This window comes from Osmia lignaria, chromosome 13 (assembly GCF_051020975.1).
Source record: "Osmia lignaria lignaria isolate PbOS001 chromosome 13, iyOsmLign1, whole genome shotgun sequence".
Classification (NCBI taxonomy): domain Eukaryota; kingdom Metazoa; phylum Arthropoda; class Insecta; order Hymenoptera; family Megachilidae; genus Osmia; species Osmia lignaria.
Window position 1 is genome coordinate 835,950 of NC_135044.1, and position 556,431 is coordinate 1,392,380.

Genomic DNA, 556,431 nt, shown 5'->3' on the forward strand with positions numbered 1-556,431 from the left:
GAGAGAGAGAGAGAGAGAGAGAGAGAAAGCGTGCGAAGCGTGGCAAAGAGAAACAGTGAGAGAGAAAGTAGCCTTGGAGAGAAAGGGGTGCAGATAGTTGGCACGGCGCGGCGCGGCGCGGCGACGAGGAGAAGAGCGGTTGACGAGAGGGGCGGGGAGAGACAGACGTTCTACCGTTGCTTGGAACGAGCAAGCTTGGTTCGCCGAGTGAGAGTGGGGCGGCGAGCGACGGAGAAGGGTGGAGGCAGGCAGTGGGGAGAAAGTAGTGGGTGGTAGCGAATCACGGAGTGATAGGGGAAATCAGTCGCGGTTCGAGTACCGCCACGTATGCACGTGAGTGGGTCTGCTCTCTTTCTAATAGTCCGAAACGAGCACGGTTTTTCACCCTTTCACGGAGCTCCCTAAAATAATAAATACATAAAAGACGCGTTCTCGGAATTAATCAAAGCAAATCCCGACCTTCCCCCCGAGGTTTTCTATAGGACCGAGACAGTTGCGCCGCTCCGTGGCGACGTAGGAACTGACCGGTCCAATCAGGGATTACCGATGTAAACACAGAGAGTAGAGTTTGAAACGGAAAAGAGTTAGTGACGAGAGAGGCTCGCGCGTTCGAGAAACTCTGCCCCGTTCTTTCTCCCTCTCTATTTTTCTATCTACCTCGATCGTTCTCCTCCCACTCTACCGTCTTTCTGTCTCACTGTTTCACTCGCCGCTACTCTCGTGACGAAAGGACGTTCGAGATAATCCGAGGGGAAAGTCTCACTCTGATATACCAGTTTTCAATTGTCGCTCGCGAGGATTCCCGCGCGTTCGTTGCTGTTCCACGGAGCTTTCGCAGCTTATCGACGATCGAATCGACGCGATATATAATCGTTCCTCGATCTAGAAGCCCGCGGCTGGTTACGTAGAAGGGTGTGAAGTGACAAGATATTTGAGCGTGCTAACGAAGACACCGCGGTACCAAGCAGCTGGTAGTGGGGGAGAGAGAAAGAAAGAAATAAAGAAAGAAAGCAAGCTGGAGCAGAGGACCAAGATGCTCGACTTCGAACAACAGGCGAATCAGGCACAAGCTCTGGCCTCACTGGACGAGGACTGGCACCTGCTCGAGGGTGAGTGCACGACCTTCGTTATTTTTTCTCCTCTCTGTCTGTTTCATTTTCGATGGAAACCAGCGACAGTGGCGTCGACGTTATCGGCACGCACCTGGTGAAATCCGAACCGAAGGTAGATGCCTCATTGACCCTTTCGAGCATATTAATTAGCTACTCCGAGCACGCTCTAACGAATTACCATTTCTCAACCCGTTACTCAACCCACATTAAATACGTTATTTCGATACGAAATATTGTTTTTCTCTTAAAAAGAGTGGAGTATCGATGACGGGTTATTTCTTTCTTTACGTCCTGTTTCGTCGCAGACAGGTTCGACTCGTAAGGACGTTCTGGACAGATACAGTACTTACACTTACGTAGTGTTTACGCGCCGCTCGATACGCGATTCACTCTCGCTCGTAAAGAAAATAATGATGTCTCGGAACAAAGATAACGAAAGTTCCTCTCGAAAGTAAACGTTTAATCGTAATTTTTTATTTAACCGTGTCGTATCTTATCGAATCGAAACAAACCGTAAATATACGCTCTTGGAGAACAACGTCGATCAATTTACAAACGTTACCAATGTTTTTATTCCGCTACCAATTTAATAGTAGATGAAAAAATAAAATACGTAATAAAATTGAATGCATTTTTACGATAGAGTAAAACGTATTAAAAATAAAAGAAAAACGTTGAATCGCCCGAACAATCTCATATGCTTTATTCACAGTTGGTGGTTAAACGGGGTGATCGAACGATGTTCGGATTAATATCCTGGTTATATTTTATTCAAACACTGTTCATATTCAACGAGATGATTTTAATTTCTCGTTAGTCGCGTTATATCGTGCTTCTGTTCTTGGCAAAAAGAAAAGATACGAACGTGGTATTTACGAGACTAAGGCGGTGTGACATTTGGCCGTTCGAACGTCCCTTTTATCGAACAGCTGCTTTACGGACCGGCCTTTAGACTTTCTCGCCTGTTTTTCTGACCACGCCAACGTCTGGAACGTCGTTCACGGGTTTCATTGTGATTTCTTAATATCCAACGAGGAAAAGTAATGGCGCGGACGTGAATACGTGCGTTACGCGTGCACTCTGACTATAATATAATACAACCTGCTGCATGTCAAAGTATTATTTCATTGGCTCGTTCCATGCTTGTACGACACCTAACAAGGAACATTACCCAATCGACACACGCCGATTTTTATGCCCTTTGAGTATGATATAGAACTCAAAAAAGTATTTGACACTGAAGGGGTGAAAAAAATGACAAAAATAGGTTATTTTTCAATATATTTTTTAAACAAATAAATTTATCAAAAAGGTGGCTACGTAGAAAAATTTGCTGTTCAAAAACACACAAATTCCATTTTGAATTTTCCCCCTACACCTAATAGTTCCTGAGATATTCAAGAAAATATATTTTGCAACCCCAACTTTGAGGGCTATTTTCACCCCTTCAGCATGGATGATTGCCGATAAAAAAAAATACGCGTTAAATATTTTGTTGACTTCTATATCATACTCAAAGGGCATCAAAATCGGCTTGTGTCGATTGGGTAATGTCCCTTGTAAGTGTCATTTAATTAATACGATCGGAAGGAAAGTGAAAACGTAACCTACATTCGAAGGAACAAATTGATCGTCGATAAGAAAGAAACGATCGAACGGATTATCTTTGATTATTGATCCACGCGTATTCATCGGACGCTAGTTGGTTGAACCCGTTGAGCTTACCTAGAGAAATGAATCGCGTATCTAGGGGAAACTAGTCGGCAAATATTGGTGGCGCGCTTTGAACGCGTCTCGCGATAGTTTGCTCGATTGACTTTTAAATGTGTTTCGGAAAATCGAGATTCGTAGTTACGCTGGTCGGGAAATAGAAACGATAGAAACTTTATTTAATAGCTTTTTTTTTTTTTTCAATTATTTCTAGTGGAATTTTGCCATCCTAGTTACAGCTACGTCAGTGGGTCGAGTTGAAATTAGCGTTGTTTAAAGCAGGTTGAATGACGCGCACATATCACGCGACGAAAAGCATACGACTCGCACCTGTTTCACGGCACATAAAATGTTTGCGGGAGCAATATCGTGTTCGGCGTTTGCTGACGCCAACTTCACCTGGCTCGGGGAAGCGTAGTGTATTTTTCTAGAGGTCTCTGTAAATTGTCGGCTCACGAAATTCCCGTTGAAACGCTTAGCGCCTGACAAGCACGCGAGTTAACATATTATCAAACAGTGTTTCTTTTTCAAGCCATAAACTGTAAGCGTGTACGAATTGCTTTGTTGTAATTATGCTCGATAGGAGCAACCGCGATAGACGAGTAGGAAAATTGAGGCTTATCAAAAGAAAGGAAGGAGGAGGGTAGGGTAGTAATCGGAGTAACCGTGTAGAGAAGGTGGAGGTAGGAACCTGTCGTCCTGACTTTTCACGAGTTTCTATCACGGTTGGTGCGCGTGGCAGCTCCGTTTTCATGAATATCTAACGGTCCCCTACAGCTAAAGCTTCTCATCAGGCGAAGCATCCGCTACCGTGCCACGTCGCGGCAAGGGATCGGAAAAACTCGCTCTGTCCTCGATTATGCTCGGGACTTAACTTTTCTCGCATACGTCGTCGCGATCGCCGCCATCGTCGATAAGATGACGATTTGTCCTCGTATTTTGTACGCTTTCACATTGTTGATGGCCACTTCTCTCTGTGTCGCAAGGCTCGCCGCCTAACCTATACTGACCTCGAATTAGGAAATCGTCGAAGGTGGACTCGAATCGTTCGGAAGGCCGTTTATTTTTATCCTTTGGTAACGGAGGACCGATTTAATAACGAATTGAGAATTATTTTGGAAAAATTTTTAAGGAAGAATTAATGGACGAACAGAGAAATATACGGGGGAAGGATTTTTCGACGGGGGTCATCGGTTCGGAGAGGCATTGGCCGAATTGTCGAGTCAGGGACACGAAAACATTTACGGGCGCGTTGTCGATCGTCGATGCTGGTTTGTCTCAAGGATCTCCACCGGAGTTCGTTCACACCTCGATGCTTATCTTTCACCGTTTTGCGATCGAATTTTTAGCTTCCATCCAGAGAAACGATAGAAGATGGTCCTTCCTGCCACTGGAAGCTGTGTTTATACCATTCGTGTCGTTGAATTTTCATCGTGTGGCAAGATTTTAAAATGCATCCGTTCCAACAGTCTCTCTTTCTCCGTTCGTTTCGTTCGTCGACCGAAACGTTTTGATGAAAAAAATGCAAACGTGTAGGAAGAGAGGGACGGCGTAGGGCATGGGGCGACGAGGGGGGTAGAAGCAAGTACACACAGAGAGAAAGTGGGATGGAGGGTTGGTTTGGAGGGTTGGGAGGAAGGGAGGATAGGAAGGAAGGGTGAGAGAGCAGCTTCGACACAGCAGCACTGCGGCAGAAAACTGGTCCAGGTGCAAGCTCGATACTCCCGTAGCGCGTGATTCGCGTTGAATATTCGCCAGGTTAGAGAATTCCTTATATCCTGCGAGAACTCGACAACGGTACTTTTCACCGTTCATTCTTCCTCCGTTTCCCACTTTTCAAACTAGAAATCGCGTGTCCTTTACCTTCTCCAACCGCGTATACCTGTACGCCTTCTGACGAGAGAAAGCAATCGCGCTTCTAAGACGACAGGTGAAAATGGCCTAATTGTAACACTTTTATTCGAATAACTGCATTAGGATTTACGATCGCCGGATGGACGAGACGGTTCACGGCGATCCAGCGATTCAAATTTCCATCCATACAGGTAGTCGGTTCGCGACTCGTCTTTGAACACCTCTGCTCGGAGCGTAGGTAGGTAGGTAGAGCGAGCTACATAATCGATATCTCGGCGTGGCCAAATGCCTTATAACATGGGTTATTGATTTGCAACTCCGCCTCTGACGGCGTGTACGCGCACATAACACCGGCATAATAAACGCGGCCCATCCGCGCTGCCACGCCGCGTGTTAACGTCCATCCAAAGAAAGATAACTCGTTCCGTTCGCCGACAGTTATCTCGGCTTCTCGTTAACCTTCGCCATCGCGGAATGCACCATTCTGCAACCGTGTATACCCTAGAAAAGTTGGCAGGTCCTTTTACTCGTCTAATCGTCACGAGAATTACAAGGTTCGAGAGTTGTCGTTTTCTAGACGTTCCTACTCCGCTACTTGGGATAATTCGTTCGATTCTTGCAATCAGCACGAATTGAACGTATATTTGTTTATCGGAGCAATATATGTATAATCACAGAGTCGTTTGTCTGTGTTAACGGAGATTGAAGGATTACTCAAACGGTGGGAGGGGTATGAGTCTGCCCCTTCCCCAATGAACAACACTGCTATAGACCGATATTCCGCTACGCCATTATGGACAGTGCGTGGTCGAATAAAAAGCAGCTGAAATTTAGGCTGCCCTTTGACATTTCGAACCCATCTTACTAACAAGTTAGGGGACTAGACAAGTTCTATGGGGCCTGTTGCTAGTGCACTGCACTTGATCCCACCTTTGCATTGAAATAGGGGAAAATGGGTATTACCAGATACCGCGATATACAAATAGCGGGGATACGAGTTAACCAAGCAATACAGAGGAAATTCCTGCTTTCGATGACTCAAGGTCGGATCCTTGATGGTCAGAAATGACGTACGTTGGTTTTTATCGGGAATTTACCGAGAGAATGGACCGTTGACGTATGCACGTTACATGGATCGTTTCGATCACGTTTTCCTTGCCCGATGATACTTCCATTTTTCTTAGCGGATATGATAAGTGGCCCCGGTTATCGCCACGCTCGCGTTCCAACGAATTATTCCGACGCAAAATTGCTTTCTGTCCTTTTCTGAATTCAACGAATGTTTACCCGTCGCGTTCGCGTTATATCGAGACGGAGCAGTGTGCGTATCGATTGCGAAGCGACGATAAGTCGGCTCGTTAACACGACCTCGTCGTGTAATTTATTATTCGTAATTAATGGTAACGATGGCCGATCACGTTCGATTACCAACCTCTTCGAACCTCGTCGAATTACTCGGAATGCATTTCCTCTATGCTCTATCCTATTGTTGGATGATTCGTTTTTCTCGTAATCGTATGTCATGAAAATGTTCCGCTTACGTTTTCCTCGTTCCACTTAAAAGCGTCTTCTCGTAATCGCAATAGACGATCATTTTGAAACGCAAAGATATTGTTAAAGATACTGTTCGAAACGAGTGACAATTCACATGCTACAAATAAATTTTTTCCTTATTATGGTAGAACAGGTTGTTTGCGGATACTTGTCTCGATGCTTTCGAAAGAGAAAGCTAACGAATTCGAAGCCTCGTCAAAGGATATCCACCCATCTGGTGTTACGCGAATTCACAGCGTGGATATTTTGGGGGAACTCCGGCACCCTTTGTCGCATGGGGATGACTAGGTGTTTTACGCAACCGATTTTATTCTCGTCTATTGTCTCTCGTAATAACGTTACGACACTACGATTAACCTTCTGCAGTTTTACTCGTTCGAATTGTCGCGTAATCGAGATGTTGACCTTTCTTTAGCTACAATATCGGCACGTTCGAATTTTAGGCGGGATTAACGCTCCAATTAGTTTGGAATTTGCGTGTCTGCGCATTTTTGCAATTTCATTCGCGGGTCCCATCGGTTGAAAAGGAGGATCGCTTTTGCAACAATATTCCTTTCGCGTTCTTTGTCGTTCAGTCGCGACTTTCACGGATCAAAAGTGTTTTAAAAGCTCGGTCTGAGATAATTGCCAGCCGTAACGAACGACGAGCACAATGCGCCGACACGGAAACAAACCAGTGTTAGTCTCGTTCGTAACGCCTGTAAAATTCTTTCGTTCCCCTAACGCGAGTCTGTGTTTCGTTCACCTTTTTCTTCTTTTCCTTTCTCTCTCCTTTTGATCATCCTCGCGCAACCAACGCGACGATTTTTTTAAGCAAAAGAAAATTCAGCCGAAGGTTGCAACGAAAAGCTTGCGAATTATTTCCCGCGCTTTTCGATTGATAAAAACTAGTCAATTGTTTCAAAGACGCGAAGGAAGAAAATTAAAAAATGCCGATAAGAAACGGAGAAAAATATGATCGTGATAAAAGTTGTACCGTTATTGTTGCATCTTTTTCCGCGAGTAATAAGCGGATCTTTAATTTTCGAGCCGGAGTACGAGAGATACCGTAAACCTCTGTGAAGACCGTCGCGCCCCCTCCGCCATATCGATTGCAGCATCGTGCGTCATCGTGAAACTTCGGCGACGATCGCGATCGCCCGCTCGCAGGGCACCGACAGGTGCGTAGGATTGGGTCAGGGGCCCGGTCTTGCTTCGATTCACGGACAAGGTCTGTGAAACGGTGTCACGGCTACCTTCAAAACTCTATCGATCCTGTTAATTGCACGCGTCTTATCGTCCACGTTACACTTCGCGTATCTCTGCGACCAGACATTGGTTAAACAAAATGACTCTGCTTTATTTGCTCTTCGTACCAACATATTTCGCGTACCAAGTTACAGATTGCGAAACGATAGAAATTTTCCGTATAACTCGAACAAAGGATTAATTCTGATCAACCGGGGTGGATCGATCTCTTGTCGATATCAAAATAATGAGTCAGGTTTTCCGCGCATACCTATGCAACAACGTATCGCTGCGAAAACAGTGGCAGATTGAGCAACAGCGACGGTGAGTCCTTCCCTGGTCAGGACTTATTTAGCGTTGCAGCGTTGCACTTTTCCACAGTTGCACACTGTGCAGAGTTTTAGCCTTAGTTATACGCCTTTCACCGAGACCGTGCCCCGCGCCTCGTCCCTCTCGTAATTAGATGGACCGTCCCGTCGTTCCGTCACGTTCCTGCGTCACTGACAATTAACGTAAGACAAGCCGGACGCGGAATCGGATTATTCGCGAGCAAAACAGTTGATCGATAGAAAAGCAAACTAGTAGTCGAATGCAGACACGTATGGGGGTAGGTAGGTTTATCTCATTTTTAGACAGCCCGCGGGGAAGTTTAAAATCGAAAGGGTGTTTAGCATTGGTGGATCGCCAGACAATAGCCGCAAACGCGTCGCGTCGAGTCGGTTATCGGCCGAGAAGCTGTTAAAAAGATCCTAGCCGCTATTACACGAGAGGAGGATGCAGGATAGAAGCGGTGTGCAAAGAGGATTTTCCCGAGCGAAGATTATTTAAATCCGGTATTGAAAGCGGTTTCAATAGAGACGCCGATACGCCCGTGTCACCGCCACCCTTCTTCACCCACGCGTCTTCTCCTTAATAACAACAACCGAAAGGAGTCAAGGTCGTCCTTCGAACTTGTTTCTCTCAAATACGAAGCTACTTATTTAAAAATATTTTTCCTTTTTTCCCCCCCTTCTGTTTTTTTACATCAGAATGCACGCGCATGCGTAAGCTCGGAAATAATCGCGCTTAGTAGATCGGGGCCGCGTATTTCCGCTCCTGTCGCGCGGAGGGAGTCTACTTACTATTTAACCTCGTTTCTTCTACCCACCCTGTTCCCGTCCTCCTCGGTTTCTACCATTATTCGATCGTCTCCATCGAGCACAAGAATCACACTGAATATCGGATAACGAGCCACGTGGAAGAAATACCGTAAAAACGGAACTTTCGATCTTGTTGGTGCGCGAGAAAGCCGGGCATTATGTGCATATTAGGTATGTTCGATTCATCGAAAAGAATCGATTCCTTTCAAAAATCGAAACCAAAGAATCGGTTTGAAAAAATTGGACGTTTCTTGTTTCCTTTTTTATTTTTATTTTTGTAAACAGATTATTCCATACGATTCTTGAGAAGAATCGACTTTTTATTTTTTTATATTTCGTGCTTTTACACCAAAAACAGGCACTCATATGAACAGATTTATATTTCAATCGCTATTCTTATACTTTTTGAAGGAGTGAATGTGTTTTTATGGATCAGAAAAATCGATTTTCTAAAGAATCGAATCGGAATCGTACATCCCTAGTGCATATTATCTTTGTATATTAGCTCGTTCCACTTGATTTTCGCTTTTCCTCTTGACGTTTCAATTTTTGGACGATCAATCGTAGAAAGGAACGGCCGACTATTTACGAATGAATTTAATTCAGTTGCAACAGAGATCGCAGCTCTGCGTTTGCCTCTTCGTATCTAGTCGAAAACACCGGTACGCTCGACGATGTCGCTTTTAATTCGGTGTAAGAAAGTGGGTTTCTGGGTCATAGTGGCGCGATACGCCGACCAACCGATGTACTATGCCACAGCCACAAGCAAACGGCTTCCTTCGCACGGCTCGCGATGAAACGACTTTCTTCGCGAACAGTGCCGTACCTTTCTTACATCTACAAGCACCCGCATTTTTTTTTAAATCGTCGTTAATTTGAAATTAACCAGAAGCGTGAAGGTTAATGGTCGAGTTTAACGAGTCGTAAGTTGGAAGCATAATACATTAAGCAGCGCGTGCGTTTCGAAAAACCGCGTGGTGGGGACATTTTTGTCGAGAGTGAAAGTGGCAGTTCGTAGTTTCGATGGGGCAACATTAACTTTTACATTTCCCGGTGAAGGAATGCGCGCGCGTCGATCGTGTTCCAAGGATTGTGCGCGTTTAGTCTTACGTAAATTCGACGCAACATTATTATGTAGGTTTTGGATCGCAAAAATTGGTAAATTTTCATAATAAGGTTATCAATTTTCGATCAACTATATAAAGATTGGTCGAGTAAAAGCTTTCGGAGAGAAGGAACACGAGCAATGACGTTCCACAAAAGAATCGTACGTTAGCTGTCGTGATTGATGGAAATAAGAGTAGTAGGAAAATTCCCTAGGGGGAAGCGAGAGCGAGAACTAGCACGACCCACTTACGTTGTTGATAGACAATAAAACAGGCTTCCGTTGACGGCTTGCCTCTCGACGAAGGTTAATCGGTAATTAAAACTCGATTTACCGTCCGCCTTTCCACGGAATATCGATGAGTCTCGATCTTCGTTTTCCCTCTGATTGTGAGTCTTCTTCGATTCTTGCCGTTCGCTGTTCGCCGCTGCGACTCTGAATCGTTTCAACTGATAACCGAGCTTCGAACTGGGTGCAATAACCTCCATCGTTTGCTAATACTTGAATCCAAAGAGCTTTCGACAGATGGCGCTATAGAATGCATCAAGCGCAGATTCGGAAAATTTTCCAGCTCACAATCGGAGCTTTCTCCAAACCAAAGGCTGTACGATGGCAGGCTTTTTATCCTAGGGGATTCCTCCTTAAAAGAAGCCTACGTTGCTCCCGGGTTTACACGCTTCTTGTTCGTTAGGGTATTCGATAGAGATGACTAGCGACTTGGCTACAAACTTCTCTCTGGCGAAAAACAACGTGGCGTAGCGAGATTGAACGGGCCACTTCGCGATCCCTTCTCGCTCCCTTTTCACGTTGATTTATGACCCCTTACCAAGGACCAGTTTCCGAGAGAAATTATCGTCCCGTTTAATCGTGCCTTCCTCGGACGAACAAGTTGAGCGTCGATGATATTTTGCGAAGCAACGAAGCAACTAACCATAGTGCCTCAACCACGGGATAATCTTGCGGTAACACCCTCGTGATCCACCATTACCTCTAGTTTCGAGTCACAATCTATACCATAGGTTCTTAAACTGTGGTCCTCGGACCCCTGGGGGTCCGCGAAATTATAAAAAATGGTTGACCAGGAAATGTTTATATGAGTTTAATGTATTATGATTTGTAACTTTATTCATCTCTATAATATTTATTAAAATGCCTAAGATTGGGATGGGGTCCGCAAAAAAAAATGTTGTTCAAGAGGGGGTCCTCGGACTACATAAGTTTAAGAAGCCCTGATCTATAGAAGAATAAATTCATGTTATACGTATGCAGAATGCACAGGTTGAACGAGCGTAAAGTATTCGCACAGTTTTATCGTACTTTGCTTCCTACGTACAATAGGTGTATATATATTGTATTAAATCGATTGGTTAGTTTAAGCCATGACACGAAGCGTATTAATAGAATTGCTAGAGGGGGGTAAAAGAAAGATTTCCTGGCAATTTCTCCGCTTTGCTGGCACGGATTATTCACGGGCGACATTCATAGGCAAATGGGGACGAGTCTGTCCCATTCGGCACGGTCTCGTTCAAAATTCGCCTCTCGTAGAAGGGAGTCTTTACGATTTCATTCAATTAAGCAGCTCTATCTTGGCAGATGTAGATTACAAGAGTGTATCGTGTGCCGGGCGTATTTTGCGACACGGGCGAGGCCTGTGTCCACCTGACCGCGTCACAGCCACCGCTTTACGTATGTCGCTCTGGCACGCGAACCTTCCGCCTTCTCTCCTCTTCTTCATCCACGAAACCTTTAATACACCGCTGTCCACAGTCAGGGAAGCCACCTTTCTTACTCCGTTCGCGTCTTCGGTTTCTCTAACACGGCAAAAGACTTCGCAAACTTACGGTTCTTCGACAAAACACGGCACCAACGATTATCTACTTGTAGACTTGCACGTTCGCGTGCAGCTTAGCCTTCCTTTGGTTAACAGGAAACGTAAGGAGAGGAAGTTCCTTTATGCGGCAGAAAAAGAGATTCTAGGTTGGTCTCTTCTCCCTGTGCTTACTCTCTTAACCAAGGGAAGCCTACATTGCAACCAAGTGTACATGCGAATACGGACATGGAATAGCAGGGGCAGTGGGGATGCCCTCTGGCCACGGAATCAGCTCTCCGCTGGACAGCATTGCTTTAAGCCTTTACCATACAGCGCCACTCTGTTTAATCACTTGTGTTCCCCCTCTTTCTCTCCCTCTCCTTCTCTCTTTAGTTTGTTTATTGACTTTGTACGGTACATACAGGGTGGAGTATCATCCCTCGCCAGTTTGACCTGGACGACCATTAATAGCGTAATTCATTAAACTGTGTAACAAATAAATCTTTCGTTGCTTGCATATAGGAGTGGGGAGGGGGAGGTGTCCTGAGTCATTTGCTTTCATTGTTTCTAGCTTCTGTCTCGAAGCGATTGTCAAACGATGATGTCATCTCAGATTTTAGATTCGGCCTCTACGTATAAGCTCGATGGCGATACTTATTCTCGAGGTCGAAAGTACTTTTTATCGGACAGCGATTGCGCTCTCGTTTATGTAAATATCTCGCTCGCTTAATTGTTAGAAACGATGCTTTCGTGAAAGAAGCATGGAACAACGCCACGCGTCCATCCAGAGAATTAACCGTAGTTCGAGCTTACGCTTTGCGTCCCTCGATCACGACGCCAAAGGATACTCTGCTCGCGTATGTACGACGTGTTAGACGCGTGTAAACGTCTATATATGTATACACACGTGTACACACCTTCCACTCCAGAAAGGGCAGCTTCAAAGATAGCGTTGCAATTGCTTCCGAACCCATTTCAATACCCTTTCCACGTTTATTTCTCACTGTCAGACGGAATTCGAAATTAGGTTACAGTTTAGCGTTTGAAACGACGCGAGTCGAGATTTTCGAACGCGAACGAGACACTGAAATTCCATTTATTTTACATCAACGGAATTTCAAATCGAATCTCGTTCGATATCATTTTATCTACTTCCCTTTTGCGATTCAAGAAATAATGGATTCGAGTAAAATGACAGAAAAGATTCGTGTTGAAATCTCGACTTCCCTGATCCCTTCGTTCCAGGGATCCTGCTAGTGGACACGTCGGTGAGGCTACTCAACAAAGTCCCTACGTGGCAACCAAACTGTTGAGTTTGGTCTTACCTCAGAAATACCTATTCTGATGGATAAAGTAGGACTTGTCGGAAAATTATTATTAATTTTCCCCTGTCGTTATGGGGAAGATTTTATTGTAAAAAAGATGAGAATGTCTGGAGTGGTTTTCGAGACACCTTGTGGGGAGAAACGTCGGGTATGCAGGTGGAAGCGAGACGAACGTATCGTTTGAAAAGGAGGGACTGCGGGTAAAAAGGAGGAACGAGTTGCGCGCGAGCGGAACGAAAATGAAGCTACGGACTCTCTGCCGTCTCCCCACTTTGCTCCCTCTTTTCTCTCTTTATCTCTCTGTTCATCGAGTGCAGCAACCCTGCAGGAGGACAGGAGCATCGACCAATACTCCGACACGGGGCGAGTAGGACGGAGATAGACCTCGCGAATAACATGTGGCACATTTTCGAGTTAAACGAACCGCTCGCGGTTTTTGTTTCACTTCCGAGGAATCTTTCCCCTTTTTTTTGCCTCTTCATCGAACGCTGTTCCTTAGACACACGGTACAATGACACTTTCCTCGTGATCTTTGCACCGTGAAAGATACCGCGTTATCGTTCGCGCTCCTCTTCGGAGTTCATTGATATCCTATTAGGCTGGCGAGACAAATCGTAACGCTCGATGAGGGAGATTGTCGAATTTATAAGAAAGATCGGAAACAAATAATTGTTTCCAAATTCAGACGTTGGCTGGCATGATTTTCGAGCGGATACGGTGAAAAACGAAGAACGATTCGCGTTAGAAGGCGAGAGAAAACGATTTGAAATAAGCTCTTCTCGGAAACGCATAGAGCACGGATGTCGTTGCTGTTCTTTTCGCATCGCGGCGCTTCGAGGAAGCATAACTTCGCCGAGTTGTTGGCAGTAACTTAAAATTTAGCCGGTTTCTCGAGTCGGTTTCACCGATAAACAACCTGAAATTTACGAGCTCTCCATCCTTTGAGACTATCGATTGGTTTTTTGGTAAGTCTCAAGGCCAGGAGAAGATAGAACGTTTTAAAGGGTCTGCAGGATGGTCGCGCCGGGAGGGTAGGCGAAGCCTACGAAGGCTAAAGCACCTAATAAGTTTTCGACCAAGAATGTTGGCGCTCAGAGTGTGAGAGAGAAAGCGGTAGAAAAATTGTTCAGACAGCCTCGAGTAATTCCTCTTTATTAATTCTCGCGTTTACGAGCGCGCTTAAATCCCCCTCCTCCCCAAAGAGGATTAAAACCGTTCACTTTTATTTCGTTTTGTCCGAATCGGGTAAAGTGGAATGGAAATGCGGTATACGATATCGTTTTGTTCGCGATACGAAACGAAACGAAACAAACACTTTCCCCGGACCGTTTGCGAAATCCACGGTGCCGGTAAATCGAGCAGATTACTTGGAGTTACGATGCTGGAGGAGGCGTACGAAATAGTAACGAGAGAAGCCGACCACGCAAAATCCACCGAGGAGAGTATACCACTTTCCAGCTTGTTCTGAAATCCTGCTCGCCACGTTCCCGTACGCACACTCTCACCGTGTCGCCACTTTGCCTCCTCCCAACAGTGTTGTTTACCGTGCAACGGAAACGCGGCTGGTGCGGTGGGAGCACACGCGCGCGTACACACAACGAACAGGCCATTTCCCTATGTATTAAGTGGCAAGTGGCAGGACAAGGTAAATACACGGAGTAGACGAGTATCGGGTCGGAGACATCGGACTTCTGGCTCTTTGTACGACCCGCTAGGTAGAGGGTGTTGAAGGTATCGGAGAAACAATCTTCGACCCACTCTCGCGACGTCTGAAACGGAGATGGTGCTTCGGGCAGTATATTCGACAAGTATCGGTCACGATCACGACCATGATACTTTGAATACGAGTCATCGACGAACGCGAATACCTACTGTTTAAAAAACTGCTCGCGTACTCTTGTACGGTATGTATCAGAAACGCCGAGGTTAAACAGGCCTACGGATCTGGCGAGATTGGAGTAAAAGAGACGACGGACCATGGTAGTAAGCGAAGATACTATACCGAGAGAAGTGAGAAGCAAAAGAGTATTGGTAGTAGTAAAATGAAGCGAGACAATCGTCTACGTACGAATGAGCAAGGGAGTGTGCAAGAGTGTGCAAGCAAGTAAGAGGAAGGAAGATAAAAGATGAGGCTAGCTGTGCATCGAGTAGGAAAAAGGGAGACGGAGAAAGGTTGCGGAGCAGCGGACTGCGAGGAGCAAGTAAGAAAGGAACGACCAGCTGTTTCCTCGTGTGACGTCACGCAGGTGCCTCACGGTCGGCTGGGGGAACGAAGGTGGACAGGTGGACAATGCTCTTAACCCTCTGCTCGTATCTGGATCCTGTTTCCCTACACGGCCATCAGTTTTTATATTTCGTAGCAAAAATATCGACTGATTTTTGCGTACGTAATAATCATAGAAGAGTATTAGTCGAATCGAAAGAGGTGGTGCAAAGTAAAATCGTAACTCCGAATCCCGAGGGGAGAACGTGTCAACGAGAAAGCCGATGCAACATGCAACTCAACCCCCTTGCAATAACATCCTACTTGCGCGTGTACGCATGCGTTTCCGACGTCCACACACACGGGTTCACGCACGTGCCCGCTATACACACCGAATACCTGCTACCTACATATGTACCACCTACATATTTCGTCGGAGAATCGACCGACCTACGAGCGAGGCAACTTCGGCCGATGTCATCTCCCGAGATCGTTCAATCTGCCCGAAAAGCGCTGAAAATACGATTGTTTCGCGTTATTTGCAACAGAGATTTTCCAACGATTCGTCCATTCGCCACGATTCATCGATTCTCACCCCTTTCTTTTTCCAAGCAGACAACACTGCGAGTTATAATATTTGAATCTTTATTATAGTCAACTTGCTACGTCGAATGTATCGAATATACAGTATATTCAGCTTCTGTTCGGTGATTGTCTAGAAAGGTTGAACGGGTTTCCATGGATTTCCATGGTTAAATTTACCGACTGCGTGGTCCTCGGACCGTGTCATAAATACGAAGACCCGTAACCACCATTGATGCCAAAGCAACCGTATTTTTAAAATATGCCAGAGGCTTCAGGGGTTCGGTGGTGCTTGCTCGTCTTAAAAGCACCTCCGCAAACTGGACCGGAGCGATTAATCACGAACGTTATCTTATCAATGATGCGTCGCGAACAGTCCTCGGCTATGACAGGTTTGTGCAACATCACGGATTCGCCAATAACGCTCAATCCTGTTGCATTTTACACGAGGCTAATTTTTGCAATAACGGGGTACGAAAAAGTTTCTTCGTTTGTCCCAATTAGTTTAGCTATTGTAATTTCTTGAAAATACTGGTGTAGTAGGCAAACAATAGGCCTAGACTGAAGGGTTCGGGTAATCAAAAGGTTTGTACAGCGGCAAAAGCATCGATTCGGATAACGCGGAGTCTTGCCATGCTTGGCTTCGAATTCCCTAAGTAGGCAGGTATGCGCGTGACTAACAGTGTCTCGGGCGGGAGAGAAACGATCGGCGGGTCACTGTTCGCCGCGTCCTTGTCTGGCTCGCCAGGGATCCGTATCTTTCCCTCTCGCTCCTTCATCCCTGCTCTCTTACAATTAGCTGTCCAAGGTATCCGAAGGAGGATTACTCATCCGAGCACATTGTTTTCATTGTCCACGAGTTATGATGCCATAGTCGATAGGATCTGAGACAGAAACCGAGGAAGGACACGGTAGACTACCTATGCCCAGGTATCCCGACATTTTTCCCTTTCGAAAATTCTTCCTTCGTCTGTTTCACTGTCTTTGACTATGCGTAACCGAGTCTAATCGCTTGGCAGATGAAAAATATTATTGTCGTTATGACCGTGAACCCTATGAATACCGAATGTTCAACGGAGCAACGAACTTTCTTACTTTTAACACATTGATTGCTAGGCTAAAGCCGTTGAAAATTTCATTAAGTATTACTTTTGTCTTCACAAATCTTATGTATCTTATCTTCAAAATACTTCATTATATTTTCATCCATAATTGCAAGTATCTAATACCGAGTATTTCCACTTAGGTAGGTCAAAGAATTCCTAACACAGTAAAACCTGGATAAATGCAACCGAGATTGGGACCCAGTAGTTGCATTTATCCAGGCGAGGTGTCGATTCTGGGCATTTAAATGTTGCATTTATCCAGGCGATGTGTCGATTCTGAGTCCGTACACATCTTTTATATTCAGTCATGGAGACAATTCTATGTTGTTTATTCTATTACTATTGTTTATAAATATAATTCAAACTATATCGTGTTTGGTGTCATTTTAATCAGAAAAATCTCACAAGTGCGTTAGTAAAAGTTTCATTAAGAAAAAGTTAAAAATAAAAAAGTTTTATCGTTCAATTAGTATTAGTCACACCGATATTACGGTCGGATCATATTACACGGTTTCCTCGTCGAGCGGCTCGGTTCGCCTAGAGGGATCCCCCCAAGTGGAGGGTATAGCGATGTTGCACTTATCCAAGCATTCTTTCCTTCCATTTATCCAGGTTGTACTGTAATATGAGTGATGGATTCCTATTGAAATTCAAGCGTCGTGGCGATCAAAGTGTTAAAGAAAAATTATGAATAGGTTGATAAAAGGACGTAATACTATTAATCGATCGATCGTGTCGGTGCGTGCGACGACAAGACGCCTCGTATTTTGCAAAAGTGTTTTTGTCGAGTGGCAGAGCCCAAGTACGTTGCTATTTAAACAGCTGCTTGGTGGAATCTCGCGTTTGACCTATAATTAAATGCGCTATTTTTCGCCGCACGCCAATTTCACTCTCGATGGCTTCTCGAAAATGCTCGTTTCTTTGGAATAGCGTATCGCGTCGCGTCGGAGGTTGGTTTTTTCAAAGAAACATCCCTCTTCTCCTGTTCTTTGCATTCAAATTCCACGGAATAGCGCCATCTCGGTGAGACGACGATATTTCTTCTTTTCGAAGAACTCTATTTCACGAGTTAAAGTTAAGGCATGGAGATGCCAAGGGATCTACAGAGAGAGAGATCGTTAGCTGGTGGTTGGAGGAAGGAAAGGCTATAAAATCTACCGGTAATCCGTGTCAACGGACGTAATGGAAGGTTAACAAATTCCGCGTGAGTTTATGAAAGAAGCACGGACGTTGCGGAAGCCGAACAAGATAACGCCTGGCCAGATCCTGTAAACACTGTTATCAGCGCCGCGATCGCAACTCCCTGTATTGTAATCGCGAGAAAGGAGGATACCAAAGCCGTGTACAACTTAGACTTCTTTCACTGTCTCGATCGAGAAAAATTCCTTTTTATTACAATAAAGATGGTTACACGTTTAATAGAAGTTAGAGAATCGACGTGTCGACGAGCCAGGCGTTTTCGAAGGTGACCAAAGCCGTTTATAAATAGAGCCAACTCTGCCACTGAAAATAAAGACCAGAGTAGCACTCGTTCGACAAACGATTGCTCCGCTTTGATGCGTCGCGTCGCATCGCCTCCATTACGTATCCAGTAGACGCGCTGCGTTTCGTGCTTAGAACCTAAATAAACAAATAAACCGTGTTCTACGATTCTTTTTAACTAAAAGCAAGCCTCAGTTGCCGAGAAGTGTAGATGTACAAAAGATAGCAACACTGGATGCTCGACGGTAGACCGATTACGTAACCGGTTGCCGGTTTAATGATACTTCGATGGGATCTATCATTTCGTTCAAAACAATGATCGCTCGATTGGCTAACTGTACAATTATGCTTTTGTAACGGCCCGTTCAAAATTAACTTTCACTTCTTTCCGTCGAAGGAAACTGTATCTGGCCGTCCGTTGCAAATCGGACATCTTGATTTCTATTTCAACCGATGTGCCAACTTATCGACAAGGTCGAGAATACAATTATTTCTTCCCTTTTTCTTTCACTATCGAAACGTACAAACGTTGCGTGTAAAGAACGCAAATGGCGAAGTTATTGTTTATTAGAGGCAGAGGCTGGAACTCCGTGTGTATTGCTTAGGAATGAAAGCTATACGTTATCCGTGAGATCCCTAGGAAAGTCGATGGAACCAGAAAGGAGAACGAGGGTGAATGTTGTGCGAGAGAGAGGGAGAGAGAGAAGCAGTGTGGTAGCGATGGGGGAGATGGTTGGGTCGGAGGGAGAAAGGTGAAAAAAAAAAGAAAAGAAAAGCCAGAGAGGCGACACGAAGGACGGCTTTCCACTTGTGTTCGACCATTTTCATTAGAGGCCCACCGAGATGTTTATATCGTGTTACAAGCACCCATGAATTTCTTACAAAAAAACGTTCATGTTTTACGCGTCTTTTCAGAAAGTCTCTATTCGACTACCATTCTGTGATCAAATTTACCATTAAATTTACCATTTATGGATTATTTTTTTGGTACATTTCAATGAACAGCAGAGACGCGAAACAAGATTGCTCGAATATACCTGTCGTGAATTCGAATGGTTGCCTATATATGTATACTAGTCCCTGACCTAACCTATCGGAAAACGTGGAATTATCAGAGCGTACGCTGCTTGTTTCGCGAGCGCTTATTCGCATTTTAATTTTATACCAACGAAACCGGTCCATATGTCAAATCGAATATTTTCCATTCGCGAGATTACCTTCGGTCGTACCTAGAACCATACAGTTTTCAAATTACGTTATTCCTTACAAATGAACGTATTTGTTAAGAATTCGTGACGAGGTGATTCGTACAATAGGAACGGGCGCAATGGCATATCGAGCATCAGACCCATCCATGCTGATCGATCTTCCGGTGTGGCGCGACTAACTGTGAAAAGCTGTCGGCGCCGGCAGCGCCGCCGTCCTCCTCCTCGACGTCGACGTCATCGTCGTCGTCGTTACTCTCGTCTCATAGTCGGGACCCTTTCGCAGCATCGTCCGATAACGAGCATGTTTTACGCACCACACCAAAATAATCCGATTACCGGGCCAAGCTGGCTTGCAAAAAGGCGCCTTCGAAACGGAGGAAAAAAAAGGGCGGGAGAAAAAAAAATGAGGTCCTTAACCTCTTTGAGTCGGTGCTGTTTTACCTGCGATTTGACTAATTTTTAACGAACTCGTTCAATCGTTTCGTTTAAATCGGATTCATCGATTCGGAACATCATTGGTCCGAATTACCTTTTCGCAAGGTTCCTTTTTTTTTTCATTATTTATAATTAGTATAAATTTTGAGTATTAACATTCACGATTGATGGAAGAAATTGGGGAATTCGACTGTTGTGGTTGCTCGAATTTTTAGTAGTTTGCATAACGTTAGGTGAAAGTTGAACTGGAAAGGTAAGGGCCGCTTAACGCAATCCGTTCCGAGATCGAAACCTCTCCCATGGAAAGTGAAATTTTTTTTTTTTTATTTCTCTTCTTTCGCCTCGTAATACGCGTACCGCTTAACGAGCCCACCATTGGACGATTTTTAACCTGAATATTTTTTGTTTGCTCATTAATTTCCTTGTTCGTTACCGTATTTACACGATTAACTTATTTTTGCATATGCGAAATGGCGCGTGTTTGAACGATCAGGGAAATATAAAAGGTTAGAGAGCGGCAGGTGGGCGCGAAAAGTACCCGCGACCGATATCTTCGGAACGCCTGTTTATCGATTTGCCAGGAGATGGTAGTATACAATGCCTGTTATACTGGCACAACTTGTGTTTCTACACAGAGAAGCGGGATCAGATTTCGAGGGATCGGGTCGTGAATGCTCCCTAAGAAGAGACCGACCTGGCAACTTCTTCGACTTTCGTGTTGGCTTCCATTACACTTTCCTAACCAGGAAAATGGGAAAGAAAATTATTAATTTCTCTCCAGCATGCATATGCCTAATGAACGCGTTAATTTGTTCGTTTTTTTCAAGAAGTTAACTCGACTCCCATGACAGGAGGTTAGGAATGTTGCAAGGCTGGAAATGTCTGTGTACGTTGGAACGAGTGAAAGAGAAAGAAGAAAGTCCAGTGACCAGTTAGAAATAAAACAAACTATGCAGGCAGGTAGGCTTTCGAGTTCTCGAAAGTCCGGGGCCTTCTATCAGCAAGGGAGGTTACTAACCGTGGCAGAAAATAGGGGTTGGTACATAGAGAGCAATGGAGCCGAGGTTCCATTGAGAACCGTCAAAGCAGCCCCTACAATCGCTGGTGCAGCCAGGTCGAGGGTGCACCTCGGTTAACCCCGTCTATTCGCTATTCCAAATAATAATTTCCCACGTGTTATTAATGCTTTTTCTGCCTTTCACTCGTATGGCTACTCTCTCCTTCTTTTCGACACCGTCTGAGAAAATATCTATTAATTAAAAATTATTCCAACGCAAAGTTGATGATCCGATTTGAAAATTTAAGCGATCAGAGTGGAGGGTGAAACAAGGAAGCTAACGTGCTTTCTAATATTTACAAATAACCGCACCCGATTAACCAGAAAGCCGACAGCGAACGAGTTGGACTCTGTTTCAGCCACCATTGTGCCTAGAGGGGGGGGGGGGGGGGGGGGGGGGGGGGATGAATTGACCTCCACCGAAACAGCGTACACGCATAATGGAACAGAGGCTAATGAATTGCAAAGTGATCGTCGTTGACGTTGAAATTTTCTTACTCCGAAAAAAAAAAAAAAAAAACATATTTCCAATCTTTGCTTTTCACGCGTTTGTAACGGAGTCAAACACGGAGAAGGTCGCGTTGAGATTCGAAACGGTAATCTGATTAGATATAAACTCCCGTTTGAGAGGAGAGATCGATAAGCCGTGGAGATAATCGGCGAAAGAATCGCGACGGCAAACGATTTAACCTATAACGTTTAGTGGCGTGACTAAAGATGCGAAGTTGCCGGAAACTCGAAGAGCTACTACTAAATCTTAGTTCAATAAACACTCCATAGAGCGTGTTACCGGAATTACCATGGCGTTAGTCTACTCGGAGATTAGTCCAACAGCTTAACGATCCCCCCGAGGTCTGATGGAAATCGACCGTATCACTTGTTATTCGACGAACAAGATTATCGTGTCATCGGTTAATCGTTGGAAATAAATGTTACGTGTATTCCATCCGGGTTGAAAAATGAATTTTCCTGTTAACTGTGAACAGGGAACGTCTCGGCGACGAGTTCCGATCGAATTTAACTTTAACGCCAGAGATGAAGGAGTTAAGGGTTGAATTTCGGTGGGCGCTGAGCAGATAAAAAGTCTCCTCGATGCGTCGGAGGTGTAAGTGGTTAGTTCCTGGACAGGATGTGCGGAGAGAATTTTGAAACACGATGAAAATCGATCGGGCCGGCTGCTACATGCTCGGTTAAACCGGCTGTTCACGGATTGCCGGTCTGCTACGGTGACGCGTTGAGAACGAGAACGAGAACGAGAACGAGAACGAGAACGAGAACGAGAACGCAACTGCGTGCTCGTGTGGGTTTGTTCTTGACAAGAGAAGAAAAACACAGACAAATAGAGGGAAACGGGAGCGGGCAGGGAGGGCGGGAATCTATAAACGAAGAGCGAGCGAACGAGCGAGGGTGGCTGGACGAGAAGGAGAGAGAAAGAAGTCCGACAAAGCGGGAGAGCGAGAAGCAGAGCGAATCGATGAATACGAGGGAGACAAGGAACCTCGCGTCTGACCCATGGAGCGAGCGAGAACATAGAGTAAATGTAATCTAACGCGAGAGAGAAACAAAGTGAACGAGAGAAGCGTAAGCTCATCATCGTTCAACTGTGGAACGAGGGGACGAGTTAGCGAGCAAAAAACAGATGAATTATCGAACGAGAGAGATAGGAGCGCAAGAAAAGGGTGGACGCGTGCGACGATGAACAGCGAACATTGAACGGTGAAGAGTAACGAACAGAGAAGAATAACGAATAAAACTCAATGAGAAGGATAAAAGCGTGAGCGTTAAAAAGGAATAAATTCATACGAGTACGCGAGCGGGACAGCTAAAGACAGAGAAAGGAGCAAGAGGATGCGAGTAAAAAAAAGAAAGAACAGAGCCACGTGACAATCGTACAAGAAAGAACGGTAAACGAACCAGAACGAAAAGCTCTCTCTTTCTCTCGTTGTAACGAAGAGAGAGAGAAAGAGAGAGAAAGCAGTGGAAAGAAGGAGACAGAGAAGATGACGAAGTTGGAGGGACGAAGTGGATCAACGCGAACCACGGACTCGTCTTTTCTCTCTCCGTTTCTCCTCCATTTTCCTTCTCCATTCGCGACGGAACTCTACCTACGAACTCGCTCTCTATACATATATCCTATTTTACGTCCTTCCGTGCATTCGGTATTCGCGTATTCGTTTGAAAACGGCATCCCATCGGGGCGGTACTTTTTACCTTCGGTTACAATTATCACGAACGTTCGATTCGTACGCAATGGCGGTTACCCTGACACGAATTTCTTATTTTTCACTTTGTTTTTCACGCCGTTTCGTTTATACGATCCACGGGTTCCTTTTATCAACGCGTTAATTGTTATTCGTGCCGATAACGACGAATACGTGGTTTCGAGCGCGCCATTGTTTTTCGAGCGGTACTGTCTTGCCGGGTCGTAGTAAGTGGCGCAACTCGAGAGATTCCCCGCCCCGACCATTATTCTACCTGAGATTCAGCAAACGCAATAGCTCGCGTCGATTTCTCAACTTTTACAGAAGGCTGTGCTCCGAAACTGTAAAGGCACAGAAACCTCGTTACGGCAAACACGCCCAAGATTTTATTCACAGAAAAAGAAGAAAAAAACAGAATATTGCCTATTTTCGGCGCATCTTTATAGCGAAAACGATATTCGCGAACGGTGGCTCAGAGGAGACGGTCGGTCGATCGGCAGGAATTAAAATATCGAGCGTCTCGAATAGGAGAGCTCGGCTCGAGAGTTCTCCGTGAGAGTAAGAGAGAAGAATGAGACGCGGAGGAACGAAGAGAGGAGAGTCGAGTAGTCCTGGCTTATTCCCTCTTTCTCGCTCTCCATTTCTCTCCTTTCTTTCTGTCCCTCCTCGCTGCCGCGCCGGCCGAAAGAAGGACAGGGGCTTTTGTTCTGGTTCGTGTACTGGATAATCCGTGTTTAAACGATTTTAGTTGATGCTCTCGTGTAATATTATTGGACGGCGGGAATCCGTGCGTCGAACGCGCTATAGTTTCGGCAATGAAGCCTCGTTGCTTTCGAACCACATCTGTTGCGCGACGTTTGCGGACGTGGCAATGGGAATTCGGTGGACGGTCGTATGATATTACCATCGCTCGGTAGAGTTTTGTATCTTTGCAACAAAGTGGTAGCTCTGGCTTCTTTAAAGAAACGCGATGAAAATTAAAAGGAAAAGGAAGAGGAGAGGAAACGGTGAGTCAGGACTCGTTCGGTAGAGAAGCTGGTTAGTTGGGGAGCGTTGTACCCCGGCTGTCTTGTAATTGAACAGACACGAGCCACTAAACTTCCTGAGTCGGTTCCAGCTGTAGGGAGGAGAATCGTCCCTATTTCTAGCCTACCGCTCTCCATCGGCTCAGGATTAGAAGCTTGTTTGTCCTCAGCATGGAATCCTCGGTGTTTCCGCTTTTCACCTACGATTTTCACATAGTATCTATTTTTACTCGTCACCACGCGACCGCCATCACCTCTCGCTTATCGTTCACGAATCTTTTCCTCGCTCGCTCCAACTTAACCATCGTCTTTTCAACGAAACAAACCTTCTTCTTTTTTCTGAATTGCTGGAATTAATTCTGGACACTTTGAAGAAAAATATTCTTTATTTCATATTCTGCTATGCTAAATTGATACCGTAATATTTTTATTGTAATCTATGATTCTTTAAATTTTAATTTTTAAAAATCTAAATCGTGTTGTTATTTTTGTTTTCGCAACGGAAAACGGCGAAGGATGTGAAAGGATGTCCGAAGAAAAATATTCATTTCTTTCTACCTCCTTTGATGTGTTGCAATTGTAATTTTAACGCCCTGAAATTAGAAAACAATTATATATTGAATAATTTGAAGAAAAGCGAAATTTAAGTAAAAATTTAAAACTGTCCAGAATGAATTCCACTAGTGTACATATAACACGTTCGTATGAAATTTCGTGCCGAAAGTTTGATTTCCGGCGATACGCGGTGCTAAATTTGGACAACGATTCTCTTTTCGAAGAAAGGCATAAGTCGAGCGATAACGATCATTGTGACACACGCTGGTCGTCCGCCGTCGAAGGCCAGGCTTTCGAGGTTGAAAATTCTTCTACTAATTTATTCGAATACGCTCGGCTTCGTGACGAACCGTACGTAGTCCGCTGCAGCAGCACTGGCAAGGCGGCTCCCAAAATCCGGCAATCTTTTTATTTAATAATTTTATTAAAATAGATTTCTCACGAGCCCGAATAGCGGACGAAGTAGACCTCGTAAGGTTATCTGTTTCCAATGAAACGTTTTCAATAATATCGACTTTTGGCCGAGGGTCGCGTGTAAACTGTACACGGGCTAGGCTGTGTGCGAGCGGTATTACAGTATTCTCTTGCAAACTGTCGCCGACTCTGATCCCTTCGATTCGAATGTCGAAAAGTCCTCTCCTCTCTTTCTGCGAGTTGGTTTGATTCGAAGAGCAAAGAAAGCGGCGGGGAAGCGTCCTCTTTGAAAGTAAGTACCAGCTTTGACCGTGTCTTGGTGGGATCGTAGCGGAATTACCGAAGGGTTAAAAGGGTTAAACGGGGCAAGACCTTTGGAATTCGAAGGACCCACCACTAAGGCGCCTTTCTGCCGTGAATTCGTAGCGAGGGAAACGCGGCGCACGTTCATTGACTTTGCGGGAAACGTTGAGATTTAATATCGCGAAGAAAGGACGTTGCGTTGCTGGCGTGGCCACCGGAGAAAGGACTTTTATCGTAGAAAATAAGTTGAAAGTTGTTGAACGCCGAGCGAGCGCACTGTTCGAACGGTGAGAGGTTCTTCCCGATAGCGACGTAACGCGATACAGTAAAAGCTGGATATATGCAACAAACATTGGGACCCAGACGTTGCATATATCCAGCCGAGGTGTCGATTCTGGGCATTTAAACGTTACATATATCCAGCCGAGGTGTCGATTCTGGGCATGTAATGTTGCATATATCCATATCAGCGGCGATACGTATTCTACTTTCGTACACAACATGCGACGTGTTGCATGTTGCATGTTGCGTGTTTGATGCATCTTTGGTGTAGGGCCTGCCTTATGTTTGGTATCATTTTAATCAGAAAAATCTCACAAATGCGTTAGTAAAAGTTTCATTAAGAAAAAGTTAAAAATAAAAAAGTTTTATCGTTGAATTAGTATTAGTCACATCGGTATAACGGTTCGGATCGTATTACACGGCTTCCTCGTCGAGCGTCTCGGTTCGCTTAGGGGGATCCCCCTAAGTGGAGGGGTTAGCGATGTTGCATTTATCCAAGCATTCTTTCGTTGCATTTATCCAGGTTTTACTGTAACGGTTCGAATCGTATTATACGGCTTCCTCGTCGAGCGTCTCGGTTCGCTTAGGGGGATCCCTCCAAGTGGAGGGGATAGCGATGTTGCATATATTCAGCCAATCTTTCGTTGCATATATCCAGCTTTTACTGTAATAGTTAGACGTGTCTCGATTAAAATTAATTCCTTTTTCAAAAGATTTCTGAAAAGAAATTTACGGAGGTTCCATTCCTTCCTCTCGAAAGACATCTCTTGAATCAGGAATTCCCTTTAAGTTTGATTTTCATGTTTGCCCTCAACGAGCCGGCTCCTAACCGAGAAAAATCGCGCCGCGTACTCACGAAGGACGCTCGAAGTAGTGGAAGTTGTGCGTATATGTATAGGTAGTAATGGCAGAATACTAACGGTGAGAAGAGAGAAGACGAGATTGTAATGGAAAGATCGACGTAGAGAGAACGATTGGGTGGATGGAGCGGAGAGGTAAGGGAGCGAGGGGGAACGGAGGAAATCGCGCGAAGGGGAAAACAACTCGGAACTCGTGTCGTAGCGGTACTCGTTTTCTTCTCGGCAGCGAAATTGAATAACCGCGATATACCGTGGGTAGTTCGTACTTGCATCTGACCAGCTTCGAATTTCTCTATTTCGAACTGACCGGTTATCGTTCGAAACAAGGAAAAACGTGATCCAGGGAGAAATCAACGGCTCCTTCCTCCACCTATCGAATAAAAATCTCGTCGTCGTAAAAAAACGATGAACAAGCAGTTTAAAAACAGAATGATATCCAACCGAGTTGGTTTTCAGTCCCGATTCGCATCGCATTACAATCGTACGCCTCTCCCGCACCTACGGCTGTCATTACTTGAGCACGAAACTCGAGGGAAAAGGAAAAGGCTTTCCCCTCTCGACGTAACTCTTTACTCCTTAGCTCGGTGCTTGGTCACGTGCTGCGCAGAGCGGATGCGCTCCAATCAGAACGTCGTTGACCGTTCAATGCAACGGATCAAACCGATACGCGGTACTTCCGTTTTCATTTCACGAATAATTTGAATTCATTCATCGACAAAATGCCAGTTAAATATCATTCAATTTAATGTCACATGTGTGTAATAAACTCTTTATCTATGTTAGATTCGATCTATTGTATCGATCCTCCGATAGCGTTTGATATCATTATAATAGCCAATAGCCTGTCGTCGTTTTGTTAAATAGAAAACTATAAGATAATAGCGTTTCACGATACCGTTAAAAGCAACGCGAGGGGGATAACGCGGGTAGACGAAAGAAAACCGAGCAAAGTCGATATCGTCTGAAAGTATGTGGGTTCGAGGCAAACGAATACCGCTAGGTACAAACAAGTACGAACTCGGTGCGTCTATTTTGCACCGTACTGCGCATCGTTTCTCCTCCTTGCACCTCCCTCCTGCCCGTTCATCCAACCATCCCCACGTCCCCCTCGTGCCCCACCACGATCGACCCTTTCTCATCCTGACAGAGGATAACTTTCATTCGAACTGGTTAAAACGTTACGGCATAACTTGAGACAAAGGGCTCGAGCAATGAAACTTGCTCCCATAACGTTCCATTCGAAATAGAGTTCCTTAACGTTATATCCTCGAGGAGTGGCGTTACGCTGCTTCCAAGTAACTGTCCCCCCCTCCCCCTCTGAATTTTAGAATAATTCAGGCTGCCTGCTAGCCTGGATTCTCTCGGTACCGCTATTAATTTGCTCGACGCCAGCAATATTTAATGGAAACACCTTTCCGAGGGGACATTCTTCGTTAAAGTTTACAAACGATTACTTTCGAAAAAAGGGCTGACGGTCGTAATTAGGTGAATTGGTTGTCTACCTCGCGTATCGCACAGCCACGAAATCGAAATTTTTCGACGATTGAACGATTTTATAGGGAATATCGATTAGCTGCAGTTTCGTGATTCGATGTCCCGTAATTGTTTCCATACACCGCGTGTATCGCATATTGCGCATAATCGCGTGCAATTTACGTAGGGATTACGTGTAAGCAGAAGCAGAAAACCATAACCCGAATCGTAAATTATGAGGTCGCCAATGAAACGTCTTCTCCCCGTTTGGCACGTGTTACGTAATTAACGATCGATAAGTTTCTTGTTCCGCTCGACTGTTTTCAAACGGACCCTTTAAAACAAGAAAATACCATTTTTGTGGTCACACTGGTTTTCCAGCCGAGGTGAAAGATAATTTTGGAAAAAAAGATTCCTACAACCGAGCTCACCTTTTGCTCGATGCTTTCACGCAAGAACCCCCCCACACGGGACATCCACGACTCGCCGCAAAAGTGCTTTCAACCCTTTCTCGTTTTTCCCCCCTTCCTTCCTGTTGGCTTCCTTAGTTCGCGCTGAAGTTTCCGCTGGATTCTCATTAGATTACATTCAGTTTCAATTATTTACTTTCAGTTTAAATATTATAGTTTAAACGAGGAAATTCTGTAATCCTGTAAAGGCAACTGTCTGACTTACTATCGTCCCCGGTGCACTAGATCAGTATATTACATTATATCTAATGTAGATATAGTAATAATGATATTGTTATTAAATGTACATTGATCTGTAGGTAGGAATCCGATCTTCGGCTCGGATCAGATAACAGTTCGGTCAATTCTTGGAACGTTTATCTCTCCCGGAAAGCGTCGCGACGCGTTACACCAAGTTCGGGCAGGACACTTTGTGAAACCGGGCTGTATTCGATTTTGAATTTTTCCCCGTTACCGTGTGGACGACGGGCGATAAGGGAAACCGAAAGGGACAGTGGAGCATGCAGCGTGTTTCAGATAAGGTTGAACGTGCACGGAAGAAGTTTAGAAATCGCCAGCCCGAGCGAAAACAGGCCGTCGAATTAAGTCCGAGCAACGAATGAATATGCATAAGACCGAATTATCAAGGTAATCGTAGAAACTGAGGCAGAAACGCGCGAGTAAAAGCTCCTATAAAAGAAACGTAGCCGAGCATGGAAGCGACTTTGGCAAACAAAAGGGTTAAAGGGACAGGTTTAATGTTTCGATACTCGAACCATTTTTATTTTTCTTCTCTTTTCTGCGCGTCCGTGCGCCACCACCGCTCCGCCACGGCATTGTAGACGTTCACCAGCTAGCCACGGTATTTCACGTGGATGTTCGCACAAAAGCGCACGGCTCATTATCATATCGGATTACGGTACTTGCACGCGCGTACATCTACTAAATTCCACGTATGCCATCGGGTATAATGTACCCTTCCTATCTACCATTAAATCAAACGCAAACTACCTCCTACCGATCGGTTGGACGGTTCATTTGGTATTTACCAACCGTGTATTCGTTTCGAAAATCCTACTTTTCGTTCGACCGTCTGTCAGAAACAATGGCGGACAACTTTTCCGACGATAGGATAAACCGGTGAAATATCTCGAGCGTGTCGAGTTGGAATTATATCTCAGAAGAAACGTGAGAGAAATAAGCGGGCGACAAATGTAAAATAAATCTGGTCCTACCGCTTAATATCCACCCGATTTTATTTGACCCCCGTACCCTTTGTATCGGCCGAAGCTCGCACCTGTTCAGCACCGATCAAAAGCGGCCCGCCGCGTCGATTCCGTGAGAAAAAAAAAAGAAGTTGCCATTATTCGAGTAGTTGAGCAGCGGAGTAGTCGAGTAGCGGAATGGATTTTTCGTTTGGCGGTGTACGAGTTCATCGTCGAGGAAAAATCCCGGTGTATCTCGTACGTATATAGTACTTACGTATGTATAAATGTATATAGCGAAGGACGTGTACGGGTTTAAGCAAGAGATATAGAGGGGCCCCAGTGACGGAGAGGAAACGAGGAATCGCGGAGGGCTAGGCTGGTTGATAGGCTGACAGGGAGGGTGGCGGAGGGAACGAAGAGAGGGGCAAAAGGACTCGGAACTCGTGTCGTAGCGGTACGACGTTCGGTCGGGTATCTCCGTATCGTGGGCCACACGCTCGGCCGGTGTCGGCTCGCATACGCGCTCAGTCGTGCTCCGGCCTCGCTTCGATACGGACGTTGGCCAGGAGCTCAGTTGATAAAACGAACACACTGTTTTTCTTCTATTGTGTACGTGTGCGCGCGCGTCACACTGTGTACATCTATACAGAGACATACGTACGTACGTTCGTTCATCGTACAACCACACAGATACAACGCGTATCTTTCTTACTTTGTCCTTCGTCGATCATTTGGTCTATATCGTAAAATCTTTTTCTCCTAAAGAGACAGAAGTAAATTAGAGGAGTCTAAGGATACATTAGCGTACGAATACAGTATAAGAGTGGTTCCACCGAAACGTTATCTGTGACTGATATACGGACTGGTAGTGCGGTGGAAGTAGTGACGAAGGGACGCCGAGTCTAACGTGCTCCGATTAACTTCGTTCCGTTAGTCAGCCGAGTGTGTGGTATAGCTAAGAGTAGTGCCTGCGAGAGCAGGAAGGAAGAACAAAGAAGCGACGTCCTCTGCCAGTTGGTGGAAGCGGGGCTTGCGAACACTGTCCCCTCTGAGAAGACTCCTCTTCTCACCCCTTTCTCACTGGATTCTCATCCCGACCTTCTCTCGTCGTCTCTCTCCGTGTGCGTGTGTTTCTGCTCGCATACTCTCGCAATACTCTGCTGCTTCCATCGGCGCATCTTGCGGACCCGGGGACAGCGCGTACGAAAAGTTCATTTCGTCTCCAGGTAAAGCGATTTTCTAATGACGTCACGAAAGTGATGTCAAGTTGAGCAACCTCCGTACACGAACGTCATCTATCCGTTCCCGTACTTGCTTGCGATTCTATCCCCACCCCACGATCCCTTCCTTCTCCCCTTGCGTCGAGTGTCGCGCGTGACAATCTTGCGACAGGGCGACAGGAGAGTAGCGATATTAACACGACTATATGCGTATGACACAGCATCTATCATCGACGGATAACGTAATCCAGGGAAAAAACGTTTGATCGAAGATTTTTTGCGTGGGCGTTACTCGCGAGGATTGATGAACCGTAAGCTCGCTCCTTCGAGTGGCTCGAGACTCGTGCAGGGAATCGTTCGAAAATTAGGGGGGAGGGGGGGCAGTACGTTTTGTTTGAGTTGTTGCGGTATTGTTGAACGGAATGTCGGAACGATGCGGGCGTAAGATTACGATTGCACAATGATTCTTTTTTTTTTTCTTCCTCTTTTTCTTTATAAACAACGATTAAAACGGAGCAACATTTTCCAATGTTGCACGAGTTCGCTTCGACATCGCTCGGCGAGCAACCGTTTCTTTATAATAATATTCCTTTTGTTTAGTAAAAATTATAAGACAGATTCGATTCGATTTCTCCTCTACTTGGTAGTAAAAGATCGTAAGAAACTGTTCGTTAACGTTTAATCTGTCTTCCATCTGGTGTTGTACCAACAGTTCGATATATCGTTACGGCATATCTAAATAGTCCACAGCCTTCGATTTATCACGTTCAGCGGCTGTTTAGAGAATGCCATTAAGTGGATTGCTTAGCCGCTATCGATTTTCTACACTTGATAGTAGTAACGCGCGATCTTGGCCAGTTCCTATCTTCATTTTTCAGCAGATCTTTAATCCATCGAATATAATTATTACTTGTAGTGTAAATAATTAGAAAAAAAAAATTCAAATACGTCGTGATAGAAAGGGGAGGAGTAAATTTTTTCTAAGCGATACCTTTTATTAGAGATGGGGTTCGACCGCGTCGAGGGATGCGATAATGTTTTCACGAGCGTTTTTAGGGCCGATGAGTCAGAATAACTGGAACCCTTATCGATTTAAATCTGAAGTATACCAGCTCAGATGTCTCCTCGAAATCTTATTCGTAGAGTACCGTAGAATTGATGAATCGAGTAACGCGTCGAAACAAGTGGAGAGTTAATGGAATTTCAGACGGTAGTTTCGATACGATTCTTGTCGCGCTGCTGCGGTTTTCTCTCCTCCCCCCCTTCATTCTTGCCCCCTTCCAAAGCACGTAACATATGCGCGCAGATTTACGAACAGAGCACATTCGAGCCAACCTATCGAGTTATTATCGCAGGAACCGCATTAACCCCGACTACTCGACCGGTAACAAGGACCATCGATACCATCGATACCACCAACGCGACATGGCAGTCCGAATCTGTTTCGCGTTACATAGCTCCTCTTTCAAAATATTGATATACAAGCGAAAATGAATATGATCTTATGTCAACGCGTTCACAATTAAATAAGATGCCGAGGGTCAAACACTTCATTTTTGGTACTTCCTGGACCAAAAGGCATTCGTAACTCAATACGTGAACGTAGAGTGTTGAAATATAGATAAGGGCCATGAAAGCCGGCCCGCCTGGGATCAGGACTTCTGGTCATTGCCAGTAAGTCGTTTAAGAAAAGCTAAAGAAAGAACATCCAATAAAACATTATAGTTATCCTGCTTCCCGAAAACCAATACAAAAGCTGACCGATTAGAATTTTAAACAGCAAATTGTTGAAATACCGTGTAGAATCTATTTGGCGTTAGATAAAATGTCATTAGCCAATGATCGTTGTCTAGCCTGTTTACCAGAGTGAACGTTGTATCGAAGCCTTTAAGGTTCCTTTACGTGAACTACATTCTTCCGATCGGTTTGCGCGCCTTGTCTCCGCTTACATTCAAGGACGATTTAGACGTAACCGGTTGCTTTCTTGCGCATAATATTCCTAACGTAGTTTCAGCTTTAAAAAATTCCAGAATAAAGCGGCGCTGGTGGATATTCTATCGAAGTAGACGTTCGCTTTATCGCGTAATCGACGGATTAATGTAACATTAGTGGCCTCCTTTCAGCGTAGCTAATCTGCATTTCTTCTACGTGTTATGTATCATCTCGTTGGACGCGCGTGTCTCTCACTCCAGACTTAAAATTCAACGACAGTATCGACTTAACTATTTACGACCCTGCCAAAGACAGTGTCTCGCGAATGTGCATCCTACACTCTTTTAAACACGAGTTACTTACCGTTTTAAATAACGTGTTGCTCATTGAGCGTTCGTTATCGATTCAACGAATCGTTGGAGATTCATTTGATTGGCTACCGAATGAAACGCGTGCAAACAGCGCGTACGTATCTTAAATGATTCGCGTCAGATACCGTCTTACAATTAAACGTATCGCGGAGAAGAATACAGACGTTAAAGTTGACTTGAAAATTCTACGACGAAAAGCTCGTAATTATTTACGTCCTTGGTAAAGAAGAGAGAGCATATTATAGCCATAGTAGACACTTTCGTAGGACTAGTACGCGTACGCATCTGTTTGACTCGACTACTAGCGAGCACATGCAATCACCGTTTCTCTTTGTTGGCGCATGCGCGCGCGCATGCGCGTGCACGCGCGCATGCGCATCGAGACGACGATCTGGACTCTAAACAAAGGTATTATCGCGCATACCAGATCTGCGTTGAATTACAAAGTGACTTACGAAAGGGCATCCACTTTGCTTGGTATCTCTTGTAAGCGCTTGCAAAAGAAGAAGTCGAGAACAATGGGCTCGGGTCTCCTAATTAACGGTACGAAAAACCCGTTTCGACGGAATTCTATATAATCTCTCCTAGTTTGATAACTTCTTCGAACGATAACCCTTTAATCCACTTATTTCGCGTTACCGTTTCGACTGAGAAAAATATTTAGGAATCAATCCAGTATGTATTTTAGTCTCAACAGAGTTCACGTTTTAAACGTTTCCTTAGGCATCGTTATTGTGTCGCGCGAGAATAATAATGCACTAGACAGATCGCGTCTTCTGATCATCGGAGCGAGTTTATATCGCACTTGACGAGAACGTTCGATAACAATTGACGACGATCGCGACCACTACGCTTTGCATTTATTTTTGCGTACGATTAACGAGTGTCAGGATTGTTTTTCAACGAGCCGGTCATAGGGTTCCTTTTGTTTGCATACCGATACTCTTATCGATTCCAGCTCCGATACTCGTGCGTGCATCGACGTACGCAACGTCTAGTGTCCCTTTAAACCTTATGTCATAGGGAATGATGATGTTTCGAAAAAAAAAAACAATAGTAAGTAGGTGGATAGATTTCGGAACGGTTCTTTACGATCGTAAGCAACGAGAACGAAGGTAAAAATGTATCGGCAACGAATTGATACTGATACTACAAACGTAGAAACTACATTGTGGCGTGTTTGTTGGGATGTGTGCGCGGAGGAAGGAGAACCCGTTAGAAATTGTTGGATGCTACTCTTGCATGTCGCGAACGGGCGTACATGCTCGACTCGAGTCCGCCTGCAGTGGTGTGCCGTGGTTAGGTGTGCGCATGTGTATGCACGTATGAGCAGCAAGTATGCACGTCCGCCATAGACCCTTTCTCGTCGTCGAGAGTTACGAAGCTCGAGTAGTAAGCGCACCTCGAAAGAAGAACGACCACGACGGCCAGCGTGAAAGTAAAGAAAGTGGGCCGCTCAAAGTAGCGTTCAACCTAGTACCCACCATCTTTCCCTCCGTTCCTCCAATTCATTCAAGGCTCGCCTAATCGCGAATTATACGCTTTCCTCGATATCTTAAATTTGACAATTTTTCTCTCAACGTTTAGGACAGACGATTGTCGCTCAGAAACAGTATCGATCCACATTTCTCTATCAGAGCTCGGTAAACTTAAATTAATACCTCTAATTTATATTATTGATCTATCGGGTCTGTTCGAGCATGTCTGGAAAGTTAGAATCATTCTGATGGTATAATATCGAGAAAAGTCGTTTCTCTCTTTTTTCCAAGTCGATCTCTTCTCTTCTCTTTTCCTTTCTCTGTCCCGCCGCCATTCGAGTGATAACCCGTACAAGCATCGGACAGAGCTTCCCATGGTCGCGTGAAAAATAACCCTATTAACCGTAATTGTCGCGAAACGTACACTTCCGTGACTGGCAAAAGACGACGCGACGTCCGAACGTAAGCTAGATTCATATATTTTCAGCTCGATTCGAACACTACGCGACACGACACGGGTCCCGTTTTTCCTGTTGGTTGGCTGTCGTCATTGTGCTCAACCGAGAAGATAATAATCGTAACATGGTCGACTCGAATAGCCGGCCTTGATAGCGCGGCGATTCTTTTATTGGCTACCGACAGGCTAAGAAGCGAACGATATTTACCGAGAGACTCGGCATAATTGTTGTCTTATTTGGAATTTGAAAAGGCAAGGGGTATTTGATTAGTCGCGATGGATGTCGGGTTGCGGGGTTACGTACGCTCGTGGAAATAAGCTACGTTGCACGGCTTATAAATATGCATAAGTACTCTGTCTGCGTTATCGAACACGGCGTGCCTTTGCTCGTTGAATTTTTGAAGGAAATACCCGAGAACATAAGGAAGTGCCGCTTTTAAAGGAACTTTGCGATTTATAATTTCGTTGTCACGGTTAACTACGTAAGTAACTACGTCAACAGATAAGACGCGTTCGTTTACGATGCGTTTCATTTCACGTTCGAATACATTTGTTTTCGCTGAGTATTTCGCCTTTCGACGATCTCATTGTCATTTTAAATAGCGATTAGAAGGAGAGAAGAATGAAGTGGAAGAAAATGTATCATGATCACGCGAAACGTTTTACCGTCCATTGTACCTGACCTCTTTGAATAAAATCGTCAAGCAATGGATTAGTTGGCACGGTTCCATCATCCGCTGGTTTCTCGAAACTCGCTGTTACGATGCTACTTAGAACATTTTCTTCCAATACACGTTGGATCTCGAATGTACTTTATATTTTATCACGTACTTGTAGCTCTAGTATACATTTTTCGCGAGATATCGGATTGGAAAATCAAGTAAAAGCGTTTTCAAATTAAAAATTACGCACTCTCTCCTGAGTTTCTTTCTTTTGTTATCCGAACACGGCGCATTGCAACACAATCCATCTACTTATTTCCAACTCGTACGACACACACCGTACACTAACGCGCGTATAATAGAACGACACGCACGTACAGTTTGCTGGAAAACTTACGTGCACGGAAAGAAAGCTTTATTCTTCTCCGTTTTTCGATTATCCGAGGCACGCTTCGCTCGAACAACACGCGTATTCCTTTACGATCTTCAAAACTCCCTATCGATTCTTTCTTTAGTCATACGCGCCTTTCTCCTAAGTCATTGCCGATTCAATTGTTCCCGCTGGTGTCTCCTAACAATATAAATTTGCCTGTTGAAAAATAACCAACTAACATTCTCCGTACTTCTTTATTTACCTTTGTACCTTGGCTGCAACGTGTCGTAGACCTAGTTTTGTTTTTGTAACCGCAGTTACCCAGCGTTATCCACGTAAACGCTTACCGCCGCATACACACCGTGCACCCACACAGCTTGCATACTGAATTCGTTAGACCTGCACGTGCGCGCGTTTAATACATATGCTAGTCGAGAGCATCTTTTTAAAGCAGCCGGTAAACACTTACACGCGTGTATACGCGCTAAAAGGGATAAAGGTATTCGTACTTTTCGAGATTTGTAAGCATTTCTTATCTTAACTACCGAACCCTGCTGATTTGAACTTGGCATTTGGAAATCTTTTAACGAAGAAAACAGTCGGTTTATCTGAACGGGAACGGAGGTCGCGTGAAATATGAAATCAGTATCGGTTAATTAGTATCGACGAAGTGAGACTGCACGACTGTAATAAATACGTCGTTGGCAACTGACTATGTTGCATACGATGCATAGTACGCGATTAATAAATAAACTTTTTTTTAAATAAGACGCATTAAAATTGACGTTATTTAAAGCGCTTGGTAAATTGAAAACACGTCTGATTTTTTACGCATCGGTTAACATAGAGGGACTACCGGCACTACGAATGAAATATAATCGAATAATTAACCTCTCGGGAGATTTCGTTATTAGAAGACTATATCTGTACAGTATACACGGAGAGAGATACGCTCCAGGCAGGTCAGTTTCCACGGGACGGTTACGGCGATTTAGAACAAGTCTATTTAACGATGAAAGCAACGCAACAGATAGACAGAGAGAAAAAGAGAGAGAGAGGGGATAACATTCCAGCGCGTAAGAGAGGGACCCGTTGTAAATTTAACGCACTGATCTCATTCTATGGTGAATCCGTCGACGAAAATAGCGAATGGTGAACGTGTTATTATTAAAGTGCGTTTAGGCTGCTTCGACGTTTAATTCCTTTTCTATACTAAACACTTTTCTCGAAAATATTTTTACGATAGCGCCGCAAATGGTAACGCAAGATCATACTTTGGTGCGTGACAAAGGCCGTCGTGGCGACTTAACCTTTTGACTGTAACCTTAGGTTAATTTAGCTGTAATCTCTTCGTTTACGCCTCACGAACTGTTCCCGCTTGAAACATCAATTTTTACCAAGTTAAAGCGATCATAGGTGTTCGATGAAACATAGAAAAGTTGTTTGTAAAAAAACGAAACGTAACATTCTTTATTTGGAACGTAATGAACGCTTCTGATCATACTCCGTTCGGGAAGGGGTTAACAACCGACATCGAACACCTAATGTACCTTTACGGTGGAAACGCATAATAGAGGAACCGTGCGTACGCGCATCCGTTCGTTTACTCCTGGAATGAGTTTCGAGCCGTGTTTAGTCAAGCAAATAGCCGCGACGCGGCGCTGCAACGCTGCACCGCTGCGAATGCAACTCTAGTCGAAATTTCGGGAGGGCGATGACTGGGGGGGCTTCACCTCCCACAAACTCTGATCTCGTTTTTCTGTCACTGACCTTCCGCGAACCTTCCACCCACGCTCGATAGAACTACTCTTGCATTTATTAATTAACTAATTATAAAGAAACGAATTTTTCATAATTTTTTTGTTGAAAAGTAGTAAGAATTATTATTATTAATAATGAGCGCTATAAATTACTTTCGCGACTTAAAGTTTGTAGATGCGACAGCGGCATAGACAAAACAAATAGCATGTTAAAGGTATCGACGATCCAAGTCGGGGATCACCGAACCATGTGACATCCTTAGAATGCAAAGCGTCGCTTGCAGTGGCAGAAATCCAAGGGGGGAGTCTCTAAGTATACATACATACATTCGGTATACATAAGTGGTTGCTGTTATTACTGTGCTCAGTTTTATGAATTCCCTTAGGCACGCGTTTCTTTCCACCCGCGTGGACATAAACGGTCGACGAGCGGGCACGGGCGCGTGCGCCTGCGAGCATGCGCACCACTCTCTACCCATTATGCCACAATAATTACTAATGTCTGCATTACATCACGCTTATATACGCGACACACGCCTTCAGGGAAATCCTGCGCGTGTTAACGTCATTAATGTCGTGTCTCTTCGAAACGTTTGATGCCATGTTCGAAAACGGCTCACCTTTTTCACCCTTGTTTTCCATCCATTAAATCGTTAATACCGAAACCTGTGCGGATGGAACTTATAAACGGTAGCGCGAAATTAATATAACAACTTAGAAGGACGACGAACGATGGCTCGAAAAACTCAATTGCAAAAGATTAGAATAATCACGATCAAGAATAAGCGAAACCAGATGAGCTACTCTGACGCATTCGCGAGGACACTTGGCCAGAAATAGGGAATGAGCATGCCGAGAGCAATCTCAGTCAGCAGCGACAAAGATTTTCTCGGTTCACCGATGCTCCAACAAATGGTTTTCTTGTAATACGAAAGGAAAGTTTAAGTTGAGCATCTTTGTGTCGTAACGATTGAAGGGCCGAAAAGTTGAAGGGATTCTCTGGTCGGTGTCATCACGGCAAAAACACGGGCATGGCAACAAGGAGAGTTAAGCGCGTCTTCCAACCAGCTGGTGGAACGTGTGACGTCACGCGTCTACCTACATCGACGCTACGGTTGTCCTCATCCACCTCCTCCCCGTTACTCCGTCCACTATCGATACACTCTACTCTCCCCACCCTTCAACACAATTCCCCCACCAAACTGCTGGAATACTCACACACGTTACGAACACTCGGTCCGTACGTGCACACTGTCGTACGTGGCACGAGACACGTGTCAGGGCCGTAGTTCCCTGTTGGACCATCTCCCGTGAGAGTCTCATTGAATCATCATGCTATATTTATTGTTAATCATGGTGTATTATAGGAAGAGCGGTTAAACGTTAAGTAATCCGATTCTTTGGTTCAATATTTGTACAAACCGCCTTTTAACCGACTGAAATTATGTAATAAGAAATCATGTTATGGACACATCAGAAATCTTATCGATGAACCGAGTAAAGCGTGTTTCATTCTCGGTTGATGAGCACGATCGATGAAAGCATCGACCGCGATCGTGTCGATAAAAGAGCAGAAAATAAAGAAGAATCGCGTACGAAAGCAACGCGTCGTGGCACGACCCTGATTCGTAGTAGATACATACACAGGGTTGCTGATAGGTGGGCAGTGGGCGGCGGGCAGAGGGAGCAGGGGCAGCCGAGTATCGGCGACACGAGCCGATCCATCCCCTCCACTTTCACGACCGATCTCTGGCTCGAGACTAGAAAAGTGGAAGGGCGGTGTTGGTGGGGATAACATCTGCTCTTAGCGTGATTGCCGTGTATTGATGTAGCTTTATGGTGCGCGGCAGGCTGTGGGCAACAAAGTAAGCTTACGGTCGTTAATGTTCCCTACTACGTGAAATTCGAGGCCGCCGGAATATTGCGCCGCGTACGATTTCGATGTGCTTGCCGCGTTCCAAGCGAGATTCGCTAAGTTACGGGACAAGTGGTTCGCCGGACAAGAAATACGGAGATCAACCAAGATCGCATCGACCAAAGATCGACAACGCTACCTATAGGGTATCAACGAAGCCACGATATATACGCATACACGTAGAATTAGAATTAACATATTGTAAAAAAGAAAATCTATGCTCGCGGTACTTTGTTCTTCGCGATGTCGCAATAGATACGTGTAATAGCTGCCGTAATCCCTCTTTGTACATTATATAATAGTTTTTGAAAACCTGTTGTTATAGAAATAACGTCTTATGCAGTATTGAACGTTATGCAACAGGCCGGTGTCGATGCAAAAAAAAAAAAAAAGTATGATATAATTATTTTTTATCCGCGTACGATATTAATGAAGCTTTGAAACATTTTTCTTTCTACGATCTTATCCGTGTTAATTCTAATACACAGATACGGATAAAACGGAGAGATTAGGAGCACGAGACTTTTGATTATTTTAGCGACACCGATGTTCATTCCATTTTTCTACGTTTGAATTTCGTGTCGTAGCATATAAGCCTTGCTAGAATTCACGAGAAAGTGGGTCTTCCTATAGCAACCCAATTGACCTGCCTTAAGAGAGACTTACTTTCACAGATATAAAATTACATGAATTTAAGGCGATCTATTTCAGAATTTAGAAATTTCAACGTTTCCCGTTTGAGTCTGGATAAATATCGAAATATATTTGTAACAGTGATCTCCAGAAATGGTAAGAATTCCAAGCAGCTGAAAATACCCAATTCTTTTCCGGTCTATTTTAAGGTCCATCGGGATAGGCGGGAAATCTCCAGGGCTGTGTGTTACACTTCTCGTTGATAAGATGTCGCTCTTGTCCTCCTCGTCCTCGTCGTCTTCGTCGGTGTGTAACGATGTTTAATCAATAGGCTATATTTTAAATGAATAATAATTTTGTAAAAATTTGAAAATTTCCTAAGACAATTGTATTTGCCTTTTTGTTTGGTAAAGACATCGGTAGGTAACTTAATTCCGGGGTGAAACGTTCTTCGCTTATAGGACAAAGCCGTTCTAAATACAGGCAATTTTTTTCTGATGTCTTCGCTTATTGCGGCTACAGGAGAAAGTCGTTCGAATGGTCGCGGTCTATTTAGCGATTGCTTCGTATAATTTCAACGATCGTGTGTATGTTTTAAAATGTAGAAATTTCAAAGAAATTCAGGAAATTTCAGAACATCAAATTTTCAAACAGGTACACGACGCCTTATTAAAAAATGGTTTTAAAAGTTGAAACCAGTGAGGCGTACGAGATGAAAAAAAGCGTGAGAAGTGGCCGGAAAAAACGGTAAAAATGGCTCGAGGAAACGGTACCGCGCGTCCTTTATGGAAACGAACCTTTCATGAGTCGAGGCTCTATCAGCGTGGATCTTAAAGAATCTTTGTCTCTGGAGAACGTTATCTTGAGAATATGTCTTTGTTCACAAAGAATATCGTGGTATCCGTTTCCTTGACGTACACAGCTGCTTTTACCCTCGCGAAAGAAAATTTCAATTTTCCTTTATATTGAATATTATTCAAATTATTCAAATATTATTTAACGCTGGTAATACGAAGCGAAAGTGATCGGTGTGAAATCCTACAGTCGTTATCTTTTTTTTTCTTCTCGTCTTATCTACGCGAATTCGTGCCGCAAGATAAAGCAGATAACGCTGAAATTAAAAATAAAACGCATTAACCCGCATACAAGCGGACCGTTGAGACAACACTTTTACACTCTGTAATTATCTTCATTTTCTAAATTCCGGATATCATTAGATATGTTACGTTAGTTTGAATCATGATCGATCTAGCTTCATCGTTTGAGGGTCAGTATGAATAAAATTCAAAGAGAGTGACCACGGTGCGGTGGATAAAAAAAAGACTACGTGAAACTTACTCGTTTCATTATTCGAATCGAGTAAAAGTACTTGGGTTGGTGCAATTAACGAGCTACCAGGAATCCTTACCAGAGTTTCGCGCGTACGTGTTTATGCATACGTGTGCCGTCCGGTATACCTGTTCCCTATCGCGCCATGATATCTGAGGCTAAGTGCTTAGCGATGTGTTCGAGCGAAAAGTCCACGGCGTCTACCTTTCGTCAATTTTACTAATAACCCAATGTGTAATGTTGTGCTCGAATATAATAGCTGTAAGAAAAATAATTTTCTTCTCATGGTGGTTGCTGTAAATACTTCTTTACAGTAAAAAGAGAAAGTGATATAGGTATCTCCTTCGAAGTTGAGCCAAGCTCATCACTAAATGCATACGCGTGACAGGCAGAACGAACCGTGTCCGTGAAGGTAGCCGTGCGCGAGTGTGCGGTAAGTTGGCGCGTCCACGGAGTGGGGAGAGACGTGCGCGCATGCGCGAACCGTGCGTAGTACACACGGCCAATCGTGACGTCACGCAACGCCCGATAACACTTTTGTTGTCGTCGGGCTGTCGTCGTACGTATGGTGCGATTACGCGTGACGCACAGATCAGTTCCAGACACCAGCGACTACGTCTCACGCGAAACGCGAGTTTTCTTTTCTCCGTTACCATTTCGTGATCGAACACGGAACAACATATATATATATATATTTTTTTTTTGTTAACGGGCTTTGTTTGCCCGACACGGTTATCTCGTGGTACCGCTGGTCGCTCGGTTTTCTGGTTTCCTTCGCTCGTGTCGCACAAAGGAATGTGGAAAGTAGTGTAGTGAGCGTACGTCCGACGTTACAGTTTTGCATAGTTCGAAAGTGAGTTCTAACCGCTGACTTTACAATGTTGTTAAACCGTACATCGCTTTCCCTTTTGACGTTTTATAAAAGTTGGAACAAGCTCGAGCAGAGTTGAATTTGGTAATTTCACAATTTCATGATCAGTTGAGTAATACAGTGATCGAAAATTTTGTTCTAATTATAAACACGTTAATCAGCATTTCGGCGAAAGCGCTATACGTGTTGAATATCGATAGGTGCGAAAAAAGGGATCCAATAAAATACGGTCAATCGTCAGTGTGATAATCTAACGATACGAGTAAAGATAAGCATTGAATATAGAAGCGATAGCGATATGGAATATCAGCCCCGTTCGGTGTCCGCATTTATTTCTAAGCTTGTAAAATGCCCACCGATTTCTTTTTACCCTCGCATTCCATCCAAGGCCTCTGCAGGCAACGCAATGGTCTAACCTGATCGTCCCCATATACCGATCGCTTTCTACTTTGAACGATTCAATATGGAACTCCTCGAAGCTTTTCCTTATTTACACTTTATATGAAACCTTTGTCGCCAGGGCTCGTTTTGCTTTTCTTTTTCGTCGTCGATCCAGAAAACATTGGAAAGCGTTCGAAAACGAGCAGCGATGATTCTCAAAGGGTTAAGTATATCTGTTTCGAGATGACGCGTTTAAATCGATCTAATTTCGTCCCGAGGTCAAAAGCTTCGTTTAATTGCCAAACAGTGCGTTACAGCTGAGATGTAAGCTCGGTTGTAACGACGTGGGTTTTTTAATCGTGTAAAGAGCCGTGTTTAAAATTTATTTAATGTAACAGTTGGTTATAAAAGACATAGACGCGTTGAACTATTTCCACACAATCGAGAACTAGTTCTTTTTTTCAACTCGATTCGTTTGGATCGCACAAATAATGTCGATCGTATCGACAGTTACGTTGTTTCAAATAACTGTACCGGCTAAAAAGGAGACGGGAGCATGAAGAGAGAAGGTACATACGTTATATATATACACATACACGCTGATATACGTAGAGGGAATGGGAAATGTGTGTATTTGTATGTATAGATGTAACTAAAGTTACGGAAAGGAGAAGGGAGAGGACGACGCGCACGAGAGTCAGCGACTCCAAAGCAGACTTTACAGGTTAGGTAACGTGTATCCATGGCGGTTTTTTTCCCTGCGGAGAAAGTTAGCTTAGGCTCACTTCGAGCGTAAAATCGTCTTTCTGTACACGACGGTTCTTCTTTATTTTCCCCTGCCGATGGAATTAAATAATTTTCCAATGACATTGTTTTGGACGTTATTAAAGAAAAATAAGATCGTTGTTCAAATTCCAAAAAGGTTCTTTATTCATTGACAGTGTGATACAAAATGGACAAATCGTTTAGCAACAAGTGTCATGCGGTTTGAAACCGTTTGTTCTTTGAATGTGAATGTTACGCGGTAGCCATCTTGTTGGCACGTAAAAATATCGAGGGGTGCCATCTGTCGACTAATGGAACAATTTATTTTCAGAATTATTTCCGTCTGTACGTGACTCAAGCGGTCATTCGTGGAAATAATTTTGGTAGAGATTCATCTTTCCGCTGAATGTTAATGATTTACATTTAGAAATGTAACTGACTCATTTCGCGGGAAGAATCTTTCGCTGAATGTTAATGATTTTCATTTGGAAATATAACTGACTCATTTCGCGGGAAGAATCTTCCGCCTCTGTAGGAAAATTGACCAAAATAACTTGTTGATAGCATACTGTTACACGCGGTAATAAATCACGGTTGAACGTACTTTGAAATAAAAATAAGAAATTAACGTAGTTTTAATTTTTTCATCAAAAATTTCTCGTTTTATAAGTTCGAAGTTATGTTAGGATCATCGATATCTCGTCAGTCGATCTATAAATTTGTTTGAAATTTGAATACGTAAGTAAGTACATTAGTAGCCGATAAAATAGGTGATAATCCTGGTTACAAATAATAGATGTAGTGCAATTTATCGGTTTATCAGGCTATAAACGAAATACGTTAGGCCATTTTCGAGCACACCGTACCGGCGAACCGGTGGGTCGAGTAGATCCGGACGTTACGGACCGAGTAATTTGTTCTAATTTTGCAAAGCACCACGGGTTGCGAAAAGTGCGCTGCGATCACGAACGCTTGTTTGCTCTCAACTATTTGTTACGCTCGATTTTCATGGACAATATGCAATTTGATCAAAGTGTGTTAAAAGCATATCTGTATCGTCATCGACGAGAAATTAGCAAGCAAATTATATGCGACGAATTGTGCGACGAGCAACGATATACTTACTATGAAATCGTCGACTGTATTGCTTTCAGACGACTATGCTCCGATTACGAGCGATAGAATTACGCGCTGCTATTAATATCACTTTCTTGTTAATTAGTCAAACGATATCAGGCGCTGTCGCATTTGTTGAAAAATTATACGCAACTATAAAATATACATCGTGCAACATCCAGGTGTAAGGAAGGAAGAAAGATTTAAATAAATTTCTATATCTCCTTCTCTCCCTGTTTCTGTTTCTCGATCAAAATTTCAAGCGATTTCTTTAGCCGTGATTGCGACACGGCGGAAGTAAACGAGTATTCGGGTCAATTGCGACAATAGCGGAAAAGAATACGAGTATTCGGCCCATTATTGGCCACTACGCGCTACATAAACGCGTAAACGCGTACTTACGTACCGCTACGCTGCCCTCTATAACTGTCTTTTTTACCGTCCCTCGGTAATACCGTTACACTTGCATTTTTTCGGTAGCTTTATAGAGTACAAATCTATTACATTCTAAGTTAACTAAAATAAAATATTCGTTCGAAACCATAAGTTTACTTTTACTTTGAAGCATTGGTCCCTCGAAGATGGAATCGATAGAAAAATAAGCTACTTAGACAACAATTATCTCCTATACCGTATAACTAACCAAATTTTTTTTTCTGTTTCAGACGCTAAGATGAGATTGGAGGAAGATTTAGTAATTCGTAGGAGCAGACCCACAATGATTTCCGCCAAGTATCGTGCGAGAGAAGAACGCCGTCGCCTGTTGAAGATTTCGGCCGGTAAATTGAGGAGAATCGAAGATCCAGAGGCCAGCCTCTGTAGATCGGTTCTGATAAACAATGCCGTGAGGCGATTGCAACGAGAGAATCGGGACGAAAAAACGAGGAATTACGGTCTTCCGGTGGTCACATATCTGAACGACTCCACGAAAGAGAACAACGTTTCTAGTAATCTTATCGTCGGTGTGACGGACGACGAGACGTCCTCGAGGAAAAGGTAAGCAGGATGTTAAACTTGGAGTGGTCGGACGTTGTCGAATAGCTTTGAGATTCGTAGGCAGTAGCGGAAGAAGAACGGCAAACGTTGCTGGCGGTCGGTAGAAATTGGTTTTACATAATGTAGATTACGCAAGTAATGGCGAATCGCGTGGTTGTTGCGCAATATTTTCAGTAGCGTCGAGTCTCGTGTCCTGATCACGCGTGCGCACCACCACCACCACTACCGCCACCGCCGCAATAGTTCCCTTCTAACACTTTCCAAACAGCCGCACGCGAACAAATTGTAATCGGTGCTAAATCATTCTTCTTATTTCTCTGTAGATTGAACGACGACTCGAGGAACGAGGGACTCGGTACGAAGCGACAGAGGCACGACGACCTCGACCTTCAGGACGACGTGTTCAGCGACTTTTATATCCTTCCACCTACCCCTCGATTGCTCTCTCATATCGACGAGGTTCAAGAGCCGGAATCCCCACATCACCATCATCTGGTATATCCAGAGGATCGTTTAGGATCCGTGGATGTTCGGTCAGGCAGCACCATCATCAACACGAGTACAGCGAGCACAACGACGAACGGGAATTCTGCCGCGTCCGCGGCCAGTTGTTGCAATTCCGTGATGTTCCCTAGCGAGTTGGACGATGCGAGTAGCCAATTGACCGGCGTCACGAGATCCAGTGACGTTGGCATGATGGAGGCATCGGACGTGGTCGATCCGGACAGGATCTGCGATTTCGCGAGGTTCGCGGATTCCGCGAAAAGCTTGGAAGAACGTTTGGTAGAACTGCAATCGTTGGACGAACATTTCGATCTAGCGAAATTCGAAAGAAATAACAATCAAAGTTGCGGCAGAGCATTCCACGATATCCAAACCTTCCACAGCTTAGTGCCCGGTTTGGAGACCTAGAAGGGAGCCTCGTGCCTCGAGCACCCTCCTATCGTTGTGTCTGGCTCGACAGAGAATCACGACCACGACGACGACGATGCGGGTAGACGGCTTCGCGGCACACACGAGGAACCACGGCGAGGATGAACCTGGACTGGAAGGTGAAGAACGCTGCCTTATCAACGGCAGCTACGGTTCCCGGCTCGATCGGTGCACCAGAGTCGCTCAATGACTAACGGGGTATGCTCGCGGTCGGTATACGAGCAGACACGGAGGGTCCACGTCGTACCAAACGGAGTCGAATTAAAGAAGAAGAAAGAGGAGGAGTAAGAGAGGAAGAAGCATAGGGGCCCCTTTTGGATCAGCTGCAACTTCGAATAACTTGTTCGAAGGTGCAGCTGTGGACTAGCATGTCGCTACCAGCAAAATGGAATACCCAAATGTTTCCTTCTGTTTTCCTTTGCAGTTCGTACGATGCAAATCAAATGGAATCGACGGATGAAATCTAGGAAAAGAAAGACTGTTCAAGAACGAGACTATATAAACCCGAATCGGTGTGTTTTTGGCTATAGGACACGGTCGCGGATATTTCTTTAGAATTCGATGGAATATTTTCGTTGTACGTACGAGTGTCGGTACCAAAACCTCCTGGAACACGCGTTACTTTATGTAATTTGTATATATTCGAGTACGTTCGTAAGAGCACATTAATGATAATATTATAGATCAATTTGTAGTGAAAAAAATTCACGGAGAAAGTAAACGCTGAGAAGCGAGAAAAAACACTGAACGAGATGCGCGTGTACGTGTATAAATGCCTTTAGAGTAGCTGTGAATCGATGTAAAAGTGACGTACGGTGAAAAAGAAAAAGAAAAAAAATTGGATGAATTTACTAATGCGCGATAATGCCACAATGGGCCTTCAATTTCTATTTCTATTTAAGATATTTCCTTCGTATTCTGTCGTCATTCACGAAACGAGCAATTAGTTTTTCGCAAACGATTCCTCCGCCAAACTTTTCGTTTTCGTATAGCGCGTCGCTAGTTTCTGGTTGGTCGAAAAGGATGCCGAATTAGAATGATCAAGAGTGTTAAAAATATCGACATACAGTGTCACAAAATCAATTCAAAGTATTTCTTCGTTCTTTGTTATCTTTGAAAGCGGATCGTTGGACGTTCGTTTCTCGTGTGGTATTTTTCTTTTTTTTTTTGTTAACGTTATTATTTTAACGATGAATCGCGTTAGCTCGCTACGTCGGTTTGTAAAGTTTCGAATTTTTGTTACGACTCATATACACGATCCTGTATATAATGTATTGTTTTTAGGGGTATGTAAATGAATAAGTTCAGTTCGATAAGCTGTATACACCCACATGCGCGCTGGGCTACTCTCGGTTCAGAGATTTCATACGATTGAATAAGTGAAAGAAAAAGCTCAAATTGAAAATAAAAAAAAAAATTTTTTTTTAACTAATCAACGAGTTAACCGTGAGTAGCCTGGCCTTCATGACGTCGTACGGTATAAGGTATAAACAGTGCGGTGCACGAGAGAGCTCTTTGCACCTTATGCTTCCCCACCATCATCATTTTCCTTCAGTCTCCCTTGCAACCAGGCTAACAGTTCCGGAACCACACGGCTCTCCCTACCCTGACAAACATATACACATGTAATCTCCACTTGTGGAGTGTGTGTGGCAAGTGCATACGAGCACGTGCACCTACTTACATAAAGGTGGGAAACCGTCTGATTCCCTAAAGGACTCTCGTGGTCGGCACTGTATTACAACATGGACTCTGCGAACGTTGTTCGGTGCAATGCTTGCTCCCTTCAATTCCTTTTACGTCGTCTTCATGGTATACCTTGACGAAGGACCAAGAGAATTCACTGTTGTGTGTTTACGTAAATGCTGGAAATCGGTTGGTGGTTAGCTTCTATGCAGCTTACTTAGTGCTGTCTATTGGTGAACATTCCGAGAGAAAACACTCGTGTTAGTTATTCCATGTCCGAAATATCGAAGGAACCTTGAAGCTTAAGTAAAGACAGCACTGCCTTAAACTTATCGACGTCCAAAGTTCAAAGAAATGGTAAAACAGAAATGGGATGATCGATGTGTGTCGCGTATGCAGCTGATTTTTTTCTTTTTACATTCGACCATTTTTGTATGTTTCGTAGGATCGACAGCCCTTGTATCGTTTCCACCGAGAGCATAGAAAAATCCGATCAACCTTTTATACAAGTTCGTTCCCTCGTCTTTCTGCCACGTAATAACGATATTTGAATCGGCTCGGTTTCGTCAGAGACGTCAAGGCAATGACGAATCTGCTGGTAGAAACGTGTTTGTAAATTGAAAAATCGATTATTGGAAATAGAAAGAATGAGGAAAGCGTGGAAACGATGTAAAGAGAAATCCAATCTTCCTTTCGATCGTTTGGATCGCGTTTCAAGGGTTATCTTGCATCCGCTGAGAGGACCGATTCTTGATCCGTGGTTCAACGCGATTCACACTGTAAATAGCTATGTTAGCACCCCTCAAGCAACTAGTTATGTATAAAATTTCGTACGTTGTTTAGGTTTTTAGTACTAGTTATCCGAGATCAGTTACCAATTATACGAACAAATTGCAAATATACCGCAAAAATATAATTCGCCGTTCTACTCATCTACCTCAGCCCTTTCCCTGTGGTTTACGCAACAGAAAGCACCTACACAAGGAGTGGGCACATAGCGACCCGCTAAGAGTTAAGTGCTCCGACCAATCAGACCCAATTCCTTAGGAGTCTCAACTTAGTAGACGCGTACTATACATAGCCTATATTGTGGAAACTTCTTTATCAGAATGCTCCAAAAAGCAAGAGTTTATGGCATTTCAGACCGTCATAAACCGGAAATTTTCTGGGGAATCAAGGAGGGGAAGGAGTACTAGATTTCCTAAGAATGGAGATTTGTAAGTATTATAAAGTCATAATATGTGTGTAACAATATAAGAAGTTAGGTACTATAGAAACATAAATCTTGGAACTTACTCTTTGACCACGGCTTGAACGCCGAGCATGCCCAACACTCTCCTGGTTGGCCCGCGTTAATGGCGCTCTCTGATTGGTCAGTGTTTTTCGTGAATAACTCGAAAACGAAGCCTTAACCAACATTTTGGCAAAGGAAAAAGTTGTTTAGAATCACCTCGGCAATCATCCCTCCACGGGTTCTACCCCAGTTCTGGGACACTCTGTATATCGAAGATGATCTTCGATCCTAAGGAATCGATGGGTCAAGGTCTTCGGAAGAAGAAAACTTGTGAATACAGTTTTTTGGTACTTTTTTATTAAGTGTTGCGAATATATATACAAAGGATGGCGAACTAATAATAACTATTACATTAGAACCAAATAAACAAAGGTTATCATGATAGTATTTAACGTATGTTAACATTCGTTTAAATAACATAATGGTTGCAACGGTGTGTGCCGAAATTTTCAAAAAAGATGTTGGTCAGTGCGTACGCGAAATGCGTCTCATTGTCATTCATTTATTTGACGCACACGTAAAATATGTGTAATTGCTTTCATACTGTATCGACATTAGCTTCAAAACGTTCGATTCTCGAACAGAGAAAAAATGGGTTCGAGATCGGGATCGATATCCTGTCGGTAATCACTATTGGAACAGTTACACTCGATATTAATAACGAATCCACCAAACGTTCGTTTAATCGAATCGATATTCGTTTGCTCCCCTCGAAAATGAGGGTAATTCGCATTTTCAATTGAAACGATAAGTTAGAATTAAAAAAGAAAAATAATAATAATAATAAACTACTACCCGATTAGTATCTGTTTGCAGAACGTTTTCACGTCGAACGAATCGTGATCGTGTTATCAAACGAATTGGAAATCGATAGGCGTGCTTGTTTCGTTGACGTATTAAAAAGGTGAAAAATTTTCTATCGTTCCCGCGTTCCCCTGATATTTGTGCGTTTAAATCGCGACTGTTCGAATTCATTCGAAACGCGGTTCACGAAGCCTACGATTCAAAAAGTTGCGATTAATTGACGCGGATACAAAATCGTGTAAAAAAATGAGAACACTTTTTCCCGATTCATCGATCGATCGATCTTGGATTTCCAATCGCGAGAACTTTCATTTCGTTAAGATACCTTATGTTGACCGTTAGCTATTGTTAATTTTGGTGGACGCGCCAACGAGGTTTCGTGAATTTATTCATTCAGACATAGCAATAACACGATGTGTTCGCTCTTAAAAAACAAAACATTGATATTCGTATTCATGGCATCGAGAAGGATTGCCGTAATCTTAGCGTGCTTCATTTTTCTTTATTATTGCTTCCCCCCCCCCCCCCCCCCGTTTTCATTGCTAATTAATAGTGACCTCAATTCTCATTTCGTCTAATAAAATATCCTTCCTAAGTAAAGCGATTGATCGTCTGGCGCACTTCACCTTCTGTCGCGTCTCGATCCGCACGCGGCCTGTCGTTTGTCTCGAAAAATAATTTTTTCTGCAGGGAACGTCAAATGATTTTTGTTTCTCCTCGAAGCTTTTCGAAGCGATAAACAACAAGGAACGCGATCTTAATGCAAATTGTAATACCATGGTACGTTATCAGACATATACTCCCGGAGTTCTGAAAATTAAATGAGAAAATTGAGCAGTTTCAAAAGAATACAAAAAAAAAAAAAGAAAAAAGTCAAGTTCGAAGGCGTTCCTTTCGCCAAAAATCATTCCACGATTTCTGCACCCGCCTCCTCCCCCATTTCTGCCTACAATAATTACACTTTTCGTTTAATCACAAAAATAGAATTCTTAAAACTTAAACTCAGTTCACTCGTACTCTATTTTCTTCTCTCTTTCGCGCGCATTTTTTTTTTAAATTTCTTTTATACCCCACCCCCACACATCACTTTCTCGTTTTCTTCTGTATCTTTATACACCCATACATGCATACACACACACATACACACACAGAGGCAATCTATTTGCTGAGAAGTATGCAGTTAGCGTTGACAAATTAGTTGTTGCGTTATTATTGATTTATCCGATCGAACAATCATTTCCACGCTCGATCGATCTGATAATTTGAGAAAGTGTATACGTCACTATATAAACAATTCGTACACCGCGTACCTAAAAATTCATTCTCATCATTTCGATAAATAAATTACTTTATACAATTTAACAAATCGCTGACGCAATGATGGTGTATAAATTTAAAGAAACATTCACGATTAACAACGATAGAATTGTTTGAGCAATAATTGAATTGTTCTTTTCAGAAAGTGCATTTGACTTCGATTGATGCAACACGATGATTCAGCAGCAACGACGATAATTAACATTCCCGCGAACTCGATGCCGGATATTAATTAAACGTAATTAGTTGTTAAAAGGGAAAATTTAAAAAACCCACAGATGCTAAAAAAAAAAAAAAAAAAAGAAAAAATGACGATTTCTGCATTCAGACCAAGGAACGACCTCCAACCTTTTCGATCCTCTCTAAGAATCACTCGTGTAACAAAGAAGGGCTGTAACAAATATTCTACAATAACGATTATAAAACTATCTTTTCATGTTCCTTCGTTTCGAATTCAGGAAAGAAAGAAAATAGAAACGAAGCGAAAGAAAGGGTTGAGACTTGAATCGTCGTCGCAGCGAGCAAGCCAGCAAGTAATATGTATGTATGAAAATAAATAAGGAATAGTGATTCTCGATAGATGAGACATTAAATGAAATCACTGTTCTCTATCACTCGTATTTAAACGATTTAGTGTTTTTTTTTCTTTCTTTTTCGCGTGTACTCTCATTTTTTCCATAACAAACACATGCACGTGACACATAAGCGCGTTATTCAAAAAAAGCTAAGAAACAGAGAGAAAAAAAAAATCAATTAACAACTTTGTTGTCAATCATCGGTTTACTATTTCGAAGTACACTCGATACGCACTGCACACAGCTCAGTAAATACCGTTTTGTGAATTCAGACGCCACCGTCTGTCGATAACAATAATTACATTTACCATCGATATCCGTCGATCGGTGTTTCACATTTCTTTAGTTTGATATACATATATTTATATTTATATTCATATTTATATATATATAGATATATCAAAAATATCCTTAATAAAATAGAGCATTTTAATATGTATAACGTACCATCAAGTACTTTTTTTTTTATTATAATTTTATCCACTATATATATATATTTTTTTTTATAAGATTCAGTATTATATATATTTTTAATATACATACAATACTCACGCCAACATTCTTTCCTATCGTTCACGCGCATGGGCAATTCACACAATATACACACGGTTACCGTGCAGCATCGTGCATGTAAAATATATGTATGTGTACATTTTTATACGTGTCGCCACGTGAACGGTTTTTTAGATTAGATTACGCACAACTCAGGCTCCTGGATTTCTTCGTTTACACTGCGTCATGGTTACGCTTGTTTTATGATCGTTTCGCGACTATACAGACATATTTATACCTTTTAGATCCTTGGATAAGTTGCTCGATGATTAAGCAAAACGGGTGATTGATTCGCGAACAATTTGATTGTCTAAAACTGTACATTCGTTCACTTCGTATCTCGATGAAAGGAAAAAGAAAAATTATATTTTTAAATAATCGTTGCTATTAATGAGCAACTTATACCCTCTAGAAATCATCAGGAGAACAACCGAGTGGTTAGTCTTCCATGGAAATAGAAAGATCTTCCAAATCATTTAGAATCATTATCGTTCTAGCTCACCACAGCCGATATTAGACATATCTTTTTAAGTAGTAAAATATATATATATATATATGTATGTTCGCTCTTGAACCGATTCTGTTTCAGCTTACTTCATTACACATACTTTGATCCACTTCCATTATTTTAGTGCTAATGATTTTTCGTAACTAGTGCACAGTCGAACAACGATCAAAGTAGATGCACATTTACTAGGAGAACTACCCAAGTGTTACACTCACTTATTAATGAAACTTTGCCATCTTGCAGAGCTCGTCGAACTGTACACGCCTATACCCCGTTTTGTGGCCAGACGACTAATTGTTTAAAAGATATTAATAATTACAGTTAGTTACTACTTACATTGAGAAGTATAACAAAATCACACACATGAACGGTTAGCCCCGTGGCTAAACGCTCGACTCGTAATGTGAAGGTCCGCGGTTCAAATCCATAGACCCCAAATGTTTTTTTTTTTTTTTTTTTTTTTTTTTTTGGCAGGTTACATGCAATGCAATTTTTAGAGAATTTCGATTATGTTCTCCATGCAGCATACTAACACTATAAAAAAAAACAGTAACCCAAGATTTGAGCCGAGCACCTTTAGATTGCGAGTTGTATGTGTGAGTCTGTTATACTTTTCAGTGTAAGTAGTAACTAACTTTAATTATTAATATCTTTCAAACAATTAGCCGTCTGCCCCCAAAAGGAGGTATAGGCGTGTTCAGCTCGACGAGCTCTACAAGCTGGCAAAGTTTCATTAATAACTGAGTGTAACACTTGGGTAGTTCTCCTTGCTAGAGGAAAAGAAAATACATTAATTTAATAATTATAATCGTTATAGCAAGCAACAAGTGTTTTTGAATTTTAAGCAAGAATGTCGATGATTCGCCAGACTCTGTCGGTAACAACAATATCGACAAATTACCAATATAAGTTCCCTTCTTTAGTAAACTATAATCGGTTCAAAGGTGACCTCAGTTTGAATAAATTTTTATCATTTTCCAGAGGAATCCATTGTTCAGCGGATGACAACTAAATCTTCCCTCCTTTCTTCCGTTCCCAATTTTGCTTTCTCGATCCTTTCACTCTTTTTATCACGTGTGACCGACAACCATCACTTTACCGTAAAAGCTAATTTACATTTCTCTCTCTTTCTCTCTCGTTTCCTTTTCTAAATCGTCAACTATTTACAATCAATAAGGTTCTATTAAGGCAATTACTGTCGTAACGACGCGTTAATGAAATAGATGCTCGCCAACCTGAACGAGATCCAGGGATTTCTTTCTCTTCCCTGAATTCTTTGACTTCTCTCATTTTCACGTGGCGACCATGCAAACGTACAAAGAAAAAAAGAAAATGGACCTTTTTTCCTCTATTTTTCTTTCTTTCTCTCTCTTTCTCACTCTTCATCCTTGATCTTAATCTTATTCGTTCATACATTCACTCGAAAAAGAATCTCGAAATCTCAAACCTCTGTTGAACTAGCGAATCGCATTTATACGACTTAATAGAGGAATCCTACTAAATTCGTCGTGGCGTTATTTAGAAATTGAATTATTATTCAATAATAATGTTCGTAATGAAATAATAATGATAATAATAATTGGTTACCAACTAGAAATAATTATCAGTTATGTACAGAGTAGTATAATGATTATAGTAACGTAATAAATAAGCTCCAGGCATGTAAGCCTACATTTACTCGTAAAGAATGTATTTACCAATTCACACGATAACACAACTTTCTCACTGAACAATCGCCCGTCGATAGAATTAATTACATCTCGTCATTATGCTCTTTTCAAACGAGCAGGCCAAAATATATAATTTCTAATGTACAATTGATCTCCGGCCTGTGTGTATGTACCTCAATACTTTTAAACGGCTACGAAAGACCATTCCTTCCATTCGTTTCTCGTGTCTCCTCCTCTAGAACACATATCCCTGGATAGGTAAAAAAGAAACATTGCTGTTGGCGTACAGGAGAAATCGTAACGAAATCTGTACCGCGCCAGGCGATGCGCGATGCCACGGTTTCTCTCGTTTCAGAGCAGGTGTAGAAAGACAAATCTTCACGCCACATTCTGATTTACTCTTTATCCTTTAACGTTTCTCCCACACCTTCTCGAACGAGCAAAACCAAGCGTGCAAGGCGGATACACACGGTTCGACATTTCCCTCGTGATGCGGAAAAAGGAACGAACTACCGATTTGAAATCGTTCTTCGATGCGGCCATTTGCGCGCGATCATCCCTCTGGATCTCGAAGAACGGAAATTAGATTAGATATGTCTAGCGGTGGACCGTGTGATTAACAACAGCAAGGCAATCATTTCCTCGTGAAATCCGAAGAGAAACGATGCTTCTCAGTCGCGACGTCTTTTCCTCGACACGAAGAAAGAAACAAAGGGGCGCGAAGCGGTGTTTTTAGTCGTCTTTCTTTATCCTCTTCGTTTAAACCCCTTTTTTTTAAGTCGTGCAACGAACAACCCGTTCGTTTTATTTTATTTATTTTTTTTTCTTTCCTGTACGTATACATCTATATATATATACTTAACTATATGTTTTTTTTTCTTTTTTCTTTTAGTGTGTTTCAAGTCCTTTCAACATGTATATATTCTCTCTGTCATTAAAAACTAACACGACTTCATTTGCATCACACTTTAGGCACTTTTCCTCGGAAACAAATTTCTCCCAACGGTATTTCATTTTTCTTCCTTTGTTCACGCTGATGCTTTGGTTGTGTAGTTTTTTTAATCGTTAGTATTTTTGTTTCTCTTCTTCTATTCGTTTCTTGGCTATCGTTCGTTCAGTGAAACATTTATACTATCTATGTACGTAGGCGCGTATGCGATTAAGATTCGCTGCACGCACCCGTCGTACAATCGGTTTCAACAGCGCAGCCCTTCGAGCGCGCTCGTCTATATAAGGCAGGTTTTCGTCGCTTTTTATCAGTGAGCGTTGCGAACTTTGTAGAGACAAAACGTAAAATCGATCATTACTTTTCTTTCATCTCGCGAAACGTTGATTTTCGTTAACATGCCTCCACTAATCAGCCACACATTCCTCGCTCTCTTTCTCGCTAATCAGATACAAATACAATCATCACCCTCGTATACGTTCTATTATTTTACTTCGTTCTAAAGAATTAATATCTATTTTACTTACACTGTTCCTTTGTTCGCCATTCATTTATCGGCAGGTTTGGTGACCGTCTGCGGTATTACCGTCAACGACTTCGGAATTTTTGGCAATATCGGAATATGGTTGGTCATCTTCGTGGTCACCTGTATCGACTTTGGCAGGTTCAGATTGTGCAACAAATTTTGGGTCGGGCTGTTCTCGTTCGCTAGCGAGCGAACATCGCATATCAACGGCTCGAAGTCTCCCCTGCTCTGACGGTTCAGCATTTCCTGTTGCATCTTCAGGTGCTTCTGGAATTGCGTGTGCGCGACGATCTGCGTTTTTTGGTACTGCGCGTTAGGCTTGATGTTCGGCGGAGAGCTCGAACTACCGGGGCTCATAGCCTGCTTATCCGCCAGCATCTGTTTCTGCTTCTTCAGATTCTGTAACCGCTTGAACTCGGGTTCGCTCAATTGAAATACCTTCCCACCGGTCGTGGCTGGCTGCTTCTGACCATCCTTTCGCTTCACGTTACCGTTCGTGGTGGTTGTCGCGGTGGTGGTGCTGCTGGTAGACGGCAAATTCAATCGTTGCAAGTTAGGGGGTGGTTTCTTGATAATTGACACACCTGGATTTAATTTGACGACGTGCGAAGGACTTCCTTTCGCCGGTTGCGTCGTGCTCGATGAACCTTTCGTTGTGTTCGTACTCTGCAAAGATTGTCTGTCCCTCTCGAGTACGTAGCCGCCGCTTAAGCGACGTGAATTATGATACTCCGTTGCGATCGGCTCCATTATCGGTTCGTCCATTTTTTCGGGACCTTCGTACGAGATCAATCGATTCTGCACGGAGGTTGAATAATTAATCGCGTTTCTAGAAGCGTTCGGTGCTAATACCAAGTCACCGGATCTATAATATTTCTCTAAAAGTATTAGGTGTCTAAGGAAAGAGCTCTGGTTTCCGTATGGTCTTTGCAATTCTTGCCAGAGTAGCTTCGTATCCCTGTCGTACTGTATCATGGTTGCGCACTTCTCCCAACCCTGAGGCGTTATCTCACGTACATTAGTGAACTCGATATTAGCGTGGAGGTTCATCTCCTCTTCGCCGGGGAACAGGGTGCGTACACTTATGGAAGGATTAGCACCGAGTCTTTGGACCACAGGTGTGATATCGTTATTCGTCCTTTGTCTCTTTGGCAATCTCGTCAAAGTCACCTCTTTATCCATTGCGAGGATTTCCACAACCTCGTTCGGGCTATCACAAGATATCGTTGCGTTTGAGGTATACGGCTGCGTATCGAGCAACTTGCGTTTCTTCAGCTTCTCCACCGTACTCTCAAGACCGAGGTACTGTACGTCCGTGACGGCAGTTTCGTCGTTCGAAGTTGCTTTCGCGGTACGATTTTCGTTGTCTGTCTCGGAATTAGTTCCCTCGCTTTTGTTCGGCTCTGAAGCAGACTTCTCCGGCGGCGAGTTCGTCGTCCCATCCGGAGACTTGGAAGTTCCGCTCTTCGCCTGGGTCGGACACTTGGCCTTCTTCCGTTTCTCTTTGTCTTTCGATTGATTTTGGGACGAATCGTCGTCCTCGTTCTCCAGCACCTCGATATCGTGGTAGTGCAGGATTCTGGAAAGAAATGAAAAAACGAAGAAATAGGGATCTCTTTGTCCGTAAAATGGTAAAAATGGTAAAAATGGTAAAAATGGTAAAAATGGTAAAATGGTAAAAATGGTCAAATGGATCATACCTTTTCCGGTAGCTCTTGAAAAACGATCTATGATTCGTATTCATGTTCTCCACATCTTTGTACTTTAACTGCAATTGCGTGAAGTAACGGCATAACTTGCAAACGAAAGTACCGGCAGCTAGCACCACGGGAATATTTTGCTGGCCAAGCAACTGATTCAATTCGTCAGTCTCCGCGTTCGCCAATTGATGTGTGTGATTTCTCGCCAAACGACGCTTGCAAAGCGCGCAAGTTAAAAATCGCTCGATCTTCGAGTAATGACCGACGCAGAACGACATGGACGTGTGTTGACTCGATTCCCAATCAATGTCCACCTGCGAGAGAGTAAACCGTTACGATATAAACGAGATAAACGAGATCAATTTTCATTCGAGACAGGAGTATTCACCTGCTTATGGAGACCAGCTTTTATCTTAAGCAACCATCGACGTTTCACGTGGTGTCGAGCAGCGTCCCTGCACTCGCGTGCCGAGCATTTGGACACCATCAGTTGTCGATGATGTTTCTGTGACTTGGTCTGCATGTTCGTTGGACTTGTGTTTGCCTGAAAATAATACCGATCGAATTAGAGGATGGTCGATCAATGAAAAATCTAACGATCAGGGGCGTAAATAAAAGATGTCCACCTTTCTATCTACATGACGATAACAAGCATCGCATAAGCATGAATCCTTGGTGAGATGTCGTTCGATGTTCAAGATCTTCTTGCGTCTCTCGTCCGATTTCATCTGGGCCAGATGCATCGGCGTGTCCAGGGAACCGAATTTTCCGAAACAGTAGCAGCACACGTCCGCGCAAAGGCGTCCCGGATGGATAGAGAAGGACGAGGATTTTTCTGGAATAACAAGGGACTGACGATCCTTCGGTGCGGTGTCTTCATTGTCTTCGTCTGTATCAAAGATTGCGATTGTTAAAATGCACATAAGTAAATGCAACGTTTTAATTTGATCTTTGTTTTCTTCAGCAAGATGAACAAGATCGATTTAAATAGAAAACAATTCGAATGTTAGGAAGTACTTATACTTGGTACTCGAAGCACTAGCGGAAACATGCTCGTCACAAAAAAAAGGAGAAAAAAAAAACATATCGCGATTATAAGCACGATTTGCAAGAGCTAGTGATCAATGAATGAGAATCGCTTGAAATCAAAAAGGTATAAAACATCTCTGACGCGATTGGCGATTGATTAGTTTGTTAAGTCGAAGTCAAACGATTCTTTTTACACTGGTCGGTGTCTAATGGCCAGATCGTACAGGACAAATAAGGACGTGAGTTTTAATCAAGCAGAAGGATAGGAAACGATTAAGAATGTAGTTATTCCCGCAACCAGGATTACCGCAAGAGTGTCTGTGGTTAGTAGAGAACTTTCGGTTCGCACCAGAGCTGCTATCTCCCCAACTGGGTCCAAACTGAAAAATCAAAAATAAAATAAGACGATGGAATTATTAACTTTCATTCGTTTGAATAAGCAACAATCAATGATGTTTTACTCACCTTCTTCTGAATAGTGTAGAAGTTTTCAGGTGAATCGCCTTCTCCGTCCCCGCGACCTTGTTTCAATACCATTTTCAGCGGCGATCTTGATCGTCTCTTATCCTTATCCTTCTCCTTCTGAACTTGAATCACAGTCTTCAGGGTACCAGTGTACTGTTCTTTCTTCGCCTTCTGATGATTCAGCCTCTCGGCAGCCTTCTCCAATGACTCCAGACCGAGCAGTCTTAAAATCGACTCTTTCTTTGCTTTGTCCTCAGGCGTTTCTAGAATCTTTGAATTAATGTTGACGCTGCTCGACGATTCGCCGGACGTGGACGTTTCGTCCGAATCTTTCTGCAATGTTTCCGGTGTTTTCACTGGTTTGCAATCGTTATCCAGTATGTCCGACTGTTTGGTCATCTGGTTCTCTGATAAATTTCGAGAGAGCCTATTCTCACAGGTTGCTTTCCCAGGCACCTTGGCAATGGTCAGATCATTTTCTGATTTGCTTCTCGTATCATCCTTCTTCCCTTTATGCTGCTCTAAACTACCTCTACCACCCTCTGAAAAACCTCGAAATTTTGTACTCAAATAGGATCTGTTGTTCGCGTTGATCTTGGCTACCTCGTTGTCCAGTAAGGTCTCCTCTTTGTTTTGCTGATCAGATTTACGAACTTCCCGCCTAGGTCGTTTGTTTCTCATAGCGACCAGCTGATCCTCCCTTCGTTTTCGAAACTCTCTGCTGCGTCTAGTACGAGCTTGACGGTCCGAATCGTTCGCATCCGATTCGGTGATGTTCTGAACATCGTCCGTCTCGTCTGTGTTTACCGTAAAATCCGTTTTCTCCGCGGTTGTATCCTCCTCCGGATCGTTGCAGGAATGTTGCATCTTCTGAGCATTCTCCTCCACTACTTGCATCTTCGTGCTGATATCAACACTTTCTCTGCCAGACGATAACAGCTGTCCTTTCTCTGACTTTTTAGTTTTGTCCCGAGCCCTTAACACTCTTCTCTTATCGTCCCCGAAGGAAGACTTTTGTTCCACTATTGGACTGTCAGACTTCTCGGTTTCTTCCTTAGTTACAGTTGTTTCACCGTCCTCCGAGCTGCTGATCATCGACGAAGCCCTTTTCGTTTCTTCAGCCTCGCGAGGAGCATCAGATAATTGAACATTATCGATAGTAGCAACGTGCTTGTATTTGTCATTGTCATCAGCAGGATTGGGACTTATACTTTGCGAATTTCGTACCTCTTCTGAACTTTCATCAGTTTCAACTTCTTTAATATTCTCTGCTACCTTATCATTGTCCAATCTATCAGACACATCTGGATCATCTGTTTTTGTAACAGTTATTTCTTGCTTATCAATATCTACTGTTAATTCATTGGGACTACTCGAAGATGAAGAGGACTCTGATTCTTGATTCTTTTCTACATCTTTTTTATCTGTTTCTAAGTCAGACTGATCGCTTGTTATTAATTTCTCTACTTCTTTAGAAATACTCTCCAGAGTCTCTACATCTTCGGATATTGTAGTAACATTTACAGAATCTTCATCTTTAGCAGTTACATCAGTTGTTGATTTTATAGATTTATTTTCAAGTGAATCACTGGGTGAAATTGTTTCCTCGGAAGCAGATTTATTTACATCGACCGTATGAGATTCACAGCTTTCAAGTGGCTGAACCGTTTTATTTGTTACTTTGTTTAATTTTTTGGCAGATTCATTGTTTGCACTTTCAGAAGAACTCTTATCAGCTGTTATTCTCGACGATTTTCTAGTAGAGACTACTTTTTTATCATCGTCCAATACCTTTACTTGTTCGTCTATTGGTTGCTCTATACTCTTTACAGATTCTTCGGTTACATCAGAGTTTTCACGTGGCTCTTCCAGCTGAAGTATTATTTCATCTTCACTGTTTTCTGTAACATGCACAACCTCCGACACGTTATGCGGATTACTACTTGCATCAATGTCAGAAGATTCGTTTTCCGGTGTATTTTGTGAATGTGTCTCTGCTGTTTCAATATCACCCATGACTAGTTTTTCAATTTCTTTGGCAGTATCAGCCACTTTTGGTACTGAATTTTCTGAACTGTCCGATTTGATCTCATTCTTAGAAATGGTGGACTTATCCTCGTCTGTGTTCTCCTCTAATCCTAATTTTTGGGACTCTGCACTTAACGGTGCAATTATTTCCTCAATTTTTGGTACCTCAAAATTTTTGTTCAATCTGTGACTCGTTTCCGGCCCAAAGATTTTTCTTTCAATAGACTTTGCAATTGTAAGCTTTATATTTTCTATCATTTGATCTATCTGAGATTTTTGATTACCATCAGATTTTTCAGTACTATAAAATGAATTTACTGTCTTCTTCATGTCTATGTTTAAACTATTCCTTCTACTCGATTTATCAGATAATTTTGCTAAAATATTATCCTTTCTAACTTGATCTAAATTGCCGGATTTCTTTAATTCCTCCTGTATTTCTGCAACCTTAGGTATTATTCTCGAATATTCAATTTTTATATTGTCATTCTTTATTTCAATTTCTGTACTTTTGGCTTTTGTTTTTGAGCGCAGAGTGGGCCCCACTTCATTAGCCCTGTCCGATCGATCACCGTTATTATTGTTCTCTATTTCTGCTTCGGTTAGTGAATTTTCTTCAAAACTCTTTAATGTTTCTTGCTTTGGAGAGGATTCATCTTTGGTTATTATTATAACCGTTTGCGAATCATTACCGCTAGATTCAGAAAAACAAGATTCCGTATCTATATTACCATTTGTAATATTATCTGCCGAAACTTCTAAACTAACAGGATCATCGGAATTTAATCTTTTACGTTTCTTCAGTTCCAAATCAGCGGAAACACCGGAATCTGACTGTCGTAGCTTCCCATTTCTTAAACTTCTTTGGCCACCCGAAGTATTCAATCTTTTTCTTAATTGTATTGCACCTTGAAAGGATTCTGCTTCCAAGTTCTCTCCATCAGACGTAATTTTGATGTCTTCATTGTCCGGTTCCTTTTTAATTTCAATATCTGAAAGTAGATTTTCCTCTACCAGCATTTTTCTACTCCTGGTAAGTTTGCCCTCAGTTTTTTCTGTGCTCCCCTGTTGACTATCTATTTCTGAATCGCTCAACATTGAAGCTATAACTTCGTCTATAGTAAGATCTATAGAACTTTTACTATCCAAGATCGAATTTGGAAATTTTGTGTCAGGTATAGATGTCCTTGTGCTATTGTAATCTGTATCCTTACTATTACTTTTCCTTCCCTTTGTACACTTGATATCACCTTCTATATTTTTTATACAGTTATCTTTCTCTTTGATATTGTTTTTTTTTAATCCAGAAAGCTTTGTTGCCTTAGCACTTTTAGATAAAGAATCTGGACTCTCAGAGCTTTTTCCTTTTCTGTTAAGTTTTGGACTGTTTTTAGTACTGGATCCAGCGGCTGAATCTGTATCTTTATCTTGAGTATCCTCGTTTTCGACTTCTCCACTATTTTTTGGTACAAACTTGGTCTTTTTGGTCCTGAGATTGTTCTTGGCACTTCTGTTGGTAGTTTCTGTCCCTATACGTTCACCTTCCGTGTCTAAATGATTTTCTAAAGTTCTCGAGTTAATATCTGATGTCTTAACACTGTTTACCTCAGACAATTTAACTCTTTTAGTCCTCACACCTTTCTTGATGTCAGAAGTTATTCTACACAAATTTCTATTTGTTACTTTCCTTGTAACTTTAGACTTGATGAGATTCGCCTTTGCTACTCTTAATTTTTGTTTACGTTTAAGATTCCTAAGAACCTTCTTACGCGGTAGACTTGCTTCCAATTTTGGAGGAAGCTGACTTCCGGTTGCTACAGCTTCCAAAATATTTCTTGCAATTTGCTGTTGTTTCAGATTTGACAAAGACTTGCCTTTTCTATTCTTAATTTCATTCGATGACAAACCACAATCATTATTCGCCTTCTGTTTTGCTTTGGAAGGCGCTAAGGGTTTCTTTTCCCTGGATGCCATCTCACTTCCACCCACATTGGGCTCCTGCAATTTCATTCGTAACATGAAATTGCATGCCATTTATTGACCAAAAAGTAACTATTATCATTGCAGTATTCAAAATAATTTTTCAATAATTTTCCTAATGAAAAAATGAATATAAATTTTAAAAATAAAAAAATATATAATGCAACTATATGCATTTTCTGAAAAATGATAATATATTTACTATCGTGAGAACATTTGAAAAAATTAAACTATTCTATGAAAATATTTTAAAAAGTAACAATAATAATAATAATAAGGCAATTTTTTAAAGAAACGATAACACAACATCATGTTGAAAGTGTAATTTAAGAGCAAGTACCTTTCCTCTATCAAGCAAGACAGGAACAAACTGACTGTACACCAAGTGGAAAAACTACATAATTCGTCTTTAGGTGTGAGTAGATGAGTGGCCAGCCGAAGAGTGGGGTTGATAGATGCGGCCCTGGCGGTCAGAAAAATTACGTGACAAACTTTGCATTTACACGGATACACAGAGCGCCTCTTCTCTATCAGGGAATCGCTTTGAAATATTTACTGCAATATCTTAGCGATCGTTTCCTCGATCGTGACAAATTTAATCTCAAAAGAAAGGCCGTGTTATATATTAACTTCCAAGAAGGAAAGCAAGGGGTTGACCAGGCGAGAAGTATGAAAAATCATGCAACAAATTATCGCGAAAAAATCGCCACGAATAAACAAAAGGTCGGACTCGATTCGAGATTTCCAAGGTTTAATATGTGGTTGGTAGAATTGCATCGATAATATTTATCAATCGAATATTCGATTCATCGATTGTACTCACCTCTGAGGCGAAAAATCACCGTCAAAGAGCGTAGTTTTTGCGGGAAAACGCGGAAAACAATTCTGTGAAAAACACAGTCCCGTTGCAGGGTGCCTGTACGATGTCCCACTGTTTTGAGACTACCGCCACCTGACGGTAGAACATACGACCTCTCCCAGGTCCATAGTCCATTCGTACTAATTCATTGCATTATTTCAGCGAATTCAACCCCTAAACGCTTTATACGAACAAGTATTTCTGGTACACTCACTTTTACAGAAACTCGTGTTTACTCACGAGACAAAAATCTTTCAGAAATCTCTAGCCGATACGCGATGATCCTCTAGCGAAAATCGGAGCAACGCGGCACTTCGAAATCTATACAGTATTTGTAATAACTAACCCCGCGTTATTTGTCCGATTTTACGATATTACGATTACTTGGTGATACGTTCGTCTATTAGGATCATAAGCAAGTGTGACGATGTTTCTTGCAAAAACAAAAAATGCTAGAAATACAAGCTTGTCGCGAAGAAAAACTCGATCTGGCACGAGAACGAAAAGGAAGACGCGCCCGTGCGCACCAATGGCGGCCACCGACCCTTATTTACTGAAGTCAAAATGGCTGCCCTTCGGCTTTTCACACGCTCCAGACCTTTAATGATTATTATACAAGATTCTGGTCAATTTAAATCGTTAAATAATACTTTACCGAATATCTTTCAGGTATTATATATTGAGATACGTTATTTTTTTATCATCTCGTGAGAAATAGTACGCATTTCTGTGTTGTCATAATTACTTGAAGACGAAGTAACGAAGGGCCATGCTGACATAGTTGTTAGGTCGTTGATTTTTATTTAATTTTAACTGGAAGAAATTTATCTACTTTTTTAAAGGAAAACTGTACGTACAATTGACATGATATCTTACAACAAGCATTTAAATATCAAGAAAGCAGAGATGCGATAAAATAATGAAAATATTACAGTGAATTCTTCGATAGCACTTTAAAATACAGTGCAATATGAAGTGTACGCCATATTATTCTAATGTTGAATAAAAAAAAGTTACTTGAACATTTTTGTTAAGACTGAATTAGTTTCCGAGAATAAACTGAACTTTGTATATTAATAAAACTAATATTTACTCAATTTTATATGTATAACCTAAAAGTATAATATGTACATATGTACTAAAACAAACTGTAACTGATGGTGAAATTTTATGAAACTAATTAAGATAGCTTCAAATATCAATGTTAATGCTATGTCAAAATTATTTCAGAAGTGCTTATACGTTTTTATTCATAATAGGTGCATAAAAGATGGGGAAGCTATAGAACAGCTCCTAAATGTCAAGATCCTGCGCAATATACAGATTATGAGGTAACAAAGGATCCAGAGGAATGGAAATATGTAGAATCTCTGCTTAAACATAAAACCATACCTGTCCCTTCTTTTGAAAAGAAAGAGTATCCATCGGGATGGAAACCACCTGTTTGTAAGTTGCATTTAGTATTATTAAAGTATCGTTTTACAATTTGTGTTTATAAGTAGTTATAAGCTGAATATATTACATATGTATTCAAGATATAACTTCAATTATTTAACAGCAAACCCAGGGGATTACCCTTACTATATACCCAGGACAAAAAATTATATGCAACCTATTTATCTTGAGATTACGTTCCGAGGAACACGACGGGTAACTGTACTTCGCAAAATTCAGGGAGATATTTGGAAACTGAAATCTGAATTAACAAAATATTTACACGTAAATACGAATAAACCAATTGGTGTACGAGTGAATGAACTTATAGGGGAAATTCGATTCAGAGGAGATTATGTGACTCTCGTTAAAAACTGGTTAGATGAAAAGGGATTTTAAATTCTTTAACATTCATCCTTACAAGCATTTGTTACAAATATATAACGCACGTCCTGTTATCACGATAGTTTTATCAAAAGGTAAAAATAAATAATGGAAACATTAATTTATATTTTTAAGTATTTGGCATTTAATATTTATTTTCCAAATATTGTTAAATAGTAACGCGAAACTTTAAAAATGTGAATTTTATTTTAATAGTAAAAAATCAACACCTTTTTTGTAAAAATATGCATTATATTTAAAATTAAATTTCTCACAAACTAGTATAGAGAATGAATCGTGGGTGTAACAACTGATTAAAATGAAGGTGTTACAATGTATTTATACTTTATATTCTTGTCTTGATGCTTAATAAATTATGAATTGTGATATATGGTTTTGTGTTAAACAGTAATTTCTTAATTTTATTAAATTATCTGAATTTATATATATATTTCACATATATTAAAACACTTAATAAATTAAATAATTTAATATGGTTATACAAAATAGAAATTTCTAAGAACGCTCGAACCAAAAAAAGTATGTTGTTTATCCCTCTAAAGATTAAAATCTTACATCAAACTATAGTATTTATTCGATGTTACACGAACTCCAAATATCACATTTGATTCATATCACTATACCAAAAATGCATTAAAAGTAGTTTCAATAAGGTATTTCAAATGTGACACATTGAACTTAAAAGCATCAAGTTACACAATAGAGACCTACTTATAGAAAGGAACATTTTTTTCTTCTTTTTTTTCTTTTTTAACCATCCTATTCAGTACAGGATTCTAAAGGTTTGCATGTAAAGTTCGATGATGTTTTATCAGTTTTTTTCACGTTTATTTCATGCGAACAAAGTGTTCTGTTTAATAGTAAGCATATGGCAAAATTTTACTTGAAAACTTTTCCCTGATTAAATTTACGTCCCTCTTTATCAGTGCCGGTCCAGCTGAAGTACTGTTGAACTAGTTGTTTCGTTTCTTCTTTAGCCGGATCCAAGTTGGTCCAATGGTATGATTCATAATCTACTTGCCAGTCCGGGCATAACTTATGGGAAAAGAAGGACAAAAAACAACAAAGAGCGGTTATTATATTTCTAACTATAAATCAGAAAAAAAAGAAACATTAAATATTTAAAAGAATGACTAACTGTGAAAGCAAGTTCTTGTCCACGCCAAACCCAAATACCACTGATGCTACTGTCATTGTCTGTACCAAACAAACAAGCACTAGCGAACGCGCCCTTTCGCATCTTGTCTAATCGTTGAAACATTCCGCTTATTAAATTGCAAGACATGAAAACCTGAAATAAAAATATAGTATACGAGAATATACAAATACTTGTTACTATATCATGAATCAATCATTTCTATTTTACCTTTGTTAATTCATTGTTATACTTGTATTCACCAAGCCAAATACTGTAATGTTTTGGATCAAACTTCTGCCAAAAATATGGTATCGACTTTGATTCATCTTCGTTCGAATAACATCTCTTAAAGTCATCAAGATCAAAAGTTCCTTTAGGTAATGTATCAAAAGGATTTGTAGTTTTAGGTTCGGCAGCCAAAACAGCATCTGCTGGATCTAGATCTTCGGTAGCCTCCTTTTTAGATTCTTTTGCTTCTTTTGATTCTTTCTTGGATTCCTTTTCTTTCTTTTCCTTCTTTGAGGACTTTAAAATATTTCAATGATTATTATGATATAAAGTATAAATATTTTTTTTAGGAAGTAACACTAATACCAACTTTTCCTTGTGTTTCTGCAAACTTCTTTGGATCATATTCAAGAGTTTTTTCAGCCAATTTGAAGGCCCCAATGACAGCCATTGACTCTGGCTGATAAATAACAGTTTGAAACCATCGATTTACGTTCTGGTACGGTTTGCGTAAGTTTGGTTCAAGAATATATTGATATAAATGAAGTAATGTCATAGCTACACTAATGTCGGCTAATGTCAGTCGTTCTCCGACTAAGTAAGTACGTGTAAGTAAATGGGAGTTAAGGGCAGTCAATGCTTTTTTCACATCATCTTTAGCATGTTCTACATTCTGAAATATTAATTCATAAGATCAAATTTTAATAAAAAATATAATAACCAACAATGTATATTTGTATGCACCTTATTGGACACATACGAAAAATCGTATGTGTTCGAGTAACATGCTAATATTCATATACCTCCAAGAGTTACAAAAACAGTGAGAATCTCCACTATTTTTGCCTTTGAAGGAGGAGTAATTAAGATAACTAACATATTATTAATTCTAATTATACCTGTTTATTATATGGCATAATTCCAAGCAATGGAAATACCCATGCACAACTAGCTGGAAGAATTTCAGAATCTGCAAACCCAAACCATTGAATGATTTCTGCACGTTCAAGATCAGTTTTACCTCTCAGCTGATCATTTGCCACTAAAAAAATAAATGTAGGTATTATATATTCAAATCAATTTTCTTTGCACTTGCAATTGATATAAGTATCAGTTTTACCATAATAAGCGATTGCATTGCTTTCTGTAATACATTTTCCATCGCCTGTTTCAAATGCTGGAACCTGTTATAAAAGATACATCTGTTATTAAATCAGCAACATTGAACAATTGAACAATGAAAAACACTACACATTTTCATTTGTGATTTAACACAGAACATTTAATTATTGATACTTTTGAAAAATCGTACCAGCTGATTTATTGTTACATAGATAATATTTAAAAAAAAAAAAGTTATAAAAATATCTTGCTTACCTTGCCCAGCGGAAACTTCTTTAAAAAAGCTTCGGATTTATTTGTCTCGCCGAAAACAAAATCATCTGCTATCTTGATTTGAGCACCGGAATATTGAGCTGCAATCAGCACCTTGTAGGCTCTGAAGTTTTCCGGGTACGTGTAGAGAGTCTGAAATAAATTGAAACTCTATTAGCTGGTTTCTACATTTAATTACATTTTTGACGAACTTTGTATTTTTGTCAGTATATCATACTGTCGATGTTTAAAGGTTTGAATTGTACAACAGAGACTTACTCCGGACGCCATTATATCCAGTTACGGGAAGAGGAAGTTGAAGGCCGGTAAAGATCGTTTCTTTCGAGTGCATAAAGTCTCCGTGTCGCAATAGATACGTCCTTACAAAGTAACTGCACATTTATGCATGTATTTATAGTAAACATTTTTGCAAATAAAACGATGAAAAATTTTACGATTCAATCTAATATTGTAAATAACTTTTCAAGATTAAACTTAATTTTGTATTTTAAAAATTCGCAAGGTAACTAACGATCAGTAAAATATCATATTTTGATTGGCTGATTGACATAGAATTTATATAAACTATAAAGCATAAAGTAACGATTTATTTTGTACAAAATAGATTATTCCTTATGAAATAGATATTTTATAAAGTGCTTATTCATTAAAATTACAAATTTGTATGTGTTTCATATTTCAATGTTGCATATCTATAAGGTACATACATACTGCATGACTGGAACTTAAGTTCGAAAATGGCAGCGTTGAAGGATGTTGTTTCTTTATACAAAAATTTAAAACAAGAATGGACAGCAACTCCGTGTAACTTGAAAAAATGCGGTGAACTATTAAATCAATTAAAGGTATAAGTTTCATTTCTTTGTCATTTAAGTATTTCGGTATTATTAAATATAGCAGTATAACCTTGTTTATTGTTGGGGCTTGTTAAAATGATTTGTCATCATGTTCTAAATTCAGTAATTGATTAATATTGTTACAAAAATATTGTTATAAAAATATCAATATTGAGAGTATAATATTTTTTTATTAGCATAGAACTTATATTTATTTATATTTAGTTGTTTATTGTTAATTTAATGGAACAACTTTGACAGGTTGGACTTACCCATTTAATGTTTCTTCCAACATCAAACAGCACAGCAAGTCAAAATGAATTGCTTATTGCTCGTAAGTATTAATATATGTAGAATATTTGGTAAAAGCTAGTTATGATATATAAAATTATTTGTTATTACAGGTGACATTTTAGAAATTGGTGCACAATGGAGTATAGTAACCGAAGATATACCTTCTTTTGAACGTTACATGGCACAATTGAAATGTTACTATTTTGATTATAAGTCAGGATTAATGGAATCTGTATACAAATATCATCTTCTTGGTTTAAACCTTTTATTTCTATTGTCTCAGAATCGAGTTGCTGAATTTCATACAGAATTAGAGTTGTTACCTTCAGATCAAATACAGTCAAATGTTTATGTCAGACATCCTCTAAGTTTAGAACAATATTTAATGGAAGGTTCATATAACAAAATATTTCTAGCAAAAGGCAATGTACCAGCGGCGTCGTATAATTTCTTCATAGATATATTATTAAATACCGTTCGTGATGAAATTGGAGCCTGCATGGAAAGTGCATATGACAAAATTTCTATTCAGGATGCTTCACGAATGTTAAATCTGAATTCAGAAAAAGACATGAAAGCATTTGCAACAAAGAAGAATTGGAACTTAGCAAAGGATGGTTACTTTTACTTCAGTACGACTAGTGAAAAGAAAACTGAAGAACCAATTCCCAGTGCAGATTTGGCTACATTAGCAATTGATTATGCAAGGGAACTTGAAATGATCGTTTAAGAAACGTGTACATTTTTCTGTATTTTATAGATAAATAAAGTTTGTCACATAATTATTAAGAACATAACTGATTCTTTATAGTGGCTACAAGTTTCACGAAAAAATTGTAATTAATGTACAGCACCTAGCATCGTACGCTCCCTCAGAGAAAATGGCGATGTGTCGCCCTCGGCATAGATTTCCCCTTCCGTTGTGATTATTCCTTTTAACATCAAACAGCAATCAAAGCTTAAAGGTGTGTTATTCATATGCAAAGTAAAATAATTGTTATCAGTAAGTTTAATATACTTGTCAAATTAAATATTTATAATTCTTTACAGATGTTTATAATTAATTGATGTTGTAAAATTTTTGTATATATACCGCAGTTCACCAGAGTCCATAACTGCGAAAAAACCAGTTTTCGTTCTTTGCGCATCTCCAGTACGCATCTTCGCCCTGATTGGCGATACTCCCAAACGAAGTGGAAAGCGATTAGCAGAGAGCTCGTTGCGTTCCCCCACCATCTTCCAACCTGCGCGTCGCAATTATGGACTCTAGTGAACTGCGGTATACTTATTTATATTACGTTACTGTGATATATTTTAGGTTATAGTACTGTCATTGTGAAGAAATCTGTCAAAATGCTTCGTGGTTACGAAGGTGTTCGATTTTTGTCAGATAAACAGATGGTCATATTTGATATTGGACATGCTTATACAAAGTACGTGTAAGTTTATTAAAAAATATTGAATATTTTATAAATTGCCATGTAATTTGACAATAGATTTGGTTATGCGGGCGAAGCTACCCCACGCGGCATTATAAGGACGGAAATTAAGTGTTCAGAGTCTAAAGAGCTTCGAAAAATTTACGATTACAAAGATACAGAAGATTTATACCAATTGCTTGTTGAATTTCTTCATGCTTTATTTTTCAGGTAATTCCTAAGTGTTTCATATTTCACCTGTATTTTGTATGTTTACTAATTTTTTATGATTTGTTATAGACATGTTGTAATATGTCCAAAAGATGCTAAAATTGTTATTTTGGAATCACCATTATCTCCAACACGATTCAGAGATACCTTAGCTAAAGTGTTGTTCCGACACTTTGAGATTGGATCTTTAATGTTATTACCGATTCATTTAGCAACTATTAGTACATTGGGTATCAACACAGCTTTAGTTTTAGATGTTGGCTATAAAGAAGCTACATTGATTCCAATTTTTGTGGGTGTACCAGTTTTAAAGGCATGGCAGGCACTTCCATTAGGTAGTCAAATTATCCACGAGTAAGTTAAATATTTAGCAACAAATTAAGTTAATACATAATAGTTCCATTGTGATTTTGATATCATGCTTTTTATTAATAGGTATTTAATAAAATCTTTGAAGGATACATCTCCTAATGTAGATGTATCAGAAAAACTTGTGGAAGATATAAAAGTAAGAACATGTTTTGTTACTACATTAGAGAGATCTCGTAAACTAGGAACAGCAGAAGCTCCTAATCCTCCCCCAGCAGTTAAATATCCTGGGCTTAAAACTATCAATATACCTGGTGAAGTTCGAGAGAAAGCATTTGAAATATTATGGGAAAGAGACAATGATAATCTTAGTATACCTACAATGATTTTAGATGCTCTTATTCAGGTATAGTCGAAACAAGAATATTGTTGCTCGTTTATGTTTATTTTTATTATAATAACTTTCTTTATCGTTACAGTGTCCAATAGATACTAGGCGAATTTTGGCTGAAAATATACTACTAATTGGTGGTACAACAATGGCAAAAGGCTTTATAAGTCGTCTTAAATCTGAACTTTTAGTTCTTGTGAAGAGTAGTTTATATTCAGAGAAATTAAAAATTGAAACGTTTAAATTTCATATTGCACCTAGTAAGCCAAATTACACAGCATGGCTAGGAGGTGCTATATTCGGAACCATAGATTTGCCATTAAGATGTCTAACAAAAGAGAATTATTTAAAATCTAATAGAGTCCCTGATTGGGTTAGTTTAATAGACAATCAAACAGAGGATTCACTGACCTGTGAAATTTAAGACACTACTTCATTTGTAACAAAGATACTAAACATCGATTGTTGTATTTGTATGTGTATATAAAATATGTAAGTATATATATTTATTGTTGATATAACTGAGACTCGTGTCACATGAATTACATAAAACAAATAGTACTGAAAATTCAAAGTGTTTTTATTCATAAAAATTGTATAAACAATTTTTTAATTTTATGTTAGAAGATTTATAAAGTTGTAAGCAATGTAAGTTTCTCATTAAGTTGAAGTTGTGTCTTTATCAGTTGAGATAGTGCAACAACCATTAATAAATCTTTCACGTTACTATTAAACATCTCATCAAATTGGTCACTTGACATTTTAGGTACAGAGTGCACCATATCTAACAGAGCACGTCCAACCTGAAATAATTTTATTTTTACAACGTCTGTGTTACATAAAACATTGAAATATAAAACTAAATACATACTTGATTATCTGGTGGTTGTTTTCCACTTAATACATCATCAACATAGCCAAGCACTTGTTCTAACATGGAAGAAAGTTTAGCACTTGCTTCTGCTATTTGGGAGAGATCCATCATTGGTTCAATACCTCCACCTGTTTTTGCACCAGTTATTTGAGCATGAGCTGGCAATTGCGTTTTAGAACAAAGTTGTAAACCCACGATTTCTGGCTCGTAAGATGTAATCTAAAGAAGAAAGAATTGATCAGTACAATTTATAAAGCATACTGTACAAAATACTTGACATACCTGTACTTTAACTGGTGTGAACATAGAACCCTGTTTTCCATTTGGTACTCCTAATGGAACACATACGTAAGCTTTAATTGCCATTCTGGTAGTATTTGCTAATGTTGTGTCAACAGTCAAATGAACAGGATTATTGCATTCACGAACATAATATTCATGAATAACAGAAGAATGAGTGGTGACCTGTAAAATTTATAAAAGTAAAAGGATATTTGTTTGCAATATGTAATGTATAAGTGATGACTTTAAAAATAATTACCTCGTTTCCAGTTGCCCACCATCCAACAATATTCTCCTGAGCATTGACTCTGTGATTCAGTTCATACAAATCAATTCCATATGTCAAATCAGCTTCAACCTGACTTTCAGATTCTTTGTGGGGCACACAGAAACAGTTTGTAACTTCAACCATTCCCTTTTCCACAGTACCTGTACAGGTTGATTTATAATGTATAAATTTTCATTTCTTTTTTTAATAAAAAGGTGTCACAATATTTGCAATTGCAAATTACCTAATAACGTTCCGATAACGCGATGAGATTCAGCTTTTCGACGTTCATAGGCATCAACAACTTGAAATAAAACTACAGGATGAACTTTTACAGTAAGGTTAAGCGCCATGTTCCACAACTGTTCGCAACTTCGCAACTAAAAATTAAAAGATTAAATAGATATATATCAATAGTTTAAGATTGTACATTTTTGATTAAAATTAAAGTTTTTAATTTGTCAATTTGATTAGCAACTATACAATTTAAGTTCATTACATACATTTTACAAATGAGCAGGATCACACTTTTCGACATACGGCATATGGCGCCCTCAGGTACTTAAAAATTGTTTAAATGCCCAATGCCCACAGTTCACCAGAGTCCATAACTGCGAAAAGACCAGTTTTCGTTCTTTGCGCATCTCCAGTACGCATCTTCGCCCTGATTGGTGATACTCCCAAACGAAGTGGAAAGCGATTAGCAGAGAGATCGCTGCGTTCCCCCACCATCTTCCAACCTGCGCGTCGCAGTTATGGACTCTGGTGAACTGCGGTATGCAAAAGTTGTTGTTGCACTGTTTACTACTAACATACAAGTTTACTATCACCAATTTATTATCCTTTAGAAGAAAATAAGTGGATAGATGTCAGATTCAAATTGAAACTCTCGATAAGAAATTATGTTTGAGGTTAATCAAAGTTTTTATGATAAAAGTAACATTATAATGTAAAAATCACATAACACATTTCGTTTTATTATTTCAGATAAAAGATTGAAATATTTTGTTTCATGTATGTCGACAATATTGTATATACAAAACTGTAAAAAATGAGTAGTATTAAACTTGATGTACAGTGGTCTCCTGTTCATGCAAATAAATTCATTACATGGGGTACAGAAATTTGTTTATATGAAGTTATACAAGTAAAAGATAATACTAGGCAATGTGAGTATATATTGTGAAAGATATTTAATCATAGCAGAAAATTTATTGAAAGAAAGAAAGTGATTGTTGATTTTTTTCTACACAGATACAAAGATTTCTGATACTACTGTTGCTCATTTACTTGCTACAAATACAAATCATCATTATGTTAAATGTATTGATATATATCCACAGCTGGAACCAGATATTCTATTAGCTGTTGGACAAGCAAATGGAAAAGTTGTGTTAACTACTTTTGGTCCTACTATTTTTGATTCTCAAGGTCTTAATGGAAAAGAACTAGGTAAATTATTTAAGACTTATATAAATTAAGCTATGTATATGTCATTTACATTAATAAATTATTATAGTTCCAAAACATGCAAGGCAATGTAACACAGTTGCTTGGAATCCTATAGATACAAATTTAATTGTATCTGGTTTAGATAAACATAGTAAAGATCATTCCATTTTGTTATGGGATATAAATAAAGGTTTGCAATGTGCTGAAAGAGTACATCATCATAACACAGCGCAAACAGATTCTGTAAGACCTCTTGCCGAAGTTGGTGTTTCTGAAACTATACATTCAGTAGCTTGGTTTAAACACGAGCAGAAATGTATGGTAGTTGGTGCTAATAATAAACAGTTGAAAATGATTGATTTCAGAGGTATTACTAAAGTATATAAATTCATTTATTTCAATCTAGTATGTACATTAATAAATTAATGAATTTTTTTTAGATTCTGCAAAAGTAGTGAATACAGCAGTGACTAAAGCAGTTTATAATGTATCGGTTAATCCACATAATAACTATCATTTAGTATCAAGTGTTGATAATCAGGTAACAATTTGGGATACAAGATGCTTTGAAAAGCCTGTTTTAACTTTATTCCAAGGTAGACAAATCACGAAAGTTTTATGGTGTCCAACTAGACAGAATCTTTTGGGAGCTTTACAGAAGGATTCAGGTAATATATCATTTTAATTTATGTGTATGTATATATATGTATGTACCTGTACAGGCACAAATAAATATTCATTGATATTATTATTTTTAACCAAGTGACATTGCATTTGTATGATATTCAACACTGTGGAATTGGAGGAGGAGAAGATACTGAACCCGGGGCATTAGAAAGGACAGTTGCACCACCATGGCATAGTCCTATAAGCTTTTCTTGGCATCCAACGCATGTGAACAGATTATTAGCAATATCTCAACAAGGTTTGATTATATTACATTGTTAAACCATATAAATAAAAAGATAAAATTGCTTAGATATATTTTTTTTAATTAAGGACTCACAGATTACACTGTTTGTGAAAGGATTACAGTAAACTGGTCGACACGATCTCATCTTGCCTGGAATCATGCTTCAAAATCATTTAAATACATATGTAGTGATGACAACATCTATAAAGCTTTGGATGATATTTCTATTTTAACTAAAACACGCGCAGCTTCAGAATATGGACTACTTGTAAGTTGAAAAAATGTTTAGTTTATCCTGTTGAAAAACTGTCACGTACATGTTTATAGCCAGAACTGGCTGAGAACGGTGAATTGGCTGAAAATGATACCCTGAAGAACTTGTGGCAATGGTTGTATCTGAGTCGTTATTTGGTTGAAGATGGTACTATACCAAGCTCAGATAACAAGCATCCAGGTGTTAGGTAAATTAAGGATTCTTTGAATAATTATACATTTAATAACTCATAAATTAATGTCTATTAATGTTACATAGAACCGTTTTAAAATTAGATAGTCAGCAAGGATCTAACAATGGTTTCTTGAAATCAGAATTAATTCATCGTCCGTGGTCAGATATAGGTTCTAATCACACTGCAAAAATTTACAGGTATGAAATAGAAATAATTAATTGAAATCGCGATTTCATTGTTACATTTATTTGCAGATCTCCAGATAGAGATAAAGGACTGCTCTTATGTGGTTGGCGATTTGACAGAGAAGCGAACACTCTTTATGATAATTTATTTTTAGATAGATTGGAAAGAGAAGGGGCATATCCAAGAGCAGCGGCAATAGCAGTATTTAATTTATGTTTACGGCAAGCCATAGAAATTTTAAATCGTGGTGCTAGTAAAATTTCCATGTCTGCAAATTTAAATATCGTTGCTATGGCTTTATCGGGATTCTCTGAAGATAGGAACAGTATGTGGAGAGAATCGTGTTTAAAATGTAGATCCCAACTCTCGGATCCCTATTTGAGAGCAACTTTTGCGTTTTTAACAGCAGATGATTCTTATGAAAATGTTTTGGTAAATACATACATATATGCATATACATCTCTTTGATAAATGTACTTAATACTCATTGTATGTTTTTACAGAACGAAGACGGTATGGCAGTTGAGGATAGAGTAGCGTTTGCTCTTATGTTTTTATCGGACAACAAATTAAGCGATTACTTAAAAAAATTGACACAGAAATTAACCGACGAAGGAAATTTAGCTGGTTTTCTTTTAACAGGTTCAGCTTTAGTTTAAGTCGTTCGATAAGTATGTTTTCCGTTATAATGCATATTTATTTCGATATTTTAGGTGCCAGTTTAGAAGGTATACAATTATTAAATCGGTACTTGGAAATCACTGGTGATGTCCAAAGTTGTAGCCTGATAGCTATTCGAGCACTTACGCCAAAGTTACTGCAAGAAAATCAGGTTCAAGTCTGGATTACTAGGTATTAGATGACGAGTGTAAGAACAGGGTCGGCGTTAAGGGGGTGCGGGGTCGGGCAATCGTCCAGGGTGCTAGATCTGTAAGGAGCGCCGCAGCCCGGTGTCCCTAGTATGCGAATATACAGATATTTTCTCATTGTTTCTTCTCTTCTCTACATATATGCTGCGACATTTATGTCTACATCTTTCCTGACGCGTTTTTTTAGCCCCTGAATAGGCGCCATGATATGTTGCCCTATTCAGGCGCCAATATTGCTAAAACCGGCCCTGTGTAGGAAAAATTTCTGTTTAAACGCAAGAATTTTCAAGAACCTAAATACAGTTACAGAAACCTTTTAAATGCTTGGAAAATGTGGACTCAGAGGGCACATTTTGATATTGCTATGCGGTCTGCTACGAATGAGAAACCGCCACAACAAATATATATCTCTTGTAACTTTTGTGGTAAAAGCATATCTGCATTTATGCAAGGTCTTAGTAGAGCAAGGGGACCTTTTGGTAGATTAGGAAGCACACCCAATAAATTAAAGGTAAATATAGTAAGTCAAAGGTATTATATTCTAAATAACAGTGATATCTTTTACATTGTTTTGTTAGATGTCTTCGTGTCCAAACTGTAGAAAACCATTACCTCGATGTGCGATTTGTTTGATGCACATGGGTACTGTAAGTGGTTTACAAATGACAACATCTGGCGTTAGTAGAAATGAAGAATGTGATAACAAATTAACAGAATTCAGCAATTGGTTTACATGGTGTCAAACGTGTAGACACGGTGGTCATGCTGATCATATTACACACTGGTTTCGGTAAAGTTTCAATACTATTAAGTATCGGTTCACCTTATTTTACATTCTTTAATAAAGTATCTTATCATTTGTATAACAGGCAACATTCTGAATGTCCAGTGACATCGTGTACTTGTAGATGCTTTTCCTTAGATGCATCATGCAAAATTGGAATGAGTATTGTATAAATAGAAACAATAGGTTCAAAGGGTTTTGAATAATGCTGACAGTGCTCATTTTGGTTTTAGGATTTTAGGTTATTCCTAGAAACAGTATAAATACAAGAAGCAAATGATAACAAACCTTGTACCTTGATAATGTGGCACTGTTTAATTTCATTATGAAGAAATAAATGTAATAATTGTATAGTATATATATATATATATATATATATATATATATATATATAATTGTATTATTATATAAAAGAAGAATCACTGTAAATGGTATCGCAATTTATAACTCTACATTATCATCATCCGATATCATCCACTTTTTTGGTCCCAATACGTTTAGTAGAGTTAACATTTCATTATATTGATCAGAATCTGTAATACATATTTCCTATGTTTTAGTGTACTTTGAAATGTGTATAATGAGAAATTAAATCTGATATTTACCAAAGTCTTCTGTCATGCTAGGTGAAAATAATACATAACTGCTACAGGACATTGTAGACTTGGAGTTCAAAGTACCATGAACTTCTATATAACCCTCAGCATTAAAATCAAGAGGTTCTGGTAAAGTAACGTTAACTTGTACACCATCAGTAGTTTTTAATTCTATATTTTGACCATTTGAACTTTTCTAATATACAAAAAAAAAAATCAAGAAAAATTAATGCCATGCATTTGTACAAACAAAGCGTTAAATTAATACGTAAACAACTGCAAATATTACGCAAATGCTTACTTTTTCAATTGTTCCAAGTATAATCACTTCTCTTCCCACATTTTGTGTTAATCGATAACCATCGATACGGCTTTTTACCATTTTCTTTTATTATTAATTAACAGCGTTTATCAAATGTTTTCAATATCAATTTTGAAGAACTTTTGTCATAGTAATTTCAAGCCGCCAACAGAAGAATTACAAAATTTTAGTTAGGAAAAATTCTCAGAGCGTGAACCACTGAGAACGCGGCAGTTCAGGCAGTTTAAATTCTAGTTTGTTTCTCTACATAAACATATAGAAGTTTTTCGTTGAAAAATTTGAGAACATTACATTTTAATCTACAGGGAAATTAATAAATAGAGAACGAATAAGTAATTCTATAACATAATTTATTTATGAAACATACGTATAAAACTATCATATTCAACTTGTTCGAAATTATTTTGTAAATAGTACACCAAATTCAAGCAATTTACACAAGGCATCTTTTCTTGCTTGTTCTCTGGTTACACCTATGCCAATTTGAAATATTATGGGATTAGTATTCAATTTAAATCCAATTGCAGATTTACCATTAACTGTTTTAAAGTTAACTTCTTCTACATTTGTTTCAAATGCCTTGTGTATAATAGCTTTTAGAGTGTTAACGTCTTGCAAACTATGCGTGTTACACACATTCTTCAAACAATTTTTATTCGTTACGTCGAAGCTGTGGCATAAATTACTCAATACTTTAACATAATCCTCAACTTTGATATGAGGTTTGAATAGAACAGGTATTTGTCTTGTTCGACCATATGCTTCTAATACTTTTTCTTTGTTAAATTTTTCATACTTAGGCTGATCTGTTGAGAGTTCCATAAATTGTACATTTAGATCATTTACTGTGTCTGATGTTTTTGTATTATGTTTAATAACTGGAGGCAGGTGACTTTGTAAATTTTCTAAAACTTGTTTAGCTGCTTTGTGTTTAGCAAGTTTTTTTGTCCTTGCACATCCTTCTTGACATACAGAACCTACAGTACAACTTGTTGTGAACACTGGAATATGAGAAGGTCCAGCTGTGGCAATATTTTCATAAACTGGATCAGAAAAGTTGTTTTGCTGACAATGTTCCTATGAAATAATATTGCTTTATTATTAATAAAACAATACATTTACATGATACTGTAACAGAAACAATGTTTAAGAACATACTTACGTTCAAAAGACCTACATAATTCATAAATTCTTCTTTTATGTCTGAATCAGAAACATTGGAATTATTAGCGACTGAAGAACATAAGTAATCTGTTGTTGTAGAAGTATTTGATTTATTTGGTAATGTAATACTTCCTGTAGGTTTTACAACTGATAACAATAGTGTTTCTGGAATTTTTTTTTCTGATAATAATAATGATAACATTTTTGTAGCAGCATTTTGCTTGGCTTCTTTTTTATTATATGCTGTTCCTTCAGCAGTATAATTTCTCCATGAAACCCTGATAACAAATTTCTTTTGATGCGTACTACTTACTGATAATATTTCTGTATAAACAGGTAAAGTACCAAGTTTCACAGAAGCCTCTTGCAAAACCATTATTGGAGTTTGATTCATTTTGTTTGATTTATATAAAAAAAGTATTTCATTAGAATAATTACTTTATAATCACTACAGGTTTACGTTATATTCAAAATGCATTCTAGCAGGTATGAGTCAGAGAAGCTGTAAGAAATATAAGGATAAAATCAGTTTACTCATATTCTTTTACAAATTTGACAGTAGAAATGTTAAATATAAACCATCGCTGTATGTAAAACTTACTATTTACAAAGTTGATCGTATTTCTCGATAATAATGTAATAACAATTTATCAACTGTTTTGTTCTGTTGCGTGTCCGTCGCGGAAAATAGGGATATTCGGGGATTTAGGTGCAGGTGTGACAGTCCGTGGAGCGCAGAGGCGCTCTGCTCTCAAGGCGCGGATATACAAAATAGTAAACTGTTATTATTGTTTTGAGTACTTTAATATTTTGAATTCAATTTAAAACAGAACTTTGACTTTGTGTTAACAAGGCTTAGAACTTTCTGTGCGAAAACGACTTGTCCGTAACGAGTGACAAAATCATTCTGACAATTCTGCGCTTGGCGGAGGAGATCTTCGCGCGTTGTCGGTCGATGCCCCTTCCTTGGTGGATCCTGGATCCTCCCTCAGGATCATCCCTCGTCCAATGGTGGAGGAGTCCACCCCGTCTCGTATGGGCCCCTTCTCCTGGCTGTGGTCCACCCTCAAGCGCGTGGAAGTGGAGGCGCTCCGCCAAGACGCTAGAACGTTGCAGCACACATGTGCTAAGAGAAAGCGTGGGACCCAGAGAAATTAGGAAACGACAAGACCTTGTACTTGCCAAAGCAACTCTTGAGGAAATTTACGACCCTCTTAGAGTGCATGAAAAGACAGGATATCGAAAAAGACTTCGTAACCCTTAAGGACCGTTCGTGACTTGGTCGAAAACAACGAATTAGCTATGGTCTATCATAAATTAGTTTTTAGGAATTTTCCAAGTGAAACTATTCCATTCTCTGGACTTCCGGCCTTCTCTCAGCTCTATCACCCACGTCGAGGGGTTTACAATTTACTCTTTGTTTATTTATATAAGGGTATGCATAGACGATGTTCGAATTTCGCTCTTAATTTATGACCATCGATACAAAGGTCCTCGAAGAACATTCAAGACATATCGATACAATAGACTATCGATAAATATTCCCATGGCAGTGTCGCCACACCACTCTAAACATATTCACGTGATAACGTTTCACGTTACAGTACACTTTTTGGCAGTGATCCTACTGTTCTTTCCTATACTGTGGTTCTGGGACCACTGGTTGGATCTGTAATCACCGTATGTCACTGCAACATACCCATTGTGGATTTTACTCGTCTTTGTTCGTGTATAAACATAAGCACATAATGCTAGGCAGATCAAATATAAACTACAGTTTAATTTCTTCGGTTCGTGATGGGGATTTAAAAAGAGTATGCGAGTTAATCAATGTTTACGGTCTATCTTATTCACAAGCATGGTCAGAAGGATACGTTTTACTCCGTGATGCTATTGCAAATGAACATACAGAAATTGCTAGACTACTTTTAATAAATGGTTCCAAAGTTAACAGTAAAAGCAAGAATCCCTCTGATAGTCCACTTCATTTAGCTGTTAGGAAGCGTAACAGAGAAATTGTTGAACTGCTTCTAGATAGAGGTGCTGATGTTAATTTTAGAAATGAACGAGGTTACACTGCGCTGCATGATGCGGTTCAAACTGGAAACATGGAAATTACTCAACTACTTTTGAATCAGGGAGCTTATGCTGATGCTATAGACAATTACAGTATAATTCCACTTCACATTGCTGCTGCGAAAGGATATGTACAGATTGCTAAAGATCTTCTAAATCATGGGGCTTATATTTATTCTGTATGTACTTCAAAAGGGAGCGAAGGGTATATGCCACTACATTTTGCCTCTGAAGGAGGTAGCGAAGAAGCTGTTAGATTATTTTTGGATAAAGGTGTTGATGTTAATACTAACGCAAAGGATAATTTAACGCCACTTCATATGGCCACTAAAGCAGGACATGAAACAGTTGTAAATCTACTCCTAAAGCATGGGGCTAAGGTTGATGCCCAGGATAAGAATGGCAAAACTGCATTGTATCTTGCTGTTGAAAAAGGATATTCAATGATTGTTAAGGATATTTTAAAGTATTGTCCTGATATTAATAATCAAAGCAACAGAAGCTCTCTTGAAGCCGCAGTATACGGGTATAGAAAAGAGATCGTTGAGACTCTTCTTCAACATGGTTTTACTGTTAATCCTAAAGATGTAAATAATCCTGAATTGCTGCATACTGCTGTTGAGAAAGGATATTTGAAAATTGTTGAAGACCTGTTGAAGTATGGTGCTAATGTTAATACGTTACACAGTTCAACATGTAAAAAAGGTTTCACGCCTCTACATAGTGCAGCCAACAACAAGCAAAAGGAAATGGCCAAATTATTGATAAACTATGGAGCTAATGTTAATGCTAAAGATGCAAGTGAAAAAACTCCAATATTTTATGCTATTGAAAACGTTGATGTAAAAATCACCAAACTACTTTTAACTAATGGAGCTGGTATAAAAGATAGTCCTGAGTTACTAAGTATTGCTGTTAAAAAGAAATGCAAAGAAATTGTTGAAATTCTTTTACAACATGATGCTAATATTAACGCTACTGATGGGTGTGGAAGAACAGCCTTATATTTTACTGCTCTTGATAAAGAGAGAGAAATTGCTGCATTGCTGCTAAGTAAAGGGGCTAATGTTAATGCTAAAACTAAAGATGGAGTAACAACACTTCACGCTGCTATTAAGAATGGATGTACAAAAGTCGTTGAAGCTCTTTTGGAATACAATGCAGATGTTAACTATATAGTAGAAGGTGATATGACACTGCTCCATCTTTCTGCTCAGAAAGGAAATGAGCTAATTAGCAAAATGCTTTTAAACAAAGGGGCCGACGTCAACGCTACACGAAAAGGTCGAATAACTGCACTTCATATTGCAGCTAAAAACGGTCATTCGCAAATTGTTGAGATTCTCTTGGAATTTGGTGCTGAAGTTGACTTTAGAGATGAGTATGGTAAAACAGCACTTCATATTGCTTCTGAAGAAGGATATGCACAAATTATTAATGCTCTTCTAGAATATGGTTCTGACATCAACATTATAAGTAAAGGTGGTCATACGCCACTTGAATATGCTATGATTAGATATGATCAATACTTACATGATAGATATGATCTTCAATTTAATAACTATGATCCTCATCGTGATTATTATGAGCCTGATCCTGATTATTATGATCCTGATCGTGATTATTATGAGCCTGATCGTGATTATTATGAGCCTGATCGTGATTATTATGATCCTTATCGTGATTATTATGATCCTGATCGTGATTATTATGAAGGATATGCTGAGATCCTTAAACAGTACATAGTTAAAGTAAAAACTGCAGGCTTATACGTAAATGCAAGAAATTTAAGGTTGATTAATTTCGATGAAACTGGGCTCATGGAAATTAGTGACAATGAAATTAGTGACAATGAAATTAGTGACAATGAAATTATAGGCATTAAATTTAGCAATTTTCAGAGGGAATGTAAAGCAGAAATAGAAATTATGACAGGCGAGAAGATTGATAGTAGCAATACTTCTTTTCACGATATCCTGACAAAGAGTATAAGTCAATTAGCAATATATGCAAGGAATAAAAATATAGTACAGGCCTTGAAATCAGATGATTATAAAACGAAATTTCCAATATATGCTAGTGTAATAAATGGTCGATTTAGGAGAGGCATAGAAAAAAAAAAGTTACTGGAACAATGCAATATGTTTTTCCATTCTCTCTGCAAAAGCCTTCTTGAATTACCAACTTATTGTACTGAAAAAGTATTGAGTTACCTAAATGATGAAGATTTAAGAATTTTAATAGATGCTTGCAAGCCTTTGAATAGCCCTAATACCTATATTAGCGATGTGGAACATGCCTTAGTTGTGAAAGGTAGACAGATAGAATTTCTAGATACTAACTAGAAGTTTGACGTCAATATTTGCTGAAAAATTCATCTTAACCTGTGTAATATTTATTTCTGCAAAATCGCTAGTGACATGGCAAAGAATACTACTATCTCGATAAGGTACCAAATAGCAGAGAATATAAGAAGCTGGATATTAAGGCGGAAATATACTGTAAAAGATTTAGCAAATAAAACAGGTATAGGATACTGTACGCTGTTGTACTTCGGCTTGAATTCAACTATTTATTTGTCAGTTGTATAAAATTAGCAAAGTACTTAAAACGTTCGACTGTGCGAGAACAATCAGTAGAGTTCGGTTGACAAAATCGATCTCATCATTCTGCGCTTGGCGGAGGAGATCTTCGCGTGATGTCGGTCGATACCCCTTCCTTGGTGGATCCTGGATCCTCCCTCAGGATGATCCCTCGTCTAATGGTGGAGGAGTCCACCTCGTCTTGTGTAGGCCCCTTCTTCTGGCTGTGATCCACCCTCAAGCGCGTGGAAGTGGAGGCGTTCCGCCAAGACGCTAGAACGTTGCAACGCACATGTGCTACATACGAGAAAGCGTGGGACCCAGAGAAAATAGGAAACGACAAGACCTTATACTTGGTAAAAGGCAACTCTCGAGGAAATTTACGACCCTCTTAGAATGCATGAATAGGCAGGATATCGGAAAAGACTTCGTAGCTTTTGAGGACCGTTTGTGACTTGGTCGAAAACAACGAATTGGATATGGTCTATCATAAATTAGTCTTTTAGGAATCTTCGAAGTGAAACTATTCCATTCTCTGGACTTCCGGCCTTCTCTCAGCTCTATCACCCACGTCGAGGGGTTTACAATTTACTCTTTGTTTATTTATATAAGGGTATGCATAGACGATGTTCGAATTTCGCTCTTAATTTATGACCATCGATACAAAGGTCCTCGAAGAACATTCAAGACATATCGATACAATAGACTATCGATAAATATTCCCATGGCAGTGTCGCCACACCACTCTAAACATATTCACGTGATAACGTTTCACGTTACAGTTCCATTTTAAGTGGACAGTGACCAATTAGGAACGACCACGTAAGTTACGTGGACGCGGGCTTCCCTTGGCTTGCTAGGGACTCGAGGTGGGGTTTTCCATTCTTGGCCAATGTTATTTCCCTAAATTGGTGAAAGACTCATTTCTCTAAACCGTTTCTTAACCAAAAGCAACCATATTTATGCATATAAAAATAAGTAGTTTTATCTTAATCTAAGACGCACATAACAAATTTTAATTTCATATGATTTAATATTTAAAATCTAGTGATTTGTTTCTCAAAAATTGATCATTACCATTTATTGCACAGAAAATGGAGAAAAAATGTTGAGTTTAGCCTTCTATGAACTTTTCCATTTTCCATGTACATCACCGATGGTCGTAGTCGGCTTCTTCTATTCGTTTTTGGAGCTGCGTAATGTCGTGTCGATTGAATGACTTTGGCACTAAGTAAAGCCGATTACTATCATTATTTTGTATCAGTACTTATTCAAAACGGAGTACAAGAATTACAAAACATTCGTTGACGAAGGTAAATGTTTGTATAGACGTAGAACATGTAGAAAAACAATATTGATATTTTATCGACAAAATAGCAATGGCTGCAATGCGACGTTAAGAATCTTTCCTCCCTTTCTTGAAATTCGTTCTAACACTGTAATAAACTTATTACCTCTTCGATTAGTTAAATACCGCTTTTTAAAGTATATAATCCTTTATTACACTAGAAGCATACCTTTTGCATTATTTGTTACCCAATGGTCTTTTTATATAACATAACCTGGGAGCATTCATTAACACGTCTCGTGAGTACATTTTTTTTTTTCTTTTTTATTAGAGTCGAATTATAGAAAAATGGAGCAAGATTCGAGACGTAAAGGACCAAGAAGCCCTAGTGCAGATTCAGAAGATTCATCTCATAGAAGAAGATCAAGAAAGTACGATAGATCTCCTTCTCCAAGAAGAAGTAGATATCGCCGATCTCGTTCTCGGGATAGAAGATCGCGTTCAAGTTCAAGGGATCGAAGAAGAAAAGAGTCCAGTCGTTCGCAACAAGAATGGAAACAATCGGCATCTCAGACTCAGACTTCTACCCCGAACCCAGCCAATCCTGGTGGCTACGTGCCACCAGTTCATAATCAGTATCAGGTAGAACTAAAAATAAATAAGAAGTAATTGTTCAAATGTTACAATTCTCGTAACGAAAAACATCTAAGCATTTCTAATCCATTCTATAGGCACCTCCGCCTCCAAATACCAGTCAACCGCCGCCACCTTTATCGGCTTATAACCAGGGGTACAGTACCTACAACTACAACTATGGACAAGGCTATGACTATAGTTACCAGCAACCTACTAGTTACCGCAGTGTAAGTTATTTAAAAGAAACAGTACCCAATTAAAAAGCTGTGCGTTATATGAAAATGATAATCTTGAATTATGGTAATTATAATTGTATCGCAATGAAAGCAATACAATCAAGTTTGATCATTTGTGACAATACTTTGGATTATTGTCTGTTCATAGATTTAATCGTATTTTATAAATCTGTGAAAATAACCGAGAAAATAACATCATACAAACCGCCCATATGTCTCTCGTAGTACTTGGTAATATTATTGTTAATTTCCGGGGGATAAACTTTTATGTTCTTTTGTATCGCGAAGCATTGTGAATCCCCTCGTAAGTATAACATTCGCGTTGTTTATTTTATTGGCATCGACATTGGAAACCAGTATTATTGACCAGATGATTCGTCTTCAAGAATCTTCCGTGTATTATCCAAAGTTCTGATTTGAGTATGGACAAATAAAGGTAAGGTTTAATAGAAGTACTGTTTGAGTATTTGACATCAAGTGTATGTTTATTTTGTTAGGATTATCCACCACCGAACTGGCAAGGGAACCAGGTATCTTATAATAATCAGCAGCCACCACCACCGCCTACGTTAACATCCCAACAAGAATCGTCAAGACCAGTGGACAGTGGTTCTTCTGGATTGGTATCGTCTTTGGCAAGACCGGAGGATGCCAGGAAAGAAGGTACATTTCTTAATGTATTTTTAATAACCATTTATTTTTAGAACATGAAATTTCAAATGTGCAACTTTATACATAACTTATTTACATTACTTATGTGTACGCATGTAGTCTTAAGATATCTTCAATTGAATGCCTAGCAGCAATCGCAGCTGAAGTAAAACAGCAGAAAGCAACGCTGGCTAAACAACGCGAAGAATATGTTAAGAAATCTGCTACGTTGCAACGTGAGCTGGAAATTTTACGTCAACAGTGCGATGAAATTGGTAAAGAGGGTGGACGGGAAAATAATCGCATCATTAAAGAAAATCAGAAGTTGCAGGTAAATAACCGCGCGTTGTCGTGGAAAGAAATCGGTACAGTTTTATATAATTTATTAAACCCGAGTCTTCTTTATTTACAGATTGAAATACAAAACAAAATGAAGTCGATACACAACGTTATCGACATGCTTACCGGAATTATAGGAGACAAAGCTACGGTAGACGATCTTAAAAGCAAGTTTAAATTAGAAATTAACAAACGTTCACGAAGTCCTAAAGAAGATTTTCCGAAAGGAAAATCAGAGTCACCTGATAGATCGTCGGCATCCGATTCTGACAAGGAGTCCAAAATTGAACGTGAGACGAAAGAGCGAAGGTCTCCTGAAGATTCAAAACCAATGTACAATTTCGTACATTATGATCCAGAAATGCACTGGTGTAAAGTCTGCGATATATTTCCTAAAACGGCAAAGGAATATTTGAATCATCTGCATAGCAATGAGCACAAAGAAGCATGTTTAGTAAGTTGCCAATTAATACGATAGTAAAGCCATAGTAAAAGCTTCAAATTTGGTATAGGTACTTTGAAATAATTCAACGTAGAAATTCCTAATTGAAGATCGTTTTCATAAATAATATTTACAATCATTAGAACAGGAAGCAGAAAACTGTAACTGATAATTGATTTACATTGTGAGAGAACAAAACGGATTCGGTTAAGACTATATTTCTAATTTGAACTATATTTGTATAAGGATGATATATTACAATAACGATCGACATGCAGGTACTTGGTACATAGTCTGATTGATGTACCATAACAATGTCTCTTAAAAAAGTACCACCGAGTATTTGTACAATTTTTAGATAACCCTGTCATTAACACTTTGTTCCCTACAACAGGAACGCAAGATAGTTGATATGCCATGGCATGAGCGGAATGGAGAGGGAACGGAAAAGGAAGTGCCCTATTATCCTGGACTGCCAACGAAAAGAACACCAATTAAAGGTATGGTTCATTTCAGTGGATAATTACTAATAGAATACAATTCCGTAGCTTGTGCACAGACACTGTGGTGTCCGGTATGTATTGAAGATATCTACGGCTATGGTTTGCTTAAAAATTTGTCTGCAATAACACATGTAATGCCGGCTCGTTAAGTCAAATTAATTGTAATTTAAATATTTCTTTATTTATTACAATTTTTTTGAAAATTTTTTGATAATCTTTTCCGCGAAAACAAATCGATTTAAACCTTTTTCGTATAACAGGATAGTACTTTTTATTTTTTACCTCTGAAGAGGTGTCTGTTCGTGTCACATTGTTAGCAGCAAATTTTCTAGCAACTATGTAAACACCGTTAAGATGCACTGGATTTTAAATGGACTCGAGGAACACGCATTTGAGCGATTTCAGATATATTTCAGCTTCTGTAATCAAACTATTTAAAATCATTCCTCCGCAAGTGTATCGTTCGTCGTAGCTCTATTCACGGTCAAGAATGAACATACGAAGATTTTTTTTTTTATCAATGTGAAAAATGTATCAATATAAATCAATGTTACAGTAATGATGGTGCGTGTACAAAATACAAATAATGTATATAGTTATACGAAATGTGTATAATGTGGTACTTATTCGCTCGTGTTACTTATTTTACTCATCGTATTTGTTATATCTATGAATACGTTCATGGCATGTATTATAAATCGAAATATTTTTGTGAAACGTGCTGCAAATGCCAATACTTATCTAAGTACATGTCTATACTTTGATACATGTACGTACATACATATAATTGTAGTGATTAAGGTAAATTGAAAGTGAAATGTAGAAAACAAAGACACAAAAGGCAATTGCAGTATGTACGAGAAGAAACCTGATGTTACAATACTTTATGTAATTTATACATATTTTATTTTATTTGTATCATCTCTGTGATATATTTGTACAAATAAAGTGATAATTTTTTTCGCCCTTTCCTTTATTCTTCTAGCGATCGACGTGGGATTAGTGAAGAGTATTTAATGTCTTTATCAACCATTTGTTGAGCATCTTTTAATACATTATTTTTGTTTTCAGTGACATGAATGTGTCGTGGCAGAATATAAGGTCATTCTTTATGAACTTAAATTGTTTACCATTTTCAAAGCTTAAGTAATGCTAAATATTTAATTATTTGATTATAGGTTTGCAGTTCTTCAGTGCTGCGACGGCATGGTATTGTAAACTTTGCGATTCCTGGATCGGCGATCTCCATTGCGCGAGTTTGCATTTGAAATCCAAACAGCATTCAGAGAATTATTCTGTAAGTTTGTGTGTTAGAATTTTCTACAGATTTTTGAAAGAATCTCGGGGACTTCAGTGTTTTATTATTCTTTTTTTTACAGCGTTTTGTAGACCAGAATCCTCATTGGGAAACCGATTGGATGGCAGATCGCGAGAAAGCTTTCTCCGAGGAGAAACACAAACAGATCCAAATGGAACTGCAGAAACATAAAGAGGACGATCCTCCGCCGAAGAAGAAGTCGAAGAAAAGCAAAAAGAAGTCGAAGAAATCTAAGAAACGAAGGAACAGAAGCAGCGGTAGCGATAGTTCCAGCGAATCAGAAAATTCCGACACCGATTCTGATCAGGACATGTCCAAGAGTATTCGTGTTGCTATGCGTAATAAAATGAAAGCATCGACTCAAGCGATCCTCAACGAGGAAATAGACTATCATCGAATAAAACTGAAAGGTCATTGGTCGAAAATGGCACAGCATTTGAATCAGCCACCAACTCCGGAACCGCAATCGGTAGAAACCGACGAGAGGCAATTGTTAAATTCGATCAGAGATAAACTGAAGGCTAAACAAGAAGAGGAGATGAAATCAATCAGTAATCGAAGATTGAGCCAAGAGAAAACAATTGAAGAGGAAGAAGAGGAGGAGGAAGAGGAAGAGGAAGAAGAACCAGAGCAAACCTCTTTCTCGAACAAAGTTAAAGCAGAGAGTTTAGAAGCTTGGGGGCCAAAAGAACCACCTAAGCCTTTTTGGATAAAAAAGGAAGAAGAAAAGCCGCAACCAATCGCTAATAAACCAATCGAACTACCGAAGCCGGAAGAAATGCCAAAACCACACATGGGATTTTGGACGAAACAGCAGGTCAACATGACCGTTAAGCCGCCCGAAAGTTGCAAATCGATGGAGAAAGAAGATGAGAGAGAACGCGAGAGTGAAAGATACAAGGACGATCGCGATAGAAAGTACGAGAGACGGGAGGATAAATACGAACGTTATAACAGATACGAAAGAAGACGTGGCCGGGACAGAGACAGGGATCGAGACAGAGATAGGGACAGGGACAGGGATAGGGACAGAGATCGTGACAGGGAAAGGGAGAGGGATTACTATGATGATCGAAGGAAACGAGACAGTAATGATTCTCCGCGACGAGAAAGAAGTTGGCGCGACAGTCCAAAAAGAAATTACGATAAATACGGCAAAGATAGAAGAGATGACAATTCGTCCAACGACGAGTCGAAATTTGAAAAGAAAACAAACGAGTCCGCGTCCAAGTCCAAGAAGGGTAGTATGCCTAGTAAAAAGTCAGCACCTCAGGTATCTAAAGGCAAGTTACCCTTTATTGGTAGATTACCGTTGTTCAAGAAAAAAACAGAAGAGCCGAAGTTGCCTGAAAAGGATATCACCCCTCTCCCGTACCAGCAAAGTAAATTCGAGGATACACCAAAAGTTCCCAATGAAATCATCAATCCCCCAGGTGTGGTTCATATCACTAAACTTGCTACTCCGCTTAATCTTGGTAATAACAGCAACAGTAATAACAATAGCGCCGCTAACAGTAGTAACACCAGCATTCCACCTGTTCAAAACAATAAAAATCAGTCGATGAAGATATTAGTAGCTCCGCCACCGCCAGTATTGAACGAAACAAAACCGACGCAACAAGTAGTTGATATGGAAATCGAAGATCAAACCGAGGAGACGGTGATAGAGGAGCCGATAATAGAACAGCAAAAGCAGGGTGTATCTAAATTACCTTTGCCTCCTCATCCTCCACCACCGTTAAACAGACCACCGCCATCTTTCTCGGCTCAACCGTCGCAGCAACAGCAATCCCCGCAACAATCTGTCCAAACCAGACCACAATTCCCTACAAACCGACCACCGCCACCGTTCTTGTCTAATCCACCACCGTTCGTTCAAAGTCAGCCACGATTCTCTCCTCATCAACCGGTACGTCCACCAGTACAGACTCATCCTCCTTATATGACAAACCCTCCGCCCCAAATGCCCACCGTTCCTCCTTTCGTTCAGAATCATCAGAATCCACCACCGCCTCCGTTACCAACCGTCGAAGGCGCGACAGCGGATATCGCTGAGATACCAGAACCTACCGAGAAACGAACCGATCCCAGCATTCCTTTGCCCGATGACCTGCAAGAAGCTCTGAACATTATTTTCCCCAAAGAAGAAACGGAAACTAAGCAGCAAAACAGCCAAGAAACAAATATCATGTATTCGTCTATGTATAGTATGTTAGGCTGCGTTGGTTACGGGCCAGAATATATGGATCAACCACCACCTGAGATCACGCAAGCTGAAAGCGAGGTGGATACTCAACCTGGACCAGATGATTTAAAGATGTTAGGTATTGACGAAGGAGATACAATCCTGTAAAATTTTTTTATAGAATCACTTATGTTGACTAAAATTGTCCCTTTTGATAAGATTCAAGTGTATATCTTAATCTCGTTTGTTTAACCCTTCCTTCGAAGTGATTGTTGTTCATAAAGGTTGGTCAATCGCAAATCGACGATACATATGTATTTCTCGATGTACAATTAATTCGTATAGTATACATGTTTGAATTTATGTAAATTAATGATAATTATAGAAACTAGTATTTGAAATAGGAAATAGTAAATGTTTCTCTTTACGTTTATTGAAAACGAATCGATTGATGCTATAGAGTTGAGTGAAAAAGAAGGTTGCAAAAGAATCTTATAAAATATTTGCTATTTTTTATTGGACATACTGTTTTCGCGTCAGTTTAATTGGAAAAATATAGAAGGATATTTTTAAGAATGCGCTGCAACTTGAACATCTTAATGTTGATGCAGTTATTTTCTATTGTACATTCATAGTTGAAATTTAAATTTTTACTAAAATATGGAATTTCGATTGATGAACTGTGTATATGGGTATTATAATTTCAAACATTGTACTTTAGATATGTAACAGAAGCTTTAGTTTTCATAATACATTTACTTTAAACGTCGATATGAACACGATATATAAACACAATGTTTTATCAAATTTATAATTGTAAATTTGATTTATTAAAATTATTACATTAATAAATGACGGAATCGTGTAAAATGAGATTTAATATTATGAAGGATGAAGGAACAAATAACAGAACAACTTTATGCATTGTTCAACTCTATTTGATTTCTTTATTGGATTTTTCAGTTTTGGAAAACTGTTTTACAGAACCTTTTAAATACTATATCACATAATTTCACCCCGAAAGCGCATAGTTATTTATAATAAACCAGGATATTTGTTTTCTTCGAAGTTACTAAATACACGATAAATGTCAATATTGCATGGCACTGTGTATAACGTGAATTTTTCTTTAGATAGTAGTAATATGCTCAATGTTCTTAAATAGTATTGTCGTGATATTCGAATATTATATAATTTAACAATTATCTTGTTCTACGTTAAAATAAAATGAGCCATAAGAAACTTTTAAATTACTAAAGTATTCTACGTATTTATGCATAGAACGTCAATCGTGGAAGCAACACGTGCACGTGGAATGATATTTTATGGAATGAATTATAATTTAAATATTAAAAGTTTAAGCCGAAATCTAATTGATTCTGTGAGTGGCAAAGCAGAATATTACTATAATTCATTGTCGTTCAGTTATTTTTTAAATACAAAACTTATATTTGTAACACAAGACCAGCGCTTGAAATATTATCGCCACCACCTGCGGTCTGAGCTGCTTCGGTGCAGACCAACACCGGTGCAACGCAAACCTGAATAGGAATATTTTCGTTTCCTACTTTCAACGCTTCGTCCCAACAGGATACTGGTTTCTCGATATCCAGTGCAATTCTAGTACCGTCGACGATAGAGGTTGAAAAACTGTCGTCTAAAATTAAAGCAGCTTTCCTAATATCAACCTAAAATATATCGTATATTAATTAACATTGATTTTCTTATGTGGTTAGAAAAGTAATCTTTTATGTATTTACTTACGTGACTCGTTGCACATACGTGTCTATGTGCTGTTAACGATGCTTTAGCTGCTGCACCCATTGTATTTTTCCACATAGTATTTTTGGCAGTAAATATAGCTTGATATGCTAATGTATGTACATGAATTCTTGTCAGTTGTCGAGAATGAGGAATGTTTTTGCTTCTCATACGAATAAGTACGAATAACGTTCTCATCTGATCTAAAACTGTCGCGATACGCGGCGTTGAATTTGCTACTAAAGATATGTTCCCATAATACATCGCATTATGTAAATTAGCTATCTCTTGCTCGTTCATCCCTAAACTATCAGCAAATGGTATAACTGAATCACACAATTCAAAGAGCAACTTCTCTTCTGCAAATGAAGCCATTTCAAAATGGATCTTAGTAGATGGAGGTCGTTCCACCATCTGCTTCTTTACTTTAAGCAAAAGTGTTTCCCTTTCACCTGCATTTTAGTAAATGTATTTCATAAAATAGTAAAGCTATTTCATCAAGATTGTGTAGTTAAGAGTGGAATTTCAGTTACCATCTGGAAATGGATAATTATCCATCATTTGTAAACCACTGATAACAAGTAAATGAGGGTCATATGTTGATAAAATCTTATTAAATGCATCAAGAGAACTAAGCATTGGATTATTGGCATCATTATGAACTATATACCTGCAAATCATTTAAATATTTCACTGTAATTACTTATAAGTTAATTACTGATAGTTTTAAATGTTTCTTCATGTACCTATTAGCTCTAGCACTAGAATATGGGCCCCACACATCTCCGTGTTTATATTCTATAACTAAATGAATGTCATCCCTCTTTGCCTCACCTCCAATAATATTAATAACTTGGGGTATCATTTGATGCAAAGATCTAGTCAGCTTTGCAGCGAGTGTAACATCGCATCCCTCTTGTGCAAATCTTAATGCCATGATTGCTGCATTACCACCAATGGTAGAATATGATGATGGAAATGATCTAGCTTTGGTAACCAGTGCATCAAACAACGTACGATTAGCCATGTATCTCCTTAACAAATAAAATATTTTGTTTATACTTTTCAAAAATCATATACATGACATGTAATATTTTTATGATTGTGATGTAAAAAATAGATCTTACTCCGCAGCAGCTCCATGACGAAAGTAATAAGCAAAACTTTTCAAAAGCTCTATTTCCGTGTTAATTTCGTCAAAATGTTCGGGTCGTCCAATTTCTTTAGAATATGCAAGTAACTGTTTAGCATTAACATAGACGTCAGTACAGACACCATAACCTATTGCAACCTTCGGCCTGGAAGTTACCACATGTTTGTTCTCAAGCTTTTCTAACCCGTGAATTAAAGCCTGTAAACGTTTCTGAAGAACGTTTTCTGTATTTCTATAATAAACAGCAAATAAAACTATTAGTACAGTAAGAGCTGTACCAAATTTTAACCTCCTGTTGTACCCCATGTTGACAAATGTTGACTTCAGTAACTACGGATACAAAAAGACTGGACATGCCTTTGCTATCAAAAGATCATGATTTTAGGGGGTCTCAGACACCCCCAGGTAACTCACGCGAAAGCATGTCAGTCTGTCTTCGGACGGTCCCTAGTTTCGGAAAAATAGTCGTAAGTCACGAAATAGTACCCTTTATCTCTTTTTATCCCATCGTCACTTACATCCCTGTATGTGTTACATCACTGTATTCTTTATATGCCGGTATCCGCTATACATTTAAACATACCCTTTATACCCATATATCATTTATATCCCATTCCCAACCCCTGTTGGGGTACCAAACGCCGCTTCTCAGGACTCTTGCCAACGGAGAGTGTATCGGCGCGTTATGTATAGCGGAAATCGTTGGCCCCTGTGGCTTGGGGGAATTAGAATACCGCCACGGTATCCCCTGCCTGTCGTAAGAGGCGACTAAAAGGGGACACACGCACACACACGCGCGCGCAAACACACACACACACACACACAGATTCAAACAAAAGTTATAAAAGTATGGAAGGAAAGTAACAGAAGTAAAAGTATGGCAAAACAGAAAAATGAAATGTAAATCCATCCTGCCAATCCATCCCCGAAGGCGCGTGGACAACAGTGTTCGGTGGGCATCAAGGAGGCAGATAAGCCCCCAAAAAACCCCGGCCCTATAAGGGCGAAATTCGTGATAGTGATAGAAAGAAGAAAGAAGAAGCGGAAATCAAAAGTTCTTTTAATTTTTTGGAGCAACTGTCATTATTTTGAAGATCTTTTATAATAAAATAACAAAAATATCAAGCTAAATGATTTCATATATTGTTATATATTATATATTATTTATAAATATTGTAAACCGAGTTCCTTTTCTTTCTCTTATTCCTTCCAGCTAGCTTCATGTAGGTAGCTAAAGGCATTATACCCTTATTTTATTTTCTGCGTTCATTTCATTTGCTGTAATTATCTTCTCAGCTTATCGAATAAACTCCTTAGGAGGACGAACGTGTTGATTTTATTACTTCCATCTGCACCATTTATATCTCTGCATCCTTATATCACTGCAATCCTTACATCCCAGCAACGCTTACATCTCAGTATTCCTAACATCTCTGCATCCCTTACATCTCTGCATTTTTTTCATCCCTACATTCTTTTCATCCCTACATTCCTTACATCGCTTCATTCCTTACATTTCTTTATCCCTTATATCCCGACATTCCTTACATCTCTTCATCCCTTACATCGCTACATCCCTTACATGCCTGTATCCTTTACATCCTTGTATCACTTATACTCCTGCATTCCATACATCCGACTAAGGCCTGCGATTTTATACAAATTTAGTTCCTTTTTTCGCCACCAGAGGGGGCTGATTCGACATCGAAATTTTAGTTCACATTTTTCCCGCCAGAGGGCCAGAAATGGAGCAAGTTTTAGTTCCTTTTTCCGAAACCAGAGGGCGCTGATTCGACATCGAGATTTTAGTTCACATTTTTCCCGCCAGGGGGCCAGAAATGGAGCAAGCTTTAGTTCCTTTTTCCGAAACCAGAGGGCGCTGATTCGACATCGAGATTTTAGTTCGCATTTTTCCCGCCAGAGGGCCAGAAATGGAGCAAGCTTTAGTTCCTTTTTCCGAAACCAGAGGGCGCTGATTCGACATCGAGATTTTAGTTCGCATTTTTCCCGCCAGGGGGCCAGAAATGGAGCAAGCTTTAGTTCCTTTTTCCGAAACCAGAGGGCGCTGATTCGACATCGAGATTTTAGTTCGCATTTTTCCCGCCAGAGGGCCAGAAATGGAGCAAGCTTTAGTTCCTTTTTCCGAAACCAGAGGGCGCTGATTCGACATCGAGATTTTAGTTCGCATTTTTCCCGCCAGGGGGCGCTGTTTTTCGAAATTTTCACGAAATTCTAACTTACCTTTACTTACCTTTACTTACCTTCATTCGAAGCAGTCGTTATAATATATTTATTATAAGGGATGCAGAGACGTAAGGAATGTAGGGATGAAAACAATGTAGGGATGAAAAGGGTGTAGAGATAAAAGGAATGCAGGGATGTAAGGAATGTAGCGATGAAAAGGGTGTAGGGATGAAAAGAATGTAGGGATGCGGGGGATGCAGAGATGTAAGGAATGTAGGGATGAAAAGGGTGTAGGGATGAAAAGAATGTAGGGATAAAAAGAATGCAGGGATGTAAGGGATGCAGAGATGTACCGAAACAAGGGATGTAATGGAATTCAGAAGGGGTCTGGGGCTGGGGCCCCGGTCTCCACTGCACGTGGCGCAAGGAGGGCCGGCATCGGGTGTGGCCCCCGATGTCGGCGGAGTTTGGCACATTGCGGTGGGTCAAAGTACCCTCCCTTCCGCCCTAGTGCAGGCCACCGTGGTGGTTTTAGTGGGTAAAAATCCCACACTACCGCCGGCCCCCCCCCAGGGGGGCTGGAGGTGTCTTTCTGAAGATTTCCACCACGTTAAAAAAAAAAAAAAAAAAAAAAAATGGGTATTTAAGGATTGCAGGAATTTAAGGAATGCTGTGATGGAAGGAATGCAGGGATGTAAGGGATACTGAGATGGCCTTGGCCTATAATGAGGGATAAAATTATATAAATAACTGAAAAAAGTAAAATAAATGGGGTCCTCGGCTGCTACCCAGAAGAGGGATTTAATCATAAATGTTATTTCCTTTCGATGAGCTTATTTAATAAGCGAAAAAAAATAAATGAAGTAAATTAAATAAACTCTGGAAAAAAATTATACTGTTTGTGCCCTCTCCATACGGCCCTGATATTATCCAGGGGTGTTAGGGACCCCGCTGCGCCAATGACGCCGTCTGCGTACCGACCTGATATCATATTGGGGCATTAAGGACCCCGAAATGCCGGTGACTATCTTTGCATACCAATGATATAGCATCCGGGGTGCCAGGGACCCCAAAACACCAGTGACTATCTCTATATACCGACATATCATCCTGGGGTGTCTAGGACCCCGAAGCACCGACGACACTCTTCGCTTACCGACACCACGGCATTCGGGGTGTCTAGGACCCCGAAGCACCGTCGACACTGCCTGTATACAACAATATGGCATTCGGGGTGTCTAGGACCCCGAAGCACCGTTGACACTCCTTGTATACGACAATATGGCATTCGGGGTGTCTAGGACCCCGAAGGACCATTGACACTTCCTGTATACGACATTATGGCTTTCGGGGTGTCTAGGACCCCGAAGCACCGTTGACACTCTCTGTATACGACATTATGGCATTTGGGGTGTCTAGGACCCCGATATACCGTTGCCGCATACCGATATTATGCCACCGGGGTGTCAGGGACCCCAAAGCAAATAGCGAAATATAAGAACGAAAAACGAACAAATCGTGAAACTCACTTGTTCGGAATAGTGATGGGTTTGACCGGATCTAGCGAAATATAAGAACGAAAAACGAACAAATCGTGAAACTCACTTGTTCGGAATAGTGATGGGTTTGACCGGATCTAGCGAAATATAAGAACGAAAAACGAACAAATCCCCAAACTCACTTGTTCGAGGTAGTGATGGGTACAACCGCATCTGTAGCGCATGCGCACTACAATTATTTGTTTTAAAACAAACTTGTAAATAATTAAAAGATTATTCACTCAGAAACAATGAAAATGATATCACAAACGATTTACAAACGAAATGCACTAAGAACAATTAAAAATAATCATATTTTGTTATTCCTTCTGGCTAGCTTCATGTATGTAGGTAGTCTTTTTGGAGTGGCATGACTGCATGGGGTTTCTGGAACCCCTACGATTATGTCCGTCGAATACGAAGGCATGTCCAGTCTTTATGTAACTACAGTCACTGGTGATCGAACACTGCTTCGCAACTGTTCACAGCTACTTGGATTAAGCTGGTCTGGTTGTGATAGGTTGAAAGGTTAGGTTTTGTTAGAATGTTTCACAATAGAACAATTTTTAATGTCTAAACATATAAAAGTATCATCTGATTTGTGAAATTACGTTGTATATATTACAACTAGCTGACAAGATTTATTCAGGTTTTCAAAAATGAGTCGCAGAAGGGTTCATGAGGAAGAAGATGGATATGGTAAATCCTTATGTTTCATGTTGCTTTTGAGATCTCGGTTAATGTTCTGATGTTTTAACTGAGAAGTATTTTTTATACATAATTAAATTTCATTAATTTCAATTAGTAGAATTTTTGGATCCTAATAATTTTGCGTTCGTCCTTAAAGTAATTCTTGAGCTTAGAAAAATTCAGTATATTTAATTACATACATCTTTTTAGAACGGGCGTATAAGAAACGTAGAAGGGTATCAGAGAATCAAGAAATTGAAGATAGACTCGAATCCCTTATCTTACGGGTTGGAGAAAAATCCACATCTTCTTTGGAAAGTAATCTTGAAGGTTTGGCTTCTGTATTGGAAGCTGATCTTGGATTGTTTCGAAGTAAAATACTTCGAATTTTAACTGACTGTGCTATTAAAATGCCTGAGAAATGCACAATTTATACAACACTTGTTGGGTTATTAAATGCAAAGAACTTTAATTTTGGCGGTGAATTTGTTGACTACATGGTGAAGAATTTTAAAGATGCATTGAAAGCTTGTAGATGGGATGTAGCTAGATATTCATTAAGATTTCTTGCTGATTTAGTAAACTGCCATGTTTTGTCGTGCGGTTCTTTGATGCAGTTGTTTGATAATATGTTAGATGCTGCTAATGAAGATGGAGTACCTCAAGTAAGACGTGACTGGTATGTAAAATTATATAAAATTATATGAATACCAATAAATAAACAATTTTACTTCATTTCCATTCTGTTTAGGTATGTCTATGCTGTGTTATCAACATTACCATGGGTTGGAAGAGAATTATATGAGAAAAAAGAACAAGAGTTAGATCACTTGATGGTGACAATAGAGATATTTTTAAATAAACGAAGTAAGAAGCATCAGCCAGCCTTGAGAGTTTGGTCAAGCGATACTCCTCATCCTCAAGAAGAATACTTAGATTGTTTATGGGCTCAAGTGCGCAAGCTTAGACAAGATAATTGGGCAGAGAAACATATTCCCAGACCGTATCTTGCATTCGATTCAATATTGTGCGAAGCCTTACAGCATAACTTACCTACTATGATGGCACCACCGCATCATGAGTCTTATTCTTATCCATTACCGACAGTAGTTTTTCGTATGTTTGATTACACAGATTGTCCAGCTGAAGGACCATTATTACCTGGAAGTCATGCTATTGAACGATTTCTCATAGAAGAACATTTAAGACAGATTATTAACAATTATTTTTATGAAAGAAAAGATTGGTATGTACTTATATATTCTTCCTTAGTGTTGAGATTGTGTTACACGAAATTCACATGTATTAATAATAATTACAGTTCAGCTCAGTTGTTGAACTTCCCATATAAAGCAAAAATACCTTTAGATTACTGTATTGTAGAAGTAATATTTGGTGAACTATTCAGACTGCCAGCGCCAAAAAATTTGGAAATATGCTATGGCTCAATTTTGATTGAACTCTGCAAATTACAACCATCAACTATGCCACAGGTAAGACTATAATTGGAAATTTAATAATAGAAATGTCTCATTGATATGTATATTATATTATAGGTTTTGGCTCAAGCTACAGAAATTTTGTTTCGTCGCATAGATAGCATGGCTGCTGCTGCGTTTGATCGTTTTGTATGGTGGTTCGCGTATCATTTAAGCAATTTCCAGTTCCGTTGGTCCTGGGAAGATTGGGATTCTTGTTTACAGCGCGATCCAGAACATCCACGTCCGAAATTCATTCGAGAAGTACTTCTTAAAGCTCTACGGTATAAAATTTCATTCAAACATATGCTGTGAATTAATTATTTATAAAGGTTATAATCTACCTGATATCTGCATCCAGGTTATCATATTATCAAAGAATACGGGACATGATGCCAGAATCATATGCTGACTTGATTCCACCACCTCCAGAGCCAATTTATAAATACACTTCTGAAGGAGCCAGTAACTATACAATTATTTATTGAAAAAATGAGATATGACAGTGTTTTTAATTGAATTTTATTTTAGGTTCACTTCCTGGTACGGCAGCTGCCCACGAACTAGTTGTTTCAATCAGACGAAAATGTACACCAGAAGAAGTATTGAATGTATTGAACACTTTGCCAGGTCCTAGAGAAAATGAAGAGACCAGTAACTTTAATCCTTTGAAAATTGATGTTTTTGTACAGACGTTATTGAATCTAGGATCTAAAAGCTTTAGTCATAGTTTTGCAGCGATAGGAAAATTTCATTATGTTTTTAAAGTAAGATTTTTAATAAACATTGTTCTTAAACTTTATACAATTAACTCGGATATAATATGGCCAATTTTGTGTGTCTTAGGTCCTTGCTGAAACGGAAGAAGCCCAAATATGCATTTTAAGAAACATGTATGCATTGTGGAAGAATCACTATCAAATGATGGTGGTTTTAACAGACAAATTTCTAAAGACTGGTATTATTGAATGTAGTGCTATCGCAAATTGGATATTTTCTAAGGAGATGGCATCAGAATTTACCAAGTATTTACAACTGCTTTGTATAATAATATTTTATGAATTATTTATTTATTTATTTATTTAACTTCTAAACGGGTGAAACCCTTTTTACACATAATATGAAATAAGTAGAAATTGCTTACATATAAATAGTGAAAGAAAAGAAAACTTATGCTATTTGGTATTTTACGGATATAATCTTACAGGTTGTATATTTGGGAAATACTTCATTTAATAATTCGAAAGAAGAACAAACACGTAACTAAATTGAGTACAGAATTAGCAGAAGCACGCGAGAAATTAAGAAGAGCGGAAAGTAGATCTGGATCATCTTCCGACGATGAAGATAATAATAAAGATAGAAACAGGGAAAAACCGTCAGAAGATGTCGTAGAAAGAATGGAAGAGAAATTGGAAGCGGCACAAGCAGACCAAAAAAATTTGTTTCTTATCATTTTTCAGGTATAAACAATATCCTATTAATCCTCGTATAAAAATCTTTGAAGATGTAAAAACAATAATGCATTTTCTTCTTTTATAGCGTTTTATAATGATTCTATCTGAACATTTAGTACGTTGCGACACTGATGGTATAGATTACAATACTCACTGGTATAAATGGACGATTGGAAGATTACAACAAGTGTTTTTAACTGTAAGTGATCTGTTAAATGATAAAAATGTGTTAGCTTCTTCTGGGCATATAATTCTGTTTTTGTTTTTTTTTGTTACAGCATCATGAACAAGTTCAAAAGTATTCTTCAACACTAGAGACATTACTTTTTACACCAGATTTGGATCCTCACATCTTAGATGTTTTCCATCAATTTGTTTCTCTTAGAGCGTAAATACCATTTTTTACGGTAATCATTTTATTATGTGAACTGTAACTTAAGTTGACAAGAGAATAGGAATTTTATTTCTCATTTTTAAATATTTCATATGTTTATTGATGAAAACATAATCATGATTATTTTATAATGTAACTTGCAACTAGAAGAAAGAACCATGTCACGTTATTGTATATTTTTAAAAATAACGTCAAAAAGTTACTTGATTTCTAGCATAATAATCACTTGAAATGTAATGTAACATTATATGTAAATGTTTAATCTTTCGTACTGCGGTTTATCCCACGTTGATGTAAATATCGATAACGTTATTTGTCTATATAATTTGGAATTTCTTTTCAACAGAATATCGTAGTATGAACAAGGAGTCATACATACCAACATGTAATGTAAATAAAGGTTTAAAGAACAGCACTATACTGGTAGTTTTCATTTAATGAATCAATGATTAGATAACTAATTTAATATACGTAGGATACAAAAAACATTCCCTATATCCCTTAAAATGCAAATACAGTGAAAATATATTGTTTTTGCTTGATTGATTGATTGATAGTTTCCCTTTTAAAAAAGGCGGCATGATCTAGGGACAAACGGCCCCTTTCTGCCCACCGAAAATACATTATTCCTTTTCTCGCAATACATTTTTCACCTTGCCAGTTACATTTTCTTTCTCACACTTTTGCATTACTTTTACATCATACTGCCTTACATCGCCCTTTTAGTCGCCTCTTACGACAGGCAGGGGTTACCGTGGTCGTATTCTGATCCCCCCGAACCACAGGGGGTGTTTTTGCTTGATATATTTTGTGAGAATAAAAATCTGAAACAATCGTACGATCAAAATTGGCGCCTCATTGATTCCTTGAGACAGAAAGGGTTAAGAAACAAGGAATTTTTTTTTTTTACATTGGCGGCTGTGACGGCTTCCTACTGGTATATTTTTTGCGATTGCCTCGATGAAGTATAGTTTATGCGAGGTACTACATACACACAAATAATCAGTGCGTCGAATGATTATCGAAAGAAAATATATCTGTGCTTGGTTTATCGCAAGATTTTATGATACTGTCGTATTTAAACAGGGTAGTTTTCTTTTTGTTAATTATTGGCCGTGACAGCTGTGTGTGCTGTAATCATGAATAAGAGGGTCGTCAGCGCGAAACTTTTGGAATATCATGAACATAGTAACAGTGTAATTTAGAAATGGAAAATTAAATTAAGGCATAACAGTGGACAAATGATTTTTATACATCGTTAGTTGTGCAAACGAACGGCTGACTGTTATTGCGTGTCTTGTACGTGCAGCAAAACTGTTTCTGAACGCAGAACTCAGCATGGTGATACGGTAAATAGTTCATCGTTTCTGGATGCCTAGGTTAATTAACGTTGTTTGTGCATTGCGATTTCTGTACCGTTCGATTCTTATCGTTTAACATCTTTTTTTTTCCTATCAAGCCGGTCGACTTTTAAATATTTTCGATTCATCGATCACCTATAAACATTTACATAATTTTTTTACATTTAAAATTCTTGCAGGATTTTATATTTGTTCCTAGCATTTTAATTGCGGTAAACGACAATGTTAAACATGTTACGAAAGATATTAAATTTCATTTGTTTATTATCAGTTTGCGTATAGAATAATTGAATGTATAAAGTATTTTTATTATGAAAGAAAATTGTTAATAAAATAAACAGATAGATAAACGTTTTCCTTGTTTAATTTAAAATATTCTATTGGAATTCAACAGAATACAATAAATATTTTCATATTTTTGAAAACGAAAAACAACTTTTTATTTTATCTCCAGCTGGTCCCAGTATAATATACATAATTATGATTCATACTGAATTGATACAAACATGTTTACTTAACAAGTTATTAATGTTCAACTCATTTTGTATTCATGCACAATGTAGGATGAAATAAAGTGAATTGGAAATATTTGTGTTTCATTGGCATAACAATGTAATTAAGTACTTATAAATTTGTTTTATTTACTCGAAAAGCATGCGCTATGTAAACAAATGCATGCATCAATTATAACTTGTAATCATTGTTTGATAAAATCTGTGCCTGGATGCACAGTTATACGATTGATTGGCGCAATATGATGATAAAAATAAATGTCTAGATAAGATAAAGAAAAATCAGCTGTTATACTGATACAGTAAGATGAGATCAAAAATAAATTTGTTAACTCAAGAAAGTTTCATATTAGTCTCTTTATAAAACACAAATTGTATTTATATCTTTTGTTATTAATATAAAACTATTTCAAGAGGTATCATAGCCACATTACCATTTACATTTGTATTGTAAATAGGAACAGACAGTTTGAAAACAATGTTATTACCTTTTCTGTGGAAGCTAATATGAAAATGAATCAAACAGTAATTTCAATTCAACCATTTTCTTTGACCATCAAGAAATAAAGTAGAAAGATGTTATAACAACTTAGGAATAATAGTTACACTGAATATTTCTTATTGCAGATTATAATTACTGATTCACAGCATCCCATGTTGCAATTGCTAATGTTTGTTCAACTTTACAAAGATACTTAAGACTGTCTGTCCTTATGAGTATCTTTTGAAATACAGTGGAAGTAGTAATCTGTAAATTTTACTGAAAGGAGGATGCCAGTAACTAAACGTATTCCATGCCCTTCGCGGTAAGTAAGTGGTTTACGTATTACATATTATAGGCCCATGAAAAAGACTTCTCCCCTTAAATTAGCATATAACATTTATTATGTAAAATATATAATTTAATTTTTTGTATCTCCAAAATGAAATAAAATTACTTTATCGTTCTTCGCATTTTATTGTACGATAATCGTATTCGTGGCATATACAGAACACGTTACTGACATCCACCATTTTAGTATTAGAACATTCTTAGATATTAATTCATTTTATTTAGAGAAACGTTAGATACTTCCACTATACAATAATAGTTGTACGAACATGAATACCTTTCCCTTCTAAGAAACGTAAATAATATATTGAAAGTATTATTAAATATTATAGGGACCAGCTATATAGATGGTAAGAAATAAAAAAATAAAAAAAGCGGCAGAAATTATTTTCTTCTTATTTTTCTTTGAACTTTCTATCATATTAATTCCTATTATTATATTCTTTTCAGATCCGACGGTGGTAGTAGTGAAAGTCCATTACTCGTGGAAGAAGGAGAAACAGTTGGTGCACCTCATAGTCCGCACACCAAACATAATCATAGTCATTCGCATGCTAATCCTCATAGGTCCCATAGTTACCGCCATGAAAAACCAAAACAATTAGTAAAATATGGAGAGTTAGTAATTCTTGGGTAAGAAGTAACATGAAAAAATTATATTTCAATGCACCTCAATAAGAAATATCAATGTAAGAATTTTTATAGATACAATGGATTCCTCCCACCGGGAGACCGGGGAAGAAGGAGAAGTAAGTTTGTTCTTTTTAAGAGGCCTGTACCAAATGGTGTGAAACGCAGTAAACATTACATTGTAAAAACACCTCACAGTTCACAAGCTATCCTTAATACGAAACAACATTCGATATCGTACACTCTTTCACGAACACAAGCCGTTATCGTAGAATATACCGAAGATGAAGGAACCGATATGTTTCAGGTAAATTGTATATTCCTTTGAGTTTATCAGGTACCATATTGTTTGTATAATAATCATTTGCGTAGGTGGGACGTTCTTCCGAATCTCCAATTGATTTCGTCGTCATGGATACCTGTGCAGGCGGCAGCGACAGCTCCAACGAAGGGCGCGTCGCTCAAAGTACAATTAGCAGATTTGCCTGCCGAATTCTAGCCGATCGGTCAGATCCTCGAATTGCAAGAATATATGCCGCGGGTTTTGATAGTTCAAGGAATATCTTTTTAGGGGTAAAATACTTAACATAGAATATAATTAGCCAACCCGTATATCTAAGATTGGAAATCTTGATAAGGGAGCTATAGCATTTATACATTCTGTCACATTTGTACAGGCCAAACGGTAAGAGTTATCGAAAAAATGCACCATTGTATTTAGTGGGTCAAAATCTCAACGAATGGCAACGAAACCAAAATTTGTTCCCACTTCCACGATAAAGGGTTGGCTCTAGAGTGAATCTCGCTCTAGTTCACTTTAGCTTGTTGCTTTTATCCTCAGTGTTTCATTCAATTTCTTTTTTATTCGTCTCAGGAAAAAGCAACAAAGTGGCAAGAGAATCGTGAGATCGATGGACTCACGACAAACGGCGTTCTAATAATGCATCCACGGGGTCAATTTTGCGGTGGCGAGGCACAATGTGGCTTTTGGAGAGAAGTGAGCGTAGGTGGTGGTGTATTCTCTTTAAGAGAAAGCCGAAGTGCCCAACAAAAAGGAAACGTTGTGGAGGATGAAAATAATATTCTACAAGATGGAACTTTGATTGATCTTTGTGGTGCTACGTTGCTTTGGAGATCAGCCGAAGGTCTGGCAAAGTCTCCGGTAAATATACAATCTTTAAATTTTGATACAAATTTAGGTTATCGCCAGGGCCGACCCTGGGATTTCGGGAATCCGAGGCGAGCTCCGAAAAAGGGCCCTTTCACATATATGACAAAATTTATAAAATTAACATTAAAGCTTGTATAACTAATTTAGATTTGCATTTATATCAATTAATATTCAAGTAAACATTACTCTTGCATTCTTAGACGCAAAATCGCCTTATGGGGGCCCTAGATGGTCTGCCTACGTCCAGGGCCGTCCTTGGTTATCTTAGCTATAAAACTAATAGCATCATCTATAATGATCAGCGGTGAATTATATTACTGTACACATTTTATATAGACGAAGCACGATTTGGAAGAATTGGTTGATGCTATTAATGCCGGAAGACCACAGTGCCCGGTCGGTTTGAATACTTTAGTCATACCACGTAAAGCAGCTACGGATTCGACTCAACAACAGCCGTATGTATATTTGAAATGTGGACACGTACAAGGTCATCATGACTGGGGACAAGAGAAAGACAAAGCTACACGAAGGTGTCCAATGTGTTTAGTAGCTGGTTCGGTAGTTAAACTTTCAATGGGAATAGAACCAGCATTTTACGTTGATTGTGGCCCACCTACTTACGCGTTTAGGCCTTGTGGACACATGGCCACAGAGAAAACTGTTAAGTTAGTATTTAGAATACTATGAATATACATTTATTTCTACATAGAACATTATTTATTTATAAAATTTTCTTTGTTTTTATTTTAGATATTGGGAAAAGGTCGCAATACCGCACGGAACAAACGGTTACATTGCAATTTGTCCATTTTGTGCAGTCCCTCTCGAAGGAACACCAGGATACGTAAAACTGATTTTCCAAGATAATGTAGACTGAGGTTCGTTTATTATAAGATCGTGAGTATGTGTAGAAATTATTAACTTCTTATCAAATTCAAGGACTATTAAAATTAATGAAATGTAAATAATCTTAATGCGAGTATATAACAAAGTTCTGTCTTCTTCCCTTGGTATAAATTTAAGCGAAGTTTTATATGTACAAATAGCTCTGCAATAATTATTATGTACATGGCTATCAAAATAAATATCCCTTCTTAAACAGTATTACTCGCATATATATTTCTTCGTGTGTTTCTTTTTTTTTTTTTTTTTTTAAATGTATATTTAACAACGAGAAATTAAAGGTTTATTAAAAAAAAAAATGAATGGTTAGTGATTTAAACGATAATTATTTAAACGTATATATTTTTAAACATACCTTCATTTTTATGCTCATATAATAATCACATAAGACGAAGTAATTATATTATAAATATGTAACATTTCCGAACGGAGTTACATCTGAACTATTCTTATGTACACGAAATAGTAACTAGATTTAAAAGTATATTAATATATCAAGATCAAATAGAATAAGTATATTCGTAATATTAATATCTAATAAATTCAATCCTGTTATTATACGAACAGGAGATATTCCTAGTTTTACATAAAGATATTTCGAAATATTGGTGTTTCTTTTTTAATTAAGGTGTGACGATCAATGTAAAAATCACGGTGTAATTTTTAAAGAAATATCTATTGAAAATTTATGTTTAGCGAGCGATTCTGTTTTTACATGTAATGTGCACAAGTAAGCACGTGAATTTATACGAAGAAAAATGATTGAGCATAATTGTAAATGATAATCTGTTTTATCTTTTTCGATCGTTCGACCCACTACGACGGGAACGGGATCGACGGCTACGGCTATTACTGCGGGAACGTTTTGATCTGAAACAAATTAAACAATTATCATTAATAATTAAATATGACTTTCGTTTATCCACTTGCGGATGATATATTTTACTGGACTACAGTATTCTCTTGAAAAACTAGTTGATCTGTTTATTGCTGAGATAACACTCGGCGATGAGCTAATAAGGCAAACTGTTAGAAAATTTACAATGGAGGATACATTAATTTTCGTTCAACAGTGACCAACCTTTTTCCACGACTGCGGCTTCGAGAACGTGACTTTCTCCTGTCTCTGTCTCTGCGTTCACGATCTCGGTCCCGATCACGATCACGCTCACGGTCACGATCGCGATCTCTGTCACGGTCACGATCACGGTCTCGATCGCGTTCACGGTCACGCTCGCGATCCTTATCTCTATAACCCAAACCTCCACGTCGGCTATCCGATCTATCACGGTCCCTGTCCCGATCATCTCTGTCCCTATCTCTGCGTCTGTCGAGCAGCGATTCCCGTTTCTCTTTGCGTCTCTCTTCGACAGTTTTCTGAAGCTCAGCCAATTTCTCGCGGATCTTAATGAATCCCAGATGCAACTTCCCACCGAAATGATCCGCCAAACGTCTGTCGTTATCGTGAATGCCAAGGTAGGCACTGCAAACCTCGCAGACCCTTAATTTCTGTTGCTGGTAACTGGAAGCTGGCATGCTGTTCCTGTATTCTTGTTCAGCTTCGTTTTTCTTCTTTCTCAGCTCGTCTATTTCGCCCATCAGTTTCATCGATTCCTCGACGAAACCCTCTTCGCCAAGTTGCTCGGCTTTCGCCAATTTTTTACCGATCTCCTCCGCAAGAACGTGGACATTGTTTGCTTTAGCTGCAACCTCCGCGCTCAGCTCCTCTTGGGTTTCTGCGAGCCGTTGCTTCGCCTGTTCCGTACGACGATCACAATCGGCTATGAAATTTTGCAAATGCTCCATCGCCTTCAATTAGAAAATTTATACAATTAATTTTTAAATATTTAAGTTAAGATATTTAGAAAATATATATACTCACGTCAATGTCATAAAAGTGATCTTTCTTCTTTTGCGCAGCCTCATAATCAGCCCGTAGGGCCAGGTCGTGAATCTGGGGGCATTCTCCCAGGTCCATGCGCTGCGATTTACAAATCATTTCAATGTTAAACCTCGATTATTATCGATTAAACGGAAAAACGACTTTATTGGTTTTATTTATAATAATCCCTCCCGACTTTTGCTCTTTTCGTGAAATCTTATTCGACAAGAACAAGGTTTCTTATCTCGCTTGCTTTTTGCAAATAGGTAAACTTAAAGAAATAATTGAAAACTAATGAACGCAATAACGACAGAAGTTAAAACCCCTAATTGTCCAGAAAGATACGGTTTAAATATCAGCTTTATATATACAAGAACTTACGAAATGGTTGATTGTCCGGTATACGCTTACAAGGTAATTATATATTCATATATATGTATATGCAAATGAATATAATTGCGTTTATACATAGATATGTACATATTCATTGATTGACCGAGAGCGACTTTGAATTCTGTTTATTTGGACAAAGTAAAAATGGAATTTTACATATAAATATTTTGTTATGTTTCACTTACAGAGTGGCAACACCTCTCCGCCTGACACGACAATGCGATGGCAATGAAGCTATAATCAGCACACACCTTAAGGTTCAGTGTCTATGAAACAACTTACAGCCTAATGGTTTATTATACTATTTACGTTTGGCACGAATTGACATATGTGAATCAATTCTAGACCATTTAGAAAACGAGTTCAATACGTACACGTCCAATGCTGAAGGAAATTTTTCTAACAGAACTGGCACGCCGCACAGTCCCCCCTAATTCTTTCTCTTTCTCCCCATTTCACTTTCATTTTCTGCTTCATGCCACTTCTCACTTTATTTTTCCTCATGGATAATACGCTATTGTTGCAAATTGCCAAAATCATATTATATTTAGTGCAGGAATTTCCTTTTCGAATTATTTTTATATTCGTTCGTATTTAAAGGAACCATTTTGAAAGTTTGAAACGAGAATATCGAAGCGCGAGATCTCGAAGATCGAGTATCGAGTACAGTGAAATCTCGATCGAACATTTCTCGAATCGATCGTTTCCACTATGGAGAACAGAGAACGTTGATAATTGTTAATTAACTAATTGCTAATTATGGTAAAAATTTAACGAAATGACCAATCGAAGTTTCATTGCATTATTGCATAGATATCGTTGAATGAATTATAATCACGAGAAAAATATGTAAGTAAAAATATTTGAAAATTCCTAATTAGCCAAAGGTAAAAAGAAAATTTTTGTTTCTTGGCAATTCGCATTGTCTTTACTTACAGATTACTGCTTCATTTCCTGTACCCCATTATATCTCCGAGGATGAATATGATTTTCACGCATACTTTCAAAGTAAACTTCATTTTTCTACCTGCCGTAAACGGCATTATTAGTAAGAAGCGACAATAAGACATCGTTCTCATGAATCAGCAATGGCGCTACTCACCAACTTTATACAGGCCATTCTGGGTCTCGGAATTAATATTCGACACTCAGCCTCGCCACCGTTGACCGGTAGAGGGGCTGAGGTAACCGCCCGCCTTTATTATTAACCAAATTAAATACCTATTACTTGAATTATTGTTAAGAGATAATCAAATTGTTAGAATTGTAATACGTACGTCCTCTTCGCTTTCAGTACTTACAGTAACGCGCATGTGAGAGCGACAAGTACAACACGACATATGAGCGGACAATACTCGCAACAATATTGTACAATGGATCTGATTGGAATTGCTTTTTCCAGAGACTCTGGAAATAGAACTGTAGGTACATTGGCATTAGTGAACTTGTATATCGTGTCATTCTCGCGAGTATTTGCCAGAAGTAATATTCTTTTTATTACATTTTTCTTTCAACATATCTTTCGATTCAAATTTTTAAATACTTTCATTTATTCTGATTTTAGTTGCTTACAATTGTATCACGAATAACCTGAATGCGAACGAATTTAAAAGGGTGCTTGCTAAGTGCTGTAAGAGACGCCCCCACCCCCTTTGTGCAGATTGCAAGTCTCCTTTTATAGATTCACAAGAATTAAAAATGAAAAGAGAAAACCTAGTATAAATAAGAGAAGTTAAAAATGTCCTACTATAAAGAATTCAGTTTTATCAAAACTAAGGAATTATATATGGTAGAAATATTTGATTCTTATGGTAACTGTTAAATATTATCCAATACTTTTCTTCGAAAAAGTATCGTTTGAAAACATTGGAATTAATCCATTTACGTATTCGAATGGAAATTAATGTACGTGCATTATGTTGTTTTGCTGCAAGTAGTTGGGCCACTTTGACCAAAAGTGAATAGATTTTTAAGTTTTTAACAAACACCCTTTGGACCAATTCGCACGAGATGACAAAGAAATGCGCGAAGCAGTATTAACGTAAATGGTATGTTATCGTAAGAATATAACATTTCTCTCCGCTCCAACCTTACGGTTATGTCGTTCACGATTTCCTGTACGTATTATTTTACAAAAGTGTCGGGTCACTACCGTAATTGCACTTTTGATACATTTACAAGTACCATACATGAAAGAAGTGGGATAAATTTGTATAATTATTACAGAATAATATTTATCTAACATGTCCATGTAATTGGTATATCCTAGTTCTTTCTCTTTTTTTAAACTTTAAGGGATGACTCCTTCATTATATTTCAGTTTGCTGCCCCGTATTGCACTTCAACGCCTATCTGGTGTGAATTGATCAGAATCAATTCTTGAAGTACATCACGCAAATATAACTCTATTATATGTAGACTAGAAAATTGATTTCTACTATTTGTTTTACATAAGATATAGGATCGATCAGACCATTTGGCACAGATGAAAAAAAGCACTATGCACAATGTATTTTGTGTTGTAATTATTTTTACTGCCATATTATATAAAATTTCAAAAATATAGTTATATGGAAAAAGAAATTTATGAGTGTAAATAACATAAGACGAAATATCTGATTTTTTTAAGTATTTAAAAAATTTGGGCAATCAGACTTACTGTAACAAAAGATACCAAAGTTGTACTGTTTTTATAAAATTACCAATATTTAATTTCACAATTAATTATATGCAAACTACTTTGGTTACACGATCCAAAGTGTACCAAATGTTGGTATTAACATTTGGGTTAAACAAAACCAAAAAGATAAAACATTTAAGAATAATAATACAATTTTGATAATAAATAAGTGCATAACACTTTTTTCATGATCATATGGTAATCCATAAAAAGCATTAAATTAAAACTGTAATTTATAGGATGTATGTGTACATGGATGTGTTCCTACATATAGATAAAACACCCACCTATACAGGAGTAATATTACTTTCATTAACTGAACTGTTCGATATAAAAAATATAAATGTTTAATTATATATTTCTACAAATCTACTGCAGTATTCTTCTTTACTTTTCAAATAAAATTCTTAGCAGATCTTCTGTACTACATTATTTTCTTAAGTACAGATTTTTTAATATGAACTCTGCTTATAGCACTTTTGCATCATAAATGAGTTATTAAACATAATTTATGTAATTCTAAAGCATATTTAGTGATGGAGTGTGTACTGAAAGCTAGTTAAGCAAAGTATATGTAAGTAATAATGTTACATGTAAATATTGATAAAATATAGGTTGTTTAACAAAAGAACTTGAAAAGAAAGCAAATGAGTTTACTAATTAAATGAAAGCCACTGAATCGTGTAACCAGAGTGAACTGGAAAAATTACAAAGGTAACAACTAAAAAATTGAAGATGACATCAAATGTACAGATGTCTGATTGCTTCTGTGTTAATGTTAAGAAATATCAAAATGGGATACAAAAATGCTCTACAATAGCGCAAAAGTGCCAATGGTATGTCATCGATATTCAATATGTGATAACTGTTGAAATACACTCACCGTTGATGATAGGATTTCATGTGGACAGCATGCCAGTAAAAAGCTCTTGCACACCTTTGGATCCGAGTACTTCACTTGAAATTTGTTATTTTCACCTAAAAACATGAAATATTTATCAGTATAATAACATCTATAAAGTAGATAAATATACGTGTAATGGTAGTGTAAGCCACCATCTTGTATTTTTGTATGAGATTTCAGGTAATTGTAAATAATGATACTGTAAGAAATATGGAAATTATCGTAAAAGGTAATAATACGTACCGTTCCGTCCAGTGCCCATTAACTGGTCAAGCATAGCTCGCATTTGGTCGTGAGCAGTCATTTTTCAGAGAAAGTGCAATATTTCAGATACACTGTCAAAAATGGGGGAGAGCAATCAGCCACGCCGCCAGCCTTCGAGTTTCGAGTTATTGTCCAGCTCGTATTTATCGATCAGAGTATCGTTCACCGCCAACCGTGTATGTGTGATCCGTACAGGTCATTCTAGGAAATGCACGAAACTTTTTGACTATGCACCATTCCAGCCAATAACATTGCAGATCTTATACGAGACGCACAGAGACTCCATATGATTGGTTGGCGGGTTATTGAAAAGATTTGATCTGAAGGATAAATGGACGACTGAAATGTACTATATTTTTCAATGATCAAATTATTTCACAAATAATATTAGGATTTTATAACTTTATAAAATAATGTGTAACCTTCAAATTGGTATCAGAATTCTGTAATTAAATTTTCTGCGATTGTTTAGACATTGTAATAAATGGAAACTATAAACAAGCATTTATGTAATAGAGTAGATTCGTGTTAATTATTTATATAATATGGAATATGAAATCAATTTTCTGATAATCTTCTACGTTCATTCTGAATCTAGGGAGTTCAATTAGCTATATATTCAGTGTACTAGTAACCCTTCTGCGCGTGTGTAATACGCGCCGGGGGTGGTTAGTCGATGGTTCGGTATACGAACGTGAAAAATTGCAATTTCGACGAAGATTCGTTTGATGTTGTTTGTGTGATTTGTACCCTGGAAGGCGATATCGCGTGTACTTTTTTTCTAATTTGGAGTTTTTTGGGAAACGACATTTAGATAAGCGACAAGTGTGAGAAAAGCAACAATAGAACTGTAGCGTATAGTACGCACGCGGTGTCTAAAAATGGCGAAGGTGTTTCGCGCGGTGACAGTATCGACTTTGTCAAACAATGGACAGTCAACAGCGAAATATAATAAGCCGGTCACAGTCAATATTAACTATGATCCGCAAGGTCTCAGTGTTGAGTTTCTTGCAGGTACTAATTCATCGATAAATCATCTTTTATGAATTATGTTAGCGTCGTTACAGAACGGGCAACCTAACCACATTTAAACAAGCGTTTATGATTTTTTTTTATTATAATTCAACGAGGATTTGTTAATATGTTATAAAGATTAAGTTTCAATAAACAATTTTCTAATTCTTCTTGCAAAAGATTTAAAAAAACAAAATATTTATTCTTCATTGCATAATGTATTTAAATACGATCTTTTATTTTCTCATGTTATTATATTTTTATATCTTAGAAAATATTTATTTATATTCTCTTTATGTACAAATCATATTATGTTTTCATATGTCATAACAGGAGATTTGGTGGGTAGAGATAAAACAACACTGTTGGAATTTCCAGTAACTCCTAGTACTGAATGCTCAAGAGTATCATCCAAAAGTTATGTATTTACGCTTGATACAGATAGTTTACTTATAACATTTGCCAATGAAACAGGTAAGCTGTTTGAAAATTATACTAAAGACATACCAATTTGAAAGATTACATGTTATTAACAGAATGATGTAATTTTTTCTGTATAGATTTTAGAAACTTCCATTCACAAATATTAAAACTGAAAAATGGTAAAGGTGTGTCTGCATTTAACGAAAGAACCGAAGAATCTTCTGCCATGCAATACTTTCAGTTCTATGGTTACCTATCCCAGCAACAAAATATGATGCAAGATTATATTAGGACCAGTACATACCAACGAGCAATTCTGGGGAACCTGTCTGATTTTAAAGATAAAGTTGTTCTAGATGTCGGTGCTGGTTCTGGGATATTGTCGTTCTTTGCGGTTCAAGCAGGTGCAAAAAAAGTATACGCAGTAGAAGCAAGTAATATGGCAAATCATGCAGAGTTATTAGTCGCCGCAAATAATTTATCAGATAAGATCATTGTCATAGCTGGTAAAATAGAAGAAATTGATTTACCTGAAAGAGTAGACTGCATAGTTAGCGAACCTATGGGTTACATGTTGTATAACGAAAGAATGCTTGAAACTTATCTTCATGCAAAAAAGTGGCTAGTTCCAAGTAAGTAATTAACATTTGTTTCTTGTTTTTCATAATCTTTATAGCAGCAATTAAATAATTATTTCATAGGTGGAAGAATGTTTCCTTCCCGGGGTGATCTTCACATTGCACCATTTTCTGACGAAAATCTTTACATGGAGCAATTCAATAAAGCTAATTTTTGGTATCAAACGTGTTTCCATGGTGTAGATCTCTCAGCAATGAGAAATAATGCAATTAAAGAGTACTTTAGACAACCAATTGTTGATACCTTTGATATAAGAATTTGTATGGCTAAATCTATCAGACATATAGTAGACTTTCAAACTGCTAATGAGACTGATTTACATAAAATAGGTAAAACTTACACATGATCTTCATATTAGAGGTCCTCGATGGTCACGAGTATTAAATCGTTTATATATTCTTTAGAAATTGATGTTGATTTTCATATACTGGAAAGTGGCACCTGTCACGGGCTTGCATTTTGGTTCGACGTTGCATTTATTGGATCGACACAACAGGTTTGGTTAAGTACAGCTCCCACGGAACCGCTTACACATTGGTACCAAGTTCGTTGCCTCTTGGAAAATCCATTGTTCTGTAAAAGTGGTCAGTTATTATCAGGAAAAGTAATTCTTGTAGCAAACAAAAGGTGAAGCTAATTCTTGCAACTTCTAATCATTCGTTAACGTCGGTTACACGTGCAATTTCATACATTTTCTAGACAATCATACGACGTGACAATAGAACTGAAGTTAGAAGGAACGAATATGGAAAGTAGTAGTAATACTCTGGATTTGAAAAATCCGTACTTCAGATACACTGGTGCAGCAGCACAGCCACCTCCTGGTTTAAACAATACCTCGCCTAGTGAATCGTACTGGACGACTTTGGATGCTCAGGGTGCTAGGCAAGCAGTAAACATGGTTAATGGAATGTCAGTAAACGGTTTGGGAGAAGTCTCTATGGATGCAACCGCAGCTGTAAATCCTAGCAATTTACTTGCAATTGGTAAGAACACGAAGATACATTTATACATTTGTACGAATAATATTGTGAGTTAATATTCATCTAATATGTGAATTTTTATTTTAGGAATAAATTCATGTTCAAATAAACTTAACCACCAATATTCACTCTTTAAACACGTATATTACAACGATCAAGATCTTATTTTCCCACCTATTAATTATATCTATGCTCTAGGAGGTCAACCAAACATACACCCTGGTTCAATTTCGAGTACAGGACGAGGACGAGTGGGAGGTACAGCGACAAGTACACAAGCGGCACAACTAATAGGTGGTGGAATAACTCCGAACATGTTCACATCTCCTGCGACGGTAAGTTTATAAAATAACATTGTAAATTTCAAGCGAGCCGTATTCAAGAAATTGACGAGTACTTAACGGTATTCGTATTTCTGTGCGGTGGAATACCTACACCGAAAAACAAGAGCTCGCTAAATAATTGATTTCAATTGTAATGGAAAAAAAAAGGATACTAAAGTGTACGCCTGCCTGCGTGTCTTTCGCGCTACAGCTTGGTGTTACTTTCCAGCAATCGCTGGTCCTTGGCAATACCTCACATTACCCAGTGAATCCAAGCTTGATGATCGGAGATTACGTGACACCTGGTAACGGGATATCGTCTCAAACGTATCGGCAATGATCAATGGCGAAATCATTTTGCACCGAGTATTCCCATACGGCAAAACAGTTAAACGATCGTCATAGCAGTAGCAGTAGCGGGGACACCGGCAACAATAATAAGCAAACCCGCAAGTTGGTGTTTAGTTCTCCAGCAAGCAAATTACGACTATCGTCTGCGGTTCGAATTTTGAACGCAGTCAATCTGGCCAATCTTAATTCGAACATTGGCCAAGTTAATAATAATAACAACAATAACCACAATCTTGCTTACTTTAACAAAGTTATTATCGGTTCTGGATTCGGATTTGGATGGAGTGCGAGAAGAAATAAGTCACAATGGGAAGCACGTTGGAGGAGAGTGCGAACCGTCCTCTCGTAGTTGTCATTAATTTTTATCTAATTTTATTTAATTCTCCCCTCGAAGTGTTGATCTTCCAGATCGTAAATGCATGCTTGCCAAATGTACCCGGGATAAATCATATTTTTTAACGACAATACAACTTTACTATGCATAAATGTTCCATGCGACACTATTGTACACGGGGTCCTGATATCATTTTGTACATCAAGAACGAATAACATGAGCAACCAGCAAGAGTAGTAACACATTACAATTTCTCCCTTTTCGTTTCGCGTGCTTTCAAAACTTTCATTATTGGTAATTATGCATCTACTAAGCTTTTTACATTGTACACGGGCTTGGTTGAGCGATTTTTACATGACTAGGGTATAATATATAACGTTCCGAATATTTCGAAAAAGTGCAAAAAGCAATAATTCAATTAGGGATACGATATGGAGCACTCTGTGGCATTGCCTGTTATTTATCTACCTTTTTTTGTTTTTTTAAGGTGATTACATTCAACGTATTTGTTCTATATCTTTTTTTTTCTTTCATTAAAATACAAAAAAATATATATATAATAATAGTACGTCCAACTTGAGAATGTCAGTTAACTACTGTACTGTTATCTTTGTTTTTAATTAATAATACTTTCAATCATTATTTATAATTCATAAGAGAAAAATTGTATATAATAATTACGCAAATCGAACGATCCAATGATATAATTTATGATAAAAGTAAAAAAAATTGATATTCCAATACAACAATGATAACTTAAGTTGCGGTTCATATTTAGACGATTTATTATTGTATTATTGCAATGTACAGATTTTAGGAGTAGCATGTACAGGCACAATTTCAAATTTGTGACATTGTATTACATATCGGCCTTTGGTCAATAGGATTAATTCTATACTTTTAATGTACTTCTCTTATAGTAGAATTACCGCCTATGTACGTCTCTTAATAATTAGTCATTTCATTGAGTAACCAAATTTTTTTTTTATTGTCAACGATATTTACTACTTCTGTAAAATATTATCATTTATGATACTTCAGTATTTATAAAATAGGATTATACATACAAAGAACTGAGGATATGATAAGATAAACGGATTTCATTAATTTTCTCTTTTTCAGTATAATTATGTTCATATGTTTGTGCCTATGTTTTTCTTATAAAATAGAAGGTTTACAAAGTCCGTTTATTTCATTATCTTACCGTGCAAAATTTAGTTACACAATGAGATAGAGTTAAGAAAACAATTTTTTTATAGGCTTGAGATAATCACTTATTTAATTCTACTGAATGACTAAGAATTTATTTCCCAATTAAAAGTACAGGTAATCTCCTGATAATGAAATATCCTCGCAACATTTGTATAATTGTAGTAAGCATGAGTCAATACTCATTTTGATGGTGTTCTTATTTCATAGTATTTAAATAATATGAGCTTGCAAGATCCATAAAGAAACGTGATTTTAAACTTAAAATACTTTTCAAAGATATTTCTATTCTCGAAGTTCAACTTATAGTTCTTTCTTTTTTATATATATATATATATTATAGAAAAATAAAACCTCTGAAACTGATCAAATTCCTTTTCATATCATCCCTAATTTATATGGTTTCTGCTCCCTGTTTTTAACACCCCCCCCCCCCCCCCCCCCCCCCCCCCCCAATTATCGGAGGGTTACCTGTTACTCGAATAATTGTACATATGATATTCTTAATTTTTTCAAGATCTCGATATAACATTTAAGTCTCATTAGTTCCTAAGGAGTGCTCTTTATTTGTTATCTGCACAAATTTGCTTCTCGTTTTAAGATGCTACTCATTTTACATATTTGAAAAATTGCTTTCTCGCTTGTATAATTACTTTTGAGAGAAGCAAACCATTCGTTTTTAAAACAGCTTGTAGTATTACGACTTAATTATCTAGGAAACCATATTTCTTCGATTATTTTGTGATCGAATATTTCCATATAATTTTTCACTGAATAGTACTAAAACTGTAAATAATTTTGCTAATATTCTTTGATGTTTGCTTAAGAACATATTGTATTTAGTATTTGAAAATCTGACTGCAGGCATTCCACAAGTGCTGATAACATTATACAATTCGTTATTATATAACAAAATACATGCTTCTTCCAGTCTCATTCTTTCTCTTCAAACAAAAAAAAAAAAATATCTAAGGAACATTAAAAGCAATATTTAGAATTGAACGCCTACTAAAGTATTAGTTTAACTGTGTGTGTTTTAAGTTTCTACAGGAGAGACAAAAGATTGAATAAAACTAAGCATACCTTTTGATATTTTTTTCTAGATATTGCTTTCAGTGTTGGCGTGTGTACGTTCGTGTGTATGTGTTTTCTTTTTTCGTTTTAGAAAATTTTTAAACGACTGAAAGATACAAAATGTCTCAGGTAGCCATGCGAGTTTAAACGAAAACAAACACTGTACATTTTTCCACTATTTTCTTAAAATATGCGTTTATCCGTTGGAAATTCTAATTTTACATAAATATGAGTTCTCATTTACCCGTATTTACCATGATATTGAACTTAATAAATACCATATTGCTTTTACCGCTTTTATAAAAGTTTATGTGTTAGTAAAGAAATTTGTTACCCGATAATGCCATTTCTGATATTGTTTTTACAACTTGTGAAGTTTTCCTCTAACATGTGATATACAAAGAGTTATCAAGAGACATAGGGAATATTAAGTACTGATTTATTTACAACAGGAAGTCTTCAATTTATGAAGTGTTGAGTACAATAACGTTCTTTGGTAATATTAGATAGTTAAAGCACTCTATTCCAATACTTCCTGTAATTAATTTTTTTTTTTTTTAATAAAACTAAAGAGTTATTGCTTTTAATCTGACTTCGTTGCAGTAAATCGAAATTTCTTATGTATTATTCATTCTACATAGAGAAAATGTGTACTTATATTATTTATCTATAGTCTTATAGTTCCAATGAGTATCAAAATTTTTTCTTCATCATCTGTTGTAATAAAATATTATGAAACATCACTAGTTTCTTACTAATTTATAAAGTTAGAATTTACCGTAATGTATTATCAATAAGTAATCAGTAGTTGTACATAAGCTCAATGATTACATTGCTTTTAAGAAATTGTCTTTTAATCACGATAAATAATATCCACGTCATTTTTTGTTTGATTTAGACTGCTTAAGAAACGGAAAGAGAAGCAAAAAGAGACTAAATGGATACCCTTAAATTAGACGACATTAGGATCCCAACAAAGATATGTTCAGCTTTGTGAAATGCATACGTAAATGTGATTATCACATTATCACATTTATGTATGTACTCGTTCGTGATATATAAAAGTTTGCCTATGTCTTTTTTATGTAACGATGATATCTGTATGTATAAACGAATCATGTTTTATACGATTACAACAATTACAAAATCCGCTTATACACACTCGTGCATTGTATTTCGATTATTTTACATTTAGTGCATGGACAATTATCCTGTAATTATTCTCAGGTGAATATGCCATAAAGTTCGATATGTACGATGTGGATTGATTGTCCTGAACACCAGGAAATAATCGAATAGAATTAGAATCAAATTAAACATTGATATGCATTGTACTGATACATCATAGCATTTATAAACTCCATCTAATGGTACATCGAAGAGGAATTGTACACAAAATAAAAAGTCTTTGATGCATAAATTAAATTGATTGAACAAGCTAAATCCTTAAGAAACATAATTTGATTCACTGATTCAATTTACATTAATCTATCCGACAGTCAAATTTAATATTAGAGCGAATCAAATTTAGTTTGAATTTCTTGTCAAGTATTTATTACAGTTTTTGTATGAACACATAATAATGGTCTGAAATTTTATGTACTACTGCATATCGTTTTTTGTAATATGGATTGGTATATGATATTTTAATTCGTGTATAATGTATGTGTAAAAAAAAAAATGTAAGAAATTTGATCTTTCTTCAAAGATTTAGTTGAATGAGATAGAAAGTAAGCACAGTATTTAAGAAAGAAGTGTAACATGTTAGAACAGATTTGCTTAGTACTTGCAATTTACTTATTTGTAAAGTATTGAATTTTGTATTCTGCCAATGTTTCTACAGACAAATGAAAAACAAAATCACTCAGATATTACATCCCAGATCTGAGATTAAGTTGAAATAAACTTATTTACTTCAATATTATGGTGAAATTCGTTCGTGAAATTCTTCTTTTATTTTTCCCGCCCCACTATATCTATAATTCAATGATGAATTTTCCTTCACAGTTTTAATGATTAAAAGCATGATATTAAACCTGTCCAATCTTTTATACGGTTCTATTACGCGGGAAAGGAAATTTTTAAAAAATTTGAGACAGCGCTATCTAGCGGATATATACGTATTTACAATATACATTGTAATTCGAGTTGTGGTAAAACAGGCAAGATTATCGGCTGTACTTCCGAAAACTTCCATGCTCCAAATAGGCTGAAATGTTGGGAATAAGTTTGTTTTTAATAAAAATCATGATCCCAAGAAGGATTTTTGGCGACTCGAGAAAAAATGTTTTATCATTTGGGTGTCATTTCCTACTTTACCGACGCAATTATAACGGCGGGAATACTTTAGGCAGATTTGAAAGCGGTTCTGATGCTGTAAAATCTGCTATTTTCAATTGTTTTTCAAAAGGTATCGATGTATCAAGAATACTAGAATTACAATGTATCATTAATTATGTATATTCTGTATATCAATAAAACTTTTATACAAACCTAATTCAAACTTTAACTTCAGTGACTTTGATTAGGCTAGGTCAGATGAATATTCCGGCCGCCGAAAGACGGCCGGCCACGCATGCCAAAATCATTTATTTTTTGTAGAAAGCGTAGATAACAGTAGATGCACATACTATGCCGGTAAAATAGGGAGTGACATTCATGTGATAACAAATTTTTTTTCGAGCCGCCAAAAATCCTTCTCGCAATCATCATTTTTATCAAAAAAGAATCTATTTCCAAAATTGAAGCCAATTCGGAGCATGGAGGTTTTCGGAAGTTTAGCCAGATTATCATTACCAACTGTGCTCTGTATATGCAGACCTAACATTACCTGGGGATGTCTGGACCCCCCAAGAAATAAAGCATGTCCAGTCTTTCTGTATCTGTAGTCACTGTGTAAATTGCAGAATGTTCTATAAATGTAGTGCAACGTGTGTTTTCGGTTGTAACAAGACTAATTTTTCATGTATATTACAAAATTTAACAATATAATAATATGATGACATGCAGAGTTGAAAGAAATTTTAAAATAAATGAATGTGTTCAATGTGTTATACATTTTATAACGTCTATAGATCTTAGTTTCATTTAATTTTTTCGTTTCATTCATGAAATGGTGAGATCCACGATTGAAATAAAATTTCAATATGTACAAAAATTCTTAGTACCATTACTTTGCTTAAGTGTAATAGCCTTATTTATTTATTTAAATCATGTACAACCTTATTATTATATTGATGAGGTTTTCCACATAACTCAGACATTACAATATTGTGATGGCAACTTTACCCAGGTATGTTTTTGTTTTTAATTCATTTTTATTTTTCAAAGTTTGCCGCATTAATAATTTCAAAATATTCACTCTTTAATTTATAATTAAATACATCTGAAAAATGCCTCAGAATATATGTAACTTAATAAATTGAATTCGAGGGATGTATTATTTTCAGTGGAATCCAAAAATTACTACTTTACCTGGATTATATATTCTAGCAATTTTAATATTGTCACCCTTAAAACTTTGTAACACCTTTTATTTGAGATGTATAAGTTTACTTGGAATATTTTTAAGCCTATATCTTATTAACGGTATACTTAAACAAATTTCAATAACGCATTGGATGCAAAGATGGGATAAATGGATAAGATTTGCAGTGGCTTGTAATATTATGTTTTTTCCACCTTTATTTTTCTGGCATTTCTTATATTATACCGATGTTATATCAATTGATGCAGTATTATTGATGTTATTGTTACATCTACATAAACAGTTTAAAATGGCAGCTATTGTAGGTATGTATGAAAGTAACTGAACATGTGATACATTGAAACGAAAAGTTAGAAACTACAATGAATATTGCATAGGTTTTTTGTCTGTGTTCATTCGGCAAACAAATATCATTTGGGTTGCATTTCTTACCATGGAGCGTGGATTTGATTTGTTAGATAATAAAATAGGTAAATCAATTTCACCAGAACAATATAGTTCAATAACTTATTTGAAAGTGAGTAAATTATTATCAAGAAAAGCATAAATATATTTAATCCATCTAATATTATATACTTTTTAGCTGCTGTGGAAAAAAATAATAGATGAAGTATATGGCGGATGGAGATCACTTGCAAAATTTATAAGTGAAATATGCATAGAATTGTTTCCATATGCTGGAGTATGTTTGATGTTTGTTGCATTTGTTTTTTGGAACAAAGGAATTGTAGTTGGAGACAGAACAGCTCATACTCCCACTGTTCACATTCCTCAGTTACTATATTTTTCTGCGTTCCTTTTTTCTTTCTCATGGCCATATATGATTGTTTATTGGAAAGATTATTTGAAATTTATCTGTAAACATTGGATTCTTGAAAGTCTCATTCTGATACTTCTAACTTTAATAGTTCATTTTAATACTCTTGTTCATCCGTATGTATTGGCTGACAATAGGCATTACGTGTTTTATTTTTGGAATAAGTTTATGGGTAGATACTGGTTATTCAAATATTTGCTAGTACCTGTACATTCATTCACTTTGTACACAATGTTATGCGGGATGAAACACTTAAGGTTCGTGTCCCAAATCAACTATATTTTTATGGTTTCTATAGTACTTATTCCTCAGTTACTTATAGAACCACGTTATTTTATCATTCCATATATACTTTATCGTTTATTCATTCAAAAACCACTGAAGTGGCAAATTATAGCAGAATCAATGACTACATTAATAGTGAATTTTCTGCAGTTCTATATTTTTGTTAACAAGGTATTTTATTGGAGCGATCAACCCCATCCTCAAAGGATTTCTTGGTAAAATAAAGCAGTGTATATCGAATTTCACATAATGTCATTTCTTTAATAAATCATAAAACTTTCAAAGCTGTTATATTATTTTCCTTTGAAATGATAATCGTAGACGTTATGTAAATTAGAATATCACATCATCATTTATTACTTTCATTACATTCTTCTCTAAGGAGTAGTAACTATATAAGTGTGAATGGTTGCTCACACACTGTAGTCCTTTCTATTCGCATTATGATCTAGATAATTTGAATAACGTAACGCGACTAGCAAATATCTCGACTAAAATCAGTTGGTTATTTGTACTAAAAGAAATCCGTATGTATAAAAGTTGATACGAAAAAATGAAATAACGAAATTCCTACGTGCATCCCAACATTTCTTTATCCAGTTATTCCGTAATTAAGATATGTTTTAATCGAAGCAACGGTACTCGTAAAACACACCTAGAAAATGGTAATTAGTTTCAATACATTTGGAGGGATTTCATTATCTTCCTACATTGTGATTATGACTACCTTTGTCGTTTCATGTTTTACACTTTCAAACGTTATCTTGAAAATCTTTATCAAAAAACTTTTCTTACGCCGTCAGTCTTACAAGTATGTACTTCATTTACAGTGTCTTTTTACGAGTATCGTTACTATTGTTCCATTGTTATCCGCATAATCTTTATCGTACGAAAACTTATAGCTTCAATAGTAATTTCGTTCAAGATTAGAAATTTAATTGTATGTTTATCAAGAAATTTTTATGCTGATACACCGTGAAATTAAATCGATAAAACTGGATACGTATCACGTAAGTAAACGTTATGACACCTGATGCAATAATTTTCATTTGAAAAGAACAACTGCCGAATCATACTACTGTAACAATCCCGCTGTCAAGGATTAACCCTTAACGTACCAAGGGAGGTCCTCGAAGGTGCGCCTGCGCAATTATGAACAGGCGGTTCCCCTTCACTTCGAAATAAAAGGGAGCTGCTATCTTTTGGCCCCCCCAACAATGCTTATTTAACTAAAATATATTTTTAGACATCCAAAGAACCTAATTTGAGTAACCTTTCACACTAAAATGTTGAGAAATTTTAAAAATACCATAGGGCCCGCGTTAATGACCTAGGCTTGGTATGTTAAGGGTTAAAAGGATAGAAATAAAGAATGGCGTTGTATATATTGTCGAAGTTAGCGCCTTAGTGCCTTAGAAAAGTTGTAGCTACACTTTCATCATTCGTTAAACAACTTGTCACGTGTATTATGTGCACACTTCGTACACGATAAAATCCGAATAAATTACACGCTTTAAATTGCCAGGGCCGACCCTGGGCCTAGCTAGACTAGGCGGCCGCCTAGGGCCCCTATAAGACGATTTTGCGTCTAAGAATGCAAGAAGAGTAATGTTTACTTGATGTAAATGCAAATCTAAATTAGTTATACAAGCTTTAATGTTAATTTTATAACTTTTATTTGAGGTACTTTGTGTGAAGGGGACCTTTCTCGGAGCTAGTCTCGGACCCCAGAAATCTCAGGGCCGGCCCTGTAAACTGCCATGTGGAAAGTGCGTGTCTGCCTGTCGGTAATTTCGAACGCAATTCAAGTACTCTTGAACATGATTAGATAATCTGAAAATTGTTTTTATTTTTATTTCGCATGATAAAGATTAAACGTGCCATTCAGTTCTATGCTTCATAAAGTCTTTAGCACCCACTCACGCAAATATTTAATTTGCAAGAAGCCATCATTATCTAATAACAGATTATTGCTTTCACGATAAATCTCCGCTCGTTTAAGGTAGACCCTACTCGCCTCAATTTCATTTAACTTAACAATTTATACATTGTTTCTGTAAATATTTAAATAAAATCATGTGTAACACCGATATGAAATAATCATAATTTGTTTTCCATATTGTAAATTTAAAGAAACACATTACAATTAGAATTTCATGTTGCTGCATTAGAAGATTATTTTGTTTCTCGAATAACAAGGGCGGAGATTAAATCTTCGATCGACTTTCAATAATTAAAAATTCAGCCACAAATTTTCTTGTGGCCCAAGAATTCTTCTATATCACTTGCATTACTTTGGTAATCAATATTGCATAATAAGATGTTGATTCAAAAAGTCTGTTACAATTTTAAAATAATTCTTTGATCATCGCCTTTATTCTATCTTTGGCCTTCGTTCTTAAATGAACAAATTTTTACAGTGTAATCTTGTCGCAGACCTTTTGAAACATTTTATTACATTGCATTTCATTCTTTTTCCCTACCTACGCATGCATTCGATATGAATATCCACATTTCACGACTAAAACGTTCTCTGCCGTGAATTGTATAACAATCATTCTTATTTCTTACGAAATTTCAAAGTCCGTTAAAAACTGGTGCACTTCCTGTCTTTTCGCACCGACGTATTTGTTATCCCCTTAGTGACTGATTATTTTAATGTATCATATACATAAATATATAGGCGACCTTTTATTGAAAATAATGTAAACTAGCATCTTCAAAGGGGTGAAAAATCAGAATAGTTTTAATTATAAAAATTAGTATCCTTACGTTATAAACGTAAGTATTCTATCCCTTTTGTATACCTAAAGAAATACTATTTTGCAGGAAATAACTCTACACACTTGTTTGATACACGATGAAAATATTGCACTGCAAAGATATGTTTTCAGAAAGAATATTTGTTCAACGATAAGTACAAAAAAAGTAACTATCATCCTATTAAAAAACCTAGTAAATCTCTCGCAGATAAAGTACGACTAAACCTAGGACGAACGACGAATAAATAGCTTTGTAAAGCGAAACGGAAGATAATGCGTGATACTGTATTCCTCTATGAGGCTTTTCCTATTATAGTTTTCCTACATCCTGTGACATCATCGCGCCAACTAATATTCAAACGAATCACTTTCCCGGGCTAGTTGGTCATTGACCTACAGAGTACATACTGATTACAGTAACAGTTAAAACCTAAATGTTAATATATAAAATAATTATCAAGCTATGCTATGCAGAGCTATATCTTTTTGCAACAAAATTTAGTATTTGTAGTCTGCCCTTCCTAGTATTCCACTTTTCTCCAGATTAACTTTGAGCTATTATAGAAAGCTACATTCTATTCAAAATCATTTGACTGTTAAAGAATATCGAGATAATAAGATTTGTTGAAATCCTTTGAACAAGCCAAATGATTCTGAACACACAACTTCCCATAAATTCCTTTAAAATAAGAAAAATAAAAATAAATCATTGCTATACCAACCAGTAACTTACGATACTTCAGGCACTGAATCACTTTGTTTCTCGTACATACGGATGATTCAAAAATCAAATTGAGCTGGAAAATTCTGAATTCAACATCATACTATCTGTTGTTTCAATTTAACCAGGTTCGTTTCACCGTACAGCTTCATATCTAGCGGTGCACTTGGCTCGTTCTTCTTAGTCTGCGTGTGCCACGCGAGAACCTTCGTGCAATTGTCAGCCAAAAACTCGATGTCTTTTGGCTCGAACGGAGCGAGACTTTTTAGGAAACCATCCTCCTCGTAGCCAGCCTTAAACGGCATGGTGGCGTTCGGTCGTTGATGCAGGAATTTCACGCTCACTGCAAACCCTGCCATATCTACAGGGAACTTCCGGCCAGCTATCCAACCGTCGTAAAATCCGACGAACTTTTCGTTCTTGATAATGGGAGAGCTCAAGCCAAACTTTGTGCACAATCCCACGGGGAACATTGAGACTTTCTTCGTTTTACGTATCTGAAACACATGATACGATTAATAAGCATGAAAACTGATGAATAAAATTAACTGAACACCACAACAAAGCTTAAAGAGTAATTTTTCTAATTTAACACTAGATTTACCGGACCAGTCAATATGAAGTTTTTTATTTTAATAATTATAATTTTATTATTATAATCTTTTGCCGTATCATTTTTAAGACATTAAGACACCTTTTAAGCAAAAAAAGAAATTTCTACCTTTTCAAAATTCTAGAGTAGCCTAACCTCTTAAGCAACCAATTGGCCAACTATGTCTTCCTATATTTAGCAAGGATGCTTAGGTAGATTGAACTCCTTTTCTATTTATCACCTAAATATCGCAGTCGACATATGTATAAAACTTTCATACCTCATCGAAAAGGCTTATATCATACGTATTATCATCGTCAGCGAAATAAAAAACGCCATTGGTCGCGTTTGCCCTGATCCACTGTAAACCACGGTTCCGATTAGACACACCCCGTGGTTTGGCACCTTTCTTCTGCTTGTACTTTTCGGGCATCGGGGCTGAAAAGATTAGAAAAGTGTTAGAGACACGTCGAACCCTGGCCCGTCCAATATTATACAAGTTAACTCGTGCAAAGGCTGACACGATTCTCGTTTGGAAGACCACGGCTACATATTTAACGTACACTGCGGAGCTACAAAATCAATATAACGCTTTTTCATCGAGACCTTTGCGGTTGTTCCAATTAATTCTCCAACAAGTCGGTCGATCAACCAAATTAATCTCACTGAAACTATTTACACCGGTCGTGTTCAGTCGTTTACTGAAAGCATTTTGTATATTATTTGGTAGACTCTTTTAGTTCCTGAGATATGAACATCCAAAGTTCAATGAAATTCCCCATAACCAGTCAGAACCAATTGCAAATGCATGAAAAGCATAGGTCACCATGAAGAAACGGATTTTGACTTTCCCAATCAAGAGAAGAGCGACTTCGGAAATTTTGCTGGTTTTAGCCTACTTTTATATCATAAAACGTATTACTCTTCCATTCCCTGGAACCCTAGTATCTATACCTACATATTTACCAGTTAAATGTTCAAACTTTAATCCCGTTCGTTCCAGTAGCCTGGTAACTTGTCTGGTAGCGGTAATCGCGTCTTCTATAACGAGCCAATGCACGTTCTTCACCAGCATCAAAGTGTGCGACATTCTGGTGAGCTCTGGTATCTGTTCAGGCCTTCTGTACGTCGGCGTGATTATGTAGAGCGGTTCCAGCGTTTCGTTAGGCTTGGCCAGAGGCTGATGATTCAGCGTTACCATCGTCACTGACGGTGATCGTAAGATCTTGGAATTATTCTCGGACGATTCGAAGATATTCTTGTTCAAGTGATTCATTAGCTGTTGGACCAACAACGATGCCAGATCAGGGCTTAGCCCGTTCGTCTCTTGAACTCTGCGCACCGCGCTTTTGACCTGGAAAAGAAAAATAACAAACGGGAACCACGTTAGAACGAAACGAGTAGACCGAACTGGGTTTTAGAGAAAGCTTTTCGGATCTTAATTTGATCATAAAGTGTTCACCATTTGTTCCGTGAACTTGGACGTCCTTACATAATTTTCAACTTCCTCCTGAGACAGTACTGGCACGTCTACCGATCCGTCCGTGTTGAACATCTGATCAAATCGCACCCCGGTGGACAAATGATACTGGTAGAACACCACGAACACACCTATCACCGCGAGCATCCCCATTTTCATAGATGGCCTCATTATTCCGGGACCTGCAATCAAATAATTTCAATTGAATTTCAAAAGAATAGATTATAGAAATTCAGACTGGCTATCAGCTGTATCGGTGTGGTGCTTAATTCTTTCCCAGCTTTAAAATTGAACGAAATGACTCGAGGTTTCTCGAGGAGCTATACAAATTAAATTTAGCTTTAGCTTATCGCGATAAATTGAATTTCGAAAATGAATGAATTTGTAAAAATCAATAAACAACAATTATTTAATTTTCTGTTTAAGGGTTGAAAATGAGAAAAATGAAAATTTTACATAACGGTGTACTAGAAATCGGATAATCCTCTGATGGACCAGAACGAGAATTAATGAACGCTGTAAAATTAGGAAATGCATGCCTGTACCGTAAGGGAAACGATTAGATACGCGTATCCGGTGATACGCGCGTTCCTTTACACTGCTAGAACCGTGAAAGAATGCTACTGCTATTAACTACGAACGTGACATTCCCTGCCTTTATATCCGAAAAAATTAAACAAAAGACGAACGTGTTGATATCGTTGTTCACCTTGAACAAAATTTTCGTCTCGTTACGTCGAACGAATCGCAAACAATTCTAATAGCGTGTCATTATTAGGATTAAATCCGTTTCTGGATATTCAAACAAAAATATACATGGTATATTATCGTGGAGGGTCGCGTTTCCAGGTAATTCAAACGATCTTACACAGATTAACCGCGGTTTACGTACAGGGTGTACCTGGTTGAGAGATAACAGTTCTGAACGAGAATTCTCCGGCAAATAAGCGTATTTCCTCTTACCCGTGTCGTCAGGGTTTGGAAAGCATAATTAAACGGAGACCGTTTCGAATACACTGACTAATTATCTACATTTGATAATATTATAAACTCAATAATACGGTATCGGAATTTGATAGCGCACGTTTAAATTTGACATATTTATATTTATCTTTCAGCTGTATTAAACATTCCAATTGTATTATAAATTTTCCAATTATGATGAATATTCATCGTTGCGCAATTTTAACCCTTTAGTGAACGGCACATATTTTGTATGTGGTATTTCCGCGAAAGTGCAGCTTCCGAAATATCCTTCTGTGGAAGTGCTACTTCAGAATTTCGTGATACCCCTGTATCTAACTTCCTGTTATACTTTATCAGTTCACTCGGCGCCCTCGCTTGAACTCGTCCTTATACGAGCTATGATTCAAATTTTCGTTTATAATAAACTCTTACTTTACGAAAGATTATTGAAAACGAAACTAAGCGTCGATTAGATCCAGCAAAGGCGTTTCGCATTCTCACTCTGATTTACACCTTCTTTTCAACGACACCAACAGGGTTTTCTATGATTTATAGATATCTCTAATGACTATTGTAAATTACAAGCTAGAAAAGATAAGATTCAAGTGTTTAGTTTACTATAGTTACTCTATCTAATCATTCATATTATTTTCTATTAATATGTTCGCTATTTGTATCGATGTGCAAACCATTAATTCTGATTATTAATATTCGCTATTTCTCAAAATTTTAATTAATACAGAGCCTTTAAAATAGTACATTTGTTCACTTTACCTATGTGTAATCAGTTTCTACGTTAAGTTTCGAAATATAGATCCAAAACGATAAAATAGATATTCACGTGTATTCGAAGAGAATAAAAAATACTACACAGTATCAGCTATCAATGTCGTCTGAACTACTATTAGCGACTCTCTTTCTGTGCTAATGATAAGGAGTGTAATGTTAATAAAAAAAAATTACGTTTTTACATATATGTTCATTAGTCAAATATCGCCGTCAGCTTATAAATATTGATGAAATTCCTTCTCATTCTAACTTGAAATTAAAAGAAAACGATCCAAATATTTACTACGAAGTACAATGTAGATCATTTAAAATGATTGCGATATTGTTATTCAAATGAGTCAGCAGCAAGTGTTTTAATAATTCGTTGTGTAAACATTAATAATTATATAAAACCAAAATTCTTTAAGTTCGCTCAGCCTATTACCTGTATATAATTTACTTGCAATGTTGTTTCCGATAAATATTCGTCGAGTCTTGTTCCATCTTCGTTGAAAGTAGCATTGAAACTAGAATTCACCAAACAGTTTCTATGAACAATGCGCAACGTGTTTGCGAATTAATTAGTCAGCCGTTCAAGCGATAAAACACAAATGCCTTCTGTTATAATAAACCGGTAAACAGACTGAAACTAAATTATTCCTTACTAACATCCCCGTCGCGGCTTAGCCCGCTTTCGTAAACGTGTAAATAGATTTTAACCCTTTTTACACTCTTAAGGGTCGAATTTCTAAAAATCCCTTCTTAGTGGGTGCTTACGTCATGAGAGGAATACATTACCCGAATTTCATGTTTCTAGGTTCAGAGGTTAGGATTGGGCGTTAATGAGTCAGTCAGGACATTTGTCTTTATATGTATATATAGATTTAGTTATTTTTTTAAATTTATTTTACTTACTAACTGATTGGAACGCTAAATAAATGGTTATTGTATTGTGATTGATTTATTTACCTTTTTGTTTGAATATAACAACATGGCGGACGTTTAGTTTTCGCGCCAAAAGTGTAATAGTTCGAGAAATAGTGTTTTTTATCGAAGCAAATGGATCGACTGAAATAGGAACAAAGAGTTAAAATAAAACAAGAAAATATATAAATAGCATGTTAAAACACTGAACTATATAATAAGATGAAGTTTCAACGTGCGACATTACATAATCGAATTAAGGAATTGCAAATAGTCGAGTAAAAGATCGATTAGACTTAATTTAGCATCGTGACAGACGTGCGTCACTTGCTGTAACATCAACTTATGTAGGTCACAAAAACCTGCAATTCTCCAATTCTTTGTTAATGTTTTTAATTTAGTGGCGCCACACACCACCGTTTTCCGTTTATTTTCACGAATTTATCCTCTTTCGTTCCGTCGATAGAAGTCCATCTAGCTTCGAGATTCAATTCTTTTCCCTCCTTTTCTAGTTTCGCTAACGAGAGAATCATTCTCGATTGTAATCGAAAACTATATACGAGAATGAAATCGAAAATATAATCATAACCTTTTCATTTTAAATTAACATTAAATGTAGATTTTCGCAATAATTTCAGACGGTCCTTGGCAATCGATTAATCCATCCTTGACACTAATATCGATCTAATAAACACGAAGGCACCCTATTCACATCGAACAATTAGAACTCACCAGATAACCGGTGTTCCTACTCCGCTTACAAGCCGTGACAGTTCTGCTTTGTTCACGTAGGGCACAGATTTTCACACATGTCAATAATATCGTGTGTTTTACACGACAATAAACACTTGTACGTTAGCTAAGGTATCGTTGTCATTTGATGTCATTAACAAGGAATCTCGATGTATCTCGATTGAAATTTCACACTTCTGACGCGTCTTGATCGGTAGCTCATCGTTCGTGTATCAAACCTTACCGTGCTCGATAAAGTGCACGGTTTCCGTTTGCACATCAATAGAATCTATGTCGCGTCCTCATGATTTTCAACGATGTCCCATTTGTTTAAATTTTATATAATTGATTTTCGTCTTGTCACAAGAAGGTCCACTTAATAACCGTGACAAACGGCCTCTCCATCGATGCACGATATCTCGTGCGACATATATATGCGACAAGTAGAATAACGAGTAATCACGGAATATTATTGCACGCGAGTAATTAGAATCTGAGTAATTACGATCGTGTCCGGAATAGCCGGCGATGGACACGCGTTGCCACTGTCATTATTCTACAGACTTACCGACACTTGAACATCACTGATATTCGCTTTTACCGATCTGGTAACATACTGATTGTTTGAAAAATGTATTTTTAGCGAACAGCTTAGCGCTGCCCCGAAACGTTGGCCACATGTCGTGCGCGAACCACCACCGATCGTTTCTTTCGGTGACGGGCGCCGTGTTTCGTGACAAAACTTGGTCGATCGTTTCCCTGGTCGCGTGTCCGCTTGCCGTGCGTTTCGTTCGAGTACTGTCAGCGAAAAACGGAAATGGCACGCCTCATGGGAAAATCCGATCGAAGGACGACACGACAACTTCCCTTCGTCGGCCGATACTAAACTGCTTCTTCGTCGCATTCCCCCATGATCCGTCTACGTTTCGTATACCCCCCCACCTATTTCGTTTCAGCTGGCGCAGCAGCCGACGCCGTCATTGCTCTTATGCGATATATCCATGTACCAGGATATACAGGGTGTTTCATAACTTCTGTAACGCCCAAAAATGGGGGTTTGCTGGGGTGATTCCGAACAACTTTTTCCCTTATCAAAATGTTGGTTGAGGCTTTGTTTTTGAATTATTAACGAAAAACATTGGCCAATCAGAGCGCGCGCTGAGAGCGTTGGCTCTCAACCGCGGTCGAGATTGGTCGAAATGTTCGGGATTGGTGTTAATCCCGATGGGATTGCGCTGGAAATAATTAGACACTTGCTGGTTCGATTTTCGACAATTAATTTATTTGAATCACGCATGAAATAAAATATACAAATTGAGTCAGATCGTGAATAGACGCATTGACACAGCGTGGGTATCGAGGGAAACGTGCGACTAATTTCACATGGTTCTTAACCCATTAACCGCCAAATTTTTATTTTTGATATTTTTAGTTTATTTAATATAATCCTATTGCAAGTGATAAAAAAATATATATGTATATATATTCAAATCCCTATTTGGAGTTCGTGGTAGCAAATGGGTTAATTTAAGACGATGTAATATTTGTCGCACGCTTCCCTCGATACCCACGCTGTGCCAATGCGTTTGTTCACGACCACGACCGAGCGCGGTTCAGAACCAACGCTCTCGCGGTTCAGCGCGCGCTCTGATTGGCCAGTGTTTTTCGTTAATAATTCAAAAACGAAGCTTCAACCAACATTTTGGTAAAGGAAAAAGTTGTTCAGAATCACCCCAGCAACCCCCAATTTCCGGGTGTCACGCGAGTTCCGGGACACCCTGTATACACTGCATTGAATCACGTGGGAGAATGTATTTGACGCAGAGTAGGTGTTTCTATCGATCTTCGAAACATGTACAACCACCATCGATCGCTCGATAAATCGCGTTTGGGTATCGACTTTAAATTGTAATCTACAAAACACTATTAACCAGATAGTGATTATAATTATTAACTAAATAAAAGCATTCGAGTAACAGAAGTCGCTTAAATATTTCAACCTAAATAGATACCGCGAAAAGAGAAGATGAATAAGGGTGGGGAGAAAGTTTGCACAGCAGGTTAATTAATCACTTAATAAACTGATTTTTTAGACCAACTCTAAGTCTATATACTTAATAACTATCTGATTTGAATAGTAAAGCAGACATGAATCGTTATTTTCCTTTAATTGCTCTATTTCGATTCAACAGTCCCATAACAAGTGGAATCGCTCGATAACCATGCGAGCATGGTCGACAGACACCATGCGGTTCTTTCTCTGTCGTGTTGCTCCTGCCACTGCTACCTCTTGCCTTGTCTTTCAATGGCCGGAGTATTGATCCAACTGTGCAATACCTACATATGTGTGTAATGTTGTAACGACCACCGTTGCTTACGAATCTCCCGTACCTTGGAACCATAAACGACATTGTCCAAACTTGCTTTCTTAATTGTACCATGATCTGTTTGTATAATAATACATATTTTGTTATTATAACGCGTTGTAATAATTTATTTGTCTCTGTAATTTAAATACCGCTATAAACATTCAGCGCCTTAAAAAAAAAAGGGAAAGTATAATTTTACACACACCTGGCTCCATACAAGGTGACTAAGTTCACGCTAATATAAAAAAGAAATAGAACACGTTTCGTTGGTTGGTTTTTAAAGTTGTCACTTAGCCCCTGAGAAGACGAATTTTAAACGGGTGTAATACATTAAATTAATAGACATGTTATTTAAAAAATAAATGGTTTAGCGAATATGATTCTTGTTTTTAAAATACGATATAAATACTTATACTTTATAATAAAAATTCGTCGAATTATCAACTGTACAAAACTGCTGTAGGAAATATGAATTAAAATGAAAAAGAATACTTAGTAATAACACGCGTCCATTTGCGTCCATGACAACGGTTCTTCAGTCTTAAGATGCACAATGTTGCAGATCCAATACAGTCAAGTATCATATATTAAAGCTAAGGATCTCTGAATCGTATCAGAAAATTGTTCTGTTTAGAAGTTAATGAACCTTTTTACGTCTGATTATCAGAAAGATAATCGATACGATCGCGTGGAAATATTAGCTAAAAGATCTTCGATCTGAAATGATTCAAGCGTATCACGAGTCCATTCTTACATATGATACACCAATGCATTGATCACAATTCAACGTTGTTTCCACTTCGACGGACATAGCGACTGAAGTAGTCGGGACGCCAACATTTGCAACTACCCGGCACCAGGAACCAATCGTAATACAGCCTTACCTGCAACATAAACATAAATTATGATCAGTTTAATAAATTCAAAAGTAGCAGATTGACACCCGTTTGATGTTCTCTGGTGATCACCTGGAAGCATCCCATTTCATCAACACCATCGCAATGATGCTGCGAGCCACTGTTGCGAGCTTCGTTTTCACCGGCACGCTTCTGCAAATACTGTTGATAGTTTTGGAAATCATGAACAGGCGGTGGCGAATCAGCGCCATCCCTCAGACCACTGATCCGTGAGCCTTGATTTTCTTCCAGGAATGTATCTGGATAGAAAATCTCTGCGACGAGTAGGCTTGTCCATCTTGGTGACGACAGACAGCCACCGTCTAGGTAATGACACCTCGATTGCCTATGAATCAAATCGACGAGTTTTAGCATACATAGTACTCAAAGACCAACTCTACAACCTTTTCCTTGAATTATGGTTCTTACATGCATCTGGTAACTTCTATAGTTTGCGTGAAATAACCCTCGTAAGGTATCTGGACCACGTAGCGCCAAACTCCTTGATAGTTCTTGGCGAAAACGGGTGTCGCGTATTCTACTTTGGCCGGGCAAGGAGTTGGTGGACCAGTGTACTCTGGTTTTTCCTGCGGCGGTGTTCGTTGACGATATTCAGGAGTAGACGGTTCGTCCCGACGTTCAGCCGCTGATGGAACCAATGGTTCTCCCTGTATGGCTTTGTAGAGCATGCAGACCCTTGGGTTTATAGAACAAGATAGTTTATAGAACTCGATTGATCGTACTGATACTAACGCATTGAACCGATGACTTACACTCCTCCGCCGTTCTCGCAAAACTTGCGACCATTTCGAATGGTATCCTGATTGCTGTCCGAGACGGATGACCGTTTACTTCTGCTCCGTTTTTCATCGGTGTCCACTCTACAATTGAGAATCCGTTAGAATAAAATATAATTTACAACGAAAGTTGTACCCATATTCCAGAGTTATGGATATGTATACTTTGTCAAATATCTACTTACGAATTCTGAGAATAGGATTGAACGGTGGCGACTTTGGGCAACGAGTCGTCAGCTTTAAGTATGGGTAAAGCTTTACTCAAAAATTTCAACGTGTGATTTTTCAACAGAGCACTGTAAACATTTATCGGTAACCAAATAAAAATATTTCTTATCGCAATAAATCAAAATGATTTATTATTAAACTTACAAAGGATAAGACGAACCGTTGAAATACTGATTCATAGGATTTCTAGGAATATAACCCTTGTTCAGATCCCCACAGATATTGTGCACAGATACGTAACCTTTTCCTTGCTTACCAGTATCTGTAAATTGTTTATACTCATCGATTGAAATTATAAATTACAGTACAGTCCCTGGTCATCGAATTAGGACCACGTACTGAAAATTTCACTTTTATGGCTATAATGGTATGTCATATATGGAAGATCGTCTTTGGTCATTCAAATTATTACTAAATACATTGATAACCAGGTATACATAGCATAGATTTGTTACTATTCTGATGAAAATAAAATTATGTGGGCTGCGAATGTTTGTCTGGAGTCTACTTAAAAGACTTGTTTACAACTCTCCAAGCACCACATTATCTGAGTTGAAAACAAGAATTACAGATATTTGGGAAAATAATGAAGATATAAATCATGATCAAGCAATCTATACGGAGCATGCCGGTAAGGATACAAGCTGTCGTCAAAGCAAAGGATGGAAATACAAGATATTAACATGAGTTAACAACGTTATGTACAGCAGAAGTGTATTATGTTAGTAGCTAATAAATTATATCGTTACAATTTGAACAGGCCTTTTAATTTTACGGAAAACGTGAAAAATGCTGAAAATTTGTAGTGGTCTTAATTCGTTTGCCAGGGACTATAGATCAATACTTCTGTTCGTTTTAAATGTACTATTGCGATTGTTAGAGTAATAAGTGGCACAAGTTTGATATGCATACCGTAACACTCTTTGTCACTGTCTATATAAGGTGGTGGCCTAACTTTAGGCGGTTCTGCGTTCGGTGACTTGACAAAAGCGTAATATCCTTCTGGAGGTTCGTTCGATTCTGTGGACGGATCGCTATAGTTTGCTTTTGATAGCTTCATTTGGTATTCGTTCGCGTAACACGAAACGCATAAAAGTATCATCTAAAAAGTATCATCAAAAACATATTCAACTGTAGGCATTTAGTGGAGGGGAAGAGGGTTTCGTCTTTCCGGACGCCTTTGGTTCGGGCCGGGGACCACTAGGTGGCGGCGAGATGATCGGTGGATCAGTGTTCTCGCTAGCGGTCGCCTGGCATGCAGTTCGAATATACAGGGTGATCCTCTCGCAGCCGGACACAAAGGAACACTGGAGACAATGAACCCCTTGACCGCACCATAAAGAGGTCCGCATTGTCACGTGCCAGCGGGGACCTACCCGGGCCGAGACGACTCTGTGTGTCTTCATGGTACGGTCAAGGGGTTCATTGTCGCCAGTTCCTTTGTGTCCGGCTGCGAGAGGATCACCCTGTATAGGAGTTCCGAATTGCGCTATGATAGGTGTCTGGGGCAGGGGCCTCGCTGACGAGTCTGACAGACGATCCCGAGACGAAACGCCATTTTCTCTCCTCTCCTACACAACATTTAAATAATCTTATCCAGTTTTTATCCTCCTTTTACATTGTTTTATAATGGTTATTATAGAATGAAGCTTCGCTAACACCGGTTTATCTTTTAATCATACCAAATGACAACTGTAGAAATGACGAAATTACAGCAATTTAAAGCTTGCTTCCAATTGGACTCGGGTAAATATTTATTCTATGGTACAACTTATTTTCGCAAGAACGTGTTGATTAATCGTCCGTTAAGATCCCAGCGCAAATCAAGGCAAACATAATTAATACCGGTTGTGTACTATGTTTGGAGTAAAATCTGCTAACAAATGTTAAATCTTATTACAACAATACCAAATGTCTGCTTTCGATTATCAAACATTGGTCTGATCGCGAGACACAAATAATGAGATAGCTAAGTTCAGAATTAATTATTCAGTTATCCACAACAGGAAGACTCTTTCTTCCGTGACAATCAGATGGAATCCATTTTTATCCTCGAAATTCCTGAACGTTAAGCAGCCGAAAGAATGTAACGGCCAAGTGAGCGACGTGCACGCTTAGTGGGACAGTCAGTGTACAAGCCTATAGTCCCGGGTATTAATAGTCCACGGAGCGTGGACCGAGTACCGTTAAGACCGAATACGATACCACGCGTATCTTACTAACGGGGAATGCCTTGTAAGATCGAATACAACTGAAGGATCATCGATAGATCCATCAGTTCAAACAATATTCTATGATTCGTTGATCCTGACTTCTGTCGCGATAATGCTAGACTATTGTGTAATATAACCTTTGTGTAATATATTTACAATGCTTGATAATCGCGTTTGCCTGGAATTAAATTGCAGATAAATATAATAATATTGGACGATGCTTGAATGGCACATTTTATCGAATACTCTAGAAGTGTTTGATTGTGCACATGCATGCTCAATTAGCTTCTGTCTCGATGGATCATCATTCAGTTCGTTTCGTCGAAACGAAGCGACACACAAAATTATAAAAAAAGGCTGTTTTTCTTGTTGTGACGTTCATTACGCATTTGCGTAACGGTATTTATACCGGTTCCCAGCGATTACTGAATACGGGACATTTCTATCATAAGCATCGACTAACGTTAGAGTAATGAATTTATCTAATTTTTCCCGCTATTTATGTTGCCCCTGCACGCTACATACGGTTCTACATAAATTAATACGCGACGCTTCCTATGTCATCTTTGACAGCATCATGTCGTTACGTTATTGAATGAAATGTAACTTGAGTCCAGTGAAGTTTTTAAAAAATGATTTCTTGATTCTCTTTGATTGCAAAGTTTTTTTTTTTTTTTTTTTTTTTTTAAATAAAATGTATGGTATTACACGATTGAACCTATAATAACATAACAATGCAAAAGGAGTTGGTATTGTTTGTAACTTTGAAAAATATTTGTAGTTTCCATGAAAAAGAAGAACACATTAACACAAAATTTGTTTAACTTACAATAAATGTACGCAAGTCCATCGTGGTATTTTTTTCTTCTTGGAAATAAATATACAGAATTTAAGGACGGGAGCACTGATTCAGAGATGTCTGGTGACCAGTCGACGGTCATAGCAAAACTGAACACATTGAACCCGCGCTATGGTATAAGGAGCCACCTGCCTTCGGCCCCATACTCATCATCATCGAAGGTACGCACGAACCTCGTTGTATCTACCTTGTCTCAGCACACCTTTTATCCTCGTCGTTCTATTCGAAATACATACTTAACTACTTGTAAAATATACTTAGATTTAAAATTACGACCGAAACATCACAAGTTTCATTTCAGGTGGTATACTTACAAAATGATCTTAACCCTTTATTGCATGAATTTTTATGACGAGTTGAAAAAAACATATATGGATGTTAGTCTACTTAAAAATGAGCGTGGTCATGAAATAAATAATAAAATTTTATTAGAAAGTTGCGCAATGTTTCCACTTGGAACCAACTCAGAGTCTTTAGTATTGTCTACTTAATTTACTATAGAACATTTGAAATTTAAGTTCACAATTGGGAACGGAATGCAATAGAGGGTTAAATTACATATCCTTTATTACAGTTTCGAGATTCTCTTTATATTTCTAGGAATTAGAGCAAACTGGAAGTAAAAGAGATTTGAAAGTAATAAAAGAGAAAAAAGTATTTACATTGTGGCGCGCCGCAAATTGTTGCGCACGCGCCGTATACTCGAGATAGGAGTGAAGATAGCGGGAAACGAATCGCAATAGACAAAGATACCAACAACCTTTATCCTTTTCTTCGAGCGAACGCTCATCACTGTAACTGTCGCGACATTCCAAGATAATCGTCACTTTCCAGATATAACGTAATCCCTGAACGAGTTTTGTTCTATCACACGGATGAGAGAACGCACATGGTTAATAAAAAAAAAAAACTAATCGATCAAAATTTGTACATACTTAAAAAAGTATCATGTTCTAATATCTTTAATTTACCAAATGTTCTGTGATTTAGATACAGTGGTACCTCGGTATACGACCTTAATCCGTTCCTGATATTTGGACTTATACCGGATAGGACGTATACCAAACCAACTTTCCCCATATTTTGTTATACACATATGATATCCTTACTTGTATGATCAGTCAGTTAATAATACATCAACTCCGAATATAATTGATTATTAATTTAATTTTTCCTCTGAGATAATTATTTAATAATGATGCAAAATTCACACAAAAAATTTGTCACGTCCAAACAGGACGTATTCCAAAGCAGACCTATACCGAGGTACTACTGTACTTCTATAGATTGCTATTGAACCAATATTTTCTAGCAGTTAGGTGACCTCTAATGCGAAAGAAAGATCTCGAGAAGCGAGATCAGAGCATTTCCGGAAATGCACGTCGCTATAGTAGTTGGTCAAGGCCATCAGCTCATTGAAGATCCTACCACGGCGAGTACAAAGAAGAATGTGGAACGGCAACCTGTCGATCTACACATTGGCGTATCCAGTTATTTTTTTATCTTTTAAATATATAAATACTTTTACAGGATCACAATGTTTATTTACCTTGTTTCATCGAATGATCAAACATGAATAGTTTATCTCTCGATAAAATTTAATTCACGATCCAAAGTATTTTAAGTGTAATAATAAAACAATCAGTCGATAAATTGTACGTTACTTACATTTAATATATTCCTCATGATACTTGTATTTCCAAAATGACTGGAAAATTGAATGAAAAATTGCGTCAAAGGTAAATACATATGCGTTTACGACATTGGTAAATGAATGTATCAGATTTACCGCTTGGAGCGCTGCAGGTCATTGATTCTTGGTGCAGCAGTCTCGTACAAAGAGGCGGCGATGGAGTTATTTAGAAAATAAAGGAAAAACAGTAACAACGACCTACTATTCAATGCAGTCTAGAAAGCTCAAATAATCTAGCAAAACCCGCACCATACAACATGGTGCTTTCTCATACTTTTATGTTATGATAAAATTATATTCACCGTATCAGTGGATGGTTCGAGAAAGGAGGAACCTCCATACAATACCCGCGACTAATCTGAATAAACATACAGCGGGGCGCAAAAGTATTCGCATACCGTTTAAAACAGAATACCTCATTAAAATTTCCGAAAATCGCAATTTTTCATTTAAGAACATCATAACTAGTCACGTTCTTAAGTGAAAAGTCACGATTGGTCCAATTTTAAATGAGGTATTCTGTTTTAAACGGTGTGCAAATTTTGCGCCCCACTGTATAAAACGAAAATGGTGTAATTTGTTCATTTCTCAAACCTAGGCCTGTTTCTGTATAACTGGCAGTTTTTACTCTGTCCAGTCACGTGATATGTAATTTAACAATCTTACCAAATCTGCATTCATTAAAGTATTACAACAGAAGAAACGTGATTCCTGGGCGACTTTCGAAATTCATATTCATATTTTGCATCATCAATTAACCCATTCATTCGACGAGGTCGAAAATACATTATTTTTTCATATTAACAGGTTAATATATTCCAACCTATCAATATAATTATAGATTGAAGGTTAAGGCATCGTTGCAACGTATTTCTGTTATTCATAAGAAAAAATTATTAGAGCGAACGAATTATTAGTTTTTTAAATAAACGTAAAGAAAAAAAAAGCATTAACTTACCCGTGAACGAAACAGAACAAACCAATGAACTTTTCTCTTTGTTTCTTCGAGCGCATTCTTCGTAATGAGAATGAAAGGTGTGATACAGAAAACATCGTTGACACTTGATAGGATAGATGACATTTATTCCATTATTTTATCGTTATTACTTGCTACTTGAATGCTATACTCGTAATAGGTATCTATAATTATGTCGATAATTATGCGTGAATTTAAAGAATACGTGAGGTCAGCCGCAGAGATTTACAGCCCGTGTCAGTGTTACAATCATCGTACAGGTAAATACTTACAGAATGAAATTACGTTTTAATTTTTCAATGTAAACACTCGTAGAGGGGAGAGGGCGGTGGCGGCTCATCGAATTCCTAATTTTTTCTCTATCAAATTTCTGTATCATATCGATGTCGGTTAGGCTGTTTTCTAGTATCGATTCAAAAAATTTCTCGATCATTATTTCCTCGCCAACCTAACACCCTTACTTACGATAAACTCCTAATTAACATTACGAAATCGCAACGCACAATATCGGTACACGAGATACCGTGTTTCTTTCGCTTATTTCATTCTAATTACGACGAGTTTTAAACTCCCGTTTTTAAACAATATACAGTTTTTCTTATGCTCGATATAATCGACAAAATCGTGACCTGTTCCTAATCGATTATGCGTTAGAAAACAATCGATACTCGATACACGCTAATTTCATTCGAAAGTTTTTTGGTCTAACCTTAACGCAACGTTCTCTCTTCAATTTCATACGAAAATTTCGACCGAAAGTATAAACTACTTTTCAAAATTATTTCGTACAAAAAAAAGAAACAATTTGCCATTTCATTTGTCGTGGAATAGAATCGGTTGTTTTTCAAAAGACAAACGAAACAGCAGAAAATTAAAGAACGTACGAATTTTCTGCGAACACGCGATCCGCTAAATATTAAATACATATTATATTAAAAGTAAAAGCAGAACGTTTTACAAAAGTATCGAAATTCTAATGTTCAGTGAAAATATCTTCGTATATATACATATATATATACACACATATTTTCACTTACATTAAATTATAATAATTAGAAACAAATAGTTTACGAAAAATTTCTAATAATCACTTGGGTTTTGAAAAATCACCTACTTCGATTTCTTTTCATATAAGGAATTAATATAAATAAAAGAATTTCATTTAGAAGATTCTTTTAAACGAATCTCAATACCTTTCAACGTTCTGCGCGTAGTAGGAACACCGCATTCCAACGTATAGGTTATTTAATCCGAATTGCACTCGACAGTTTGTACAACTTATACATTTACAATAATACGCCGAAATAGTATACATGTGTGCATGTACATGCCGCCATTTCCGAATTCGAGGCACAACCAGGAAATAAACAGCGAATATAAATTCATAATTCGGTACTTGCCGAAACTTGTCCATTAATTTTGAAACGTGGCAACTGATCGCGCTTCGTCGAATTTTTCATCGAACGAGGAATGGATTTCAACAATAACAATAGTAGAATTGATTCTTGTATCATCTTGTTTGGTTAACGTTTCACACGTTTGTCCCTCGCGTAAAATTGGTTCGCCTTTAGTAACGAATTCGTGTTCGCGCGTATATTACTTCGGTACACACACTCGTACTCGAATGATAAACCGGATGTCCGGTTCGACAAAATCGATTCTGTTATTCTATCTATACAGATATTCGAATCTTCCAAAGTCTCTGAGGAACATAAACGTAACTTTGTTATCATAATGCTAAATTAAAAGGGAAACAAAAAGAAAGAAAATAATGGAAAAAAAAAGATAATATACATAATTTGTCTCTATCCGTAATCGACAAACGACGATCGTATCGAATGAAAAATTCGTCTAACGTGTACTTATTGACGCACACTGGCCGGATTCCCGCAGTAGCGGATTTAATCTTAGGGAATTATAATGTATGTTCGAGAACCGTTTCGTCGGATTCCCCTCGTTCGGACACAGAGTTTTACAGCTAGAAACCGAGTGTCTGCGTTCCGACTTTGGAATAATGTTATTGCAGCCTTTTTTCTTTCAATACTGTGCGCTTCTCGAAGTTAAATTAAAAAATCGATCCACTTGTGCAGCATATGACTGAAGTTGCAACGTATCTGAACATTGACAATGCCCATGAAGTCCTCCACAAATGCTAATGTATCGATATGGACAACGTTATCGAATTAATTTCATACTCAAATTATTCTCGATTGATATACACTTTGTTTCCGACTCTATCTTGTAAATAAATTAAGAACTCACGCGTATCGATATCGTTGACCAATCGTACACTGGCATCTACCGGGACCTCTTTAAAATCGCATTCTTCTATTGAGAAGCACAGAGACGCATTCTTGTGGATCATTAAAAGTTTGTGGAAGATATCGTCGCTTTTTTATTTTAATCTCGGAAGGAATAACCGATAAATGATACCACAATGACAATGAGTACAGGTATTAAGTTACCGATACTCACGAATCGATGCGCTGACGTACAATCTTGCGCGAGATCGATCAATCGTTCGGAACGAAGTATTAAAACTCGTATTCCAGATGATTTGTGAAATTCTTGTACTTTTTAAAATCCTTTTAAATAGTTTATTGTAAAACACTTTTCTAGAGTATTTCACTTCGTTTCAGTGAAAATTTACCATGAATTTTTCGAACCTTCACAAATCAACTGTAACGTTCTAACCTATTACTAGAATCACAAGTATATCCTTTTTGAGGAGAATATCGATCGCTGTATCGATCGATCTCGCTTCGAAAATCGTTCCACAAAAGGCGCATGCGAAGAGTTTCGATTATTTCAAACTAGAGTTATACATGCAGTGGGTCACAAAATTATTCGCTCACCGTTTAAAACAGAATACCTCGTTTAAAATTGGACCAAATGATTTGAGGCTTTTTGAGAAGCTATAAAAATTAATTTACTAAGATAAAAAATTACAATTTGTCGAAATCGGGATAAAAATAGTAAAAGGTAAAAGGCAAAAAGTTAAAAATTTACCTTTTACTATTTTTGTCCCGATTTCGACAAATTGTAATTTTTTTAAACGACAAAAGCACATATCTTAGTAAATTGATTTGTATAATTTCTCGAGAAACCTCACGTCATTTATTCCAATTTTAAATGAGGTGTTCTGTTTTAAACGGTGAGCGAATAATTTTGTGACCCACTGTAAGTGGAAACGGCGCCCTTTCCGAGTAAGTTTGGTTTATGTTCCGGTACAAATGTTATTTGTTGACTTTAAAGGTATCAACTGTTTAATCATGCAATTTTCATTATTTCTCGTAATACGTTTACAATATCACAGTTACATATTTTCTTCGACATGCTGAAACTATTCGCTGTGCACCGACAATCGAGGAAACCGATGAAACGTCGCGAACAGAGTCGCTTAAATATATTTCATCAAAGCAAGCTGGAGAAGAAAAATAAGGAAGAAGAGGAGGGAGATGTACGCTACTACTCTCATATAAAAACATTACGCATATTGTTTAAACGTTTATCGAACTGTACCAAAAATATAGCGTTTTCTTTTAACTTAGAGCCAATAAGGAAGCACTTATTGTTTTTAGGAAATAAAATTAGGGTTCCTAAGAGAGTAGAAGACAAGGATCCAGGAATAAGAAAAAAGAAAGAAATCACGTCGAAACGGATTCACTTGTACCGATTTGTAAATAGCAACGGATATTCGACTATTATTGTTAAGTAATAAAACCATACAAAGATTCGAACGAATTTGAATATTACTCTGGACAAATGATTGAAAATATCGAAAAAGTACTACGACGGAAATATACAACGACCACTGTTGTACTAGTAAATTCTAATTTTTCGATATTTTCAATTTTTAATCATTCTTTTCGTTTCTTCGAGTAATGTTCAAAGTCTGGCGAAATCACCGTTGCTATTCACAGATAAATGTGATCGATCGACGACGATTCGATATGTACAGCTGTGTGCCTAAGAATGTACGTCAACGCGAAATACGAAGAGATCGCGCATGTGCTCTCGAGGATACGTAAATTTTACTTTATACGGTAAGTCCTTTCCGTATCTCCGAATGAGGAGAGAGAAAAAAAAAAAATGATCTCTTCGACCTTATCTCTTGTGCACTTCTCTCACGGAGTTCAACTTTCTTTGCTTTTTGGTAAGTTTTAATTATCTTTTTAGTGGCTCGTGGGAGAGGGGGGAGATGAAGGAGATTATCGTGTAATACAAGTGCAGTGAGGAGGAGTTCTGGATTAAAGGAAGAGAATAGGGGGATTAATTTGCGACTTGATTTCTTTTAAAAGGTTAGTTTGGTTTTTGGGGCCCAACGACTCGTGACGAGTTATTGTATGAAATAATCGGGATGATCTGAATCCTTTTCAAACCTCTTCGCCTCTTCTTGCATGCTCTCCTTGATCTTGAGTATGGCCGCTGACTCAGTCTGATCCTGCGAATCAACCAACACCAGGCCGGTTACACGTAAGAGGTTTGGCAAGTCCACCATCAGGTGATACCTTGCCTACTTTTTAATGTTTTTTTTTTTATTATTATTTTTTTTTTATCCGCTTTCAGCGTCTCATCAGCGAGCCGAGTAAATTTCCTTGCACTTATATGTATTAAAGTACTCCAACTATTTTCAAACATAATCATACAGAGCAAATAATTAACAATCAATCGTGTTGATCGTATTTAATTCTGAAAATAATGCTAAGGTAGAACCATGGATATTAAACTAAAAAAGAAAAAAAGTAGTGCAAAATAACACTTATAGATATCTGATATACAGTGATCTTATTACGTAACTATATTAGTGCTACCTTATTATTTTTTTTTCTTCTGTTTTTAGGAACGTTAAGTGTTGTTTATAACATAGAAAAAAAAAAAGAAACGACTCGAACCCAGAAATCATAAATGGTGCGAAGGAAATTCATCGTAATTCGCTGATCCCAAGCGAAAACTCGGGTTAAGAAACGTTGACATGCTGCGTAAAGAGATATCGCAGCGCGGTGACGGTGCGTCGTGAAGGGGCTGGGCTCGTGAAACACAAAACTTAAAGAGAGGATATGAAAGAACTAGGAAGAAACGGTTTTGATTTCGGGAACCGCAAGTAAAGAGAGAAGTATGGTTCCACATCTCCAGGGCGCTCTGACCCACAACACATGGACGTTACGTAAAAAAAGTGAAGCCCGTATCGAGCAAAAAAATAAATAAATAAATAAACAAATAAGAGAAATCAAAAAACGAATGTAAAAAAAAAAAAATTTGTTTGCGCCAACCGTGTGCGCTGCCTGCCCCCTACTCACGGCACACCTCACCGAATAAACAGTAACGATTAAAAATATTATGAGATAAGAAAAAAATTGCAATTAGAGAAACTCGACGTGTCATCCATCACGGGTTCTTAGCTATCTTTTTTTTTTTTTTAACTCTTTGGCAGATTAAATAATTTTTCGTTTGAATCGTGTCTCGATACGATCTCGCAATCCACCAATCGCTTTGCGCTCACGCATCCATGTGCTACAGGTCAGTACAGGCTAGTACTATATACAGCTATCAGATTTCAGTGTTTTCCTTTCGTGTTTCTAACCGTCTAATCGACGAGACATTTAAAATAATATATTTATCATTTTTGATCCTGATCATTTTAGTACATCACAGTCATTGTGTTCCACAATACACCGCTATATAAATTCATTTCATCGAAACACCTGGCTAGAAGAATCCTAATATTTATATCTATTCGCACGTGCTATGTGTTAGTTTCTGTTCACAGTTGTGTTGGTTACTAACTCCAAGCAAGTGCCGGGTGTTAATATTAGTGGTACATAACTAATGACGTAGACGTTGAAGCACAATTAAAAACCAAGTATTTTAATTGGACATAAACGTAAGTTGCTTTAGAAAGCAATAGAAGTTACGAATCATCCTTTTCATGATGTTAGGACACATATTGAACAGCACGTATGCATCGTGTTAAAAGACATTGTTTGCTATGATTAGAAAAATAATACATGTGACAGATAGGCTGTTATTTGTTGGCGGTGAAAGGTGTCTGTATAAAAATACACTATGAAGATCAATTAGGTTTCGATAAACGTGAAAAACCGTCATAGGATAACGCAAGCAATGTGAAACACAAATGACATGTGATTACTAGAGTGCCTCGGACAGAATGCTTCGGTAAAAAAGAAAATGCATGGAAACGGATGATAGTTATATATAAATAATCTATTAGCCAGCACCCTGCAAATTGAACGCAAATAAAAAAGAAAAACGCAGTATTCTCAGTGTAACAGGTTTACATTTATTGTCTCGATCTCCCCTGGCTTAGGCATATATTAATAAATGTAATATTTTATCGCCATATTCACTTGTTATTGTGTGTATGTGTAGGTGTATGTGTGTGTGTGTGTGTGGCTTACAACGTGGGCCTCTGTTTAAAATTAAATCGACGTTTTTAAGAGTTATACCCATGGTGCGGTTTTACGCATAATTTCATCGAAGCACGCTCTCTCGGAATACTTCGAAATGAACTTTCACCGAATATTTATAACGCACGACGACGGAGTCGTGTTACAAAGCAACAAAAAAATGGACTACTGCTTTTATCATCGTTAACAATTTCCTTTTTCTCTCTCTCTCTGTCTCTCCTATTTTGGCTTTCTTCGTTCGAACTTCGAACCCGTGAACGCGCGTCTTATCACGAACGTTTAACATTTCCTCATGATAAACGTATTTCTCCGTACTCTGAGAGAAATTATATATGCATGATCCCATTAATATAGTGCTTTCATATTTTTTTCTTTTTCCAACCTCGAAACTTAACGCGACATCTTACACCAATTAAATGTTACTAAGCTGGTACAAGCGAATGTAAGTTACCTCTCTCGTGTATGTGCTTTCTGTTTATTTTATTTTTTTTTTTCCGATTAAAAATACGCACTTAATTGGCACGGTGAACACTCCGGAACAACGGCAAGCATTCGCATATTTAACGATAATAATTACAAAATATTGAAAGCTGAATACGTCTTCTTTTACTCTTGAAATTTGGCAAAAGAAGCAGCAGAAATATAATACATATACATTGTCCGACTAGTTTACCGACCATTTCCTGTCAATAACTTTGAAAAATTTTTCCCCTCACTAACTTTATATATTACTTATCGAAGAATCGCGAGTATCGCCTAATTCTTACGTTCAGTACAGGGAGATTTTTCTTACAAAAAAGTGCTTATTAAATTATAGTATCATAAATATTAAAAATGTATATTTCTAAATTTTGTGTTGTGTGAATGTATATGTGTATGAAAGAGAGAAACATACGTAACTAAAGATTCCAGCATGGCAATTAAGCTGGGTTTATACGATCGTGCAATTTGCGTAAGATAACCTGTGCAATCGAAATTGAACAAGTAGATCGTCAGGCGCGAAAATTTCTATGAAGTTGGCAACAAATAATTGGGCGCGTTTAAATGTTCAAGCTGAGCGCATGCGCGCTGATATTCTTTACGTACGGCGTGAACATAACCGCATTTTGTTTTAAATTGTTCATGGGGAATTATTACCCGTCCCGTAACAGAGTCAATTTTTGGTAATTAATGGTGTAAGTAAATTCAACAACTGCTGATAAGTCGTCGTTATCACTTTGGTAACTTGTAAACAATACACGGTGTAAGTTGCTACCAATTAAATGGTAGTCTATAAAAATTAACCAACAAACTAAGCTAAGGTTTTTGCAAATTGCATGAACATGTAAACCCAGCTTTAGATGTGGCACATAGTACCAAGAAAATCGATCTCGAGAAAGTCACAATACACTATTGATTAATCATCGAGACCATGATCGATCTTGCCGGTGCTCTCAGAGCATGCACTCGCAATGGGCGCTTTCTCTCCCTCCCTCTCTCTCGCTCTTTCTTTCTCTCTTCTTTTGTATCGTTTACATAATTCGATCAATACTTCTATTTATTTATTTATTTTTTTTTTTTTAATATTTTAAGTTTAATTTTTAACACAACTAACAGCAGCACAGCATAGTCCGGTACTGACCTATAACCATTACGGACGGATGGATTCCGGGAGGTTCGCACGATATATTATCTCTTTATTTATCGGCCCGTATATTTTATTCTTTCTTTGTCACACTCATTCATTTAGGTTCAGTACTTACACCGTCTACGACTCTTATTCCATACAAAAATAGGTTACGTTATATATATAGCGTCTAAATATATATCATGCGCACGTTATATATATAACATTTTCTTTATAAGTTTCTTTTTTTTCCAAGTACTTTTTTGTTAAGTTAATCGCATGACCATTCGCTTCGCAATACTCGGCGAAATAATTATATTACTTAAAAATGAAATTTAATATTGCTGTTTTTTTATAAAGGAGAAATCGATTAAAAGAGGAACTTTTCATGATGAAGATTCTTTTTTTAACTAATTTTTAATAGGAACTTACATGAAAGATTCGTTGTTTTTTCTTTTAAAGCAAATGGTATTTGTTAATATTTATGCTTTCACCATTCCGTTTATTAGGTCTTTAATATACATATTAAGAATTGTTGAAGTAATATAGTTGAAACAACGTGTCAAAAGCAAACGGTATATACAAATGCGTTTTGACTATATCTTTGAACCTCTTTTCAATTCGATTAAAAATCGTCGCCTTTAGGTTAGGTTCGATCGTGTAATCGTATGACTAGATTGGTATGCGTTGTTAACTTTAACATTTCACATCAATATGCGTGCTTCATACTTTTTTTTTTTTCAACCAAGGCACTAGCGGAAATAGTTGCACCTGTTAAATATCTAACATTTCGTTGATAGTATTCGCAAAGTATTGCGATGTTAATGGCTGCGAGTAGATAGTGCGCAAACTTGATTCTATCAGTAGTGAATTTTCTGAGCAAACAGTGGAGGGACTCGGTCTGAGTTCGGCTAATTTAATCACCTCATTACAGAGTTTAATTCTATTTGAACGATTCAAGTTAAGAATTTTGAAATCACCGTCATAGGCGATCAATTAGAACACGCGCGAAATGTGAAATATTTCAACAATGACTACCTCTTACCTGTCATGGATCTCTAATCTAATACTGACAGAATTCTAACTCTATAATGGGATGAAAAATAAGCCAGTTGCTAGCCGGCAAGCTAGCGGTGCGATTAATAGAAAAACAGTAAACCAAAAGCAAAAAAAAAAAAAAAAAAGAAAAAAAAATAGAATTAAAAAAAAGAAAAAAAAATAGGATAGGATAGAAAACAGAATTAGAAATCGATTAACAATTATGCGATTGATAATCACAGTAGTTCGTGTTTTTCAGGCACCTTTGCTTACAAGCTAATGTTCAAATAAATATAAATAATAAACGATAGCATTGACACGAATCGATAAAAAAAATGATATCGTATTGTCAATAATAAAATGTATAGAAATATTCGTATAAAAAAAAAAATAATAAAATAAAGAAAGAAATTAATAAAAAAAAAAAAAAATCCTAATCTGCAACCTTGTGAGTATTTAGCAAAGCATATATATATGTAACGTGTATATATATATACTTTTAAATATTTATATAGTGTATGTTGCGCGCGCGCATGTAATAATCATGATTCAAAGTATTATAAGTTCTGTTAATAGTAACGTAATGAGCACTTAAATGCTAACCTAATTGATTAGGAGTGATTAATGTGTACTCGCGAATATTTCGTTATCTATCCTTGTTAACGAGCGAATAATCGTGCTTGAGCCACTGACAAAATCGTTTACGAATCGCGTACCACGTGAACAACGCACGTGTACTTAAAATTCGGGGTTTCTGTATGATCCTTTTCCACATTGCGTGTGATTAACCGGAAATCTACGGCATCTACGAACTCGGGGCTGGATCCAAGGCGACTTGACTTTTTAAAAAAACTGTCGGGAATACAGAAGGCGCACGTGCGAGATTACTGATTATTCTTTCGATTCAAAAACCTACTCATAATCCGAAACAACAACGTAAGATTAAAAAAAAAAAAAAATAAAGAATACCGTATTTGCGCGTTCGTTAAGGAAGTCGATTATACTATACTATATAAGGTCTCTCGTAAAGCATATCGCACCTGATAAGAAATAAAAAGATTCGTTAGCTTGAAACCAAACGATTTCTGATTACACGATCATTAGTTACTAGCTACTTGATTGCATAGCACGATTATCGTATGGAATTGTGTTTCCTTCCATACACACTGTATTCGTGAAATGTATTTCCAATAAAATTTATCCAATAAAATGACTGCCAAGCTTGATCAAATGTTCTACGTTTTTAATCAAAAATCATCATATTAGCTTAAGAATCTTTGTTATCATTCACGATACACTTTATGAAGTATTTTTTATATTATTGTACGAAAGTTGTTCCATACTGTTCTTTAAATATAAAGTGAGTAAAAAAACCTTGAAACGTTTCATGAGAATTCAATTAAAATTATCAAAGCTATCGCTTCTTTTTTAATTATATTGCTGATATAAGACATAGTATACATAACTTGTATTGTATATGCATTTAAACATTTCATGATTTTTATGCCCACTTTGTGTTTGCATCATTAGCCATACTGTTAGTATGATAATAGTTAGATACATATTGAGCCAAACAGTTACAACAACATTAGATGCAAGTGGGTAATCTAAATTAAATTTCCCAAAAAGCCTATATTATTAAATACATGACGAATTTTTGTAAAAATGTTGATACTTTAGATAAGCATTAACCAAGTTGATTGAAGCTTGTGGATAAGCCCTCTAATGTAATAAAACCCAAATTATTTGAATGAGATTTATAAGTAATTGACGCACTGATGGAAGCACCTGAATCTGTTAATTGCCGAATAATTAGAAGAAAGGTAGGTTCCGATATGGACTTATATGGTTTTCGATCGCCATCTAATCATTTAATACAAACACGTGTTAGAAACAGGTTTTCAATAAAACTTTAAGATCTTAATATTTAAGTTAATGATCAATATCAAATAAGCCCATGTTATCAACATAATATGCACAATATTATTAAACTATCACTATTCTTTGCAAAAGTGCAACAAGGAATTTCAGGTAATATTAATCTAATCCTTTTAAAAATAGAATCAAAGCGTTAGGAAATAAACTATAAAAAACAGTTAATCAAAAATTTATGAAATTTGATTGTTTATTAAATATTTAACAAAAATTAATACATATAAGTCCATACTAACACGTCGAGTAACTGCCATAGATTTGAGAATTGTTAAAAAACCTACTAATACTTACATTTTCACCAGGACCTCCAAAACCACCCAGATTATAGTCACCCATTCCACTTCCACTGTCTTCTCGTGGTGTTCCAGGGCCACCATTAGCCGGACTATTTTTCATTCCATCAAGACCATCACCGTTCAGAACAGGACCCATTGTGTTAGGTCCCATTGGACCCATTGGACCACCTTCCGGTCCCCCACTCATTGGAAAATCCTGATACATAACATGAAACATAACTTTTTAATTTGTTATCCCTCAATTATAATATGTTTTAATTTGTATCAATTGATCACAAGAGGTAGAGCAGAAAATAACAAGGACAAAATATACTTACACCAGGCATATTTCCTCCAGGTACAGGTTTCATCATGGTGTACATATTTTCACCACCGCTATTACTACTATCTTGTGGGCTCGGCATGATTGGTGTACCTGGGCCTGGAGGACCCGTTGAACCGGGTGGTCCTCCATAATTACCCGGTGATGACGATGAATAATTCATTGGCTAAAATCAAAGCGAAATTCTCATCACAATCTCAATATTTATTTTACAATCACAGAATTCAAATAAATAATCTTAAACGTACCGTGGATGTGTTAGGTTGCCACTGTTGTCTACCACCCGCCATACTCATTGGTGGCATTCCCGGTCCTCCCGGACCTCCTGGGCCTAAACTACTGTTAGGAGGTGGACCCCTCATTCCTGGCCCATAACTTCCCGGCCCCATTGGACCCATTCCTGGACCTCGTGGAGGATTCATTCTCGGATTCATGGGATTCATACCTGGTGGAGCTGGCAACAAAAACATTCATTGATTTATATGTCTCGGAACACATTAGTATTAATACTGTTCTAGTTTCATGTTAATATACTAAATGCTAATCGTGAATTGTTGGACTAACGGCAAATCATGTAATTCTAAATTATTATTATTATTATTATTATTATTATTATTATTATTATTATTATAATAATATAAAGTAATTTCGTAACTTTTTATTCCTTATTTTAATATCACTTAGATTTAAATCATGCTTTGCCGAAGTCAAATATATAGTAAAGCGAGTGGATGGCATGCTGAATTGGTAATGTGCATCTACACGAAGTAATGAAGTCAAAAGCCCATGCAAAGGATAAAAACAGTACTAGCAAATAACTTTTACAAGTTTCTGTGCTTCAAATTCGACACGGAAATATATAACATCACAATATATGGCGAATACATAACAAACAAGACAATCATTCAATTGTTACCTATTTAAATAAAGAATTACATTATTATACAGCGATACTGGTATTGAATTGGTGCTTGATTACTTTTGCATTAATTGAATTTAATATTTTTATGTACTCGTGTTGTGGAAAAATTTACACTGGCATGATTTTTTAAATGAAAGGAAGCAACTGTAGTGTTTTGTAATATAAAAGTTGATCAATTTTGTTAGCCACAAGTTCAACACATTACATGTAGTTATATGTTAACGGTATTATTGGAAATATATTGTATTATTTACATATGAAACTTTGGCTTTGAATATGTTCTTGTTAAAAATTAAACACGTCTTCTAACGCATTAAATTGCAATTGACAAACTAGATGCAAGATCGGGTGAGCAAGTATTATACAAAGAAACAAAGCTAGTGCAATTTTTTTTATAAAATGTGAAAACAGAATTTTTCTTTTTCTTTTTTTTTTTTTAACGAGCAGGAGAAAAAATAAAAGTTAGGCTTGACTAAGTCATGTGAGTGTGATTTGGTTGCTGGGTTGCTTCCTACCTTGCCACCCTACAAATTCTCCAGCTTCGCCTGAGGAACACAAGAGCACACATTAGTACGGCAGGTAGGTAAGGTCAGGTTGATGGCGGTAAGGTCTAGTTACTTTGCGGTCGCATAGTGAATACAGTTGTAAATATATTTTAACTGTGAAAATATATGTTTACAGCATGTACTAATGAATCGTATGCAAGAATGCAAGTTTAGCAAAAGCAACTTTTATATTTCTATCGTTGAAACATTACATTCATTTTTAAAATAAAAATTACTGAAAAACACTCAATAACTAATCAAGTAATTCAATTTCTTATGTTATATACAATGCTGTACAACAATGAATTGTAAGAAATGTTGTAGAATATTTCAAAATCAAAACATTCTTAAATAATGAAGTAACACAGAGAATATATATATGTAAAATCTGGTTTCTTTTATATATATTATTTTTAAAACGTTAGATCTGTCTCGAATATTGTACGTTTACATATTTGCTTGTTAATGTAATAAGGAGAACAGGAATATTTAGTTTATGCACTGAATTATATAAAATATGGAGTACTAATTGTAATTGTTTAATAAATTTAAAAACTACACCACTGCATGTAACTAGACAATTCAAAAACCAATCCACTCCACATCACAGCAATCCAATCCACTTTAAATAATTACTTATTTATTTATTGCTGTGTGGTTTTTGGTATGCATGCGTCTATGCCATTCTCCTCTCGCAATTATTGTCAATGCCAGAAAAAAAAAATCAATGTGAATCTAGCATACAAATGAGCCCTTACCTTGCCTAGTTGGATCCATACTATTTGGCATCATTGGTTGTCCGGGTGGCTGAACAAAAACAACAACACGTAAATAATTGTTTCAAATTAATCATATAAAATTGATGCCTCTACAAAATATTTATACATACCCCGTTAAAATCATTTCCCATTTGTGGCATGCGTACTCCAGGTCTTGGACCAGCAGGATATCGAGGACCCATGAACTGCAACAAGTTAGAAATTTATACATTAAATAAACGATGACTTAAAGAAAGATCACACAGGTAAAAAACGCCAAATATTAAATCTTCTTCTGATTATCACGAAACTGACACACCAGGCAGCCACAACAAGCATTTTATCACATATTAGGCCATATGCGCTTTGATGAAAATCATCATAGTGCACTTAATGAATGTGTGAGATTATTGGTGTGCAAATAGGATTGCAAACAAGGGTTCATATTCAATAAATAATATGGTAAATTATGATGTACATTAACAACAAATCTTACCTTAAAGTAAGCCATTGCAATAGAAACAGTAATAGCTAATATTTTTTACATAGTTACAATGTTAGAAAATCCTTACCTTACAATTTTGATGTTATGTTTTTTTTTATTATTATTATTAAAATTACGTGTTTTTAACATACAATAAATATGTGGTTGTAAATTTTCGTTCTCAATGTATAGAGTGTTACAAATTATACAAATATATTGAAGTATTATTCGCTATGTTCGTTTTAAGCAATTTTAATTCATCCTATTTGTGTTGTCTGGTCAACTTTAAATACACGGGTTGAACATTGTGAAGTAGAAGTAATTTTAATAGGAAAAAAAGCAACTTTGAGCGTACAATCATAGGTACAGAATGATAATGGTGTAATGAGAGTGGATCGAGTGATATTTTCATGAATGATACGTGTACGTGTTGAATGAGGCTTACCTGAGTGGACATCATCTGCGAGTGTGGGGGCGGGGGTGGCTGGGGGTGCTGGGGGGATGGCTGTGATGAGGGGTGTGTGGGCGGAGATGGTCGCATTGTCGAGTTGTTCTGCAACAAGCAACGCAAACGACAGACATGTAGCAACACTGCGATCCAGGCAACAGCTAGACTAGAAGGCTTGGGTATGATTGTGTTAATACTATGTTGGTCAGCACCTTAAATTTCTAAGTTATAATTACGAAAGATATAAATAATAAAAAATCTATGTTTTATTATGATTTAATTATTTCGTAATTACCACTTTATACATAGAATAAGAATTTGATATCGAATGCTTAGGAGTATCTCATTTCACTTTGAAATTAAAAAAAGTAAACGATACAATTGAAATGATATGTATTTCAAAGTGAAACCTGGTCATCCTTATCTTAGTCTGAATTTCATTAGCTTAAAATGATTTGAAGGATAATGTTTGACCAAGCAATATATGCATATCTAAGAGATTTTATCACCTACATATGTTGTTATTTCAATATAGTTGTAAGCGGTCAACGAGAATGTCTCTTCAAATTGATTTTATCAATCATCTTTAAGACATATATGTACTTGTAAGATACATTTAAAACAATCCACGATATAAATAAATGTGTCAGTTCGTGGACCGCTTGTACTGAATACTAAACTACTATCTAAGCAGGCTTTTTATGTTAGATATATTAGATGTTTGAAAGAGTGTGACCTTAGCTGACATGTATGTACAATAAGATAAAATCAATATATTATCCTAAATATCGTTACATGCTTCTATTAATAGAATTTTTATTAAAAACTGTAACATTTATTATTAAAATATCAAAACAGATCAATAAACCGTGTAATATCCTAAAATACTAAATATGTTTCATACGCGGGAATAAATTATTAGAGAATATTTGTTATAATGCTTTTGCACGAAAATTAAGTCAGCACAAGGTAAAACACTATCATTTATATACCTACTATACAATTATTAAAAGTATTAAAACTAAAACTATTGTCTAACATCTATACAACTCTTTGTTGGTAAACTTCTGAAACCTGCTGTATGCAGAAAGGACATCCGAGAGTGAAAATGGTAGAGGAACGCACATACAAGTGTTAGATACATAGCAGAGAGAAAATAAGTACATAGATACAGTGTAGACAAGCATGACATGAGAATCTTATCTGAATGTACACTTGTTTCAAAACTAATACGTGTTAAATTAGATTGTGTACATTTCAAATTGATTGAAAGTGATTAAAAGGGATTTTTCACATGTAAAAGAAATGTTTATAATAATTATAAACACTACTGTCATATAGTATATCAACTGAATACAATAGGATACAAAATATGTTGGACAATATTGTTGTGATACTATTGTAAATAAGCTATTGATTTTCTGTAACTTACTATAGCTGTATTTTATTAACTAAAATTATTTTATTTTTATATAAATATTTCCTGTTTTATATTAGTTTAAAATATGATATTCTCTACAATATACTTTGAATTTCTGTTATCCGAAATCTGTAATGATTAGGTTTAAAAGCTTTGAATCAAGTGTAGAACTATAATGAATGAGAATTGTAACTAGGCATAACAATGGTAACAGATATTTATACATATTTATGTATATACACGTAAGTACTTGTGATATGTGTTTATATACAGTCAACGTGTCTGATTTCGTTAAATATTACGATAATCTTTCTTCCTCCTTATACTTAAAGACCAAATTACTATTTATAACTTCAATAATTTGTAATGAACTCTTCCTAAATATTTCAATTAGTGATATTATTGTATCTTTTAAGTAAAACACACTATTTATATAATACCATCTTTTCTTCTATTTTCCCCTTCATGTATACATATACACACGTATGTATGATGTACATAGACATATTCTTTAGAATAAAATAGACATGTTCCACAGAGATGTATTAATTATTATATATATCACAACAGAAAAATGTAAAAATTCATATACAGATAATTTTAAAAGAAAAATAACAACAAAAAAAATTAAGAATTTGTACTTTTCTTCCCGTTTAAGAAATAAATTGCTAACAAAACAAATAAATGAATACTTCATTATCCTTTAATGTATTAAGTATAAATAATTAAATAAATTAAACAACATAAACATATTAATAGTTTAAAAATGTAAAAAACTTACTGGGAAGAAAGCAGGGGGCATTGGACCACCAGGCATGCCATCATTGGGTGGCATTTGTCCTATGGGGGAAGGTGCTGGACCAGCATTCTGTAATCATCTTATAGTTATCTAACAACCAAATTGTTATCTAATAATTAATTACATTATCTAAATATCACTTTCACACGCAAATTTTAGAATTTGTAATCCTATACTTTAGAAGTATACAAAAACTAACATATGTTCAAATGATCATCGATGCAAGAAGTACTAAATAATTAAACATATTAAAATGAATGTAATGTAACTTACATGAGCAATACCATTGACTCCATAACCACTGTTTACAAAACCCTGCTAACAGAAAATTTGTATATTAAAATTTCCATATATTTGCAGTAGAAGTATAATTGTATTGTTATAAAATAATACTAACGTAGTCATGAAATGCCTTAGCTTCGCTACTGTGTTCGCAAGACTCCCGCCGCTCTGGTGCCGCTGAATACAAGTCCCAGAATACACTGAAATGTTTTAAAGTAATACGTTTAATTAGACCTGTAATTTCTTCTTCAAATATGCTTTGATTATTTCCATTATTATAAATTAATGTAACAGATAATACTTACCACCACCAAGAATGTAGAAACCCAGGTGGTTCCCCAAGTGTGATATTTTTCTCCCATCGTATCTATATATAAAAAAAAAAACAAAAACAGAATACACTTGTAACAAAAATATAATTACAGTAATTCGGTTATCTAGAAATTTCATCAAATTCATAAGATAACTTAAAATGTTTACCTCTGATAAAAATGTCTGTGCTGCCTTTTGTGCACCAACATGTAATAAATATTCATACACGTACAAGGCTAACCTGAAATATTAAAAATAATTTTTTAATAACAATATGTACACAAAATCTATTGTATTTTAATAAATTATTCTAATACATTTTAAGAGATTGATCCCTTTTTTCAGTAATTAATTAAATTTTATCAATGTTCAAATAATAATCATATCAAATAATAATCATTTTATTTAAGAAACACTTATATTGAAATATCTATATCTGTATGTACGATGCAATTTCATATCTACGCAAGAATATTATAATTATACTCTGTAAACAAAATAGTACCGTTTGGGAAATGTCACAGTACTAATATTTTGCGTAAACTACTTGGTTGCAAATGATAAAAACATGGCGCCGAATCGGCCTGGTTTCCGAGACAAGTGATTCTAGTGAGTCATAGCACACCGTTCAGGCGAATTTACGAGAAAGCAGGTTGCAAACAGGACAGTTAAGTAAACAACTCGATTCATAAATGTTTCCGCTGTATTATCCGGTAAAGGTCAATTTATGTATAGATCAATGAAAATTAAATTAAATGTCATTTAAGGTTCTTCGAGTGACAAGAAATCTTACAAGTTTCTACGTTAGATGTTTTCATTGTAATGTATGTTAACATCGAGAGCGGATAGTAATGCCGGAATTACTCGTCGAATCCGAATCCCCTGTTTTGGACCGACCAATACCTGTACGCACGCTCGGTGTAAAGAAAAAAAAAAAAAAATGGAGTCACTGGTCGATCAATCGGCAAATTTTTTTTCTTTTACTTTTTTTCGATCATTTCTTACAATATTATATCGTGCGATTCAAATAATACGTACTTTTCTCTTGCTTGAGAATCCGAGGGTACCGTTGACCCCTTCCCCTTCGCATACATCCTTGAAGACTGTCAATTTTTCCAATGTAAACAGAACCACTGTTTCGTCCCAACTAGTAATGTCCGACACTGTTGATCCCGCACGAACGGGGAAAAGGAAGAACTGAATTGTTAGGAGTAGTATCGTAGAGGGCGATATGCGAATGACCGGTGTGGTGGCAAGCATCAAGAACGATTAAAACGCCGCCATATGGTAGAAAGTCGAATTAGATATATAGTAACTTTTCCCTAGTTTCCGTCAGCGTCAGATTATATGCGGGGTATAAGTACTCTCATTCCTTGCATGGATTTCAAACTGTATACACATTTCCAATTATTCTTTCATTACAGTTCTCAAATATATCTTGTTACGCACGAGTCCTCCTATCTTGTAATTTCCATCACCTATCGGCGTCCTACGAATTTAACGGTCAAACATGTTATTTGCAGAAATAGAATAAAACTAATGTTAATTACCCCAAACCCCTTTGAAATAGATATTAGCGACATCTAGTAATTACAAAGAAACCGATACCGATCATCTTTCGATACAATTTGAGAGCTATTTTTCTTTTAAATATTGTACACGTACTGTATACAATTGTAGGATCAAAAGTTCCCGCGTCTTTATCATGACAGCTTTCAGGGCCGGCTCTGGGCCTAGGCAGACTGGGTGGCCGCCTAGGGCCCCCATAAGACGATTTTACGTCTAACAATGCAAGAAGAGTAATGTTTACTTGAATATTAATTAGGTATACAAGCTTTAATGTTAATTTTATAAATTTTATTTGAGGTATTTTTTTTATGTCATATATGTGAAGGGGCCCTTTTTCGGAGCTCGCCTCGGACCTCCGAAATCTCCGGGCCGGCCCTGACAGTTTTTCTCTGCACTTTCTTTCTATGAAATGTAATTAACAGATTACTGGCCCCAAACGAGATTAAAAGTGAACGAGTATAAAAAAAATTGTACGTCAAATATAAATGTCATCTAGTCGTACGATATAAACATGACAAGACGACGCGAGCATTATGATATTGTTTTTCGAAATTGAATATAAGTAAATGTACCCGTCAATGTTTGTAGTCCCAAGCGAAGAATCAGGAAAATGTGCACATCATATCACGGAAAAATGAACGAGCCGATAATGAAAATTATTTTTTGTTTGGTCGCACACGTCAACCAGTAACCTATACTAAACACAGTATTCCGTATCATGGCTCAGCGAATTGCAAACGCATGACCGCGGAACGAACGCACGCCGTCATCGTTCACAGACTTCACACTCTTCTTTTTTTCCCTTGCGATAGCTCACTTCGCTCGTTTTCTTTTCTTCGATTCTTTCACTGATTATCAAACCTGTTTCTGTACCCTCGCGTTTTGTAATTTGACAGAAACGAAGACGCGTCCTCTCACCGCGATACCGTAGTTACGCTCGGTCACTTCACTCTCTTCAGCTTCGGTTTACCGCTCACCTCACTTCTCCTCACAACGCTTCACCTCATCCCGCCTCACCTCATTAAAGATAGAGACAGACAGACGGATACACTCGCGCTTTACTTCTTCGTGAACACGGTGACACACCGATGCCCAAATCTTTCACGCGTATACGTCGACGCGCCTTCTTACTTCCGTATCGACGAATCCGTTTCTGTTCCGTTTTTTATTCGTAACATCTACTGATACTATAGTGAACGGAAGCGAAGCACGGTGTCAATTTTACACACGTGCAGGCTACACGAATGAAATTATTTTTGTATAAATACGCACAAGTTCGGAAGTGTGTTTCGTACTCAGCGTACGCGCAGTTCTCCCGTACACGTACTCACGGCACGGGAAGCATTGGTTATCTCCGTCACTCTTCTTCTTACGGTTGGTCCTTGTCTCGCGAATGGTTTATAGCAGCTGCGCGCGCAGCTATTGCTTTTCACGCCAGTAGCGTACGTAAGTTAGCTTTATTTTAATAAGTGACTTCGATACCTTCTTCGTTTTCAGTATGTTTTACCCGAGCAATTATTGTAATAATATTTTTTTTAAATAGCTGGAACAGTCAGGTATTTCATCTAAACTGTCCTATATCCTTTCCTATTGTGGGGGTATGCTTGAATTCATTAGTTTTGCTTATTACCTTGCAAAAAACATTCTGAGTTTTCGTATAGAAAGATAAAGATCATCGATAGATCAGAATTTTGTAAAAGCATGAATACATATTTAAAGAAAATTATGTTCCAATATATTCACAGCAATAATAATAAAATAAATTGCTACATTCCTGATTACAACTCTACACCCTATTGGCTGTCGATTGCTGCATGCGAGTTATCCTGTGTCTATGTACATGGCACGCATACATTGTTACAAGCCTATAAGCGCATGTCCGACAGCGGCGATCACCGAACAAAACCGAACATTGCCGATGCAAAATAGCCGACAATTGACTGAGCGTCGAGGGGTCGGACAGAAAAGAGACAAGCCATTCCTTCGGGTGTACAGCTTCCCCTTACACAATTTCATTCTGAAATTAATGCGTTAATTTTCGAATACCAATGAAAAATGAGAAATAATTTTAAGGATCCTTGTTATTTCATAATTCTATTTGTTAAGCTTTAGCTCATTGCCTTCAACTATTCCAAAGTTCTCCACCTAATGAATATAATTATATATGACAAAAAGAAAAACTTCCTACTTTTGTTTAGGAACAATACAAAGTAAAATTGTATTGTTTTTTCATTGTACCTCAATTGTTTGGGATCTTAAAAGACGTCACTGTTGTTAATGTTCATGCGTTTCAATCAAAGTGCTATACTGCGTTATGTCGAGCGGGTTTCATCGCACAGGAGCCAGTGGTAGAACTTCGAAATTTAAAATAAATGATTCCACCTACTATCTCTTTTTAACAAACATTCCAAAAGCGTCAGAACTATGCATAAAGGCACAAAATATATATTAAATTTAATAATAAAGTAATGTGTTAATTACTGTAAGGACTAGTAGTTAACAAACGTACAAGAAATTGTTATCCTTTTTGTTTAGTTCGTTAAGTACCGATGGACGGCCCAGGCACGATTACGTGGGAGGAATTTGTTGAAAATGCCGAAAGTTTTACACAGATGTCGAGTCAGTTCTCTGATGGATGGGAACTGCGAGGTAACAAGGTGAATGCATCAAGTAACTTGATCAAAATTTGTCAACAGATGAAAGTGAAAATGGAAACTTTCATATCCTATGCATGATTTACAGAACATTCCTGGGGAAGCATATATAGTTCGACAGAGAAAGCAATTTATCTCAAGTATTAGCGAGTTGAACGATCATTCAGCATCGAAAAATAACGAGTTTACCGATGATTTGAACTTCATTTTAAAACAAGATCCATTTGAAGCCAGTTCGTCAATCGATATACCATTGGTTACCGAACATCATGTATTGTGGTCGATGAGCTACGGTGTTCCAGTACTATATTTTAATGGCTGGAAATCAGGTGAACACGTGATTATTCATTAAGTAATTGAAAGAAAAGTACTAGACAAAAACACCCCTTCCACTTCGTTTATATTTTGTGATGTTACGATTCGTTCTTAAAGGTATTTCGTGAATATCGTTAATTTTTTAACGTCTATTCATCAAAATATGAAACTTCCATTACAATCGCTCCCTGATCACCACTAGACCTTAATCTGGTATGTACAGCCTGTTGAAAATCGCAGGCGACGTAATGCTGATTGTTCCTTCGATTGTACCCTATCTTAAACTAGGCTAAGAAGTCAGCAAAGGGATCAAGAGTGACTGAAGGAGAAAGATACGAGAAACAAAGGAAATGTTTTATGACAATGCCGTGCACTGAAACATACTTTTCGAATTAAAATTGCAATTTTTTTTGTTTTGAAATATTTCTATTCCAAAACCGATTATAAAGCCGTATAATTAATTCCCGTAGATTTTCCTGGGATTAATCCAATATCTATGGAAGAAGCACAATCACTTATTCCCAATGCAGAATTGAAGTATACAGAATTGTCTCAAGTAATACATCCGATATTAAATACTCCATTTTTATATCTGCATCCTTGTATGTCTCAGGAACTTTTACAAATTACAAGTACAAGGTAAGTAATTAATTATTTATTAGAATAATAATAGAGATGAATAACAAAAGAAATTAATTACTTTCTAGCAAAAATAAATTAGTCAGTTGGTTAAGTACTGTTGCTCCTGTTGCCCTTGGTCTTAAATTGCGATCTGAGTATTGCAAATTAACCTAATAAAATGTGACTTTTAATGTAAGGTATTATGAATGTATAACTGTACTGTAAGATTAAATATTGTAAATATAATTATAAAATGATATAACCTTTTAAAAGAGAAATACTTCCTTTATTTCCTTGATATTAATTACGATTAACAATTAAAACTTTAACAGATTCGCTTACGATTTACCGCCTCTACATAGAGGATGTACGTCAATTGGTGGAGCTAGGGATTCGACTAGTGAACTATGATTGGTCGAAGAGTCGAGCCAAACTACGTGCACGCCAATCACGTTGCCCCGCTCATAAAACTCGCTGCTTTTTTGCTTCCCTTCAACTTCCCCACCACTCGCGCGCTTTTCGAACGTTTGGCTCAAATTACATACTCCTAGTAGTAGCACAGTCCCGCAACTGTCATCGTACGGTATACACGAAAGCAATGATATAACCAGTGAGTCGCCGTGTTGCACGTCTTTCTTGATTTTCCTATTATTTCAGCTGGAACCAGTCTGTTACAGTTCACGCAGTAAAAGTAATTATTTTCGTACACATTTTGTCGGCTACGAAATCGGCGCGTACTTACTGTGCATGCAAAGTGTTTTGTTTAAATCGCGAAATTGAAGAGAGACTTTCAACAAACTTCCTCAAGGTGAGAAACTCCATTGTAGTTTATCGATCGATAAATTAATCGTGAAGTTCGATTTTCATCAACTGTCGATACTCGTTCGAAGATTTTGTCAATTATCGACTGGTCTCGAAATGTCTGCGATTTCGATTACAAATTACACATTATTCTTGTTGCAATGAAAAAAAAGTGTTGTTACATGTATAAACTTTATTCATGAATGTCATCACTGCATTCCATTCGTGCTTGAAAAATGCAATTCTTATTAAATTATTCACAATTAAATGAAAGTGCAATTACAAGCAACATTACCATTGAAATGTAGGTTAAATTCTGTTTATACGTATTATAAAAAGAATGGATAATTCGTGATTGTTTTTAGAATGAAGTTTGCAAAAGACCAATGTTTTAGTTGGTTCTCGTAGAAAATGAAAATATCTATTGCACAGAAGAGAACCATCTAATTTCATTTATTACATATTACATCTATCATGTAATTTATGTTATGAACAATTGTTGGTAAGAAATTACCAAGGATAAATTTATCTCGGACTTTTCTAAGGCGTTACAAGAAGAAATTTGCGGTTAAATGATTGACAATTACATAGAAACTGCGATCAAATTACAGGGACGGCAACATTTGCGACGATTATAGTTGACGGTACCAGAGAACAGATAATTAAGTAATGCGATAATGGAACACGTGAAATATTATGTTACAATTAGTGAATCGAAGATACGAAGAGTAAAATTATATTTTCTAGGTTATTTAGATAAAATGTGTACTTAGAAAAATTATATAACACATAAACCACTTGCGTATACTAAAATTATTTTACAAAATATCAAAACCTCGATTTGGCTTCGATGTGATGTATGTCAACCGAGTCCTAATTTACGAGAAATGCCAAGGATATAAAACCCGTCAACCACTGTTTGCTACCTGTTTAAACATGCCACCTATGCAAACTCATATTTTATCCCGTATTAATTTTATCATAGATCAAACATATTTCTTTATGCATCTCTTTTGCAATAAGCTATTTATTTTGTCCTATTTGTTTCTTACTTTTGTACGATTTTATTGAAGCTTGTATAACTAATTTAGATTTTCATTTACATCGATTAATATTCAAATAAACATTACCCTTCTTGCATTCTTAGACGCAAAATCGTCTTATGTGGGCCTTGGACCTTGGGGAGCCCTAGGCGGCCGCCTAGTTTCCCTAGGCCCAGGGCTGGCCCTGTCCATTCTTCGTAAGGCGCATACGGTGCATCATTCGATAGGGGATGCATGACGCATAAGGTGCGTCGACGATCTTGAACATATTAAGTTATAGCCGAAAGGAAAATATATGTATAAATAGGCTCGAAATAAATGATTCGACGAGTGGAGAACATCAATTCGTCAAAGTATCGACAATATTGATAGAAGGCTATTGGTCGGAAATAGACGTATTCGACGGTTGGTCGAAAATAAACGTATTCCTTTGAGCTTGATGCTATGTCGCAGCATGTTTCTTGCTCGTTTATTACTTGCATCTTATTTCTGACTTCCCTATAACAGTCTGCTATCGGGTTCCGTCGTTTGTTCGTACATAATATTGCTGCTTCTGACCCTGTTAGATTGTATTTGTTATCTTAAATCAGACGAAAATAAGAAGCAATACATTTTTAACTAAACTCTTATTATTATAATAATAATTATACATTTAATAAATAGCTTATATTTTCTGCGGAGTCTTAAAAAATAACTGAAAAATTTGTACAATTTTTCTATTTTCCTTTTTTGATTCTTCACAATGCGTACAGCAACTAGTGCGTCACGATCAACATCGTTTACATCAGCGTTGCATAAGAATGTAATTGCGTTCTTGAATCGTAATTATTTGTATACTACGCTAACGTACTCGTTGATTTTGTTATTCGTGAATCGCGCAAACTGTATGCTGAGAAAGATTGAGTTTCATGGGAGTATCTTACACGCGCGAATGTCTTCTCTATTTTATACACATTTCTCATCGAGCTTGTCTTTTTTAAATAATTCAATAATATCAATGATATTTATTAAGGTGTTGCTCTTAGAAATGTAATAAGTAACTTTTTTATTTAAAGAGTAGAAGAGATCGGGTTTCTGGCAAATACAGTAAAACCTCTATAAGTCGTCACCCGGATAAGTCGTCATTTTAAAATTTACATGGTTTTTACTCCGCTTAAGTCGTCAAAATTTGTCGGTCCCTTGAGTGACGACCTATCGAGGTTTTACTGTACATTTTACAATTCTTACATCACGGTCCCGTTACAGGAATAAATTAATGGAATAGCAAGCAGTAGATACTAGAAGAACAGTTACACTTATTTTGTGACCTTCAAGCTTTAGATTCGTTTATCTTACGTTTTTTTTGATAAGACTGAGACAATTCTTAAATTGAGGCCGTGTAATCGCTGACCAGATCCGTGTTAAATCTATAATCATTCTTACAATTGAAGGTAATTCAGGTTTTTAATAAATATTAGTAAATTAGATGTTGAATAATCGTCCTGGGTACGAGTTATCTTCGTTTACAAATTGCAAAATAGTAAATGATTGTTGGAATATTATAAAATCAGTACAGATCAATCGTGAACATTTCGGTTATTAACACGAGGGTTAATTGAATATTATATAGGGCAAGCAATTTAGCAATATAATTGCGTGTAATGAGCGAAGAGTAGGGAGCAAAAGTAGCCCATTTACCTGGTTAAACGTTTGATTAACTCGCTAATAAAAAATTCAAAGAGCACCCTTTGATCTTGTGCTAAAAATGAAGAAGCAAATTATTAATGACAATTATAGTAAACTGAAACTTCTCTGATTATCACGATTGTTCATTTAAATTTGAAAAAACCGATAATTTAATTCCCTCAACTCTCCAAATGTTAGATTTAAAAAAAAAAGGAATCAATGACAAAGGACATCCAAAGTTTCCGCCCACGTATCGAACCCATCGTTCCTTGTATATCATCAACTGATTGCGTCACGATTAGCTTCTATAATAGTTCATTAAATCGCCGGTAATTTGTGGTTGTGGGGATATTTTATCTAGTATAAATGAATGAACATTATCGTTCAACACTTTAAACCCGCGACATGTTAAGGCCAATTTACGTGTCCGTTACACGATGAAAAAGTTGAATTAAAATTCATTTAGATTTAAAAACCAATGATACCTATAACTTCTTGTAAACGTATCAAATTATCCTTTGAGTAGGAACGCGCAGCTTTGTTTTGCATATTTTGGCTTCGAGCCATTTCAAATTTATGATCGCTTAACAAATATGCAAAGTAAACTATGCGAGTATAGGTGAGACAAGTTCGCGTGAATGAATAATTGGTTAACGCGTTGCGAGCCGTGTTTCTCTTCACGCCCCATCGTGTAATTGTTCTGTTGTAGTGACGAGTGTTAGAAGACAATAGAGAGATAATAATTCATTTTTCTTAACTCTTCCAATTTTCCTTGGTTTTACTTATTTTCTTGATTCACAAATCTGACCATAACTCCCATTCTGTCTGCCAACGAAATGGAACCGGTATGCTGAGAAATTTCTATCAAAAAGAAGGAGCATTTTACGATACGTTTCTCCCGCAAATGGGACGCAGTCAGATTCAAGTTTCGTGGAGGAAAGAACACGCTTAATGCTCTAGATAACAGGAGCAGAATTAAAGCTTTCTTCCTCTCGACACGCAACGATAAAAGTGTTCTATTTGCGACACTTTAATATCCACATTCGTGTCATTTTTTGATCGAGGATCAAATCCACATTTAGCTTATTCGAAGGGAACCCTAGGATTCTTTCCGTACAGTCTGCGAATTCATAAGCGCTCGTTCTTTATTGAATTCAGCGCACGACCCGACTCTCTAATCAATTATAAACTTGACCCATCTCGACCCTTCCGGTCAACGAGGAACACCACCGAGCATTACTACTTCCTTCCTACTTTCGAAACGCCTACCGAAAACAAGATTATCTTTGCTTACAACGTGCCAAAGAAATTAGGGTACCATCGTAGCTGATTTCTCTGACACGATTTCATGACAGAAAATTATTGCAAAATACCATGTATGATGCATCAAATTGAAGCTTAAACCTTGATTAATGCTAAAATACAATGGTCCACGCGACCCTGTCAAAATGAAATCCATAGTCCCTATATTCAAAGCAAGGAGGTAACAGTACACCCAGGGTAAATCTTAACACTAACTTCTTTTACTTCTTTCTTTTGCAGATCGATAGAGATCTTCAAGAACCGAGTAGCACCTTCGGAAGGTAAAAAATAATCCTCGAGCGAGGTCAACGCGTGCGATCATAAGCTTCGAACGGCTATCGGGTCCGTGCAAGGGACACACCGGAGGAAGAGGATTTAGTGGAAGTCGGAAGGAAGGGATCGGTGCGTGTATGATATCGGAGTAAGGGCAGAGGTGATCAGAGAGGAGATAGAAAGAGAGAGTAGGACAACCGACAAACAATAGACGCATAAAAGCCGGTGCTCTCCCGATGGGGTCGTAGTTACGGTGTATTTGTAATGTATCTGACGATGATAGGCCAGTACGGCAGGAAGAGATCGTCGTAGGGGGATCGCCATAGCTAATCGTACCACCCAAGGTGGCACAGATTGAGAGCTCTATCAGCACACATCCTCTTCTGGACTGGCAAGTACATCCAGCAACGTTCGACGCGTACGTACACGATTATCTTCGTTAATAGAACTTTTCCTTTCGTCTCTCACCTGTTATCTTACTTTTACACAGATGTGCTTGCTGCCTGAGATTGCTTACCGACTTCCGGATGTAAGCGGTGTCCTTTGGAACAACGGATAGAGCTACACTTTAAGGGGTTCAGATCACCTGTGATCAGCTTGAAAGACATTTACATTTCTAAGCGACAAAGACGCCTTTCTGTCGGTGATCAACGGAGCAACAGTTGCCGATCCCTTTCGTGCCACTTGACCTCTCTTGCTCGTTCCACGCCGCCTTCCCTTCCTCGTCGGGGCGCGACGCACCAGCCGCTTCCGGTTCACCGGAAGTGATACTCTGAGCGAACTGGTGACCATCGTCTTTCATCAGGACACGAGGACCGGGCAAACGCACGCATCATGGAAGTTGCCACTGAATTGTACGTACATCGAAATCTCTTTTTCTCTTTCGTTATCTCTTGGAATTTTGTTGACGAAGATCGTTTTAACACGTTGACTGCCACGGTGAAAATGAAGATTTCTTGTGGGACGTATCAAAGCTCTAATTATTATTAAGCATAGGAATAGTTAATTTTCAAATTTTCAACTTTGTATTTACTATTTTATATTATTTGTAGAATGACAATGTTATTTAAAATAATATTTTTCGATTAGTTTCTTTTAATTATTTAAGTATGTGTCATTTGCAGCACCGGTGGGTGACCCCCATGACACTCAGCGTGTTAATAGTGGCAAGTGTTGATGTTCATTAACGTACCTGGTTAATTAATTCATAGTACAAAAGTGAAACGCGGATTTATTAAGATGATATTAATAGGCGGATAAAGTTTCTCCTTTTAAACCGTGTAACTCACTTGCATCATCGTGTTTGATTAATGAATTTGCGAGAAGAGATACAATTACGAAATGCACCAAGAATTTGCGTGACTCAATAAAAGACTGCATTTCAATTTCTTCAATTATATCAAGAAGCTAAGGTTTCGACAGAAAATAATCTTTACTGAAACTCACAGAAAACGTTTGACACCAGTCGAGTAGCCGAAATAAGCGAACGAATTGGGCGTACGGCGAGAGACGTATCGTGAAAAGGCACAATTTGATAATTGGGTTGCTGGAGCCACTTAAGATTAATCCAATTTGTTAAAAATATTCGTCACACCAACGGAAGAGAAGATTGCAAAGCAAGCCTTTCGCACGGTACGAGAACAAACCATTGGACATGTAGAAATTTCGAAACGTTAAATGTGTTTCAGTCGAGCTAATAAAACCTGTCGATGATTCTGTCTCAAAAGACAACATATCTCAGAGGAAGGTCATCAACCAAACTTTCAAGACATGGATCGTCTCTCTTGAGGCCTACTTAATCCGAGGTCGCTGATAAAGACTCAATTAAATCATAACGAAGACTACTGACCCTTGTTGTTCGAGAAGGAATCAGTTACAAACTGATAAATATCGTCGATGATTAATTGGAGATTAATCTTTGAAAGGAAATCCTTTCGCTTCAGAATGTTAACACATTGAAACCCTAATTACTAAAGATATGAATAATTCATCTTCTGTTATTAATGTAATAGTAAAGGTGTTAAGCTAGTTGATTAGATTCAAACGTTATTCGCACACGCCTGAATCAAGACGCGCTGGGATATAATAATAGACCTGGGCAAAGTCATTGTCAATCATCGTGCTTTCCTATGCACGTAGCACAAAACGCTCGGCGCTTTACTAATTCCATCAGATAAATAACGTTTATCCCTTTGAAAATCAATGTTACTTTTTCTTTTCGCAAATGATTACTACACCACCACGTGTCCTCTTCATCAATGGACGTATTAAATATTCAAGGCCTTCAACCTTTCACATGGCTGAAACAGTGCCCCATTAAAAATCCTGTGGTACTATTTGTGTACCTTACGTAAACGTTGTTTCGCGAATGTTGATGGCCAAAGAAGTAACATGTTGGACTATTTCAACACACGAGAAAAAAAGAAGAGAATTCTTTACCGAGAAAATCATACGAAAACTATAAATAAGCGATGACTTAATATATCTAGTAAGCAGAAGTTTCTCCATCGTAAACACGTCTGATGAAGCTCTGCTATAATTTCAATTTCAATTAAATAAATTAAATTCTACAGTTTCACAGCTTTAGACGAAATGAAAAGAAACGATACTTTGCAACGCAATGTTTAAACACGGCTGATTGAAAACAAGGAACATTCATTGAATATGTAAGAGAGCAAGATGTTAAGGCCATCGTTTTTTCTACTCCTAGCGATCTCAATGATTCTAACGCAATATCTTGGTTCAACAGAACCGTTTTTTCTAACTGGCGTCAAAGTGACCGAGTTACGAGCCGCTACTCGTTAACACCGTTAAAGGATTAACTCTCGCAATTAACCCCTTGGAAGTTTAAATCGTTCGCTTTTGGAACGATAGATTCTTTTCCTAGAATTTTGTTTTTCTAGGTGACCGTTTATTTGCATCGATGATAATCGTGGAATTTATGTTTTCAGAGAATCCAATAGGTACCTATGGATTCCTATTACAACACATCCTTGTATTAATTTTTCAGATCTCCTTTATCAGGAGCAGACCCCCAATGCAAGATTGTAGAACGAACGTCCTACTATCCCCAGGATCCAAACAAGAGGCCAAAAACTAGGAGAGAGAAGGTTCAGTCATGTTTGAGGCACAACTCACTGACTATGCTCACCGTTGGTGGTGTGGTCGGCGGTGTAATCCTTGGTATCATACTGAGAAACATGCGGACGCAAGGATGGACAAAACGCGAGATTATGTACATCAATTACATTGGAGATCTGTTTCTGAGGATGCTGAAGAGTTTGATCTTGCCATTGATCATATCCAGTTTAGTCTCGGCTATAGGATCTCTTGATTTATCACTCAGTGGCAGGATTGGTGCTCGTGCTATCGTTTACTACATGGTGACCACTATTAGCGCTGTTATTCTTGGTCGGTGGATGCTTGAAGCTCAATTTTCTGATAATTAAATTGATGCGTCTTGTAACTATCTTGAACAATCCTTTCAGGCATCATTTTGGTAATCACGATACAGCCGGGGGTAGGGAACAACCCGGATATCAAAACGAAAGAACATTCACAGAACGTGTCCACTGTTGATACTTTGATGGATCTGGTGCGGAATATGTTTCCTCCGAATCTAGTGGAGGCTTGTATCTCTCAGCATAGAACTGAAATGCAGAAACCCCAAAACGCCAGTTCAGGTGAAGATGAATATGTATATATGTGTAGAATCCATCCATTATATCACAGCCAGTCCATCATCATCTCTATGATTCTAATTGTTTAACATAGTTGACATGGACAACTGGGAGCTAGTACAAAAGAGCGTCTCTGGGACCAACATCATGGGTTTAGTTGTCTTTGCTACAGTTCTAGGTATCACCCTAGGAAAAATGGAGCAACAAGGAAAACCACTGCTTCATTTCTTTGAGTCACTATCTAGTGCAATGATGTTGATTACTCACTGGGTGATTTGGTAAACGAATACTTGGAGTTTTTCTTTTCAAATTACTTCAGAAGATAAACATAATCTACTATAATTCTCCTTCTGCAGGTTATCACCCATAGGTGTCTTCTTCTTGGTAGGTGCAAAGATTACAGAGATGCAATCATTAGACGAAGTCGTTGCTCAGCTTGGAATGTATTTCCTCACCGTCTTGATCGGTCTCTGCATACATGGTTTCATAGTTCTACCGATTCTCTACTTCGTCTTAACGAAGAAGAATCCATACGTGTACATATCCAACATGGCACAAGCGTTGGTCACTGCCTTCGGTACATCATCCAGTTCTGCTACCCTTCCAATCGCTATTAATTGTCTGGAAGAGAGAAACAACATTGATCCTCGGATTACCAGATTTGTTTTGCCCATTGGCGCTACCATTAACATGGATGGTACTGCTCTGTACGAAGCTGTAGCTGCGATTTTCATTGCTCAAGTACGACAAGTTAGCCTTACCTTTGGTCAGCTGGTAGCAGTGAGGTAAATGAAACAATACCGAAGATATAAGATATTAGGATCAAAGTAATATATTATGGCATTTGTCCCAGTATCACAGCAACTGCTGCAAGTATTGGAGCAGCTGGAATTCCTCAAGCAGGTCTTGTGACAATGGTGATGGTGCTGGATACTGTTCGCCTCCCAGCTGATGATGTCTTCCTGGTTATTGCTGTTGATTGGTTGCTGTAAGTTTCTATCTTCATCCTCTCTTCGCAGGTTGAAGAAAAAAAGAAACGGTAGACATAGTGTATATTGGTTCTTTGAATTTCCAGAGACCGCTTTAGAACAACGGTGAACGTGGTGGGTGATTCACTCGGGGCTGGAATCGTGAACCATCTGAGTAGAAATGAGCTTGCATCGTTATCACATAACACACAGACCCAGAATGGAGCAGATCATCATACAACAACATCTATATGAGATTGAGATCGGTATTAATTGTTAGAATTCACTTGTCACGATAGCCGAAACGTTGCGCGTTCGCTTTCTTCTTCGACAGTTAAATGTTACACATTCCCAGGATAACTTGAAATTTATTGAACGAAGACGAAACTCTGTAAGCATAATAATATCTTCAGCAGTAACGCTGGTACCTCGTGTAGCTACTCAAGAAGTGATTTTGTTGATTGTTTTACGATGTTCTGAGGAAAGGAATGTTTTATATTTAACTTAATCTAATTCCAGCTTCGTTCAATTAGGATAAAAAGATAATCGAAGGATCTGATCATGTTTTAATGGTCGTGTTCAGTTGGTTGTATGATAAGTTGCTAATTCCTAGATTTGGTTTCCAAGTTTTGTTAAATTTCCATAAAACACAATTCTTGTCTGAATCTTCTAAGTTTCAGTATAGCTGGTTAATTAAGAGGGATTTTGAAAATCTTCTATTCTTGAAGTAACATTACATGTATAATGTTATACGCCTATACATGTACAATGAACATATTACTGCCTATGTGTTCTAATTTATTCTAAAAGTATTCTTTTTTTTATCTTGTTATTTTTGAATTTATTCATGACGAAACATCATTCTCTTCTTGCGAACTTGAGATAAAGAAAGGGAAGAGATGCTTTAATCAAAGTTGCAATGCAAATATTTGATTCCAACATTTTTTAAATTAAAATAACACATGATTTCTAGGAACATACTTGAGATGTGTCAAATCCAATTGTACATGGTTGATTTAGGCACAATATTAGTACCAATGATAGCTGTGCATACTAAACTATGATCCGTATTTTAATCTTTGTCTTCCATTGCTACAGTATGACCTATGATAGCATAATTTACTGTTAGTGCAATATAATTCAGTTAACATAAATTGACATAAGTAAAACTTAATAATAAAACATGTAGAGCCTAAATTTTAGACCAGAGAGTTATAAAATCATCTTCTAATTAATTTTTAAATACAAAATAATTATAAATGTGTTCAATTTTCATTAGATTTGTATGATTATAAAGAGATGCAGAAGAGAAGTTGTTTCATGCTAGTAATATCTTGTAGAAATTATAAAAATATTATGGTATTTGAAATACCTCACTGCACTAGACAGAAAGTGTTCAACTAATAACTAGAAAGTAAAGAAATGTATTTTATTACTCTTTAACAGAAATACTAAACAATTATTATATATATTCCTTTATACAGTTACATTGGTGCATGCAGTGAATGTAACTGGATAGTCAATTTATATTTTTAATTTATTTGCTATATTACACTTTATATAGGTATAACTTAAGTTAATTAAGTTGAAAGATAATTAAGTACTATATTACATTTACTTTGCAGTAACATTGACATATTCTTCTTTAATTCTTGTTCAAAAACATTTATGAGACTTCACTGCAGAAGAAAATTGAACAATTGTATACTTATGTATACAAATATGAAAACAATACAAAATAATAATTAATATTCAGAGCTTGTACACACATATAATAATTGAATAAAGTTTTAGGAAAATTTTGATTCAAATATTATTTGGGATACTACACATTATGGCACATTTTGGAAGCATTATATTGTTTATTTTTTCAACCAGCTAATTTGATTCTTTATATTGTCATGCTTTTTCTTTTTACAAAACTAATAATTAATGATTAACAGCCAGTTTGAATTTGATTAAATAATTTTTTATTTTATATTCTGTAAAATTAGTTGTATGTAGTGAATGACTATGAATGAATTGCTAAAAGGTTCAGAACTATAAGTTAGCTTTTTCTTATGTCACAGTTCTATAAAAAATTTATCAATACATTAACTTTTTTATTCTTTCTTTTTTAATTTTTTACTTAACCCTTTTGAAATAATAATCAAATCTTCTTAATGCCTGGCACTCTAACTAATTTGTGATGAAGTAATTAGTGTCTTAATTGCGATAATACAATGTAATGTTTATTAATTTTCAACAATATATATCAATTTAGGGAAAGCTAACTAATACCATATTGCCCAACAGCAACCCAAGTTATGGGATGTGTTTAAAGTTAAGGCATGATTCAAACAATTGTTTGTATTATCATAATTAATCTTGTGAATTGATGTACAGTTACACTTTGTAATCAAATTCTGAGTAGAATTTATGTACCTGTACGTAATTAAGTAATGCCATAGTTGCTTAAAAATATGCTGTATAATATTTATTTGTACAATAAATGTACAAACTGACAATAACAATAAATTTATTGCTTACTTCTAAACAAATGTCTGAAATACTTGAACTTTTCAGCCGTTTTATTTCAGCAAATGATATATCATCACTATTGTGCTAACAAAATAATTCTTATCACAGTGAAAATGTGCTTTTGTAACATGATTGAAAATAATAGATTTTGTAATTTTCAGACACCAATTTTTCTTTAATATTTAACATCATTTGTTCCTTCTCTCCATCTTGTAGGAGGTATTCAGGTGAACTTAGAACATGAAATAATTATTTAAGATACCTATTGAAAACTGTTTATTTCAATTCTAATACTGTCTGTGCATAATTTATTTTTATTTGGTTTATCAATTACATTTCAATTTGCGTGTTTCCATGAGTTAATCGTAAGTGGCAGTTACAAAAAAATAAATCTATCTGGAATCTTGGAAATTTGAAATGTATATACTACAAAAGAACTTTGAAATAGTATTAAAACAGTAATATTGCAAAAATTTCTGTCACGTTTTAAACATAAAGGACACTTCTATTTATTTATTTGGTCACCTACTCTATTGTCTTAATTTCAAAAAGATATGCAAAAATGATCTATGCAGTAGACTGTTATTGGATTTATTGCAAATTGATCATGGTTTTACGCACGTATAATTAAAATGCTTAACACAATATGACTAGATAAAATGCACTTTGTTATAATACTTCAAAGTAAAAAACATACTGAAAAGAGGAAATACAAATGTAAAAAGCTGTGATTAGGAAATTTTTGCAAAAGTTTGCAAATTCTATTTCTTCTATATGCATAGCAACTAACATTGCTATATTTTCTATGGAAACATAAATGTTTGATGCCATTTCTTTAAAACTGAGACCATGTTATCCTAACATCTCTCGTTATTTTACAAATGTAAATGGGACAGCAAATATATTTTCGTTATTTAATACGATAGCTAATAATCACGGACGTCTGAATTAATAGCTATTAATTTGTTTGATAAAAAGCACTTTCGATGGCATTGAATATATATCAAAAACTTCTGTACTAAATGTTAGGTGACCCCATAAAATGAAGTTTCGTTTTGCAATGCAATTTCAAATTATCATTCCTTCCTTGATTATTCAGAAAGGTATGATAGTATTTAAAATTGACAAATGCACGTTTATAAAGTCTTAAAATTTCAAACAGGCATTGTTATGTACATAATATAAACAATTCGCTATAGTATTTACAAAATTAAAATAGTTTATACGTTTCGCTTAATATTAAACACCTATAAATCACAATTGTTATCGATCTCGACAGTGTGTAAAATATTGTTCGTACCTCGGTAATAAATTGTGCTCAATAATGTGTAAACGTCGACAAAGAACGATTTCAATGTTTAGTTCAAGGAAATTCCTTGTATCCACGAACTGAGATCGCTTGTGTCTTCACAACTGAGACTCAACAAATTTTTCTCATTCTTTTGCGATTCTAGAAGTGCTTGGGCAGCAGTTCGGCCAGTTAAATATGCTCCATGTACAGTACTATAAAAGGAAGAATGTGTATGTTCACCTGCAAATGCTACAGCAATTTTTGTAGGATCATCCTCTTGAAATATAGGCTCAGCTAAACGATTAATATCTAATTGACTTGCTCCAACAGCCATAGCAGTGTAGGAACCGCGCGTATACGGCTGTGAATGCCACGACGTGTGCAAACAATTCTTTGGTGCCGGCACAAATGGATCGTTAAGAAATCTTCTCAATATTGATGTGCATACATCTGCGACTTCTGCACCACTTAACTTCTCCATATATTCAGCAGCCTTTCCTGATATCCATCCCAACAACAAAGTTTCTGAAATTTTCGTAAAAGAATATATCTTCCTAAACCACGTTTTACTAACATCTTGTTTCTCCTCTTCTGTCAATCCTCTGTCATCCCACAAAAGCATAACTTCGGATACGCCAGGATTCAAAAATGGTCTCTCATATTCCAAAAATATTTTATCTACAGTACCAAACAGAAGTCTATCTATGGCTTCAAGTTTGTAATTTGGTAGAGGCGGTTCAAATATATCGTTAGCATTTTCCTTAAGTACTCCTAATGGCAATGTACAAATTACTTGTTCTGCTAGGATTGTTTTTCCATTTCCACACTGTATTTCGATACATGTATTTGTATTACTGGGTGTATTATTATCGTTATTTGCATTGTCCGCACATTTCTTTCTTTGCCACCTATAATTAATATTCTATGAAAATAAAAATTGATTTTCTTCAAGCTTCTTAAAATGTAAGGAATGTCAATTTTTCTTTACCTTATTTTAGTAACTACGTGTCTAGTTAAAATGCTAGTTTTTGGTATGTGTTTTGCAACTGGTTCCAATATAGCACTGTATCCATCTGGAAGACTAATATTTCCACCCTGAAGTTCTGCATAAGAGCCCATTTCCAAGAGATCAACATCTTCCATGCTATCACAGCCAGTAATACAGGTCTCTCTTTTAAGTAAACAATCAAACAATAGTTGTCTAATTTTTCTTTCTTCAACTGGTAACGAGGATAAATAAATTTCAGCTTCCAGTGCTACGTGTGCTCCAACACTGGTTATACCATCTGGAGGGCTATAAGAGCTTAGAAAGTACTCTTCACATCTTCTTAGAAAACATACATAAGCTTCATAAATTTCTTGTAAAACTGGAAAAGGCAATTGTTTTCCATCTTCCATAGCTGCTACTACTTTATGAGGCCTTGGTACACGTACGATATTTATTAATCCATTTGCCATTGCTAATTCAAACATTGGATTTCCTAATACTCCATGAATCCAGTTTGCTCCTAATTCTACCTTCTCATTGCCTGTATTAAAAAGCATATCATATCATAGCCTATCATACTCTATTTACAATTTAATTTTAAATTAGAATCTTAACTAAAACACAATAAATTTTTGGCATTTAATTCTAACATATAAAATATTCATTAGAAGAAGTAATAGATTTCTGTGATTACGATCAAAAACTAAACTGAGTAATCGAATGCTTATTGATTATTAACAAAATTTGAAAATAGGTTAAGTAAAAATTTACCGAGTTTTATGGCAACGATCCGACCACCTATCCGGCCTCGCGCTTCGACAATCAAAAAATCAGTTTCGTGATTTTTTAGTAAGTGATTCGCGGCCGATAATCCGGCCATACCAGCGCCAACAATTAAAATTTTACACTTAACTTTATCATCTTCTGCCTTCTTCGTAGATTCCGCCATGATCATACCATATCAGCTGTCAATGCTAAAACGTACTTGAACAGCTTATTAAAATTTATTTGCAGAAAATTAGGCACGAATATATCTCCATTTCAACAATTTCATTTTCTAGCAGGATTATTTTAAGATTCTTTATAAGAAAATAAGGGTACTTAGGACTTTTCGATGTCTTCGACTTTCAAGCGCATCAGAGAACACGATACACATTTCTAATTATTTTTTTTTATCACTTGATTTTTTACGTGCCTCATTTTAAATTAAATATCTGAACATTATATTATTCGTTTAATAAGAGACCATACCTCTTATACGACGAGTTTTCGTTCGTTTTATAGTATTTTTCACGAGAAAATAATACCATCAGATGAACGAATTTTAGTTTTGTTTGCGCATGTTGGCTCTGATTGGTTCTCTGCTACCAAGGTAACGCGCAAGCGCCGTATGGCTGTAAGCAGTCGTAAGCCACGCTGGGCAGAAAGTATATTCGGTGATCATGAACTTGTAAATTATGATTCATTACCTTTGTCGTTTAATAAGCCGTTCCGTTCCTATATTAGTATATTTTGTCCACCGTATATATGGCGGATGCAATAGAAAGTAAGTCATGGTGGGATAGCGCTACTGGTTAGGGAACTTTCTGAGCTCAGTCGAGCTGCGCGAAGTAATACTATTCTCTCGTGAAAAGTACTGTACACATTGTGGCACTCGCCAACATATCCAGTTGTGTTATGTTTACGTTTAGTCAGCTTTCGACCTTCGATGTTATTATTTAATTCCTCTATTCATATATTTTCATCTAACGTGTGTATAACCACGAAGTTAAAAGTAAGATTAGTAAGTAAGAATAATACAATGAATTATTTAAAATATACAAAGCATTCTCCTACAGAACTCTTTTATTTACTGAAATCTCAGATGTTCGTTGAGTTACAAATTTTGGCTTGTCTCTCAGTTTGAACTGTATGTTATACTATTAACTTAAATATTCTAGATCTATTGTATATAAATTTTTGCAGTCAAGACAATTTACTGATGTTATACTTAATTTGTATATTTGGTTCATTGTTTTAAACAATTTTCGAAAGAGTAAAATAAACATTACAAACTGTGTTCGCAATCTTTTAGCATATAAATTTATGTTTACATATATTACAATGCAAGCAATAAAAAGTAAGATTCTGCATTCTTAACATACATGGATTTCGTTTTTTACATTTTTAATAACAAATATATACATTTACATGTTGATCATACTGACTACAAATTCAAAAGCTGTAACTAAATGTTCTTATTGTAAATTCTTGGTATAATCCTTGTTTATCCACATATTTCTCTGATATTTTAGCTTCCCTGCAGTATTTTTTCAACAAGATGTAATTTAACATGATTATAAAGTAGTTAAAACATAAACATGTTGAAATTGTACAAAAAAAATGAAATTTGCAAAAATGTACATGTATCAAGAGAAATTTTTGTATATATTAATTATTGTTAATCTTTTCAAGAAACGAAATCTATACAGTTACAGTAGGATAGATATAATATTTAGCTTTTATACATATGTACAGACTATTATTAGCAACTACACAGAACTTATTCACACATGTTATAAATATCATAATAAGTTTCTTCTCATTTACTAGAATCTTGAATGAGTTGAAATTCATATCAATAACTATCAGCTTTGAAAAACCTTAGAATTGGCAAAGCACGCTAACAAGCAAGTGTAAGGTAAAATATAATAAGAAATTATTTTTCAGATACCACAAGTAACAATAAAACAAATATATTTACATAATAACAAATAAGGGTATTTGATTTTGATTTGTGGCGCACATTTTCTTATCTAGGCTTCTTTATAAAATTTATACCTACATGTGACATACAAAACATGTAGTATCTATTTCTTCCAATAGAAGATATAAATAAGTGAGTTTCAGAAACCATAGGATAAAAGCTAATATAACTTAAAGACAATTGAAATTACTTAACTTTAAATTCACAATGTTTTCCTTGCTGAATAATGTGCTTGAACATGATTCCATATACTTTACAATATACGCGTGGCTTTTATAGATTAGTACTTGGTTAGAAAATATCCTCTTCTCATTTCAAAAGATCTATTTCGATAGCTCCACGAGTCTGTAAATTGTACATACATTTCGAGCATACAAACAACGCGGCCTTTATATTAAAACGGTTAACAAAACGAATCCAAGTTTCAATCGTCAAGTATATAAAAAATCAATTCAAGCACAGTGTGTGTATCCTGACTGCTTTGTGCTGCTTTATGCAGGACTTGAATTAGCTCGTTGTCCAAACTGTTCATGTAGATTGGCGGTAGTTTCATACCTTCACTACCTGCTTCATAACCCACCTAATATTTATAACATAATTATAATTTTATTTCCTTAGAAGAAATTGTATTATTTAGACGAGCATTATAATTAAAAATTATAATTATAACCTACATTATCAGGATGAACGGTTGTTCGTACACCAAGTTTAGTTAAGCCAGCATTAGCCAGAAGATCCAGCAACTTCACTAAAGCTGTACATGTTGCTTTTGCTATATTTCCCGATAATTTATTTATATCCACTGGGTCGTGAACGCCATTTGGATGATCATCAGACTTTAAGAAACAAAAATAATTTGAAAAGCATATAATTTAAAATTACAGAAAATTAAACTAATATCTGAACACACCTTAATAATAAATACTTCCGTCCAACGAATAAACCTACTCGTTCCTTTATAATCGGTACCATTATGTACCCTAATCGATGGAATACCATCCATTTGCTGTCCATCAATGGGACTTTTAACTCTAGAATTAAATAAAATGACATTTTATAACTCTAAAATCAATCAATATGTAGAGCCAAAATAACTAGAACGATATTTACCCTAAGTTGAATTGCAAATCATTATCGACCCATTTTATATTCACCGTTTCATCCGGTTCGAGTGCTCCTTGTCGACCGCATCCAATTGAAAAATCTTGCATATTTTTTAGAGCAGCTTTTAAGGCTTCCATTTTTTCTGGCATTATCTCTACCATTAACCCATCCTCTACTATACTTGACTTTGCTGAAAGACCCATTGATGACTTCAATGCTCCGTTAATGACGATGAAACTTGTACCCGTCACTAAATCAAAGATTTAGAATTAATAAAAAAAAAAATAATTATACATTTTAATCAATTTTTTCCCATATTCAGTATCAATGAAATACACACCCGTTCTTGGTTTATTATTTATACTTATCGCTTGTGTTTGGTAACTGCTTTCATCACCTGTATTGGTTTGAATACAAACTAAATGCGAGTCGGCAGCTATGCTGAAGTTTGAGGCGTATGCTAATACATGATCGTTTGAATTATTTAACCCTTTGATCACTTGATCGTAGCGATTCTTTGGAAACATTACATCAGTCATTCTATTCCTTAAATGAATGGTCAATCCTCTTACACCTGGTAACGTGTATCCAAAGTTTCTGAAATCTGCCAACACTTTCATAACCGTATGTCCGATTTCAAAGTACAACGCGTCTCGAAACCGAACAGAAAATAAGGGACAGGGATAGTAACGATACTCTGCTCCAAGGCGTAAAACAAGACGTAACGGAAATACCTTCGCCCATGGAGTTTCCCATCTAAAAATTGAGAAGAGACGAATTACAATTCATAATCGTTAATTGAACTTTCGATAAAACAAACCTGTGAACTAGAAGACCAAACAAGAACGGAGCAGGAGGTAATACAATTTTTTGTAAGCATTGTAGGGTTTGACGAATGAACAAAAATCCTGCATGCTCTCGAGAACCTAACAGATTGCCTCCCTGGCACACTGAGAATCCCAACTCGGATACAGTATTACCTACATTAAGATTACAATTGCAAATCAAATAAATAAATTACAATGCAATTAGAATAAACTGTAAGCAAAATTAATGAACCTTTAATAGCTTCTAGGTACAACTGATTAATGAAGATGAGCAGATCTTTTGGTATCTTGGTTTCATCAGGTAAAACTTCCACTAATAATATAACTTCGTCCTGTCCAACGCAAGCCAGTCCTTTTGATGTGATGTTCCAACACGTTTTATTTATACAGCAATTTACTATAAAATTGAACTGATTAATATTTATTTTAAACTTAACATTCCAAGTACAGTAAAACCTCTATAAGTCGTCATTTTCCTTTCCTCAACATTTTAAAATTTACATGGTTTTTACTCCGTTTAAGTCGTCAAAATTTCTCAGTCCCTTGAGTGACGACTTATCGTGGTTTTACTGTATTTCAATTTATACTTACAAGTCAATATTTTAACACAGGCATAGAGATTTCGGTTAATTGCGAACATGATAGGTGGCTCACATTCATTTTTCAGTGTTCTGTACAGGAGACCCTCGTCCGTTACAGCATGATAAGATACTTCTGTTTTGTTAAATGAAAATCCGTATAGTATTAACACAGGTTTGATGTATCGTAAGCAGTATTATTACTTACGCCCTTTATGTATCGTTACAGTTGGTGGAAGGACATTAGGATCCTGTGGCACGTAACTTTCAGTGGCTGGATCCAAACGTGGCAAGTTCTGTCGTTTGGCTGAAGTATTTGGTGCAGAGGATCCAGGTGTTGGTATCCTCTTGTTTCCTGACTTCCGGTAGGGTGGTTTCAAATCCCAGGACATGTCTAATTCTGTCAGGTCACAGCCAGGCCTTATTCCTGTGTTTTAGTTAGAGGTGCATAAAACCAAAACAAACAGGAGGGAGCAGGTCCAGTGACAGGGTTAAACGTTTTATGGGTATAAAATAAATGAAAAAATCATACTGGATATGGGAGTGTAACTTCAACTCAAAAAACTAAAAATGCAGTAAGGTGTGTTAAAGTAGAAATCAAAATGTAGTGTTATTGCACAAAGATGCAATTGTGTGATATTACATGTTAATTACATGTGTAATTATAAAATGCTTCAAAATTCCCCATAGCATATTACGCCTGGTAAACAAACTTTATTATAAATCAATTTCAATGTTTATGAAATATTCAAAAATCAAAATATTTATTTATTCTTAAGCTTTTGAATAAATCTAAGCATCGTATATTAGCACATTGTTGACCGGTCACGAGTTAACTCGTGTTTGCACTTGCATTATCTATTTCAGTTTATGAAACCCAGGGCATAAAATAATAGTCGGTGATATGAGATAGTTTCTGTGTAAAATTACCGGTCAACAATTTGTTAGTAGAATTATTGTTGTATGGAAAATTTTACCTACCATCACTGAACATGACCGACTTTGAAACTTCAGGCCGACTCTTTGTACCACCTTCCCTTTTGAGAACTCCAACAGGTACCATAACAGTGGGTGGTGGTGGTAATCCGCCAGCTAACTGTTGCAAGGGTGGTATAGTTGAACAGTACTCCATGGGATTATTTGGATTAGGCTGTCTCCCCTATAACCATTTGTCGAATACTCCTAACATTCACGTTTATTTCTTTATCCAGCAAACACAGATTATATGTATGGAACAGTATAATATCCCTTAAATCATTATATTTAATTAATTAAATCAAAATCACTTCCAATCAAGAAAATTATTCTGTGCTTACTGGACAGTTACTACAATTAATATACAAAGCAAGCAAGTAATTTTTTACAAAAAATGCTACAGTTAAAAAACATGCTTTACATTTGCAATGCACAATTGATACATGACAAACGAAACAAGAAATATCTATAACGTATCAGAAACATAATGCAAATAGGTAAAACGTACTGTTATAATTTTTCATAACACTCTACTAATCAAAATCTTGAAGATTCAGTTTCTTAAACAAGAAAGAAGTATTCAACAAGTTGTTATAGGTGATTACTAAACTTATTGCTAACACTTAGATTAAGTAAAATAATGGTTCATTTAAATTTACTTTCACTAAAATAAGAATAGGCTATGTGAGAAAATAATTATAAAGGTATTAAAACTAATAAAAAAACGGAAAGTCATTAAATATGTATATTGAATAAGAATCTAATCAGGCATTCAGTAATTGCAAACAGCTACTGTTGTTTTATATTGCATGGGCACACAAGGTCATGAAATGTTAACTCTCTCTAACAGAATTAATGGATTTATATGCACAAAAGATACATAGCAAACTTGTACAAAATAGTATGTATTTAACATACCTGGGGTGAATTAATATCATTATTATTTACACAGGTAGAGTAACCAGAGGACCATTCTCCTATACTTTGCTCTGATTCAGCTGAAAATGAAAAATTTAATTTTATATAAAATAACTATTTGATATTTTAAATGATATCTCCATTCGTCTCAGTTACCTTTTGTAAGAAGCTGATAACAAGAAACACAAACTCGTGAATTAATGTTTCCTTGATATTCTAATTTATACTTCATATTACAACATTTGCTACATAACACTTTTCCGCACGCGCGACAATGATGCCGTCTTTTCATTACTGTAAACTTTACATCACACAACATACAGCTAGGTGCATCGCTGTCAGGCACCCAAAATGGAGGTTGCTTCCCCAAAATGGAATTAGTTTCTGGTATAGAATTATCTAAAATATCTGGTGAAGATCCTTGATCTTCTTTAGTACCATCAACATTTGATTGCACATGAGCTGACGGTGTATCACTTGTAGAACCAGCTATTTGATGTTCATTGGTATTATTAGTTAAAACAATGTCTAAGGTTTGAGGACGTACTGGCTTCTCTGATTCACCACTGCTATCACTTACATTTAGTCTTGTGGATGCTTCCATAGATGTAGACATAATATCATCGCAATTTTTTGTTTTATCATTTAACATAGTTATCTCAGCTGTCATTACATGTTTCTCTTCAGAAACATTATCAACATCACCTTGGATTTTCAATTCACAAGCTTGACTGTATTGTGAAGGATTTTCCTTCTGGGCTTTTAGGTGAATATCAGTTTTACCATTACTGAGTGACCCCTGGTTAATATTTAAATTATACATACAGTGTTCCTGACTAACTTTAACATTTTTTGCATTAGGCAAACATTCATTTTCTGAAGTTACACTACTGTTTTCATGTATCATATTATCATCTTTAATGGTCTGCAATGATTTGACTTCTTTGTTACTTATATTACCATCTTCCAATTCATCAGTGAATTGTGAATTTTGTTTTTCTATTACATTAGTTAACATTTCTTCTGTTTCATAATCAGTTACTGAAATGTCGGTTTCATGGCTGAATTCTTTTTCTGTCGTTTCAGGAGATTCTACAATTAAATCTTTAGAGACATGCTCTACAGTTTTACCCTCGTCCATTTGATCTGGAAGAATATTGTGTATTGTATCTTCTAACGTAATTTCATGTGATTTGTGCACTGAAACATTTTCATGTTTCTTACATTCCACATTTAATTTTTCCTCCTCCTCTAATTCTATTAAATACTTGGTTAAATCATCTTCTGATAAATTCTCAATGTTATTAAATCCAATTGGCTTATCTGCTACATTTAAACTGTTCCCATGTTGATCAGATGAATCAAAGTCTCCCACATTTAATTTTATTTCATTTTCTTCTAACTCCAATGTAGAATTACTTTCATATTGATGACTTTGATTGTAAGTACTCTCAGGTATAGAATCATTTTCTTGGCTTCCAATATTGCTATCTTCTTGTACACTATCAGAATGTGCTTTATATACAGCTTCTGCTTTATTACTCAATTCAGTATGTATTTGGTTCAATGAAACTTCTTTCAGAAGCTCTTCCTCGTGTTTTATTTCATCAAAACTTATTGCATGAATGTTAGGGTCCTCTTTAATATCATTCTCACACGTAATAGGTGCTTCTAATGATATAGGCCCATCTTCATGACTTGAAACAGACGATTCTCTAGTTACACTAGTTGCATCGGCTGTTTGATTAAACACTATGCTCTTATCGCTATCTTTAATGGAGCTCTGAACAAAGTTAGATGTCTCATTACCATGATAAGCAGTTTTAGACTCTAAATTAGAATGCACTTTCTGTTCATTCAATACAGAATGGATACAATCTGAACTTCCAGGTGGTGCATTTATATATTCATTCAAACTGCTAAAGACATTACTAACACTGGGCTTTAGATTACACTGATTCAATTTTTTACCATACCTATTGTCAATCTTTGGACTGTTACTATCATTTTGTTGCTTTTGCAATAATTTTTGCGATATGTCATTGTATACCGTTGAAGGAACTTGTTCGGAATCATAAGATGGTACAGACTGTTTTTGTATAACTTTACTGTCACTTACATAATCTTGTGTATAAAATTGATTTACACCTTCTGTGCCTTCTATTATTGTTTCTTCTTTACTATACTCTAGACTGTCAGGAATTGCATCCTTTTCGCTTACAGATTTACTTCTTGCATTTATCTGCTGTGTATCCTTATGTCTTTCTGAAGTTGATACTATATCCAATTCCTTGTTAGTATTTTTAGAATCTATTAAGAGATAATTGTAGGGTTTTAAATTTGAAGGTTCCAAGTTACATTTAACTGTAGATGATGACGCATTGTTTGCTGAAGAATTAACAGATGCTATTTGCTCTGCACAATCTGAAAAACATTCATTGTATCAATAATCTATTTAAAACACACAGTTTATTCAAGAAAAATTTTATAAAATGTATCAATTAAATAAAAATGTATCATTTCATATTATAGTTATAACCAACGGTTTTGATGAAAAACTGTTTGAAATTGTATCAAAAGTCACGAAATTACCTATTAAGAGAGAAATTAAAAAAATAAAGGATAATTCTCACCTTCATTAAACTCGAAATCGTCCAGAACTTTGTCTAAATCAACAGCAAATTTTTCCATTGCGTCGTACGTATTAGTTACAATGATCGTATGGTCATTTAATAAACATTTCTACCCAACTGGTTAAATACAATTCCATTAATGGTATCCGTTGAAAAAAATGTACGACGTAATTTTGGAATTTTCTGTCAGCTACTTGTCGAAAATAAATTTAGACAGAGAATGTTAAACGTTGGTCGATTGTCACGTTACTTGTATGACATTTTCAATTATTTAATAAGCCTCCCACGGCTGATAAGTCATTCCGCGTTACAAATTAGTTTGCATTAGGTGTCTTTAGTCAGCGCATATATTTTTACAAATCGGTCTTTCTTCATTATCTACGAGATGCAGCTGTGACATTAGAGAAAAATGGGACGACAAGAATGTTCTGAGTCACGTCGAAGAAAATGAAACGCAAAAATAAAAAAATTAACCATAAATTTTCGATTATCACGTGGATTAATTGACAGCAGAATAAGTTCTTATATACTACTTGTCCATAGAACTGTCATTCTGTATCACAAACGTTTCCATATCGATCAATCGAACTTCCTATTTTTCATTTCCGATCGATTGGTCGATTACATTTTACGTACCATGAAAAGATTTTCACTTTAATCTTTAAAATTTCCACCTTTTTATTGATAAAAACTTATCCCTCGTCGCAAAGATTCACATACTTCACACGTAAAATGTTTTTTGTAATATAATTATGATTAATTGATCGATTTATTAGATAATAATTTACATTATTCGCAGTTGTCTGCCATGATTGTCATGTCGCGCAACTTATACAGTTTACGATACACGTGCAACGTTTAGTGCTTGATATACACATATATGTTTGAATTTAAGAAACATTTTATTTTATTTTATGTACAGAAAGTATATTTTGCATAATATAAATAATCATCATGTTGAAAACGAAAGTTTTCTTTAGAAAAACTAAGGGAGGAAAGGTTTTTAAGGTATTGTATATGAAAACAAAGTATTTGTTTTCAGAATTATGTAAATGTGTTCTTTGTAATATTATTTAAACAAAGTAAATTAATATAAAAACTGTTCCTCTGTACAGACTGTTAGAGAACATTATCTCAGAGATGATATTCACTGTGGTTCTAAAGCATGTGATAAATGCTTGTACAGAAACCGGAATATAATTTTAGATGATGAAGATTCAGGTGTAAAAAGCTCAAAACTATTGTATCCATATTACCTTCTACTTGATACTAACATTATTTTAGATCAGGTAAACAGAATAATTTTACAAAATTATTTTTGTTACAATGCTTATAACTTCTATAATTTTAGATTGATGTTTTGGAAGAAGATGTTATCTGTAATGTAATAATATTACAAACAGTGTTAGAAGAAATAAAACACAGAAGTTCTACTGTATATAAGAAATTGAAGGATGTAATTGCTAATACACGTAGAAAATTTTATGTATTTGTTAATGAACATCATAAGTACGTCAAAACTACTATATTTATACTGCACATTCATATTGTATTACTAATTGTATTATGTTGTATTCAAATAGAGAAACTTACATTGAACGTAATCCAGGTGAAAGTGCAAATGACAGAAATGATAGAGCAATCAGAGTTGCAGCAAAATGGTATAACATGCATTTAAGTTCTCTTGGTTGCAAAATGAAAACTGTGTTATTAACTGACGATGTTCGTAATAGAGAGCTGGCAATTGCAGAAGGAATCCCTGTTCTTTCGAGTAAAGTTTTCTTTGTTAATCATATAAAAGCATTATCTTCACTTCAACTTATATTGGTGTTATTTCGCAGTGGAGGACTATGTTACTTCATTGGAAAATTTAGGATTTCTGGCAGATAAATTATGTAAAAAGAGTTACGGCACAGATTCCGATGGTCAAACAGTTTTTCCATGTCACCTTACACCATCTGAATTACACGAAGGTATAAAAAATGGCAAACTTCTACAAGGAACATTTGCCATATCAAGAGAAAATTTCCTTGAAGGATTCGTTAAAGTTGAAAGGGCCGAGAAAGAGGTAAATATTTGTTGTCTATATTTTTCATATGTATAAATTTATTACATATATTTGATTGCAGATTTTTATCCAAGGTCGTAGTAACCTTAATAGAGCAGTTGATGGTGATACAGTTGCATTAGAACTCTTAGCAGAGGATCAGTGGTCATCTCCCAGTGACATTGTCTTACAAGATGAAGAAGCAGATGTTGATGATGTGATAGAAACTGAGAAAGTATTAGATAAAATTAATTCTTCAAACAAAATGCAAAAGACACCAACTGGGAAGATTGTTGGTATTATTAGGAGAAATTGGAGGCAATATTGTGGGATACTTCAGCCTAGTAATATAGAAGGGGTAAATGTTTAGGAAGTTGTCATTATTAGCTCCTGTATATATATACACCTGTGTTTCACAATTCTATCCTCTCTGTATATAGAATGTGAGACATTTGTTTGTGCCAGCTGAACGAAAAATACCTAAAATAAGAATTGAAACTAGACAATACTCAGTGTTAAGTAAACAAAGGATTATCGTTGCCATTGATTCTTGGCCGCGTAATTCAAGATATCCTCTTGGTCATTTTGTACGTGCATTGGGTGAAATAGGAGATAAAGCGACCGAAAACAAAGTAATACTTTTAGAGCACGATGTTCCGCATAGTAGATTCTCCGATGCAGTTCTTAGTTCACTTCCGAAGATGCCATGGCGCATCACAGATGCTGTATGTATAAACGTAAAAATGAAATTAAATTCTATAAAATCATTATGTACATCAAACATATTGTTTCTAGGATTTAGTACAAAGAGAAGATCTTAGACACCTGGATATATGTTCAGTTGATCCACCAGGATGTACAGATATTGATGATGCGCTTCATTGTAGAGAACTACCAAATGGTAATCTTGAAGTAGGTGTACATATCGCGGACGTAACGCACTTTATTAGACCTGGAACTGCATTAGATAAAGAGGCAGCTTTACGAGCTACGACCGTGTATTTGGTTGACACAAGGATTCAAATGATTCCAGGTAAAAATTCATTTTTCTTTATTAGTCGTTATTCTAGTGCGTAATGCATTCTATTTATGATTATAGAACTACTCAGTACAAATCTTTGTTCTTTGAGGGGAAATGAAGAAAGATTAGCATTTTCCTGTATATGGGAAATGGACAAAGATGCAAATGTAATTAATACTAGACATTGTAAATCTATTATTCGTTCGCGAGCAGCAATGACTTACGACGAGGCTCAATTGAAAATCGACGATGCTACTCAGCAAGAGCCAGTTGCAACATCATTGAGGAATCTTAATAGTTTAGCAAAGAAGTTAAAAAAGAGACGTTTAGAAAATGGGTATGTAAAATTTTCTCATCGAAACTCTGTACTCTGAATTGTAAAAAGAAAATTGCTGTTAATCACAGTGCACTAGTATTGGCATCTCCTGAAATCCGGTTCGAAGTGGATTCTGAAACCCACGATCCCATTGATGTGGAAGCTAAAAAATTGCGAGAAACTAATTCCATGGTTGAAGAATTTATGTTGCTAGCAAATATTTCAGTTGCTAAAAAGATTGTAGAAGAATTTCCAGAGTGTGCAGTATTAAGAAGACATCCTGAGCCACCGCTTGCCAATTTTGAACCGCTTATAAAAGCTGGAAAGAATCAAGTATGGAAAAGTTATTTGAAAACCAAGATCTGTAAATATTTTGTACGCAGTGATGATAAATTCCCAATATTTAATTCAATTTTATTAGGGCTTTGTTATAAACACTAACAGTGGTAAAGAATTGGCAGAATCTTTAGACAGATGTCATAAAGAAAACAATCCTTATTTCAACACTATGTTGAGAATACTCGCTACGCGTTGTATGATGCAAGCTGTGTATTTCATTAGTGGAATGCATCAACCAAGTGAATACTTTCATTACGGTTTAGCATGCCCCATTTATACTCACTTTACATCACCTATTCGAAGGTAAAGTTGAAAACATAATAACCGAGAAAGTATTTGGTTTTAATTTTATCGTTTACTTTGTTCTGTAGGTATGCGGATGTAATGGTACATCGTTTATTAGCAGTTTGCATTGGAGCCGATGCAACATATCCTGACTTATTGGACAAGAAGAAAAATCATGCGTTATGTCATAATCTAAATTATCGTAATAGAATGGCACAGTATGCTGGACGAGCGTCTGTTGCACTTAACACACATGTTTGTATCTTTTGAAGAACACTTTTTATTTAGAATTTTCTGAAAGTATTGTTTAAAGCTTACAAATAATATTTTTGTTTTTATAGTTGTTCTTTAGAGGAAAAATTCAGGATGAAGAAGGGTACATACTATTTGTGCGAAAAAATGCCTTACAAATATTAATTCCAAAGTATGGTCTGGAGGGAACTTTGTATTTGAACGAAAACAAAGCAAACTCTATAACATTTAAATACAACAACGAGGATCATTCACAAACTTGTGGAAATGTTATGTTCCGTACTTTTGATCCTGTTATAGTGCAAATCAGTTTAGACAGATCCAATGTACAGCATGAGAAATTAGTATTTAAACTGGTTAAACCATATGTAAGTATATTGTAACATCGTGGAACGGATTGCCATGTTCATTAATTATTCATAAAATTGTATTCGTAGATTGCAGGTTTCAGTGTACCTTCAATAAACACAGAATGTTCATCAGTTGTATTAGTACAAAATCCAAAAGAGGTACCAAAAAGAAAGATGGACGTAGAAAAAACCTCAGATAAGAACACTAAAAGTGGAGGAAGTAAAAAGAAAAGGAAAAATAAGAAGCATCAGTAGTACTATGTACTATTGTTTGCTGTGAAAACTTCTATTTATGACTATTTTTTGTACATTGAAAACACGTTGAGATAACATTGCTAAGTAATTCATGTTCATATCATTTTATTTGTGTACGCTAAAAAATAGGGAAAAACAAAACATGTAAGCGTTTTTATCATTATAGTGCACAGAATTTACCAGAAAAATATCTGCAGAAACTAGGGACTAAACTACAACAGTGAAATAATAAAAATGTAAAAAATAACATTTGGTTTGTACAAAGTTAAACCAGACTTCTTGATGGTATGTACTTATATCGTTTTTTACTGAAATGATTTAACATAACAATTATATTTGAACAGAAGAATAAATAAAGTACTATATTATTATTTATTGTAATACAAATACCGGTTACAATAAAAACGTAAATATGTGTATATGTAATGTAACAATCATGTTTGATAAAAATTTTTTTAATCAATGGAAGTATACATGTGTACTGACATCATAAGTCTTACTTGCAAGATAAGAATTACATACTTCCATTATTCAAAAGAATAATAAATAAAAGATAAGAAGGAGTATTTATTTTTGGGGGTGAGATGGCAATATAGTAAGAGAAGATTTTCTTCAGATACATTTTTTGTAGAAACTTCTATTCCACTCTACAATGTTACTTTTTGGTTGCGCCAAGAATGGAATTGGTGGTACCAACATTATCGTATGACTAGAGATATTTTGGTAAATGCGAACTTTAAAATTAGAACGTCATTTGTTGTGCCGCCTTAATTCGCTCAACTTATTTCTTTGAGATTTGTAGTGACGGTAAATTGGGTGTACGCGGTAAAACGACGGAACCTTCTCGTGTTGAAAGTTGGTGTTTTGATGTTTGTAGTTCCGGCGAAGTAGAACAACGAAACAGACCACGGGGGTCACACGCGGGGTACCGATACGCGTGTACGGTGTGCGCGGATATCATAAATAATTATTTTTTTAAACCCCGTCCCAATTGTAACTGCAGTTCAATCGAAATCCTGCACATAGCGTAGCGTGATTTCCGTGTTCGATTAATCTACGAAGCCGGTTCGACAACTGAACTCTAATAAATATGGCGAATAGTTTAGCACCAGATTCGTGGGAACAGCAGGCGGATAACGGAGACATCGCTCCACCACAGGATAAGTCCATCGAGAGTAAATTTTCCACTTTAAACGTAAATGCTGCGGAATTCGTGCCTTCCTTCTGCATCAACTCTTCACCGCAGAACAGTAATACGGCCGACAGTTCCTGCAATGTCGCTGTCATGATGAATACTGTAACCACTTCTATGCCTCCTGAAATACATCATGGTTAGTCTTCATATAAACCATGATTAGTAATCAACTATTTTCTTCTAAATAATTTTACTTAGTTTTTGTATAGAAATCTAGGATTTAAGTTCCTATTATTCTAAGTTGTCTGTAATAACCCATGCGACTAACCCCCATTATTTTGTTCGTATACAGGTTCTAATATCTTTTATATTTGTCATCGACAAACATAGACCAACAGAATTTGCTACTATTTAAAAATCCATCAAGCTTTATCTTTGTATATTGATGTTAATTGCCTCAAGAAAGAGATTATAATGATTTTTAATACAATATGTATATCTTTAATGTTAACTCAATATTGTGCAATGCTCAGACTGTTGCTAAATTCAAGTCATTTATTTATCTAATAAAATATGAAGTTAACACTTTAGTGCATTAAAAATGAATCACAGATGTTGATAAAGCATGATACTATAAAAAGCTTTTTATCCTAATATATTTCATGAACTTGAGATTAAAACAGAATGTTTCAGTTTTTAATCTTAAACACTTATGTATCTTTAAAATTACTTTGTATTCTAGTACAATTATTTCATTTGTATTTCAGTAAATAAAGCAGGGTTTTATTCCAAGTAAAATTTCTTTATTGTAGGCAATACTACTCCGGTGGTTCTACCAGATCCAGTTGGTACTCGTGTGGAGGAACCACCTGCTGGGGGAGGGGCTCCACCTCCGAATGTTACTGATCAAATAAATACTAGTCCTGAGCATCAACCGGCTGATTCTTGGGAAGAAGCGGCAGTAGACGGCGATCCTCTTTTAACTCCTGAAAATGAAGAAGTAAATTCAAGCTTTTATAAATAGTTTGGTATACATAGGAGGAGCGATCTTAGTCTTAAGTTTATTTAAACTTCATTGTAGTATAGTTTTATTTTTAAGTTTGTTCTTAACACAAGTAAGATGAAAGTATAGGTTATTGATTTATCTGAATGCTTTTTAGGCTGAGAATGAGGAAGACGAAGAGATGGTTGTTAAAGTACCTAAGAAAAAACCTGTTAAAGTAACAGAGGACACTAAAAGTAAAAAGGAGCATGTTAATGTTGTTTTTATAGGACACGTTGGTATGTATCATTTGCATTTCTTAATTAAAAAAAGATATATTGGTTCAAAATGATAGTAACGTCATGGATATCCGTTTTTACAGATGCAGGAAAATCAACGATTGGTGGTCAAATTATGGCATTAACGGGAATGGTTGACAAAAGAACACTAGAAAAGTATGAAAGAGAAGCAAAAGAAAGAAGTAGAGAAACGTGGTATTTGAGTTGGGCCTTAGATACTAATCAAGAGGAACGAGAAAAAGGAAAAACGGTGGAAGTCGGTAGAGCGTACTTTGAAACTGAACGAAAGCATTTTACAATATTAGATGCACCTGGTCATAAGAGTTTTGTACCTAATATGATTGGTGGAGCAGCACAAGCCGATCTCGCGGTTTTAGTTATTTCTGCGCGAAAAGGAGAGTTCGAAACGGGTTTCGACAGAGGCGGTCAAACGAGGGAGCACGCTATGTTGGCCAAAACTGCTGGTGTTAAACATCTGGTTGTGTTAGTAAATAAAATGGATGATCCGACGGTGGAGTGGGATGAGGGAAGGTACAACGAGTGCAGGTAAATTATTTGCGTTTGTTATAAATCTAAGGTAACAAGTTTATTAATTTTATTGAATGTTAAATTAATTATTGGATTATTTAGGGATAAAATACTGCCGTATCTGCGTAAACTGGGGTTCAATCCCGCTAAAGATCTTACATTTATGCCAGTCTCAGGGCAGCTTGGTATTGGCTTGAAAGACCCGATACCAGAACATCTTTGTACGTGGTATACTGGCCCACCATTCATATCCTTCATTGACTCTTTACCGTCGCTTAATCGCAAAAACAATGGACCGTTTATCATGCCAATTGTTGATAAATATAAAGATATGGGAACGGTGGTAATGGGAAAAGTTGAAGCGGGAGAAGCAAAAAAGGGACATTCGCTACTTGTTATGCCGAATAGGGTAAAAATACTGCTATTATTTCGGTTCGTGCCGTTTCATTTTATTATCTGTCCTTTACTTATTTAACCGTGTTTCATTAGACGGCAGTGACGGTAGATCAATTGTGGTCGGACGATGAAGAAGTGACATCGGTTGGTCCTGGAGAGAACGTGAAGATCAAGTTAAAAGGCATCGAAGAAGAAGACGTTAGCCCTGGATTTGTCCTATGCGACAGCAACAATCCGATTAAAACAGGAAAGGTGTTTGACGCGCAAGTTGTTATTTTGGAGCATAAGAGTATCATCTGCGCTGGATACAGTGCTGTGATGCATATTCATTGCGCTGCGGAGGAAGTTAGAGTGAAAGCATTGATCTGTCTGGTCGATAAGAAAACGGGAGATAAGAGTAAAACAAGGCCGAGGTTCGTTAAGCAAGATCAAGTGGCAATAATGAGAATCGAGTGCGCTGGTGTGATATGCCTTGAAAGATTTAAATTATTTCCACAAATGGGACGTTTTACCCTTAGGGATGAAAGTAAGTACATAATGATATTAGAAAGGTTCGTTCACATTCAGTGAACAACATTTTCATTGATCCTTTATCAATTTTTAGATAAGACTATTGCAATTGGTAAGGTGCTGAAAGTGGTGGAGTAAAGTTACTCAACTGTGACCACAGATTGGGATAATAATCGACTTTGATAACGACAAATACAGAAAAGACGCAAGCCAAACACAGTACGCACGAGAGAGAGAGAAAAAAAAAAAAAACGGAACTAGCGTGACTGCTCGCGAACTACTGTTAATGTAACATACACTCATCTTACACAAGAAGCAAAAGAATTTTACATCAAAGGAAAGCACATACATCGTATGCACAGACAGTTGGGCCGGGGTTTGGGGTCAATCGGGGCAGGGGAGGGTATTTATAACCTGAAATAAAGAAAAAAAAGCAAACAAACAAATAGATTTGATTATATAGATAAGGAGACAAACAACTAAAAAAAAAAACTCAAGAGCGTGTGTTCCTTCTAATTAGGTAAGCCGAACGACAGCACTCACGTTGAGTTCACAACAAAATGGATTAATGATCAAACTGATGATTAGTGTCTCCTTGATATTGTAAAACACGATATTTTTATTCTTCTGAGGTGCGAGACATTAATGAAACGTAAAGAAGAGGATTACCGATTATGAGATAAAACTAAGAAATAAAAAAATACAAATATTATTAATATTATTATAATGATTATTGAATAATTATTATTGAATAATTATTATTAAATTGGTGGTAAGAAACGAGGGAAAAAGATAAAAAACAAAAGTTTATTAAATCAACCAGATAGTGTTAAACGACAATTTATAATTATAAAATTAATATTATTATTACTATTATTATACTGTTTCTTATTACATTGTCATTAAAAACAAATTTGCAAGAAAATTGTCCTCTACTAATTTTGGTAAGAGAATTTTTGATGTGTATGGTTGATTTGCTTTTTCTTGCACGTACTATTTCTGTTAATTCAATTAATTGGTGTTGTTCGATGGCGCCAAAGGTTCGTGTATTGTATCGATGTACTACGTGTCTGTTAACACCAGATGTTCTTACAAACACTTGTGCTTTTCCAGAAAGAGATTTCGATGATTTATAGCGTTACATGCGATCAAAGGAAAAAAAATTAATGTCGAGATTTAACCGAAAAAGGAAGTTAATATAGAGAATTTTCAAAGCAGACATTTTGTGAGTGCTTTCTTTACATGTATTACTGCTTTTTTCTTTTCTTTGCTCTGTTTTATTCTAACGGATACTAAAAAACAATATTTGCGTCTTTTGCCCTGTTTCACTTTTCTTTTTCTTTTTTTTCACTATATGTATATTGTTGAATCATTTTTGATTCTGTTTTATTTAATGTTTTATAACGAATCAGATTTACCAACAATACGAATATTACAATCATTAATTTTATTTCTATAAATTGTTCGGAAACATTTATTGTACGCGTTGTTATAATTTTTAAACTTGTTAATATAATATTCCAGTCGGAACATTAAACAAAAAAAAAAAGATATTACATTTTATACTTTTTTTTTTCTCTTATTTTTTATATAATTTCAGTAATACAGATTAAAAATAACAGTGTAAAATCTATTCAGACAAAACTTACACAAATTTCGGAGAATTTATTCTTTTTTGTAATGTTAACAAGACAAAAATATATACATGGTTGTTTTCAAAATAACTTTTTCATAATTTAAGGTGCATTATCTTTGTAAGTGCAGCAACGGCCTAACGGTGAGTGATACTATCAAGTTAGTTTTACTTTCGACTTCGTTTGCTGTTCTTTTTTTACTGCGATTTTTAGTGCAATTCATCATTTGTTAACTCGAATTTTTGACACGTATTTGTCAAACATTCCTATGCGTGTCTGTATATCATATGTAGGTTTATTACATTTTATATGACAATTATTAAAAAAAAAACCAAAAAAAAAGAAAAGAAGAAAGTTTATATAATAAAGTGGTGAAATCTTAATTACATTGATAATTGAGGATCAGGTGCTAGTTTAGCGTATCCAAGTTTTTGAAGTACCTCTTTGATTTCATGATACACCGATACATCCTCTATTGTACTTGGTATCTGGAGAAGAGAAAAAACAATACAATTTTCCATTGGCGAATGAATAAATATTGAGAATATCATTCCTCGTTCTAGTATACTTACTGTTTATTAATAGACAAAGTTTCCTTACCTTAACCAGTCTCGAATGTGCTAAATTGGAGATAGATTTTCGAATAATCTTCCCTGAACGTGTTCTAGGCAATGCTTTGACAGCAGCAGCTATTCTAAACGATGCTATGGGGCCAATTAAATTTCTTACTCGTGTTACCAGTTCCTCGTTGATTTGTACCTCGTTCTTTGTTGTGTCTTGAAACAAAATTTATAAAAAGGTAAACATTTTTTTAAAACAATTGTATTAAATCTTTACCTTCTTTCATTATATAAAGGCATAAAGGAATTTCTCCTTTAGTAGGGTCTGGTACCCCAACCACAGCTGCATCCACAACATCAGGATGAGCCATAACGACGTCTTCGAGGGCAGAGGTGGACAGCCTGTGACCAGCTACGTTGATTACATCGTCGTCCCGTGCCATCACGTAGATGTATCCAAACTCATCTTTGTAACCGACATCCATGGTATCGTAGTAACCCTGATACATTGTTTTTTTTTTTTTCTACATAATGTTCTTTATAATAGAAATACATTAGACTTACCAGAAACCTCGAGAAGTATATTTCTTTGAATCTTTCATCAGCTTTATAAAGAGTGGACATGCAACTAGGTGGTAAAGGTAATTTTATGGCGATTCTTGCTAATTCATGGGCTTTTGCTTTGCTACCGTCGTCCCGTAAAATGTCAACTGGACAAACAGAAAATCAATTTTATATACAATTTTATTTTTTAGAGCCCGATGAGAACTTACTATGGTAACCAGGAATTGGAGGGCCAGTACTGTGTTTTGGTAAACTAGGATGATGACCGTATCCTAAGCATAGTGCTGTGATAGGGAGACCAGTTTCCGATTGCCACCAGTTGTTCAAAATGGGAACTTTGAACGTTTTCTCTGCCCACAATTTCGTCTCGTTGTCGCAGAATTCTCCAGCAACAAATACAGTTTTTAAACTAGAGAAATTAATTTTGTTAAACGGTGGTCTAGGCACATCAAATTTTGTATTATTTAATTTAAGCTTACGACTTAGTAGAGTATTTTCCACCCAACAGTACATCTGGATCAGCGCGTCTTATTACCCGCAATGCAGTGGGTACACAGAACAACGCGTTTACACTGTGCTGTTCTATTACTCTGTAAAAGATAGTATCTTAATTAGCCTAACATGAACTGTACAGGGTGATCCTCTCGCTAGCGGATCCAAAGGAAGTGCCGCAACAATAGAATGAAGAAGTCGACATCCCATTTCTGTCGTCGCTTACTTGACGGCTGTGTGCTTGAAAATATGTGTAATGAGCAGAAGAGTTTGCGGAAAACAGAATATTTTCTTAACACATTTCCACGCACACAGCCGTCTGAAGTAAGCGATGACAGAAATGGGATGTCGACTTCTTCATTCTATTGTTGCAGCACTTTCTTTGGGTCCACTAGCGAGAGGATCACCCCGTATAATTGTATCTACGTTAAGCATTTGAACCTGAAGTATTGCGCTGCATCCGGTGTTCTGTCAGGTTTTCCTTCGTACATAACGCTTGTCGCACCGTAAACAAGAGGTCCATAACAAATGTAAGAATGGCCAACGACCCAGCCCATATCCGAGGCTACCCACCAAACAGAATCCTTGTCTAGACCATAAACTGTCTTCATTGTCCAACAAAGGACAGCCAGGTGACCGCCAACTGTTCTCAGAATTCCTTTTGGTTGACCTTTAATAATAAAGTTTGATTCGGTAATTTAATTTTGTTTCAGAGACTTAATGTATAAAAGATTCCATTCCAAACAACTTCCTTTGACGTTTACATAATGAAGTAATTGTACAATGTGATATTAAAAATATACATTCAGACAGTTAATGACTTTTTCCGGACGTAATACATTTTGTATGCGTCGCAGCGAATGAAAAACAGTAAAAACAAACTTTTAACAACACTAAATATAACGCTGTAAATAAAAACAAATTCTCAAATCTAATGGCAGGATAAGTTTTATCTTCCTTGTTGAAAATTATACAATTTTCAGTGGCAGGACTTAATGCCAATGTGGAAGCAGCATATATGTTTCATTTATACAGGGTGTTCGACAACAGGTGGGAGATTTTTTAAGGGGTGCGGCTTTGGTTCCCAGTAATTAACGTTTAAAAATTCGAGTAAAAAGCGCCTGAAACCTGCAACCTGCCCAGCACCGACGACTGAACGTCAGGTCAGCAGGGGTGAGTACAGTCATAATCAAGAATCATTGAATAGTCGAAACTTACCTCCTCGTGCTATTCTGTTTCTGAGTACTGCAGCATACGGCTTTTTCTTCTTGGTTATGACTGTACCAACCCCTGCTGACCTAACGTTCAGTCGTCGGTGCTGGGCAGGTTGCAGGTTTCAGGCGCTTTTTACGTGAATGTTTAAACGTTAATTACTGAAAAACAAAGCTGCAAACGCTATTTCGTCATTCTTGATTTTCGTCTTATTTCGATCCCTAGAATCACCCCTTAAAAAATCTCCCACTTGTTGTCGAACACCCAGTATAAATATCTAGAGGTTAGTTTACCTGTTGTCCCTGATGTATATAGGATGTACAAAGGGTCATTTGCTTCAACAGGTTGACACGGATGAGGTTTTGACTTGTTTATCACATCGTCCCAGTCATACTGATCCTCCAGTAAGGGACTTTGCCATATATTTCTTCTCTGAAATATAATGCATCTTGGTTTCTTCACAGTAATGATGCTCAAAGCGCCGTTGAGCATCGTTGTATACCTACGTTTAAAATTAGAATGTATATACTTGTAAATTCTTTAAATATAATCGGGCTTTCAAAGAAGATAAACTGTACTTGATGATCTTCGTCGGTTCCAGACCGCAACTAGCTGCAATTATCACTTTAGGTTTCGCGTGTTCTATCCTGGTAGCTAATTCCTTTGCAGCAAAACCTAACATTTAAATTAACAACTAAATAAAGTCTTTTATGACCCGTAATGATAAAATGGTGTTAATTATAATTTTCATGGCAAAGCTGATTTTGAATGACGGAAGTAGTACAAGTCAATGATATCTCTTCCGAAGAAATAAAATATGTATTGTAATTTAATTCCTTATCATATTATATTTTATTCACTCTATTTCAAATTCGAATGATTTATATTTCATTCACTGTAAAATTATTATAAAGGTTGTTTTGATTGAAAATAAAAATTTTACCGCCAAATACTACTGAGTGGACAGCTCCAAGCCGCGTGGTCGCCAGCATTGCTATTATGGTTTCCGGGATAAGCGGCATGTAAATAACTACTACATCCCCTTTGCGTACACCCATGTCAGCCAGAGCACCAGCCAATAATGATGTTTTCTCCATAAGATCATTGTAAGTTACTCTTCGAATTGTAGATGTTAGAGGACTGTCGTGGATCAGTGCTGTTTTATTTCCATTTCCCGCGTGAACGTGGCGGTCTACCGCGTTGTAACAGGCGTTCAGTTCACCACCAACGAACCTGTGAGTTTCGTTACTATAGAATTTCGATACAACAGGTTTTCGATACATTTAAATTTCTATAAGACTACCATTTCGTGAACGGCTGATTAGTATTATCTAATACTTTCTTCCAAGGTTTACTCCAGTCTATGCACTTCGCAACTTCCCCCCAAAATTTCTCCGGATTCTCTATGGATTCTTTGTGAGCTTCTTCATATTTTTGACAAGGAATATGAGGATTGACGATGTAATCTGTAAGGGAAAGTAAACGTGAGCCATCCGTTAGTACCAATTTTAATACACCTTATTTTATTTGTACATATGTCACCGACTTTGAAATCAATAGAAAAGAAAGTGACAATGACATTAAAGCAATGACATTAAAATATGAAAAATACATACGATCTTCTCAGCATAATGTTAATGTATTTGCATATATCGTACAGACTACAAAGATACATAGTAACTCTATTAGTAATTATGTCTATACGGAAATGGCTAAATGGAAGGTGTGCAAAAAATTGTTTTTTAAAATGGAATACTTTGATTCAGAAAGTCTGTTTCTAGTTCGTTAATTGTTTGTAATTCGACGACTGACTACATATATGTACATATGGTAAAACTTAATTACCCTATTGAAGTCGTTCGATGCTGAAAGGTTAAACAGCTTTGAACCTTATTATTCATACGTTTTAAATACCAGTCACTCTTCACTTTAACGTATCGTTAAAGGGGTACCACCCAAATGTTACGCTCACTTATTAATGAAACTTTGCCACCTTGTAAAGCTCGTCGAGTTGAACACGCCTATACCCCATTTACCCAGGCAGACGGCTAATTGTTTAAAAGATATTAATAATTAAAGTTAGTTACTACTTATACTGAGAAGTCTGACAAACTTGTAAATACAAACACGTGACTCGCAATCTAAAGATCCACGGTTCAAATCCTAGGTTTTTTTTTAAATCGTAATTCGTCTTTTTTTGAATAATACTATGATCTATAAGCTATGCTATAATCATTGCATTTAATACCGTGCCAATTTATAATTCATATTTGCAAGTATTTACAATCATTTGTTGTTATTTACAGTTATGTACAAGTACTTGTATCTATTTACAATTATTTACAGCTACTTATCTTTTAATTTATTTACAATTATGTACAATAGTGAGGCAACAAATGCAGTTTCTTTTTTCATTAAATTATTAAAAAATGAGGATTTATTTCTATTATTAGAAGAAGACACAAAAGACATTAGTGAAGAATCCAAAACAATCGGACAGTTTATGCAAATTAGCGATGCATTAGAATGCATGAGCGAAGAACATCGTGAAGACGAATGTAAATCTTTACTAATGTAAAGATAAGTAGCTGTAAATAAAAAGCAACGTATATAATTAATTATTAATAAATGATTATAGCACAGCTGTAATAGTTATTCAAAAAGAGACAAATTAGCATTAAAAAAAAAATTGGGAACCGAGGATTTGAACCGCGGACCTTTAGATCTAACCGTTTGTATATAAGTAGTAACTAACTTTAATTGTTAATATCTTTTAAACAATTAGCCGTCTGCTCCCAAAATGGGGTATAGGCGAGTTCAATTCGACGAGTTCTACAAGGTGGCAAAGTTTCATTAACAAGTGAGCATAACTAAGAAGATTAGAAAAGTTGTCTACAAGTATTCATCGGTCGGTAAATATGTCTAATATGTCTAAATATCTAAATTACTTAAAGTAATCCAAAGTAGATGTCACCATTGTTGTTTTGAGTGTACCGATTATTTCAAAATTTCATTTGATTAACGTAGTTGAAAATAAATGGTAGGTTTTAAAATGGAATCCAGTGTACCACCAAAATTAAGAACCTTAAAGCATTATGGTATTTTATTCATTGAACTACTACATTGCAACAAGTGCAGTAATTAAGCTTAAAATAAAGTCACAATTTTATCGTTTGTTGTCGCAGGGCGTGCAATATAGTGACAGTAGAGTCATGGCCGCAAAGCGTGACCGTTTAATGCTTTCCTTCCGCAAACTTTGATGCACGGCGATCGTACCGCGAAGCAAAAGGTAACGTTTACTTCTGTAATCTCCACCATGTAGCCGTGATTCATGAATATTTAAATATCTCGTGTTGGGAACACTGTCTTACCGATATTTTTTTTTACCTCTACCGATGAATAATTCAACGTTAGTCGACGGTACCGAGTTCATAGTAATTTCTTATGCTGCCCAGCGCCTCTTTTAATATACCACCTATGTGTTCGCGTGTCTGTGTGTATCGCGAATTACGAGTATCGTGTAGAAACAAGCTTAATACTTTATCAATGACACCATCTAAGGTAATCAAAATCTTATACTCGTTTTACTTATTACAGGACCACAACAAGAAGCTTTTCAGATTACTTTAATCAGTTGTTGACATTAGGAAAAAGAAAGGGGTGCAGACGGCGAGCATTTTCACAAAAAGGATGCAGAATTATCATAAGAGTATGAATAATCCTTTGGAAAAAAAATACAAATGAATGATAATTATAATATATCTAATACTATCACTCATAGTAAACACCACTGTAAAATTTAGGTTATATTACACATTTTATAATTCTATATAAATTATTACAACATTTTTATCCGGTTACCGTTAATATCTTTTTTATTCCTGTTTACGCAATTGTAAGAAACTTTGTAAGCACATAATATCGAAAGTCCAATTGTTTCCTGGACGAATATTCAAATTTTACGTTAAAATTCGAAACAATGCATTAACACTTGGCCGGTCGTATATTTTAAAGAATCAACGGTTCTTGTAATTCCGTAGTTCTTTTTATAGATTACCGAGTAAATTGCACTCGAATCTTTCTACGATATACTTTATAAAACAACTTTTTTATACTGTAATTAATACACGATCAAATACAGGTAGGTCTCGATTAGTGCGAGTAATAAATCTCAGAAATTGTTCGCATTATTTAAATTCGTACTATTCGAGTACTTGAAATATTGGTTCTTGAAGAAAATAAATGAAATATACCTTTCATACGTATATTATTAATTTATAATAGCATAAACATGTTTATTATTTTTTAAAATATTTTAACAATGTTAATTGCACTTTCTTCTGCTTTTTAGCACGCTCCATTGAGTCTGCTTATGTCACGACTTTTGTGTGTCTGTCAGATTTTGAATAAGAATCATATATTTCTATTAATTAAATTAAATTTATGTTTAATAATATAATTAAACTTATTTTATTTATGAAAAACTTATTTTTTTATGATGAATCGATATTTAAGGAATTCATTCAAGGTATATTACTGTTAATAAAAATTTTTATTTGTTGGACATCGATGCTTTATTGAATCAAGGAACGTGCTTTGAGTCGTGTGTGTTTCGATTCATGTCTGGATCGAAAAAAGCCTCGCATTAACTAAATTTTTAAACGCGACATGGTATCATTTTAAAATTAATCGAGATTTACCTGTATATAAAAATTATGAATATACAACAGCGTCTGTTAAATTGTTAATGAGAAAAGAAAAAGAGCCAATGTTCTTCGGGTAGCGAAAATTTTGTTTACAATACCCTTCGGCGGGTATGTTCTTAATGCATTTAATTATTTATCAACATTTAGTAGGTGCGAGTGCATCCGGAAAATAGCAGCTGCGACGGATAATTAAATTTGATCAAGCTAATGGGTATTACCGGTGGACTTCCTCAACAATGAAATTTTGACGTTCATGGAAAACCTTACGATTCTATTGCCAACATTAATCGCAGCTCTAAGCGAAAATGTTCCAGACACTTAATTGCTGATAATAAATGTCGAAAGCACATGTTGTTAACAAAAAAGGAAAGGATTCTGCGGACGACGAATTACAGTATTGAAACATTGGCAAAAGTGCGCTTACCAATTCCTTTATCCTTTTGCAGGATCTCTGAGCCGGCGATTAACGACTGGAAGCTCATTTTGTTTAAGATTTGAAGTTTAAAAAAGCCAGCATTCAGATGATGAAGTCTTTTCACTATTCACCTGGTCATTTGTTGACCCCTAGATTGCAATTAATGATGCACTATAATTAAAAGGAAATGATGAATTTAATTCAGTGGATCCTCAGGTATTTTTCTACTTTTATACCTTATTTAATCATGAAGTCGTCGATGACTAGATTCTGATGAAATTCCCGATCAGATTATGTTTATTAGATTTGAAAACTGACCCTCGGTGCCCCGGTTGTGAAGGAATATTTCGGATATATGTATGAGCCTTGTAACTTGTTGCCTATGTTAAAAGGTATGTTTATTTTATACAGTAAGATAGGGCATTATCGAGAATGTCAATCGAAACGGATTTACTTAGGATACGTTGTTCTACTATTGTTTAAGTTGTATAATAATGTTCAATGACAAGACTGTATTATATTATTTTTAATTCTGTTAAAATTTATGAAATAGGGTCAACTTGTATCGTTATCTAACGAGGGGAGGTACCCAAATATTACGCTCATTTATTAATGAAACTCACCGAGCTGAATACGCCTATACCACGTTTTGGGGGCAGATGGCTAATTGTTTAAAAGATATTAACAATTAAAGTTAATTACTCCTTACAAATTCACACGTGGAAATGGTTAGCTTCGTTTCTATGTGTGAGTTTGTTATACTTCAGAATATAAGGAGTAACTAACTTTAACTCTTAATATCTTTTAAAAAACGTCTGCCTCCCAAAATGGGGTATAAACGTGTTCAGCTCGACGAGCTCTACAAGGTGGCAGAGTTTCATTAATAAGTAAGTGTAACACTTGGGTGGTTCCCCTTGTAAGTAAAGAATTTGATGAGTTAAAGTTTTAATATAGATAAAAGGGACACTTGTAGATGTTTAACGTAGAAATTGCGATCTTCCATGCGATTACAATTTAATTTTATGTATAATACTGGAAACAATCTTTGTTCAAAACTATAAATTTTAATATTGTTTATTTACTTTTGTTGCAGGATGTTAAAATCAAACACATGAAACATCCGATGATTCTCCACTGTTTTATACACGGTTCCTTGATCACAGTTTAAACAATTATTTAAGACATCTTTGTTAACACTTTTCGGATATTATTTCAAACGATTTCCAATGTTCAACTTAAACAAGAAATACTCTATTGAAAATCGTACTCGATCGTGGATAACAAATCACAGATATAACGCGACCAACATACTCAAGAAAACTGAGAATTGTCGCCTTATATCAGAGATATCCATCCAAAGTCAGACCTCCTTCCGATCGGCCCCCACTCCGTCTATTCCCCTTAGGTAGGTGGTTTGCATTCGACGAGAATGTTTAATTGTTGATTTTTTTAAAAATATAATTGCGTAGTAAAAATTATTACTTTTTATAAGTAGATGATATTGAACTTACCTTTTGGATCGATTTATAGAGTACCTTATTACTCCCATGGTATCAATTGGTACATTTTATTCTTTTGAAAATAATTGACTATAGAAAGAAATGATGGCTTAAGAAATTCAATTTTTAATAATAAAAGTAGATATATTGAAGACATATTAATATTATAGAAAGCTCTTTATTCTCTTCAATAGAGATTATCTTCTTTCTTCTGTTACAAACTTTAAATTACTTCAATGGTATATTGAGTTATTAACGTAAGTATTCTTTTATAAAATACTTACGATAAAAAATTTGATTTTTCCACAAATGTATAACGAAAGTAAAAGTTATTAAGAGAAGGAGAGGAGTAGGGGTGACCGGGGTTAATTGACTAATGGAATTAGTTGACTAATTGCCTTTAAGTTTTACATTACATAATAGGTGGTGCTTTTATTCAATCTTTTGAAACTATGTCATGCGTTATTGTTATATAATTTTGCATTTTATATCAGTGAGAGCAGAAAATGGTAACTAAATATTCTTCTTCTGACTATTAATGAATTTTTATCCAGTTGTTGTGAATATTTTATAGAAGTATAATATATTAACTATAATTTACCGTTTTTACTTTATTCATTGCGTGAAGGTTATGAACATGCATCAATCAAAATGTTATATATAAATGTCGAACGGGGTTGTTTGACTAATCATAGACGGGGTTATTTGACTTACAAGGAAGGGTTTATAGGTGTACGCCTCCGATTGTTTTGATTTTTTGGATATGTTTTAAAGGACCGAAAAATAAGATATACGTATTTTTTTATTTTTGCCCGTTTTCATATTTAGGGGGTGAATCGACCCCCTAAAATCCTGAAAACGTACATATGATGTTTTTGTGCTATCTGGGTAAGCTGGTGTGGGAACTTTCAAGGAAATCCTGGAGAGTATCAGTGGACGGAAGATAATGCTATCTTGAAAGAATGCAAGTAAAGCCGATCAAAAATTATTTTTGCAAAATCTTCTTTCCAGGCGAGGCATTCAAGCAAAAGAAGAAGGAAATTAAGGGATGTGTACGGTGACCAAGAAATTTCTTATTGCGTAACCAACATCTCCATTATAATGTTTTATTCTATGTGAAAGGCAAATTGAAGACGTACGTCAACCACAGGATGAGGGTGCAAACCTGGTTGAAATGCGCACGCTCGTAGAAACGGCGCGTATTTAAGGGCTGAACCCTTGCAAATCTCACCACTATCATCGTACCCTTGCTTCTCACTGCTGTTACACGTAAACCGACATCGTTTCCACGCGTTTATCTCTCGTTACGAGAAGTCTAGTGTGCCAATCAACAAGGAACATCCTTCTCGTCGTGGCCGTCGTCAGCATCGACGCTTCTAACACCTTTGAGGGACACTTTCTACGTTTACGTTTGTGAAAAGGCAACAGGTTAGCGGTGTTCTTATTTTTTAAGCTTTATTGTTTAGTGGAAGGTTGTTTATTATTTTAAGTATGTTCAAAGGTTTGTCAAACAAAATACCTAAAGTAATACACAATTAATATATATGAAAGTCAAGGACGTCACGAAAAAAAGTATGGAAAACGGTATTTTTATATATTCTACAAGTTTTATTGTGCAGCTCTCTTTGACGTTCAAATCTTTGCTAAATATAATCCAGGACGTCGCACAATGATGTTATGCATGGCATTCTTTTTCCATCAAATCTCTTCCGACATTTCATTGAAGATGCATGTGAAGTTGAATTATGAAATATGAAATTCCTTCAATGACGATACATTCTTTCGCTCTCAGTTATTCAATTCTAGCAAATATGGATTATAAGTTCCAGCGTTATATTCTGATTTTATAGTGGGATTTGCTTTTGTTCGACGAAATCCGAGATTGTATTTTCCAGGAAGGTTCTGTATGTAATTTCTACGATTAAAACTTTCAAGTGGGACGATTTCAATTTAATTTAATTGTTTACCAGATGTTACAGGTATATGATCTAACGCGAAGCGTAATTCTCTTGTTAATGCTATGAGATGAAAGAAAGTAATATAATTAATTTTTTTATATTTGCTTTTATGGAAATAGCAGATGAAAGATTCTAAGGTATAATTTTATTTCCACACATTTTACTCCTACTTGTTTTTAATTTCTCCTACCTTTATAATTCTATGATCGCTATAAATTTTATTAAAAATTTGAACACTATTTTTCCCAATTTTCATTTATCCCTACTTTTGTTTCAGACCACACCTCCCGCGGTTACTCTCAATTCTAACGCGTTCACGATCAGGACGGACCGAGGGTAGAACTGCTATATTTCAGTAACAAACTCGATTAAGAACTGATGTTCATTTCCTGACAATCCCGCGACCGATATCTCTCTGGATTCTTGATCGATCTGTTCGTCAGGTGTCTCGGTTCATCATGATTTGCGTAGGATTCTTCCACGACTGCTCTATCTCGGTGTCTTCTGCACCTTCATCATTCACAAATTTAATCATTACACGCTGTAAAGTGTTCGAACGACAAGCATTCGTTGTTTTCCTTTTTGCTGGAATTTAAAAGGATCGGAAGAAGCAAACAAAAGGGGAGGCGAATCGTTGGATAACGCCTTATTGAATCTACGGTTTCATTTTAAGATGAGAAGAGAATTTCATTTGTTTCTACCTTCTATGCCTTCTTTGCCATTTGCATTACTACTGACGCATTGGAATTAATTGTTTTTATTATAAAACTTCCATCTGTTATTTTAATAGTAGAAAATTTTGAAAAGGTTCTATAAAATGGCACAAAATCAAGATAATGGTGCCAGGAATCAGTGTAATCTTTTTTTCTTTTTTTTATAACAACAACAATACAAATGGCTCAATTATAATTTTTACTGTACGCTTTTCTGCTCCATAGAAACGTTTTACAAATTAAATTAGCCGGAAGCGATTTCACAGAGCACTCGCTGGCACGCTGGTAAAAAAGGAAGAAAAATTGCTGTGACTTTGGTAACTTTGCAATTATCCGAGTGTTGTTTGTCTCCTATTTATTTCTTTTATTTGTGTGAAAGAAATTAAAGGTGTATCGCGTGGACATTTTATTGGACGTAGAAGGAAAACAGCAAAGAAAGTGACTGAGTAAATTGAAATTTATAAAACCACGCACGACCAATGGAAGTTACGTCTGCTGTAAAGTGGGGTCACTTAAAAAATAGGGTAAAAATAAAATCATTACCTTAGTTGATTGAATATCTATTCAGAATTTAATTTCTTCGTCTTTTTTTAGCATAGAAAGTTCATAAACGACGAAATTGAGTGTTGTAAATAAAAAATGAATTAATGATTCAATTTCTTCCGGTCTGAAGAAGACACAGCATCGTTCAATAAGGAATTAAAGACACATGAACGTTGATTTATGGTTACGAATACTACGGTTAATGAGCCTGATAGTCGGTATAACGACGCCACATTCATTTTAATCGAGTCGCGAGAAGAGAAACAATTTCTTCGTTTCACCGCGGGTAATAAAAGGACGCAAGGTCGTCGAAGCAATTCCATTCTGGAGATTAATTATCGATACGTAACAGAATTATTAACGCGTCCAGTCATTCTGATTCTTTATTACGACGCGTATAATTTTATGTCAATCTATGTCATTTTATTATTTTATTTCAACGACAATTAATTTTTCTTATTTTTTTATAAACACTGACAGCGTGCGTTTCTCACGAGACATGTGTCCCGTGTCTCCCATTCTTTTTATTTCGTTTTAAGTCAGTTTCGACGACGATTGAACACCCGCGGTGTGTTCTGTTTTATATTTCCTTCGAACCGACTGAAAACTACTAAACATTCCAGGCACGTACTGCTAGTAATACGATTTCCTGACTTTCTGACTCGCTTCCGAGACCCGTCTTCTGTAACACGATACTCTTCCCTGTTTTTGTTCTTTTCTTTCCTGTCGTACTATCTACCGGATAACACCATCTAAAACGATTTTCAATATGCACGTTTGTTTCCACGTTACAATGCTTTTCATTATTTGTCTTTTTCGCAGTTTTATTCAATGGAAATTCTACTGTTTGAAATCCTATCTTTTTCTTCAAAGTACAAAAGAAATATATTTTTTGAAAAATTCATCTTTAGTGCTCGAGACTGCAAGTTTGCGATTTTAAGTAGTATAGACCGCGCTTGGTCAGACCGCGCCGTGTGTATTTCATTCTTTACTACTTAACACGTTTACTGCCAGCGTTGCATATTTGTTTTTGATTTGCCAATGAAGACATTAGCGAATAACTTTTTAAAAGTATAAAAATTGACTCTTTATTAATAACTAGCTGACGGGACAGACGTTGTCCTGTCCAAATTTCAATAAATTTGTTTGTGATCGTTTTCTGAATTTGTGAAAAGCTATTGGAAATGTGTAAACAAAGTAGAAATGAGAAGAAAACGTATTTCTGAGTGATCATTGTATCTATTAACGATTGTGTCCTATAGAAAAACTTTTCCAATTTTTCTTTCCCTAAAAACCATATTCGGGCTATTACAAACATTTTCTTTTTTTAAATTAGCCAAATCTCAGGTGATGCGCTTACCAACGAACGGCATTTAATTTTTATTTATATAGAAGATTCATATTATTGTGCTGTACTAGGTACGGCTATTTCAGCTGTGCCAGTCAACTTGTTAACAGCTTTTCTTTGTGTCGTCACACCTTCGGAAACCTGTTACTGGAAAATTGATTTCCCTCTGGACTCTCTTGTGTTCATAAGTAACGAGCTAATTTTCTTGTCGCCTGAACCTGTTACCACGTTTTTTTTTCATCTTCTCAGCGCTCCTTTGGCACAAATATAATCTCGCTCCCACCTAATTAAGTCGTGTAATGTTCGAGATGTTGTTTTTTTTTTTCATGGTTTTACTTGTTCCTTACTTTTTTTCGCGATGCCAGTTCAGACAACATTAATTTCAGTAGACACTTACGTGTTTAACTACTCCATATAAAATGAAAGATATTACTTTTAGTCTTTTTATAACTGTCAATATTAACTTATTGACTGCCACTGCTGTAATAATAATGTAATAATTTTTTTTTTATAAATACGTAATTATACACGGGTCAATGTTTCTGACATTTTGTTTTTTTATTTCAAAGGTGAGATGAGTTCAACGGTAATGATCTTCTTCTTGGTAATGACCATGGCGGTCTTCTACAACGTATCTGCAGCTTTACCCACCCAATGTAGCCCTGGATTCCTCGACGACCTTCCACCAAGGATTCGCAAAGTTTGCGCCGCTTTATCCAGGATATACGAACTTGGTTCAGAGATGGAAAGCTATATCGATGATAAAGAAAATCACATAACAGGTATATCGTACTCAGTCATGTATACATTCGACAACAGGTGGGCAAAGTTTTAAGGGGCGATTCTAGGGATCAAAATAAGACGAAAATCAAGAATAACGAAATAGCGTTTGCGGCTTTGTTTTCCAGTAATTAACGTTTAAAAATTCCAGTAAAAAGCGCCTGAAACCTGCAATCCGCCCAGCACCGAAGACTGAACGTCAGGTCAGCAGGGGAAGGTACAGTCATAACCAAGAATCGTTGAATAGTAGAAACTTACCTTGTGCTATTCTGTTTCTTGGTACTGCAGCATTCGGCTTTTTCTTCTTGGTTATGACTGTACCTTCCCCTGCTGACCTGACGTTCAGTCGTAGGTGCTGAGCGGATTGCAGGTTTCAGGCGCTTTTTACTCGAATTTTTAAACGTTAATTACTGGAAAACAAAGCGGCAAACGCTATTTCGTTATTCTTGATTTTCGACTTATTTTGTTCCCCAGAATCACCCATTAAAATTTTGCCCACCTGTTGTCGAACACCCTGTATTAACACTATTTTCCTAATTTCTTTTTCAGTCAATAATTATTATCGTTATTTAACTTACAGGATTCCATGAGAGTATCCCATTGTTGGACAGCGGCGTTAAAAGACAGGATGTTGATCATGTTTTCTTACGCTTTGGAAAACGTGCTTAGACGTCATGACGAATTATGCTTAATGATCAGAAGAATTGAACAGTTCCAGTTTCATCAATTGATTGCTTCGTTAGTCAGCTACGAAAAGATGCCTTTGTATCCGTTTTAAGATTGTCACATAACGTGAAAGTATATTGCTTAAATAGCGTCCTCTTATTTCTTTTTTATTAGCAAACAATTAAATTTAACACGCGGTACAAAGAACACGAATATCTAATTAATCGTCAATTATCGTTAAAATGATTCTTTCTTCTCCTTGCAAATAAATACTGTACTCAAAGCAGTAATCAACTGGACTGATAAATACTATTTTCATTTTTTTTTTAAGGATATCTTTTTAATATTCTATTTTTGAGGTATTTCAACAACGTGAAACTAACAGAAAAGATTGCATTTTTAATAGTGAATTTGAAACATAATTCAATGTCTGATTCTTCATCAGACTTGATTCTTCCTATGATATTAATATAAATATAGTTTAAAATGAGAAATTCTAAATGATATATAATAAAAATTATTGATTAAAAAAATTGTATCCTATCAACAAATGGAACGTTTTTGTTTTTAAACAGAAAATTACACCTACATGATTTGTTTATGATTTTATTTGTTCACGTTATGACAGAGAGAAAATTGATGATTGTGTAAAAATAAAAATGCAAATTGATTTTACAATGCACATTCATCGTGTGATTTAATGTTTGTACAATAATTGTTAGATCGTAAAGATAAACAAGAGTGACTATTTGGAAACAGCAATTGAGTGTAAAGGATTGCACGTGCACGCATAATAATTCAATTGTACAAGGTACTTTGTGAGCCGTACTTTATCTAATCGTATTCTATAAAGAAAAGAAAACAGATTCAACGATCTTACAAGGATATAAATTGCAAAATTTAAATTATTTTTCCATTTTCCATGGAGATTGCTTGCATGATTTTTCGTCACTCTATTATCTACAGAATCACAAACAATTCCAGTTTCTTGAATATTTTCACACATCATCAACACCGATTTTTACCATATTCCAAAGGAGGCTAACATCCATTCACATTAACATCAATTATCATGCTTATACCTTCTTCTTTAAAATCGACAAACTATGCTCGATTCGTGAGAACACTCTACAGTAATTATCCAAACTCAATATTACACTTTAACAAAACATCTACTTTCTTTTTGATCGAACGAAAAATTAAACTCCTTTCAGATGCCCGAATCATACAGTTTGCTAGCAACAACAAGAAACAAATTGAAAAATCGTTCGCAAACTTTATGTACAATTCTGAAGGCACCTAATCGTCAAAGCAGCTTTAGAATCCTCGATATGTGTCCCTAGAATTATGTGCGTTTTATAACACAATTATTATACCATTACATAAGCATTTCTATTTTGATCAAGGTTTCACGGCTTAAAAGAATTACAATATTTATAAACTAGAAACTCGATTATTTACAAGCCCTAATCTATCACAGGGTAATGAAATACGATCCATCCAAAACGATTAACAAGCTTCGTCGATCAGTGAGAAGTCAAATTTTCGCCGTTGCTTCTCGGAGTGTAATTGTAGCTATGGAGGCGCAGAATGTGGAGGTTGGGGTCAGCAATTTGAAGCTCCACCTTGTTTCTCATCCGTAAAATAAGACACGGATACCACATCTCCACCGACATTGATCAGACACTGACCCTATAAAGTACAATCCATATAAATTACAATACAATAATAAATTTAAAACTCTATTGAATCATTGAAGCATACTTGGTTTTTGTGAGGACTGTGAAGAAGCACACATTTAGTCATGAAAAATGCTACCATTGCATTTCCTCCCAATGCTGTTATATGTGCGCGAACAATTGCTAATACTTCCATTACGAAACTGTGCGTAAACCCACTTAAACCACCATTCTATAATATACAATTGATTTAATTAATTTCATTCTAATTACTTCTGTTGTCAGCTGTATCTGAGGATACGAACTTCTCTGATAGATGTGCTCTCACGAATGAAGAAGAAGTTTAAATTTCCTAGATACCTCTCGATACGACCACCAGGTAAATAAGACAAAGGTGTTATGTCCACGCCGTATCTTCCCTTTAAAGGCACCTGTAAAAAATCAATATTGTATTCTGTGTACAATAATACTTCATACTTAATTTATACATACATGTTTATGTTTGTATATTGTTTGATGTTTTGAACGCAAAGGCGATCGCGTTCGCAATTTCAGTGATGGCGTATTAATTAAACCAGAAGAGAAATTATTACTGGATGCATTGTCTGACGAAATTTCGGTATGATCTACGTCAATATTAAATATCATATCACTGTCATCTGAAAATATAAAGTGTTATAAGTATTTCAAGGATCAGGAAATAATTTAATTATCTTACCTGATTTTTTAACTTGATCTTTGCTCACAGAGTGGCTCATTGGTTTCTTTTTCAGTTTGTTCATTTTTACAGGATCTCCTAACCCAAGAGCCATACCGATTACTGTAAACTGTATCTCATCTGGTTCGGGTAGTGCCAATTTAAATTGCATATCACATAGTGCACAGGGAATCATTCTTCTTAACTTAAAGTATACTGACTAGAATGAAAGATCAACAAACATGACCTCAGTATCTAATTAAAAAAACGACTTTCATTATGTAAGAATTTAGAGTTGAAGCGAAGAAGATGTACCTGTAGTAACTTGGTGAAATACTTTGAAGGCATAGATGCAAATTGTCCAGCAGGAATTTTTGTTCTTGAGATTTGAGTGAACATCTGTAAATTTCTTACAATCTCCAATTCGTCTAGACCAGGAATTGTTTGAGTATTTACTACATGAAAATCTTCAGGTGGTCGATCGTCCATCAGTAAGGAAATTCTATCCATATCCTCGATGTCGTCTACTTCTAATACACACGTATCTCTTGGACCTACGCTAAAGTCTAAATCAGGCAATTCATCGTCCGATTCATCGGTGTCGGATGTTGTAACTCGTCCATTTTCAACGTCCTATAACGAAGAAATTACTTAGCAACATTTCAATGATTTAAAGACAATCGGATAGTGCACTTACTACAGCTGGTTTAAGTCGATAAAACTCTCTGTTCTGTTTAACAGTCTCCACCAAAGTCTTCTGGATCTCTGCTAACTGTTCCTCTTTATGCCAAGAATTTCCAGATGCGATCTGCGGAATGGACGGTGTAGGTAATGCGGTTACAAAAACGGCAGTACCTACAGCCATGCCAATTATCAGTCGTTCTCCAACAGAGACTTGTAACTTCAAACCAAATATCGCGTTCATTCCTTTCACTTTCAGCTTGTTTAAAAGTAAACTGTGCAATTCGTATTCCAGGAATGGCAAGCAGTCTGAAATCTCTTTGGCATTCAGTTCTCCTCTAAGATCTTTCTTGGCTTTACACGCGGTAGCTTGTATGATACATCCTCTTCCGGTTGTCGATAGATTATCCGGTAATTCTATAGTCGTAAACATCACATCCGGTACTCTGGCACGCTTACAAACAGAACACTTTGAAACGTTCACGCGAAACGGTACACTTGCCTCGTTATATGCCAGATGGCACAAACTACATTTACTGTAAAAGTGAACCTCGTGATCTTTACTCTCTGATATATGCCTTACTTTGATAGTTTGATTCGCTGAAGTATGCACGGACGTATCGGTATCACTTTTTTCTACTTTTATAGGTACCGATTTTTGTTGAGCTTTTTCTGTCTCCGCAGAATTTGTACCTGAACCTAACTGTCCTTTGCTGCTGACAAAAACATTGTCTGAATCCTGACTGGGATTGTGAAAATTGATTACTGCTGCAGTGCCATAAGCATTCAGTACACAGACATCATCACTGGAAACAAATGAGTAATAAAGAAAATATAAATTTATTAAGTACATATAAATCCTTTGATTCTTACCAAATACTAGTTTCTTCTCTGTATCCAATAACGACATTACATGCTAATGCTCTTGCATGTGATCTAACTTCCATTCTGACCTCTTTCCACCAGGAATCACGACTCTCAGGTTCTTCCAAATTGCTAATCCTTTCTAGAAGCTTCACTGACCTTGAACTTACAAGGCCACCTGTCTCAAGGTACACATTTTATGACTATATGTATTTCGAAGAAATAACAAAATCAAATGGTTAACAAACTGTGGTGCTTACCAATATGAAGAATAAATCCAGGTGGATACTGTTGCATTGTGATAAATGGATATTCTAACATTTCAAATGCATCCTGATTCATAGTTCTTATAACAGCAGTTGATGTTTTTAATAATCCAGTCATTGATTTATCATTTGTGCCAAAAGAATTACCTACAGCATATATTTCTATTTTTTAGTTGTTTCAAGAAGAAAAAATTAATACACAAACAGAATTTTGTATTAAAACAAAAATAGTAGAGACACATGTGCAAACAAAAGAATGTCTCATAAAGTGATTCCTTATCCAAGAAAGTGATACATATTTCAGAATAGCGCAATACACAGGTTCTTTCAATAATTTATGTAAAAAATGAGATGATACAATGTTGTAAGTATATAAAACTTTTAATACATAAATTAAAAAAGTGATTACCTATAACCACCTGGAATCATCATGAATTATGCTATTTTTGTTTCAGGAATTCCTTCTTTGCTGGATATAAGTCACTTTATGAGGCATCCTGTAATTTAGGTTTTGGCCCACAATGAATTACCTGAAGGTCAATGCAATCATAAAGATAATGCATTTATTGTATTATGTAAAAAGACAATAAACCCAATTACTTATGTCCTGAACCATCACCAATCATAACTCTAACTGTATTCTTCATTATAATAATAAAATTGATTAATTAATTTACAGCTAAAAGAACTCACCTTTTGGAGTAATGCTCAAATCAGAATCACTGGATCTCCGATGCAATGATACAGTAGGTTGTGCCTTAGTTGTTGGTAACTGACATATTTTTGAGACCATAGAAGGAACAGCCGGAAGTGGGTAAGATGGACTCAAAGATGCCTCGTCCTGTTGCCTATGATTGGGAGAAGGATAGGACACACACGAGTTAGCAGTGTTAGTAATATTAGTAGACTCGTTATGACTCGATACGTCTTCTATATTACAAATGCTATGACTATTATGTACCGCATGATCTACAGATGTAGGTGAGATTGAAATGTTAGTATCATTTGGCTTTAGTTGTTTCATTTCTATTATACCGCTATTATTTTTAAGTGAATCGCTGCTAGGAGTATCTGCAGTTAATTCTCTGGCAGCAATTTCATGAAACTTTAAATCAGCTGTAGATCTTTTGGTGAAAAAGCCTTCGTTTAAATGATACGACTCAGTTCTGCATAAATGTGGTTGAATGATTATATTCTCTAGAGAGGAGTTACAGGAAGAGGAATCAGGTGTAATTGATGTTGGTACAGATTCGTTTAAAGGAAACTGGTACGAGTGCATAACTTCTGCTTGTTTATAATTCCGAATATGTTTTCTTAAAAACTGATTGTATAAAGTTTTCCTTAAGTCCTCAGGATTAAAATTCTTATATATTTTGTCTCGTTTCTTCATTCTAAATCGACCACCACTGTTATGGTTTAAATGTTCTGGTTGTACCATCATCTTTGTATCAATTATGTTAATTAAATCTAACATGCGACGTTGTCTATTCTGGTGTGCTACATCGTATATTTCATTGCTCGACGACTGTATTAAACTTTCAGCACTAGATGAAGTTTTTGATTCTATAGTGACTCTACTGTTCATGTCTTCTTTTGCACTGGACTCTACAGTAGATACTTGAAATTGTTTTAAAGATGGGAGTGATTGTGTTGATAAACTTATATTTTGTTCCTCCAACTTTTCATTGTCTACTTCTTCATCTATCTTTTTAAACATTATCTTCTTATCTCTACTTTCAGTATCACTTGCACTTTGTAATAGAGAATATGCTGAGACAGATACTTCAGAATCATCAGCATACAATAAATCACTGTGTTTGGTATTATTCAAATCGGTAGAAGTATCATATTCAGTATTATCGAGTATATAATTTTCATCGTTTTCTGGTATAGTGATTACGGTGTATTCTTTAGATGTATCGCATTTCTCAGAATCGGTAGGATGAATAATAAATTTAGATTGAGTTTCTAGAAAAAAGGGAGGACGAATTTCCTCCGGAGTACTCGTCGCCAATGGAAAATTGGAATCTTGTGAACTGTGTATATTTTGTTGGCATTGCAAAGGTTTGTTATTTATGTATTTATTCAATTCTGATGAATCTGCAATGGACTCGGATACAACATCATTTGCAGTCATTGTTCCTACATGTTCGTTTTTCTTTATTCGTGAATTCATAGAAAATTCTGAATCATATGATATTTGATTCATGGATAAACATTTAAACAGTGTAGGTGTACTGCTTTCGTGAAGAGGGCACGTGTCGCTGTCTGTATTTTGCAATCTAATTTTTAGCGATTTTGCTCTCATTTGAGGAAAACTATTAGTTCTAGTAAGCTTCTTCGTTAATACGTTACTTGCTTCTAATTCTTCATCGGTCGAAAACTTTGTATCATTTAAAATATTGTAACTAGTACTATCAAGTGAAGAATCATCTGACAGATTATTAGAAGTAGATGTATTTTCTTCAAATGAAGAATCATGTTCTTCCTTTACTTTTACTTCTGACTTGACAATTTTACTTGTACCAGTATCTACTTTCATCTGATTTTCATGTTCCTTTATATTATTAGTAGGTGTCGTTGATGTTTCATTGTCTTCTTTAACATTCTCCAAAGGTACACTATGTATTGTTTTTATCAAAAGCGCAGCTACTCCCGTCTTAGCTTTATCATTTTTCAATAATTTCTCTTTATATGGATTATATGTACTCACTATAGAAGATCTAGCTGAAGTATTTAAAAGAGGATTACTACTTTTAGCATCTGTATCGCTCGAACTGAACAATCTCTTTAACTTTCTCATGCGAACATTCAATATTTTTTTACTACTTTCTCCTCTTTCATCTTCCAGAGCCAGCATCATTCTAATAGATGCATCCTGGACGACTGATTCAGTTAAAGCCGGATAAGAAACGGAAGCTGTCTTTAAACTACTTGCTTCTGATGACGATTCCATGTTCTTTCTGCCTTTCAATTCATAGCATGAGTATTTTGTCACTCTTACAATTCGTTTAGGACTTCTTAATGCCCTTATACGATATGGTAAGTTGTGTTTCTTGCGGGTGACTCGCGTATTCATGATATGAGGATCAGGGATGTTCGCAGGAGAGACGGAATATAATGACATACTCTCATTCAGTCCTGTACATTCCTTTTGTGCTTTGTGTTGTGAAAAGTATGCCCTATATAGACACATGCGGGTGGATAAAAAGAAAAGGACCTAATTAGTTTATGTAACAAAGTTTGAACAATAAAAGTATAGTTTTTCTTTAAATTTTAAATCCAAGAAATAAAAAAAATAATTAACTAACTTTAATGAAATGTTTTATAAAAGATTCTTTAATTGATTATTATATCTCGTATAATTAATGATCAAAGTTGGATGCGCGTGTAGCGTACCTATGTAGTTACTTCCAGTAAATCGTAGTGCTCCATTCTCTACACACTTCGTCCTGGTTTTAATGCACGCGCATCAGACCTCGATCTAGCTTCTATATACCGGGTGTCCTAGAAAAATGATACGTCGATTAGAAATTTGTAAAACATTACCGCAGCAATCAATTTTGTAGTTTCTGTTACTGCACTGGCAAAGGCTTTAACACTAATTTCCTTTAATCAAACCAAATAGTTACGAACGTGTAAGCAAAATACGAAGATACAAAAATTATATTGAAATACTTTTCCTTTTTATAAAAGTTTTAAGGAAATAGGACACCCAATACATAGAAGTCGAAATGCGACTCAATGCACTTGAACATATACCAGTGATGAACTGCAAATGGAACATTACACGATAGAAAAATATTCATTTGCATTTGTACATAAACGCATCAGACTTTGAACTATCCCAAAATAATAAACATATTAGTGCATCATAACTTCTTCGATTAGTGTTAGTATCTCTCTATTTTAAAAATAAGATCAAAATGTTTCTCATAAGATAAAAAGAAACATAACTGCTTCTACAATAAAAAAGAATTCACAAACTTTTGTAAAAAAAATAATACCTACAGCATTTGTACATGCATTTAGTTAATAACAAGCATCATACAACATTGTTTATTTCTACCAAAACTATGCGGTAAAAGAAATTTCAATAGTTCAATAAGTAATCAGCATCATAATTCACAACACAGAACACTGTAATACGATGTTTTTAGCATTATCATTATTATTACACTGAAAAGCACTTTGTTGAATATCAAAGTTTTAGGGTATAATGGTTTAGAACACAATAATGCAGAACTTGCCCATGAGAAATTAGTTTAAACACATTATAAATGAAACTATTGCATATACTTACTCTTCAATATTGTCAGATGAAAAAGTTAAGGTATCATGTAGCTTCACAAGAGTAACAGCTGTACCTATACCCCGAGCTACAATACCGGATTCACCTTCCAAATCGAAATTTTGTAAGTACCTGCTTGTCAAAGAAAATATGCCGTTAAAACAATGCAACTTAAATAAGCCTAAGTTCAGACATATGATTTACCCTATAACAGCATTCCCACCAAGATCCAAAGCTTTCAATCCAATTTTTCTTTGAACTTCTCCGCTTAATTTAAAAAATAAAGTTTGCCTGGCCTCATTGGAAGCTCTGGGTGTTCTTATTTTATCAATCCACTTGTACTCTGGATCGTCACTTACAACTAGCTCTTCTACAAAACCATGAATACTTTGAGTATGATATCCGTGAGGTATATTTGGTGCTAAAAGAAGAACATTGAATGTACTACATAATGTATATGATTTCTAATACTTAATGAGCAATGCTTTGCCTACTTACAATAAAAAAATTGTACTCCACACGAGGATTGTCTGAATTTATTAAAATCTGAAAACAATTCTACTTTAACAATAATGTTAACTTCTCCGCGAATACCATGCATTGTATCGTACACTGGTATCCATCCAGTCATGACTGAACCTACAAGAAGATACTGTTGAGAATATTTAAACCTTAAGTATTACAGGGATCAGACACATACCACTCTGAGAACCGGTATTGGTATTCATAGCTGCCTCTAACGTCCAAATGTTTTTTACAGTAGGAGGTACTCCAGGTAACAACAATGGATTTAAATTTATATAAACTTTGCCTATCGCATCATTTGCAGAATACGTGTCATGATCCATTAATCTAATCTGCAATGGTTCATCTTGCAATTCAGAATCATCAACCTCAAACCTATACCATTCTGAATTCCATTGAGGATTCAGGGATTTTCGGCATACATCGGTTTTGAACGTTATATTGCCAAATTTTAATTCTACATATGCATCCGTTGTATCGCCTGAGCGATCCATTACGGGTAAATTGCGTCCTGCTAATACTTTTACTTTTATTTTACCCGGCATTGTGACGAAGTCTTGTTTCAATTAATCCCTGCAATCAATAGATCATCACTTTTATAATTATGGAACAAATAATCCATAGTTATTTTTAATTTAATAACGCATGTATTCGCACGTATGCCAATGATGAAGGTTATGGTTAGAAGATTTGACCGAATAAAATATTTTATATTCCTAAATACATAATAATCAATATTGTTAAGGATTATATGATATGTAAAAGTTATTATACAAAGCACAACGATACTTACTTCTGTCAGAACGATTCACGAATTTTAATATACGTTATCGCTTCATAATCATTTGAGTTATTTGCAATATTAGTATGTAAAAAATTGCATGTAGTAATTATGTATTAATATTGCATTAGTCATTTTAATATAAATTGCAATTAAAATGTTGTTATGTAGCGTTATGCTGACATTTGTTTACTATCAGATCTTTAAAATGATGCATTGCGTACCCTTTGTCTTCACAGAATTTCTCTATAAATATCAATAAATATATCTTAGAAGTTTTGTAATATATATGAAACAGTAGTTAAAATTATTAGCTACCTAAAGAATATAATAAATTGTCATAAATATTTTGAAACGATGCTAACCAATAACTTTATCGATTATTTCACCACCGTTTAATTTTCTTCATCTATTATTGCATTACGTGTTATTTTACCAGTTACGTTTGAAATCCGAATATTATATGCAACAACATTATAATTGGAATTGGATCTCGCCCAGATTATTGCTCCTTAGGGAAATTCTACGTTTTGTCACTTTGAACATAAAATATCATAGAATTTCGATCTTATATACCTCATATTCTATTGTAGGTTAAAGGACATTACGAAAACAATACATTTTAAGATCTATAATTTTACTCATTCAGTAGTTTTAATCAATCATAGCGTTTAACAAACATAAAACATTGTTATTATAATTTCTGGCGGCTTCTTTTAAGAAACAAGGTTATTTGACAAGGTGTGCGGATAGCTGCACTACAATAACTCATGACAATTGTTAATTTATATAAATGTTAATTGAACAATACAATAATTTTGTTATTCATGTTATGCTTGAACTGTTTGTTGCTTATTGTTTTAACAAGTATTCGGAAGTTAAAGTTGTATGCAAATAAGATTCAGATCTTCCAAATTCTACTCGATTATTTTACCACACCTAGCACTAACAACTGAAAAAACATAATTGTGTCTCCCCTTGGTTCTGTTCGTTTAGAAATCAAGTGAAATCAGCAGCAGACCGAATAATTATTCAATTTGCATTTACAAACTTATATTTTAAAAAGACCGCCATAAGTGAGGTACATTTAAAATTCGATCCAGCGCCATCTGTACACAAATGGCGCAAACCACTCAACAACTTACCGATTAGTATTTTGGAATAGGGACACTAACGCCATCTATCGGGAGCTAGCGGATGCAGAGAGCGTCGCCGGTGCTTTGGGGTCCCTGACACCCCAAGATAATATCAGGTCGGTATGCAGAGAGCGCCACGGATGTATCGGGGTCCCTGATACCCCGGATGCCGTATTGTCGGTATGCAGAGAGCGTCACCTGTGCTTTGGGGTCTCTGACACCCCAAGATAATATCAGGTCGGTATGCAGAGAGCGCCACAGATGTATCGGGGTCCCTGATACCCCGGATGCCGTATTGTCGGTATGCAAAGAGTGTTGCCGGTGCTTAGGGGTTCCTAACACCCCAAATGCAAAGATCATCCCTCGATGAAATCAGGTCCGTATGAAGAGGGCACAACCAGTATAATAATTGTCTAATTTCTTTCCGGAGTTTATTTAATTTACTTTATTCATTTTCTTTGCTTATTAAATAAGGTCATCGAAGGGGAATAACAATTACTATTGCATCCCTCTTCTAGGCTTCGGCGGAGGACCCCTTTTATTTCACTTTTTCCAGTTATTTATATAATTTTATTCCTCTTTATAGGCCAAAGTCACCCCTTTCAGTTATTAATTATTTTATCCTTCATTATGGACCAAGACTCGCGCTTCCTAACTATTTATTATCCTACTCCTCTTTATGGATCAAGGCCCCCCTTCGCAGATATTTATTTCTTCATTCTTTTTACGAGCTTTGTGGAGACCACCACTAAATCACTGTATCCCCATAACTATTGTATCCCTGCAATCTTTATAATAAATATATTATAATAACTGGTTCGAGTAAAGGTAAGCAAAGGTAAGTAAAGGTAAGTAAAGGTAAGTGAAGGTAAGTAAACGTAAGTAAAGGTAAATAAAGGTAAGTAAAGGTAAGTAAAGGTAAGTAAAGGTAAGAGAAGGCAAGTAAAGTCTCGTGAGATCGCAACATTGCTGCGAACGCGTAATCGCGGCCTCACGTTTTGCAACATTGTTGGGCATGCGGCGAGCACTTGCCTCACAGAATTTTCGCGAATTGTGAGGCACTTGATCTTTCGAGCGCAACAATGTTGCGAAACGCGAGGCCGCGATCGCGCGCTCGCAACAATGTTACAAATCGCAAGACGCGACCGCGAAATCGCAACATTGTTGCGAACGCGTAATCGCGGCCTCACGTTTTGCAACATTGTTGGGTACGCGGCGAGCACGTGCCTCACAGAATTTTCGCGAATTGTGAGGCACTTGATCTTTCGAGCGCAACAATGTTGCGAAACGTGAGGCCGCGATTGCGCGTTCGCAGCAATGTTACAAATCGCAAAACGCGGTCGCGATATCGCAACATTGTTGGGTACGCGGCGAGCACTTGCCTCACAGAATTTTCGCGAGTTGTGAGGCACTTGATCTTTCGAGCGCAACAATGTTGCGAAACGTGAGGCCGCGATCGCGCGTTTGCAGCAATGTTGCATCCTCACGAAATGTTAAAATTCTGCAAAGCACTGGTTCTCTGGCTACTTACCTTTCTTTATTTACTTACCTCTGCTCGAATTAGTGTCTGTAAATTTTTTTTTTTTTTTTTTTTAACGTGGGGAAATCTTGCATAAGACCCCCCACGGTCCCCTGGGGGAGGGCGGCGGGGGAGTGTCAGATTCCTACTGACTAAAACCCCACGGCGACCGACACTGGCGCTATGGCCTTCGCCTTGGGCTCTGGGACCTTATCTGTATTATTCCGGAGCCCTCCACCCTTGGCACATTGGTGCCCATCTGGGGTGCCTAGCACGTGACCGACACCGGGGGTCGCACCCGGTGCCGGCTTTTACTTGGGCCGCGTCCAAAGGCGCCTGGAGCCCCCACTCCAGACGCCATGTACCCTGATGACTTCACCGATTTTGGCGGTGAAGCCTTCATATCTAGTGTTGAAAGAAGGGCTGAATCAACCTCTCCTTGCTGCTACTGTTGTTGCTATAATATAGCAAGGCTGAGTTCGAGACACTGATTGACAATGAGTAATGGGGTGTAGTGTTTTTGATATCGAAGCAATCTGCTATTACCATCAAAGTGCATTAGACTGTTGTAGTGCGAAGTATTTCTTATTTTTATATTAGGAAAGAACAGATGGCGTTCGTTCTCAAGGCACAAATTCAAAACCCCTTGAAAACAAAGGCATATCTAGTCTTGTTGGATCTGTAGTCACTGCTGTCTACATAATTGACCAACAAAAAAAGGCATCGTAAAAAAATAATGTCGAGCACGAATGAAAGTGAAATTAGTGAGCGGTGGTAGATAGTTCTTCATTCGTTTTCTTCTCACCTGGGCGTTGTCTCCTGGAGAACGAATATCACTTTCAATTTCAATTCGCTATCATGGGTGACAGTTCCATGAGGTTAGGTGAGTCGGTAATCGATCTGTTTGCAGCTGTTCAATTCCGCAAACATGTTCTTTTTGCTAACATCTGTTATGTTATATATTCAGAGAACTATGAAGTGCTTAAAGCTCTCTATGACTTCAAAGCCACGTTTGCAAAAACCCTTAGCTTTCAGGAGGGTGATTATTTCATTCTGTATCAAACTAATACCAAGCAGAGGAATTGGTGGCAAGTTGTCAATAGGGATGGCCAAATTGGATACATTCCCTCCAATTATGTCACCACTGTGAAGGTAAATTAAGTAACATTCAATAAATAATCATGGATTTTATGGGATCAAATGATTTATAGGTTTCATCTCAAGTATTGATTGAATTTTTGGAAGACTGCATTGCAAATGTGAAGACAGAAACTAAGAAACAAAGTGGATTACACTTGGATAAGCAAGATCTTCTTCTGAGATTAATTGAAAAGAAAAGACGAGCAGAGTTACATAAGAAACCTAAGAAGCATGCTCCGATGCCTCCAGATTTTGGAAATGTTACACCTAGTAGAGAAGTGTCTTCATCACCTGTTTGTAATATACAAGAAGCAGATGTGAACCCTGCTCAGAGCAACACATCTTACATGACAGCACAGACTACATTGCACACTAATGTAGAGAAGGAAGAAACACCAGTTGTTCCACAATGTCAGCATAGTTCTATAAGCGAACAGAGAAAACAATCTCTTCCGCATCAGTCTTCATCTGACACACAAAAAATTCAGAAAAGTCCTTCTCAGGGTAGCATCAGACAGACCCCTACCAGTTCCCCTGCAAAAAAGAAGGCTTCGTTATGTGATATTAATTCTCATACAGCTTATCAGTTACTTGACCAAGTACGTAGAAATACTCAGTTAAGCTATGAAATGTCTAAAGTAGCAGTCACAGTGGTTGTTTCTGGACTGCAACAATTGTTGCCACCAAACGTGAGCCATTACTTTGACGCGCTATTGCACCAATTGGAAACACCGTTTACAGTGTCTCAAATGAGTATAGAGGAAACATACGATGCTAACAGATTGAAAATAATTTTTACAGAGCTTACTTCTTGTAAAGAAGATTCTCAACAAAGAAACTGGATGCTTTATGAAGATGAATCTATTATTGTTGATTATATAAAGGAGCTTACTTCTATATTGGTATACATTATATTAGACAAACGAATTGTTTAATATTTAAGTAACTTACATGATTTATTAACATTGTAGACCAATGCAGATGCAAACGTATCTAGGTATGTTCTGCAACAGGATCAGTATAACGGGGTTAATATATTAATACAGTATTATCAAATGGAGCCAAGGTGGACTATCAGGCAATTACTCTTACAGTCATTCGGAGTGATGTGTAGCCTGGATTCTGTGATTTTGACTATAATGTTAAACAGTATATTGCCTATGGAACTAGCAAGGTAATATTAAGTAAATTCTATCGTTAGATTGTACAAATATGTAACAGTTTAAAATATGTCTTTCAATAGAGACATGAGGAGTAATCCTAGAAACGTGACGAAATTAAATTATTCCTCGTTATTACTTACTATGATTTTCTCAATGGGTGAACCTATGCCAGTTACGCATTTGGGTGAGTAAAGTAGGTAAATGCATTGTTTGTTGCATTAGCCTGCAACGCCTTTTTCGCCTGCTACATATAAATATTTATTGTCAATTCTGTTACAGAGCAACTGGGTCCGGATTTTATAGCATTTGTTCTGGATTTGATAGAGAATCCACCAGACATGGATTTGGAAGATCAAATCCCAGACCTGTTCGTGAATTTAATATTGTCTTACAATTTACAATTCACAAACTCGGAGAACATAGTGCTGAATGCATTGAAGGAGAGAACAGTTGCAAAGAATTTCACTGAAAAAATCTTGCTACTGTTTAACAGGGAAGGTAGGATATTTGAAAAAGCGATGCATAAAATTAAGTTCCTAGTAAACGTGGTTTGTTACAGAGGATCCTGTACGAATATTCGATCATCAACCACCACCACCGCATTCTGTTCTAAAGCTATTTATTGACTTGTTCAGCAATGATGTTACTGCAGGTCTCTTCTATACCAATGACGTGAAAGTTCTAATTGATATTATACTGCGTCAGTTGTATGACATGTTCCCCGGCGATAAGGTATTGAAACATAATAAAAATTTGTATTGTCCGTCACGTATGATTATAGGATAATCGTTAATTTTACAGCGCAGACAATATTTAGAATTATGCCGGAGAGTACTTCGTACTTCTAGTTACAATGAACACAGATATCGTTCAGAAGATTTGTTGAAATGCTTTACAAGGTTTGTATTAATTATAAAATATAATATTTTGTATTGTTACGATAAAATGAAATTAATCGCAGGATATTCTGCGAGGAGACTGGGGAAAGTCAGGAAGATCAACAGTCGGTACGCGAGATTAGCAATGAATTTCCGCATTTATTTAAGATCTGACATTTACTTTCGTCCTCCGACGATAAAGAATTGGAGGATGACGACTTGCAGACTCTTGTGTAAGAAGACTTTACGCAATGACGAGAAGTGGCGAGGTATCAGGTTACCGATCAAAAAAATCTTCTTTATTTTTCTATCCTCTATTTTGCATATATATTTTGCTCAGCTAACGTAATTACCAAGAACGCACACGCGATTCGCAGAATTTTAAGCGCATCAGATTCTATTTTTCCCATTTTAATCTTTCGAGCAAACGATACTACTTATTCTAGATAAAAAAAACATAATGCAAAAAGAACAAAAACAATAAATAGATCAGTATTTGAAAATTATTGTACATATAAAGGAGAAACTTTTATTCTCGTTCTAAGCATGAGGACCATCGGAGTATATAGAATCATTCCAAGTACCCTAACTTAGATAAATGAATTAGTGTAATGAAATAAAGTAGTCTGACTGCACGGATAAACATTCTGATATTATATTAATGACTAATTGGAGCACGTAGCAAGATTTAATCTCTATAAAAAGTTCTTTATGAAAATTCTTCGTTCGGAGAAAAAATGAAGAATTTAGTTTTAATCAAATCAATTAATGGTCTCTCTGTAAACTATTATAATAGTCTAGTCCACGTTTGTGCGTGTCCGAATAGTGTTCTAAGTCATACGTTATTTCTTAATTTATATTAAATTTTTTCTTGTGAATGATATATAATTAGTATACGATTTTGAAAGAAATTAACTATTCGTTTTGCAAGTTGTTGCGATCAAGGTGCAGAATGTTTAAAATTGTCGTGACGAAGTTTCAAAGTTTATTAGTGCCACTAATATTATAGTTATCAAACTTTCTAGTCTATTGCTAGCAACTCTATTTTTTTAAGAATATTACACTGCGTTACGTTTTCGACTATTAACGTGTCAATTACAGAGAAATCTCAAATTATTGTGATTATAAATCAAATGTTAAAAAAAAAAAAAATAAAAAGTCTAGCAGAACAGACATACTTGCATTGTTATTTGTTCTGATTAAAAAACGAACGATTAAAGGTACCTTTTAACATAAAGATATAAATGCAACGATATTTTCGGTGGTGTTTTATTAATAACAAATAAATACTGTCCATGAAAAACTTAGCAGGCGTGTTGCAAATATGTTTATCGAACCTGTGACTCGTTATTTTTATAATTAATACGATTATAGTAATTACGACTTGTATACAAGATTACAATTAATTTGTGACACTCTTTTAAAAAAGAGAAAGAGATATAAATCTGCTGCGAGGCGAGGCCGAAGCCATTTCGAAGCTGTTCAAAGATCCGACGAGCTTGCCCCTGAACAATTCACAGAGACGCGTCATCGTGTTAACTGACGAACCTCCTACGCTTTTTATACACCCAACCTGGTGCATTGCTTTTTTTTTTAATTTTTCTTTAGAAACACGCGGATAAAATTAGTTGAAAGTAACGTGACCGTCGCACATATTGTCTTTGAATCGAGCAAAACACTGGCACGTACGGGCGTTTATTCTCCGGTCATCATCTCCATGAATTCTGAAACAGAATTAATTGAACATTAATTACTACTCTGGACCTTAGACTCTTTCTAGGTTCCATATGTACACTGGGATCTTCCTAGATTTACCAAGGACCCTCTAAAGATCAAAAGTAAATTGTAGAAGGTTTATCCTTCTACTTAAACCACCAGAAGCCCATGTTGCATCGAAGTGTCCGCTTTGGACCTAGGAAGAGTTTGTCATAGAACATCTAAGGAGAGCCTAAGTAGCAACTCGTTGAACAGAGGCATCAGGGAAGTATTAACAAGTAGTCGGTCAGTTTACTCTTGGAGTCTTCCAAGATAAACAGGGGAGAATAATTATATCATGCGTCCGACTTATTATTTACAAGTCCTCCTATTTTGCTGTGATTGGCAACGATACACGAGGTAGTAAATTATCATTGATAAAACATGAAGCAATTTGCAGGTTGTTCGATGTCCAGGCGGACGAGGAAGAGGAGGAGATATGCCAAGATTTGTGTATCGAAGTTGGAACGAGATGCGGGTGAAGTTGGTTGCGTAACCCGAAGTCGTTAGAAAGTGGAAACTTCGACCATTTGCACAATTTAATCATGCCGATGTTTGGACCCGGATAAATATTTTTCTATACTGGAAACGTTATCAATCTTTTGGCAGAAAGAATTGCCAACAGGTGTTATGATCAAGATTTTCATTACCATCAAAGTCAACGGTGCCAGATCCATCGGAGTCGATCTCCTCAATCATGATATCCAATTCCTCGTCGGTCAGTTGATCATCCAGTTCTCTCAAGATTTCACGCAAGCATGTAGTTGGTATGTAGCCATTTCCTATGGAGCAAGTGCGTTTAAATAAAATTCCTAATTATCTCTTTTGTGAATATAATAATTATTTGAATATTTTTTTAGGTGATGAGTATCCCCATCATACCCATGGGAAAGCCATGCGAGAGTTACATATACACAAAGATATATGTAATCTCAACTAATGGACTCTAAATTCTACGCTATAGAACGTACTACAAGCTTATTATACCGTGTCAGTTTTGAAAGGGTCACGTAACATGATTAATCGATGCCCATTGGGCGAGGGAGGAAAATGATCGTCGCGAGGAAAGGCACGACCAAAAGTCTTTTGCTCGATCATAATTCATGGAGGCATCGGTGACGAAATGGCTGGCCGATTTTTGGCCGTCAGCCCAGCCATGCTCTTTGTGGCGCGAGAATTCCTTCGGTTCGCTCGGCTTTCATTCCCATGCGAAACGAGCTGCTTTTACGCGGCTGATTCGCGGAACCAGCTATTCTCGGCCAGCCGATACATATATATTTTCTTTACTCTTGTTTCGTCTTAATTTTTTCTCTCCAGTTTCAGCTGGAGCTGGTGCACCACAATAGCTTAACTACTGTTTATTAACGTCATCGGTGTGCAACAATCCATGTTCAATGTTGCTGAAGTAAGGATAGAATATAGGAGAAGATTTGTAGAAATTAAATTTTATACCTTCTTTGTCGTAGAGCCTGAAAGCTTCTCGAAGTTCCTTCTCCAATGCTTCCGCATCCTCTTCGACGATGAATTTAGCAGCCAATGTGACGAACTCTTCGAATTCGAGGCGTCCTGATTCTAGAAATTGATAACAATTTGGTAAGCTTAAATTATATTCATTGAGAGAAATGGTAATATGTAGTTGCTCGTTTCAGGCGCGGCTGACTAATGCCTGACCTGTTCTACTTACTGTCCGCGTCGACTTCCTCGATCAGCTCATCCAGGATCTTCTTGTTGAACGGTTGACCCATTAATCTTAGGATGTCGGCCACCATGTCGGTGGGAATACTGCCACTTTTCTCCCTGTCGAAGCTGTCGAACGCTTTGCGAAGGACTAAAACAAGATCCAAATATTTATCGTTCAACTAACGTATCACATTCGGTACGGTAATTATTCGATTAAACGAAATTAGTCACATCGGTAAGAAAAGAAAGACGCGTCTTTCGCGTTTAAAGACCGTCCGCGATGCGATACAAATTTAGAATCCGATGTTAATGCCCTTCCGCACCCTCGCGATTCTGGCTCGAAGCTTATTTGGCTCGGCGCAACATCGTTCACACTGGTTGGAACGTTTATTTATCGTTGTCGACCGACCGACGATTCTCGCGATGAAACTTTACGGTAATTTATTGGATAATTTGTTTAGTATCTTTGGAAAAAGCTAACAAAAGGTTTCTCTTTTATTCTTTCATTCGTTGTTTCGCAACATTCATATGTAATTATTTGTACTAGTTTCATGAATTTTCCTTGTCATCGAACCAAATGCAACGTTTCAAAAATACTCTACTGTTATTAATATCATTATTGTGGTTTCGGCAATATGTCCTTACGCACATTAACAACAATAATAATAATAATAATAATATTGATTGAATAACGCGTATCCACGTCGTCCACTATAGTAACGCCAATGTATTATCTTGAAGCTTTCTTTTCTCTTTTACAGACGCGATAAGACAAGTGTCTTCGTTTCGAAACGATGGGTCGAACGTTGTGCGAAAAATTTAATGTGGGATGTTACGAGCTTCTATTTTTCGATCGTCGTCGTATCGTTTCCCGCTGGAGAATCCTTCCTCTATTTTTACCGATCCGATTCCCGGTGATCGAATCGTCACGCGATACCTCCTCATCATACGGCTAAGACGGTTCTGTAGCTATACATAGGCAGCTGGCTGCCCTCGATCGAATGGAAGCACAAATAAACTCCGAGAGAGCGTGGCTTCTATGGGCGCAGATAACTTATCTGCCCTGTTTCTTTTTCCCCGCTACGTTTTAATTTCTTCACACAAACCCCTACCATGATGGAACACCCAGCAAAATTCTTTTCATTTAGAGGTATAGGTACTGGTATTATAAACATTGTTAATACATCCGTGTCGACATTTAAAAATACATGTAAAAGAAATTTTGGTTACAGAAGATTAAACGAGATTCTGGCGATTCGACACCGCTGACGAAAGGGTTAGGAAGCCGAAAGGGAAACGACGAAACTGAGAGCTGGACTAAATTTAGTTGCGTCCAGTAAACACGATACGATTTCAACGTCGACGATTTGAAAGACCGGAAAGCCAAGAATGGCAAGGAGAGGAGCTCGTACTACTACATCCTGTTAAAACAGTCGTCTCTGTTCGTTACATCTTGGAGAACTTTAATTTTATTTTATGCCTAACAAAAAGAAGAATTATAGTACAAAAACATAGCGACTATCCGAGTGTTAACATTGAATTTTCATACGTTTACATATGTCGATTTGTTAATTATATGAAATGTATTGATCAGATATTGTTAGTTAACATCCATGAATCGGTGTTCAGTTACTGACGATTACGTACCAGCAATTTGTTCAGGGGGAAGTTCGTCGGCCTGTAAACACAAAACAATATTGACATCGTCGAGACATTTAATTAACAAATGAACATCGACTTTAAATAATCCGAGAATCTTAAAAAAAAAAAAAAAAAACATTCCGTTCAACGAGCAGTTACGAATTATGAATTAATTTGAAAGAGAATCTAATTGTAAGGAACTTGTTCGCTAATAAACGTGCATTGTTAACCAGTAACTGCGTGCATATTTCCTTATTTTGTATCTTTGTTATTGAATTAAGTGCAGAAACTTGCAGGTGAGATCGAATTTCAACGAGCTGTCCCGAGTTTAGCGTCCCTTGGAACTGAATAAACCCAGAAAAAGTAGAAAAAGTCCGCGATTAGTCAGACATTCAAGCCTCTCATCTTATCGACTCAGATGTTTTCTGTTTTCAAATATCTTTCTATCTTTTCAATCGAATCATTTACATAACATCGAACATTACAGTGTATTTTGTTAATTAATGGTAAGAAAAGAGGCTTGATCAAGTTCGCCATCTAAGAAACAATCACGTTTCCAGGACCTCGCATTCTCTGGAACAATACACATGTTAAACTATAACCGCTATTGTTGTTATTGAGAGAAGAAAAAATTATAAAAGAAAGTCACAGGCGAGAAATAATAAGTGAAGAGAAAAGAGAACAGTGGATACAAGCATTCCACTACAGGGAGAGATGCTTATCTCCGTTTAACACGTTGTCTGACACAGTGAATCACTGTTACACATTTGTATTATTAATTACACTATTAATCCTTCCGCTGGAAACGGCGAAAATTATTTATTTCAATAAACGCAAGTTATTTATAATAGTCTTAAACAAACTACCCTATCAAATGATCCCCCATGGTAGTCAACGCGTTAATACATCAATTCATCTCTGTCTTGCACCAAAGAAGTGGTAGCAATAGACAAGAACAAATAAAAGAGTGAAACGACAGAGAAAGTTACGGCGAGGCACAATAACGAACGAAAAGAATAGAGAGAAAGAAAAAAATACAATAAATAAACAGTCTATTTTACAAGGTAGGAAAACGTGTGTGTTTACCAGGGCGACGACTTACGATATCATCAATAGAACATACCATGGTGGCGCGCTTCTCGTTTCTCTACTTTCTTATTATTAATTTTTTTTTTCTTTAATTTAATTAACGTTTACTTAGATAGCACTAGCTAATATGGATGTGTATACTCTGTACAAGGATAACCACGGAGATGAGATCGGTAATCGAAAACGTGGTATGGTGAAGCTTAGCCGTTCGTCGAGCACTGTCACGAGTAACGGCTATCGTCGTGGTAATATTCGAATACGAGGATATAGCGGTTGCGTGGTAGATTCGTACCGCACCCCGCAACCTCCAGCCCCACGTAAGCTCCTCCTTCACTACGGGCCTGAAAGCTTTTGGAAAGGCGCTTGCGCTATTTCTGGGATGCAGACGCAGCCGCGAGGCTCGAAATCAGGGACGTCTTTTCGGATCCGCTTCCAGTTCGGCTCCCCCCGTTGCCTCATTTTACCAGATTTCTGCTACTATTTTGCTATTTTGCTACTGCTACTATTCCTTGTTGATTACTGGCCCTCCAGTTTCACGCTGAAAATGATTATGATAGTCAAGCACTTTTCATGCATTGAATTTTTTTTAATATAAAATAAGAATTCTGCTGTTTTTAAGAAGTCACAGAGGACTTTGGTGAAGGACCTGTGCTACTTTTGAAAAGACAGGATGCATATAATCTGAGAAGCTTTAAGTCTGATGAGAATGGTCTCCTTTAATTTTAGACATCCACTGAAACATCCCACTTGAATCCGTTCATTGAGACGACTGTGTGTACGTCTTTTTGGGAATGAACGACATCGCTGCATTGGTACGAAAATAGAAAATGACAATTCTACGGTCTACAACGTAAACTCTACGTAAACGACAGTAAAACTTCGAGTCAGATCAACAGAGAACTTATTGCTTGGAGCCGAAACAAGAACCTTCAAGCTGGCGCTAACAAAAGAAACAATACTTAGAACAAGTTTGAGTCATAACGTTAAACAATATTATTAACAATTGGGGTATTCAATTTTTTTTACCACTTAAATATTTTATGATTAACAATCATTAATAAGGGTAGGTCGCATGGTTCAATTTCAACTACTGAAATAAATGCGGTTACCTCTGGAAATTTCGTAGCTGGCTCGATCATCGAGTGAAATTATTGTAACATTAGTCGACTCGTTTTTTCAATGTCCAAGCTGTAGACATTTTCCTCGCTGTCAGTCAAAAAGAGAAATTGAAAATGTTTTATGGAACAGGTTTCTACGTCCGGGAATTCAACGGCGTAGACAGAGTGTTTCAAAATCATCAAGACTAACAAAGAAATGTGGGTAGTTTGGTGGATAGTTGCCAACAAAACAACTTTTCCGGCTTGAATAGTACTCTGAGAAAACAATAAACAAAGGATACTATATCGTGTATCACTGTGTCTATATTTTTCTTTCATTGAATTCCTATTTCCTCTTCTTGATAACTTCATATTTTCAAAGCACAATACCCAGATGAATAATAAAATATAAAAAAGTATCATCTTCTTGCTGAAATTTAGAAATACTTATAGTAATTATTGATGGAACGTTGCCGAATAATAAAGTGAAAATCCGCAATAATCACTTAAACCTATGTCTGGAGAAGGTAGATAAACACCTTTGGAGAAGATCCAAAATTCCCACGGTTAAGTACCATGCTGTATAATAAACGTTGTTTACTACTATTTATTAGCGATTTAAGTAACCATTAAGTGTTTAATCTACCTATGATCGACGGAGGAATCGAAAGGTCGTTTTAGACTCTAATTTTCAATCTTTCCTGCGTAATAATCGAACCTCGATTTATCTGAGGAAATTGTCAGACATACGGGAATATCACGCGGTAACATAAATCAAACCAAGAAACTAATACATCTCTGCCAAATCCACAAGTAAATTTGTGCCAATGCGAATTCCTTATATAATGAAAATCTGGAAAACATATAGGATTATTTAATGGTGTTGAGATAAAATTAATTTTGTAATTCTTCTTACCATTTAGTGTAATTAAAGCCTCTTCTGTTTTTAAAATGATAAAATATAAATAGAGTGTCATAATGAGAAATTGCTAAATGTATCAAGGTGTGAATGATGTAAGTGATAATACTTCAGTATCATGTAAGTGAATGTTTGCATTTTCACTTCTGTACAGGAATAGAATATACAATTTGGCGAGGGATTTTCCTTCAGTAAGCTATACACTGGCACAGCTCCAACTTAAACAAGCAAATAAAGCATTAGAATGGTCTGCATTAGACTTCATATAATGGATTACAATCTATGATCTATTATAAATCTGCGGTAGAACTGGTCTAATTAATTCGTATAAAAATATTCGGCTACTTACAAACGATGATAAACTATAACCTGGATGATCACGATGGTCATAAATTGTGATTGTTATTCGTTCGTCAAGGAATTGAATTTTCTAATCAGAGTACGCTCGATAATAAACACATAGCTCATTGACTTGTTTCATCGTATTTTCTGGGCAACTTGACAAAAATACTGAGTGAACGAGTGGTGCGAAATTGATGAGAATTATTTGTCACGTGTTTGAGTATAAAATATGAGTCTAATGAGTTCAATTCAAGATGAATGAAGTTTTAAACGTTTTATAACAATGATTTCAATTTTTCAGGTATAAAAAATGATATACATAATTGAAATTAGTATAAATAGAAACGATTTTATTACATATATACTCATTCACTCATCAAAACAACTGCAGTCTCACAGAATTGTCTGGTGAAATAAATGATTAAGTTCATGCATCCCACACCTTATACATTATTGAGATCCAGTCGATAGTAGTGCTAACAATGCACTTGTTGCACCAACGGAAAGTATGTAATTCACAGCTGGAGTAAATGTCTTTAAAATGTAGAATGAAGATACAATAACAAGAGCTAAGAATAAGGCATTGTTGTAGAAGATTGAAAATGTTGTTGCTTCATAATCAGCTACTTCATTTTTCTTCCACAAGATTCTGGAAATTTGTATTAAACTTTTAATATAAATACATCACAGAAATATTAAAATCAGACATTCTAAATTACCTTTCATCTTTCTCTTTCTTGCTCATTTTCTTATCTTCTGCTAACTTTCTATTCATCTCCTTAGTCACTGCATCTTCCCTTTTCACTGCAATCTGTTAATAAATGGCACTTGTTATAATCAAAAACATAAACGTGTTATAAAACTTATGTGATTTATAATACCTTATGTTTAAGAACAAACTTGGTATTTTTATAAGCAAGAGCTAAAGCATATGTGCTTGCTAATGTAACTAGAACGAAGGAAATTAGATTAGCATATATGTCGATCAGATGAATTCTCCAGAAAAGCCCTGAAACAGAAAGATACAGGTTATCTATGAAAAAAATATATTTTTCTCACAATTATCTATTTGTTCTTTAAAGGATGATTTAAACATATATTAAAATTTATCAAAGAATGCATAAACGTTAATGTAAGATCGATATAAGATATGTACATTAATTTTTCCAAATTTTCTACTCACAGATGGGGATCGCTGAAACGATGAAAGCATTGCCATAAAACAAAGCCGAAGATTTAGTGGAAACATTCCGTGAGAAATCTTGAAGAAGAAGTTCTTCTTCTTTAGTGAATGCTTTCGATTTTCCTGACATTTTCTTGTCTTTTCTTCAGGTACTTTTAACTTACTTTAAAACAACTTATTGTCACACTACTTACGCGCGAATCGAAATACTTATTGCCGGCACAATGCGCATGCGCAGAGATGGCCAGTGTGGAAGTCCGTGTGACAACGTGTCCGTCGAAACGTCATTTTGGCAAAGAAACCTTTTTCGCCATCTATAGCGTACTTTCTCAAACTTTTCGTACAGTTCAGTCGGTATTACAGTAATCTACTTTATTCTATAAACTGAGAATGATGATTGGTTGAATTTTTCGTATGCTTTGGATGGTTGGTTGTTACAAATGCTGCTCTCTGATTGGTTCAATCAGAGACAATATCAAGTTCAAATAAATGTAGCGGATGTTATTTAACCGCCGTTCAGCCGTTAAGGAGTAATAGACAGTGTTTTCCTTGTTTTGTACGTAAATCGTGATTATCCTGATATTTTAACAGAAATATAGTAGGAAACATGCGTTCGCGTGTTAAGTAAACTTATTTGTATGAAAATATTAGGTAATTCAAGAATAAACGGATAATTTGTAGACGTGTGACTACAGATTTGCTTGTATCTTTTTAGGCAACAAGGTTTGTTTTATTAAAGTGTTGTCGTTATTGTTCGTATACATATCTCTTCTAACGAACATTGTATTTTAATCTTTGTAAATTAGGATTTAAGAGAGCATGAATAGTAGAAGAGAAATAGATTGATTTGATAAAAAATATTTTTCAAATCTGGGTAATGCATGTGTTTAGTTGAATTTTTCAAGCATGTAATTTATTGTAATTATTCTTACATTAATGTAAATAATTATTATTGATAGATGGAATCACGTTTACCAAAACCAAAGATTGGAGTAACATCAATACTTAGTACAACGAATGTGAAAATGGAAAATCAAAAAATAACAAAGGACCAAAGCCGAGAGCCTCATACTAGTTCTGCTAGTATTTCTGAGAATTTGAAAAAAGCCAAAAGTACGCTGAATATGAACCTTAAATGTACAAATGAAAATAAGCTGCCACCAAGGGGAAACCTTACCAGATCAAAAACTTTGTCGTCTATTACTACTAGGGCTACAAAAAGGCCAGCTACTGCTCCTACTACACAAATAGAGGCTAAAAAACCATTTACTAAGCCTTCTGTTAAGTCTACAGTAAATACACGATCTGGCATTATATTAACAAATAAAGTTACTAACAGAATCATTCAAGATGCTTCAACTAAAAAGATTCAAAATAATACTGTAGTTAAGCCTTCTAAATGGGATTTAAAGGGTAGATTGGCTCATACAAATGATGCTTTGTCCAATATGCGACAGAAATACAATGAAACTACATTAAAGTACAATGAACTTCAAGAACAAGTAAACAGTTTGAAAGCAAATGAGAATGTATATAAATCAAAAGCAGAGGAGTATGAAAATTTAAATAAAGCATTAGATAACGAGCTTAAACAATTGAAAATGGAAATGGACAAAGTACAAGAAGAAAGAGAAAGTTTATTTAAACGTTTAATGGAATCAGAAAAGTCCTTCAAAAACGTTTCAAACAAGCTACGAGAATGTCAAGAAACGTATGAATCTCAAAAAGTGTTGCTAGTGAAACACGAATCTGTAATACAAGATCTAGAATCAAATTTGGGAACTCAGGTAAAGATCAATGAAGAATTGACTACAGTTAAAAACGAGTTACAATCGTTAGTTCATACAATGGACAAGGATCGTAGAATTCTACATAACGCGATACAAGAACTAAAAGGAAATATTAGAGTATTTTGTAGAGTACGACCTAGAACTCCAAACGAACTTGAAAAACCATTGTGTGCAATGAACTTCATAGATGAATGCACTATTGAAGTAGGAAAATCAGATGGTTCTGATGCAGTTAGCTGTAGCGGAAAATTAAGAGGAATTAGACAAGAATTTTCGTTTGATAAAGTTTTTCCACCAACGGCTAAGCAGGAGCATATATTTGAAGAATTATCTATGTTGGTTCAGTCTGCCTTAGAAGGATACAATGTTTGTGTCTTTGCATATGGCCAGACTGGTTCTGGTAAAACGTATACCATGGAGGGTTTACCTGGCTCTGAAACGGAAGGCATGATACCTAGAACGGTACGGCATATATTTCAAGAAATGAAACAATTTGAATTACTTGGATGGGAGTATGAAATAGAAGCTAGCTTCCTTGAAATTTATAACGAGCATATTGTCGATCTGCTTGATTATCAACAAAAAATACACGAAATCCGAATGGCCGACAGTAAAGGGCACGATTTGTACGTTAGCAACCTTAAGATAGAAAAAATACATAATCCTGACGAACTGCACGAATGTCTTCTAATTGCACAACGTAACAGAGCGGTTGCGGCTACTCAGTCGAACGAAAGGTAAATTAATAATTTACAAATAGCGGTAATAAATACATAAATGATGACGTAATGTGATTTTCTAGATCATCAAGATCACATTCAGTAGCAAGAATAAGGCTTATTGGAATACACCGATTAAGAGGAGAGATTTCTGTAGGAAACTTAAATTTAGTTGACTTAGCAGGCTCCGAAAGATTAAAAGGCGAGGAAACGGTACGACTGGCGGAAACGAAAAACATTAACAAATCGCTGGCGAACTTAGGTAATGTTATTCTTGCTCTTTTGAAGAAGCAGGAACATATTCCTTACAGAAACTCAAAACTTACTCATTTATTGATGCCATCTTTGGGTGGCAATTCAAAGACTTTGATGTTATTAAATATATCGCCTTTAGAAGAGTGTTATAATGAAACACTGAATTCATTAAGATTTGCTAGTAACGTGAATAGTTGTAAAACAGGTAATGTGAAACGAGCGCGAACTGTTTTACAAAACACTATGTAAAACTTCAAATAGTCATTCTCGTCACAATCGTATTTTCGTAGCCTTCCTTGAGACTATTTTACATGTTTAATTTGCAACGACTGATTACAATTTTATGAAAGATACTATTATAAAATTTTATACTTCCTTAAAATGGTACAAAGTAGGTGTAAATAATAATATATAAAATATTTTCTTAATGTCGAAATTGAATACATATTGTTGTTCCTTCAAGTTAAATAAGAGTTAAGAACGTCCCTTTTAGTTATCAAACATTTGTTTTAAATTTAATACAATTAGACTGATGACTGAATCGGTGTTCCGATTCCCGCTAGGGTGATTCTTATAGTGTTCCCTAGAGGGGATCAGAACATCAAAAAAAAAGTTATTTGTTAGACAGTGTAATCTAGAAGCTTTTATCTATTTTATGCGTACAGTTTTTCATGAAAATTATTTTCATGGAACAATTCTACCTTTGTAAGCATTCATTGTAACATGTATTGAAATAAACAATAATTAATCTAACAACATTCATCAATTTCTAGTTGAAATGTATGTATGTATGTATGTATGTATGTATGTATGTATGTATGTAAGAAATTATTATATTGTGTTAAGATACATAAGATTACATTAAAATCAGGTTTCGAATTTCATACCGTATTCAAATAATAAAAGTTTTAAATAATAATGTCCAAATAAAACAGAATATTTTATTTAAAATGATCACTTATAAATTGATTTTATACAAACAATATAACTTGTAGACACCTCTAACATAAATGGATGAAAAAATTGAGATCTCGTTAAATTTTCCAGAAATTTTTTAAATTCTGGTGATGAACTAATGACACCCTTTTGTACACATTTTTTTAATGGAAGATAATTGATTTTTTCATTTGATGATTTTACATCACATTCTATATATTTTGAGTTCTGAACTGTTAAATACCTTGTTAAGGAGCTATAAGTACTCTTCAATTGTTGATTATTAAAATATTGGTACAATTCATAATTGTTAAAGAGCAACAATGTATAACCATTAAAAACAATTTTGTTTTGTACAATAGTTATATTTATGTTCAGTATATTGTTATTTTTTTCCTCTACCCAAACATAATCATCTTTTGTTTGATCATAGGATAACATATTCTGCTCCACATCAATTTTAGAATTTAGAGAAAGTTCACATTGCAACACAAGGTGATCATTACCATTTGTTTCATCATTAAAAATATTATTTTCTTTATGTTCTCTCACAAAAGAATTCAAATATGAGATAATTGAAGAAGAGTTACATTTTCTGTGAAAATTTAAATTGAAATATGATTATTTTTAAGCTTTTGCACAAGAAAATTCTTACTTACATATTATTCCATACTTCTATCTTTTTCCTTATACGTTCTTGCATGAATATAGAAAGTACCACAAAGCATATGAATGCAAAAATATGAATATGTTTAAGCATGGCCCTTAAGATTAGTGTTGTGTTGTTCAAAGTATAATCTGATGCCATAATGTATAACATATCTTCCATAGTTTCTGTGTTTGTTGAAATGTTACATGCAATTCCAAGATTTAAATTTTGCTGATAAAATAATACAGCTAAAAGAAAATTGTTTCTTACTTAATATATTGTATGAAAGTACGTATCAGATTTACCTTCTTGTGCCAAAATATCAGAGTGATACAAATTACTTGTACACAGAGCTATCCATAATCCAAATCCCCAGAGGAATAAAATATTCCAAGATATATAATGTGATCTTCGTCGTTTAAATATCGTTAGATAATGACGAGTCATTGCACAAGAAATATTATTTAAAAATATCTACTTTTTGCATCAATAAACGAATGTTTCCAAACATTATTCTGTATTATGTATAAAATAAATTTTGTGGAAGTAAATTCATAGTAAATTAAAAGGTTACACAAATTTAAAAAAAAGAAGGTAATCTGTGCAGAATTTCATACATATATATGTAAGCGTATATATTCAGTACATCACTTATTGGATGTCAATATTTTAGAATCCACCACAAGATATAAATTTATATTATGCCTAATATTTTAAGAGTGTTAAGTAAAATTTGTAATGTGCAATATTTCAACACGTTTAGATAACTTAAATCAACAACTTATGATTATTTCTAAATTACAAAACATGGAAGAAGAATGTAACATATGCTCTATTCCATCATGTAAAAAGGTACACATAACATGTTGTATGTTCATTTAAGAAAATAATATATTAAAAAATTATACACTTTGTGCAGTGCAGTATACATAACTTTGGTAAACTGTACCATTGTGCCCATCACATTTTATCTTTTAAAGAACAATGCAATAAATTTAATGATAAGTGCATTTCATATAATGACAGTAAAAGGAAGATACCATGCAATTCAAGATCATGTAAAACACGTAGAAAATTACTTCTCTGTAGAGATATTAAATTAGCTGAAGGTATACTGACACTATTTTGTGTAACAAATATTATCTTATTAATACATCATTTTTTTAACAGTTCAAACAGATTTAAAAGATGATATACAAGTATCCAAAGGTTCAACTGTTAATACTAAAAATAATACAATTAGTCAGGACCATGTACAAGTGCCAGAGAAATCACATAAATCTAATCAAATAAGTTTAAACTCACAATCGTTTAAAACATCTGTTACCGATAAAGTAGTTGATACATATGAAGAGAAAAATGAACAAACCATTCCTACCAAAGATAATTCGCATACTGAAGCAAGTACAAATAATTCAAATGGAAGTATTATGCAACTTGAGGCACCAAGTAAAGAAACAGCTCAAACTGAAGTGGATAGAAATTTTATCGAAGAAAATAATGGATTAAAGGAATTCTATTACAATCCTGAAGATATTTACAGAGACATAAATTCTTTTGAAAGAATTCAAAAGGTTTTACTAAACAGAAATTCCTGTTTGTAGACTCTATTGAAACTCATATAATTTGTAATTCATAGGAGCTCTTAGATGAAAGAAGACGTACCGTACAATTAGAGAAAAAATTAAAATCTTTGACCTGTAACTTGAAATGCTTGAAAGAAGAACAAAGGGCAGCTTGTTTAAGAAATGCAGTAGAAACAACAGACCAAGAAATTGAAGTTGCAGTCAAAGAATCAAAAGCTGAGACAGATTTAGTTAGAAATACAGAAGAACAGTTACTGAATGAAATCTCGAGATTACAAGTATGTACAGCACTGAGCATAGTAGCCCTCCTCGGGAAGTCTACTGTGCTCGATGCTGCACACAAGATAAAAATTATGTTCATTAATATGAGAATAAATGCCACTTCAGCAACAGATAATTGAAGTTGCGCATGCAAATACCGCCTTGTCCCAAGAACGTGATCATTTAAAGAACAAGTTACAATCTTACTCAGAGGAAGAAACTAGACGGTAATTTCGTTTAGTCTTTCAATAAATATATATATATATATATATACCCTTATTTCTTTGAAGTATAATTGAAGGATCACTTCATATAAGGTGTGAAGAGGTTGAGAGGGAAGTAAATCGAATGAAACAAGCAGCAAAAGAGAAAGAAGATGCTGTGAATACAGAAAGAACAGAATTCATGGACATGATTATGGAACTTACAAATGTAATTAAGATACAGAAGAGAAGGATATGTGAAGTAACAGGTATATGTAATAATCAACAACATACATTGCAAGAGAGGGATAAAGAACTACTTGAAAAGGTAAGCAATAAATGAAAGGAACTTAATTACAGCCTCGTATTTCTTCATAATTTATCCACAGAACAGTGCGCTGTTAGAAGTAAAACAGATGTTGGAATCAAGTAATTGCGTTTGTAAAGAATTGGAAGAAAAAATAGAGGATCTGAAGTACGGTTTGTGCGAAGAGAGAAAAGCTTGTGATTGCCTTAAACAAGAACTAGAAACTCTTACAGAAAATCATTCTTCTGAATTAAGAATAAAAGAAAAGATCGTTGAAGAACAAAACAAAACCATATCAAAACAAAAAAAGGTATTGTATGTAGTAAGCCTGAATTGAACCATCTAATTAATGAGTTTTTATTATTAGTTATTGCATGACAGTGAAGAAATGGCACAGCAAGTTGCTTGTGAATTTGATCAACTCAAAGATGAATTGCATAAAGAAAAACAGAGAAACAAATCGTTGCAATTAACGCTGGATAAAACCGATACCGAATTAAATAATGCGTATCTATCACAATGTGAACAATGTAGAAAATTTATAGACGAAATAGATTACTTGAAGAAAGAAAAACAGAGGGCATTAACAGTTGCAAAACTTGCATATCAAAAATTACATCAGTCTATTAAACAATATCAGACAAAACTTGTTTATGAAAGGCAGCAGTATAGATACATGGTATCTATTGTTAACAAAAAAGAACAAGAAATAGGATGTTTAAAAAATCAAATATGTCAATATAATGGAAGATCTCTTAAAAATGTTAATGGTTATATTACGTAATCTGTACATCATAAAATTAAGTTATAATGTTTATTCCTAATGTGTGTTATAAAGTGTGTTCATAAATTTCAAAGTTGATGAATCTACATCAACAAATATGCATTTACATTGTAAATACATACAATTTACCAATAATATTTTCTTTGCGAATAATGTAATTAAACCATATATTTATTGAACACTTCTATATATATTACTTAAATTTTAATTTAGTAAGTCGTACCCTTATTTCAAGAAATAATAATTTAAGGTTCCTTTTATACCATGCAATATTATAGTTTAAATGAGTTTGCCAATTTTTGTCTAAAAATTCTTTATAAAATACTGACATGTCATCTGCAGTAATTGACTCTTTTCCTTGTGCCTTCAGGTCTTTTTGAAATTGTTTCCTTTCCTACAATACATTCAACTTTGTAATGTTTAAACCATTTTTGATAACAGTAATATATAAATTATAATACCTGTATAAAACTCGTATTATGCTTTTTCCAGAAATGTTCATTCCAAAGCTGCGTATCTTCTCTGGCTTCCCTGTATTTCTTCTCTAAGTTACTTTCATTTTTAGATCTTGCAAATATTATGGGTCTTAAATTCGAAACTGGGTCAGGCGGTCCAATTAGGTCAGCTTGCGTAGGAGCTTTTAGGTTAGAAGATACTTTCTGATTATAATGAAAATTATAAATGTACATGGAACAGACAATAATTACATTAATATAATAAATAAAGTGCTTACTGTGCTAAACAACCTCACTGCTTTATTACAATGTTTTACTTGTATGTAATTACATATTCCAGCCATTTCTTATACGTATAACACATGTTTAACAAAGAGGTTATGTAGTTACGTATGGCACATATTTAAATATATATATATATATATACCGCAGTTCACCAGAGTCCATAACTACGAAAAGACCAATTTTCGTTCTTCGCGCATCTCTAGTACGCATCTTCGCCCTGATTGGCGATACTCCCAAACGAAGTGGAAAGCGATTAGCAGAGAGCTCGCTGCGTTCCCCCACCATCTTCCAACCTGCGCATCGCAGTTATGGACTCTGGTGAACTGCGGTATAAGTGTATCGTCGTATACTCATTCTTCCTTTCAATTTACTTCACATAATAATCAAAGAATACAAATGTAATTCTTATTCAACGAACAACCTTTTATTCATACAACATAAGCTCTTTTATAAATATAATCTAATAAATCTAATAATTGCATTATATTGTTTACTATATAAATAAAATTCATTTACCTCTGCAATATTATTTCGTAACATTTATATTAAAACACTGGTATTATATTTGCAAAAAAAATCGTTTAGCATGATTCATTTCAGAATAGATTATTAAAAACAAAAAATAAATTCAAAAATTCATTTCGATTAAAGATCTCTTTGATAATTTCTTTTTTGTACAAAAGAAATCATCGACTTAAATTATGAGAAATTCGTTAAAAATTTAGAATAACACATTCAGAGGATACAAGGTTGCCTGCATATAAGACTAGATAAGGTTTTCTTTTGTAAAAACATTCCCTCTGTCTGCACAAATGGTTGTTTGGGAAAATACACCTAGCATGCGATCAACATTTCATTATTAGCTGTTACTTTAGATATCACAGCATGGGTAGATATATTTTCCGAAACGGGAAGCGATGTTGTTTAACATCGATTTTTAATAACCTGCATTATTTTCCTAAAATAATGTAATTCTATGCTTAATTCAACGACTTTAAGTATGCTGCATCAAATAAATCGAGCTCATTAGTTAAATAATTAGCCTTATTTCGTAAAACCTTAGCGCTACTGGTTGCTTCTTCAAGTATTCGAATTGTACTCGCAATGTTTTTCAGTTCAGAATCCATTTCAGTTGTCGTTTCGTCTATTAAATGACACAGACGTGCAAATGTGCTAGACAGCTCCCTGTAATTATATAAAAATAATAACATTATATGAAAATGAATATTCAATGAAACCTTTGAAACTTACTGTTGTACTTGATGGCTACAATTTGCAGATGTCAGATCTACAATTAGTTTTAATTTCTTTGTAGCGTGGGACACATATTGACGCTTAAATTCGCGCTCTTTTGCTTTATTAGTCCATGTTAATCGTTCGTAAAGATACAAAGCACCGTATATAGCACCAGTTACAGCTATAAGCCTCCAACCAATTGTTTTCAACATCTAACAAAATTTCAATAGAATAAAACCAAATGATTCAATACTTGCAACTATGTATTTTATACAACAGACACCTACAAAACCAGCAACTATAAGTCCTCCCATAGTACCCTGAGATGTGATGGATGCTACTGCAATTTTAGTAGCCAATGACCAGTCATCTGATCTTTGTGAAAAAGCTGGGGCACTTGACATCAATTTTATAGAATCGACACTTTCTGCAGGACTCATAAGAGGTGGTGGTACCTATGAACATAGACAGCTCGTAATATTATCAATACAAAAATATTTCATTAATTAACTTACATCCTGTGGATAATTAGCAATAGCTAATCTTTTCCCTTGCTTTCCCGCAAACCTATTAATTATAGCTATAATTCCCCAAGAGAATCGGAATTCTAAATCCTCATGAAAATCAGCACACAAATTGTCACAATTTAATCTGTACAAGATTTCGAATGGCTCTCTTCTTGGTAAAATGTTCAATGACATTTGCCTCTTATTTTCTGGCAGTAAGTTTGCCATTCGTTCCGTCATTTCCCTTTGTGAATTTTCTATATTTAAAGCCAATGCTGTACTGAGCCTTGCTCTTAAGTTAGAACCTGTATAATTATAAAGTTAGAATTTCTATCAAGTAAGAAGAATGCAGAATAAATGTAAGCAATACCTAAACCATTTTCCACATGGGTATGGAGTTCCCGTTTATATACATTTAGAACTAATGGATCAGTATGAAAAGGAACACTAAATTCGTCAACAAGTACAGCTAATCTACGAATTTCTTCGCTCAAAGCTTTCGATACTCTCTGTTCCACATCCTCTACCATATGATGAATTTTGTCTTTCATTTCTTGGGTTAGCAACATTAACTGTTGTTCGGTGAAATTTAATTTGTCATGAACGTCTTTTTTAACGTGTAATTGTTCGTTTTTCATCTTTTGCGTTCTTTCTAGTATTTCGTCTAACGTTTGTCGAATTTCCCTTAAAAGGAAAAAGAAAGAACACGTTTTTGTACACTGTATTTAAACGAAAAATGAATAAATGATAGACTATTTACGTGGCGATATGTTTTCCACGTTGAGAATGCTGTTCAAACTTCGTTTTTACAGCAGACTTGGAGATACATTCTTCAAATTTTCGTTCGAAATCTTGGAATTCGAAATAGCGATTTTGGAATCCTTCTGCTAACGCACCATCTATAATAAAGTTTCAATTAAGTATATTATTTGTTATCTTATGAAAAATTTGGTTTGCTTACTGTGAGCAGGCTGTCCCCGTTGTTCTTGTATACGAGCTTGTAGAGTTTCTTTTGCTGAAATGAAGAACACTCGTTCTTCAGCATCCTTAGGAGTATAAACTTTTAATTCTCTTGATAAAAAGTCGACGGCCCTATCTTGATGTTGCGCCCTTACCTACACAAACATAGAGTATAATAAATACGAATTTCATAGTAACTTGTAAGAGATAATTTAAAAAGCAGGAAGCACATATTTAAATATTCTTGATATATTTTAAGCACAAAAGTAATTCGACCTGTTGCATTATAAAAATTCTATTAAATTTATTCTTTCATTAATATTTCCCATGCCAAAGATCTGTGCACGCTGATTGTATTGCATAGTGTACCATTAATTTAATTTGCAAAGACTGTAGTTGATACACGTTTAAGTTACACTACAAGTAATAAAATTTCTAAAATAACTTACTTCTTTTTGTTCTTTGACCAGCTATGGGATAAATGGGGTATTACATGAATTATTTAAGTAAAGCTGCCACTGCATACAGCTAATTATCAATAAATTCATTTTTACAAGTATAGTTTTGAAATATATTAATACACAATGAATGAAATTGTTTATATGAAAACAGATTTCAAGACAATAATCTTAATATGTAGTACCAGCTTTAATAAAAAATATAAAAAATTGAAATTTATTTCATTCTCGAGAAAGTATTTTTAACAATAATTTCCAACTACTTCAAGTATATTACAATATTACCTATACAACACACGCAACTTTATGTAATACATACCTGTTCAAAGAACTCTGGTTCGGAAGCAGATGCATCCCATCGATTATTAAGAATAAAAATATTTGGTTTAGATAATTTTGTAGACACTTTGTGGAAAAAGTTTTTTTCCTGTAAGTTTAATATTGTTTGTAGTTAATTGGTATAGATATACAAAAAATAATTAGTAACACTCACAGTAACCATTAAAGTAGATTCAGCATTGGCTACCAGAACAAAAACATCTGCATCCAAGCAGTGTTTATCAATCCATTCATCTAAATTAGGTGTTACATCTACTCCAGGACTATCAACAAATACCACATCATCTCGTAATAGTAAACATTTTTCCTTTGGCCAAAATATTCTCACCAAATGACTCTCGCACAACTTTTCTTTACAGAGAGCATGACCTAACTGACCAACCGATTGAACAGGTTGCTTTTCGGTAGATCCTTCCGTAATAAGATAAGCTTCACCATTGTCTGAACCTTCTACTTGTAAGAAACAATTTGTTGTGTGTCCTATACCACTTGGTAAAATCTTGTCACGTAACATTGCATTAATGACTGTACTTTTCCCATTGCTAGTTCTGTAACAGTCACACGATATTTAGTTTAGATGTTAATTATTGTTCAATATTAATTATAATCGTATACCTTCCAAAAAATGCTACTTTCATGTGATCTCTCATGAGAACATCTCTAATTGCATGAACTTTTTTAACATAACTCTCAATTGTTTGTGCTTCATCAGTGGTAACGATCTGATGCTCTGTTTTCAATGCTGCAAAGTACAAATTAGGATGATTGACAACATAAATTGTATTCTGTGGCTGATAAGAATTACTTACATTTTATGAATCCCACAGTGTCCTGTACATAGTCTTCTATTTCCACAAATATATCGTTGATCTTTTTCTTGGCTTTAACAAAGATCTGAAGAGGAGAATTATCAGTTCTTATATCTGTTGATCTTAAGTGGCTGTCTCCTCCAATCATGGACATTGTACGATTGATGTAGGCAGCCATTATTTCCTTATATGTTTATTATACAAATGAAGTGTTTGGCAAAGTAAGAAAAAATACAGTGCAATGTTTTTGACAGGACGTTGATGCAGTGCACAGCATGCAGGACCAACTGAAATCATAAAAAAGCAAGAATTAAATATCTTCTAATAACGATTTCTATCTACAAGGTTCAAAATACACATTTTTTATTTACACAAACATTAAGTAACATTATGATATTTTAATTCTTTTGTAGATACAACGATAAAAATTAAACATAAAAAGAGGAACAAAATTATAACTGATATAGCACAAATAAATATTTGACAACAATTTAGCATATACATAGAACAATAAGCCATTAAAGTACTATAGATTTCAAAATATGCTTTTGAAACCTATAAGTTATACAAGATAAACTTTTATATTTTAGTATATGGGTACATGTTCAATTATGTGAAACCTATCACATACAATAAGCATTATGCAATATTTATAACAAGGCAGTAAAACCTTCTTGTCTTTAGTCATTGAAGTGTCCTTTGTTGTAATATAAATGCGATGTAACTTTGAATGCCTCCTTTACTCCAAATTTTCTAAAACAATTTATTGATGACACAATTGTAAATAATTCTTTGTCATATCTGATGTCTTAAAAAATTATTCTAATTATGTTTCATTGATGTATTTTACAAAATAAAGGGACAAATTATTTATTACATTAAGATTTTAATAGATCTGTGTCTGCATTATAAATCAATCATGTATCAAAGTAATGTACTTTCATATGGAATCAGTTGCTTAAGTTATGTCACTTATATCAATAATGATATTTATAAATTCTGACAATTTGATGTGTACATTTTGTACAATGTGATTGCAACAGAACTTTTTACGCCTCTGTATTTTGTTCCAAAAATCACGACGTATATTATGTTGCATATTAATTGAACAATAAATATTATTCGTTCATTACTCAAAATCTGCTATTCCAAAAAGACTATTTTTTCTGCTATTACTAGCAAAAAATTAAAAATATACATTTCATCGCTCGCCGAAATCTAACCTGTAGCACTATAAAATTTTATTTAATATCTAAACTTATGTTCTCACCGATAACAGTTATAACTCCTGTGGTATCATATTTTTAGCCAAATCTGGATTTAATCGTGTATAAAACAGTGAATAACATTTCGTGACTACAAAATATCTAACAAATTGGCTATTAGATCGAAGTGTATTAAAATAAGTTCACATGTGAACCAACGTGAACTGATTGGAAGTGGTAACAAACACGTGACGTTCAATGTTTGAAGGCTTATTTTTAAATGTATTATGTTAAATACAGTTTTCAGTAACAATTTGTATTAATTTAGCATATTATATACACATTTTGAAAATTTGATTGACTCAAAAATTGCAAAAATCTGTATTTCATAGGTTTATACGCATCTCCTATATTCTATACCGCAGTTCACCAGAGTCCATAACTGCGACGCGCAGGTTGGAAGATGGTGGGGGAACGCAGCGAGCTCTCTGCTAATCGCTTTCCACTTCGTTTGGGAGTATCGCCAATCAGGGCGAAGATGCGTACTAGAGATGCGCGAAGAACGAAAATTGGTCTTTTCGTAGTTATGGACTCTGGTGAACTGCGGTATATATGTATTATACTATAATGGCGGACATGTGACTATCATTTCACACAAGATACGTTTTCCTGTAAATTCGACAATTAATTCACGAGTAAGTGTTCGAAATAAAATTAAATATCGTACATCATTCCCTTCTGATGCGATAAGATGACTCGCGGATTTGTACATTCTGTTAAAGTCCCACGACTTTACAAAGCAGCGGCTAAAATTCTCCAAGAAGTCCATGAGACGCATGCCAGTCTTAAATCATTGACTTATTCACAGAGACATCCTGTAAGTTAATACATGTAATTAAAAATGAAACAAAATAATTGAACGATAGAATAAATGCAGTTAATATATTGAAATTTGAAATTGTAAAAGGAGTAAATCCTTTTGATAACTTTCCCCGGTAGTTATAATCACGTGATTTTTAAAAGTTTCATAATTTATTTTACATGTATAATATTTGTTTATAACAGTAATAACAACATTTTATTGATTTTTATCTAATTATGTAGAATGTATCGGCAATATATTCGTTGTGTTTGAATGCATTGCAAAAGAAAGAACAATTAAATCAACTTTTAAATAAAACTCATCTGTTGATGAACGAGCCGCGTTTGGATCCATGGTTAGCAAGAATTCTTATAACAGAATTACTTTGGGGTAAAAAAGTTCTGAAAGCAGAATGCAGGCCTGTTCAGACTATACGTTCCTATGAGAACCTGTTGAAGGATGAATTGAGCGCTATTAACAATGTTCAAGTGCCTGAAACATCAATTAAAAAAGGTACAATATTTTATTTAGTAATCAATAAATGTATATTGTTTTTACAGAAATGGGCCATCCCTGTGTAAAAATATAAATAGCCAGGTTCCACTGCAAATTTCAAATATATTAGATCAATTTCTTTGTAAAGGAATTGTTCATCTGGATTGATGGTTTTAATCATCCGCAACAACCGGATACTTACTAGCCGCCACCCTAGATTCAAAAGATTTTTATGTTGTATACATAAAAATCAAAAATTACATCGTAAAAATAATCCTAATCAGAATAAAAAGATAGAAACTATGAGTTTGACAACAGTTTTAGTAAAACTGTTTTTGTATAGCCTTGCTATGTTTACATTACCATTTGCCACATTTTTTGGGGTTCAACATGTTATGAAAGTTGAATTTCAAGTAAATAGATTTGCAACAAACTGCATTTCGGTGTTTGCTGCAGTGATTACAGTAAACATGATAATTGCCTGTTATGTTTATCAGGCACTTCATGAGCCTGATAATACTGATGAGGTTGAAACAACTGTGGATCAGCCTTCTAAAGATGATCTCAATAAAAAAACAGATTAAACAAAAACAAGTAATTTTTTATATAATGAAAAAAGTTATGTAACTGTATTTATATTACAGACATATTAGCATTTAATATATATTAATGATATATAGATACTTGTAACAAATGTATAGTGGAATATAATTTATATATTTTGTATATTTTTTATTATTAATATAACGATATGATATTGCCAGTATTCGATAATAAATCAGTATGTATCTATCAATAAAAGGTTCAGCCAGAAAGCACGAGTTTTACTTTACAAAGCCTTGTACCTTTATGTGTTTGCTAAAAAATCATTTAATTTTTTCAGTACGAAAAGCAAGATACGTTCGCATCAACACTTTGCTATTACCATTAAAGAAGGGAATATCATATTTCGAAGAGGAAGGATGGTCTCTCCTACCAACATGTTCAAATTATACAGAACATCTAGAAGCCGTAAAAAATTTACAGAAACCACATTTCATTCAGGATTTTCATGTTCCAGAATTACTCGTCTTTCCAGTAGACACAACTTTCCATGATAATTCTAGATATCTAAATGGCGAACTTATTTTGCAAGATAAGGTAGTACTTACTTTTCAAAGACAAGTTATTTATATTTCAATTGTTTATTCACCATTTTACTCTTGTAGGCTAGTTGCCTTCCAGCAAAGTTGTTGAATCCAAAACCTGGATCAGTGGTTCTTGATATGTGCGCAGCTCCTGGAATGAAATCCACTCATTTGGCTGCATTAATGAATAATTTAGGGTATGTTCCAAACTGTGTGATATTTATGTTTTATCGATACACAATTTTTTAACTTTGTAAAATGCTTATAGGAAAATTTATGCGGTTGAGTTAAATGAACACAGATATGCTTCCTTATGCGAGCAAGTAAAACTGACTGGTGCTTCTTGCATCAATGCTATTTTAAAAGATGCAGTAACACTCAATGCAAACGAATATTCAGACGTGGAATACATTTTGGTTGATCCATCATGTTCTGGATCGGGTAAAATATTTTGTATATTAACATCTATAAAACCGTTTCACCATATAATATAAAATTAATAATTTAAAATATTTAGGTATGTTGGATAGACAGGCAATGTATGGAGACGAAAAGCTTAACGAACAGCGTCTTAAGCGATTGCAAGCGTTTCAAGTATTTCTATTGCGACACGCACTTTTGAATTTTCCCAACGTGAAAAGGGTCGTTTATAGTACTTGCTCCATCAATCAAGAAGAAAACGAAGAAGTGATAGATGAAATTTTAACTGACGTGCAGGATGCGTATGCGCTTGTAAACATCAAGGATTTGTTCAAAGAAAATTGGTTGCATTATAGCTCAGAGAAATTTGCATGTTCAAGCAAGTGTCTTTATTCAAACTTGGAAGTAGATCTCTGTAATGGCTTTTTCGTCGCAGTATTCGAGAGAAACGTCGGCGTTCCTTTACCACCGTACAGATCGAAATTTAGCACGAATAACGAGCAATTAACAGAAAACGGTGAATCTAACGTTAAAGAGCCAACTGCAACCAGGAAACGAAAGAAACGTGGAAAAAGGAGGAGCATGAATTTCGTGGAGACTCCCATAGAAGATAATTTTATACCACTTGAGAGGGGTATTTCGAGCCCTATCAATGTTTCATCCGATTCAATTGTCATCGTGGACGAAATATCTGCGAATGAAGTGGAAGAAATTGAGCCCGACTTTGTAGTGGAAAAGAAGAAAATTGAGCCCGAGCCTGTAGTAAAAAAGAAGAAAATTCAGCCCGAGTCTGCAGTAAAAAAGAAGAAAATTGAGTCCGAGCCTATAGTAAAAAAGAAGAAAGTTCAGCCCAAGTCTCTAGTGAAAAAGAAAAAAATTCAGCTCGAGTCTGTAGTGCAAAAGAAGAAAATTATTTGCAAGATGAAGAAGCAAATTAATGGGAAGACACCGTTTAAGAAACTGAAAAAAGTTGGTAAGGTGTCAAAAAAAGCGAAGAAGACAGTTTCTCCTTAGTACTGAAACTTTTTATAACGAATTAAAACAATTAATGAATTGTATGCATAGATATTGACAGTACAGAAATTTGAAAAAAAGAAAGAAAGGTTCTTATTTTTTTCCCTATCCATCTTATTTCGTATAATCCTTTTCTCGCTATTTTTAACGTTATTTCGGATAAGATCGACACTCTTTATCGGTGGCAGCACAACTTTTGTGGTACGTTTTGTCCACGACACGAAACCCTAAACATGCACCACCTAAAAGGAGCCAACACTGTGTCCTTCGCGTAGATGATGTAAAGAATTGTTTGCAATAATTGGTATACGTATTGTATGAAATACAAAAGTCTTATTATGCTTTTCATCTATTTTTCGAGTCTTGTACGATGCCTTTCCAGTCGGATGTTTTATGTATGATGAAGCACAGTAAATTAACGAATTGCTTAATAAGTTATCAAGAGCCATTACCACACGTTCGTGCTCACGCTTAATTTAATATTATTTTCTTCATGGCTCAGTGACATGGAAGTGGTTCGTTCTAAATCTGAAACCGGTGGAAATCTAAGACTCGAGGACATCGTTGAAATGTTCCTGATAATCCTTATGATGTACGAGATGTTTCCTCGATGCACCTTGAAAAATATGCCTTTGCCACATCTTATCTTACTCTCTTGTTAAAGCCAAATGTGAATGGTTCTATGTATTGTCGTGTTTGACCTACAAACTCTTTGATAAACATCACCTGATAAACCACACCCTTATAGATAGTTTGTAATATTTGATGATAATTGTAGTTGTGCATGTAAATAGAAGTAAAACTAGGTCTTCAATCATATACGCGATAGCAACTCAATCTAGGTACATTCATAATCATTTCAATTTAAGATATCACCCTGTGTAACATGTACATATACTCGTGGGGCAAGTATGAATAATGATCATAAATATAATTGCTGGTGTTTCGTTAATCACTTCAAATAATTTACATGCTTTTGCGAAACATGGAAACGTATGAGCAACGACATCAATTAATGCACCACAACAAGCGTATATTACAGAAAGCAAGGAAGACAGCGATGGCAGTAGGATAAGTGGAGGCCACTCAACTTGTAGGAGGGTGAAAGCTTTGGAGTAGGGTAACACAGTGCAAAGACGATATCACTGTAATGATTGTTCCACTCCGGGACGTGTGTCGTGCTGACCGCGTGTAATGTATTGCTGCCGTTCAGAATTACCGGCCCCAAGTTTCTGAAACAACTGTTAGAAACGTTATAGTATATCAAAATTTTTTTCACTCTGTTTTACTTCTACTATCGTAGAGCTTTACGTGTAAAATGTAGAAATTCAATAGTCCTCTGAAAAACAATAAAAACTCTTCGAATGGTTATTATTTTTTTACACGTCTATGCTTGCCTAATAAAGGGCACTGATTAAATTTAGAATTTCAAGCACGCACCTTCGTGATATTTATAGGGAAACGTCGGATATCGTTCAGGCCTCTTATCTTTATCGAGAACGACACTTTACGACTCTCTGAAACTGTGAAGAAAAGGAAAGAAAAAAAGCATCGATCAGGAATTAACTTTCGGCCAATGGCCCTTATAGTTTTATGGTAAAGTCGATACCAAGGAGGAGGAACGTTTCTAATTGTTTCGCTCTTGCTTGAAAATCCTTTCTTCATATCCTTCTGCTGGGAAACTCGTTGTTTTTCTAATTGTTCCTTTTTTAACGGAGGTACCAATATTTCCGTGACACAAAACTCGTTGACCTCGTTGGCCATCGGTGATTCTTACGTAGATTTCTAGCGCGACAGCAGTAACTTCTAAATATTGCCTTTTTCCATCGTGGGAAAGAACATTCGGTACTTGCAAACCACTCTAAAATCAGACATCATAGATTAATTACCCCTAATGTCAATCAGTAAATTATTAGAAAAACAGGCTTTGGATAATAGTGGTATTCTACTGACAGTAACGTTGACTTTCTGGAGCTGAAGAGCTGTAAAGAAAAGAGCAATTAGAAAAAGAAAAGGAGGGAATTGCAATAGTTAAGGAAAGCTGGGATTTGGTATTCACCGAATCCTGCTGATTCACGCTTACCGTGATATACGAGCCGCTTGGCCGTCGCTCGATTACTTAAGTGGTCGAGAAACGAATCTGGTCAGCCGCCTTCAACGCCAGACACGCAAACCCCGCCAAAGTATTGACTATTCCCCTTGCCAAGGAAATATTATAAAGATGACCATCGAAATTCTCTGCAATTCAATATATAATATTACTTCTAAGTCTTCCTATTATGTGTTCTTTCTCTGACAGTATGTTTGGAGTCATTACCCTGACGTAAATCTGCAACTATGTAATTCAGATTTATTCTAAAATAATCAGATATACGGTGACTTATGGACGGAAGTTTACGCGTTAAAAATGTTGGCTTACCGTTGTGAGATTACAATGAATTTTACATACAGTTAACTAAATAATGCAGATGTCAATTTTTATGCAAAAGAAGCATCGGTGTAACCAGGGCCTACCCTGAGATTTCGAAGATCCGAGGCGAGCTCCTTCACATATATGACATAAACAAAGTAGCTCAAATAAAATTTATAAAATTAACATTAAAGCTTGTATAACTAATTTAGATTTTACATTTACATCGATTTCAAGTAAACATTACTCTTCTTGCATTCTTATGGGGGCCCTAGGATCAGGGCCGGCCCTGGGTGTAACGTTAATATTATCGCTCTTGTTATTCGACCTTCGCGACGGCCACAGCTTGTATCTTGTATTCATATCGCGCATTCTGCAATTCTTAAGCTTCATGTGGCTAATCATCCTGCTGGCCCTACGATAAGGCTGTGTTTCTTGCTCGGAGAAATGCAAACTTCGAGGATTGTTAAAAAGAAAAAGGTGATATGAAGTAGAAAGTAGAGCATGTTCAGTTAGAGCGTTTTTAAATTTTGAAACGTCCCATTGCCCTATCATTATAACAATCCTATCTGGAAATCTTCTTTTCTCTTGTACAGTTAATTATTCCGTATCGAGCTGTTATTTCGTGCAATTATCAAAGTTCCAGTCGGTTGGACGTGGCTGTTACAGAAAAATCGATTCGCGTTACACGGTTCAAATGTTCCATATGAGATTATAATTGGTCGATTTTTTAATATACGCCAACGGATTTCATCGGCTATGGTAATGCGTCACGCTTCAGCGTGAAATGTTTAAAATACGATACAGCTACGTTTCTTCTGAGAAATCCTAATCTTCTGCACGCAAAATCTTGGATTTTCCAAAGCTCGCCATAGAGATCTCTATCCTTAATCACCTTTTGTTTCCAGCACGTTATGAAATATCGTGAATTGTACAGCTCTTAAACATTGTACAAGCGAAAACAATTGAAATTTTAAGATTTCCAAGTTATTATCCAGGCTCAGCCTTGATTTTACATTGCCCTTGCCATAAAATTACATTTTCTAATAAGTTCTAATATAGCTAACAGGTTCTTCGATTTCCCATTTGCGATGATTGCATCGATTATCATGGACATTGTACATTGCTCGTCGAGGCGATTTAAGCGGAAGACGAGGCTTGCGCGTAGCTTCCTGGTCGCGGTGCAACAAGTTCGGTGCTCCTTTCGCCGGCGTCGGTTCACTGACACGGACGTCGATGCCGGGAAATGTCTTGAAGGTAAGGAGAAAGGCGACGTAGACGTGGACGAGGAACACGACGGCGGCGCCGAGGTAGCGTGGTTCGTTGCTGTCCCTCGGAGCGACACACTCGACGTCGGGACGCCATCGTCGAAGGACGCATGAATATGTATACCATCGCGGTTACGCCGGTCTCTTATCTCTTACCCTGGTGTCGATGAACGATCAAGCACGGTGTTGCACGCGTTATTCTTCCATTTTCATATTTTCTTTATCTTCTTTTTCTATTCTGAAAACAATGCGTTCAATTAGAATATATTTTCAACAGTGAATAAAATAAATAATCATAAAAGTGAAAGAAATACGGTGGTGAACTTCTTGAAATCGCAACTCGATGAGAAATAGGGTGCGATGAATGAAAATGCTCCACCCCCTGCTGAGACAGAACGAATCTCCTCGTGGCAAGTGCAACTACCTAGAGAAATAAACTGAGTCAGTATACGTTAGTTGGAAATTTTTAAATGAACTCTCACGGTTAGATGCGCCTCAATGGTTGAAGATATCTGGCTGGTTAAATCGGTGCTCAGAGTTCATGACCTCAGTATACGCTCTTCAAGGGTGGACGATGGTGTAAAGCGGTTACGTGATGTTGGTCTTGAACCATGGAACCTCTTTGTTCGAGATCAGTGTATATAATAGATATGTGCTGTTAAATACTTAAAAGCTAACTAATTTACCAATTAACCAGCTTAGAATCTAACTAACGTAAATCTGTTACATCGCTACCACAGAGTTCGTGACCTCAGATAACGCTCTTCAAGGGTGTAACAGTGTAAAGCATTTAACGTGACGTTGGTCTTGAACCATGGAACGTTTTCGTTTACCCAAGTGTACACGATAAACTTGTGTTATAAGACACACGGAAGTATTCTGAAACTGAGAGACTGAGTTAGACAAGTTTGGAGAACCTAATTATAATTGTTTTCTGAAAGGGTACATTTGATTACATTGGACAAGATGAAGTCAATCGATTGATCTGCAGTAAACTGCAGGTACACTGTAAAAGTGCATCGTAAGGGTTGACCAGTCAATCGATCAGGAATCCCTGGCAATCACGCGACACGTGGACGTTCTGCCGGCATATAAGAGGCTCTCGCCTTTTTTTCTTCCTCGACGACGCTTCCTCGTGTGTTGCGGGTGTAGGGGTGAAAAAAGAACCTTGAATTTTTTAAAGGAGAAAAAAGGATTTAACAATCCATCAATTTTGACAAGCAATTTTACGGAGGAACCGGTTGGAAACACTGGCTACCATCAGTTGATCGTCAAGGTACGTAGAGGCAACAACTTCAACTTTAGCTAACTTGAAAATTAATTAATTTCAAAGCTAACTTAAGTTGGAAGTTAATTAACATAGGAATCAACTAATCTAGAAGTGAATTAATTTTGAAATGGTGATACTTAAAAGAAAAGTTCGAATCAACGATGGTGGTCGAAAGTTTTTCAAATTCCTATTTTCAGGAAGCCAAGAAGCGGAAAAGGGAGAGGAGGCAAAAGGCGTCGGCTTTGTGCCGATGATCGCCGCTGAAAATCAGTCGAGTTTGCGTGCCGGCTCCAGGCTGGGGCAGTACGAGGAGGTAGCGGGTGACGGAAGCGTGGGTGGTGGCAACGAGGCTGGTGGAACCGCAACCACTACCTCGGAGCCAGGTGAGAGAGCTAATTATCCAGCAAGATTATCATCACCAGACTGTTCTGAGAAACGCAACTAGATCTTTGAAGTGATACTCGCAGTGCAACCCCCTGTGGAATATTTTAAGCATTTCTATCTCCCTCCTCCCCTTACTCGATGCTCTACGTTTCATTATGAGACTCTATAAAATTAAAGATTTACATTTTTGCTAGAACAGACATTAAAACATCATAAGATACAAACAATGGTCTTAGTACTAAATTAATCTAAGAATTATTTTAAATTCTTTGTAATAGCAAAACGGTTGAGATGATTCTGTTTTTATTAAAATTCAGGTGTAATGCAAAAAGAGGAGCAAGAGGTGGCGCAAAACGAGAACTCTTCGAAAGAACCGAACGCAGTAACAGTAACTACACCTAGCGGCGTCGCGACGACGGCGTCCACGGTGACCACGACACCCGCGACCACGTCGACCACGATGCCAGGTGGAGGCGCTCGCAGCGATGACGAGGATGAGGAGGAGGAGGAGGCCGAAGAAGAAGAGGAAGACGTGGAGGAAGAAGAGGACGTGGAAGTGGAGGGTGGAGCGGCGCAGGAGGCGGTCGGCGGAGGTGTTCTGACGAACGAGGGTGGGGGTGGAGGCGGCATGGCCGGCTTCTGGAGGCAGAGTAGACCCTCCAGTCCCCGCATGCCGCCTCCGGAGCAGCCGGAGCACAGGCCTAAGAGCCGACACGAGCCGGCGCCCGCGAGATACAACAACCTCGGTTACTGGAGGGCCAGAAGGGTGACATTCTACAAAAATGGCGACCCGTATTTCCCTGGAATCGAGTTCAGGTACGTCCACCGTTATCTCCCTCTTTTTCGCTGTGATTGTGTTTGAATCGTGCTCCCTCGTTGTCCAAGCTATGTGGGCGCTTAAAACGCTAGTACCCTCTTCGGGTGCAGGTGGCGTGTCCACCTTTCGTGGCCTTGATTTTGACCTATGAATGAGATCCTCCCTGTGACACACGAAAGATACTAGCTAGTACAGCTCGATTGAAACGTGTTACCGATAGGATTCGAACACAAACATCGTTAGTTTCGAGTATCGCATAGTAACAAAGTTTCCTCACCTGAACGTGACTGACAATAGTTCATCGTTTGTAGGTTTAAGCCAGGAAGGGACATCGGTTCCTTGGAGGCGCTCCTGGATAGATTGTCCCTTCGAATGGACCTGCCAAGAGGAGCAAGGCACATCTTCTCGATGGACGGAGACAGAAAGATCACCCTGGACGAACTTGAAGACGGTGCCTCGTACGTTGTATCCAGCTACAAAACGTTCAAGGTAAGAATTCCTTCGAATGTTATCATTGAATACGATTCTAGAACGAAGAGTCGTTAGCTGTCAGTGAGGGAAAAGCTGCAGAAATACAGCATTTCGATCCGTACATTGTAACGTATACGCCCCTCGTAAGATCGCTTGGAAAAAAAAGGGTCTTAATCGCTGTTGGAAAAGTGGGTCGTTCGATCTGATACATTGCACGAAGAAGAAATAAGGTTCTTGAGACACAAGATCGCGTGTGTGTTTGTGTGTGTATGTGTAGATCGAATCTCGGTTCAGGTAACGCAACCCCTCCACCTTCAGCGAGAGAACCAATCTCATTACGGCTACGATAATTCAGCACGTGCAAGGACTTGTCGTACGGCGAAAAGTAAATATCCTTCTGGTAGATGTTGCCTCTAATCGTTCGTATAATTAAACCGAGAAGTCGGCTGGTTGGTATACACTCTTAATATTCATGAGCCGAGCACGGTGGTGGACGTAAAACCAACGGACTTCCACAATGCGTGCCTGGACATTGCCAGACACGCGTACAAACGTACACGTATTATGCTGAAGAGTTTAAAAGGGTTGGCGAGGACGCGATGTGGCAATTTATAAGAAAACTGCGTGTATTTACCGTCTACGATGTTTGTGTATCTGGCCCAGATCAACCCTTAAGCAGGCCACACGCAACGCCAATCTGACTGATTAGCTAAAAAGAACGATTATTATTACTCTTTATGTATTGGTTTTCTATGATAAACATGTACGCAATTGAAACTTCATAAACAATAATTAATGCTGCTTAAGTTTTCATGCCATAGCTCCAGATAATATAGGGTCATTAGAGGATTAAGATCTGCAAACAATAAGGTTGATAATTGAACTAGAAAATTTTACAAGGTTACAGTGAAGTAATGTAATAGAAATCTTTGGAATTACCTAATCATATGTAATAGAACATCCTAGCCAATATGGTTTGTTGAAGATTCATTAGTTAATCAGTGTATTCTATGGCGTAGCACATTCTTTGTTAAAGTATATAACAAAGTGTCATTTAAGTGACAAGAAATAAGACTCTGAAAGGAAAATATACCATGATAAAGATCCTCTAACTTTGAGGCTTTGACGTAGAATGAATGAAAAGTAAGGCCGATCGAGAAGGATTCAGTGAAAAATGGGCCAATTAACTGGTGAAACCTTTCAGCCAGATTCAACTGTAAGGCCACAGGATATTCATTATTTTTATGAAGGTGCTGATAGGAAGGATTGGTTTCACCTACGCTGCGTCATGGCACGGTTAAAGGGTGGCCCACGCCCAACCTGATTTCTAGGTTTTAAGGTGTGACCAGGCCGCTCGTTAAACGTATATCGTCGCAGTTTCTGCCTGGCTTTATGTACGTACGATACGTTATTTCGATCGGCGCTGGTCTCGTGCCGGGTCAACCGTTAATCCGGTAAAGTGGTCAAAGCTTATACACGATCCTATCGTTCTATATGGAGGTCTTTGCATGCCGATTGCACCAGATTGCAGTCCAGAATCTGTGTTTACACTTTCGTGACCTGTATTTGTTCTTGACCTATATAAAAAATTAGGCGAATCCCAAAATTAGATGAGTACTCAATGGAATCCTCAAGTATTAGATGAGTAGCCAATTGCTTTCTTCTTTACTTCATTGATGTTAGCTATGTCATCCTACAATTGGATTAAAAAAAGAATCATCTGAAATTCTTCTAAAGGTCATCCTTTTTGCCATTAACAATTTTCTCACCTTTGAGAGAACTGCAGTCACCCTGTGTCAGGTTGATTCAAGCATTGTTTACCAAAGCCACGTGGCATGGAAGATCGACGTGTCACGTAAGGTGAATCTGCGGTTTGGTGGTAGGGATGTGAACGAAAAGGGGGAGCAAGTATAGCCATAGGGTCGGCCTGGAAGTAGGGGTGAAAAGGGCTGGACAATCGAGGCTGCGGTTGCGCAGCAATCGCTTCCTTTCTCCCTGTCTTCGATTCTTCTTCTCCTACCTGATCCTCAGTCCAGCTGAGAAATGGTACACTATCCTATTTTACCGAACAATCGCCTTATTATCCTGCACCCGTCCGCATACTTTCACCTCCTTCATAGTAACGATCAATCCATTTCTTCCATCGCGATAAACGCTGTGTCATTAAGTGGTCTCTGATTGTGCCATTTCTTCACCTCTTTACGACCTACATTTTCTTTACAATATTTTTGTCGTCAAGAGAAAACTTGTCTCTGTCGTCTGAAAGAAATTGGACTTTGCTACACTTATTTGGACACGTGTATAAATGGACAATGCCGCTAGAGATTGGTTGCTACAATTATTCTTTTAAATACAATACTGATTGTTGCATACAAAAATGGCCAATGTTACGTTCTTGTAAGAAATCAAAAGTGTCAGGTATACGTGACACAGCTAGCAACCATGTTCTAATTATAAATTCTAAGTGTCGAGTCACGCCACTCGATGCTTTTGATTCTTCGAAATCATTGTTGGCGCTGATTTTCCACCGAGCCTCTCCAAGAAGATATGAATCACGCGTGGTAGGATGGAGGGTAGGCGGTGGGTCGGTTCGTACTTCCGTTAAGGAGACCGATGCAGGGCTCTCGTAGGGCGGCTACCAAGGGAGAGACCGTATCTCATTGACCGTTGGTCAGCCCGCAAGGGATCAATAAACACGAACTTCTCTACACGGACGATTCACAAACTGCGTTTCTACCATTCCTTCTCTAGAAGCTTGACGATGAAATTCTTCAGGATTCTTCGTCGATTCAAATGTATACCTCCTTATTCCCTAAAACGTGAAAGAAAAGTTATCGATCTTGCATACTGAAACGATACCTCTCGCCATTTTTTAATCATGCAAAAGACAGTGGTAACAGGATGAAAAATTAATTGTAACGGAAGCAATGCGGTGAGATATAGCGTCGATTACAGACGGTTGTCAGTTGACGCAATCAATTATGCTCCGACTGTCTCTCGCAACGGCGTTACTACTGCGGTCGGAAGTAACAGTTTATTACTACTGCAAACCTCCAGCTAACATACAGGGTGTTAACAAAGTAACGGTCGCTGAAGTAAGATTATATTATATGAAGATTAGTAAGAAAACGTATTCATGAAATTGAAGGTGTTGCATTCTACTTGTTACAAGGACAAGAAGTTCCAATACAGTTATGAAAGAAATAATTAGGACTCTGTGAAATTCTGTGTAGTACTTGGAACGATCCCTTTGGTACGAACGCGCAACAGTGACACAGGTCGATGATAAGTCGGGCATTGATGTCTCCGACAATTCGATTGCTTGTTACGACTATGTATCACTGCTTTACTTTAGTTAATTAATTTAATAGAGGACCGGCCCTGAGATTTCGAGGGTCCGAGGCGAACTCCGAAAAAGGGTCCCTTCGCATATATGACATAGAAAAAAGTAGCTCGAATAAAATTTATAAAATTAACATTAAAGCTTGTGTAACTAATTTAGATTTGCATTAACATCGATTAATATTCAAGTAAACATTACTCTTCTTGCATTCTTAGACGCAAAATTGCCTTATGGGGGCCCTGGGCCCAGGGACAGCCCTGCACCTAATCTAAATGTTGAATTCTACATTTATGTCATTAATTATTCCTATTGCATTGTACTGAACCTCTGACTGCGGGAAACGATTCATAAATTGTCGAAATGACTCATCAGTTTTCTTTTCGCTGATCAACCATAATCAAGTTGTATCGCTCAGAGAAGAAAAATAAGTGAAATATTTAGTCAGCATTATCAAGGTGATCTTTATATGTTTTCTTTTTTATGGATAACAAAAACTACAAAAGAACAACCCTTTCAAGTTTTCTACCACGCTTTAAAACTTGATAAGTGAAAGGTCACCCTGATAAACGCTTTTTAAAAAGAAATATATTACCTTGTGCACTTTTTTTCAGGATACACAAGATTTCCGTTCGAAATCAATTATTTTCTTCTTCAACGTTAAGACATCTATTTCTGAACGCTGATAGATCATCGCCAAGCCCTGGTTCTAACACGTGAATAATCGTCGCCGATTGTTTCTTTGTAATCGTTGCGACACATTTCGAGCACAAAACGATCTGTCACGCACGTTACATGCTCGTTCTTCATTTTCATATCGCGGTGTAAGTCCAGTTGGCGATAACGAGTCCTCCTTTCTTTCAGAACCGTACATTTCGCCCGGGTCGCAGCGTAAATTCATAAGAGGATAACACGGTCTAGAAAGAACTAATCGTTGGTCAGCTTGAAATTCGTGTCAGCCACCGAAGTCACGAATGAACGAGACAAAGAGTTTTGCGTGTATCTGACCTACATGCGTCACGAAATTCCATGGAACAGTCGGTTAAAAAAGCAAGAAACGATCTTAAAAAACGTGTCGAAAAGCAGACGCGAGTTCTGTCGCGTAAACATGTCAGAGCTGATACATAAATTTTCCTAAATTTTAGTTGAAAAGTTTAAACTCTTTTAACGTGTACCGTGTTTCAAGAATATTAGGAGGGTAGTTACAAGTTTCACAAGGTCTACCCTAAAATTTCGTCCTTTCTTATCAATTTTTTGACCAGCGAACTGGTTGCATGTCCGGTCTTACAATTAGATTAATTGCATGCTGAATAATGAGGTGGACGAAAAATATTTGCACCGATAAACCAGGGAACCGTCCAGCTCGTAAATTTCTTCGATATCCGTTGTTGTTTCTCAAAAGAGTGCATGCCCTAAGGCAGTTCACTTTAATTCGCCGTACGTTGATCCTGATAGCCGATATACCCTTAAATTGCCTAATAATCACACGTTCAGTCAAATCTGATTCCATAACTGTCTTCCTGCAATGAGTATTCCAATCAACAGAATTTCAATTCACTGTTTCCTCGTATGCTTTTCAATTTCCCTGAGTTGTTACGTTTTAGCGTGCATGAAAATTTGCATTTTGGATAATGTCTTGTATGCTAGTATTTTTAGTGATTCAATTTACCATCATGAAATAAGGGAAACGTGTACACATGATTGTCCCGGGTTTCGTGCTTTCTGAATTATTAGGAATATACATCATTTCAACACTGGTATATCTACTGCATCTAATTGCAGAACCTCTAATATCCTTGCCTGAAAGCAAAAGAAATGGTAATAATGGAAGTGGACATACATATATAGAGCGTTACATGCAACTGGGATAAATTATAGCTTTTAAGTATACCTTATTAGCAATAAAAGAATGTCATTACATTTACAATAGAATGCAGTTACAAATTTTTAAACTCTCTGAATATATTAAATTACTAGTAAATTCTAAATGAAATTTATTTCCTCTTTCTTCTCATAAAGTTAAGAAATTATGCTACCATTGTATCAACACGCACGATTATGCGTGTACCAATTTGTAATCCGCAGGGGGAAAAAAAAGGTGGGTAAAAAATGGTAGGTTCCATGGTGAACACAATACCGGGAGTCACCTACTTTCTTTCCATGTTTTATCGCGGAACGCGCAGATTCGTGTTCTTGTTCGCATTGCGATCCGTAGGTCTGTTCATTTATCGCCAGTTGTCGGGCTGAATATGCATGAGACGGGATTCGAAACGAAATGAATTTCGGTAGGTCGATTAGACGTCGTTTCGAGAAAACGGTCGTGCCACGATCGTTTCTGGTGCGTATACAGCCACGTAGCTAGATGACGTGTACCGATCGACGATATGTAAATCACTGCGGCATCCCCGTCTCTATGCTACTCGTTGCCTTTTAACCCAGCTCCCCGTTGCACGCTTGTCGCAGAACGTTCGCAGGACAACTACCCTCTGTGTTACACCTTTCCTTGCGTGCCACCCTCACTCGTCACGCACCTCCTGTAATATATGTCAATTACGATTTCAAACTTCTTGCATGCATAAGTACCTTCGTTAACACTGATTTTCAATGGAATACTGGCTTTATCGAGTCACGTCTTATTGAAGAGTTAATAAAACTAACCGTCGAGTAGTGCTACGAGCAAATAAACTGTGATATTTAAGCAGTATTCATTTATGGACGTAGGATTTATATTATTCATACTTAGCATTTAATTAGAAAGCAATGTATTAAGTACTAATTTCTAAAGCATTGGGACCTACACTGCCCTCCATAAGTCACCGGACACTCTTTAAAATAGAATACTCTTTTTAAAATTGGACCAAATGACTTGATGTTTCCCGAGAAGCTATACAAATTAATTTACTAAGATATGTGCTTATGTCGTTTTAAAAAATTACAATTTGTTGAAATCGTGAAAAAAATAGTGAAGGATAATTTTTCAACTTTTATGTGTAAGTTTATAATGAAAATTTAAAATATGTTTTTCGTAGATTCAAATAAGCTATCGATATCAGTCAATGCACTTTGAAGTTACGAGTAATTAAAATTTCCGAAAATCGCGATTTTTCATCTAAGAACATAATTAGTCATGTTCTTAGATTTCAGATGAAAAGTCATGATTTTCAGAAATTTTAATTAATCATAACTTTTAAACGAAATTTTCAGCATACACGTAACTTATTTGAATCTACGAAAGGCAAATTTTAAATTTTCATTACCAGGCTGAAATAAAAAAGTTAAAAAATTGTTTTTTACTATTTATATCCTGATTTCGACAAATTGTAATTTTTTAAAACGACTTAATAAATTAATTTGTATAGCTTCTCGAGAAACCTCAAGTCATTTGGCCCAAATTTTAATAAGAGTATTCTGTTTTAAAGAGTGTCCGGTGACTTATAGACGTCAGTGTATATAGTTTCCATATACCTCAAAAAACTTTCCCTGTTACCAGCTTCAATAATACAGAATTTAATTGTACAAATTCACTGTTCCATCGCGGTTCCAGCAAGTTTTCCTATTCGTGTCTTATAGCTGTGCATGAAAGTAATAATAAGCAGAGCTAGGCGATCGTCGCAGAAAATCAAGCTTACGTTGTAAGCCACGTGAGATCAATGATAAAAGAAGGAAAGAAAAAATGTTTCGTGTTAATCGGGCCGAGCCGAATTAACTCAACGGTCGCGTCGTAAACAGCTTATCGTTGCATAGGGCCTTATCACCAGCCAATTATCGTACCCGGCACATGCATCAAATGGCATATGGAAATTGTGGCAAATATATACATTTTATATAGCAAATCCGGACTTCAACTGTTGCGAGTCACTTTAAAACATCCTCCTGAAAATTATAAGTATTCAAGATTAATAAACTTGCTTCAAATATAAAAGAAATTTATGAAATAGAAATGATTGTTACTTTGTTGCAATTCTTGGTGACACGAAGTTAAAGAAGTCAATTAGGTTGAACTAGTTGAATGATAATCCATAGTCAATGACCTGTTTCCAAAGGTGAAGGGTTGAAGTAGAGGGAAGCGACCTTTCGACCGTCTAGGTTCTCTTATCATCAAGGTAAATGGTCAAGAAGGATATTCACCCCTTTAAAATGTATTGCTGCTTCAGTTTATACAGGGTGACCGTATAAAACTTTGGTTCATAATCTTATATTTCAATTGAAAATGATTTTGTCCGCCATGTAAAAGGAAGCCTCAAGTCTAAATGTATTCTTGTGAATCCTATTGGTATTGGTATACCTATGATGAATATCTTATAAATATGAATTATGCAGGAGTTTGATAACATGGAAATATTTGAAGGCTGGAATATTCTTGATAACCTTTAGAGTTGGTATTTTTCTTCAGAATGTGTAGGTTCTAAGATTTATTGGGTTTCATTATCCTGAGAACTGAAAATCACAGCTAATATGCAAAACACCTAAAAAAAAATCAAGTCAAATCATAATTGTTAAGAGATGATGCCATAACAAACATAGAAATCTTCCATAAAGATTAACGGATATAAGATGATCCTTTTTCAGTACAGAAAGAAAAAAATATTGAAACCCATTGAAGAGGGTTGTTGTACCACAAGATTGAATCAACGCAAGGGGTGCACGACCGAGTAAATGCGTTAAAAGGTTAAGGGTTGTAGCACCCATGGTGAACCCAGTCGAGACGAGGGAGCACCCACGCGTACTTTCGTTACACCTTCCGTTCGATCGGCATTGCATACCTCGAAGTGGAAGATTGTTGCACCGTGACCTTGGCCTAGCAACGAAGATATGCATTACATTACACGTGCGAGGAATTGCATCGTAATTTACAAAGACAGTTTGATAAATTAGAATGCAAACGTACTAGACTCTCCTCAATGGAGTTCCTTTTCTTCTTCGTCTTCTTCAAAACATCAAGTTTTTCAAACTGGTATTATGCATTACAGTACGAAGAGTATCAATTTTATATTAATTATTGTTCTTTAAGAAAGAGTATCTGAACATGATCTCTGAGATTCGTAAAACACTACCACGGTTTAGTGAACAGTAACACGCAACGTTCGGTAGAGTACAATTTTGAAGCTTAATTTTGCCCAGCGACAAACCCTAGTAATTACCACAAGAATCGTCGATCTAATCTATCTAAGATATTATTCCGTTGACGTCGAGGTGAAGAATTATTTTTAGAGTGTAATTTATTATTAGACACACCTTCGTGAGCAGCTGGTCTTTAGACGTTTGTGATCAATTTGATGAAAACACGTTGATTACAAGTTTGACTGAACTCGATCAAATTGAGACAATCGTACAAAAGAAATTTAAAATCAGACTTAACGCCTAACTGCGAGTTAACTTGAAAGATGAAGAGATGTAAGAACTTATTAAAATCTGTGTAACTTGAAGAGCTCTCCTTGTTAACATGGCCCACAGTCACACTGGTTCCATGTGTAAGGTAACGAGGCGAAAGGCCTTCCAGATAGTTGCAATAAAGAAGCCAGGCAACCTTGAACAGAATTCACGAGGCTCGTTAAAAGGCTAGCACGTGAGAGATTTCGCTAGTGACGTTGCAATTTATGTGGTATATTCATTATTCCAGTGAAATCTATTTTTTTTCTCACAGACGATAATTAGGGACAAGCCAAATTTAATATCAGAATAATGACAATAAATCTCTGATAAGGATGAACAATATTCTTCAGGTGAAACTAACTCGCTGTAAAGAAATAAGAACAGTTTAATTTAAGATCACAATTAAATTTCCAGGTTGAACACTTTATTCATACCTTTCTTGCTGGCTACTTGCAACCGATTATTCTTCTTGACCCAAATAATTAATGCAGAATCACGTTGTAAAAAATGGCACATTTTCTTCATCGTCGTGACGTTCTACTTTAAAAGTCCCTTGAGTTATTAACACGTTATATATTTTCCGAGTCACCAGTGGCCCGTAACATTAATTCAACACAGTCGGAATCAACCGGATTACAGTACCATGGGTGCTTATTAAATCTGAAAAGGATAATTCAGATCAGCGACAAAAACACGAATGACCTCCGTAAGGGTTAAGCTTACGTCACAAGAGGGGTAGGTTGCCGGAAATGGTGGCCGGGTGTGCGAGAATGAGAGGGTCGTTTGACCTTCACCGTGTGTTAATCTATGCTTCCATTATCATACCAATCCCATCAAAGCTGGCATTGCATTGCAACTGCACGACGATGAACGTACATACATTCGGTTATCGGTCGATCGAGCTGCTTTTCAATGAAGGATTTCTTCCAATGCCGCTGTCCATATCGTTCCCATTATCGCATCTGTAAATTGAATATTGCTATTAGTACAATATAATAGTAACGCGGTGTACTTGATCAGAAATGATCGTTTGATAGCAGTTAAGTGTTAGTGACAAATCTGAAATGATTTTTATAAGCAACCATGACAAGCTTATCGAATCTCTGGCGCACTGCCGGCAACAGCGTGCGTGTCTCGAATTCATCAGTCGGTTTATTAGACTATTAGCCTCGTTAACGTTTTTTTTTCTCTCTCTCTCTCCCCTTTCAGCATACTTTGAATATTGACCCTATTTAGCCAATCAAGGTAATTGGTCGGACGCGATGCCACTTTCCGTGAACAACCGGGACCTTTTCTATTCCACGTGGGTGTGTACCCTGTATCCTTAATTCCAAGGAATCCTTTTAGGCCTCGTTTCCTATCGCAGAACCCTCGTTACCGGGTGTCTATCAACTCACCATTTAACCGTACTTCCGATCTGCCAATCATCATTTTATTCTTCTTCCACGAGAATATACCAAACAATGGAGAATCATCTAAAATACAAGAATCCTTATTACTAACAAGGATAAAAAATAATTGGAGAAATTGGAAAGTTCCATAGAATTCTAAAATACAATGCATAGCCTTAAACTGTGTCAGACTTTGAAACGAACCCTGAAAAGGTCGAAATAATTCTATGATGTACGATAAACTATATCACAGTTTATTGAGTCACCTATCGAAGGGGTGGCTGTTTGTCCTTGAGACACGATGGCCCTCCTGGCGAGCGAAGCGAGGGGGTAGGGGATGTTGCAGCCAGAGGGCTGGAGAACCAGCCCAATGGGGAGTAGCACACACCCCGCCTCCAGTTGTCCATCGAACACAGTCGGGGTTGCACCTAGTGGCACAACCCTCTCGCGATCCTCCTTCCTTCGGCACCACGTTTCTCTTAATTTCTTCGTGATTCATCCGAATATAAATCAGCAATTCGTCAAGGTCGAATCTCAGCGTTCTCCTTATTTTTTATTTTTTAATATAAACATCCATAGACAACCGAGACAGTCTTCCATCTTAAACAAAATACAGTTCATCTATTAATAATTTGTTATTAGTGTATCTGATATTGTATGAAGAGACACCGTGAAAAGTGTGAGCAAGTGAGGAATATGTGAATGTACACATAAAAGTAGAGCTTGACGTTCGATGAAACGTATCCAGGGACCGTGAATCTCGTTACGGGGGATTACAGTGATCTAGGTTCACCATTGAGTCGGCAAGTTGCTCGTCCCGTTCGGACCTGGAGCCGGACTTTGTCGCCGGCGAGAAGGCGGACTCTTATACCGATTCCGACCTAGAGTCCTGCAGCCCCAAATCCTGGGAGTGCTGCGACAGTTTTGTCGTGTTGATGAGCGATTCCTTTGAAGTTATATCGCTGCCGGCCGATATGCTGCAGGTCCTTTTGATATTTCACTTAAACCCATACGACAGGCAATATGTATGATTGATGGAATAATTACAGTGAGATTGTTGTAACAAATAGCGTACATATACTTGAATCAATTCCATCAATCGCATTTGTACATAATGTCTCCTTCTCTAAATTCATCATTTCATATTTCACCCAACAGCCGGCCAGCTATGGAAAGAAGAATAACACCTGGTACACGAGCCCCACTGGCGCGGGTAGCAGAGGTGGAGCGGGCGTCGGAGGTGGTGTTGGAGGTTGGCAAAGTAGACCACCGGCGGTGGCGAGCCTCAGCAGGAAAGCTTCAATCACCGACGAAGCACCACCTCCTGGTGGTGGAAAGCCTTCCTCGGGACGTGTCATACGTATCGTTAACAATCACGATCACACCGTACAGGTAATAGTAACACCTGAAAACACGTATGCTCGATTAATCTTTGACAAGAGATTATAAACTGATAAAATTGATATTTCATTTTCAGTGTAGAGTCTTGTTGAACCTACGCACTTCTCAACCATTCGAGGAGGTGTTGGAGGATCTTGGACAAGTATTGAAGATGAATGGGGCCAAAAGGATGTTCACAGTTTCGGGTCAAGAGGTATATCTACGAAAAGAATGAAAAATTTTATTATTGTTTCGAAAAGATGACGTGTCTGGTGATCGATTTATTTCACGTTCGTGAACGAGCGAAACGTGGGCGACTACGAAAGTTTATCAGCGATTTATGCAAATCGAAGACATTGGTTCACCATCGTACTTATAAAATCTGCTTGAATAATGTTTGTCCATAAATATGCATAGGATGGTGGGGGTAAAAGCGTCGAAACGAAGCGTGACGATATCGGGGTCGACTTCACTCTAAATGGAATAGGGTCGTTGCTGAAACTCTTTCCTTTCTTATTTTCTGATCAAGAAATTTTACGAAAAGTTGCGATATAATTTTAGATACCAATACTTCTTCTTTCTTTTTCTTTTCTTTATTCGAATTCCCAAAAGAATAAACCAGTCTTTTAGTCAGAATAGTGTGTGTGAAGTAGAACGAGAGCCCATGGGGAAAAAGGTCAGAGATCCATCTTTTCAGGTCACGACCGTATATGAATTTCAAATTGACCAATTTTCTTTAGCGAGCATTCGACTGACTTATACATCATCGTATACACCTGGTGCCGCCTACGTCAGCTACGATGACGTTCCGGATACTATTCTGACACCAGAGAAAATGTCTTGGTTCATTCATTTCGACATCCGCATTTCCTTCCTCTACATTTCTTCATATAGAACACATCACCAACAGAAAATACAACAGATTCTCCATTCTAGAATAAAGAGAAAAATCTTTACCATCTAATATTGTAAGATCTTTTTGTTAAATTTCAAATTCGAAGCCAAAGATATTTGTACTGTGAACAGGTAAGAAGCTTCTCGCAGCTGAGGAACGAATTCGCAGACGTGGACACGTTCTACTTGGGCACTGGATCCGGGATAGGTATGGCCGGTGCGGTGACTGCATCTCCAGCAAGAAGATCCAGGTCGAGGGGACCGCCCACGGTGGTCGAAGACATTGGTCGTCAACGACGAGCTCGCAGCAAAAGCAGACCTCGTGCTTTGTACGCCCCTGATTCAGACGTCGTCCGAGTAAACGGTTCTCCATACAGCTTCGCTTATTCGTTACTACAAGTCAACTTAATTCAAACAACAAAAACGATGCGATATTTATTTTTTAAACAGATTACAGCGTGGTAGAAGTGTTAAGGGACGAACCTGCCAGAGTGACGATCAGAGGATTAAGAAGATCCTTTTATCCACCTTCTCATTTACCACCGGTGGACAATTCACCGCCGGATAAGAAACTGCAGCTCGAATGGGTTTACGGATATCGGGGCACCGATACCCGAAGAAATCTCTGGGTATTGCCCAGTGGCGAGCTCTTGTACTACGTCGCTGCCGTGGCTGTTCTCTTCGACAGAGAAGAAAATGCACAACGGCATTACGTGGGCCACACCGAAGACATTACCTGCATGGAGGTAGCATTACATCTACTTCACACCTAAACAATTACAGATTATATTAAATGCTTTGAAATAGTCTTAATAGTCTTAATAATTGATATTATATCATTAATATTGATATTATACCAGCTTTGCACAGATCAGCAATAGCGTGTTTACAAAAATTTTTATTAACTATGAGTTATGTAAATGGTTGAGCAATCCATTCATGAAAAGGGCCATGCCCTTACATTCAAATGAATAAATAAATAGTGGAATGTATAATTGGTAAAATAAGTTGATCAGTCTTGCTTCACCTACAGCCTTAAAGTAGTAATAATTTAGCAGAACTGCTTTCTTCTTCTCCAGGCAATGAATGCATCAAAAATGGGCATCGGAATGAAATCAAGTGTTTCAACGTGTTTGCCCACAGGTTCACCCAAGCAGAGAGCTCGTGGCATCCGGGCAAAAAGCTGGTAGACACAGAAAAGCGCAACCACACGTTCGCATATGGTCAACAGAGACCTTGCTCACTCTGTATGTGTTCGGAATGACTGAGTTCCAGATGGGAGTCTCCGCCTTGGCATTTTCGCAGCTGGTAAAGCATCGTATCTAAAAAAGAATTGAATAAGGAGTATATATTTTTTACGTTCTCTCCATGCCTATGTTTTTGTATACAGAACGGTGGAAGTTACGTGCTGGCAGTAGATGCCGGTAGAGAGGCAATACTCTCGGTATGGCAATGGCAATGGGGTCATTTATTGGGTAAAGTGGCGGTGAGTCTAAAGTTGGTGAAAATAACTTCGCGAGGGATTCGTTAACCCTCTATTGCATTCCGTTCCTCCCAATTGGGAACTTAAATTTCAAATGTTCTATAGTAAATTAAGTAGACAATACTGAAGACTCTGAGTTGGTTCCAGTTCTAATAAAATTTTATTATTTATTTCATGACCACGCTCATATTTTAAGTAGACTAACAGCCATATATATTTTTTTCAACTCGTCATAAAAATTCATGCAATAGAGTGTTAATGTTCCTAGTACAAAATGGCAGATATACTGTAATACTTCTTTTCTACAGACTATGCAGGAAGATCTCACAGGGGCTGCCTTCCACCCCCTCGACGATAATCTACTTATAACGCACGGTCGGGGTCATCTGACATTCTGGAACCGACGAAAAGATGGTTTCTTCGAGAGGACAGACATAATCAAACCCGTAAGACGCGACAATTGGAACAACCTTATCCGTTCTCTCGAACAATTTGTTAACTTGACTTTCCTATTTAAGCCTTCTCGTACGCACGTGACGAGCATCCAGTTCGAGCAAGACGGGGATGTCGTCACGGCGGATAGCGACGGTTTCATCACCGTCTACTCGGTGGATGCTGATGGAGCGTACTTTGTACGAATGGAATTCGAAGCGCATAATAAAGGCATCAGTTCTTTGGTGATGCTATCAGAAGGCACGTTGCTCTCCGGAGGAGAGAAAGATCGCAAGATAGCCGCGTGGGATTCTCTTCAGAATTATAAACGAATAACCGACACGAAGGTACAATGTTCCAAAACATTTCAAAGTAAGAAATTGTTTCAAGGTTCCAACGATAAGCCACTAATCAAAATATCAGGGTTCGAATCGCAGCCTAATAAAATCTAATCGATGGAATATTTTTCTTATCTTAAAGATCAAGCATGACCTACTCCTTCAGAATAACGTTTCCTTTTGTAGTTGCCAGAAGCAGTAGGAGGAGTTCGTAGCATTTACCCTCAGCGACCGGGAAGGAACGATGGAAACATATACGTAGGAACCACCAGGAACAATATACTGGAGGGTTCTCTTCAGAGAAGGTTCAATCAGGTGGTGTTTGGCCATGGTAGACAGTTGTGGGGACTTGCGGTACATCCTGACGACGAGGTGTTCGCCACAGCAGGCCACGACAAGAATATTGCTCTCTGGCGAAGACACAAATTGTTATGGACAACGCAGGTAATTAATTGAAATAATAAATTTCAATGAAAATTTAATCATAATGAATCTGTACTATTAATTAAGCGTTCTTGTAGGTCGGTTTCGAATGTATCTGCATCGCTTTTCATCCTTTTGGAGTGGCACTAGCTGCTGGCTCATCCGAGGGTCATCTTCTGGTTTTGGCAGCAGACACCGGTGCGGCTGTAGCTACCCTTAGAGTTTGTGGTTCACCTTTATCATGCATTGGCTACAATCCAAGTAAAATACGATTTTAAGAAACAGTATAGTACATAGAGTTGAAATTTAATATAGACAGAGAATAAATATACGAGTTGGCTTCTTTTAAACAGCTGGAGAAATCGTGGCGATGGGTTCTCAGAACGGTAGCGTCTATCTCTTCAGAGTATCTAGAGACGGATTCTCCTACAAGAAGAGCAACAAAATACGTGGAACGCAACCGTTAGTGCAGCTCGACTGGAGTTCTGACAGCAGATTTCTTCAGACGGTCACGCAGGACTACGACCTAGTGTTCTGTAACGTTATTCGTTCATTACATTAGAGCGTTCCTTATCAAATTTAATCACAATCATATTTTAAATATAACATAAATAATATTACTTCAGGGGACGTGAAAGCGTTGTCATCAGAGAAGAGTCCGCTAGTCATGAAGGATGTAAAATGGTACACTCATAATTGCATGGTTGGCTACATGGTGTCTGGTAAGTATAAATTAGTTCCAATAACGATATAAATATTCAGTTGTAAGATTATAATCGTTATTGTTCGCAGGAATGTGGAATAATCGTTATTATCCATTAACCACGGTTCTGACTACATCCAGTAGATCGGCTGCTCATGATATGCTGGTCAGCGGCGATGCAGAAGGCTACCTGAGACTGTTCAGATACCCGTGCACCAGTGCGAAGGCTGAGTACGTTGAGGAAAAAGTGTACAGTTCCTTGGTGGCCTGTGCCAGGTTCCTTTACAACGATCAGAACGTGGTCACTGTCGGTGGAACTGATGCTGCGCTAATGCTATGGGAACTCGTTGACGAGTAGACAGAAGATTTGCCATAGATTTTCTCGATATTTTTCCATTTTACCCAAGGTCTAGCTCCGGACCGTTTGCCCGTTTAATCTCGAAGAGATTCCGACGATTTACTTTGTCATTGAACTTTTTTTAATACCAAACGCAGGGAACGTTTATCATTTTATACTGGATATACTGTTCAATAATCCGGTATTTGTTCATCGACGAAAGGACCCTGAGAGAAAACATTGTAGCGATTTTTACGATTCGACTTGATTCGGTTACTTTTGGTGCAGGAATCTGTGGAAGATTTATTAGCGACTATAATGTCGGTTCATTGTCATCCTACTTTCACGATTCCTTTTATCGGGAGCCATAAATGCTTGTCGCTGATAAAACCGAGTCGAAAAGTAATCACCGCTCGAAAATTGTTGTACCCTTACACCCGTGTCAGTGAATCGTTTCAAGGACGAATACAACACATTTTTAACGTTTTAAATACCAGTTTCGTACCGTAACGATGCGATCGGTATCGCTCCCTCCAACCCTGAAGGTTGTCGCATATAAAATGCAATCTTTTTCGAGCACGTTTTGATTAATGAACATTATTTTTAACGAGGATACAGCTGACGAAGGTTCTATGAATAAATCAGTCATTTCATATGCAACAACTTAATAGTTTCATACTAATCAGGGCGATCACTGTTTTCGACGAAGGAAAGATATGATCCGGTTAATGAAGATCGCAGGGAAACATTTATGACTATTATGAAACTGTGGAACTTTAGCCATAGAAATGAGCGCGCAGTGCAAAGATCTATCTTCCCTTCTATCGATTGTTTTGTCATTATTGTCGCTATAATTTCTTGTACAGTCGCGTGCAGTAGTGCGCTTTCTTTTTGGGATAAGAGGCAGTGTAACTTCCTACATCTCATCGGTTTCACCGTTTACATTGAAATATTCAGAAATTTAGTAAGATTTGGCTAATCTAATTCCCGTTCCTAATTCCCATAGCCGAGATTTCATATTCTCCTCGACTTCCAAAATGTACAGAAACCCCCGAGCCTTCCCCCTCCCATGAGAAGGTATCTTTGCACGCGACTGTCCATGTTTAGCGATAACCAACGGCGTACGATAAACGTTATCACGCTATAACGATGCAGTACACATTAAAGGCGTAATGAAAACGATACACGTAGACACATTATTAAATGTGTACTCGTAGAAATAATTAAAATAAAATGAAACAATGTGCGCACGTTCGGGAGCGTGCTATCGGGGTGCTGGCGCCCCTTTGTAGATGATAAGTAACATAGATTTAAAATGAAAACCAAGAGGACGAGAAATGTTTCCAATTAACACGCACTCTTGTACGGGAACCGACGAGGTCGACTTGTTCTTTCTTCATTGTTTCGAAGATTTTTAGAGATAATACGTATAATGCTGTTGCGGGTCAACGCGCATTCCTCTCTCTCCGTCGATCCTTCCCTTGTTTCACACTGATAATTTCTAGAAGAAAAAGAAAAAAAACATAGAGATTATACAGAAAGTTTCAACGATATTATATATATCTATATATACGTATATAATACATATACATATAGGAAGTAGATGCAAATGATAACACGAGGATCTCTAACATGTTTAGCAAAACTACACACGGGATCGTCACTGCCATGGCATCGAGTTCAAAATTTGTTTCATAGTCTGTGGGATATGTTAGAAAATTAATTTCTTATCAAGTTTTGGAACGACATGAAGCAAATTTAGTAAAATAATACTTAAGCTATCTATGTTAAATAATAATAATAAAAAATAATTTTAAAAAAACAAAAAAAAAAAGACATTACTTTATAGGATACAATTTTTGTAAACATCTGTAGATGGTAAATGGATCCGTATCTTATGAAGCATCATCTAAAATATATCTAGTACACCATAATCGCAGGCAGAAGTAAATTTTGGTGTTCGATGCGCCCTGAAACAAAAACGAGAAAGGATTCAAACGATCCCACGAATGTTTAGCATGGAAAAATCAGTGTAGAAAGGCTATCTTAATACAATAAATTCTGCACGTTAGATAAACGATGATGTATTATTATAAATATTAATGATTCAAAGACAAAGGATACCCATCTGGTGACTCAAAGCGATTCTTTATTATTAATCTGATATCTTACACTATGAGTGTTCCTGGTAAGCGTCTAAGTGGTTCATTTTGTTTCTCATCATCTCAAACACAACATGGAAAAGTGATTGCGCCCGGTTTTTATTTTTGTGCTAATTTATTGTCGCATCGCTCTTCAACGGTCACGTTTCCCTTCTCCTCGAACATTTCTAGGCTCTTTTTTAACATATTACACAGAAACGATCGAGGACAATGTTGGAACAAATTCTTGCTCGAAATTTTCATGCGCAGAAGTACAAAGAAACAGTGTTTGATCGCAGGGACAAAAAGAACATTCGGGACAAGTGATAAAAAATAAACGTTATCATTAATTGTGCACATTGGTAAGTTGGTCACGGTTACATCTAAAGAAAAACCAATTAACTCAAAGCGTCAAAGACGAAACAATTTTCTTATCGCGTTCTTCTTTTTTTTTTTTCTCTTAGCCAAGTTTCGCTTCGTAACGATTTATCAATTGTTTCGTCAGCGTTCAAGTAACGGTACAAAACACTAATCAAAAGATACGCATAGATAATGAGCGCATGAAACATTTCAATCGAACAGAAATGTTGTTTCAGAGCGTGCGAGAAAGTTCACCGGATCAAGAACAACGTTCTTCGGTTTCTTTTTTTCTTTTCTTCTCTTCGTTTTCTTTCGCTCGAGTAAGAAGTGACATTTTGCGTAAGAATAACTCCATTCTTCCTCGATGATCATACGGACTAGATTTAAATTAGAAGGAGGAAAGCCGCCTGACCATGCACGTGTGCTTGGAAGCTTTCGTCACTTTTCCTTTCTTTTTCACCTATCATTGCCGAGGAACTTTTCTTTCCTTATTCTTTTGTACATTGAAAAATCCTCGGTGTACGTGTGTGTTTTGTTGTGTGTCAACTTACGTGTAACGAGTGACGCTCAACGATAATAATAATACTTTCGTCTACTCCGATCGGTCCGTGTTCTATCAACAAATTCGAAGATCTCGGCATTATATAAATAAATAACAATTATATGAAACAATACTTCTCTAAAATTACAGAAATTTACAAGTCCTACAGTCTCTAAGGTTTCCCAATCGACGTTTACATTTTCCCGCCGCGTTTCCTTTCTTTCTATCTCTGATGCTGATCCACTCTCATCTCCACTCATACGCTTTTTCGTTCTTTCTTTCTTTCTTTCTTTCTTTCTCTGTATAATGCGATGGAATTATTTGAAGATTCTTGGAAAGGGCCAACTTTGGTGAACAATTGAAATGGTTCTTGAAATCCTTCTGACGGGTGTGGGGTAATAAATAGCACCACGTCGCATTTAGAAAATCCGACTTCGGAAGATAATAAATACTGCGTGAAATTGTCAGGCCGAAATTCAATACTCCGATATAATTCTTACGTATCCATTTCTGAAACACAACACTGGATACGTTTCTACACATTTCTCTCTCGCACACTCTTTTCCTGCAACCAAAAGTAAACGAACGTAAACAAAAGTAGTAAATTAAAAAAAAAAAAAAGAATTAATAGGTTTTGTAGATTGTTAACACGTTGACTGGCATAGTTGAAGTAGCCATTATTACACTGAGGGCACTTATCAGCTATCATTATTATAAAAAATTCATTTGGTTCCTTTTTATTAATGCTATCACATTATTTTAAAATACTATCTGTATCTATTCCCAATTACTAATTAGTCGTTTTAATAGTGCTGAGAATTTCCCCTCTATTTCACACCATGGCAATCAACGTGTTAAGATATTGTCTTTTGACTTCGAAGAACACTGTCTGCAGTTCCAAAGTAAACATTCAACAATAAAGAAGCAGACAATGTTCCTACCAATCTATCGATACAATTAATATAATATTATTAATAATAATAATAATAATAATAATAATAATAATAATAATAATAATATTCATAATCCTCATTTCTTCCTCTCATTCTCTCTCATTCTGTTCTAGCATAAGTTTCGAAGAGAAACTGTCGGTGCTAATTGTCCTGTTTTATTTGTTCTCTTTGTACAAAGGTAAAACACGAAGCATCGAACAGTTTTGTGTCCCGAAACACAACCTGAACGTATCTTTTCACCACACATTCTTCTTTCTGTTTCTTTGCCATTTCGTGTGTTCCTTTCTTTTTTTTTTTACAGCATCGTCGAAAGACATTGTAAAGTCAGTCTTTGGTCGACTAACCCGCTAGAATGTTTGAAAACGTGCTCAGATAATACAGCAGAATGCAAAACGCTTTTATTTAGGCACGTACTTAGAATTTGTTTCGTCCATCCACCGTCGTACACGTTCGCTTCGCTCCTTCGTTTCTTGTCTCTGCAAGCGTTCAGGCACAGTTCACATATACACGTTATCACATTCGTACAAATCTATTATACGTAAAGCGATACAATTTCTGTTGTGTACAGTGCTTTTATTTATTTTTTTTTCATTTATCATCCTTCTTGAGTCTCTTTAAATAATACGCTTGCCAGTCTCCCTTCGTATTCGAGATTGAATTTCAGACGCGCCGATGCTAATTACAATACACTGAAACTCTCACCAGGTATCTCTACAAAGAACTCGAATTAGAAATGTTTAGAAAAAAAAAAAAAAAAAAAAAAAAAATGGAAAAGCAAAATGTAAAGAAAAGATAAAACACGAATGGAAATCGAGCGATGGGACTACACGCTAATGATTATTGAAATCTAAAAACGAATTAGCAGTCTATTCATCTTATTTGTCTAAATTGCTGTGTTGCATCGATACCGCGAACAACCATGTAATTGCTGCTTAGATTTCTAAACGATTCTGCTTGGAATAGTGGAAAGACAACCAATTCTGTTCAATGTCCTTCTTCGAGATGTTAAGAAATAAAAAAAAAAAAAAAAAATAAAAAAAAATGGAAAGACGAATAACAAAGGAAAGGTCGGACAAGCAATTGGATAACCAGACAGCCCGAGTTTGTATTGGTAGCACCACTCATTTTCTACGCAGAAGACGTCGAAAGTACCGATTTACGTGTTGTCTGGGATCAATTCGCAATGTTGCGTCTCTGTTTGCTCCTTTATACACGGACTCCTGGATCCATTTTCTTCATGTCCCTCTGCTGTCCTCGAGTCTTCTCCGTTTTCTGTGCAATCCTTAGCTGTCTGTACTTCTCCATTGATATCCTTATTTTCCTTTAAATGAATGCTTGATGTTTCATCATTCACTGATTGAATGTTTGATTCATGGTCACTTTTGCTCTCACTGATATTTATAGAAACCGATCCCTGTGATGTTTTATCATTCTGAATTTCTACTGTCCTTTGATTGTCCTTTACATCAGACGTTTCATCCTGCACTTTCGACCTTTTTACACCTACCGTGCACGTGTTGTCCACCGCCACGTCGATGTTCCGTTTTCTGGACGTATGATTTTCAGTCGACGATTCATTGCTTTGACGTGCATTTTCTGAAACAGTTGTAGCGGTCGTTACGTTTGATTCCAGTTGATTTTCGACCTCTGTTTTATCGTTCTCCATGTTAACGTCCAGGTAACACATCTTCGAAGCGTCAGGTGGTTGATTGTCGCTATTATGACCAGGTGTATCGTCGTAACAGGGCGTCGAACTGGGAGCATAAACATTTTCCAGTTGATCGTATTGACTCATGGACTCGTTACTTTGTTGACTGATCTCCGACAAGTTTCCTTGTTTTACTTCCTCTTTCTTGAACAGCTCTTTCTCGTATTCTTTTCGTTCAAATTCCCTCGTCTTCTCGTCTATCCGATCTTGCCGCTTGGATGAGTTTAAGATCGAATTATCCGGAGATTCTTGAAAAGGGCCAGCTTTGGTGAACAATTGAATCGGTCGTTGAAATCCTTTCGACGGATGTGGAGGAATCGACAGAACCTCGCATTTAGAAAATCCGACTTCGGGCGATAATAAATACTGCGTGAAATTGTGGGGTCGAAATTCGATACTTCGATAATTTTTGTATATCCGTTCCTGCAACACAGCATTGAATATGTTTTTAAAATTATACAATTAAACGGACATTTCAGAAAGAGAATTTTTTCAATACTTACTGTAAGATTCTTTTTCTTTGTGTAACTACTCCAACCTTGCGGTTCTAATATTAAAACTCCACCCGGTCGTAATTGTGCATACATGCGTTTGAAAGCCTGCTTTAAACCTGCGTCTCCAAAATTTAAATGAATCCATTTAGTTAAAGACAAACAGAGAATCGTATGAAACTGTGGTTGCTCCGTACATAGTAGAGTATCATCCTCGAGCACGTAGTTACCCTAAAAATAAATACATTTAGACATCTTAAAATTGAAATGATTAATACAGTTTATTTAATTTTTCGGTCTGATAGAATACCTGCACGAACGTGACATTATAAGGAAAACCTTTATGACTTTTATTCTTTGTAAAACCTGGAATATCAACCGGACCGTAATTGATTGGCATAGATATCGGGAAGAAATTTACATCCTGATGATCATTGTTTTCGTTCCTGGCTGGAGACTGTACACAATTAACATAGTGTTTGATATTTTTTCTAGCAATATTGATGAGTGTTCGATCAATATCAATACCAGTTACACTTTTGGCTGAAAAATCTCGAGCAACAGAAAGGGTAATGTGACCAATGTTGCAACCAATATCAAGTACATCTTTCCCGACGAATAAATATTTGCGTTGTGCAAATATTGTCAGTCTTGTGTCCACTTCGTGATAAGAGTTACGATACCCATAGTACCTATTGTAGTTGCCGTATTGGTAATGTGCATCCTTCTCTCTAAAGTTTGGCATTGTTTGTTTCTTTTTCTTATCTTGACTCGGCCGATGCTGAGGTCTGGATTTCCATGCTCCAGGTTGAGGAATAACAGGGCTAACAATTTTATCTTTAGTATCCACCTTCCTTAATCTTTTATCCTTAGGTTCTTCTAAACCCTTTAAACGTAATTTATTTTTGTCTTTCTGTGGACTCTCTGGTTTAGATTCCTTAGGCTGATTGGGTGGAGGTGAATTTAACGGTGCCTGTTGTTGTTCTGTCTCCATACTTTCAGATACACCTTGTTCCATGGGTTCTGTAACATCAATTGTATCAGCCTCTTTAGATGTGGTTTCAGCTGATTCGCTTACATCATCTTTTCCAGAACCTGAAGATGCTCGTTTTTTCTTCCTGTTTCTGCGTTTAGAACCTTTCTTTGTTGGAGATATAAGTTGTTTCTCATATTCATCATTATCATTATCGTTACAATTATTTAAATTCAAAGGATCACAGATATTTGGTGGTATTATCACTTCGATAACCTCCTTTTTATGCTTAGGCGTTGGTAAAGGGCTAGACTTAGGTGTAACTGCATTCATAGCTCTATTTATTTCTTCATCTTGCATACTATTTAAATTTAACGGATCACATATGTTGCCACCAAGTAAAAATTTTGTCGGTGGAATAATCACACCCTCCTTCTTTCTACGCTTATACGGTGGAAAAAATTTACCATTGCTGGTGAAACTTTGCAAACGTTTTCTTCCAAATTTAAAATGCCGACTATCTTCATGCTTGTGCTTTTTATGAGATGGATTAAAAGTCTTTCTTGACTTTTCATTTTCTTTCTTAGTAATGTGACCCATTTTGGAGGAGCGATCAACTTGTGCTGATGACATCTTGTGAACTCTAAAAATGAAAAAAAAAAAAGAAAAAAATTAAGACAATTAAGAATATAATTGAAGACTACAAAATGAGCATAACAAATTAACTTACATCATGTAATATTACAAAAATTACATGTTATATTCGTTAAACGCGACATACGTAAATTGTACATACGGAATGAAAATCTCAGAAGTAAAATTTTGAGTTAAACCGTTACAGAAAGGGTCGTTTCGTTCCATTTTAAAGTTAACTGACTGTATTGGACACTTCAGAAAGGTTTTAAATCAATTATAAAATCCGGTGTATAAATATTTATCTACATTATATTCGTAATTTTAAGGATGATATTCTTCTGCAAGTAAAGTAATCATTCGTCCCGCGAAACGTTCGTAATCACAAATGTTCAACTTGCTGCGTAAATTTATCATTCCCGCGATCGCGCATGCGCAGATTATGGTTTATGCGTTCTGTAAACGGATGGTCGCCAATACTTCGAGACTTCGTTCTCTATTTCTTCTCTTAAATGCCACATTATGTCCATAAACTTACCTTTAAACGTTTTGGATACGATTTCGGTTTCACCTCGACGTACTTTTTGCTCTCATTAAGCACAAAAATACACGTTTTCCCCGAGAAATGTACTACACCCAGCTCCAAACCGTCGTTGTGCGCCCATCAACGATGGCGAATAGCTGCTTTGGTTGCTTTGCTTAAACTCCATTTTCTATGTGGGTACCCGAACGAGCCGAACACAACTTCGGGAATTTTCGGTGGTGAAACAATTTGATCGGATAGAAACAGTTTTCCGAATACTTAAAATACATGAAATTGCTTTAAAATTGCAGAAAATTATGTAATAAGATTATTTAAATGGTCTAAAAGTAATTTATAGGGTTATAACGTTTATCAAACGTTATACATATTCCAATTTATCCTGTTCTTTGTGCACATTTTAATATGTTATTCATACACATAATATCAAATCTTAAAAATAACGAATGTTTTGTACACACAAAAATAACAACGAAATTTAATTTTATAGTTAGTTTGTAACTGCCATATTTTTGAAAAACTGCGCGCGACGAAATTCACTCCACCAACTGTAGCGTTGGCGGCAATTGTAAAATTTTACAAAAATAAAATCAACCTTTACCCTTAATTATTCCTCATTCTTACGAATGTACGAGTAATTTAAAGGCGAATTTGAAATCATCTAATATTATTTATGAAGCAGATTCTTGAGATAGAAATTTAAACAAGCCACTTTATACATTTGTCATTTGTTATAAAATTTACAAGCAATTGGTTCGTTATTTTACACAAATACCGTGCAAGACGTCGTGCGAACCCCACTATAAAGGCGGCGGGTTTCTCGTTCACTCGTAATTTTAGTCATCCGCGAACGCGATTTTTTTTCTGATAAATTACGTTATTCTCACCTTCGAGATACGTCGTTAAATTTATTCACTTGTACAGTGTTCTCTTCCGTGACGCAGTTAAATAATAATTAGGTGTTCTCTCTTTCTACGTTACTTCGATCAAGCAGCAACATATTTAAAACAACATGCAGCGTAAAAATTTTCTGTTTGAACGATCGGATTTGGATCAGCCAACTTCCACGGTATTGTTCAAAAAATGGGAATTCGAAAAAGAAGAATTTTCCACCTCGTCGACAAATTTGTTGTCACAGGTACTATTGACTAATACATCACTTAAAAACAAAAAAATAGGTTCAGATTTACGTCTAATTTTTTTGCAGTTCAATTTATCTCGTACGCTTGGTGAGAACACGAATATCTTGCCTTTTTATACAACGCCACCGATGGAAATGAAAATTGCATCAATGCCAAAAGCGCCGATCAAACAGAAAAAGCTTCCTCGAAAGGGAGATTTAAAGCCAAAAAAGTTACAGTATTCAGACGAAGAATCAGAAGTTTCTACCGCCGTGGATAGCGGTATAAACTTCGAGTCCATACACTCAAACAACACACTATTCTCCAAACAACATACCGCGAAATACAATAGATTTGATTCTTCTCAAAAATGTACACGCAGATTGCGGCCTATGTTAGATAAAATTAAGGGGCAAGCGAACGATAAAGAAAACGATAAAAATATTGTAAATCATAGATCTACAAATACACTAAACAGCAGAAATAATTTAGGACAAACGTCATCCGTAGGTAGGTGTATAACAAATGATACGAAGTACACACTTGCATTGAAAACAAAAAACATAAATGTTAAAGAAAAATTAACTCATTTTCGTCTGTAACAGTATAAGGTAGCTGTTAATTTAATTGTATAAGTATGTTATCATTAAGGAAAAATTGTAATAGAATTGTATGATATAATACTATTTTATAAGGTGATAGATTTATAATGAGTAAAATTAATGCAAACTTAAAATTAATCAAACATTTTATTTAATGTTATTGGGTTACTCAGAGATTTTATTTGTTCTTCAGTATTTAATTCAAATACTGAAATGTTTTCTGATCATAATGATAATTATGACTGGAAAGACAAACTATATTGGCTACAACCCCAAAGAGATATTGGTCTATGGATCCAGTGCTGTAGAAAGGAATGTCACAAGTTTAGATACGTTGATAACTACCATGATCCAACAGATGTACTCAAAAAATGGTTCTGTGAAATGAATTCTGGTATATAAATTCTTATAAAATTTTATTCATAATCTTGCACATACAAATTTAGTATTACGTATCTTATTTTACAGACAAGTCAATAGCATCTTGCAGTATACCAGAACAACCTATATCACCTGCTGATAAATCTGATTTGATTGAAAATACTTATAATGCAGGTAGCATTGTTTGGGCACATGTTTCTGGTTTTCCTTGGTGGCCTGGAATAGTTAATGATAACCCTGACACATTCGCATACTATGAATTACAGAAAAAATCAATTAAACCTGTAATTATTTGACATTTTTTTGTTACTGTTTATAATTTTATATACTAAACAAAATATCTTTGATTTATAGGTAAGATATTATGTTACATTTTTTAACGAAGAACAGCTTGATGCTGCTTGGGTTCATAAAAAAAATATTAAACCATTAGCATCACATAAATATAGTCAAGTTATTAAAAAGGTACTGATTTTTGTTTCAATTAATTCTCTTACTGTTAATATAAATAACAACCACTTTTATTGCAGACAAAGTATTTTGGAATAGAATATGAACAACCTTTAAAAAAAGCATATCAAACAGCTTTAAATGCTCTTCCATTATCAATTCTACAGAGACTGAGAAAATATAGTTTCCTGGCACAATATGAAAAATTTTATGACACAAATAATAATGTTAATAGACCTATTACCCAAACCTCTGAAATGGAAATAGTAGAAAATTCAGATGATGAGAGACAACATTCAAATTCGAATAAACACATTACATTAAAGGAGTTTTATTTAAGCACACGTAAAAACCAAATTTCAAAACAATTTCTGTCATAAATAACAAATAAGATATTTTCTTATAAAACAATAAAGAATCAGAACTCATTTCACTCATATTAAATATTATTTAGTCTACTTGTTTTCATAAAGAAATTATGTAAAAATAATGTATAATTTTATGTTTATAAATTTCTGTAATTCACATGTAATTCAATACATAAACATATATGTAATAATTAAATTGTATATTTATTACGTATTATATCAATGCAGTGACTACAGATCCAACAACATTGGACATGCTTTTGTTTTCAAGGGGTCTTGAGGTTATGCTTTGAGAATGGGCGCTATCTGCTCTATCCTAACCGGCAATACCGACGTCACTCAAGCCGCCATTTTGTCAGCCATTTTGTTGCGCGCTCTATGATTTAGAAGGATAATCTTGAGAACTCTACATGACCGACTTGATTAGCGATTAAATAGTTACCTATAGAGTATTGCTTACAGCCCTCGTTAATTCGTCGATTAACAATGTGAGTGCAGCACTTAACTGTAACTCTGCGGTTCGCCATAATTGACCTGAAACTGTTAAAGAATTTCAAAACTACTTTACAAACTATTTATATTCCCGTGAATGTTATACTTGTAATCCATACATTGATGTTATTGTCGAAGTTTCAAAGGGTTTCCTCTGTAAATAACTTAAAATCACCCAAAAAAGGCAACGAGGAAGATATAAAATATATTCTTGTCCTTAACGCAATTGATGTGGTAGATAATTAACATTTTCTTGAATGTCACAGTATCCTTCCTCTATTTTAAGTATGTACAAAGGTTATCGTTGCGTCTTGCTTAGCCGAGATGATAAAATCAGAACCGCTGTTGAATATCTATTTTACAGGATGTAAAATAGAAATTGTACTCTGTCCAGTACACACATTTATTTTTTCCTCGACCTCATGCACCGATAATGTACTTTTATATTCATATATGAAGTTGGCAATGTCGTATCAGCTACTGTACGAATATCATTATGACCATTTAATTGTTTTTCAAGGTAAAACATTTTGACCAGGATAAATGAATTTAGGTTAATTGTGAAATTGACGATATGTATATCATTGATTATAGATACATCGGTAACATCGTAATATCCGTTGAAACATTCCTTGGAAGATAATATATAATTAATCCCTCGTCGTTCTTCAAACAAGCAGTTTCAACGATGGATCGCATCACGAATTAATTAAGACCACTTGTCAACACCGATTGTTAATGCAAATATCCCTCTGCAAAGAATCATCGCGACATAAATGAATTCCTGCGGATCATCGTTGGACAGCTGTGCCATGGTAATTAAAATGAAAATGTTCGTCGACGATGAAGCTGGTTACCAACCGGGTGCCGTGACGATTCTTCGACGATGTCGCCAGTTGATTAGAAACGTTTTCTCGAACGGAAATCGAACATACATAAATACGACTGTAAATCGACAATGTTAATGTGGCGCAAAGTTCGGCGGGGGTCGACGGGTCAACGTGACGTCAGCGGATACGGAGACCCTCGACAACGTGGTGAACTGCAACAATATTTGCGTGTAAAGTATTTCGAGTTTGCATGCGATACATTCGTGGCTAAGTATGTCGACTTCCAACGATGTTAATAAGAAAGTTTCTTCTTTCTCTAATTTAGAAAATTTTCAAAAAATATCTTCGAGACCGATACCGGGGTAGCGATATTGGTACGGTGAAGATATTATTTTAAAAGATACATTTATCGAACATTTTCGGTTCTCTATCTTCGAGTAATCCGAAGAAAACATTCTTTCTCCAGTGTAAAGTTACGTTCGGTGTATTTTTTGTCCGTTTCAGCTGGTCGAAAGAGGAGAAGAAATGCGAAAGATGGAACAACATAAATTCGAATGGACGGTCGTGAAGCCTGACGGTTCTTTCGATGACCCGTGGTCCACTCTCTGATCCTTTGCAGTTAACACTCCCTCCCGTTGGCTTTGGAAAGAAAGGAAAGAAAAAAACAAAAAAACGATAACCCCAGATACCGTAGCGGCCACATACGTGCTCGTTATCGTTCTCGTAATAGTCGGACGATCGTGTTGCTAACCGAGGTACTCGGGTTATCTGGCTTGTTTGTCCTTCACCACAATTTCGTTACGTTTCTTCGTGCTTTTTCTCGCTTGTTCTTTCGTCAGGATATCACATTAATTCGCGACCGCGATGCCGATAATTATTAGTCATTTCCGTTCTTACCGGTTGAGCAACGAATAAAGGTTTAGATTTTATCATGGCGCCAACGTTCTTTTGCGAGCTCGAGGAATTCGTTAACGATTTTGTAGCGAAGATTATAACGTATGATCGATAGATCTTTCAACTAGAGATTATGCGCAAAGGAAACTATTTCGGTGAATTTCGTGTAACAGTGGACAAGGAGGGGGTGTCGTATATATTTTTAATGCACCCTACGTGGCTGCGCCATTGCCACGAGAAATAACTGGGAAAGCGTTGAACCCGACACGTGGAAATTCTATTTCTTTTAGTATTCCTTAATCGCGTCTCGGCTGCTTTTCGGCCATCATTTCGGCCGAGAAACGAAATCCTCGACCGGTGATTACCGCTAGAGTGTGTCACTTGTTAACAAGTATCGATAAGAATGCAAAATACTTAAGTAGAATGTAATCAGAGCAGCAATTTACTCGAACAAGTAACAACTCACGTGACAATATCCAAGTAGCAACATTTCGCATGGAATTTATCGATGAACCGTTTAAATCAACTCCACTGATGATCAATGCAATAGGATAGCGCGCTGCTGGGTTATATTAATTACTGTTAATGAGCGAAACGTTGGATTCAGGATTATACTTGTAAAGGAGACATTTATTGGTCATAAAAGGCATATTGGCTGTATCTTGAAACTCGAAGAGGACAGAGTCAGATGGTTTCATGGCAGCACGTTTAGGAACCACCGTACAATGGGGGCGTACGTCGTTGACAAACATGGGAGCGGCGTATTGGGTCGATGGTTAAAAAAAAGAAAAAAGAAAAATGGTAGAACGGGAACCGAGATATAGAGAGTGAATATACCCTGACTCGACGACCTTTCTACCTACGGTTGCATGTATTTCACTCGCTTTATACCTAGGCGTGGCCTGTATGTGTTCCCTTGCCTCTGAACTATCTGGCTTCCGGTATAATCGTGCAGGAAAACACGGGGATAGAAGAATTAACATTGGATTAATGCAAAGGCTTGTTTCTAAGAGGTAAATTGACCCTTGAGGGAATTTCGTCTAGAGGATGATTCATAGCCACGAAAAATATTCCACTTTCCATCGATAATCGGTAATAGGTTTCAAAGTAAAAGATTTCGCTGGCCAAACGAGAGTTTAACGAGTAGCCAGGAATGCGACGAGCAACTGCAATCGAGCCTCCAACGAAAGTTACGCCGCGTCGAGCGTTCCGCGAGACGTCGGTTTACAAAGCGGCTCCCACAAGTATTCGCCCACTTACTATGCTGACAGACATTGAATTATATCCTTAATTAGCTTCGCGACGAAGCAACAAACGTTACAGAAATACTGGGATACGATTTATTGTATAGTATTCATTAAAAGTACTTGTCCAATGTAGATAATCGAGTACTTTGGTATCTATTTCTATACTGTATTTTCTTTAATACATAACTGGGGTACTAGACCAGGTTACCCGCATAAAGGATTTGGGATATGTTAATTTATTTTTTATTTTATACAGGCTGTTATCAGATATAGAGGGTGTATAATGATAGAGGGTCGATTGGACGTTCAATTGAGAGGAGCCGTTGGAGAAGCGTGGAAATTATCGAGTTGGCCAGGATCGCTTTTGCATAATTTCACGGTCTCTGGTTTCGCGGCCGTTGCAATAAGAATCCGTGGCAGCGTGTTGCTCTTAGCGATACGTTCCTAAACGCGTGTCTAAAAACGCGCCCTGTAAAGTCCACCTCTAAATGTGACTTTAACGAGGCAGCATGAGGAACGAGAGGAGAACGGGGAACGACCTGTGCGGATTCGGGCGCGGTCAATGCCGTCTAGATGCTCGCTATTACTATCCGGACTGCCTGGTATTTTTGTCATGGCCTACTAATACACTCCGCAAATTCTCGCCCTACCACCAGCCACTGTTCGACGATGACGTGGCCGAGGAAATATACCGATCGTGAGTCCCGTGTCACTGGCCGTGATGACCAATTTCTTTCCTTTTTATTCGTTGAAAACGAGCCAGCCAAGCCCGACGGCGCATCCTCGCGCCGCAACTTTCAAAAAGGAAGATACCACGCCGCTGGTTACTGTTCGATTTAGGTTGCTGGTTAGCCCATTAGTCGAGGCTCGAATTCTCTCGTCAGCTAAATCTTTTAGAAATTCAAAAGCGAAACGGAATTTTCGAATAGAAATTTCTAAGTGGAAAGAATATACGTTAGGGACGAAGGTTATCGATATATTTATTTCGTTCTTCCTTCGAAGGACATTGAATTTTCTAGCGCCGAGTAGCGAGGAAAGCGGCATACTAATGCGTTTAGTGGCCATCCCGAGAACACACAATGGACGCAGCTAAATATTCAAAACAGTTCAACCTTCCATATATTCATGACCATCATCCTTAGGGAGGAAAGAAAGGAAAATAGATGCATTTGCATTTGAAAGACGAACAATTTGTGGGTCAGGAAGCTTTCAATACCCTGTTTCCATGAAACGTGCAGTGACCGTCTCCAGTTTTAAGATAACTGCAGTTAACTCTAAGGATATTCTCTATAAGCAACACTAAAATGTTAGATTAATTAGATTAATTTAAACAATTAATTATCTTATTATTTCTAACATTGTTTTATAAAAAAAGACGTATAACACAGTTTCTGAGATTTTTTCGTTTGAATGAAAAAAGGAGTTATCTACTTTCAGTCTCGTAGTGGTAACAAGTTTTCCATCCGTGTTTCATCACGCTCACGAGCTCAAAGACGAAACGAGTCGATGATGCAACATCGGACATATTCGTCCGATTTCATCGAGCATATTATCTGTTCGACTTATTATCGATAGAGCGCCTCTCGGCCTATTTCGTAAGCAACGTCGGGAGCGCTAGTTGTAAAGGAGATAAAATTTTTTGAATTTCGGCTACGAAGAAAACAAAGGGTCGTTGGGTCGTTCTTCAACGATAAGATATTACCCAGGCGGAATATATGTACGTGCACCAGTTACGTAAATGGGTACACCAGTAAACGAGAGATGAGATTTCATCCAACGACAAGTACATACATAGAAACGATGTAAATCATCGTTGCAACGGATCGAACGTTCTGCTGGAACGCGTATCGTGTCCGGCAATCGAGGCAGATAAAGATGTGTCGTAATCCGCCTGGCCACGAGACACGGATCGAACAGACTTCTTCTCCAATCTATTCTCTCCCTGTTTTATTTCTTCCAAATATCAAATGATGCATAATGGGGTTCACAAGGTAAAAAAGATAAATGCCGCGCAGCGGTTCTGTAACGAAGCGTTATCAAATGTGCGCGCCTTGAACTCGGTGACGAAGCATTCTGTCGCATGACATCGTAAAATACAGCGATACGCGTGTATTTGCAACTGTTACGTTCCCTACGATAACCGACGACGAAATATATTTGCAAGACACTTAAGAGATTTATAACAATTTTCAGAAGCTACAAGAAATCTTAAAGCAACGTGTATTTTTTTTTTTTCAGTAGATAGAAATTATTTTATGTAGAAGAAGCAATATACCTTGCCGCTTCTGTAGGTATACAATTAATTAAGAGAATACGGTAGCGATGTGCAAATGCAGTCATCGTCCGTGCTCACCACCTGCATCATTCACGGGGTGCGTTCGGCCACATCCCCGCTCCTGGTATCGCACGAACCCCTAACCCCACCGCGTTTCCGTCGCTCGGTGGAACGAACGCAGTCTCACGCACGTCGCGTTACCCCCACCATCAGTCGGCGCGATGGAAATGCGCAACCGTGACTGGCGAACTTCTCGCCAGCCTCCGCGCAGCTCAGTTCGCGTCGCTCGTTCCAGTAGTATGGATGGTTGTTCGTGCTTGGTCGTTCGCGTCCGGTCGTTCAAGTTCGTCTCGTTCCGTGTTCCGACGATCGTACGGTTGGCGTAACGGACTTGTTTCAACTTCAGTCGTCGTTTTGATTTCGTGACGAGTAGTTGATACACGCGTAATCGCGATCGAAACTTCGACGGGAAGGGAGAAGAAACACGCCTCGACGGTGAAGCCGGTTCGCTTGCATCCTCTCGCATACACGTTGGCGAAAAAGGAAGGAAGTCCTACCCCTCGGTATACACGTCTCCCATCGTCCCCACTCCTTCGGTTCTTCGCTTTTTATTCGATTCGAAGCCTCTTTTCTCCACCTTCCCAACGTCTCCTACTCTTTCACGCTTGTTCTCGATCGTGTGCCATGCTTCCGGCTGACAGTGCGGTTTTCGGGCCTGCGCGACTCGGGAATACATCCTTCCTTCTCCGGTGCGATTCTCAGTGATCTGCCAATCTCCTGGTTTTCTATTTTTCTGACCACCCCGGCTTGCATAAAGGAAGGCGGCGTCGAGTCATCGTGCACTTTGCTCGAGAATGCGTCACGTTTCGTATCTTGGACTAATGCACCGGTTCTTCCTGTCCTCCTCGTCGAGGAATCGATAGAAGAATCTACAGGACTTGGTCGTGAACGAGCTATGCCGAGAAATTCTGCCTAGAGAAACTACGGTCGGTGAGTGTGCAATTTTATTTGGAATTTTTTCCGCTTCTTATCCTGCATGCCAAGCTCACGTGGGTAATTAATTTACGTTTTTCAATGAGCAATTTTATTATGAATCGAAGTAATTAATAAGTAAATAATATCGATAAATAATTGTCGGTTTCGTTTGTCAATTATCGAACGTTTACGATTTATCAATAGTCACGTCGCGCTGGAACGATGGCTGTGGTTATGTAACCCGCGTAATTTGAACATGGACGCCACGTGCATAGACTTCCGTTACTATTTTTATTCCGTTTTCCTTTTACTTTGTTTTCTTTCTATTTTCCAAATTAGCATTGTAGATATTGTGTATTCCTTGTATTGCGTTAAAGTTAGAAAGTTACAAGAATTGCGCAGTACGATTACGGTAGTCCGTATCTTCACTTGAGAGTTTATCGAAAAACACGCGTACGCCGAGTCGAGTCGTCAAGTCTAATTGTACCAGAGGAACGATGGAAATGGGTAGGCGGGTGTCGTTGGACACGGACACGCCCATTGGTTGGGCTCATCGTCAACGGTACGTTTCGCGAAGCTTAATTAAATTAAACGCTTTGTAGTGGTTTTCTAAGGTCGCTCGGTGTCGCGCCATATTTGGCCGTCTGTGAAGAACGTTTTGCTCTCGGTGGATTCCCATCCCGATATTTTTTCCTCCGTTTCTCTCTTTCCCTCCCAATTATTCGAGGATGATCTGGCCTGGCTATTATTAGATTCGTTTCAGTTAGAATCAGCAGAGCAGGGGGGGGGTCATTATTGAGAGGGCTGTGTTTCGGAGTTGTATGTCACGTGACGACATTCTATCGGGCAACGTTTATCATTGTTTTTATTTTTTTTAAATAATTTTGGAAATTTAAAAATTTTTGATCATCGGTAACAAAAACAGTTGTTGTCGCGGTTTTAGTATATTTAAATAAAGTTGCAAAATATTTCGTCGATTTATGAAATATGATTTGAACTACAATATTTCTGTACAGCTATATCGTTGACTGGGACTTTACGCCCTTGTCCTAGGGACTAAAGCGAACGTTCGACACCAGAGCGCGTTGCGTGTTGTATAGCAACGGCTGTACTTATGCAGAGTGTGCGCGCGAACGCGTGTGCGAATAGTCTGGCGCCAGCAGGTGCAGTTAAATATAGCTTATGCAACGTGCATCCTTTCTTTTCTTCTTTCTCCTCCTCTCCCCACCTTTCATCGAATAACATCGCGTAAACAAATTCCAATGAAAAAATGATATTTTTCCCCCATCGAGAGAATTTCACTACTCTTCGAGACTATTTGTCACCGATCGACTACAGTCGCTGCGCGCGCAGCAAATTAATACAGTCACCTTGTTTACACCCGTTCACGGCGAGATACCGACTCGTCCCGCGTTTCATAATAACTCGCGCGCACGACTTTGTTTTCCACGTTTCCGCGGATAAGGAGGGAAGTGACCGCGCGGTATCGAGGTTTCTCGAGACGTTCGTTCGTCACGTGACTAACGATATTTTACATTTGACATTTGAATTGCGCGCATTTTCAGGTTAGATCGATATTCGTGTATCGATGCGTCGATTTCGAAGGGAGGTTTGAATCGCTCTTCGTAGCTACCACTGAACATTTTCGTTTTTTACCGTTCCCTCGATAAAGTCGGCCATCTTGAAAAAAAGAAAAAAAAGGCAGATTAATGTTCATTATGGATATTAGCCTTCGGCCATTTGCATAAAGGCGGAGACGTTGATACAACTGGTCGCGCGATAACGAGCGACGGATGGCATGGCATGACTGGTCGCGAGATCCTTTCTTTTATCTTTTCCTTTTTCTCCCCTTTTCGCTTTATCTCCCTGTTTTCTATTCGCTCGCCGGCACGTCGATCAACAAAGGAACCGTGATTATTTTCCAATATACGACAATTTTATTTTAGTCATTGTTTTCGAAGGATTGCGATTTTCCTTGAAATTCTTAGCCTCGCATGGGAATGGATCTTTATTGTCGTTACGTTATTCCGAATCTTCCCGCGTGTCAGGGAAGGTAGGGATGATATCTCGTAGAGAAAAATTCCTACTTAAGTTGCAAGCCGTGAGCCGCTTCATAAAACCGGTTACAAGATACACGGAAATGTAAATTCAACGGAGAGTAGAGGTTCGGAATACTACGAAAAAGAGAAAAGAAAAATAATAAAGGAACTGCTCGAATGCAGCAGCCCCTTTGCGCGTATTCGTTTAGCCACGAAAATAACGATGCTTATACGTTGAATAAAATCTACAAGATAATTGTTGTACGTTAACCAATAACGTACAAAAAGAGGCTACTTAAATATTATTTATTTTATTGCATTATTCAGCAGAAGTACGAAAGTGGATTAAAATTTACATGCATAATTTAAGAGATAATGAGTTCGATGAGAACGCGGCTCGCGACGCGATGCTACGCGACTCGTCGCACAAGTGTTCCGTCCTGTCGTTAAGCTCTCGAGTAAAATCGGATTTCACCGGTATTCCTATCGAAAGTATTAAAATATGCTCGTGATACTAGCCGTATGGTCATTCGGCCTCGATTTTATAGACATCCGTGACGACACCTGCATGTTAACTCGCATATTATTCGGTCATTTTAATATTTAAAAGCATCTGTGAGGTAGTTACGCGCGCATATGTACTCGAATAAGAATGAGAAAGAGAGAGAGAGTGAATTAGCTCTGTTAAATTCACTTACATATAATTAAAATTTATCGTACGGTTGATTTTGCTAGTTTTATTATCGTGTTATAATATACAGCTTTTTCTCTACGTGCGTCACAGGAAAGTAAATCAGGTGTAAAGTGATTTTTGTTGTAACGCTTATGTAAGTAACTCGACTATGTAAGGAAAAAGAAACTAGGAAATTTTGTATTTGTCAAAAAGTATCGCGACGCCGATTCGTGTACGGCAAAAGGGTGGAGAGAGACAGAGAGTTTAAGAGGGAGACGAACGCTCAGCGAGATGCCTTTAGGATCGAGTCTCCCTGACGGCGTTTATTTATTGCCAGTATTAATACCGAGCCCCGCAGAGTTGCTTGGTGATTACATAAAACATGCTTGCCCCTCCTACCATCGCAGGCAACCCCCTCGTCTCCACCCTGCTCGCCTTCTATCCGGACGCGATCCTATCTCTCGTGGTAATGGCACTTGGCAAACTATTCGAGAGTGTAAAAAAAGAAAAAAAAGAGGAATCTTCGATCGATTCCGTGTAGAAAAATTCACAGTTTCATTTTTACGATCGACACCATCTGCACGCGTGGTTGAACTGTTGAGTTAATCTCAGGTATTGGTTGAGAATTTTCAATCGTTTCTGATTATGTTTCCTTCTCTTGGCTTGCTTTGTTGTTATCCTTCGCTTCGCGCCGCATACCTTGCCTTTGTTTAACACAGTTCTGACATATCACCCTGATGAATCCTTGCTCAAACGATATTGGTGATTCTCGAATCACCAGAGGGTAAATGACAGTATATTATTCAACCATTGTGTTGAGTAAATTGCTACAGCTTACCCATGATATCCGTCCTCATTGCCCATTGTCCTTGCACTTTATGAAATGTTCACTTCTCCTTCGCTAACAGCCCAATCACAAGTGACTAATCGCCTTCACAAAAGAACCTCGGCAGTGCTTCTTTTGTGGTTATCTGCACGTTTTCTCTTTTTCTTATCTCTACCGTTTATTTGCACCTTGCCTCGCTATCATATTTTTTACGCTGATCGCATGAAACGCGAAGCGTACAGCGATTTTTCCGCTTGATCCTTTGAAACCTCGTTGAAAGACTTTTCGTAAGTTACCGGAGATTGCCATTTTACCAAATGCGTATGGCATTCGGTAACGAGAATCGTTTCTAAGAAAAAGAGAAAAGAAAGCAAAGGCACTAAAAATGAAAAGAAAAAGAAAAGAAAAAAAAAATACAAAACCATGGGCAGCACGGACGGGCAGGAATGGACAACGAAAGATGCATAAAAGGGCAAGGGGACGAACTGAGGATGTGGATTAAATCTAAAAACATCGGACGGAGTATCTGTTCACATCTTACCGGGCAGCATTGGATTGCAGTTGAACCTTCTAATACTGTCAGGTAAAGATGTCGTCAGGATTCCGAAATCAACGAATTCACATCAGGGAAAATACTGCGGTTAAAAAGTATTTGGTTAGTAACTTACGTTGTTGGTATTACAAGCGTGAAACTGTACGAAAGTGTGGTTGCTTAAATACTTACGCGTTCGAAGTAGTATGTTATCCGTTTTGTAAACGGAGTGTGTGTAATGTACGAGTGTATCAGAACTGAGTTAACTAAATGCGAGGATCGTTCGAATCTCCACCAGGTTGCATTGTATTAATTTTCTTACAACGTTGTGGGGGATTTTGAATATAGGATAAGGAAGTACAGTGGTACCTCGGTATACGCCCTTAATCCGTTCCTGATGTTTGGACTTATACCGAATAGGACGTATACCAAACCAACCATTCCCATATGATCAGTCAATTAGTAATACATCAAGTTCGAATATAATTGATTATTAATTTAATTTTTCCTCTGAGATAATTATTTAAAAATAACGCAAAATTCATACAAAAAATGTATGTCGTATACCGAGCAAAATTTGTCACGTCCAAATAAGACGTATACCGAGGTACCACTGTATGTGGTATGGAATGGTTTCTAATTTATTCTTAATCAGGTACAAAGATATATTGTAATCGTTATATTAAGTACTGACGCCGTGTGCAGGAGATGCTGCGTTATAAAATAAAATTTTGTTAATGCAATGCCTTTGAGGTGTATAATGTAAAAGAACGAGATTGGTTATTAATTTTTCATCGATAAAATAACAGGGTGCGTGTTGCGCGCGCATAAATCCCCTGATGCATGTGAACCCGCGATACAAAGGGTGGACGCGCGCCGTGCTGCGCCACGCCGATGGGGACCAACGTGCGTTCTGCTCGGTAACAGTGCGGCGTCGCGTCGGTGCGTCGGGCGTCGGTAGGAGGTAGAAAACGAAGAAGCTTCTAAAAGTCGCGACTTGACTTGCCCGAGGCGAGAGAAGAGCGTGTAGGCGCGTTAGGAATGTAACGTCTCGAAAACGTAGCGTGTCACGATCGTAAAGCATCGCGTGGGTCTTTTTCATAGCGTTCGAGCAGAGAGGCGCGAGGGGTTGTAATGCCAAGCCTCCGACTCTGGACGAAATAAATCCGTTCGTTCGGACGTCAGGGGAATATTTTTTACCCTCGTGCCGTAGATCGGTCGACGATCGCTTCGAATTCAGCCGCGTAGGTGGCTCGCAGACTGACTGACGACCTTGTAAAGAACATCCACAATAGCTTATTAGCGGAGTTAGCGCCGTTAACATTGGGCCGTTTCAAAAACGTTAGAAGTTGACTTATTAGAGCGATCCGGGGGTGAATACCGGTGGTACAAACTGTAGATAATGTTATTGAGAAATAGATTCGTTATAGAAACTGATATACACACCATTTTATTCGCCAGAATTCAGAAAACCGTTTTTTCTTCGGTTAAATTTTACTACGAGCAGCGAAACTCGTTCAGTGTTCTGCTCGGTTTATCTGACGATCTTGAGCAACCGTTTATGGGATCTTTCTTAATGGCGAATGGTCCTTGGCATGCATCGTTGACTTTTAATTTCAAGTCGATATTTATTTCGCGAGAAAAGCAAGAAATCCGGTTCTCGATGGCCGAACGGGATTGTAACGACGCGTTTTGCATAGAGGCGACAATTAAAAGAGGAATAAAAAAGAGAACCTGTTCTTGCCTCGACGTTGGATGCGGAGGCAAGAAAGCATCAAATGATCCAAGTGCTCGATAAACCGATCGATTTAATCATTTACATGGATCGGATTAAAAATCACGAGGAATGTCAGAAAATGTAATTGTACCTTTATTATCTACTTCTCTAATTGTCGCGACGCAGATCTAAACATGCGACACTTAGAGAGGGAATGCCACGTTCTCCAACCCTATATAATAATTCCATTATTTTTTAATTAAATTGTCGCAAAGATGACGATTACCGGCGAAGATACACACGGGTCATTGTGTTTGAGGTGCTATAATAGAGAGTTGACTTTTCGCCAATGGATCTGATCCGCGTACACCTCTCGATCGAGCTGTTTCAGACACTTTGGCGAACGGCCAGGGCCATTTTAGAAAGATATCCGGCCTGATCGACCACGGGGACAAGAAAGTCCTGTATCGATGCTCGTTGAGACAACGACTCGCTTGTCTCGCTTGGATCGTTCCAGGAAGGAACAATATCTATCGATAGAGAGCTTATTGTGTTGTTTTCGAAGATGAATAAAAAATGGCGAAGAAGGGCACGGAAACGAAGAGGTTTCGAAGGTGAAAGGAATTTGTTACGTGACAGTAGCGGTAATTAATATCATCGCGCGCTTAGGGAACGCACGGTTTCATAAATATGTAAATATCCTGGTATGATCGATATAACCCACGATTCTTACGTAATCGCATGGATAGATCGTTGGATACGCGTTTCCAGCGTTGCTAGGCGTCGATCATTGTATATCGTAATAAATCATCTTCGGAAAATACGTTGGTTCGAAACAATGTACCTACTTGCAGTGCGATGTGAAAAAAGCTGATTTCTAAATATAAAAACTCAAGTTCAGAATAAAGTCATCCACGAAGCGCGTACGAACGTATCACGAGCGTGAATATTCAAATGGACCGATTGAAGAGCGACTAGTTTTATGCTGGTCGAGGCCTCGTTTCGTTGCAAATGCTTCCTACATCATCGCGCCATCATCTGGTTAACTCGTCGTATTAATAATTGCGCGATTGTGTAATAATCAAAAGCGCGAGGGACGATGGTGTTATCATCATCTCCGTCAAGAACGACACCGATCGTTTCGCGCGGTTCGTTTGAAAATATTTTTTCCCTCAACGTTGAAGGAAATTTTTATCTCATCGAAGGATCTATAATAAGAACAATTATATTTAGCAGTCCGAAGGTGAAAGAAAAGTTGATGGAAAATATTTTCTGTCGCGTACACGAACGTGAAACGGAGAGACGTTGTATCCGGCAGGAAAAATAAATTCACGGGAATCTGTTGCCACGTTTACGGCGATAAAGCAGACCGAAAAATCTGAAAAACAATAATATTTTTCCACGGTTAGAGGCTCGCGATAGGCAGGCAAATAATACGGGTTAAAAATAGAGGGAGTACGACGTTGAAAAATTCTTGGACGATGAATATTAGACAAGTTTTCGTTAGACAAGTTTCGCAAGTGAAATGATTCTAATTTTAAAGATAGAATTATCGTAACGAAATGTTGCCTCAGCCTACTCTTGTATTAAGCTTATCAGCCAGTAGACAGAATTGGCTGGATATTTTTTTGGCGCCGTATCGTCGACTCGTGATGAACCTCGCCGGTTGGTGGTTCATTATCGAGGCGATTCATCGGCACGCGGGTGCCACAGGTCCAATCGTAGCCTGATAAGATAAGGAGACCGCGAACGCGGACTCCCGAACCGTGTACGATACATGCGCGGACAGTAAACAACTCTCTCTTTATCTGCCCACTACCGTGAACTTCCATAGTGTGCATAGCTTATCGCGTCTACCCTCTGTCTATACAGCCGAGAAATTTTTACATTTTAGGCTAACGAGCAAACGTTTCTCTCTTCGTCGAAACTTTTTTTTTTTAGAAAATCATATAAAAATAGAAATTAATTATCACGGTAACAGTTTTAATAATTTATAGAAACTTAACGATCAATTTGGAGTAAGAAAGAACGGTTGTATTTTATTCGCGATTATAAAAATAGATATAAAAGTAGAAATTAATTCTCGCGATAACAGTTTTAATAATTTAAAGGAAATAAATGATCAATTTGGAGTAAGATAGAACGGTTGTATTTTATTCGAGATTAACCGAGGAACTAGGCCGCGTTCGATAATTTACGATCGCTCTTCTTATCAGTCCGTTATCAGTCGTGCCCATCTTGGCAGATCTTTTCCAAAAGATTTCGTCGTTTCGACAAAATTCTCGTCTATCAAAGTGATTAAAGAAACACTCTATGGGCGTGGAAAATAAAAAATAGAATATCTCTTCGATAATGGAACTGATGCGGTACGAAATAGGAATAAGTACGGCCCTGAAATTCATTTCTTCGAGTTGTGTCGTCCCTGAACGAACCAGCCGAGACGTAGACATTTAGTTACACTCCACGAATGTTAATCCCCCTGATCGCGCCTCTTTCTCCTTTCTCTGTCCCTCGTTCCCCTGTTAGATCCACACCACGATCTCTCCGTGTCGAATACCCCACCGTATACTGGGTGACAAATTTTTGGGACGCGTCTACTTGACCAACATGGACACGGTGAAAGTGGACAGGAACTTGGATCTCTTTTGTAAACATATTTGCAAGATTTATTTCGAAAGTTTATCTGGTATTCGAAGTATAAGCGTACAGTTTCTGGCAAGGGTGAGCATAGGAAAAGGGTTAGATTACAATTGTATATTCAGTTTGATCTAAAAGATATTTGTCGTTGGCTGAAAAAGGCATCGAATATTCTTGGTATACGAAGTGAACGGCACGTAATAAATTCGGCTAGGTATACTCATTAATTTTCGAGGCTTAATTCGCCGGAGGAAGCGGCATAGCGTTTCTCATCGAATCCCGAGCTCGTCCCAGCGTAAAGTCCTGAAAATAACGAGGCAGCTGGTCGCGTATCCTGCCGAGTCTCTCCTCGTCCTGTGCGACCCATCACATGCTTCCATTCCCCTTCTTCCTCTTATAAAACCGTCTTTTCTTTTTCTTGCCTTTCTTGTCTACCTTTCTGTCTGCTCCTCCCTTCCTTCTCTCATTCTCTTTGCCTTCTTTTGCTTGAACCGACTGTTCTTACAGCTAACCCTGTCGCTTTCCTCATCCTTCCACTTTTTTTTTTTCTTCCTTCTTCCTTTATATTTATTTTATTTTATATTATTTCTTGCCCCCTCCCTCCTCCTCCCCTTTTCCGCTGTATTTTGTCCGAACAATCAATCTCGTTTGTCCACGCGTTCGTGTCTCCGGGATTTCGAATGCGATCAAGCTTCAATATCTCTTTGATCGGGCTTTCATAGGTATAGTTGAAATTTTGCATATTATTTTTAGGGATCCTCGATTGAAATCGTTATTTCAGCAAAATATAGATAGTGACTCGAGGTATCTACACCCTGTACGCAGGTGTACCTTTACGTACATCAGAGTCCGATTACGATACGTCGGTTACGAGGATTTCACAACAGTCATTGGATTACCGGTTCTAAGAGCTTAGTTTCACGTTCGTCTGGCTGAATGAATTTTTCGAAAAAAAATTTTGAACGCGAGCGTGAAAGATAGTAGGCCACGAGTTCGTCTTGCAACATCGATTTCTACATACGAAGAAAAATTCCTGTCGAACTGAAATCGTTCGTGTCAAAAGAGCGGTATATACAAGCTTTCTTTCGCCATGGCGGAAATAAATTTCAACTTTGCTTTTCGAAAGTCTACTCCTTGCGCAACTGGTCGCGCTGCAATCTGCTCGAAGAGGACCAGCCGATCGGGACTGGTGTAATTTTAATAAACTCGTTTTAGCATAATTGCCCCTCCTCGAAAGTTCTTGGACCGTTGGTACCAGCTACTACTACTCTGAAAGTTCATTTCGTGACGTAAAAGTATCGCAAAGTGCTAGGAACATGTTGTATTTGTGAATCCGCGTCTGAGTAAGTTGGCCGATCGTTAGGATTTCCCACGTGTCACTCAGTTTCGAGTAAATTTAGTCGGTCGACTAAAGTTGCGGCTGAATCTCCATCTCCCAAATTCCTCGAACGTGAATCTTATTTAAAATATTGCAAATGTTATAGTAATTTGCTTTAAAATAATAGAAATAATTAGCGATACTTAAATTGCCAATCAATATCATATAAAAGGAGCGTTTAATCAATAATCGAGACGAACCTGTTCGAGAACATTGAATGGTCGATGTTGAAATCGATGGAAAGGCGGTGGGACATAGGAGGGTCGGTTTATCGCGAAGAGATCGCTCGATAAATTTATTACTAATTAAAGAAAAAGCTTAATGATCTCTCGCCTTGTGCACACGTGTACACGTACAACGCACACCCTTCCCTTCTTCGACGTTTAATTAGCACCTGTCGCTGTTCGTTGCCTCTGAAACTATGAATTCAAACCGACTGTTTTCTGGAAGAAGACTTATTAAGGTGTACGTAGAATTCCAAATGAGTCGGTTGGAGAAATAGAAATAATTATGTGTGTGTCTTTGATGAGATACAGTGGGCGATCAAATTATTAGAGCCATGGTATGAAAAATGGGTTTTTCGTGTTTGTGTAGAAATAGAGCCACAATTTTAAGGATTTTACATTGAATTAAAAGTTATTCAATAATCCTCCACTAATAATAATATAAAAATAAACAAGTACATTTAAAAGATTATATTTAATTACTGCCTGAATTTTAAGCAATTCATTTTGATTGCTTTATTTCTGGCCGATACTTTTATCAAACGTTCAATCAATTTACATTTATTACTAATAATAAATATTTCCACAAATTTTCGATGGAGTTGGGGTGTATCATAATTTTCCAAGTATCAATACATCATAAAAAAATAAGAAAAACTCCGTTTAACTCGATTTTCATTTAAGTAAAGTCATCAATTTATGCGAGTGCCTCTAATAATTTGATCACCCACTGTAGATAGAACAGGATCTATAAAATTAGGCGCGTTAGAATTCTGTAATTTAATCTCTGCGTTAACGAACGTGATATTAATACACGTAACAAATAACGTAGAGTTATACAATGTTTCTCGAGACACCCTGTATGCAGTCGCATGTTGGTGTGCATAGAGGTCGTTCCACACGAGAGATCACGACACGTAAGACCCCAGATATTTTAAGACTATAGCTTCGAGTATCCCGAGAAGGATTGCGATGAAGATAAGACTTTTATTTTTAATTCATAGAATCGATCGCTTAGATTTGATATTTAATTTTTTTAATTTCCTGCCTTTTCGAAAACGCGTTAATTCGTTCGTTGTTGCGTCGCGCGGTGTGAAATCACCTTAAAGAAAGGCAATGGCAATCCTGGTGGCTGGAATATTGCGTTGGTGAATCGGTTATGTAGGTACCAGCGTACAACCTGCGGTGCAACTTGTCAGCCAACGTCATTATCGATGCCTGCTCGGCTCGGCTCGGCTTCGCTTCGCTTCGGTTCGACGCGGTGCCTCGCGTTTATTGCCACTCTGTTATTTATATCTCGCTCAGCTTGGCAATAACTAATAGAGATCCTTGCCTTTTACTCTCTGCCCAGCTATCACGGCTCGGTTACGTTTCACCGTCCGTTTTACTGCTCCCTTCGAACCTTTTCTTTTCAAGAAAATGGAGATACACGTTTCTTGTTCTTGGTCAGCTACGATTAATAGAGTCGATTGCGTTGACAGGAAAATTGGAGGGACGTAATACGACGAGTCACGCCCTGACTCATTTAGACTTTTCCACAGGATCCTTCAAATTGTCCTGCCAAATAATGAATTGGTAAAGGTCGTTGAGGTGTAAATTCACGTTATCAGTCGCTCTTTTAACTACAAAGAGCGCGTACGTTTATCTAATTAGCTCTCCCTCGAAACTAAGAAGGAAACTATTTATCAAGTTCTATCAATCAATCTTTCGCTATCAGCCACAGTTAAACGTCCCAATCATACGGTTAGTCTAACGAGTCTACGAAGAAGCTGGCGAAGGAAGAACGATTAGAGTGCGTGCATAGATTGAAGTAGGTGCATAGCTATGTGAAAGTTGAAAAGAGGAATGACAACGGAGGGTAGAGACCCCCGGACCGAGCGACCATGTGGTTCGCACGTGTTCCTTCGCCCTCTCTGCCTTTACCCTCTTCTTTGGTGAGAAAAAAACGCGAAACGTGCCTCTCTTTCCTACACATTATACACCCTGGATGCAACGCCATATGCAACGATCACGGGACAATGTTCTCTAATAGCACGTTCGAAGACGCGGAGGATTTTTCGTGACCGCAAAAAAAAAAAGAACGTTGGTTCCGTCTGTTGTGAAGCGGTCGTCCATTTCGGTCGACCAGGCAAAAGCCACTTCCTCTTCCTTTTCGGGAGCCCGGGACACGCCTGCCGGAGCAGAGAAAGAGAGGCCATCGTTTAAGGCTTCCCGCCGGCAAAACAGAAAGCTTCGTGCCGCTTTTCTTCGACGTTCGATCGTCGATCGAATTATTTATAGGGCAACCGGGCCGAGTGCGATACAGCCTTCGATAGGGCAGAGGCGTGGGTGATGGTTGGAGCTTGGCGGAGTGCGTGTCCATGAAACGGAATGGGTTGCTAATGATGCCCTAGCTTCGGGATGGGTCTATGCTCGTCTTTTTCTGTTTGCCGTAGGACGACGAGAAGTTAATAGCGGTGTAGTATTTTTTTTCTCAATGTAACGTTGGGTCATTTGACTGTTAGTCATAGGTCCTGTACTCTAGGGGCTGAGGTTCTAAGAACTTGGGTCGTAGGAGTTCGGACCATAGAACCCTTAGCTCGTAGGGATTCGGGTCTAGAAGGACTTGGGTCCTTAGCCCGTAGTAACTTAGGTCACAGGACCTTGCCTTAAAGTGCTTCGACTTATAAGATTTTAGCCTCTATTAACTTGGGCAATAGAATCTGAAGTCGCACGATCTTAAGTCATAGGACATAGGTCCTTAGCCCGTAGTAACTTAGGTCATAGGACCTTGCCTTAAAGCGCTCCTCCTTATAAGATTTTAGCCTCTTTTAACTTGGCCAATAGAATCTGAAGTCGCACGATCTTAAGTCATAGGACATAGGTCCTTAGCCCGTAGTAACTTAGGTCACAGGACCTTGCCTTAAATTGCTTCGACTTATAAGATTTTAGCCTCTATTAACTTGGGCAATAGAATCTGAAGTTGCATGATCTTAGGTCATAGGACTTTGGTCCAGAGGACCTCAACTTTATAGCCACTTAACTGGCAAGAATTCAGTCTAATGGGTCTCAGCTCCTAAGGATTTTATAGCATCTTAGCTTAGAGGAACGTACGGTGTTATCTGCTTTTATAAATCACTGTTAGTTGGCTCATTGAAATAGGGTTCCGTCGTCGGACGAGCAGTCAGCTTTACTGGTTCTTGTTCGAAGACAGAAATTAGGTTGCACTTGCGGTTTGCGGTAGCGTGAAAAGAGGTCGTTGCGCGCACTTACACCAGCCACGGTTAACAACACGATACCTGTGCACATACGCGGCTGCACAGTCGGAAAGGTGCGCATATGCACCAGGTACATGTAACACGGGTGCAGGGAGGAAAGAGGTCGATCCGTCTGCAACAGGCAAACTCCGATGAATCATCATTCTCTCGTTGAACCTGCTTTCACACGAGTCTCTCGAAGGTAATAAAAATAGCCTTTCGTATTAACACTGTTAGAATATGATGAAATTATCAGCACAGCCTGTTTGAAACAATAAATTAATTTCTTCTTCAAAGACAGGTGGAACTGTTGAATTTTATTTTATTTCAAGTTGAATCTGCTTTTTATCTGCAAAGTATTGAATATTTCCTTTGAAAGACGAGTTCAGAACGAACTTAGCTGATCTTCATGATTTTTTCGACGGTGCAAAACGTTTCTTCGTGAACGAGACTTTACACGGCATTGACCGCGCGTGGTAACTCCTAAGTAGCGTTGGCTTTGAGTCGCGTTCACTTTGAACAATTACTCGAGACTTTATACTTGTTAAAAGTTTGGATCATTGGGGTTTGAGTGGCCCTGAAACTTGCATCGTTGGAAGTTCGATGATCGGTGCTTGAATCATCGGTGCCTGGATCATAGCCATCGGTAACCACTCGAGGCTCGCGTGTGCACTGCTCTCTTTTTGCTTCTGTTCCTCTTTCTCCTGCTGTTCCACCGATCCGTCTTAATATTCGTATCCCAGGGGTCGGTGGTTTTCGCTCGCACGACCGCAAGCGGCTAGTTTTCTTCTCTTGCTCGTGCGAGCGCGAAATTTATACCAGCCTGCCTGTTAATTAACGTCACCGAAAATGATCGGGTCGAGGTAGTTATTGGATGAAAAAGAACTACCTCCGAGTTACGGGACACGTGATACCAGAGATGGTATCGATAACAATACTTTCGATGTCTCTTCCTCGAGGAAGATCGAGCGATATCGGACATGAATATTTCCTTGTCCCCTCGAAACGTAATCGCTGTTGAGCGATCATTTTTACTTTAATTATGGAGAAGGAAATAAAATCATACCGCGTTGTAATGGATCGGAAGACGAGCGTCTGGTGCGGTTCGAGGCGTCAGCCTGACACGATGTCTCATTATTTGCGCTACGGAGAAATCTGTTGTCGGAACACGTATTAGCCGCGTACGTGGCGACATCCGCTAATCAAATACAAGTGTTTGCCAGCCGCGGTGTACATATTATAGAGACGTAGACGTCGTAGCTAAGGCTGTCCGGGGACCCTCTGATACGCGACCGATGGCGCCGCGATAAATACGCGTTAAACGCTCTATAATTGTTCTTGCGTGAGTCGTATTCTTTTTTAAACGCAATCATTTTCACTCGAATATCAATCAAAATGAAAAGAAAATTATAGAACAGTGTAGGTAAAATATTATTACAGGACACCGTGTATACAAATTTTCATGTTTCCTTTTTTTTTTTATTAATTGATCACATAGATAAAGAAGGCTCAGGTGCGGCATCGATCGCGTCTCAATATGTACCTTTTCTTTTTTTTACACGTGGCCGGTTATGGGATCCCTATGGCACGTGAGGTACTGTTACAACGGTCTTGTTCGCCCAACGACCATCCGTGGCCCATGATCGGTCAGCTCTTGGCGACCAGTGCCGTATCGAGATACATACACCGTTAAGCAATAGAGGTTCGATATAACGACAGGGGGTTAAGTGTCGATTGGTGATCTGCATAATCATCTAATCCGAGCCTCGTTCTTTTTTCTCTTCCTTCGATTTTATTCAATTTGTGGTGTCGATCATTGGTGACTCTTAATGGGGTGTTGGAAAAATTTGAAACGAAGGAAGAAGAAGAGACTGTAGGAAGCCGAATTGGGAAAGCGTTGCTAAGAAGGAAAGGAAAGGAAAGGAAAGGAGGACATGACGAGGGTTTCTTGGTTCGTAGCAGCTGGTCAAACAACTCCCAAGCCTGTTCGGTATTCGGGGCCGGATCTTCCACAGATCCAAAGGTTGTCTTGCACGTACGAGTCGTAGGTTCCATGGTGTGAGAGGACTCCTTCCCGTCCTCGTGGTCGACCTCGAAGTTTTAATTACTCGCCAGGGTATCATCCCCCTTGCTCGACGAGCATCCTCAGGTCATCGTACGGATCGGCTTTAAGAAACCGACCGACGAGAACTGGGGACCAGCTTTCTCGAACAGAGCATCGCGAATCCCTTTGCCTCGGGGAACAAGTATATCACTGTTGCATTAGTCTGCTGGAAGTTGATATTCATGCGAATTCTTCCCTGCTGCTCGTTCGATTCGCGTTGCATTTATTTCTATGAACTTTGCTCTACTCTTCATAGGAGCTTGATTACTTAAAAGGTCATTAATCTGTGTTCAGCTCTCCCCTGAGCGCGTCTAATGATTCGATAACAAGTGTCAACTCCTCACAATGGAACCCTTGTGCTCTCAAGGGGGATGAAAAGGTCAGAACAGAAGTCACCGTGTTGATGGCTGATTTCTAAAGACCCTTCGAAATTTTTCTTTCTCTCCTTATACCTGCGAAAGGGACCCATTATCCTGTAACACCAGTGGTTCATCCTCGAGCACGTTTTTCACTCAATTAGAAAGCATTCAAAATGGAAAATCGAGGGAAGCTACTGTGGTACCCTAAGCGTATGCTCGTTATCACTTTATCTTATTATCACATTATTACTTTAGATATATCTTTATCGCTTATTGATTGGGAAAATTGATCTCGATCTTAAGTCTGGCTGTGTCGCTACTGTTTAGGGTTCTCGTAGGTTGGGCCAATAGTACTGGCCGGGGGTTGGTCGTTTAATGCTCCACTATCACACTATGTGGCATGACGGTCCACCGCCACCCTCGTATCCACCTATAACGTCGCCATCACCGCCACCACCATACTTTGTACCCGCGCTACCACCGTCCTGCCATCACCCTCGCCGTTATTCCAGACTTTGGCTGGCGAGGTGTAGGAATATAACAGCCTCGTTTTCTATAGGTCGACCGTTTGCTCGTGCCTTCCTTTCTAGCGATGACTCGAAATCGTGCTCGAAATTAATTAGTTCTTCGTTTTCGTAGTTCAGAATAGATTATAGGATGCCTGTAACAGATTATTATTATTAATATTTTAAGGGATTCTGAAGAGGCTCTGTTGGGACACGATAACAACTAAATGATAAAGCGAGAAGATAAACGATAATGGGCTACTAAGATAGTAAATAAGGCAAGGAAATGATAAGCAGAGGACTATCTTAGAAAATCCTTGTCTTAAGTAAAGACAAGGATTACTCACTTAATGTTTAATAAAAAGATTAAATTTTCGAAAGTAAACCGTGCTCGAGCGAATAGATTCGAGGACTGTTGAAAGGCATCGCTGGTAGAAGCTAACACCCTCGCAGGGCGCGGCTCAATCAATTACTACGACGAGGGTGCGGTCGTTCCTACGCCAGTTCCACCCCTTGCATGGCAACAAGCCCTCTCTGCTTTCTTTTCCCTTCAAGACCCGTTGCTTCTGCTCTTTCTAACGTTTCTTTCAAATCCTCCAGCAGTTTTGCATCCCCCCATTGGAAACGGGGAAACCCTTGAAACACCTGCAAATTGTTACAAAACTTTAATTCCAAGAATAGAACGCTATTTGAGTAACAATTGAACAGTGTTTAAAATAGATTTCTGGAATGTTAGTAATATTATCTTACTAGTTCTATATTTCTAGTGAATAATATTATCTTAGATTAGTTATTTCTTTCCAGTTCAAACATTGACGTAATCCAAAGTCTTAAGAATGATGAGATCTTCAAGGTTTCCAAGACTTTCAAAACTTTCCGCGATAACTAATTTTCCATTCTGATTCGGAGCGATTTGATTAGCATCGATACAGCTCCGTCGTTGAGTAATTAAGGGGAAGGAGAGCGATTAGCCTTGCTTTTCTTGTTTCGTTTCGACCCTCGTTACGGAATTGGAGTCTGCCCCGCAGAGGATCGATCGGTTCCCTTTTCAATGGGCGAAAAGAGTCCTCCTTTTCTCGATTACCCGTTCTATCCACGTGTGTTTCATCGTCGATCGATTATTTTTACACAGGATTGCCTCATCGACGTGTACGTTTCTTCGTCGCGATCCCATTTGGACGAAAGTTTATTCCCTACCGCGATTTTCATCGTCTAAAAAAAAAAAAAAAGAAGAAAAATAAAAAGATGAAGCCATAAGTTAAAATATACGAGACAAATGATCTCTTTATTTGAAAGGGGAGCGTGTCGGGATTTATTTCGCCAATAGCCTCCTTTTTTCTTGCCTGTCCCAGATAAAAAAGAAAATGGAACGCGAAATCTTTTCTTTCTTCTTACGAAAGAGGAGCAGCTATTTCCGGATGGAAATTGTAACAGATTCTGGTCTTTCTAAATTGAATAACGAAATTTTCAAAGAAAAAGTTCTCACAGAAGATCTATTTGAATCATTCGATGATTGCGTGTGTGGGGGGTGGAAGTAGCGAAAGGGTTGAATTGCGTAACATCTTGGAAGGTGTATAAATTCATCCCTCGACGAGGAGACGGGGAATTTATAGCTTTTGAAAGCTTTCTCTCGCATGATATACGACAAGGGACAACGAAATCGGTCCCTGACGACGCCATGTCTAAATATATCCAGCCGTGACACTTGTTTCGTGTAAATCAAGCCCGTGGACGACGAAAAAGCGGGGAAACGCGAGCGATGCTGGAAGAAACGGGTAGACAGCCACGACAGACCAAGTTGTCGCCTCTTGGATCACTCGAATGATACTTAACATTTCTTTTTTCTTTTCTTTTTCAACAAGTTGTTTAAATATTTCAAGAAATTATTTCGGCCAAAATTACTTCAACTTTTAAGCTTGAATGATTACATTTGTTCTTCGATCATTCTAAACGATCGAAGGAAGATATCATTGATCGATCACTTTCACCAGACACTGGCAAATAGATAATTTCTATTTGCTTAGCTGTTAACACCACGAATCCCGCTATCGTACAGATGTTCTTACATTATTTTTCGTCGGTTTTATCGGTGTGTTTAGCAAGACCTCGATCGATTTTTCAGCAACAGCCTTCGCAATTCGTCGATGATAAGTAAATCAACTTCTTATCATCGCCGTTATCAGTTGGAAATCTTGCGAGCCGATGAACGATAACTGACTCGATAATAATTAGTCTCGTAACAATCAGTGAAACGAGTTCATTTGTCGTTTCGCGTATAATTTAATAATGATAATATTATCGTTGAAATATTGTTGGAATTCCCTCTTTCTAATTGGAGTTTCGATTATTACTCCAACAGAGTATCATTGAAACGATATTTTCACAGCTTCTCCGATTGATTTTAAGGAATTTCACAATTTCTGGGACTTGCAATTCGATCGCAATCTGGTTTCGTTTTGTATTGGTGAAATCGTGAGCAACAAGTCGAAAGTGCACAGATAAACCAAGAGAAATGGCGAAATATATACGAAGTAACGTTGAATGTCACTTTTGCAATTTGATAACTCTTATAAATAAAATAGATAAGGATGCTGAACAGAATTCTGAACCAATCGAAGCTATAAATTCAGCAACCGATTAATCTTGAGTTAATTATATTAATTCTCGGAGAAATTTTTCAACAATTGAAGATCGTCTTGTTTAAAATAAAAAGAGAAACCATCGGGGATGAGGTCGGAAATGATTTCGAAACGCTTTGGTTCAAGATCCTCGTGCAACTGGACAATCTCCAGACGATCTATCGATCAGCGGGTCCGATCGAGATGCATAAGCAAGCGATCTCGTTGCCTCTGATACATTATGTAACCTTTCGCCTCGAGGGTTGCAGTCGCAGGATTTCGTTTCCATGAATTACGAAAACGATCGATCAGATGCGCCCGCGATGTGACAAACTGGAGGACTCGCCTTTTTATTCCTTTTTTTTTCAACCGTTCCACGCTAATCCTTTGACCCGATCATCCGATAAACCTCGAGTCATTGAAAAGCGAATCGAACGCCTGACGCGGCAATCAAAGCTATAAACATTCTTGAAACTCACCCGGTGAAAACATTCACGACTTCCGATGAAATTCTTGGGATAAAGGAATGCATCGTTTACCTCGGGCTCGGTATCGCGCCGCAAATAAGAGATAGAAGAAAAAGAAGAGGTGTATCGGAGGCTTTCCCACGTCGATGGAACTTCCGTCAGCGGTATCAGAGCCGTGTTATCTTCGGAAACGAACGAGGACGAAAGTGGTTGGTGAATCGTCTGTTGACACAGAGGACTCGGATCAGGCTTCTCCTAAGCTCTCTTTTCGCGGAGATCCTCTTGCTATCTTGTCCAGTATCTCTATCCCCCAATGGCAAAGGTTATTTGCGAACGATAACCGTGTGAAACGAGAAGGATTTCAATGTTTTCTCTTCTTCTCGTTGCGGGAATTCTTCGACGAAACGTGGCAGAGGTGCTGGTCAAACTCGTGGAAGGCTCTGTTAATCCTGCTGAAGACGTCCGGTAAATATTTGGAGTTTAAAGAAGATTTCAGTTATCTATGGTCAGAGATATTCTATGTTTTCGTTATTTCTTATAATTCAAACTTCTCTCGCTATTGTTCGATAAATTGTCTATTTAAAGACCGACGAAGCGACGTTACTTTTCGAGGATATCAGGCGATTTCAACGTCAGATCGTTGTAAGATCCCCAGGTTCGTCGAGAGCCGGGCCTGTTATCGTGCATCTCGTACCAACAGAGTCCAACTCTTGATAGCATCTGCTCGTATGGTCGTCCGTGGACATTGATTTTCCATAAATACAGATGCGATGCTAATTAGCTGCCAGCTGCACTTGACATGCTCGTTTCTCGTTACTCCGACGAAAGGCGTGTCCTCTGGAATCACTTTTATATATACAATAAAATTCCAGTTTCAGTTTGCCGAGTTTGCTGGACTCGTAGACATTCCTGTTTCAACTTCCGCGTGTCTGGACGTTTGATGGTAAAATAACTGTATCGATTTCGTACCGGTACCGAATGGACCAACTGGAAAATATATTAGCGCGTTTCAAGCGTGAAAGCTTTCGCTATTGAAAGATATTTAGTATAAACTCAACTTAGCAACCGTTAACCTCGGTACGAGGCTATTCTTATCTAGCCATAGATAAAAGAGAAAAAAACAGTTCTTTCCCAGTAACGAGCCATTTTATTCTTACCCTCCTCGTTTTTACGATTTTCGAAAAAAAAACATGATTTATTACTGCGATCTCGACCCTCCTTCTATTACCACTGGAAACTACCAGTAAATTTCTTTTTTTTTTATATATAGGCGTTTCGTTTTTCAGGAGAAAGTTCCAAGATTTCAGTCAAGGAACATAAATAATTAATTTTCTTCCACTGTTTTCCCGGACGTTTACGAGCAGTCGGACAGTTTCGGGTTGACAGAACGAGTCGTTGGGTTTTCCACAAACGACTCGACCATATTTGTCACGCTCCTGGATCGAATTTCCTTCGTTTTCCTTAGGGATGCACGCGGTCGACCTATCGGTAGGATCTTGGCCCGAAAGGTTACTCGTTTTTCTGTCCACCTTGCCTTTTGCAAGAATCTTCTTGTCACGTTTGTAATATCAGAAGGATCGAGAAAAAGGGACGTCGTTCCCTTTCGTCTAATTCAAAAGGAACGATTTCGTGGCTCTGAGCATTCCAGTTTGCAGATTTTTCAAGCAACGTTATGTCTGTCCAGGAAGAGATTCTTGGAGGGCTGGCGTGTCTCGTAGATCGCGAGGTTTATGGAACGGTGCCTCGGCACGGCAGATGATTTTGCCACTTACGACATCGTGGCTCGATCGTTCGAGTGCTTACGTTGAGGTGGCGACTTATCGATCCGCTCCTTGTGCCTCGTGCATACACACACACACACGCGCCGTACGTAACCCCGAAAGGTCGTGCTGATTTGCATACACCATGTTCGACTTGGTTTCTGTCCGCGAACCTTTTCTTTCTACCTGTCTCCTTCGACCGGTTAACTATTCGCCGATGGTCATTCTTCATCGATGTCAATCACGATCGGTTCACCTATTTTAGATTAATTCATCTTTACTCAATACGCGTTAAAGAATTCATAGGTACTCACTTCGGTTCGTTTGATCGAGGATGAAAAAAGATATTTCCAAAGTCGACTGGCTGACTTCTGAAGCCAGGAAGAGACGCGTTCAGCCAACACGAGGGGGGGGGGGAAGGAAGAGTTGATCCTTAGGAGGATGAACGCGAGTAGAAGTCGATGCACTTAGGGCTACGAGGGATAAAGCTCCGGCACTGTCAGTGGGCAGGGTGGGACGAAGGGTGGACCAACCGGTCCTTGGTCCGAGAGAGCCTGCCTCGGCTTATTCAGTCAACGAACTCTGGGCCCACGACGTGACACTGACCCCTCTCCAGGGTAAACGTCCCTGAACGGGTCGCTTTATCAATGTAAACGGTGGTCCAAGCTGGAAAAATGAAATGCTGTTGAATTTTCATCCTTCGATTACTCCAGAATCACTTATGAAGAAATTTCAATCTCCAGGATATTTGAAAATTTCAATAATTCGTTCATCTCGAATAATATTTCAAGCGCAGGATGTGCATCACGGCTTTGGTGCTCGGTAACACCCTATAGATACAGCGAGACGCACAGGGTGTGTCTTTGGCGACACCGTGTGGATAACGTAGGACACACCCGGTGCGTCGCCGGTGTTAAACTCGTTAAGAAGCAAGATTGTCCGTTGCTGATTCATTAATTAGCCGGCGGCTAGAGGGACGAGCGAGCGAACGAGCGAGAAAGCGGTAAAAACCGTTGTAACAAGACGGAAAGCGGCAGCAGGAAGTGGCTGGTAATTGACGATTCTTCATAACGGAACCCCTTCCCTTTTATTCTCGCGCCGTAGCGACAAGCTCGTCGATGATAAATCGATTTTTTTTTATCCTACCATGTTCGCCACTTCGGATAAGTTTCCAAATAGCCGCCCCAAAATTGAGAACTCGGGTTCGGTATATAATCTAAATTGACTACAGGAAACCGATTAAAGTTGATTTCAGAACTGGATGTCTTGCCGGTTTTGAGATATCGTGGTAAGAAATTTTTGTACAATTTTGGGACTACGTATGCGCTATTCGATACTGCGCATGCGCCATTCAATATTGCGCATGCGCTATTCAATACTGCGCATGCGCTATTCGATCCTGCGCATACACGGAACCTAACCTATCCTAACCTAACCTTACCACGATATCTCGAAAACGGTAAGACATCCAGCTCCGAAACCAACTTCAATCGGTTTCTTGTAGTCAATTTAAGTTATATACCGAATCTGAGTTCTCAATTTTGGGGGGGCCATTCGGAAACACAGCCGCCATTTCTAGAACCCGATCCCCCACCTCCATGATTATCTACCCAACGATTTACACAGCTCTGCTATCTGTGCGGAACCGTGTAAGAATGGAAAGGGTTAAAAGGAGGTGCGAACGGGATAGAAAATTATTTTCACCGAAGAGAATGGAGCTGTGGCTATCTCTGCCGCACCCTGCACCGAATAAATTGCTGGAACGCTTGCAACGCGGCTGGTGGATAGAATAAAAAGAGATAAAGAGAAAGAGAGATAGAATTGAATGGGCATCGTTGGCAGTCGCACCTTGCAACGAGCAGGGCCTCGGTCGATTAAGTCGATTGGATAAAGAGCCGAACAGGGAGAGAGACGGTGGAACCGGTGATCTCGTTGGTGGTGGCCCCGATGTATGTATCTATAACCGTGTTCCACGGTCATAGGCGCGTGGATTGCTGCAAACGAGAGCCCAGCCGTCGCTGACTTGCCCGGCAACTCTACCCTGCCACTTCTGCATTCCTTTCTATGCCTATCCCGTCTTCTATCTTCATTGTCGCTAGCCAGATTCCAGAATTTATCCTCTCTAACTCAATTCCTGAACGAAGCCTCTATTCCGATTCATCTCATTCATCCTGGATGAATCTCGTTGGATTAAGTATGGATCAGCCGATGCACCTGGAACGACGGTGAACTGATTAGGAGGTGAACCGCGAGTCCTTTGATATCGAACAGTCGCACACAGCTAATTTCCAACGAGTAGAAGATTCGCATGAACTGCGTTCACAAGCGAAGCGGAAAATTTAACGAGACAGCAGTTGGCACGCACTTGGAGTCCTCGATTTACACGCCGTTACGTGCCGCATCGAGAAATGCACTTTCAATGACGCACCAGGTGCGGCTTACAAAGAGAACAGAAATCGAAGAAACGCGGAAAATCAGGATCTATTAATACGGCCGAGTGGTCGAGCAAGATTGTAAGCGAACAGAACGCGTCGGCGATCGTTCGCCAAGCAGAACGAAGAATTTCAACGTTCCCGCTGTCCTTTTCCCGCACCTGTCGCGCAGGTATTCGAGCAGGGACACAAGCGATTACCCGCGTTTTTCTCGTCCGAACGATTAATAACGCGCCACCGCGACACGCTCCGCAATTACACGCCGGTTCGACGCGGACCAATAATCCTTTCGTGTAAACTTCACACCGGTGAAGGATTTACTTAACTTTTTTTTTGAAAGAAATTCCAAAATTGATAGGAGCGTATTCGCAAGAACGGTGCATGCAGTGACGAGTTAATAATAGGAACGAATCTGACGTTATCTGCTCCTGCTCGAGTCGTCGACGACGAAGATGACGACGACGACGACGGCGGCATAACACGCGTCGTTACGTGTTTACGAGCACGAAGCAAAGTGTAAAGCTATCACAACCTTCGACTCGTTGGTTTAGATTTCACACTGGGCCGTTCATGATATCCATCCTGGTGTTACTGTTCCTATTGTTTCCTTCAACCAGGTTTCAACGTTTCAAACTTGTCGGTAATTGGAGTTAGATATTCCAGGAGATTCTTAATGAGCCAACTAATTAGTTCCACTGGCTGGATGTTAAGTTTGTGTATCATCAAAATGGCAACGGTGAATAACGTTAATTATTATTAGCCGGAATTAATTGTATGCTCGTTTGTTGCTCTCTACTTGGACGTGATTGCTATTCTATCGATATCGTTGAGTTTCAGACGGTCGTCCAACACCGGGAAGGTATGTTCCTCCCCGTTCGTCTATGTTTAAACTCCACCGTGTCGAAAATAACCTCGTGGCTTTCGCTCGGCGTTGTCGCATTCGCCAGCGACACGTCTCTTCCTCTTAGTGGGCGTGGATCCGCCGATGGAATGCGCATAAAATTACTCTAAAATCTTCTTTTCCTGTGACCGCTTCCGCTGGCCAGTCCAGTTGCTTTATCTTCACGCGTTGATCCAATTAATGGGATCTTGTATGACGTTTTCGAAACATTTTCATGACGATCCGAGTAACAGACTGCTTCTCCTTAGCTTACAGTTTCAGAACTCTAACATGATTCTAAGTTAACGTGGAATCTGTTTAACTTTAAGTATCAGACCTTGGTTCCATTTAGCATAGACCATTGAGCCTTGGATTCTACTTAGCTTGTTCTATCGAAGCTAGATTCTACTAGAAACTTCTCGACGCATACAGCGGGTGATCAAATTATTAGAGTCACTCGCATAAATTGATAATTTTACATAAAAATCATTCATTCTTAAACGAAAATCGAGATAAACCGTATTTGAATAAAGTTGAATAAAGTAAAAATTCTTGACTGGCCTGGAAATTCTCCGGACCTCAACCCCATTGAAAATTCATGGAAATATTTATTATTAGTAATAAATGTAAATTGATTGAACGTTTGATAAAAGTATGGGCAAGAAATAAAGCAATCAAAATGAATTGCTTAAAATTGAAGGAGTAATTAAATATTACTTTTAATCCAATGTAAAAACCTTAAAAACAAAAAACCTACTATTCATACCGTGGCTCTAATAATTTGATCACCCACTGCATTCACCTTTTTCCCCAACGAATGAAATTATAAATAACTGTCTCCAGAGATCAAGGACGAATTTTACATTGTCCACTATGTTATTTTTACCCCGGGACCCTTGCAAAATCCTCCTCCGAGCGAGGCATGCGTTTCATAGGCATCCTTCAAGGAAAATATTGACGAGATATGCTGCGTCGCGCCGTTGTATGCATTATTCAAACAAGGAGTCCGCATCTGAATGTCCAACGCTTAAAATCGTCGTAAAGCATCTGTTTTATCTCATCCTCTATCCTGGTGACCAAGAATATCGCTGAAAAAAAAAAAAAAAAAAAAAAAATAGAAATCATTCCAGAATTTTTCGAATCGAAAAAGAAATCTGAGAAATGATTGAATTAATTCTAGCGTTAATGAAGAGTCACGTTATCGATGAATCTGTTAGAGGCTTGCTCATCGGAACGACGATGAGCTTACACGGTCGTTCTCGAGCGCGCGTGCATTGTCAGAGGATACGCATATGGAGGCACGAGGTCGAGGGCCAACCTACATATTCATTGACAACGAGCCACTTGCTTCCGCTGTACGCTTCTTACTTTCAAATCACATTTAACGAGTATCGTGGCCATGCAGCCACGTTTCCCTTGGCTCGCATTCGATTAGCCAGCTAGGAAGAGAGCGCACGTGCGCGCGCATCAGGTGACGAGAGGTGATTTCCTCCGGGACCTAAACCGCTAGACTCCCCCCGTTACGATTTCCGGTACTAGAGCGAACCCTATGAATCCCTACCGAATCTAACCAACGAAAATCCAATGATTCCTGCAAAGAGGTTCGACGATTAGGAATCACGCTATCCCAGTCGTATGATTGCGTGCCGATGGTAAAATATGTCAGCAAACAGATTCTGCGACGAGCGATCGTCTTTCTGGCATAGCAACGGTCGTCGATGCCTCTATACATTCAAGGATTCGAAGTCGCGAGGCGTTTGACATGCGAATCAGGTTTATAAATACATCGGCACCGACAGAAATTCCGTACGATTGGAAAAAGCAATTGGCGGAGAGTGAGAGGTTATCGGCGTTAGGTCTCTACGAATCGAGGCAGAGTCAGGGGTGTCACGGTTCGCCGAGAAACACCGCGTAAACACCCTATCTCTGCTCGCTACGCGTAATAACCGACTGATAACACACGTGGAAAGCTTTGCTAATCGTTCCCTATAGCGGGCAGATTAGGGCGACGTTAATGACTGTGAAACGAGCAACTTCTAGAATCGTACTATCCTTTCATGTTTTCTTAATACTCTGTTTTTTCAAGATACTCTATCTCCAGCAATAAGTTAGGCAGCGTATAGACTTTTAGACAGGACGAATTAACTGTGTATGGTGCATTTCTCAGTTTCTTGGTCATTGATGAATCGACGGCCTAAAACGGTCTTTGTGTCGGTCAAATAGGATACAGAAGCGAGGTCAACATCGTCACCTAATGGAACAGTGTGTGGCTGCATACCTTGACCATTGATCATCCCTGACGTTTGTTTGAATTTTCTTCTGTCCATTCGTAAAGACCATACTCAAAGAGCTAATTGTTGTTCGTATGTATATAATACTAGAAAATTTATTCCCTATCGAGCGGATACAAGAGGGAGAGAGAGAGAGTGTGTTCGTTAGTTTCAATATGATACTACCTTAGTTACACGTTCTTCGACCAGCTTGACCAGCTCGACCGTTTGTAAATCAATGCTGTCTGGCATGCGTTCATTTCCTGCTCGCCGTTGTCTTCCGTGTGATTTATGTACACTTACCGGCGCTAAACTGTGTTACGCTTAAAACGGCGTATCTGGGTCATTACGAAGGGTACAGCGATGCTTTCAGCGCGAGAAATGATCTTTCAACGCTCGAAGGATCGTTGGTGTTTCTTGTATCCTAAAAGAAATGATGTAAATGGTAATTGATGCTAATATCGTACTAATGATTGCGAATAATTAATTGAAAGTTTAAGTTATCTTTAATAATTATTGCTGCTTACCGCGTCAGTCGACGCGTCGATAGAAAAGAAAAAAAATAAGTCACTTGCTCCAGTTATAAGAGGCGATACCCTTTTTTTTCCAGCCTGTTAGAATTTGCATGAGTTTCTTACGGGACGAGGAAAACGAGTTCATACGAATGATATATGGTTCAGGTGTCCTATTAATCAGCGCTCAGGAAGCAACGGCGCAACAGGTTCCAGAAGATTGCCTCCTATCTACACTGACTGGTCCATTTGCCTTACAAGAACACTGTCCCCTGATTGCCGAGCGAGATATCACTTTGCAGATCCTCGATGAATTCCATAACCTGTGTCGTTGCAGAATATTGCAGGTGGATTTGCATAGTTTAATTGGAACGTAGGTTCCTATGGAACCAAAGTACAATGAAACGTGATTAAACAATACTTTGAGAAATGGACAAAGTAGTACCTACTAGGAGCGTTACTTAGATAGTTGACCCTGTTGAAAAACGGAGGGTTCTTTCATAACGGCAGCTAGTCAAGAATGACTAATATAGCTAGGAATCATCGAAAGCCTTCTTCAGCTGGCTTTCACGATGAACTCTTCAGGACCTAACGAATCGATTCGTTAGACACGGGCCAGAGTAAACAAGCCCGCATAGCTGGTATACATAATTTGATCGGTGCTCACATTAATATTAATCGTATCGTTCTTCACTTTTAATTCCCACCTCTCCATCTTTGTTTTTACTCTTCTTTTTCCTCGCTTCGCTCTTTCTCTGTTTCTCCTTCTTTATTCGTCGTTTTTCATTTCTTCGTTAAGACAATAATCGCCGGTTGCTAGGCGCGAAAATGTAAATAGGAAGTACGAGGACAAAGGAAATGGAAATCTTCGACAGCTGCGAATATAATAAGACCATATTCCGTTTTTGCAACGTAACGAAGCCTCGTCGCGACTACGAATGGAAATTCTACTCGAATGGCCGCGTTTTTCAATGCGCCGCGAGGTTACGCGACACCTTACCAAAGGTCAAGAGGTTCTCTATGAACGCAACGCTTGGTCTCTTTGCAATACCAAGTGTCGCCACGGCGTATTCGATTAATTCACGTTCACGGTTTCTCTGAAACGATTGTCAAAGGTGTCTAGTAAGTACATATTTCATAGGCGCAGAGGATCGTGAGACGTTGAGGGAAGGAATATCGTATTTAAAAATTTACTTTCTCTACGATGTTTCACACCTGTGGCTCGAGAAAGTCTACAATGTGGCTATTTAGAGATGGACACGTAAGCGTAGACGTTAGCGTAGATTTAATCGGCCAGTCACGTCTCTGTAACTTGATTGCAAGCAACCGGAAGTCGGGCGAGAAGTTCCTCGCGTCGGGGCTCGTTCCCTCGAAATACCGTTTAGTCTGCCATTCGATTTTCCTGTCATCGACCTTCTTCGATCCAGGATCCTTGAATAATTGAAATAATTTCCATCGAACAATTAAAATTTAATTAACTTCTTCGAACGAATCTATTTAAACCGAGTTGTAAATAAGTGAGCAGGCATTTTCTGCCTCAAGGCAATTATCAAAAGAACGTCGTCCAAACGTGTCGAATAAGGTCAGCCTTGCTCAACGCGATTCTTCATTGAGTCAGCATTGTTGACCAGTTAAGGAACAGATCTAGCGCGTTCCCTTTCTTCATGGCCACCAAAATCGAGTAAACCCAATTGAAAATGGCCTGGTGACCGAGAGATCCATAGACGAGGAACGTCTAGGACGAGCTACGTCTACCACGCGGGAGAACGCGACCCTTGGTGACGTCAGCCTCCTCGTCGCCTCTCTGGACTAATATGGCCAGACCGATCGGTCCCTCGGGGCCTGTTCGTGTAGGTAGCCCAACGAATCTTTCTACTCGTAGAAGAGGTATCAATTCTCTGCACTAGATCTAGATCATGGATGTACCATTCTTTTACAAAGGTATAAAAAACTACAGTATACTACAAACTAGTATAAAGAAACCCCCATCGTAACATTTCACACCAAGAAATGCCGATGCTTGATTTTTGGAAATGATGGCATCAGTGCCTATCCATGATGTCGGCATCATTTCCAAAAATTAAGTTTACACGCTTAGGGTGCAATGAGGCTTTTTTAAAAGTCAAAATGTAAAATCTTTGAAGGGTCGCACGAGAAACTGTGGCGGGCCGCGGGTTGCTCATCCCCGATCTAGATAATTAAATGAAATGTTTTGTTGAGTTTAGTTTTCGCTATGCCTACATAGCTAAGTCTAAGCTTCGCTCTCTTTCACCGAATCTACAGAAAGTAAGCGCTACGAAACCTCCACCGAATTCACTTAATAGCAATGAAGAAGGATCGGCAAGATTAATCGCCGAATTCCACTTACTCTCGTTGGCTGGAGAACGCTGGCAAGTGGAAGTTAAAGCGATCGTGCATCGCGTATCGGCGATATTAATTTCTTAGAACCGTTCATATCTCATGTCAATGAAAACGGGTCGAAAAAAGGGGTAAAAAGGAGGGCGTTCACTGGTTCCTCGACCACACTACCGGTTGGGCGAGTCGAAACCAGCCACCGCGAAAGAGGCTCGAGGCTTCTGGAACGCCAGGCTGCAGCCTCGTATCTGAAATCAACGATGCTTATAAACAGAGAGAGAGAGAGAGAGACTCTCTCTTCATCCTCGATAATATATTCGAGATCATCAACCATGAACATCGCAACAACCGTGTCTCGATGCTCGCGCCTTTCAATATTCCAGTAATTGGCCTTTTCGTTCGTGCATCGAATTACTAGGACAAATTTCCGCTTATCAATTTCCATCGGCGTAGGAATTAATTGGAACGAGACTTCGATGATAGGTTCGTCGATTTCCGCCATTTTTCGCTGCAGGGGTTGGTCCAGACCAGTCCGGGGGATGCTGCGCAGATGTACTTCCGCGCGAGCTGCACAAAGAGAAAACGTGTTTCTGATTGGAGCGGCATCCCTCGTTTCAGGGGTTGGTTCCTCCCTAGCCATTTGGCATTGCGAAAATATGGCCTGTCCTTCATTTTGGGAAACTGCGGCTATAGAGTAACGTCAGTCCGAATCTTTGTTCGTATACTTTATAATTATAGCATTATCAGGATATTCCTGAGGAAGTAGTCGGGATATAGTTATTTACTCGTAATACCTTTTCCGTGATAAACAAGTAGACTTGGCGAAATTATTTTAAAAAAGGATATCTTGAAATGTAGGCGGAAAAAGAAATGAATTTCCTTAGCATAAGGGAAGCGAAAATTGATCGTCCGGAGTCTGAATAACCGTATAGAGGGGCAGACGCAGAGATTCGGCGACGACTGCGCAGGATTCCTCTCTCGATGCGGTGTATCGCGGCGTTTGCCGTTGGCCAACCCCGTTGCGTCGAGGCCAGAGTTAAAGGGTGGCAGAGGGTGCGGTCTTCCTTCGTAATCAATACCAGTGCCGGCTTGGCCTCGGTTTCCCAGCCAGGCGAAATCCTGCGGACGTCCCCTCGTGGGCCACCCTCACGAATTTTTCTTCTTGTCGTCACCGAGTCAGCAACCCTTATCGTTTCAAGGCTTTCGTCGCCGGTGTCGTGACAGAACCGACCCCTACCTTCTTCAATCATAATGGACTATTGCAATAATAATATCAACTGGTGCTGATAGTAAATTAGTATCATCTCGATAAGTTAGCCATTAAAGTAATAACGGTACGGAAATGCGCCTTCCATCCTTGTCTAATCATCAAACAAGTATACAGTATACTTGTTAGTATACTCTTAGAACAGCGTGAGACAGAAACGACATTGTTCTCTAGCGACGTACTCGTGAACCTGACAAAGTTTGGGAAGTTAGCCAAGGTTCCTAAAGAGCCTCTCTTTGCAACGGGTCAGTTGCAGAAAACGAGAGAAACAACAGCAACCGAGCATGCACGGATGTGTGTTCTCGTTCGTTTTCTTCGAGGACGCTTCCTGAAAGGCGAGACCGCTAATTGCATAAATGATTCTCACGGGATGATCGTAATTATACGAGGCGCACATTTACTCTTTGCCGTTGCCTTCGAGAAGCGTAAACGCAGACGCGTGGGACTTGCGTATACTATGAAACTCGGCCGCTTAGCGTTGCTTAAATCATTAATTAGTGCCGCACGCGCTACGCTGCACCCTTGTTAAAACGCAGAATTTCGTGATGTACGAGCAAGCTCTATCTGCAAGTATAAACGTGTTTTTTCAATTTCAGAGTATCAAATTGTTTTTTCTATAAAGTTATTTATCGTATGTTACATAACTGTCCTTTGTCCATGTTTTTTACATGGGAGAATAGGGTTCTAATTGCAAGTTAGGTTCTCCTTATCGTTAGTGTTTCCCTAGTTTTTCCCTAGGCTCTCCCTAATCGTAAGTTCTAAGATCATAGAGGGTTCATATTTCTACACTTACCTCTAACTAAGAAAAACCTATATTAACCTCTTAACTTAACAATTATATTATAACAAGTGTATTTTGTCCGAGTATTCTCGGGCTTTTTAATATTTAATTGTAAGTATACATATTTTATAAGACCCGATCATCGTCATTTGGTAGTTTTCAATGCAATACATACCTTGACTAACCTACACTTAGGATCTCCATAACACATTACCGACGGAGCATTTTTAACGTATATTTCACTGAAACGAGAATTCTCGTTTCCCGTCGGTAATGTGATAAGAATTTGAAAAGTTTGAAAACGCATGTATGTATACCTTTATAAAAGGAATGGGACAAAAATTTCAAACTGTTTGCAGCATTTCATGAACGTACAACGTCCGGTGAACCCTTTCTCTGATTTATTCTATTTATTCCTTACGAGTGAGAGTTAATTTTATTGTAAACACGCTGGCAGTGAAATATGCAGCACGCGGCGTTGCCAAATAAACGGTGCGTACGAAAACCCTCGAAATTCCATTCGAAATTTTTCCAACGAAAGTGGAAAGTATGTCTGGGACGTGGAATCCAGTGTTCTTAGCAGTTTCTACGTGACAAGAACCCTGATTCCTAGAAACAATTTTTCTATATTGACTTACTAAACATAACGCGAAGTATTTTTACGCTATAGCCGTGTGCATCTTCTCTGTTGCGAATTTATTTTCGCCGTCATCGGTGATTTGCATTGATGACACTTTCAAGGCTTTCTTTGTTGACATTCGAATGCATTTCGCATCGTGTCTACGTGAGATTCTCTGCGACGCATCTTTTCCGATTATTCCGCCGCAACGAACGCACCATGCTCCACTAAGATTGCACAATCTGTCGGCGCCTCCCCTCAACAAAATACCAAAATGATGAGAATGCACCTATGTCTCACGGGCTACTGACCGACCAAATCGTGCAGGAAAACGTTTCTCTTCGTTTTATAAGCCTGTTAATGCATTCTTAATGATAGCCCTTTCTGCTTACCGGAACTTCCATTTTTAAGTCTGATTGAACGAGTCACAAAACTGACCCCTTCAATCAGATCATCGTTCAAAGATTATGCAAATTATTTTAATGAACATCCAGTCCTTGATCATTAATTTTTTCTGCAATTATTCAAAGATTCTTCTTTAATATTTTAAGTAATACAAGTACTTCATCGGTTAAGGTAATATGAACGGTGTATATTGCAAAAAGACCGCCGCGACCATAAAGCGCTCAGCCATCTAGCAGGAGTTCATTGAAACTATTGACAAAATCGGTAAAGAAGTTAAAAAAGAGATAGAAGAAAATCGATAGATGGCGGCTAGGTTTAAATGATTGTCGCGGCCCTCGACATCGGTCCGGCAGAAGTTTTTATTTCGCGTATTTCGCGATCGGGTCATCTGAAGGATCGAAATGTCAGAAATTCGGCAGGAATCCTCGAGCTTGTGTAATGTCAGCCAGAAGTGACGCATCTGCGCTTTTCGCAGCGCGTACTTCACGCAAAACGATGCCAAAAGGATAAATTATGCCTCGAAAAGAGAACACGTAAGTGTCCATTAGCTGATTTCTAACCTTACCGTTCATCTGGAGGATCTTCTTCCTTATTTTATTCTCACGTCATATTCTATTGAAAATGAACAAAGTGATTGTTAACGTGGACGTCTTCTTAGCAAAGCGAAAACATGGGAGCGAGACAGAAGAAAACGTATGAACACATACTTCAAAACTCTGGCAGATCTTTTGCCGCCGAATCAGGAGGGTCGGAAACGGAACAAGGTCGACATCCTGATCCAGGCCTCAAAGTACATCAAAGACCTCCATAGCCGTACCGAGGAATTGTTTTTGGCTCATGCTTCGGAAGCGCACAGTAAGCAAGCGACATGGCTCTTAAAACAGAAACCCACGATTTCTGTTCATCTTTCTGATGTTTCTCTTATTCCTTACACCTAGAGGAAGAATTGGCCCGTCTGAAAAAGCTTGTGACTCAGCTTTTCTCTCGTACCCAGTTATTATCTACACTTTTAAAGGAAGCTGGAATATCTGTACCTGCAGAACCGGCACTTGAAAAGATATCTCCTTTAAAATGGTCTAACAAGATCAATGTAGAAGATGCAGAGAACTACTTCAATAAAGTAGAAGAAAGTAAGGATATCGGAAAGGATCTAATTAAAGTGAGAACAGTTGTAAGGGTTTTGGGTGTCTGTAAAAAATATTTGGTTTCAGTAAAAAGCTCTGAAAGCAAGAGGGAAAAGTCTGCAGAACTTAAAGTGCCTTCTAAAAGGAAATCAGTTAATTCTTCTAATTCGTCTAGTAAAAAGTTAATGGAAAATAGCAACGTTTCTAAGGATGTGAATAACTCCATTGAGAATCAAGAGAATGAAGCCCACTGTGTAAATAGTAAAGACGATAATGCTGATGCAACAGGCAATGTATCAGAAACTGGTTCGAAAGAATCGGAATGCTGCCAAACTAACACAAGTAAATACCTCTTCGTACCCATATATTAAGTACTTGGCTAGATATTTTACTATTTGTTTTAATTAGGTTCCAATGTAGCGGTCTCTCGTCCCGTGAACGGTAAAACAAACAGTGGTAGGTATGAAAAGATCTCATGCAAGATTACAGTATCTTGTAAAGCTTATAAAATAAAATTTATTATTGTCAGCATTGCAGAAAGTAGAATCCCAGAAAAAGGTAAAAAGGAAAACGAAAAAGAAGGACGAGAAAAAATTGTCAACGCCATGTGTAAATAATTCGGTAACTAGTCTGACTCCAAACACTCTCATTTTGTCCGGCGGTAAATTAATGCCTCTGGTAACTCCTATGACATCAAATATCATTGTAAATACTCAGCAACAACCTGCGAATCCCATAATCCTTGGTAACGCTCAACAAAATCAAATGATCGTTATGCAACCGTTGACGAATCGTGTACAAAATCCTGTCGTTTCAATTTGTAATCAAACCTTAATCAATACTGTACAAAAAGTTACGTTGAACACGGTGCCAAGCATCCGCGCTAACATGGTCGTCGATTCCCAGAATTGGGCGTCGAATGTAAAGAATATAATCAACGCGACAAAAATCGGTGGTCACAAAGGTATCTTGCCAAAGGGTAAAGAAGTTACGAAAACTACAATGACCTACAAAGTTCCTATTCCGGCTGTCCATAAGGAAAAATTGGAGAAATCGAAAGAACACACCACTAAGAAAGACACTGACGTTAAATTAAAAGTTAGTAAGAATCATACTAAAAATGTTAAGAATCAGCAGGCTGCAGAAACAACGGAAAAGAAAAATGAAAAAGAAAAGAGCGTGGAAAGTACTGAGAATCAAAAAGGATCCCTTAAGCGTCCTTCAAATGCGGAAGCTGACTCCACAGATGAACCTGTTGATAAAAAACGGAAGATTAATGAAAACAGTGAAAGTACCGTTCAAGTACAGACAGTATCTGTTTCAAAATCAGATTTTACCGTGACCTGTAAATCCATTGAAAGCTTAAAGCACGTGATAGAGAAGATAGGCGAAGATACGAACGAAGGTAAGGAGAAAGGTAATTGTCCTGCTCAATCAGGGGACAAGGAGTCGTGTAATGAAACGAACGTAGAGTGTTCGGTTTTATTGAGCACCAATAGTGTAAACCAGGAAGACGTCAATGATTCTTTAAAGTCTGCAGACGTGTTAAAACAGGACAGCGTTCAGAAAACCGCAGACACCTCATCGCCAGTCACTTTCACAGAGGAGCATCTGAAATCTAGCAGCGAGACGATAGCAATTTCTCCTGAAACAGGCTTCAATATTCCTGTAGATGATACGTTAGAAAAGTCCAACAACGATAGTGATCGTTCCAACTCTAAATCACCTTTGACAGAAGTTGAAGAGGCGGTCGAAGAGTCTGCAGAATCTAAGAAGATGAAAGATGTATGTAATCTTGGCACAGAGTTTGACAATCTGTTAGAAGTAACACCTAAAGAGGCGGAGGCTGTTGAAGGAACAACCAACTTGGAGAGCAATAAAATTATTCTGAATCTTGATACAAACACCACGACGACCTTAAAGCCAGAAACTAATACTGCAGTTCAGACTTCAGACGCTGCAACGTCGTCGTCATCGTTGCTTCCAGTGAACATAGTAGAGGATGACTCCAAGCTTATTAAAACATCAAAAGATGAAGTATCGAAGACATCTCTGTCATACAATACAGAAAATTCTTTTGTGCCTATTGGCAGCAGAGCTGACGGTCTTCACTCGGACCTCTCGAACGACATATTTGCCTCTCTTCAAGTTCCTTCAAGTTCGCACAACCCAGAATCAATATCTCCTACCGCAGCATTCCTAATGGCTTTTCCATTGGTATCCTCGTTAAATGGTAAAACTGAGGTTCTGGAAGAGGAGATGAAAGAAGACTTCAAGTACCACAGTCAAACTCCACCCATGCTGCTGCAGATTGGAGCCATGGAACCCAACAGTTTCAAATTAAAGACTACATCTCCCTCTCATGCTATTGCTGAGAAACGTCTGAAGGTGAATTACGAAGAAAAGAAGAGTGTGAATCCCCCTGTAACCGAGGCAGTGAACTCGGACCTGATTGTCTCTGTAGAATGCAGTACAACCACGAAAGTCCTACCCAAGGTGGTGAGCAACGAACCTCTTAGAGAACCTTACAAGATCGTGCAAAGTGTATTGGCACCTTCTTTGGAGAAGCCTGCTTCTTCGAGCTCCTTCTCTCAGACCCTGTACTCAATTGCAAGTGTATCAGGCACTACTTCAATTGCCACCAGCTCAGACACTGGACATAATTGTCAGAACCAGCTCACAACCAGCTTGCAGAATGCAATTACCAGCAGTGAAAACGTTGCTACTCAAATTGGCACTGTTTCTATATCTAATAAAACAGAGCAGACTAACTGTCCAGTTCAAGCATCTACCTGTGACACTAATGTCCGGTATTCTAGCTCTCAAGATTTTCTATCAACCTACTCGACGATTGTTGAAAACAATCTTCCCAACCTGCAGCAGAATTCAACAGTCTGCAGTAGTGCATCAATTCAGGAAACAAATTCTGCCTCACTGAATCAGAATGTAACAGCTGATGTATCTCAGGCACCCATGGTTCCTCATTTGACTAACACAACAACCACCACAAATTCTACATCTTTGCCTTTGCAGTCCATGCAGATGGATTACACGTCCCAGATGAAGGAGAAAAATTCTGATAGTTCTCGTATAGCCTATGAGATCCATGGTAAGGATCCTCTGATAGATTCCAATATTGTGCCCAACAACAGACTCAATTACACTGGGCACATAGACAGAGTTCTTCCAACATCCTCTCAGAACATCCAGCAAGAGTATTCCATGCAATCTAAAGATGCTTCTCTATCTGTTCTATCTTCACAAGGTATGCAGACCGTTTACGAATCGCAACCCAAAGACACTCATGTCCTGTCCACGCAGCAGAATACTCATCAGAGTTACACGGTGCACGAGAAAGATCACATCATTCAGAATACCCATAACGATTACACAGTGGATCAAAATAAGAATCTATCTCGAAAAGACCCGATACCGTACTCGTCGGGAAACACAAGCGCGTCCAATAGAAATCAAAGTTATTCTACGAAGGAGTCGATGCCAAACTCCTCTGAAGCTCATTTTCAACGCAGCTTTCCAAAGATGACCAAGGATTCTGATTCTTCGGTTACTAATGCAGAGCAGGATGCGAAGTTGAACGAGGTACTGAGGTCGAAACCGCAGGAACCACAGGATCATGGACGCGACACGAATTACACATCATCGAAGAAGATAGACGTTGATCCCTTTGTTCAGACGTTCTCGTACGGAGTGAAAGAGTCGATGAGCACGCAGGCTGATCAAAATGTATTAAATCAAAACACTGATAACATATTCCAAGGAAAGAGAGATGATGCTCAGAGTTATTCTAATTACTCCAATAAAGATACGAAGAAGATTAATACCAGTTCGTCGAACAATATGAACGGTAAACCTCTGATACAAAATACATCTGTTAGTCGTTATTCTCAGCAGTCGACTTCCTTTGTGGCTACCTCTAATTACGAGAATAGTACTGTCACCGAGAACCACGCAAAGTCGACAACCACTGTCGCTCATAATTCTTCCAATTTCAGTATCCTGTCGTGGACCACTTTCTCACCGGTTAGCGGAGGAGGTGGCAACAATCTTGTACAGTTTGACCAAGGGCCAAATCAAACAGACAACACAGAGGCAAAGACAATCTGTGAGAATTACAGTTACGTTCCTTTGCACAAGGAAAATTCAAGTTTCTCAAACGTTTTGAACAATGATGTCTATTCAACGAATTCATCAATGAATAATGTTGACAAGTCCAGGATGAAGACTGGAATGGAAGCACAGAAACAATCCTTCGTGGACCCGACGAAAACAAGAAATATTCAGACTAATGTCCCTGGCAAACAGAGTCGCATGCAAAATCAAAGCCAAACCTCGTCAGGTAACAATGATTACAACAAGTACGGTACGGAAAATAAAAATAAATCCAAGTATGGTATGGAGTCAGACTATATTCAGAATGAATATTCTGGAATGGATCAACAGCAGCAGCAACATGGACAGAAAAATCATCAGACCATGGCTACCAAACACGACAAAGCTGTATATCCAATGTCTGGTTATGATTCCCAGGTGAACTTTGATTTACCCGAAGTCAGCACCCAGATGAAGTACTCTGCGGAGGCTTATGCTGGCTCCAATTTTAAATACCCTGATAAATCACAGCAACAGAGTCAGGCCAAGTATCAGCCTCTAGTTCAGGGACAAATTCCTTCCCTTCAACACGACAGTGTCACGTACAATAACAGTGGTAAACATGGTCAGCAGCAGAGTGGTACAAAGTCAAAAGGAAATCAGCAGCAACACGCGATTAGAGCACCCGTGAATTGGATGATGACACCAGAAATTAAGCATAACACAAACATAGCTGACATCATTTTACCACCCATTGGTAAGGAGCTGGAATTCTGCCAGAATAATCTGTTTGCACAAACACCGTCCTACAATCAAGGAACGCCAAATCAGTTTTACAATAACTATGATGTCACCGCACATGGTTTCCCCAATTTACCGGTTTTGCAAGGTGAACCGAAGAGAACCTCAGAGGTGTTTTATTCAGAGGAACAACCATTTCCTTGGTCTCCTACAAAGACTAGCGTTCACGTTGAACAGAGTCAGTCAGTCAAAGGCATAGATCAACATATTGTCCCATCCAGTCTTCCAACCTTGGTCGGTGATCTGGACTTGGGTACCAACATACCCGAGAAACAGAACTTCCTGTTCAGTCAAGTGCCATCTAGGGTTCCACCCGATCAGAGCAAAGACCCTAATAAGGATAAAGAAGGGAACGTCGCAGGACGTGATTTTCATACTGTGCTGAATAATCAGACTGTTCAACACCCAGGGGCTGGATCCTCCTTCCTTTCTGTGAGTCAGCTGGTTGAACACGAGAAGGCTGAAAAATCCCATCAGCAGCATCACCAGCAGCAACATCATCATCATCATCACCATCACCATCACGCCCATCAACATCAACAGCAGCAGCAGCAGCAGCAACAACAACAGCAGCAGCAGCAACAGCAGGCTAGGAAACATCAGAGGAAAAGTAATGCTAGTCCTAGAGGCAACAGCAAACGTCAGATGGATATTCGAAAACAAAATTCAGGAAACGATCACCTGCATCAAAGGCACGAAGAGCAGAAGTCATCGGGTCATACATTCCCCGAACAAGGATATCAGCAGCAACAGAAATATCAGCAGAATAATATTCATTGGAGAAGTAGAAATTGTAAGAGCAATTATACCGCAGAGGCATTGATAGGAACTAATAGCAGTGTTCACGATACAAATCAAGATAAACATCCCTCCATCAAGTTCTCTACTAATTATTCTCAGAACAAGTTTCAAACCAGTTTGCCCACCGCAGACGCTGTCATGCCTATTAATTATTTCTCGAACGCAGACGATGGAAGTGGCTATGGGCAAATGGTCAATCAGAATTTCAATTCATATAGCTATTCCTCGAACACGAATATCTATCCTACTTCAAACTTCATCACCAGCATATCAAACACACCTACCAGTTACATGATGCCGTTGCACGACAACACCGACTACATGGAAGCAAACGCTTTCCTTTTATCAAATGTGACCGTGTCCTCGTCCAACTCTTCGTCAACTACGTCCACTGTAACGACTTCAACTTCCAATGTGAACAGCAATGCAAAGAATCATCAGCATTACGGGAAGCACCAGAACTGCGACAAAAGAACTTATTCCACTAACGTGAAGAAGGGGAAAAGGAAAGGTATCGATGGAACGATGCAGAACTTGGAATTTCCTCTTTCCGGTATCAATTCGCCGTTGGAAGATTATCATCATTCGACTACGTTTTTACCACCGCCTCCGCCACCGCATGCTAGCCCTCTTTATCAAAATCATCCACAGGCAAATGTGTACACAAAAGCTGTGAATGGATTACCACCTCCACCGTCTGTAGCCGGTCCTCAGGGTGTACCGACGGTGGCTACAGCTGGTTTCCCGATGAATCCAAACATGCCAAGGGGTGGAATCGTTGCCAGTAATCCAATGACTATGAGCCATCATCCCTCGGGCACTAGTCTCACCAACTTCAACTTGAGCACCATTTTTCCAGAGATGAACGATAAAGTACGTGGATCATTAGATCACCTTAATCCTGTATGCTCATTATATTGGGTTAATTGGATTATTTCTTAGATTACAGGATACAAGCCACCGAATGGTATACCTCCTGGTTTACCACAGCCATCGAACCAGTCTGCAGCTTATACGCAAAGGTCCAATTATCCAACGAATCCCCTCTGTCATTTGCCACAGGTTTGTTTCACAGATGAAGAAACAAATGTCTTGAAACTAAAGTAAAACGTTAATAATTGTGATTGTAAAATTCTTTCAGGTGTCCGAAGGAAGTCAGTTTGGTAATAGCATTCCTCCTCCTCCTCCTCCTCCACCTCCCCCTGGAGTAATCCATTACAAGAATGTGTGATAATGTGAGTATGATTGAGAAATGAATCGTTGATTAATATCAATGACTGTACATATGTAAATAACTGTGTAATTGGTTAAATTATAAAGAGTTTGACTTTACGTCGCCGTCAGCTTGATAATGTTGGGTATATTAAAGAAATGAGTTTAGGAATGAATTATAACAATATAAAACTTACTTTTTATTGTACAATCGATTACAGTTATGCAGTTTTTATATTTATTCACAAAAAAAAAGGAACGTTTTATTATCTTTTGTATATAACTGGGACACTACCAGTAAATACATATGTATATTATTTATTATTAACAGTTCATTAACATTTATCTTAGTTACATATTCGCATGCAATTTAGGCTTTCCTTAATTAGAGGGAAGTGTTTCCAACATTTTACTCTTATCCAAGAGAAGCCTATGTTGCACCTCAATCTAAACAAGTATCACAGCATACATTTCCCACTAAATATCTCCATGTTCTGTTACCTCACCTCTTTGGTAGGTGGTTTCAACGGTATCTTACCGAAGCTAAACTTCTCTGCTAAATACATACTCTTCTCGTCGTCCGTTAATTGATTGTCCATGGAGTAAATACTTTCGTCGATAATGGCCGTTATTGTCGCGGTGTACGTTGGCTTTCCAAACGGCCCGCTCGAGGCCACCGTTGTAGTGTTAGACGTTTGACTCTGTGCGAAGCCTCCAAATGGAGAAGCACTTTGTTGTACTCCAAATGGATTCGCGGTTGTGGTAGTAACTGTAGCGTTCGTAGACGCGAATGGCGAGGTCTGTATTTCGCCAAATGTGGACGACGCGAAGGGTGAAGTAGTGGTAGGAGGTGTACCAAAAGTGGCGTTAGTATTCGTAGTACCAAATGGTGCACTAGAGGATGTAACGGTGGTACCAAACGTTTCACCAGCGGTCCCCGAGCTCATGCCAAACGCAGGCTTTGAGAAAGCAGTTGTATTGGTAGCGTCAAATTGGGACGTCGCGGTGGAGAACGGACCAGCAGTGGTAGACGACGTTGTACCAAAGGGTGCAGCGTTGGGTGTGGACATGGTAGGCGCAGTATTCTGGGCACTACCAAATATACCCGCGGCTGGTGTAGAAACGGTAGCACCGAAAGCATTGGTAGGTTGAGCGGAGCTGAAAGCAGGCGTTGCGGTATTAGGCGCGCCAAAAATGCCAGCGGACCCTCCGAACGTTGGTTTCTCGCCGAACATCGGGGCAGCTGTGTTTCCGAACGTTGCGGCACCACCAAAAACTGGTGCTCCTCCGAAAGCGGGTACCGTCTCGGCTTGAGAAAATATTCCAGAATTGAAAGTGCCGGATGAAACGGCCGTTCCGAATACGGGATTCGAAGTTTGTAAAGTTGAAGAACTACCGAACGGATTGGGTGTAGTCGTTTTGGCTCCACCGAATATGGATGCACTAGGCTGAGAGGAAGTGCCGCCACTGAACAGAGAGGAGGGAGACGTTGCTCCGCTATTGAATGCCGAAGTCGTCGACTGTGACGTTTGAGGTCTAGCAAACACATTATTCGCTTGATTCGATGATCCAAATACACTAGGCTGTCCGAAAACGGGCTGTGCAGCTCCGCCGCCAAAAATTGAACCGGACGATCCGAAAGTCTGGGTATTTTGTCCTGTATTAAACGCGGGAGCGTTTGTAGTTGCACCGAATACAGGATTGGTACTGGTACCTCCGCTACCGCTGAACACACCTAAGTTACTGCCAAATGTTGGAGCACTACCAAACACAGGATTCGAAGTTGTAGTTGTTCTACCAAATACTGATGTGTTGTTAGGGGAAGCGAAACCTCCACTAAATGGATTGCTTTGACTCCCGAATGTTGTTTTATTTCCAAATACATTAGAAGATGAAGTACTGCTTGGAAGTCCAAGTTGAGGTGTTGCAAAAGAGAAATTAGACGATTTACCAGACGTCGTTTCGCTTGTACCTTTGTGACCTGTTCCTAAAATCTCTTTCTGAAAGAGGAAAAATCATCTGATATTGAAAATTCATAAAAAAACAATACAACTTTTATATCGCATTTTACATACTAATTTTGTTAATGTTTCTCTGGTGGGATTTTTCAAAGCATCCCTTTTTGCTTTCACGTCTTGACACAGTTGTTGAAAGTGTACTTTCTAGGAAAGAACATAATGAAATTAGTTTTTATAATAACTGATAATATTGAGCATAAAAGACTATCAATTGTATACTAACTGCTTGTTCAACCATTCCATTTTTTTGAGCCTGATACATTTCCCACCGTACTTCTTCTGGGGACAAATCTTCCATACCAGGAATACATGGTTTGTCCTTAAGCGGTGCAAAGCAGGATAACAACCACTGTCCTCCCCTTTCGGCACTAAGTATCTCTTTTGCAACAAGAACCCTAGATTCAAAATAAAACGTTCATAAACGTATTCGAATTTGATGCAAAATAATTTCAAACTTTTGCAATACATACACTGTATATTCGTCTTCATTGTACGACTCCTTGTTAGTGTTTGCTGTAAATGGAACAATGGTAATGTCAAAATGAAAAAAATATGCAACGTTGTGTATGAAAATTTCAATCTTACCAAATGTATTTATATGATCAAACTGACAGTACTGTCCAAAACGGCAATTGCCTTGTCGATAATATTTACAAATAACCATCGTGTACGTGACTAAGCGGGTTTAATCTTGTTATGAAATTCTCCGCATTTCGCATTGACAACCATTTACGAGTAGGTCGTTTGTCGTAGTTCCACGTAGTCCACAGCAGAGTGCGTGACCATTTCAGTTTAGTCTGGGCATTTTGATTTTGTGTTTTCTAAAAAGTGGTTGTTTCGCGTAATTTATTACATAAATATCTTCGAATAATTATTTACGCGCGAATCTCGGTTTACTCTTATTCTACATAAAATTTTTCGAATCTTTCCTTTTAAGTCTAGTGATTTGAATGGTCATCACGTGATTGTCTAGTCACTGTTATGTGCAAATTTATAACATTTCGAACAAAAAGGAGTAGTATTACGGGATCGTTACAAATATAAGTAGGGGATAAAATTCATTAAGAAATTAAAGTATCATTAATCCGGTTGATTTAATCGACGATAAGAGCTTTCGAACATTCGCATAGAACGGAATTTGCCAATCGTCATCGTTTAATGCATTTCATTACGCACGCTGCTGGAATGCAGACGTATGCGTAAAAACACTGCGATGATATTTCGCAGGATGTGTTCTGAATTTATTCAAGTTTGCTGACAATCTGTGTTTATTTTCGTTGGGATACGTGCATTCGTAAGATATACGAACGGATACTCGTTATCAGTGAAGTTCGGAACACGCCCCACACGCCGTTGAACCTGAACCGGCTGAACCCAACCCCTTGATATGTACAGAACGTAATGTGTCATTTTTCACGTGTTTCCGTGAACTTTTCGTGAACGGAGCGAATTGTTAAAAGGGACACGACGGTATCGCATTTGGATTTGAAATACGAGAATTATCGTTGTTCCTCAGCAAGATGGTAAGCGCTTTTCCATGATCTTCGCGAAATAGGTTATGGCGATCTATAGTTCACGAAACGATAAATTTCTTTATCGAAGATGCACGGTGTGCACACAGTCGCGGTTTATTTGCTTTTTCGATAAGTTATTTTATAAGAATACATAAATTTATTAATACAGTGCCAAAAAGTGTGGTTATATCACCACCCAGAACATATTTGTCGGTATTGGTTATAATTTATTGTTAACATTTTTCTTTTTTTTACAGTCGGGAACGCTGAAACCTTACCTGACAGCGGTAAGGCGAACACTTACCGCTGCTATGTGTCTTGAGAATTTCTCGTCCCAGATAGTAGAGAAACACAACAAGCCTGAAGTCGAAGTGAGAGCCAGCAAAGAACTTCTTCTGACACCAATATTAATAAGCAGAAATGATAAAGAAAAGGTGCTAATTGAATCGAGTATAAACAGTATGAGAATAAGCATCGCCGTGAAGCAGGCTGACGATTTAGAGAAGATTCTATGCCACAACTTCACAAGATTTATGACGATGAGAGCAGAGCATTTCATCATTCTCAGGAGAAAGCCAGTAGAAGTAAGAATTTCTTTGTAAAATCAAACGATGATTTTTTAAAGTTTAAGAGAAAATTTAATGTGGCTAAAATTTTTCATATATTTACGCAGGGTTATGACATTAGTTTTTTAATTACAAACATCCATGTAGAACAAATGTACAAACATAAAATCGTAGACTTTGTCATTCATTTCATGGAGGAGATCGACAGAGAGATCAGCGAGATGAAGTTATCAATGAACGCTAGAGCTCGCATTTGCGCGGAAGAATTTTTGAAAAGGGTCAGTATTCGGATGAAATTAAATATACCAATAATCATCGGTGTTGATTGAACTAGTATTTTTTGTTCCAGTTTTAATTTCTTGGACACAGTGTGTGACCAACATAGCAATAATTGCAAAACGCCAGTTCGCTAAAAGGAAACAGTGCCCATAAGTTAAGCCGGTTGATTAAACCGGGCGTATATTATGGATAATTTCCTCTAACATACCCGAAACGGCCCTTATCCAACAACCGCCAATCCCTGCTGTTCTCCAGTTAACGAAAATCTATTAAAATAAATTTTTCCACTTAATCGATGTTATATCCAGCCGTGTAACGAGTAACAAGTCTGACGTACATGTAAGTACAGCAACGATATTAATTGAACGCTCGCGTACAAATATCAGGTCGTTCATTCTCCTAAAGAAGGAAACGATAGGTGAAACTGGCATTCGTTCAAAGATCGTGCCGTTCTAAAACTAATTCCCAAGTCCGAGGTATAAATATCGAAAATGACGAAACCTGTGAAAATCACATTTGTAAAATTTTCACACGACGAAGGTGACTGGTATCGATGGGAGGGAGAGATATATCAAGGTAGACTTCTTTTTCGAGTCTAGATCATTTTTTCTTCTTATAATCGTCTTACGAACTTCAACGATAATCTGCCCACGGTGTGTGTAGATTTTTACATATGCAAAATAGATATATATATATATATATATATACCAACGAATAAAGTATCACCATGGACGAATATCTTTTCTTATCAAGATACTTTAGTGATATCGGTTGAATCGTTACTTACATAATTGAACAATATCGTGGCGTATTTTTACTTGAAGTTCATAGTTAACGGGAGAGGAGAATATAAACACAGATACACCGGGTATGAAGACGGGAATACAGAAGCTTATTTTGTCGGTTATTAGGGACACTTTTTATGGACGTATATACAAGGTGTTCGAAGCGTAAGCAATTATAAGATCAACTGACGTCCACCAACACACATAACACATACAAACTGATATCCTAACACATTGAACAACTGCCAAACATCGTTTAGCATAGCGAAAGAGGGACTGTAATTACGATTGTCTTAATCAGTACGATAGCGCTAAGGAACCAAGGGGTATTCTTTATTGTAATTACGAGGAAAAAAAAAAAGTTTCATTATCTTTATCGATACTGTACATTGTTTCGCGTGCAACGCGTGTGGAGCTCTTTGCACATCGATTTCCATTTCTTTCGGGATTTTTGAACGGTGAGACTAGCGGATAGTTTCACGAGAGTAACTTCTTTTATTTCTTCTCCTTTTACACGGTCAGACGAGCAATTTGGCAAATGCCTAATCTGTTGTACAGAGCAGGAAAATGTTGAAGTACGTGCTTCACTTGAACAGCCACGATCGCAATGAGAAAGAGTGAGAGGAAGAATGAGAGAGAGAGAGAGAGAGAGAGAAAGAGAAATAGAGATAGAGGCGGTGTATGCGTAAAGCGTGCAATTCCTTTTTTTGCATTTATAAAGTTCTATTTATCTTACGAGTCATTGTAACCATATGATTTAATACTAATGTAAATATAAATAAACGAGAAGAATCATCGTGAGGATTGTACCTTGAGCATCCTTCAAACAGGAAACTATTTCTTTTTTATAGTTTCCATGACATGTATGATTCTTAAATTAACTATATTATCTCTCGGTCTTAAAGTACACCTGAACTTCCTCTCTTCTTTCATCAATTCTTTCCCAATTCACTCTCAATCGTTCCATCTTTCTCTCTGTTACGGGTCACGATTGACCCGGTTATAATTGTTGGGGAGTTAAGTAATAATTTGTGAATTTTTTAAAAGGCCCCTTCGCGACGCAACACGATCAGCAACGAGTCAAATGTCCCCCTCGAAATCCGTCACGTTTCACAATGACTCGTCTTCTCATGGAGAAGGGTGCTCTGGTAGAGGCCAGTCGGTCTTTCATACCGTTCACCAGTAGTCCGCGAGTTTTCCGACCAAGAAGTGTCGCTTCGTTTATCGCGCGGTTCCCCATTTGTATACTCGAACCCCTTCAGTGATGTGAACCCCCGTATACGCGAACTTAAGTTTAACATTCTTTATGTAAGCAGAAGAATTATCCATACTTGCGCGGGTGTGATTGAAATTAGGGTACAATTCGATCTCGCGTTATTAGTAGTTCAAAGAAGTATCAAAGTCTGAGGAATACTTTTCGAAAGGTATTAGAAAAATCTTGAAAGGATCAACGACCTGAAAATATAAACCGATAAAAGAGAGAAGGCCGACCGTAGAATCCTGTGACGTTAGCGGAAACTTTTAATCCGGCAGTGTCGTCTCGCGACCAGTTACAAACTTTTCAGCTAGAAGGCTGGTAGGTGGTAGTTTCGCGATGGGGGTGGCACGTAATCTCGTTTAGCGGCCACGATTTCGAGATTACCGCGTTCCAGCCATTTTCCAGGGAATGCTGGAAGATTGTTGACAAACTTCCACCGTCGATGGACCGGTAGAAGGGGGTTGATATTTCCTCGTAACAGGGGTTTTAGCCACGCTGATCCCTCCCGATCGCGGAGCAAAGGGGGCAAAGTCGGTTTCTAGCGGAGACCTTCGAGGTCTACGGTGCTAATTCCTAACGAGCGACCAAAAATACACCGAAAGAGAGACAGAGATACTGGTAGCAGAGACGCGGTGGCTGTAGATAGCTAGTAAGATGAAGCAGGTAGAAACGAGGCTTACGATTAGTCTTCTTTTATTACCACCCCTCTTCTTTAGATTACTCAACAATTTTCATCTTTTACAATGATTTACATATTTATTCATATACCCTGGATGTTTCAAAAAGAGACTTAAAAATCATATTTTCTTCTTTCCGGTACCGTGGCTCTTCCGACTCTCCCCTTCTAATCTCCCCCATCGTTCTGCTCTCTCTTTCTATTTATCTCCCCGCGCTCTAATTCTTCTTCTTTTATTTCCTCCCCTACTTTTCCTCTCTCGAACCCTCAAACTCAGCTGTTCCCTCTCCTTCCTCGGTTTTTCACGAAAACTCTCCTCGTCGGTCTCCTCCGATTCTCCCTACCTCTGTCTCGGTCTCTCCCTCCCGTTGTCAGGCGTCGCGACGCGGCGCGCTCCCGTCGAGCTTGCGCGACGCCGACGCCGACGCCGACGCCGACGCAGCGCCGGTGGCTCGGAGTCGGCGTAGTCTGGGCTCTGCCGTCTCCCGAACGGGAACGGGAAACGGGAACGGGAACCTAGAGAGGAAGAAACCGGGTGTTCGTGGACGTTCTTCCTTCGTCGTCGTTGTCGTCGCCGATTGGAGGCATAATTTTCTCAAATTTTTCTCGCTAAAAAAAAAAAGAAAAGAACGGAAAAAATAAAAAAAAAAAGGGAGAAGGACTGTGGATCGGTAAGGGTTAAAAGCCGGTGGCGGAAGGTAGGGAAAAGAACGAGAGGGAGGTAGTGAGGGAGCTGGTAGAGGGAGAAGGGCAGAGAAGAGGGGCAGGTTAGGATAGGGTAGGGGTTTTGGTAGCCAGAGGGGCAAGAGAGGGAGGAGGATAGGTGTACCGAAGAGAAAGAAAGATAGCGTAGCGAGCCGTGTCTTGCGTGCCACGAGAGAGAATACAGAGAGGGCCTGTAAAGTCGAGAGTTAGGAGTCGTGGCTCGTGGTTAGATAGGATGCGTGTGCCTGGGTGCGGTGTTCCACCACCACCCGACAGCCGCGAACGCGAACGCGAACGGTTCAGCAACGAGGAGACGAGCAGCAGCAGCAACGCGACGAACCGCGGTTACCACTACGACGTGGTTACGAGCAGAAACGCGTACGGCTGCGTGGTGATCGCGCGCGATCAGCGGACCAAGACGCGATCTGCTGGGTGCCGGACAGCCTCCTCGAACCGCATCGGCTCCGGGGACTGTCTGACGGCGGAGACAGCTCGGCACAGATCAGCGGAACAACCGGCAGAGATATCGTGGAACGGACATCTCGCGCCGTTCTCCACCAATTATCGTTCGTACCCCACGAGAAAATCGTCTTTCGCGCCTCGGTACTCGTATACCGGCCACTGGTGCACCTGGAACAACGCGTAGTCGAACCAGCAGGCTGGTCCAACCAAAACGCATCCCCTGCGCGAAACGTTTCCTGCTGATACTCGGCGTACGGCGGCGTCAGGACGACGCTACTAGCGGGCACAGGCTTGCTGGAGGACCGTCAGCGCGGTGCAAGCCGGCTTCAGCCTGTACCTCAGCCGACGTCCCAGCTACTCATGTTCATCCCGGACACACTGAGGAGCTGCATGGTGGAACCGGATGTCTCGACTTACCTGCAGGCCCCTTCCGTAGGACAGGTGGTTCTTACGACTTTCTTCTTCCTCGCGTACACCCTACTCGCTATCGGTGCTCCAGCTGAGCCTTTAACTCTTACGACCCCCTGCTACCGGTACCCCGTTGTTCTGTGTCCTATGTGCTGTACGCTTATTAGACATCCTGTGCACCAGCTTTCTTCACGCTTCCGCGTCCTTTGCTTTCCGTTTTCATTTCACGTTAGCCTATCGATCTCGTGCATTTGTTTTGAAACGCGCCGCTGCTTTGTTTGCTACACAGCAGACCAACGGTGTGGTCGCGTTGATTGCCATGGGGGTGCGACCATGTGTAATATAGTATAGTGATGATTATCGAGGATACAAGGATTACAAGGGTGCATTTGCACCTTGACAACGTTAAATTTGAAGCATCAGTCGTCGAGAACCACCGTGGCAATCAGTGTGTTTCAACCCAACTACCTTTCCCAATTTATTTCAAAAGTTTAACTCGTTTAGAAATATCTGTACCTACTATTTTTTAAAACATTCCATTAGCGTAAATTTATAGTGGGAATGGTGACACTCGAAGGGAGAGTTTCTTTGAGAAATGGGGTTGAAAGACGTCGGGAGAACACGTGCGTCCAGCCAGGTTTCTCGAGCCGCGATTATTGCGACGGATCCGTAGACGTAAACACGAGTGTTTTGTTTGAACACGTTTCATTTTGATACAGTTTTTCATGGAAACTCGTCGATTTATCGTGATTCATCAGTTTAGCTTTGCAAGTGCATCCTCTGAATATTTTTCCTTGAAAATTCTATTTCTTTGTAAAAGGGATATCGTTGCAAAGACACTTAACAAAGCATTGATTTAAAAAAAGAAAAATAGGGAGGGAAAAGAATGTGACGAGAAAGGGTATTAACGAAGAGGGATCCGCTTATTACGCGAGAGGGTGGCAATATTCGTGGGATCGTTTGCAACGCGTTGATGTCGATACACGTATAAATAGGCTGGTGTGTTGTTTTGTATATAGGGTAGGATACATATGTAGGATGGCGCACACGCGAAACTGTCTGGTATTGTTCCGCGTGCCTGTCATATATCCCGATGGCGGCCGACTTCGTTCCCCGTTAGCTCGTCAGCTGATTTTCGGCAATGCAGCTTTCGTTTTCGTGACGCGCTTTCGCGAACCCGTTTCCCTGCTGTAATTATGTAAGGAAACGCCTATTTATACCGATAATCACGGCTCTTACGTAACACCAAACGACGGTTCGCGTCACATGCTTCTCTCTAACCACTCTAATTTTTTATATTTAGATTGCATTTGCTCTTGCGTCGCGATCTTTCTTTTATTTTTTTCCTCTTCGATCATTGGGAACGAAGGGTAGATTCGGTGGGTTTGTTTAACGAAAAAACATTAGGGGGTTGAATTCGAATTTATTCGAATGAATTGGAACAGAGGTGGAATTTACAAGCAAACGTTCTTGCACGCCGATGACGATTCGGAGTAATCAAAAAGGGATTCGTCTGGTTGCTCGCTTCTAATTGCTGCCAGTTTGGGGAAACAAGGTGGTGAGGAAGTTTCGAGAACACTTGGACGCGAGAATCGGAATTTCGGTAGCCCACTTAGGCGGTGAAATGTCGCGTGGATATAGTCGGAGAAGAAGGTTCGTTGTCCGCGACAACGTCTCCAGCAAACTTAGAACAGTCATTAGCGCGACTAACGCGTTATTTACTCTGCATGGTGTCCCTCTTTCTCGCTTTATCCTAATATTTCTCGATCGCTATGTATTGTAATTGCTTGGGAAATTAACGTTACGGAACACGAACAGTCTGACGTGATTTCATGACATAAAAGTATCTCGAAATACGTCTCACGATCAACAGTCAATTTCTCTGAACCTTGAGCTATAAATCGACGTGCCATAAGTGCCATATCGGTATAGTTTTATGTCATGAAATTGTATCCATTATTAGCCTCGTACGAAACAGCAATATTTCTCAGCCGAGTGGGTCACAATTGACCCGGTTGTCATTCGATCGAAAGAAATGTTAATTTTCTAAAGAAACGAATCACCGTGCATAGATGTCCATTTCACAGCAGACGAACAGGAGTTTAGCTATCGATCGCGTGTTCACCCTCTCTCACCCTCTTCTTTTTCTCGCCGTTTTCCTCTTCTGCCGCGCTTCTTCGTCGCCACCCTCTTCTTCTTTCCTCCTCGTCCTGCTTCTGGGTCCGCTACAACCCACGCGGTCCGGCAAAACACGTTTCTACCAGTGTCCAACTGTCAACCCCATCCTCAACCTTTATCCTTTGTCCGCTGCGTCTTCTTTGGGCTGGAGACACCCTCTTCCGGTTCTTCTGGAACATTTTAACCCCTCGCCATTTTCCTACATTTCTTGGAAAATTTATGACAATTTTAATTTAGGAAATTCATAAGTTAACCCTTTCGCTGGCCATGGTGGTCACCGATGACCATCACTTGTATCGTTATTTTAAAATTTTTAATATGAAATTTCTGGCCCACTGGTGCAAGTTGAGAAATTCTCCTGGCAGCGAAAGGGTTAAAGTTTGATAGGAATATTCTTCGAATAGAATAGAAGAAACGGCGAGCTATTTTTCTATCGATTTTTAAAAAAACGATCGATCGCAATGGAAAAATTCGTTTCATTGTTTTTTCGCGGGTTTGTCGACGCGGAAAACGGTGGCTAGGACAGTGCGCACCTGGGGGAATTGGAACGTGGCAAGAATCAATTTTGTCCTGACTTCTTCCCGTCGAGTTCCGCGCAATTTGCCGATCATCCCTTGGGAGTTCCCTTGTTAGGCACGAGCGCGCACTGTCGCAGTGTAAATTTTACCTTTGTCGACTGACTAAACGCGACAAACAATGTTCTGTTCCGTTTTACCTATTATCCATAACTTCGAGTATATTTAATTAAATTAATTAAATAGGCTCTTTAGTACGCCCCTTTCCCTAGGGAAGTCTACGAAAAAGGGTGGGTACCCTGGGGGTGCTAAACTTAAAAAAAGAAAAAAACAAAAGAAGAAAGGTCTAAAAGAGTTGCGGTCCAAGAGATAGTCGTTGGAGAAGCGCGAAACGTTGGATGCGTGAGGAGGGCGTCGCGGATCGTCGGCGGAGGGGTAGGAAAAGAAAGAGTGGGGGAGTCGATCGCGTAAGGGAGGATGGGAGGGATATTTCGAGGAGAGGTAGAAGTTGCGTCGGTTCGAGGGCAAATCTAGTAAGCTAGGACAGAGGCTATTAATAACTGTTTGGGGTGGCGTACCTGGCCGCCTCGCGATGCCTTCGCCGCGCGTCTAGATACGCGCGTCTCCACGACCGGCGTCTCAGTGTCGTCGCGACGACCGACGTCGTGCCCGTCGTATCCGTCGTTCCGGCGTCGACGGTTTTACTCGGCCCCGTATTTTTCTCTTTCCCTACCGTCTACTCGTGTCTTTCTCGATTCCCTGTGGCAATCCCCTTCGTTTCTTTACCGAGCAGAATTTATACGCAGTGAATTTATACGTCGTGCGACGATCTGCTATTTAAATTGCTGGATCAGTGATCGGCAGGGACTGGAATCGTTCTCTTTGTGGTGTCAGCTGATCGCGCGAAGTTGAAATTCTTTTAGTTTAGTTCTTTTCAACGCGAGTAAGTAGTCTCGCGACGCGGCTCGATTTTCATCGTTTCGTGGACAAAATTGCACACGGTGGATGATAAGAAATTTGATCGTGGCTTGATCCGGTTGATCGTGAACGAAGATTTTTGTGGGAAACGGCAGTGCGGAGGAAACGTATTCCCCGTCGACACGTCGCGATAAACAAGACGCTCCGCGCAGAATCCGCGCCGATTTATTGCCGACAACTACGCACCAAAAGTCTCGGTGCAAATAGATGCTCAACGAGACACGTGCGACTTGCTCGAAAACCATCTTCACCACTTTCATTCTCGTTTTCGCGATGAAATTGAACTTTATTAATGGTGAAATCACTCTTTCTCTTAATTGAACATTGAAATCTTAGAAGTTTAGAGAATAATTCTTTGAAAGCGAATTTTAGGGATACCCGAGATTTTATGATCGATACCGTTTCAGACTTCCGGGGTGCTGTGTTCTATCGTACGTTAGACCCGGCGATGAATTATCTCGCGTTGAGAAACTTCTAAATATCGTGCCATTAATTTTCACATTGTGCTTTACAACATTTATATCAGGGATTTTTCGATGAAATTTAAGATGCTCTTCCGAATAAAAAACGGGAACGGTCGACATTTATCTTTGCGAAGTATATTGTTGTTAGAACTTGCACCTTTCTCGAATATAAATCAGTCTTTATTGAGACAGTATTTTGCTTTTACAATCTCTGCAAATTTAGTTTCTTAGGCAGGAAAACTACCTTAGAGACAATGCAAAATTTATACGATTTATTCTTCGGTTAATTTATCCCTTGGTTAAAATTTTCTTCATTTTTAATCGGAACATCGTCGAGCGGTTCATCGACCCTTAGTAGTCAGATCGAACCCTACCCTCGGCCGCGTCCTTGTCCGCCCCTGATGTTTTCCGCGATGACAACGGGTCGCCGCGTCACCGTGCGCCTCCTTAACGTCTTTGATTTTCGTTCGCGTCCAAAAATAACGAGGTGTCGTATAGATAGTCACTCACACGATCTTCGTTCACACGCGAGCCTTCCGCTTCGCCTTGTGTTCCTTTAAAGCGAGTCCGGTGACAAAGCGAGCGAACGCGTCCGACACGCTCCGAAAATCTTCTTCTCTGACGTACTCGTCCCTTTTTTCTTCTTATATTCGAAAACAATCCACTCCGCGGACTGCTGATTGATATCGAAGAAAAATATTTCTATTCCTTTTCCCCGTTTCGAATAAGAAAAAGTAAAGGCCACGATCAAGTTTCTCGCGCGAAGGAACCGGGGGAATAAGATCAAAACGTACGTTTTCCCCCGCAGAGAAAGCAGGAAGTGAACGTTTGGAAGAATCGAAGGAAAAAATACAAAAAGAAGCGGTGACGGTACAAGCTTGTCTCGTCGAAGAAGCCAATAAATCCTCGGGAAGAGAAGGTGGACGAGGAAGGAAACCCTTGTGCTCGCCTCTGCCTCTCCAACGAAGCATGCTAACGAGAGGCGAGCATCGCGAAAGAAAGCTTCGTTGAAACACAGAAAAATTCAGTCGAATTTATCCTGGGAATAGGAACGCGAAGAAAAGGGTAGATCGAGCTCGACTCGATTGTTTGGAGAGAAGAGGAAGAGATAGAGAAGATAGAGTTAGCGCAGATGAGGCCACGATCAATCTGCGACAGGGTGGCGGAGGAGTATTACGAGCCCGACGGTTGTTACTGCGAAAATCGGTGCTTCTGACAGCCGGACGGCAACAGGGACAGACAGACGGTAGTGTGCCACAGCAGCCGCAGTGCTTGCGAATACTCGATGGTTCGTGTCGTTTTGACGCTTCTTCACAGGCCCAGCCTCCGTGTGTTCCCCTTTCAATCCATCGCGAATCCTTGCTTTCAACGTGCGATCGGGTCGTTTGAGAACGTTCGAATGTGTGGAATTAAATCTGAGTTCCCTATAGAAATAATTTTTCACCCTTGAAACCACCCCTTTCTTAAAAGTAGCTGCCTTTTCCCGTAACTGCAGAGTGTAGGGGTTTAAAAGTGGCTGTAAGTTATCGAGATCGATCCGCAGAGAGTTCAACGATGGATTCATCCTCGTAAAATGATGTTTACATCCGTTTTCACGATAAACGAGGGGGTTGCTCGCCGGCATTTCCCTCACAAAGGAATTCGTTCTTCCAACGATCGACAGAATCTCGAGAAGTCTTCTTTTTCTCGTTCTGCCGACCGGAAACTGAGATTCCCCGGCGTTTCGATTCCGGAACGGCTCGAAGCTACGATAAGGGAAAACGGACGAGTTTCCTTCGGACGTCCGTGATTTTTACTCGTTTCTTTTATCAAGAAACTGGAACCTTGCTGGTTTTTCTTTTTGTAATTCAAAGTTTTCTCTTAAATTTCGATCGACCTCAAAATAGGGTGGATAAAGAAAGGGTTAATTTTGGCAGAGTATGAATCGCTGCATGGATGAATGAAATTGACCTTGCACGAAGGCTGATCCATAAATTTTGTTAAATCTATGCATGCAATTACATTCGAAAACGAAGTAACGGAAATTCTTTACTTCGAGAGCGAGAGAATAAATATTATCATTTCTTTTTCTCGTTCTCGATGGGCACGGTACATAAACCAGTCGCGTTGTACCAATCAGTCTGTTGTCGTCTGTTCGCAGGATGAGTTCCATCCATTCATTGAGGCCCTCCTACCGTTCGTGAAGTCTTTCTCGTACACGTGGTTCAACCTACAAGCCGCCAAGAGGCGTTATTACAAGAAGCACGAGAAGCGGATGAGTCTCGAAGAGGAACGCCAGTGCAAGGAGGAGCTCCAGGTAAGCGACATTATTTCAACCCTTCTGCAATCATTTTCGTTCGATCTTTAAGCTTTGCGTTCCGATCGGACTTGATTCGAGAAAATAGCGAAATAAATAAAACAATAAGGTGGCGGTGAAAAGTGAATGGAAACGATCGAACTCTCGATATCGAGGAAAGTTTGGCGCTGGTATTCGACCCAGTCGTTGACATTCGAATTTTCAACCGGACCAGAATCTTCCTACTTCCTTTCATTTTTTATTTCTCACTGCGGCACCCTTCGCCAACCTTGCTAAGTGGGCAGAAATGGGGGTACGTGGAATGGGTTCGTCGATCCGTTGGAAACAGACGTAGAGATTTTCTCCTCTATCCACCGCAATTCGTATTCTCCATCGCGACGGTGTTCGATCAATATTTTAATTTCGCGATGCTGCGGTATTTAGCGTGTACCAAAAAGGGGATGGACAGACGTCGGACGGACGTCGATGCTCGTGGAAATAGAAAAGAAAAAAAGAAAAAAAAAAAAAGAATTCCTCGAAACGTTAGAGAGGGAGAGGATCGATGTATCGCGAGTTTAGAGAAAATCGCTGGCCAACGACGACGGTTTTGTTTCTCTTTTTCCTTCGGACGATGATGGCCTCTGCTGGTATCGTTGAAAGAGCTTGCAAATCGAGGGGAAAACGTTGCTATTCCTTTTCTTTTTTTCCTCATTTCTCTTTGTTAAGGGTTCTACTGTGTCTGATGCTCGTCTTGATTGCTAACCGTTCGTTAGAACTCCAATTGAAGCGTTCTTTTCAATTTGGTTAGAGGGAACCTCGATTAGATTCATTGGTTCTTCGTTTCGAGTGAGAATCGATCGCGTTCCGAGGGACAAACAAAATATTTCCCTGGTGATATGGAATTTTTTTGTTTTTTCTTTTTTTTTTTTCTAAAAAGGAAAGTAACCCGGAGCCGGTAGCACGGGTCGCGTTGAATTTTACATGAAGTACATTTAATCTGCGTCGTGAGGAAGCCCTGCAGGGTCGGCCGAGCCCTCAGCCCCATTATACAGGCACACGGGGCTTTATGAAATTGTAAGCGAGCGGCAAAGGCCACTGGCCATAATCGACAATTCCATTTGCAAATCTAATCGACACCCAGCCGGTATTTTTCAACTAAACTTTCCTCAACAATTTTTCACCGGCGTTCAGCCAGCGTTCCGCTTAATTAAACCGACACAACTGGCCCTCTCTGTGCTGCCTGTCGCGTCAAAATGATTGAGCTTCCTAGGCGGACCTCTGTCTGATAACAGAGAATTTTTTTTTTTTTTTTTTACGCTATACGGTTATCTGAAAACTTCTCCGAACATCGAAAATAAAAGTGGCTCTACGGTGTTTTGATAATTGGAACGCGTGGAAAGCGTGTTTTCCAAACATTCGCCACCGCCCAAGATACTCGATAAACGCACACCACTTATCGTTCGGTCCGTTCGAGCTATCGTTTTTCCACGCAAACCGATCGATCCGCAGTTATCGCCGATCCGTCTATACGACGCGTGCACGTTACGCGTTTTTCTCTCTATGTATGCGGGTCGACATGAAATTTTCGAGCCGCTTTCTCGACCGCTCGACACTCCGTTCACGTACTCGCGGAGATGCTTTCCAGAAAGAGCCGAGGGGAAAAAAAGAAGAAGGATAAAAGAAAAGAGAGAGAAAAAAAAACAAACAAGATAAAAATTCTGCAACTCGTTGACATGCGACACGATTCGTTCTGGAAAATTGAAATGGAGGTGACCGTCGACAGGGAGAGAAGAAAGATGTCTATTTTCTAATCGTTTTAGAATACGGCGATGTTTCTCTAGTTGGAATATTTAACCGGGTCACTTTCACCCGGCTCTACATATTTCTCCATTCGCATGTAGATTTCATACGTTCGATCAGCTTTGTTTCTATCGAAACTTCAATTTCTGATAGGTATAAATCAAATATACCAATGATGCATTTATTTACTTAAAGCTGGAAGGTGTTGGATCTGTCTGAAAATAGGCAGATATCGATGCGGCTGGTTTTTGTAGGAAACCCTTCAATTACAGATAAAAGTAACATCGCGAAAGTTTGAAGGTTCTATCGTGAGGTATTCGAGCTTGAAATCGTGACAGTAGAAGGCTTTAATTCCCAGCGGAATGCGAAATTGTCCCATGTCACGCGAATCTAATGGATACACGACACCCCGGTTAGGAATGCCCACTAATCACCCTTCTCCCTATTCGATTGCTAATCAGACAAATCTCAGTCGATGCATTTATTTACCAATAATATCGATCAAATATTAGCATAAGAAAACCCACGATCCATGGACCAGCAGATGGATCACGATGGTAGCGAAAAAACGGTGTAAAAAGGAGAGAGTAATAGGTGGAGGAATGCCCAATAATCACCCTTCCTCCTGTTTAATTGCTAATCAGACAAATCTCAGTCGATGCATTTATTTACCAATAATATCGATCAAATATTAGCATAAGAAAAAATCCTCGATCCATGGACCAGCAGATGGTTCACGATGGTAGCGAAAAAACGGCGTAAAAGGGAGAGAGTAATAGGTGGGGGAAGGGTTGCTGTAAAGAGAAAAAAGGAGGAAAGAAAAATTCTTGGGTCGGGCAGGGGTGGTCGAGGGTGGTCCGAGTCCGTCGTTTTCTCTTAATTTCGAGACAGGCCGCAGGACGATATCGACTACTTCAATTCCGTAGCACGGCTGACGGGGGTGGGAAGAGCGAACAGGATGAAAGAGACGGAGAAGAATGCGACGGGTGAAAGAAAGACAACGAGAGGGTGGATGAGAAGACAACACTGGATGTAGAGTCCGAGAAACAGAGAGAAAGGTAGAGACAGAGGGGTAGTCGGTGGTAGAAGGATGAGGATTTCGAACGAGGAAAAGACGGAAGATCCGTGTGCAGACTGGGACAGAGATATCGTAGGATGTGTACAGGGTGTTAACAAAGTGACGCTCGTAGATTCGCGTCAGCTGGACACTTGGAAAATTAATTGAAACGCTGGCTGAATTAAATTCGAGTAATTGGATCTAAGTTTTGAAAAGTACAGAGAGTGATCAAATAATTAGAGCCACTTGCATAAATTGATTTTACATAAGAATGATTAATTCTTAAATAAAAACCGAGTTTTTCTTATTTCTTTATGATGTATTGATACTTGTAAAATTATGATACACAGTTGAAAAAAGTGAAAGTTCTTGATTGGCCTGGAAATTCTCTGGGGACCTCAACCCCATCGAAAATTTGTAGGAACATTTACTACTAATAATAAGAATTGAGGCAGTAATTACAGCAAAAGGCTTAATATACATGTGTAAATACAATCATTTAAATGTATTTGTTTATTTTTAAAAGTATTTTTTTACATATTATTAGTGAAGGATTATTGAATAACTTTTAATTCAATATAAAATCCTCAAAATTGTGGCTCTATTTCTACAGAAACACGAAAACCCCATTTTTCATACCGTGGCTCTAAATTCGATCACCCACTGTATAGATCCTTCTAAGGGTAGATGGGCCAAGTTCCAGATATCCAAACCTAAGTTTCTTCAATTCTCCCAGTTGCTAAGTTTAAATAACAAAATAAAATTTTCGAAGGATAGCACAGCTTGTTTACCCTCCACCTTCCATATCGACACCCCGTTTCTCTGTAGGTTAACCCTGACATCGTTAGAAGGGGACTCATTTGTTCCCGATATCGATATCAGTGTGTTGATAAATTTCCTTGCAAACGTCAATGAGCATTACTTTCTTAACACCCTGTACGAGTGGTATCACGCGAGAAGAGGGCGGCAGACGGGCGACGGCGGGGGTGGAGAGTGCACCACCACCAGCAGCAGTAGCAGCACCCGCAAGAAGTATCCCGGTACACGGGTACACACGAGCTTTTCGGGTGGCCAAAGAGTGCGAGAGAGAAGGGGAGAAAGGGTTGCATGGGCAGTTGACGAGAAAGAGAGAGGTGGATAGAAAGGGGTGGTAGTCGGCAGAGAGCGTAGACATGTAGCGCATACGCCGTCGCGACGGAGGCTGCGGCTACGCGGCGCCTACCAACCACCATCTATAATCTCTATGCGGATATCGATTTTCTACCCTGTATTTCCTAAATTTATGCAAACTAGCCGCCCGTCCTCTGCTACCACCCCACCGTCTGCCCTTCGGCCCAACCACCAAACCCTCCCCCGTCCACCTCGTGTTCTACCCTACACCTATACAACCCTGTAATACGATCCCTCGAAAGTATCTATCCACCGTTAACACCTTATCTATTGCTCACTGAAATTTCTAGATTTAAATCCCTAAATCTAGGCATCAACTTTTACCCAATACTGTATAAACCCTTTCCCCTCTCCTGTCAACTCCCTTGTTTTCGACAATTCTCAGTCGCCCATCTATCTCGCTCATCCTCGTTCGTTTATAGGTGGAGGGGAGGTTTAGCAGCCACCCCCTTTTTGCTAGCCACGTTGGTTAGCTGGGTGTTGTTCGGTATGTGTGTCGGCCCCATTCATCTAACGAGCTCAAGCGGGCTATCGCATCACGATGCACCTCGCACCTCCTCGTCACGAGGAGGTGTATTCCAGTTTACTCTCTGGCCAGCCAGAGTAGAGGGGAGGGTTGGTAACACGGGCAGGAAACGGGAAGGGGTTGAGCACGTTGTTTTCGAGGGCTTGTTAATGTTGGATTATGTTTCGGCTTTCGGGTTATTAATTATCGATGCAGCCGGCTGGATTATGCGGTTCCTCGACCGGATTTTTCTGCAATTTTTTTTCGCCGGAAGGAGGGGGTGAGGTTTGGGGGTTAACGAGGTCGACGCGTCCCGTTGCCGATCGATGAGCAAATAAATAACGTAGCGTGCGATTTCGAAATTGAAAATGTTTATTAGAAAGCGTCGTTTTCGTTCTCTCTAGGTGGAAAATAAGTGGCGACGTTCAATCGTGCGTGAGATTTTTTTTCTCTTTGACCCACCCTTCGCCGCCGGAAGCGTGCAGCAGCCGAAAATAAACGATCGTTGAAAGACGAGAAACCCCGTTAGCCAGAGAACCGTGACGGCAGAGGCATATCGTTCAGACGCGAAATAATCCGCTTCCGTGTTCCCTTTCCAGCCGGAGATTTTATTGCCTAAAGGCAGAGGGCATATCGCATACGTCTGGACGGGAAGAAGGCTTTTCGCGCGTACCGAGCCTCGTATCGCGCGAATATTCCAACGGAGGAAAGGCGTTCGCAGACGCCGGAAACAATGGCAATAAAATTTTCGGAACGGCCCTCGCTCCGAGCCATCGCCTCCGTCCAACTATCATCATTCTCTTTTTCATTTCTATCCGACTTTATGGACGCGAATCTGTCCGCGTATCGCGACCTTCGACCTCTCTGCTATCCTCTTGCAAATCACCCTTATATATAGACTCTCCGACGATTCAGTTTTTCTTTTCATTTCTTTTTGCGCTCGAAACAAACATTTCGGAGACGTAGTTTGTGCTTCGCGAAAGAGCTATCGGAGCCGTCGGATTGATCGTTGAAAGTTGGAGGAGGGTGATTAAAAAGGGTGCGAATCCATGGTGGCTCGATAAGTCGATTGGATTCGTTAGGTAGCCCGCTTTGGCCCAATTCCGGTGGTTTTACTTTTAAACGGGGCTTAATCGATAGCTCGTTGTTCTCAACGAAACGGTGTCTTCCCTAACTCGCTTTTATGTAACACCAATTCTGTCAAAATTTATTTCAGGACCTCGCACCATCGATATTTTAAATTCCAACAGTGTAGTATATTTAAGAATGCTTCGATAGAAAATTATTATATTAAAAATCACGGTCAATAATATTTTCCCTGGTTCCTCTATTCGCGGATGATAAATGTTGTTTCTGGTAGAATTTCATCGAGCGATGCTTTTGTAGTTTGTTCGTATTATTACCGCGGCATCGTTCGCCATTAAATTAGAGTACGATACGAGGAACGATATCGTTCGTCGTTTTCCATTGTCGCGATAACGATAAATAAAAGAGACACAGAGGGAACGAGCGTTTCTCCGTTAAATAAATCTGTCCGCGGAAGGATTCTATCGGAGGAGGAAAGGAACCCGGTGAAAATAAAAGGGTTCGAGGGACGCGGATTGAAACAACCCCCCGAGGAGAACGACGCCGGTGGCTGAGAGACGCGAATGAATTACGCCCCCGACGGGCTATCATCTCGCAGCACGAGATACTCTTAGATTAGAAAAGTCGCGAGAGCTCGTGTATCCTTCCGTATCGGATCCTGGAATCGTCCTGCTGGAAAAAATCGCACCCGATTTTTCTTTTATTTTAATTCAAAAGAAGTATACTTTAGTCTTTCATTTTACATTCCTTTAGAAAGTAAAATATTTCAAAATTATCCTGTAACCTGAAAATCCACCCCTAAAGGTAAGGAAGTGCAAATTAACCCCTGTGAAATCTCAGACAACCCCTAACCGTCTCGTTTAAACGCAAAATCCCGTTTACGACAGCCGTTTGCCGCAAAGTAGAAGAGGAAGAAGAGGTCTCTCGCAAACAAATTAAGAGACACATCAGAGGGAGGGTAGAGTGGAGGCGCGTCGTTTCGCGGTTCTCGAGGATATTCGCGAAAGCTTGCTGTTCTCAAAGGCGCGGAATGAATCGCCTCCGGGTCTGAAGAAGCCCGACTACGCTTCGGCTGGGTAACGGATGGATGAAGTATATGGGGATGGGACGGGGTTAAACGCGGGGATAACCTCGGTATGCTCGAACGAAAGGTTATGGAAGGGGTTGAGTAATATTTACAACACTCTATGCAGAGGCCTGGAATTGCCTATAAAGAAATCGCGGAGTCGCTTTGTTCGCGTCATAACGTAGTAACGTAAGGGGCCAGCAGCTATACACTCGGGAAAGCAGCCAAATTAATAAATATATTCCAGTCTATCCCAGCTCTCGATCCTCCCTTCCTCTTCCTCGAACCATCTACCATCCTCCATATTCCACGTTGGATACTACCCACCTATGGGCTTCCCATAAATTTTCCATCGACCACGCAGCTATTCCGTGGTCTAGCACTCCACCGTATTCCAAAGACTATCCTACTCGAACCTTCTCTTACGATTTATTCGGACAACTTCCGGTTACTCCTTTCCTTTTCTACTTCATGGATCTCGACCAGAGACATCCGGTTTTTCGAATTTTCTTTTTCATTTTTATTCAGTTTTCTTAGTTGAGGGTTGCTGAATCGAGAGAAGGTTTTTTTAAAGAGAGGGTTTTGATTTTCTTTATTTATTTGTTTATATTGGAAGTACATGGTAGATTTTTAGCTGGGGGTGGTACCAGAGGGGTTGGACGTTCCCATCAGAGATGGTCATGGATCTCGACCAGGGACATGCAGGTTTTCGAATTTTCTTTTTCATTTTTATTCACTTTTCTTGGTTAAGGGTTGCTGCATCGAGAAAGGGTTTTGATTTTCTTTATTTATTTGTTTATATTGGAAGTACATGGTAGATTTTTAGCTGGGGGTGGTACCAGAGGGGTTGGACGTTCCCATCAGAGATGGTCATGGATCTCGACCAGGGACATGCAGGTTTTCGAATTTTCTTTTTCATTTTTATTCACTTTTCTTGGTTAAGGGTTGCTGCATCGAGAAAGGGTTTTGATTTTCTTTATTTATTTGTTTATATTGGAAGTACATGGTAGATTTTTAGCTGGGGGTGGTACCAGAGGGGTTGGACGTTCCCATCAGAGATGGTCATGGATCTCGACCAGGGACATGCAGGTTTTCGAATTTTCTTTTTCATTTTTATTCACTTTTCTTGGTTAAGGGTTGCTGCATCGAGAAAGGGTTTTGATTTTCTTTATTTATTTGTTTATATTGGAAGTACATGGTAGATTTTTAGCTGGGGGTGGTACCAGAGGGGTTGGACGTTCCCATCAGAGATGGTCATGGATCTCGACCAGGGACATGCAGGTTTTCGAATTTTCTTTTTCATTTTTATTCACTTTTCTTAGTTGAGGGTTGCTGCATCGAGAGAGGGTTTTTTTAAAGAGTGGGTTTTGATTTTCTTTATTTATTTATATTGGAAGTACATGGTAGAACGGTATAACTATGTATGTACACGGTAGATTTTTAGCTGGGGGTGGTACCCCAGGGGGTTGGACGTTCCCATCAGAGATGGCTAGCTCATTTCCCCGTTTAATTCCTGTGACACGAGTTACACCACGTATGCACAATTTTGATAGGATAAGCGCACGTAAACACGAACAAACAGAATCGCGACAGCAGTGATAAAGAGAGGAAGAGGGTGAGACGAAACGAGGCCCGCAGCCGAAAAACCGAATCGATAGGCGCGCAACGGCCTCTCTATACAGGGTGTCTCGCATACCGTAATATACTACTATCTGTGCAGTAAAAAAATATAGAATCCAATTTTTTATATAACTCTATTTTAGAAAAAATTGAATTTAAAAATTTGTCAAAATATTTTTAAAGAAAATTACAATTTCGACATCTTGGGTAATTTATTTATTTTTTTAAGCTATAAGGTAAGGTTTTCTTTTTTCGAGAACGTTTTTTCTTCGAAACGAAAGATCGAAGAAAAACTTTCAAGAATTTTCTTGAGACACCCTTTATTTGAAGATATACATATACGCAAGTGCACACGTGTTTGTGTTCTCGCGTCTGCGAGGGAAATCGCTATAGATTACAGTCTGTATACTTACGGGGGTGGCCTGAATTTAACCTCACCCCTCTCCCAGTCAGACCATCCCCCGAACCCGTTTGAATGTGAGCAGCAGGGAAGAACGTTCTATCAAAGACATTTTACCAAGCACAATCTGTCTTACCGGGGGAGAAAAAGCCGGCAAAAGTAGTCTGGAGCCAATTGTCGATTACCTTCTTCTTTCTCTTGATCGTCTTTCATTGCTGAATTTCGTTTCTCTTGTTTCATCTTGCCCCTTTTGAAGAATCGAATTACTCGCTGACATTTCATTTCGTCTGTATCGTTAACAACCGAGACTGGTATTTCAAATTCCAATTAATCCTCTAATGATATTTCGAAAAGTGATCGGATTTTCTAGAGACACGTGTACAGGAAGCACGTGGAAAATCGCGTGCAGACGGTCGTTTAGCCAGCTGCCAAAGATTCGTAAACCCGTAATTCGTACGTAGGGGTTTAACCTTGTTGGTTCCCGGCGTACGCCAAGATTCTCAGCCACGTGCTCGAAACGGTGAACACGCGTTTTATTTTTCGCGATCATGCGCGAAACTCGTGTACCTCGAACGCGATAGAAAAATGTCTCGACTCGACAACGCGATCCTCCTACTATCAATCGTTTTAAGAGGCGATTATTTTGATTCCGTGCAAGGAAAAAAGTAGCGTATTCTATTCGGAACGAAGCTTTCGACCGTTGGTGATCGCGCGCAGCAGCGAGGATGACTTTGTACGATGGAAACGCGACTACTTATGAATTAAACATCGTTCGTTCCTGATACCCGATGGAAATGTATCTGTGCTTTCAATCTGTACAACCGAGACAGCCTTCTGATTTCCTGACTTTTCCCTGCTTTTCGTATCAGCAATCTAAACGCATTGCTGCTACCTGGTTTGAGTTAGAAGTTGGTCTATTTTCCATTTAAAACGAAATTCCTATTCCATTTATTTAGAAACGTTTCCGACTTGGACAAAATTTTCCTAGTTTTTCATATGTATCTGCTATGAGAAAAGGGGGTGAAACTAGTGGAACCCCGGCATTTAGCCGAAAATTTGTCCATCCAACGCAACGGGTGTGCTTAGTGGACGAATATAACGGAAACAGCCCCTCTGACCGCGCACCACCCCCTTCTCCCTCCTGGTCCCAGAAACGAGCAGGGAGTCGTAAAAAGGGTGGTGAACCCGCGGGGAAGTTTTTGAACGAGCTTCTGGCCCTTTAACACGCGTTACGGTGTAATTTCAGCAGCAGAATCGCTCTAAACGATATTCCGTGGCAACGAGCACGCCGGCCCGTCGAGTCTCGAAACTTTTCCTCGCTGGTTTGGGGGCTGGTTTAGCTTGTCTGGCCAGAGGCGAAGGGGTTTGCGGCAGGGGGGTGGTACGGTGCGTTAAGAAGCAAAAAATCAAGGAGACTGGCGCCAAAGCCAACCGGGGGTGGTTTAATATTTAGATTCAATTACGAAAAGAAAGAAGGCATCGTTATGCGGCAAATTGTCGCAGCCTGGTGGACCGCGAAGGCTGGCCTTTAGGTCGGGGGAGGGGGATGAAAAGAAAAGGAAAGAAAGGGGTGGGTGTTATATCGCGACCTAATGGACGCATCCAAGAGAACGTTTCGGTTGGTTACTTCGGGAAAATGATTGTTATTGGAATACAGCTAAGATTTGCGACCCTCTGAAGGGGTGAGTTTTTTCGCGGCCTCTTTGGAATCACTTATAAATTTACGAATGAAAAGAATTGAAGAGAATTTTTCTTTTATGACAGATATGTTATAATATGTCGAGCAGGTACTTTCAATCGAAAACAAAGGAAACCCTGTAACGGATCAATTCCTTTGACCGGCCGATTACGTAACCCCAATTAACCCCTTTGGTAGAGTAGACACCTCGTCACCCCTCGTCCTGGTAACTGGTCCACCGCCTCTCATCGTGGAAAGACGAAAACGAGCTGACCGTCGGCCGTTAGGCTAAAAATGCAGTCTCCGCTTTATTTCCCGCGCTTGAAAATAGCCCATGAGCCACCGCGGTCGCTGCGGCGATAGTGGTGGGGGTGCCGGGTAAACGGAGTAGGGGGTGAGTGACGCGAACGGGGTGGGGAAATAGCAACTACGGTGCTGAGCATTTTTGGAGTGGGGTCAACCCCCGCCCCGGCCTTGGAGGTGGTGGTTACGAGGAACGAGCACATTTACATTCGCGCTAAACCGTGTTCGCACATGGGGGTATTATGCACAGGGTGTTTCAATTTAATATCATTTTTAATAACCGCGTTCGATGATCCATGGAATTTTATATTTTTCATTCGTCAGGGTAGCAAAACTTTTGGATGAAGTTCCGAGGGGGGGGCACTAAATCTAAAGTGGTATCTTCCTATTAGTTTCCGAGATATTAATTAAAAACTTTCGTACAATACATAGAATTTTTCCTATACAGACGTAACTAACACAACCGTCTTCGCTGTAGTGATAATGGATTTTACATGAAACACCCTATAGAAACGGAAGCCGATATCGCTATGGTGTGAACGGCTATTCGACACTTGACGATGACGGTTGCTACAGTTTTTAATTATTATCTCGGATACTAATAGGAAGCCGAAGATACCACTTTATATTTCGGGTCCCCTCCCCCCTTCACCTCAAAATTTCATCTTGATCGGCGACCGATCGTATTCGGAACTACAGCCAAACTTTTTGCGTACCTTGAAATTAAAAGGGTTGAACGTAGTACTATGACGTAGTACTACGAGGAGAAACAAGAAGAGAGGAAGGGAGATTGTAAACGCAAACCTCGGACATACTTTCAACAAAACTGTCCCCTTCCTCTTCTCGAAAACTTTCTACTCTGGTTTCCAAACTCGCCCGATTTCCCGGATTCAACTTTGTCCGTCTTTTTAGCCCACTTCACCGCTGGACAATCAGTGTCGGAGATAAATCTCGTGGGGGGGTGGTAATTAGATGAGCAGAGTGCTCGTGAAAGTTCTTGCGGCGAGGCTGACGGTGACTTTGAATCTCTATAGAGATGTTTTCGAAAGACCTGATAGAAGTCAAGGGTAAATTAGCGGTGAATAATTAATTAAATCAGAATTCTTAAAAATTGATTCAGTCCACCCGGTATATCCAAGCCTGTTAAATTCATTCGCTAGAGGAGCACGAGGTGTAATTTCGGTGCACTTTGGTGCAACGGATGCGCGTAGTGTTCTCGTAATTACGTCCGTAGAATTGAAAAAAAAAAACCTGCCATCAGTGAAATTAAAAAAGGAAAGTTATAAAAATAGCTGGAAAAGAGGAAGCATCAGGGAAATGATCGCGTGAAACAGCTAGCGCGGAGCAATCGCCGAAGGAAGTAGAAGAAGAAGGGAATTCTGTCTGAAAGGAAAGCAAAGTGGCCGTTCAGAAAAGGCGGCAACCTGTTTTCCCTTTGTTCTTGGTCCTCGCCCGAGTGTTTTGTGTTTATACAAGGACTCGCAGCAAGATGTAAAACGGAAATAGAAGCGTGCTGAGAGAGCATCGATGCTCTTCCGCGTTCCAACAATCTACCACCAGTGGACAAACTTCCTTCTCGTCTTTCCTTTCCTCTTTCTTCCTTCCCTTTGTTCCGCTTCGATATTGCGATTGAGGCTCCTCGTCCACCCTCTCTGAGATTAACTCCGTGGCCCACTTTTTTTTTTTTCTCAATCATTTCGCACCCCTATTTTTATTTGAAATTATTTACTTTTTACGTCGCCTTTCATTCCGCTCGAAATCCAAGTGGAACAGCTCGTTTATTTTCGGATAATCGCATCGAGGCACTGTCCTCAGGAACTTCGACGGACCTTTTCTTTTTCCCCTCTCACGGTATTTACGTTCAATTTCACCGTGAGTCTAATGTAACGAGAGCTCGTTGGCTCGAAGTGAGACGAATTCGATTGCTCCGTCCGTGGGTGGAAAGAGGGAGTCGATCGAACGAGCTGTACGTGTACGTGAATGTCGTACAGAGAGAAAAGCATAAAAATGAACCTAACCGCCTTCGCGAGATTTATTTATCGGCCAGACTTACGGATTTTATTCAATACCTGACTCGACGAGCCTTTGAATTTATCTTCGAACAGATAAGCATTGGCCGATCCAAGTTTTATCTTCGAATTTACTACTCTCAATCTTTTCTTCGATAATAAACTCGGAAAATTCGAGGAAAGTAACGATCGTTCCTCAACGGTGTCTCCTGTCCAACCGATTAATTAACACTCGAGGGATTTTTCAAATCGTTAATTAAGTAGAAACGGTAAATTGGACTTTGAAGGATTTCCCCAGCCTCGGGATTCGCATGGTTTTTCGCGCAGGAGAAAATTTCAATCACGTATCAGAGGCTCGCGCAGAGAAATGTCACGGAGACACGGCCACGCTCGACCCAACTGTGGGAGAGAGACCTGCTGCAGTTACGGTGCATCCTGCATAAAGCCGATCAAGTATGCCGAGTGTGAAGGAGGGCCGCGAGTGCACCGGCCACGTATATCGTGACATGCGTATGTACATCTAGGCGCGGCAGTTTACCTCGTTCACGCCAGCGATTTCTCGAGCGCGATGCTATTCGCGCTACCCGCGGACTGATACGTGATCTATCGAACTTGATTAGATTGCAATTCGATTTGACCCAACTTGATCGAATGGCGATCGATACGATTCGATTTAAGTTTTATTCGTTTCATTTAATTCGACTGTTAGTTGTTTTCTTATAGTCGGTAGCGAAAAATCACGCGGTTCGGATGCGCGTGACAGAAAGGGGCTAGGCGGGATAGATGATCCGCGTTCGCGTCGCTGCGGCGATGCATTCCGCGCGCTTTCGATGCATTTCTCAGGGACCTTATGCACCGGTGCATTTGCTATTCCACGGGTGACGAGGGCCGCCGTGGAGCGTGCGCGGCATAAACGGCCGTGTGAAGCAGACTCGGGTCGACAAGCGCGCTCGTCTTCGTGCTCGTTCGCCTATCTAGCGCGATGCTCGACTTTCAGAGATTTTCCTCCCGACTGAAACAAGTACGATCGAAGTTGAAAGATTTTTTTTCTAATTTCACCTTAACTCGATTCGAAATAGAAAATAAAAGATAAGGAGAAGTAATCTTGAGCCTTACATTTCCTGCCGAGGATTTATTGTAATTTTTGCCCAACTTCTTCGGAGGAGGGCCATTATTTTTAACGATAAGAATTAAACGGGACCTGAAATTCAGCGCGATATCTTCTTAAGTATTAAAGTAGTATAAAAGTCAGGGAGAAGGTCAAGATATCGAAGTGAAGAAGGAAAGACACGTGGGTACGTGATCTCGCATATCGTTTACGGGAACAGTTTGAGGTCAGCGTTGCTTTGGTACCGAGCCATTGGCAGAAGTTTGTAAACTCGTGAAACTTTTCAGATCAACAGCTGCTTGTTTTCGGTACATCGAATAAGGGGGAGGAAACTTCTTCCTTCGAATATGTTCTATGAAACGTTTATGATGCATTCGTGTTGTTGGTCGAACGATAGCTTCTTCCTCAACTTTCGACGTACCTTTTCCTTTCGACTATTGACTTTTTCTCCAATCTTTCCAAATTTTCAATAAAACACACAAATATGTATATTTCACTGATTAAAGTTTCAAATAAATGAAAACTTATTTAACGATGATATATCGTTTTCTGTTGAAGAACGAGAAGCTGGAGGTAAAACAGAAATGGGCCTCGCGGCTTTTAGGAAAATTACGAAAAGATATCACGCAAGAGTACCGAGAGGACTTCGTGTTAAGTATCACGGGGAAGAGGCCAGCCATGTGTGTCCTGAGTAATCCTGATCAGAAGGGTAAAATGCGTCGGATCGATTGCCTGCGTCAAGCCGATAAGGTATGTCTGACCATAGGTCTCCTTAATCTACTTACATCGTTACTTTGAAAATTGGAAAGTAAAGTGGTTCGATACAAGGAATAACGATAGATGGATCGTTATGTTACAGGTATGGAGGTTGGATCTGGTAATGGTGATCCTGTTCAAGGCAATTCCGTTGGAGTCGACGGACGGGGAACGGCTGGAGAAGACTGCGGAATGTGCTCAGCCGGGTCTCTGCGTCAACCCCTATCACATCAACGTCTCCGTCCGGGAACTCGATCTCTACCTCGCCAATTTTATCACCAGCCATGGTAAGCGATAACCACCGTTATCCTTGCGATTAACCCTTTCGATGGTAAACGGGTTGAAACATCCAAACAAGCCATAACAGCGTGCGTCGCATTAGGCGTAGTTATTACTACTTCCCGATACAGCTTAATCCGAAAGACCGTTGGATCAGTGTTTGGCTACCAGCTGATTGATCGAGCAGATCCAAGCCGCGTGGATCGTCGTACGAATCTGGTCGCGCGTTCATTCATTCGCGTATCCGTCCATTCAAAGTGTCCGCTACGACTCGGCTTCGATTCAAAGTTTCTTGGAACGCTCTGCCAATTTGAAACCGGCCCCCATACAACGGGGCATTTCATGGCGCGAGTCTCCACCGCTCGTCTCCCGTTCCACTTTGCTGGCTCGGTTTCTCTCGACGAATCGCGCGTAGCCAGCAGATTTACACAGGTGGTCGTTCCTTCGGACAATTCCCCCTTCTGCCAAGTTTCATTTTTCGAACCTCGATTTATTCATCGAACCACCCTGATTCTATTTATAATCGACCGGATATTATCCGCGCCCTCGAAACGATTTCCAAAGTTTCCTCTAATTCGAGATCTCGATGGAAATCACGCTTAGCGAATAATAATCGCGTCCGAACGTCGGGAACGGAAGCTGCGAGTGGTGGATCGACGTTTCGATCGATCGTCTGCCAAGGAAAGCCAGGTGTGCGCGCGCGAGCGTCTTCTTTCATTCGGATTCATCGAACTCACTGACTCAGTTGGGAAACACGTAATTTCCGTACACGCGCCTCCTGGCAGCCCGATAGCCCCGTGTACACCGTGCGCGCTGGCTCCTCTCCTTCTCTTTCTTTCTCTAACAGGCTACGAACCCCGGTTGGCAGCCGGCTTTCTAATGTTTACCAGCCGGTTGACGCAAAAATTGGCCAGGCCTACCGTCACCACCTACGAGAAGCTGAAGAAAAAAAAACGCCTGGCTGCCAAGACATGGGGTAGGTTAGGCACTCTCCAGACCGTTCGTCGCCTTCAATCTCCCTCCTTCTACGAATATCATTTATCATACTTCTACATTTTTCCCTTCTAATTAATGCATCTCGATGGTTTGTTCGAGACCAGACTGGGAAGCGGTGAAAATGTTTCCGGAAGACTTTGTTTGATCAACGATTGACTCTCTCTACTTTCCTCTACATTTTAGTGAGAATCCATTTTGAAACACTTAAGAAAATTGCGTTCCGAGTGTCTTGTTTATACCTCGTTCGTACGAGGGTGCTTCCTTTAATTGATGATCGAGTGATTGATTCGTTTAATCGAATAATGATGACTGATGATCGATACCGCAGCTGCGAGTGAATTTGATTGAAAAGAGTAATATAGGACACTCGATTCTAGGTTACGTATCCCACTAATGAGATCGGTATATTTAGCAACAACCTCGAATATGGTATTTCTAATGTACATATGTATATGTTTTATTTTTCATCATTTTTAAGTATATTCCCTTCGAGGGAAGTGTACTTTGGAGAGGAAATAATTTGTTCGGAGAAGTTTCTAGCATTTAATTGTCGAGTCTGTGGTCTTAAAATGGCGACCCAATTAGCGCCACTAACTGTTTCTTTTATTTTAAGTCCCTACCATTTAAAAGCCTTAAGAACCACGTATAATTCGTTCGTTAATTTGTTTCACTTTCGTGCCTTAAGTTTATAAATTTCTCGAAGCAATTCATTTAAAGAGATCAAGGTTCTACAGAAACGTCGAGGCTAGGAAACCATTTTGGATCAAGTTTCGTGTTAGATAAAGCGCGGGAAAAAATTGTTCGACGATCTCGTACGCGTTTGATTCGATGAACGATGCACGGGAAAGGATCAACATCATAAAAATTCCTTGCCCTGTGTAAATATACACGGGCACAGTAATAATATAAACCTGGTTGCCGGCAAGGCGTGGCGGATAGTCGAAGCGGTTCGCTACTTCGGACCCTTTCGGATTATCCGTCGCGTCGTCGACGTTCTGCTAAAAGTAGACACTTGCTCGGTTCGTTTCAACTGACCTAATAGAACGGTATTATTATAGAAGGGAAGTACACCGAGATACGGAGAGTAACGATGCGCGATATTACAATTTCTTCCCTGAAAATTGATCTCGAGTTTCATCTTCGTCATCGTTCGTGTTTCGAGAATTAAGGTAACAGGAGGTAAAGTAAAGAAAATGATTGGAGTGGCGATACGTCTGTTGTTTAGTATGGTTAGAAATTCGAACGACGGCTAGAAGGTTGATTAACGAAACGATGGCAAGGTGAGACAAAATAGAAAAGGGAAAGGGGGTAAGGAGGGATGAGGTCGCCGGTGACGCGGCCGCTGCGTATTCGCCCTAAGAGCTAAATATCGCCCGGATGGTTGCGTAAGTATCATCGTGTCTTATGAAAGTGTTAGAGAGGAGGACAGGTGCTTCGTTCGGCTTGTGTCGTTCTCGGACGCATCGAATTTTCGCGGTGCTACACTCGCTCCGTTTTAAACTCCGAAGGAAAAATCTAATCTGGCTCCGAACATTTTGTCGCTTTTCCAACACGCCACTTTCGAGCCACGTGGCTTTCTTTCACTTTCTGTCGATTAGAGAATATCCGAGCGATCGCACTTCGGTTCAGCCTGTAGAACCGATGCGACGGAACTCAGAACCGACGGGACGAAAGCTTCCAGAGCCTTCTAATCGCGTTCCACGACGTTCAAACAATTGGAAAACGCATAGATTATTTAAATTTTAATCTCCCATGCAAGTAACAATATTTGAGACTTTGAATTTTTTAAATTCTTTAAAAAATAATCATGGAATTTGAACATTTTTTCATTCAATTTATTGTTCCATCGTTCTACAAGGCTCTTTTGTTTATCAGTGATGAAAAATAGAGTGAAAAAGGATCCTCGCGGATTTTTCGTCCACTCTCGATGGAAACGCGTGCGTTTGAATGTGTCGTGCTCGTGAGCATGTGACCATGCGTGCCAATGTGTGCTCGCTCTATAAATAAATAGCCGACGGACATCTTGTACCAAGTTGTCTGTCTCTGTTACTCTCTCGAACCACCGTGTGCTCGCTTATATGTTTGATTTTCATTCGTGTAGCCGCGAATACCTGAAATGAATATTCTCGTACCTGCGATTAATCCTCTCGACCCCTCCTCTTTTTACCACAGGACGTTGATTAAAAAAAGCTGCAGCACGATCCAAGTAAAAAAATCTTCTCTATCGTAAAATTAGTAGAATCGTTAAGAGTTTAATTTGTCTAGTTATTCGGTTGAATAAAATTTGAAGAAATCAGTGTCCTTGAGTGTCGCTGTCGTGCTCACTCATGGATCATATGGTGTCAACAGATTCGTTCTCTCTATTATTGTTCCAAGACCGAACCGAACGGACGTATATCTATGTATCTGCTGAAATTTCTGCGTCGCACACGCACCTGTCGACTAATTTTGCCGCGGACTCCTCTTAGAAGATCCTTCGCCTCGCTGTCGCGACGCGTTCTATCGTGAAAACGACCTGGACCCGTGAACGTGGATTTATGCAAATTGAAATCGTATTCTCGTAACGTTCGAATCGTAGCAAAACTTGACAATATATACGAAATTCTCGTCGAAACATCGCGATCGCATCGATAGGGATCCGCTTATTGTCGTCAAATACGCCAGTCAACAACGACATAAGCTCCGCTGTCGCAATTAAAAATAACCCACGAGTGAACGTATGTTTGTTAACGTCTATTTATAAAACGTTCGTTCGTTTTTCACTACGGGGTACCAGCTTAGCTCGTCGTTGTTCCTAAGATCTGAGGGTGAGGACGCTGTTACAAAACATCGTTTTTCCGAATTACCATTCGCGTACAACGCACATCCGTTCGAACGTGTATCTTTCGACGTGGCTCCTTTCTATGTCTTTCTATTGCGAGAGGAAAAGAGACAGAGAAGTCGAACACACGTTCCGGGCTCTCGTGTATTTCGGTGATATGTTGCGTAATGAGATTTGCGTAAGGTTCCGCGATATAAAACACCGTGCGACAGCGAAGGTGAAACAAGATGCATCGAGAATATCGTTTCCCGACATTTCGCGGCGACGATGATCCGAGAATCGTTCCGATCGCTGCGAATCGTTCGATCATTGTACTAAAAATGAAATTTTTTTTTTTCTGTTTGTTACAGAGGTCCTAAATGGCATCTGTAACGCGAGCAAAGAAGAAGAGAGGCGGCGAAAAGGTAATTTTCGTTATCAAACTGTTTAATAAACCGGGGTGGGAATGAACAATGCGCTAAAGAAACGAACGAAATGAAAGAAATTCGACGAACAACATTCTGATATAGTGTATCGGTTAAAAAAAAGATGAAAATTAACGAGATTAAATGTTCGTCGACTGGGTTTTGTTGCCAGGTACAGGCTACCACGAACTATATAACGGTGTTGTCTGCAATGACACGATCCTAGCGACAGGTGTCTTCAGCTCCAAGGAGCTCTGGATGCTTTCAAAAGGTACGACACGTTCTCTTTCTTCAACAAAAACGTCGTTGCCTGTCGTTGCATGAACGAAATTAAAGAAACTTCTAGGATATCGAGGCTCTCTTTCAATTTGTTTCACACCGACGACAGAGAGGCTAGCTACGGATGCTTTCGAAAGGTAACGCGGCAAGTCGAATCGTAGAAAACCTTTTGAAAGCATCCTATTTTTTACAACCACACAGTTGTTACATATTCGATACAATGCGTTGCGTTAAAAAGATCGTGTCCCGTGAATCGAAACGAATACTTGGCTTATTTCCTAAAGTTCATTCATACTCATCGGCGCTTCGCGTATCGAGCACGGTTTCTTTCAAAACTCCCTCTTCTAAGCCACCGAAACGCAATGGGGTAGTTGACGTTTCGAGGATTGAAGCGGTAAAATTCGATGAATTCCGCGTCGAAGCGTTCGGATCGTTGGGTTGATATTTAAGATTGCGCATCGATGGATTTGAGATCATCAGGTTTCGAAAATATGTTCGATCGGAGTGCAAAGATCGACAGAAACGTCGAGGAAGCTGTGCCGGTATCGGTAGGAAGAGAGGAATAGCAGGGAGAGACAGGGAGAGACCGGGGGCAGAAAGAGATGCTGCGAGGCTCTCTCAGCAGCCTCTGAGGCCGTGAGCATTGTTCCCCGTCTATTAATACACCGGGTTGCATACTAATCTCCTGCTACGGTGACGCAGAGGAGAGTCGGAGGGGAGAGGGATGGAAAAAGAAGGAGGAGGAGGAGGAGTGCAGATGCATATGTCGAGGCGTTTCGAAGCTCGCGCCGCTTCTCGATACGCGCCCCCCTGCCCTATTATTCCATTTACTGGCGATGCACGCGTGCCACCATGCTCTTTTTCAAAATTCGTCGAAGCTACACTTAAGAACGTTTATTCAAACGTACATTTTTAATATCCCATCCGTGTCGAAGCAACGAAAGGGTTAACCACCCTGTCCCCCTCTCATCAGCGAGTATCCAGGAACATTTTTTTCAAAGTTCACCGGTTTCGCTGGGTCCAACGTTGGCTTCTGAAAAAAGAAAAAAAAAACGCGAATCACGTGATCGGCGCCGCACGCGATTTTCCACGAATTTTTTTCCACCCCCATCCCTCAACGTTCCCCGGATACGTCAGTGCTTTTTTGTCAACAATGCGCCCACACGTACGGTGCAGCTCGAGCGAGCAGAAAAATGGTAGGCCCGCAGGGTGGTAGTATTTTCCGGACTTTTTTTTCCTCCTCCTCCTCCACCTCCTCCCTTACCGATGTTCACCAGCCACACACGTAGGCTGGATAAAAAAAAAAAAAAGGGGGTGCAATTTCCGCGGGGGTGGAGTGAAATAGAGAAGAATATCCTGTATGGATGGCGACGATGTGTAAGACAGGAGTATAATAGAAACAGAGGGACGGAGTCGGGGATCATCGAAACACGAGAATTATTTTTTAAAGAAACCAAACGGAATATTTTCGTTAATTTTAATTGATATTACGCTTCCTCTAGATACATCGCGTTAGACACTGCTGGGTAGACCGTGGACAGTACTGAAATCGGTATCCGGGCTTTCTCCAGACATAGGGTGGAATGGGATCGAAGGGGTTGGGGTACACAGGTTTACGAGGGAGAGACGCTTACACAAGATGCAAATGCCACGGCAGTAGCTCAACCTAATTGGTCGTTGACCGTCGTGCGCGGGGATCCCTATATTTACGCGTCGCCAACTGCGACAAACTGGAATCCTATTATTTTATGGTGGCGCTGATTCAGCGCAACGTGTAACTGGAGCGTATTCTAATGGCCGAGCCAGGATTAATTAACCGCCTCCCCCCCCCTTTTGAAACACGGCTGTTCAAGCGGCACGCGTTCGAATCTATGGACACGATCGATTTAACGTCTGATCGATGGATTATCCTATCGAATACCCTTTACACGATCCCTTCGAGTCTTCTTAGACACTTGGTACCATAAATCTCGATATCCTAGAAATATAAGAACACGACGACTGACTTGGTCGCAAAATTCGCTTCTCCTTTGCAACATCGCAGGGGTAAGGGGAAGGTTCTCGAAGGAAAACGCGCGGAAGTGCGATTTCCTCGAGAATCGGGCACGCAAGAAAACAAAACCAACGACGACCGACGACCGACGACCGACGTGGAGGAGAAGCGAATGACGTACGAAGGCGCGAGGATCCGTAACCGCTAATGTGTGTCTGGTTTCAGCGTCCATACTGCATGACCTCAGCGACATGCAGCCTCAAATAAACGCGATCAAAATAGAGCACCCGCCGTACTACTGCAGCAGCTACACCCCTCCGTCCGCAGCCACGGCCGCGGATCATGCTCAGCCAGCGGCTAGCTTCAGTGAGTTTCAAAATCTCTACGTTCGTCCTTATTTTTAGTGGATGGCACGCTTGTCACCCGGTTCTGCGGATTCGCGGAACGGTACGCGTCGCGAGGCGCCACGTTACGATGCCCGACGCGCGGGCAACCGGACCGATCGCAGATCGTTTGATCGTATGATGCTTCGCGAATCGAAGCGTTACGATTTTCCTGCTGCGAGGTTAACGCGTTTGCGATTCGACGGATCGTAATTCGAAGCATCGTAAGTTGCCGCGTCACGCTAGCGTCAGGCATCGTTGCGCTGCAATTGCTCCGCCGAGTGCATCCGCGATACTTGCCTTACTCTCGCAATGCAACAGAGGCCTTGTTTATCGGCTGCAGTTTGCGAAACTGTGATTTCCCGATATTTTTATCGTTTTGTTGCGCGCCTACACTAAAATTAAACCCGTTCGAGGACACTCGCAACTATGCGGAATCGCGTGCAACGGCGTGCATCATTTTATGTTGGATTTCGATGAATCCATCGATTGTATATCTCATCGATTGCTCGACTTTATTTCGCTCGTCGAAATAATCTAACATAAACCAGCAGGATTTAAACAATTATCAGAGTTTATCAGCTTTGGGTAACAAATTTTCAGCAGTCACAGGTTGGACGTTCTTTTTCCTTCTACTTTTTTCTTTTTTTTTTGATTCACCAGTTCAATCTAATCCCGTGGGCTTATCGGAAGGTTCTTTGTTATTGGGATCTACTTTGCTCAGCGTTCTATAGATCATTTTCCCTATATTTTTCCCTTTCGTTTCTCTATTTTCTTTCTATTCTCCGTGCTCCTCCCTTTATCACTGCGGCCCCGCTCCTCGACCCCTGCACGCCACCCTCTCTCTTTTAACTCTTTCATCGATCAAACGATAACCCCCTCTCTGAAACGGAAGTCGGTGTATGGAGATGAAAAAGAGGAATAACTTCCGGGTGAAGCCTTTTCGGGGGAAAAACGAGAACGAAAACCGACGGGATTGTATATATAGGGGATTGGCAAAGTGTTTGTCGTGCTAATTTCTCTCTGAAAAAAAAACTTGAAGCTTCTTTTTCAAATTCGTGTAAAATCATTCGCTCGAAGCTTCGATTTGTTCCGATTCGAGGAAAATTGAAGATTGACACGTTTTAATCTCGAAAAAGTGTAGTCGAAGCTAGTAGGGATTGCAGCAGCGTCGGATAGACGGAATTTACGGACGGAATAAAATGACCACTTTCTCAAGCAAAATACACACGCGGTAGGAAAAATTCCGGCAATAAGCATAGCTGGACCATAGCCAACCGCATTCTCCGTGTTCCCTTTTTATCATACATACATACCATACGTACGTATGTACATCCGTTGCCTTTATAGCCGGCCACGGGACGCTTGATCAACTGTATTGTCGTTGAATTAACGGCTCGCGTAAATATCGTTGCATGTTGGCCACTTCGAGCGAAGCTAATTTTATTGCACCAAGAACGACGACTAAAAGCGATTTTACGCAAATCCTCGCTCCGCGTTGCAACCCCCTTTGTGGGGGGCGAGGGTAGTTTCTTGCGAGCATCCCCTTCCTCGGGATCTGCCCGAACAGGGGTCTGTTGTGCCAAGGACATCGTGCAGTTTGATAGATTTCTTCTTTATGACGTGTTCTTCCTCTTGATCTAAGAGTTGGAACTAGTTTTTCTTTTCTTTACGGGGTCATCCTTTGTTTCCCTCAAGTTATGATAGAAATTTTTCAAAAATATTAATTGCCAAACTTTCGATCCGAATTCTAATACACGATTTATTAGATTGTTTTACGTAAGTCTTGCGCGAAATTGAGAATAAAATAACGTGGGTCGTTCGTTCAGAAAAACACTCTTTGTTAGCTGGCTGAATGCAGATACGAAAGAATGTAAGGGAATATAAAGCAGAGGAAATACAAAAAGAGAATAAGGAAATTTTTCTTTCACGATCGGTGCCATTCAGCTGGATCTTAGAAGGAAAAATGTAAAGAGATTTTTCTAAGTGGAATTGATCATTTGAAATAAGCATGGTGCAATTGAAATATAGAGAAGCTAGATAGGAAAAATCATGAAATTTCGTGAATCTAAGTAAATACTAGGAGAGTAGGAATATTTTTCCTTAAATAGATCGAGCTTTTAAAGTCGCGCTACCCTCGGGCGAACAAAGTCGAGCTCTTTCGTTTCACTGTTTACTTAAGCTTCTCTTTATCTTCTTTCCCTTGTATCTTTCCTTTCCTCTTTCTTTACAAATATTTTCGAACTGGTAGCGGAACCGACTAGACGAGGACTTCGATTCAAGATTCATTCAATCACGAAAAATATTATTCAATTTTGTTCGTTCTTTTTTTTTATAGGCCCACCACCGGTGCACCAGCTCATACGGAACGACAAGACTGAAAAAGCCCCGACGGTTTCCGTTTCGAGTGCGCCGACCTTCTCGCCGGTCCTCAGGCCCGAGGATGGTCATCGTGGAATGGACTCTCCGCATTCGCAGACGGGTATGTGACGCTATCAAACGCCCATTTTATCCATATTTAGCATACATAACTGGAAAATGCCCATCGGAAGACTTTTCCACTAATCGAAGGATCGTTTGATTTTTTGAAGCTTTTTAAAAATCATTCCGATTATCAAATAGAATTTTTGAAGTTACTAGAAATCTTAGAAATTAAATTCGATTTTATCAAGGGATCCTCCGACTAATATTTAGCAGCAAGTGTTAATTAGCGGTGTCCCGACGCGTATACTCTTCAAGATATAAAATATCGTAATTGAATAAGTGCGCAGACATTTGAATGCACCCTTAGAGCGTTGACGCGTCGAGACACCCTTCAAAGCCAGCCCAATACACCGGATGCCCAAAAGAAACATTATTAACGATCTCCTTAAGGATGTAACCCAGAAATACCCTCGAAAGAAATCAATCGGAAGCGCGTTCTCTTTTTTTTTTTCTATTTTCTTGACACAGCGTTTGATTACGGGGAGAACTGTAAGTACCCTGCAATGTCGGAATGCACCCTTCGCTAGAGACCGGAAGTTGAGCAATGACACAGCACACAGAAATGGTCTCTCGAATCTTCGTCGTTTCTCCCAAACCTACCTCCACCCCCTCTGTTCTCTGTTTTATCTGTCCGTGAAGCCCAACAGGAAGGGTTGTAATCGAAGGAACATCATCCACCTTTTACCCTATATCTCTGCGCTTCAGTTTTGTCCGCTTTTGCCTGACGAGTTCACTAACACGAGACACCTAACAAAGTAACGTCAAAAGAGAAGAATGAGAGTGACCCACCCTGTTCTTTGGACGTCCAAGAACGTCCGTGTATTATTTTCACCGTCGTTCGCTCGCATCGGTCATTCTTGACCCTCGTCCATCACCGATTCCGCGTCATTCGTCGATGTTCGAGCTGACTGTTGAATTTTACAAATGTATTTCTCGAATTCCGGTGATTGCACCGGTGCTTAAATTGTTTCTTTTTTTTTTTAACGAATCGTATTTATTTCCGAGAAAGGGTTGAAGGATAAAAAATCGACATTGTTACGATCGATACTGTTTTCGCAGCATCTCGGAGACATTAACTCCGCCGAGTGCCGTATATTCATGCGGAAGTCGTGTTTTTCCCCTGTACCAGGGGTTTATGCGTTTTTAATGTGCATCCTCGTTGCTTCGCGCAGCCAAGCTCGAACATTCTCACCGACATTTGCCGCCTCGAATGTCCAGTGTGCGATAGACCCAAACTGAGCTCAGCCAGGCATCATGTAAGTAAAAATCGCTCCTTTCCTGGATCTCGATCCTCGCGATTACTTGATCGTCGAGCGTCCACGTTGTCTCGCTAACCCACTTTCCAACAACTTCCGGAATTTATTTTTTTTTTATTTTTAAGAAATTTATGGAAGGGAAAGACTTGGTTGGAATTAGAGAAAATATGGAAAAAAATGAAAAAGAGTAAGTATTAGTAAATAATCGTCTAGTATACCGATTGTCCGATGAAAATGAGAACGTACTTTTATATTAGGAACGAGATGCTCGAAAGTAGGTTAGTGGGACTTGACGCGACTTTTCGACCAGTCGAATAAAATACAAGGACGTCCAAGAAAACTTACTATCCTCCTTAAACAAATCCTTCGAAACAATCACCATTATTTCCATCGAGGAATAAATCATTTAGAGAAAGCATCGAAGTTGTCTGAGAGAAATGTTGAAAACGAAATAGGATCGGGACCAGGAAAAATATCTTGAAGAACAGCGAGCAGAAGGTTTCGAACGATCTGCAGGATCGATGATCGATGATCAATGGCCAAGTGCCATTCATAATGTCGCGTGAAAATGACACGTGATGATCTCTGTTTCAGTCTGAGCCCGAGCGTAGAGAGAAGCTCGCTAACTCGACTAAAAGGTACTTTGTGACTGGTTATTGACTGTTCTATATATCTATACATATATATATACATATCTATATCTATCTCTATATATTTATCACGTATCGTATACGTATATATTGTCAATGTATATACGTGTATTCGTGTACACGCGACGGACACGTGTTTCGGTTGAAAAATTTCAGGGTTGCATAGCTTCAAAGTTTCTAAATTTCCAAATTTCCAAATTACCTAATCTTTAAATTTTCAAATTTCTAAATTTCCAAATTTCCAAATTACCAAATTACCAAATTACCAAATTACCTAATTACCATATTTCTAAATTTCCAAATTACCAAATTACCTAATCTCTAAATTTTCAAATCTCCAAATTTCCAAATTACCAAATTACTAAATTTCCAAATTTCCAAATTACCAAATTACCAAGTTTCTAAATTTCCAAATTACGAAATTTCTAAATTTCCAAACTCCCAAGCTTCCCATCTCCCAAATTTCAGTAGTTTGAAACTTTCAAAGCTTTCAAATTTCCAACTTTCCAAATTTCAAAGCGGAGCTGACAATCACCGTGAACTAACAAATATTTTTTTAATAAAGAAATCCACGTGTCTGTAAAGAGTGTACCAATACACATGCATCACGATGTCGTATACGCTCGAATATATATATATATTTTTCTCTATTGCTATCACGTTTGTCATTTTTCCTTTCCATGGTTGTTTCTTTTCTCACTATCTGCTCTCTGTCGTCTCTCTCCTTTTCCTTACTTTCTTCTCTTTTTCTCTTTCTTTCTCACAGAAATCACACATACACGTATAAGGACACCGTGTAGATCGATGCAAAACTTTGGAACGTTTTATCAGATACACATAAATATATATTAGTTTCGTAGAATGCGACTCTTTGTTTCTCTTCTGTGCATACTGTATCGTGAAATTGGAAACTGACGATTCGTGCGTTCAAGCTTCATTGCGATCGATCTATAGGAAATAGTAGGAGAAAATTGAAAGAGTTTCTATGGGGCTGAACTTTCATACGATAGATGAATTTTTCTTGGAATCAAAGAATATACTGAAAGGTGTAAAGTTTGCTACTTTCTACATTTGAAGGTTCGAAAATTTAATCAGTGATATTATATGGAAGATACAAATTTGTAAATTTTTCATATTATAAAAATTTCAAGATTTCTAACTTTTGGTGCTCGAGAATTTCGAAAGGAGCAAGGTTTTAGAGCAGCCATTAGCTCGCGAGATCGCAGTAGGCTGAAACTAGCGAATCGTCGACGCAGCTGGAAATTGCACAATCACGCTCCCGGCCACCCCATCCACCACACCACTTTATATCTCGCCGAGTGTGTATCGATGTCCCCGCGAGCCTCGCACCGCACAGCCTTTTTCTAACCGCGTGAAAATCCACCCTCTTGCACACTAACACCGCTACACAATTGCAGCAAAGTATTCGAACAAAACGTTATCCCCTCACCTGAAACTGCGCTTGCAAATTTATCAAGATTACACACTGTTCGAATATTTTCTCCTACCCCTGTGCAACCTCGATCTCCAAGGCGTTATCGATTCGATTAGAAAATAAATTTCCTCGAGTTACGAAAGGATCGAGCGTCTTCCATGAAGCTGAATTCCTTAGAATAAACGAATCAATTACCCGAATCGAAGGTGCCTTGAAATCCCTGTCCAAACAAGTCTTGGTGAAAGAAAAAGGGAAAAAGGAGACGCGTGACGAAGGAGGAGGTGAAAACGGAGAGGAACGCAGGAGGCATGCACCGTCAAGTAACCCTCGAACGCCTTTGCTATCGATCTCCACGATGTTCCGAACTTCTTACGTCCAACTATACTTACATTCCCCTTTAGGGAGTTTCTACCGAGCCAGGTGACATCTTTCTACCTTGCCCCTTCACTATTTCCATAGGTCCCTTTCTTGGGTCCTATGGATAACATTGACCTAGAATAGTACTCATTTCATATTCCTGTCTCCCTATTCAGAGCACCCATCGACTTCCAAGTCTCTCAAGGACCTTCGACTCCTGCGGGCAGCTCTAACCTAGAACAACCCACCCTGTGACTTATCCACCCAGAGAGTAAGTGAGAAATCGCCTGGGTTCGTGGAAGCTCCATAAAGAATCCCATGGACAGCGGTGTCTTAATCCAATAAATCTACTCCCAATCGTGCTAAGTGCAGTGCTTAATTTCAGGAGGATCCTGGCCTCTAATTTATCGTTCGCTCGAGCTAAGACTCTCCATCATCCCTAAGGAGGTTCTCATTCAGGATAATCAAGAAACTTAAGCAGCTGTTATAGAAGTTTATGGATTTGCTCTTGATGAGAAATTAAGCACTGTCCTTTTGTACCGTTGCTCGACGAGCTCGAAATACTCTATGCTGTTGTGATGGTAGTTGTTGCACCGTGTTTCACTTGGTAATATCGTGATTGGTTGCGTTTTATTGGTATCACGACAGAGTATACACTGTTCCTTACACACCACAAAAGCTTGGCTGTTCGTTTCATTCGCAAACTCTCTCGTCCCGACTCTTTCGCGTTCAATTCTGACCCACGTGTCTTGGACGGGATCGATAGGGGCATTCCTGATTTTATAACGTCACTAGGTCCTTACACTTCAACGTTAACAGTTGATTTTTCTTATTTTTATATTATTATACTTTCCACTCGTCTTCTAATGGTAATTAGAAATTTAAACAAATTTCTCTCTCTCTCTCTCTCTCTGTTAATAAAAATGCTTTGAAACAAGCGAGAAATGAAATAATCCTTGATAAACGTTCCAAAGCATTTGCAACGTCTCCTATCTGCTCGATTGAAAAAGAGAGGATTGAGACGAAGGGAGAGGGACAGGCGGGCAGAAGAAAGTGGACTAATTAGCAATGGTCCTTTTGTCCGGCACAGGGGAATCCCCGAGAAATCCACCTGACGTCTGATTGCGATACGGTAAACCGCTGCTAAACGAGCAATCGAGAAAGCAAGAATGCTCCATGTTAGCCCCTTAATCAGAATTTTTTGTGTGTTAGCTCGGTGTTGCATCTATCTCTATCTATATCTGTCTATCTCCCTGTATATCTATTCATCTCTGTTCGTATACGCGTGTGCCTGTATACACGTATACGCGGAGATCGCGGTAATTATTGCAAACAGATTACCTATTTTATCGGTCTGCAAATATAACCCCATCATTTCACCAGTAATTATCAATATAAGTATCCTGTATTAATTAATGTTTTGTATTTAACGTGAGATTTATTCTCAAGTAGAGAATACCCTCACGTTTGATTTTAAATTACAATTTTTATTTCAGATTCTCTTTCATTTTTTCAAGCTTCATACCACGATGATTAATTAGATGTGTACAAGCACCTATGTTTGCAATAATTGTCGGCACGTTTGTATAGCCGCCTGCAGCTGTGTGCACGATTGTTCGCGCAATGCTGTCGTTGTTAGGCGAGCTGAATTTTCTTATTTCTTTTCACTTATTTTCCTTTTATTCTCCATTGGATGATTCAATTTCTAAATTTTGTTATCGATGAAATAGCCTGTGGAAGATTTTATTCTTTCCTTGGTTCGTTTGGAGAAATTGAATCAATCGAATGTTTATCGTAGTTTCGAATAACGCGTACACGAGAGATAGACTTTTCGGTTTTAGTCTCCTTTGGATTTTTTCTTTTTTCGTTTCTTTTTCGTTCATTGAACGATCGACGAAGCTTCCGCTTTCAGGCATACGATACACATAGCCAATCGATTTAGATACGAAACATCGTTGATTTTTGGGAATCAAAAGCTTCTAACGATTTTTCAAAGTAAGAATACCCTTTGTAAACTAAATTCAATCTCTCAATCGATAAATTGTTATATCTCCAAGCGGATATTCGCAGTATTTATCGGGCCAGACCCAGGAGTAACACTTTATGCGTCGCGTCTGACCATTCATTGACCTATACTACTGCCAAATGAAAGATTCCCTGAAAATTCAATATTCCACGATTTTCCTCGGATTGCTTTCTAACAATTTTCTTATTTTCTTATCCTAAACATTAAATATTATCTTCTACAATGAATTTTTACCACAGGATAGAGCAAATCTCTCCCTTAAATTTTAAGTTCCCTCGGAATTTAATTGCCCTCCATTCTCCTTAGGTTACCTTGCTAAGTAAGAGGTACACAATGGTACCCCTTAAAAAGTCCAAAAAATACTAATAATTAAATAATTCAAAATAAATGAAAAATCATCGACTAATCTAACAAAAACTTAATGTCTTTTTATGTTTGCCTCTGTATGGAAACGAAAGTACACTCTACGATATTCCTGTTTATCACCTGTGTATGTATAGTACTGTATGTGTATAACTGTCTATTTGTATATTTTTCTTTTTTCTTCTTTTTTTTATCTAACGCCCTCGTTTTGTGCCTGTCCGTCTGACTGACCTGTCTGTTGTCGTAAACGCGAAACGATAAAGTACCCAAGTTTCGAGATGTGCCTCGTTTAGCCTGTCCTGTGCTCGGTCGTTTTCCGAGGGAGAAAGCGCAAGTATTTGGGAAGCATCGGGGCCCCCCCGGTATTTCGATATCAAGGGAAAACGAATGTGTCGGGGCTTGGAAACGGAGAGACAGACAGACAGACAGACAGTCGGACGGGATTTCTTGCTAACTGCGTAGTACCGGTCTACCTGGTAAGCTAGCTGTCGCTGTCTGTCCGTCTGTCAGTCTGTCTGTTTGTCTGTTCGTTTGTCTGTCTGTCTGTCTGCCCACCCTGTTACACCCACCTGTTCACGTATTACTATTTTTTAAGGGTACAGCCTCGAGTCGAAGGGAGTTCTTCAGGGTTCGTGATGGAACAAAGATCGTTATTGGTGTCTCTGAGAATTTGGTATTTTAAAAATTGATTTTTATATAAACATTGGGGATATTTGAAAAATATTTTTTAGAGACCTTTCAAATTCTCAGAGCCATACAGAAATCTCTCGTAAATCGAGACTGTACTCGTCTAAAACGTGCACACCATATATATATTATCTCTATCTCACTCACTGTCACACGGCCAATGCTCTGGGTATGTCGTATGCTGGATGAACTAATTAAGTAATTGATTATTATCTAACTTCATTAACTGACTTGATTACTAATTCGATTAATTTCTGATACCTTGATCGAGACTTGTTTATTGTATCTCTATTCTGTCTGTTTCTCTGTCTATCTATCTCCGTACGATACTACCTATATATATAAATATATTATATATATATATTCTCTATTGTTGTGCAATGTTGGTGTTTGTTGTTTACCATATACATATATATATACATACATACATACATATATATATTATCTCATATATATGTATATCATTGTATTGATGTTGATGTTGTTACCTTGATGTTTTTTGATGTGTTGTTTAATCGTTGTTATCTTGCTGTTTGATGTTTGTTGTTGCACTATATCTATCTCTGTCTATATATATTATATATATACATACATCTATATGTATATATACATACATGTATATAAACACATGTTGCGTGACATACGTGTACGTGGGAGCGGCCTAATTTAATATCAAATTTCTAATATAAAATTTAACGCGTTGACTGTCGTAATTTTATGGTATCGATGACACGTATGGAGGTCAAGGTATTAACAATTAAGTGATTGGAGGATCCTTGATGGAACCCTAGCGCGCCCGCACGTACACGAAGATACATAAGTACATGTACATTTCAGCCATCCAGCCTTCACGCTTGGAGTGCCTTATATATATATATATATACATATATATTTAACACGATCGTTATAGTTGGTCGCCCCCTCTTCCTAAGAAGTACCACTAAAACCACCCCCTAACAGACTGGCAGCAGCAATCGTTACCTCTGTTTTGCTAACCCTTCTACTAAATTCTCTGTATACGTGTTCGAACCGGCCGAAAGCTTGGCTAACTCTATGTACGAATAATTTATTAACAGCAATTAACAATCGCTAATCGTTCGTCAACGTTCGTCGTCTGGTGAATAAAGGAAAGAAAGAATTTTCAATTTTTATAGAATCCTATATTAAAGGAAAGGGGATGAAACGGAGTCGATTAAGAAGAAACGGTCGAATTTTAGGGGGTGGTTTGGTCGTGGCCGAGGACAGGGACGGTCAGACGATGACAGTGGTGAATTGTGTTTCAGGATTGCACTCTCCTCACGAAGGACTGGCCGGTGGTTCCGGTCAGAGCATGTCCGGGCTAGCCTACTACCAGCCAGAGCATCCTGCCTCCAGCGGGGTGGTCAAGTACCCCGAGAACGGTCACGACACCCTCTCCGATTTCGTGACGTTCGTTTGTCAGGAGGCGGAGAATACTCAGCAGTTGCCCCAGGTAGCTTCCGGATCCTTTTTAAAGCCGCCACATTGTATCGTTCTTCGGGAAGACCTTCTTCATCTTTTCCCCTTAAATTGTCACGATGAAGAATTCCTTTTTTAGAAGGACGAGGACAACGTGGCGAGTCCTATGCGACCTGCATCGTCATCCGTGTTCCAATCGCCCTGAATTTTTCGCAATTAATTCGTATACGCGATAATTAATTAGCGTAAGAATGTTGAATCTTTTTAGCGTTTTTGATGTGCCAAAATTTACCTGCCAAATGAACCCCTCGTTTGCTTAGCGAACTCAATTTTACGAATCCCTCCTTTTTTTCATCGATCCGTTCGCAAGCAAGGGGTCTAAGGAATGGAATCTGGAAAAAGAGCTCGCAGCTAGCGATGGCAAACGAGTCGTTAAGTCCTTTTATTTATAATTAACCGAAGTGTTGAGAATTTGAAAAAAAGATTCTTTAAAACGTCGAATTGCCATCGCTAAGAGCAAACGGGGAAAGAGAAAACGGGGTGAATGGATCACGCGCGGGTCGACGACGTTGATCGGTGGGTGTGTGGTATTTCCAGGCGCAGCTAGCCGGACCCCGCACTGGTATACAAAAGTTCTCACAGTATTATCCGAGCTCGATGCTGCCACCACCGCCGCCAGCCCCGATGGCGAGGCCGGTCGCCATCATAAGGTCGACCGGCGAGTTAACAGTCGCCAGCTCGAACTCACCCCCAACCTCGTCAACCTCGCCAACCGACCCCTCCGAACTGGCCTCCAGTCAAGAGCAGATGGCCGCAGCGGCCGCTGTCGGCCTCGTCAGTTCCGGTTGCCAGAGTTCCGTCGATCCTGCCGGAAGGAAGAGCCCAGCCAGGATCCTCGTAACGGCACCCCACACCAGCAGGGAATACACCTTTGCTCACTTTCACTCCCAACCCGGGCAAGTAAGTTTTTCGCAACAGATAAATTTCCGAGGCTATTCGATGACGTTGGTTCTCCGATAAACACGAACATTGGTATTTTTCTCGCAGCAAATATTCACGTATCCTACCATCAGCTCCATGTCGGGGGTGATCTCCCCGACGAACCTCTCCCTTTTCTCGTCGCCGGTGTCGGTGACGAGGCCAGTCGCTACCCAGAGATCGGTGTCCAACGTGCCACCTCGCTGGAACACTGCGCCGTTCATCAACCTCGAGGATGACTACAACATGATCGCCCCGATCATCACAGGAACCGCCAGCGAGCCGCCTTCCACCATGGACGAAGGTCAGTAACAACTAAGAAAAGTACTCTACCGCTTGTGGACAGGATTGATCTAGTGGACAAGTATAAATACTACTAAATTCATGTAACCAAAGGTCTACCAAAACCTTGCAGAACGATACTTCCATCCAGTGCACACGAGCAGCGTGGTGGACAAGAGCGGTGCTGGTAACATGATGAGCACAGACCTAGGTGACCCCACGTCGCATCACCATCAGCAACAGCAGCAATCGCAGCAGCAACAACAACAGCAAACGCAGCAGCAACAACAAACGCAGCAACAGCAACAACAGCAGCAGCAGCAGCAGCAACAAGTGATGCAGGACAAGAGCGGCAGACCGAAGTCTCCCCCGTGACACTGGAGGCTTAGAGCGGAAAGTCTCGAGAAGCTCGCATGTTCCACGGGGTCGTTACTCACCACCGCGTACGATAATAACCCTGAGCCGGAGGGGAATCGCCAGGATTCCTCGTGTCGTGTTCAGCTTCGCGACCTAAGCCTGCGGAGAATCGAGTGCCTGAGAGTCTGATCGTAGTTTAAGCGGACACAGTCGAGGGATCGAGGCGCTTCCGGCATAGCGGCCCACCCGCCACTCTCGAGACTAAACTGAGACCAGGGTCGATCGATCGTTGGTCGAGCCTTGCCACCCGCCAGGCTAACTCTTTAACCCTCTGAGGGACACCGCTTCGAAAAGTTCCTACCTTTCGTGCTTCTATTCCGTATAGATTTTTCCTTTCGTTAGAAAACCCTCCCTCCGTTCTGTGTGTTTCAAATGGTACGACTTAGCTAACTGTTACTCTAACTTGGGATCAAAGGACTTAGCTTTTAGATTTATCAAAATTTATTAACAACAGTGTCAATTCTGTTTCTGACAGAGAATTTGTCTTAAGAATGAAGGACGCACTTTCACCTCAGGGGGTTAACGTATTCGGTCAATTATTACTTCCGCTCGTCGGTGCGACGGCCTTCGCGCCACCGGAAGCGTCGTTTTCCTCTCTCGAAACACTGTTAATTTGTAACTTTCTCTCCCTCTCTCTCTCTCTCTCTCTCTCTCTCTCTCTCTCTCTTGAATGTCCTCGAAGGACGTGAGTAAGGACCCCCATTTCGCCACCTAATCGAAAGCGTCTCCGATCGGTCGCCGATCGGTCCCGTCGACTACACCGCAGACGATTCAAACACCAAACACAAACAAGATGAAAGAGAGAACTAAGTAGAGTAATCGTTTCTCGCGCGATTTTATAAACGAATCTATTCCTATTCTTCCTGCTTCGAGGCCCTTCCGAAAGCGTTTTTGTACATACACGCGAGACTCTTCGACGGCTAAGCTCAGTCTCGCCGTCGCGGTATTTTGTAACATTTTAGAGGATTCTAGAGTGTAGTAGTGTCGAAAGGGAACCAAGGAACTTCCGGTTCCCTGTCAAATTCTCTTCCAGGTGAAGGTTCAGAGCAGGCCTGCAAAGCAAGAACTTTAGTGTGCTTTACCTCGATATCAATGTAAACTTAATCTACCCTTAATCACTATTCTCTAGTGGCTATAATTTGGTAGCTTCCCGTCACTATAGTTTACTAACGTTACTCTATATTTTATAACTTAGCGTTCCAATGTAAACTAAGCTTTGAAGCCAAATCTCCATGAAAAAGCTACTATGATATTGATTCAGACAACTTGCTCAGCAGGCCTGGTTTAGAATAAACCATCGAGGAGAAAAATGAATGATAAAAGAAAAAATGAAAAAAGATTTTCTAGTGCCAATTTTTCGAGTAGCTTATAAATATTATAACGAAATTATAATTTTCTATTATATTTTTTTATAATATTTATGAAGGAACACACACGCTTGTTTAGACGCGTCGGCGGAAGTGGTTTTTTGTAGTCGAGGCAGAGGCTTCTTCTTCTTGGAGCGTTTTTAAGAAAGCCCAGAGAAAGAGAACAAGAAGAGAATAAAAAAATGAAATGGGTATAATGATAATAATTATTGTTATTATAGAAGAAGGTCGAGGGGATCCGATCGACGAGTCCGGTGGAACGGAAGGTAAAACCGGTCCACGAACCACGGATAATAAATATTAATTATTGAATAACTTTCTAATTGTATTGTTAAAATAAATAATAATCGCCTAAATGCTCAGGCTAGTGCTGACACTAGTGAACACAACGAGGAGAAATGAAAACAGAGAGAAAGACTAGCTGCGGACTAGTCACCAGAGGCTGCTAGTTTGAAACAAAGTGAATATTTAATATTGAATTTATTATCGAGAATAGAGTACAGAAAATATGAGAAAGATACACGTTCAACTGCTGCGAGTACGACGAAGACGATAGAGGAGGAAGAGGAAGAGCGAAGATGGAAGGCGATGAATGCAAATGGAAAGTAGACGAATGGGAAAACGAAGAAGATGGACGATATTCGAGATAGTGAGAGATCTATAGTTATTAACTATTTAGAAATTTAGTGGTAAACGTCGCGTGACGAGATATATTATTAATTGTAACATCGAACTCGACAACAACGAAGGTCCTAGCCTACAGGGTGCTTCATAATATGTGCGACTCGCTTTAATCTCAAAGAGAGGATATAAAACGTGTAACGAAAGTTCTTTTATTTTACTATGCGATAGAGTTTAACTCGGTTATTTAATAAAACGTTAGTTCGTCATCGGTTAAAGGTGTAAAACGTAAGTTGGTCGCATACGCGATGAAACGCCCTGTACATATTATTATTATTGTCCAAAGTGCTTTCCGTCGACTGTACGTTAAAGAGACTTTCATTTTTCTTTTCTGTTGGAATTGACCCCTTTCCCTGCTAGTGGAGGAGGATGGAAACAAAGGGTCTGTAAATTATACGTTATTGTTAATGAAAATAACGATTCGAATGTTTCGTTTGAACGGTGGTTAACGTTGGAATTAGTAGTAGTTTGAATAATCGTGATCCTGGCAGCGTGAGGTACACGAACCTCGAGGAACGACACGGTTCTTCGTTGGAGTTTTGTAAAGTGACATTTAAGTACTTATTTCTCTGTTCGAGTGATGGTTGAAAGGGTGCGCTACGTCTTGCCCATTAGCGACTACTCCGATCCCAATGTGCAAGTTCATCGATACAAAGTGATTGGCTAATTCTAAGTTGACGCGATGATTAATTCAAGAAAATAAGATGACTATCGTTCAACAGCCACTGGTTGGTTTTTTCATTGCACTCCTCATCCTGATCATTGATTACAATCGCTTGCTTCTCTGCTTATTTCTAACATGGTACATGGTCGTAACGAGGGTGGGCTTGCACCCCTTTACTCTTAACATACTAATTGAAAATGGCTTCCAGTTGGAAAGGCTTAACTGTATGTATTATATAAAGGAAGATTATTATTCATTGTTTTAATAAAATTAAATCCAATGGGGAAGAACGAAGGCACCCTGTCAATCGGTTCGTAGTGATAGTACAAAGAGATCGAGACTAGCAATATCGGTAACTAGCAATAACTTAAGATAATACTTTGATATAAGATATAAAAACGCGGCGATAAGACGCTACTATATTCCTATAATAATGCTTGTAACGCTACTAACGCTACACAAGGCGTGTACCGCCGCACCTATCATTTACTACTACTACTACTGTACCACAACTACCATCACCACCATCACCATCAGCACCGCCATTGATAAGAAAGGAAAAAAAAAAGAAACTACCACTCATCCACCACCACCACCACCAATAATACTACTACTATTACTACTACTACTACTACTACTACTACTAACTACTAGCAGCGCTATTCTAAACTAATACTACTACTATTACCGCTACTATAACTATTAATTGTACACGAGGAAGAACGAGCTAACCGCATAACTATGTTACTAATTATACCGCCTATTCACTAAAATTAAGTCGATAAAACCGTGAAGGGCCGCTCTGACTACTATTAAATAATTAATTGACTAAACTACTAATTAATCGCTTTACGATTATACGGTTACTACGGGAGAGAACGATTATTAGTGTAAATATTCGAGGTGATAAGTTACGTTAACGCGTGTACACGATGAACCACCGTGTTCGGTGAATTTTTCACGGATCGTTCGCGTTTCAAAGGGCGAAGGGTTGTTTATTAATCCCTTGCCGTGTGATATAAATAATCGAGCCGTTCTTTTTATATCGGTACATCGTTGATGGAATGGAAAAGAAAATTGAAACGAAATTCTAATTAGCTTCGATGTTGCATTTTAAGGTCACCAGGGAAAGGGTTATTCGACAACTCGATGGACATTTTTATTAGGGGAATAAAGCGAAGGTGGCTTGTTAAGTAGCTTGTTAAGTAGCGTTTTATAAAATTAGAGTTAAACTGGATAGGTTTGCTTGAAAGATAAAAAGACAAGAATAGTGTCGTCGAGGTACCTTCGCTCTACGCGAACGATTTCAGAGAAAGGGATGGTTCACCCTGAACCAGCAGATAGTTATTATTACGCACAGGGGTTGAAAGATAGACGTATGGATCTTTGTAACCCTGGATCCCATCGATCGAGGATTCTGCACACCCCTTTTCACCCCCTTGATCAACCACCCCAATTTCCGAAAATTACTTAAACGTGGTAATGAATTTTATTTGTCGTGTAAATAAATGATTCTGTTCGATGGTGGTAGAGTCAAAGGGTTGAAAGGACGATCGCGATAGACGTGTAAGGGATTTTAATACTTTCCTTGATGCCAATAGGGATTGCGAAAGAAGGGCACACGGTGTTCTTATTTTGTTAAACGAAGACGCGCTCGTCGTCGACGATCAAAGAAATTTCGATGATGAAAAATTATAGTTAAACAAGACTCTAACGAAACAAGGGTGGTTCCGGGATAACGCGAACACGTTATTGCTCTTTTTATCATGTTTTTAGAAAATTGTGAATAAACCAATTGTGTAGAGTGCCAATTACTGTAGAAGAATTGTAAAATAATGTTAGAATACGGGGTGAGCTTCTTAGAGATGAAAGGGGTAAGATCCTTCGTTTATATTTGTTCGCTTCGTTTCGCGATCAACCGTTCGAATCCACCCTTCCAGGTTTCTGCTCAAAAAATATAATGTCAAGCTCGCGTCGCGTTCATTTTCGCGATGAAATAAAAATACACTTTTGTACAGCGTCTCGAGCTGCCTTGAACCGAAAGTGCATTAAAAAAATCGTCCGCACCATGGCAGGCCCACGACCATCGTTGCTGCTCTCATCATTCTTCTTCAACCGCCTATTCTCATTATTATTTTTCAAGGATAATTAGCTCCAACAGTGGTATCATTGACACGGTAATAATTGCAATTTTAATCATAATAAACCATTCTATCGAAATCTGAATTTTGTCAGAGAAAATGGGGTCAGCAGCGACCGGAAGTGTGGCCGACACGGCGAACGAGAAATTTTTCTACGTAAGATAATTATTTATTTCACTAGTAGACCGTAGTTCGGGGTGATTTTATAGGGAAAAAAAAGCTTGAGGGTAGAGCTCAAAATGGGTCGCGCGTCTCGATCAGGCTCGAGGGTGAATATATACCCATATCCCGGTGGCCACCCGCAGTAAATCATTGAAAGTAATGATTTCATCGTTGTAACAAAACTCGAGATGCAACTGTGGGGGGTGTAATCGAGACGTCGATATAACACGCGATCAATTGAATAAAAATGCAATTAAATTAAAAAGAAAAAAGAAATAAAAAAATTATTGTACCGCTAGGATTTAAGTATATTTTCGAGGACTGAAGAACTATTCGTTTCATTTCACACGGACAGAATGAAAACGATCGTACTTTTCATTTTTCGTTGATTGAAATAGAGAAAAAAACACAGGAATTTGTAGAGCATAAACCAGGTACAAGTTCAGCTACGAGAGTAAACGATAATAATTGATAAAAGTTTAATTATATACCGAATAATTGTAAAACGCGCGACGACCGCGATCGATAACATAGTGCGATTATTATTACTATTAACTACTGCAATAAAAATATATATATATATATTATTATATAATGAAATACAATGATATATATTTATCGAATATTTATTGAGCAAACGAGAAATAGCACACTGTGTAGTATTTGGTTGTACAAAAAGTAGGCGAGGCGAAAAAGGGATGAATGAATTTATTTCGATTTGAAAAATGGAAGATGAGATCGATCAAGGGATGCGACGAGTGGTAGAGGGTTGCAATTTTGAGAAATTCATATTTTCAGCTCAAATATATTTTTTTTTCGATAAACGCACAATCTTTCTTTTAATAATATTGCCAAGATTAGAGCCAACCCCAAACAGTGGACTTTGTTTTATAAAATTCAATTATTAATAAACCCATGTTCGAATCAATTGAAATCCTATTATATTCCTCCACGAATTTTACAAAGGTTCATCTCAAAATAGCAACCCTTGTACAAAATATTCGACGCACGTTTGTGGATAAAGAAAAAAAGCGAGCTGAGAGCACGAAAGACACGACAAGTAAAAAAAAGATAAGAAAAGTATTTTCGTCTCACGATCCTTTTTTTACGATTGTGAACGAGGTTCATGTTATATATCAGGGATTAGACTAAATAGTATAATACGCTGCAAGGAAGGTGGCAAGAAATGAAAGAAATTGAAGAGAAATAAAAATGAAGAAAAGATGATGAGGATTAGAAGATTATAAATGTCGAGGGTGGTTGGCCTTGGTGAGATAACCGGGACGAGGGGGAGGGCTGTGACAAAGGTGGTGATAGTGGTAACCGGAAGGGGTGAGAGCCGTAGTAATTAGGTCTCTGTGGAAAGAGTGGTTCGAAGAAGTCGATTAATGTATTTCATTTCATTAATTCGATCGATTAACCCTCCGTTATTATTCGACCAGTTGATTGAACGATTGCATAAATTTAATTTATTTAAGAGAGCCGATAGTTTATAGAGAAAACAACTTCGCTATTATACTGAACGTTTTAAAAATACACTACTCGATTCGTATCGTTTGAATCTTTTTCTTCTCTTAACCCTTTTGTTGGTAACCAAAACGTTTACGATTGTTTCTATAGAGTCGATTTCTCTCTGGAAAGATTGTCACCCTCTTTCTTCAGGGTTGAACACACGATTTCGATCGTCAAGACTTTAATGCTTAAGAGAAACCTGTTGTGATAAGCGTGGAGTAACCTCCGACCGCGGTTGGGGCCGCAGAAACCCCATTGAAATAAACGAGAGAGAAGCGAGAGAAAAAGAAAAAAGAATTATTAAAAGCGACCCAGGAGAGTAAGGTAACCCGCGATCTTGAAGCTGGCAACCCTCCGACGAAGGGACAAATTTGTCACCTTACCGCGCCAATTATACGTTGTGTCCATACTGTCTCAATTAATATAATGTATTATATTATATATATAATATATATATTATATATATATATATATATATATATATCCGACAATATTGATTATTAAAAATTCTTAATATATAAAAGAGGAAAAATGAATTGACGATCTTAAACAGACATCCCGCCTTTTGTCCTACTTGCTCAGTAATTACGATAAATATATATTTTTTAATAATTTTATAAATTCGACTACTAACAGCATCTATTTAAGAACGGTTCAAACTACTCAACAACTTATCGACCAGGTTTCTGTTACAGCTTTAACTACTAGCGTCGTCTAAGGAAAATCGGCTGAAACTACTCGGCAACTTATCAACCTATTTTCCGAAACTAATATGGTGGACTTCGGCGTCGGTAAAGAAAGAAGCCAGCTTTTGTATTCATTCAATTTTATTAAACGAAGTAATTATACATTTATTCGTCTCTAAATTATAAAATATAAAATTAAATACTCATATTCTTGTCGTTCAAAGACAGGCTGATGCGCTTTGACGCGAAGTGGATAATAATATCAGAGGCAGAGCCTTCACCTGACAACCGGGGTATATAAGGCGGCGCGGTGGCATGCACTCCGTGGTAGAATTATGGTGCAAGCTGTAGGCCGCGCGTTGGATGTGCTCGTGCTGACTGCACTTCTGACGCTGTTGTTCGTCGATCAAGTAAGAACGACGACGAAGAACTGTTTTAATGATGCAGCCATCGTATACCGCTGCAGCATGCTATAGCCCTGTAGAATGTTAGCGCATATCTCGTGTACCAGTGTCTCCTTGTTCTATTCTGCTCGACTTGAGGCCGATCAATACATCGGTTTCACGCACGGTTCGTCCGTGTCTAGACAATGAACCTTTGTTCGTTGTGTTTCTCATTCATGCGTAAGTCTTTTCCACGTCCACTTTTTTTTTCATGACAACTCGAACTGCTACGCTTCATCTTCCTTGAACCAATGATACATGACGAATTGTTATTGCACCGTACACATATCCTCGTGACAAAAACAATCCTTTCTAAGTATGTAATAGAATGATCCTCGATGGCCACGAGATTATCGATGGAATTTTGGTGCAGCAAGTATAGTGGCACATCTTTCTAAAAATTCTTCAATTTTTCAATATTACTTTTTATCCATTTCCACAATTCATTCTTCCTGCAGGAAATATTAAACAAAACGTCTGAACAAATTTGCATGTTTCAATTACATTATATTTAATTGTTTTCATTTAATGATACTTACATTTTTATTGATCTTTTCAGGTGTCTTCTAGGCTGTGCAATGGAGGGCATGTGTAAGTTTGCATTTTCTTTATACTTCACAGATTTAGATACTTTACATAGAATTGAAATAACTTGAGTAATCATTTTCTTTTCTAGCTGCTCTCCTCCAAAACAGTGCTGTTCCTTTGGCTGTTGTTACGCTGTATTTCAACTTCACTCTGCATCAGACATGTTTAATTTCCTGTTTTGGACTTACTGGTACTTATGGTTAGTTCTTTAGCTTTTAGTACCATAGTATCTTTTCTAACAGGTGATACTGATCGCAAGTTTTTTATTATCCAGGGCAGCTGTACTTATAGGATTGGCTATAGCAGCAGCATGTGGTTGCTGGTTGTGGAAACGTCATCGCTCAGTTATGGTTGAGGATTGTACATCTTCAGATAGAGCTTCCGCAACTCCTTGGTATCCACCACCACATTACAGTCGTTGTAGTTCTTTTGTTCAAGCTCTTCCACCTCCGTACAGCGAGGTACGCTTTTCTTCCATGTGCCCTGCTAGTACTGCCAATACTAGACCTCTTGTATTACATCAGTACATTCTAATGTTTAGGTTACAGCCAAACCAGATCTGTATCCTTTGGTGATCGGCTATGACGAAGGATCTGGTAAAGGAACTTCGGGATTTGTAATGCGTTATTTTAGATCGCTCTCCCATGCGAGTACATTAGATTCTTTAAGCTCCAGTTTTATGTGTAATATGGTAAACGAAGCAAATACCATAATTCCACCACCATATTCTTGTAACAATAGCGTGGATGAGCTTTCTGCAGTGGAATGCGAGAGAATGGAAAACATGGATGTTGGGTCGGTTGCATCGTTGGCTAATCATAGGACTACATCTGACATATCGAGTTTAGCTGCTCAATCTCCGTGTTCGCCTCCAAGGGCAACTAGTCCAACAATAGAGGTATTTACTTATCTCGGTTCTTTTTAAAACGTAAAACGTAAACATATATTGTTATAACGTGTAATTGTTTTATAGTTACGTGAACTTCTAGACAAGATACAACAGCTACCACAGTTACCTAATGGACATAGCACCGTTTTGCCTTGTTATCAGAATCGACCTCAAGTTTTGTCTACGCCAAACGCGAACGGCTCTACGCAACGGCCTTTAAGTCCAGGAGACGTTGGATCTTACAAAGCTAGAAGAACACGTGGAAAAATGTATATGCCATTAGGACTTCCAAGCTCAAAAAACAAAGCGAAACGGTGGCTATCGCGTTCGGCACCGACGACACCATCAGGCACGATGCCAATGTCGTTTTTACCCGGTCAAAGTAGACGACCATCTGAAACGGGTAACAACAATCAGCAAGTGGTTCCGTTGCTTTCGGAACAAGACGAAACAGAATGCAATAACGTAGATCAAGTAAACGACATTCCATTGTTGTCCGAACAAGAAGAGGATCAACAGGAAACATGACAAAACGTCTAAGTGTATTTAACGAATTAAGTATTAAGAAGTCTATTCAGATATCGTCATCCCAAGTAATCTATATATTTTTTAATATGGCTGGTGAACTCCTTATCGCGAATTTTAAGCGAAGAGTAACCGTGTATAAAGTTTGACAATTGATTTCGTCCAAAGACAAACGTTGCCAGCGCTTCTAGATTCAAGAACCGTTTCGACACTATGATCTAACTATTTTTTGTTGTATCAATAGCCAATGCCATAGTATCTGTTCACTGTTCTAGCAGATCTTTTAACTGAATCGAGGCGAGTTAGAATGATAACTGATATTATAATCTTTCAGTTTATGGAATAGCATGCAGTTAACGTACAGACAGATATTAAAAACACAAGAAACACGTACACAAAATATTATGATGATAGATCTTCTGTAGACAATATTTGAGCTCTGCTTGAGATCACGATCGAAATATGCAATTTTATACATCGAACAGTTTAATTTTTGCCTAAACGGTAACTTTAATGAAACGTAAGTTGTAAAGAAGAAGAAGAAAATGAGAAAAATGAAATTCTTAGCTGTTGCATCGATAAGTTTTAGTCAGTACACACTAATACAGTATCCATCCAAAGACAGCCAGCCAGAGAGAAGTTAAGGACAATATACGAGTAAAAGTAGTGCGAGTTTGAGTGTGAATGAAACATCGACGTAAATTTTTCACGAGTCAACGTACAATATCAATTTTGTTTAGTAGATAAAACAAGATTCATTGTGAGAGAAAAAAAAACATGATTGCAAGCACAACGATTACAGAATATCGACGATTTTATTCAAAACGGTGCAAAAATGTCGAGAACAGTTGATATAGACGCCGAACAGTTAGGAAGAGAAACGATGAATCTGCCGTTTATAGGATTTAATGAGCATTTGTTACAACTAATCACAGACTTTATTCTTAAAAGCGTAATATGAAACCGTCATTTCAATTATACCACTCATTCACATACACACCATGTATTAACATGTATTTTTTTATGAATCGGATAAAAAAAATAAATCCAAGCTTTTAAGAGATCGTTTCAACTGTTACCGTATTATCCCGTTGTTACTATTTCAAAAACGATCTACCGTATTACAATAAAGATGTTTGAAGTATCTTTATACTTTACTCACAATCTGCGTCCTTATCATTTTTATGTTTGAGAAACAACAACTTTCGATGCCAGCAAGAGATACTTATATTCAATTTCAAATTTGAAACGATTGTTAAGCGCGGGAAAGAATCGAGAATCGATATTTGAAAAATTCAAACAAGAAATATAACCTATAAATCAAATGGTGATTTAAAATGCGTTATAGCCGCTTACAAACTCGGTAGCGTAACGTTCCTGGTTAATAAAAAAGGCAAAAAATGTCTGTAAGTATAGAGAAAATAGCTTGATACCTTTCACCTTGTTAAAAAAAAATCAATAGAATGGTCTGATTGATACGTTTCCTTTTACAGGCGACGAAACAGGTAAAGGTTTGTTATTCTAATAACATAACCCTCAACTCCTTCAATCTCTTTATGTTTCTTACAGCAGCAAAATGCTCACGGCGAGCCTAAAGAGAAAAAGAGGAAAGAGAGTATCCTTGATCTTTCGAAATATTTGGAGAAAAACATTAGAGTGAAATTTGCTGGAGGAAGGGAAGCTGCAGGAATTTTGAAAGGCTACGATCCCCTTCTCAATTTGGTATTAGACAATACTACCGAATACCTCAGAGGTAATTTCATCAAGCATATGCTGGTTACAATGTTTTAATTGTTTATTACAATATTTACATTTATAGATCCTGATGATCCATACAAACTGAATCAAGATACTCGTATGTTAGGCTTGGTTGTATGTAGAGGTACGTCTGTGGTACTCATATGCCCGGTAGATGGAATGGAATCTATTCAAAATCCTTTTATACAACAGGAAGGTTAAACAAATTTGTTTTTATAAATCAAGGTTCTATAAGAAGTATAAGCTTGTAAGGAACCTGATTTATAAACTGTAACGTTTGGATGAATTTGTTACAATAAAACTAGAAGTAATTTTTTTATGTTATAAATTATGTGAACTTATGATAATGGAAATGTGTAGTAAATACACATGATTTTCTTATAAAAATACAAACACAGGTTTGTTTGTTCCTTTCTAAAGTAAATGTAATAACTTATTACTGCATTATTCCAATCCAAATTCGTTTCTTAACCATGGATATTCTTTAGGGCATTCGAAACAAGTGTGTAAATACCGATACGATTTAAGTACTCTACTTGGTAACTTACAACTACTCGGTAAATCACAAGCCACCTCAAACGGTTGAAATTGATACGTGCCACATTGCCAAGGCTCGAAGTTATCGATTGCGTTCAAGGAAGTTGGTTGACGTATCCACTCGATCACTTGATGACTCGTTACGAAATACACGTCGCTTAGACGAAGTACATCGTCCATGAATTTCTAAGAGGAAATAAATCCAATCGATCAACAGCGTTAAGGCATTTAAGTCCGAGCTTACAAGCTACTTACGTTAAACGCATAAAAATACGTTGGTTCTCGAAACCAAGATGCATGGAAATGTAATCCAAAAGGTGCACGATTGCTGTGATAATGCCTTTTAAAATTCAGCATCAATATTCCATACACATCTTCTCCAGATAAATTCGAAGAGCAGATGTCCATTTTTGTACAAACGTATTCCTGACATAGATATCTTTTGTAGTGCTGTTGTTTTGTTTGAAGGCATCGTAAACAAGCGTTACTTCATTCTTGGCTTACTTACACCTGCCAAAAGTTGATTTAGTGGTAGTTCCCAGATCCCTGGGTACGCACGGGTTGGACAAAGCTGTTCAGGACCTACGCAATCATGCGGTGGCCTGTAATCCAATGTGTACGGCCAGATAGGAGGGTCGGAAAACGGTGCCAGCATGGATGAGTCGTAAACGAATCCGAACTCTGACATCATTAGGAACTGTCGGTTCCAACCAACGCGCAGAAAAGGTGCCCTCAAACCTACCCGGTTTCAAATCAATCTAATTGGAAACGAAGATGATAAAATACGAAGCCTGCAAAGAAATCATCGCTTGCCTTTGATGTCCTTCAAACGAACTGCAGCGTATTTATGAATAATATTCGCCACGCCAACCATCTCGTCGAACCAGTCTTCGATAGTGGCGTTTCGCGACCACCATTCCTCGGGACCTCGATGCCTGGTCAATTAGAACAAATTAGATAATTAACGCGTTCACTGCCACGGTGAAACCAGCAGAGTATGTAACAGCAAGGAACTCTTACGTGACGGAATGCGCGGCAATTTCATGCCCGATGTTCCACAAATACTGTACGTCCCTGTAATTCGTATACTGGTGGCTAACATAAAACGTGCCACGAACCGGGCATCCGTTTGGATTTTTCCTGTCGCTTGAGAAAATTTCTAAAAATCAGATCAAAAGCGATAAGCGTCCAGCTTTCTCCGATCAAGGTATACACTTGACGAAATAAGGCCACGCTTTCTTACTTGAATAGAGTTCGAAATTCTCTGCGTTTACTGCATCGTCAAACGTAATCGTTATCATCTGAGGAACAGTGGAATCAGTCAGATTACCAGGAATTTCTGTTCCATCCTCGGAGCACCAACAATTCGGCAAGTGGCATTCTTTGGGATTACAAGTCGACGCACCGTTTGGATCGTTTCGAACATCTATAAATTAATTATTTGGACTAAAATGATTTTTCAATTGAAAATAGAAAATTAAACGATTCGAGTAATGGCCAGGTCTGGTTCAGAATTGTGAGGGGGTCCCGGGGCCCTCCCTATAGCCCCAGTGCAAGCCACCATGGGGGTTTTAGCGGATAAAAATCCCGCACTCCCTTGGGCCTCCCTAGGGGGGCTGGAGGTGTCTTTGGAAGATTTCCCCCACGTAAAAAAAAAAGAAGAAAGGTCTGGTTCAGAATAGACGTAGAAAGAACGGTGAACATTGAACTTGCAAGTATTTCTTACCGCACCAGCCTTCGTCAGAGCCATCGGGACAATCGACACTACCGTCGCAAAAGTATGTAGCCGGGAAGCAAGTTCCATCGCCGCAAGCCAAATGCTTCTCATCGCAATCGCCGTTCTTCAGCAGCGGTCTCGGTGGTTGCGTCTCTATAAAACGCTTCAGAAAGGAGCATGGTAGAAAATGGACAAATTGATGGTTCTTCTGACAAGCAAAATTCTAATGGATAACTCGTAGAATCGTCTGGTGTTAAATTTTTCCTTGTCGGAAGTAGCAGGAATTTGATCATTTTCTGCCATACTTCTTTCTAATCTCAATTTGCTGAATCGATCGGTTAAAAATCTATATATTAAAAAAATTTATGAATTCTATTCCGAGTTCGTCCGGCAGTTCTATCCGCCCGATTTGCATTATTTCTTTTTTTTTAATGAAAGGTATTCTTGCATAGATAACGCAACAAGCATTGGAATACAATCTACCTTTCGCCCCTCTTAAGTTATATACTCAAACGTGATTTTTCTGGAATTTCTCTCCACTCAAAGCTTCTTATCTCCGGTTCTAATTAAGGTACGATGTTCGTTTTTGTCTAAGAACACTCAGCGAATCAAGCTCTTTCATTTGAGCTATTGACCAGTTACATTGGATGACTTGACAAAGTTGAATTTCAATTTTTCTAATAATTTATATAAAAATTGATGTTCGAATGCGAATTTTTCGCACGGGTCAACTAGTATAATATAAATCGTGTACCTGAGGTCACGTCACAGTTATCAACGTTTGCTTTGAAGTCGCATATCTGTCTAGAAACATCGAACAGCAATCCCTGTGAGCACTTGAATTCAAACACCTCGTTGTCTGAAGAAACAAAAGTGATCGATCAATTGAACCGACCAATTGGGTTTTGAAAAAAATGGAACATCATTGTTCATAGTCACCTAAGCACAAGTAATACTTGGCACATTCTGTTGGAGACCAAACGTTGTGAGCCGGTGTATTCGGATTTCGATAGAACCTCTTGTCGTCGATGCACGACGGCGTTACTTCCGGTTTCTCTTTTCCCTCCGACGTGCTCGCTGAAAGGTACATACGTATATTCAAAAATTAAAACTGAATGATCCTCGAGTTTCTGCCAAAACTATCTTTGTCTCGTCTTCGACGCGCTAAATGTGCTAAACAAATATATCAAGTAAATGCGCGCTCCGGTATTGTTTTCAAATTTCGAAGAACCCGAGATGCGGATAATTGAAAATGTTTCGTGGCCTTTGGTATCGAAATAACACCGTAGCTTCTGGAGAAATCTACCGAGAAGATTATCACTCGAGAACGCGTCGAAACTCACCGAAAAAGAGTAACGCGATGAAAATCAACGAACGCAACTTCGAACTCATGTCAATCGATCAGTAAAACGTTTCGTTTCTCGTTCTTCCTACGAGAGCAGCTCGCACTTTCCAACTGACACCTCCCTCCAGAGGCGAGCCTTATACGACCGGGTATTCGCTTTACCCGTTCATCTTCCGCCTCGCTTATTTTCACTGAGCGTCGATCGGGAAAATGTGGAGCAAGCGAAAAATCGACGAGTTTCATTTCCTCCTTGCAACGCAATCAAGCCTTAGGGGAACTTAAGGTTTAGTCCTTAACTTGAATTGGTACGTTAACCATGAAAAGACAAGAATTTTCTACGCAAGTTGGTCATTATACAAAGAACTCGAGTGGAAATTTCTTGTAACCTTTAACGACAGAACATTCTACGCGTTACACAAAGTTGAATGTTCTACGTAAAAATCTACGCATCGGCAAGAGGATGCTGTCTTCTACTTTGCCAAACGAACGATGATGCAACCACGTAAAATTGGTATTTTACAATAGACACACGCCGAGTTTCTGTTCAACCATTCCGTTCATGAGTAACACGCGAGCATTGGGATTTTCGAAGGTCAGTGATTGCGAATTGTAAAACGTACGAGTGTCAGAACTCGGCTAAAATCTCATCGACTGAGTTAATTTGTTCCAGATGACGGTAGGCTGGCGCAGTTCGAAGATATATTTAAAATATTTTCGCTCTTCCTTTAAATGTCTCTATAACTGTTCTCGTCGATTACCAATGTTATAGCTGAAATAACAGAGGTGTGCTGTACATTCTCGAATACTAAGGACGATGCTTGTCAACGCTTCTAATTAACCATCATCGATGAATGATTTACTCTGCTTGATGTAAAGCACGGCGGACAGTACATATAGTGTTACTTTTGCAATTCTGTAATTATTGTCTCTAGGCTGGCAGCCAAAGAAACAGAAACCAAGAAATCATTAGAACTTTTGTTTGTTCTATCACTGATGGAAAATAAAATCCTCCAGTTGAAGTTGGGAAAAAATGAATTAACGTAGGAATAGAAGGGATAGGAAACATATTTATGGGCTAGGAGAAATTATCCCTTTCTCTATGGCATCCATCTGTTGTAACTCATCTACCGTGTTCTTTCTTTGTTCTTATATCAATCATACGTCGAGTCTGCGTAGCGAAAGACGAGACACGTCGAGCGATGAAAGCCGGCGAAAGCGAATTACTTTCAGCCGAGTTCGGTGACTGTGTCATGGTGACACCGGCACACCACCTGAGGCGAACCCCTTCCCTTTGTCGCGAGCAACATCACCGTGTCCTTCTCTTAGGGGGGGTACTCTAAACTTAGATACGACTCGAGGAGACTCGATTTGAGTTCAGTACAAAACCACCATCCTCTCGAGCCACTTTCTCTCTCTCTTTCTCGCGGTTTCGTGTTTGTCGCGGCTCGTTGAAATTTCCAATAACGAGAGCTGCTGTAAACGTTCCGCTCTGATCATCTTCGATCTTCGTATAACAGAGGGAGACGTTGAAGAAAGAACACGAGTCACGCAGCGTCAAAGAAAACTGTAATACAAGCAACAGAAAGTTGGTATTGACAGAAAAATAACTCGGAGAATGGCGTACAGCTGGGACAATCGAGTTGATTTCATTGTCAGGTTCCTTTATGGTTAGTACTCGGTCATTTCTGTATGGCAAGTACCACGTGTGACGCTACATTTTTTTTTTTTTGAGAATCCATGCACCTTGTACTGATCGGGAGCATGTACCACTCTTGCGGAATTTTATGGAAGTTTCTTTTTCCTGATAAAACAGCATCGTTGCATCGGTTATTTATCCCCTGCTCAAGAGTGAGTGTGTACGCTCTAACAAAGTTGTTCGATTAATAAAATAAGTTCGAAGGAACGAGAAAAGCTTCGTTCTTTTGGCTCCCAGAGTGTCATACTTGTTTAGGATTTAGGTTGACTTCAAAGTATACCACGCTGTCGTCGTAACGTCTGCAATTGACCGATGCCAAATTTAAGCTTGGCTCTAATTTGTTTTACGAATTATTCTACTCGGCCTTTTTCACGAACAATAACATTTATAACTTATCCTGTATTAACAATTACCTATGCGCGTATTTAAGGTTATTCGATAGTAGAAACGAGCTCCAAATGAAAGTCTCCGAAGTACGAGACCGCTATTTTGAAATTTGTCGAAGATCGATATAATCGATTACATCGCTGCGCCAACGGAATCGATGATTTGGTTAGGTCGATAATCGAATCGACCCATCCCATCGATATATATGATGTGTGTTTCGAATTAGATCGAACGACTGGTCTTCGAATGTTGGACTTATAGTGACAAAGGTCAACATTTGCCAAAAATTGAAATATTTGGAGCATGTCCAGACGTGTAACGACAAAAATTTCTTTAGACACAAATTGGCACCGACCGATCGATTAATTGGCTGACTTGCACGCATTGGCTTTTATGTTTTGTGTAAATACGAAGCGAATTAACAAAATATACTTAAAACGGTGCTTACCGTATCTAGATACGGATAACAATGGTAGACTGGAGAAGCACGATTTCGAGTGCATGGCGCTGAAAATGACTCTGATCGAGGGTAAAGGAGAATTTAGTTACAGTCGGTATCAGGAAAATCTACACATCATGCTCTCTTTATGGGAAGAAATTGCGGAGCTTGCGGATTTTAATAAGGTAAAATTCATAGAGCGATACCATGCTATTCTTCTTTGTCACTCACTTTTATATCTCTTATTCAGGATGGTATCGTAACTATAGCAGAATTTAAAGATGCGGTTCAGAAAAGTTGCGTCGGAAGAGAGTATCAAGATTTTCCACAAGCGATGAAGATGTTTATCGATAGTCATTTTAAAATCGTAGATTTAAATGGTATTACAAAATGATAATCCATGCTTTTGGCTATCATAACAAATTTGATACATCGTTCTTTCGTTCTCAGACGACGGTGTAATCGCTGCCGATGAATTTCGCTACAATTGTGTAACAAGGATTCCCGTAGATAACGTGAACATTTTAGACGAAGCCTACCAGAATCTTCTTAATGTAAGCTCGTGTTTCGAATGATTTAAAGGCCGCTTAATCGGATTTGCTATGCAACCTTTTCGCTGTCTCGCGTCTATATATAGAACTGTTTTTGATCCTTGACCTAGCAAACGATTCATTTTGTATGAAAATACGAAATTGTTTAAAGAGCTTTTCTAAACTAGTCATAACACTTGCTGTTAATAATATCAGAGACACAAAAAGAATAACAAGATCAATAAAAGCAAAACTACATTTAAGCTTGACATAAAGAACAATAGTTTGACTGCATGCCAACTTTAACGGTTATATTGTACATCCGATAGTTGGCGAAAGCATGTATCAGCAACCAAAAATGTTTGTACCGAGCTAACAACTTTATTTTTTCATTTACAGGATGACGATAGGAGACGCGGAGGATTGACTTTGTCTCGTTATCAAGAATTATATGCTGAATTCCTCGGTAATCCCGATGAAAATTGTAAAGCAGTTCACCTCTTCGGTCCCCTGCACGCTATGGGTTAACACTGTGGTCTGGGGATAAGGCCCACCTCCTGTGTACACGTACAAAAGACAATTTATGTAAGGATATAACACAATAAATGCCATATTTTATTGTAATAGTAGTGTTTCAATCACAAACCTCCCTTTCTTGGTCTTCTGGCGGATTCCAGCGGATGTCATACATCTAAGTATCACTTACATGACTGCATCCCTTACATCCCAGCATCCCTTACGTTACTCCTTTTTTTTTTTTTTTTTTTTTTTTTTACGTGGTGGAAATCTTCAGAAAGACACCTCCAGCCCCCCTGGGGAGGGGCCGGAGGTAGTGTGGGATTTCTACCCACTAAAACCACCACGGTGGCCGGCACTGGGGCCATAGACACGTAGACCGAGACACCCGCGCCCCTCTTTCTCGAGAGGGTCCGACCTTTGACCCTCCCCCATGTGCCAAGCTCCACCAACATCGGGGGCCACACCCGATGCCGGCACATCTAGGGCCACGTGCAGTGGAGACCGGGGCCCCAGCCCCAGCCCCCTAAGGCCCTGCGGCGCCGCTTCATCTTTTACATCCCGGCATCCCTTACATGCCTGTATTCCTTACATGCCTGTATTCCTTATATCCCTCCTTTCCTTACATGCCTGTATTCCTTACATCCCTCCTTTCCTTACATGCCTGTATTCCTTACATACCTGTATTCCTTACATCCCTCCTTTCCTTACATGTCTCCTTCCCTTACATCTCTGCATTCCTTACACCCCTCCATTCCTTACATCCCTGCATCCCTTATTTGCCTGTATTCCTTAAATCCCTCCTTTCCTTACATGCCTGTATTCCTTACGTCCCTCCTTTCCTTACACCCCTGCATTCCTTACATCCCTGCATCCCTTATATCCCTACATTCCTTACATCTTCTCATCCCTCACATCTCTTCATCCTATACATCCCTGCATCCCTTACATGCCTATATCCTTTACATCCTTGTATCACTTATATTCCTGCATTCCATACGTCCCACTAAGGCCTGCGATTTTATACAAATTTAGTTCCTTTTTTCGCCACCAGAGGGCGCTGATCCGACATCGAAATTTTAGTTCACATTTTTCCCGCCAGAGGGCCAGAAATGGAGCAAGCTTTAGTTCCTTTTTCCGAAACCAGGTGGCGCTGATCCGACATCGAAATTTTAGTTCACATTTTTCCCGCCAGAGGGCCAGAAATGGAGCAAGCTTTAGTTCCTTTTTCCGAAACCAGATGGCGCTGATTCGACATCGACATTTTAGTTCACATTTTTCCCGCCAGAGGGCCAGAAATGGAGCAGGCTTTAGTTCCTTTTTCCGAAACCAGATGGCGCTGATTCGACATCGACATTTTAGTTCACATTTTTCCCGCCAGAGGGCCAGAAATGGAGCAAGCTTTAGTTCCTTTTTCCGAAACCAGATGGCGCTGATTCGACATCGACATTTTAGTTCACATTTTTCCCGCCAGAGGGCCAGAAATGGAGCAAGCTTTAGTTCTTTTTTCCGAAACCAGATGGCGCTGATTCGACATCAAAACTTTAGTTCGCATTTTTCTCGCCAGGAGGCGCTGTTTTTTCGAAATTTTCGCGAAATTTTCGCGAAATTTTAACTTACCTTTACTTACCTTTACTCGAAGCAGTCGTAATAATTTATTTATTATAAAGGATGCAGAGATGTAAGGAATGTAGGGATGAAAACAATGTACGGATGAAAAGGGTGTAGGGATAAAAAGAATGTAGGGATAAAAAGAATGCAGGGATGTAGGGATGAAAAGGGTGTAGGGATGTAAAGAATGTAGGGATAGAAAGAATGCAGGGATGTAAGGGATGCAGAGATGTAAGGAATGTAGGGATGAAAAGAATGCAGGGATGTAAGGGATGCAGAGATGTAAGGAATGTAGGGATGAAAAGAATGTACGGATAAAAAGAATCCAGGGATGTAAGGGATGGAGAGATGTACCAAACAAGGGATGTAAAGGAATTCCGCAGGGGTCCGGGGCTGGGGCCCCGGTCTCCACTGCACGCGGCCCGAGGAATGCCGGCATCGGGTGTGGCCCCTGATGTCGGCGCAGTTTGGCACATGGTGGAGGGTCAAAGTACCTTCCCTACCGCCCTAGTGCAGGCCACCGTGGTGGTTTTAGTGGGTAAAAATCCCACACTACCTCCGGCCCCTCCCCAAGGGGGCTGGAGGTGTCTTTCTGAAGATTTCCACCACGTTAAAAAAAAAAAAAAAAAAAAAAAAGGGGGTAGTTATGGATTGCAGGAATGTAAGGAATGCTGGGATGGAAGAAATGCAGCGATGTAAGGGATACTGAAATGGCCTTGGCCTATAATGAGGGATAAAATTATATAAATAACTGAAAAAGGTAAAATAAATGGGGTCGTCGGCTACGACCCAGAAGAGGGATATAATCATAAATGCTATTCCCCTTCGATGAGCTTATTTAATAAGCAAAAAAAAATAAATGAAGTAAATTTAATAAACTCTGGAAAAAAATTGGACTGGTTGTGCCCTCTTCATACGGTCCTGATTTCATCCAGGGGTGTTAGGGACCCCGAAACACCAGTGACTATCTCTATATACCGACATATCATCCTGGGGTGTCTAGGACCCCGAAGCACCGATGACACTCTTCGCTTACCGACACTATGGCATTCGGGGTGTCTAGGACCCCGAAGCACCTTTGACACTCCCTGTATACGACATATGGTATTCGGGGTGTCTAGGACCCCGAAGCACCGACGACACTCTTCGCTTACCACCACTACGGCATTCGGGGTGTCTAGGACCCCGAAGCACCGTTGACACTCTCTGTATACGACATTATGGCATTCGGGGTGTCTAGGACCCCGAAGCACCGAAGACACTCTTCGTTTACCGACACTACTGCATTCGGGGTATCTGAGACCCCGATATACCGTTGCCGCATACCGATATTAAGCCACCGGGGTGTCAGGGACCCCAAAGCAAATAGCGAAATATAAGACCTAAAAACGAACAAATCGTGAAACTTACTTGTTCGGAATAGTGATGGGTTTGACCGGATCTAGCGAAATATAAGAACGGAAAACGAACAAATCGTGAAACTTACTTGTTCGGAATAGTGATGGGTTTGAGCGAATCTAGCGAAATATAAGAACGGAAAACGAACAAATCGTGAAACTTACTTGTTCGGAATAGTGATGGGTTTGAGCGAATCTAGCGAAATATAAGAACGGAAAACGAACAAATCGTGAAACTTACTTGTTCGGAATAGTGATGGGTATGACCGGATCTAGCGAAATATAAGACTTAAAAACGAACAAATCGTGAAACTCGCTTGTTCGCGGTAGTGATGGGTATGACCGGATCTAGCGAAATATAAGACCTAAAAACGAACAAATCGTGAAACTCACTTGTTCGGAATAGTGATGGGTACGACCGGATCTGTAGTGCATGCGCACAACAATTATTTATTATAAAACAAACTTGTAAATAATTAAGAAATTATTCACTCACAAACAATGAAAATAATATATTTGTTAATCACAAACGATTTCCAATCAATTACAGTTATCAGTTATCACAAAATCTGTTTATTATAAAAAATTACTACAAAGTTTCGGCTCACATCATGATTGAAGTAAAATTGCTAATTACAAAAGAACTAATTTGTCACAAACGTTAAAGATAGACTCACAATCAATCACAAACGATTTGCAAACGAAATACATTAAGAAAAATGAAAAATAATCATATTTTATTATTTCTTCCGGCTAGCTTCATGTAGGTCCAACCTCTTGGCATCCGGGGTACCAGGGACCCCGCAGCTTCGATGGCGCTCTCTGCATACCGACCTGAATCATCTTGGGGTGTCAGGGACCCCGAAGCGCCGGTGATTGCGGTAACGGTACTTGATAAATGCTTAAAATTTTATGAAATATAAGTGTAAAATTTGTCTTGAATGTTACTAACGCTGTAATTTAACCCTTAATTTAGATTTAATACAAGTAGTGAACATTGTTTTTCCATAATTGGTACAAAGTACATAATATTCAAGTGCTACGTACAAATTTACACGCCACGTGACTGCATGGTTTTTATACAGTGTGGAATACATAGGTTAAGGATCAGACACTTTAACCGGTTGGCGGGAGATGAACTTTGCCCTTAATTATTACATTTTCTTCACATAAAAAATGGAATTCGACTTGTCGTTTAATTTCCTATGCATATTTTCTATTATTTTGTTAATATTTGTCACAATTATCACCGTTGTTCAAAAACTAAAGTAAGCATATCTTCACATTTATTTCTTTCATTGATTATAATTATAAATATATCATATTTCATTCATGTATTATATTAAGATGGCCTGTAAAAGTAAACTGCTGGTTTTGTAATAATAATACTAAGATTTGGCGGCAACAGCTTAACTGGTGGATGTGTCCGCATTGTGAACAGTATAATGGTTTTTCCAAGGTAAATCAATATATTCAATTAAAATTTAATAGCACACCTAATTTGAATAAATATATGTATGGTATGTATTAAGATCTATATTTATAAAACGCAAAATTATTTTTAAAATTTCATGTGTTTGTAAATATTGTTTATATTTTTTGTTCCACATCAAATTTTAGAATGGTGATTACACTTATAATATACCAGAACAATATAAGACTTCAGATGAAATCAAAAGATACTGTACAGTCAACCAGGATACATCAATCAAGAAAGTTGCAAAGAATGATCTATGTACACAGTGTAATGTTAACGAAAGCTTAAAATTAGCCAAATTGTCAGACTACATACCTAAGAGTGAAAGAAATTATGAACATGAGATAAAACAGTACAGAAATATTTTAGAGCAGCAATATCCATTGTGTGCAAAGTGCAAAACTATAGTACATAGGGTATTAAGCAAACAAGCATTATGGCTTGCTCAATATAAAATGTTATTCTTTAAAAAGAAACCTTTTAATGTAATTGCTAATGTTGGTATTTAAATTTTATTAAGCAACAGCTTTAATCAAAATTACCTTTTGTCATACTTTTTTTATTCTTTGCAGGGTACAAAATATTCTGAACCAGTATGTAGAACAATCTCAACAATATTAGGCTCTATGGTGGCATATGATATGGATTTTGTATATTTGCCAATTGGAGGATTACTTTTTCAATTCTGTGCCTGTTGGTCAGCTTCTTCGAGAAAACATAATTCTGATTTATTGCTCATGTTTTTATGGATATGTACAATTGTACTTTTACCTTTTAAAGATGCAAAGTTGATTAAAACAGATTTACAGAATGCATGGTTTTCTCTTGAATATATAACACATTATCATATGGTATGCTAATCAATCGAAACAAAATATATGATGTTAAAATTTATATTTTATAAGATCATGTTAAGTTATTAATTTTCAATTATTCTTTTTTAGATAATGTTATTTGTCTTGGTTATAGGCTATATCAACATTAAGCCTAAATCCTATAAAAGTACATTGAATAAAAATATGTCATTCAAAAAAATTGAATCTTCCACAAAAGATACAGTGTTCACTGATTTATGTACAAAGACTTTAAATGAAAAGCACAATTTTAATTCTGAAGTTACCGATGATTTAAATAAAACAGTTACTAACCAATTGTTCTCACCACCAAATACAATGAAACACCATATGGCTCGTTACACCGAAAAGCCATTGAATTCAAAATCGGCAATTTTTCAAACCCCATTGTAAGTAATACAATTTCAAATAATTATCTATATAACATAAAAACAATGCATATTATATTACAGTAAAAATCACGAATCAGAGTTACCACAATCGTCTATTAAGGATAGTAATATGAAATTTAATTCTACTCCTTTAAATAAAAAGAATGTGATAGACAATTTCGCATTAAATGATAGTTTGGATACATTAAGTATGTTGTCGTTAAGCGAAAAGAAACCTAAATATGTAATTAAAGCACCCAAGATTTTTGAAAAGAAAGTGTATGGTACAAGCAGCCTTGACCTTTTCAAAAAGTCTGGCAAGAGGCACATTTTATCGCCACCGAAATTAAAAACGGTTACGCAAACATCGTGGGTAGCTGGTGGTTATTGGCAAGAGGACATTGATGTACCATCATTATCTAGATCATCCAGTCAAAGCTCTGGGTTTGGTTCTACGTGTTCTAACTTTGCTCCATCCAGAGAACCATCCGTACATGAATTTGATCAATGTTCGGTTATGTCAGATGTAACACAATCTTATTATACTTCGAGACAAAGTACTGTTCATCCTGTTGGATCATTCAATCAACAGAATGCATACTTATCATTTTCAGAGCCAAGAAATTCAGTTAGTAACCAAACAATGAAAGGGGCATCGCCTAATTTTTATGCGCCACAGCCGTTCGTACTGCCTGAGGCTTACAGAAAAAGTAATTCAGTTTATCTTGATCAGTCTTTACAAGGACAAAACATGAATGTAAGTGATATTAAAAATCCTTCTGAAATTCAAATGTTTCCTAGTCATACCACTATTGTAACAAGTCCTGTTTGGTTACCAGCTCTTTTATGTGGTTCACTTGTATTAAATATAGTAGTATTGTGTACTACTTTGTCACGTTGAACAGGGTATAAATTATCATTTTTCCATTATTCTTCCTTAATTCGTATTCGCTGTGTGTACGTATTTTAGTTATCAATCAAATATTACGTTGATCACTGTTTTTAACAAACGATAATTATTTTTAATATAGTAATCAATGAATAAAATAGAAACATTTCATCCTATTAACGAATAGACGTACTGCCAGTATAGTTTTCTGTTATCACAAATTTTTCTTAATATCATTTAGTTTTTTACTATAAATAAATATTATTTTTTTATTTTTATTTGTATAAAGTTTTGACAATAATCTGAATATTACGTTAAATGGAAAATGATAAAACATATGATACTGATTTGATAAGAAATTTGTATGACATTCGAAATTGTCGAACTTGTGATAAAGAAAATGGTCTCCATGTGTGTTCATTAGTAAGATATATACATAGTCCAACAAATTTAAGAACTAAGAATTAAAGAAATAATATGAAATTATGGTTTTCATATTGATAATTCTTCAGTTTTTATTAAAGACTAATGGTATTTTTCAATTCTTATAACTCACTACAATATGTTAATACGTCGTCTACAGTCCTGTTAAAATAATATTGTTATTGTAATATATGTTGATTTTTTGTGTAAATTTTGGTATTTGCAGTCTTGTACTGTTGTTTTATTCGAAAATAAAAACAATTTTTTTTTATAATCATGGACTTAATTTCAATATATTTTTAATTGTAATAAAAATGAAATTCCTTCCAATATTTTATAATTAAAACAACCGCAGGCGGTAAAGTACAAGTTAGCGATACCATAAGAAAATCAGAATCAGAATTAAAGTTTCAGTAATGTTGTTACCATATCTTGCAAAGATTTTGGAAAAAATAATTTTAAGTTTTTGTTAAACTGTACCATGTTTATAAACTTTAATATTTATAGCTATGTGCTTCCATACAAGTACTGCTTTTTTTCTATATACTAATGAATAAGACTGCTAATAACTTGCAATTTTTAATGCATTTAAGATAAGTAGTAAGAAATATCTGTCGTTCAACAATTTTGTATATGTGTGAATTATGAAATTTCTAGTGTTCTATATTTGTAAGAACTTATACATAACACGATTATTATGTTAAAACATAGCGTTAAAGTAATTTAATAAACATTGTAATATCTTTACCTGAGATATTAAATTTTTATTGAAGTTCACACTGTCCATTTGATTTTGAATTTATAATTTATCGTATAAATAAGCAATGCTTAGTATCTGCTAATTTACGTTCAAACTGTTTAAGATCCGGTACATTAAAATCCACTATTCGTCTGCGAAATCTTTATAAAAATTAAATCTTGTAATTATGTAGAAGTAATAGAATATTTACCATCGATTATGCTAATACAATTTTAACTTACTTAACGTTTTCTTTAGTATTTAGTGGTTTCGATGGCACAAATTTTTCTCTGTACGTAGTTTGCCATCGATATTTGGCTATTCCCTCTTTCGAATTTGCGTATATTTCTTCTTTCAACATATCTCCTAATCCAAATTCTGTTAATGTGCCGAAACTTTTTGTCAAATCTAATTCGGGAATCCATTGTCGCTGTCTCCAGGCGCAAAAATTTTATACCACTTTACCATTTAATTACTCACAGTAATATCCAATTACTTTGGTACATGAAGAAATTATACCTTGCATTATATGATCTAATTCTAGGTCCATGAAGAGTTTTTGGTAAAATATTATAACATAAATCATAAGTTGTTGTCATGTTGTTTCTATACTCCTCTCTGTGATCTAGTAATGTTTCTCGAGCCAAACCCTTATCATAAATTTATTAAAAAGTATTACTTGTTTGATGTTATTTATGTTGTTTATGGTAAATTATATTCCCTTCTGTACCTCAAGCATTAATTTGTTGTCCCACTTTGCATCCTGATTTGTTTGCCAAGTCTTATTTGTATGAACTATGTAATCTACATCATACGATGTTCTCCAATTATCAGGTTCAGGTGTATATACCACTCTGCGTTCAAACCAATTGCCTACTAATGTTTTTGGTGTATATTTATCTTCACTTAATACTGGTGCTCGATCGTATTTACTCTTTGGATCTAATTTTTCTCTTACATTTGTTAGTGACGATGAACTTCCTAAGCATTGTTGTTTCAAATTCCAGTGCATCACATCCATCTTTAAATGGTACAATAAGAAGTAAATGAATGAAATAAATATTTAGTTTATTGGAACATTGAACTAAGATTTAAATTATCATATATATTTACATAGATAACAATATTATAAAATTAATAAGGATAGTTAAATATTCATCGTCTGACTATTCAATAAATGCAAATATACAGATAATATAAATTATTTTATTATTAAATAAATATATTATCTAAGAATTAGTATTTAAAATTTAAATGATATTCCACTAAAAAATTACGTTGTGTTCTTAATGCAGACATCTTGATCTTATTAATCAAGTAATAGTAGTAATAAGAATGATAACAGTAGATAGATTTCTTAAAAGCAATTTTAATTAAATCAGAGTGCATCATCATAATTCATATAGTACCTTGCAGTTACAGCCTCTGTAAATTCTGCATACAAATTTATCGCCTAATTCTATGAAAATTCTTTAAATTTCTACTTTGTTCTACTTTCTGCTGCAGATGAGGTAGACACGAACAAGATCAAGGACTTGAAACAATATTATGATATCTAGACAAGACATCCAATAAAAGAGAATATATTATGTGCATTGCATTTTTATAGTAGATCTACTTCAATTTTTAAAGACTTTGCTTTGCACCATCGAGCTTCAGTATAATTTTTTAAACATGTCTGTAATTCATATGATGTGGAGTTTGATTAAATTAATGCATGTATGAGATTATACAATCATTTTTTAAAGCATAGATACACATACGTTTCTCAGTATGTTTCTAAAACAATGAAACGAATATCTACATCTGTCAACTTATTTATTTCCTTCACATCCGCATATTTCATACAGTTTACAAAAAAACGGCAGCAGTTATAGATCAACCTCGTCTTTAACAGTAATTCTTGTCTTCTTGTGTGAATATACCATTACAAGACAACTACTTTTTCTTTATTATAATTTTAAACACGTTTGATGTATTAAGAAAATAATAATAACTCTGGTATTCTCTGTTCGTTTTTTTTTCTTTTCATGCATAGTATATCGAGAACTTTCGATTAAAAAGATTTTCTTGACGAGCATCTGATTATTTAGGAATTTTTTATACAATAAAATTCGGTGAATCTTTTTAAGCTCCATTACCTGTTTTAAATTACACAAATCATACAAAATTATGAAGTAAAAAAATAATAAATACATATGTATGTAACAAAAAAACAAAATTTGTATAATTTGAATTAATTTAGTACGTTCCAAGCTCTGATTTACATACTCAAATGACTACCATCACTTTAGAAATTGTTCACCCATATCAAAAAAATCAATAATGTCTTTACAATATTCTATAAAAATAAATGTTATTTAATAAGGAAAAAACGGTTGATGCCCAAAATTCATAACTCAAAAGTTTAGCTAGGCTTTACAATTAAATAACTTAACAAAATATTATTGAACCACGCTTCATAATTCAGCAGATACATCGACACCTTATTTGCACGATAGAATGAAAATACATTATTGTATGATAATATTTTGAAAATTTTTAAGGCTTTGAAATACTAATATTAAGTGTATTTTGCGATAAATACATGTATTTGTAGCCTTTTACGTGTAGGGCGTTTTGCAAAGATAGTTTTCTTGATTTGCCAAACTAATGTAATGGGATACGATTATATTTACATACATTGGACAAGAATATTTCAATAATAATTGCACTCATTATGCACCACGCACTTGTCTTTGCATCATAGCAAACACAATTTCAACCTCGATATCACAAAAGTTAAAAAACGGAAGATGACAAAAATGATCTCGTATGGAAACATGATTTCTTTCGTTGTTCATTACAACGAAAGAGAATGATTCATAAAGAAAATGTTAATCCTTTTTGCCTACATACCATAAACGATCTGAGCGTAACAAGATTCCAGTGTATCAGAAAGCAAACAGGTATTTTGTTGCGCACAGTTTACAAAAACCTATATCTTAAATTAATAATATTTAGAATTCTCTTGTTCTAGACAATACATCAAGTACGTGTGGCTCATAAATTTCTAAGAGAACCATAAATAAACGTAATTACGAAAAGGATGTAAAAAGTATATATCGAAAAGCATTAATTATCGACAAATAGAATTAAAGATTAAAGTTTGCTATAAAAAAAAAAAAATTGAAGAAAAATGTGTATTCAACTATTACAATAAATGGAAAAGAAATATGCGTGAATAAATTTTCAGTGGCCTACAACAGGTTTTAGGAACTTAAGCAGACCTGTGCAATAGCTCTTAATTAGATGTACAATATACATCTAGGTAACTTCCGAGCATAAGCTCGCCATGAAGAGAATTGTAAACTAATTCGTTCACCTAAAACAAAGAACTTACAACAGACCAACTTTCGTCGGTCTGTAAATTGTAAGTGTAGTATAAAAGCCTCTGATATAAACAAGAATAAGCGATAATAAATTAATTTAAATTAGATGATTATATAAAGATCGATGCAATGAAAACTAGACTATTATTAATAAAATAAACGTGAAGGAAGATAGGGGTGAAATTGTTCTGTCGAAAAACGTTCTCTCATAAAGCCATTGGTTCTTGGACCCTTAATAATTAGAATAGCCAACAAACTTAACTACTGGTTAAGCGAGCTTTCTGCAAAGGTCCGGAAAAGTTTGTTTGTCGCGAATCCGTTAATAGCAATGGAGAGAATTCTTACAATTATAAATACTTATAAGCCACGATCATTCCTACAACTTTTTTTTCTTTTTCGAAGCCACATGTCCAATCGCATTTTACGTTAGCGATACCTACCAAATCTTAAATAGTACTGCCTCGTTCGTTCGCAAATTATTAATGCCGATAGCAGATTTAATCAGACTACTATAGACAAGTCAAAGAAATCATCTTTAGTCACTTTGAAGAATTACTTTTCTACCTTGTAATTAATGTAACATATTTCTCTTTTTGAAAAGCTGTTTAAACATTTGATACATAGAACATAGTGTACAAAAACTTTTATAGAAATAAATGGTACAACATTATTACGTGAGGCCTTTGCATGATTATTTGATAGACATTCACCTTTATTTATCGTGCATGATATTAAATTAAATAATTTATAAAAATTAACTATTTACAAATCGATAGGACATGCAGCATTAATTTCATAACTTAATGCACTTATATGAATATACCTAAGCACATGCTTGATTCGAGACAAATAAAAAGAACTGGCGGTGCTCCTTGCGGATATATTACGTCTATTACCCTTACTATATAATTGTAACATTTATGTGTATCCACTACAAATCAGAGTCTCTGGAACTCTTTTGTTTTCATTGATGAAAGCGTTCTTGCGTTCGTTTTCTGTAAAAGTGAAGGGTTTGGCATTATGCTCACGATCACTGTACGTTGTTACCCATATCTGAATAGAAACATGAAAAAAAATAAACAAATATCAAAACTGCATTAACAAAAATATTAATTAACTAAAACTTAGTTACTTAATAAGCGATACATATATACAAAAAAAAAGAACGTAGATAAAAACTTATTATTTTAGAGACATAAAGTAAATTTATAAATATCTGGGGATTATTATTACTTACCGCGATTCACTGTTCTAATAGCGTTAACATTAGTTAAATGATGTTGACCAGCTCTGATTGGCTTAGCAATCTGTGCACTAGGTCCACGACGGGCCAAATTCTTTTGCCTAACAGCTTCTTTGATTCTGTCTACCTCGTATTGGTAGCGTTTGCGATCTCGCATTGCACCTTCTTTGGCATCTCGCAATGCTGTTTCGAGGGCTTTTACACGTTCCATTGTAGCGCGCAATCTCTTTTCAAGTTTCGGTAATTCGCATCGAAGATCAGCATTATCCCTTACAAGTTGTTTGTGAACCTATTAAAAATAGATATGTTATAAAAAAAAGATCATACGATGACAATTTATAATATACCTTTGTAAGCTGATCCAAATTATTTTCAAGGAATGAAATCTTCTGTTTCTGAGTAAGTGATCCACCGTCGTCTTCGTTATCTTCCGCATTGATCGTCTTCTTTATTCTAGTCTGTAGATCTTGAACGAATAGTTTGCGTAAATTGTGCAGTGTTTGAAGTTCTTTGGCTACTGTTTCCTCCAGACCTTTGAGATCTTTTCGAGCCTACAAAAGACAAATCAAGTGGTCGATAAATCTTCCGGTTATTCGGTTATGTTTTATGATCAGATTTTTACGTACTTGTTCACGGCGTTCATTAAGTAAAATAAGTTCTTGCAGCTTAACAGACTTGTTTGCTTCTTCTTGTTTCAAACGTTCATAATCGGCCTGCATTTGTTGATGAGCTAACGTAAACTTCTGATTCAAGTCTTTAAGTTCGCTGATTAGATCTTGCTTCTCAGATAATTCATCTCTAAGCGCAGCGACCTGTAATAATATTCATACATTAGTAATAATGTATGACATTTACATATTTTAACACATTGTTAACCGGTCACGAGTTAATTCGTTTATTGAAGTTTATTTAGATTGTTTTACCTCCACGTGACATGAGATAGTTTCTGTGTAAAATTGTCGGTCAACAATGTGTTAATATAAATAAAAATAAGGTCACTTGTTTCTGATGAGCATCTCGCAATTGATCCATTTGTTCTTCCAGTGCCACTCTCATTTTTGTTGCTGCTTCCTTCTCTTCTGCTTTTTCTTTGTTGGTAACTGCCTGTACTTGTTCCGCAGCCTTCAGCTTGGCACATTCCTCGCGTAAAGCATCAACATCTTCTTCCAAAGCACGTTTGCGTGCTTCCGCCACTTTCATTGATTCTGTTAGCGTTTGCATGCGAGCTTCGTGTTGAGAAATTAATAAACGGCATTCGGCGAGATCTTTTTCATATTCAGCAACCTAAAATTTATGAATGAATATCATAATATATAACGCGATGAATTCAAAGAGTACGAAAACGAATACTCACTTTCTTGTTACAGTCTACTTGGAAACTTTCTAATCCTTGGCAACGTTGTACTAAATTCTTCACCTCTGATTTCATTTTGCTAATGAAAAGCCTAGCTACCGTGAATTCTTCTTCGAGTTTACCGTTACTTTCTTGCGCAACCTATGAAATATAATTGTTTAAATACCTCGATTGAGAAAGACTACAACTGATTTATGTACCTTTAAGTTTTCATCGCCGCCAATGGCAACTCCGATTTCGCCTAAATCTTTCAAGAAGTTCGCTAACATTTCAGCGATGCGTTTTCTTTGATGAGCAGACGTGTCCCGTAATTGTTGTAATTCGGATGTAGTACTATTTAATGCTGCCTGCTTCGACAAAAGTTCTTCCGTCAAAGATTCTAACTCCTTGTTCTTCATTTCAACCTCTTGAGATTTCTGGTCATAATTAACAGCCAACTCTTCCAGTGCTTGTAAAACTTCTTTAACTTCCTCTTTAGCATTTTCATGTTCTTGTTGTATTCGGTTCATTTCTTGTTGAAGTTTCTCGTATTCCCGTCCTGCAGTTGCGATTAATTCTGCTTGTTCGTCTATTTGTTCCTTCAAGTTCTCGACGTATTGTGATTGTTGATTAATTTCCTCGTCTTTGTCATCTAATTGCTGATAAAGTCTTTCACGTTCCTCTTCCAGTTTTTGTCTTTCTTCATTGGACAAGGAACCAGCCATCAGACTACCACCAGGAGTGGCTGGCATCGGACCATCGTCAATTTTACCTAAATACATAGTTTATATATTTACAATAACTATATAATTTATGAGATTACCCTTTAATATAATCAAGTGATTTATACCATTACCCTCAATGGACATATTAATTGGTGTTGTAACATCTGGCGCTTCCACCAAATTAACTTGTTCTTCAGGTTTAACTGTTTCACCCTGTCGCCAACGTGATAATTCAGCCTCCAATTTCTCAACTTTTCCTTTTAATCTAGCTGCCTTTTCTTTCTCCCTCTCATAGCGGCGTTTCCATTCTTCGGCCGTCAATTCTTCATTGACACACACAACATTCTTAATAGTCTTAGCGCGTTTACCAAAATCTAAAGTGGATTTCGTTTCAGATTCATTGAAACTAGCTGGCGAACAACAAATAATAATTGTTGTTCTAGCATTGCCACCAAGGGATTCTTGTAGAATTCTAGTTAACTTTGAATCACGATAAGGAATGTGAGTTTTGTTTCCATCGGCTAAAGCTGAAATTACATTGCCGAGTGCCGACAGAGATTTGTTAATATTTTTTGCTTCATCAAGCACAGTGCCCTCTGCTCCAGTTTTGGAAACCTAAGGTATAAAGTAAAAATTATACATTGTACAAGTGATACAATAGTTTATTTAAATAGACATAACATACCTTTTCTGAACCAGCCAAATCAACAAGATATAATTTTCCGGAAAGCTTTTTCTGATTCTCTAAATTCTCTTGTTTAACGTTTATTAGAAATACAGAATGTGAACGCGAACTGTGCTCGTTCATGTTGGTCACAGCAATATGCCTATTTGACTTTCCTTCTTCTATTACTTCAAACACTTCCTCGGGACTAGATACAAAGCGCTCTGTCGCACCTTTTACAAACGGAACTCGATTTTTATCTTCGTGTACACTTAGATTCACCTTAGAGACTGAAAAATACAAACGGTGATAACAGATCAAAACAATCAAATTTGATATGTTATAAAACTGTTTAACAACATTCTTACCATCAAGAAGATCTCTGATTTTATCCATGTAAATTTCAAAGTATGATACCTTAATATGGAATTCCAGATTTTCTTCCATACCATAGATATGATTAAAAATATCGTTAACAATTCTGGGTATAATACCCTGTTTATTTGGATCTCCGATAACACCCTCCATTGTGTGTGTTTTTCCTAATTGTATAGAAATATTTTATGAAGAAAAGTATGCCAAGTATTTATGTTTCATTCTTTACAAATTTTTCTTTACCTGATGATGTTTGACCATACGCAAAAATAGTGCCGTTGTATCCTGCCAATACATCTGTGACAATTGATCTGGCTGCTTCATTGTATACTTTGTCTTGAGTAGCATTTGGTTTAAATACTTTGTCAAAAAGGTATACCTTTCCCTAAAATAACATTTCAATATTAAATTAAAAAACATAAATTTGTTAATTTGAAAGTCAAATACAATAATTTTAAACAATGTGTATAGAATCAGTTAAAAATTACATAAGAAAGGACATGTGTATGTTATGCACATATATTTCTAAATCTTTATATGGTACAGAAAAGAATACAGCAACTAGAAGAACATTTGCCCTGAATAGAGCTTTGTTCCATGAAGCTCTTGAAACAATAGCAATATCTTTGCTAAGTTTTAAAGGAGATCAAAAGGCTTTCATACAAAGTAATGTATCAAGGAAGAGGATAGGAATATTTATTTAAAACCACATGTAATCATCTTAATCTTACAACATGAAATCTGAAAGTAATAACACTCTATTATCAGTTAGAGAAATACTAATCATTTGATAACAATCTTTTCATACTTTATCTATGTCCCTTTACACAATATAAGTTAATTTACTTTTGAATATGATTTAATCTTGTATTCTATTCTTTGTAAATGTATAATAAGAAATAAGGAATTGATAAGAACTAAAAAATACAGAATCATTGATTAGAATAAAATCTGAATAAAAATTTAATGAAATATTTCGCGAACTTGAAATGAACATCGCAGGAATAACCAATTCGGCGAGAGCATAATTTAAAACACCAAAAAAAAATAGTTATCTTTGCGTTTAAAAAAAAAAAAAAAGGTCGATAATTTGAGCGCGTATCTATTTCGAAATTAAGGTTTAATCAGCCGTTTAAATAGGTGCGTCAACGAGCACTAATACAGGCGGAATAAAATCGATTTCGCCGAAAATAACAAATGTGAATCATCGCAGATTGTTCGAAATATGTTGAAAACGATGTTAAATTCATAGCATGCGGTTTGCGGACGGGATACTGCAGAAGAAGAAGGACTTGAAAAGCAGCTGTCAGCTGTGTGCGGTGACATCACACGTAGGCTGGACATGGGTTAATGAGTGTAATAACTAAAAAATACCAATGACGTATGTAAAACCTACCCCGATGGAAATGCAATTTTCGTCACCGCCGGAAGGGAACTTGACGATGAACTTCGAGCCAGCCTTTTCCTCAGAGTCGTTCAACGGTCGAAACCTACAAACTACCTTAATACTGTCCTCCGCGGCAATCTCACGCTCCCTCGGCGTCTCCATTGCCATATTTTGGTAGTTCGGATTCGTGACACAAGTTCCTTAGTTCTTCTAATTAGTCACACTTAAGAATGATTACCGATATCCCGTAGAGTGCATAGGCGACGAGATGATCTCGTGAACCGCATGAAGAACCACTACCGTCTCTCTGTCACAAACCACAGCCCGTTTCGGAGCCAGTAAAGATGGCTGCCGTTGCTTGATGATTTTTGCGGGTGGACTGATTTGCGTGTGCAAAGGTGAGAATCGGATATCGCACTTATGATAGACCGAGAAAGGAACATGGACGATAGGATACTCGCGGCGATATTAATTTTTAATACATCGCTACTCTAAACTATGTACGCAAATGCTTTTTGATTATATTCAGTTCTATAAAAAAGCAATTGATCAGAAGTCTAGGCAAAGTTTTAGCGCAAACGCGTCGAACTAAAACGTGCGCGCGCGCTGTACAATACTCGCTTGCTTGCGCATTCGAAATATTGCCGACGAACATTGTATGTTCTCGGGGCTGTAAACCTTCGTAAACGTAGCTTCTCACATTTCTTTTTTAAATTGCCTTTCTTCTTTTAGCGAATCATGTAGAAATTTCTAATCAAACATTATCTTTAAAGAGCACTTCTACCTGTGGTCAAATCAGGTACTATTCTGTATTTAGTAATACATTTATTATTTATATTTTATTAGATTATTATTGATAAGATTGTAAAATTATCTTCAGAAACAATGTTTGAGTATTGAAATTTTTTAAAATTAATTTCCTATTCCTCTACCAGGTGGCTATTCATATTTACCCTTTGAATTTGATATTGTATATCTGATTATGATATAATTTCATGACTCCATTTTTATTGGCGCAGTATGCACGGAATTCAAATTTTGAATCGTTTAATTTATTAATTTTATTAATTTCATGTTATTTGATATTCAATTGTATAAATAGAATTTGTCATCGAACTATTTGTTCTAATATTCATGTTTAATGAAATGGATACTATTATTTTTCTGCTACAAAATTGCAAAATTAAGTCGGAATCGGTCTCATTTATGTATGAATATTTTTATCGATTTTTCACTGTTACAATACGAGCTCCATTTCTTTACCCTCATTAATTTTATTCTTATGTCCTGTCGTGACCTTCATAACTTGGCATTTATTGATTCAAACAGATTTTACATCTTGCAGGAATTGCATCACTCGTCTATCGTGCACTTTTTTGACTAAAATCATTTTACATTTCCCTTAAAAAATAAAGCTTTATAGTATACAAAAAAAATTGTATATTTTACGCGATGTATAATTTCTCTACTACAAGTTACTAAGTGTAAAAAATTTCCGCTGGATATTTTTAGAAAATTGTAAAAACATACCACGACTGAATTAGACTTTTCGGAATACACTAATCATTAAGTTTCAAATTCCTACCGTTTAACTATGATGAATTTATTTTGTTGTAATTAATAAATATAATCGTTATAAGTTTTTTTTTTTAACGAAAGATGTTTAGCACATATTAGTGAAGAATAACAATATTCAATGTAACATAACAAAAGAGGCACATTTTATTTTCTTTAACAATAAAGTAAAGAATGCTCTCACACAGTCATGGTTCATTGTAAATATCGAGTCATCTATGATTATAATGCCTGTATACAATATATACTAATTAGTCTACAATTTTTCTATGCTACATGACTAGTTTACAAATAATATAAAGTGTTACCTATGTCCAACAATCACATAATATTAGTATTTCCATTTAATAAATATTGTTATTATTATTACTACATTAAGATTATTATTGTTATTTTATTAACATCGTTGCCATTATCGCCATACAAAATCAAAGAATCGCAGAAATGAAATTTAGTTAACAATTAACTTTGCCAATGAAGTATCATCATTATTTTTTTTTACACACTTTGAGGAACCAGTGTTGTATTTTATATTTCGTACATGCTCTTTTTTTTAGAGATAAAGAACGATTAAACGATTAAGAGATGAACATTTCTTTGTTGCGAAAAGCCGCAGAAGCGAGATTAAAGTTCAAGAGGTAGAGTAAATCTTGAAGCATAAGGACATCTATATATACCGCAGTTCACCAGAGTCCATAACTGCGACGCGCAGGTTGGAAGATGGTGGAGGAACGCAGCGAGCTCTCCGCCAATTCCTTTTCACTTCGTTTGGGAGTATCGCCTATCAGGGCGAAGATGCGCACTGGAGATGCGCGAAGAACGAAAACTGGTCTTTTCGCAGTTATGGACTCTGGTGAACTGCGGTATACATGTCCATCGATTCTTTGCTACAATTAATATTAAAGAACTGAGTGAACAAATTCCAAACGAATGTTCTATACATTAACAACAGTTCTGTAAAATGTTTGTATTAATTCTAAATGCAAAATAAAAAGTTAAACAATAATTTAATTATGATTACTTTCATTGACTTTATATTCTTCATATACTATTCATACGTTCGTTGTCTATTCATTGGGTTTTCTGGTTTTACAAATATGCGATTAAATTTTTCGGTTAATCAAAAAATAAATTAGAAGAGATATTCCTAAATACAGAGTAAAAATTATTTGTCTTATTCTCTTGTATAATATTATTAACTGATCATGACGGTATTAAATAAATTGACATGGAATGTCTGAAAACATTAGAAAAATAGCTGCAAATTCAATATTTAAAAATATAGACTAGAAATTATCATCGTACCTATGAACTAAGTAGACCACAGAATAAATTATTAATACCACTGTGCTATGATTTTTTTTATGAAATGCATCATTTGTTTTTTAATCTTCATATAAAACCTTTAAGTGTATTTTTGCAAAATGAAAAGAAAACTTTCTAACAAGTTACATTAAATAAGTCACATGTTTCTTTTTCATTACGAATTCAATTCTTTTACTATACCTATGACGTTTTTCCAACAATCTTCATAATCATTCAAATTTGAATAAAAGTAATTATTTGTATTCTTATCGAAATACTTCGTCCAATAGATCAGATCTCTTATTTTTATACAAGACATATACTTCGCGAATTATTATTCAATTTTTATAATATAAATAGATTACAGCAACATGTATACAATATTTAAAATTTTCAAAATATGCGCAACTGTTTTTCTCTTCGATATTTACATTTTGATACAGTTTTGATTGTAATGATCTTAAAAATCCAATCATTCTGAACAATAGAATATGCGACGAATATACCTTTACATCCATGAAGATACTTCATTCAAATAATATGAAGCTCCACTTCTTCATTATATCATCATCATCATATATTTGCTGTAATCGTAGTAAATTCGTTTTATTCTATTCCAAAGGTATTTGTTTCTTCTACAGCCAATAAAAGCTTTTCATATAAAATCTCAGGTGTAGGATACGGTGGAAGATCCAAGCGATTAAAGCATGTGTGAGCTCTGAAAATATACTTACTTTGGATAATAGCATTAAGAACGGAGCAAATTCTATCAGAAATCAATGATGGAAAAGCAGTAACAAAATATGATAAAAATTATAATTGTTGCATACCTGGGCAAACTATTCGGTCTTCCCCATTTCTCGATGCAAAATTTTCGTGGCCCTGTAGATCCACGTAAAGCTGCAAATCCTTCGTATGGAATGCTTGATGTGCCAGTAACAAATTGTAACAATCTCAATCGTTGTTCGTTAGTAAATCGACTTATACTACTCCAAAACCATTCAACTACTGGATGGGCATCGTGGTAACCACTCCTGTATTCCGTATGCGTTCTCCAATCGTTAAGATCAATTTCAGCTGCTCCAGCTATTACTAACTCTAATTCTCGTGCATCAAAAACAGACACTAATCGTGGATCTACAACTTCGTAAAATCCACGTACCAAAGATTCAGTTTGTTCAGCGACACCACGCTCGAGTCTCCAACGAACAACTCTTTCAAGATATTCTTTTTTATTTTTCTCGGTAACCGGTATATTTCTACCTCCCGGTTTTAATTCACGTTCAGCTACTCGTCCCAACAGTTCCTCCGTCACGGAGAAAGTCAATTCTAATGGTTCGATACTTATATCTTTCTCTTTGATCCACATCAAACTTTGATGAAATTCTTGATCCAAACTCTCCAGATCGCTTAGACTCGCTGGTATTCTCAAAAGTGCTTTATAAAACGGTCTGGTGAAAAATGCGTCAAGCAAATACTGATGAACTAAAGCTAAACCCAAAACTCTCCCTGAAAACCTGAACCAATCGTGGTAATTATCTACGAACGCTGACATCGGTGATACTTGTACGGTATAAGTATCATTGGCAGAATACTCGAATAATCCATAATAAGGATTAAAAAGTTCACGCGACAGGTGAAAGAAAAATTCTCGAGATGGTCCACCGTAATCTAAACCTTCTTCGTGATCAAACATAACTACTAATTTGCCTTTTTGCAAGTCTTTCTTTGATGCTGCCATAATGCGAGTGAAAGCATCTTCCAGAAGATGTTCTCTTCTAATGTGTAATCTAAACGAAGTAAGAAGTAAAGAAAAATGTATTATTCAAGTTGGTATATCAAATTAATAAACTTAATAATAAAATTAATAAACTTACTTTAATTTTCCTGGACCTTGCCCGTATCCTTTACTTTCTAATTTTCTATAAAATGTTCTAAGTTTAGCTTCAAAATCTCTCCTGTACGGAGCTGGAGCTCTGGCAGAAGCTCTCGTTAAACCAGGCGAAGCATGTGGACTACCCAAAGGAGATCTGCCCACATTTCCAGGTACATATGACATAATTTCTTGTTCGAATAAGCTGTAATAAATGTTTCAGTTATTACTTTATCCTATATTGCAGGAGAATATGTTTTATACCTTAACAATAACGCTAGTGGTACATCGTGTCCCAATCGTTGTAAAGCAGTTGTGCCCTCGATTCTTATAGTACTGACTTTCTCTCGAAGCGCAATGTTTTGTCCTAATGCCGAGTGTCTTTCCTTTAATATATCCATTATATTAGGTTGACGTAAAAAGGCAACAACTTTGTCATTGTATGCTACGGGTATTTCGGGTGCAGTTGTAATAGCTGATTGTTGCGGTCTGGGTGGTGGTACAGGTGCTTCATCTAATAATGCCCGGGTATGTGTTGGTTCGGTAGGTAATCTTGGATCGATGAAAGACGTTGCTTTTCTGGCGTGACAAATAAAAAATCTCTGGAATTAAATTAACACGTTTAAAAACGGTGATACACTTTCGCCATGAAATAATTGAAATGAAACAACATTTACTTTGCCTGTTCTGTCAAGTTTCGATTCGTAGCCTCTTGGAAGCTCCTTATTGGGATCGGCGAATAAATTTATTAACGCGACTAAATCTCTGTTATGCTCGTATCTTGGAAAAACTGATTTATCTCTTCTGATTCGGCTGATCATATGTTTTAAACTGGAATTACGATTATACAATTCCACCGCTTCCATATTGCTATGTAATACCGTGAAAAAATCTGGTCTTATCAGAAATAATACTGGGGGGCTCGTGGTAATGTCGAATGGCTGAGATTCGTTTCTTTCGGTTGATTCGTTACATCGTTCAGGGTTATCGAAATTATTCCCATTTGGATATTGCGAGCTGGACGGCTCACGATCGATATTGTCTGGTCGTGAAATGGTTCGACGTACACTTTGATAGCGCCGATCTAATTGCTGTCTTCGAAGATCGCATCCTGTATTCCGTGTTGTTAAATTGGGCCTTTGCCAAGTCGTAGTCCGATTAATATGATCTATGTAAAACACTCGACCATGGCTGTCGATTCTTGCTTCCCATGCTGTAATAATAGTACATTAAATTAATTTCATTCCGCTTCGTTACAAAATTATTATGAATTAATAGAATCTTATTATTTTACATGGAGGCAGAGGTTCTTCAGAGGATAATGGTACATTTGACGTTTGATACATCGGTAATGGACGTAACAATTTTGGCCGATGAGTAGGCGTTGGTGGACACTCTAACTGATTTGGTAATCCAGTTTCTGGTCTCTCCAATGGTCTGTGTGCTCTTGGTGAACTTAATAATGCTATACTTTTTGTAACAGCTTTTCGTGACTAAAATATTACATTATTTTTAGAAAATATTAAGATTCAAAGCCAGGAATACAATAACATATCAAGCATAGTTTAGAATTATATATATACTTACCGATTACCCAAAGTGCATATATATGTATATTTCTTTTAATTACCTTTGAATTAGAGGCTTCATCAACATCTACAATTTCAAATCCAAAACAATCTTCAGGGTGCAAAGGTGCAGAGTACTTTTGAAGATGTCTTTTAGGTAATTCTGGCGGACCAGATGGCAAAGCATTACTTCTGTGTAAGAGTTTGTGCGTTACCCGTGGTGGAAGTGGTGGAGGGTTTGGATACAATGTTTCGTATAAACCTTCAGGAAATGAAAAGCCCTCTGAACTCCGCCATAATTGATAATATTCCACACCTTCTTTCGTTACAATACCATTTGTATCACATGGCCTCTGAAGTGAAATAATTTTTATCAATTTTAATTTTCAAAGCAATTGTATAATAGTATTAACAGTATTGATGTTACAGATTGAATTTGTAAATCTGAAGGAGTGTAATATTAACTTTTCATTGCACATGCACGCATAAAGGCCAATTTATACTGGACCATAACGTTATCGTACTCCAACAAGAGTAAATAGTAAATAAAGTATCGATAACCAAATGTAAATATTGATTGATTGATTGATTGATTGATTGTACGGTTTTCTTGGGCCTGCCCAAGATGGCGTTTGTAGAGGGGGAATCCCCTCTATTTAACGGCCATTTTCTCTCAAGATACCGATTTCATACGGGCGCTCCTGTACCGCGCGGAATACAAACAAATTTATCACGCTCATACACTAATTACATTATATTTCAGTTCCATTCTACATTCCATTGATCGTACTCATTTCCTCTTGTTCTCTTATACATCCCACGCAGACCTCCACCTACCGAGGGGTTGCCCCCTGCACATCTCGCCCTTTCTTTCCACTCCTCATATTACTTTCTCTAATTTGTCTAGGAATCTGGAAATTGTTTTAAGGATTCCTGCTTTACCTCCCATACGTTGACGATAACGTTACCGTGCAATATAAATTGACCCTAAAGTTGCAAAGAAAATATACAGAGTGTCCACATAAGGTGATACGATTTTGGTATTATCAATAACGTCGACGTAGTTAAAGAAACTGCACCTTTTTGGTCCCATTATGACCTAAAACTGCTTGCTGTGATTCTGTATCAGAATTACTTGCATCGCTACTATTCGAAGATCGAGGTTCCATCTCTAAACCTTTAGAAGATGATGGTTCTAAAAGTGCCACAGCATTTTCTTCAAGTTCTGTTTGTTGGGCACTGGCAGTTCCAGGTAAATTTTCTAAAATTGGCAGTTTAAATGGTTTCTTAGTAATATCATTACAATGTACTAAGTCTGCCAAATTATTTGATGATTTTGGCACACTTTTAGACGCATGTGAATGTGAACTACCAGGTTCGTTCAGTTTGCTTAAATTTTCGTTTGCATTTTTGTTATTATTTTCAGCTAAATTTAATAATTTATGCGCATTGGCAATTTCATTGCTGTGCACTTCGTGTATCGAAGCAATCGAAAATTGTGGCTGTTTGCTGGAACTACACGAGGCTATACTTTCCAATGGTATACTACAGGCATCTTTTACAGAATCTCTGTTATTAGTACTAAGTACTTCACTCTCATTATTGTTATGTCTATCTCCTGTATTTTGTTCGTACTGTGATTCTGTACTACTAGACTGTAAATCTTTGCTAAAAAATTGTTTCTTTCTAATCATGTTTCTGGAGGATAAAGGTAACTGTTCATTAACGCTTGTTACCTTTCCAGGATTGTTATCAGTACTAACCAGAAAACACTTCTTTCTTATTAAATTTTTATGAGGTAATGATGTAAATCTCTCACTCAAGTTTTGTACAGTATCATTACCCAATTTATTTGAAACATTAGTAATATTTTCAATTTCGCTAACTATTGTTGATGGTGCAGCAGTCTTTAAAACCATGCTTTCTCTATTACATTTTGATTCAGAACATGCACTTGGTTCTTCAAATGAATTTGGACTGGTAGTATTATTTGTATTATCAATTACTTCTGTTTGCTGTAAACCATTTTCATTCGGTACATGGTTTAATTCTAATGGTAAAGAAGCATTCTCTGCTTCTTCTATAAAATCATTTTCAACATCAGAAGTAAATACTTTTTTACTATTATTCTTTATAACAGGTTCCACATGTTTTGTAGCAGCTGGGGATCCTTTGTTTCCTTCGCCAAGCGTTAACAATGTATTCTGTTCTTCAGTTTCATCTCCTCCATTATCTTTCCCACAAGCTGTATCTTTGACATTATTTTCAGATGGCATTTTTTACAACATATTACTAATCAATTCTATTTATTTATATTGCTGTAAATAACGAAAAAAGAAATATTAACACAATAAATATCAATCAAATTATCATAAGATTATGTGATCCCTAAAAAAAGTATGTCAAATGAAATTAAGACTACAAGTAACACTTGATTTTTTAACATTTTAAATCAAGATAACATATTTTAAAATTAATTCTTTAAATCTAAGTTATGTATAAAAAATATTAAAATATTTGTTTAAATGTAAGATACAGTACAATTATGAATTATACAATATGACTCATGAGCCTTTCAGAATTCCTACAATTAAAAATGAAAGATATAGAAATAATCTTTATTAAGTAAACGGAACACGTTACGGTAAACATATTATCCTTGACTTTATGATGCTCAATCATTAAAAAAAGTATACATTAACGATTAGTACCATGAATTTTATACATTTGAAATATAAAATTATATGAAAACCATATTAATCATAACATCCGGTACCTGCATGTATTACATTTTTCCAGATATTTTAAGTGAAAAACCGTAGTAAAGACATTTTACATCACATTTACATATTCATTTACTCTCATTACACGGATACATCGAGAAACGCGTTAGTTTGACAGAAAAGATATAGCAGACTGTGTCTGGTAACTTTTCGCAGTGTCATATCCTGGTTTCTCAGGTGCATCAATCATGAATTGTAGCTTTATCTTATTGGTTAATTAAGATGACAAAAGTGATTGAAATTATTAAGCAGATTGTTCAGTTATTTTTTCAGTAAACCTTTAATGCAATGCATACTTTTCTTAACTTAAAACAATATATAATCTTGTAAGAAAATTGCACATGACATTTTAATTCCAGTAGAGCCGCAAGTATTAAGTTTAATCTTATCGCTAGATGGCAGTCTAAAGCAACAAATTGTTCATCCGGATTCAAAATAACCTCTTTTCTGTGGCGTGTAATAAGGAACGGTACGTGATGTTATAGAAAATCCAAAATATCTGGAGAAATCATTTATGTGATGGAATATATATATACATTAACTTAATATAAATCAGTAAAAAGTGCTCAGGCATATTGTATTTTTTCAAAATAAGTTACTATCACAGGAATATGAATAAAACAATATGCGATTGAAAATGTGTAATGTTATTGAATTGGTTCCGAGGTAAACATTAACTAATTTAGATTATGGTTTTTATTCCAGTTTTGTAATACCTTACAAAAATGGCTATCCGACCGGTATATAGGCCTACAATCGTTAAGAAGAGGACGAAGAAGTTTATTCGTCACCAGAGTGACCGATACAGTAAATTGAAGGTTCGATACTTGTAATATCGATTGTACCTATATGTTTTAAAGCATTGCTTATTTTTTAATGCAAAGATTTATTTTTAGAGAAACTGGCGCAAACCGAAAGGTATTGACAACAGAGTTCGTAGGCGCTTTAAGGGGCAATACTTGATGCCCAACATTGGTTATGGAAGTAACAAAAAAACACGTCACATGCTACCTACTGGTTTCAGAAAAGTTTTGGTACATAACGTCAAGGTAAGAATCAGTTTCTTATAGTATTTATTTTGTAATTAAAATTCATCAACATAAAACTACAGGCATGAGTAAATATTCGTGACATGTTTTTTTTATGACTTGTAGGAATTAGAAGTATTAATGATGCAAAATCGTAAATTCTGTGCTGAAATTGCGCATGGTGTAAGCAGTAAAAAGCGTAAGAGCATTGTTGAGCGTGCCCAGCAACTTTCTATACGTGTAACTAATGCCAGTGCAAGATTACGTTCTCAGGAAAATGAATAAGATTATTTCTGATTTAATAAAAAAATGTTTAAACTGTGTCTCGTATTTTTCCTACCTTTAACCTTGCATTTATTCCCGACTGATATTATTAGTAAACTTAATTTTAAGGGAAAATAAACTATATTGGTTCCTCGTTTTACGCGTTTTTTTTGCAATTTTCGATTTTTACGCCGTCAAGTACGCGCATGAAAGGCGGGTCACCGTGCTACAGGGGTAAGAGTAAACCGCGCGTAATAATTTTTGAAGAAGTAATAAAATTTATTTTTGCACCATCATTTGTTGCATGTAGATAATGAGGATGAACGGTAATAAAGACCTACACTAGACGTTTTTTTAATATAATACATAAAAACGTGATTCATTAAAAATGTCTATACTGTAATGTATTTAATATAAATATTACATTAATTTTAATGCATTCTTAAATATAAAATGCGATGATGCCCGGTACGATTCGTTGAAAATTAATGGAAATATGTAATGAAAAAATAAGAAGTATTTGTGTGATACTTCTTCCTATAAAATCTATAATAAGAAAGACGTTATTGAACAACCGGTTCTACTGTTAACGTAAAATAATGTGGTAATCCAATTCGTATTATGTAATTTAAGGTACATAAATAATGTATTCTATTTAATTTGTTTTAAGTATCCTCTGTCTTTTAGGAGATCGTCCAGCGCCTCCTGAGTATAGTATACGACAAAGTCAGTTGATGCAACCCCCTCAAATACTGTATAAACAGAAGGTTTTAAATTATAGAAAAACAATGGTTGCCCTCTTGACGCGAAATCTTTCGTTAAAGTTTCGATTACTGTGGCCGCAGTAAAATCGGCACCATAAATATGAGAACAATCGATTACAACCGGGGTTGCCACGTTCCCAGCTCGTTGACTGTATTTCGTTACCAAATTTCGAACATAATCTACCGATGGGAAAATTAAACATCGATCGGGTGTTAACATAAGATATTGAGTACCGTGTCGGGTCTAAAACATAGAAATTACATATTGTTTTTTTTATATGCGATGTAACTAATAAATTGAAAAATAAAATATACTTACGGTAAGCTTTTCTACAGATATTTTCGGTCGAGCTGCATGGTACAGAATGAATAAGATATTTATTCCAATACCACATAAAATTCCAATTTCTAATTGTAACAATAAGCATGCAATAAACGTTCCTAATCCGGGAATTAAATCCGACTCTGAAAAAAGGTAAGAAAGTAAGGAAATTGTATTGATTTCTTTGAATTCGATATAAATTTCTTTCTTCTTGTTTTAAATCGAAAAATTACTTTTTGTTCTCCACATTGGTTTTACAACTTTAACTTCTACCATAAATATTACAGCAGCTATAATGATTGCTGCTAATGTAGCCTTTGGAATATAGCTGAAGTATGGTGTGAGAAAGAAAAGAGCTATTATTACCAAAGTACCTAAAATAAATCGTGAATAAAAATCTCTGGTTTTTGTAAAAAGGCAAGATTAGTAAAATAAAATTCCAACAAACTTCTGTTAAAAAATTAAATTATCGCAGTACCAGTATAAATCCCTCCCATTGGCGTTCTAACTCCAGATGCATTGTTTACTGCACTTCTACTAAGAGATCCTGAACTAGGAAAAGCCTGGACAAAAGAATTACCAATATTTGACATTCCAATTGCTATTAATTCTTGCGTTGCGTCAACTGATTTTCCAGTTGCTGAAATAAATACAAAATTCTTTTCTTTTATTACATATAATAAACATGATTTGAACACGTTTTTATCGAAACAGGAAGTATAAAACTTACAAAAAGCTTTGCAAATAGCAATATCTTCCATTAATGAAATAAGTGGTAAAACGAGAATACCACTTCCCAAATTTGAAACCATATCAACAAAAGTTGCTGTTGTATTGTCATTTCTTGTATAACTAAAAGGTGGTAACTGTACTGCTGGCATACCTGCCGGTATGTATCCTGCGAAAGAATTATCGTGTTAGATAATGACGAATATTTAATTACATATTTTTGTATTTACTTAAATTCGGTAAAAAGATAATCGTAATCATTTCTTACCAACCAATTTGAAGGGGCTTTCTGTGTGGAAACTGTATCCTAAAAAGCCGCAAAGAATCACGAGAAGCGCATTTCGTGATGTACCAATTAACCAAATCAGTTTATTTATAGCATGATATTTTGAATTTTGCTGTTCTTTATCTTTAGGACCTATATTATACGATGCTAGAAGCTACGAAACGAAGAAGCACATATTGAAATAGGTACGCTATAACATTATTTAGTACTTTACAAATAAATAATGTATTCACCCTGAAAAGTAATAGAAATGCTATACAAGATGCTCCAAGTGTAGCATCCCAAGCTGAAGTTTCATGTATACATCCAATAATGCTTTTCCACATTTCAAGGAATTGTGATCCCCTTGCAGGAACACCAAGGATATCTTTTATTTGTGAGGTGACAATTATTAAAGCTACCGCTGATGTAAACCCTGAACTAACAGGACCTGATACAAAATCGATTAAAAATCCTGCAACAAATATTATTAATATTAGGTATTATTCCAAAGTATTTAGTTGGAATTACGAGAGGACAGTTAAATTTGTATATTTACCAAGACCAAATATACCCATTACTAATTCTATTACTCCAGCCAAAAAGCAAAGAAGAATAGCATGCTCCACCGGTGCATCAAGATGTGCTACTGTCTGGTAAGTAAGCAAAGAAATAATGGCAGTTGGCCCAAGTGGTACATCCTTACAGGACCCAAATATAATATAAATAAAGCAGCCTAAAATGCTACCATATAATCCATGCTGCAAAATATAATATTCCTTATTAAAAACCTAATCATTCTATCCTTTAGCCTTTCCTAGATTTATAAATATTAACCTGGGGTGGTAGACCGGCTACATTAGCGTACGCTAATGATTGTGGAATCACAGTTAAACCTACGGTGACACCGGCAACGAGATCGCCGATTGCATCCTGTCCATTGTACCTTGGTAACCAGTTTAAAATTGGCAGTCTTTTGTAAACAGTTTTCTTTGTGCAAATCGACCTACATCGTCGCCTGACGAATCGCAATACTGTGTGTACAGAATTATCATTGTGGTGGATCTCATCATCCCCAGATTCTGTAACCACTGAGAAAAACAAAATTGTTTAGCCTGTTCTATTTGCTCGGTTAATCAAACTTCTAATTTTACATTTGATTGTAAACAAACTAATAGATCAATTGATGATACCTACTCAAGGAGAAAATGATGAAGTGTTTTATTATAAGAGCATGCTATTGTGAAATCTACAAACGAGCGATACTTACGAATAAAATCTGATGAACCTTGTATTTCTTGATGGTTTGCAAAAGAATTCCGTAAAATTTGGGAGTTATTCGAGTGATTAAGATTTAAACTATCCCCAGATCCGCTCAAAGCGTGATTCACATATCCTTCCGATTGATTACCTTGATTCGCACCTCCCGTATCGTTTGATTTGTTCATTCTGAAAATTAAACATCCCAGATTAGTACCAATTATTAGAAACACATTTATCATTTGAATTTTTTAAATAAATCCAAGTTAAAAACTCAGAAACATTTCTGTATTTTAAAAATTGTCACCAGAGGCGCCAGCTGGTATAAATTATCGGAACTAAAGGTTTGCGTAACTTTTGCGTCCTCTGGGAGCGAAACCCGGAAGCTCATTTGGTGTACCAAACGGTAAATCCATTTGGATCCACTTGTACTTTGGCGATTTTTAAAAAAAAGAAGAAATACTAAGAACATTATCAGTCATATTTAAATGATACTGCTTAAAGATTGCAATACTACTATTGATTTACGATCTTGTTCATACACCTGTCTGACAATATTACATTGTAATAATAAATATATTCAAGTCACGTTGCTTTAGGATTATTCTGACGACAAAACAAACGATCTCTTCTTCGTTAACGTAATCAGCGATAAGCATATTACGCTGATGTTAATTTCATAAGCAAATAACGAAGAGATTTCTCTATTTAATAAACATACTATTTTCCTCTGTTAGGACGATACCTGGGATCACTAAACTGATCGTGATTCATGAATAATGCGTATAATGTGATTGTTACACGAAATTTGCTCGTGTGAGGTAGATAATATCTTCCTTTCCTCGTGTTTCTCTTGTTAATTCTATTGCGAAACCCGACGTGTCATGTGAATGAGAATGCTTAATTAACGATAAATTTGATTTGTCACGTGGATTATAATTTACGTTGTTACGCCTAATAGTTCGTTTGTTCAGCTTCTCGTTGATCATCGGTAACAAACGTATCGATAATACGGAGGCATCTAGTCGACAATCATTAGATACATAACCTTCTTTACCGTGACCAATTGATACGGTAATTAAGTATAATTATGATGACTACATACGTAAGTAGTCGCAAATAATACTGTTACGGTCAACGTATTAATTTGTAAACAAAAAGTCATCCATATTCATTGAAAAGAATTTTTTCCAATGAAAGATACGATAAAAATTTGTTAAAAAAAAAAAAAGATCAACGAGTTTTTGTAAAAGAAATTCCAAAGGACGTAGGTTCTTCTGACCCCCCCCCCCCCCCCCCCCCCCCCCCCCTAAGTAGTCGTACCCCCTTAATAGGCGGACAGTAGGTAGTGCTAATTTCAATGTCTGACTATACAAGTTGTTTTCTACTGTGGCGGTCAACGTGTTAACACGCCACAATAGAAATAGCCGCAATTAGTACGACATAGTATAATTAGATTACTAATAATAGATGTATTCTATAATAAGATTTATTCATTTACCACGAATAATTGTAATAATTGTTTTCGATTAAGAAAATATTGTTAAGCAAATATTGAATGTGTCGTTTGAAACTTATTAGATAATGATGTTCTCAAACACGGTAACACGCTGAATATAATAAACGGTAATATTTGTCTTGGGTTCAGTGATAACAACGTGTGACTTATCGTGATTGAGTATCAAGCTTACGAGACGATGTTAAACAATGGTCCAACTATCGTTCCTGTATTAGTATATTAGATAAACAATGACGCAAGAAGAGACTTACCAATTTCTCCAAAAGGAGAGATTCTTTTTCAAAATACTCTAAGTGTAAATTACTTGTGTAACGTTGTAATAATCTCATTTATAAAAAAAAAAGGCGCTAAATCTTTAATGAAATACACAAGAAATCTGGCTAAACCAACGTTGGATATTCTTTATTTAAACTGGATGCAATAACTTCTTATCTTTTTCCTTTCGAAGAAAAGATATATTTGTACAAAGTAGTAATAAGGAAAAGCCGATCGCTGCGATTTGTTATTTATTTTTTGAGATTTCTTAAAAGCTATAACAGAAATTACAAACGGATCCCAATTCGATCGGTGGTATGTAATTTCTGCGTAAAAAGAATTTCAAAGTGGAAGCTAGTTTGATAAGTGGTATCGCACGATTGTCCCCGTAGAGCCGGTGTGTGTTCGAGGGCACGCGTTCGTATGTACGTTTACTCAAGGCAACGACGGTAACAGTTCTATCGGTAATTAACATACAGCATAATTTCTGGGCGAAGATTTAAATGAGACACGTCCCGAGCTATTCGAGTGTATCGCGGACAGATTTGCATGAAAAACAATGCTAATATAAACTCATGCGCGGCCACGCGATTCTAGCCGAGTATATACGGGAGAAGGTAATGGGAGAACCGCGTGACAACACGAGGTTGATTCAAAAGCACGTGAGTGCACAGAATCACCGGTTGCGTGAGCAAATCATGTGATATCAGCGTAGCAATGCAATTTTTCTTATTTTTTGTTTTGTTTTATTTTTACGTACCTTCGATTTACGCTCCACCTACTTCGTAAACACGAGCAGATATCATCTCGAGACAAAGTTGTGATTTCAACGAATAAACGGATTAAACGCTTGCAACATAAGTTGTTTCCCTGAAAATCCGTTGCAATAACTTTGTTACACTTTTCTCTTATCTCGAGTACGTACAGTGGGTCACAAAATTATTCGTCCACCTTCTAAAACGGAATGCCTCGTTTAAAACTGGACCAAATCACTCGAGGTTTCTCGAGAAGTTATACAAATTAATTTACTATGAAATCGGGATAGAAATAGTAAATGAAAATTTAAAATGTGTCTTTCGTAGATTCAAATAAGTTATGGTTAAGAGATCGGTTAATGATCTTAGAAGTTACAAGTAATTAAAATTTCCAAAAATCGCGACTTTTCAGAAGTTTTAATTACTTATAACTTTCAAATGCGTTGATAAATTTTTAGCATGTACGTGACTTATTTGAATCTACGAAAGACATGATTTAAATTTTCATCATAAGCTCACGTAATAAAGTTAAAAAATTGCCTTTTACTATTTCTATCTCGATTTCGACAAATTGTAATTTTTTAAAACGACAAAAGCTGTATAGCTTCTCGAGAAACTTCAAGCCAATTGGTCCAATTTTAAATGAAATCATTCGTTTAATTCGTAATTAATTTGTATAGCTTCTCGAGAAACTTCAAGTCAATTTGGTCCAATTTTAAATGAGGCATTCTATTTTAAAAGGTGAGCGAATAATTTTCTGACCCACTGTACTTACACAAAGATACATAAAACAATCAAAGCCCTTGATAATTCCAGACGAGTCAAAATTAATTTTTTTTTCTTATCGAACCCTCATTAATGCAATGAATATTGGGGAGCCATCGGTGACCAGCAGAGAAAATGATAATCTATCAAGTAACAATCGAAAAATTTCAATTGAAAAATTTTGTCGAGTATTACATGATACAAAACACGATCCCGAGAAACATTGAAAGGAAAAAGGAAAACAAAAGAAACCGAACGTTCTAATTCTCATTAACTGGTGGGAAAAAAAAATGTACCAATGTCTTGATCAATGCGCATGCAACAATAACCATTAATACGGTGGTGTTTTTCTTGCAAATGAAGTGCACTTTTATCGCGACGCTTCCTTTGATAGGAAGGAGAGATACAATAAGAGTTAATACGATCTATTCCGTGGCACGTGCGCCTTGACATGTTACTTAAAGGCTTAGAGCAAACGTTTAACTGCAGCTCTAAATACCGCAATAAAGATGCTCACGTGAAATTAGAGAAATGCATTCTATCTAAGATTAGTCACCTTGAACATTCCTTCGTTCGAGAAATTATTTGTGCTTGATAAGGAAGCATTAGAATTGCATTAAATCTTCTTTGGAAAATTTTCTTCCCTTACTTGGTGCACAAATACCAAGCCGCTGAAATTAATTGGAATAGATGAAAAAAAAAGAAAAAAAAGAAAATAGGATTCATCGAACAGTGTTGATTCCCTGTCGAGTACGAGGCAATAATTTTGAATTTAATAGCAATAAGAAGTGCATTGTGATAGCGAGGCTATTGTAGAAAACTCGTAGATCATTAGGTCAGATAATACTCGTGCCTTTTGCAATCAGTTTCAATCAATGATCGTGCCGTTAAATTCTGAACTTGATTTGTCCGCGGATTGATTCGAACGAGTACGATCTAGATCGAGAAATTCTAACGCGAAAATCATTTGTATCGCGAGAGTATAAAAAAGAAAAAGTATAAATAGCGTTAGAGACTGAAATTCATTTGAAAATTGTAAACTGCACTTGGGAGAATAAATATTAATTTTACTTTACGTTCATACTAAAGTATCATGCTAATTTAATATATATCTATCGTATATCGCATTACTGACTCAAGTAACAAATTATTCGTATATGTATACCGAAACGTATCTACTGAAAATCGCGAAATTTGTAAACGTTATATTTTAAAAACTAATTAAAATCGGGTGTATACATTATAGCTTAATGAATTTGTCTTGAGAAGCACTATTACATGATCTGAAAAAAAAATATATGGTTCCATATAAAAAATAAAACTTAATGTTTCATACGAGAGTAATATCTGTTAATGATGATTGATTGAACTGATCGTGATGCAGCATGTTCAATGATCGATTGGATTAATTTTGTTAAATAAGAATATTTGAACATTTCAATATTTTTGTTAGAGAATCCCTCGAGTATCAAATGTAAATTCCTATCTATGAAAACACGTGCTTAGGATAATACAAATAAGGAATATTCAAGTAATAACTAGAGGAACCGGTTTGATCGTTACAATATCGTATGCACCTATGTAAAAATATCAATTAGAAATTTCATTTCGACCCCCCAAAATTCTCTTAAAAGTATAAAATATAATTTTCCAAATAAAAAGAAAAAGAAGAAGAATTAGACTCACCTAAAATCCAACGTTGTAAATCGGATCCGTTATACTCTAATTGCGACCGGGTTCTCAATCGTTCTTGAAAATTGATTTTTGGTCTCTTGACGAGAGTTACTTGTTCTTGCATCCGCGACACATCGTTTGTTCGATGAAATAAGCCGGAAAAAAAAATCAGCCAAATTTCATATAATACGAGGAATTGTTCGGTTGTTTATCGACAGAAAACTTTGGTTCTTCGCCAAGTGTCCTGCACGATAGTGGGTGGGAGTAACAGACGAATCAAGGCAGGTTTATACACAGGTATAAAAACACGAAATTCAATCGGATTTCGAGAAGCCGACGAGGAAACTGAATCCACAGCAACACGCGACCGGCCATTTAAATGCGTCGTGGTTCTTCGACAGTTTCTGCCGCAACTTCTTCTCCCCTTCTCCTTTAGCCGCCTTCGAGACGGCGAACGTCACTGGAGAACAGTCCAATCGTAGTCATAAAGAATCTGCATCGGGTTTTCCTACTTTCTCGACGATTCTACATTCACGTGATACGAAATTTATTGATCATTTGAGATCCTGTCAACTTTAGCGATGACCTCTGCTCGAAGAAAGATCGTCGTCTGTGTCGGTCGAGGATGTCCCTCTGTATGTGTTTCGATCTTCAGAGAACGCTCGAGCGTGACGAGAAATATAAACAGAAGTGTTCGATCGAATCTAAGTGAAATTCGTAAGATAGTCGATCGATCGATCGATCTTTTTGATGTTAACACCTTAACGATTCCAGATACTATCGGTTCGCTATTGAACAGTAACCGACAATTGAAATCAAGATCTTCTTACATGTTCCAGATCGTTATTGCTTTTCATTGGCAGGCGGGTTGCAGTTGCTTTGGGGCTGAGGCTCCTGGGACGCTCCCTATGCGAATGAAATAAATAGAATATTAGTAATATTAACCTTTTGCACTTGGATTTATATTTGAGAAGGCTACCAATCAACTCGGATCTTTTATTTATTTTATTTTATAACTAAAAGAAAACATTGTAACAAGGGTCCCTAGAATGAAATACTAATGTAAATATATGTATAATAATAAAATGTATATAGGATGGTGACTATACGGCGACATACGAGTGGAAAGGGTTAATCAGGCACGACGCTTGTATTTCAAATATTTTCTATTTTAAAAACGTAGATGTATGTAAAAGTGATCTTTCTATTTATTTGTATTTCTTTACCATTACGAAAAGTACGAAGATCTTTTAATCTAATAGTATGATAGGAATGTTCGTGTTATCTTACCACATATAATTCCTCGAAGAGCAATAAACGATATACATTTTATCTGTCACTAATCCCTTAGTAAGATCGAGAGTACATCAAATTTCACGTGAGCTTGCGTAGTTCAATTGTTTGTTGCGTTATTTATTGCGGCATTGAGGAATCTTTTCAAATATTATCTGTAAAATTATTTTGAAAATACCGTTACAATCGTATAAATTAATGGTGATATCATTAATTTGTTTTTTCGAGGAAATATTTTCTGGAATTATAACGCTTTTAATTTCTATATCATACGCGTGAAAAGTAAGAGATATAGGTGACCAATGTTTACCTCCAGCAATGATGAACTTGTTCAGACACACACGATTCTCCCTGTTGATTCGAGACTTTATCTACGTTTACTAATTTTATCTGAGAAATCATTCCATGTGGCATACACGTATCATAGCTTTCATTTTGTAACAGCACGCCAGACATTCTTCAATGATCTCGTTGTTCATTGAAGAATTAAGGAAATCTGAAATTAAACGGAATATATGTAATATGTACCAACGTCAATTAAAAAATAAATATCTGTATTTGAAATTGTACAGTGAAAAATTTTACATGTATGTACATATAGGTTTTTATATTTTTCCAAAAGTTTTGCTTGGGAGGTAGTGAAGTAGTGACCTAGATAATAGATTGATTAAGTTTACATGAATTATAAGAAATCAAAGGTTTGCATTAAATGAGAGAATCAGGGGAGACCTCTCCCTAGGAAGAGGTTTTCATTGATCAATGAAAATTTTCATTCATCAGGAAACAATTCATAGAGGAAATCTGAAAATAATAGAATGCATGTGGATCTCATGTAATCCAGTGAAAATGGCATTATTATTCTCAATACTTTTGATATACAATAATAATCATTATTAATTAATTAGGTACAGGAACACTTTATCATTCGTGGTATTAATTAAAGATAATCAATTACATACAATAAATTGTTATCAGCCACGGTGCATCGCCTCCAGCCTCGGCGTTTATTCGTTTTATTTTTCAATGTAGATACTACATTTTATCCCTTTCCATTCTGTCAAAAGTTTAAAAATCAGTTTTCTTTAGGAAGCGAGCGCCTACCGACTATCATGAATCGAACCAGTATGCGAAGGCCACTCGAGAAGATTTTCAATCACACGTTCGATTTCTTATTTTATTCCTTTTCTTTTTTTTTCGTTACAGTTCATTTCCTAACGGAATCGTTAAAAGAAAGAAAGAAAAAGAAGAAGAAAAGAACGATCGCATGTATCATTGAGACGAATTCGAAACGTAAAACGTTTAAAAAGTATCGATGCTGATAATGTTCGTTAGCATAAACGACTACTAATGATTAAGCTTGCAAAGACTACGATGAAGTTTGGAAAAAAATATATACAAAACGCTCGATGTATCAAATTTATCCTCTCGATATTAGACCCGCTGGTCTCCAATTTAATAAGTATCTCTTAACCTTTTTTTTTCCTTAGGCTTACTTCGACCTTACTGCACTAAAAAGGCACAATTGTTCGCACCTGATACAACATCGTTACGGTCTAGACTAATTAATCCTTTTCCACCAAAGTACTTTTATTTCCCCCCCCCCCCCGAATGCCAATTGCATATTGCTTGTCTATTTTTCAACGTGTTTACCTTTATGCAGGAGCTTATTTTACAAATGTCAGATGAGTGATAATGGTGGTACGACAAAACATAATTCGTGTCCTTAATATTGTTGCTTTTTCTTTTCCTTCACAATATCTTCGAATGCACGATATATTACGTATATTAAACAGAGCGTGTGTATTTATAATGCACGTAATATATCCTCTTAAAAACTAATTTGTAATAATGTTTTTTTTTTTCCTATGTAAATCTAGGGTCTATACAGACCTTACTAAGGCGATGAACTACGCGGGCTTTTGTACAGTCGTTTGGAAAACTATGGGAAGTCTTTAAGAGGAAGAAATTATTCAATTAATGTACAGCGCTTCCTGACGTTATTGCAGCTTGTCCAAATTGACTGGAGACAATCAAACTGCAATCACTATTAGTTGATTTCTTTTGATTGCGTGTGCAAAACCTTTGCTAGAAAAAGGAACGCTTTTTATTTTTCCTATAAAAATCATACTGAAATTATGTACAACCTATGATTCCATATACGAAGAATGAAATAAGCATAAAATATTTTACCGAACATTGGAAGAACCATGTTGTTAAAAAAGAAAAATAAAAGTTTCCAAAAGAAAAAAAAAAATGAAAACATAGTCTCCTTTTCTTTTCCGTTTCTTTTACTTAATAAACATATAATGGTTTTGCTTATTTAACAGATTTCTTGTTTCATCGATTAAAAGCACTTTCTCGGTTAACCGAAGCGGAAGAAACCGCTTCGGCAACTTCAATAAACTAACACCGAGTATCGCCTTATTATGATTTTTCTTCTTATAGAATGCTGGTCCTCTTAAATAAAATTAGTTGCGGCACTTGTTCAAAGTTAGCACGTTCTTTATTCAGAATATCTTTGTTTCAGTCTATCACTCGAGCGCCTTGACTTGCGCCATAACTTTACCCTCCCATAATGGTAAGACCTCCGAATCGTCGGTTATTTCTTCTTGAATAACCTTTGTATCCAAATCCTCGCACTCAGTTTTAAAGAAATATCTAAAAAAATAAATATATAAAAACACGAACAGATTATACAAATACCTTTAATTCGTATACGTACCGATAGCTGCCTTTCTTAGGAAGATATTCTTTAAATTGTTTTAAAGTGACGTTATGACCAGGAATTTTAGTCCTATAAGGAAACTGTTCGTCACAGAAACTGAACACAACGGTGGTAAAATCTCCGATATCTTGCTTCGTCTTTTTTAAAGTTGATTGATTCGATTGGACATAAGATTGACTTTGCGTTGTAGGCTCATATGACTGTTTAGAAATATTAGAATGACGTTGTTTACAACTCGAACGTGCCCTATCTTCTTCAATTAATCTTCTCCTCGCTTCTTCTAATTGCGTTGCCTATGTCGGTAAGACAGGTATTTAGGTTGCGTGCTAATTATATTAATGATAATTTCAATGAAAATGGTAATGATATAAAAAAATGTTTACAGTATGGGGTTGGGGTAAAGGTGGCATTCCTGGATCAGCAACAAAGGGTTGGGCAGGTACGCCCCACGTTTCCCTGGTCGTCCTTTCCAATGAACCGCTACGAGAACCATACTTTTTCCCGTGACGGCTATGTTTGACATCCGCTTTCTTATCAGTTTCTTTTAGCCACGATAAAAGGCGAATATCTTTGCTAATTGTCGACGGTGGAGCATCGCTTACAACGCTCACTCCACTGTCGGTTAATTCTGTCATAGATTTCTTTGTGGCTGATCTTCTGGTCATGTCTGACCTACGGAATCTTTGATCGTGACCTAAAAAAATTGCAAACATAATGATTAACACGCATATAATTATGTCTTATTAATGTATGTCTCATTTTGATGAATCTAAGATATACCTTGGAGATACAGGTCTTGCTTATGGAGGGAATCGGCGTAATCAGATGGCACGGATTTAGATTTAGGCAAGTGAGATCCTAGTGAACTCATGGAGCCAGCTCCGACAAGATCGCTGCCTTCTTGAAAATCGTGAATATTACCACTATCTGCTGAAAACGTTGAGAATACGTCCTTCTCTTTCCTCTGTTTGTACGGCCGTGGATAATTGTGCGTAGAACGTCTTCTTTCAGGCGAATGCAGTCTTGGTGACGATAGTCCAGGAGATCGAGAAGGCGTCAGATCGGACCAAACTCGTGACACATGCTGGTCTAAAATCGCTTGATCGTTATCTTCTTCTATCAACAATTTTTCCCTTAACGCATCGGCTAACGCTTTTGGTGCACCGCTCGGCATCTCCAAAGGTGCATCCTTATTAATTGTATCGCTTTCTTGCAAATGCCTATCAAGCTTTTCCTGAGATTCTCGTTCGCGTTTGACGTTCTCTAATTTCTCAATAAGCACTTGAGCAAATTCTTCCGGTTTTAACGGATGCATAAGATCACGCGGTACTCGCTGTGTACGAGGGATGATAGTATGATGCGCTAGTGGATCACGATTTAAACTAGCTGAATCCTTCATAGCTCTGCACTGTCTTATATACTGTTTTTTACTTCGTTGTTTATTCATCGATACTCCGTCACTGTAAACGAGAAATCCAAAAAAACGTGAAAAGATATATAAATTTTCATCATTCTTTGAATTGAAAGCGATAATTACAATGAAAATTAATTTACATTCAAGCATTGTATCGTCGCATGAAAGGTAACTAAACATAGTGAGTATTATTTATTTACATATAATATTATCGTTACAATAAACAATGTTTAGTCTTCGTGTATATTACATAAATTAAAGAAAACGTACACTGACGAATCGGTGAGAGACATATTGTCTGATTCAGTTCGTGCATCACTGCTCAAGCTCTGGAGTTCTGAATCCTGTCTGGATACTGGGTTGTATGAGGAATATTGTGCGTGCAGTCTGGGTGCGAGCATATGATATGGACTAGTTCCATGTTGCAAGTAAATGCTATGAACGCCACGCAAAACATCAAACCAAAAGGAAAAAAAAAAAGAACAAACAAACGGTTAGAAAACTCTTTGACCAAAATATTATAATTTTTAAAATATAAGAAAAAATTGAAATGTTTATATGCTATGCTTATTCATTAAGTATCTTTATGTACATGAAACATTATCACTACAAAAACATCTAAAAAAAAAAAAAAAAAAACACACAAGCTTAACAAAAATAAAAAAAGAAATCAGCTGAATAAAGCGTTTAATGCAAATCTAACTCTAAGCATTCTAGATAATAAATATCTGAAATAAAAATTCGAATAATAGAAAGACATATTACCCAGCATACGCTTCTGGCTTTGGTCGAAGATCCATCGCCCTAGTTTGTTGAGTAGCCATAAGCATATCTTTGGTCAATCTCAGCTCACTCCTCAATTCCCCAGGCGTTTCGCTAGCTGAATGCGAGCTATGTATGGAACTAACAAATTCGCTATCTTCGTGGACAGTGGGCAATAAACTTGGCCCACAAGAAACAGACATTTCCCGACTGGATCCTGAACTAGGGCATCCACCAGAATCTGGATTTTGGCAGGACTGAACATACTGAAGATACATGTCAGATCGTAGAAAGTTTGGATATGTAGTCTCGTTAATGAGACGTTCGACTTCCAACTGTACAGCATCGAATACTCTTTCGTCCGCCCTCCCTTCTTTAACACGGCGATTAGCCTCTTTACGTACATCTTCTGGTATAGCTAACTGCGACTTGAGGAAGAACTTTCTATAGATAAGTTTAACCAATTGATGTATCCTTTCAGGATCATCTTGTTCCTTGAGACCCTCACAGGCAAACCAGAAGTTAAGTGGATTCGCATGAGGTCTACCTTCTTGATCAAGGTATTTTCTGAACAATTCCAAGCCAACTGGATCCTGCAGCAAGGAATGCAGGTTCCTGGCCCACCGCAAACAAGCAGGTGGCGAATCGCTTTCCATAGTTGTCGTACTACAGCAACCTTCCGGTTCAAATCCCAAAGGTGCCGAAGCATCGCAACCTGAAGCTGTTGGTGTTGCAAAAGAAGAACGCCTAGGGGTCAGAGTTGGACTCTGTGGACGGAACCTGCTGACGTAGTTTCCTGTTTCCTCTCCTGCAAACATTTATTTTATATACTTCAAAACAGGCGATATAATTTTGCCGGTGTATTTAAATAAATTGAATAACCTTAAAATACTTAAACGATAATAACGTAAACGTCTTACCAGGTACTGGTGGCCGTGGAGAATTTTCATTGAAGCAACGTGCTTCGTTCTGTCGAGATCCACTCATCCTATCTATTATGGCCTTCATGTATTATTTTATGTTCTATATTTAATTTAGGCCCACGACGCCTCTTAGTAGACATGGTTAATCCAAACCTGAAATAAATAATAATTCGTTAGATAAACATATTTATACATTAATATAATACCAGTAAATTATTGTTACAAATAAATCTTAAGATTTCTTTTTCTTAAACATGTATAATTTAGCTATAGTGATGTATGTAAAATAAAAAGAAATAATTAGTGAAAGGATTGTGTTATTATTTGAGCTACATAATTCTTCTCTATTTAAGTTCCTTATCATTTATATCAAATACTATGTATTTGAGTTAGGAGTAACATATAACAGCGAGGGTATATTCTGAATTCAGGATACCCGAACAAAAGACCTAAAAGCTGGGGAAGCTGGATCGATCGAGCTCTGTGGTGAGTCATATACCAATTAAGCACCTAAGGATGGTTTTCCTATCCAGAAGAACTCTAAGGGCGGAGCCTGACAGAAAAACTGTAGGGTAGCTCCTGGCAGTCTGCGCATTGAAAGATGCCTCTCTATATATCCCTATTGGTCCGCGCAGAACATTTGTGTGGTATTGATCGACAAAAATTATAACGCAATCCATTGAACACTACAGTCTACCCCGAATATGGCTCAGATTTTAGAATAGAACTCTCTACAGGGCAGAATTTTATTTTGACAGGATGGATAGATATTAATAGGCCCATAGAATAGGATATCCTATACAAAGAAAAGACCATCATATCCCTAAGGTTCAACCTATTGTTATGATAAGCTATAGAAATATGATTTCATAAAGTTCCTATTATAGCCACTTTTACATTATATACTTGTTAAGAGAAATAAGCCATAAAAATCAATCGCTTCAATCTATTAACTATATTAAAAATATATGTCATATCAGTATATGACACATTAAACTTTGTTATAAATTATTCATTTTAAGACAGAAGTTTAAATCACACAACATTAATGCTTTTAGTTTACACATTAATCACATGTTCACAAATGAATTAATACCAATATCTTTACAAGTTTTGTAACCGAATCAAATAAATGTAACATACTTTTATGACATAAATTTTCATATTATACACATACAATAAGAAGACATTACAAATTTTATGATAAAAAGCAGAACACATGGAGTAGGTAAGTTTATAAAACATAGAAGCTCTACACAACCATAGAAATCTGATCTCTACCTGAGCAAGAGGGAAAATATGAAATGAAAAGCTGTCATAATGAATCATCTTGCTTCAGTGCACATTTACCTGTATCAAGGGATGAAAAGGAATGTACATACCATTTTGCCAGTGCTTTTCTACAAGTGACCTTGAAACTTATACAGCTGGATGAAATCTATTATGATCTAAACAATTTTCTGGATCTCAACTACAAGTGCTTTTCTAACTTCTTTTGTTATAGAACAGAATGAACATACGATACCACTGTGGACGCGTCTCTAGGCAAACTGAGCTAAGGCTGCGTCCTGACCAGGACTGACGCCACAGTCAGGAAGGGTGGAGTAGGGATACAATGTCTGATCTTGTCAGATTGTGAAGCGTACAATTCTGATATATCGTACAAATATTACTTCTAGAAATGTGAGAAAAATTTGAGGGAATCACTGTTCCTCTTTGGAAATATTATGTTCTTCTCAATAAAAAAACAGCAGCATTAACATTTGTAGTATCAACAGATAACACATTAAATGCTGAATGGATGTACACAATAAATGTATCAATAATAATTGTTATACTTTTAAAATAGAACTACAATCCCATCTAACATTATTCTATTCTTTAAAAAATAATTACCCAGTAATGACACTTAATTTTAGATGTACAATGAAATTATTTAAAGATTATTCCTTTTCATACTTTAGCCTTCAAAAAATAACTTTAAAGATTTGTTAGAAATTGTTGATATTAATTTCTTCATTAATAATAAAAAAGTGGCAAATGGAATTATTATTTACAGCTATTCATTTCAGTTACATAATTTGTTAATTTAAAATAAATAAGTATAATTCTATGTAACAAAGAAGATGACAAACTTACAACCACCTGTAACTTAATACCACACCACCGGGTAACCACAAAGCCATTTCAACTTTATTTACAAAATGTGTTCTTTTCACAGTAATAGATGGCATTAAACGCGGTTTAATATAAAAAAGCATTTATTAACGTATTTAGATGAACTTCTTAATAACTTCTTTTACGGCTAATTAGTAGCACTCGATTGGGTTTGAATGAAGCTGGTAATTTTTAGTTAATGATCTATGGCGCTGTAATCTTACTAGCGACGAATTAACACCATTCGCCATCTATCTTCTGCTTCACGGTATAATTACAAACGAATTTCAAAAGTGTAATCGTATTTACGTTTACCAAATCGAATTATAAAAAATAAGTAAATTACTATACTTTATAATTACTAGGATAATACGACAATAGCCTTTAAAAAAAATTAATACTCTCATTAAAGTTACCATTATAAAGAGTAAAAGTATTCAATTCGAGAGGCGACTTCATTGTCAATCTGCTGGAATCATATGGGGTGAACTTGAAACTATTCAGCCTTTTAAACAAAAGTACTTCTTCCTCGATCGTTACAGGAATGTTTGATATATAATTTCAAGTACGATTCATCATTCAATGTAGCATACTTCATTAGAACCTTCAATTTTAATAACGACCGAAGTATGAAAATAATCATTTCCGCTCGCGGCTTACACAACTTCTCTAATATTCTCTTCGTTTTCTACTTGCTTAATGATGTCCGTCGTTATAATTATTCGAAGCGTAGCACCGTGAGATATAATTATAGGCGGAAAGAAACGCGTCGCGTGAAGATTAGGGTTGTTGCCTACAATGTCAAAGATCTTCATCCACGATGAAAAAGCGTCGGTGAATTTCAATTTCAAATAAGATCTAAATCTACTCGTAATTGTGATCGATATATTTCATACGGATCGTTCCATTCGACTTTTTAATGCTATTCAAGAACTTAGACTATTTTTATATATTTTTTATTATGATTATTAACCCTTTCCACTCGTATGGCGCCATATAATCACCATCCTACATTTTATTATTATACATATATTTACATTAGTATTTCATTCTAGGGAACCTTGTTACAATATTTTATAAAATAAAATAAATAAATAAAAGATTTTTCAAATATAAATACGAATGCAAAGGGTTAAAATATTCGGTTTACACCAGGATATAGGAAAGCCATCTGGACACGATCGGGACAAGATTCATCTCTGAACGACGCGATAACTTTATGCGCCTTTCGCTTGGTCGGTAAATACTAGTACCGATGTTACCCCGCACACCAAGCTGTTTGATATCGACGAATAAAATACTGCAAATCTATAGAAATATACGATTGAAGGATATTGAAATTTTCTCAAGCGTACAAAAATGTATCAACCGCATGGAATTTAAATCCTGTCTCTCCCATTCGCATTGCTTCTTACTCGTCCGAAAACATTTCTCGGTTTTCTTACGAACGGCGAGATATTAAAACGCACGATACCGTGATTTTCACAAAGGTATTTCGATGATCCCATTCCACATGTTCCATACATTCTTCTTTTTCCTCTTTTTTTTTAAATAAAATTTTTGTTCTTTTTTCTTACATCAGTATAAAATAATATACCATTACAAAAAGGAAATTATTCGTTCCTACACTCCTGATTAATTATAATATCAATTTTTCAAGCTATCGATAATCAAAATTAAACACACGCGTATCGAATCCGAACAAACCGCATTGCATAGTCTTTCACGCAGTTTACCGTGGCGTGTATACGCTTCGAACTTTTATCCAGCCTCTACATACCGGGTGTCTCTCGAACAGTGGAACCCGTATATCATTGTACTTGTTTTAAAGAACAGTATTCAAAATCATCAGGTGAAAGGCGATACAAGTATACAACATAAATGATCATTTAAAAGTTAAATGATTTCTCTTGGGAAATCCTGCCGCCAACAGGTTGATCCATTAGATGATCCGTATTTGGATTAATAAAATGTCTGTAACGAAAAGAAATGTTCATTCCTTCAAGAAAAATTCGCTGCATTTCATATGAAACGACCTAATAGTTTTGATCGGTAGAATTCTTTGAAAGTCGCATTAACATTTTCCGAAGGAAGGGATATATTTCTCTGATGGCGAAAAAGAGATCGAAGAAATGACAAGTATTTCGAAGTCACCGGTTAGATGACGAGGCGAGGGAAGGGCCCTAGCTCTCAAAGAGCGTGGTTCGTCGAGCGAGGCGTTCCGAAAACCTGTAATTACGGACCCGACGTACATCAAGCGGTGCCGCCAGCCGCCAGCCGCCAGCTACCAGCCGGCGAGGTCTGTGTCTTCTGTCTCCCTTTTTGCCTTTTTCTCTCCTTCATCGCCTTCCTCGTCTTCCTTCAACCTTTACCTGTGCCATGCCGTCCCGTTCCTTGCCTTTCTTTCTATCCTTACCGTCCTTCTCGCGTGGTACGTACGTTTGCTCCTTCACTCTTTCGTTTTCTTTTCTCTTTTGTCTCTCTTTCGTTCTTTCTGTCCACTTTGAGCGGCCTCCCGCTTCGACTCCGACAGCGGTCCACCTTATTTGACCCTTCCCTCTATCCACGTCCAAAGAGCCTCTCCGATTCCTCTTTTATTTTACCCCCTTACTTTACTTACTTACTCACTCTCAGTTTCTTTCTACTTCTCCACCGTTTCTTTCTTTCGTCCCTTTCTTTTTATCCGCTGCCCCCCCCTCCCGCTCTTTTTCGCGTCTTAGATTGCTGTGTCGGCAATCGCGGTTCGCTACTTGGAATTGTCCGAAAAACAGACTGCGGGCAGCGGAGAAAGAAAGCAAAAGAGGCGGAGGAGAGACAAAGAGCGACATCTCTTGTTTCTTTAGTTTTATTTTTCTCGCTTCTTTCCTGATCGTCGCGTTGGTTTTGGCGCCGCTCGAAAATTCGCACGATTTTCGCGCGTACACCGTTGTGTATTCCGGGGAACTACATAACCCGTTCGTTGCTCGGTCGGTAACATCAGACTGGTAACATCATCGTGCAATAAGACGAGCATTTTTGTTTTCTATAATCCTTTTACCCGCTCGATTCGACACGATTTCAAGAGGTATTTGTACATTTAATAAACTACTAATGAATTGAAACGATTCTTGGGAACATCAGAAGCGCAAAGTAATTTCAGTACGGCACTGGGCAATTCGAAGCTCTTCAAACGAGAAAAGCACACACAGCGCCCATTCAGCTAACCCTTTCAGTTCTCTCTTTCCTCTCGGTACCTGTAAGTTTTCTACCAACCCACCTAGTCATCCTCCTCGTGCGTCACCTTCTTCTTCCTTCTTCCACCTACGGGTGTAGGCCGCTTCGACCCCCTGGTAAAATCTCTTTTACGCGCCCAACCGAGGAACTCTGTCTCAGACGACGACTCTATGCTTTTCTTACGGCCACCATTTAAATTTCCACATGGCTTTACGGAGTGTATATAATTCGAATTTTTTTATCTTCCTCGGCTATCCGTTCGTTTCACCCGCCGACCTTCCTCGTCTTTCCACGCAGACAGTTACGAAACTTTCGTTAATGCGACCACCAAGATTTCTACGCTACGGTTCGAGGAGAATTTTCCAACTTTCCGAAAGTTGGGCTCCAAGAAACAGAGTGGCGGATCGAGATTGGAGGATATTTACTTTTCTCGTAAGAGTACCAACTCGCTGTATGAATTCGTTAAAAAAATATTAAGTACTAACTAAGTACTTACTAACTGTCTATTGATTTTCTATGCCTATGCCCGACGCATGGTACGTTAGGACTACTGTGTAATCAACATCCAGTAATGGAGCGAACTGTCCTGGATAATTAATCTTTTTTTCTGAAGTCAAGGTTAGAAACCTAACCTTACGATACACGTCCATTCGAAGTGTTAACGAATGTTTATTTAGGTATCGAGTGTTTATCACAACGCGGCGCTACGATTATCAATGAAAGAATATAGACAATGTTATCGGCCCGTTACAGAAACGATCCCGATCAGGGCCATAAACACGGCTTTTAAAGTCTTTTGAAACGCCGGCAAGGATTTGTTGGTGAAAGACCGAGCGGAAACGGTCAAAGGCGTGTCACCGTTATCGCCAGATGACTTTATGTAGTGGTATTATGCTTCGCGAGCTGCGAATCTTTCAAAGAAACTTCTAAGGGACCGCTCTCGGACGGCAGCTACACCGACCGTCGGTCGTCGACCGTCACGACCGCTGGCCCTCGACCATCGACTTAGGAGAATGTTCAGCGACGTGTCAACAGTCTACGTCGCCCCGTCCTTCTCTTCTAAATTACGATTGACCTTCATGCCTCTCCATATTAACTTCATATGCGAATAATAAAGCTAAATACTAAATTTTGCGGTAATTTTTCTAGAACCTTTAATTTAAAATATCGCTTATTTCATTCGAGTAGACACCCTATTTATAGTGGTATAATAACTACCTACGTGGAACTTGAATAACATCAGAAGATATCAAGAAAAAAAGATACAATAAGGTTACAAATGTAGCGCATGCTGCTTTTGACGGGACTCGTTTGCCGCCCTGTCATTATTAACTTTTCAAAACTACTTTAAATTAATACCTTGATTCCGTGGCGATATATCAATGCATTTTCTTCGTTCGATACTCTTCGGTTTTATCATCGACCGCATATATTTTACATGTCTCCAAGACAACCACTTGTTTATGAGTCACTTTCAAAGTTCGCGCGTACCGAACATAACCTCTTTTTCACGGAATCCAACTATTCATTATTGTGCGTTCATTCCGTGTATCTTAATTCAACTGTTCGTACGAACCCGCACAATTTTAGATTTAAGTTTTTTTCGACGCGAACGACATCTGGTCGAGTCACAAAGAGAAAAATCACAACCGGAGTTCGCACACGAAACTAATGCATCCATTTACAATAGGAACTATAGTTTTGGAGCGATTGTGAAAGTTTTAAGAATAAGTTTTCATACACGCGTATTTAATTTCTTTACGATCAAATACTGTTGGAAGCAATAATTTTATAAGTTAATAACGTTCGGTTGCACTTAATTTTCACAAAAACTGTTTCGAGTCCAACTGACCTCATCAAGCCGCATTCGTAAGTATGAAAGAAGTAGGAAACGCGGAGTACCACTCACAGTTGCAGATGTTGAGTCCGTATTAAAAATAAGGAGGTTATAAAGTGAGATTAGAATTTTTATGCACGGTCGGCGAGAAATCGCATAGTTCTAGTTTGTATAAATCGTTCGCAGAAATCGTACTCGTGCCTCCGAAACATTTTCATCCGCATCAAATCCATAAAACATGCCACACGTGACTGTCACGAGACATTCAGTCAAGTTTATATTTCAGGACGCGTTCGTTAACAGCGTCTCTTTGTTGACGTCGTTAAACTTGCCGATTCACATATTCTAAACGGGCAGACATCCTTTTTAAAAAGTAACAAGAAATATGTATTTCTCATGGATTTCTATCCGCGGCGACACGGTGTACGCGTAAAACGATAAACAATTATAATATTTTCCTCCAGTGTGGCGGTAGTTGTATGAAAAAACTCCAGCGATCGGATTAATGCATACTTTTCGATAGCCGGTTCGAAAATTTATTCCGTGAAATCTTTTCGTTGGTATATACCCGAATCAGCGAAACGAGGAGAAAAACAGGGGCTGAAGGAACGGCTCGGTTGAATGTGAATACGACAAAGGATGCCGAAGAAGACCTGTGCCCCATACAACGTACACGGTAAGACTGAAACTACACAGTGACCGTAGAGCCAAGGGAGAGCAAGCATTATCTCTCTTCCTCTCTTTCCTTCTCGCTCTAACACCATCCTCTCCTTTTCTTCTCTTGCTCTGCCACACCTCCCTTACGGCCACAACTGCCTTTTCCTTCTCTTTCTCTCGCAAACTCCCTCCTGCCCTCCCTGCTCCCCCCCCCCCCCCCCCCTCTCGCGGCCATGGTGGACGTAGGACAAAAAAGTGGTAGGGTCCAGGTATAAGGGCAAATTCTGTGCTATATATATACCTATCCATACTTTTAAAACTCGCATGGAAACGCGAGATTTTCATAAATTTGAACAAGCGTTTAGCTCGAACGGCGCCGATAATGGTGTTTCAACGTTAAATAAAAGCCGGACGTTGAAATTGATAAGGAGTACCAGCGCCGAAGCATTTGGATAACCAGAAATAAATACTCGATGTAATTACAGACTGGTTGGAAGATGGAATTGAATGTTTAGCCGAACATCGAATGGCAAAAACGTTCACCGTCAACCCCTGTCTAATCCAGACGGTCTCTTTAATTTCAACGAAACCCGACTGAAGTCGCTGCCAAACTATTTCCCTCTAGATAAATTACAAAGCCGACGCGCTGATTTATCGTGTCCAACCCTTTCAGCTACGAACAACGAAACCGAATTAATTATTTTATTTTTAAACAAATATGATTAAAATAGGATAAGTTTCCGAATGGTCCTACCAAAATTGAGAACTCAGGTTCGCTATATAACCTAAATTGACTATAAATTAAAGTTGGTTTCAGAGCTGGATATCTTACCGTTTTTGAGATATCGTGGTAAGAAGTTTTTGTACAATTTTGGGACTACGTATGCGCTATTCGATACTGCGCATGCGTTATTCGATACTGCGCATACGCAGGACCTAACCTATCCTAACCTAGCCTTACCACGATGTATGTTTCTCATACTCTGTATGTTTCTCGAAAACGGTAAGACATCCAGCTGTGAAACCAACTTTAATCGGTTTCTTGCAGTCAATTTAGATTATATACCGAACCTAAGTTCTCAATTTTGGTGGGGCCATTCGGAAACACAGCCTAAAAATATTCTAGCCCCGGGTTCGCAGGCATACCGGCGGAAATAAAATGATTATCCGACGGTATACGGTACCCTGACGCGTGTACTTTCGTAGAAAACTTGATTTACTCCGTACGGTATTTCACCTACCCATCGCTGGCCACCGGTGTCGGCGACAAAACGCGGCGGAAAGAAAAGGTGAAGAGTTAGAAGCGATAAAAAAGAAAAATATATATATATATACATATAGAAAGAGAAGGAAAGCCTAGTGAAACGGTATAGAGACCAGCGAGCCGGTAGAGAAGGACGAGTTACGAAAAGACCATTTGTGAGCAAAAGTGGAGAAACTATATAAGTAGTAACGCATTGGTAGCACTTGCACGAGACAGAGGAAGAGAGCCGGTTCGAGCGAGACCGACGCTGACGCGAGAGAGGGGTCGAAGGGGGGGAAGAAGAGGGAGAATTACGATGAGAGGGTACAAGAGAAGGAGAATCTCCGTTTGATCTTGCCGCCGCACGCGATCCCACACACGTATATCCATGTTTCTGGCCTCTCAATATGGATTCGCATGAATGCACCAACACATCGCGCCGGTTAAAATCTTTCTCTCTCTTTCCCTCTGCTCGCGTTCCCGGAGTCCTGTGTGCCTTCGATCGACACACTGCACCGACGGGCACTCTGTTGCTCTTGGATGTGTATAATAAACACCGTGCGAGCCAACTCAGCCGAGTCGCCTATAATTTCTCGCGGAAAATTATATGTTAATGCGCCCTTAATGGCGTCGTTCGTTAACGGGATCGTTGTACAAGCCCGAGGGATAGAACCGTGCCGAGGAGCGCGATTCGATTCGCTCGAGCATACCGCGCGACGACCGGCTAGCTGACTCGTCATTCAACGATCTTCCCGGTCATGATTTCTTTTACAATATATACACGACTTTAAAAGAGAGAAAAAAAATGAACTATGTAGCTGTTTGCAAAATGAAAATTCAGAGTTTCGTTGAGAGAAAAAAAAAATTGGAACACCCTGTATGTTTCTGTCCGGCTCTTATGATCAACGTCTTCGTAACATCTGTTCTCTGGCGGCAATTAAAAATGGTACACCAAGAGAAAGAGGGAGAGAAAGGTTAATCGAATCGAGGACGTAGGTAAAAGAAAAAAATCGTTTCGATTCCTTAGGGATCGGTTATTGGGATCGGTATGAACAGTTATGCAAAACGTATGGGTTGGTAGTAAGAGGATCAAGATACAGGGAGCAGAGCTTCCTGAAGGTAATACTCATGACTGTTTGATCGGCCTCTTCGGACGGCAGAGAATTTCCCGTGGGTCCACGGTAGTGGAACAAAGTGCTCAAAGAATGAAGATCGCCCAGCTAAAAACGTGGCAAGAGAAGTGGCGCCTTTGACCCTCATTGTCTGCGCTCTTTGCCCGTCGCATGCACCGGCCTAAAGGACTTTGTTTATCTTTTTCCCTTTCTTCTCTTCCCCTACGTCTCATTCGCGACAATACATACATACCATCCCCTTTTTCGCCCCTGTCGTACACGCGTAACTAAACCACCCAGAACCCTGTCCCTTTATTCGCCCCATTTTTCCCATGTTCGTTACAGGAATCAATTTTACCTTCGATTTCATTTATTTCTCATGATTTTCGATCTCTGTTAAAATACCATCCGAGTTCGCGGTGTCTAACTCGAGACAAGAGACATCCGTAATTATATTTCATAGAAAAATAAAAGTTACACAGAAGCTGTGTACGTTATCATTTTTTCCCCCGAGGTCTGGTTGCTCGTTAGCCGATACTCGTCGCGTCGTTCGCGATATTAATGAAACTTCGAGCGACTGAATCGGACGTTTCTTAAAAATCATCTCATTCACCGGATATCTCGTCGCGTATACAATTGCAAGTAGATATAATTCCGTTTCCGAGTAGACGAGGCGTGATTGCACGACGTGTACGTACACTGTACGGCAATGATACAGAGTCTACCTCTTCGAGATTGGCAGAGAAATGAAAATGAGCGAAGCAACGACACCGAGAAAGTTGAATGATAATATAATGGTGGTAGTGAAAGAACGAGAGCAGAAGAATGGAAGAATCGGAGGGGATACGAACAGTGAGAACAGTGTTACAGACAATAGAGACAATTATTGTACGCAGACAGTAGAAGATGATGGATCAAACGCGGTACCATTTCGGCGCCCCTTTATCTTCTTTCACTTATCTTTTCGTTTTTACTCTCTCACTCTCTCTCCTATATACCCGCGTGTATGTACGTGTGCTCTTTTTATTTTCTCTTATCATAATACGGCCGTACGTGTTTATTTCGTTTTTTAGCCTGTTTAACTTTGATACAGCCACGCGAGACACGATTCAACACGTGCATCGCACATTAAACTACTCATTTTACTGAAATTACTACACAGAAACGGGGCGCTTTCACGTTGTAAACCTATCATTTAATGAAATAACGTATCTCTTTCGCGAATACCTGGAAGACACTTCCCGGAACGTTTAATAAGCAAAGAAAAAAATTTAGAGTAAACAGCGAAACGTTCAAACCACCGAGCATTTCACAGAATTCACGTCTGCTAAAGTACAAAGAATCGTAACCCTTATTTCTATTTAATTACGCTCTTGTGATCGTGACAATTTTTCTTTCCGATTGAAAGGAACGTTAATTGGGAGATTAGAAAATGATAACACCCTTTGTACGGCGTTGATGCTTGAAAAGAGGACAATTATACGCGTCAATTGTTCCCCATTGATTAAGTAAACGGACATTTAACCGAGGGATTACGATTGGAAGATTTGAAAAAGAGTTATTTCAGGTCATAGGGTTAAGTGTAAGCCACCCTATGTGTAAAAGGGAACAACGCTGGAGCCACCCTCTATTGTCGGTGGTGGGTAGGAGTTGTGGGAATCCCCTAGCGTGAAACCGAAGATCCGAAGTGTGGGCGGCACTGTTCGCGATCGTGCCGTTTGATACCACGTGCTCGGTGTGGTTAAAGGCACAGGGGAAACTTTACGTCCTCTCATTTTGATATCAAAGACTACTACCCCCATTCCCCCCGTTTACCGCTCTTCTTTCTCTAAATCGATGTTCTTTGACTTTATAAAGCTTTCGCCGGGTAACATCTCCTCGCCGCCTGGCTCCTTCATCTTTCTGTTATTCTTCGCTCTTATTTTTGTATACGATACTCCTTTACCGTGTGCCCCATGCCGACTGGTAAAAAGCTTTCACTTTATTTTATTGCCGATAATTGCACAAGAGGGAGACGTACGGTTGTTCAAAGAAGCTTGTTAGATGCAACGAACGAAAGGTCGGAAGGATCTCTTTTCTTTTTCTTCACGGCGAATCGGTTATCACATTAACGAGGACATTTCTTCCTTGCATTTAATTAGAAATTGTAATGATATCGATAACGATAGGAATTCGAAGAATATTCTTCTGGCCCTAAGTGATCGAAGCGATCGATATCATTAACGGCGGTGTTCTAATACGTGTTCAAGTATCTTACTAGAACCTCTTTGGAGAGAAAAAATGAAAAAGAGAAAATCAAAATCGTCGAGCTAGCGAAGTTCCGTGGCCAGCAATAACGGAACGGTACCGAACACAACGGCCGAGTGAAAGGGGCCAAAGAAAAGATGACAATATTAAGAAAGCTTAAAGAAACCTCCGTCGTAAAGGTTTATTGGCGTGAAGGAGTTGCGAAGCGTGTCTACATCAAAGCGACCGCTCCTGAACTCTATTCCCTTTCTACTTGAACCCTCGCCGTCATCTCGTCACCACCTCCACTTCTATCAACTACCACCGACGCGTCCGTTCCCTCTGCCAAAGTTGTGCACGCAACCAGACGCTCACCCCCGAATCTCTATCACGCACCACATTCACCACGTGACGGTACGTGTGTTACCTGTACCCCCGCTGGTTATTAACATCCATTACCATCTCAAACGAGACGCAATGCGACGCGGTATCAGCGCATCCTGCGATGGATATTACTTTTCAATTAACCGAATATTATTTTTCAAATAATCCTTAATTGTAAGATAATTAGTGTAGCAAAGGTGCTGGTCATCGGTCATCTCTCTCTCCTCAGTAGTTAACTTTGTCAATTGTGAGCCTATCACGAATTTAATATTATGTATATAAAATTAAAATGATATTCGAGTGATTCTTACGGATTAACGGTACGTACTTCACAGACTGTTTAACCAATTTAATCTGCCAATTAGTCGTTAAACATGTGCACTCGATTATCTCCTGACGTACTACAACTAGAATCGAATAAATTCTGCGTGAAATAATATTTCCATCGAATGTGTTCACGATCACATTCGGATCGGATTAAATATTTATTCTTGTAATTAGATTCCCCTTATAATGGCAAGATTAATTATACGAGTTGAATAACATGCACTTCTCATCGATCCTTTACCAGATATTTCATGTACATTAGCCAATGAAATTTTCCAATGGTTTTCATCTTGCTGCAGTGATTCTCAACCACTCTACTGTTCGTTATACTATACATTATACATTCTCATTAAATTGGGGATTAGCGTGTACATTCGTGATCGAATTAGATTTTCCCAGGAAAGACAATGATGCTCCATGCTGCCACCGATCCCCATGGGCGTCCCTTCGGAGACTGACAATGCAGCGAACGGGCCTCATATATATAGGCCCGCGCCTCCACCCCCACCACGCGCGCCCGAACGTTCACGCGGGAAAATTGAATTCCAAGATGGAGAGCATGGAAATTGAGAACTTCTAAATGAGAGCCCCTATTCAAAAAGTTGGTTAATTTATTAACAATATCGATACTCGACGCAAGAGTGATCTAAAAACATTCGTTTAATTCCCGTAATTTGTGTCAAAAATCACCGTAAAAGTGATGAACGATAACATTCGTGGAATGGTTGTAATCATTTTAATAGGAATCGCGTTCGATCCTCGAACCGGCTTAAATAATCTATCGGGTAAGGATGTTTTAATTATTCGTCGCATTTATAGCAAACTGTCGTCAATTACGGAAACCAAGGAACGATAATGGTTCGGGATGGAAGGACTCACGTCGATCCGACGGTTCTATCGGTTTTTTTACTGAATTATTTATAAAATCACTGATTGATATTCACGATTATCAGAAGAGTGCACGCCCCCTTCGATATAACCATATGTATTGTTTTGATAAAAGACGAAGGAGAGCGCGTATTAGCGAGAGCCGCGAGACGAGGACTCGGAGCGAGGCAACAGGATGAAAAAGGAAGAGAAAGAGAGAGAGAGAGAGAGAAAGGGAGACTGAAACGGACGTGGAACCGGAACGATCGCACAGCCTCGAGAGAAAGAGAGGGAGAGGTAAAGAAAGAGAGGAAAAAAGGTAGGGCACGAAGCGAGGAACGAAACTACGACTGGCAGAAAAGCTGGTGGAACGACTCGAGAAGAAAACGCACGGCTGCGTTCGGCGGTAGGTACGTCAAGAAAGAGAGCTCGATTCGTGAATACACGCGCCCCGAGACGCGCAAACCTCTCGTGGCTAGAAGCGAGAAAGAGAGGGAACACGGAGCTGGGGGGAGAAAGAGAGGCGGCGAGGTTGATCCCCGTGAAAGAAAAAGGTGGAGAAAGGAAAAAGAAACAGAGCCGGGGCACACAGAGACGACGAGAAAGGAAGCCAGTGCAAACGGAAGTGAGAGAACGGAAGAAAATAAAAATCCACACGGGGGAGAGGAAAAAAAAAGGAGAAAGCACGGGCGATAAATGAAAAAATAAAAACGGGCCCGAGACGTAAACACCGCGGGTATATTTTGGAGCCGAGTGACTTTTGATGGTTACTACACACGAGGAAATCGACGTCGTTACTACTCTTTTCTTTCCCTTCGGATTCTCCCTCGACATCGTCGAATTTTTATTAATCCAAAGTGTGGGACACTCGCGGTCCTGCCACAGGGAGAAAGGAGGAGGACGTGAACCAGAAGGCGGCGTTAGGATAAGGAAGAAAGCAAAAAGATGAGCAGACCAAGGTACCTAGGTACCTCGATCGAGGGAAAGAAGAATGAAGGCTGGAAAAGGAGATAAGGATAGAAAGAGAGGGATTTTAAGAAAGGAATCGGTGCTTTCGAAAACGAAAAGGCGGCAGTTGGACTTACTCGGTATATCCGACGGTGCTTGTATTTGCTAATGCCGTGATGACGATGCGTCTGTTCGGCGAGACCGACGTTCCATGCTCGAAAATGTCAACTATCGATGAAAAAATGGTACGGGCTGAAACGCAGACACATCGTAGCTCTCTTTCTCGTCCTTACTTTCTCGCTCTCTCCTAGCCACGACGATGATTCGGCGTGAACTCTCGACACTTGGACACGACGCACACACGCACCACACTCTCGACGAAATATACACACCGGGCCGATACACCGTGATAATAATGGCGACTTGACACGCGGAAGGCATGCAAAGTGTTTCCCGCTTGCATCGAGTAAACAGTGATCACAGTGAATACACGGTAGATCGGACACTATTTCGTCTAGGCATTTCGCGGCTCGTCTCTCAGGCACATCTTGGTCGCCATCGAGATCTAACACGAGTGCGCGGGACGCGCACTCTCGCGGCCCCTCACTAAACTTGCCCCTTCAAAGACCGGCCAATCAACGGCCCGTATGGCCTATGCCCTTGCCGCGAGCAGTCCTGTATCTAGTTGACGCGCCGCGCCGCACCGTACCGCGCCGAGCCGTCATTCATTCATCCCTTGGAATTTTATTTTTTTACACAACTGACAACAGAACAGCTGTTTATTCCTATCAATATTAACGGGAATAATAAATAGATCGTTGATGCGTTTTTACGATCAAACAGATTATTCCTTGATTTAGTTTGCTTTCAGGCGACACGACTAATTAATGTTACTACCGAGAAATACGCGCACACAAACGAGCCCGCAGTCGCGTACCTAATTGATTTAGCACCTTCCCACTGAAAATTTTTCGAAAATTTTCACTATGTTTAAGCAGGAAATACGTATCATGTACGTGTTCTCTTTTGAAAGAACGCTTCAAATTATATATCGGATCAGCTTTTACATTCTATTTTTATTCAAGTTTGATATTTCCTGTAACATAGGTGGTTCGTAAACAGGTGTTTCTAAAAATATTTGATTGCAACTTGTTAGTTTGGCTTGCTTCACGGAAATAAACACTCGAGAATATTAAAAAGTGATCGAGCTCGAGTAATGTAGCCAGAAATGTTTGATCGAATCCTAAACAAATATTGTAATTTATAATTTCAATTGTACGCTGTATTCATCTATATAATAATGTAAATGTTTCATGTATTATTACTTAATAAAATATGCTTACTCCACTTTATTTTTATAATTACTTATTATTCAATTATGCAGAGCAGCCATTAAAGTCTTTTGTTACTTCGGATAATTAAACGTATTACACCAACATCAAAGTTAATTACCTTTTATATCGTGACTTTAATTTATACCTTTTCATAAAAAAATATAAGCTACTTAACAATTTTCAATCCGTTCTTTGTTAAAATATTGCAAGTATTGAAATTATAAAAATAATAAAGGCAACAAGTTTAGAAATTTCGTGGTATGGTTCAAAATATCGTAAACTCGCTCAAACTATATAATTTTAATAAGAAAAAAAAAAAAAAAGAAAAATGAAAAACCATTTCAATACCCTATATTATTGCCGCGTTTCATAAATCATGCGTGAACAAAAGTTTTCGTTCGATTGACTCTCGATCCTCCCTCGACCACGTCATTCCGATTTTCAGCTCGGTTTGGTCACTCGATATCATAAGATCTATACTGCTTTCTGGTCAGTTTTCCAATTATTAACGAGGGTGGCGCTAGGGTCGTGATTCGGTGCCGCACTCGGCACTACTATGTTGGCAAGCAAGACGAGAGGGAAACCGTTTCCAGGGGCGCGATGCGATTAATAAACGTTGCATCGCTTTTGAAAACTCCAACGAATCGACCGACACCTTGACAAGATGAAGTTCGATTTAATATCTCGTTGTACGACGGTCCGGTAGTTATGAAATCTCATCGATACGCTTCGTGTTGTACACCGTCTCTCCCTTCTACTTTCCTCCGTGTTATCGATTGTTACGAACGCGCCGCCTGATAATGCGTTAAATGTGCACTTCCTTTAATCGAAATCACATATCCTCGCGTTTACACGACGGAAAGAAATCGAATATCGTGATACGATCGGATACCGATCATGTATGCCGTACTAAAAATAACCTGCGTTTAAATATTGTGCGACATGGAGGTAAGTTGATGCAACTGATGTAAATATTTTTCATTTTTTTTTTTTAAATTTATGTACTCAATGCATGCTGATAATCTCCCATTAGAGAATCTGTATACACTTTTGTATATTAGTGTTGCTTTTTTGAATTTATAATAGAATTTTAAAATAGCTAAGTTTCTGTTTCATTTATACCCTTACTGTTGTTATTTGAAATTGTAATATGTATCACTAGTAATGATGCTAGAGAAATATTAATTATTGGAAGAATTCTCCACGTTTGTAAATATTTTCTTATGTTGTGTTATGGAGAACAGTTCCCGGTATATCAGCCTGAATGAATGCAACCCTTCAACCGTGCAAACATGGTCGATCGTTAAGCGTAATGAGTCTAACGTAGGCGCATTATTTTCGAGATCATATCTGAATGAATTTATCTTCTAATTAAATGATATTATTACTAAATTATACTTTGGGTCAGTAAAGATTCTGCTCTCTTATTCCGGGGTTAAAGGATGTTACATTGAAATACTTGGGGGTCCTGATAATTCAAAGAAAGGTTAGACCTAACTCTTTCTGCCTAAATATCGTAAATCTGATTCGCATTCGAGTGACTGTAACTCTTTGTAGATATGAAACGATATCTATCCTAATACATCAGTATGGAAATGGAAAAGTGAAAGCATGATATGATATAATGGAATCCAGGATGCCAGTGAAGTACGACGATTCTTAAGTTCAGCATGGAACTTAGAAAAGGGCTATGGTCGAAAAAAATCCTGCTACCGGCCTGTTTTCTGGTAATTCTAATCTGGATCTTTCTAATCGACAATTCCTTGCTCCTGGTCGGCCTGTCCGGCAAAGCGACCCTACAAAAACCCAGAAATTCCGTTTACTCTGCGCACATGGTCGATCCGAATTTGGACCGTCTAATCGTGAAGGAATCCTTTTTGATAAACGACGTCGAATCGAGACGCACGAAATTATCGAAACTTCAAGTGGTGTCACTTTGGACAGGCAACAACAGCGTTAAGGGAAGCTCAGGTACATTGCGAAAGTATCAGGTGTTGAGACAACAAGGTTTAATACCTAGCAAACAATTACCGACTGCGTTGATAATCGGCGTGAAGAAAGGCGGAACCAGAGCCCTGTTAGAGTTTCTAAGGTTACATCCGGCTATACGAGCCGCCGGATCGGAAGTACACTTTTTCGACCATCATTACATCAAGGGATTCCATTGGTACAGGTATGAGTCGGAGAAAAATGTAATTTTTTCAAAAATATTTCAAAGTTCCTCTATGTGTACGTTTCAGACACCGGATGCCTCCTACATTGGCCACTCAAATTACGATGGAAAAAACACCGTCGTATTTCGTGACTAGCGAGGTACCGAGAAGAGTTCAACGCATGAATCCGGCAATGAAATTGATTCTCGTAGTAAGGGATCCGGTTACCAGAGCGATATCCGATTATACTCAAGTGAAGAGTAAACGAGCAAACATGCCAAAATTCGAAGATCTAGCATTTCTGAACGGATCCAAGATCGTGGACACTTCGTGGGTACCATTGAAAATCGGAGTGTACGCGAGACACTTGGAAAGGTGGCTTCAATATTTTCCGTTATCGCAATTCTTATTTGTATCCGGGGAGAGATTGATCATAGATCCTGTCGCCGAGGTAACGAGGGTACAAGATTTCTTAGGCCTAAAGCGAGTTATATGCGAGAAACATTTTTATTTCAACGCTACCAAAGGGTTCCCTTGTCTGCTCAAATCTGAAGAACATCCTACACCCCATTGCCTTGGTGAGTTATTTTCTTACTAAATATTCTATTCAAATATATAACGCTTATATGTATAATTTCAAGGTAAGAACAAGGGTCGTAGTCATCCTTACATAGATCCTGTAGCCATACAACGATTGAGAGATTTTTATCGTCCATTTAATCAACGTTTCTATCAATTAACCGGGATGGATTTCGGCTGGTTGTGAGAACAAGTGCAATAAGCTAATACATATCGATGCTAGTTAAATAAAACATAGTCAATTTTTACTGAGATACGACACATACGAATGCCATTAGTCTGCACCAAGATAAATTATCGGTAAAAGATGATTACTGGTTAGGTTAATTTCACTCAACGTAACTAACAGGCATTATTTTAATGTGTTGACAATACGCAAGAGAATTCGTGTTTGTGATATTACCGCTAGGGGATGGACGATATCGATGAAAAATTTACATTCGTAATTTAAATGCTATAGATATTTGATTTATACTGTAGCAAGGGAGAACATCGCGTAATAGTAAAGTAATCAATTAATAAGTTGGAAATATTATACGATTCGTATTTTTGTGTTTTGTAATTGGAAATTGACATGCGCTATGAAAAGAGTACCATGAGCGCCATCTTGTTGCACGCGTAACTATTGTTTTAAAGGTACGCATTGATTTCAAATTTGAAAAAATCTAAAAGTAACTAAAAGTACTTATAGCTGAGTTTATTATTCGTTCAATGGGAGACCATACCTCTTTAACGCAACTCAGGGAAGACTTCTCTCAGTTCGAACTTCGTGACACTTGGCGGTCACATAAGTACACGGCGGATAAAAAAACACGAACATGAAAAGTGAATACCCCCATCGACGGTCGGAGCGTATACTAAATATAAGACCACTAGATATGCTGCGCAGCGCCACGACGCGCATGCGCAAACGAAGCATGCTTGAACTAATCAGAGTTGACATGCATGTGCGCATGCGCAAAACGAATGACAACTATTTCAAATATGATCTTATGTTGAACGAATAATAAATTTGATGATTTTTAAACTTCCATTAGCACTATCGAACAAAATATGTATATAAACTTAAATCCTAGCACTGAATAGAAGAAACAGAATATTTTAAATGAGGTTTTTCTTTGGATCATATTGAAATTCTCTTGCAAAATTAGAAGCAGATCATTGTCGTTACTGAAAACGATTCTTATTGTAAAATTTATAATAATTAAGCAACAAACCATAAGTACAACTTAAAGCAATGGAAAACTATGTCTCCTTTTTACAAGTTTCAATGAACATACGATGTCAATTAGACATTTGCAACGACGAGGGTTGTTAAAAAGTTTGTACAACCGCGAAACACAATTAATTTTGCTACGTGCAAATATGCACCAGCTTGCAGAAATTATAAAACGAATACAGTGTATTTATATTTTGCAAACGTGCACACATATATATATACGTATTATAAAACGCGAATTTTTACAAACTCGATGATAAAGTAAATTTTAATTAAACGGTAGAAAATGTTAGTTGTTAATTATTAGAGTTTGTTCCAAGTGAGTTGAACGTTTAGAAACTTTTATTGACGAAAATGAATTTTGTGTAATTAGAAATGTTAATTGAACGAATCGCAACGACCGTATCGTTGATTAATTAATTACGTGTTAATTTGCTCAAGCGATCTAATCGACCTACTTAAGAGATACATATCTGTAAATAAACAATCATTTCACGAAACACTGAGTAACATGTTTTACTTACGTTTCACCACGACTATTTATTTATAACACTATCCACATATTTATCGTTACTCGATTTATTCGTATTCGCATTAGAAGATATTACAAGTAACAAATAACAACAAAGATGGATCCTCCGTTACACAGATTCCCTAATGAAAGATTGCATTCGATTTTTTATCAAAAAAAAAAGGAAGAAGAATTAACACGATACGCGTGAATGTTTTCTATACATTTGTGAACGAGTATTCTTAACATAGTTTCCTTAAATATTCCATCCTCTGTTTATTTATTTTTTTTTATACAAATATATGTCGTTAAGGCATTAAAAAAAAATATATATCTCTCTGGTCCGTCTATCTAATTCTACTGAACTATTGACAAAAAAAGAAATAGAAAGAGAAAAACAGAAGAAATCGTGCCATTCGATGGAAGACAGATATTTCCTGAAATTATGCTCAATTTTTTATCTCTTATTTTGAATAAAATAAAAAGAAAAAATTGAGAACCGTCTACTGTTCCATCGAGATGGTAACATATATATGTATATCTATATATAAAAAAAATGAAATGTAAGTGCGACATACGTTTTATTGATACTCTAATCTTATGTTAAAAGATTCTTGAGCAATCTTATCGATTGGTGGACGGAATTACATACTGTTGAGAGAGAGAGAGAGGCTATTACAATACAGTAGGTCAGTATGTTCATCATACATAATAAAAACTAACGCATAATAATAGTAATTCGATTTGTGTAACAAATACTGATTCAATGTGATCGGGATAGAACGAATACCCATACGTTTTCCACCGCGGGATTTATCGACTTCTTTCTATCCAAATTCAACAGCACAACAACCGATTTCTCGAATGATCTCTCCACTAATAAGTCAAACATTGTCTACTCTCCTATTATTTTCATCTTTCAATGTAACAGACACAGTGTGATACTATAAAAAAAAAAAACCATGTTCATTTCTGTCGTGTACTTAAACGTTAAATTATCGACTACAATGATGATCCTTAAACGTCTACCACTAAAAGTCATTAACCTTCGATATACTCTTTCTAATGATGAAGATCTTTTCAATGATACACGTGCACGCTTACAACAGGAATCGCGACGATTCGTAATCGATTCCAATTTAGAGCGTGACAATAATGTTAAGAACAATTCCATTGCGTTTGCTTCATTGTATTAGTCGAATAAAACGATGCACGATCACAACAGACCCAGCCTGTTTCAGCTTCCTCCGGAAAGAAAAAAGAAATTTTAAAAAAGGATACTCGCCTCGAGTCTGTCGATTCACTATGAAATCTATCAATGTCTGATCGGTTCTCTCTTAATGCTCGAAATTTGATTAGTTTGACAAGCTCGTTTTTCGATTTCTGACTGCATCCATGGTCAGGATACAAAAAAAAAGAAGCTTTATCACGCCCATTCATGGAACATCCATTTCACTTCATATACAATTGCTAATCCGTGTGTATATATATGTACAAAATAAGCGGATTCACGACCGAATCGTCCTTTTGGAAGTTCCGATCTTTATCACAACAACTGGGACAGATAATGCCGATTAAAAAGAAAAAGAAAACGAAGAAACTTAATGGCAAGTTGCTACGAAGCGCTTCCATCTAATGGTAAAATGGAGGTGTTACCGATGTTGAATTCTTTTCTTAATTTCTTACTCTTTTCGCACTATTCCATCTCCCAAAGCTTCGAATGAAAACGCAGGAGGAGGAGTACGGAGTCGGGACGCGCTTCTAGCACCCTGAAGGCAAGTAATTCGATTAATAATGGAGACTATGAAATCAGATGAAGCTAACACATTAACACGGTGTTTCCGTGACCTATAAATCTGTCACCGGTCCTTTTCCACAAAAGAAAAAAGAAAAGAACAGTTATCTTTGTCAACGTTTCAAAAACAGAAACAGTGCGTTCCCTTGATGAAAATGAAACAGAGAAGAAAGGAAGAGAAAGAACGTTGTATATTCAACGTGGAAAATTGAAAATTAGAAATGTACTTAAACTTTTCAAGTATTATTCGGATACGTGACCCGTCGAACGATTGATGTTCGACAAAATTCTCGGTCAAGATCGTCCTTATGCTTCGAAAAATTGAACGATAATAGACGAACACGTAATTTGCTTGCCAGACGAATATCTCCATTGTTCTTGAACGCATTCGGAGAGCCGATACGTCGCCATGGAAAGCTTACCGTGCTCGTTATTATAGCGAAGCGATAAGGATGAATGAAAAAAAAAAATATGCAAATGGTAAAGAGTCGATCAAGCCCAAACACTGAGCGGTTGTTCAAAGATGAGTGATAATGATATCGTCGTCGATATCGTCCTTTTCATCGTCCGTCTCTTCCACTTGGTTAGCCTCCGCTTGGGCCGCCTTAGGATCCTCCGCGATAGCCTTCAGCCTTTTTTGTTTACGCCTGTGCAACAGCTCGACTATGATGTAGCCGATCGTGCCGATAAGTAACACCGTTAACATCACGTACAGCTTCATACGAGCGCACAGGTGGGTACTGTAAGCGTACGCTATCACGAAACCGGCACTCTCCCATAATCTGTAGTTCGAGAACGCGGCTTCCTTGTTACGCCTGAACAGTGTACCGTAGAGACCTGCGAACGATAATGGATGAATTAGATCCTTAAATAGAGATGACTGGAGCTCATTGAAAATTGAGGATGTTACATGGTGTCTTTTGGAGTGGAGTTAGCATTGATGGCGAGGATGCGATACCACAGGTTCCATTGTTCATCTTTCAGGAACGACGTTTTATGGAATTTTCACTGGCGATATTAGAGGTGTTGCAACGAAAAATATTGTATCCTGTACTCACCGTTAACTTGTGTTTGCCATACGGCATCACCGACTCCCCACAATCCGGAAACCGTGTAGAAAACGTAAGGGTTTTCAGGGTTCGGCTTCCAGTGGAGTAGCACGACGACAAGGCTAACGTGGACGATGGCACCTAGCACCATAAGCGGCTGTCTGCCGACGAATTTCATCAGAGAGCCAAAGAGCAGGGAACAGGCGGCGTTCACGACACCGAAACAGATCATTACGTAGCCTACTTTGTGCACGCCTAATGCACACGAGATGTACGCCTGAAACAGACAAAATAAACGGTTAATAAATATAATAGAAAGGGATCTGTTCCTTAGATATGGTTATCTATCTTTAGTTGCAGTCTTCAGAAATGAATCATACCGACTCAGCAACGATCGAATGAAGTAATTAATTGAACTCTGAAAAAAAAGAACATTCTTTTGAGAAGAAATTTCACTAACGCAGAGAAGAGACCGCAAGGATGCGTTCAACATGGCTGGCGCGCTTTCATTTATCCAGCTATGTATGTGTAAGCATGCGATGCACATGCAACCATAGAAAGAAGAAGAAGCTGAAGAAGAAGAAGAGGGAAAAAAGAAGAAATACTGGTTCACGAGAATCCAGGTATGGAAGTGGTATCAGGGAATTGCTGCAAGAATAAGATTCTGGGCTATTTATAACATGCTGGACCAGCTGATTCAATGGAAGTTAGCCGTCCCAGAGGATCCTGATGTCTTTCAACAGCATTTATTTGGCCAATTACTTTATTCCCTGGCCAATCGGTTCGCTCGTTTCGTCATGGAACTGGTTTACAACAAGCTCACCTTCCAAACTGTATCATTCTTCTTTTTCTTCTTCGACATACGCAATCGATTTTATGTTATACAACTTATAATTTGAACCAGGGGAATTGGAAATAAAATTTTAGAGGTAACAGTTATAGCAATCAATTGTTAAGTTAGGCTTTCCTCAGCTTCTCCTCAGGTGCTCCTCAAAACAAAAGGCAAATGATAAGTGATTCAAAGTGTACACAATATGAAATAAATAAAAAATGTTAGTTTGATTCGCAAGATCTATTTTGTAGGAGGCGATGAAATGTAAGTTTGAACAAAGGCGTCTGTTAACCACAGGGCGGAACTTATAATGGGTATATGGATGGTCTTTAGTAATTCAACGCTTTAAAAGGCAAAGGATGCGTGCCTCGATATTTCAGCATATCTGTGATCAGCTGCATGTATTTCCGGAGAACAATTGCACGACCTCGCATGGCCGTTACGCATCAGGAAGCTGCCGTTCTGTATCCGGTTTGTATCCGGCTGATCCTGGCCAGTTCTTTTTTCTACTTTATCTGATGATGATGATCATTAACGATTTCAGGATATACAGATTGATTATTGCGCTCTTCTTCCCACGCGAAATCCTCCCGTTCTTGGTGATAAGCTTTCAGAATATTTAACAGTACGATTTTACAATCGATTCAACGTGAATTTTACTTACAAGTGCAATGTCAATTAGCGTTTTTAATTACTCAGTAATTATAATTTCAAATGTTTCATTAATTCGACCTAATCCGAAGATTCATTCGCAAATGGATAATCGTTTGTTGGTAATCGATGCTTTATCGAATCAAGTTTCCACTGACAACAAGCTCATTCATTTTCCGGCGAACGTGGGCGAGTTATTCGAATCTCATTGCTGCTCGTTGCTCGATTGTTCTGTCTGGCAACTTGTAAATTATTGCTTCCACCAGTTAAATCATTGCCTTGCTCGAAATTCTTTTACACGAAACGAACGTACATCCTCCTTATTTTTTTAAATGAAAATTTACCAAATAATTGTTGTATACTTGGATTTTCCTGTCCTAACGGAAACCGAACAATGATGTAATTTGTATAACTCACTTGTGTAAAGTCTGCTCCGATGAACGCCTGTTCCATTCCTATCCATACTGTGATCGGTATGAGAAGTTGCTGATACGGTTTCTTCAGCTGATAAGCAGTTGCAGAAAGCAACTGTATACCACTCAGTTCTTGACTATCAACCTTTCGTTGCTTCTCACCATACCTGGAACATAGACAAGAAATTGGTTAATTTCAAATAATTCAGTTTAGCAGCTTTGCATTAAACCGGTAGCAGAAGCTTGGCATTATTGTAAATTGCCAGGTTTTGCCATAATTGCAGGATTAAATGCAGAATAATTACCGCAATACTTCTGCAATACCAAGTCACGTAACATCGTTTCAACACTTTCAAATTCAGAAAATGAAACTTTAGTCTTGAATTGAATAAAAATAAACAAAATTTATTTAATTAATCTTAATGATTCTAGTATTTAAAAATAAATAAAGAAACGGGTAAGTGAAAAATTCTTCAGTGTTATCGACTCAACGACGGTACTTATCCTAATAGACTCGTTCTACTTGTTTCCTATGCTAAATAAGCAATCTCTAAAGCTTCTCATATTAAGTAAGGAAAAATCTTTTGATGAACCTACGTTGATATAGATTATTATTTTTCTGTTCAAAATTTACTTTGCCTCTTGCAAAACTGAGGAATTACCGTATTTGAACTTGGAATTTGTTAGAAACTCGTACCTGTTATATTACGATATGTTATTTCGACAACAGTCATGCCGATTAAACACTTCGGACCAATCAGATAGCTGCACTTTTCTAATAGGTCGCGCTCCGCCAATCACAGGGCGCGTTACTTCAGCCCCAGGTAAATGGGCCAGATGCATCTGATAAAGCCACTTGCATCGCGCGGAGGCCAGTCAGTCTGCTCTTGGACTTCGAAGGAGCAGGGCTGTTTTTTTTTTTTTTTTTTTTTTTTTTACGATTCGTTTTGCAAATTTTTGCTTTATGATCGCGTCGCCAAGGAATGAATTAATTATACAGGATGCAGCAAACGGATCTACGTTATTAACTTCTTAACGTATTAATAGTTATATACACTGGGCAAATAAATAACTTCACAAATGTCGAAAAGAATTTTTCTCTTCTTTCACCAATAACAATAGTTTTTCTAATTCGTAGAGATAGGTGTATAAGAAATGTCCGTAAACCTAGTGTTAAACCTTGGAGCGTTGATACGCTCGCGATTCAAAGTATGCGTTATTGTGAAATGTTGACAGCGGCTCGGTGAAGTAGAACGGCTACAGATTGATTAGCAAGTTGCTTGGAAAATATTTTTCACCAGCAAAGTGTTGTAATACGCGAAGTCAACGATCCAAGTATTTCCTGTCTGTTCGATGAGTTCGATTCGACCACATTTTGCTCGCGGTATTGCACAACGATTTTATTAAAATCAGTGTAGATCGCATAATTAAAATTACACGCTTCCTCGTTCGCGGATCGTCACGTTTCCTCGTTGATAAGCGTATCAAAGAAGAGGCGAATAAACACGTGGAAGATGTCCAGGTTTCTTAACGAGAGAAATAATCTTTCCTTGAAAATTCCTCACGATGGTTTCGTATATATATACATATATGTACGCGTTTCACGATGAAGGTTGGACGCGTTCGTTATACCCTCGGCGAAAAACCGGTTCAACCATTCTTTACTTTATTTCCTCTTTTTTCCCCAGCATTTTATTCATCGAAAGAAAATTTCGAGCCGGCTAAACTGGCGGGATGATATCTCGAGCGGGGACAATTTTTCTTGTTTCCCAGGGAAACCTTGCCACCGGTTATCCAGCCAGCGAAGGTCAATAATTTTGTGAAAGATCGCGGAAATCCTTTTGCTCGCTCGTGTCTGGTGAACAGACTCCTCGTAAAAGAACGGAGCCGAGTTCAACAGAATCCGGTAAATTATCCCGAGCTAAATTTAGCCAACGAGCACTTGAATACGATCTACCCGGAGGGCTTGAAGGATCGACTGGCGAGGAACGACCGAGAGGCAAGGTTTTTAAATGCTCGAAGGGCTCCCGCCATTCGCTCTTCCGTCGTCAAATAAATCTTTTAATGATAGCATTGAACCAAAGACTTGTATGGAATTCTAGATGCTCATTGTTTCACTTTCTAAGGCTAAGCACCGTTCGCTAAGCTTCTCGAGTTCGCTGGAAATGATTAATGATGGTACAATTGATTCGCTGAAGAATAGGTACGATACCGAGCATGGTAGGTTTCTAATTTTTTTGAGTAATTAGAAATTATGGAAACTTGAGTATTAGAACATTAGAATTTGAGAAACACAAAGGCATGAAATCTCTTCGTTAATCAACGTTTACGTTTACAGACACTCGAAAATCAAGCTAAATATTGCCTCATTTTATTCATCGATAATCTCCTAAAGAAAAGTCTTGTTGACAATAGATTGTAAGCCGAATCGAACATCAAATATTATTCGATCTGAACGATGATCAGTGTCAACGTACGAGCAAATCTTGCACGTGAACATTCGAACTAGAATGTGTCAGATTGTAAACATTAAACAAGCTAATCCAGATACATAATTCAAGAATGTCTGACTCATAGTACGGTACTGCACGATCTCCTACTTCGTTACAAGAACAAACAAAATATAATGGACAGCCTCTGAATAATCGTAAATATACTACCAGCTGAAATAAGGTATCATTCGTGAACCGTTAATGTATGCATTAAAAGCAGAAGCTATTGCTTTCTGTCCGATCCAAGGACGAGCACGATTCATTTGCCAACACTTGCATTTCTCACTACAAAATTATTTGATTTTATAAAACGCGCGCCCGTCAAACAGTTCATAATACTCCTGGTAAATATCTGAATACCTAATTATAGAAGATGACTAATTAGATCGATCGATAACAGCGTAAAAACCCTCTACGTAAATATTTCCTGTGTTCTTCGACGAATTTAGTTCATTGTCTTTGATAAAGGAATTGATTACAGGATATAATTAGAATGTAAATAGAAGTAATTAAAAGTTTCGTTAAAAACAGTCTAACTAAATGGGGACGTATGTAAGTGACTGATAAATACCAACTTCCCACTTCAAACTTCTTTAGGCGTTACCTACGAATACAAGGTTATCGATAGCAAAAATGGCTGTTATATTCGTTTGTCTATTTTGCATCGTTATCGCGTTTCAATCGCAGTTTCACGATGTTTCATTCGATTCATGAAAGAGACGCGATATCGTAATTGCACATTGCGAATGCAGATAAAATACGGTCCAAGTCGATACTCGGCATTCCATTGTTCGAACTATGTTTAATATTTCTAGTCATACAGGAAGTAAGGAGTAAAAGAAATGTCTATAAGTAACGAGTTCAACTTGAAACAGAAACAATGAAAGTTCAGCCATTTGAATTCATTAATATTAATACACAAGTTACAATCGCCGTTTGTGTTCTAAGATTCTTTCATTTTCTTTTCATTCAATTTATTAGGAACTTTAGAAATCTCTGGAATTATAATTTACTACACATGGAAATCAATGATACCCGTCCGCGGAGTCGGCGACGCACGGTACTTAGCTTTTTCTTCATCCCGGCAACGCTTTTACTTTCATAAATAGCTCTCCGCGAGTAATAACGCGTGGAAAATAAAAATGAAATAAAAGAGAGAGAAACTCCAGCATCGTTAAACTCCATTACAACGTCATCCTCGATAGCGTTTGCAACAATGCGGCAAGGTCGACGAGAATGGTTTTATCTGGAAAGGAAGGAGAACAAGAAGCGAAGTGATAGAGGTGCACGGCGATCTATCAGAGCGAGTTTCGCGGAGAATTTTCTCACCGTCCCGGCTCGTCGTCTTTCAGCATGTTGTTTCAGCATGCAACAGACCTGCATTCTGAACCGTTATAAACACGCAGGTCGATGCAAAAACGGCTACAACGATAAAGTCGAGAACTTGCGATACGATACGACACGATACGATATACTTGGATCCGGCTCTTACGTAATAACAATGCTACTACCTCGAATCACAGAGTAGCATTACTTGAATGGTGCAAGTAGAATAAACGAATTCCTCTAGATCAGAGGTGGGCCATTGTTTTAGCTCGGGGGCCATTTTGTGGAAGCGGAGGTTAGCGAAGGGATTCATCAGTTAACTTTGCATTTCAGAAAGGTATAAATTGTACCATAAAAATCAATAAATATAAATTAAATAAAATAGTGGCAGTGTTATTCAATTTATTTAAATACGAGAATCTTCGGTCGCGCATGGGAAAGAAATCTTGGTTCAAGGTGGATTTTTCTGATTGCTTGGCGGGCCACAAAAAAACCCCTGGGATCCATGGGAGAATGACAATACAAGTGCTCCATATCATAGAACTATCAAATGGCACACGTGAAACATAACTGGATACTGTTTCACACGTGCGTAACAAACGATATAGTTGACGAGTAAGCAAACGACGAGTAGCAAAAATATGGATCAATTTTTTCGCGTCAATGGTTATTGATACCAAATATCGACAATGGTACACTATAAAAAAACTTGGCGAACCATTGCGCGTTTACCAGGGGAGATATCATAATTGCATCGGACAGCATACGAGAATCTTGAAAGTGAAATTAAAAACATATCCATATGCAATCGGCGTAATAACATAGTTAACCACCGTGTAAAAAAGTATCGATGACACGGTTCGAAGAGACAAATTTATTCCTCGGTAATTGCACGACCGCTCGTTCGGAACCGTTCGGAATAGATTAGCAATTACGGAAAATCAAAGCATTGATTGCGAATTAATTGTTCCGCGAAATGAAAACGATACGTGGTACTAGGTTGCACTGTTTCAATTAAATAATCCAACTCGTCTGATATTCTGCCGGTGAATCAACGATGAATCGGATGTTCATCGAAGCGCAGTACGTACGCCGGAAATCGAAAGTACGTCAAGTGTTCTTACACCTTTCTCTCGTTTACAACGTCCTTAGCGAAGCGTACAAAGGCTCGATCGATTAGCTTCTTTGTCCCGAAATTCTTTGTAAAATTTCCTGCACTGCATTTGTTGAAAATTGAATATTTCACGAAACTTTGTGGAACAACGATGTATCATGACATAGGAAAAGGACAATTTGACTAACTGCTCAGATATTATGCGTTACGATCGTAAAGCTGACTACAATCATCAACACGAGTCACATATCCGAACGATTCTATGAATGAAAAGCGGATTCGCGGTATTACACTCTGTGTAACAGTCCCGGCTTTACGTAACTCGTAAAACATCGCGAAGTTTGTGTTCTAATGAAATATGATTGTATTCCTTCCCGGTGAAATACGATTGTAAATATTTATGTCACGGTGTAAAATACAAAACTTCTGCGTTAACTTTATTTATTCGAACCATTGAACCTTCGGTTCGTTCCACAACCTACGAGCGTGTTTGAGAAATTTAAATAACAAATGATATAATTAAAGAGAAAAAAAAAAAATGTATTGTACGTCTGTTAATTGTGGTTCTTAGAAAGATCTCAATAATTGATGAATTATCGATAAGTTAATTATAATTACTATTCTCGTGAAACCATTACTGACACTTAAAATAATAATAGTCAATCATGTATCATAAGTTTCTCATTGTTTGATCCTAATTAAAGAAGAAAAAAAAAAGGAATGTGTGTAACGCGCCCCTGATCAATTTCTATTTTCCAGCAAATTCAAAATATGGATGAATCATCGGATATGATTTATTCGGTGTCAACTGTTTCTGCAAGTTGTGCCGTATTAACATAATATAAGAAAACACGTGAAAAATTTTACAAAAGCATCTGGTATCTTTATTTATACATAGATAATAGTAATAGTAAGCTTACTTATCTTAGTACGTAACGGGAACTCTGTACTATGGCTAGTTGGTAAGTCAGCTCGTTCTCCACTATTATATAAGAAAATTAACTCGAGAAATTACTCGAAGAATACTGTTACTTAAAAAAAAAAAGAAAGAAAAAAAACACAAAAGGAGAGAGAGAAACAGAATCGTATCGAGAGTAGCTGGAACAACACGAACCGTGGGAATCGAGATCTCATTATCCCTTCATTTTTTTATATCGACACGTTAGATGACGGTAAATCAGCGTGGAGATTAGGTGATAGAAGTGTCGTCAGTATATTCAGTATTTACGCCGTCTATCAGTTCGATCTAATAAAATGGAAGGCCAAACGCATTAATTATCAATGAAGCAGTGGATGTATGCAAATGGATGCGCTAGTATGCATAAAGGAACGGTTACAATAGAAAATCACCATTCTCATGTTGCGAGCTATTAATATTTTTAGTAACAGTATATCATTAAACGTTGCCAACGTCCGGATAAGAGATCCAATGTCCTTGGAACGGTAATATGTACTGTTATAGAAGGCAGAAAATAATGTTATCGTTGCTTGTTAAACGAATCATTCGAATGCAAATGACGATAAGACCGATCGTAGAAAAATTTTCTACGCCTTTCGATATACAAGGAGGGTTTCGAGTGTGATTAGACCGTGCGTCGCCGACCTTCCGGACGGATTCTCGATTCCTGATTCCAAGGATCCTAAAGTCTCTATTTCGCCTCGCAAATCTCAAAGCGAAAATTTCAAACTGATTCAAATTTACGAGAACCTTCAGTGACAAGTTAAATTTCCTTAGAACGGTAATAGGTGTTATAAAAGTCAGAAAAATTGAAATACGAATGACGATAAGACCGATCGCAGAAAAATTTTCTACGGCTTTCGAGTGTGATTAGACCGTGCGTCGCCGACCTTCCGGACGGATTCTTGATCCCTGATTGCAAGGATTCTTAAAGTCTCTATTTCGCCTCGCAAATCTCAAAGCGAAAATTTTGAACTGATTCGAATTTACGAGAACCTTCAGTGACAGGTTAAATTTATCATACGATCCGATCAGTGTCCGAAGATATTCGTTTAAGCTGAATCATTGGCGCCACGGTATTTAAAAAACGAATGTCAAATAAATAACGGTATCCGTACATAATTGGATACATTGGACAAGGTGATTGGAATTCGAACAACTTGTTCGGTAGCAAAGAGAATGAAATGCAACGATGCTGTTTAATATTCTCGCGGATATCTTTTGTGCTAGCGGTCGGATCGTTTTCTCTGTTGTCCCGTTCCTTTCGAAGCAAGTATGTCCGACGAAAGGAACGTAAGGCTCATGAATATCTATGTTTCGATTACTGTTATTCCAACATTGTCATTGGCGAGCTGATTAGTCCGATGATTATTAATGAACGCGTTTCGAAGAATTCCAAGTTCGATATCGAGTTTACTCCGATTGCAAATCGTTCGAAAATACTTTCCAATCGTCCTCTATTTCTTTTACGGTGAAATTTTTCTTTGCGTAACCAAAAAATACCGCGTGCTTTCTTTTTCTTCTTACGAAGAAGGAAAACGAGTACTCCTGTCGTTTCAACCGTACAAGGTACGAAGCGAACGTGTTAACTGATAAATATGTACTTATGGTAAGAATTATATTCTCTCATTTATTCCTCGATGCATATTCCTTTCGCGATTACTCTGTATGACTTCGATCGCACCGGTTTTTCCATTTTTTTTCTTCGACATCGCGAAGAACGCGATCTCGTACAAAGTAATTACATTCGAAGCGAAGAAAATTGAAGAGTGATTCACGATCGAATCAAAGTCCGCTTCGTTAACAAACAGAATCAGCCTTTGTTTTCAAAGCAGTTGCAAAGAGAAACGATCGTTAATGAATTTATAATTCTATAAGATTATATAGGAGATGAATTTCGATCGAAATTAGTTTGATAAATCGCGTGTTTCTCTACTGAAAATCGGTGCGATGCGGAGGCGCGCGTCCAAGTGCGGAGACTTGAATGCCGGCAACGGGCAGAAATTTATCGAGTTTTAATAAGTACAAATTGCAGCCGTACGTTGCATAACCGCTTTGCTTCGATGCATCCACCGTCGGATGTACGCTATTTTGTAATCATGAGCAGAGCAATGTTTATAGCGATTCTGAATGGTAGAAGGGGAGGGGATGTTGCACGGATCTCGCGCGATACACGCTTATTAACCTACTCGTTTCGTAATACTTCTGGAAAAAAACAATACTGTCTTTTGTTTTTCTTACTCTTCCGTTATGCGGGTGAATATTGAAGAAACAATCCGTCGTGATAAAAGGCGAATTAATTTTGAATAACATCGATAAATTAATCGATGCATAAGCACTATTTTTATATTTGACACGACGAAAGAGAAAGAGCCTTTCGAAACACCGATGGTGTTTCGGGGCTGACACGATATTCGATTTAGCAGCCGAAAAGGTAAAAAAAGGCAAAAAGAGAAAAAAGAATGTGCTGATCAAATAAAGGATCCTCGAAGAGGATGCGTACACCGAGATGCTTTTTTCGTCGACATCTGCCCATCCAAAGGATACGTATAATTTATTTGACCATGAATTAAACTTCCACGAGGCAAGTACACGGTCAGAGTCATCCATCAAACCGAAACTCTTCCCTTTTTTTTTTTTTATTACACTCGTGTCGGATACAGAACCCATCTCAGATGCGAACGTCGATTTCGTCGAAATACAAATATCTTTCGAGTCATTTTTTCTCGTATCCTTATCTAGACAGATTTGTAATGTTTTTTTTTCTTTTATTCGCGGAATCGCGCGTTTCCCACGCGAATCCGTGGCAACTGAAAACGGTTTTGACATTGATTTCTTGCGTGCCCGGCTTCGTTAACCTACATCGTGTTTAGAAATCAACAATTCGAGACGCTTCCTTTTTCACCGATTCCACTACTTTCTTGACGATCAATCGTTTCCCTTGGAAACGTAACACTTCTTCCACGAATATGCAAAATGTTATGCGCGATAACGTAACGTTTTATTTCTTTGTTCAACGAACGAAAACGATTCTCCGTGACTCGACGTTTCCATCATTTCTGCGTTACGATAGATAAAATAAAATTTTCTTTCCTTTATTCTCGTATACGGAACGGGTGTTACATATTCCATCGTGGTACAACCGTCTAACACCGATACGTGATTATTTCAAAATTATTTCAAACTAAAGACGAAACGGATAAATTAAGAATCCATTTGCGTGATTTCGCGAAACTTCAAGAAGCTCGTAAACTTGATTTTTCGTTCGTAAACCAGGTACAATGAACGAACGTAACTGGGACAGTTAATTTGATTCAAGGTTCTACATAAATTAATAATCACCGCTCAATGTCGTTATTGATCGAACGAATGACGTTGTTGAAATTACGTAGGACGGCCTTTCTGTTTGCGTGAAGAAGGAACCTTCCTCGAAAAATACTCAACCGCAGATTTATCGAGCCGTTCGAGTGACGAAAAATGAAAGACTACTAATGCGGGAACGAGTCTGGCCGAGTGGAAATAAAAAAAATGTTAAGATTGTCAGTCATTGGTGTCATCGGTACACACGTGTGCCAGCTGACTCAAAGTGTAAACAAACGTAAAAAGATAATTAAGGAAAAAATATAAATTTCATGATTTCGTGCGTGTAGCTCGTTGACAGACATGAAGATGTCACATTTGCAAACAAACCGATAAAAATCTGTTTTTCAAATAACTGCCTCGTTTACGTCGATTCAGGGACAACTTTTATTTATTTTTCTAACGTTTCTAACATTTTTATCCGATTCACTGTTAATGTCTATGAGGGTGGCGTTTAATTAGAAATATTTCTATTAGCTATTTGCAAATTATGGATGATTAATAAAATTATCTAAAATTTAATAAACTATATTTTGTCTGCAAATCCAACCAACTAACCGAACAGGAATTTTCTGATTATTTTCATCTCACGTGAACATCCTCTGGTTTTGGCTAGCTGAAAACACGAGACGACGGTTTCTAATAACGGAAACGGAAAAATACAGAGTTTCACCGGTCGTTTCACTAATTGTCCATCTCCAGTCGACTCACCATTTATTTAACTAACTTTCAAGGTGTATAGCTTCTTCCAGAAGCATCGAGTGTTTTCTTAACAATAAATAAAAGAATAAGCCTTCCTCAAGACAGCTGACTCGTCGATATTAAATATTGATGTTAAAACGAAGCAAATTCCCTTCTTTTTCTTTTTCTCTCTTAAACTCGTCTTCCGTTCGAAATTTTGGTACCGCTCAAAATATACCCCGCAGGTCTTTCGATGATAAATTGTAAATATTTAGAAAGCGACTGTTGAATACTCCGCGACAGCAATTTCTATTCGTTCGAATGGTTAATTAAATTACGCAACCCGTGTTCCCGATTACAGTCATTTTGACGAGGAGGAAATCAGAGAAAAAAAAAGATGCATGCAACATCGAATTACAAAGTTGTATGGGGAAGGGCGGGAATAACAAGGAATGCCTGCATCGTATAATAAATTCCAATTATAAAGAAAAGAAAGTGAGAAACATTGATTTATTGCTGCTCGGCTAGACGATAATTCCGCGAATTTCTGAATCGATTAAACCGTACAATAAATCTATCATTTAAAAATCAAAGAGTGGAAAGAGGAATACTTTAATCAACCGAGCCTTGAACGATCAATTACAAAGTTATCTTTTCCGCAAGAAATTTCTACACATATTCCATCATTAATCTAACGCTATCTATCGAATGCTTAATCGTAGCAACCTTTACGGAAAGAGACTCGTAAGTCAAAGTCATTTAACTCGGTATAATTGATCGCAATTTTTTCACGGCTGTTATCCTTGCGCAAGGAATTTCTTCTTCTGTAAATCGTCTTTCGTGCTGACGCACGCAGTCGAATAGTGTTAAATTTAAATGAATCTTTATTAATTTATTTGAAGACTCACCTGGAGAGAGGATCGACGAACAGAGCGACGATTATCACCGCGATGATCACACAGGTTAGATAGATCGCCGAAATTTCGTAGATCTCGGATTCAGGAGGACGTTCCAAGGTATCGTGGCCTCCGTTCCCGACGACGCAGAAATCAGCACCGCATAGTTTGATCTTGTCCGAATTAGTGGTGCTGTTCCCTTTCCCGCTACCGAATTCTCCCTCGCTGAGTACTTTGAATAAGAAAATGAAAGGAAACTTTGATTAAGAATATCGTCGAGTGATCTGAAAGCGAAGAACGATTCTTCGACAATGATCGCTGGCGAAGGTGCGCTTCGTTCAGCTAATCGAAATAATAAACAGCTGTTCGTTTGTTTAGGTATAAGTGCTGACGTAGAACTTGTCAGATAACCACTATCACCGTTAATAACTTAACGGCCACCGTAAATTAAAAGGAGTAATTAATGTCGGTTCGGTGAAGATCTTATTTGTTAAAAATGAATGGTTAGAAGGCTTTGTCTTTTCAGGAGTTAATTGCTTTTCAGTGCTGTCGTGAAAAGAATCTAGTCGGTCTACTTAGCCAGACAATCGTCGGACTAAACATTATACAATAGACTCATCGATGACGCATACCGAACATTTCCATTGAAATTACTTTGTCTAATGAATTGTTAATACGGTGCCGAACGGTTATCTGCCAGCGACTTAGGAACGTGCGAAAAGTGACCACTCGGAAATTGTTTACAGTGTAAACCGATGGATGTTTTCAAACTTCATTAAAATAATTATAAATAATTTTCGATACAGTGTAAATCGATTGACCAACAGGCATTGAATTTGAACAAGTGTGTTTTCTTAGTCATTTTTACAAGGAATTCATAGAACGTTGGATCAGCAATTTATTTCAATGAAATTTCAAGACTCGTTATTATAAACACCTAAGGTAATTATAATAGATCTTGATTATTTTACATTTATATAGTTAATCCAGATCTTAAGATATTCTGATAATGATACTTATTGAAACAGACTTGTTTTTGCATGATACCGCGATAACAAGCATTCTATGCAATTTCTTCTCAACGCGATGCAAGTTCTTGCTGGTAAGGAATGCATAGACTTTCAAACATTCCTACTTTCATTTATATTACGACAAAGATTATGTATTTGTCATTGTAAATCTTATGAGCAATAAATCTACGATGTAATAGGGAAGCATGAATTCAGAAAATTTTAATAATAGACTGAAGAAAAAATAAAATAAAATAATTAGAAATGTAATGGTTCCAATTAAAAAGTTTCTCTCGACAATTCAAGCAAAAAGAATATAATCGTGGATAGGCTCTCTCTTTTTCCATTTCGGATTGTTCGCGAACGATCTCGTTTCTCGAATATGCAAATGCCCTGCTAAAGTGGCGATTACACGACACCAGCACGAAACGTATCGACATTCTGGAATTCACATTGGCCAATCGGTGTACAAGCGGTCATCGGACGGTAAACGACAGGAACTTTCACCGAAGCGTCGTTGATAATATCATACTATGTTTACAATGTCTCCCACCATCGTTTCCGATTGTCCGCGAGTCCTACTTATCGGTGTATAACATATTCAACTGTTACGCGAACGAGAATATCCTGGAACGCGATTTTCTTCCCTACAGATTTCTAGTCCAAAGAGTAACTTGAACCGTGAAAAGTGTTCGTCCATTCAAAGATGGCAATTTTGACACGGCGTGTACCCAATTATACCTAAGAAAGCATCGTTTACTTAGCCCCGAGTTGATAATTACGTTATTGCCGAGTTGTAATTAGATGTACTAACAGTCAATGAGAAGATAATTTCGAAGAACGGTTCAATGATCCGTTAACCTTGCAGAAATATTACGCGCCGACTATTTGAGGCTCGGTTACCTAATATCCCGAAAATCATCTTACTATAATTTTCTATAAATTGCTATAAAATTCCGAGGATTTCGATGGAAAGGTTTCCTTGACCGAAACGTATCCTCCGGCAAGGTTGGTCCAGGCGGTCGCGTTCGCAGGCGCAGGCGCGGGCGCATGCGCAGTCGGCAGGCGGCGACCGGAAGAGCGCCGGCGCCAGAGGAAGCCTCGATCGGTTCGAGCGCGGACCGGTCGAACGGTTCGAATCGTAGAAAACGGTTAAAAGCTGCGCTATTACCGTGTGGTATCGGAGAATGCGTACGAGGTGGTACGGAAACCGACTACCACAGGTTTATACCGGATAAATCTTGTTTCTTGCCGCGTGCGAAGCGTTCCCCGTCGCCGTTACTCCTACTCGCTGCCGAGTATCTCGTCGCGTGTCAAAGCGAGACCCGTTCGAAACTCCTGTCCACGGAGGTGATACGCGCCGCGTACGGCTGTTTCTCCTTCTCTCTGGCCAGGGAAAGGACCGAATGTTTGGCCCGACTGTCTGACCTACCACGTGTCGTTACCGCTAAGCGCCGAGTAATGTCGCAACGCTTGTTTACGAACCGTGTGCAAACGACCGACAACGAGAACTTCCTCTACTGTCGATTATTAAAGGGACCTATGGCAACATTTTTCTTCATTTTTTTTTTATGAGAAGGGTCATCGATGACTTTCGTGACCATAACGCGAGAAGGATGAAATGTAAGAAGGACACTAGTGTTTTGTCACTTCGACTAATCGGATATCGTGTAGGGCAATCGATATAGAGGATTTAAGGAAAGACGAAGAGATTGCCAAATTGAAGCGACATTGACCCGATTCTCGTGTCCTAGAAATCTTGGTATCCTCAGAATTGAGATTCTCCGACTAGATGGGTCGGGCATTTGCATTTTAAATGGCTATTAGTAAGGGACCCGTGGACACATGTTTTAGGATCTTAAATTGATTTACGATTCAAGCGTAGGTCCTGTTTTTTTTCATTTCTCAAGGATGATATATGGATTGGAGAAAATGTTGAGCATTTAACGGCGAATATTTTGTCGAGGATAACGGTAGTATTAATCAAATTCAGTACTTACCGAGCGAAGAGATGAGATTCCCCCAAAGTTCAGCCGTCTGCCAGGCCAAGAAGAAGAAGCCGAAGAACCTGACGACGATGGCGTCAACGGGTTGGTCGGTTAGTTTCGCGTATACACCGCCGACCTGAGTGAGGTAGGTTGCCTTAGCCGCCCACATGGGCGCAGCGCCAAGGCCGAGGAGCACCCCGGCTGGTACCAAGGTGTAAAACTTGGGATAGAACTGGGAGGCAATGTACGGTGCGTAACACAACATCGACACACATAGGGTCCATTTCACGGTGAGCCTCTTGATAACGAACGTGGGTACGAAGATGCATGATAGCACCAATGCCGCGTATATGGCCGACAGGGATACCGTACCCAAACCGTCACTAGCGTTTATAGAGGACTGAAGATTCGCTGTTCCCTGAAACGCAGTGAACTGAACCATAAACGCGATGGACACGGTCCCAATGTTCTTTAAAATACGCCATTTCTCGCTACGGGACAGCTTGAACTTTCTCGATTGAGTGTCGTCGTCGGTGGACGATAATTGAGGTGGTTTATGCGGTTCCGGTGGTATACCGTCCGTACCATCGTCCTTGTAACCCTCGTTTCTGTAACCGACACCACTCACGGTTACCGTGTACACCGTTTCATCGCCACCGCCGCCTCCACCATCGCCACCTCCGCCACCTCCGCCGACACTTCTGGTACCGTCGTGTTGCGATGCTACCATTCTACGTGGCTGCTACCTGAAACAAGATCACGTCCCTACGATTATCCATTGTTCACCGCTAAGGTTTACCCTTCCTACAATTTTCTGCATACAGAGAAACGGGCTTTTAATTTAAATACAGTTAACTCTTCTTTTCATTCATTAGCTTCTAATTACGAGCTAATAATTATGAGGAGTACGTAAGGTGTTAAATGGGTGATTTATAACGGGCCCTTCATTGGTATGAAGAAGCGTGTAAGCAGCTCGTCACGAATCGCTCGTTTAAAGGGAAAATCCTTTCTTTTTTTTTTTCCTCTCTATTCGCTTGGAAAGGCCTTATTGAAACGTTCGCGAAGCACGTTCCAGTTGCGCTTGTAAATTCGTTTGTCGTCGATGTAATCGATGGGAATGCGTGACCGGGCCGCACAATGCTGTGACACGTGTCGTACGGCGTGCATCGCAATTAACCGGCGCTCGCAATACCTTCACCTCGTTCGCTTAACTCTTTCTGTCCCCTCCCCATCGGGTTTCCACTCCCGATCCGAATCTTGATTTCATTGGCAACCTTTCTCAAACTACTTTCTTCCGCGACCGCTCTGCGTTTCTCGTTAAAACGCGAAAACCTCCAGAATCAATTTCACCCATAGCTTTTCATTAACCCTTTCGATCCGACGAATTGAACCGCGCGAATCGCAGGATGAAGAAACACATTATGCAAAATGTATATTTAAAAGCGATAAAATCGCGGCAATTATAAGAGAATAAATAAACCTTGGTTCCGTTGCATCGCTCATCAAGATCGAAGAAGAACGCGCGCAGAAGGCTATCGTTTCGAATAAACACGAAGAGGAACGATCGTTTTCACGCGCAAAGACGTCGCGCGTTCTCTTTTGTGGCAACGAAGTAAATCGCGGCGCGAGCCTTCTGTTTTTGTTCAACAAAAGGCAAATCCGTGGAAAAGCGAGACAAAAAGACATAACTAATCTTTTTGTTGCATAACAAGAGTACCGCCGTACCAAGCGACCGCTCGATACGAGAATTCTTCGTTTCGTCCTTCGAGGAAACATGTTCTAAAGAGAAAACACGTGAGAATTGTTTGCCGTTCGTTTCGCCGATTTTGCGCAAAGTATGTCCAGCAATTTGATCATCCCTTAGATTCTATGTTTTCTGATAACTCAGGGTGTTTATGCAAATTCGAATCTTTCAAAATCTGCTGAACATAAACGAAGAAACGAGAGGAGTATGTGAAACGGTTCGTCTCCTGGCGTTTGAACGCTGTTCAAACAGAAAAATTGACAGGTTCGTTGACGGTATAGATATACGTAATTAAGCATCGTTCGACGTGGCAAATGTGCGTAACACAGAATTCAAACTTTTACATCGGTAGCACAGAAACACGGTTTAAACGACCCTGACTTACTTGAACACGATTCGGCCACCAAAGTGTTTGTACCACGAGCAGAATACCACCCTAACCAGTTCCCAAGCAACCTTCAACTCTGCTTTAACCGCGAATCTCGTTCTATCGTTTCTCCTCTTCTTGCAAACAAATCGAATATCAACCAATTCCTACTATTTGCCTATCATAGATAAATAACAGCCAACAATGAGAGTGATAAGGAAAGAATCAAATGATAATTTAGTATCCGACGTTTGGAAAAGCAAAAGATCAGTATGGCGTTAATCCCCGGATTGCATAATTCTTTGTTTGATCTTCGTTCCAGGAATTTCCATAAAAATCCCGTTTAAACGAATTCCCAGAAATCGCGATAGGAGTAGCTAATTTCCGTATTTCAATTTTTGATCATTATACCTGGGAGTGGGAAACCAATCGATGATAATTATTGCTCGTAAAACGATCCTTGCCAAGCGTTCGATTACATTACGCATGCAACAAAGAGTTTATCAACTTAACGAATCGACTTGAAACACCGATACGCGATCAAATTATCAAAGCCAGCTGCGTAAATTGACGATTTTTCGTTCAGTCAAATTATTTTTTCTACGTGAAATATAAATGTTCGGTAATTGCAAGTAAATATATGCCCACCTGGCGATATTAAAGAATTACACAGTGGTACCTCGGTATACGACTTCTGTTTGGTATATAAATTTTTCTGTGAATTTTGCGTCATTTGTTTAAATAGTGGTTAAATTAGTTTAAAATAATATCAATAGGAGTTTTTTTTACATGAGAACGGATTAATCATTTTTACATTACTTCTTACGGGAAAGGTAGACTAGGCGGCTACTTAGGGCCCCCATAAGACGATTTTACGTCTAAGAATGCAAGAAGAGTTTACTTGAATATTAATTAGTTATACAAGCTTTGATGTTAATCTTATCAATTTTATTTAAGGTACTTTATGTGAAGGGGCCCTTTTTCGGAGCTCGCCTCGGATTCCCGAAATCTCAGGGCCGGCCCTGTTTGGTATACGTCCAAACATCAGGAAAGGATTAAGGTCGCATACCGAGGTACCGCTGTATTTTAATAATTCGAATGATCGAAAACGAAGGTTACAGTTCCGCGTCATCGTTCGTCACTCTGTTGTTTGATTCTTTAAAAACGCTTTATCGTCGCGATGACCGGAAACGAAAATTCCATCTTACATCATTTCGAATGACGTAGAGCTGTTTCAAAATACTTTCACGTCGAACGCGCGATAATACATGATTTAAACAAAAAATGTATAAAAAAAGGGTGCTATTCTTTATGAAATATTCAGTAGTGATTTCAATAGTGAGACTAATAAATGACTAGTTCGTCGAAGGATACGGAATAACAGGTGAGAAAACAAAATGATCTGCGATAAGGAAACTAAGACACTCGACTAGAAATTGGTCGATTATACAAATCGAAATAGGCTCACGATTAAATCAGGATTTCCCAGGAAAAATGGTAAGCTTCCACATTTTCGCTCTTCCTCCTAGGCGTTTCCGAGGAGAATGAGTGAAAATAAAGATTTTGAGAATTCTTCCTTCCTCTATATCGCCATTTTCTTTAAGGAAATTAGGAAATCCTGATTAAATCGCGAGTGGACAGTTTCTCTATCAAGTACTTTGTACTTAGAGTCGCCTTGCCCGGAACAACCTTTCTTCGACGAAGGCTACATCGTTTTTCTCTCGATTCTTGTTCACTTGTCGCCGGAAAAAAAGCTCATGTTCCTCGATACACGAAGCTTACCTTGATTTTTAAACGTCAACCTTTCTCATTCTCGCCATCTTTCACGGAGGCAGTCGTGCAAACTAAAGGTGGTGCGAGTAGTACTCGTAATCTACAAGCCGAACTGAACTCGCTTCGATTGTTCCGGGCCGAGTCGAGCGCTTGAATTTGCCGAATTACTCGAAATCGGCGAACTGTTTGAAATAAAAGCGAGCTACTCGAATATTCGAACCGTCGCAAAACTTCGATTTAATTAAAGATGAAATTTTCAGCTCGAATATTCGAGTAGCTCGCTTTTCTTTCAAACGGTTCGTCGATTTCGAGTAATTCGGCAAATTCAAACGCTCGACTCGGCTCGATCGACCGATCATTGTTCGACTCGAAATTCGAGTACTTGAATATTCAAGCCGTCGCAAAACTTCGATTTACTTGAAGATGAAATTTTAGCTCGCTTTTATTTCAAACGGTTCGTCGATTTCGAGTAATTCGGCAAATTCAAGCGTTCGACTCGGCTCGACCTACCGATCATTGTTCGACTCAAAAATCGAGTACTCGCACACCTTTGACGCAAACGCACGTAGAGAAAATATAATGAATTGATGAAGGAACGTTCACGCGGCGGCGAATTTCCAACGCGTCGACAGACTGTTTTCGAAAATCGCTTCTTTTGTTTTGCAATCGTACGTGGTCACCCGTATGCGCCATTGTAAATACGGATAAATGCTGACCCGAATGATGCAACGTTTTCCAGCTGCGTTTTCTGTTATTCTTGCGTTCGAACAATATAACTTACGCTCGAAACCTTTGCCAGGATAAGAGCGCAAGAATAACCGGCGATAAAGCTGGAAAAATCGGTACCCGGCTATCTCGAACGATGTTGTAAATTTCGAAATAGCCAAAGTGTCAAGGAACGTGTATCAGGGATTTCCAAATTACCCGAAATAATTAAGGAAAATTAAAGAAATACATAAACATTGGCTGAGTAATATTAAAGATAAAATCCTAAGAAACGAAGTTAAAATTAACTCGGTACGAAAATATCGTCGAATTCTTCAATCTTATCCAGGAAGAACTTGGTGATGGAATAAATTTCAAAAAATTTATACGTCAAAAGAACGGTTCTTATCTGTATAGCATTCCGTGTACCACATTCCTGAAGGCACATGTAAGTGTCCGAACGTTTTGTAAGGAATAAAAATATCTGTAATTTCGTATGCAAAATTCGAAAAGTCTTCGACTATCACGAATTTCTTGTATTCCATGTTAGACTTGCGAAGTTGATTCATTCGTGACTGAAACGTGAAAGAGTCATCGGCAAATATTCGCGTCCCCTCGCGAATGAAATTCGCAAACCGAAAGAGTCACTTTGGAACGAAGAAATTTTCTATCTTCTATTTCAGATATTGATTTTTAAAAAGGACGAAACATTGCAAGATGATGCAAGGAACGGATAAAAGGCTGGTTTATCAGGCACGTGGATCGAGGATCGATGGAAAATTCATCGTGGAAGGCGAAAAGGCCGTCGCGAGTTGCCGAGAGTTCTCGGCTGAGGAATCTGTCACTCGCAGCATTCGCGGCACACCTTGCCATAGACAGCCAGCAACGTGTATACGTCGGATTAGAAAGTCCTCGTGGAACGATCGACTCGCAAATGCTTCAATCGTTTCACAACGAAATGCTCCGAGGCGTAAATGTACCCCGTCTTACTATGCAGCCTTAACTCTACGCGCCTCCGCCACAGATGAGATTAGCAATCTCCTTATTTTACTCGAAATTTTCGGCAAATAAAATTTCATTGAAATCAGACCCCAGTATCGACGATTGGAAATTCCAAAAGCATCGCGAATTCGTTTCACCTCGATTTTACTTTTACTTTCTTACATAAGGTTCGGTATCGTCCGCGGTTCACAGAGGGATTTTCTTCCCCCAAAAGACACGGAAATCATTTCGAAGGGGTTAACCAGCGATATTGAAATTCTTACGAAATGAAACTTATTTACATATCGAATTTGATCCCACGGCTAGTATCCAGAGGTCTGGTGTTACGGTCTCTCTTGTAATGCAACGACGATCATCTTTCGATGAAAGTCGCGTTACAAAAACCGCAATTGATTTCGACAGAAGCACGCGTGCTCATGCATTATTGAAATTCGATCGCGTACAAGTATTCCTGGAAGCTTCGAGAATCTATTTTTTTCTTTCTTTTTCACCTGATCGAATCGACCTCCAAAGGTGGCTCGATCGAGCCTCTTAGCAGGTTCGTCCCGGTCGTGTGGCGCGTGCAAAGCGCGATTTTTATGCCTACCTCGTAAATACGTTTGTACGAGCATTGAGTTTTCCTTTTATTGCCCGCGAAATGCCTTTTTTGCTAAAGCCACTCGAACGAGACGCTAGTGTAAACACCGAAATTCCAATTAATTTCTATGCACCGTCATAATGAATTCAACCCTTCCTACGTTATCCAGTCCAAAGTTTTAATCCTTCTAAAGTACCCTAAATAAAATTTATAAAATTAACATTAAAACTTGTATAACTAATTCAGATTTGCATTTACATCAATTAAGATGCAAAATCTTATGGTGGCCCTGTACCTTGGAGGGCCCCAGACGGCCGCCTAGAGTACCTAGGCCCAAGGCCGTCTCTGCCTTCGTCAGATCATTTAAAAGGCAATTTTTAATTTAGAAATTCTTAGGTAAACCTTGAAATATCGCCTGGCCAATAAGTAGTATTATTTTCGCAGCAGTTTATAGAGCTTCTTCCTTGTTTCCTCAACTGGCGGTAAGTAAACAGAGTTCGTGTGGAAATTTTCATTATCTTACACGATTTCGCCTTTAGATACAGGAATAAAATTCATACCTAAGCTAGATAGGTTCAAGATTATTCTAAACTAGGCAGACTTTGGCTTTGTCAAACGTTTTATCGTTTCTTTCCTATCTATTTCGTTCGGTTCGATCGAACGATAGCGATAAAGAATGGACTTTTTAGTCCCTTTGAAAAATCAGTGATAAAATCACGGTCTGTGATAATAAATCGATGCAGCTGGGACCGTAAAGACCGCAGAAATGTGAATAGGATCACGATTGACCGAGAAAACTTCGTTCGAAGGTTAAAATTGCCCCCATCATCTGAATAAGGATTAAGGCAGTTAGAACCGTAACGTTGCTCGGTTACATTCCTCGATTCTGTGTCATTTCGAAGTAATTAAACGCTCTACATATTTGGATTTCTACGAGCGAGGGAGTATGAACGAAATGATAGAGACAGAGGGTGAAATGTCGATCAATTGTTACGGTTGTGGCAACGATTCCGTGCGAACGATCGAACACGTGTATTCTCGTGCCATTTCATCGGCTCGGGCCTCGTCTAACTACTTTTACACCTTTCTTTGTTCTAAAGCATGCACGGTCATAGGAAATGCAAAGTAGAGCCCGGGGCTATAGCTTCCCTTAGGCTAATTTAACTAATTATTTTTGAATTTCAAGTACATTTCAAGTGTTTTTACTTTCCTACGACCATTGTAAAGTAATTTATGCTCATAGAAACACAGGTAGAATAATGTAGGTATCAGTTTTGTTTTTCATTTCCTATTCACGTAACTTGATTCATCCTGCGATTACCGTTTTCTACGACCACTTTCCAACGTCTTTGAACTTGGAATTTGTAATCTTTATAATTTCTACTATGAAATCTAAAGTAAACGAACAGCTACGAAATATAGCAAAGATAAAATGTGAAGGTTGTTCGTTTTTAGTTATCGAGCAGGTAAAGTCTCCGATTGTTCAGCAACGTTGGACGGTTCAATTTCAATGAACCTCGAGGACGTAAGCGAGCAAACCGGATGTTCGTTCGAAAGTCGCGAATACTCGAAGAATTTCAACGTGGTTCGCGTACGTTTTTAGGTCTCGGGTGTTCCTCGCATTACCGACGGCAGGATCGTCGATTTTCACGCGGGAATATTCGCATGTGCGATTTTCTTATCTCCACCGTTCCGTTACTTCTCGAATATTCGTATCGTTCGAGAACGGTGTCGCTACCTTGCGCGAGCGGCTATCGAGCCGAGGGAAAACGGAAAGATTTCGATGAAAACTCGCTGGCTGTGTTACCGTTATCCCCGGCTCGAATTCGACGATCAAAAAATCGCGCGATACATCGGCGATAAAACGAGAGTGCCGGTTCGACGCAACCCGCCAGGCTAATCAAGCCGGGAGCTTTGAATTTCCCTTTGCTACCAGATCACCTCCGTTTGTCGCGCGCTCGCCTATAGTTATATATCGGTGCGACGATTTCACGTTACACTTTCTGCATTTGCCAGGCCACTATTTTCGTTGCGTATCCGATTTCTCGCATCAGCTTTTTCCACGCTTACCATCGCTTACCGCGCGGAATACCGATACACCTGATAACTTCAAATAAATGAGGTCGCAGAGTGATAAATATTAAGTAACTGTACACAAGCAGCTTTGGCCGACGATACGTTTGGCAAACGATCGGGGAAACAAAAATGGAAACACAGACGTACCTGGTCGTCTATCTTGCATACTAGTTTCGGTTCAAATGAAAGAAAACAAAACTTACGTCTTAACGGTTCGATCCTTTCTCAGAGTCCAGCTGATCAATTCCGTTTCCAATGATTTTCAACTTTCTGCCAATTTCTTCGTCTACGCGGTTTCAACACTCTTCTTCCTTCTAATAGCGATTCGACGTTAGTTGAATATCGTGAAAGAGAGTGAGAGAGAAAAATGAAAAAATTAAAATGGAAAGACGGCTTCGATCGGTTACTTCGAGCACACTCCGCGTTTCCGTGAGATTTAAAGACGAATTGAATAAATCGTGTAGAATTTCAGCACGACCACGAGCGCGACAACGAGCACGGTACGTTGTTTACGAAAATGAAAAGTCGAAAATGTTGAAGCTACATCCGAACTGTTCGGGGGTTCGGAGACAACTGAGCCTACCGGCGGACTTTGGAATCGGTGAGCGGTATGCGTTCGGTTCGCCGACTCGACTTCTCGGCTTCTCGGCTTCGAAGCAAGTCTCTGCTGTTTGCTCGTTGTTGTTTTCTCTGTCCTCTATCTCTCTCTCTCTCTTTGTATCGATACACGGCACACGGTACACGGTACACGCGCGTTCCACCTTCGCGACTAACTCGCTTCTGTTCCTCCTGTTCTCCTTCTGCTCCTTTTGTTCCTTCGGCCCATGGATTTTCTGTATCGCTGGCCGCGCCTAGCCGCACGCGGATCCACCGCAAACCCGCTTCCATCCGCGCTCGTGACACGCACGTGCGTGTCTCGCGCGACTTTTTTTCCTCCTGCCGAACCGATACACGAAATGGTACGCGATGATAATCCAATTTGTTTCCCAGCCACGTGGCACGATACGTCGGGATCCTACAATATTTAACGTGCCATTTAATAAGCAAAATTTCAAGTTGTTCAAATATCCTGTTCTATTTACCGTGTCCCTCCTTCGTAACCGTCCCTTGTCTTGTTGACGAATCTTTCCGATAGCTCGAAGGACGTAACAGGACTTCTATCGAATACAGTAAACACAGAGGATAGGAACGATGCAGGTATCGCTGTTTGTTGCAGGATGATCCATGATTTGTAAATATTAATCACACCGCAAGTTAATGATCCGATGCTTGATGAGTAATGGTCGGGGTAGTATGATAATTTGCTGAAGATGTTCCGTTCGATGTTTCAATACACCTAGAAAGAATATGCAAAATTAGTGCATTTTAATGATTAAGCGTCGGTGTTTAAAAAGTAAAGTAAAATCTGATAAATTCTACCTTACTAGTTATGTTAAATCTCAATGGTTCACCGATCGTATGATTAAAAGCAATCTTAGATGATATAATGAGCTACTTAACGCATGCACCTGAATACATTAAAGATTCCAGACAACAGATCGCACGATTATACATACATATATGCACTCTGATACGTTTCTTCGATCGTCGTTCGATCGGTACGGGTGTTTTTAAGGCTCCGAATCGTTCGTCCAACCCCCGGCATCGTTCGAATTTTATGGTTTCTGACCTGAAAAATCCTGTTACGGGACAACTTTCTCAATGCACGACCTTGTCCTTTTCCCATATCGGAAAAACCCTCTTCTCTCTTCGTTGGGATCGTATTAACGTGGTTGTTTCTTGATAGCGTGTGTCGAACCAGAGGCTGAAAATCATTTTATTTTCCGTTAAACGATGCGATAAGGATGTTGTACGTTATAATGAAATCCAAAGACCGTATGTTAAGTTAAATCCTTGGAGTATCCCTGAGGGAGCTACGGATGCCACCGGTGTTTTTCCATTGCACAATCGTTAACAGAATCTAGCGACGTTGATTCTAGGATCCTTGTATGCGGAGGATCTCGTAGGGATACCTTGAAGACAACCACACCTGCGCGTATCTGGGTGAGAACAGAAAGAGATGATTATTGTATCGATGAGGACGCGGCGCGATGATTGCAAAATTGTTTGATTTGTGTAGAATAGAAATTTGTCTGAAATTTCCACCAAGTAGGCCATGGCTCTGGGGGCCGATCGGTAGATTATGACATCGATACATTTTACGTAACAACTGTGAACGAAAAATACCTAAGCTGGGTTAACATTCAGGATGCACCACCGAATCGATCAGATTATTCACGCCCAAAGTCATTTACACGTTCGAGGTATCTTGTAGAAAGAACAAAGAATGCTCGATGAGGAGGATGAAAATTTCCATTATTCCTTTCTCCAACGTAATCGGTGTCGTTATTTAAAAGGATTCGGGACAAGGTGGCTTTTTAAAGCTGCCATTCGTTTGGGATGAACAAACAACTCCGTCTTTAACAAATGTTTGTTTATATCAAGTTTGAACATCACAAAATAGCCTCATATTCTAAGAACGTATCAAGCTACATCCTCAATTCGTTCAAATGGCGAAAACTTAATATACAAGCAGATCACACTGAAGAAACATAATTACATTACTGTTAATTACAATTAATTATGTTTGTTCTCCTTCTGACTAAAATATAAATGCACATTTTCTAAATTCAACTGTTTGAATATATTGGTTTTTTGATTTTTTATATGTTTAGTATCACATAGATTTGTTCGATAACATGTTGATTAACTTAGCATACACTAGTTCAGGAGCATCTTTGGCCCACAAGAAATCTATATGATTGAACTTTCGAAATGGCACTCTGTATACGATTGGTGGCTTTGGTAATTCAGCATTTAATCTCATCACATCCTGAAAAAAAAAATAAGTTATCGATAGGGTGAACTCTAATAATATTTATCTTAATGAAATGCTTACAGTGGAACTAGACAACCAATCGTTTGGACCACAGAACAATGCAAGTGCTGTTGCGATATTTGACAAATTATACTTTGGAGGCTCAGTGCTACTGTAAATCCTCATATTTTCCTCTGACCCATAATCGTATTGTCTAAAGTACCCTGAATTAATTTCTTGAGCATAATGAATGAAGGTCTTGGCTGATGTACCAGCTGGTGTATGGCCCAGAATCGCAGGTAGCAACGTCTGCAAACAGTTGAAAATTTACATGAATAATTAAAAACTAGTGTAGCATATGTATATTGATCTTATCCACGTGTACAGGCTTCTCTGTGTACTCACATAATTAAATTGCGCTGAGTCGAATCCGACGATAGCAAACATCGAATTAGCACAAATCTTTTCCTCCAAGAAATCCAATAAACACAAATATTTTGCAAAAAACCTGATAACAAAATTCTGCGGCAGAAATTCTCCTTTACCTAACAAACGATGCATTATCTGAAAAATCAAGCGGAAAAATTAGATACAGATACGTGAGCGCAACAGATTAACTTACCACGGAATTAGTTGCAAACGGAGCCAAATGCCGTAAAGGGGTCCGTACGTGTTTCATAAATGCTACTGGGGCAAGACTGTACGCTGATTGCAAAAGTCTTGCTATTTCCGGTCGTTCGCTAGACATTACGTAGAAACATGTTGTACCCATCGAGAAGCCAATATACGCTTTCAAATGACTTTGCTTCAGTTTTACTATGTAAGTGATCATCGAAGGTAGATCGTAGATACCTGACTCGTGCCAGCTGAACATACATTTAATCATGATATAGTAATTACGCTTACAAAATAATTACGCAACATACCTAGTCTTATTACTATTTAATTAATTATCAATTAATTCTAGTTTCAATTACTAATTCTTTACTAACTCAAATACATACCGCCAAATAAATATTCAATTATGTTTGATCAAATGTTTTTCGTTGTTAATTATAACTCGTATGACGCACAATTTTCATAGAAAAAATATGATATGAATAATTTCATTTAAGTACCTAAAGTCCCAAAATTCGGCATCAGTGGAAGACATGGAAACGTGAGCCCTTGAATAAGTGTTGCCACGAAAATTTCCAAACCATACATCGTAACCCTGGTCGGCTAATAAGAAAGCTACAAACATACAAAAAATTCAATTAGCAGTATGTTTTAAGTATATATTATTTGACATTAATTATTAAATAGTATACGCAGATGAAAATTAACTAAATTAACTGCTAATTGAATTTTAATTTTCACACCTATCGCGATTAATAATTTGTTTTCTTTTTCTATACCTTCTAAGTTAGAGTCTTACAAAAAAATAGGTACATGTTGTTTTTAAGAATTAACTGCGACGGTTAATTACAGAAAAATTCGATAGCATAAAGAATTCGTTATGTTGTCTTTGATTTTACTTCAATATTAAATCGAAGAATATCCATCATCGTATAATTAAAGCTGATCGTGGACCAGATAGACGAGGCTCGATTCAATTTCTTTTTCTTCTAATTTCCATATTTCCGTACCAAGAGCTTTTCCTTTCCCAAGAATAACCCAATCAGCCGAGCTACCCAGTAAACCGTGCTGTAAAAAAATTGCAGGTGATCCAGGCTTCCCTGGAATTCGGTGCATCGTCAACAGGTAGCCATCTTCCGTTAACACAACATGGGCTTCCGCTGGATAACCCTCTTTCCTTATCATCTGCACCTGTAATGGAAAAAAAAAAAAAATAAAACATTTGATGTAGTAAAAAGGCTTAAACACCTGGAACCACCATATTTGTGATCCTCATCCTCCAAGCTATCAGACTGTACACCCCCCTCCCCTCGGGGGAGCAACCGATATACAAAATCGGAGCCTTGACTGATATCTGAGGATATCTGAGCGTTATAACATGTTTATTTTCTGAAAATCGAACTTTACATCCGTGTCACAGATATGTAATGTGATACCGTAAGAAATATTCGTTTAAATAACATCATTTTCCAAGTGAAGGATTCATTTGCGACCTATGATTCCTCTAAGACTTTTGTTCCTCCGAATGAGTACTATACGATGCAATAATAAAATAATTTTTAACAAATACAACCGACTTCAAAATGCGCTAAAAAGTGTAAAATAATTTCTATTTCATTTATACCAATGCTATTAATAATACCTATTTAATCGGGACCAAACGGGAGACATACTCTATAAGGTCAATTTTGCGGCTACTTTTTTTTACAGATCTCCACCGATTCAAAGCTGTAGAATCAACTGGCGAAGTCATGACAAAACATTGTATTACACCCTGAACGTGTTAATCACTTTTCAGAAATTCAACTTTCATAACGATAATGATTGTTATTATTTCAAGATAAATAAACGGTTTTAATTACTTCCATATACCGCAGTTCACCAGAGTCCATAACTGCGACGCGCAGGTTGGAAGATGGTGGGGGAACGCAGCGAGCTCTCTGCTAATCGCTTTCCACTTCGTTTGGGAGTATCGCCAATCAGGGCGAAGATGCGCACTGGAGAAGCGCGAAGAACGAAAACTGGTTTTTTCGCAGTTATGGACTCTGGTGAACTGCGGTATACGTATAATTCCTTCAAACAGTTATAAACTGTTTCAAGTTACATTGATCGAAAAGAAAGTTATATAGATTAGTAGAATTCAACTTACTGTATTCAGCTCAGATTCTTTAAAAGACATCATGGATTCAAACTGCAACGAACCCGCGGAAGAAAGCGCCCATAGCGACATAAAAGTGATGATGAATTTCTTCATTTTAGGTTTAATAAAAACAACAAAATATTATCACACTAGAAACAATAAAGAACCTTTTATAACGTCGCAGATATCAAGTATTAGAAACATGTATTGACACTGTTGTTCAAACTACTGAAATTACTGACTAAATGAAATATTTATGTATTGCCTTGCGTATAAATCACTATATATTGCCTCGCAATTTTATCACTATCAACGAGTTCAATATGTTATATTGTACATATCATATCATATCGTGTGTCATATCCCGCCATCCTTCCTCTGCGGCACAAAGTTCAAAAATGATACTGCAATCCGTGTAATTTAATCAGTAAATTTCGTTAAATATGATGCAAAATTCGATTTGATTATTTTACACGAAAATATATTGCAATTTCAATCAAATACTTACATTAAATATTGTTATTGGAAATCCTACTTGAATATACAATAACCCTTTCGCAATTGGGGTTATGTTTAAATGAATTTCATGGATGCTTTTTTTAAATGCTTCTTGTTCTTCTTGTAAATCAAGGTTCATATACTTAGAAACAAATAAACGTTAACTGTAATAAAACATAACTAATGTGAGATAATTATTTAATTAAAGTAAATTAGATATTAACATACAATAGTAGTTAATAAACTACTACTACTACTACACTATTAACTACTGGAATGACAGCCGACAGCATACATATACTTACACATACGTACCATTCAAACAATGAATGACAAAATGTATATATATTTTTTTAATGACTAATGATGAGGAACTTTATTTTAAAAGATTTTAAAATAATCATATACTAAAATAGTTAAAAAGCAAAGAAGATTATTATAAAAAAGTGTACAGTTCAAAGTATATACATATATACGTTTAACTAAGTAAATATTTACATCACGTGCATTCATAAACGTACATATACAATATATACTGTTGAAACTGGCAAAGTTTGTAATTTAAGATTTTGATTAATAAAAGTAAAGGAAATAACAATAAATATAAGAAATTGTACGTAATAATATAGGCAGTATAAATTACAGTATGAATACTTTCCATTTGTGTAAAATTCAATATTAATATCAATCAGCTGTTTGATAACCTTAGAAGGCTATAAATACATGGTCTTATATTCTATTTTATGTCTCATTTCTAAGTAATTTTAATACCATTTCAGCACACAGAAATGAATGAAACAACCCTGCCTCCTTCACCAAACTGGTACCTCAGTAATATCCTTGCTTGTTCTTTTAATGGAACCATTGCATGGGGTGCTAGAAATACAATTGTTATTATTAAGCCTGATGAAAGTGAAAAGGCCTTACAATATTCTATTATTAAACATGCTCACAAAACTAAAGTGACTTGCCTTGCTTTTACTACTCAGTTTGAGGAAGTAGATGCTCATTTAATAGCTTCTACAGGAGATGACAATGTCATTAAAATATGGGATTCAAACACATTGTCTATAGTTTCTACTTATCTCTTAAAATCTGTAAGTTTGCCTATCTATTGCTATAAATATATTATAGGAATTCATGTTAACTATTCACTTGATTTGCTTCTAGGATACACAAGCAATTGGTGTGGATTGGTCATACAAAGACCCGTATGTTACATACTCAGCAAGTTCTGATGGTTGTGTATTATCATGGAACAGTTATTTTGATACTGTTTCTTTAATTTCATTAGGAAAAGTAACACCTACTTGTCTGTCTTCTTGTCCACACGATCCACACCTTGCAGCTATAGGTTCTAAAAGTGGTTTGGTTTACATCATTAGTTTCCAAGGGAAGGGAAAGGTAATTTACAAACTGAGAGGCCATGATGAAGAAATAGTTAGTCTATCGTGGTGCCCTGTAGAAAATAATGTTATAAGTGGAAATTCGAATAGAGATTTACTGTTAGCTTCAGGGGGAAAAGACAGGTAATTTAAAAAGTTGTTGTAATTGGAAATTACTTACATTTACGATTTTTATACGGTTACGTAGGTCAGTTTTTATCTGGAAAGCTGGTGGAGATGGACGTTACGAAATGAAAATTTCACTACCTATGTCGCCTCTTGATTCTCATCACCACAGAAGCAAATCAAATTCATCTGTAGGTAATTGGACTGTGGTTCATTGGATAGAGCCTAAACTATTGCTTACAAATTCAAACTGGGGTGAATTAATTTCTTGGGACTTATCAACGATATCCAAGCACAAACCTCTCTGCAAGTTAATACATGCACGTCATGGCACAGGATTATTTTCTATTGCATGCATGCCAATTGTTGAGGAAAATTTAGTAGAAAATTGGAGGACGAAACGCAGGTTTTTATTGATAATAATTAATTACGTAGATAATGTAAATTGATAAATACAGATACCTTTTATGAGTTACAGGCATACCATTTGGACTGTGGCACTGGATCGCAGAGTTATTTGTTGTAACATAAACGAAAATAATGTTGAAATAATGCATGATATTTACACACAAGGTGGCTATGTTTACTGCATTGCTGCTTGCCCTTTAGACACTTCGCGCGTTGCATTCGGAGCTGGAGATGCAATGTTACGATTATGGAATTTGTCCGAAACACATAGTACAACTTTTGATATTACTGCTTTCTGGCAAAAAATTAAAGGAAAAATTCGCGCGGTAAGGAAAGCTGAATATAATATAATATAATATAATAAACACACTTACATAACAATATGATTATATAATATTTAGATATCATGGCATCCTGAAAAGGAAAATTTATTAGCATATGCAACTGAAGAAGGACGAATTGGAATGTTTAACACAAATAGTAACAAACCTCCCACTTTGTTGAGACAGTATCATAGAAATGTAGTGTATTCTATTGGTTGGGGAGCAAATCCAGATAATAAACAGCATGTTTTATATTCATGTGCGGAAGGAGAGCTTGTATATTATGATGTAGAAAAGCCAAATCAAGGTATTACTTCGTATTTACTAGTTAGTTAATAGTTCTAGTAGTATTATATTAAATTCATCTAAATGTCTTTTGTTAGAACCTACGTCTGTGTTAAAAAAGGAATGTACAGAATTTTCTTGGAAGCCAGATTTGTCTTGCTTGGCTGTAGGATTTGAAAATGGGTATGTTTTAAAATAAATTACACTGCATTCGTTAAAATAATACTTCTCATTGTTTCTTAGATTAATTTCGTTTCTTAATCGCAAATTTGAAACGTTCGGGACTACTAAATTTTCTTCAAATATGCTACATTGCTTAGTGTGGCATCCCGATAGTACTACAACAGATTTGACATTTTCTCCTTTGAAAAATTATCTAGCCGCTGCTTTTGAGTCATCTACAATAGTTATCTTTGACTTGTCTAATTTAATGGATCATTTTACAAAATTGCAAGAGTCAAGTGATAATGATCAAGTAAACACTGATACTTATAAAGTTAACGAAGTTGTATGTACCCTAACTGGACACACTAAAAATGTTGTTTGTTTGGCATGGAGTCCATACATTAGTGGATATTTGATATCTGGTAGCTACGATGGAACTGCACAGGTATTGAGTTATATAGTTGTACAGGTGGTTCTTCGAGATATAGGCACTAAAAATATTTCCATTTAACAAATATTTTTAGGTATGGAATGTTGAAACACAAGAATTAATAGCTACTTACAAAGGGCACGGTGGACCAGTACTGTGTTGTATGTGGAGTCCACTAAGTTCTAATTTTATTATAACAGGCTCTGCAGATTTTACAGTACGAATATGGAAAATTGATAATAATTTGCCACAAGAACCAGTGCAACAAAAAACGTCGAAGAAAAGTGAAAAGAAACACGAAAAAGTAAATAAAATTACCAATGTTTCACTTCAAGATAGCTTAACAAATTTAACGGATGCTGTGTCAGAATGTTCAATTTCAGATACTTCCCAAACTGTACAAAGTATGTCAAATCTTATTGGTCGTGTAATTTTAAAAAGTGATCATCATAGTACGAATAATTGTTATTAATTATTATTTTCAGAATCAAAGACAGCGGTAGTAAAAGAAGTAAAAAGAAAAAAATCTGAACGAACGGCATACTTTACGAAAAATATTAATACAATGAGTAACAAAACGCTTTTGCTTGATTCTCTTCTAAACATTGTGAAAAATATGAAAGGCGAACAAGATCAGAATGTTGAAGAAAATCAGAAAGACGATTCTTATTACATGATACCGTTATTATTTTCAACGCAAGAAGATTTTTTGCCATTTTTGAACAGTGAAAGTAAGTAATTCATTAAGGGAAGATTGTTGAATTAATTACTGTATCTATATCATCACTTTTTGTAAATGTATAGAACAGGCTCACGTTGAGAAAAACCGATACGACCTAGTCACACAAATGGACATGTGGTCTGATAATCTTAAGCAAAACTTGGAAGAAGCTGCTAAAGAAAAACGTGTCAATGACTATTTGGTTTCACTTTCGGCTAGTCTTTCCATGAAGTATGTAATTATTCGGACGATGCAAAGAATAAAATTAAAATGATTAGAAAATTAATTCACTCATCGTATATTGTAGAACTTGGAGGGAAATGTGTGAACTATATGCACATCAATTGATAACTGAAGGCAACCCTTATAAAGCAGTATCGTATTTACTCTGTATCCATAAAACGTATAAAGCCGTAGAAGTATTTCAAGATGCAAACTTATATAAGGAAGCATACGCTCTTGGAAGATGTAAACTTGAAACCGATGATCCGGTTCTAACAAACGTGTTGAGAAATTGGGCAAAATACAGTGTAAATGTAGGTAATTTTGAAGATGCAGCTTTCATGTAAGTTAGAATTATAATGAAGAATAATGATAAAATTATGAATAACAGTTGCAAATGATTTTATAATTGTGATTCTAGTTATGCCAAATTAGGAGACTTTCCAGAAATGATTAAGTATCTCACTCGACGGAAAGATACAGCTACGTTAATAACTGCGGCTGAAATTGCGCTCATATGCGATGATGATACCTTGAGTAAATCTGTAGCAAAACAAGCAATAAATGCAGCTTTGGAAAATTCGGAGTACGATGTAGCTCGAAATATAATTACAAAATTTCCGCATCTCAAGGTACATTTGTCATATATCTGTAATATACATTTCTTTTTATTTCAAATATTTAATACTTCTTAAACTTTGAATACGTTTAGTATCAAGAAACACATTTATTAGTTCTTGAGGAACTCGAGAAAATAATTGGGAAAAATGTGCATTTTGACATGATTCAAACTTGGCTAGATGGAAAATCGAATTATGGATTATTGCAAGCTTTAGAAACTGTTTGCGGAGACTGTAGTTGTTACTATACCGATTTATCTCAAAATCGGTTCCTTAATACTTTGACAAATGAGAAAATGGTAAACTTTTTGTAAATAATGAATTAAGAAATGCTTAATCTTAATTTAATGTCTAATTTCAGTTATGGTTGGCAATTAGCCATGAACTTGCGGTTGCAGTAGCTTCTGTTGAAAAAGAACAAAAATTAAAACACATTGTTACTGCATTATATACTATTGCTCAATTTGAAACATTAAATCGGAAAAATTTCGAAAATCAGTATAGTTTTTTGACTGAAATTGTTATAAAGTTAGATGCTAAAAATCTAATAGACGAAGAAAGTATATATGCAAAAACCAGTTATCCTGTATCAGCTAGTATGCGAGCTTACTTATGTTACGCTCTTTTAAATTGGCTCGTGTACCATATAGACGAAGAAATTCTTAACAGTAATGTACAGATTTATATCAATTTGATAGAAGATTTACTTGAAGATGCATTAAACAAACAAGCAGTGAAACAATGGTCAATACAATGCGAAATTGGTAAACTAGAAAACCAAATAACTTCAATTTTAGGTAAGTTACTAAAATATATTTTAAAACTTACTTATATATTAACGAGTTTCCTCACTAGATAAAGCACCAGATGAAGATAAAGGTAATGAAGATACAAAATCGATGATGGAAGAATTAAATGCGCTGAAAACTGAAAAGAAACAACTTTTAAGTGAACTGGTTTATGTGCCAAATCCTGTTATGACTTACAGTAAAGCATATGAATTATATTGCAAATTATTGGATGAAACTCTTAAAGTTAAATTTTTCGACATTCTTTCAAAGTCATGGACAAATGCTACCTCATAAGTGAAATTCCATTTTTTTTTAACAAACTAAATTAATTTTTTTTACTAGAACAAAGTTCTGATTAAGATAGTGCTTAAGTGTGAATTAATTAAGGAAAAACAATGTTTATTATATTTATTACAAAATACCTTTTTTTTATTTAAATAAATGATATCCTTAATGATAACGTGTTACGACCGATTTTAGTTCAAGATTATTTTCCAAAATCGAATTTCCGTATCACTTGTTGCACAAATATATGGTAGCTTGTAATGCCAACATATTCCACTTATTAATTTTACCTGACCACAAAGTATTTCTTGTTCAGTTTTTATATTTGTAATTTTCAACAAATTATCTGGTCTTCCTATAGTTGCTACAAAATATTCATAAGTAGGTGAAAATTTGACTATTAATCCTCCTTCAATATGAAGAGGTTTTGATTCCAAGGGTGGACTAAAAATAAGGAAAAACATTTTCATTAAATGATAATTATTTACTCATTAACTAAATGTTTATCATTTACATTACCTAGGTTTAGACATATCCCAAAGGACTAATTTTCCAGCTACCATAGCTGCTACTCTTAATAAATTGGATCCCCAATCGATTGACATTAAAGGAACAATATCTGTATCCAAAGACATTATTGCTTGTTGACTTCTTATATCATACATATGGATCAGACCCTTCTTTTCTCCAACAAGAAACTTTCCAGATTTTTCTGGATGAAAACAAACGCTCATTCCAGGAGATTTTAAATAAAATGTTGAAATACATTTTTCATCTTCTTTTACTGCCCATAGCTTACATGTGTGATCATCAGACACAGAAGCTAATATCTCACCCTCTGTTTCATAACAGATTGAATTTACATAATCCTTATGTCCTTTCATCTTTAACAAAAAGTTATTGTAAGACATCCATTCTTAAAAATCATTAATGCTTTTCAATCTTACCTCACATACAGTGTCATCATTCATATCACTGCTATACAATCTTATTTTGAAATCTGCTCCAGCAACACAAAACATCAGAACTTTTGGCACTACGCTCAAGGAGGTTTCAGGACTCCAAGCAACAGCATGTGGTCTACTGTCATGTCTAAAAGTTCTCAACAGGTTGTAAGCAATGTCTTCAACTGCTTCATCTTCATCCTTGTGTAAATGAATTCTTTCTTATATAACATAACTTTCAAAAGTTTAACAAAATTTAAGTTGATTGTATTATGTGAAGTTTGTAACAAACACGAGAATTCAAATACTTCACCTGAAACTTAACGGTACCGATAACAATTTCTTCAGCTAAAGCAATGCAAATTAAATGTTGGGACCATTCATAAGGTGACAATTCAACACAATATATCTGCTTCGAAAAACGTAATTGAAATGTGGAAGGTGTAGTTAGAGCTTCGTCCATTATATTTAAAATATTTACATACGTATTATCCCTTTGAAAGTGTGCTCGTGTTGCAGCTACAGCGTGAAACTTGGTCGATAAGTTGGCAAGTGGTTTCCACTGCTTTCTGATAGATGCGGAACTATCCCTTGTTTGTAGCGGATTTACATTTCACGTTGTTTAGGTAGATTTCTGTTTTACCGATTAAATTCAAATTGTATTTATATTTTCTATTTTATCGACGTTGTTAATTAACTTTTCAAAATTTCAATGTTTTGTAAATCGTATTGCATTTGTTAGCTCTTTCATTTTGATAAGAATTTCATTTTATAAATGATCACTTAGATACAGAATTTGTTATTGAGAAGACATGTACATGTAAAATAGTGAAAAAAGTTATAATTATTGTAAGTAATTGTAAGTGATTTCAAATTAATTATTTGTTAAAGCAAAATAAATAAGATAAATTGCAAATTAAATAGTTTTTCTAAATAAATCGCCACACGTTTCGGGAAACCGGTCGGTAAGTTGTTGAGTAGTTTCAGCACTTTTCACATAGATGGCGAAAGGGTCGACTTTTTGTGTAGCTTACCGATTATTAGCTTTTAAAAATATTTAATTGTATCATTTGTATGCATTAAAACCGCCATGTAATGCAGTCGTTGTAAAAATAAGGTTTTAAATTTTATCGGTATTTCAAAATTCGTATTTGTCTCAGTTTATACAAGAGGAATGGATACTAAACAAAAACCTCACGGTTCTGGATACATAAATGAACCTTTGGTGATTATTTAATCGGGAGATAAGTAAGTATTTTCATTCAGTACATCGAGGAATGTCATTATCTCTCTAGACAGATAGATCCAACATAATTATGCTAAAGAATTAATTGAAGAGTGATGAACGAGGGATAAAGGGACACGTGATTTTCTATCGATGTAAAGGAAAAGCCAATTGGTTGCAGTTCGACTGCAGTGGCACTCCGGAAGGGAGAAAATCATCGACCAAGGAAATTTTCCTTCCATGCTTGGAGAATCGACTGGATGGAGGCGCTGACGATCGTAAAGCCGAGCGTGTACGTTTTGGCACGATTCTTCGTGAGTCGATCGTGCTCCGTAGTTGTGCTCGGGCCAGCGAGCAGGCTAGATTGATAGTGGTTTTTTATTGCTCACGAGTATCGTTTACGATTTTCGTAGCGATTTTCTTGTGTACCACGATCGATCGGTACCGAGATGACGTTTATGGGATTTCTTCGTTGAACGAGTGTTCTCGCGAAAGGGTAGCCAACGTCAGCCATCGAAGATGATGCAGGAAATCACCGACCAATCCTCCAGGACAGTGCTCCTGAACACCTTTGTGGTAAAGAAGAAACGGTGCAGGGTCTACTTTCATCGCGGCACGCTGATATGGGAAACGGAGAAACCACCGTACAGTAAGTGTAGAATCAAACTTCTTGTCGCGTACTCGTGCCAACGATCGTTAGTATCAGGGAAAGGGATCGGAGCGAGAAAGCGTGATAAAACGGCCTCGTGTCAGCGAGGATCAATCGCGTTTCCGCGTCTTTCGCGGTTCGAAACAAAGGAACAGTGGCTGGTTGCACCGTTACCTCTGATGTTAACACGTTCGTTGCGAACATCGCGGATCATGTTGGATCTGATTTGGCGATATTAATATTATAATTATTTTTGCTTATTTAATTCACCACGGCAAATTTTCATGGTCTTTAGTCTACGGCTAACGTGTTAGGTGGAGTGCAACCATGTATACTTTGCTTGGAATGAAAGTGTAGTGATAATTAACAGGCACAGTCTGTTAATTACATTCGATTTAGAAATCGTTAGCCAATAGATGAACTTTGTATGATAATGCGTAATGTGAATACTGAAAATTTGTATCGTTTTGTATTGTACTGCAGTAATCATTAAAGAGGCATCAAATTCTGAATACAGAGTTTGTTTATTCATACCCGAGACTATAGCGATCGTTTACAAAGAACGATTTAACGTGATTGAATTGTTAAAGTGTTAAACAGTTGAAATAAAAATAAACACGTCACTGTCTGGTTTAAAAATCTGATAGTTTGACAAGTGATGTCACCTGTTCGTGACTTTGATGTATATAACATATTAGCATTCTTTAGGTTATATTTATTTATCGCGTTATGAAATAATCATAATCGGAAAATTGGTAATTTTTCTGTTAAATTATCATTACTGAATAACTTAAATACAACAATTTTTACAAAGTTACCACTAAACAGCGGTGTTCAGTTTTCACTAAACAGAATCATATTTCGAAGTTGATGAAATAATACTTCCGGTTTTGCGATGATATATGTCATCATTGTTCAGACTTCTACGCAGGATAACAAATATTGAGGAAGTTTTAATGAAATTGCCCGTTTCTGTCAGAGATTCACTTGCAAACTACGGTCGCGCGAGGAAGTAAAGCTTTGATTCGAGTTTCGAGAGTATCGAAGGATCGACCGATCGAAAAACGTCAAATCGTTTCATAATATAAATACGAGTATGCTAATTATTGATAAAAGTTGATTTATCACGCAAGAAAATTGCTTCCACTGCAGGCATGATAATTTTCATGGAAATTCATTATGCAACTGTGGGAGAACCGCGTTTCGCGCGAAATTCAAACGGTATTTCTAAACAAAGGATCTCTTTACAATTCAACATATTTGCTTTTTCGGTTCGGTTGTTGAACGATGACAAGTAATTTTTCAAAGTATCCTATCAACTGTCGATAAAAATTGACATTGAAAACCTTATCTGGACGATAATGTTTAATTATCACGTAACTTTTCTCTCTTATATTTCTGGTATTTTGGTTTCTCTCATGTGTATTCTTTTTCAACAACAACATACTGGTTTCTTCGCGGAAGCGATCGACGCGTCGATGGAGAATAGTAGTACGATTTACTATTTAATATTCAATAGCGATGGGTAGAAGAAGGAAACGGAATGGTATGCAAATGAAATTCAAGGACGCGCGTTTAGATACATATGTTTCTGCTTCTACGTGAGCCGATCGCCGAAAAACTCATCGATATTCCGTGCAGGTCGCGCGCAATCGATACGTGCATACGATAGATCGAAATGGTATTGCTACAGTCATAATCGATTCTCTCGTTTAAATCTACTTGCATACATTAGACTAGTAGTATAAAAATGAAATAAAATTGAAATTATATAGTCATATACAAACATATTTTTTCCAACAACAGAATTCAAGTATCACGATTACGTAAATCGAATGCATGCAAAAGTGAAACTTGCAAGATGCCGCGTATATTATATACACACATATATGCTTGGAAGTAATTTGTGCGAGTGCCCTAATTACGTCATACTTTTGGCCCGAGTAAACAGCCTTTTCACGCGAAAAAAAAAGGAAGAAGAAAAAAAAAAATTTGTCGCGTCTTGCGACCTCGGTCCACGAAATCTTCCAGTCTCGTCGGTTCGATAGGAGGCGTTCGTTTCGGAGTCGAACAACCGATCGCGGTTTGGCATACATCCCAATTATCTGTGTAACGCCGGGGACAGGCATGCCTCGAATATCGTATCTTGTTTGGGACATTCTTCTTTCTGACGTCTCGTTATTTTTCATTCCATTCGTTTTTTCCTGTTTATTACACGCCGGATGTGCTTAAGTAAACGCGGCTACTTAGAAGGAAGTCAACGAGCCTGAGAGTCTTGGAGGAACTATTGATTTCGGTAGAAAGGTCAGACTAGAGGTTTACTTGACGCTATCCGGAGCATGGTGTACCTCCGAGGAGAAAAAACCAATCTAATTTCAGGCTACAACCAGGTTTATTGATTGTCTGACTTCTGAACTTGGACGATTTCGTTTATTTCACTTCGATTCGGAGGGATCTAATTTTAGTAGATTTTGATTAAAGATCACGTTAGATCGATGAATTTTTTATTTGCATCCTTCCAGTTCGATGTATTTCAATCGGGATCAATTGTAATTGGTAAATTTTCTACTATATATCTTTAGTTCCAACAACTTCGAATCACCGAGTGCTTCCAATTATGCAAATTTCAATTCGCGGCGCTGCGATTCGATAAATTTCAAGCACCGCTGTTTCGCTCCCTTCAAATCTCAATTTCTTTAATTCCCTTCGATAAAAGAGCTCGCGTTTAGTTGTATGTAAAGCAGAATCGAGGCCAGAACTTGTAACTCGTCGTTACAAGGGATTAATAATCCGAAACAGTGTACGGTCTTGCGTCAAAGCCTGGTTAATTGGATCGTGCTCACCATTCATCCAATTTAATGCTTATCCCAATTTACAGTGGACAACTGGTACCAGTTTACGCGTTGATCTTCAAAACGTTTCTTAAATCGAATTAACGTTTCTTTTTCTATCTCTGAACGGGATCGTTCAACGAATGTTCCGCTACTTTTCTCGCGTCGTTATCTTCGTACAAACCGGATATAAAGTCTGGCTGCGTTAATTACGAAACAGGTAGCACTCTCGTGCGTCACATTTTCCATGATTTGCTTTTTAAAAATCTCGCAACTCAGATATGGAACAATTGTGAAACGTGCCTCGGAAGATTTTTCAAGTCGAAGTAGGAAGAACATTCGTATTATCCGCACGACGGAGCATCCTTGATTCTGAAGCCGCAATGACGGTGAGAATCCATAATTTCCCAGGGACACGAACCCAACTGCAGCCTGAATCTTCTTCAGGTAAATTTAGGCGTCCAGGTCGTTCACACCGATTCCCCTCGTGCTCGCGAACCTTCGAATCGGACGGGTCATATAAGTACCCGAGGAAGGTCGCTGGATTCCTTTAACTGGCTCACCTTCCATCTTACTTCTCCTCCGTTTTATCTTCTCGCGACTATTCTCCTCTTTCAAGATTTTTAATTGTATTTGATTTTTGAATTAAAAGTTCTTTGTACCTGATGAAACTCTTCTTCGAGAAGTATTATAAGTATAAGCACCATATGCGGTAATAAAAAGAAGACGAGTAGTTCGAGCATTGGAGTAATTATAAGCAAAAACATCGGTGTCCTCGAGAATGTTCTTTTAATGAATGTTTTTGTCCTTCGTCTATGAGCGAAATGATTATCCGTTCTTTAAGTTATTCAAATTTTTTCTTAGTTCCCGATTCAAGCTGCAAGCAGGTTTCAGTGATTAAAACTCTCAGGTGACCATACTCGTCGACCTTCAGTGATCGGATGTATTTTAGCGTGTTTGCTGAATATTCTTGCTTGTATGTAGACCGATATCTTGGAGGAAGAAATGAAAAGAGATTTGAATTTATCGAATTTTCCCAAGTATTTTATCGGTGTGAAAAAATTGCGCTTAAAATCGCAAGGTCATCGATTCTTATCGATATCCATTTATCTCGGCCGATTATCTTCCTCTTGCAAAATAATCAAAGATCATTGTAATTGAATAATGATAAAGATAAAAAAGTTAACGCAGAAAAAATATGTTTAATTTTCAGCAAGATGGACTCTGCCGTTAACGGATGTGCTCGCAGTTCGCTATGGGGACGATTGGATACCCGGGGCGAACGTTAAAGAGAAACAACCCCCTACATCGCCCACCTCGTCCACCGTTTGTCCGACGAATTTTATTTTACACTACGCCGTTCGTGGGCCACAAATGAAATGGAGCCATCACAGTGTGACAATGAGCCACACAGATCCCAGGCAAGTTGCATCCTGGGTGAAAACCATACGAAATTACTTGATGGGTGAGTTTCCTTTTACTCACAATTACGTCTTCATTAATATTACCCATTCATATATTCATCTACATTTCTTGTAGAGACAATGAAAAGAAAGTTTGATCCACGTGCAAGGACATTTCACTTCTCACGAAACAGAGAATTATCGTATCGATTCCTTTTCACAATCCGGTGAAACTTGTTCCCTGATTTTCTTATTCCGATCACTCGTTTTCGCAATTGTAACGAAAACAACCTGGGATCTAATAGCGTCGATTGCAAAAAAATACGAAATAGAGGAAAAGTAGGTGAAAGTTGAATTGTCGCTGTACGTGAGCGCTATTATTTCCTTTCTATTTGAGACTAGGGAACGGTTGAATAATTGATCCGGTATCGATCATTGAAGTCCGGCCTGGTAAATGTCGACTGGCGTACTTAATTCGATCGGCTAATCGTCTTGAAAACTTTTCGTCACGTTAACGAAATGATAAAACACTTTTAATTTATGTTGATTGAACCGACTATACGTGTCTGCAATATGTTTCAATTTTCATTCAGCTGGAATTAATCCTCTTTGCATTTTTTTTTTACAGAGCTCTATTAACGCTAGATCTACCAAGGGGGGTCAAAATGACTTGTTTGGCATTTCTTATAATCATTATTCATTTTCAATACATTTTGTTCTCTAAAATTTTGTATGACTTTTTCTAAAATATGCAAATAATTCTGTAAAACAGTTTTCCTTTTTTTTTGTCTTTTTGATGTAAAATTTTATGCAATATACCTCCATATACCGAGGCGAGTCATTTTGACCCCCCACGGAACGTAGGTAGATTTGTGATTTTTGAAGTTTCTCATATTATTTTTGTATAGTTCAAATACATTCTTAGAAAACTAAGTATATTTTCGTTCATCTACATTGTACAAAATTACCATAAGAGACATAATGACTTATTAATTTGAAAAACAAGTCATTTTGATCCCTCCGGTAGAAGTAGGTATACGTCAATCGCCGGTAGTTCTAGCGTTAAGTCTCTGTATCGATTGGTATCATTATTTATTTAATTATTTAATTATCTGGTTTATTAGGGTGCTGCATTGCCTCCGCAGACTATACGTTATTGGAATGCAACCTCGATTCTACAATGATCTTAGTTATTCTTACGTAGTGTGTACATATTTATAGAAACCTAGGGTGTTCTAGATGATACAAATGTAGCGTATATTTATGGAATCTTAGGGTGTCTCGTCATTTGATATTGTTTCCACGAGCTATACATTCCAGATATACTCTAATTCTAATTTAGCTTCGACCACCCTTCCACGGTGTGTATTTTCAAAGTCTCTACGGTATTTTACGACGGTCTTTCCTCTCGAGTCTTTCAATTGATCTATTTTAGCAATTTCAACCTGTCGCTCGCGTAAATCGCTTCCACCAGTTGTACAATATTTAATTTCGCGTGGGTACATTCGGCGGGGCGCGGTGAACGCGAGTAGAAAGGACTACTCTGCGTGGTGGTGCATGATGAAAACTAGGTCGTTGGTTACGGATCAAGGCTGCGTAACTAAGACCACGTTTTTACTGCCGTGTAAAAAAAAAACAAAAAAGAAAAAAAAACATCAAAACTGTGGAAACACAAACGACTCGTCTGGTAATAAAGCGGCTACGCGTTCCTCCGCTTCGTTTGATGTACCTCTTCTAGGACTTTGTATATAACCAGCTCTGATCCAAATTTAACCAGTCGAGACAGGGACTTGCATAGTTCCCAGAGCCGACCGTTGAACCGACGAACCTAAAACTGACTATCATTATCCATAAGTTGGTATTGTTAGATTTGATAAATCAAAACGCCATACCCCAGGCTCGAGTTGTTTCCCCTTACAACCCCGTCCGGTAGAAAAAACAATGGGGAGTGGTTTCTTTTAGCACGTGTAACGCGATCCCTTGTATCATCCTGTTGGAAGGACTACGGTATTGATCCGAGTTCCCGCTCGGCGCGTACTTACACGTTTCTTCGAAATCGTAAACGAATGAAAAAATTATCTATTTACAGGGCTCACCCATCGTCCAAGAAAGATATTACTATTCGTCAACCCTTTTGGAGGGAAGAAGAAGGGGTTGAAAATTTGGGAAAAGGATGTGCAACCGTTGATGACCATCGCGGGTATCGAGACCAAGATGTTGGTCACGGAAAGAATTGGCCATGCTCGTGATACTCTTTTAACGGCAGATTTAAGCGATTTTCATGTAAGAATTTCATTGTTTCATTAGCCTCTGCTTAGAAAGTTTCTGTACCACCGTTTCGAACCCATTTTCAGGCTGTGGTGTGCATCGGAGGTGACGGTACTCTCGCGGAGGTGATCAACGGTCTTGTACTGAGAACCTCTAAGGAGCAACAAATCGATCCGAACGACCCTGAAGTATCTCTGCCGACTCCGTTATTGCCGATTGGGGTGATACCCAGTGGTAGCACCGACACGGTGGCGTACAGCCTCCATGGGACAACCGACGTTCAGACGGCTGCGATACATATCATTTTTGGCGACAGTACCGGCCTCGACATCTCCTCTGTTCACAGCGAACAGACCCTATTGAGGTTGTACGCCAGTGTGCTTAGCTATGGATACCTGGGCGATGTGATACGAGACAGCGAGAAGTTCAGGTGGATGGGACCCCAGAGATACGACTACTCGGGTGAGTCGATAGCTCCGGGTACTTGGGCAACATTTATTCCATAATAAAGGGGAAACACGAACGACTACGAATACACCTTCTATGTAGTCAGTGTCACGCTATTGTCTTCCATTCATAGAACTGTGAACCTTGTCCTTTCTTACGTCTTTAGTTCCAGTTTGTTAGTCACTAATTCCCCCGCATTCCCCGAGTACCTGGCGAATGAGACTAAAAATAGAGGATAGTCTGAAACTTACATCGCGTTCGAAGTACTACGTCTCTCTCTGTTTATTGATCTACTTCACGCGTGGGATGTATTAAAAGGGACGTGTTAAAACCGACACGCCACTAAACATTTTCGTAAGCAACACGAAGGGAAAAATATGTATGTACATAGAATGTATCTTCAATTCGAGGTATTTTTATTAGGATTATTTTCCTTCAGAGATAACGTCGTATAAAAGTGATGTGTTACGTGTATATTTGTAACTGAACGTTATTGTTATTTGATTTCAGGTTTCAAGAAGATAATCGCGAACAAAGGTTACGAAGGCGAAATACAGCTTCTTTCTGACCCTTGTCACCCAGCAACGAGTACAAGATGCACCAAAAATTGCACAAGGTGTTTGCAGCACATGCACAAAAGCGTTCCTGATAAAGAAATTTCTAGTGAGTTGAAAATTTGTTGGTTTTCAGTTTAATGTTGCGTATTTATATTATTTCATGTGTTTGTTTCAGGATGGATGACCATCAGAGGCAAATTTTTCATGGTGAACGGTGCTAATCTAGCGTGTGCCTGCTCTAGGAGTCCCATGGGATTCAGCCCTCATTGCCATCTGGGTGATGGTTGCGTGGATGTGATTCTAGTTCGGCACACCTCGCTTTTTAATAACATAAGAATGTTGCTCAGGCTGACCAGCAAACAGAAGACTCTGGTACCTCGAAATTTTGTCAAATAAACTCCCAAATTTGTCAATTTATCAGATACCAGAAATCTTTAGCAAACAATCGATACGATTGATAGAGTGAAGCCAATTCATTTCTGTTTGCAGTACGATCTACCTTTCGTCGAGGTGTACAGAGCAAGGGAGTTCACGTTTCGTGCCCTCTCCACATTGCACATGCAGTCTGATAGCGAGATTAACAGTCGCTATATGAACTCGAGCCTGAGTGTGTGGAATTGCGATGGCGAGGTAATCGATAACTCCAACGTGAAAATCAGGTAAACACTTGTTCGATTATTTGCAGGTACTTCTAAATGATATCATAATTCATCTTCACAGCTACGAGGCCAATACTGCTGCATTCTTCAATTATAATTTGTTAACAGGGTACACTGCCAACTAGTGAACGTGTTTACCAGGCGAGCCGAGGAAGCAGTTCACGAAAGGACGTGTTTTTGTTAATGGCAATCACCGATTGATATTCTAATACCGCGCTCTTTAACACCTTGACGATCAAATGTTATGTTTCATTTTTTATAGAGCAGTAAGAGTAGCAATCTGGTGAAACGAGGTTAATGGTAGAATGTATGGGAATGGTCGTCAAAGTGTTAAGATAAGAGGAATGACGACGCGCGTTTCGGCGGGGATACGATGCCATTGAAATCGTATAGTTCCTTCGACTTGCCCCAATTTACTCGATATCAAGATGTCGCCATGCGATGTGCGACTGAGACAAACAATCAAAGTTGTTTGACCATGATATTTTGTGACTCGTGGATGATGTGTTAATTATGAGCTTGGTATGTACCCAAATTTCAGGGTTTAGTTATTTAAAAGGTCAGACATTTAAGAGTCTAATTGTAAGAATCACAAAATACCATAGTCGCTCGATTATTAATCGAATAATTCTACCGACTGCTGGTTGGCACATGATTCCAAGCTAAACGTTTTGACCCAGTGCGAATGAAATCAACGCCTAAACTAACCGAGAACTATCTAAACGTCCACGACAGACCTCGGCATCCGAAAACTATCCCCGTTTGCATGATACTCGGCATGGAAAATTCTCTTACGTTTCCTTCGTATTTTTAGATTATTATAATTCAGAATTGTCTCAACATTCCACTCGCGCGAATCAGATTGCACTTACGAAATTTTGTACAAACACGACCTGGCTTTTTCCTGGTCGTTTCTTTTTCTGATGTCGCATTGCTACACTGGTCGCGCGGGTTTTTCGTACTTAAACAAAAGAAACGAAACGAGGAAACGAGAGATAAATATAATCTTAGATTCGGTGCACGGATATGGATTCTTCCTTGTATGATATTTCCAAGGATATTACACCATTAGGACACTTAACACTCTGATGGTATCGTATGTTTGTGAATTTCATTGATAACGTGGCTCTAATTAATATTATTATTTGGAGCCCAGCCAAAGTTGTAATTCTATACTTATATTGTTTTACTTACTGTTAGATTTGAAAGGCTAGGTGTTTGGAAAATTTACAGAGTTAGTGTCAATTATTTTCATAAATTGTTTATGTTATTTTATGGTATGTACAGAGTCATCAAAGTGTTAAGTTTAACCGATGATAGGGTTCGTTCGTAGAAAGTATGTACAGTACGAGGAGTATCCTCCTCCAGAAAACTCAGTATATTTTTCACGTTCGTCAATAAAGTGTCTCGTCTTCGATAGCACTATAGTGTAACGATATATTTTAAAGAGAAAGACAAAAGTACGACGAGACGTGTATTTTGATTAAACAGAGAGCGATTTTAGCTGGCTGTTAGAGCTTAAAAACATTTACAATTAAGCTAAGCAAATTAAAGAATTTCGAGCGGCATTTACTTTACCAGAACAAGTATTTCGACCTATTTATTTAACGCTAGAACATAGGCTCTATAGAAGAAAATATTTGGATCACTTCGAATACAAAAGTTTTTACTTTTGAACGATTTCAAGACACGAAATATGAGCAACGAGAGGAAATGATTTTTTAATTTATTCTTTTCTAGTCTGTTGCGTTCGCGTTAAGACACGAGCACTCCGTCCTTAGTTTCCATTTTTACTGACCCTATATATTGTAAAAGGGCGAAAGTTTCTCTCGTTGCCTCGCTAAACATAGACATTTAATTCCTGAAGAATGTTTTTCCATTTAAAATCTTCTGGAAAATTTTGTTCCTCAAAATTGTTAGATTCTTTGAAATGTCCATTTTCTTACTTTTCTACGATATTTATTTAGATATTGTTCTTGCAGTATACGAAGGTCTTTCATTTAACGTTTTCTTCTGTTGTATTGATTTTAATTTCCGGTTCTTAAGGGTGACATATCACACAGGATAAATAGTGTACCTTGCGATTGCACGAGCCGCATACCGAACTTCGTCCAAATGCATTTTATTCCCCTCTATTTTTATGTACATGCTTGGCTAACTCGTTTTCAATTCGACAACTCGTTGCTTCTTTGACCGTTTGCGCTCCGACAACCCTTCATTTCTGTTTTGAGAATATATTTCTTGAATTATACTTTCATATTGTGAATGTTTCATATGATTAATTGTTCTTTCCGTGAAAGAAATGGAAACTTGAAATGTTGTTAATTTAATTATAATGTTAATTGTTAATTGTAATTTAGTTTAGTTGAATTTCAAAATTTTGTTAGAATAAAGAAATGGAGGATCGCAAAGGGTTAACGATCAACATAATTAGCGACTAGATAGAAATTATTTTGTAGATTCGTGTATACAGGCTGTACAGATATACATACACACGTATATATATATATATTATATATATAAATACATATGTATATATTATATATTTTAATTACGAGGTATTTATATAGAGAGAGCCGAAAAAATGTCGCGATACAACTGTAACAAGCGTGTTTACTAATTAATTTGAAATTAATTTTGTGATGGTGCACCGAATGTTGAAATGGCTGCGTATATTAATAAAAATTGTACTTCACTTTTTCATTACCGAGTTTTACTTTACCTCTATTGCTTTGTGCTTGTCTGTTGTATTTAAAAAGACCGCTTTTTAAAAGTTGGAGTTATTGACTTACCGACTTCTGAAATGTGGCCGGTAAGTTACCATTTAGTTCCTCTGTTTCCCAGAAGGCAATGCTGCTGTTCCCCTTTTCTGGAAACTCAGTCAGTAAGCTATTGAATAGTTTCAGCCGTTTTCGTATAGATGGCGTTACAGTCGAATTTGAAAAATTCCTTTCTGTGAATCATTTAATTTCGATTTTAATTATTGAGGGGCTTCAAAAACACTACGTTATAATTACATACATGTATTTCAGTACTGTACCCACAATTTCGAAGTGTTTCACAGATAAAACATTGTGTAAACTCGTACAATCTAAAATGAAAAGTCTTACTTTCAACATTACTCGCATGTTAGAACTTCGACCAGCATGAATGCTGTATTTAAAAGAGTTTGAAGTATTTTAATCTGATTTATCCAGCTTCTCCTCGGTGTAGTTGAAATCCTACAAAGCTGAGACCTAGTAACATTACATTTTAATATATACAAGAGAAGGAAAACCAAGTGTTTGAAAATTTGTGAATCGACTAAAAGTATAATCATTAAACGATTAATGTACAATCTGTGAATGATCAATTTACGTAACATACATCCAATGATGTCTCGTCAATCTGAATAAGTGTTGATTAATAAGTAGGTGTCGAACGAAATACACTTTCTTTTTCCATATTGATCAAAAAAACCATACAGAATAAGAAGATTTAGCAAAACTTCCATCGATTACCGCATTCGTTGCATAGCACAAAAGTAGTCATAGGTTCGTCGGCCGAACGCGTTTGCACTTGATTGTAAGTGCAGTTGCGCTTTTTGCATTTTCCACATTTTAATAAATCAGTTTTTGTTCCTTGCACCGTAGCAAGTTGGGCATCATTGATCGCCTCCTTTTTAAATTGTTCTCTTAATTGTTTTATTTCATCGCTCGCCATTTCTTCGGCAGTCATAGATGCAAGCCTAGCAGGTGTTATTGCACCAGCAATGAAATTCGTTCGCAAATTCGGATTCTTTGCATCGCGTAAATTAGCAACTCTACTACGCACCTAAACAAGTATACAGAATTAAATGATATATTTAAATTAAAAGATGAAAATGAAAGAAGAATATAAGGCTTACCCTATTTTTATATCGGTTATCAGTATTTTTAAATTCTGCATAAATCGCTTCCTCCAATTCTTCTGCTAATTCTTCCGGTGAAGCACAACCATCGATCGTATTTCCATCGACTCTTAAAGCCGCCGCTAAAAGTTCTCTGCATTTAAGCCTTACAGCATCTGTTGTGGTAGGAGCCGGGAAGGTCGATTGTTTTCTTTGAAGGTCCTTATGGGGTTTCTCTTCTTTCATTTTAACATCATTTCCATCAGTAGCATCTTTATCCTTCTTTTGATCCCCGTCATCTTTATTTTTCTCTGATTTGTCATCCTTCTTTTTTGAACTACTCGAAGAAGTAGAATCTTTCTCTTTGTTGGATCCTAAATAAAAAAAAAGTTTGTTAAATATAATACACTTATACTATATTCCAATGGATAGTATTAAGTTACTTTTTTACCAGATAAAAACTTCTTCCAATTTTTTATTAAAGTTTTAGATAATGATATAACTTCATCATCTCTGCTTGATTTCCTCAATGCATTAACAGTCATTCCAATACGTGTCTTAGTTAGAAGTTCCAAGTCAACTGGTAACTTTTGCAATATTTTAAGTAATTCCAATGCTTGTTCCTGTCCCTGTAACAAAGGTTCTTTTATTTAATAAAAAATATGCAATTTAAGTGTACATATAGTTTTAACATATCATTATTTATATTTGATGTCTGTATAATCATTATTATACATGTACCTGTATCGTTAACACATATGGTAAATTTTTGTTTGTACTGATAAGAGCTTAGTATCTGTTACATTATGTTCAAGGCAAACAATTCAGTGAGATAATTCATACATTCATGAAAGTACTAAACAAACGCAATGATGCGTGTTTAACAACAAGTTTGAGTATATGCAATTGGTGCTTCAACAAATTTGATAATGAGAGCACGATTTAACCTTTGGAAAGGATTGTAGACGCGTTAAAATTAGTATGTCAGATACTTAAGCTCTACGATACATTGTGGTACATCAATTTATACCGAATGACCGTGTTACACGGACTTATACATATAAACATCATTCATCGGAGCGATAATGTTACACAATACTGCACTCGTACGCATTATATATTCTCATATTATCACAGTAATTGCATTTTAAGTTGGAAAAAGAGCTTTCGTGCTCGTCGAGCAGCCCCTAATGTGCCGAGCGATACACAACTATTATTTTACTCACTTACTCACCGTCCCGTCACCGCTCGACATCTTGTTCAACTTTTTTTGAATCCGTAGCACCTCTTCCTCGGCACTCATTCTGATAATGATATAGTTTTTACACAAGAAACCGATATAAACATATACAAAACACCGAGCGAGTGGACAACAAACCCCGAATGTACGTTTATAAACGTGACTTGTGATGCAGAGTTCGATACTGGATTGGTAACTCGCAACATGGTAAGCTTGCAGGTAGATGGCACAGTACTAGAGTGACATCTTTCGAAAACCAAATAAAATTGTCAACGCGGGAACGCTTAAACGTCATAATTTTAAAACAATTATCTTTCAAACAATTTCAAATAAACAATTCTTGGTGGGAGAGTATCAAAGATTACCGTAGAGATTTCATGCTGGTGACATAAGAATGTTTAACCCTTTCCACTCGTGTGTCGGCGTATAGTCGCCATCCTACATTTTATTATTATACATCTATTTACATTAGTATTTCATTCAAGGGACCCTTGTTACAATATTTTCTTTTAGTTTCTGCTTAAATGTGTATGTATATATTAAATAAAATAAAATAAATAAATGAAAGAAATTCCAAGTTGATTGGTAGCCTTCTGAAATGTAAATACGAGTGCAAAGGGTTAACATCTTTTTTATTAAAAACACTATCGCTATAAATGTATCCAAAATTCTCATTTTTCTTCTTACAAATTTATTTTGATACGTTGAAATTGATACCACAACAGCTAATACGATATTTTTTTACGAAGTAACTGATACCACGTTGCGATAAAATATTCATTAACAGAAAAAAAAAGAAAGAAAAAGACTTCAGCCATATGTCAATTTCTGTTATAAACACGAAGTTCTGACTCAAGGTGGATCTCGGCAATGGCCAAATGTCATTTTCTCATGAACCGTGTGTTTCTAGTGTAATGTGTACCTGTCAATCCATCGAAACAGATACGCTGGAAGCCGATATTAGTTGAAGAAGAACAAAATTGCATAATTCAAATTATTGTGTTATTTAAATAGAAAATTTAACACACACATTAGATAACATAAAGTTGAGATTTACTCTTTGTCTTGTTGTTTTATTATACGCCAGTCAATCCAACATTTGGTCCTTTATTTCCTCATCAGTTAAACGCCGGGGTACATCAGGCTGCGCCTGAAACACAAAAGTGTTTAAACAGTAAGAAACAATTAACGAACAGTGCGTGTCATTAACAATTACTTTTTCCGCGGTGCAATTAGAATGATAATTAAATTAAGTAATGGCTCTGGGATAAGATTTGGAAATTTAAATACACATACATATATTGTAATACACTCGCAACGAAAGACGCGCTCACCTGTGGGCGTCCCGGATAGGATGTTGGTCTATCGAAAGGGGCCTCGTATAAATTATATAGGCCTGCGGCGGAGCATCACTTGCGTAAACGCAGGAAAAGAGTTATGAATTTAAACTTATACATGAACCACTTTATAAACATTAATTTATAATATATTAATTTGTTTTAATACCATTTTATAAATTTGAATACCATTTTATAATAATAACTTGATTATTAAATAAGTTTAAGTTGAAAAAATGGTTCAGTGTTACAGAAAAATGGAAAACAGAGGAGGCACGCGTTTCAGCTACCTTGTTACAAAGTATTCAAAGAATATTTGATAGTTTTGGGACAATATCCGTATCAAACAGAACTGAGCCATAATATTAATATGACTGTGTTTGTTTCCTGTGCGATAAGCGTTCTTATTCCGTTAGTGAGTAAAATTTCCATAAAATGATACGTAAAACGAAATAATAGCCCCCGGAAATCTATTCAAAGCTGTGGTAATAATGAATTTTTCATTTATTGTAATTGCAGTTGTTGCAATTCGCCAAATCAATACGAGAGAAAAATTTAGATGGAGTTATGGAATGCATTCCAATTATGGCCACATTATTCGTCTCGGTGATCAAACTATTAAATCACAACATCAAGCGAAAAGAAGTATTTATATTGAATCAATGTTCTTAAGCAAAAGGGGTCCAGCTCTTATTAGCCAACCCGTATCTAACAATAAGATTGAAAATCTTGAGAAGGGGGCTAAAGCATTTAGACTTTCCGTCACTATTGGACAGGCCAAGCGGAAGGAGTTATTGAAAAAATTCTTGCGCCATTGTGTTTAGTGGGTCAAAATCTCAATGAATGGCCGAAAAAAAATTTTTTTTTTTTTTTGTCACTTTCGGTCTGACCGGAGTTGGCTCTACTTTTATCTAGTTATGTAAACATTTTTTTCATTTAATTTTTAGTAGGGGGGACAAACTGACTCTACTGGTCCCCTCTGGTTACGCTACTAAATGGAGCTGCACCCGTTTAGCTGTAAAGTTCTTAATTAATCAAAGCAGATGTATGTTATCCTTAAAATTTTACAGTTTGAAAATTTCTTTGATCGTATGAGCGAACAATGGGAAATTTCTGAGCTGAATGGGGAGATCCACGTACTGAACGAAATTATCGAGCAAGGAAGTAAAATGGGTACTTTATACAGAAGTAAAGATCACGAAAATGTATCCTTTTTCTATTTCCATTTTCTTGATTGTCAATTGCAAGTTGTCTACGAAATTTTCAGTCAGTTTATGGGTATTTATGATAATATTCCTATCGACACCGTTGGCCGCTCCGGCGTTGGATTTAATATCACGCTCAAACGAAAGCCGAACAAAAATGCAGTTGTTTAAACTAAATTACATTGTCGATACGGAGGATTACTTTTACATTGTTTATATACATTTGACGTGTTGTTCGCTTGCCACCGTCCTGGTAATTATCGCTATGGATTCGTTGTACATGGTCATCTTTCATTATATCTGCGGTGTGTTCGTCTTGTGCGGGTGAGTTGTACAACCGATCTGTTAACAATAAAAGAAATTAGAAGAATTCTTAAAAACGTAGGTATCAAATTAAGAAAGCAACAGAGATCTCTAAATCGGATATAGAAGGAGGAACCTTCGAAAACAGTAATAAAAAGGATTTGTTCAGACGTTGCGTGATGACACACTACGAAGCCATCAAGTTAGTAACTCGAATTCACTAATAAATCATAAATTAAAGCAACATTTTGGTAATCAATTTTTGCCATATGATTCAGATTTTACGATTACATGAACGATAGCACTCGTACCAGCTATCTGTTTCAAGTTGGCTTGAACATGCCAGGTATCACTTCAACGGCTGTTCAAGTAAGAATTCAAATCGAAAGAAATTCTACATTTCGAGTGATAATTGATAAAATGATGAATTTTAGGCAGTTATGAACTTTGACAGACCCGAAGAAGCATTCAGAATAATTATGTTTCTGTTGGGTCAACAATTTCATTTGTACACTCTCAGTTTACCTGGGCAAGTACTTATGGATCGAAGTTTTGAATTATCAAATGATATGTACGTACTGAATATCTTTTTAATTTGCAAAAGAAACATGAAATTTATTCAAGTATTTCTGAATTACTTACAACAGATACTGTTCGAAATGGCACGAAATACCAGTGAAATTTCAAAAAGTACTTCATATAATGCTAACCAGATCCAGCAAACCGTGCAGACTATCAGCCGGAGGATTATACGAAATGAACATCGAAAATTTCGGAACAGTATGTAGCAATAACTCATTCATATAAATCGTTGTGTCATACAATAGTTAATGATCAATATGATTTGTTAATTTAAAGATCTTTAAAACTTGCATGTCATACTTTACAATTCTACTCTCGCTGAGGGAATGATACGTCGAGAATATTTTCAGCAAACAAGAGAATATCGTACGAGATGACAAGGAAATGGAATTTAGAATTTTAAGAGCAGATGGTACTCTATCTTTTATTAAGACTTTTGCACGTTCATTCATTCATTATCTGTCCTTAAAATTCTGAACCACGTTTGTTTCAACAGTCTGTGTGCGAGAGGGTAAGCATATATAAAAAAAAGGATGATACTGATCATATTAACTTGTTATATAATGTAAAAATAAAATAAGCACACTGCAAAAACAACATGATTCCATGTATACATAACTCACAGTTTGAATAAAATTTATCAGAAACCAACACGTTTAGAAAATTTATCAGCAACTGTTTTTTTTTTTCAATATTATTTGACATATCTTTGATTCTATTTTTTATTGTATCGTTTGAACAAGGAATTTTCATCATTTCCTTTTTTCTTACCATGTTCATATGCCGATCGAGATCGCGACGATAAAAGTCCCACGTCTGGACATGGATTTAAAATTCCGCAGATCAGATGGCAGAGGATGGAAGTGAGCTTGTACGGTAAATAACATATTACACCTGTGTACACAATTCTCACGTTTCTTGAGAGCTTTCATCACTTAGCGGAACACTTGTAATAAGCACGCGGGACACCTGTTAATAACCATTATTCTAACTCTAATCGATCGACATCATGTGTTAGTGGTGCAATTTAATGTAATGTTCATTGGCGTAACTAGGTAGAGTTTGAAATGTGAAAAGGCCAAACTAGAAATCAAAAACTCGACATACCTACACCGAAGGCAATATTTTTGATATTAATATGTATTTTTCGAGGCTTTCAAAATGTGCATGTCTTATATTACAATGTTGCTATCGCTGAGGGAATAAGATCAATCGTTAATGCTCAAAATTAATTCAGCAATGTATGTTACATTTTACAAACTGGATTTTAGTTTAATTAAAAAATCAAATATAAAGGCTGTAGATTGTTTCTATAGTAATAAATGTATGTAAGTAGAAGCAGCTATTCTGAAATAAAATAGTTACGTTATATTTACTGTACACTACTAAAGCACCCAGCGTGCAAATGTCTCCTCTTTCTCAGACGAACTTGAAATTTTTTGCATTGAAATTGATTTGAAGAAAAATTTAACAAAAAATTGGTTTAGTTTGGTACCTATACTCTTTGCAAACAATATTTTTTATATTATTGCTTCCGCTTTTTGCTGCTATGTAATAATAATTTTTAATAAAAGATGCGAACATTCGATTTACGGCCATAGTCAATTTAGTATTCCACCAACCTTTTATATAACCAAGAAGATTCCATGAATTGAAAAAAGGGAAGAACCGCTACTATATTCGATGAAAACCATCTGTTAGTCGCACGGATACCCCTGGAAAATGATTCCCATCGTAAATGACCTCAATAATAACCTACTTCAAACTACGCACTCACGAATTTCGAATTTTTCTGAAATTTCTTATAAACGTTTAATGAAACCTGTGGACATCATTTTCTTATCTACCTCGCATTAACTTCACTCCGTTCGTAAATTAACTTCACTCCGTTCGTAATTGTAACCTGTCAATCGATCAAACCAGTCGATATTTACCAGTTGATGTTACGTAGTTGTGTCATTGTTGGAAATCGTATGTAGATTAAGCAAATTGGTCTAATACCACCCGTTGTCTCAAACGAAACAAATCTTATACTGCCTAGAGAAGTGATTCGATGCAGTATCAGTCGTGTTGTAGATGGTTAAAAACTGACTTTTCTTACAGCGATACAAAGAGTAAAAAGGAAATTTACTTCTTTCATTTTATTTCTATTCTGTTAGAGAATTAAGTGTATGATCTCGAAGAAGAAAATGAAAATTGTGTGAAAATTGAAAATTAACCACGGATGGGATTCTAACAACTTTTTTAAAAATAATATTCTTCTTCAGCTAAGAACAGTGCATTAATAATCTTTGAGAAATTTTCTAAATGAAAGAAATAACTTAAAATCTATCTTTCTAATTTTTCTAATTTTTCTAACTTTTTTAATTTAGATAATAGTGTTAAGTTGAAAGTTGTCAGTGTTGCAGAATAAGAGAAACCGAGATGTAAGCGTGTACGATATACCCGATTACAAAGTACTTAGAAAATACCTCAAACTTTCTGGTCTGGATCCTTATCAGGAAGATGCAATCAGTACTATTATTACGTATGTTGCGATATGCAGCCTGCTTGGTATGGTTATTCCTACAGTAAGATTGCACGTGTAATTGTTGTAATTGACCGTTCGATATAAATAGATTTTGTTAACTAATGAACAACCGACGATACGACAGTTCTTAGGATTCTACTCATCGATACTGGAAAAAGACATGGATCAAATGTTCGAGTCGGTGCCATATTTGACTGCCTCCAGTGCCTCCATCGTTAAAATATTGAATGTTCATCTGAATAAATCAAACGTAAGTATATATAAGTCCACGAGATTAAATAGTCTTCCAAAATATTCAGTATTATTATTAGTTTAGAAAATTATTAAATTTGGTGGTAAAAGAATGGGAACAATTAAAAGATAACGACGAACTGAAACCGCTGGAGAAGCTTACCAAACGAGCAAGTAACATTGCAAACATATACAGAAGTGCGTATTTTTTATAAATTTTTAATGAAATTATTTATAACTCTATTTCGAACGACAATGTCGTTTCAGGCTGTTTGGTCTCGTCTATGATAATATTTCTGTTGCTCACGATACTTCCATCTTTCCTGGACGTTGTTCTACCTCTAAACGAAACACGACCACGAGAACAACTGTTTAACGTCAACTATTTGTTCTTCGACGGCGAAAATTATTACTATTCCGTGTATCTACAGTTAGCTTGGAGTATGGTCGTTTGCGTTACCATTATAGCCACCGTTGATTCATTATATATCATCATCATACATCACGCCAGTGGAATGTTTGTAGTATGCGGGTAAGTGAATAAAATTCCCGACTCGAGTCGGATTATTCAGAATATTCCACGATTTCTTCCCAGCAAACAGTTTCAAAAAGCAACGGAAATGGCCGACATGACCGACGGAAACGAGCAATTCAATCGGTTCAGGCGTTGCATAATCTCGCATACCAACGCTCTCCAGTATGTAACAGTCAAATAATAATGCAATAACATCTGGTTAGTTAAGAAAACGATCGTTGATCTGTTTTTTTCATTTAACATATTTCAAGGTTTTACGAGATACTAAATGAAACTAGCACGACCAGCTATTTGTTTCAAGTCGGAATAAATATGATTGGGATAAGTGTGACGGCTGTTCAAGTGAGAATTTTTCAAGAAACCTCAATGGCGTTACCCTGGAATAATTTTAATTAGAAGAATGTTTCCATGTAGGTGGTACTGTCCCTCGACAGACCGGACGAGGCGACCAAAGCTGGTGTACACCTTGTATCGAAGCAGTTTCACTTATTCGTCATTAGTTTACCTGGTCAAGTGTTGCTGGATCATTGTGCGGAACTGGCAACAAATATGTACCATTATTTAATCAGTATACAGAAATATTTGACGGAAAAATGAATTCGGTGTCTCCAAGTGAACTTCAACTCTTGGGAAAGATCCCACTGGTTCTAAGTGAAATCTTTTAATAAAAAGACATCAAATTCATTTTTAACCCTATAATGAAAATAAATTTATTTTAATGTCCTCTGATATTTGTAACAGATACTGTTCTGAGTGGTACAAAGCACCGGTCAGAATTAGAAAAATGATTCAGATTATGCAAATGAGATCCAGTAAAATGTGCGCACTGTCGGCTGGAGGACTGTACGAAATGAGTATCGAGAATTTTGGAAACGTATGTAACAGATCATAATACCTTCATTACTAAACCCTGCAAGTTAATTAATTCTTTTTCTTTCAAAGACGATGAAAACATGCATGTCGTACGTTACGATGCTGTTATCGTTCAAGGAATGACTCTTTGTCACCTTTAGCTGAAGAATCTTAAATGGCGTCCGTAGTTTGATCTACTCAGGAAATAAAACACAATATAAATGAAGAAACGAATTATAAGGGAAGTGTGGTGCAGTCGTGTTTGTACGGGTATACAAATATACGTAAATTTGTTGAAATAAATGTTACTTTGCTATAATTCATTCTGACTTCCTTCGTAATGTTCATGGCAACTATACTTTTATTGTTTCGATTATTTCTTTGTGTTCGTTTTTGAGGAAGAAAATACACGAGGGATACACTTGTCTGTTTACCTCAAATCACTAGAAACATCCACTGCAATGTGGTACTGTCACATAAGTGACAACTGTACTTTTTTCGAACAAAAGGATCTCTTATCCACCCATTGTCCAGCCACTCAAAGTGATCCGTTCATGACACTGTTACAACTGAATCGTCTCGTGAATCTTCCCTTCCATATTTCCCCCCTTCACAAGTTCTACAGATTTTCAATATTCCCTTCAAGAGGTTCACAGTTAGCCTATCCATGTATATCATTTTCTTATTCATCATGCAACAACTACATCCCAGCCGTCATCCGAAAATGACACCACAATTCTATACCTGCCAACTGATCAATCAGCATTTTGAATTACGTATTCACACCTCTGTTTGCAATCGAATACAAGCTACATTCAACGCGTTGCTTTGATGCCATCAAAACCGAAGGCACGAACAGTAGGAAAGAAATTTATTTGCTTTTACTTTCTGCATCCATTCATTGAATTTTATTAGACCATGTGTCGGGATCGCAACTGTCTATTTTTATCAAATCCTTTGCTAATTTTACCATTTTATATTTTTATTCAAAAACATTAATAATAGCCCTAATTAATCTCGACACGATTTATATATCTGTTAATTATTCATTTCCATCGTACAGTGTTCGATACATCCGTGTAGCTATTATTAAAAATCAAAGTTCTCAGTGTTTCAGGAAGTTAAAGGACGATGCAACAACGTGTATGACATTCCTTATTGTAGGATGCTTAGAAAATACTTGTTATTTCTTGGTCAGGATCCATACCAACCAGATGGGATTCGTACCGTTCTCACGATTGTGATGGTAACCCTTCTACTTGGTGTTACTATTCCAACGGTAAGAAAGCACGCATCGTAATGATGCCAATAAATAATTCCAAATAATTGAATAAAATTGTTGCATAAACATTATTGTATAGTCGTTCCAATTATATATATCGTTGCTTGAGAAAGATATTAATGCTGTTCTTGAGTGTATGCCGCACTTAACAGCGAGTATCAGTACCATGATTAAAATTCTGAATGGTCATCTGAATAAGGAAAACGTAGGTACATATCTTTATGCATCAAGGAACGCAGCCTAGATATTACGAAATGATAAAAAATTGTTGTATTATAGTTTCGAAAATTATATCAATTAATGATAGAAGAATGGGAACTATTAAAATTGAACGATGAGTTACAGGTGTTGGATAAAATTACTGAAAGGGGAAGTAAACTTGCCCATTTATATAGAAGTAAGAACTCACGCTGAATTCTAAATCTCAGCATCTTTTTTTTCTATCCATATATCCTTTTCTTAGGTACACTGTTAGGATGTCTAGCGATATTCTTAACAGTTCCATTGCTTCCTCCTCTTCTGGATGTTATTGTACCTTTGAACGAAACTCGACCACGGCAGCAATTAATGAAAGTGAATTATTTGGTCTTCGACGAAAGAGAATATTTTTATATGGTTTATTTTCAATTGGCCACTGCGGCGTTCATTGCCGTCACCGGTATAATTACTATGGATTCTTTGTACATGACTATAATTCATTACAACAGTGGACTGTTCGCTGTATGCGGGTGAGTACTATAAAATTAGAAACTATAAAAATAAAAGCTTACTTCTTCGATGTTCGATTAACAGATATCAGATCCAAAAAGCGACGGAAAGGGACTACAACTTAATTACTCACAGGCGTACCACGAATGACTACAAATACGCGGATTTCCGACGTTGTGTGATCACCCATCACAAGGCTCTCCAGTTTGTAACGATCAAATAATAATGAATTATACAGTGTCCATAGTAATTAGTAATAATCCTCTTAAAGTAACAATGAAATTCTTACGAATTATAATGGACACTCTGTACAATGAATACTTACAAAAAAATTGAATCATCGAACTGATGTCTTTAATTTCTGCTTTGAGGTTTTACGAGATCTTCAAGGAGAGCAGTACAAATTGTTATTTACTTCAGATTGGCTTGAATATGACAGGTATAAGTGTAACTGCTGTCCAGGTAAATACTCTGTAAAAAAAAAAAATAAAAGAGAAACGATGTTAATAATTTTGATGTTCGTTGCAGGCAGTTTTAAATATGGATACCGATTCGACAGACGAAGCTATCAGAAATGTAATATTTTTTGGCGCGGAACAATTTCATTTGTTCGTTAGCAGTTTACCTGGACAAGTGCTGATTGATTATTGCTCGGATTTTGCAGCTAATATGTAACGTCGTGACACATACATTTATGCATAAGTGTCGGATAACAAATTTCAATTTAAACATTTCATCGATTCTGTAACAGATACAGTTCCAATTGGTATAAAACACCGATCGAAATTCGGAAAATGATTTATCTGATCCAAATAAGAGCCAATAAATTGTGTGTATTAACCGCTGGTGGATTATATGACATGAACATGGAAAATTTTGCATCGGTACGTTTTAATTAAATGTAATGTCCATTGGCGTAACAAGGTAGAGCCTGGAATGTGAAAAAGTCAAACTAGAAACCAAAAATCCTACATATTCATATCAATGGTAAGATTTCTAATACTTATATTTATTTTTCAAGGCTTTCAGAATGTGTATGTCTTATATCACAATGCTGCTGTCACTGAGGGAATAAGATCCATCGTTAATGCTCAAAATTAATTCAGCAATGACTGTTACATCTTACGAACTGAATTTTAAATTAATTAAAAAAACAAATGTAAAGGCTGTGGACTGTTTCTGTAGTAACGAACGTATGGAAGTAGAATCAGTTCGCATTCTGAAATAAAATCGTTACGTTATATTTATTCTACATTATTAAAGCACCCTGCGTGTCAATTTCTCGTTTTCCCCATACCAATTTAAAATTTTAGGCACTGAAATTAATTAAAAGGAAAATTTATGAAAAGATTACCTTAGCTTCCTTTTTCTGCTATTATATAACTTGTCATACCAATATAATTTTTAATAAATGATACATACATGCTTATTTTTGTTACTGGACTTATGGCCTCATTGAACTTAGCGTTCCACCAACCTTTTCTATAATCAAAAGTGTTCCGTGAATTCGAAAAAGTTAAGAACCTCTGCTCTATTCGGTCAACACTATTTATTAGTCAATCTGATACCCCAGGAAAAGGATTCCCATCGTAATTTTTATTCGACTTCGAAAAGAAGGAGGATACTCAATTCGATTTCCGTGTATACATATTTTATTTTCCTCTTCAATATTGTGTTTCAAACTACGTACCCACGAATTACGAATTTATCTGGCTCTTGTTTAAGAAACGTTTAATGAAACCTATGTGCATCATTTTCTTATCTACCACGCATTAACTGTACCCTGCTCGTGATTTTAAAATGACATCGAATTCTATACCTGTCAATCGATCAAACGATTCTCTATAACATATTTACCAGTTGATGTTACGTAGTTGTATCATTGTTGGAAATCGTATGTAGATTAAGCAAATTGATCTAATACCACCCGTTGTTTCAAACGAAATAAATGTTATACTTCCTACAGAAGTAATTCGATGCAGTATCAGTCGTGTTGTAGATGGTTAAAAACTGACTTTTCTTGCAGCGATACAAAGAGTAAAAAGGAAATTTACTTCTTTCATTTTATTTCTATTCTGTTAGAGAATTAAGTGCATGATCTGGAAGAAGAAAATGAAAATTGTGTGAAAATTGAAAATTAACCACGGATAGGGTTCAAACGATTTTTTTTCTATTAATATCGTTCTTCAACTAAGAACATTGCTTGAATAATCTCTGAGAAATTTTGTAAATGAAAGAAAGAATATAAAATATATCTTTCTAATTTTTCTAATTTTTCTAACTTTTCTAATTTAGATAATAGTGTTAAATTGAAAGTTGTCAGTGTTACAGAATAATGGAAACCGAGGCGTAAGCGTATACGATATACCATATTACGAACTACTTAAAAGATACTTCAGATTTTTGGGGCTGGATCCTTATCAGGAAGGTTCAATCAGTATTGTTACTATGTATGTTATGATATGCAGCGCGCTCGGTATGGTTATTCCTACAGTAAGATTGCACGTGTAATTGTTGTAATTGACCGTACGAAATAAATAAACAAATTTGTTAACTAATGAACAACCAATGATACGACAGTTCTTAGGATTCTACACATCGATACTGAAAAAAGATATGGATCTAATGTTCGAGTCCGTGCCATATTTTATCGCCGCCTCTATCAGCATCGTTAAAATATTGAATGTCCATCTCAATAGATCAAACGTAAGTATATATATATATCTCCTTGAGATTAAATAGTCTGCTAAAATATTCAGCATTATTTTTAGTTTAGAAAATTATTAAATTGGGTGGCAAAAGAATGGGAACATTTAAAAATGAACGACGAACTGGAAGCGCTGGAGAAGCTTACCAAACGAGCAAGCACCGTTGCAAACGTATACAGAAGTACGTATTTTTCATAAATTTTTAATAAAATTATTTATACCTCTATATCGAACGACAGTATCGTTTTAGCTTGTTTGCTCTCGTCTATGGTAATATTTCTGTCGCTCACGTTGCTTCCATCTGTCCTGGACGTCGTTCTACCTCAAAACGAAACACGACCACGACAACAATTGTTTAACGTCAACTATTTGTTCTTCGACAGCGAAGATTACTACTATTCCGTGTATTTACAGTTATCTTGGAGTACGCTCATTTGCGTTACCATTATAGCCACCGTTGATTCATTATATATCATCGTCATTCATCACGCCAGTGGAATGTTTGTAGTATGCGGGTAAGTGAAGAAGAAAATTTTCGGCTCGAGTCCAATTATCCAAATTATTTCACGATTTCTCCTCAGCAAACAGTTCCAAAAAGCGACGGAAATGGCCGACATGATCGATGGAAATGAACAATTCAATCGGTTCAGGCGTTGCATGGTCTCGCATAACAAGGCCCTCCAGTATGTAACAATGAAATAATAATAAAATAACATACCATTAATTAAGAGAACGATCGTTGATCTGCTTTCTTCATCTATTTCAAGGTTTTACGAGATACTAAATGAAACTAGCACGAACAGTTATTTGTTTCAAGTCGGAATAAATATGATTGGGATAAGTGTGACGGCTGTTCAAGTGAGAATTTTTCAAGATAGTTATCTTGGAATAATTTTAATTTGAAGTATGTTTCTATGTAGTTGATCCTGAACCTTGACAGACCGGAAGAGGCGACCAAGGCTGGCGTACTCCTTGTATCGAAACAGTTTCACTTATTCGTCATTAGTTTGCCTGGTCAAGTATTGCTGGATCATTGTGCGGAACTGGAAACAAATATGTACCATTATTTAATCAGTATAAAGAAATGTTAGATGGAAAAATGAATTCGGTGTCTCCAAGTCAACTTCAACTGTTGGAAAAGATCCCACTGGTTCTAAGTGAAATCTTTTAATAAAAAGACATCAAATTCATTTTTAACCCTATATTGAAAATAGATTTATTTTAATGTCCTCTGATGTTTATAACAGATACTGTTCTAAATGGTACAAGACACCGATCAGAATTAGAAAAATGATTGAAATTATGCAAATGAGATCCAGTAAACCGTGCGCACTGTCGGCTGGAGGACTGTACGAAATGAGTATCGAGAATTTTGGAAACGTATGTAACAGATTATAATACCTTCATTACTAAACCCTTTAAATTAATTAATTCTTTTTCTTTCAAAGACGATGAAAACGTGTATGTCGTACGTTACGATGATGTTGTCATTCAGGCAATGACTCCTCAACACGTTTAGCTGAAGGATCTTAAATCGCGTCCGTAGTTTGTTCTTCTTAGGAAATAAAACACGTTATTACTGAAGAAACGAGTTAAAGGAGAATTTCGATGTAGTTGTTTTTTTTACGGGTATACGAATAAACTTGTTAAAATAAATGTGTTTTTGTTCTAATTCATTCTGATTTCCTTCGCGTTTATAGCTACGATACGTTTATTGTTTCGAATATTTTCTGGTATTTGTCTTACAGGAAAAAATTCACGAGGAATACACCTGTCTGTTTACCTGAAATTACTAGGAACATCCACTGCAATATGGGACTGTCACATAAGTGACAACTGTACTTTTTTAGAACGAAAGGATCTCCTATCCACCCATTGTCCAGCCACTTAGTGATCCGTTCATGACACTGTTACCCCTGTAAACTGAATCGTCTCGTGAATCATCCCTTCCATATTTCTCCCTTCACACCTTCTACAGATTTTTAATATTCCCTTCAAAAGGTTCACAGTTAGCCTATCTATGGATATCATTTTCTTATCCATCATGCAACAACTACATACCTGCCATCATCCGAAAATGACACCACAATTCTATACCTGCCAACTGATCAAACCGTATTTTAAATTACGTATTCACACCTCTGTTTGCAATCGAATACAAGCTACATTCAACGCGTTGCTTTAATGCCATCAAAACCGAAGGCTCGAATAGTAGGAAAGAAATTTATTTTTATTTTTTGCATCCGTTAAATGAACTTTATTATACGATGTATCGGGATCGCAACTGTGTATTTTTATCAAATCTTTAGCTAATTTTACCATTTTGTATTTTTATTCAAAGACATTCGCCCTAATTAATCTCGACACGATTTGTATATCTGTTAATTATTGATTTCTATCGTACAGTGTTTGATACACCCTTGTAGCTAATATTAAAAATCAAAGTTCTCAGTGTTTCAGGAAGTTAAAGGACGATGCAGCAACGTGTACGACATTCCGTATTGCAAGATGCTTAGAAAATACTTGTTACTTTTTGGCCAGGACCCATACCAAGGTGACGGGATTCGTACCGTTCTCACGATTGTGATGGTAACCCTTCTACTTGGTGTTATTATTCCAACGGTAAGAAAGCACGCATCGTAATGATGCCAATAAATAATTCCAAATAATTGAATATAATTGTTACATAAACATTATTGGATAGTCGTTTCAATTACATGTGTCGTTGCTTGAAAAAGATATGGATGCTGTTATTGAGTGTATGCCGCACCTAATAGCGAGTATGACTACTATTGTTAAAATACTGAATGGCCATCTGAATAAAGAAAACGTAGGTACATATCTTTACGGATCAAGAAATGCAACATAAATATTACGAAATAATCAAGATTAGTCGCATTATAGTTTCGAAAATTATACCAATTGATGATAGAAGAATGGGAATTGTTAAAATTGAACGATGAACTGCACGTGTTGGATAAAGTTATTGAACAGGGAAGTAAACTTGCCAATTTATACCGAAGTAGGTAGTCACCCGGTATTCTAAATCTCAGCATCTTTTTTTTCATTTATATATTCTTTTCCAGGTACATTGCTAGGGTGTCTAGGAGTATTCCTAACAGTTCCATTGATTGCTCCCGGTTTGGATATTATTGTACCCTTAAACGAAACTCGGCCACGGCAGCAAATATTTAGAGTAAATTATTTGATCTTCGACGAAAGAGAATATTTTTTTATCGTATATTTTCAGTTAGCCATTGGCGCGTTCATTATCGTCAGCGGTATAGTTACAATTGATTCTTTGTACATGATTATCATTCATTATAACAGTGGACTGTTCGCTGTATGCGGGTGGGTACTATAAAATTAGAAAATACACAAGCAAAAGCTTACTTTTTCGTTGTTCGATTAACAGATATCAGATTCAGAAAGCAACGGAAAAGGACTACAACTTAGTTACTCAGAGGAGTACTACGAATAATCACAAACACGCGGATTTCAAACGTTGTGTGATCACGCATCACAAGGCTCTCCAGTTCGTAACGAATGGCACAAAGTGCCCATAGTAATTTGTAATAATCCTCTTAAAGCAACAATGAAATTGTTACGAATTATAATGGACACTCTGTACAATGTATACTTACAAAAAAATTCATTCACCGAACGCAACTGATATCTTTAATTTTTCCTTTGAGGTTTTACGAGATCTTGAAGGAAAACAGTACAAACAGTTATTTACTTCAGATTGGCTTGAATATGATAGGCATAAGTGTAACTGCTGTCCAGGTAAATATTCTGTTACAAAAGAAAAAAGAAACAATGTTAATATCTTTGATGTTTGTTGCAGACAGTTTTAAACATGGATACCGATTCGACAGAAGAAGCTATCAGAAATGCAATATTTCTTGGCGCGGAACAATTTCATTTGTTCGTTATCAGTCTACCTGGACAAGTGCTGATTGATCATTGTTCGGATCTTGCAGTGAATATGTAACATCGTAACAAATATATTTATGCATACGTATCGGATAATTAATTTCAATCTAAATTTTTCACCGATTTCGTAACAGATACAATTCCAACTGGTATAAGACGCCGGTGAAAATTCAGAGGATGGTTTATCTTATGCAAATAAGAGCCAATAAATTGTGCGTATTGACCGCTGGTGGATTGTATCAGATGAACATGGAGAATTTTGCATCGGTACGTTTTAATTTAATGTAATGTTCATTGGCGTAACAAGGTAGAGCCTGGAATGTGAAAAATTCAAACTAAAAACGAAAAATCCTACATATTTACACCAATGGTAAGATTTCTAATACTTATATTTATTTTTCAAGGCTTTCAGAATGTGTATGTCTTATATCACAATGCTGCTGTCACTGAGAGAATAAGATCCATCGTTAATGCTCAAAATTAATTCAGCAATGTCTGTTGCATTTTACAAACTGGATTTTAGATTATATAAAAAACAAATATTAAGGCTGTGGATTGTTTCTGTAGTAACGAACGTATGTAAGTAGAATCAGCTGGTATTCTGAAATAAAATCGTTACGTTATATTTATTCTAATATTACAGAAGTATCCTCCTTTCTCTTACACCCATTTCATAATGAAACAATATATATAATAAAATAATATCAAGTCTGTTTTCTCACCTAATGTTGCCTTGTCAAAGTGTCACGAGAAACACTAGTCAAGTATTAAGTCCGACTGAAAGTCCACTTATAGCTATGTACACTTGCGGTGTTCGTTTCGGATAAAAGCCTGGCACTTATGGACCTCATTTTCTTACATACCGAAAAGTATTGCAGCTCTACCGTAGGGTGATCCGATAGTGCCCTCGTAATCTATACCTCCCAACTAATTGAACGATCAACTAATTTATTTAATGGCCGTTTTCCGTAATTGTCCGATCATAGTTTGAAATAAAAATAATGATACAATGAATCATATGAAGTGAAATTTCAATTATTTTTCTGGAATCGTTTGATCGTGATGTTTGCTGACGGTGCTGTACCGGTTAAAATGTCGCTGCCCAGAGAATCTGAATCCACAAACGGTACGAATAATCTTTTCCGTTATATTTGAACGTGTTGAATACCGCGAGGACCATCGATCTTTTTTCCTCGAAGACCAGTTAAGTTCTAATAAAAATCGAAACGCGGATATTTAGGATTTCAGATAGTCCAAGCACGAAGCAACAATGTATTCGCTCTTCAGCATTACAAAGCACTTAAAAAATATTTAATGTTGCTCGGGGTTGATCCGTACGTTGACAGTCTAGGAAGTAAAATCAGACTGTACGTGGTGAACGTCACCATGATAGTTGGCATAATTCCACTGGTAAAAGGACTATCTTCCAAATTTGCAATAAGTACTGCTAATTAAAAATAATATTCGACAGGTTCTAGAATTATGTGTAGCAATCCGTAACAAGGATTTCGATAGAACGGTAGAGGCATTTCCTCCCGTACTTACACTGATTGCCAGTATAATTAAATTCGCAAATTTGTCTGGAAACAAAAAACACGTACGTATATTTATATACAGGGCGTTCCCTGCAACTAGGCTAAAATGGTCTAGTAAAAAGAGTCTAAAAGGTCTAAAAATGGTCTGGTAAAAAAGTGAAGGTGACCTTAAACTTTTTAACCCGCCTCCACTTTCAGCGCCAACGTGTCCATCCTATAATGCTCTATTCGACGCCATTTCAGTTTTTCTGATGATATTTCTTTCGGTCTTATACCATCCCTTCTTAAATAATCTTCCCAAATCTTCTACGTTATCTGTTTTGCATTGTAGTTTAAAGTGTTATTGGATTTTGTTACGGAAGACTGGGAGACATTAAAAAACGAAATCCACGTACTGGACAAAATTACCAAACAAGGGAACAGAATTGCAAACTTGTATAGAAGTATATTTTCATATATCTCCTAATAATGTACATGGCAACTGTGTGTTCAATTCTTCAATTTCCATATATTTCTTTCAGCCACTTTATTGTCATTTTTAGTATTGTTTCTATATATTCCGTTAATTCCTCCAACATTGGATATCATTATTCCATTGAATGAAACTCGTCGACGACGACTACTGTTCAATGTTAATTATATATTTATAGAAGTTGATGATCATTTTTTCACCATTCATTTGCAATTGTCTTGGACCTCCTGCATTTGCATATTAATAATCGTCACCGTAGATTCCTTATACATGCTTATCATTCATCATGCTAGTGGATTATTTGACGTATGTGGGTAAATATTTTTGTTTTCCATGGTATTTAATTTATATTAAAGCTTCCTGTTGCCTGTGAATTATATTTCTAATTACAAATGTACAGTTATCAGGTTGAAATGGCGACCACAAATAATAATTTATACCCAAATGAAACTGCAATGGAGAACAACAGATACAAACAGTTTAGACGATGCGTAATTACACATCATAGAGCTCTCCAGTTTGTACCGGGTTCCATAAAAAGAACGACTTATAAACGGGTTTAAGTACTCAGAGTTTATCTGATTTGCTTTTTCTTTATTTTTCTAGCTTTTTCATCACTTTACAGAAATGTAGCCAGATCTTGAATTTGGTGCAGGTCGGAATAAATATGGTGCTCATCAGCATCACTGCTGTTCAGGTAAGAACAATTTCACCCTTGTATATCAATGATGTAGATCTTCATACATTTATTTTACAGATTATTCTGTATATGGATCAACCTACAGAAGTTATGAGATTTGTCTTGTTCCTTGCTGCACAGAAATTTCATTTGTTTTTTATCAGTCTATTTGGACAAATCTTACTGAACCATGCTTTATTGTTACCAGAAACAGTGTAAGTACCATAATATGTGACATAGCATTTGTCAATACTATTTCCTAGATGTGTTCCTGAATTTTCTAACAGATACAGCTCGAAGTGGTACGAAATGCCAGTAAGATTTCGAAAGGTACTTTACACTATGCAAATAGGATGCAACAGACCATGTATTTTGAGCGCAGGAGGATTATACGAGATGGACATTCAAAACTTTGGAAAAGTACGTATCGATAATAACATTGGTCAAGTTGTTGCCCTTGGTAACATATTAGCAATTAACTTATTTTAATTAAAAGACAGTTAAAGCGTGCATGTCGTATTTTACAATGTTTCTGTCAATGAGAGAATGATCTTTCACATCTACTTGCAATCCGACTGATCGCAATGATGAAACAGCTACTTCGACGTAAGATTTTGATAATCGATGGATATAATTGATATAACTTAATCACACTAAGAAACTGATATTACAAATGATTTTATAGCAAAGTAAATTGTTGCACTAATTTATTGAAACCCTATAATAATAGTGTATGCATTTTGTCGAAATATGTAAGTAAGAATAAAAGGTAAGTTCAGATTTTCTTCTTATTCATGAATTTCATTTATCAAAACGTGATCATATGATATATAACATACAAGGTAGTCTTATTTCAATAATAAAATGTAGTCTTCTAAGTTATCAAGAATCATTTTAAATTCTTGTTAGTGTATAATTGATAAATTGTTTTGCTAATTACCGGTCCGACCACAGATTTCTTATTTCCGTATTCAATATTTGCTAATAATAATTCCGCATTGCAACCGGGCGTTTGAAACGCATTAATTAATGTTCGCGGGGTTGGATAACGTTCCACGATAGCAGAAGCTTTATCCACGGAAATTCCTTTTAATTGCAGTAGTTGGCGGATAAACATTTCATTTACTTTAAATACCTAATGAAAGATTTTATTTATGTAATTATCGTACTCGATATTAATAACATAATTACCGTACATACTTTTTGTTTAGATGCTCCCTTATTGAACTCTCCGAATTCCATAAGATTACAAATGTTGCTTGAACTATCTGCCTGTGTAACAATTTCTTTTCCACAACCTACTAAATTCTTTCCCTAAAATAAAAATAACTTGCTCCTAATATATGGTACTAATGATTCAAGTGTGGCAAAAAAAAAAAAAAATGGCATACCTTGAAAACTTTTATTAAAATCTTTGTTAAAGATGACAAATACAACATGGAATCTTTATGATTCCTTGTATATTTGACTGAAAAACCATCTTGTATCAAAGTATTAATAGAAGCTTGCATCAATGATGAATATGGTATTGCCAGTCGTTGTTCTTTCTTATATTCCTCAATTATATACATAAGATTTGTAATTCCCGATTGCTTTAATCTAAACTGTACAAAAAGATTTCCTTTTTGATTATATAAATCCAAGTAATTGAAAATTAATTATCAAATACCTTTTGTTCATGAAATCTTCCGTCTGTGATACTTGAGCTCAAATCATCTATTCGTTTTCTTTCTACTATATACGGTAAAATTAATTCATTGTTTGTAATTCTACATCTAGCGATCCACGCGAAATCACCAACTTTCAAATGTCGTATCTCAAATAATACACCAAGTTGGGTCAGTTCAACTATTGTAGCATCATGCTGAGGTTTTGTTTTACCACTGCAAGAAAATTATTCAGACGTCTCATAATAAATTTGTGTGAAAAGTTGATCAAATAAAACATACCCACAAATCTCCTGAGTGTCTACTAACAATATTATATCAAATTTATTTGGTTCCAAGTAAATGTTTCTCTCAATATTATCAGTAAAATTTGCTTTCTTACTGCTTCCTTCAATTAACTCACAATTATTTATATGTTTTGCCTTTTTCTTATATTTTTGTTGCGTAAAATATTTATCAGGCTGTGTGCTTATAGGAAATTCTACAGACTTAGATTTATAAAGTTTTGAAGACGTATCATTCTGAACATTCTTAGAACTTCCATTAGATGTAGCTACATTTGTAACTTTATCACTGATAAATGACTTTAAAGATATTTGAATCTGATTTAGGTCTTCAGAAGACTTTATCAATTTAACATCAATAGCAGCAATTTCACATATCTTTTTAGCAATATTTGTGCCATGGTCTGTGAGATTATATCTATGTAAGTCATATTATATTTAATTATATTGCATATTTTATACAAACTTACAGTCTGTTATTAACAATATTAATTTATTACCTGATAGGATCATCTCTCATAGAAAATAAACCATTGTCAACCAAATTGAAAATTGAATCCTTTGATACATGTCTACACAAATTTATAATTTCACACAATAAATCTGTCTCCATAACAAACCCTAATAAATTCAATGTTGATCAATTAAACAAAAAGAAAAATAATTATGAAATCTTACAAATATTGTTTACAGAATACCTGAATAATAAGGGCATTGTGTTTTTTTATATAAAGTCAATAAAGCTGCATAATTCTCTAAGTCCCATGCTGATAAGTTCAACTTATCAAATATTGCCAGTTCTATCTTAAAATAAAAACCAATGTTTTAATTACATGAATACATACATTACATAGATAAATAAATACAGCTAATCGTATTACTAATCCTTATATATAAATATGTAAGTATTTACCTCTTCGTGCAAGTAATTAGTATCTAAAACATTTTGTGATTTATATCTCTTTTCAGGTGTATGTTGCCTATTAAAATCACAGTGGGTACAAACTAAATCATCTTTGTTTATTGTATCTGTAGTTTGAGCTTTATACTCTTCAAGTTTTTTATCCAACATCAAGCATAATTTTGTACCAAAGTCTTTCAATATTATACAGTCTTTCCCAGAATTTAATGGTAAAGGATATTTTTTCAAAGAAGCAAGTGCCTTTGAAAAATTATGCTCCAAAGTAGAATTTCTGAATGCAGCTTCTTTTTTCCATTCTTCTAACCAAAGTTCAAACAATGGATTTGGTCTTTTTGACTTGATTTTCACTCTTTTCATGATTAATTATCTTATTACATCGTAATATATATAAACCTACTGCTTGAACTTTGGTTAAGGCGATGCAAGCCAGCGTCGAGGCCGAACTCCAAATTCCGTATTCCGTGTGGGTAAAACAGCCCGCATTTCATCGAAAATTGGGCCGAACTGATTTAAGCGCCACCTCAGTTATAGCGGCATGCTCTACATAATTAAACAATACTGACCATGCATTGATTATTATTAATTTTCTTTCTGTAAAATTGTATTTGCAACGTGGTACACTTCAGAATCTCAAAAGCATAGTTCCTGAAAAAAATATAATAGAGATTAAATAGAAAAAAAAAGGATAAATTTCGCAGCCGATTCGCTCGTATTATTTGCTGCATAATTAATAAATGTACCATAGAAATAATGACACAGTTATTAATTAGTCATCAAATAATAACGATTGCCCAGGTCTCACCACGAGGAGGTTGCTGCGGTTTGGAGACCCGCCCTACCTCGTCCCATCCACCCTCCATTTATGCAAATTTTTATTTTTATTCAGTAACATCATCCTCTTGATGCACATTTGCAAAACGTTTTTGACTGTTGCGCAAACGAACAACAAAAGGAGCATTATTTTTATTCACTACCTACCTATCTACTTATCTATACATATATTTACGTAGATTTTTGCTTTTTATTCATATCACAACATTTTTTAATTTTGATTTTGATTACAGATCTGTAATTAATAAATATGCAATTGCATATTTGTCCTACATACTTATAAATACTAAGAATATCTACCTATACAAGCGCTCGTAATTATATTAAAAATTCGCTTAAATCTAACGGTTCCTAATTAAACACTGCAGTGTTTGACGATTATATCTTAATGACTATATACATAAATAAGTCCAATGAATTTGATGATTTTGTTGTCCTCACCAGAATATGTACTTCCTAAAATAAAACTGGAAAGGATTAAACATAATTTAAGAAAATAATAAGGCTCATGTAGCCTTAGTCATAAATTTACAACCTGCCTGAAACAAACAGACAAGGATTAAATACAATTTTCGAAAATAGTACGGTTCAAATATTACCACTTATAAGAATCATTTTTCCTTTTCAATCATTTTCACCTTGTTTTACTTAATTGGATACATTGAATTCCATTTATGGACGCTAGATTTTATATTACATTTCTTTCAGTCGATTATCCGATATTATTATTTGATACTTCCTATAAAGATATTTCTCTGTAACAGAAACTGATTAATTGAATCCAGATAAAGACAAAGAAAAATTAATAGCTGGAAAGAAGATACATTAGTAACAATAAAATTTTATAAAAGTCAGAGTGGTTGTTAATAATTCAAAATCAATTTGATACGAAATATGAATTTAAAGCAAACGTCAGTACCAAAATAAAGAGAAAAAAATTCAGAAAAATATATATTTGAGTTAAGTGATTTGAGTTAAGAACATTAATTATTTCATTTTATTGTATTTAATATTCGTTCATTTCGCGATAAATAGCACACAATATTTTAATTGAAACAACTGCCTTTTACTGCATTATATAGTACGTACAACCACGACTCTACTCGACTTTATTGCATTATATTATTCAATACACCTTTCAATGCAAATTTATTGTAAATGGGAAAACTGAAAAAAAAATCACGAGTGGACTTTGCTTTTCAGGAAAAGAATTTGAAAATTTATAAAAGTAATTTAATTAGCTTCTCCGTAAGCTGGAAACAAAACATCGGGATCAAAAATTAAAACTAAACAACTCGAACAATAATTATCCACTACTTTTGTTTAAATAAAGTAGAATTAAAATTTAATAAGTTATCTCGAATGAACAAATATTCCTTGAAATAATTTATCACCAATCATCAGAAAATAAAATGAACTATCATTTTAAATAAAATTTTGAATAAAGTTCTATTTAAAACTTTATCGTATTTAATAATATTCTGAAAACATTAAATTCATATATTATTTAACAGTATTTCCAACAACCGAATGCTCAAAATTTTCAAAATTAAAAAAAGGGAAAAAAAAAGAATGGGGGCGTGGCAGTGGGAGGGAGGGTACAGGGGAACCTGAAAAGAAAAGTTTGACTGCTCATAAGAGCAATCCCTAAGCAAACCCTATAAAACAAACCGAAATCACGCGCAACACTAATTTTAAAATTGCAAACATTCTGAACTATGACAAAACATCGGCTGGCAACGTAGGGTCTCACGCCTCCTAGACTTACGCCAGACGCTACATACCACCCACCCCGCCTGGACGTCGTAACGCCAGGACAGAGTGCACCCCTTCGCTAAGAGCGCTACCCGCCCGTCCAACACGTTGCATCCAACGGTGTCAGATTGACGGACGCCCATAGTATAGACAAAAGGACTGCAGTTTAGAATATGGTAACATATTTTCATATGTTCCGTATTCTAAAACTGCGCCTGCAAAGGCCTAGTAATGCATGGGTATATCTCCCAGAGATGGTGTTCACGGTCTTAGGCCGCGGAATCCAATGGATTCCCACCGAATGTGAGTCATAGTTACTTCCACTAATTTAATAAATGCAAAAAAGTAAAAAATTTAATAACAATCGCGAATTCATTCGCAACACTAATTTCATTAATTATATAATATGTACAAAAGCGTACGCGTGAAGGCTGCTCCATTATACGCAACACTAAGCTGAAAAAAAGAAAAAAAGAGAAAACGCGAACTGTAACGCAACACTAGTAAAATCTACCGAATTTTGTAAGACGCAACACTAATCTAAAAAAGGGGTACAGCCAATCCAAGGCTGTACCACGGCAGCTAGTCCATAGCTGCCTCATGGACCATGTCAACTCCACTGGATCGTTTTGGGGCATTTCATCATATATCAAAACTCTAATGCAAAACGCGAATATTTATTACCGCAACACTAATTAGCAGGGAACTCTATACACTAATGCAAAGCAATCGCGTATTTATAAGTCGCAACACTGGGAAACAATCGCGATAATGTCATTCGCAACGCTATCTTTAACAGACATGCAATTAAAATGCTGAAAAGGGGGATTCTCAAACCGTGAATTTTTTACTCGCAACACTAATTTTATTAATTATATAATATGTACAAAAGCGTACGCGTGAAGGCTGCTCCATTATACGCAACACTAAGCTGAAAAAAAGAAAAAAAGAGAAAACGCGAACTGTAACGCAACACTACTCAAATCTACCGAATTTTGTAAGACGCAACACTAATTTAAAAAAGGGGTACAGCCAATCCAAGGCTGTATCATGGCAGCTGGTCCATGGCTGCCTTATGGACCATGGCAACTCCACTGGATCGTTTTTGAGCATTTCATCATATATCGCAACTCTAATGCAAAACGCGAATATTCATTACCGCAACACTAATTAGCAGGGAACTCTATAAATTAATGCAAAGCAATCGCGTATTTATAAGTCGCAACACTGGGAAACAATCGCGCTAATATCATTCGCAACGCTATCTTTAACAGACATGCAATTAAAATGCAAAAAAGGGGGATTCTCAAACCGTGAATTTTTTACTCGCAACACTAAAGCAATCAACATTAAAAAGCAAAACTCTCAAAAATCTTAAAGCAATCAACATTGAAAAGTTAAATTCCATTTTAAAGCAATGCAAGAAAGAAACGCGATATTTGAAGTTCGCAACACTAAATGAAAATCGCGATAATCATGCATACGCAACATTAAATTGAACCGTGATCGATATTCATTCGCAACACTAAATTGAACCGTGGTCAATATTCGCAACACTAAATTAAAAACGCGATTTGCCCAAAATCATGGGGGTCACGGGCCCCCTCTTGTCCTGAAATTACAAAACTACAACTACAGGCAAGCACAGTGACAAAGTAGTAACGATAATGATTTCCCATCCTTTTTTGCAAAAGGATGCAAAATCATTAGTAGTTCCCCTCTTGAAAGACAGTTTGTCGGGGCGCTTCGGCATATAGCCTTTTCTTTCTTCGGGCGGTCCACCCACCTGAAACTTATATCTAAAGCTCGAGACTTGCAAATTCGCAAAACAAAAAAAAAAACAATCAACAAAAAAGAAAAATCGCGAAACTTTAATTGACACGTGGACGAAAAAGGACTTTATATAAGTCGTTGTTCGTGCACACGTGCCGTGCTCGAGCAGAACTTGTGCGTTTCGTACCATCGCGATCGCGTATGACGACTTATGAAGTCGCCAAAAATTTGAAAAATTGTACAGATAGATTCGAAGGCGAACGGCATACTCCGTTCGTATCGATCGTATCGTCAATTCTTCAAATATATTCCAGGTACAGGTTGATCACGCGAAATCGCGCCTACCCGACCAAGAGACTGTGACAACCTGTCCCGGCCCTACCTACTTACAATGTATCACACACACCAGAAGGTATACTACCTACCTACCTAACGCTATATTTAAAAAAGGCAAAATCACATTCTCACAAAAATTCATTCCACGACCCCCATACACTCCACCCGGGCGCAGAGCCTAAACTAGGGAGAACGTCCCGGGACGCCTCCGTCACCCGAGTTTCATCTCACATCACACTCTACGGTACGTACCATTTTTCACTGAAATCGTCTGGCAAGGCTAGCAATCATTGCGTATAATGGTAATTACAAAATTTAACTAACTACTTTGATATAGAATATTTCATAGTAATGGTAATAATCATGGTAATAGTAATGATAACAATAGTATTTGGTTTATACGTTCATCGTACATCTTGTTGAATAAAATATTATTTCAAATTAAAAGTAAATGAAAAAGTTATTAAACCGACGCAATCCCACAGCCTAAAAACACACACACCATATGTGGAGATTACGTCGTGCACGATATACTAACACAATGCCAGCCGCTTATTAATTATTGTTCTTATGAACTAGGTCATCGTGCCCATTGCCTCTACCCATCCAAGTAGCACCTGGGCACGTGAATGGGCTTTGGCAATAAACACGGAAGGGGTTAAATCTGAAAATCCTGATCTACAAACATGATTAGTACATATACATCTAACGGGCTAATATTTCACTATTTTAATAAAAATGACTCGACTTTGTAAATATAAAGCTTTAAGAACAAATACTGAAAAGCAAAATAGAGCAACTATGACGCAAACATGGTGCACTGCTAATATCAGCTGGCAACGAAGGGTCTCACGCCCCCTAGACTTACGCCAGACGCTACATACCACCCACCCCGCCTGGACGTCGTAACGCCAGGACAGAGTGCACCCCTTCGCTAAGAGCGCTACCCGCCCGTCCAACACGTTGCATCCAACGGTGTCAGATTGACGGACGCCCATAGTATAGACAAAAGGACTACAGTTTAGAATATGGTAACATATTTTCATATACTCCGTATTCTAAAGCTGCGCCTGCAAAGGCCTAGTAATGCATGGGTATATCTCCCAGAGATGGTGTTCACGGTCTTATGCCGCGGAATCCTTCTAACTAATTTCATTAATTAAATAATAAAAAGGATTGAGTTTAAAAACCAAAAGGATTCCCACCGAATACTAGTCAGTGCATCGTCATATTTACTCTCGCACTGGAAATTTTTCGCAACACTAATTTAAGAAATGCAAAATTTTAATAAAAAAGCATTTAATGTCTTTAATTAAGAATTCTTTGCAATGAAACAAGAATTTGTTGTGAAAATTAATAAAACATCCTCGGGTGACTCCCTCCTCAGAGTAAATTT

The 556,431-nt window shown here is 37.8% G+C and overlaps 69 protein-coding genes and 6 long non-coding RNA genes across 197 annotated transcripts; 41 read left to right on the forward strand and 34 right to left on the reverse strand.

Annotated features, from left to right (window-relative positions):
- The first annotated feature begins 315 nt into the window (after positions 1-315).
- LOC117602030 (uncharacterized) lies at positions 316-47,549 on the forward strand. Of its 7 annotated transcripts, XM_034319471.2 has the most exons (4): positions 42,772-43,630; positions 43,708-43,785; positions 45,608-45,938; positions 46,262-47,549. In XM_034319471.2, the coding sequence occupies exons 1-4, from the start codon at positions 43,618-43,620 to the stop codon at positions 46,848-46,850; spliced, it is 1,011 nt and encodes a 336-aa protein (XP_034175362.2). In that variant the 5' UTR covers positions 42,772-43,617; the 3' UTR covers positions 46,851-47,549. The 7 variants fall into 7 exon arrangements, with proteins under 7 accessions (XP_034175363.2, XP_034175365.2, XP_034175368.2 ...); XM_034319472.2 differs by lacking the exons at positions 42,772-43,630; positions 43,708-43,785 and adding an exon at positions 316-1,109; XM_034319474.2 differs by lacking the exons at positions 42,772-43,630; positions 43,708-43,785 and adding an exon at positions 30,143-30,905.
- Positions 47,550-51,176: 3,627 nt separating this feature from the next.
- Positions 51,177-64,916, reverse strand: east (enhanced adult sensory threshold). 3 transcript variants are annotated; one of them, XM_034319466.2, is made up of 8 exons: positions 64,775-64,916; positions 64,292-64,414; positions 59,944-63,969; positions 59,786-59,858; positions 59,076-59,338; positions 58,838-58,993; positions 58,450-58,763; positions 51,177-58,328 (listed from the first exon to the last, which is right to left on the reverse strand). In XM_034319466.2, the coding sequence occupies exons 3-8, from the start codon at positions 63,943-63,945 to the stop codon at positions 56,771-56,773; spliced, it is 6,366 nt and encodes a 2,121-aa protein (XP_034175357.2). In that variant the 5' UTR covers positions 63,946-63,969; positions 64,292-64,414; positions 64,775-64,916; the 3' UTR covers positions 51,177-56,770. The 3 variants fall into 3 exon arrangements, with proteins under 3 accessions (XP_034175357.2, XP_034175358.2, XP_034175356.2); XM_034319467.2 differs by lacking the exons at positions 64,292-64,414; positions 64,775-64,916 and having other exon boundaries at positions 59,828-59,858; positions 59,944-63,981; XM_034319465.2 differs by lacking the exons at positions 64,292-64,414; positions 64,775-64,916 and having other exon boundaries at positions 59,944-63,981.
- A 429-nt stretch (positions 64,917-65,345) lies between these two features.
- Positions 65,346-66,762, forward strand: mRpL49 (mitochondrial ribosomal protein L49). 2 transcript variants are annotated; one of them, XM_034319480.2, is made up of 3 exons: positions 65,346-65,479; positions 66,070-66,256; positions 66,369-66,762. In XM_034319480.2, the coding sequence occupies exons 1-3, from the start codon at positions 65,375-65,377 to the stop codon at positions 66,641-66,643; spliced, it is 567 nt and encodes a 188-aa protein (XP_034175371.1). In that variant the 5' UTR covers positions 65,346-65,374; the 3' UTR covers positions 66,644-66,762. The 2 variants fall into 2 exon arrangements, with proteins under 2 accessions (XP_034175371.1, XP_076547594.1); XM_076691479.1 differs by lacking the exon at positions 65,346-65,479 and adding an exon at positions 65,952-65,970.
- A 405-nt stretch (positions 66,763-67,167) lies between these two features.
- On the reverse strand, positions 67,168-69,822 carry eEF1gamma (elongation factor 1-gamma). The gene is made up of 8 exons (XM_034319468.2): positions 69,669-69,822; positions 69,393-69,542; positions 69,136-69,199; positions 68,915-69,057; positions 68,386-68,688; positions 68,016-68,312; positions 67,788-67,940; positions 67,168-67,684 (listed from the first exon to the last, which is right to left on the reverse strand). Exons 1-8 carry the CDS (start codon positions 69,678-69,680, stop codon positions 67,529-67,531), a joined length of 1,278 nt encoding a protein of 425 aa, XP_034175359.1. The 5' UTR covers positions 69,681-69,822; the 3' UTR covers positions 67,168-67,528.
- Rpn12 (regulatory particle non-ATPase 12) lies at positions 69,816-71,323 on the forward strand. The gene is made up of 4 exons (XM_034319479.2): positions 69,816-69,912; positions 70,110-70,255; positions 70,508-70,580; positions 70,651-71,323. Exons 1-4 carry the CDS (start codon positions 69,831-69,833, stop codon positions 71,268-71,270), a joined length of 921 nt encoding a protein of 306 aa, XP_034175370.2. The 5' UTR covers positions 69,816-69,830; the 3' UTR covers positions 71,271-71,323.
- Positions 70,846-71,648, reverse strand: LOC143305984 (uncharacterized). The gene is made up of 2 exons (XR_013063231.1): positions 71,559-71,648; positions 70,846-71,472 (listed from the first exon to the last, which is right to left on the reverse strand). It is a non-coding gene; the product is annotated as an uncharacterized LOC143305984 (long non-coding RNA).
- Positions 71,416-74,539, forward strand: Arp10 (Actin-related protein 10). The gene is made up of 7 exons (XM_034319469.2): positions 71,416-71,543; positions 71,859-71,973; positions 72,037-72,189; positions 72,259-72,543; positions 72,625-72,904; positions 72,978-73,381; positions 73,656-74,539. Exons 1-6 carry the CDS (start codon positions 71,519-71,521, stop codon positions 73,311-73,313), a joined length of 1,194 nt encoding a protein of 397 aa, XP_034175360.2. The 5' UTR covers positions 71,416-71,518; the 3' UTR covers positions 73,314-73,381; positions 73,656-74,539.
- Positions 73,452-74,936, reverse strand: eIF3f1 (eukaryotic translation initiation factor 3 subunit f1). The gene is made up of 6 exons (XM_034319478.2): positions 74,817-74,936; positions 74,558-74,693; positions 74,305-74,474; positions 74,046-74,228; positions 73,761-73,982; positions 73,452-73,692 (listed from the first exon to the last, which is right to left on the reverse strand). Exons 2-6 carry the CDS (start codon positions 74,664-74,666, stop codon positions 73,519-73,521), a joined length of 858 nt encoding a protein of 285 aa, XP_034175369.2. The 5' UTR covers positions 74,667-74,693; positions 74,817-74,936; the 3' UTR covers positions 73,452-73,518.
- A 93-nt stretch (positions 74,937-75,029) lies between these two features.
- On the forward strand, positions 75,030-79,379 carry mio (GATOR complex protein mio). Of its 2 annotated transcripts, none has more exons than XM_034319232.2 (15): positions 75,030-75,224; positions 75,301-75,482; positions 75,568-75,765; positions 75,833-76,132; positions 76,206-76,433; positions 76,529-76,690; positions 76,765-76,946; positions 77,006-77,139; positions 77,211-77,324; positions 77,382-77,745; positions 77,817-77,955; positions 78,027-78,165; positions 78,486-78,693; positions 78,761-78,972; positions 79,052-79,379. In XM_034319232.2, the coding sequence occupies exons 2-15, from the start codon at positions 75,365-75,367 to the stop codon at positions 79,137-79,139; spliced, it is 2,586 nt and encodes an 861-aa protein (XP_034175123.2). In that variant the 5' UTR covers positions 75,030-75,224; positions 75,301-75,364; the 3' UTR covers positions 79,140-79,379. The 2 variants fall into 2 exon arrangements, with proteins under 2 accessions (XP_034175123.2, XP_034175125.2); XM_034319234.2 differs by having other exon boundaries at positions 77,232-77,324.
- On the reverse strand, positions 79,321-80,035 carry LOC117601897 (replication protein A 14 kDa subunit). Its single transcript, XM_034319236.2, has 3 exons — positions 79,864-80,035; positions 79,572-79,758; positions 79,321-79,499 (listed from the first exon to the last, which is right to left on the reverse strand). Exons 1-3 carry the CDS (start codon positions 79,942-79,944, stop codon positions 79,408-79,410), a joined length of 360 nt encoding a protein of 119 aa, XP_034175127.2. The 5' UTR covers positions 79,945-80,035; the 3' UTR covers positions 79,321-79,407.
- A 204-nt stretch (positions 80,036-80,239) lies between these two features.
- Positions 80,240-81,794, reverse strand: LOC117601896 (protein Loquacious-like). The gene is made up of 3 exons (XM_034319235.2): positions 81,650-81,794; positions 81,047-81,550; positions 80,240-80,961 (listed from the first exon to the last, which is right to left on the reverse strand). Exons 2-3 carry the CDS (start codon positions 81,440-81,442, stop codon positions 80,284-80,286), a joined length of 1,074 nt encoding a protein of 357 aa, XP_034175126.2. The 5' UTR covers positions 81,443-81,550; positions 81,650-81,794; the 3' UTR covers positions 80,240-80,283.
- Positions 81,795-82,587: 793 nt separating this feature from the next.
- On the forward strand, positions 82,588-85,665 carry LOC117602537 (uncharacterized). 3 transcript variants are annotated; one of them, XM_034320717.2, is made up of 2 exons: positions 82,665-82,728; positions 83,108-85,665. In XM_034320717.2, exon 2 carries the CDS (start codon positions 83,157-83,159, stop codon positions 85,467-85,469), a length of 2,313 nt encoding a protein of 770 aa, XP_034176608.2. In that variant the 5' UTR covers positions 82,665-82,728; positions 83,108-83,156; the 3' UTR covers positions 85,470-85,665. The 3 variants fall into 3 exon arrangements, with proteins under 3 accessions (XP_034176605.2, XP_034176608.2, XP_034176607.2); XM_034320716.2 differs by having other exon boundaries at positions 82,668-82,862; XM_034320714.2 differs by having other exon boundaries at positions 82,588-85,665.
- Positions 85,204-86,625, reverse strand: LOC117602540 (uncharacterized). Its single transcript, XR_004580968.2, has 2 exons — positions 86,053-86,625; positions 85,204-85,979 (listed from the first exon to the last, which is right to left on the reverse strand). It is a non-coding gene; the product is annotated as an uncharacterized LOC117602540 (long non-coding RNA).
- A 233-nt stretch (positions 86,626-86,858) lies between these two features.
- On the forward strand, positions 86,859-96,335 carry LOC117602536 (uncharacterized). Of its 2 annotated transcripts, none has more exons than XM_034320711.2 (9): positions 86,859-87,019; positions 87,326-87,636; positions 87,726-87,857; positions 88,364-88,529; positions 88,667-88,848; positions 88,930-89,310; positions 89,693-89,798; positions 90,980-91,098; positions 91,181-96,335. In XM_034320711.2, the coding sequence occupies exons 2-9, from the start codon at positions 87,343-87,345 to the stop codon at positions 93,470-93,472; spliced, it is 3,672 nt and encodes a 1,223-aa protein (XP_034176602.1). In that variant the 5' UTR covers positions 86,859-87,019; positions 87,326-87,342; the 3' UTR covers positions 93,473-96,335. The 2 variants fall into 2 exon arrangements, with proteins under 2 accessions (XP_034176602.1, XP_034176604.1); XM_034320713.2 differs by having other exon boundaries at positions 88,670-88,848.
- On the reverse strand, positions 94,750-96,524 carry LOC117602539 (ADP-dependent glucokinase). Its single transcript, XM_034320719.2, has 5 exons — positions 96,193-96,524; positions 95,812-96,099; positions 95,599-95,735; positions 95,069-95,517; positions 94,750-94,992 (listed from the first exon to the last, which is right to left on the reverse strand). The coding sequence occupies exons 1-5, from the start codon at positions 96,522-96,524 to the stop codon at positions 94,750-94,752; spliced, it is 1,449 nt and encodes a 482-aa protein (XP_034176610.1).
- A 3,882-nt stretch (positions 96,525-100,406) lies between these two features.
- Cbp80 (nuclear cap-binding protein subunit 1) lies at positions 100,407-104,363 on the forward strand. Its single transcript, XM_034319997.2, has 11 exons — positions 100,407-100,639; positions 100,841-101,309; positions 101,382-101,876; positions 101,952-102,123; positions 102,187-102,392; positions 102,470-102,573; positions 102,640-102,875; positions 102,955-103,133; positions 103,316-103,571; positions 103,651-103,764; positions 103,844-104,363. Exons 1-11 carry the CDS (start codon positions 100,600-100,602, stop codon positions 103,955-103,957), a joined length of 2,385 nt encoding a protein of 794 aa, XP_034175888.1. The 5' UTR covers positions 100,407-100,599; the 3' UTR covers positions 103,958-104,363.
- On the reverse strand, positions 103,817-105,006 carry LOC117602256 (uncharacterized). The gene is made up of 2 exons (XR_004580918.2): positions 104,870-105,006; positions 103,817-104,783 (listed from the first exon to the last, which is right to left on the reverse strand). It is a non-coding gene; the product is annotated as an uncharacterized LOC117602256 (long non-coding RNA).
- On the forward strand, positions 104,939-109,614 carry Pli (E3 ubiquitin-protein ligase pellino). 4 transcript variants are annotated; one of them, XM_034320003.2, is made up of 8 exons: positions 104,939-105,308; positions 106,460-106,638; positions 107,115-107,297; positions 107,370-107,601; positions 107,667-107,867; positions 108,169-108,456; positions 108,802-109,133; positions 109,219-109,614. In XM_034320003.2, exons 2-8 carry the CDS (start codon positions 106,604-106,606, stop codon positions 109,343-109,345), a joined length of 1,398 nt encoding a protein of 465 aa, XP_034175894.1. In that variant the 5' UTR covers positions 104,939-105,308; positions 106,460-106,603; the 3' UTR covers positions 109,346-109,614. The 4 variants fall into 4 exon arrangements, with proteins under 4 accessions (XP_034175894.1, XP_034175897.1, XP_034175896.1 ...); XM_034320005.2 differs by lacking the exon at positions 104,939-105,308 and adding an exon at positions 105,915-105,932; XM_034320004.2 differs by lacking the exon at positions 104,939-105,308 and adding an exon at positions 106,340-106,357.
- Positions 109,615-109,738: 124 nt separating this feature from the next.
- LOC117602254 (putative RNA-binding protein Alsin2) lies at positions 109,739-118,053 on the reverse strand. 14 transcript variants are annotated; one of them, XM_034320027.2, is made up of 8 exons: positions 115,474-115,520; positions 115,210-115,304; positions 112,749-113,065; positions 112,021-112,673; positions 111,832-111,880; positions 111,254-111,352; positions 110,453-111,180; positions 109,739-110,241 (listed from the first exon to the last, which is right to left on the reverse strand). In XM_034320027.2, exons 6-8 carry the CDS (start codon positions 111,347-111,349, stop codon positions 110,163-110,165), a joined length of 903 nt encoding a protein of 300 aa, XP_034175918.1. In that variant the 5' UTR covers positions 111,350-111,352; positions 111,832-111,880; positions 112,021-112,673; positions 112,749-113,065; positions 115,210-115,304; positions 115,474-115,520; the 3' UTR covers positions 109,739-110,162. The 14 variants fall into 14 exon arrangements, with proteins under 14 accessions (XP_034175918.1, XP_034175921.1, XP_034175919.1 ...); XM_034320030.2 differs by lacking the exon at positions 111,832-111,880 and having other exon boundaries at positions 112,583-112,669; XM_034320028.2 differs by lacking the exon at positions 111,832-111,880 and having other exon boundaries at positions 112,583-112,673.
- On the forward strand, positions 116,135-123,790 carry Art4 (arginine methyltransferase 4). Of its 3 annotated transcripts, none has more exons than XM_034320000.2 (8): positions 116,135-116,508; positions 116,842-116,982; positions 117,069-117,563; positions 117,633-117,899; positions 117,975-118,197; positions 118,270-118,556; positions 118,752-118,888; positions 122,743-123,790. In XM_034320000.2, the coding sequence occupies exons 1-8, from the start codon at positions 116,376-116,378 to the stop codon at positions 122,749-122,751; spliced, it is 1,692 nt and encodes a 563-aa protein (XP_034175891.2). In that variant the 5' UTR covers positions 116,135-116,375; the 3' UTR covers positions 122,752-123,790. The 3 variants fall into 3 exon arrangements, with proteins under 3 accessions (XP_034175891.2, XP_034175889.2, XP_034175890.2); XM_034319998.2 differs by lacking the exon at positions 122,743-123,790 and adding an exon at positions 119,088-121,196; XM_034319999.2 differs by lacking the exon at positions 122,743-123,790 and adding an exon at positions 119,106-121,196.
- A 906-nt stretch (positions 123,791-124,696) lies between these two features.
- On the forward strand, positions 124,697-128,579 carry Alg10 (alpha-1,2-glucosyltransferase Alg10). Its single transcript, XM_034320002.2, has 4 exons — positions 124,697-125,136; positions 125,294-125,636; positions 125,709-125,848; positions 125,915-128,579. Exons 1-4 carry the CDS (start codon positions 124,957-124,959, stop codon positions 126,650-126,652), a joined length of 1,401 nt encoding a protein of 466 aa, XP_034175893.2. The 5' UTR covers positions 124,697-124,956; the 3' UTR covers positions 126,653-128,579.
- A 238-nt stretch (positions 128,580-128,817) lies between these two features.
- GlcAT-P (Glucuronyltransferase P) lies at positions 128,818-136,257 on the reverse strand. Of its 9 annotated transcripts, none has more exons than XM_034320007.2 (7): positions 135,379-136,257; positions 134,692-135,198; positions 134,168-134,249; positions 131,971-132,170; positions 131,475-131,862; positions 130,789-130,946; positions 128,818-130,413 (listed from the first exon to the last, which is right to left on the reverse strand). In XM_034320007.2, the coding sequence occupies exons 2-7, from the start codon at positions 134,713-134,715 to the stop codon at positions 130,015-130,017; spliced, it is 1,251 nt and encodes a 416-aa protein (XP_034175898.2). In that variant the 5' UTR covers positions 134,716-135,198; positions 135,379-136,257; the 3' UTR covers positions 128,818-130,014. The 9 variants fall into 9 exon arrangements, with proteins under 9 accessions (XP_034175898.2, XP_034175899.2, XP_034175901.1 ...); XM_034320008.2 differs by having other exon boundaries at positions 132,001-132,170; positions 135,379-136,255; XM_034320010.2 differs by lacking the exon at positions 134,692-135,198 and having other exon boundaries at positions 135,379-136,255.
- A 194-nt stretch (positions 136,258-136,451) lies between these two features.
- On the forward strand, positions 136,452-137,907 carry LOC117602255 (uncharacterized). The gene is made up of 2 exons (XR_004580917.2): positions 136,452-137,438; positions 137,571-137,907. It is a non-coding gene; the product is annotated as an uncharacterized LOC117602255 (long non-coding RNA).
- Positions 137,908-137,984: 77 nt separating this feature from the next.
- spz6 (Spaetzle domain-containing protein 6) lies at positions 137,985-143,118 on the reverse strand. The gene is made up of 8 exons (XM_076691440.1): positions 142,711-143,118; positions 140,581-140,770; positions 139,813-139,930; positions 139,626-139,736; positions 139,417-139,524; positions 139,073-139,339; positions 138,716-138,989; positions 137,985-138,631 (listed from the first exon to the last, which is right to left on the reverse strand). The coding sequence occupies exons 1-8, from the start codon at positions 142,729-142,731 to the stop codon at positions 138,524-138,526; spliced, it is 1,197 nt and encodes a 398-aa protein (XP_076547555.1). The 5' UTR covers positions 142,732-143,118; the 3' UTR covers positions 137,985-138,523.
- A 6,372-nt stretch (positions 143,119-149,490) lies between these two features.
- On the reverse strand, positions 149,491-165,862 carry Ssdp (Sequence-specific single-stranded DNA-binding protein). Of its 7 annotated transcripts, none has more exons than XM_034319800.2 (15): positions 165,146-165,862; positions 164,043-164,493; positions 163,173-163,245; positions 162,998-163,059; positions 162,808-162,892; positions 162,684-162,725; positions 162,393-162,479; positions 160,189-160,296; positions 159,391-159,465; positions 159,260-159,308; positions 158,472-158,501; positions 157,283-157,488; positions 157,030-157,200; positions 156,708-156,908; positions 149,491-149,853 (listed from the first exon to the last, which is right to left on the reverse strand). In XM_034319800.2, exons 2-15 carry the CDS (start codon positions 164,096-164,098, stop codon positions 149,749-149,751), a joined length of 1,350 nt encoding a protein of 449 aa, XP_034175691.1. In that variant the 5' UTR covers positions 164,099-164,493; positions 165,146-165,862; the 3' UTR covers positions 149,491-149,748. The 7 variants fall into 7 exon arrangements, with proteins under 7 accessions (XP_034175691.1, XP_034175690.1, XP_034175697.1 ...); XM_034319799.2 differs by having other exon boundaries at positions 162,684-162,728; XM_034319803.2 differs by lacking the exon at positions 149,491-149,853 and adding an exon at positions 152,297-155,333 and having other exon boundaries at positions 162,684-162,728.
- Positions 165,863-165,878: 16 nt separating this feature from the next.
- Atg10 (Autophagy-related 10) lies at positions 165,879-168,407 on the forward strand. Of its 3 annotated transcripts, none has more exons than XM_034319808.2 (5): positions 165,879-166,019; positions 167,109-167,230; positions 167,316-167,556; positions 168,013-168,181; positions 168,250-168,407. In XM_034319808.2, the coding sequence occupies exons 2-5, from the start codon at positions 167,123-167,125 to the stop codon at positions 168,335-168,337; spliced, it is 606 nt and encodes a 201-aa protein (XP_034175699.2). In that variant the 5' UTR covers positions 165,879-166,019; positions 167,109-167,122; the 3' UTR covers positions 168,338-168,407. The 3 variants fall into 3 exon arrangements, with proteins under 3 accessions (XP_034175699.2, XP_034175700.2, XP_034175701.2); XM_034319809.2 differs by having other exon boundaries at positions 165,879-166,015; XM_034319810.2 differs by lacking the exon at positions 165,879-166,019 and adding an exon at positions 166,024-166,129.
- A 293-nt stretch (positions 168,408-168,700) lies between these two features.
- Positions 168,701-178,150, forward strand: LOC117602163 (excitatory amino acid transporter 1). The gene is made up of 9 exons (XM_034319798.2): positions 168,701-168,971; positions 173,215-173,665; positions 173,738-174,101; positions 176,258-176,658; positions 176,736-176,930; positions 177,022-177,205; positions 177,284-177,712; positions 177,781-177,915; positions 178,003-178,150. Exons 3-9 carry the CDS (start codon positions 174,082-174,084, stop codon positions 178,148-178,150), a joined length of 1,512 nt encoding a protein of 503 aa, XP_034175689.2. The 5' UTR covers positions 168,701-168,971; positions 173,215-173,665; positions 173,738-174,081.
- A 93-nt stretch (positions 178,151-178,243) lies between these two features.
- Positions 178,244-184,048, reverse strand: LOC117602162 (peroxisomal N(1)-acetyl-spermine/spermidine oxidase). Its single transcript, XM_034319797.2, has 3 exons — positions 183,466-184,048; positions 182,695-183,235; positions 178,244-182,614 (listed from the first exon to the last, which is right to left on the reverse strand). Exons 1-3 carry the CDS (start codon positions 183,647-183,649, stop codon positions 181,774-181,776), a joined length of 1,566 nt encoding a protein of 521 aa, XP_034175688.1. The 5' UTR covers positions 183,650-184,048; the 3' UTR covers positions 178,244-181,773.
- Positions 184,049-185,336: 1,288 nt separating this feature from the next.
- Positions 185,337-192,996, reverse strand: Sara (Smad anchor for receptor activation). 4 transcript variants are annotated; one of them, XM_034319793.2, is made up of 13 exons: positions 192,476-192,996; positions 189,999-192,266; positions 189,843-189,922; positions 188,931-189,045; positions 188,158-188,349; positions 187,963-188,085; positions 187,604-187,768; positions 187,365-187,524; positions 186,885-187,300; positions 186,551-186,794; positions 186,351-186,471; positions 186,115-186,276; positions 185,337-186,020 (listed from the first exon to the last, which is right to left on the reverse strand). In XM_034319793.2, the coding sequence occupies exons 1-13, from the start codon at positions 192,531-192,533 to the stop codon at positions 185,865-185,867; spliced, it is 4,260 nt and encodes a 1,419-aa protein (XP_034175684.2). In that variant the 5' UTR covers positions 192,534-192,996; the 3' UTR covers positions 185,337-185,864. The 4 variants fall into 4 exon arrangements, with proteins under 4 accessions (XP_034175684.2, XP_034175683.2, XP_034175681.2 ...); XM_034319792.2 differs by having other exon boundaries at positions 188,158-188,376; XM_034319790.2 differs by having other exon boundaries at positions 188,931-189,108.
- A 6-nt stretch (positions 192,997-193,002) lies between these two features.
- Dis3 (exosome complex exonuclease RRP44-like protein Dis3) lies at positions 193,003-197,816 on the forward strand. 2 transcript variants are annotated; one of them, XR_004580891.2, is made up of 15 exons: positions 193,003-193,483; positions 193,591-193,764; positions 193,827-193,984; positions 194,059-194,246; positions 194,317-194,543; positions 194,605-194,880; positions 194,963-195,247; positions 195,318-195,555; positions 195,622-195,880; positions 195,949-196,192; positions 196,281-196,501; positions 196,570-196,738; positions 196,825-197,103; positions 197,173-197,424; positions 197,507-197,816. XR_004580891.2 is itself a non-coding variant. In XM_034319794.2 (14 exons), the coding sequence occupies exons 1-14, from the start codon at positions 193,430-193,432 to the stop codon at positions 197,338-197,340; spliced, it is 2,940 nt and encodes a 979-aa protein (XP_034175685.2). In that variant the 5' UTR covers positions 193,003-193,429; the 3' UTR covers positions 197,341-197,816. The 2 variants fall into 2 exon arrangements, 1 of the variants encoding a protein (XP_034175685.2); XM_034319794.2 differs by having other exon boundaries at positions 197,173-197,816.
- Positions 197,817-198,242: 426 nt separating this feature from the next.
- On the forward strand, positions 198,243-203,907 carry eRF3 (eukaryotic translation release factor 3). Its single transcript, XM_034319796.2, has 8 exons — positions 198,243-198,671; positions 199,288-199,475; positions 199,636-199,756; positions 199,840-200,302; positions 200,387-200,693; positions 200,774-201,206; positions 201,285-203,623; positions 203,704-203,907. Exons 1-7 carry the CDS (start codon positions 198,431-198,433, stop codon positions 201,326-201,328), a joined length of 1,797 nt encoding a protein of 598 aa, XP_034175687.1. The 5' UTR covers positions 198,243-198,430; the 3' UTR covers positions 201,329-203,623; positions 203,704-203,907.
- Positions 203,173-210,922, reverse strand: LOC117602160 (acyl-CoA synthetase short-chain family member 3, mitochondrial). The gene is made up of 12 exons (XM_034319795.2): positions 210,783-210,922; positions 206,956-207,118; positions 206,596-206,885; positions 206,231-206,327; positions 205,946-206,154; positions 204,882-205,110; positions 204,428-204,538; positions 204,158-204,357; positions 203,949-204,094; positions 203,662-203,884; positions 203,425-203,600; positions 203,173-203,312 (listed from the first exon to the last, which is right to left on the reverse strand). The coding sequence occupies exons 1-12, from the start codon at positions 210,838-210,840 to the stop codon at positions 203,208-203,210; spliced, it is 2,007 nt and encodes a 668-aa protein (XP_034175686.2). The 5' UTR covers positions 210,841-210,922; the 3' UTR covers positions 203,173-203,207.
- On the forward strand, positions 208,648-218,717 carry Ms (neuropeptide receptor myosuppressin). Of its 2 annotated transcripts, XR_013063218.1 has the most exons (7): positions 208,648-208,750; positions 208,838-208,941; positions 209,250-209,361; positions 210,506-210,989; positions 211,064-211,165; positions 211,867-213,700; positions 213,774-214,378. XR_013063218.1 is itself a non-coding variant. In XM_076691441.1 (4 exons), the coding sequence occupies exons 3-4, from the start codon at positions 217,409-217,411 to the stop codon at positions 218,281-218,283; spliced, it is 297 nt and encodes a 98-aa protein (XP_076547556.1). In that variant the 5' UTR covers positions 212,036-212,178; positions 212,304-213,700; positions 217,404-217,408; the 3' UTR covers positions 218,284-218,717. The 2 variants fall into 2 exon arrangements, 1 of the variants encoding a protein (XP_076547556.1); XM_076691441.1 differs by lacking the exons at positions 208,648-208,750; positions 208,838-208,941; positions 209,250-209,361; ... (1 more) ...; positions 211,064-211,165; positions 213,774-214,378 and adding exons at positions 217,404-217,616; positions 218,195-218,717 and having other exon boundaries at positions 212,036-212,178; positions 212,304-213,700.
- Positions 218,718-218,890: 173 nt separating this feature from the next.
- LOC117601925 (C2 domain-containing protein 5) lies at positions 218,891-229,034 on the reverse strand. Of its 7 annotated transcripts, XM_076691520.1 has the most exons (17): positions 228,684-229,031; positions 228,430-228,600; positions 228,077-228,310; positions 227,459-227,856; positions 227,257-227,397; positions 226,963-227,179; positions 226,771-226,890; positions 223,161-225,649; positions 222,462-222,614; positions 222,211-222,379; positions 221,354-222,143; positions 220,972-221,289; positions 220,678-220,876; positions 220,452-220,618; positions 220,265-220,390; positions 220,045-220,191; positions 218,891-219,972 (listed from the first exon to the last, which is right to left on the reverse strand). In XM_076691520.1, the coding sequence occupies exons 4-17, from the start codon at positions 227,826-227,828 to the stop codon at positions 219,886-219,888; spliced, it is 5,493 nt and encodes a 1,830-aa protein (XP_076547635.1). In that variant the 5' UTR covers positions 227,829-227,856; positions 228,077-228,310; positions 228,430-228,600; positions 228,684-229,031; the 3' UTR covers positions 218,891-219,885. The 7 variants fall into 7 exon arrangements, with proteins under 7 accessions (XP_076547635.1, XP_034175183.2, XP_034175184.2 ...); XM_034319292.2 differs by having other exon boundaries at positions 228,289-228,310; positions 228,430-229,031; XM_034319293.2 differs by having other exon boundaries at positions 228,289-228,310; positions 228,383-229,031.
- Positions 229,035-231,111: 2,077 nt separating this feature from the next.
- LOC117602343 (NCK-interacting protein with SH3 domain) lies at positions 231,112-235,624 on the forward strand. The gene is made up of 9 exons (XM_034320231.2): positions 231,112-231,602; positions 231,687-231,871; positions 231,931-232,761; positions 232,831-233,033; positions 233,103-233,206; positions 233,302-233,520; positions 233,582-233,754; positions 233,824-233,921; positions 233,984-235,624. The coding sequence occupies exons 1-9, from the start codon at positions 231,578-231,580 to the stop codon at positions 234,072-234,074; spliced, it is 1,929 nt and encodes a 642-aa protein (XP_034176122.1). The 5' UTR covers positions 231,112-231,577; the 3' UTR covers positions 234,075-235,624.
- TpnCI (troponin C type I) lies at positions 234,040-240,288 on the reverse strand. Of its 2 annotated transcripts, none has more exons than XM_034320247.2 (6): positions 240,079-240,288; positions 238,983-239,013; positions 237,340-237,483; positions 237,108-237,227; positions 236,306-236,437; positions 234,040-235,624 (listed from the first exon to the last, which is right to left on the reverse strand). In XM_034320247.2, exons 1-6 carry the CDS (start codon positions 240,100-240,102, stop codon positions 235,596-235,598), a joined length of 480 nt encoding a protein of 159 aa, XP_034176138.1. In that variant the 5' UTR covers positions 240,103-240,288; the 3' UTR covers positions 234,040-235,595. The 2 variants fall into 2 exon arrangements, with proteins under 2 accessions (XP_034176138.1, XP_034176139.1); XM_034320248.2 differs by having other exon boundaries at positions 240,100-240,287.
- LOC117602355 (uncharacterized) lies at positions 237,108-240,066 on the forward strand. Its single transcript, XR_013063336.1, has 3 exons — positions 237,108-237,248; positions 237,305-237,771; positions 238,097-240,066. It is a non-coding gene; the product is annotated as an uncharacterized LOC117602355 (long non-coding RNA).
- LOC117602351 (translocon-associated protein subunit gamma) lies at positions 240,142-243,872 on the reverse strand. Of its 10 annotated transcripts, none has more exons than XM_076691837.1 (8): positions 243,607-243,872; positions 243,305-243,432; positions 243,143-243,234; positions 242,079-243,072; positions 241,809-242,015; positions 241,702-241,741; positions 241,175-241,592; positions 240,142-241,005 (listed from the first exon to the last, which is right to left on the reverse strand). In XM_076691837.1, exons 1-4 carry the CDS (start codon positions 243,734-243,736, stop codon positions 242,874-242,876), a joined length of 549 nt encoding a protein of 182 aa, XP_076547952.1. In that variant the 5' UTR covers positions 243,737-243,872; the 3' UTR covers positions 240,142-241,005; positions 241,175-241,592; positions 241,702-241,741; positions 241,809-242,015; positions 242,079-242,873. The 10 variants fall into 10 exon arrangements, with proteins under 10 accessions (XP_076547952.1, XP_076547951.1, XP_076547953.1 ...); XM_076691836.1 differs by having other exon boundaries at positions 241,669-241,741; XM_076691838.1 differs by having other exon boundaries at positions 241,175-242,015; positions 242,079-242,299; positions 242,431-243,072.
- Positions 243,873-244,093: 221 nt separating this feature from the next.
- LOC117602342 (protein claret segregational) lies at positions 244,094-247,130 on the forward strand. Of its 4 annotated transcripts, XM_034320227.2 has the most exons (4): positions 244,094-244,329; positions 244,413-244,480; positions 244,566-246,133; positions 246,199-247,130. In XM_034320227.2, exons 3-4 carry the CDS (start codon positions 244,566-244,568, stop codon positions 246,617-246,619), a joined length of 1,989 nt encoding a protein of 662 aa, XP_034176118.2. In that variant the 5' UTR covers positions 244,094-244,329; positions 244,413-244,480; the 3' UTR covers positions 246,620-247,130. The 4 variants fall into 4 exon arrangements, with proteins under 4 accessions (XP_034176118.2, XP_076547945.1, XP_034176120.2 ...); XM_076691830.1 differs by lacking the exon at positions 244,413-244,480 and having other exon boundaries at positions 246,199-247,129; XM_034320229.2 differs by lacking the exon at positions 244,413-244,480 and having other exon boundaries at positions 244,098-244,257.
- Positions 247,131-247,297: 167 nt separating this feature from the next.
- Coa8 (Cytochrome c oxidase assembly factor 8) lies at positions 247,298-252,184 on the reverse strand. The gene is made up of 3 exons (XM_034320249.2): positions 251,830-252,184; positions 251,558-251,755; positions 247,298-251,490 (listed from the first exon to the last, which is right to left on the reverse strand). The coding sequence occupies exons 1-3, from the start codon at positions 251,893-251,895 to the stop codon at positions 251,290-251,292; spliced, it is 465 nt and encodes a 154-aa protein (XP_034176140.1). The 5' UTR covers positions 251,896-252,184; the 3' UTR covers positions 247,298-251,289.
- On the forward strand, positions 248,667-251,096 carry LOC117601961 (uncharacterized). The gene is made up of 8 exons (XM_034319335.2): positions 248,667-248,807; positions 248,875-249,064; positions 249,126-249,529; positions 249,595-249,819; positions 249,929-250,029; positions 250,120-250,333; positions 250,395-250,622; positions 250,680-251,096. Exons 1-8 carry the CDS (start codon positions 248,694-248,696, stop codon positions 251,094-251,096), a joined length of 1,893 nt encoding a protein of 630 aa, XP_034175226.2. The 5' UTR covers positions 248,667-248,693.
- A 298-nt stretch (positions 252,185-252,482) lies between the features above and the next one.
- Positions 252,483-257,672, reverse strand: Marf (Mitochondrial assembly regulatory factor). The gene is made up of 12 exons (XM_034320218.2): positions 257,415-257,672; positions 256,145-256,431; positions 255,951-256,077; positions 255,490-255,883; positions 255,316-255,423; positions 254,540-254,693; positions 254,339-254,477; positions 253,949-254,262; positions 253,588-253,883; positions 253,360-253,527; positions 253,088-253,284; positions 252,483-253,021 (listed from the first exon to the last, which is right to left on the reverse strand). Exons 2-12 carry the CDS (start codon positions 256,320-256,322, stop codon positions 252,817-252,819), a joined length of 2,280 nt encoding a protein of 759 aa, XP_034176109.1. The 5' UTR covers positions 256,323-256,431; positions 257,415-257,672; the 3' UTR covers positions 252,483-252,816.
- Positions 257,673-257,827: 155 nt separating this feature from the next.
- Positions 257,828-261,351, forward strand: Nsun5 (Nop2/Sun-like domain containing protein 5). 2 transcript variants are annotated; one of them, XM_034320234.2, is made up of 7 exons: positions 257,828-258,044; positions 258,132-258,226; positions 258,454-258,724; positions 259,590-259,846; positions 259,915-260,030; positions 260,102-260,274; positions 260,351-261,351. In XM_034320234.2, the coding sequence occupies exons 3-7, from the start codon at positions 258,541-258,543 to the stop codon at positions 261,265-261,267; spliced, it is 1,647 nt and encodes a 548-aa protein (XP_034176125.2). In that variant the 5' UTR covers positions 257,828-258,044; positions 258,132-258,226; positions 258,454-258,540; the 3' UTR covers positions 261,268-261,351. The 2 variants fall into 2 exon arrangements, with proteins under 2 accessions (XP_034176125.2, XP_034176124.2); XM_034320233.2 differs by having other exon boundaries at positions 257,828-258,226; positions 260,351-261,350.
- Positions 261,352-266,465: 5,114 nt separating this feature from the next.
- DCX-EMAP (Doublecortin-domain-containing echinoderm-microtubule-associated protein) lies at positions 266,466-286,408 on the forward strand. 2 transcript variants are annotated; one of them, XM_034320211.2, is made up of 16 exons: positions 266,466-266,598; positions 266,917-267,415; positions 267,728-267,905; positions 279,150-279,383; positions 279,469-279,585; positions 280,398-280,629; positions 280,716-281,011; positions 281,409-281,573; positions 281,656-281,751; positions 282,057-282,194; positions 282,267-282,527; positions 282,705-282,962; positions 283,040-283,202; positions 283,295-283,477; positions 283,568-283,663; positions 283,734-286,408. In XM_034320211.2, exons 1-16 carry the CDS (start codon positions 266,466-266,468, stop codon positions 284,000-284,002), a joined length of 3,318 nt encoding a protein of 1,105 aa, XP_034176102.1. In that variant the 3' UTR covers positions 284,003-286,408. The 2 variants fall into 2 exon arrangements, with proteins under 2 accessions (XP_034176102.1, XP_076547932.1); XM_076691817.1 differs by lacking the exon at positions 266,466-266,598 and having other exon boundaries at positions 266,921-267,415.
- Positions 286,409-286,561: 153 nt separating this feature from the next.
- LOC117602338 (7SK snRNA methylphosphate capping enzyme) lies at positions 286,562-292,787 on the reverse strand. Of its 4 annotated transcripts, none has more exons than XR_013063335.1 (6): positions 292,320-292,787; positions 290,486-291,791; positions 290,188-290,406; positions 289,129-290,107; positions 288,391-288,687; positions 286,562-287,588 (listed from the first exon to the last, which is right to left on the reverse strand). XR_013063335.1 is itself a non-coding variant. In XM_034320215.2 (5 exons), exons 2-4 carry the CDS (start codon positions 291,779-291,781, stop codon positions 289,133-289,135), a joined length of 2,490 nt encoding a protein of 829 aa, XP_034176106.2. In that variant the 5' UTR covers positions 291,782-291,791; positions 292,320-292,787; the 3' UTR covers positions 286,562-287,588; positions 289,129-289,132. The 4 variants fall into 4 exon arrangements, 2 of the variants coding, with proteins under 2 accessions (XP_034176106.2, XP_034176105.2); XR_013063334.1 differs by having other exon boundaries at positions 286,562-288,323; XM_034320215.2 differs by lacking the exon at positions 288,391-288,687.
- A 294-nt stretch (positions 292,788-293,081) lies between these two features.
- LOC117602347 (uncharacterized) lies at positions 293,082-295,324 on the forward strand. The gene is made up of 6 exons (XM_034320237.2): positions 293,082-293,460; positions 293,530-293,953; positions 294,239-294,439; positions 294,514-294,710; positions 294,781-294,891; positions 294,957-295,324. Exons 1-6 carry the CDS (start codon positions 293,335-293,337, stop codon positions 295,254-295,256), a joined length of 1,359 nt encoding a protein of 452 aa, XP_034176128.2. The 5' UTR covers positions 293,082-293,334; the 3' UTR covers positions 295,257-295,324.
- Positions 295,325-296,164: 840 nt separating this feature from the next.
- LOC117602357 (uncharacterized) lies at positions 296,165-298,259 on the forward strand. Of its 2 annotated transcripts, none has more exons than XR_004580938.2 (3): positions 296,165-296,256; positions 296,331-296,551; positions 297,071-298,259. It is a non-coding gene; the product is annotated as an uncharacterized LOC117602357 (long non-coding RNA). The 2 variants fall into 2 exon arrangements; XR_013063337.1 differs by having other exon boundaries at positions 296,244-296,338; positions 296,417-296,551.
- Positions 298,260-334,725: 36,466 nt separating this feature from the next.
- Positions 334,726-344,602, forward strand: LOC117602336 (uncharacterized). 2 transcript variants are annotated; one of them, XM_034320210.2, is made up of 8 exons: positions 334,726-335,087; positions 335,213-335,409; positions 335,493-335,684; positions 335,766-336,020; positions 336,087-336,134; positions 336,208-342,263; positions 342,333-342,452; positions 342,532-344,602. In XM_034320210.2, the coding sequence occupies exons 1-8, from the start codon at positions 335,068-335,070 to the stop codon at positions 342,619-342,621; spliced, it is 6,978 nt and encodes a 2,325-aa protein (XP_034176101.2). In that variant the 5' UTR covers positions 334,726-335,067; the 3' UTR covers positions 342,622-344,602. The 2 variants fall into 2 exon arrangements, with proteins under 2 accessions (XP_034176101.2, XP_076547931.1); XM_076691816.1 differs by having other exon boundaries at positions 335,218-335,409.
- Arpc4 (Actin-related protein 2/3 complex, subunit 4) lies at positions 342,534-347,686 on the forward strand. Of its 2 annotated transcripts, none has more exons than XM_034320222.2 (4): positions 342,534-342,625; positions 346,392-346,718; positions 346,808-346,978; positions 347,050-347,686. In XM_034320222.2, the coding sequence occupies exons 1-4, from the start codon at positions 342,614-342,616 to the stop codon at positions 347,053-347,055; spliced, it is 516 nt and encodes a 171-aa protein (XP_034176113.1). In that variant the 5' UTR covers positions 342,534-342,613; the 3' UTR covers positions 347,056-347,686. The 2 variants fall into 2 exon arrangements, with proteins under 2 accessions (XP_034176113.1, XP_034176114.1); XM_034320223.2 differs by lacking the exon at positions 342,534-342,625 and adding an exon at positions 345,555-346,143.
- On the reverse strand, positions 342,844-345,383 carry LOC117602344 (uncharacterized). The gene is made up of 5 exons (XM_034320232.2): positions 345,206-345,383; positions 345,091-345,133; positions 344,844-345,015; positions 344,678-344,764; positions 342,844-344,602 (listed from the first exon to the last, which is right to left on the reverse strand). The coding sequence occupies exons 1-5, from the start codon at positions 345,282-345,284 to the stop codon at positions 343,100-343,102; spliced, it is 1,884 nt and encodes a 627-aa protein (XP_034176123.2). The 5' UTR covers positions 345,285-345,383; the 3' UTR covers positions 342,844-343,099.
- Positions 347,177-398,348, forward strand: NfI (Nuclear factor I). Of its 13 annotated transcripts, none has more exons than XM_076691824.1 (13): positions 347,179-347,318; positions 356,217-356,696; positions 357,549-357,704; positions 372,044-372,235; positions 372,345-372,528; positions 376,688-376,741; positions 376,914-377,012; positions 379,239-379,379; positions 381,735-381,878; positions 389,824-390,125; positions 390,689-391,051; positions 391,139-391,373; positions 391,485-398,348. In XM_076691824.1, exons 2-13 carry the CDS (start codon positions 356,694-356,696, stop codon positions 391,724-391,726), a joined length of 2,115 nt encoding a protein of 704 aa, XP_076547939.1. In that variant the 5' UTR covers positions 347,179-347,318; positions 356,217-356,693; the 3' UTR covers positions 391,727-398,348. The 13 variants fall into 13 exon arrangements, with proteins under 13 accessions (XP_076547943.1, XP_076547939.1, XP_076547941.1 ...); XM_076691823.1 differs by lacking the exon at positions 347,179-347,318 and adding an exon at positions 350,422-351,306; XM_076691822.1 differs by lacking the exon at positions 347,179-347,318 and adding an exon at positions 354,453-354,909.
- Positions 398,349-399,072: 724 nt separating this feature from the next.
- LOC117602348 (uncharacterized) lies at positions 399,073-402,490 on the forward strand. Of its 3 annotated transcripts, none has more exons than XM_034320239.2 (6): positions 399,073-399,391; positions 399,984-400,015; positions 400,101-400,211; positions 400,287-400,473; positions 400,554-400,910; positions 400,986-402,490. In XM_034320239.2, exons 1-6 carry the CDS (start codon positions 399,317-399,319, stop codon positions 401,427-401,429), a joined length of 1,206 nt encoding a protein of 401 aa, XP_034176130.1. In that variant the 5' UTR covers positions 399,073-399,316; the 3' UTR covers positions 401,430-402,490. The 3 variants fall into 3 exon arrangements, with proteins under 3 accessions (XP_034176130.1, XP_034176132.1, XP_034176131.1); XM_034320241.2 differs by having other exon boundaries at positions 399,079-399,604; XM_034320240.2 differs by lacking the exon at positions 399,073-399,391 and adding an exon at positions 399,738-399,800.
- A 198-nt stretch (positions 402,491-402,688) lies between these two features.
- On the forward strand, positions 402,689-403,385 carry LSm7 (U6 snRNA-associated Sm-like protein LSm7). Of its 2 annotated transcripts, none has more exons than XM_034320252.2 (3): positions 402,689-402,832; positions 402,996-403,179; positions 403,246-403,385. In XM_034320252.2, the coding sequence occupies exons 1-3, from the start codon at positions 402,827-402,829 to the stop codon at positions 403,383-403,385; spliced, it is 330 nt and encodes a 109-aa protein (XP_034176143.1). In that variant the 5' UTR covers positions 402,689-402,826. The 2 variants fall into 2 exon arrangements, with proteins under 2 accessions (XP_034176143.1, XP_076547956.1); XM_076691841.1 differs by having other exon boundaries at positions 402,694-402,832; positions 402,999-403,179.
- A 243-nt stretch (positions 403,386-403,628) lies between these two features.
- ChLD3 (Chitin and LDLR binding deacetylase 3) lies at positions 403,629-407,995 on the reverse strand. Its single transcript, XM_034320236.2, has 10 exons — positions 406,782-407,995; positions 406,378-406,515; positions 406,193-406,297; positions 405,448-405,591; positions 404,965-405,147; positions 404,742-404,880; positions 404,535-404,656; positions 404,230-404,459; positions 403,977-404,147; positions 403,629-403,907 (listed from the first exon to the last, which is right to left on the reverse strand). The coding sequence occupies exons 1-10, from the start codon at positions 406,828-406,830 to the stop codon at positions 403,629-403,631; spliced, it is 1,560 nt and encodes a 519-aa protein (XP_034176127.2). The 5' UTR covers positions 406,831-407,995.
- On the forward strand, positions 405,377-410,453 carry Scp1 (Sarcoplasmic calcium-binding protein 1). 2 transcript variants are annotated; one of them, XM_076691831.1, is made up of 5 exons: positions 405,377-405,499; positions 409,324-409,490; positions 409,556-409,685; positions 409,756-409,859; positions 410,235-410,453. In XM_076691831.1, exons 2-5 carry the CDS (start codon positions 409,368-409,370, stop codon positions 410,361-410,363), a joined length of 486 nt encoding a protein of 161 aa, XP_076547946.1. In that variant the 5' UTR covers positions 405,377-405,499; positions 409,324-409,367; the 3' UTR covers positions 410,364-410,453. The 2 variants fall into 2 exon arrangements, with proteins under 2 accessions (XP_076547946.1, XP_034176136.1); XM_034320245.2 differs by lacking the exon at positions 405,377-405,499 and adding an exon at positions 408,092-408,450.
- Positions 410,454-414,485: 4,032 nt separating this feature from the next.
- Positions 414,486-416,962, forward strand: LOC117602379 (uncharacterized). Of its 3 annotated transcripts, none has more exons than XM_034320307.2 (6): positions 414,486-414,627; positions 414,707-414,818; positions 414,980-415,333; positions 415,409-415,687; positions 415,781-416,079; positions 416,143-416,962. In XM_034320307.2, exons 1-6 carry the CDS (start codon positions 414,536-414,538, stop codon positions 416,960-416,962), a joined length of 1,956 nt encoding a protein of 651 aa, XP_034176198.2. In that variant the 5' UTR covers positions 414,486-414,535. The 3 variants fall into 3 exon arrangements, with proteins under 3 accessions (XP_034176198.2, XP_034176199.2, XP_034176200.2); XM_034320308.2 differs by having other exon boundaries at positions 414,980-415,321; XM_034320309.2 differs by lacking the exon at positions 414,486-414,627 and having other exon boundaries at positions 414,742-414,879.
- Positions 415,993-419,971, reverse strand: LOC117602381 (cilia- and flagella-associated protein 107). Of its 3 annotated transcripts, XM_034320312.2 has the most exons (7): positions 419,522-419,971; positions 419,071-419,133; positions 418,843-418,988; positions 418,632-418,762; positions 418,355-418,546; positions 418,122-418,273; positions 417,413-417,535 (listed from the first exon to the last, which is right to left on the reverse strand). In XM_034320312.2, the coding sequence occupies exons 2-6, from the start codon at positions 419,099-419,101 to the stop codon at positions 418,180-418,182; spliced, it is 594 nt and encodes a 197-aa protein (XP_034176203.1). In that variant the 5' UTR covers positions 419,102-419,133; positions 419,522-419,971; the 3' UTR covers positions 417,413-417,535; positions 418,122-418,179. The 3 variants fall into 3 exon arrangements, with proteins under 3 accessions (XP_034176202.1, XP_034176203.1, XP_034176201.1); XM_034320311.2 differs by lacking the exon at positions 417,413-417,535 and adding an exon at positions 415,993-416,106 and having other exon boundaries at positions 418,843-419,133; XM_034320310.2 differs by having other exon boundaries at positions 418,843-419,133.
- Positions 419,972-421,259: 1,288 nt separating this feature from the next.
- Positions 421,260-427,964, reverse strand: Khc (kinesin heavy chain). 3 transcript variants are annotated; one of them, XM_034320296.2, is made up of 12 exons: positions 427,220-427,964; positions 426,067-426,208; positions 425,817-425,990; positions 425,470-425,738; positions 424,916-425,399; positions 424,281-424,831; positions 424,081-424,221; positions 423,726-424,010; positions 423,353-423,538; positions 423,074-423,277; positions 422,721-423,015; positions 421,260-422,478 (listed from the first exon to the last, which is right to left on the reverse strand). In XM_034320296.2, the coding sequence occupies exons 1-12, from the start codon at positions 427,376-427,378 to the stop codon at positions 422,402-422,404; spliced, it is 2,967 nt and encodes a 988-aa protein (XP_034176187.1). In that variant the 5' UTR covers positions 427,379-427,964; the 3' UTR covers positions 421,260-422,401. The 3 variants fall into 3 exon arrangements, with proteins under 3 accessions (XP_034176187.1, XP_034176186.1, XP_034176188.1); XM_034320295.2 differs by having other exon boundaries at positions 424,910-425,399; XM_034320297.2 differs by having other exon boundaries at positions 421,260-422,536; positions 424,910-425,399; positions 427,220-427,962.
- Positions 427,965-428,034: 70 nt separating this feature from the next.
- On the reverse strand, positions 428,035-436,555 carry Hecw (Hecw ubiquitin protein ligase). Of its 2 annotated transcripts, none has more exons than XM_034320293.2 (9): positions 436,308-436,555; positions 434,611-435,849; positions 433,594-433,884; positions 433,258-433,456; positions 432,641-433,176; positions 432,228-432,565; positions 431,968-432,168; positions 430,921-431,880; positions 428,035-430,808 (listed from the first exon to the last, which is right to left on the reverse strand). In XM_034320293.2, exons 2-9 carry the CDS (start codon positions 435,805-435,807, stop codon positions 430,697-430,699), a joined length of 3,834 nt encoding a protein of 1,277 aa, XP_034176184.2. In that variant the 5' UTR covers positions 435,808-435,849; positions 436,308-436,555; the 3' UTR covers positions 428,035-430,696. The 2 variants fall into 2 exon arrangements, with proteins under 2 accessions (XP_034176184.2, XP_034176185.2); XM_034320294.2 differs by lacking the exon at positions 436,308-436,555 and adding an exon at positions 436,073-436,094.
- Positions 436,556-436,691: 136 nt separating this feature from the next.
- On the forward strand, positions 436,692-437,664 carry RpL32 (ribosomal protein L32). The gene is made up of 4 exons (XM_034320313.1): positions 436,692-436,783; positions 437,020-437,132; positions 437,211-437,363; positions 437,469-437,664. The coding sequence occupies exons 2-4, from the start codon at positions 437,040-437,042 to the stop codon at positions 437,625-437,627; spliced, it is 405 nt and encodes a 134-aa protein (XP_034176204.1). The 5' UTR covers positions 436,692-436,783; positions 437,020-437,039; the 3' UTR covers positions 437,628-437,664.
- A 197-nt stretch (positions 437,665-437,861) lies between these two features.
- On the reverse strand, positions 437,862-446,669 carry Esp (Epidermal stripes and patches). Of its 3 annotated transcripts, none has more exons than XM_034320304.2 (11): positions 445,927-446,669; positions 440,957-441,135; positions 440,524-440,777; positions 440,246-440,447; positions 439,941-440,161; positions 439,690-439,861; positions 439,423-439,590; positions 439,171-439,332; positions 438,926-439,066; positions 438,690-438,835; positions 437,862-438,614 (listed from the first exon to the last, which is right to left on the reverse strand). In XM_034320304.2, the coding sequence occupies exons 2-11, from the start codon at positions 441,132-441,134 to the stop codon at positions 438,258-438,260; spliced, it is 2,001 nt and encodes a 666-aa protein (XP_034176195.2). In that variant the 5' UTR covers position 441,135; positions 445,927-446,669; the 3' UTR covers positions 437,862-438,257. The 3 variants fall into 3 exon arrangements, with proteins under 3 accessions (XP_034176195.2, XP_076547924.1, XP_034176197.2); XM_076691809.1 differs by lacking the exon at positions 445,927-446,669 and adding an exon at positions 443,481-443,611; XM_034320306.2 differs by lacking the exon at positions 445,927-446,669 and adding an exon at positions 442,717-442,848.
- A 1,349-nt stretch (positions 446,670-448,018) lies between these two features.
- On the reverse strand, positions 448,019-468,743 carry Axn (protein axin). 5 transcript variants are annotated; one of them, XM_034320301.2, is made up of 8 exons: positions 459,761-461,030; positions 453,029-453,184; positions 452,112-452,916; positions 451,617-451,781; positions 450,713-451,392; positions 450,316-450,626; positions 449,930-450,225; positions 448,019-449,865 (listed from the first exon to the last, which is right to left on the reverse strand). In XM_034320301.2, exons 2-8 carry the CDS (start codon positions 453,114-453,116, stop codon positions 449,739-449,741), a joined length of 2,472 nt encoding a protein of 823 aa, XP_034176192.1. In that variant the 5' UTR covers positions 453,117-453,184; positions 459,761-461,030; the 3' UTR covers positions 448,019-449,738. The 5 variants fall into 5 exon arrangements, with proteins under 5 accessions (XP_034176192.1, XP_034176193.1, XP_076547923.1 ...); XM_034320302.2 differs by lacking the exon at positions 459,761-461,030 and adding an exon at positions 455,171-455,456; XM_076691808.1 differs by lacking the exon at positions 459,761-461,030 and adding an exon at positions 454,414-454,579.
- Positions 468,744-469,692: 949 nt separating this feature from the next.
- Hs3st-B (Heparan sulfate 3-O sulfotransferase-B) lies at positions 469,693-473,991 on the forward strand. Of its 3 annotated transcripts, none has more exons than XM_034320124.2 (5): positions 469,693-470,284; positions 470,581-470,822; positions 470,894-471,509; positions 471,577-472,067; positions 472,131-473,991. In XM_034320124.2, exons 3-5 carry the CDS (start codon positions 471,007-471,009, stop codon positions 472,253-472,255), a joined length of 1,119 nt encoding a protein of 372 aa, XP_034176015.1. In that variant the 5' UTR covers positions 469,693-470,284; positions 470,581-470,822; positions 470,894-471,006; the 3' UTR covers positions 472,256-473,991. The 3 variants fall into 3 exon arrangements, with proteins under 3 accessions (XP_034176015.1, XP_034176016.1, XP_076547877.1); XM_034320125.2 differs by having other exon boundaries at positions 470,750-470,822; XM_076691762.1 differs by lacking the exon at positions 469,693-470,284 and having other exon boundaries at positions 470,433-470,822.
- Positions 473,992-476,052: 2,061 nt separating this feature from the next.
- Positions 476,053-502,990, reverse strand: LOC117602296 (UNC93-like protein). 4 transcript variants are annotated; one of them, XM_034320115.2, is made up of 10 exons: positions 502,834-502,990; positions 502,164-502,646; positions 501,690-501,943; positions 501,191-501,622; positions 500,811-500,921; positions 492,376-493,109; positions 489,378-489,597; positions 478,543-478,705; positions 476,652-476,919; positions 476,053-476,430 (listed from the first exon to the last, which is right to left on the reverse strand). In XM_034320115.2, the coding sequence occupies exons 6-10, from the start codon at positions 493,091-493,093 to the stop codon at positions 476,111-476,113; spliced, it is 1,689 nt and encodes a 562-aa protein (XP_034176006.1). In that variant the 5' UTR covers positions 493,094-493,109; positions 500,811-500,921; positions 501,191-501,622; positions 501,690-501,943; positions 502,164-502,646; positions 502,834-502,990; the 3' UTR covers positions 476,053-476,110. The 4 variants fall into 4 exon arrangements, with proteins under 4 accessions (XP_034176006.1, XP_034176007.1, XP_034176009.1 ...); XM_034320116.2 differs by having other exon boundaries at positions 502,164-502,411; positions 502,482-502,919; XM_034320118.2 differs by having other exon boundaries at positions 501,382-501,622; positions 502,164-502,919.
- Positions 502,991-503,094: 104 nt separating this feature from the next.
- LOC117602298 (lipase 3) lies at positions 503,095-506,871 on the reverse strand. The gene is made up of 8 exons (XM_034320123.2): positions 506,731-506,871; positions 506,232-506,626; positions 505,093-505,273; positions 504,583-504,697; positions 504,087-504,330; positions 503,870-504,028; positions 503,546-503,773; positions 503,095-503,479 (listed from the first exon to the last, which is right to left on the reverse strand). Exons 2-8 carry the CDS (start codon positions 506,334-506,336, stop codon positions 503,324-503,326), a joined length of 1,188 nt encoding a protein of 395 aa, XP_034176014.2. The 5' UTR covers positions 506,337-506,626; positions 506,731-506,871; the 3' UTR covers positions 503,095-503,323.
- rig (gem nuclear organelle associated protein rigor mortis) lies at positions 506,779-512,591 on the forward strand. 5 transcript variants are annotated; one of them, XM_034320111.2, is made up of 16 exons: positions 506,779-506,905; positions 507,500-507,817; positions 507,891-508,249; positions 508,314-508,637; positions 508,710-508,965; positions 509,041-509,269; positions 509,346-509,430; positions 509,491-509,857; positions 509,937-510,246; positions 510,328-510,573; positions 510,647-510,794; positions 510,871-511,128; positions 511,207-511,417; positions 511,498-511,704; positions 511,767-512,202; positions 512,261-512,591. In XM_034320111.2, exons 2-16 carry the CDS (start codon positions 507,509-507,511, stop codon positions 512,488-512,490), a joined length of 3,975 nt encoding a protein of 1,324 aa, XP_034176002.2. In that variant the 5' UTR covers positions 506,779-506,905; positions 507,500-507,508; the 3' UTR covers positions 512,491-512,591. The 5 variants fall into 5 exon arrangements, with proteins under 5 accessions (XP_034176002.2, XP_034176001.2, XP_076547876.1 ...); XM_034320110.2 differs by lacking the exon at positions 506,779-506,905 and adding an exon at positions 506,922-507,059; XM_076691761.1 differs by lacking the exon at positions 506,779-506,905 and adding an exon at positions 507,189-507,206.
- Positions 512,238-514,037, reverse strand: Nup37 (nuclear pore complex protein Nup37). The gene is given in 4 exon segments (XM_076691763.1): positions 512,238-512,332; positions 512,619-512,925; positions 513,001-513,626; positions 513,739-514,037. Coding segments are annotated over 3 exon segments (1,029 nt in total). The 5' UTR covers positions 513,889-514,037; the 3' UTR covers positions 512,238-512,332; positions 512,619-512,672.
- A 527-nt stretch (positions 514,038-514,564) lies between these two features.
- On the forward strand, positions 514,565-523,711 carry Cerk (Ceramide kinase). 2 transcript variants are annotated; one of them, XM_034320120.2, is made up of 9 exons: positions 514,565-514,673; positions 514,832-515,299; positions 519,344-519,595; positions 521,623-521,816; positions 521,888-522,263; positions 522,759-522,911; positions 522,981-523,177; positions 523,295-523,464; positions 523,573-523,711. In XM_034320120.2, exons 2-9 carry the CDS (start codon positions 515,170-515,172, stop codon positions 523,646-523,648), a joined length of 1,548 nt encoding a protein of 515 aa, XP_034176011.1. In that variant the 5' UTR covers positions 514,565-514,673; positions 514,832-515,169; the 3' UTR covers positions 523,649-523,711. The 2 variants fall into 2 exon arrangements, with proteins under 2 accessions (XP_034176011.1, XP_034176010.1); XM_034320119.2 differs by lacking the exon at positions 514,565-514,673 and having other exon boundaries at positions 514,752-515,299.
- TfIIS (RNA polymerase II elongation factor) lies at positions 523,710-528,781 on the reverse strand. 3 transcript variants are annotated; one of them, XM_034320128.2, is made up of 5 exons: positions 528,567-528,781; positions 527,784-527,961; positions 527,351-527,706; positions 526,257-527,277; positions 523,710-525,685 (listed from the first exon to the last, which is right to left on the reverse strand). In XM_034320128.2, exons 1-4 carry the CDS (start codon positions 528,633-528,635, stop codon positions 526,942-526,944), a joined length of 939 nt encoding a protein of 312 aa, XP_034176019.2. In that variant the 5' UTR covers positions 528,636-528,781; the 3' UTR covers positions 523,710-525,685; positions 526,257-526,941. The 3 variants fall into 3 exon arrangements, with proteins under 3 accessions (XP_034176019.2, XP_034176020.2, XP_034176021.2); XM_034320129.2 differs by having other exon boundaries at positions 528,559-528,774; XM_034320130.2 differs by lacking the exon at positions 528,567-528,781 and adding an exon at positions 528,074-528,520.
- A 1,378-nt stretch (positions 528,782-530,159) lies between these two features.
- On the forward strand, positions 530,160-532,641 carry LOC117602302 (odorant receptor Or2-like). The gene is made up of 9 exons (XM_076691595.1): positions 530,160-530,324; positions 530,429-530,554; positions 530,980-531,097; positions 531,177-531,441; positions 531,500-531,619; positions 531,696-531,786; positions 531,852-531,988; positions 532,065-532,197; positions 532,276-532,641. Exons 1-9 carry the CDS (start codon positions 530,280-530,282, stop codon positions 532,327-532,329), a joined length of 1,089 nt encoding a protein of 362 aa, XP_076547710.1. The 5' UTR covers positions 530,160-530,279; the 3' UTR covers positions 532,330-532,641.
- Positions 532,642-533,909: 1,268 nt separating this feature from the next.
- On the forward strand, positions 533,910-537,258 carry LOC117601959 (uncharacterized). Of its 3 annotated transcripts, none has more exons than XM_076691764.1 (10): positions 533,910-533,970; positions 534,400-534,569; positions 534,654-534,779; positions 534,841-534,958; positions 535,028-535,292; positions 535,356-535,457; positions 535,547-535,637; positions 535,710-535,846; positions 536,037-536,169; positions 536,238-537,258. In XM_076691764.1, exons 1-10 carry the CDS (start codon positions 533,940-533,942, stop codon positions 536,289-536,291), a joined length of 1,227 nt encoding a protein of 408 aa, XP_076547879.1. In that variant the 5' UTR covers positions 533,910-533,939; the 3' UTR covers positions 536,292-537,258. The 3 variants fall into 3 exon arrangements, with proteins under 3 accessions (XP_076547879.1, XP_034175225.2, XP_076547880.1); XM_034319334.2 differs by having other exon boundaries at positions 533,916-534,113; XM_076691765.1 differs by having other exon boundaries at positions 533,917-534,113; positions 534,372-534,569.
- On the forward strand, positions 536,839-539,485 carry LOC143306002 (uncharacterized). The gene is made up of 10 exons (XM_076691596.1): positions 536,839-536,923; positions 537,257-537,426; positions 537,509-537,634; positions 537,709-537,826; positions 537,893-538,157; positions 538,222-538,357; positions 538,474-538,599; positions 538,666-538,808; positions 538,889-539,021; positions 539,159-539,485. Exons 1-10 carry the CDS (start codon positions 536,839-536,841, stop codon positions 539,210-539,212), a joined length of 1,356 nt encoding a protein of 451 aa, XP_076547711.1. The 3' UTR covers positions 539,213-539,485.
- A 1,433-nt stretch (positions 539,486-540,918) lies between these two features.
- On the forward strand, positions 540,919-545,283 carry LOC117602304 (uncharacterized). The gene is made up of 14 exons (XM_034320133.2): positions 540,919-541,026; positions 541,096-541,360; positions 541,427-541,528; positions 541,613-541,703; positions 541,766-541,919; positions 543,298-543,467; positions 543,550-543,675; positions 543,750-543,867; positions 543,932-544,196; positions 544,261-544,380; positions 544,541-544,631; positions 544,693-544,835; positions 544,916-545,048; positions 545,186-545,283. Exons 1-14 carry the CDS (start codon positions 540,957-540,959, stop codon positions 545,237-545,239), a joined length of 1,902 nt encoding a protein of 633 aa, XP_034176024.2. The 5' UTR covers positions 540,919-540,956; the 3' UTR covers positions 545,240-545,283.
- A 560-nt stretch (positions 545,284-545,843) lies between these two features.
- LOC143306003 (uncharacterized) lies at positions 545,844-547,686 on the forward strand. The gene is made up of 7 exons (XM_076691597.1): positions 545,844-545,907; positions 546,022-546,191; positions 546,648-546,759; positions 546,838-547,102; positions 547,189-547,305; positions 547,395-547,485; positions 547,546-547,686. The coding sequence occupies exons 1-7, from the start codon at positions 545,844-545,846 to the stop codon at positions 547,684-547,686; spliced, it is 960 nt and encodes a 319-aa protein (XP_076547712.1).
- Positions 547,687-547,820: 134 nt separating this feature from the next.
- mus81 (mus81 structure-specific endonuclease subunit) lies at positions 547,821-550,847 on the reverse strand. Its single transcript, XM_034320114.2, has 8 exons — positions 550,332-550,847; positions 550,117-550,222; positions 549,919-550,039; positions 549,417-549,836; positions 549,137-549,350; positions 548,859-549,071; positions 548,668-548,781; positions 547,821-548,602 (listed from the first exon to the last, which is right to left on the reverse strand). The coding sequence occupies exons 1-8, from the start codon at positions 550,695-550,697 to the stop codon at positions 548,357-548,359; spliced, it is 1,800 nt and encodes a 599-aa protein (XP_034176005.2). The 5' UTR covers positions 550,698-550,847; the 3' UTR covers positions 547,821-548,356.
- Between the last annotated feature and the right edge of the window lie 5,584 nt (positions 550,848-556,431).

Bases quoted from the DNA above. Each gene is read 5' to 3' on its own strand.
- LOC117602351 (XM_076691838.1), bottom strand. From the start codon at position 243,736: ATGTCAGGAAAATCGAAAGCATTCACTAAAGAAGAAGAACTTCTTCTT. The intron at 243,433-243,606 runs GTGAGTAGAAAA...TTTCTGTTTCAG, and splicing joins CGTTTCAGCGATCCCCATCT to GGCTTTTCTGGAGAATTCAT. The intron at 243,073-243,142 runs GTAATTTAGAAT...ACAAATTTCCAG, and splicing joins AAGAAAGAGAAAGATGAAAG to AATCTTGTGGAAGAAAAATG.
- rig (XM_034320111.2), top strand. From the start codon at position 507,509: ATGAATGAAACAACCCTGCCTCCTTCACCAAACTGGTACCTCAGTAAT. The intron at 508,966-509,040 runs GTAAGGAAAGCT...TATAATATTTAG, and splicing joins TTAAAGGAAAAATTCGCGCG to ATATCATGGCATCCTGAAAA. The intron at 511,129-511,206 runs GTAAGTTAGAAT...TTGTGATTCTAG, and splicing joins TTTGAAGATGCAGCTTTCAT to TTATGCCAAATTAGGAGACT.
- LOC117602162 (XM_034319797.2), bottom strand. From the start codon at position 183,649: ATGATCATGGCGGAATCTACGAAGAAGGCAGAAGATGATAAAGTTAAG. The intron at 183,236-183,465 runs GTAAATTTTTAC...TTTTTAATACAG, and splicing joins GATCGTTGCCATAAAACTCG to GCAATGAGAAGGTAGAATTA. The intron at 182,615-182,694 runs GTAAAGAAAAAT...TATTAATTATAG, and splicing joins CACGTAGTTACTAAAATAAG to GTGGCAAAGAAAGAAATGTG.
- Cbp80 (XM_034319997.2), top strand. From the start codon at position 100,600: ATGAGTCGCAGAAGGGTTCATGAGGAAGAAGATGGATATG. The intron at 102,124-102,186 runs GTAAGACTATAA...ATTATATTATAG, and splicing joins AACCATCAACTATGCCACAG to GTTTTGGCTCAAGCTACAGA. The intron at 102,574-102,639 runs GTAACTATACAA...ATTTTATTTTAG, and splicing joins ATACACTTCTGAAGGAGCCA to GTTCACTTCCTGGTACGGCA.
- eEF1gamma (XM_034319468.2), bottom strand. The intron at 68,689-68,914 runs GTATAATTAGAA...TTAATATTTCAG, and splicing joins TTATGCCATATAATAAACAG to AATGTAGAACATGCTAAAGA. The intron at 68,313-68,385 runs GTTGGTATTAGT...AATATTTTAAAG, and splicing joins TTGCAGAAACACAAGGAAAA to TCCTCAAAGAAGGAAAAGAA.
- Nsun5 (XM_034320233.2), top strand. From the start codon at position 258,101: ATGACTCGCGGATTTGTACATTCTGTTAAAGTCCCACGACTTTACAAA. The intron at 258,227-258,453 runs GTAAGTTAATAC...CTAATTATGTAG, and splicing joins CTTATTCACAGAGACATCCT to AATGTATCGGCAATATATTC. The intron at 260,031-260,101 runs GTATGTTCCAAA...AAATGCTTATAG, and splicing joins GCATTAATGAATAATTTAGG to GAAAATTTATGCGGTTGAGT.
- Scp1 (XM_034320245.2), top strand. From the start codon at position 408,399: ATGGCGTACAGCTGGGACAATCGAGTTGATTTCATTGTCAGGTTCCTT. The intron at 409,686-409,755 runs GTATTACAAAAT...TTTCGTTCTCAG, and splicing joins TAAAATCGTAGATTTAAATG to ACGACGGTGTAATCGCTGCC. The intron at 409,860-410,234 runs GTAAGCTCGTGT...TTTCATTTACAG, and splicing joins CCTACCAGAATCTTCTTAAT to GATGACGATAGGAGACGCGG.
- LOC117602296 (XM_034320115.2), bottom strand. From the start codon at position 493,093: ATGGTAGCATCGCAACACGACGGTACCAGAAGTGTCGGCGGAGGTGGC. The intron at 478,706-489,377 runs GTGAGTCTTCAA...TCTATGTTCCAG, and splicing joins TTCGTCGATCCTCTCTCCAG to GTATGGTGAGAAGCAACGAA. The intron at 476,920-478,542 runs GTGAGTTATACA...TGTCTGTTTCAG, and splicing joins TCGGAGCAGACTTTACACAA to GCGTACATCTCGTGTGCATT.
- LOC117602379 (XM_034320307.2), top strand. From the start codon at position 414,536: ATGGAATTCGACTTGTCGTTTAATTTCCTATGCATATTTTCTATTATT. The intron at 414,819-414,979 runs GTAAATCAATAT...ATCAAATTTTAG, and splicing joins AGTATAATGGTTTTTCCAAG to AATGGTGATTACACTTATAA. The intron at 416,080-416,142 runs GTAAGTAATACA...ATTATATTACAG, and splicing joins GCAATTTTTCAAACCCCATT to TAAAAATCACGAATCAGAGT.
- LOC117602160 (XM_034319795.2), bottom strand. From the start codon at position 210,840: ATGAGCTTCCAGTCGTTAATCGCCGGCTCAGAGATCCTGCAAAAGGAT. The intron at 206,155-206,230 runs GTACAGTTTATC...TTTTAAACGTAG, and splicing joins GAACCGACGAAGATCATCAA to GTATACAACGATGCTCAACG. The intron at 203,885-203,948 runs GTAAGTCTAATG...ACAATGTATCAG, and splicing joins TATACTTCTCGAGGTTTCTG to GGTTACTACGATACCATGGA.
- LOC117602381 (XM_034320311.2), bottom strand. From the start codon at position 419,133: ATGGATGTGATGCACTGGAATTTGAAACAACAATGCTTAGGAAGTTCA. The intron at 418,763-418,842 runs GTACAGAAGGGA...ATTTATGATAAG, and splicing joins ACAACAAATTAATGCTTGAG to GGTTTGGCTCGAGAAACATT. The intron at 418,547-418,631 runs GTATAATTTCTT...TTGCGCCTGGAG, and splicing joins ATTAGATCATATAATGCAAG to ACAGCGACAATGGATTCCCG.
- Khc (XM_034320295.2), bottom strand. From the start codon at position 427,378: ATGGCAATGGAGACGCCGAGGGAGCGTGAGATTGCCGCGGAGGACAGT. The intron at 423,539-423,725 runs GTGACCTTATTT...ATATTATTACAG, and splicing joins GAGATGCTCATCAGAAACAA to GTCGCTGCGCTTAGAGATGA. The intron at 423,016-423,073 runs GTATATTATAAA...TATTTTTAATAG, and splicing joins ATTTGGATCAGCTTACAAAG to GTTCACAAACAACTTGTAAG.
- LOC117602343 (XM_034320231.2), top strand. From the start codon at position 231,578: ATGGGTGACAGTTCCATGAGGTTAG. The intron at 233,755-233,823 runs GTATTGAAACAT...TTAATTTTACAG, and splicing joins ACATGTTCCCCGGCGATAAG to CGCAGACAATATTTAGAATT. The intron at 233,922-233,983 runs GTTTGTATTAAT...AATTAATCGCAG, and splicing joins TTGTTGAAATGCTTTACAAG to GATATTCTGCGAGGAGACTG.
- LOC143306003 (XM_076691597.1), top strand. From the start codon at position 545,844: ATGTTTGCTGACGGTGCTGTACCGGTTAAAATGTCGCTGCCCAGAGAA. The intron at 546,192-546,647 runs GTAAAAGGACTA...TTTGCATTGTAG, and splicing joins TAGTTGGCATAATTCCACTG to TTTAAAGTGTTATTGGATTT. The intron at 547,103-547,188 runs GTAAATATTTTT...ACAAATGTACAG, and splicing joins GGATTATTTGACGTATGTGG to TTATCAGGTTGAAATGGCGA.
- east (XM_034319465.2), bottom strand. From the start codon at position 63,981: ATGAAATTGCAGGAGCCCAATGTGGGTGGAAGTGAGATGGCATCCAGG. The intron at 59,859-59,943 runs GTGAGTAAAACA...TTGATTTTTCAG, and splicing joins TCTACACTATTCAGAAGAAG to TTTGGACCCAGTTGGGGAGA. The intron at 58,994-59,075 runs GTGGACATCTTT...TATTATTTTCAG, and splicing joins ATCGTCATGTAGATAGAAAG to GCAAACACAAGTCCAACGAA.
- mRpL49 (XM_034319480.2), top strand. From the start codon at position 65,375: ATGGCTGCCCTTCGGCTTTTCACACGCTCCAGACCTTTAATGATTATT. The intron at 65,480-66,069 runs GTATTATATATT...TATTCATAATAG, and splicing joins CTTTACCGAATATCTTTCAG to GTGCATAAAAGATGGGGAAG. The intron at 66,257-66,368 runs GTAAGTTGCATT...ATTATTTAACAG, and splicing joins GGGATGGAAACCACCTGTTT to CAAACCCAGGGGATTACCCT.
- DCX-EMAP (XM_034320211.2), top strand. From the start codon at position 266,466: ATGATCGCCGCTGAAAATCAGTCGAGTTTGCGTGCCGGCTCCAGGCTG. The intron at 279,384-279,468 runs GTAATAGTAACA...TTTCATTTTCAG, and splicing joins ATCACGATCACACCGTACAG to TGTAGAGTCTTGTTGAACCT. The intron at 283,664-283,733 runs GTAAGTATAAAT...TATTGTTCGCAG, and splicing joins GGTTGGCTACATGGTGTCTG to GAATGTGGAATAATCGTTAT.
- LOC117602298 (XM_034320123.2), bottom strand. From the start codon at position 506,336: ATGAAGAAATTCATCATCACTTTTATGTCGCTATGGGCGCTTTCTTCC. The intron at 504,331-504,582 runs GTACTTAAATGA...ATGTATGTTCAG, and splicing joins GCCGAATTTTGGGACTTTAG to CTGGCACGAGTCAGGTATCT. The intron at 503,774-503,869 runs GTGAGTACACAG...AACTGTTTGCAG, and splicing joins ACTCAGCGCAATTTAATTAT to ACGTTGCTACCTGCGATTCT.
- eRF3 (XM_034319796.2), top strand. From the start codon at position 198,431: ATGGCGAATAGTTTAGCACCAGATTCGTGGGAACAGCAGGCGGATAAC. The intron at 199,757-199,839 runs GTATGTATCATT...CCGTTTTTACAG, and splicing joins TGTTTTTATAGGACACGTTG to ATGCAGGAAAATCAACGATT. The intron at 201,207-201,284 runs GTAAGTACATAA...ATCAATTTTTAG, and splicing joins TTTTACCCTTAGGGATGAAA to ATAAGACTATTGCAATTGGT.
- LOC117601897 (XM_034319236.2), bottom strand. From the start codon at position 79,944: ATGGTAAAAAGCCGTATCGATGGTTATCGATTAACACAAAATGTGGGA. The intron at 79,759-79,863 runs GTAAGCATTTGC...TTTGTATATTAG, and splicing joins TACTTGGAACAATTGAAAAA to AAAAGTTCAAATGGTCAAAA. The intron at 79,500-79,571 runs GTAAATATCAGA...TATGTATTACAG, and splicing joins TAGCATGACAGAAGACTTTG to ATTCTGATCAATATAATGAA.
- LOC117602342 (XM_034320227.2), top strand. From the start codon at position 244,566: ATGGAATCACGTTTACCAAAACCAAAGATTGGAGTAACATCAATACTT. The intron at 246,134-246,198 runs GTAAATTAATAA...GTGATTTTCTAG, and splicing joins GCTACTCAGTCGAACGAAAG to ATCATCAAGATCACATTCAG.
- LOC117602254 (XM_034320017.2), bottom strand. From the start codon at position 115,534: ATGACTGCTCACGACCAAATGCGAGCTATGCTTGACCAGTTAATGGGC. The intron at 115,305-115,473 runs GTACGTATTATT...TCATGTTTTTAG, and splicing joins AATGGGCACTGGACGGAACG to GTGAAAATAACAAATTTCAA. The intron at 111,181-111,253 runs GTGAGTATATAT...TTCTAATTGAAG, and splicing joins ATCACTTTTATGACATTGAC to GCGATGGAGCATTTGCAAAA.
- LOC143306002 (XM_076691596.1), top strand. From the start codon at position 536,839: ATGCAACAACTACATCCCAGCCGTCATCCGAAAATGACACCACAATTC. The intron at 537,427-537,508 runs GTAAGAAAGCAC...ATTATTGTATAG, and splicing joins TTGGTGTTACTATTCCAACG to TCGTTCCAATTATATATATC. The intron at 537,635-537,708 runs GTAGGTACATAT...GTTGTATTATAG, and splicing joins GTCATCTGAATAAGGAAAAC to TTTCGAAAATTATATCAATT.
- LOC117602304 (XM_034320133.2), top strand. From the start codon at position 540,957: ATGAACGACGAACTGGAAGCGCTGGAGAAGCTTACCAAACGAGCAAGC. The intron at 541,529-541,612 runs GTATGTAACAAT...ATCTATTTCAAG, and splicing joins TCGCATAACAAGGCCCTCCA to GTTTTACGAGATACTAAATG. The intron at 544,381-544,540 runs GTTCGTAACGAA...TTTTCCTTTGAG, and splicing joins ACGCATCACAAGGCTCTCCA to GTTTTACGAGATCTTGAAGG.
- LOC117602163 (XM_034319798.2), top strand. From the start codon at position 174,082: ATGGAAGTTGCCACTGAATT. The intron at 177,206-177,283 runs GTAAACGAATAC...CTCCTTCTGCAG, and splicing joins ATTACTCACTGGGTGATTTG to GTTATCACCCATAGGTGTCT. The intron at 177,916-178,002 runs GTAAGTTTCTAT...TTGAATTTCCAG, and splicing joins ATTGCTGTTGATTGGTTGCT to AGACCGCTTTAGAACAACGG.
- LOC117602537 (XM_034320714.2), top strand. From the start codon at position 82,731: ATGTCACTGCAACATACCCATTGTGGATTTTACTCGTCTTTGTTCGTG.
- LOC117602539 (XM_034320719.2), bottom strand. From the start codon at position 96,524: ATGGGGTACAACAGGAGGTTAAAATTTGGTACAGCTCTTACTGTACTA. The intron at 96,100-96,192 runs GTAAGATCTATT...TTATTTGTTAAG, and splicing joins CGTCATGGAGCTGCTGCGGA to GAGATACATGGCTAATCGTA. The intron at 95,736-95,811 runs GTACATGAAGAA...AATGATTTGCAG, and splicing joins TCTAGTGCTAGAGCTAATAG to GTATATAGTTCATAATGATG.
- Axn (XM_034320301.2), bottom strand. From the start codon at position 453,116: ATGAAGGCCATAATAGATAGGATGAGTGGATCTCGACAGAACGAAGCA. The intron at 451,782-452,111 runs GTAATATGTCTT...TGGCGTTCATAG, and splicing joins AAGCCAGAAGCGTATGCTGG to CATTTACTTGCAACATGGAA. The intron at 450,627-450,712 runs GTATATCTTAGA...CAATTTTTTTAG, and splicing joins GCAAGACCTGTATCTCCAAG to GTCACGATCAAAGATTCCGT.
- Coa8 (XM_034320249.2), bottom strand. From the start codon at position 251,895: ATGGCTGGAATATGTAATTACATACAAGTAAAACATTGTAATAAAGCA. The intron at 251,756-251,829 runs GTAAGCACTTTA...CATTATAATCAG, and splicing joins CAGTGAGGTTGTTTAGCACA to AAAGTATCTTCTAACCTAAA. The intron at 251,491-251,557 runs GTATTATAATTT...AATGTATTGTAG, and splicing joins ATAATACGAGTTTTATACAG to GAAAGGAAACAATTTCAAAA.
- LOC117601959 (XM_034319334.2), top strand. From the start codon at position 534,053: ATGCAGTATCAGTCGTGTTGTAGATGGTTAAAAACTGACTTTTCTTAC. The intron at 535,638-535,709 runs GTGAGAATTTTT...GTTTCCATGTAG, and splicing joins TAAGTGTGACGGCTGTTCAA to GTGGTACTGTCCCTCGACAG. The intron at 535,847-536,036 runs GTACCATTATTT...TATTTGTAACAG, and splicing joins GCGGAACTGGCAACAAATAT to ATACTGTTCTGAGTGGTACA.
- Hs3st-B (XM_034320124.2), top strand. From the start codon at position 471,007: ATGGAACTTAGAAAAGGGCTATGGTCGAAAAAAATCCTGCTACCGGCC. The intron at 471,510-471,576 runs GTATGAGTCGGA...TGTACGTTTCAG, and splicing joins AAGGGATTCCATTGGTACAG to ACACCGGATGCCTCCTACAT. The intron at 472,068-472,130 runs GTGAGTTATTTT...TATAATTTCAAG, and splicing joins TCCTACACCCCATTGCCTTG to GTAAGAACAAGGGTCGTAGT.
- Atg10 (XM_034319808.2), top strand. From the start codon at position 167,123: ATGGACGGCCCAGGCACGATTACGTGGGAGGAATTTGTTGAAAATGCC. The intron at 167,231-167,315 runs GTGAATGCATCA...CATGATTTACAG, and splicing joins GGGAACTGCGAGGTAACAAG to AACATTCCTGGGGAAGCATA. The intron at 167,557-168,012 runs GTGAACACGTGA...TAATTCCCGTAG, and splicing joins TTTTAATGGCTGGAAATCAG to ATTTTCCTGGGATTAATCCA.
- LOC117601896 (XM_034319235.2), bottom strand. From the start codon at position 81,442: ATGAATCAAACTCCAATAATGGTTTTGCAAGAGGCTTCTGTGAAACTT. The intron at 80,962-81,046 runs GTAAGTATGTTC...ATTATTTCATAG, and splicing joins ATTATGTAGGTCTTTTGAAC to GAACATTGTCAGCAAAACAA.
- Sara (XM_034319789.2), bottom strand. From the start codon at position 192,533: ATGGAAAAATTTGCTGTTGATTTAGACAAAGTTCTGGACGATTTCGAG. The intron at 188,377-188,930 runs GTAGGTAAAATT...ACTAAAACACAG, and splicing joins GTCGGTCATGTTCAGTGATG to GAATAAGGCCTGGCTGTGAC. The intron at 187,769-187,962 runs GTAAGTATAAAT...TCAATTTTATAG, and splicing joins CTGTGTTAAAATATTGACTT to TAAATTGCTGTATAAATAAA.
- spz6 (XM_076691440.1), bottom strand. From the start codon at position 142,731: ATGGACTTGCGTACATTTATT. The intron at 139,340-139,416 runs GTAAGTCATCGG...TATAAACCCAAG, and splicing joins TGCGAGAACGGCGGAGGAGT to GGTCTGCATGCTCTACAAAG. The intron at 138,990-139,072 runs GTAAGAACCATA...TTTGATTCATAG, and splicing joins ATAGAAGTTACCAGATGCAT to GCAATCGAGGTGTCATTACC.
- LSm7 (XM_034320252.2), top strand. The intron at 403,180-403,245 runs GTAATTTCATCA...TTACATTTATAG, and splicing joins TACTACCGAATACCTCAGAG to ATCCTGATGATCCATACAAA.
- mio (XM_034319232.2), top strand. From the start codon at position 75,365: ATGAGTAGTATTAAACTTGATGTACAGTGGTCTCCTGTTCATGCAAAT. The intron at 75,483-75,567 runs GTGAGTATATAT...TTTTCTACACAG, and splicing joins AAAAGATAATACTAGGCAAT to ATACAAAGATTTCTGATACT. The intron at 77,746-77,816 runs GTAAATACATAC...ATGTTTTTACAG, and splicing joins ATTCTTATGAAAATGTTTTG to AACGAAGACGGTATGGCAGT.
- eIF3f1 (XM_034319478.2), bottom strand. From the start codon at position 74,666: ATGGCGCTTAACCTTACTGTAAAAGTTCATCCTGTAGTTTTATTTCAA. The intron at 74,229-74,304 runs GTAATTATTTTT...TAAATTTTACAG, and splicing joins GGTGGGCAACTGGAAACGAG to GTCACCACTCATTCTTCTGT. The intron at 73,693-73,760 runs GTATGTATTTAG...AAATTATTTCAG, and splicing joins AACAACCACCAGATAATCAA to GTTGGACGTGCTCTGTTAGA.
- NfI (XM_076691818.1), top strand. From the start codon at position 351,226: ATGTTCATCCCGGACACACTGAGGAGCTGCATGGTGGAACCGGATGTC. The intron at 351,307-357,548 runs GTGGTTCTTACG...GTCTGTTCGCAG, and splicing joins AGGCCCCTTCCGTAGGACAG to GATGAGTTCCATCCATTCAT. The intron at 357,705-372,043 runs GTAAGCGACATT...TTTCTGTTGAAG, and splicing joins AGTGCAAGGAGGAGCTCCAG to AACGAGAAGCTGGAGGTAAA.
- LOC117602336 (XM_034320210.2), top strand. From the start codon at position 335,068: ATGCCTCGAAAAGAGAACAC. The intron at 336,021-336,086 runs GTAAATACCTCT...TGTTTTAATTAG, and splicing joins ATGCTGCCAAACTAACACAA to GTTCCAATGTAGCGGTCTCT. The intron at 342,453-342,531 runs GTTTGTTTCACA...AAATTCTTTCAG, and splicing joins CCCTCTGTCATTTGCCACAG to GTGTCCGAAGGAAGTCAGTT.
- LOC117602030 (XM_034319470.2), top strand. From the start codon at position 43,686: ATGTGTGTATTTGTATGTATAGATGTAACTAAAGTTACGGAAAGGAGA. The intron at 43,786-45,607 runs GTTAGGTAACGT...TTTCTGTTTCAG, and splicing joins CTCCAAAGCAGACTTTACAG to ACGCTAAGATGAGATTGGAG. The intron at 45,939-46,261 runs GTAAGCAGGATG...ATTTCTCTGTAG, and splicing joins GAGACGTCCTCGAGGAAAAG to ATTGAACGACGACTCGAGGA.
- Ms (XM_076691441.1), top strand. From the start codon at position 217,409: ATGAGTTCAACGGTAATGATCTTCTTCTTGGTAATGACCATGGCGGTC. The intron at 217,617-218,194 runs GTATATCGTACT...TTTAACTTACAG, and splicing joins TAAAGAAAATCACATAACAG to GATTCCATGAGAGTATCCCA.
- Rpn12 (XM_034319479.2), top strand. From the start codon at position 69,831: ATGAAAAATTTTACGATTCAATCTAATATTGTAAATAACTTTTCAAGA. The intron at 69,913-70,109 runs GTAACTAACGAT...CATATCTATAAG, and splicing joins GTATTTTAAAAATTCGCAAG to GTACATACATACTGCATGAC. The intron at 70,256-70,507 runs GTATAAGTTTCA...CAACTTTGACAG, and splicing joins AACTATTAAATCAATTAAAG to GTTGGACTTACCCATTTAAT.
- Alg10 (XM_034320002.2), top strand. From the start codon at position 124,957: ATGGTGAGATCCACGATTGAAATAAAATTTCAATATGTACAAAAATTC. The intron at 125,137-125,293 runs GTATGTTTTTGT...TATTATTTTCAG, and splicing joins GTGATGGCAACTTTACCCAG to TGGAATCCAAAAATTACTAC. The intron at 125,849-125,914 runs GTGAGTAAATTA...TATACTTTTTAG, and splicing joins GTTCAATAACTTATTTGAAA to CTGCTGTGGAAAAAAATAAT.
- LOC117602348 (XM_034320239.2), top strand. From the start codon at position 399,317: ATGGTGCAAGCTGTAGGCCGCGCGTTGGATGTGCTCGTGCTGACTGCA. The intron at 400,212-400,286 runs GTTAGTTCTTTA...TTTATTATCCAG, and splicing joins TGGACTTACTGGTACTTATG to GGCAGCTGTACTTATAGGAT. The intron at 400,474-400,553 runs GTACGCTTTTCT...TCTAATGTTTAG, and splicing joins TTCCACCTCCGTACAGCGAG to GTTACAGCCAAACCAGATCT.
- Dis3 (XM_034319794.2), top strand. From the start codon at position 193,430: ATGTTGAAAACGAAAGTTTTCTTTAGAAAAACTAAGGGAGGAAAGGTT. The intron at 195,248-195,317 runs GTATGTATAAAC...TATTGTTTCTAG, and splicing joins CATGGCGCATCACAGATGCT to GATTTAGTACAAAGAGAAGA. The intron at 197,104-197,172 runs GTAAGTATATTG...TTGTATTCGTAG, and splicing joins TTAAACTGGTTAAACCATAT to ATTGCAGGTTTCAGTGTACC.
- Marf (XM_034320218.2), bottom strand. From the start codon at position 256,322: ATGGCTGCCTACATCAATCGTACAATGTCCATGATTGGAGGAGACAGC. The intron at 254,478-254,539 runs GTAAGCAAACCA...ACTTTATTATAG, and splicing joins ACGGGGACAGCCTGCTCACA to ATGGTGCGTTAGCAGAAGGA. The intron at 253,022-253,087 runs GTAAGTTTCAAA...ATATAATTACAG, and splicing joins TGTAGCCATCAAGTACAACA to GGAGCTGTCTAGCACATTTG.
- LOC117601925 (XM_076691520.1), bottom strand. From the start codon at position 227,828: ATGCCGGGTAAAATAAAAGTAAAAGTATTAGCAGGACGCAATTTACCC. The intron at 226,891-226,962 runs GTAAATCATATG...TTTGACAAGCAG, and splicing joins GGTGGGAATGCTGTTATAGG to GTACTTACAAAATTTCGATT. The intron at 222,615-223,160 runs GTGAGTTCTTTT...TATATGCTGTAG, and splicing joins TTTGAGCATTACTCCAAAAG to GTAATTCTTTTGGCACAAAT.
- GlcAT-P (XM_034320007.2), bottom strand. From the start codon at position 134,715: ATGTTGTTATATTCAAACAAAAAG. The intron at 131,863-131,970 runs GTGAACACTTTA...TTTCTTTTCCAG, and splicing joins CCAAGTTCACGGAACAAATG to GTCAAAAGCGCGGTGCGCAG. The intron at 130,947-131,474 runs GTAAATATGTAG...TAATCTTTTCAG, and splicing joins AAAGTTTGAACATTTAACTG to CCCCGATGCCCGAAAAGTAC.
- TfIIS (XM_034320128.2), bottom strand. From the start codon at position 528,635: ATGAGTGCCGAGGAAGAGGTGCTACGGATTCAAAAAAAGTTGAACAAG. The intron at 527,707-527,783 runs GTAAAAAAGTAA...TTTTTTATTTAG, and splicing joins TTGGAAGAAGTTTTTATCTG to GATCCAACAAAGAGAAAGAT. The intron at 527,278-527,350 runs GTAAGCCTTATA...ATACTTGTTTAG, and splicing joins ATAACCGATATAAAAATAGG to GTGCGTAGTAGAGTTGCTAA.
- Esp (XM_034320304.2), bottom strand. From the start codon at position 441,134: ATGAACAAATCAAACGATACGGGAGGTGCGAATCAAGGTAATCAATCG. The intron at 440,448-440,523 runs GTTAATATTTAT...TATATTTTGCAG, and splicing joins TAGCCGGTCTACCACCCCAG to CATGGATTATATGGTAGCAT. The intron at 439,067-439,170 runs GTACTGCGATAA...GATTTATTTTAG, and splicing joins AATGGGAGGGATTTATACTG to GTACTTTGGTAATAATAGCT.
- LOC117601961 (XM_034319335.2), top strand. From the start codon at position 248,694: ATGTGCAATATTTCAACACGTTTAGATAACTTAAATCAACAACTTATG. The intron at 249,065-249,125 runs GTATACTGACAC...TTTTTTTAACAG, and splicing joins AGATATTAAATTAGCTGAAG to TTCAAACAGATTTAAAAGAT. The intron at 249,820-249,928 runs GTATGTACAGCA...ATGCCACTTCAG, and splicing joins ATGAAATCTCGAGATTACAA to CAACAGATAATTGAAGTTGC.
- ChLD3 (XM_034320236.2), bottom strand. From the start codon at position 406,830: ATGAGTTCGAAGTTGCGTTCGTTGATTTTCATCGCGTTACTCTTTTTC. The intron at 406,516-406,781 runs GTGAGTTTCGAC...TGTACCTTTCAG, and splicing joins CATCGCGTTACTCTTTTTCG to CGAGCACGTCGGAGGGAAAA. The intron at 404,148-404,229 runs GTAAGTAAGCCA...TATCTATGTCAG, and splicing joins TAAATCAACTTTTGGCAGGT to GAATACGTTTGTACAAAAAT.
- LOC117602344 (XM_034320232.2), bottom strand. From the start codon at position 345,284: ATGGTTATTTGTAAATATTATCGACAAGGCAATTGCCGTTTTGGACAG. The intron at 345,016-345,090 runs GTATGTATTGCA...TTTTGAATCTAG, and splicing joins AATGAAGACGAATATACAGT to GGTTCTTGTTGCAAAAGAGA. The intron at 344,765-344,843 runs GTTAGTATACAA...GTTCTTTCCTAG, and splicing joins ATGGAATGGTTGAACAAGCA to AAAGTACACTTTCAACAACT.
- LOC117602302 (XM_076691595.1), top strand. From the start codon at position 530,280: ATGACTGTGTTTGTTTCCTGTGCGATAAGCGTTCTTATTCCGTTA. The intron at 531,787-531,851 runs GTAAGAATTCAA...GATGAATTTTAG, and splicing joins TCACTTCAACGGCTGTTCAA to GCAGTTATGAACTTTGACAG. The intron at 532,198-532,275 runs GTATGTAGCAAT...GTTAATTTAAAG, and splicing joins ACATCGAAAATTTCGGAACA to ATCTTTAAAACTTGCATGTC.
- Ssdp (XM_034319799.2), bottom strand. From the start codon at position 164,098: ATGTATGCGAAGGGGAAGGGGTCAACGGTACCCTCGGATTCTCAAGCA. The intron at 163,246-164,042 runs GTACGTATTATT...TTAATATTTCAG, and splicing joins GATTCTCAAGCAAGAGAAAA to GTTAGCCTTGTACGTGTATG. The intron at 162,729-162,807 runs GTTAGTATTATT...ATTTTCTGTTAG, and splicing joins CTAAGGCATTTCATGACTAC to CAGGGTTTTGTAAACAGTGG.
- LOC117602536 (XM_034320711.2), top strand. From the start codon at position 87,343: ATGGAGCAAGATTCGAGACGTAAAGGACCAAGAAGCCCTAGTGCAGAT. The intron at 88,849-88,929 runs GTAAATAACCGC...CTTTATTTACAG, and splicing joins AAGAAAATCAGAAGTTGCAG to ATTGAAATACAAAACAAAAT. The intron at 91,099-91,180 runs GTAAGTTTGTGT...TTTTTTTTACAG, and splicing joins AGCATTCAGAGAATTATTCT to CGTTTTGTAGACCAGAATCC.
- RpL32 (XM_034320313.1), top strand. From the start codon at position 437,040: ATGGCTATCCGACCGGTATATAGGCCTACAATCGTTAAGAAGAGGACG. The intron at 437,133-437,210 runs GTTCGATACTTG...ATTTATTTTTAG, and splicing joins ACCGATACAGTAAATTGAAG to AGAAACTGGCGCAAACCGAA. The intron at 437,364-437,468 runs GTAAGAATCAGT...TATGACTTGTAG, and splicing joins TTTTGGTACATAACGTCAAG to GAATTAGAAGTATTAATGAT.
- TpnCI (XM_034320247.2), bottom strand. From the start codon at position 240,102: ATGGTATGTTCTATTGATGATATC. The intron at 237,484-238,982 runs GTACGTAATCGT...ATCTTGTTTTAG, and splicing joins TCCCCCTGAACAAATTGCTG to TCCTTCGCAAAGCGTTCGAC. The intron at 235,625-236,305 runs GTAATGAAAATC...ATTCTGTTTCAG, and splicing joins TGGCACCGTTGACTTTGATG to AATTCATGGAGATGATGACC.
- Art4 (XM_034319998.2), top strand. From the start codon at position 116,376: ATGGCGAAGGTGTTTCGCGCGGTGACAGTATCGACTTTGTCAAACAAT. The intron at 118,198-118,269 runs GTGAAGCTAATT...TACATTTTCTAG, and splicing joins ATTCTTGTAGCAAACAAAAG to ACAATCATACGACGTGACAA. The intron at 118,557-118,751 runs GTAAGAACACGA...TCTATGCTCTAG, and splicing joins TAGCAATTTACTTGCAATTG to GAGGTCAACCAAACATACAC.
- LOC117602338 (XM_034320215.2), bottom strand. From the start codon at position 291,781: ATGTCATCAGCACAAGTTGATCGCTCCTCCAAAATGGGTCACATTACT. The intron at 290,407-290,485 runs GTATTCTATCAG...ATTTATTTTTAG, and splicing joins ATAATGTCACGTTCGTGCAG to GGTAACTACGTGCTCGAGGA. The intron at 290,108-290,187 runs GTAAGTATTGAA...GCTGTGTTGCAG, and splicing joins CAAAGAAAAAGAATCTTACA to GAACGGATATACAAAAATTA.
- Pli (XM_034320003.2), top strand. From the start codon at position 106,604: ATGCCAGTAACTAAACGTATTCCATGCCCTTCGCG. The intron at 106,639-107,114 runs GTAAGTAAGTGG...TATTCTTTTCAG, and splicing joins CGTATTCCATGCCCTTCGCG to ATCCGACGGTGGTAGTAGTG. The intron at 107,298-107,369 runs GTAAGAAGTAAC...GAATTTTTATAG, and splicing joins GGAGAGTTAGTAATTCTTGG to ATACAATGGATTCCTCCCAC.
- LOC117602347 (XM_034320237.2), top strand. From the start codon at position 293,335: ATGCAGCGTAAAAATTTTCTGTTTGAACGATCGGATTTGGATCAGCCA. The intron at 293,954-294,238 runs GTAGGTGTATAA...TTTGTTCTTCAG, and splicing joins AGGACAAACGTCATCCGTAG to TATTTAATTCAAATACTGAA. The intron at 294,711-294,780 runs GTAATTATTTGA...TTTGATTTATAG, and splicing joins AGAAAAAATCAATTAAACCT to GTAAGATATTATGTTACATT.
- Arpc4 (XM_034320222.2), top strand. The intron at 346,719-346,807 runs GTAAGAATTTCT...ATATTTACGCAG, and splicing joins TCAGGAGAAAGCCAGTAGAA to GGTTATGACATTAGTTTTTT.
- Cerk (XM_034320120.2), top strand. From the start codon at position 515,170: ATGATGCAGGAAATCACCGACCAATCCTCCAGGACAGTGCTCCTGAAC. The intron at 519,596-521,622 runs GTGAGTTTCCTT...ATCTATTTACAG, and splicing joins CATACGAAATTACTTGATGG to GGCTCACCCATCGTCCAAGA. The intron at 522,264-522,758 runs GTGAGTCGATAG...ATTTGATTTCAG, and splicing joins CCAGAGATACGACTACTCGG to GTTTCAAGAAGATAATCGCG.
- Arp10 (XM_034319469.2), top strand. From the start codon at position 71,519: ATGCAAAGTAAAATAATTGTTATCA. The intron at 71,974-72,036 runs GTACGTGTAAGT...ATTTGACAATAG, and splicing joins ATTGGACATGCTTATACAAA to ATTTGGTTATGCGGGCGAAG. The intron at 72,190-72,258 runs GTAATTCCTAAG...GATTTGTTATAG, and splicing joins CTTCATGCTTTATTTTTCAG to ACATGTTGTAATATGTCCAA.
- mus81 (XM_034320114.2), bottom strand. From the start codon at position 550,697: ATGAAAAGAGTGAAAATCAAGTCAAAAAGACCAAATCCATTGTTTGAA. The intron at 549,351-549,416 runs GTATGTTTTATT...ATTTTCTTGCAG, and splicing joins GACACTCAGGAGATTTGTGG to TGGTAAAACAAAACCTCAGC. The intron at 548,603-548,667 runs GTATGTACGGTA...ATCTTTCATTAG, and splicing joins AGGGAGCATCTAAACAAAAA to GTATTTAAAGTAAATGAAAT.
- Hecw (XM_034320293.2), bottom strand. From the start codon at position 435,807: ATGCCATCTGAAAATAATGTCAAAGATACAGCTTGTGGGAAAGATAAT. The intron at 432,169-432,227 runs GTATAAAACATA...CATTTATTACAG, and splicing joins CCACTAGCGTTATTGTTAAG to CTTATTCGAACAAGAAATTA. The intron at 430,809-430,920 runs GTATGCAACAAT...GTATATTTTCAG, and splicing joins AGACCGAATAGTTTGCCCAG to AGCTCACACATGCTTTAATC.